The sequence below is a fragment of the Saccopteryx bilineata genome, chromosome 1 (genome assembly GCF_036850765.1).
Source record: "Saccopteryx bilineata isolate mSacBil1 chromosome 1, mSacBil1_pri_phased_curated, whole genome shotgun sequence".
Taxonomy (NCBI): Eukaryota; Metazoa; Chordata; class Mammalia; order Chiroptera; family Emballonuridae; genus Saccopteryx; species Saccopteryx bilineata.
This window is the reverse complement of record NC_089490.1, coordinates 387,199,210-387,775,925: the sequence shown is the minus strand read 5'-3', so window position 1 is coordinate 387,775,925 and position 576,716 is coordinate 387,199,210. Positions and strand designations below refer to the sequence as shown.

At 49.4% G+C, this 576,716-nt stretch overlaps 5 protein-coding genes and 1 non-coding gene across 8 annotated transcripts; 2 read left to right on the top strand and 4 right to left on the bottom strand.

Moving 5' to 3' along the window:
- Positions 1 to 64,190: 64,190 nt before the first annotated feature.
- Positions 64,191 to 116,965, bottom strand: CD82 (CD82 molecule). Of its 2 annotated transcripts, XM_066251328.1 has the most exons (10): positions 116,805 to 116,965; positions 93,938 to 94,007; positions 87,558 to 87,639; positions 83,506 to 83,578; positions 79,520 to 79,644; positions 79,319 to 79,393; positions 69,513 to 69,614; positions 66,489 to 66,692; positions 65,676 to 65,759; positions 64,191 to 65,087 (listed from the first exon to the last, which is right to left on the bottom strand). In XM_066251328.1, exons 3-10 carry the CDS (start codon positions 87,618 to 87,620, stop codon positions 65,010 to 65,012), a joined length of 804 nt encoding a protein of 267 aa, XP_066107425.1. In that variant the 5' UTR covers positions 87,621 to 87,639; positions 93,938 to 94,007; positions 116,805 to 116,965; the 3' UTR covers positions 64,191 to 65,009. The 2 variants fall into 2 exon arrangements, with proteins under 2 accessions (XP_066107425.1, XP_066107426.1); XM_066251329.1 differs by lacking the exon at positions 93,938 to 94,007 and having other exon boundaries at positions 116,805 to 116,951.
- A 210,790-nt stretch (positions 116,966 to 327,755) lies between these two features.
- Positions 327,756 to 372,421, top strand: ALX4 (ALX homeobox 4). Its single transcript, XM_066251327.1, has 4 exons — positions 327,756 to 328,255; positions 359,204 to 359,514; positions 368,207 to 368,335; positions 369,324 to 372,421. The coding sequence occupies exons 1-4, from the start codon at positions 327,811 to 327,813 to the stop codon at positions 369,651 to 369,653; spliced, it is 1,215 nt and encodes a 404-aa protein (XP_066107424.1). The 5' UTR covers positions 327,756 to 327,810; the 3' UTR covers positions 369,654 to 372,421.
- Positions 372,422 to 384,790: 12,369 nt separating this feature from the next.
- Positions 384,791 to 535,384, bottom strand: EXT2 (exostosin glycosyltransferase 2). The gene is made up of 14 exons (XM_066251323.1): positions 535,201 to 535,384; positions 523,702 to 524,267; positions 522,713 to 522,802; positions 515,089 to 515,205; positions 505,233 to 505,428; positions 503,288 to 503,427; positions 500,455 to 500,548; positions 459,042 to 459,173; positions 432,271 to 432,460; positions 421,957 to 422,123; positions 397,545 to 397,688; positions 395,665 to 395,793; positions 392,836 to 392,918; positions 384,791 to 385,566 (listed from the first exon to the last, which is right to left on the bottom strand). The coding sequence occupies exons 2-14, from the start codon at positions 524,235 to 524,237 to the stop codon at positions 385,428 to 385,430; spliced, it is 2,157 nt and encodes a 718-aa protein (XP_066107420.1). The 5' UTR covers positions 524,238 to 524,267; positions 535,201 to 535,384; the 3' UTR covers positions 384,791 to 385,427.
- TRNAA-CGC (transfer RNA alanine (anticodon CGC)) lies at positions 475,731 to 475,806 on the top strand. The gene has a single exon. It is a non-coding gene; the product is annotated as a tRNA-Ala (tRNA).
- A 3,121-nt stretch (positions 535,385 to 538,505) lies between the features above and the next one.
- Positions 538,506 to 554,889, bottom strand: ACCS (1-aminocyclopropane-1-carboxylate synthase homolog (inactive)). 2 transcript variants are annotated; one of them, XM_066251325.1, is made up of 15 exons: positions 554,633 to 554,889; positions 553,059 to 553,349; positions 550,861 to 550,920; positions 548,285 to 548,355; positions 547,072 to 547,141; positions 546,540 to 546,606; positions 544,771 to 544,868; positions 544,228 to 544,305; positions 543,372 to 543,472; positions 542,655 to 542,744; positions 541,341 to 541,386; positions 541,084 to 541,225; positions 539,403 to 539,545; positions 539,158 to 539,311; positions 538,506 to 539,021 (listed from the first exon to the last, which is right to left on the bottom strand). In XM_066251325.1, the coding sequence occupies exons 2-15, from the start codon at positions 553,347 to 553,349 to the stop codon at positions 538,924 to 538,926; spliced, it is 1,509 nt and encodes a 502-aa protein (XP_066107422.1). In that variant the 5' UTR covers positions 554,633 to 554,889; the 3' UTR covers positions 538,506 to 538,923. The 2 variants fall into 2 exon arrangements, with proteins under 2 accessions (XP_066107422.1, XP_066107423.1); XM_066251326.1 differs by lacking the exon at positions 554,633 to 554,889 and adding an exon at positions 554,606 to 554,632.
- Positions 554,651 to 572,030, bottom strand: LOC136319679 (probable inactive 1-aminocyclopropane-1-carboxylate synthase-like protein 2). Its single transcript, XM_066252815.1, has 15 exons — positions 571,515 to 572,030; positions 570,187 to 570,246; positions 569,693 to 569,763; positions 569,269 to 569,338; positions 568,957 to 569,023; positions 567,666 to 567,763; positions 567,341 to 567,418; positions 566,898 to 566,998; positions 565,210 to 565,299; positions 564,443 to 564,488; positions 564,203 to 564,344; positions 562,619 to 562,761; positions 562,380 to 562,533; positions 561,490 to 561,635; positions 554,651 to 554,833 (listed from the first exon to the last, which is right to left on the bottom strand). The coding sequence occupies exons 1-15, from the start codon at positions 572,028 to 572,030 to the stop codon at positions 554,651 to 554,653; spliced, it is 1,965 nt and encodes a 654-aa protein (XP_066108912.1).
- Positions 572,031 to 576,716: the final 4,686 nt, after the last annotated feature.

Here is a 576,716-nt window from a genome sequence, read left to right as displayed (position 1 = left end):
GTGTTAGGCATACTGCGAGGCCCTGGAGATACAGAAGTGACCCAAAGCAGGGAGGATCCTGGCTCTCTTACGGGGACAAGCCGGTCAACAACAACAACAATTGCCAGTCAGGACACGTGTTATAACGGGAGCTAGCAGAGTGCGAGGACAGGAAGTCACCAGGGTTGGCTACTCCACCCAGCCTCTCTCAGGAGTAAACACTTAACAACCCCAGCCATGGTGAAGAGTGGGGGAGACTGTCCCAGGCAGAGGGGGCAGCAGGTGGAGAGACGCTCTGGGGAGAAGACGCAAAATCAAAGTGTCCCAATTCAGACTGCAGTTTGGCTCGGACTTGTCTCTCCTTCCTCCGATACCTGCTTCCCAGGGCACTTGAGGCTCCTCCAAACCAGGCCCCACAGACCGTCTGTCACTAGGCTGAGAATTCTGCCTCTGAAATGGTTGTGTCATCTTGTTCCCACCCCCAGTCCCGGTCTGGATTGTTGAAACACTTTTTTTTTTTTTTTTTTGTATTTTTCTGAAGTTGGAAATGGGGAGGCAGTCAGACAGACTCCCACATGCGCCCGACCAGGATCCACCCGGCATGCCCACCAGGGGGCAATGCTCTGCCCATCTGGGGCGTCACTCTGTTGCATCCAGAGCCATTCTAGCGCCTGAGGCAGAGGCCATGGAGCCATCCTCAGCACCTGGGCAAACTTTGCTCCAATGGAGCCTTGGCTGCAGGAGGGGAAGAGACAGACAGAGAGGAAGGAGAAGGGGAGGGGTGGAGAAGCAGATGGGTGCCTCTTCTGTGTGCCCTGGCCAGGAATTGAACCCAGGACTCCCGCACACTAGGCTGACACTCTACCACTGAGCCAACCGGCTAGGGCGTTGAGACACCTTTTCATTGGTTCCCCCCCCTCCAATTTATCCTCTTCTCTGCTCCCAGAGATTATTCTAAAACCAACTCTCTTGTGTAGCTGCCCTGCTCTAAAACCCTGCTTGGCTCCCCATTGCCTGCTCAACTCAAGCCACACTACTTCTCTGGGCCTTCTGATGCTTTCCGATGACATCACAGCCTGCTTGCCCAAGCCTATGCCCCTGTCACCACTCTTTGCCACTTGCAGGGAGCATAATACTCTCCCTTATCCTCTGTGCCTTTACACATGCTGTTCCCCCTGCCCAGAATGCTGTTCCCCTGGACCCTCCACCTTCATTACCTGTGGAGCTCATTTTCTGGGGTCACTTCTCTGCCGCATGTCCACTGCACTTCACATGTCCCTCCATCCCTTCCTCGCCATGCTCTGTAGGGAAGGGTCTAGGTGTTGCTGCCCCAGGAAGGGTGCCTTTCTCATATCTGGGTTCCCAGGACAGATGGACGAAAGAAAAAGCAGTGTAGCAAACAGGGGTGGACTTAAAAAAAAACACCTCAGCTGAGGGTCCTGGCTCAGCCATTCCTACCTGAGTGTTCTCAGTTTCTTCATCTGTAAAATGAGGTAATATTAGTGCCTATTACATCAGCTTGCTGAGATAATTAAATGATGTGTTTAATTGGGTGGCACTGCCTCCAAGGATGTTTTGGAAATGGATGGGGGCATTTTGGATTGTCCCAAAGTCAGGGGCAGGTGGGGAGCACCACTGTATTTGGGAGGCAGCAGGCTGGGGAAGGCAGGTGATGACAAAGAACAGGACAGTCCTGACCAGTGAGAACTGTTGCACGATCCCCATGACTCTTGTGACCTGCTGGACATCATGTCATCTAGACCTTAACTCTGCTCTATGTCTAAATAGAAAGCATTTTTGCATAGTTCAGATATACACTGAATTTTCCAGGGGTGCAGCTGAAGACAAAAGCAAGAGAAGTCTATATTTAGTTGTATTCAGAAGATGCCAAGAGTTGCTCACGACTTTGAACGGCGACACTGTTAGTCTCCGCTCAGCACCCCACGTCTGTGTACGTCTGCTGCTGTCACCTCCACGGTGCCTCTGCGGGGGCCGCGAGCCCCTGACAACTTCATCGTCTTCGGGAGCAGCTGGGCCTGAACATTTACATGGTCAAACAGATTCTATTTTACACGAGGTCCTTTTTTTTTTTCTTCTTTTTTATATTACCGTTGGGGCATTATATATGGATATTTTAAGAAATTATGTGTGTGGGCAAGTTATAGAAAGAACCATGGGGTTCATTCCAGAGTCTTAAAGAGGGTATTCCATATGTTTACTATAAAGAGAAGGTGTGAGAGGGCTGAGAACCGGGGTTTCAGAGAGCTGATGCAGTTGTAAGAATTCAGCCATTACTGTTAGGGGCTCCGTGCACATCTGAGGGGTGAATGAATGGGTGACCAGAGACGTGTTGTTGAAGGAGGCACTCATATTACCCTCACACTACCACCCCTATGCCCCTCATATTACCACCCACAGGTGACCTCTTGTTTAGGCCAGCCTGGCCCTGTCTGCTTCCAGTTCCAGAACCTTCTGTGGGGCCAGCTAAGCACAAGGCTTCCTTGATCCCCGCAGCCAGCTCCTTGCTGGATCAGGAAATGGCTCGGGACAATGTTAGCCCTGCTGTTGGAGGCCTGGGCAGAGGCCACCTGGATCTGAGGCCCATCCAGAGTTGGACCAGGGCCACTGCCCCACCTTCTGGGGCCTTTGCTACAGTCCCAGGACGTGATTGGGAATGACCACCCAAGCTTGGTTCTGAGTGGCACACTCCTTCCTGCTGGGAATAAAAATAATCCCATTAGCCTCACATTATTTTCTTTCCTTACATCTTTTTTTTTTTCCATTTTTCTGAAGCTGGAAACAGGGAGAGACAGTCAGACAGACTCCCGCATGCGCCCGACCGGGATCCACCCGGCACGCCCACCAGGGGCGACGCTCTGCCCACCAGGGGGCGATGCTCTGCCCATCCTGGGCGTCGCCATATTGCGACCAGAGCCACTCTAGCACCTGAGGCAGAGGCCACAGAGCCATCCCCAGCGCCCGGGCCATCTTTGCTCCAATGGAGCCTTGGCTGCGGGAGGGGAAGAGAGAGACAGAGAGAAAGGAGAGAGGGAGGGGTGGAGAAGCAGATGGGCGCTTCTCCTGTGTGCCCTGGCCGGGAATCGAACCCGGGTCCTCCGCACGCTAGGCCGTCTTTCCTTACATCTTTTCTCTTTACAGGTAACACATTCTGGCTGTCAGAAGAACCCCACCGGGCGCGGCGGCGCGCGCCTGTAGTCCCAGTGACTCCCGCGCGCGGGCCTGTAGTCCCAGTGACTCGGGAGGCTGAGGCGGGAGGATCGCTTGAGCCCAGGGGTTCTGGGCTGTAGTGCGCTACGCCATCAGCTGTCTGCACTATATTCAACATTGATATGGTGGCCTCCCGGGAGCAGGGTGACCACCAGCTTGCCTAAGGAGGGGTGAACTGGCCCAGATCAGAAACAGAGCAGATCAAAAGAACTCCAAATGGTACAGGGATGTGAATTCTCCGTTCCATCGATTCTGTCTACCAACAGAGGCAGACTGGCATGTCAGTAATTAAGCATGTGCCCTTCTCCACCTGTGAATACTCAGTCCACTCACTTTTTCCCTTTACAAACCCAGATCATATCGAATCCTTTCTTCTGCATTATTGTATACCAAATGATGTGTTGAGAACGAGTTTCCCAAAGCAGCACATCTAGAGCAATGCCATTCATCCTGTGGACTTCCCTTTATTCATTTGGCTTCCAATTTTGTTGGTAAACATTTTATTTTTTTTTCTCATGGAAAGAACACATGCATATGGTTAGAAATATTTTTTTTCTTTTTTGAGAGAGAGGATTGGTTAAAAATGATTTTAAAAAATTCTGATTTTCTCAAACAGTCTAAGTTTGCCTTTTGTTTCTCTGAAGTAAACTAAAAAATACAGTCCAGTGTCGTCATGCGTCTGCTTTAGGCAATATCTACAGACGACCGTCCGTGAAAAGTGAGGAACGAGTGGCCACTCCCTAAATGTTTGCTGGCTGTGTGATTTTATTTTTATATTGGCAGGGTTTAACAGTACTTATGTTCTATTTTAGTACTGTGTTTAGACTTGATTATAAAAAGTGAAGGCTAATAACCAGCAGCTTTAGTTACAGCTAACACATATGAAAACCTTAACTGTATCCTGGTATTGTTCAATGCACTGCACAACTTGTTTAATCTTCATAATAACTCCAGGAAATAGCAACTATTGTTACCCTCATTTTCCAGATGAGAAAACTGAGGCAGAGAAAAGACAAGAAATTTGCCAGGGATGGCTCAGCTACTGCGTGGCAGAGTGGGGACTGGAGCCCCAGTGGTGCCGGGGTCTGGGTTCTGTACGAGTCACACACTGATTCGTGTCAGGCTCCTCTCGGTGACTGTTCCAATCGTAAATTTTCCAAAGCACAGATACACCCCTTAGCTTATTTGAGCTTCTTTTCTTCCCTCATTACAAACAGAGAAACACAGGCCTGGGTTATAATCTTCAAAAACCAACCCTCACTTGCTGAGGATTTGCCAAATTGATCATGTGCTAGCCGCTCTCCCAGCACCTTGAAGGTGAGGCCCTGAGTTAATTTTACAATGAGCTCCTAAGTGAGGGCTGTGGCTGTCCCCGCTGGGATGAGGACATGGAGGCACAGAGGTGAAACAATAGGAAGAGGAGGGGCCGGGTCTGCCTGAGAGCGCAGGGCAGGCCATGGCGGCGCTGTGGAGCAAGGCCTGGGCTGTGATCTGGGGCAAGGAATCCAGCCTCTGTGGGCTTTGAGTTCCCCAATGTAAGTCAACATATTGGTCTCGTTGACCCAATAGCCTGGGCTCTGCCACCCTGCGGTTCTGCCTGATCTCCCTTAGCTGTGTGCCTTGGGGCAGGTCCCTTCTCTTCCTTGAGTCTCAGCTGCCTCAGCTACGAGAGAGGGATAGAGACAGCCTGCTCACAGAGAATGCATGGGAAAACCATGTGAAAAGACGTGGGCAATGCCCTGAGCATATAACGGGGAAGGGGGTAGGAGAAGGAGTCAGGAGTAGAACCCAAGGACCCCGTCTACCCAACCTATGGTCTTCCCCTATACAAGTCCCCCCAAGAGAGGACCCTTTTCCCCACTTCATCGGCCACGGTGGGGCAAGAGCTTGGAGACTGTGGGAGAAAACGAGGACTCCTTTCTCACCAACTCTCACCATGTCCAGGAACTCGGATCCTGGCCTTGAGGCAAGTGGGGCAGGTCTGAAACCCGTGGGGCTGCGAAGCACTAGGTTCATGTGAGACAGAGCCTGGGTCTCAGTGAGGTTGACAGTTCTTATTTTTCTCACCTGACACTGGTCTCCTCAGTTCACCTTTGGAAAACCACCTGTAAAGCCAGAAGCCAGGGCCAGAGCCACCATCAGAGCAGCCCAGCCCATGCAAGTTCGCATTGGATTCGGACAGTCGGTAAAGAAACAAAGGAGCCAAAAGCTGTCATCTTTAATTCTAGCTTGCACCCGGCGGGCAAGTAAAAATACACACTGAGCTCCAAAACCCAATCACATTCAGTGCTCACAAAGCCACTGACTTATCCGAGTTTCCTAGAATCAAAGGTTTCTAGCTCACCAGACTTATTCACTTCTGTTCCCCATTTCCTTCCTTATCCCAAATACAAACTCTACACAACCTGGCATCTCACTCAGCACTCCACCATCTTGGCTGCTTCTCCTGGCCTCCTCCACGTGGCCTTTCTCTGCTCTCCTCTGCTCTCTCTTCTAATGATAATCTCAGGAACCAAGAGCCCAAGCTCCCGTTCTACCCCTATTTTATAGTGTAGATTCAAAACCCTTAATCCAATATACAAAATAGGGAAGTCTCTAATACAAAGTCACTTTCTGAGGCATGATTGGATTGTATCACCCCACATCAAAAAGGGTAGGAAAGGCTTAATTCCAAAACCAAGCCCCAGGCTATAATGATCCTGCCTGCCACCAACACACATTAATATCACCTGGGCGAAGGCATCTTTAACAAAGTGAGCATAATACATTTTATCCGCCCAACACCACCCATCGCCCCCCACTCTATCCACGTATTACCTGGGGCTAACTCTACCCTCAGTCCCTAATTCCAGGTGCGGTCACAGAAGCCAGGCCTGGCCTCTCAGCACCTTCTGTCCCCCAGGCCATGGTGATTGGTGGAGGGGTGATCATGTGACCTGAGCTAGAATTCATGACTGTGGCTTCCTCAGATGGGGGGCTGGCAGTGGGAATAGGGGAGAAGGCCTACAGGTAGATGCAACTTTTGGTAAATGTTCTGATTCTTCTGTTGGATGGACAGGTCCCAAGTATTTATTTAAAGAAAACCAATCATGAACAGGAGGGTGTCATGGCAGGAAGGATTATGATTAATCCAATTCTGTGAACCAAGGTCCAACACAGGGAAAAAACAAACAAACCAGGAACTCTGTAGCTTAACTCAGAAAAGGGAAGCTGCAAAGAGTAAAGGGTGTCAGCCTGGAACCACTTAGGGCTCTCTGGCCTTGAGGTAAGAATCCTCAGCTCAGAAGAAAACAGAACTGAGACCTGACCAGAACTGAGTGCAGAGGACGTCATTATGACCCCTGGGCCCTGATGCCCTACGTGCTGACACTTTCTATGTGAGCAAAGATTCTCCTTATCACTTCATCCAGCTTGGTCTGCATTTCTGTTGCTGGCGACCAACAGAATCCTGAGCATATCTCAAGGGTATCTCTTCCCAGTGCTACTGGGGAAAGGTTTGCAGAAGGAGGTGATGCTTGAGCTGAGTGAGTCTGAAGAACGAGTAGGCACTGGTCAAATGCACACAAGTAGAAGGGAGTGTCTAGAATGGGGGAAGGTATGGAGGCATGAAACAGCAAGTGTGGAAGTTTTTCTAGAGAGGACAGTGGAGGAGGGCTGTGATTAGGGGTGAAAGTGAAACCCTTGGGAGTCAGAATTGGGAGCTTTCTGTCTGGATGCTTAGACTGAGCAAGTGGAGAGGAAAAAAGGACTGTTGGGCAGATAAAATGTATTATGCTCACTTTGTTAAAGAGGCCGTTGCCCAGGTGATATTAATGTGTGTTGAGAATTGTTGTAGCCTGAGGCTTGGTTTTGGGATTAAGCCTGTCCCACCCTTTTCGGTGTGAGGTGGTACAATCCTATCATGCCTCATAGAAGTGATTTTGTATTAGAGACTTCCCCATTATGTATATTGGATTAAGGGTTTGGATTTCTACACTATAAAATGGGAACAGAGCGGGAGTTTGCGCTTGGTTCCTGAGGTTAGCATGAGAGAGCAGAGAGAATAGAGCCAGCAGCGGGAGGAGGCCATGTGGAGAAGGCCAGGAAAAGCAGCCAAGATGGCGGAGTACTGAGTGAGATGCCAGTTTGTACAGAGTTTGTATCTGGGATAAGGAAGGAAATGGGGAACTGAGGAGAATAAGGCTGTTGAGCTAGAAACCTTTGATTCTAGGAAACTCGGATAAATCAGTAGCTTTGTGAGCACTGAATGTGACTGGGTTTTGGAGCCCAGTGTGTATTTTTACTTGCCCGCCGGGTGCAAGCTAGATTAAAGACTATGGCCCACCAGTTTTTGGCTCCATGGTTTCTTTACCGACTGTCCGAATCCAATGCGAACCTGCATGGGCTGGGCTGCTCTGATGCTGGCCCTGGCCATGCCTCCTGGCTTTACAAGGACCAACAGGGGTATTGGGAAGTCTGCTCTGAGGCCGCAACTTGAGTCTAAATCAGGTGTCTTTTTACTACTCTACTGGTGATGACAGGGACCAGGAAAAAAGGTCGGAGCCCTGAGGAAGTAAAGTGGGTGGCCCGACTCCATGGGTTTTGGTCAGATGGGTTTTGATGCAGAATCAGAAACGGTGTTGGGTGGTGAGATGTTGTTGAAGCCAGAGCAGCCTCCAGATGGCTTGGGACTTCTGTGAGGCACGTGGACATCCACCAGCTCTCCTCAGCGGGACCTGCAGGGTCTCCGTCTGCAGCAGAGAGAGCTGCCTGGAGGGCTGTTCAGCGTTAGCTGGCTGTGTCTCTGAGCCAGGCCATGAAGCACGGCCACCCTCACAGAGCCACCCTCACAGAGCCCGTACACCTACTGGCACGAACTCAACTGACCCTCACAATAATTTCATGAAAGAAGTCCTACTATTGTCTTTATTTTACAGATGGGGAGAAGTTGGGTAGATAAAATATATTATGCTCACTTTGTTAAAGATGGCGCTGCCCACGTGGAAGCCCGTCACCCAGGTGATTGCTTGGGATGGGCGTGATTGTATTAATGTGTGTTGGGGGTGGGCTGTGGGCAAGCAGGATCCTTGTAGCCTGGGGCTTGGTTTTAGGACTAAGCCTTTCCCACCTTTTTTGATGTGGGGTGGTGCACTCTCATGAGGAATCCCATTATGCCTCAGATAAGTGACTTTGTGTCAGAAACTTCCTTGTTTGTATATTGGATTAAAGGTTTTGGTTTCTACACTATAAAGTGGAGCAGACCGGGACCTTGTTCTCGCTCAGTTCCTGTGATTAGCACTAGAGGAGAGAGCAGAGAGGAGAGCAGAGAGAGGCCATGTTGGAGGCCAGGAGAAGCAGCCAAGATGGTGGAGCGTTGAGTGAGAAGCCAGTTTGTGTAGAGTTTGTGCAGGGAGAAGGAAGGAGATGGGGAACAGAGGTGAATAAATCTGGTGAGCTAGAAATCTTTGATTCTAGGTGTTGGGCAGATAAAATATAATATATTACACTCACTTTGTTAAAGATGGCGCTGCCTACATGGAAGCCTGTCGCCCAGGTGATATTAATGTGTGTTGGGAGCGGGCTGTGGGCAGGCAGGATCCTTGGAGCCTGGGGCTTGGTTTTAGGACTAAGCCTTTCCCACCCTTTTTGATGTGGGGTGGTACAATCCCATCATGCCTCAGATAAGTGACTTTGTATTAGAGACTTCCCTATTTTGTATATTGGATTAAAAGTTTTGATTTCTACACTATAAAATGGGGGCAGAATGGCAGCTTGCTCTCTGGGTTCTTAAGATTAGCATCAGAGGAGGACGTCAGAGTAATGGCGGAGTAGGAAGCGATACCGATAAATCTCCCCCAAAACTCAACAAGATCTTCAACCAGAAACAGAAAAACCTATACTTGGAGCTTCCAGATTCTTCGCAATACACCTAAAGGTATGATTGAGTGAAAAATTGGCTAAATATATAACCAAACCCCGAAGGAAATAGGGAGTAAGAAATGCTCCGCCTTCCTCACTAACCTAAACAGGGCGGCTTTCTCTGGTAACTGTGAATATAGAAACTGAGGCGGGCAAAGGGGGTGAATAGATCCAGGCCCCCGCAGCAAAAACGGCCGAACCAGGCTGTGGCTCAGAGATCCAAGCCGAGGAAAATCTGATCCTGTGGCAACCTGGGCAATACAAGCTAACACTCGCGCCAAACCCAAACAAAGAAAGACAAGCGGAGCGGCCATTTTACCCGGTCTCCTGGTCGGTGCGCAGTTAGTGGAAGAGAGATTTCTTCCTAAGCCGCGGAAGTGGGTGCCCGTGTTGCCCCACGGAGAGGCAGGGTCAGAGGCCTTTCTGTGGGCTGAGGGCAGAGTCTCTGGGCAGCCCCAGCGCCCTGGGAAAGCCACGCACGGGAGGGAGTGAGAACTAATCCCAACGGTGGAGATTTTCCGTGCTGGAGGCTGTTTCACTCAGAGGGAACCACGGCCGGCCTCATATCCTGGTGTGCGCGCGCAGATAAGGAGTGAGCGATTCCTCCGAGTGCCTCGGCAGTGCGCGCCCGTGTTATCGCACAGAGGGGCAGAGTCAGGGGCCTTTGTGTGGGCCAAAGCGGAATCTCGAGCCGCCCCAGCGCCTTGCAAAAGCCGCGCACGGGGACGGAGCGAGACTCAATTCCAACGCTGCAACTTTTCCCTGCGGTTGGGGGTTTCACTCAGAGCGTGAGACTGCTGGCCGGATATCCTGGTCGCAGACAGTGAGTGAGAGTTTCCTCCAAGCGCCCCAGAAGTGGGTGCCTGCTTGTGTTACCGGACAGAGTGGCAGAGCCAGTGGTCTTTGAGTGGGCGGAAAGCCCGCCTGATTATGCTAGCAGCTCTGACTGACTGAGCCTTACCCAGAGCCCTGTGCTGAGTGGAAATAGAGTGGGGAGTTACCAGCAATTTGAGCCTCTTACTATCCAGGCAGAGGCAGCAGCAACCCCATACCTGGACTATCAGGCTACTAATTGAGGAAGGAAAGACTAGGAGAAAGGCTCCAGGAACACGGACTCTCTCACTGTCGGAGCCTATAAATGCTAATGAGCCTCGACTCCCAATGAGAATAAAGCACAATACATGACATTGCCATAGAGACTTATCAACTGCAAACCTCTACCTGAGCGTGCCAAAGGGGCAGAACCCGGGGTACAGAGTCACCGACCAGGAAGAGGGAGAGAAAAGAAAAAGCAAGAAGATAACCTCTCAAAATCAAGAATAATCTGCAGACTTTATAACCTATCCCATTTTATTATATTTGTTCGTTTGTTTCTCTTATCTTCATTCTTGAGACTTTTTTTTCCTCCTCCAATTTGGCCGATTAACTCTCTACCGGTCTTACTCTCTCCTCTCCTTGAACTACACTACCCATAAGTGTTACATCTCCCATTATCATTTCTCTTCTCTTCCTTTCTCTCTATGAGGGTTGCACTCCAAAACCCTTAACTCTCTCTCTCTCTCTCCTTTCTTTTTTCTTCTTTTAGTGGTTCCCTCTTTTTTTCTCTCTCTCTCTTTCTTTTCTCCCTCTATATTAGTTTCTTCCTTTCTCCTTTACATCTCCTCTCATTCAAACCTCAATAACAAACAAATTATCTTATCTGGGACTCAAACCTATGTTTGTGGCATTTTGGGGGGTTTTTACTTCACCTTTTTAACTCACTAGCAGTGCTCCCATCCCTGGCTCTCCATATTATCTAGTTCTTGTTCCACTAAATACAATAGTAAGTTTTTAATTTGTCCCCCCATTTTTCCATTTTCCTCTTATTCCTCTCATCATAACTCTTAGAAAACCAACACCTAAAAGCAAATCATTTTATTCTTGACCCAAATTTTTTCCTTATTTGCTTTTTGTGGGTCCATACGCTCTTTTTTTTTTTTTTCTTTTTTCTTTTATTTTTTTTTCCTTTTTTTTTTTTTTTTTTTTCTTTCTCTCTTTTTTGCCCCTTTATTACTTTTCCCCAATTCAGGCCCTCCATCACAGGCATTGTTTGTTATAACTCACAGTCCACCACAAGATTTTCTTAAGAAAGAGGGGAGAGGAGAGGAGAGGAAAAAAAGAGGGGGGGAATAATTTCCTTTTTTAAAAAAAAAAAAATTTTTTTTATTTTATTTTATTTTTCTTTATTTCATTATTAATTTTTTTTTTAAAAAAAACAACTCTTTTCGATTTGTTATTTTTTTATTTTTTTTAACTTTTTATTCTTTATTAAATCTCATTAATACTATCAACAAAACCACCCTCAGATGCCATTAAGGAAGAGAAAATCGAATATCATGGATACAAAAGAAAGAGAGGTAACACAGCTAGATGAGGAAAAATCTATGGAGAAAAAATTTAATATATTGGAAACCTTGGAGCTAAATGACAGAGAATTCAAGATAGAAATCCTAAAAATCCTCCGAGATATACAAGAAAACACAGAAAGGCAATATAGGGAAATCAGAAAACAACTCCATGAACACAAAGAATATATGTCCAAGGAAATTGAAACTATAAAAACAAATCAAACAGAGATGAAAAACTCAATTCACGAGCTGAAAAACGAAGTAACAAGCTTAGCTAATAGAACAGGTCAGATAGAAGAGAGGATTAGTGAAATAGAAGACAAGCAACTTGAGGCACAACAGAGAGAAGAAGAAAGAGACTCAAAAATTAAAAAAAATGAGATAGCCCTACAAGAATTATCTGACTCCATCAAAAAGAATAACATAAGAATAATAGGTATATCAGAGGGAGAAGAGAGAGAAAATGGAATGGAGAACATACTTAAACAAATAATTGATGAGAACTTCCCAAGCCTGTGGAAAGAACTAAAGCCTCAAGTTCAAGAAGCAAACAGAACTCCAAGTTTTCTTAACCCCAACAAACCTACTCCAAGGCATATCATAATGAAATTGACACAAACCAACAGCAAAGAAAAAATTCTCAAGGCAGCCAGGGAAAAGAAGAATACAACATATAAAGGAAGGCCCATTAGATTATCATCAGATTTCTCAGCAGAAACTCTACAAGCTAGAAGAGAGTGGACCCCAATATTTAAAGTCCTGAAAGAGAGGAACTTTCAGCCACGAATACTATACCCATCAAAGCTATCCTTCAAATACGAAGGAGAAATAAAAACATTCACAGATACAGAAAAGATGAGGGAATTTATCATCAGAAAATCCCCACTCCAGGAATTACTAAAGGGGGTTCTCCAATCAGATACAAAGAACAAAAAAAAACAGAGCCACAAGTAAAAGCTCCAAGAAGAACACAATAAAACCAAATTTGAACTGTGACAACAACAAAAAGAAAGAGGGGGAGAAGACGGAAATTAACAGTAGCAAAGGACGATGGAGTGCAAAAGTACTCACAAAATAGTTCGCTACAATGAACAGGGTAGGGACCCTTTTCATTACTCAAAGGTAACCACCATTGAAAAAACCACCACAGAAGCACATGAGATAAAGAAGATAGCAACAAAGGAAAGATGTATGGAATACAACCAAATAAAAACAAAAGATAGAAAAACGAAAGAGAAGGATCAAACAAGACACAAAACTAACAGAAAGCAAGATATAAAATGGCAATAGGGAACTCACAAGTATTAATAATTACACTAAATGTAAATGGATTAAACTCACCAATAAAAAGGCACAGAGTAGCAGAATGGATTAAAAAAGAAAATCCAACTGTATGCTGCCTACAGGAAACTCATCTAAGTAACAAGGATAAAAACAAATTCAAAGTGAAAGGCTGGAAAACAATACTCCAAGCAAATAACATCCAGAAAAAAGCAGGTGTAGCAATACTCATATCGGATAATGCTGACTACAAGACAGGAAAAGTACTTAGAGACAAAAATGGCCATTTCATAATGGCTAAGGGGACACTGAATCAAGAAGACATAACAATTCTTAATATATATGCACCAAACCAAGGAGCACCAAAATATATAAGACAGCTACTTATTGATCTTAAAACAAAAACTGACAAAAATACAATCATACTTGGAGACCTCAATACACCGCTGACGGCTCTAGATCGGTCATCCAAACAGAGAATCAACAAAGACATAGTGGCCTTAAACAAAACACTAGAGCACCTGGATATGATAGACATCTACAGGACATTTCATCCCAAAGTGACTGAGTATACATTTTTCTCCAGTGTACATGGATCATTCTCAAGAATTGACCATATGTTGGGCCACAAAAACAATATCAGCAAATTCAGAAAAATTGAAGTTGTACCAAGCATATTTTCTGATCATAAAGCCTTGAAACTAGAATTCAACTGCAAAAAAGAGGAAAAAAATCCCACAAAAATGTGGAAACTAAACAACATACTTTTAAAAAATGAATGGGTCAAAGAAGAAATAAGTGCAGAGATCAAAAGATATATACAGACTAATGAAAATGACAATACGACATATCAGAATCTATGGGATGCAGCAAAAGCAGTGATAAGAGGGAAGTTCATATCGCTTCAGGCATATATGAACAAACAAGAGAGAGCCCAAGTGAACCACTTAACTTCCCACCTTAAGGAACTAGAAAAAGAAGAACAAAGACAACCCAAAACCAGCCGAAGAAAGGAGATAATAAAAATCAGAGCAGAAATAAATGAATTAGAGAACAGAAAAACTATAGAAAAAATTAATAGAACAAGGAGCTGGTTCTTTGAAAAGATCAACAAAATTGACAAACCCTTGGCAAGACTTACCAAGGAAAAAAGAGAAAGAACTCATATAAACAAAATACAAAATGAAAGAGGAGAAATCACCATGGACACCGTAGATATACAAAGAATTATTGTAGAATACTATGAAAAACTTTATGCCACTAAATTCAACAACCTAGAAGAAATGGATAAATTCCTAGAACAATACAACCTTCCTAGACTGAGTCAAGAAGAAGCAGAAAGCCTAAACAGACCTATCAGTAGAGAAGAAATAGAAAAAACCATTAAAAACCTCCCCAAAAATAAAAGTCCAGGCCCTGACGGCTATACCAGCGAATTTTATCAAACATTCAAAGAAGACTTGGTTCCTATTCTACTCAAAGTCTTCCAAAAAATTGAAGAAGAAGCAATACTTCCAAACACATTTTATGAGGCCAACATAACCCTCATACTAAAACCAGGCAAGGATGGCACAAAAAAAGAAAACTACAGACCAATATCTCTAATGAATACAGATGCTAAAATACTAAACAAAATACTAGCAAATCGAATACAACAACATATTAAAAAAATAATACATCATGATCAAGTGGGATTCATCCCAGAATCTCAAGGATGGTTCAACATACGTAAAACGGTTAATGTAATACACCATATCAACAAAACAAAGAACAAAAACCACATGATCTTATCAATAGATGCAGAAAAGGCTTTCGATAAAATACAACACAATTTTATGTTTAAGACTCTCAACAAAATGGGTATAGAAGGAAAATATCTCAACATGATAAAGGCCATATATGATAAACCATCAGCTAACATCATATTAAATGGCACTAAACTGAAGGCTTTCCCCCTTAAATCAGGAACAAGACAGGGTTGTCCACTCTCTCCACTCTTATTTAATGTGGTACTAGAGGTTCTAGCCAGAGCAATCAGACAAGACAAAGAAATAAAAAGCATCCATATCGGAAAAGAAGAAGTAAAGGTATCACTTTTTGCAGATGATATGATCCTATACATCGAAAACCCCAAAGAATCCACAAAAAGACTACTAGAAACAATAAGCCAATACAGTAAGGTCACAGGATACAAAATTAACATACAGAAGTCAATAGCCTTTCTATATGCCAACAATGAAACAACTGAGAAGGAACTCAAAAGAATAATCCCCTTCACGATTGCAACAAAAAAAATAAAATACTTAGGAATAAACATAACAAAGAATGTAAAGGACTTATATAATGAAAACTATAAACCATTGTTAAGGGAAATCGAAAAAGATATAATGAGATGGAAGAATATACCTTGTTCTTGGCTAGGAAGAATAAATATAATCAAGATGGCTATATTACCCAAAGCAATATACAAATTTAATGCAATTCCCATCAAAATTCCAATGACATTTTTTAAAGAAATAGAGCAAAAAATCATCAGATTTATATGGAACTATAAAAAACCCCGAATAGCCAAAGCAATCCTAAAGAAAAAGAATGAAGCTGGGGGCATAACAATACCTGACTTCAAACTCTATTATAGAGCCACGACAATCAAAACAGCATGGTATTGGCAGAAAAATAGACACTCAGACCAATGGAACAGAATAGAAAGTCCAGAAATAAAACCACATATATATAGTCAAATAATTTTTGATAAAGGGGCCAACAACACACAATGGAGAAAAGAAAGCCTCTTCAATAAATGGTGCTGGGAAAACTGGAAAGCCACATGCAAAAGAATGAAACTGGACTACAGTCTCTCCCCCTGTACAAAAATTAACTCAAAATGGATCAAAGATCTAAACATAAGACCTGAAACAATTAAGTACATAGAAGAAGACATAGGTACTCAACTCATGGACCTGGGTTTTAAAGAGCATTTTATGAATTTGACTCCAATGGCAAGAGAAGTGAAGGCAAAAATTAATGAATGGGACTACATCAGACTAAGAAGTTTTTGCTCAGCAAGGGAAACTGATAACAAAATAAACAGAAAGCCAACTAAATGGGAAATGATATTTTCAAACAACAGCTCAGATAAGGGCCTAATATCCAAAATATACAAAGAACTCATAAAACTCAACAACAAACAAACAAACAATCCAATAAAAAAATGGGAAGAGGATATGAATAGACACTTCTCCCAGGAAGAAATACAAATGGCCAACAGATATATGAAAAGATGCTCATCTTCTTTAGCTATTAGAGAAATGCAAATCAAAACGGCAATGAGATACCACCTCACACCTGTTCGATTAGCTGTTATTAGCAAGTCAGGTAATAGCAAATGTTGGAGAGGCTGTGGAGAAAAAGGAACCCTCATACACTGTTGGTGGGAATGTAAAGTAGTACAACCATTATGGAAGAAAGTATGGTGGTTCCTCAAAAAACTGAAAATAGAACTACCTTATGACCCAGCAATCCCTCTACTGGGTATATATCCCCAAAACTCAGAAACATTGATACGTAAAGACACATGCAGCCCCATGTTTATTGCAGCATTGTTCACAGTGGCCAGGACATGGAAACAACCAAAAAGCCCATCAATAGATGACTGGATAAAGAAGATGTGGCACATATACACTATGGAATACTACTCAGCCATAAGAAATGATGACATCGGAACATTTACAGCAAAATGGTGGGATCTTGATAACATGATACGAAGCGAAATAAGTAAATCAGAAAAAACCAGGAACTGTATTATTCCATACGTAGGTGGGACATAATAGTGAAACTAAGAGACATTGATAAGAGTGTGGTGGTTACGGGGGGGAGGGGGGAATGGGAGAGGGATAGGGGGTGGGAGGGGCACAAAGAAAACAAGATAGAAGGTGACAGAGGACAATCTGACTTTGGGTGGTGGGTATGCAACATAATTGAACGACAAGATAACCTGGACTTGTTATCTTTGAATATATGTATCCTGATTTATTGATGTCACCCCATTAAAAAAATAAAATTAAAAAATAAAAAAAAATAAAAAAAAAAAAAGATTAGCATCAGAGGAGAAAGCAGAGAAAGGCCACGTGGAGGAGGCCAGGAGAAGCAGCTAAGATGGTAGAGCGTTGAGTGAGAAGCCAGTTTGTGCAGAGTTTGTTCAGGGAGAAGGAAGGAGATGGGGAACAGAGGTGAATAAGTCTGGTGAGCTAGAAACCTTTGATTCTAGGAAACTCGGAAAAGTCAGTAGCTTTGTGAGCACTGAATGTGAGTGGGTTTTGGAGTCCAGGGTGTGTTTTTATTTGCCAGCCAGGTGCAAGCTAGGATTAAAGATGATGGCCCACCAGTTTTTGGCTCCGTTGTTTCTTTACCGACTGTCCGAATCCAATGCGAACCTGCATGGGCCAGGCGGCTGTGATGGTGGCCCTGGCTACTGGCCATACATGAGACTAACACACAGCAAAGGGTAAATGATCTGCCCAAGGTGACACAGCTAGCATATGGCAAAGCTGGGATTTGAACCCAAGCAGTCTGGCTCTGCCCATGTTGTTAGCCCTTGTCCTGAAGGAGGCTGGGACCTGAGGACTCAGAGAGGCAAGCATCCCTACCCTCTGCCTTGTCTTCATTACAACAACATGACAGGAACAGTGGTCTGTGGACTCAGGAGAGCTCTGACTCCACTTTCTTCTGCTGTTTCAGGAGAGGGCTTGGAACTTCTCTGGGATTGGGGCAGGGTGGGAGCGAAGACATCTCACTCTGACCTTTCACCTGCCATGGACACTCTGAACCCAAAAGGCCTATCCCCAACATAGGGAAAAGACCCAGACCATGGTGGCAGTTCAAAATCATTAATTATCATGGTAGCAAAAAGATAAGTCAACCAATCAACTGGCTATGACCCATTGTAGAATCATGGTGAGGTCAAAAGCCTTTCAAAGGCATTGCATGCGGCTTTTAAAAATCCGAGTCTTAGAGCACTTTGAAGCACTGAGAGCTCATGGGATGGGGGAGGGGACCACACCCTCTCTAATGTGGCAGAATGGGGGCTGAGAGCAAGGCTTTGGACTCAGGCAGTTTTGGGTTCTGGGTTTGAGTTCCACGTCCATTGCCCACTATAGGATCCTTGGGCAATCTCATTAATCTCTTTGCTTCCTGGCTTAAAATGGGACTAATGGAGATACTCATCTCCAGAGAAGTTATCAACTTTAACGAGTGAAGTTTCTTGAAGATGGTAACCCCGCATGCCCTGGGGTGTTCAGTTTTTATTGAATTGAATGAAATACATCAACTACTATGATTGCATAGAAAACATTCTATGATTTTCTGAGGTTAAGTAGGGGGGAAAAATCCAGACTGCAACACTGGCTCTAGACCAAATGGCAACTCTGTGAGCATTATAGCCAAATGGGGACAAGGACCAAAGGGTCAGGGAAAGTGAAGACATTAGGAGGGGTCATGAGTCCACGCTGTTTTTGTTTTCTACTGATGTGGCTTGTGCAGTGCAGGTGTGAAGAGGAGGCACCACACGAGTGAAGCGCCTACTGTGTGCATTGTCCAGTGTTGGAATTCATCCTCACAGCAATCTGTCAAGGAGGTGGTGTGCCCCCATTTTATTTTATTTATGTATTTACTCATTGATTTAAACATGCCCATTTCTTTCTTTTTTTATTATTTATAGAGACAGAGAGGGCTAGATAGGGACAGATAGACAGGAATGGAGAGAGATGAGAAGCATCAATCATTAATTTTTCGTTGCGACACCTTAGTTGTTCATTGATTGCTTTCTCATATGTGCCTTGACCGTGGGCCTTCAGCAGACCGAGTAACCTCTTGCTCAAGCCAGCAACCTTGGGTCCAAGCTGGTGAGCTTTGCTCAAACCAGATGAGCCTGAGCTTAAGCTGGCGACCTCGGGGTCTCGAACCTGGGTCCTTTCGCATCCCAGTCCGACGCTCTATCCACTGCGCCACCGCCTGGTCAGGTGTGTGATCCCATTTTACAGGTGAGAAAGCCAAGGTCCAGGGAGGCTGAATAGGCCCCAGAAGCAGAGAGGGCCAGGACTAACCCAATCATCGTTCTCCCCATAGAAATCCTATCAGAGGTGAGAGGACAGCCGGTGACTCCTTCGCAGCCCCCACGTATGCTGTGGAGCCTCAAAGACATCTGGTTTCTAGATTGGGGACCCCACACCCTCAGGCCGAGGGAAGGAGGAAGGAGGCTTATGGGGGACTTGTCATCTCCCCTCAACTTGTTCTGCACTCAGGCAATCTCCTCCTAACCTCCACACAACCCAGGTGAGAGTTTGGGACTCAGCAGCTGGCCCAGCACCAAAAGCAGGAACTCCCACCCACCCAACTATTCCCTGCACACACACCCCCGTCCCTCCCCACCTGGGGTCCCTCCCCAGCCTGCAGCCCGAGGCCTGTGGCAGCTCTCCACTCATCACCTGAAGTGGAACTGACTTCTCCCACCCCAAAGGGGGCAGCACGGGGGGGCAGCGCTGATGGGAGAAGCAGACAGGCTGCCTAATGGGGCTCTGGGGAGGGGAGGTGCTGAGTGTGGCAGGAGGGCTTGTGACCAGAGAGCTAACGACATTAACAGACCCTAAGGGTTGACAGGGCTGAGCTCTTATCTGAGGCCCCGGGAGGGGACAAAATGTGGGACCGGAAGCTGGTACAGGTGCCCTGTGTACCTCTGCCCCCTTCACTTAAGCAACACCATGTCCTAGTGCAAGCAGGGGTTAGCTATGACACTAATAATAACAACAAGAGGAAATAAGTGAATCTGCTAAAGCTCACCAGCTTTCCCTGCTGATCTCGTGTATCACAGTGACCCTCTGAGGTAGACATTATGTCGTCCCCATTGCATCTCAGGTGGAACTAGAGAGGTCAAGTTATTTGCCCCGGGTCACCCAGCATCTAAGCCGGGTCAGAAGGGATCCATAACTCATCCCCTTAATCTCAACGGTTATGTGACTCTCCAACTTCAGTGTACATCAAATTATTTGAGGTGCTGTTAAATGCAGGTGCCTGGGCTCCACCTTGATTCACTACATCAGAATGCAAGGGGAGCTTGACCAGGCAGTGGCACAGTAAATAGAGTGTCGGACTGGGATGCGGAGGACCCAGGTTCGAAACCCCGAGGTCACCGGCTTAAATTCAGGCTTATCTGGCTTGAGCACAGGCTCACCAGCTTGAGCTCAAAGTTCGCTGGCTTAAAGCCCAAGGTTGCTGGCTTGAGCAAGGGGTCACTTGCTCTGCTGTAGCCCCACCCCACCCCCAGTCAAGGCACATATGGGAAAGCAATCATTTAACAACTAAGGTGCCACAACAAAGAATTGATGCTTCTCATCTTTCTCCCTTTCTGTCTGGCTGTCCCTATCTGTCCCTCTCTCAGTCTCTGTCAAAAAAAAAAAAAAAGAATGCAAGGGGAGTCAGACTCTAGAAGCTGTATTTTTGACAAGTGCCCCTGGTGATTTTTGGGATTGAGTATATTTGAAAAATCCTGCCCTGGCCAGTTGGCTCAGTGGTAGAGCATGGGCCTGGCGTGCAGGAGTCCCGGGTTCGATTCCCGGCAAGGGCACACAGGAGAAGCGCCCATCTGCTTCTCCACCCCTCCCCCTCTCCTTTCTCTCTGTCTCTCTCTTCCCCTCCCTCAGCCAAGGCTCCATTGGAGCAAAGTTGGCCCAGGCGCTGAGGATGGCTCCATGGCCTCTGCCTCAGGCACTAGAATGGCCTTGGTTGCAACAGAGCATCGCCCCCCTGGTGGGCATGCCAGGTAGATCCTGGTCAGGCGCATGCGGGAGTCTGTCTAACTGCCTCCCCATTTCCAGCTTCAGAAAAATACACACACACTAAAAAAAGAAAAATCCTTCATGGCTATCAAAGGAGAGAGCTGGAAGATACCCTGATGGCAACATCTAGCTTCCAAAGCTGCAGCATGTGCAGGAGGGAAGAAGGGCTCTCTGACATCTCAGCAGGGCTGGGTGGGGGCTGCCTTGGAGCTGGCAGAGGTGGGGAGCCATTATGTCCCTACTTCCCTTCACCACGCCCCCTTCATCGGGCAGCCTAGACAGAACAAGAGCTCAAAGGCCAAGTCTAAAGGGCTCTGTTGAGTAGAGCTCTGGGGACCCAGTCAGTGGAGGTCTGCCAGCCCTGGGGTGAGGCCTGATGAAGGCTGGCAGATGAACACCCCCCATGCCTCTCTCTCCCTGGGCTTGGGAAGAGGTCCTCCCAGCTGATCTTCCCAGGGCTGCTGCTTGCCCCTCCCAGCCCCTGCTCTCCCATTACCCACGACTCCCAGCTGGTCACCTCACCACAGCCACAATTCTACCTCCTCCTCACAAGGACAGAGCAGGTTCAAACCCTGATATGGTCATTGCTGAATCAACAGTCACAACCACCCTGACAGGTAAGGGGACACTGTGTGACTTCCACCCCACCAAAAAGGAAACGGAGGCCCAGAGAGATGGGCAGGGTATGCACAGCACAAGGGCATCCAACTCAAGGGGCAGGTAGGGACTGGAAACCAGACTAACCAACCACCCAGTCACGTGCCCTGGCATGGGGCTCTGTCCCCAGGGGTGAAGTGAAGGGGCCTACTTTCCAGCCGCGCAAGAGCACAGGTCTTCGGACTCCTTGACTCTCTCTGTTCTAATAGCCCAGTTGTTTCAAATTGCTCTAGCAATAGAACCCTTATTCAAAATGATATCTCATGTAAAATAATAAATAATAACACTAGCCAACAAGGTTTGGGCACTTCCTATGCATTAGGTGTTCTTTAGGTGGGTCTGGCTAAGTGGAGCCAGTTCCTGTTGTTGGCCACAAGAAGAGGAGAAGGAGGGAGGGGAAGGAAACAGAATAGAAGAACAAAGCTGCTCTCCAGGTTTGAGCTGGGTCATTTGATAGACAATTTAAATTGACTACCCAACAGCCATTCTTGCTCTTCCTGACCCCAGCCAGGCTCCCTTGCAGATAGAGGACTGGCCTGGCATAACCGTGGTCAGAGAGATATAAAGGGGTCTGGTGCTAGTAGTCGGTGGTGCCTGGGAAGGTTTTCCTTATTATTCAAAGGGGATTTAGACGGGGTCTGTGAAGAGATATCTCATGGTCCCAGGTAGCTATTTTACCCTTTTTCCATGTCAGGGGAATTTTTAGCTGGGCTCATGGCTTTCCAGCCTAGGTCTGCATTTCCCAGCCTCCCTTGCAGCTAAACACGGCTGAATAGCCAAATTATAACCAATGATATAAATGACATATGCAATTTTACCTTTACCCCTGCAGACAAGGGCAACATAATACAGAAGCTTAGTCTTCAATACCTTGGATTGCCATGTAAACCTGGAACTGGCCTTGGGCTATAAAGGGACAGGAAAATAAACTTTCATCATATTTAATCCATTGCTATTTTGTGTCTTGTTATAGCAGCTGCCCTATGTAATACAGGTTCTCTTGCCTTCCTGCTTTATATCTTAATGTGATGTTGTAAAGCCAGTGGCCAGGGCCACCATCACAGCCGCCTGGCCCATGCAGGTTCGCATTGGATTCGGACAGTCGGTAAAGAAACAACGGAGCCAAAAACTGATGGGCCTTCATCTTTAATCCTAGCTTGCCCCCGGTGGGCAAGTAAAAACACACACTGGGCTCCAAAACCCACTCACATTCAGTGCTCACAAAGCTACTGACTGTTCCGAGTTTCCTAGAATCAAAGGTTTCTAGCTCACCAGACTTATTCACCTCTGTTCCCCATCTCCTTCCTTCTCCCTGCACAAACTCTGCACTAACTGGCCTCTCACTCAACACTCTGCCATCTTGGCTGCTTCTCTTGGCCTCCTCCACGTGGCCTTTCTCTGCTCCACATGGCCTTTCTCTGCTCTCTGCTCTCTAATGCTAATCTCAGGAACCAAGAGAACAAGCTCCTATTCTGCCCCTATTTTATAGTGTAGAAATCCAAACCTTAAATCCAATATACAAAATAGGGAAGTCTCTAATAGAGTCACTTATCTGGGGCATAATGGGATTGCACCACCCCACATCAAAAAGGGTGGGAAAGGCTTAATCCCAAAACCAAGCCCCAGGCTCCAAGGATCCTGCCTGCCCACAGCCCACAGAGACACACATTAATATCACCTGGGCAACGGCCTCCACGTGGGCAGCGTAATCTTTAACAAAGTGAGCATAATACATTTTATCTGCCCAACAGATGTCTAGAGCTGTGGCAGCCATCCTGTGACCATGAGGGGAAAGCCAAGAGGATAGTTGAAAAGCTAACCGAGAGTCCTGCTTCCACTGAACTGTTGAACTTGCCAATCCAGCCATACTCATTCTAGAAGTCTTGTTAGGCAAGACACATCTCTTATTATCCAAGCTGTTTTTATTATACACTTGTAGACCAAGTATGCCAAACGAGGTTCTCCCTGAGGTCTGTGGTGGAGTTGCCTAAGGTCATACCCTGGCCAGGGACAGTGCAAGGTCACAACCCCAATAAGGAGCTCTGTGATACACACCCCATCTCCCATCAGGGACCTCCCCCTTTCTTCCAGGAGGTACAAATCCAGCCTCAGACCCTTCTAGACAAAACAGCTGTCAAAAGAATTTTGATAAAACAGAGGCTCCCTGTTTACCCACCAAACAGAGAGAGAGAGAGAGAGAAAGAGAAAGAGAAAGAGAGAGAGAGAGATGGAAAAGATATTCTGCCTAAGGTGTTTTGTGGAGGGAGCATGACTGTGTCCTCTAATCAGGGATAAATGTGAGTCCCTCCTGGCTTCCCGGCAGCCTTACCCTGAGAGCTCGCGTTTCCGCCTATGATTTGCATTTCAAGGAGCAAGGAGTTCTTGCGGATCACTCAGGGTCTTGGAAGGAAATAGAATCATATCACCTAAGATTTGGGGGATGACTTAAAGAAGGGACTGTATGAAGGTGTGGACAGGGCGAAGGGAACTAACAGTGGAGGCTCAGACACGCGTGGATCAGCAACAGCGGGAAGCTGTTATTCCCCTGGACCTGAAGGCATCAGAGGACACAGCCCGGCAAGAACTGGGTGTGGGCCCGGGCCCACTCACAGGAGCTGCCATGCTGAGGGATGCAGCCAAAACCTCCGTGGAAATCTGGTCTCCCGCCAGGTCTCTCATTACCTACGGCCACCCACAGTCAAGAGAGTGCGGCAGCCTGTGGGATGCGACCCTGAGAGGTCGACCTCCTGGGGCAGGGGTGCGTGAGAGGGAGGGCAGGGGTCACACTCGCATTCAGATCCCCTTGTTCCAGAACTTCCACAGCTCTCACGTTGTGGGAGGTGTGGGGAGGGGGGAGGGGCAGAGGCGCTGCAGCCGGCAGTTCTGGTAACGAAGGATGCAGACTGGGAGGCCACGCAGACTGGGAGGCCACGCAGACTGGGAGGCCACGCAGACTGGGAGGCCATGCAGACTGGGAGGCCACGCAGACTGGGAGGCCACGCAGACTGGGAGGCCACGCAGACTGGGAGGCCATGCAGACTGGGAGGCCGCTGAACCCGGCAGCTGGTGCTGGGCCGCCTTACAGGGAAAGGGGAGAACCCCAGGGGTGAGGGAGGCAAACAGCCAGCTGCCCTGCCAGGCGGACACCAGGGAGGCTCTTAGGAAGGGCCCTTGCAAATCAATGGCAAATGATAAAAAATGCAGGTGGATAAATAACTTGAAAGACCCCGGCTTGCTGGAAAGGGTTTCTGATCTCTGACGGCCTCAGGGCAGCTGGGCAGGCCCGCAGGCTCTATTTTTAATCAAGGGCAGTTGGGCTAGACCACTGGCTCCTTTGGGGTGCTTTGAAAGGAGGCTCTGCTTCTGTCTTCCCCGTGGAGCTGCTCCGCCCCAGCCCCAGGCGCCCCTCCTTGCCAGCCCCAGCAGGAGAAAGGTCACGGGAGCCCCCCCTATGCAGGCAGCAGAGGCGGAGAGCATGGTTTGGACCTCAGAAAGAGGTGCGTGTAAGCTCCAGCTCTGCCACTTCAGTTATGTGCTTCTGGGCAAATCATTTAAATTTGCTGAATCTCATGGGGAGTACCTACTTAGCAGAGACATTTTGAAGATTCAGTGGGACCATGCAATGTGCAGTGCTTAGCACACACAGCACCTTCAGGGGAAGTGCTCAGTGCATGTTAAGAAAAACTGAGCAGAAATTCTAGGGGAAGGCTGCCCGGACTCCCAGCCTAGCTCTGCTCAGCCTCTCCACGCTTGTGTCCTCATCTGTGAGATACGCGCGTCCACTGCGTCCGCCTCCTACACGGTTAAGGTGAGGATTAGGTGAGAGGCTGCGTGTATGGCGTCAGACTCACAGCAAGCACTAGATAGAGGGTAGCTGTTGTCGTTATTGTTGCTGTTGTTATATCATGAGAAGATTGGGATGAATGGGTAAATAACCCAAAGTCACTAGTATGGGGTGGTGTTGCAGGCTGGATCCTTTCCCATCCCAGTCCTTTCTTTCTTATTATCAAAGTAATAAATGCTGTGGGACGATGCCAGTCATGGTGGGAAATGTTTCCTTGGGGTCAGCAGGGGCACTGGTCAGTTCAGCCTGGTGAATAAGAGCTGGAGTCTCAGCATCAGACAACCTCCACCTACGGGCCATGGAACAAGACACTGCACCTCTCTGAGCCTCAGTTTCTCCATCTGTAAGGCTCCTCCTAGCCTAGCTGTTATGGTTACATGTAAAGGACTTAGGGTCTTACATTAGAAAGGGCTCGCAATAAAGGGGGGTTGGTTTGTTTTTCAAATTATTCCTTGGACAAGATCAGGGTCCTCAGGGTTTGCCACCTTGGAGGGAAGGGAAACAAATTCTCTAACTTGAATGTGGGGAGAAGACACGTGATCAACATCCCTAATCATCAGGGAAATGCAAATCCAAACCATAATGAGATATCACCTCACAGCTGTTAGGATGCCCTTTATCAAAAAGACAAGACATAACAAATACAGGCTGGACTGTGAGGAAAAGGGAGCCCTTACATACTGTTGGGACTGCACACTGGTGCAGCCACTATAAAAAACAGAATGGAGGTCTCTCAAAGAAATCAAGACTAGATCTAGCGATTCCCCTTCTAGGTACACAACCCGAGGAAATGAAACCGTTATCTCAAAGAGGTACCTGCACACTCATGTTCATTGCAGCATTATTCACAATAGCCAAGACGCAGAACTAATCCAAGTGTCTGTTGATGGAAGAATGGATCAAGAAAATGTTATATACACAATGGCATATTATTCATCCTAAAAAGAGAAGGAAATCCTGTCATTTGTGATAATATGGATAAACCTGGGGGGGGGGGCATTATGCTAAGTAAAATAAGCCAGACAAAAGATAAACACTGCATTGTATCACTTCCATTTGTAATGGAAAACTCACAGAAACAGAGTGGAAAGGTGGCTGTCAGGGGTTGGGGGGATAGGAGAGATCTTGGTAAAAGGGTATTAACTTTCAGTTATAAGCTGAATAAGGTCAGAGCATCTAATGGAAAGTGCAATGACTCTTGTTGATAACCCTGTATTGTATAATTAAAATTTGCTGGGAGTAGAACTTAAATGCTCACACACACACAAAAGGTAAAATGAAAGGAGAAAGAAAAGGCACACGAGAGGTCATGCTTATGCCCAGTGAACAGATTGCCTCCAAAATGCTGTGGACAGGAGTCGGCTCGCTCTCTCCCCTCCAAGGGGCTGCATTTCCTAGTTGATACCATACACCTGTGGGCAGTCTGAGTTGCTACAATGCATCCCTCAGTCAACTGGGTCCCCTTGGAGAGTGGGAGACCATGATTCCCTCCTCCCGTCTCCCATATATGAGTCCTGGACTGGTATACAATCACTGCCCAATAAGAATTACTCATTTGTGTATGGTAGTACCATTTACAGAACATGACCACATCTGTTATCACCTCTCAACTCTATGGGATTGGCTTGACTACTTCCATTTTACTAGCTCAGATGGACCGGAAGACTTGTCCAAGGTCACACAGCCAGTGGAGATCTAAGTATGCTCCCATCACCCTTGGATATTCTCTAAAGAGTTGTCTTTTGTTTGTTTGTTTTTGTTTTTGTGTGACAGAGACAGAGAGAGTCAAAGAGAGGGACAGATAGGGACAGACAGACAGGAAGAGAGAGAGATGAGAAGCCTCAATTCTTTGTTGCAGCATCTTAGTTGTTCATTGATTGCTTTCTCATATGTGCCTTGACCAGGGGATACAGCAGACCAAGTGACCCCTTGCTCGAGCCAGTGACCTTGGGCTCAAGCTGGTGAGCTTTGCTCAAACCGGATGAGCTCGCACTCAAGCTGGTGACCTCGGGGTCTCAAACCAGGGTCCTCCCTGTCCCAGTCCGATGCCCTATCCACTGTGCCACAGCCTGGTCAGGCTCTCTAAAAAGTTTTTTAACCCTTACTGTGTCTCATACTCTCAACCTGTACTGACCAACATCTTTTCTCCCAACTCCAAAGCCATGTTTGCTGAGTATACAACACCCATTCCTATGAGATGTCAATAGGAATATCTCACCTCACCCCACCCCCCCTACCCAGGACAAGGCAAGGCAGATGGAATAGGCAGAGTTGGATGCAGAGAGGGGAAATTACATGATCAGGGTCAACACAACAGTCAAGCAAAAGATCCAGGATTGGAATGAGTTCTGCCAGATTTCAGAGCCTGCACTCCTGAATAACATAGAATATCACCTCCAATCATACTTAATCTAGTATTTAGTCTCATATACTTATATCTTATAGTAGAATACTTATAGTTTATTAATCTCCCACTTATGGTTCTTACATATTACATTATAATTAAGGATTCATTTGTTGTAGTTAAGGATTCGGTAAACTCACGTATCCACAGTGCAGGGTGCTCACAGTTCCTACAGAGATCAGGAAATGTCCACGTATTTCTTTGCTCCTCTGGAGCGAGGACTGGGTCTCATTCACCTTTTCAGTTGTGGCACCCAGCACAGTGCCTGCCACAGGACTGGTACTCAGAGCAGTGAATGAAACAAATGAATGGAAAAGCTGAATCTCCAACCACATTTTCCGATCCTTTTTTCTCTGATTTTCGGAGCTGTTTTCTTTATATCAGTGAACCCCAACCCCCGGGTCACGGACCGGTACCAGTCCGCAGAGAAAGAATAAATAACTTATATTATTTCCGTATTTATATTTAAGTCTGAATGATGTTTTATTTTTTAAAAAATGATCAGATTCCCTCTGTTACATCCATCTAAGACTCACTCTTGATGCTTGTCTCAGTCACTTGATACATTTATCTGTCCCATCCTAAAGGCTGGTCTGTGAAAATATTTTCTGACATTAAACTGGTCCATGGCCCAAAAAAGGTTGGGGACCACTGCTTTACATCACAGTCTCAAAGACCTGAAGTTTCTGGAACCTTGAGTGGTCAAGGGCACAACCCAGGCGAGGTGGGAAGTGCCAAGGGGTGGACTGTAAGCAACAGCCTGGCTAAACATGTGGGCTCTGGACCCAGCTTGCCCAGGTTAAAATTCTGACTCTACCATGTGTTAGTTATGGGTTCTCCAGCAAATTACGTAACTTCTCCTATCAGTAGGAGGGATTGCCACAGGCAAGATTTTGAGGATAAGGGTCACTTCCAGCTGCGTGAAGGCATCGCAGGCTCCACCAATGGTGGGCAAGGCACACGGGGGTAGGGAGTTTGCAGTTTTGCCATAACGCTTCTCCGGTGTCAGACTCCCCTTGTGGCCAGCTCTGTACTCCTGCTTGGCCAAACGCATAAAGCCTTGTTAATAATGAATAGGCCCCTGTCTGCCTTACTTAACACTGAGCTCCAAGCAGATGTACAGGCCTTTATAAATGATCCAGTCCAGCTGATTAGGCCTCACGGGGAGCGTTCCTGCAGCCAGCCTCTTGTTCCCCGTAATGGAATTATAATGTTAATGTGATTTCAATTAGGGCTACATTACAGAACACAGGTGCTGGAGTGTGCCTTCAGGCCGGAAGGTCTCCCCAGGGACTTGTTTTCCTGGGAAAGGTACGTGTGTTTCCAGGGGGCTCTGCCAACCTTGGGAAAAAGCAAGTCACCCCGGCTGAAGGGAAGCTGTGAACACAGAGACAAGGGGTATCCAGAGCCCACATTCCCTGTTCTTCAGGGCCCCAACCTGTCTTTCTTATTCACAGTTGACTCATATGTAATCCCCCTTTTATAACAGAAAATGAAATGTGTTGTGGGCAACTCAGGGGTCCACAGGCTCTGAATGGAGAAACACTGGCCGAAGAACCAAAGTATTATTCCTGGAAAATGTCTTTTCATTGTAAGTGATCACTGCAAAGGAGAGGCATCGTCTTCAAAAATGGCTACAGCATTTTGTCTTAATAATAATAGCTCACATATAAGGAGGGTTTACTATGCACCAGACAAAATTCTTAGTGTTTTATGTGTATAAGCTCATTTCTTAAAGTTTAGCATCACCATGAAAACATGCAAATATATAATTTTTTTAAATCTCATAAAATACAAGGACCCCCCAAAACACATGTCCAGTCCTCAATCTGAGCACAGCCAGTCCAGATGGGACCTTGAAGTGCCCTGGGCCAATTCTCATTCTATGTATGAGCCAGCAGAGGGCCAGAGGGGGAAGGGACTTGCCCAAGGTCTCCGAGCCAGTCAGGGGCCGAAAGGAGACCAGCCCCCAGCTGTCCTGACTCCCAGCCCAGGTTCCTTCCACCACACTCATTGTAAAGAAAGTACAGAGAGGGGAATAAAAACTATCCCAAATTCTACCACCCAGAAATCTCCACTGCTAAGATTCTCTCCAGTTTTCTCTCTCTCTCTCTATAAACATGTATGCACTTAATAACGTAAAATAGGATAGTAGTGAATAGGCTTTCATAATCTGGTATTTCCCCACCTAAATATCACATGTCAGCAGGACAGCACTGAGCATTTATTTCTGAGAGACCGTGTCATTCTAATGACCCCCACGGGCTTAGCGTGGCCTTTCTTGAAAGCCCCGTGTTGCCCACGATTCCTCAGCTCTCAACACTGCAAACGATTTGCATTTCTCTGATCAGGTCTTTTCAATTCATGTCTCCATGGCTGTACACTTGATGTGCCTTCTAGCTGTAAAGCCATTCTCTGCCTGGCTACATCATACTCAAGTCAAACATTGTCTCTGCAGTGAAGCCTTCCCGGATCTCCCCCTCTCCCACACCCTTCTCCTCTTGCTGTGCTAGTGCAGGACGTTTACTTAAGTCCTGTTGGAGCATCTGTTACTTTGCGTTTCTACTGTACAGATATACATATAATGCTGTCAAAGCCACCTTCAACCTCCAAAATAAAAAAATAAATTAAAATTATCCATGCTTTAGACCTTAAGGATACCATGTATTTTTCAAAGATCAGTCTCCTTCGCCCCACAGTGAGCACTGGAAGTTAGAGGAATAGTATCTTCTTTATATTTGTATCCCCAGGGAAGTACTTAGGTGGTTATTTATCTCAGTTTCCTCAACTATAATTTGAGACCCATTGAATAAGGTAGATTATTATTTTGATTTTATTATGGGGAAAAAAATCCCCCAGGAGAAGTGTCTATGATGGATAGAGGTAGATTAAATGAGATAAAGCAAGTAAAGCAATTTGTACAGCACCTGGGACATAGTCAGCTACAATAGATAGTGGCCATTCTTGTTCACAGTAGTATTACTGTTGGTAGTCTCATTAAGCCTATGGTTTTGTGAAACCATAGGGGATGTACAGAGTAAGAGAGGAATGACTGAATAAATAGGTAAGGGATGGAGGGATAGATGGATGGATGGATGGATGGATGGATGGATGGATAGGTGAATGGGTGGATGCATAATGGGTGGATGCATATAGATGATATATACAGGATAGATGAATTCAATTTACCAATATATTTTTAAGATTTTTATTTTGAAATAATTTTAGTTTTACAAAAATCTTGCAAAATGTTCCTGACATATCTTTTCCCTAATGTCTCCTAAGGTCAACATCTTACACAACCACACCACATTTGTCTAAACCAAAACACTAACTTCAGTACAATACTATTAACTTCTATTAGAATTTCACCAGTTCCCTCACCAATCTCCTTTTCTAGGATAACACATTACATTTAGTTACCATGTCTCCTTAGTCTCCTCTAATCTGTGACAGTTTCTCCTGGTCTTTTCTGGTCTTTCATGACCTTAACACTTCTGAGAGTCCTGGTCAGTTATTTTGTAGAATGGCCTTCAACTTGGGTTCCTCAGATGTTTTCTCACGACTAGACTGAGACTATATATAGATTTGGGAGAAGAATATCAGAAAAGTAAACGGGCCCTTTTTGTACCATCTCAAGATGTATATAGATGATAGCAACATGACTTATTATTATTGGTGATATTGATCTTGATCACTTGGTTAAAGTGGGGTTTTCCAAATTTCTCTGTGGAAACTGTTTCCCCTTCCACCCTCTGTTTGACAAAACTGAGTCCCTAAATCCAGCCCTTACTCAAGGGGAGAGGAATTCATCCCCCTCTCTTAGAGGGAGGGATACGAAATAATTTGTGGGCATATATTATAACTGCCACAATAATTAATTAATTAATTAATATTTTAGGAGAGGTACTCTTGGGACATTCATCAGTGGGTCTTGCTTGTAGTAATTATTACCCTTGTGTTCTCATGGTGATTTGGTATTGGCCTCATTCCTTCTACAATTCTTATTTGCAATTCTCTGTAAGGAAGATTTGTTTCTTGTCCTCCATTTATTTGTTGAATCAATTATTTGTTTATTTCAACATGGACTCATGAATATTTATTTTATTCTTTGGGTTATAACGAACACTATCATTATATATTTTATTGCTCAAATTATTCTAGCTTGGCCATTGGGAGCTTTATGAGGTTGGCTCCAATCTCTCTCTCTTTAACTTAATAAACTTCATATTTTAGAGCAGTTTTAGGTTTACAGAAAAATTGAGCGGAAAGTACAGAGAGTTCCCATATACTCTGCCCCCCACAAACACACACATACACATACACAGAGTTTCTTCTATCCTTTCGTTGTTGTTTATTTTAGAGAGAGGGAGGGAGCAAGATCATAGTTGCTTCACTTTAGTTGTTCATTGATTGCTTCTCGTATGTGCCTTGATGGGGCAATCCCACAGTTTTGACCTGGTGACCCCAGTGTTCTAGGTAGACACTCTATCCACTGCACCTCCACAGGACAGGGCAGTTTCTTCTATTCTTAATCTCTTGCCTTAGTGTGGTACATTTGTCAGAACTAATGAGTCAATATTGACACGTGCGATTAACTAAAGACAATAGTTTACGTTAGGGTCCACTCTTTGTGCTGTATATGCGTTGGGCTTTGACAAATGTCCAATGACCTGTGTTCATCATTACTGTTCCATACAGAATAGTTTCACTGCCCTGAAAGTCCCCTGTGCACCCTTTCTCCCCCTAAGCCCTGGCACCCACTGATATTTTTACTGTCTCTATTGTTTTGCCTTTCCCAGGATGCCATATCATTGGAATCACATAGTATGTAGCACTTTCAGATTGTCCTCTTTGACTAAGCACTACGCATTTAAAGTTTCTGAACATCTCCTCCAGGCTTGATAGCTCATTTCTTTTGATTGCTGAGTAATATTCCATTGCACGGAGGTGTCACTGTTTGTTTATCCATTCACTTATCTAGTCACCTCTTTGGGACATCTTGGTTGGTTCCACGTTTTGGCAATTATGAATAAAGCTGCTATAAACATTTGTGCGAAGGTTTTTCTATGAATGTAGTTTTCAGAGAAATTGGGTAAGTGCCTAAGAGCACAACTGCTGGATCGTATGGTAAGACTATGTTTAGCTTGGTAAGAAACTGCCAAATTGTCTTCCGAAATGGTTTTAATGTTTCGCACTCCCACCAGCAATGAGTGAGAGTTCCTGCTGCTCTACATCCTCTCTGTTTGGTGTTGTAAGTGCTTTAGATTTTAGCCATTCTAATAGGTGTGTAGTGCTATCGCATTATTGTTTTGATTTGCAATTCCCTAATAACGTCTGATGTTGTATATCTATTTCCTTGGACGTTCTTTTTGTCAGCACTTTCTTACTTTCTGATACACAATGCTCCAGACTCATATTTTCTCTGTTTCAGCCCTTGAATCAGACATTTGTCCAGGTTGTACTGGATTTGTTTCACTGTGTTTTTGTTTTCAATTGGAGAGTGATATTTAGAGATCAAAATCCGGGTGCTGGGTGTGCTTGTTATGACTAGGGTGCCTCTGTTTCCAGATCTTCTCAGCAGACAGAACTAGGAAATATATGCATACACACATAACTATATTCATTTCTGCATCTACCTATGTATATATGCTAATGAACACGAGTTCATACTGCAGCTTGACTGTAACCCACCATTACAGCATTCATTCTAGCCTCCCCCTGACTTCTTTGTAACTTCTTTCTCAGACAGTAAAGAACCTGGCACTAATCTAGAATATATATCCTTATTTGTTCCACCCTAGTATACATGTAAAGTACTTTTAGAATGACTAACTGGACCCCCAAGAAACAAATAAATGGGACTATGGTGTTTGCGGGCAGTTCTCCTCTTTAGCTTAAGTATCCAGTCAGACTGTTTATCAAAGTTACTTAGGTCAGCTCCATTTTCCCCACTGGGTTTATTTATTTATTTATTTATTTATTTATTTACTTATGTTTACTGTTAATGTTAGGTAAAATTAAATGCAGTACTTTATTCAAAACCTTGGGCTTGCCTGGTTTAGGGCTCATATGGGAGTTGGTGCTTCCTGCTCCTCCCCTCCTTCTCTCTTTCTCTCCTCTCTCTAAAAACAAATAAACAAAATCTTTTTAAAAAACGGAATATTTGTTATGCCATATTACTCCAGTATCCTCTCTATTTTTTCTGCTGTCTGTGTGCCCATCCCTCTGTCCATATGCATACATAAAGTGACACCTGGAATGATACTAGTCACATGGTAATAAGAGTTGTTTCTGGATAATGAGATTTGAGGTGATTTTATTTTATTTTTTTACATTGTTCGGGTCAATATTCTGTAATTAATTTTTATAATAAGCCTATATGTTGTCTTCACAGCGGTATCTCCTACTGGCTCTATCTCTCTGGAGAACCCTGACTGGTATGTGGGACCCAGGCACTCAGGACCCCAGTGACGCTGGGGGATGGTGGTAATGAGGGCAGCTCATCCGGCAAGGTGAGGACCAGGAAACCGGACCCAGGCACTCAGGACCCCAGTGCAGCTGGGGGATGGTGGTAACGAGGGCAGCTCATCCGGCAAGGTGAGGACCAGGAAACCGGACCCAGGCACTCAGGACCCCAGTGCAGCTGGGGGATGGTTGTAACGAGGGCAGCTCATCTGGCAAGGTGAGGACCAGGAAACCCGGGAGTCCAAGGAAAAGCCACCTGAGCAGCTCTACCCATAGCCTCGGGCAGTCTTAGGTCTAATGCGCACTTTCTCCTCCTGGCTGCTGTGGACTGTCTCAAATTTCAGTCTTCCCCGACCTCCCGGCACCTGGACAGACAGCCCACTCTGTGGCACTTGGACAGACAGCCCGCTCGGTGCCCGCAGCCCTCTGCCTCCCCTGCCAGGCCCCTGATCACACTGAACTCTCTCTGTCTCTTCCCTGTTCCCCCAGTACCTCGTCTGGCACATTCTGAGGCCCAGGAAACATTTGCTAAATGAACCAATGAGAACGCAGGGACTGATGGATGGCCCCCAGAGTCCAAAGGGACTTTGCCAGTGGTGGAAGTCCAACACCTTCTCAGCCTTGTTGCTTCTCACCACTTCCAGAAGGTGAAATGGGAGATCAGAGAGGTTAGAAGTTCTCCCGGGTCACACAGCAGAGCAGCGCTGGCGACGGAAGCAGCAGCAAAAACAAGATCAAGGGCAGGGGTGTGTGTGTGTGGGGGGGGGGGGGCGAGACAGCTGGAAGGAAACCCATTGCTCTGTGATGTGACGGCCCCTCGCTGGACTGGGGCAGACCCCCCTCTTCCTGCATGGTCACCCCTCCACCGGCCGGCCGCAGAGAGCAAGCCGGCTGAGGGATCAGGGGTGACTGCCCGGAACACTTGGCAGCCTGTGAACTTCATCCTCACCCAGCTGAGTGGGCCGGGGGAGCTGGCTGTCACCTCGTTTCCGAAGCAGCTCCAGGCTGCTGGGAAAACAGCTGGACTAGCCCAGCTGTGTCTCCCCCCACTCCCCCTCTGCTCCCCAGTAAGTAAAAGGAAAAGGATGATTAAGAGGAAACCCAGAGGCAGGAAGCCGGGGCAGAGGCTGCCTGGGAGGGGGAGGCACTCTGAGGAAATCCTGGTAAACGAAGGTTTACTGTAATCGGAGGTAATGGGAGAGGGGCTGGGAGCCATCCCGGGGGTGGGGAGGCCGGAGGGAGGGGCGGAGAAGCAGGGTCTGTGTGCGCAGATGGGTCTCTGTGAGCTTCCTGGAGGCGGCCCATCCAGTGAGTGAGTGGCCAAGACGCAGGAGGCAGACAGCACGATGAGCTGGTTGGTGCCCAGGCTGCCGTCTCTGGTGGGGGGCAGGGGTGGGTACTTATTCCTCTTCACTCACATTTCCCACATCCATGGGTCCTTATGACAGGACTCTGTGCTGAGGGCTGGGCAACTGGTGACCCATCAGCCCTGGCTCTTGCCCTCAAAAATGGGTAGACAACAGCTAGGCATTCTGTGGTAATGGGGGTGGGGGTGGGCCAAGCCCAGGCAGCTAGAAGCACAGGGGCTGTGAGACCCCAAGGAGGCCCAGGGACACAGGGCAGATAGTCTTCCCAGGCTGTCCCCCCGTTTGGGACCCACAGTCCTGGGCAAGGGTCCGCTGGGGCCTGTCCTCAGCCCCCCACAATGGTCTGGGGACAGCCATATCCTCAGTGTCTGGAAACCTAGCTAGAGACTGGGAACTTCTGCCCCAGCTTCTCTGCCCAGGTGGGTCCCTGTCACCCTCAGTGAACCTGAAGGCATTCCTGATGACCAGCCAGACCCTAACATTCCTCCGAGCAAGGCTCACTTCTGTCCTTCCCCCTCACTCCCTCATTCAGGCCACAGCTCTGTACAGAGACCCTGTGGGGTATTAAAGTTCAACACTGAAATGCTTCATTTATGCGATCATTCATTCATGAATTCATTCATTCTCTCATTCACTTATCCATTCGTTCAATAAATCTCCATGGGGCATCTCCTTCGTGCCAGGCACCCTCTGGAGTGCCGGGGATTTGTAGTAGACAAAACCAATTAAAAATTCTTGTCCTCGTGGAACATGTAATAGATAGAGACAGTAAAGAAATAAGAAAAATATATAGAATGTCAGATATTGACAAATGCTGTGGAGAAAAACAAGACCAGGGCGGCAACAGCTCAGCCTGGCACCAATAGGAGCTTCTACCGACACCCTCCACACTCGCGCCCGGGCACGTGAATGCACCAAGCGTCGTGCCCACACCTGCCGGAGCCCGGCCCCTTGCTGCACAGAGGCGGCACGTGTCTCATGCCAGAACCCCTTCCCCACCTCCACAGACACACACACTCCCACCCCACCCTCTGGGGTGCTCTACACATCCCTTAGTCAGTGAGTAAGACATCGTTGCTAAATAATAAATGAGCGCAAACTCTCAGATCCAGGAAACCGGAGAGCCCGGCTGGGCCCTGCCTGTCTGCAGCTCCCCGGCTCCCAAGCTGCCTGAAGTCTGCGGGGAGGAAGAGACCTCGCAGACCGGGGAACAGGGCAGGGAGAGACTGCTGAGCTGGCTGGCGGGTCTCGCTGGGGCTGGCCCAGACGTTTCCTTTGCAAGTTTCAAGACTGGGAGAACTGGCACCGGGTGGGATGGCGCTTGCTTTTCTTACTTGGGGATAACCGCTCCTCACTGACCAGCTCCAGTGGGCAGGATGGTGTTTGGAACAAGGTGGAAACTGAGGTTCAGAAAGGAATCCCGTGTGTGAGGCCCCATGGTCCCATGTGAGCCGCGGAGGGATCTCCGAGTGCAGGGCTTTTCCACAATGCTGCTTTCTTGGAGCTAGATGGCTCTGAGGGCCAGGACAGGTGGGCGGGGGGGGGGGGAGAGCACAGAGCCCGCCTAGTCCCAGCTCTCCACAGCCCCTCGGGGCCCACCCCACAGCCAGGCTCCAGGCTGTAGCTTCAGCCGCTTGCCTCCTGCCCAACCGCCAGCAGTCCCTCTGGGAAGGCTCTGTGCCCTGGCTGCCAGCATTCCTGGCAGTATGGCTCCGGTGCCAGGAGGGAGGAGGCCACGTGTTCCCCATATGCCGCCAGGGTGGGGCATTCACACTGAGCAGCTGAACTGGCCTCTCCCCCGCCTCCCACAGCAGATTTCCCTGCTTCTCTTCTCTTTGTCTTTCTCAGAGGACCTCCCACTCCTGACCAAGGAGGAATTAAAATGGGATGTTTCAGCATTCGCAGGGCCCCAAACTTTCCAAAGAATGCCCACATGCACTGGTTTCAGTGAAACAAATGCACATAGCCTGAAATAACACAGAAGTCAGACACACATGCCATGCCAGGACCTGCAGGGACAGCTAAAGGTGAGCTCCTTAGAGGATGAGTAGACATCCATCTTTTCATCCATGTCTTCACCCCATTATCTATCTATCTATCTATCTATCTATCTTTCTATCCATCTGTCCATCCATCTATCTTTCCATTTTTCCCTCTCTGCCCCTTCCTCCCTCTATCTTTCCCTTCACTCATCTCTCTTTCTACCTTTCTATCCCTTCCTCAGTATCTCGATTCCCTCATTCCTCCATTTCCTCCTACCTTTCCATCTCTTTATCCACTATTTCTTTGTTCCTCCATCTTTCCCTTCTTCCCTCCATACAAACTTCCACCCCTTTGTCCCTCCATTCAGCCCGTCATTCACCTTTCTCTCTCCCACGCCATCCCGTCATCCACCCATCTCATCACGCCTGTGTGCACGCTCCTGTCCATTCCGTCTCATCCACTCTCTTCATCCCTTTGTTCCTCCATCCACTTCCGACCCTCCCATCCCTTCATCCTCATTTATTTCTGCATTCCTCTGCCATCTCTCTGTCCTTTCCTCTCTCCTTCCATCCCTCCCTCCTCCCTCCCCCCTTTGTCCCTAGATTAGAAGGGCCCCACAATCATCTCTCTCTTTCTTCCTCCTGGCAGTCCTGAGGAAGGTGTGATTTATCCCCATGATCTGACTGAGAAACTGGTCCTGGACGCCCTGGCACAGGGAGGAGACCTCAATGCATCTAGCTCTACTGTCAGCTCCACTTTTGGGGTCAAATGTCTCGTGTCTTTTCTGGTTTCACTGTCTATCCCTTCTCCAGTAACCCCTGCATGCCACCATCACAGTCCACATTTCAAGGTGCAGTTATTGGTCCCCACTTCTGCCCCCAGCCCAGAATCCCCCAATCTTCTCCACCAGGAGGAATCCTAACCACTCGCCAATACTCATCTCTAAAAATGCCTCCCTCAGGAAGTCTTTCAGGATTGCCCCCTCCTCTACCAACTTCAGCAAGAGTTAATCATTGCACTTGTTCCTATGAAACTTTATTTATACGCCCTTTACACAGTTCACATTTTCTGTCCTGCCTGAAGATATGTTGAGTGAGAGAGTTGTGTATCTGTCTTTTTCTTCTGAGCTCCTTAAGTAGGGTGGGGACCTGCTATCTGAGTCATCTTGCCCCCCCCCCACACAAAACCTAACAAGAGCACATGCACAATGGACAAGCATTAAGTGGAATTGAACCAGCTTTATAACCAGGGGTGATATTAAAAATCTTTGTCAAATAGCAGAGCATGGACATCTCTTGTTGGAAAGTTGAGGACCAATAGGGCATCATCTCTGTAATTTCCAAAGAGCTTCCAACTCTTGCCCAGCCTCTCCTGACCTGCTCACTCCCTCCACATGAGAAAGAGGCTAACAGGTATCTGGCCTCTGGGCAGGTGCGGGGTGGGGTGGGTACTGACTGCACTTGGAGAGCCCACATTTTTTTTTTTAATATTTTATTTATTGATTTTTTTTTTTAGAGAGAGAGGAGTGAGAGAGAGAGACAGAGAGAGAGAGAGAGAAGGGGGAGGAGCAGGAAGCATCAACTCCCATATGTGCCTTGACCAGGCAAGCCCAAGGTTTCGAACCGGCGACCTCAGTGTTCCAGGTCGACGCTTTATCCCACTGCGCCACCACAGGTCAGGCGAGAGCCCACATTTGATCAGCTTGTCCCCCATACCTCCTTCCCTTGCCTTCCCTGACCTAGACCACAAAGGAGTCTGGAAAGAAGAAGGGGAATCTGGGAATCAAATAATAAGAGCGAATGTCTAACAAGTGCTACACCTGCTCTCGGGGCCGAGACTTGACGAGCACCATCTCATCTAATCCGAAGCACCCTCGGGGTGAGCACAGTTGTAATCCTTATTTTGCAGGTCGGAAAATGAGGCTCAGGAAGATGAGATGATTTCCCAAAACTTTCTGGCTAGTAAGCATATGGCCAGGTCCAGAATTCAAGCTGTGGGACCCCCCCTGGACCCAGAGCTGTCAAGACAGCTCACACTCTTGCCTGCCCTGGTTTGGAGGGGCCAAGAGGGAACTGGACATAGGTGGTAGGTGGGGCCCTTCTAGGACCAGGGAAAGGTCGAGGCTGAGGCTCCAGGCCTACGCCACTCATCCCAGCTCGTTCCCACTTGTGGGAGCTGAACCTGCAAGCGCCATCTGGAAAGGAGGCCCCTGTGTGCCTGCAGGGCCTCCTGTGCCGGCTCTGCTGAGAGCCCAGCATTGCCACCAACATGGCAAGGCAGTTTGTGAGACCAAGGAGGCATCACTCAACTCCCTGAGCCTTAGTTTTTATCTGGAAGACAGGTGTGATAATCTCTACATCACAGGCTTAATGGGAGGACATGTGATAAGGCACTTGTCCATAGAAGGACACTCTCCCTTGGCAATGCGGTGTTCCTCAGGCACCCCAGGGACCGGGACACCCAGGGTGAGAGCGGAGGCAGTGACGGTGGGGCCTGCCCCCTTAGTGCTGTCCTGGGCCGGGCTCACGCCACACCTCAGCTCGAGTTCACAGGCCGCTTGTTTTAATGGCTATTTGGCAGGTGAGCCAACTGAGGCTTAGAGAGGCTAACTCACTTGTCTCAAGTTGTATAGCTGGACAGTGGCCAAGCTGAGGCCCAGCTCCAGCGGTGTGGCCCTCGCCATCACCCCTTGACATGAGATGCTGACGTGTGAATGACTGTGCCCAGCAACACACAAACACAAGCTGGCAGTCACCGGGCAAGGTCTGAGCACCAGGGCACTGGCCAGGAGGGGCAGCAAGGAAGGGGGAGAAATGAGAATTTCCAGAGGAAAGAGGACAACCGACTCCCAGCCTCACCAGATTCCTGCCCGGGGAACTGTCACCAGTGCCCAAGCAGGAGGAATTCCAGGCTTTAGGCTCCAACTTCCTTGATGAGAGTGACACACTTCTGTGGCCTCCCACAGGGGGCAACAACGAGTCAGGAACCCCCAGCTTAACCAAACTCACGTGCCCAGGGCCTGCCCAGATTGGGCGCAGGAGAGGTTGCCACCCACGCGTCTGCATGACTGAGGCTGAGGAGGAGGAAGACAATGGAGAGAGCCGTGTTTCAGTCTCTCCTGGGGGACCCAGAAACTTGACCTGAACCGGAAATGCCATCCGCCTCTCCTGTTTCCCAGCCACCAAGCGCCTTTCTACCGCGTGGACCTTGCAGTCCCTGGCAGGTGCAAAGAAAGGGCAAGGCTGGTTGGGAACAGTGGCGGCTTCCTTCCCACGGAGCCCCTCCCACTTCGGTCCAGTGGAGAAGAAGGCAAGGCCCACAGAATCCAACCCCCTCACCCCGCCCTGGAGCTCCCCCTCATCACACACCCCAGGGGCTGCATCCAGCTATGAAGCCGGAAAGCCCTGGAAAATACTGTCAGGGAGGCCACCTGCTGGGAGGCAGGCAACCCCAGCTCTCAGGCCAGGGCTACCCACGGGGATTTCCGAAACTGCCCCTCGCCTGCCCCTGAGCTGGGTGCAGGTTGGGGTGGGGGTGGGGGTGAGGGGGCAGAAGGGAAGCAACAGTCAGCAAACCTCTTCTGTCATAGCCCTTTCTGTCTCACTAATCTTCACAATGGCCCTGTGGGTGGGGGTCACTACCTCCCTTACACAGATGGGAAAACTGAGGCCCCTTGAGATTACGCAGCTGGGGAACGAGTGGTTGAGACTGAGCTTTAACATGCGTTCCTGCAGAGCCTGCCCACCCAGGTGGGGGCGGGTATAAGTTCCTCTCTGTCATGGACTTCTCAAGGGACCCTGATGCTTGTTCTGAGCCCAGGAGGGTCTGAGAGAATCTGCTGAACCATCTCTGAAATTTCCTGGAGGGCCTTACATTACATAGTGTGAGGTCTCTCCCTGAAAAGCCACTTTGGTCACTGCAGGAGGTTCTCCGAGTGAGGGTATTGTGTGAGCAACGTGGATGACCAGAATAAAACTCCCAGTGCTTCCCAGGGCTTGTTACACAGGGGAGAACTCAGGGCCCACGTTCCCTGCCCAGTGGCTGCAGGGTGGCCATCCGTGGGGATGCCTAGTGCTCAGGATACACTCCGTGAAGAACGAGCAAGAGGAAGAAATGTGCCCGGAAGCGAAGGCTAAATTCAGGAGACGTGGCTTGTTAAAGGCCATTTCGCCACACACGGGATCAGGCTGGCGTTTCCGGGAGATACGATTGGAGTTTGGGGCCAGGGTTACCCCGTAAGCTCCAGGCCCGAGCGCCACCCTCCTTGGCTCGTCTCCCTGAGGAAACACAGTATCTCCTGTGTCCTTTGCTCGGAAGCTACTCTTTGTACACATCCAAGTTAGCTGTGACTTCTGACGATTTCCATATCATTGCGTCTGCTTGGGGGGGGGGTCTCCAGGCCTCTGTGGAACCCCATGGCACAATCCCATCTGTGTGCTTGCACATTCTACCCACAAGCCCACTCAGGGAAACTCACAAAACACTTCTCCTGGCCCTGGCTGGGTAGCTCAGTTGGTTATAGCATTGTCCCAATACACCAAGGTTGCGGGTTTGAGCCCCCATCAGGGCACATACGAGAATCAATCAAGAAATGAATGCATAAGTAGAGCCACAAATCAATGTTTCTCTCTCTCTCTCAAATCAATAAACAAATAAAATTTAAAAACAACACAAAACACTTTCCCTCAACAATCCGTTTGAGGGCAGAAGTACTGTCCAGGCACAGAGCTCCAGCAACTAACCATTCCACAGGCAGACCCCCAGGTAGAAAGGGGCATCGGAGCCTGAGCCCCGAGCCCGGAAGCAGGGGAGGGGAGCGCCAACGGGAATGGCAGCCCCTGATCCAGCCCAGCTGTTCAAACATCCAGGCCCCCTTCCCTCTTCCTTCCAAAGTCCCTGGTCAGCACTCAGGCCTGGCTCGCGGCCACCCTGAGTCCCCGCAGTAAACACCTTGCAGAGATTTCCTCCCTCAGACAGGAGACCTCGCTAAACCTCCGAGGCCAGGGGGCCACCGGTCCGGGCGAAGCCGAAGCCACCAGGGCTGGGCGGAGCAGGGAGTTGGATGCAGGACCTGCTGGGCTCAGAGGCAGCCCGGGAAAGAGCACCGGAGGAGGGGACAGACCCCGGGTGCTGGTTATAACCACCACCACCGCCAACGCCTCCCGCTCCCTTCCCCCACATTGCCACCTCTATCCGGCGTCCACAGTGGCCTCTCCTATCTCTTCTCTCTGAGTGCCTAAACTCTGCCCGCTCTCAGGGCCCCCAATACAGTGTTTCCAGGCGGAAAACCTCTCTCCCCATTCTCTGCCCCCTGGCACTTTGTCACCTGTGGCACTGGTCCCTTTCTGCCTTATATGGTAGATATTTGGGTGAGGGTCACAGTTCCCTTCCTGCAGCTCTGAAGGCCACTATGTGAGCTGAGTCCTGCCATGTGGTCCCCAGGGAGTGCCTAGCTCAGTGCCTTGGGAGGGAGCAAGAGGCAGTGACCAGCCCTGAGTTAGTAACTTTGCCCTTGCTAGTGCTTTACTTACCTCGTTAATCCTCACACTAACATGGGGGAGGGGGGGCAGGCACTGCCCTGCACGCTTTATAGATGAGGTGACTATTGTAAACACTATCATTTTTGTTATTTACATTTTCTAATCATTTGTACTGAGATATAGAAACATAATGGAATTTTCTATGTCGCTTTTGTATATAGCAACCTTGCTAAATTCTTTTGTTAATGCTAATATTATATCTGTGAATTCCTTTAGGTTGTTCATCATTATTTGCCAAGTAGTTATTTTTTTTTCTTTCCAATATTTATGTTCTTTAAGCTTTTAAAAATATTTTTATCTTAGGCCCTGGCCAGTTGGCTCAGTGGTAGAGCATCGGCTTGGCGTGTAGGACTCCCGGGTTCGATTCCTGGCCAGGGCACACAGGAGAAGCGCCCATCTGCTTCTCTACCCCTCCCCCTCTCCTTCCTCTCTGTCTCTCTCTTCCCCTCCCGCAGCAGAGGCTCCATTGGAGCAAAGTTGGCCCGGGCGCTGAGGATGGCTCTATGGCCTCTGCCTCAGGCGCTAGAATGGCTCTGGTTGCAACAGAGCAATGCCCCAGATGGGCAGAGCATCGCCGCCAGGTGGGCATGCCGGGTGGATAGCGTTCGGGCGCAAGCGGGAGTCTGTCTGACTGCCTCCCCATTTCCAACAGAAAAATACAAAAAAAATTTTTTTTATCTTATTTTCTGTCTTCCTGTGCTGGCTGGGACCTCCAATACAATACTGACTGGAAGCGACATCTTTGTCCTATGTCTGATTTTAAAGTTTTCAATCATTTCTCAGGCTTTATTATGTGTACTCTAAAAAAGATACTCCTTTTAGGCTTTTTTTTTTTTTTTTTTTAAAGTCTTCTCTCCCTAGGTTTCTAAGACTTTTTTCGTGAATGGATGCTGAAATGCATTGTACTCTTTTTCTGCATCTGCTGAGATTATTACATATCACCCAACCTTTGATTTGTCTGATGTGTTGACTTACACGGATCTGTTTCCAAGGTCAGACTGACTCTGCATTCCTGAGCTACACCGAACACTGACGTCATGATGTCTCGTCATTTTTACTCATTAGAGGATTCTGTTTGCTAACCGTTGTAGGAGTTTTGTCTCCGTGTCCACTAGTAAAATAGTTTCCTCCTCTGTCGTGTTGTGTCTGGCTTGGCTATCCAGGTTTTACTCGTCTCATAAACATGAGCTGGGGATTATCATCTTTGTTCTGATCTCTGGCATATTTTGTGTAAGATTGGAACAATCTGAAACTCGACGGTTTGTTAGAGCTTGTTTATAAAGCTGTCTGAGGCGAAGGTTTCTGACCGTGGCAAGCCTGAGACTTTGGATTCAGTTTCCTTTGTGGGTCTCTTCAAACCAGGGGCCCTGTATGCATGACTGTAGAGGACACCATTTTACATCCTGTGTCTTCTGGTGCCAATTTTTAAGTTCTATTTTTCTAAGAACTTATTTATGTCCCATAATTCTTAATATGTATTTGGAGAAAGCTCATAATATCTTCTGATTATTTTAGCAGTTTACCTGATGTATAATGGACATAAATGAACTTTACATATACGCATGCAACTTGATGACTGTGCATATGTATATGCTTGGGAAACCATGACCGCTTTTATGATAGAACACAGCTATCACCCTTCTAAACTTTCCTGTGCCCCGTGCTTCACCTTCCCTCCAGGTCACTACTGCTCTGCTTTATGTTTCCATACATTGGTTCGTGTTTTCTAGAATCTAATCAAGTGGAACCATACAATGTTGTTGTTTTTTTTCATTCAGTGTCATTATTTTGATGTCCATGTAAGTTGCTGTATCAACAGTTCATTCCTTTTTGTTGTCAAGTAATATTTCATTATATAGATATACTGTCATTTGTTTATCCTTTCACCTTTCTTTTTTTATTTTTTTTATTTTTTCTAATTTTTTATTTTTTTACAGAGACAGAGAATCAGAGTGAGGGATAGACAGGGACAGACAGACAGGAACAGAGAGATGAGAAGCATCAATCATTAGTTTTTTGTTGCTCATTGCGACACCTTAGTTGTTCATTGATTGCTTTCTCATATGCGCCTTGACCGTGGGCCCTCAGCAGACCAAGTAACGCCTTGCTTGAGCCAGCGACCTTGGGTCCCAGCTGGTGAATTTTTGCTTAAACCAGATGAGCCCATGCTCAAGCTGGTGACCTCGGGGTCTCGAACCTGAGTCTTCCGCATCCCAGTTCGACACTCTATCCACTGCGCCACCGCCTGGTCAGGCTATCCTTTCACCTTTCAATGGCCATTTGGGTTGTTTCCAGTTTGGGCTACTATAAAAAAGCTGCCAGGAACATCAGTGTACTATCTCTGAATGAAACATGTGCATTTGTTTCTCCTGAGTAAATAGAGGTGGAATGGTTAGGTTGTGTGATTGGTGTATATTTAACTTTTCAAGAAAACGCCAAACTTTTCCAAAGTGATTGTACCATTTTTACATTCCCACCAACAGTGTCTTAGAGTTCTAACATATCCTCACAACATGTGGTATGATCATATGAGACATTCTAATGGTGTATAATGGTATCACGTTGTAGTTTTAATTAGTATTTCCCTATCTGGCTAATGACACTGAGCTTCTTTTCATGTGGTTTTTGACATCTGTACAGAATCCCTGCCTTGGTGAAGTGCCTGTACAAACTTTTTGCCCTTTTCTAATTTTTACATGTTGAGTTTTAAGTGTTCTTTAGGTATTCTGGATAGAAGTTCCCGATCAGATATGCAATTGGCAAACATTTTCTCTCTGCTTTTGATTTATCTTTTTATTCTCTTTACAATGTCTTTTTAAAAGCAGGAGTTCTTAATTTTGGTGAAGTCCAGTTTTCCAGTTCTTTTCTTTAATGGCCCAAGGTCACACGTATCTTCTGTTATGTTTTCTTCCACAGTTTTATAATTTTATATTTAAGTTTATTATCAATTTTGAGTTAATTTTTGCATATGGTGTGAGGTATGGATCAAAGTTGTTTTTGTTTTTTTAATATGGACATCCAATTGTTTCAGCAGCATGTGTTGAGAAGACAATTGTTATGACTTTGTCAAATTAACATCTGTTAAGTGGAACACAAGGGGAGTCAAGGTTCAACAACAGACCACAAGAGAAATTGAAATGGAGAAGTTTGTTATTCGCAGGTCTTAGAGGAAGCACACTGCATACTGGGGGGAGGGGTGTCACATGTGGAGGTCAAGGCAGAGGGTAGATAGAACAATAAGAACTAGGGCATGTACCTTTATTAGGGTCCATGGGTGGAGTGATTTGGAGTTCCCGGGCTAAGGTCAGATCTCCCGGCAGGATTTTGGTAAACTTTGCAAGGGTCTTATCAAAGGGGCACACAGGAAAGGCTCTTGGAGGCAGGGAAGACTGTTGATCACAAGGGCTGTTGGGGAAGTCACATCAGGAACTTAGATTTGCTTGTGACTCTGCAGGACATTATTAAGGGCATGAACTTGCATAATAGTGTCAGTTTAAGGTCCCTGCAGGCCACTTGGACAAACAAAATGGATGCCAAGGCAGTAACACCATGGGAGAGCTCAGCTAAATTCTCAATAACTATCCTTCCTCCACTGAATTAACTTCGTACCTTTGTTCAAAGTCAATTAACCATATATGTATATGTGGGTCTAGTTACAGACTCTATTTTTTCCATTGATCTATTTGTCTATTTTTTTTTTAATTTTATTTATTCATTTTTAGAGAGGAGAGAGAGAGTTAGATAGATAGGAGGGGGGAGGAGCCAGAAGCATCAACTCCCACATGTGCCTTGACCAGGCAAGCCCAGGGTTTCGAACCAGCGACCTCAGCATTTCCAGGTTGATGCTTTATCCACTGCGCCACCACAGGTCAGGCTATTTGTCTATTTTGATGCTAGTACCACACTGTTTTGATTACTGTGGCTTTATACTGAGTGAGGTAGTATAAGTCCTCCAACTTTGTCCTTCTTTTTCAAGATTGCTTTAGCTATTCTAGGTTCTTTAATAAATTTCAGAATTAGCTTGTCAATTTTTACCAAAAAAAGCTTCCCAGGATTTTAAGTGGGATTGGGTTGAAACTGTAGATTCATCTGGGGACAACTGACACCTTAACAACTTTGAGTCTTCCAATTCATGAACATAGTATATCTCTTTATTTTATTTTATTTATATATCTCTTTATTTTTATAAGTCTTTTTCACTTCTCTCAGTAATGTTTTATAGTTTTCAGCATACAGGTTTTCACATCTTTTCTCAGATTTATTCTTACGTATTTCCTATTTCTTATATGATTATAAATGCTAATTTTTGTTTCAGTTTCCTATTGTGGCTAGTATGTAGTAATACCATTGAGTTTTATATTGATCTTATGTCTTGTCACCTTTCTTAACTCACTTAGTAGTTTAACAGCATTTTTTTAGATTCCAGAATATTCATTTCATAGATCATCATGTTGTCTGCAAAATAAAAACAGTTTTACTTATTCTTTCTTATCAGGATGTTTTCTTTTTCCTGCCTAAACACACAGGCCAGAAACTTCCAGTACAATATTGCATTAAATGGGCAACAGTAGACATCCTTAGACTTGTTCCCAGTTTAAGGGGGGAAACATTCACTCTCATTATTAAGTACAATGTTACTTGTAGGTTTTTTATAGTTACCTTTTATCATATTGAGGAAATTTCCTTCTATTTGATTCTATTGCTGAGAGTGTTTGCTAGGAATGGATGCTGAATTTGACAAATGTTTTTATTGCTTTCATTCAGGTAATCAAACAACTTTTAATTTTTTTAGTCTGTTAAAATGGTGAATTATATTGATAGACTTTTAAATGTTGAGCCAACTCTGTGTTCTGTAATAAAATCCTACTTGGTCATGATTCACTATCAGTTTAATGGCCTTAATAAAAAGTTGGGTAATAATAAGTGTTGGAGAGGATGTGTAGAAATTAGAACCCTCGCATATTGCTAATGGGAATATAAAATGGTACGCCACTTTGGAAAAATATGTTAGTTCTTCAAAAGGTGAAACAGAGTTACCATGTGACTCAGAAATTCCAGTTTTTCATATAAAACATATGAAAAATAAAACATGCCCACACAAAAAGATATACAGTCATGCACTGCATAACGACATTTGAGTCAACCATGGACCACACATATGACAGGGGTCCCATAAGATTATAATGGAGCTGAGAGGTTGTAGCCATCATAACATCATAGTGCAATTCGATCCTCACATGTTTATGGGGATGCTAGTGTAAAAAACCTACTGCGCTGACAGTCGTACAAAAGTAAAGCACGTGGAATTATTTATAGTCCATAATACTTGATAATGATAAATGACTATGTTACTGGTTTGTGTATTTACTATGCTTTTAATCATTATTTTATAGTGTATTTATTCTTTATATACTTATTTTTAAAAGGTTTGCTGTAAGACAGTACCTGCAACCACCTCACGCATCTTGTGTTTACCGTGTCTCTCTATTGCATCATTTTCTCTTGTGCTTGATTCAATCTCGTGTTGTTTTGTACAGTAACATGCAGTATGGCCTTGCAGCCTAGTACCAATAGGCTCCACCATAGAGCCTGGGTGCATAGTAGGCTAGACCATCTAGGTGTGGGTAAGTGACTATGTCATGCTTGCACAATGACAAAATCCCTTAACAACTGTACATAAATATTCATAGCAGCACTATTCATAAAATCTCCAAAATAAAAATAGCCCAAATGCTCTTTGGTTGATGAATGGACAAATAAAACGGATAGGTAATATTCCTTACAGTGGAATATTATTTGGCAATAAAAAAGAACAAAGCATTGAGTTATGCTACAACATGGGTAAACTTTGGAAAGATTTATGCGAAGTGGAAGAAACCAGTCAAAAAGCACCACATATTGTGTGATTCCATTTAAATAAAATGTCCAGAGGAGGAAAAACTAGAGACAAAGTGGAAAGCAGTGGTTGCCTACGGCTCAAGAATTTCGAAGGAAATGGGGAGTGAGAGCTAATGGGTATGGAGTATCTTTCCAGAGTGATGAAACTGTTCTCAGACTGATCAATGGCACAGCTCTGTGAACATACTGAAAACCTGGACTTGTACACTTTAAATGGGTGAAGTATGTGGTACAGGAATTATATCTAAAGCAAGCTGCTATTTCAAAAGAAAAACAAGCAAACAAACCACAAGCAAACGAGGGCTCAAAGATTTAAAAACTGATTAGCTTAGAGCTGGAGTTTAATTTTTAATTTAGTCTGAAAATTTTGTCTTCTGACCAGAACATTTAGTCCATTGATATTGATTGTAGTATTTGAGTTTATTCCCGCCCTCTTGTTTTGTGTTTTCTACAGTGTGTCCGTAAAGTCATGGTGCACCCAGTTTCTGTAGGGTGATGTGGCAGCATGTGCGCATGCGTAGATGATGACGTAACACCGTGTTTACAGCGGAGCAGCCCATGGCCATGCTAGTCGAGATGTGGACGGTACAGAGGAAAGTTCAGTGTGTTCTGTGGCTCGCTAAATTCGAATCTGTGACCAAAGTGCAACGTGAATATTGGTGCGTTTATAACGAAGCACCCCATAGGAATAACATTACTCGGTGGGATAAGCAGTTGAAGGAAACCGGCAGTTTGGTGGAGAAACCCCGTTCTGGTAGGCCATCAGTCAGTGACGAGTCTGTAGAGGCTATACGGGATAGCTACCTAAGGAGCCCTAAAAAATCTGTGCGTGAGCCCACATTGAACTGCACTGAATAGGTATGAAACTGGGAGAGTTTTCCTTTGATTTGGTGCAGATTTCACATTTCTATTGTCTTTTGTTGCTTTCCTGTAACCGGTCAAAAGTGCACCATGATTTTACAGACACTCTATATTTGCACAGCTTTTTCTGTTTGTTTGTTTTTTTCTTCTGTGACTCACAATTAAATTTGGTTTGATCCTCATTGAAAGACCTAATAACAGAAGGAAAACGAACAGTAGGAATCATAAGGAATGTTACCTGGGTGTACCCCCCAGTCTAGCTCTGGAAAGATCTGTCTGTTCTGAGGTGAGCTCTGCCTTCCCTGTCAGACTCGGTGCCGTGACCCATTTATATAAACAGTAACAAGACAAGGGCCAGATTTCTACGTGTATTGAGTTTCATTTCCCCCTTTACTAGTTAAGCAGTTTTATTTTCTTTATTTATTCTTTCAGTTGCTACCCTTAATATTTTCACATTCTTGCTTAGCATGACAAAGCCAAGTAAGTTCTATTTTGTCATCTTAGACTCCTCCCCCCAATATACATTACCACTGTTGTGCTTGAATTGAAACACAGGTGACCCTCATCTTTGTTCTCCATTCTTTCCTGCACCTCCGCCTTCCGTCTCTCAGACATTTTCCCTTCTACCTAGGGTACATTTTTTTTTAAGCAGCTTTATTGAGCTATAATTCTTACACCACGTAATTCATCACTTAAATGGTACGACTCAATGGTTTTAGTATAGTCACAGGATTGTGCAGCCATCACCGCGATCGACTTACCAACAATTTCATCACCCCAGTAAGAAATCCCATAATCACTAGTAGTCACTTCATATTTTCCCTGAAACTCCCCAGCCCCAGGCAACAACTCCTAACTTATTTTCCATCTTAATCGATTGCCCTCTTCTGGACATTTCACATAAGCTGATTCTTGCTTATATGTGTGTGTGTGTGTGGGGGGGGTTTCTTTGTGACTGGTTTCTTTCATTTAGTATCATGCTTTCAAGGCTCCTCACAACTGTACATGCATTAGAACTTCATGCCTTTGTATTGCTAAATAATGTTCCATTGCATGAATATACCACATTTTATTTATCCGTTCCTCAGCCAAAGGACCTCTCGGGTTTTTTCCAGTTTTTAAAAAATCAGTAATGCTGCTATGAACATTTGTATGTAATTTTTATATGGGTGTATGTTTTCATTTCTCTTGGGCATATACCTAAGAGCAGAATTCCTGAGCCATATTGAAACCCCGTGTTTAATATTCTGAGGAACCGCCCAACTGTTTTCTCAAGTGGCTGCCCCATTTCATAGTCCTCACAGCAAAATGTGGGGGCTCTAACTTCCCCATGTCCTCGCCAATGCTTGATATTTTCTTTCCTTATTCTTTCCTTCTCTTAAAAAAGAATTTTATTATAACCACTCTAGTGGGCGTGAAGTGGTACCTTATTGTAGTTTTGATTTTCATTCCCTTGATGGCCAACGTTGTGGAGCATATACTTACATGTTTATGTAATTATTGACCATTTAGACATATTCTTTACATAAATGTCTGTGTAAGTCTTTTTGCCTAATTTTTTACTAGGTTATTTTTTTAAAATATTGAATTATATTAGTTCTTTATATATTCTGGACATTAGTTTTTTCTATCAGATATATGATCTGCAAATATATTCTCCCGTTCTGTATTTGTTTTTGCCCTTTCTTGATGGGTGTCCTTTGGAGCACGCAAGTTTTCAACATTGATAAAGTCTAACATCAGTTTTTCCTTTTGCCACTTCTGCTTTTGGTGTGGTAGCTAAGAAGGTTCTGCCCACCCGGAGATCACTAAGATTTACACCTGTGTTTTCTTCTAAGAGTTCTGTGGTTTTAGCTCTCATGTTTAGGTTGACGATTCGTTTTAAGTTAATTATCATGTGTGGTGTAAGGAAGGGATTCCAGTTTCTTTATTTGGCCTGTGGATATCCAGTTATCCTCGTATCATTTGGTGACGACTATGTTTTCCCCATTGAATTGCCTTGGCACCCTTTTGCATAAATGTACTCGTCTATTTCTGAATTCTCAATTTTGCTCCATTGATCTATATGTCTGTCCTTATGCCAGTGCTATAATGTCTTTTAGTAAGTCTGTGATAAGTTTAAATATCAGGAAATGTGAGTCCTCCAACTTTGTTCGTTTCCAAATTTGTTTTAGTTATTTTTGGTCCCTTAAATTTCCATATGAAATTTAAGATCAATTCAACTTTAGGAGGAGGGTGAATTCTGTAAAGCAGCCAGCTAGAATTTTAATAAAGTTTGCATTGAATGTGTAAATTAATTTGGAATGCATTACCAGCTTAACAATATTACATCTTCAAATTAATGATTAGGAGATAACCTGCCTATTTGGGTCTTCTTTAACCTATTTATTTTGTAATTTTCATAGCACAACTTTTGCCCTTTTTTTTGTGTTAAAGGTATTTCAAAGTATTGTATTCTTTTTGATGATATTACAAATGAAATTATCTTCTTAAATTCATTTTTTGGATTAGTCATTGCTAATATATAGAAATACAATGCATTTTTGTACATTAATCTTGTAGCTCAACCTTTATTTTTTTCTAATAGTTTTTTAGATGATTCCTTAAGAGCTTCTCTATATAAGGACATGTTCACCTGCAATTAAAGCTAGTTTCACTTCTTTCTTTCCAATCTGGATGACTTGTATTTCTTTTTCTTGCCTAATTGCTCTGACTGGAGCCTCCAGCACAATGTTCAATAGAAGCAGTGAGATGAGGCTTCTTGTCTTACACTTGACTTTAGGGGAAATGTCCTTCAGTGAGGTCTGTTGGTGGTATAAACCCTATTAGTTTTATTACATCTTTGGTCTTGAAAAATTCATTAGATAGAGAATTCAAGGTTAACAACTATTTTATTTCAGCAATATAAATTTCACATATACTAAAAATATCATTCTGCTCTCTTCTGGATTGAATCATTGCTGTGGAGAAGTCAGCCATCTGCTTAAATGCTGTTCCATTAGAGGTGACTTTTGTCTCTCGGCTTCCGTGGTCTCTCTCGCTCTCTGTCTCTCTCTTACTTAGCTCTGCTGGTTTACTTAAATGTGTATAGGTGTGGGTTTCTTTTCACTTTTAGTGCTTAAGGATTATTGGGTTTCCTGGCTGTGAGATTTGCCATTCTTCCGGAACTCTCGGAAATAAATATTCAATTATGATCTTTTCAAATATTTCCTCTTCCCTATACTTTCTTTCCTTTCTGTCCAGTATTCTAATTAAACATGATGATCACACATATTTTTTCTTCTTCCTATTCTCCAACTCTTTCTCTTTGAGCTGCATGCAGAATAATTTCTGCAGCTCTATCTTACATTTTACTAATTATGTCTTCAGCTTTTATATAATCTCCTGTTTGGCTTTGAATTCTGCAGTTTCGAGGACTCTCTTTTTCATTTCTAGAAGTTGTATTTGATCAATTTCCAAATCTATCTGCTTTGTCTGGGCTCTTTGACTTACTTGCTCAGATTTTAAGTGAGCTGAGGAACTTCACCTTCCGATTTATATTTGTCTCCATTGTGGCTTTTCACAGTAATCGTGTGTTGTTTTTTTATAATAAAAACACCAATGAAAGCTTGCGGTGTTCACTGTGAAAAGCCGAGGTGGGGTTGGAAAGATGGGGAGTGTATGGGAAAGGTTTTTGCATTGTTACTCGAATTTAGTGGACCACGTGCCCTCTCTCCTCTTCCTTTATTGTGGGTGGTAGTGGTGTGTGTAGATATGTCTCTTAGGGACGAACCCCCCACAGGCCATCAAGATGGACCCACATTTCCTTCCCTGGGGCCAGGGTCCTGATGGACACGGCCTCATTTAAGCCTCACACCAGCCCTCTGAGGTGAGACTGCTTATTATTCTCATTTTAGAGATGAGGCCCGAGGAGATGAAGGCTCTTGCCCAGGTTCACCCTGCTGGTGAGTGGAGGAGTGTATGTGTGCATTTGGGCCTGTCCAGCTTGGTCCCTGGGACCAGGACAGCTTCAGCAAGGCAGAGCAGCCTCGGGCTGGAGGGCCACAGGACAGTCTGAGCTGAGCAAGCTAAGCCTGGGGCTCAGGACCTCTGATGTTAGTCCCAGGGGATGGCCCCCTCCTCCACCCAGGATGCGTCATATTCTCAGGGGCAGCCAAGGGTGAAGGGTAAGCGGGTCCTCAGGAGGGGGTGGGACCAGGGAGGGTGACGTCACCCCCACTCTTAGTAATGCTTTGGCAGAGCCTGAAGCTCCCACCTTGGGAGGGAGCGGAAGGAGGAGGGGCAGGGCTGGGGCCAGCAGCTAGAAGGCTGCCAAGTCGGTGATCAGGCATGGGCACTGGGCCAGAGCAGTGGGACCGGGCTTCTGGGGCAAGGCCCTCGAGGGGAGAAGAGACATTCTCGGAGTTCTGGGAGGGGACTCTAGAGAGCGGTGTCCCTATCCGATTGAGTGCAGAATGACGGTCGGCGGTCTGTCTGTCTGTATAACCAGCAAGGCTAGTGGCCAGCTCTCCCTTGATTGATGCCCGACTGTCTGATGGCCTGATTGTTTATTTCTTCGCTGGTTGATGGACTGTCTGATTTATGGGGCTGACTCTTGGAGATGTCAGCAGGGACAGCCAGAATCTCTGTTCACTGCTATGGGATCTTTTGCTAACCTTTCACAGGTGCCTGATGCTACCTCTTCTGAACAACTAGGTTCCGGTGGAAAGGAGAAAATTAACATCTACAGGTGGCCAGGTGCCGGAGTGATAAAGCTGAAATTGACAAAGGCCTACCTTTAAGGAGCTTGTGTCCTCGGGGGCGAGACAGCCTCATACTCATGGTGACTGACACTGGAGCCTGGGAAGAGTTGGACTTACGGGCTGGAAACGGGCTGGAAGTGGAAGGCACCTTTATTCTTGGCCCTTGAGCAGAGGCAGATTAAGGTCAGTTGAGGCCCCAGATGCAGAAGAAAATATTGGGCCTCTTAAAGAAAGGAGACAGGGGAAATAAAAATACATGTTAACCATATTTTAAAATAAATAAAAAATATAATGTACTATTAATGTTAAAATTGCACCAAACTTGATGTCATTAGAAAAAAGTGTAAAGTTGGGGTTTTGCGAGGACCTTCAGAAGTCGGGGCCCAGGGCACGCGCCTGGTGTACCCGCCGTTAAATCCGCCTCTGCACGCGCCTCCTTCATGTGGCTGCTCCCTAGTCTACATCTGGCGTTCCAGGCCCACGTGGACTATTTCTTGTTCCCCAACTTACCAGACCACGCAACCCTGATGATGATGATGATGATGATGACGATGTTCTGTGTCTTCTGACAAGTTCTGGCAGACCACGCCCAGGTTTGGACCGTGTTGCGTCCTGTACTGTGACCGGCTCTGGGTCCCGGCCTTCATAACTTCGATACATCTTCATCTGCTCATCCCCAAGCAGGTAGCAGCCCTTTCCCGATCGCTTTAGATTTTCCTGATGAAGCCAACTCTGTCCAGACCACTATGTGCTAGAGACACATTGCTGTCCTCTCATGGTCCCCTGGGCAGCCACTGACCAGGCCAGAAGCCCTCACACTCCCCCTTTGTAAGGGCGGAACTCCCAGCACCCCCAGATCTCACTCCAAAAAGATCCTTTTACAAAAATCTCTTTCCATTCCTCAAGCCACCTGCCCTTTAATGCTCTCATTAAATGCGGCATGCTATTAACATGTCCTTGATCATGACCCGTATCTGTCCCTAATCATGTAAACAGGTCCCCAAACCTGTAACCAGGGACTCACTTGCCCACGCTGGAACCTGAGAGCTTTCTCTGACCCCTGCTCTCTAACCCCAACCAGCCCCCTTGCTCTGTGGACTCACCCATCTTGGGGTGACCAACTCATCCCGTTGACTTGGAGAACCCCTCAGTCTCAGGCAGAGCGGCCCGGCCGGTCCCCTCCCTCACTCTGCCCTGCTGCAGCGGGTCCGAGCGGAGGCAAACCTCATTCAGCTCCCTTGTCTCCCAGTCCCAGCTCAGGCCCCGTTTCCCGGACAGCGACCGGCGTGACCTAAGGTTTCCCCGCCCCAGTGCAGCACCCAAGTTGTCCCAGAGGAGGGCAGCCATATGTGGTTGTGCGAATCAAGGTCTCTCCATTTCCTAGGGGACCCCCAGGCCTGCTGGCCTCTTACCTGGGTACCTCTCCTGCGCTCACAGACACCTCTGCTGGAGGTTTGGGCCTCGTAACGTCTCCTTGTAGCTAGATTCTGATTGGTCAGGGCATTTGGACGAGGCCTGCTGCCTGCCTGGAAGAGGCAGCCTGGGCAGGAGCTGGACTCTGGGAATTCTGGGGAGGCCTATGGCTATGCCCTCACCCCGGGAGACATCACTGCCCTGGGAGGAAGACACAGCCCAGACTGCCCTCGAATTCCTCATTTGTGAACAGTTCAGCCGGGAGGGAAAGGGCACCGTGCCCGGTGCCTGATGGGAGAAGATGGCTGTGGTCCAGCAGTTGAGCTGAGGGGCGGGACGGTGGGTGGGGGTGGACGGCTGTGCCTTGTCAGCTGTGGACACTGGGGAGCACCACGGAGCTGTGGTTATCTCTCTGCCCGGCCAGCACACACCACCACCTCCTTGCAGCACTACTCAGAGCTGAGCACCACCGCGACAGGAGTTAACTACCCTTAGAGCCGGGGCACACCCTCCAACACCCCCACTCCACCTTCTGTGTCCTCCTAGCCTCCCAGCCCCTTACCAGTTCCCCACGGAATCCAGGGGGAACTGCAAAATCCCTTTTTAAAAAGCCACAGCTGCGGTGAAAGAGTAAAAAGAAGCCCTCCCTCAACCCAACAGCACCTGGGATAGAATTCTATCCTGGCCACTTGCTAGGCAGGTGGCCTCAGGGTGGTCACTTCGTTCCTCTGGAGCCTCCGTTTCCCCACCTGTAAAGAGGGGCTGGTCCTAACTGCCCCAGCGTTGCTGTAAGAATGACATGCGCCAGGTGAGGGCCTGGCACAAGAGGGACCCAGGACGTGTCACAAAAGGAGGAACACTATGGGAAGGGGCACAGGACTGGCTCCCAGTAACTGTTTGCTGATTAAATAGGAGGTGGAATAAAAGAAGTGATCCCAGCATCTGTGCCTTTGCCTTCCTTGCTAAAAGCACCCGGGAATCAGAGGCACGGGCCAGTGTGAGGGAACAGCAGGGTGAGGGGCGGCATCACTCTCGGGGCACGGAAGGCTGAGAGCATTCTCTATGATGTCAGCTTCTGTGTGCAGAATACGTTACGCTCTCAAGCTTCCTCTGACTTTGAGGCTCGTCTGGGACGGAGATTCAGAGCGGAGTCTGTACAGACAGACCTTGGGTTCCAGTCTTGTGTGCCTCTTACCGCCAGGCAGCCCGGAGATGAGGTCCAGGTCTTCTCCAAGCCTCAGTTTTGTCTCTTTCTATACAGTGAGGGTCAAAATACCAACTTTCGGAGCTGCTGGGACAATTAAATGAGGTCTAACCTATATCGAGAGCTTGGACCTAGGCCTGGTGTCCAGTCGGCCCTCAGCAAATGATAGCTTCCGCCATTACTATCTAAGGTCATCATTGCATCAGTCAGCCATGCCAGGTGATAATGGGCCTGAAGCAACCACCATTTAGCCAGCTCACAATTCTGCATGTGAAAAACACAGGTTGGGCTCAGCTGGTGGTTCTTTGCCCCGCCCCCTTGCATCTGTGGTTGGCTACAGGTGAGCAGGGTGATGAGGTGATAGACCACTTGCCTCTGACCCTCCATCAGGCTAACCTGGGCTTCTTTACATGACAGTGGCTGGGTTTTGAGACAGAATAGAAGGGAACAAAACTTCTTGTGGCTTGGGCTCAGAATTGGCCCACTGTCCCTCCCCCAAGATGCTTTTGGCCACAGCAAGTCACAAGGCTAGCCAAGATTCAGGGAGGAGCTAGCCGCACAGTCGCCTGGCAGACGGCATCGATGCGGGAAGGGGAACAATGTCACCATTTCTGCAAACAGCTGACCACAGTGCAGCTAATCTGGGGACACCTGGGGCAGGAAGCAGGTCTCCACGGTCCTCAGTGCAGTGACCCCGCCTCAACGGTCCCTGGCACCAGCAGCAAACCTGCTGCTCTCCTAGGTGGCTTCCCGGCTCCAATCCCCACTCCCAAGCACAGCCTGCTGCTCTCCTAGGAGGCTTCATGGCTCCAATCCCCACTCCCAAGCACAGCCTGCTGCCCTCCTAGGTGGCTTCCCGGCTCCAATCCTCACTCCCAAGCACAGCCTGCTGCTCTCCTAGGTGGCTTCCCGGCTCCAATCCCCACTCCCAAGCACAGCCTGCTGCTCTCCTAGGTGGCTTCATGGCTCCAATCCCCACTCCCAAGCACAGCCTGCTGCTCTCCTAGGTGGCTTCCCGGCTCCAATCCCCACTCCCAAGCACAGCCTGCTGCTCTCCTAGGAGGCTTCATGGCTCCAATCCCCACTCCCAAACACAGCCTGCTGCCCTCCTAGGTGGCTTCCCGGCTCCAATCCTCACTCCCAAGCACAGCCTGCTGCTCTCCTAGGTGGCTTCATGGCTCCAATCCCCACTCCCAAGCACAGCCTGCTGCTCTCCTAGGTGGCTTCATGGCTCCAATCCCCACTCCCAAGCACAAATCCCTTCCTCCTTAGGGGATGGAGACCATCCTGCTACCCCCGGGACCAGCCACAGGACCCACATGTGGAGTCATGGGGACCTGGTGACCCACATTCCGCCGTGGAAAGCCCATGAGCTCCTGGCCCCACCCGTCCTCCGAGGGCTCCCTCCCCACAAGGCAGCCAGCTGTCCACTCCATAACTCACTGAATTATCCCAACAAGGCACCTTAGACCATCACAAGCCACAGTTTTCTTTGGCCTTCACAAGGTTTTCCTGCCCAGGTTGAGTTGACAAGAAGCCATGTCAGTTCCTTTTGGGGTGGGAGGTGCCTGGTTTTCATTTCGATTCATATTTTGGTTGGTTCCTGGGCATCTTCTCTGGGCCAGCCAGCTTCCTGGGGGAGTGGCAGCCCCCACTGTGTCCCAGGCAATGAGGACATCAGGTGACAAAAGGTAGGCTTCTTCCATACTCTTCTGTGCATGTACTGGTGGGCAGAGACAAGGTCTTGACCATCTTCCTGGACACAGGGTGTGTTCTCTGGTTTACACTGGTGTTGGTTCCCTGTGTCACCTGCTCTAGACTGTAAGCTCCACGACATCAGGGACTTTATTCACCTCAGTGAGCCCCGATTCCTGCACAGACCTGGAATATAGCGGGTGCCCTGTAGTGGCCGCACAGACTGATGGAGGAAATGTCGGAGTTTATCCCTGAGCTGAGCCTCCTCAGAAAAGAGCCACCTCCTCCACTCACTCCGTTTCAGAACCGTGGGCCCTTATTCTCACTGGCCTTGCGGCCTAGTGGAAAGGACACTGGCTACTGAGCCACAGGCCCAGGGGTCAATTCCGGCGTCTACACTTTCTATGTGACCATGGACACAAGGTGGTCACCCTACACTTTCTATGTGACCATGGACATAAGGTGGTCACCCTATACTTTCTATGTGACCATGGACACAAGGTGGTCACCCTACACTTTCTATGTGACCATGGACACAAGGTGGTCACCCTACACTTTCTATGTGACCATGGGCACAAGGTGGTCACCCTACACTTTCTATGTGACCATGGACACCAGGTGGTCGCCTGTAGGACTGATTGTTCACTGCCAGCCTCAGGGAACCACTTGCTTAGACTATAATGTGAATGACTCCTCCAGGCCTGCAGCCAGCAATGTAGCTTCTCAAGGCTTGGTTTCCACAACCAGAGGGGGTGGGAGGAGCCATCATTTCTACTCTGCTGGTGTGTGAGGGTTAAAGGGTGACACTCATAAATGGTAACGGTGATGCTGATGGTGATGGGGACTGTGACTGGGAGGAGGCAAGGTGCCAGGTAGAAGCACCCCCCCATCCCTGCCGGCTCCCCACCCTCTCCCCTTGCTGCCCTGCCTGCTCCTTTGCCCCACCCCGCAGAACTGGCCCGGCTCTTGCTCCCAGCTCCGCCTCTAGCTGGGGTCCTGTTGGCAGCATTTTTCTAGCCCTCTCCCTCTCTCCTCTTTGCGGGCATGCTCGGGGAGGGGCCTTTCTATCTCTCTCCCTCCATCCTACCAGTCCCGGGACAAGCGTACCTCCTGGCCCTGAAAGCCCCGAGTCTTCCCTGAACTAGGACCAAGAGGATCACAGGGTCGCTGTCGCCCTGGAAGTCCCAGGCTGGGCTCAGCCAGGTGTGTGATGCAGGGACAGAAGCTAGACCTCTTCACTACTGTCAGCTGCCACCGGCTCCCCTCCTCACCCCCCAGTGTTCCGGGAGGCTGCTGGGGTCTGTCCAGCTCCCCCCTTCCGTCCTCCCCCACCCCTTCCCTCCTCTGCACTTCCAGCTTTTCCTGCCCCCCCTCCCCATCCTGCAGGGGTGTCCCCAGAGGGTGCTGCCTGGAGCATCTGAGGTAACATCAGGGGGCAGGGTGAGGGGCTTGGCTCTGGGCCTGACATAGCCCCTGCTTGAGAGCAGGTGCTGGGGAAATGACTTCAGAGGGGTCAGCTAGGGCCGGGCTTGGGTTCTCACAGCCTGATGTCCTCTAGCGGCCCCTCCTACCTGGCTGCCAGGAGGCTCTGGACCCGCCAGCAGTTCCTGCCCTGGAGGCTCCGAAGTTCTCACACCTGCCTGTTCCTGTCCAGGGCTGTGCTGAGGGGCGGGGACCCCCTCACCCAAGCAGAGGAGCTGAGGGGCCGGGATCCCCCAAGCAGAGGAGCAGCCCTGGGGAAGCAGCACTGAGGGGCGGGGATCCCCCGAAGCAGAGGAGCAGCCCTCGGGAAGCAGCTTATTAGAGACATTACTGCATGTAATACCCACAGTAACACTGGGAAGTAGGAACTGTAGTCCCCAGTTCACTGATGAGACTAGAAGAGATGAGGCCACTGCCAATCGCTGTTTTGATTTTATTTGGTTTCAGGTGGGAAGGAGGCTGAGTGATGAGCGCTCCCACCTCTATCCTGTTTGTTCCGCTCAGTGTTCATTATTCCACTTCCTTCCGCAGGATGCCAGAGGCCTTGGATGGGCCCCTGGGGTCCCGCAGCAATGCTCACCTCAGCGTGGACTGTGTTGTCAGGAGTTGGCAGCTGTGTGCATGCAAGTGCTGTGGGTGTGCCTGTGCCTGTTGTCTAGGTGTGTGCAGGTGCAGGTGCAAAACTCCCTGCATTCCCCAGAGGACAGCTGCTATCTAGGCTTCCTCACCGCTGTGCTCTCAAGAGCCTAGAACACTGCGTGACACACAGCAGAAGGTGCCATTAAGTATTCAGGGAATGAATGAATGAATGAATGAATGAGTGAATCTTACGCCACTGGTTCCAAAGGCCTCAGGGGGTAGCCAGATATTTGCCCTGGGGCAGCTTGGCAACTTAGGCCTCTGTCCCTCTTCGGGGAAGGAGGTGGTGGTAGTCCTGGCCTGGGAATGACCCGCTGTCTGAGCACTCCAGTGTCATGAGTGACCCGCATCGCCCACTTCACCCTGCTGCTCCTCAGGGTGGGGGGCTTGCTCACCTGGAAGATGCCAGGTCTGCTAGGAAATAGGCAGGATTGAGATTGGTGTCCAGGGTGCTCTGCCAGCAGGTCTGCAGCATTCTAGGCTGGCAGATATTTGGCCTTTCCTACCCCCCACTGACCAGCGCAGCTTAATCTGAGGAGAGGAGCTGGGGTCCCTCACACCTGGAGACAGACTGAGCTCTCAGGGGGGCTCAGGGCGTGTGCGTGTGCATGTGCGTGTGTGTGCTCCCCCATACAGCCATGCCAATCATTAAAGTATTAAAGTATTTCTCCACTGATTGCCTGACTATCCCCCCAGGTCAACCCCCATGCGGCCTTGCACCTCCCGCCAATCCATGCAGAGGGCCCCTATTCTAGCTCAAGTCTGGTTTTCATCCCCATTGGTCGGTGTCTATGCCAGACAGCACCCCTCCCCCACAAATCAGCTTCCTAGACACTTGCTGGGCATTGACATTGGCTCCCTGAAGGAACAGAGAGAAAGCTGGCACCCATCTACGCTTTCTGCTTTGCCCCAGGGAGCTGTGGGTGGGCACTGCCCAGGAGGTGCCCTTGCTTCCTCCTACCTACTGCACCCATCTATGCTTTCTGCTTTGCCCCAGGGAACTGTGGGTGGGCACTGCCCAGGAGGTACCCTTGCTTCCTCCTACCTACCGGTTTGACCACTGGAAATCTCAGAGGCAAAATTATATACGGGGTGGGAAAAAGTAGGTTTACAGCTGTGAGTACGCAAAACACAGAGTTCATTCTTGTATTGTTATTTATAAATTATTGTATTGTTGTACAAACAACTGTAAACCTACTTTTGCTCAATACCGTATAGTTTGACTAAGCAATCGGAGCTTAAGAATGGCAGCTGCTTTCATTTTGCATTCCAACGTGATTGACTGACAGTGCTGGGTTGAGAAGGATTCTGAAGATGCAGTGAGTAGTATCAGCCATAAGAATGGCTGGGGGGCACCTGGGCTAAGAGGATGAGAACAGCGATCGATTAGTGATGTCTGCTGTGAGCACGGCAGTGGCAAACACACTGTGAGAATAGTATGCACTTGCCACCACCAGGTTGGGCAACTCAGCTGTGTTTATTTCATCCATGTCTACACTTTCTCATAAATTTATATTTTCTCTGCTGTTTTGTATTTTACTATATGTTACTTCCTTTATGGAATGAGGCAGGTTATAAATAAAATAAACTCGCAGGCTGCACTTGGAACCCTTGATCCTCTTTGCATGATAAGAGCTCCAGGGAGGGTTCCAAACTGTGGCAGAGAACAGCCACCATGGAGCGCAAGGTTCCCTCAGCCCCCGGGGTTATGCCCGGCGCCTCCCAAAGGCCTGAAGGTGAGTTGGCCCTGGATTTCAGCCACAGAAAGCTTCTTGCAGAAATCTATTAGGCTCAGATCAAGAGTTAGACTGTCACTAAGGTCAGAGGTGGATTTAATGGCGGGCACATCAGGTACATGTCCTGGGCCCCGACTTCTGAAGGGCCCTGCAAAACCCCAACTTTACACCTTTTTTCTAATGATAAAGGGCCCAATGTTTCTTCTGCGCCCGGTGCCTCAATCGACCTTAATCCACCTCTGACTAAGGTATAGCCCCTGTATTCTTGCTGAAGACAATGCTGTTGGCCTGGACCCCCAACTCCATGGGGGTCCCCCCTCTTTGTAGCTACGTACATCTAATTGGGGCCCGAGCATCTAAAGTCATGCGATTTAGCAATCACTTCAGAGGGCTGCTAACTATGCAGATTCCTTGTCCCTGGCTCAGAACTGCTGCATTAGAATTCCTGAGTCCTGGAACCTGCATTTTTCACCAGTGTTCCCCCAGGAACGATTGATCACAGGCGTGGGACTGGAGAGGCGCAGGGAGTAACCAGAACAATTCTGGTCTTCTAGGCTGGGGAAGCAGCGCCACCTGGTGGATTCTTCTGGACACCTCCCATTCATTGCCCTTCCTGAACTACTACTGAGTATGTAGGGAGGCAAGTCTCTGTACGCCACCCCCACCCTCCTCCCCCTCCTCCCCCTCTCCCTCCCCTTCCTCCCCCCTCCTCCTCCTCCTCCTCATCCCCCCCCTCCTCCTCCAGGGCTACAAGAGGTCAGAGAGGAGGTGAAGCGACTGCTCTCAGTCAGACTTTCCCCCCACGTTCCATACCCATCTCACCCTAGAGAGACTCCCCCCTCATAAACCTTAAAGCAGTTGTGAGGGCAGAGTGCCTCCTCTGGGCTCTATGAGGCGGGGCACGGGGTCTGCTGGGGCTCACCCTCTGGTACAAGTAAGAGCTTCCTTTAAAGTCTCCCGTTGCATCTTTAAAGTTCCCGAATCCTGCACATCTTACTCCATCACATTTCTTTAACCCTTTGAGTGAGTTTCTTTCATGGTCGCTGATCCCCGGGAGTGAGTTTTTTTTTCAAAAAATGAGATTAGTTCCAGTTGTATTAACTTAAAATTGTGTTTGTTTGATAAACAATTTATGGAAACAAGAAGAATATACGTTTGCCTTTTTTTTTTAATGTTGCCGTATATATTTTTAAAATAAATCGATTGTACTCTGGATGGTCAGGAGGTACGAGGACATACATGAACGTTTGTACTACTCAAAGGTTAGCACAAAAATGTTTCCTTCTTTTGCTCTAGAAAGAGGCCAGGCTTATTGCTATGGCTTCACAGCCCACTTTCGTGTACCTTCTGGGGGCACCTGTACCCTGGTCTGAGAGGCAGGGACCTAGAGGGACAATCTACACCTGTTTCAATATGCAAATCAAACTCCAGCCATGTCGGGAGCCAGGCAGATGGACCAGAGCCAGGTGCCGCCCTCCACAGGCACCAGGCTGACAGGGGGCCGGAGACGCTGAGCAAGGCTCCCTGCCCTGGGGACAGCAGTGAGGTGCCCCCACTCTTTCGTGCAGACCCAGCCATTCCACTCACGCCCCATCCCCCTCTGGTTCTCCCTCTGGTCCGCCCATGGCCTGGGAAACAGCATCCCCAAGTCAGGCTAGATTGTTACAAATACTCTTTAATGACCAGCCTTCAAATCTCAGTATGCTTTACAGAACTGTGCACGAGCCCTCCCCATTCCTTTACAAAGTACAGCCCACCCATCCACCCCCAGGAGGCAGAGGACAGGGGAAGCACCCTCCCTGCTTCCCTGCATGGCTCAGGGTCCTGGGGCCTGCAGGGCCAGCTGTGCCACCCCCTGAGGATGTGCGCCTCTGACTCCCTAACCAGCCCTGGGCCAGGACACAGCCCCTCCGGCCTAGCTCATCCAGGCCCTGCTCCCCCGAAGTGGCCCAGGCAGATCCGAGCTGCCTGGGTGGGGCTGGATCAGGCCTGGGGCAGGGCTGCTGCCCCTAATGTCAGCTAAAGCCCACCCTCCCCCACAACCTTTAATGAAAACGTGAAAGCCAAAGGTATAAGTATTATAGTGGAAAAAAAAGGTGACCCACGCAGTGGGCAGTCCCCTGACATCCCAGGGTGCGTTATCTACACCACTCCGGACAATATATACAGCCTGAAGGCGGGCAGGAACTCGCCCGCCTGTGCAGAGATGCTGCTGGGAGAGTCTTCTCTGAGCTGCTCAGAGAACCCTGGCGGTCAGTGAGCGGAGGAGCCACGAACAGCCGGGCTCAAAGCCGGAGGCAGAAAGGCAGGGAGAAGGGTCCAGGCCTCAGAAAGCCCCCCTCCTCCAGCCAGCACAGGGCAGACCAGGGGCCTGGGCAGTGAGGCGGGAGGTGGGCCCAGGAGGAGGGAACCAGGGAGAACCCTCGGAGCCCTGAGGTTGGGGGACAGGCGGGGAGGTGGGGACAGCAGCTGCCTCAGTACTTGGGGACCTTGCTGTAGTCTTCAGAATGGATGTGCCGGCACAGGCAGATGGACAGGAGCATCCCCAGGAGCTGTGGAGGAGACGGTGGGAGTCAGAGGGGACCGGGCTGCGCAGACCCCCAGGGGCCCCAGAGCAGCAGTCCGCCGTCCGGGTCAGCACACGGGGATTCACAGGCCCCTCGGCCGCGGCCTCGGGACCAGCCTGGGCTGCAGGCGGCAGTGGGGCCGGGGAGGGACAGCGCTCAGGCCAGGCTTGTCACGGGGCCCCAGCCTCCCCCAGGACATCAGCACAGAGGGACAGCACTCAGGCCAGGCTTGCCACGGGGCCTCAGCCTCCCCCAGGACATCAGCACAGAGGGACAGCGCTCAGGCCAGGCTTGCCATGGGGCCTCAGCCTCCCCCAGGACATCAGCACAGAGGGACAGCGCTCAGGCCAGGCTTGCCATGGGGCCTCAGCCTCCCCCAGGACATCAGCACAGAGGGACAGCGCTCAGGCCAGGCTTGCCACGGGGCCTCAGCCTCCCCCAGGACATCAGCACAGAGGGACAGCGCTCAGGCCAGGCCTGCCACGGGGCCCCAGCCTCCCCCAGGACATCAGCACAGAGGGACAGCTCCGGAGGACAGAGCACAGGGAGGGCGGCAGGGGCGGGGACCCAGACCTCGATGACGGCAACGCCCACACACACGCCCAGGATGATGCCCAGGTTGTCCTGCAGCCACGCCTGCACGGTCTCCATGCAGCCCTGCAAGGGGAGGGCACAGCCGTCTCATCTCATGCCACTTCATTCTGTCCCGCAGAACCACCAGGAGGGGCCACCCCCAGCCCACAGGGGTCTGTGTGTTTCTGGAATAGCTATATTAATAAATACGTAATGGGCCCTGGCCGGTTGGCTCAGCGGTAGAGCGTCGGCCTGGCGTGCCGGGGACCCAGGTTCGATTCCTGGCCAGGGCACATAGGAGAGGCGCCCATTTGCTTCTCCACCCCCCACCCCCCCTCCTTCCTCTCTGTCTCTCTCTTCCCCTCCCGCAGCCAAGGCTCCATTGGAGCAAAGATGGCCCGGGCGCTGGGGATGGCTCCTTGGCCTCTGCCCCAGGTGCGAGAGTGGCTCTGGTTGCGGCAGGGCGACACCCCGGAGGGGCAGAGCATCGCCCCCTGGTGGGCAGAGCATCGCCCCTGGTGGGCGTGCCGGGTGGATCCCGGTCGGGCGCATGCGGGAGTCTGTCTGACTGTCTCTCCCCGTTTCCAGCTTCAGAAAAATACAAAAAAAATAAAAATAAAAATAAATAAATAAATAAATAAATAAATACGTAATGAAGGTACAAATGACAAGGGAACAAACGGACCAAAGGCAGGAATAACCTACTGAAGAAGGAAGGAAGGGTAGAGTGGGAGCCCAGGCAAACCCGGGCCAGAGTCCCCGAACCCACAGGCGCCCCGAGCCCCGCCCCTGGCCCCACAGCCCTCCGCACACCTTCTGATACACCGGCCACTCCTCGGGGCTGTTGCCACTCTGGGTCGCGTTGCCGTTGGGAGGCTCACAGAAGCCCTTCCTCACGAGGGAGCCGGCCTCCTCCGTCTTATTCTCACAGGAACAGGGGTAGGTGACAGCGGTGCGATTCATGAGCTCGGCGTTCTCTGTCCAGTTGTAGAAGCTGACCCAGCCGCAGCACTTGCCCTGGGCAAAGAGGGGACAGGCTGCTCACGCCCACTGCCCTGGTGCAGGTGGGGACACCCGGTCCCAGCCACACTGCCAGGGTTCGAGTGTAAGCCTCACTTTGGCTTCTGTGAGCCCCAAGGATTCAAAGAGGCTTCCAGGATCTCATACCAAGAACTACCAAAGGAAAAAGGAAACATCAGGACCAGCAAAAATATAAAGCTGGACAGGAGGGAAGGTCAAGTCAAAAGACAGGACATAGGTGCAGGGGCCAAGCAGGAGGGTAGAAGGCACTCGGCTAACAGCGTGGGGTCTGGAGTGGGGCTACTGGATTCAAACCCCAGCTCTGCCGTCTACCAGCTGCTCAGCTTCAGTCAAAGTACTGACCTCAGCTTCCTCGTCGGCAAAACGGGGCAACAAGGTTTCTAACGCCCAGGGCTCTCACAAGGACTAAGCGGGCTGAGGCCGGCAGAGCGCCCAGCCCAGGTCTGGGGGCACAGTAACTGCCCAGGAGAGCCCACTCCACTTCTAGGTGCTGAGTGCGGAGGTTGCAATCTGCCTCTGAGCTTCCCGGTTGCCGAAGTGAGAAAGGGAGACACGGTCCATTCTGTGTTTGCAGGAGAGAAAGTGCTCGGGTCCCAGAGGGGAAGACAGCCTTTCTGGGCTCCGTGTGCCAAAGGGGGCCTCCATGGGGCTCATGAGGGGACCCCGAGAGGCTGCGGACCACGTCTGGGTCGGAGTTCCCATGACTGGGGTCTCGGGACGGGCTGTGCTGGAAATGCTCTGAGAAGACAGAGCCACGTGGGGTGGGGCTCCTTCCAGATCCCATCGCTGCCCTTCTCTGAGCTGGTTTCCTCCTAGAGAACAGATGGCAACACCACTGCGCTAGGACCCCTGGGAGGGTTTAATGAGCTGCCCGCCACCCTCCTGCTTCCTGCCCATCTAGTGATGAGACCTGACGAGCAGCCCCGTGGCCAGCAGGGGGCGTGCCGAGCATGCTGGGGGCCTTCTTGGCGTCCAGGTTGTATTTTTTTATGTTGCAATTGCTAGGTTGCCTCCTCACTGGCAGAACGGCTGGAACCTTGGAGGGGCACCCGTGGGTCCTCCCACATCCAAGAAAAACGAGGCAGCTTTCCTTGGCCCTTCTACCGCATCGGGCGAAGCCCTCTCCAGAGCCTCCTGCCCTGACTCGTGCCAGGCCTGTCCCTAGTCGCCGTCCACCCTGTATCTCAGCGGCTGTGCAGGGCGAATAAAACATCACCACATGGTGAGTGCTGCCTAAGTGCCACGGGCTTTCAAAGTTCCTCTCACATGAGTGTGGATCAACAGCCCCACTTTATAGATGAGGAAACTGAGGCTCAGAGACGGGCTGGCTAAGTTAGCATCCCAGCCCTCAGGGGCCTGACTACAGTCTGCTCTCTTAACCACCACCCTAAGCAGCACCTGACAGACATCGGAATCATCTAGAGGCCTTGCCAGCTGCAGGGACCCCCAACCAGCCAACTCTCTCCAACGGGGTGATATTCCTCACCCCTCAAGGGACTCCCTTCTCCCCCAAGGCTCCTTGAAAGGTGCCACTTGTTCACCCCGGGACACTGACTCCCTCTACTCTGAGCAGAGCATCTCGGGAGTTGCGGGTCAAACTCAAGGTGTGATGCAAACATCCTTCTGTGTGCACCGAGCCCTCCAGCTGGGAGAGGCCCTCCGACCTGCCTCATCTGGTGCTCGCCGAAACATCTGTGAGGCACGTGGGCCGGAAAACACCACCCTCCCCTGTCCACAGCTCCGAAAATGGTGTGCCCATGTCTTCAGACCAAGTCTCTCTTCCGTCTCCAAACTCTCCTGCTTTCGGCTGGTGCTGGCAGGTCCTAAGTAGTGTTGCATCCAGGGGGAGGCTGCAGCCCAGAGGAGGCAGGTCCCGGCCAAGGGCACACAGCATGAGGCCGCAGGAGAGGCGGCAGCCGCGTCCTCACTGCTGATGTCGACTTGTGTGTGTGACGGCTGGCTCACCGAAGCTGGCTGGGCACCCGGTCAGACGGTCATTCGTTCAGTATGTTGGTCTGTTTGTCTGTCATGTTGTCATTTATTCTGTCAGTCGGCTGGTCTCTGGCTCCCCCACTTTAATGAGTTGTAATACACACACACTAACGTGCACAGATTTGGCTGGGTAATTTTTATATACACACCGGCATAACCACCATTAAGATTTTTTTTTTTAATTTTTCTTTTTTTTAATTTTTATTTATTCATTTTAGAGAGGAGAGGGAGAGACAGAGAGAGACAGAGAGAGAGAAGGGGGGGAGGAGCTGGAAGCATCAACTCCCATATGTGCCTTGACCAGGCAAGCCCAGGCGACCTCAGCATTTCCAGGTCGACACTTTATCCACTGCGCCACCACAGGTCAGGCACCACCATTAAGATTTAAATAGAACATTGCCTTCACCCCAGAAGGTTCCCACAAGCTCCTCCCGAGAAGCCACCTCCACTCAGACTGGGCACCCAGTTTCCTAACCTCCAGGGCAGAGCTCCCCATGCTCGCCAACCTGGCTCGAGACGAGAGGGTCGAGAGCGGACATCCTGCTCTCTGGCCACAGGTAGGAGCACCGTGAGCCCTGGGACAGCCTCCAAGACCTGGGCCCCCTGAGCAAGGGGCAAGGTGGTGGCTGCAGCGGCAGCTAGGGGGACCGCTCAGGAGCCTCCACTGCCGTCCGGGACACACTCGCGCACCAGCTTGCTAACATACGGTCAGGTGCGCACAGGCGCGCGGACGACCAGACCCAGACACACAGACGCAAACAGGCCAGGCCCCTTGCGCTGCCCTGTCCCCCGGCCCCGCCTCACCTCCGCCTGCACGTAGTCCCAGCCCTGCTGCAGCCTGTCCTCCTGACCGTCCTTGTAGTCCCGAATGAGCTTGGTCACGATGCTGCCCATCTCCTTCTTTACCTGCATGGAGGAGGGCCAGGATCAAGGTCAGAATTCTTGAAACCCGTGCCCCACCTCTGGTCACATGGACAGAAAATGCCTCCCCCACCCTAGCCCCCGAGCCTGGGGACATGCTCGTGGTGCGGAAGCATTTCGTGATTTGTCCCAACCACTGTCCTGGCACTTCCTGGTGGTCAGCACACTGAGCCCAGGGCAGTGAGGGCCATCCACCCTGCCCTACAGCCTAGTAGGAACTTGGCAGTAGCATGACCCTTTCAGTGGGGATCTTTCCACGTCACTGCTGAAAACCTTCCGGAGGCTTCCGGCTGCTCTCAGGAACAATGCCGACACCCTCTCAATGGCCCACAAGGCCCTGCACCACTTGGCCCATGCTCCCAGACCTTGTTTCTTCTGTTCCTGCTTCCTCTGCTTCTATTATGCAGATCCCCTTGCTGTCTTTGTGCTAGACTCACTCCTGCCTCAGGGCCTTTGCACTCACTCTACCCTCTGACTACAATCCTCTTCCCCTAACTATTAACAGGACTCACTTTTTTACTTCCTTGAGGGCTCTGCTCAAATGTCACCCCCTCAGAAAGGCTTTCCTAGACCACCCTACTGAATACTGTCCCTTTCCTACCCCTCCCCACCCGCCCCAGGCTCTCCATATCCTGCAAAGGAAAACCTGCATTTTTTTCATGGGCTTGTCACCGCACTCTCATTAGTTCCCAGGGTTTCCCCCACCAGAGTTCCCATCTCTTCTCCCACCAGAAGGCTAGCTCCGTGGAGTGGGGACGGTGATGTCTGGCCGGAGGGGGAGCGCGTGCCCACACAGGAACGAGCGCATAACCGCGGCTGTGGACCCGCCCCCCGTCCCCGTGCGCTTTCCTGGGGCACCCACCCGCCTGCCCCTGGGCCCCACAGAACCCACGTCCCCACCGTGCCGTCGCACCATAGCCAGCGTGCCCAGGAATCCAGAGGCCCTCACTGAGGAAGAGAGCAATGCCCCGGCTCGTCCCTAACCCCACGGAGAAAGCGCTGATACTCAAACAAGGCAGGCGAGGGCTGCGGGGCTCGGGAATCGGAAGGATTCGGTCCAGGAGGGCTTTTCCCTGCGGCCCTGACAAGCCATCCCACTACAGCAGCTTTTCAGGAGCAAACCGCCCACGCGAGGGGGAGCAACCCCGAAACCAGCCCGGAGCCTAGACCAGCCCCAGGCGGGAAGGGGCCCCGGAGCCAGCCCGGTCTGGCCCCACCCGGCCTCTCCTGTGGACCTTGCCTGAGGCCCTTCTCCGCACCTGGCGTGGACAGGCTGGGATAGTCACCTGCTGCCTGTCGCTGTGGAGCCCCATGGTGAGGGGCCCGAGGGGACAGGGGCACCGCGGGGACAGCTACACACCTGCCTCTCAGTTTCTGAGAAAAGGGGAGGAGGGGGAAGGGACAGATGCTTCCAGGCAAGGGCTTTCAGAGCCTGGCCCAGACCCTGCGTGCGGGACTTCCGCCAGGTCCCCACAGGCAGCCCGCACGCACTTCAGAGAAACCATATCCTCCAGGTGGACGGGGACCCTGGCTCCGGGACCCTCCTGTCACGAACCTGGGGAAACAGCCCCCGGGGCCTGGCTCTGCCCCTTTCCCTCTTGATGAAACTCTAAGCGCACTGTTTTCTGTTTACTTTCCACCACTTGCAAAGCTTTCCTGGAGATACTAACCCACCCCGGCATGTGTGGCTGACATGTACCGAACGCTTGTCTGTGCCTGGGCTGTGCTGGGCCCTTCCAATGCGTCCTCTCACCTCACTCCTCAGAGCGGACCTACGGTCTAGGTATTGACCTAGGCCCTCATTTTAGATATGGAGGAAATGAGGCTCAAGGGGTCCATTACCGCTCAAGGTCACACAGCCAAGACGTAGAAACGCTGAGGTTCGGACTTGGGCCTATCTGATTCTAAACCCCAACTTTTTACCCATTCAGCTCTATCAGCATTTTAACCCCATGGCTGTATCTTGAAGTAAGTTAGAGCACTTCTAAGAAGGGCCCCGAGAAGCCCAGTGTTTTGCCAGTGTCACACGGCTGGGGCTGACCTTGGCCCTTCCTGCCCTGGCATCTCTGCGCCCCAGCGCTACCCCCAGAGAGGAGAGCAGATGGTCTCTGAGGCGTGGAAAAAGGGGCAGTCCCCAGAAGTATTTGCTTGGGAAGCCACCTTTCCCACATCCTCCTCACTGGCCTTCCCCCACTGACCCAGGCGCTATTTACAGCCCAGGGTGGTTGCCACAGCAGCCCAGACTTCCCTGTTTCAGTCCCTCCTGAAATGAGAAGGTGATGGAAACTGCGTGCTTTCCGCTGCCACTGGGTGGTTTCCATGGAAACACCACCTCATCCTGCAGCCCAGAATGTGGCTGAGCCCCACAGCTGAGCCACAGGGACCATGGCTGCAGGGGTTGGTTCAGCTTAGAGCTGATGTCTTGGGATCCCAACGCCTGCCCATGAGGCTGTGCTGGGAACCCAGGGTGGTTACCCTGGCGACCAGGCTGTTCCCGAGACAAGGAGGAAAGCGTAGACAGAGTGAGATGATGCTCACCATCCCACTTCACCCCTGTAGGGGCCGCCTCTGTGGTTGCTGACTGCCCCGCACCCATTCTCTGGTCTTGAAATAACGGTTCCTTTCTTAGGGGCCAGCACCCCTCAATCCACCCATGTGGCCGGAAGCCCCGCTGTCTGGTCCCTTCTCCGATGTCACAGGCAGGCAAAGACCGAGGCTGTTCCTTTAACGCCTTCCACATCCTGGGAAGAGCGAGCGGTTCAGGAACAAGGCTGTGTCCCAGGGTCACACAGGTGGGCCCTCTCTTTCCGCTAATCTGACTGGAGGAGGTCCTGAGCTGCTTGCCGGTGGCCACCTTGGGCTCCGCTGGGGGCAGCCCGCCCGAGAAGACAGCCAGCAGAGGAGAGCGGGCTGAGGGCGGAGAGGGTCAGAGTGCCGGTGGCAGCCGCCGGAGGCCTGGGCAGCGGGGCCTGCAGCCTGCCGGCTACTGTCAGCTGGGTGACTGTTGCCGGCAATCGGGAGTCCCGCCCGGGAAGAACTGTGTAACTCACAGCCCAACGCAAAAGGAAAATGCTGGGCCCTTGTTCAAAAATGATTAAGAATTCAAAACAGCCACAGCAGAGCATCAAACCAAACACAGGATCCTTCTAAGTGTGGGGCCCTGTGTGACTGCTTAGGTCACATGCCTAAGAAACAAGCCCTGGTCCTGCCCAACAACATTCTTCCCATTTCCCAGAAGGACAAATATAGGCCCATGGGGTCAGAACTACTTCCCAAGATCACACAACCAGCCGGTAGCAGAGATATAAGCGTACACCTGACATGTGCGGCTCCATAACCCCGAGATCTTAACCACAACAAGCCACTCACAGGCTCCACCCAACCAGAGATCCCACGGTCCCTCAGGACGAGACCTCCCTGCCTTCCCCGCCAATGCTGCGCCTTATTCCACCTTGTGCTGTGACTTTTCACAGAGGTTAGATAGAAGAGAACAGAGTCCAATGTATCATTTAAATGTAAGAATCCTCATACTTTCCCAGGTCCTGCTTAAATGCTGCCTTGGATAGGACTTTCCTGAAAGTCCACTGCCGTCCAAACAACCAGGTACCTGGAGTTCAGCAAGAGGCCTGCCATGCCCCCCACCCTACCCTGTCACCCCGTGAGCTCCTGAGGGCAGGGCCTGTACCGGGGCCACCATGCCCCCCGCCCTGTCACCCCGTGAGCTCCTGAGGGCAGGGCCTGTACCAGAGCCGCCATGCCCCCCGCCCCATCACCCCGTGAGCTCCTGAGGGCAGAGCCTGTACCAGAGCCACCATGCCCCCCACCCTACCCTGTCACCCCGTGAGCTCCTGAGGGCAGGGCCTGTACCGGAGCCACCATCCATGCAGCCCGGCACGCAGCAGGTGCTTATAAGTCTTGGCTCCATTTCTGCCCATGACCCCTTTTCGGAAGGAGACCGTGGACACTTTCTTCTCCTGTTCCCAGTGGGATGAGAAGGGTCACTCTCCCTGTCCTGGCTTCAGCTGCCTCCAAGCCAGTGGGACAGGAGTTTTTGTCTAAGCGAGCAGACATCTCAGACGCACACTGTCCTCACGGAGCCTGTCCCACTGCACCTCAGGACGTGTGGGCAGTGCCAAGTTTGGGCTTCACAGGTGGGAGAGAGAGTCACAACTCTCCTACCCTTTCTGGGGAACAGCGGTCAGCTCAGACACTGTCACCACCCCACACCCCCAGCTCCCACCTAGACCATGTGAGCCCCTTCCCCTCCAAGCTCTCAGCCCCCAGGCCTCCCGCTGAGCCCGATATCACCCCTCCGAGTGCTGGCAGCCTCGCCTGTGCAGGTCGTAGGGGGCCCGGCTAGCACTGTGGACAGTGAGTGCACAAGCCCCGGGCCCAGCACACTCCAGGAATGCTGCCCTGGGTGAGTATCAGCTCACTTCCCTCCTCCCGACCCCCCCCCCCCCCCCCCACTGCCTGCAGAGGACAAGTCACAATCCCAGACTGTCAGAGCTCGGAACGGCCCAAGAGGTCCCCTGAGACGCAGAGAGGCTGAGTGACTTGTCAGAGGAAACACAGCAATCAGTGGCAGAGCCCACCCGAGATCACAGGGCCCCTGGACCCCTGATCTGCCCTTTGCCCACTCAGCGGAGGCTGGATAAACACGAGGAAGCAGCCAGGGGAGCCTCGACCACACTTCCTGTTCCCACATCCCTTGCTAATACTAATATTGATACTGACAACAACAGGAACAGCTGCCATTTATTGAGCCCTTACTGGGCATCAATGAAGTTAATAATGGTGACAATAACAGTAACACTTGCCATGATGCCAGCAAACGTCTGCTCTAGGCCAGAACGACACTATGCCCTTCCCATATGTCGATGCTTTACATCCTCGCCACAGCGCTATAAGGTGGCCCTTGGGGCCCATGTACTCTGGCACTGAGAAGTTTTCCAGTTTTACCAAGGGATCAGGGTATGTGTCACAGCCCGAATTCTCTCCCATCCACATTTCCCGAGGGACACCTGAATAGCTTACACAAAGGCCACAAAGAGTCTCACTTCCATTCAGGTCCATTTTTTTTTTCTTTTTTTTTTTTCTTTATTCATTTTTAAAGAGGAGAGAGAGAGGGAGAGAGAGAGAGAAGGCAGGAGGAGCTGGAAGCATCAACTCCCATATGTGCCTTGACCAGGCAAGCCCAGGGTTTCGAACCGGCGACCTCAGCATTTCCAGGTCGATGCTTTATCCACTGCGCCACCACAGGTCAGGCCATTCAGGTCCATTTTGCCACTAAATGAATCACAAACTTTTGGGGGAGAGTTTCAAAGTGGTTTTGGCTTTTAGAATTGCAGACAAGCCTGACCAGGTGGTGGTGCAGTGGATAGATTGTCGGACTGGGATGCGGAAGGACCCAGGTTCGAGACCCCCGAGGTCGCCAGCTTGAGTGCAGGCTCATCTGGTTTGAGCAAAGCTCACCAGCTTGGACCCAAGGGCGCTGGCTTGAGCAAGGGGTCACTCAGTCTGTTGTAGCCCCCCGGTCAAGGTACATATGAGAAAGCAATCAATGAACAACTAAGGTGTAGCAATGAAAAACTGATGATTGATGCTTCTCATCTCTCTCTGTTCCTGTCTGTCTGTCCCTATCTATTCCTCTCTCTGACTATCTCTCTGTCTCTGTAAAAAAAAAAAAAAAGAATTGCAGACAGGAGACAAGTGTACCTGTATGATTACTGCTATTCGACAAGTGAGGCAGCCGAGGCCCAGAGAGGCTTAGTCACTTGCTGAGGGTCTCAGTGCAGGGGGTCAATGTGAGCAGCTGGATTCCAGAGTCTAGGCCCTTGACCAACCAATGCTGACTTTATTTCTTGTAAATTTTTTTTTTTTTTTTTACAGATACGGAGAGAGAGTCAGAGAGAGGACAGACAGGGACAGACAGACAGGAATGGAGAGATGAGAAGCATCAATCATTAGTTTTTCGTTGCGACACCTTAGTTGTTCATTGATTGCTTTCTCATATGTGCCTTGACCGCGGGCCTTCAGCAGACCGAGTGACTCCTTGCTCGAGCCAGTGACCTTGGGTCCAAGCTGGTGAGCTTTTGCTCAAACCAGATGAGCCCGCGCTCAAGCTGGCACCTCGGGGTCTTGAACCTGGGTTCTCGGCATCCCAGTCTGACTCTCTATCCAGTGCGCCACCGCCTGGTCAGGCTGTATTTTTTTTTTTTCGTATTTTCCTGAAGTGAGAAGCGGGGAGGCAGAGAGACAGACTCCTGCATGCACCCGACCAGGATCCATCCACCACCAGGGGGCGATACTCTGCCCATCTGGGGTGTTGCTATGTTGCAACCAGAGCCATTCTAGCGCCTGAGGCAGAGGCCACAGAGCCACCCTCAGCGCCCGGGCAAACTCTGCTCCAATGGAGCCTTGGCGGGGGGGGGGGGGGGGGGGGGTGGCGAGAAAGAGAGAGAGATAAAGAGAAAGGAGAGGGGGAAGGATGGAGAAGCAGACAAGCGCTTCTCCTGTGTGCCCAGGCCAGCAATTGAACCTGGGACTTCCACATGCCGGGCTGACGCTCTACCGCTCAGCCAGGGTCCCAACCACTCTGTATTTTATAAATGTGTTGCTGTCGGTGCTCATAGTGGGGTATGGGGGCCAGGCAGGTTTATTCTCCTCGATTTATAGCGGAGGGGCCACATGCCTTGCCCGAGGACCCAGCTACCCCTGGTTGCTGGCCTGGCAACAGTGGCTGCTGAGAGGGTGGGGCAGGAAAGACAGCTGGCCACCTGCAGACCACTCCGTGGAAAGCCCGGGGACTGCGTCCCTCCTACCTGCCCAGGAGGCCTGGGGAGGGGAGAAGAGGGGCCCACTGCCTCTCCACAGGCCATTCCCTTTGGGCTCACACAGACCCCCTCCCCAGCTGGGCCCCATCTGCAGGAATAAACACCATCGAGGGCATGTTTAGTCTTCCACCGGGATTTACAATGTGCTGGGGAAGAAGAAATAAATCATTCGTTCCAACTTGGGCGATAGAGTGGCGCCAGAACTACCCCAGAAAAGCCAGAAAATGACCCCCTGCCTTCTAGAAGAGGAGCAGGGCCAAGGTGAGGGGGCTGGGACCAGGGAGAGTGAGCCTGGGGCCAGGGAGGCAAAGAAGGGACAGTGGGTCCAAGGGACAGAGCCTAGGCTGGAGTCGGGAGAGGGGACCGTCCACGCCAGCCCTGCCTGGAGCTGTGGGACTGCTCTGAGGTGCAGCTCCTGGTCACCAGGCACACAGGGATCTCACCATGCTGTCGGGCGCAGCGTGGGGTAGAGGGAGGCGCGGGCCCTGCGTCAGAGGGAGCAGGGTGGAATCTCCACTCTGACACCTCTGAACTGAGTGTGACTGTGGGGAACATCACTTTGCTTTGCGGGGCCTCAGTTTCTTTAAGTGGAAATGCTTGTAACACTGAAACGTGTGTCAAGTTACTAAGTGAGTTCCTGGTACGTGGTTGGTGTCCACAGATGGGCACCATCTTTATTACCATGAGATGGGGAAACACACAGGGGTGAGAAAGTCAACTTCCCAACACCCCTGCAGTGCTGACCAGCGTCTGAGTCACAGGATCCAGCTCACTGGAGCCCCGTTCCTGACTGCCCTGACTGAATGTACAACTGAGCGGGTTCCAGAGAAGCGCCGGGTGCTGAGCCTATAACCCTTTCTCTGAAAAAGGAGTGTCCCTGCGCTAAGCATTTGCTTCCTGTGTGACAGCCAAGCAAGACTTTCTTTCATCTACGGAAACTGTATTTCCCCTTTTGCCTTGGCTGACAGGAAGCTCCATGTTCAAGTTAGCCCTCAGCTATGTGAGAATCTTGTCCCGTGGCTGCAGGAACAATGGTCTTCCTCTGTGTAGGTGTGCATTCCAATCTCTCTCGTTTTGATTTTAGGCACCCTGTGCCTATGTGAGAAGTCAGGGCCTAGTCTCCTGGAAAAGAGGCTGGGTGTGGACTGCACCTAAGTAAGGCGGACGCAGGTAGAAACCACCACGTGAGAATTTCACGGGCATGAGCCCAGAAGCCAGGCTGCTGGGGCTCGAATCTCAGCCCTGCCATTTACCAGCTATGTGACCTTTGGCCAGGTTGCTTAACCTCTCTGTGCCTCAGCCTTCACATCTGAAGAAGTGGGTGTTCCTATCCATGACCGCACAGAACTTCTGCGAGGGCCAGATATTAAATGCAACATGAGCACAGCAGTTAGTTCCAGGCTTGTTCTAAGTGTTAGTTGTTGACGGTACAATTTTTTCTCAGCTTCCTTCTAAGAAGGATCTGAGGCAACTTGACCTTCAGGTGGTAAAATGCAGGAGCCCACCTGGCTGCCGGCCCCGCCACCTGCTCCGTGGACAAGAACTGTAGCACTGGAGGAGGGCAGTTCCCCCGGCTCAGCCGGCCCACGGCTGTACTACGGGGGTCGGGGGCCTGGGCTCTCACGTGGTCTGGCCAGTGCCCAGCTGGGTGCCCTCGCCCCACCTGCAGGGCTAGGATTCTCACAGCGTCTTGGGAGAGCGCAATGTAGATCAGCGAGAGGATGACTGTAAAGTGGCCACCACTGTACCCAGGATGTGGTGTGCGCTGAACCAACGTAAGCATGGCGGAGGCTCTTGTTACTAATATTGATGGTATTGCTGTTAATCTTTCTGAGCATCTGTTTCCCTGTCTGACAACATAACACTTACCGCACAGAGCTGTTGTGAGGATGAGACAGTGTGTGTAAAGCTTCTAGAAGATACCATGTGCACACAGTAGGTGCTCCATGAATAACTATGACAATCACCATGACTGGCTCACCCAGCAGCCAGCCATTCCCAGCTCCCTGTGCCTCCGTCTTTAGAGTCTGGAAGTGAGATGCTTTCTCAGCCGCACTTAACGCCAGGGGTGCCTTTGTGACCCAATCTGGGGGAGATTTCTGCAGGGCTTGTTCTCTGATAAAAAGGATGCCGTGGCTGGCACGGCCCCATTCCCTCTCTTCCGGCCACAGCAGCACAAGATGGTGCTGTGGCAGCCATCCTGGCACCACGAGGCCAGCGGCATGGTGTCGAAAAGCCTTCGAGATGAGGGCGCCGAAGAGACAGCCAGAACCATGGTCTCTTGAGCTTCCCAACATGACTTCTTGTCATGTTCACAACTGTCCTCAGATTTTAAGCCACAGTCAGCCTAATTTTCTATTCCGCAAAGCTGAGCACCATTCCTCTGCCATAGGACCAATGTTTTTATGCCCTGTGGCATGGATTTAATACTTGCTAAGGTGCCTCAACTATAATAAGAATCATAAACATTTATCGAGGCCTTCCCATGCCAAGCACTGTGCTAAGGGTCCTACTAACATCATCTCACTGAACCCTCGCAGAAGCCCAAAGGGTTCAGTCTCATGACTGTCCCCAGTGTACAGAAGGTGAAACAGGCAGAGAGGCAAGCGGCTTGTGTGCAGTGGCCACACAGCTGGAAGGTGGCAGGGTGGAGTGGATCCAGGCCCAGGAGTGACTCCAGCCACGGACACTGCCTTCCTGTCTAACTGTTCATTTAGTCACAGGCAGGCTGCCCCGCACCTATGGGGTTTCTCTGTGACAACTGAGGCTTCTTGTCTACGCGCCACCCCCCAGGCCAATCCACGTTGTGGCCGGTCCAATGCAGGCTGGGGGCAGGGAGGAGGGCAGGCTTACCTTGTCTATGTTGAAATAGAAGAGGACACCAGCAGCCACCTGGGCGATGAGGATCAGGAGGAGGAAGACAAAGTACTGGGGACACAGAGCAGGCAGAGTCAGCTGGGAGTCCCCACCAGGTCCCACTCCCAGATGCTCCCCACCCAGGCCGGGCCAGTGCCGGGCTCAGGGGCTGGGCAGCAGCGGGGAGGGCCCACTTACCAGCGCCAGCAGGCAGCGGACCTCGTTCACAGCGCCCACACAGCCCAGGAAGCCCATGAGCATGGTGACGGTCCCCACGCCGATGAAGACGTAGGCCCCCACATTGAGCGAGCTGGAGGAGTTCTCTGGGGGGTGGAAGGAAGGGTGTTTGATCAGCCTGGCTGTCTCCCTCTCATGAAGTCGGAATCGGGCACAGGGCTCAACGGTCTGGGACTGCTCCCAAATGCCCTCCTTGGAGTCGGGGTGCTGGGTCAGCCACCCCCCCCCCCGCCCCCCAGCAAGGAACCTGCTTCTCACCCCTTTGGAAGCGGGATGTGCTTCCCTCGGTCTATCCTCCACCTCATCCCTGCTCTACTGTATCTCCTCGGCCCTGGCCAGGATTGAAAAGACTGTATTTTACTGATTTCCCTCGCCGGGGGGCCCTGGACCAGTATTTCCCAAGAAGCCCAACAGATAGATCACACTGGGCAAAGCTCATGCCCACCTCCAGCCTGTTGGCGTGGGTTACCCTCCACCCCGAGGCCGTGACACACCGGGAGGGCCAGGGTGGGGGGCTGCCGGCTCACTCCAGGCCAGCCCCAGCACTCGGGAGGGAGGCGGCCAGGGAGGGACGCTCTCAGAGGCTGGAGAGCAGCCCGGGGCCCAGCGATCCGAGGAGCCTCCCCAGGACACAGAGTCCCGGGCCCATCACAAAGAGACTGTGCTTCCGCCAGGACTCGGGCGCAGCCGGGCTGGCACAGCCGACCCTCAGCAGGGAGAGCACAGGCCTGCCCCCCGCGGGACATGGGAGAGGCCACCACGGCGGTGTTGGCATCCTTGAGGCATGACTACAAAGCTGGGGTGTGGGAGGGAAGAGGGCCTGACCCAGCTCCGCTTCCTGGTGGCAGACGGAATGTTCTGGAACTCAGGAAGAGCCCTGGCCCTCTCACCCACTCTCGGGGTGCCAGGGCAGGACTGCCTCAGCCCAGCTCCTCTCCGGAGCTCCCAGGAATCCGGGCAGAGCCCCGCTGGGGGAGGGCGGGGCTTCCTTTCCAGCCAGCCCATCCCGGCCCTGGCTCTCGGCAACCCACGTGGGCAGCAGAAGCCGGCAGATTTCACTCTTCCTAGACTTCCTGAGTTTGGGTTCCAACAAGTCCTCCCAGCAATGACTCTGAGAACAAAGGAACTGGCACTGCCTGGACACCCACTGGGCGCCAGCCCCTACGAGGAGGCCCTTTAGCCGAATCACTCTGCTTAATTCCCACAGCAGCCCCATGAGGGTGGAGTCACATCCTGATCCCTCCCTAAGGGCCTCAAGACCCAGAGAGGCCGAGAGGCCGCCAACGTAGCTAGCAGGCAAGGCCCAGGTCTAAGACCCCAACTTAGGCCGTTCCACTGGGAGACCAGCCAAGCTTTGGGGTCTCAGTTTCTCAGAACCTTTCTCAGAACCAGTATCTGTCCTCACCCAGGGTCGCAGGCAGGCCTCGACCTGAGCAACTGACTTAGGAAAGGACCAGTGAATATTCCAGGGTGACCCATCACTGTGTGTGGCAGAAACATCTTGCTCTTACTGGGCAGAGCAGGTACTAGTGAGAGGAGGGGCAAGGGGCCCAAACTGAGGGCTATAAGGGAGCACGAGAAGTGAGTGTCGATCCCAGCCCTGCTGCGCACAGCCTCTGAGCCTGCGCAAGCCATTCTCTGGCCTCTGTTTCTTTCTCTGTGAAAAGGAACAAAGTCCTACTTCTGTAAGATGTTATTTATGAGAATTAGATGGTATTATAAATGTTATTTAACAATTATTATAAACATTATTTAACAGTCACTTATATAGGAGTTGTTGTAAACTCTCATTTAATTTCTCACAATAACCTTATGTGGTACATTCTATTATTTCCATTTTATAGAAGAGGTACAGACAAGTGAAGTAACTTGCTCATGATCACACAGCTAACAGGTAGCAGAGCCAGGATTCGAACCATGGCAGTCTGTACTCAGAATCTGTGCTCGTAACCGCTGTGCTTGCTTCTGTTCATTGTGTGAACCCCTGGTGTCCCACAGAACGCGGCAGTACAAGGGGTTCAGGAAATGGGGGCTCAGGAGCCGTGCCCCCTGGTTCTCATCCCAGCTGTCCACCCTCCAGCTGTGTACCCTCAGTACGTGACTTCCCTCCCTGGGCTTCAGTTTCCTCTACTGTAAAACGTGGATAGAAGTGCAGTGAGGATTCAGTTAGGTAAGAAAAGGGCTGTGTCGTGCAGCCTGGCGCATAGTAGGTCGGGAGCCCGGGTTCCAAGTTCAGACCGTTACTGGCTACGTGGCTATTAGCAAGCCTTTCCCCCTTGCCGAGCCCCAGTGTCCCCAGGAGCACAGTGCCTGGGCTAGCAGATCAGGTTGCCGTTTCTGAACCTGGCTACCTGGGAGCCCGCTGGGGAACTCTGTAAAAACCACAGTGCTCCAGAGCCCCACCCACACCAATAGAGTCAGCTCCCTTGGGGTGCGGCCCGGGCCCTGGTATTTGTGAAAACACACAGGGTGCATCCAGGGGGCCTCTGAAGTGTGGCCCAACCGAGGTTCTCAGACCTGAACAGGGAGGAAGCAGAAAGAGGCAGGAGGAGTAGCAGGCCGTCCCTGGAGCCCCGGGGCAGGGCGCAGAGGGCAGAAATGTGGTGGGAGGGCTGGGCCTCAGAGACTTTGCCCTGTGGCGCAGTGCCCGCTGGGTGTGGACCGTGGCCCAGGAAGTGGGGAGCCTGAGCTAGTCAGGGCCAAGGAGGATGGGTCCCATGTTGGGAGGGCCTGGGGCGTGTGGGCACCTGGCTGAGACAGCAAGCTCGAACCCTCGCCCCAGAATGGAGGTGCAGTCTGCTGACCCCCAGTAAGAGGAAAGACTAATAGCCCCAGCCGAATCTCGTGTGGCTCGAGGGCGAATCGTCCTTGCTTCCCTTACCCTCCAAGAGGGAGAAGGCCTAGCCCCCTGGGGCCACAGTGACAGGTGTGGCTCTTCCATCACCCATCCTTGCCTAGTTCTGTTTTATTCAAATCAAGCAGCTGTCATGGGCCTGAATCCAAACCTACTACCTCCGGCAGCTGCTGGGAGGGGAAGTGAGCCAAGGGCGACACACTCACGATGCTACTTGGGGCCATGTGCTGCATTCCCTCCCACCATACAGCATCCATGAGAGGTCAGTGCAGCAAGCCTGGTAGGCTTCCTGGAGGAGACTGTGAGTAAATTTGGAATGACTCTTATCATCTTGGGCTTCTTTCTTCCTGCTTCTAAATAGTGAGAGAAGGGGCTTTCGTGTTGTGACCCTTGCACCGTGTGCAGCACTTAGGACCAGAGCTCTCAGGGTTCAAGTCCCACACCTATCACTCAGAAGCAGTGTGAACTTGAGCGAGGGACCAAAAGTTCTTTGGACCTCATTTCTTCATTTGTGAGGCAGGACCAGAACAGCCCCTACCTCACAGAGCTGTGTGGGGTTAAGACAATGATACATGTAAAATGCTTAGCCCTGCGAGCACGAACAATAGAAGCTGTGTCTGGTGCCTTCCTCCTCAGTACACGTGCCTGACCCACCCAGGCAGTGCCAGGCGCACAGTAGGCACCTCACTGACACCAGACAATCTTATTGCTGGCTCTTTCCTAAATCTCTCTGAACTGGGAAGGGGAGGGACTGTTTCCCACGTTTTGCTGACCAGGCAAACGGAGGGGCTGAGAATGTAAGAGGCTTTCTCAAGGTCAAGGCTGAGGGAAGGGGCCAGGATGGGAGAATAGCCTCCCCATCCCCCAGTGTTGCCCAGACAATGGCCACTTTGTTTGGGGAGGGAGAGAAAATTCCACCCTGAACCCCCTGCAGAGGTCAGCAGCAGGACCTGGGCAGGGCCCTGAGGTCAGCTGAGAAAGTTACCAGCAGCACTGAGGCTGAGTACTTGCAGGGGCAACCCTGCCTGCTGCCTGGTTCCGCACCGCACCTCACCCCGGAGCCACCAGGCAGGGGAAGCGGGGGGCTCCTTACGCAGGACAAAGATGAAACTGCTCCTGTCGACCAGGATCCACACCCCGAAGCCCAGGATCACTCCGCCCAGGATCTGGAAGAGAAGGAGGCAGTCAACTGGGGGGGGGGGGGGTTACTGAGAGCAGGTGGGGGAGAGGACCCTGCCCAGCTGTCTGTATAGTGCAGCCCAGGAGGATACAAGGGAGCTACTTCCATCCTTGCCCAAGCCAGGGATATCAGTAACCTCAGGCTCTGAACCCTAAGTCCAAGTGAACCCCAGCAATCCAGACAGTAGGGCCGTTGTGGGGAGTCCCTTCTGCCTCCAGGCTTCCCACCCATGACCACGTGTGGTCACACTGGGCCCACAGGCTCTGCAGGGCATAGCCTCCTGCCAGGGTTACCCTCACACTCATCTCCTGGCCCACTGCCCCCACTCCAGCCCAGCTCGGGGGCTGGGAGTGTCCCACACAAGCCAGGCTCCCGGGAGAGCCCTCCATGAACTTGAACATCAGAGCTCGGCTTCAAGTCCGCCGCCTGCAGGAGCTTGTTGACTCCCCCAGGAAGAGTAAGGGGCCTCTACTCTGTGGCAGCCACTATGAGACTCCTCTTAATAGGCATTCCGCTGGGCTTCACTACCACGTATGACTCTCAGGTTAGACCGTGAGCTCCCGGAGGGCAGGGCAAGGGTGCACGGGACTTGTGTCCAACACTAGCAGCTAAGGGCTCAGGAAATAAATGAGTTCATGAACCCAACTGTACGTGCAGGAGTAGAGAGGCAAAGGAGTGAGGGGTGGCTGGCGCAAGCCCAGGCCCAGGAATCCCCTGCCTCTCCCCTCCATCAGGGCAGGCCCCCAACCGAACCCACCTTTCCAGGTGGAACCCCGGCCATGATCTGCCAAGCCAGCTAAGGTGCGGGGAGCTTGACAGGGCCTGGCAGCTAGGTCCCCAAAGACTCCTGAACCCGTGCCCGCCCCACTCTGAGCCTCACAACACACAGCACGGCTGGACAGGGGCCGGCAGTCATGCCCACGGTCTGCTCCGTTCCAGTCACCTCGGACCCACGAGGCAGAGGCCCTGCCCCACCCACTGCCTGCTCTCATGGGGCCGGGTTGTAGGGGAGAATCACCCTTCCAAAGACGGAATGGGTAGCAGGGCAGAAAATTCCCTCTGGGCAAATGTGACCCCAAAGAGAGTAAAATTCTGGACCGCTCGGCTAAGCCTCTCGGCTGCCCAGAGAAACCCAGAGGGAAGTCCCTGGCGTGGTCCTTTCGGTTTCTCTGCGGGTCTGAGGACTGCAGCCTGACAGCCGGGCGTGGCTGGGTCAGCCACCAGGTCCTGGAGCAGCCAGAAAGGAGGCCTGGCCCGGTGGCTGACCAGAATGGGGAAGGTATCCCTTTCTCTGGGAATCAAGACTGGGGCCCTGGGACATACCTCATATTAACCACCCTCAGCCCCACCAGAATCTCCCCTGGGGCTCAGCCAGGGGCTGGGGTCCTGACAGCCAGCGTTCTTCCCCAGAACAGCTGCCTCGGGGTTCCTCTGCATGTGAGGAAAGGCAATGGGGCGACTTTCTGCGAAGTCTGGGGTCAGGAGGGTGCATGAGCAAAAATGCTCGCACGCCCACGTGCGCATGTGTGAGCACACACGGCAGCCAGAGGGATCTTTCCAAGCAAGTCTGATCGTGTAACCACTTCCCACCATGTGTAAAACAACAGCCAGAAGGGTTCCGGGCTGCGCGGCCTGTGCCTGGAGAGGCGCCCTCTGTCCCCCTCCCCGCCGGACTCCCGTCCCTGCTGCTGGGACCCCTCTCTTCCCAGCCATGGGAAACTCCAGGGAGTTCTGCTGAGCACCCCGACAAGGGCAAGTGCCTTATCTGCTCTTCTAGGGGCCACGTCCTTCACCCCCAGCACCTACCAGAAGCACAATTTCCCCATCCCTTTGTGTACGTCCTGGACGAGAGCCCACCACCGCCCGGACACAGCCCTAGGAGGGCGGGAGGCACGGCTCTCCGCTGCGCAGGGGGTTCCTGGCGCCCCCCTAGGGTCTGGATACAAGAGGGGTCGAATGCACACCTGGTGACGAGTGAACGGAAGGCACACACCAGGGCTTCCTAAAACAGAAGCCCCCCCATCACACACACACACACACACACCCTGGGGGGCTGCCTGGGCCCCAGCACACAGGGAGTTAACACCCGGCCCCGCCGGCCCTCCGGAGCAGTTGGGAAGAAGACAACCCTCCAGCACCAGCCCCCAAGCGCTGGGTGGAGAGAAGCTTTTCCAGTCTCTGGCTCCACAGGGCAGCCTAGTGGAGCAGGAAAAGACACCTCGGCCAAAAGCATCTGCCCTGCTCCCTCTCCCCAAGGCCTCTCTCCCTCCCTCCCCGGTGCGGGGAGGGGCAGGCGTCCCCAGCCCTGAACCCAAGCCCTGACACCAGCGAGACTCTGGCCCAGACCCGTCTCGCCAGTCCGGAGAGCCCCGGGGCTGGCGCGGCAGCGTCCCCACCCCATGTCCTCACTGGCCCTGGACGCTGGGCCTCCGCCTGGGAGCGGTCTGCCTGCCACCGAAGGCTTGGCTCTGGCTGCAGGGGCAGCTGCTCTCCAGAGACCTGGGCCAGCCCGGAGGGACCTGTCCCTCAAGACCGGGACCCTGGGACCTATCTCCTATTAACCAGCCTCCGCCCCTGGGGAAGCCCAGGTGCCCGGGCCCTGCCCGGGATGGCTTCCAGGCCTGGCTGCCCTCCATGGAGGTCCTCAGCGGCAGCAGGGACTCACCATGGTCCTCAGGGGCTACACCTGGGCTGGAGGCAGGGGCAGAACAGCAGGGCAGGTAGCACCAGGGCTGTCCATGTGCACGTGTACGCACATGTGTGTGCATGTGTGTGTTTGCATGTGCCAGGAAACCACTTGTAAGTATCAGCGTGTTAGGTTACAGTTATGAGGAGGAATTTAGAATAATTCTTTATTTTCTAAACTTTCTATCATCTGATGTAACTTGTAAAACAATTTTTTTTCTCCCACAAGCAATTCATGCCTATTATAGAAAATTTGAAAAATGCAGAGGCATTAAGAATAAACCCTAAATTTCCAGGAATCCCAACATTAACATTTGGAAGTATTTTTTCTCCTTTTAAAAACATTCATGTATGTATACGATTTTTAAAAATAAAATTGGATAATAAACATCCTATTGTAGAACCTGATTTTTTAAGCATCAGGTGAACCAACATGGGGAGACCACACCCTGGTACCACTCGAGGGCCATGAAGGCCCCCCTAGGCCACTCTCATTGCACACACTCTCACATATGCACACACTCATACACACGGTCTCATGCGCGCATTCCCTCTCTCTCTCTCTCTCTCTCTCTCTCTCTCTCTCTCACACACACACACACACACACACACACACAATCATCCTGGCAACTCCAAGCAGGTCAGTCGGTGCCAGGCCGGAGTGGAGAGTCAAGGCCCCAGGAAAACCAGCTCCAGATGTGCACAGAACTTACACCTGGGCGTCCCCTGGCTTGGGGACCTGCTGAGGCCTGCCGGGAGAGGTCTGGGGAAAGGGAACTGTGTCTCCACTCTGGCCCAGGGCCCAGCCTCCTCCGGCCCACCTCTGGGAGCTCGGGGCCTAGCCTCCACGTTGGGGGTGGGAGTGCGGTGGGGCAGGTGAGATCCGGAACTGTAACAGGCAAGTTCTCGGAGGAGTAGGAGAAGGTGGGGGGTCTGGACGGGGCAAGGAAGAGCCCAGAGACTCTCCCCACCAATTCCCCAATAACAAGAATTGAGGAGATGCCCAGAAGCCTTCCCCTTTCCATGCCCAGCTCCAGCCTCAGTGCTCAGGAGAGGGGAAGGCTGGGCAAGGAGTCCCGTGTCCTGCTGTGGAGCCAGCTGGGAAGGCCAGGAGTCTCCCCACCACCTGACTGAACTCCTTTTGGAATGGTCTGCCCCGGCCCTCGCCACCCATGCCACCACCGTCCTCTGGCCTGGCCTCTCTGGAGGGGCTCAGGCCGGGAGGCTCTGGGGATAACAGTCTCTACTGGAGACAGTCAAGCGATACTGGCCATACTCACAAAGAAGAGCAAGTTGAAGAGGAAGAGAAAATATTTGATGACTTTGATGCAGGCTGATCCCATTCTGCTGGCCCTGGAGCTCCTGTGGAGACAGAAGGCAGATAGGTCAGTGTCGGGTGGGGCTGGGTGGGGCAGGGAGGAGAGAGATCCGGTGCTGAGGGCACCATCTGCCGGCCCCAAACCCTCTTAGCTCGCCCTCACAACAACCCCATGAGGTAGGTACTAATATGAGGTACCATTTTACAGCATCTTGAGGCCTAGAGAGGTTAGATGACTGGCCCAAAGCCACACAGCTAGGAAGTGTGGTCCTACGTGTAGCCTCAGCCACTCGGTGCTTGGCAAGGTCTGGGTTGGCCACTCACTGGGGCCGGACCAGGAGGGAGGGCATACAGGAGAAGCTCAGGGTCTGAGATTCGCCGGACGGGTCATGGAAGTCAGGAGAGCAGGGAGTTAGTGTGTGACTGCTGGAGACCCAGGGGTCAGACCAGTGGCTTGTCCCACAGGCTTTCAGATCCCCTCTGGGGCTAGGGGGCTGGGGTGGCGGGGGCCGCTGGGGGAACAGGAGACTTCCGGCTCCTCAGAAAAGGGACCGCAGGCTCCCTCCACCTTCTCATTGCAAAGGGAACAAAAATGCACTGTGAAACAGCCAACAAACATAGAAAAGCACAAATTCAACAGAAATTTTTATCTTGCCCCAGAGATAAAAACTGCCATCATGTTAGTAGCTATACCTCCAGCATGTGAATGTAAAGCAAGTGCTTTTAAACAAAATTGTGCTCACGCTGCACCAAGTGAGTCGTTGACTGCTTTTTTCATGCTACAATATACCATCTCTCTCTCCTAATGTTTATTGTATCGACTTTAGAGAAAAAGGTAGGGAGAGAGAGAGACAGGAATATTGATCTGCTCCTGTGTGTGCCCTGACCGGGGACTGAACCAGCAACCTCTGCACTTTGGGACAATGCTCTAAGCAACTGAGCCATCCAGTTGGGTCATACCATCTCTTTATGTAGATAAAGTGTTCTCCGTCACCTTATATTTGTCCCTCTTTATGTCTCTCCCCCTCCCCCAACCCCCTCCTTCTCTTCCCTTCCCCTCTCCCTGGTAACCACTGCACTCTTTTATTAAAAACTGATTTTAATTTATTGTGTTTACACAGATTCTAGTGCCCCCCGAATGCACCCCCCTGCTCCCCCGTGTTTGCCTCAACATCCCCCTTGCCCTGCACTCTTATCTATGTCCATGACTCTCAATTTTGTGTCCCATCTATGTATGGAATCATACAGTTCTTAGCTTTTTCTGATTTACTTATTTCACTCAGTATAATGTTCTATCCATAATAAAAGGTGACGGAGGATGATTTGACTTTGGGTGATGGGTATACAGCATAATCGTATGTCCAAATGATGTGGAGATGTTTAATCTATGTACTCTAGTTGATCAATGTCACCCCGTTAAACTTAATTGTCTAAATAAAAAATAAAAATAAAAGCGAACAATTCAGTGACGTTTTGCAACCAAAAAGAAAAAGAAAATGTTCTGCTACAACATAATTTTACATGTTGCATAGGATTCCATGTTATTGATCAATACTTATTATAATACATTTGGGAAGGCTGTACACTCTCCCAGAAAACTCATGTATAGACAACATTTTGCAATTAATTTCCAGGGGTTCATAGACCCTATGAAGCCCATTCAGGAACGCCCACCCCTCCAAGAGCTACAGGTTAAAGTTCCAGATGTAGCAATACCGCAAAGCATTTGATCAGCTATCAAGATTGTTTACAATTTTCCAGTCACCCTGGCTAACACACTCATGCTTCTGAAACAACACAAACCACACTGGAGCGTGCAGTGTCCCCCTACACTGAAGGACCCCAGGCTGCGGCAGAACTCAGGGCGGAAGAGGGGAGCTGGAAGCTGGCTGCCCTGTGCCCCCCCCCCCCCGCCCCGAGGCCAGACAGGCCCTGTGGAGTGAAGGGAACCAGCGCCAGGCAGCTCGGGCCAGGACAGCTGGCCAGGGACAGCTGCGAGGGCAGAGCCAGGCGGGGGGGTGGGGAAGCAGGCACCAGACCCAGTCATGTTCCCGCTGATCTACGCAGGCGGAGGGAGGGGGGGGCACAAAGCAGGGAGAATGGAGGCCCGGAGGCTCCAGGTGTGGATTTCACCCCTTCCTCCTCCTTGCGGGGTGAAAGGCAGTGCTGAGTTATGGGACTCCCCCCTGTCTATACGGGAGGGGAGATCTTCTCTGGATCTAATAAGACTCTTCTGTCATCCTTGCCAAGTGGAAGTTCGGCTTCAACTTCACATACCTCCAGTGACAGGGGAAGGTGGGAAAGGGGGGAGGGTTCACAGCCTCCCGAGGGGTCCCGTTCAGTTTTCTAACATCCCTGTTAGAGAAAGGTTTCATTAAGCTGCCTTTCTGTGGGTCAGATTCGGGCATATGGAGCAAAGCCACCCAAAGAAGAAAAGGCTGTTTGGTTGGTAGTGAGCACCCCGTCACAAGTGGCATGGAAGCAAAGTCCTGATAAAGACTTATGTGGAGGGGTATTCAGATGCTACATGGGGAAATTAGAGTAAATGGCTCTTCCAGGCCACCAGGGTCCAAGGTCTGGGTCTCAGAAATACCGAGACGGCGATGACTCAGGAACCGTGAAAGACTAGCTTCAACAACTCTGCCTGGGACATCCCCCGGATCCCGAGGGGACGAAACAAGCACCCCCACCCCAGGTCAGGAGATCCAGAGATGGGAGCATAAGGCTGGTGGGGGAAGGGGCCGTCCCCATACAGGAGAGCTCCCGTCCTCCTCTCGCCCCTCCCAGCTCAGCGCCTGACAGACCACAGGCACCTCATAAACTTGCAGGGAACAAACAGCCGGAGAGGAAAGATCCTCTCATGGAGGGAGGCTTGCTTTTCCTTCCTACCAGGGACCTGCTCTCCCTGGCCAGGTTTCCTCTCCGTAAATGACACGTGATGCCCACCCCGGGGGCTGACACGGGCTCAGCCCCAACAGCCTATGGGGAGGCCGTCACCTTGCCAGGAGAACGTTACAGTAACTGCATCCCAGCGCCGAGGGGCCCAGAGGCACGGGCGCGGGTGCCAGTTGGTTCTTGTGAAACTGGAGAAGTGTGGAAACGGCCCTTTGGCAACGGCAGCAGGCCTAGAGAGTCTGGAAAGCGAGTTTGTACACTTTCCGGCTTCCACATCCTTTTCCTAGGCCAGGTCCCCGGGCGGCCGCACGGGGTTGGGGGTGTTCAGAATGCGGCAGCTTTTAGACAAGCTTGAATACTAGGCCTGCCAACTAAGAAGGACGGGCTGCCTGTGAACAGCCATTGACATCGGCTACCCCCTTTAGTCCTCGCACCCTGCCCGGAAGGTGAGGAGGGTGTTCCTGTCCTGGGGAGGAGGGCGGGGCAGGCTCAGGCAGGTGCAGGGACGTGCCCAAGTCACACGGCTCCCTAAGCAGCCCACGCTCCAAGCCCACGATCTTTTTCTCTGTCGAATGCTGTCTGCCAGGCAGTGGGCATGGCTGTGTCTGGGGATGGCTGGGGTTCCGCTGGCCAAGCAGGTGGTGAGGACCAAGGGGACTGCTCAAAGGAGCCCTGGTTTGGTGGGCAGGAAGAAGGCAGAGGGTGCTGGGCTGGCAGCCCCGAGGCTCCAGACACTGGGCCACTTCGTTTGTCTCTTGGTCGCTCACACAAATTGTACCAGGCATCGGGCAAAGCCTTTCAACATCCTATGAACACACTAAGGCACAAAGGGAGAGAGGAGCACGTCCTGCATGTGGACCAGACAAGGACAGAGCTCAGGCTGTTGATCCCTCGAGGGGCTTCTGAGGGGCAGCTGGGTGGGTTCAGATGCTGGAACAGGAGCCACCAGGCTCCATGACTGGCAGGCAGCTTAGCCAATCGAGACAGGCCCGCAGAGTACCTGGGAAACGCCTGAAGGAGGAAAAGGTGCCAAGAGCCAGAGCCTGGGGTGGGCAGCTCTGGTTTGTGGGCCAAGTTCTAGGACACAAAGTCTTTCCGCCCTGCAAGTGCAAACATTTCCCCGCGCACAGCCACAGAGAGCAGGGGATGAACGGCGTTCTCCAGACCCAGCAGAAGGTGGGTGCTTCCACGAAGGGCAGGGGGGCAGGGCAGGAGGGGAACATGCCCAGGTTGCCCCATGATGGGCTGTGGCATCCGCAGGAGGGAGCCGAACCCCCAAGCTCCAAGGAGACCCCGAGGTTGGACTGAGAGGGCTCGCGGTTCCAGTCTAGCTCCGCCCGCCCGTGCTGAGGCGTCTGGGCCTCAGTCTCCCCACTCACAAGATCAGACTAGGCCTCGGGCAGGGCGAGGGAGGGGAACCAGGCCTGTGGGTCATATCCAACCCACTGCCTATTTCTTGTGTGGCTTATGAGCGAAGAACAGATTTTACATTTTTAAATAGTTGGAAAAATAAAAAGAAGAATATTTCATAATACATGGAATTCAAATTTCAGTGTCCATGAATGAAGTTGTGTTGGCACACAGCCAGGCCCACTGGTTTGTGTCTTGTCTGTGGCCCTTCCAGTACTGCCACGGCAGAGGGGGTGTCAGCAGCAGACCGGCCCCCTAAGCCGGATGCATTTACTGCCTGGCCCCTTAAGGGAAAAAGTTTGCCGCTTCCTGGTATAGGGGATCAAATGGTGGGGACACAGGACCTTCAGACAAGGGTTCAAATCCTGGCTCTGTCGATGCATGGCCACAGCGAAGGGACTCCTGGGGTCTCGTTCCCCTCACCGGTGGAGTGGGGCTCCCAGCTGAAGCCCCTGGTATCGAGTCGAGCGAGGTCAGCACCCAGCACTGGGATGCGGTGACCGGGGCTGGGGTTAGCATCTGTATTAGGAGCCTGCAGGAAGTGAGGGTGAGCGTTTCGTTTGCAGGTGAGATTAAGCGGAGCCCTGCGCTCAGAGCTATGCCTCCTCCTACACACGTCTGTAAACACCGCGGGGGCCGCCCGTGCTTTCCTGCGTGGATGTCTTCACAGCCACGAAACAAGCACTTTGCATTTGGAAAACTCCAGCACAGTCGCTGACAGCTCTGTGAGCAACAGGAAGGAGCTGCCTGCAGCAGGTAAATTGACCATCTTGAAGCATCTATAATTTAAATTGACCAAATATATAATTTTATGCCAAATCAGCTTGTACAGTGAAATTATTATGCTAACATATTATTAACTCCTACTTGTCCGTCAGTCCTCACCTCAGACATCTTCCAGGACACTTCCTACTCTGGCCAGCCTCGTCACCACGCTGCGACCACCCCCGCCCGCCCACCAACACACATGCTGGTCGGGGCCCTCCCTCTCTGCTTCCTCCAACAGCACTGGATGCTGGCGTGGTGCCAGACTGCATGGGTTTGAATGTCATTCTTTCACCTCCTGACTGTGTGATTTTGGACAAAGAAACTAACCTCTCTGAACCTGCCCTTGGTTTGAATGTCATTCTTTCACCTCCTGGCTGTGTGACTTTGGACAAAGAAACTAACCTCTCTGAACCTGCCCTTACTCATCTGTGAAAAGAGAAAAATGAAATCTATCTGGCAGATGTGCCCAGAGGTTAAATCAGACACTGTGGGTGAAGAGCCTGGCACGAGGGGGGCTTGCGGGCCATGGCGGTTACTATTCCAGCCCGAATCCTGTCCAGGAACGTTCTACTCGCTTGCCCATCTCCCCTCTGGGTCACGGTTCCTTGTAGGGAAAGACTATGCATTATTTATGAGAACAAAGTAGGCTCCCAGAAAGCATTGCCCACTGGAGGATGGGTGCATAGAGGGATGGGAGGATGGAGGGATGGGAGGAGGGGTGGAAAGAAGAAGGGGAGGGAGATGAACTTCCACACGGAACTCCAGGACTTTCAAGGACTCAGCCTCCTGAAGGGAATCTGAGATCACCGCCCCTGGTCAGCTGGGACTCTATTTTCAAGCCTCTTTTGTCCTCCCCCCTGGAGGTGGGGTGGGGGTCGTGTAGGGTGAGCCCCCAGAGTCAGCTCTGAGTGTCAGGACCCTCTGCCACGGCTGCCTCGCCTCCCCCAGAGCCCTGGGCGCAGGGAAGGAGTTGGGGTCTCCGAGAGAAGCCCTTCTGCGCTGGCCCCTCCGAGTCTGCACTGTAGGGTGGTGGGAGGTTTGGTTTGTCCCTCCGCGGGGGATTGAAGGGGAGCCTGCCAGCTGGACCCCAGAACCTGACGAACCCACAGTGCCTTGGGGACACTGAGTGGTGCCTGCAGCATCGGACCTCAGGGCCCAGAGTCAGGAGGTGCGGCTGGCTGAGTGCTTGCTCCGAGGGGTCACTCAGCAGGAAAGCAGCACGGGTGCCTGCCCCCCAACTCTCCCACCCCACCCCACCCCCTTCCTCACCTGTCAGATGACAGGACCAGAGCCGCGTTTCCTGGGGAGGTTCCTCAGAATATGAGTCCTAGGAGACGCACTGTTAAGAACAAAACAGTTGGCTGTCACCAAGTTTGTGAAGCAACAATTCTCTGAGAGTGAGAGTCCTACTCTAGGCTATTAAGGACGTCACACTGGCAATAAACACTGCTGACTTAAAACCATTGTTCACTTAATAGCCCTTAACACCTCACAGAACCACGTCTTAGGAAACACTCTGGAGGTCCCTTGGGGGCCCCGGGCTCCAGGATTCTAAGTGCTGCAGGGTTCAGAGGAGGGGCGGAGATGGCCCTCTGACCCACTAGCTGGCTCCCACTGAACACCTAAGAGCCTCCTTCAGGCCTCCCCCCTGCTTCACCCCTGCAGCCCACGGGCCCCACGCCGCACCCCTCCCGGCGCCTCGCCTCACCTCCCACCTGGACCAGTACAGTCCCCAGCTGGGCACAGGCTCCATCCTCTCTTGCCCTTGCCAATCCGTTACCCACACCTCAGGAAGGGCTTTGAAAAATGCCAACCAGATCTTGCCACTTCCCACCCCTGCAACCCTGCAACGGTGAGATAACCAGACAGCCGAGATGTTTGCAATAAAACCCACGCTCCTCTGTGCCCTTCGCAGGCCAGGCAGGCTTCCCCTGCCGCGCCGCCCCTTCCCATACACACACTCGTTCCTCAGGCCACAGAGGCCACTCTTTCCTGTTGTTCCAGCAGAGCAGGCTCTGGTCCCCCGCAGGCCTCTGTTCTGAGCCTCTTCTTCCTAGGTCGCTCCTCCCCCCAAACCCCAGGCTGGCTCCTCCCCTCCCTGCAGGCTGAGCCCCCTCCTCCCAGAGGCCCTCCCTGAACACCTGATCTACTCAGCAGGCCTCACCTCCAGCTGGACATAGAACCACAGTATGTCATTGTCTGTCCCCCCCACCCCCACCACCAAGTCATCAGAATCTGGGAGGGACTCCCCTAATGACTCTAAGGGGCAGCAGCTTTGACACCTGGGCCTGTCGCATACATGTCCTGCCCGCTGCATCTATCCTGTGGGTTCACTATTGCGTCTGGAGCACCCATTCCAGTATGGCTCCATAAGGGGAGGGACGCGTCTGTCTTCTTCTGGAGAGGGAAGGGTTGGACTTGAATCTCCTTTGGGTCAGGAAAGCCAATGGAAGCTGTGAACTGTCTCCCAAGAAAGATGCACAGGGCTGGGCAGGCTCATGCTGTCATCTGGTGGGGGCTCGGCCCAGAAAGCTCGGAGGGCCTTACTTCCCCATCTCCGCTTTGTTTGGAGTAGTTCCCGACACTGGATTACCCTGGGAGCTCTAAAACTTCCTGGTGCCTGGGCTCCCCTCGCAGAAATGCCTGCCTGGGCATCAGGACTTTGCAAAGTTCTCCTGGGGACTCTAATGTGTGAGACCCACTGCCATAGGCCCTTTCCCCGGCATGGCCGGTCCCTCTGCCGAGAGTGAGATGCAGGCAGGTCTGGGGTCCCTGTGCAGCAGGGCCTGGCCAGGGAGAAGTCCCAGGAAGCTCTCGGGACCTCTGCTCCAGCCTGGACTTCTGGAGGCACTTCCCCTCTGAGTTATGAGCCCAGAGCAAAGTCCGCTCAGCTGGGGAAGATCTTTGAGATCAGTGCACTTTTCAGAGGGGCCGGAGAGAGCAAGAGCCTGCAGGTCACACAGTAAAATCAGGGCTGAGCATGTGGGGGAGGACTGAGAGATGCTGGGTCCAGAGCCCTTCTCTCTCCACCTGCTGCCCTGTCCCGGCTCACCGGGCCTTTGGCACAGGGAGGTGTTAGGACTGAACTCAGAGCGACACAGTGGCCCTTGGTTCCCTCCCCCCCCTGGATCTGCCACATATCAGCCACACAACCTTGGGTGACACTGCAGTGCCACCTCCTTAGCGGTGAACGGGGATGCTAAACCCGCCCCCCACACACTGGGGGGCCTGCAGTCAGGCCAGCACAAAGGGGGGCTCGGTCCGTGCTGGTGCCCGAGCCCGCTCCTCCCCTTCTCCGTGCCCGAAATACCAAATCCGCCACATCTCACCGGCTGCAGGGCCTCGGGCACCCACTTCACCACTGCGCCTCAGCTTTCCCACCTGTAGAGTGGGCTTAATAATGGGGTCATGGTGCGGCTTACACGAGTTAGCATCTGTAAAGTGCCTGGCACCCAGTAAATGTCAAATAAATGCTACCGATTACGATGACGACGATTACTATCTGGAAGTTGTTAGTCTCCTGAGCAACCGCCCGAAGCCCTCTGCGGGGTTTGATCCGGCCTCCAGATCCGTGCGCAGCCTGGAGGGCTCTGTGCCAGGGGGTGACCACCCTGCTCTGGGGCCAGGGGTCCCGGGTTAAGTTAAACAGGGCTGGGTGGGCTGGGCTGAGCTGCCCGTCCGCAGCGGCAGGGCCTCTGCCTCCCAGCCTCTGGGCTGTGCCTGGGGCCGGCCTGGTGCCCGGGGCCTGCCCGCCTGAGGCCCGGGGCCCAGCCAGTCTGGTGAGTTGGACAGCCAATCCCGCGGGAGCTCAGTCTGCTTGCTTGGGGAGAAAGTGGAGCGAGCGAGCCTGGCCCGGCGGCTCCGCTCTGGGAGCCCGCCTGTCCTTGGGCACTCCGCCTGCAGGAGTTCTTGGCCACCCAGCTCTCCGGTGCTCTGGACTTTGTCCCGATTGCCCAGGTGAAGAGGCTGGTCACAGGTGGCCGTATTTGTTTTCACGTGTGACAGGTGATGTGTTTCCTGAAAACACGGCTGACTCCAGGGGCTGGCTTTTTGAACTCTTCTTTATCTTATTTTTCAGTCTCTGGTCTTATTTTTTTTTCTTGTTGTTAAAACAAAAACAAAAGTAAAAAGCTGCTGCTCTGGGCAACAGGAAGATCATGAGGCCACAGGCATGATTAGGATCTCAAGGTTCCTTCAAGATCTAGGTGTGAATCCCAGCTCTGCTTCCGACTAGCTGCATCATGACCTTGAGCAAGGGAGTTATTGAACCCCGCTACGCCGACATCTCACCTCTAACACGGGGACACTAGCAGGAGCTCTGTCTCCTAGGATTGTTGGAAGACCCAGCTCAGGTACACAAAGAGCTCTGGGGGCCACTGTCAGGTGCTCAATATAAGTGAGTAAATCCCACCACCACCGCCACCATGGCTTAGAGAAACACATCTAGATCAGACCCTCCCGGGAATCATGGGTTTAGAGCCTCAAGGCTCTACAATCTGTCTTACGGATGCGGAATCTAAGACCCGATGAGGAACAGCTTCTGCTGTGTGATTCCACCAGCCGGAGCAACAGGCTCCCATCCCTTTGTGGGCCTAACACCTGGAGCTGGGACTGACCCCTGGCACATGGGGGAAGAGGGCCGGGGTACCAGAGGAATGCAGGCAGCAGGCAACCCTGGCAGACTGTGACAGGAGGAACAGCACTTGATAGTTTCTGAATCATGCTATTCCCACTGTCCCTCACTTAATATAATACCCCACCCCTGAGATATTGTTACCCCCATTCAACAGAGGAAACAACGGAGACTCAGAGGTCCAGTGGTTTGCCTAAGGCCACCCAAGTACGTGGCCAAGCCTCGATTAAAAGTCGGGTCTGATCTGAAACAGCGCTCCCTCCTCCTCACCTGCTGCCTGAGGGAAAGAGGCAGCCGGAGGAGCCTGCCCGCCCCACCCTTCTGGACCCCTGTTTGCCGTCTGACCTCCCATCCTCCCCCCGCTCTGGGGCCTGACCTTGGCTTCCTGTCAGGAAGGAAAACATCAGCCCCACCAGACCTGGCCAGGGTGTTCCTTCAGTGTGGCTGATGAGACCGACAGATGTGGCCCTCCCAAGCGGGCGTTGCTCTGAAACCCAAGCAATGAGACGGGAGAGCTGGGAGCATCCAGCAGGAGGCCACTCTGAGGGAGGACACAGCGTGGGGAAGAGCAGAGACCTGGAGCTTTGCTCTGAAACCCAAGCAATGAGACGGGAGAGCTGGGAGCATCCGGCAGGGGGCCACTCTGAGGGAGGACGCAGTGTGGGGAAGAGCAGAGACCTGGAGCCTTGCTCTGAAACCCAAGCACTGAGACGGGAGAGCTGGGAGCACCCAGCAGGGGGCCACTCTGAGGGAGGACGCAGTGTGGGGAAGAGCAGAGACCTGGAGCCTTGCTCTGAAACCCAAGCAATGAGACGGGAGAGCTGGGAGCACCCAGCAGGGGACCACTCTGAGGGAGGACGCAGTGTGGGGAAGAGCAGAGACCTGGAGCCTTGCTCTGAAACCCAAGCACTGAGACGGGAGAGCTGGGAGCATCCGGCAGGGGGCCACTCTGAGGGAGGACGCAGTGTGGGGAAGAGCAGAGACCTGGAGCCTTGCTCTGAAACCCAAGCACTGAGACGGGAGAGCTGGAAGCACCCAGCAGGGGACCACTCTGAGGGAGGATGCAGCGTGGGGAAGAGCAGAGACCTGGAGCCTTCCAGCCTCCCCACCTGGCCTCCACGCAGCCAAAGACTAAAGTTGAGGCCGAGCCATAGCCTCTGACCTCTTCTTCTCCCTGGCTCGCTTTCTAGACTGTGCTGGCCCTCTTAGCAGGCTGCGTGGTCCCCAGGCAGACCCTGCTCCCTCCTAACACTAGGTTCCAAGGCTCACACTCAGATTCGCAGGCCAGGAAGGCCTCTGGCATCACCTACTTCAATCCCCACTTCTCAGATGAAGACCAGTAACCCCGAGAGACCATGAACGCCTACCCTTCTGGGAAAAGTGTGTGTTCAGTGGGTATGGTGGGGGCAGGCAGGGGTTTGGTTAGCACATCAGTGCTTCCCAACCTGTCTCACATCATGATACACACAGAGAAGCATACATGTTTGTCCAACACCCTAGGGTGGAAGACAGAACTGGGCCTGGTCTTGAGTGACTGGCCCAGGGCTCTGTCCCCAAGGGCTAAGGAGACATCTTAACACATCTGTGACCCATTTGGGAATATCAGTTGGGAAGCCCTAACTTGGAGGGAAATTTAGAAAGATGAGAGGCTGTCCAGGAGTCCCAGATTCCAGGGGCCCTAGCAAGAGACCCTGAATTCCCAGGTGGGCTCTCAAGAGTCAGCCACCTTCCAAGGACTCCTCCCCCCCCCCCCCCCACAGAGAGAGGCAGAACAAAGAACCAGGTCAGAGCGTGCACCTGGAATTGAGAGACCGAATCCCAATACTGCCTCATAGAGCTGTGTGACCTTCGACAAGCTGCCTACCCACTTTGAGTCTCGTCTCTAAAATAGGGATATCAAGGCTGGTCCAGAAAGATGGCAGAACCAGCTTGTGAACCCCCAGAAGGTGAGCGTGACGGGCACAGAGGACTCGGGGAAGAGGTCATGTTAGAGTCCCTTCCTCACACATCAGGAGGAGAGTATGCGTAAAGGCTGCCCCTTGTGCTGTGGGCCACACTCAGGTTCCTACTGCCCCGAAAGGTTAACATCACCCGAGAACTCGAAACAAAAGTTGAGCAGAGGGAGGACCGGTGAATGAAATGAACATATATGAACGCACCCCACGGGAGCGGCGTGTCCTCACTCATCTATTCTCGTTTAACCCCACACCACTCCGCCAGGTGGAGAGCATGGCTCCATCACTTCATAAGCAGGACCTCTGGGGCTCAGGAAGATGGTGGCACTTGTCCTGGCCCCTCCCAACCTCGGAACCCGTGGAGAACAGTGGCCCAGCTGAGTTTTGTACTCCATACCCTCTGATTTTGGAGCGCAAGGTCCTCCCTACTTTGTAATACTGCTTCCTACCATGGAGGCTGGAGGGGCTGCCCTCCCAGGGGGCTCCCACGTGGCGGTCCCCTGCTCAGAACTTCTGCCCTGAGCCACCGCCACGCAGTTCATTGAATCCCTATTCCCAGCGGGTCCCAAGCTGGACACAGGAAATGGATGAATGAGACCCATCTCCGCCCCCAGGGAGTGCCCAGTCTGGAAGAGCCCAGACGTGAAAATGAGCACGTACGTCAGCTTAATCACAAAGCAGCACGGCGGGTCCGCCCAGCCTCCGGCTCTCCCTTTAAGGGGCGAGATGAGCTCTGAAGAACACAGTCTCCAGTATTCAACAACAAAATTAGTAACATTTTTGCAGTTACTACCTGCCAGAGCTTGTGCCACGTGCTTCATGTGGCTCATGTTATCCTTGTGATGACCCTATGAGGCAAGCAAGGCTTCCGACCCCATTTTACAGTTGAAGACACTGAGACTCAAAGTCCAAGGCCAGAGGCCCAAGGTTACACACAGGCCATGGAGCTGGCGGTTGGACTCAGTCTAACCCAGAGGCCCTGGGCTTTAAGGTCTTGCTCTGCTACCTGCAGTTATAAATGACAGGTCCCTAAAATAACCTAACCGAAGCCCAGGCTAGCCCAGCCTACACTAATTGGGTTTCACAGCCTAGCTCTGAACCCAACCAAGATACCCTGTGGCTGCACTCAGCTCCAGGGGCCAGCTTGCCCACCCATCTGAGAGACTGGCCAGCAGGGGCAGGTGGCTAGCAAGGGGTTAACAACTGGGTCCGAGCTGGGGTTCCTAGGAGACTGAGATGAGGTGCTGGGTGTGGGCCCTCAGCAGGGTGATTAGGAAGAAGGTGGGCTAGTGATGGACCCCACATAGCAGCAGGCAGGCACTTCACTAACAACATACCCTCCCCGGGCACTGGGCTCAGGAAGGAAGAGATCGGACTGCTGAGATGCCACTTCCTTCAGGCAGCCTTCCCAGAATACTCTCCTGCACAGACACTCACAGAGCCCTACATGGCAGTCCTACTCCTCTCGGCATGAGCAGTTAAGGTGGGCGTCAGATGGGTGTGGGTTCCAAGACTGGCTCTGTCCACACCTAATTGGCACAAAACCTTTCTAAGCCTCCGTTCCTTTATCTATAAAACAGGCGAACACTTCCTACCTCCCAAGGTGATAGCTCTCCACACACCCCTGGCCTGAGAGCTGCTTCGGCTTTAGGGGTACTCGATGGAGGGAGAGAAAGAAAGAGGAAGAGTGTGATGTCAAGACAGAGCACTACACACACAGGTCCAGGAACTCTCTCTCACGGGTCCTTGGGGGAAGATATGGGGGCGACTTTAACTCCAAGAGCCTGAGGGTGGGAGGGGGGTCATCTTCCTGGCGGAGCCCCAGGTAAGGAGAGGGCAGGGCAGGGCTCTCTGGGGTCGCCCTCTGCCCTTGAGTTTTTCCCTCTCACCTGTCCCTTCCCTTCTGTATACGTCCCTGTCCCTGTTGGTGGCTTCCTCTGAGATTCCACTCTGCCCTGTCTCTCCGTTTCTGAAACCATGTCTCGAGTCCCTCTCACATCTTGAGAGCTTGCGAACATGCAGAGTGTCCAGGGAAACCTCACCCAGCACACCGGCCCCGGCTGCAGCCTAACTAGCCTTCCCCTCGGTGGCAAACGGCTCCGGGAAGAAGCGGCCCAGAGGAATGCATTGGTGGTCAGCTGCAGAGTCCCAGGCCCTCTGAGGATAGGATGAAGGGCCACGCCATCCCCAAGGCACATAGAGCCCAAACCCCAAGTCCCAGGCAGGGTGAGGCCATTTGACCAGACTCCTGGCAGTTGGGACGGGAAAGGGGCCACAGACTAGCACACCCTGTCGGGGCTCCCTGCCCAGGAGGGGCGAGCTCAGGGCTGCTCAGGGCCTCTCTGGGATCACTGAGGAGTAGGGCCTGGGCAGCTCCGGCCACCGCAGCCTGCACTCAGCCAGGTGGCCTCAGGCCTCGGCACCTGGTAGACCCTCCCAGCTTCCGAGGAAAAATGATGGGGGGCATTGGTGGGGGATACAAAGAGAAGGAGGGAAAGATGGGGAGGAGTGAGCGAGAGGCAGAGACAAAGAGACAAGGAAAGAGAGACCGAGAATGACAGGGAAAGAGGGGCAGAGACACAGGTGCAGAGTCTCTTGTGCATCCAGGTCCCCAACCCACAGGCTGAGGACCCTCTCTGGTCTCCATGGAGGGCCCCCAGGGAGGCCTGAGGCTAAGCCTGCTCGGGAATGCAGCCCTGCTGACCCTGGGAGCCAGCCCAGACCCCCCTCCCAGACCACCCCAAATGCTCACCCTTGCCCTCTTCTGTAGCCCACAGAAGCGGCCTCCTTGAGGGACCAGGGCCCTCTGGTCCTGACCCACACCACCCTCCCCGCACCAGCCATCAGCAATGGCCCAGCCCTCCCCAGCCCATTCTTCTTAGCCGTGGCCTCCCCCAGATTCAAGCAGTGGGCGGTGCCTTGGATGGAGCCCCTCTCCTGCTGAGATTCTGAGGTGGCCGGGTCTTTAGCACCAGCACTGCTGGAGTCACTCACAGGCCCCTAAGGGAGCTGAAGCAGCAGAGAGATCTGACCTCAGCCAGCAGCGGCTATGCCAAAATGAGCACCCAGGTCCCAAGTCACCTCGTGAGATCTCCCCCAACTGGAGCCCTCAGGGCCCTGGGCAGGAAAGAAGAAAGGGACCATGCCCAGCAAGCTCTACCCTGTCATCGCTCCCCTTCCCTAGACCTCAGCTTCCCTGTCTGTGCAATGGGCATGTCCCCTATGCCGGGCCTTGAAGCATGGTGAACATCTTGTGCAATGGGCATGTCCCCTATGCCGGCCCCTGAAGCATGGTGAACATCTTGTGCAATGGGCATGGCCCCTATGCCAGGCCCTGAAGCATGGTGAACATCTGGGAGCCTCCAGCCTGGAGACCTAGGGCCCGGCCACCCACACCTTCGCTCACGCCACTCCCACTCTGGGTCGGGGGCGTGTCCCTGGAAGCCCACACTCAGCCAAGAATGTGAGCACCCAGTGGGAGATGAGGAGGGGGGGGGGAAGATGAGGAGTGGGGGGGAAGGCGGGGGGAGAGGTCACGAGTCCTGGCTGTGAGGCTCGGACACCTCCCCCACAGCCCCGCTCCTTCTGTCCGAGACACTGCCCTCCCCAGCCCCACTCTGGACGGGGGGACTCAGCCTTGGAGTTTGGGACAGAAGCCCAGCTCTGGCCCTTTCTCAGGTGTGACCTTGGCCAAGTAGTTTCAGCTCCAGGACATTCCCTCTCTGGGAAAACGACAGTTCATTCCTACTTTGCAGGGAGGTGTGAGGTTTGGGGGGAAATGGTCCAGCACAATAAAGGGAAGCGAGGTGATTATTATCACCGTGAGAGATTCTGAGCAGAGGGTTGTGGGGGTGGGGGTGGGGTACAGACAGACAGACGGATGGAAAGGAAATGAGCTTGGTGCTATGGAAAACGGTCTGGCATGGGGTTCCAAGAGTTCTCAGCCACGGGGACCTGTGGTGAACATCCTGGTCTGAGAGTCAGGTAGGGGCTCAGGACTGGCTCTCAGGCTGCTCAGTGTAAAGAAGCTCAGAGAGGTCACTTCCCCAGGGGGTGGCCCAGCATGCCAGGTCCAGAGCCAAGAGCACAGTGGCCCGGGAAGCCTCCGGGTATCCAGAGGGAAAGCGGACTGTTTGCTCTGCAGAAAGAGAATGGATATGTAAATGAACCACTACCTACCGACTCCAGGCTCCTGGGAACGGGCACTTGGAGCTTCAGGACACCTGGATTTCCGCCCCTGCTCACCCAGCTCTACCAGGGAGCCCTGTGTGATCCTGACAGCACAGGAGCTACACAATCCCCTTCCACAGACCTAGACAGTGAGGCTCAGGGAGGTACTGTGCCCAGGTCACAGCCAGGCTGGACAGTGAGGCTCAGGGAGGTACTGTGCCCAGGTCACAGCCAGGCTGGAACTGGCAGGGTCCGCTTGGAGCTGGTTCTCCCCTCTGCCCAGTCTTTCCCCATTATCGGCCTAGAACACGCCCAGCTAGCGCAGATAGGGTTCAGGCCTTAGCCCAAGGCCCAGCCAGACACCCCACTCAAGGGGGCTGGGTGGGTTGGAGGTGGAACAGCCTGAGCTAGCTGCCTGGAAGGGGAGGGACTGGCATTTCCTGAGCGCCTGGAATCCACCAGATGTCAGTGGTAGGTGTTTTGCTTTATCTCATGCAAGCCTCCTAAGATGTCAACGAGGAACACAGCTTTCTTATTTTCGAGAGAAGGAAGCCAGGAGTCTGAGAAGATAAGTGACTTGCTCAGGGTCACATTATATGGCAGTCACAGGTCTGAGGCTGGCCATGAAGTGGTCAGCTGCCCCCGGCCCTGCAGACCCAGGGCCCTGAGCTCTGTCAGACTGGGAACCCCCGCAGGGCTCCTGAGCGCACAGCAGCCGCGGCCCCAGTGGGGAGCTAACGAACCGGGTTAGCCAGTTCACCCGCTGGACAGGCCCGGGACAGCTGAGCTGGTTTGGCCAGAGCACCAAGGCTTTCCTGAGGGAAGAAGGTGGCTGGAGCCAGGCCTGGAAGAAAGAGGAAAACTCACTCAGGGCAGGAGATGGGGGGCAGGTGCGGGCACTCAGGTAGAACCACAGGCCTGGGCATCAAGGTCTGAGTGTCGGAAATTCTGTACTGCGCACTCAGAGGGCAGGCACAGCTCCCAGGGGCAGCCAGGGGCTGAGGTGGCGTGGAGCGGAGTGGAGCTGGACCCCTCCTCCCCCACCCTCGGGGGTCTCAAATGCCCAGGGACAGCCTGGACCACCCTATCTTGCCTCCCCAGGCTCCTGGCCCAGAGCAAAGATCTCAGATCTGGAGATCTAGGCCCCTTGTACCCAACCCCCACAGCCCAACTAAGGGCTCTGGGATCCCTAACTGAGGATAGAGAGGAGCCCTTAATTCAGAGGCAGGGTGGGATGGGGACCAAGCTCAGGATGGGGACCAAAGCCAACATGGGCTTACATCCGGCTCCGCTACCGCCTTCACTGTAGGGCCCTGGGCATCTCACTCCCAGCCTCTGTCATCATCTGTAAAATGGGCTTGGTAATAATACCCTCCCTGCCTGTTTTACAAGGTGCTAGGAGGCTTGCAGGACTAAGTATGTGAGAAGACGTCCACTGCTAAAAGCTATAAAGCATAAGGTATCATTATAAGAAATGTGGACTTGGACGCCTCAAGCAGGGGAGTGACCTGACCAAGGTCACACAGCCAGGTGGCAGCAGAGGTTGATTTGAACTGACTCTCCTGATGGCTAGGCCAGGGCCCTCCCTCTGCAGGACCCCAGTCCCAGGGGAGCCCTGCCCGAGGCTGACCCTCTTTACGCGGGGGGTGGATGGAGCGCAGGGGCCTTCCCCACATCCCAGCTCCTTCACGCCTGCTGCCACTCGGGACCAGAGGGCCCAGCCCTGGAGTTTGGGATTGAAAGCCCAACTCTGCCCATTTTAGCTGTGACCTTGGGCAAGTAGTTTCAGCTCCAGGGCCCTCAGTATCCTTGTCAGTAAATGGGGGCTGACAATAACCTCCACGTAGGCGCCTGGCAGGAGGCTGGCTTGACATCGTGGCTGCAAGGGGCCCAGGGCAGGGTATGGCGCACGTTAGACTCCAGGGTTCTCTCCTGTCCTGGGCTGCGCCTGCCAGGCAGCCCCCGGGCCCGGCAGGAGAAAGTTTCCGTCCTCCCGGAAAACCTGCCCAGAACAATAACTGGGAACACACACTGGCTGGAGGACACTGGATCCTGCAGGAAGATCACTTTACTGAATGACTTGTGGGGGCAGGGGAGCCAGAGTCAGACTTTGGCTCAGAGCCGGTGGGGGCACCACCTTCCCTCACCCGGGGTCCCCTGGGGCAGCGCAGTGTTCATGGGACGTACCTCCACTCCTCCACCGGACCTGCCTAGGGGAAGCCCGCAGTGCGTGGGGGGAGGGCAGGGACAGGAGGCAAGCCGGGGCTCCTGCCGGCTTTTAGGGCACACCCTTGGCATGTCAGGCCACCTGCCAGAGCCTCAGTTTTCCTGGCTGTAAAATAGGGACAGTGATAATCACCTTATCCTCCTGCACATAAATATATACATATACGTGCTGGAGGAGGGCAAGGAGCTGAGAGCAGGGGAAGGCGAGTTCAGGCCTCACGTTAGGCGGTACCAAGAAGGCAAGGTTCCTACTGTCAGCAGCATCGGAGCAGAAATTCACCACGCAGCCCCAGCCTGCCCCGTCCCGCTGGGTCTCAAAGTGTGGTCCCTAGACCAGCCGCAGCAGCTTCGCCTGGGGACAAGCTAGCAACGCACACTCTCGGGCGGGCCCCGCTGAACCAACAGAATAAAAAACTGGGGGTACAACCCATGCTCCAGGAGACTGACTTACGTCAAAGTTTGAGAAGCACTGCACCACCCTGTGACCCACCTCCTACTCCGGAGACACTTCCTCCCATGGACTCCTCTCCCCATTCTCTGGCTCCCAGAAGACTGCTGGGGCAGAAGGAGTCACCATGGAGAGAGGTCATTAAACAGTAAAGAGATCCCATCATTAGTTAATGACACCACTGGCTCCTCAAGAGGGGGTCAAAAGTCAGACTACAGTTGAAGAGAAAAAGCTCCCCCATATCCGTCTTCCTCTTTGTCTCTTTCTCACGTGCGTGTGTAAGTACACCCCCAAAGCCTTGCCCCCTTGCTTCTGTGGGTCTGCTAACCAGCACTGAGGGGCGTGGTCTGTCCCTCCCCCCAGGGGGGCTGGAGCTAGATGTGGGGGGGTACGTTCTGGTGGGTGTCAGGGGAAAGGCTTTTCCCCTGAGAATCTGGCCCTCAGACCTTGAGCTTTAAAACCAACTGACAGGAAAGCCACTTTTAGGAACTCAGAGGAGAGTTAAGCGCAAAGTCTATATCTGGACAAGGTGATCACTGTAACAATGTAGACACTAATAAAAAATTCAAACCAGCCTAAGTGTGCAACAGCAGGGGAATGCTTAACTGGGTCACAGCAGATCCGTGTGGCACAATGCGATGGACAGAGAAACACGTGTGGAAGAATACTGACTAACATGAAAAAACACTCCCTTACGATGTTCGCTGAAACGCGGCAGCACAGGAAGTGGCCCATATGGTTCGATCCTAATCGCGCGCGCGCGTGTGTGTGTGTGTGTGTGTGTGTGTGTGTTCACACTACTTATCTCTGAACAGCTATTTCCTCTTTTGCATCTGTTCATCAGGCAATATTTTCCACAAAACCTTATTTCTTCAGTAATTAAAGTTATTTTTTAAGTGCCCATTTGGTTCAGGTAGAGAAAAAGTCTTTTTAAAACTTGACAGAGACAGCTCTTTCTTCCATCAGAGTCACTGACCTGGGGAGGCCCTGACTACAAGGGAGACTTGGATGTCTCAGGGAGTGTCCCCATTCCACATGGTCCCAACAAGCACGATCAGGGCCGTCGAATGGAAGCTGAGGGTTTGCTCAAATTCTGTACCATGTTTTTTAAGAGTTAGATCTGTACAGACAGGAAAGGTAGTGAGCTCTCCAAACCTTGAGGTATGTAAGCAAAAGCTGTTTTCCGAAAAGATGTTTTCCATGGGACCATGCTGGATGGGTAGGTTGACTCAATGGACTCTATAGAGCTGCACACAAAACCACAATCCTGTGAAACTAGTCACAAGCACCCAACTTAGCCAACCTCTAAACCAAGAGCACTCAGGGCAGGGCTGGGCTCACACAGCGTGATCAAGGACTAAGCCCACAGAGGCCCAAGGCCCTCCTACCCCCAGAGTTCCAAATAGCTCTGGAAATTTCCTTCACTCCAGGTCAGAGACCTCCCTCTTCGTCATTTCCCCAAAGAAGTGACAGGAGCAGCCTTTTTTCATCATTATCATTCTTGTCATCCTCCAGCCTGTGTGGAGGGTGCACTCTGAGTCTGCCCCAGCACTAAGCATTTTACCTTCACTAATTATCTCGTGTAATCTTCACGCAAGCCCACAAGGGAAGTACAATTATCATTCTCTATTTCACGGATAAGAAAACCAAGGCTCTGAGAGGCTGCAAAACTTGCCCAAAGGTGAGCAAGAGGAAGACCTGGCCCATACCCAGGTCTAGCCAACCACCAAGCCCTATGAAGCTGGAAGAAGCCCAGGCTATAAGTATAACCCCAGCAGTCCCCTGCATCCAGCTTTCCCTGCAGCCTCTGCAGGGGATTTCTGATATGCACAAAGTTTGAGAAGCGTGACACCATGCTATACAGTCTCCTGGCAAAAGAGAGAGAGAGAGAGAGAGAAAGAGAGAGGGGGGGGAGAAAGAAAGAGAAAGAAAGAAAGAGGGAGGGAGGGAGGGAGGAAAGAAGGAAGGAAGGAAAGAAAGAAAAGAAAGAAAGAGAAAGAAAGAAAGAAAGAAAGAAAGAAAGAAGAAAGAAAGAAAGGAAGGAAGGAAGGAAGGAAGGAAGGAAGGAAGAAAGGAAGGAAAGAAGGAAGGAAGGAAAGAAGGAAAAGAAAGAAAGAGAAAAAAAAAGAAAGAAAGAAGGAAAGAAAGAAAGAAAAAGAAAGAAAGAAAGAAAGAGGGAGGGAGGGAGAGAGGGAGGGAGGGGAAAGGAGGGGAGGGAAGAGGAGGGGAGGGAAGGGGAGGGGAGGGAGGGAAGGAAGGAAAGAAGGAAGGAAGGAAGGAAGGAAGGAAGGAAGGAAGGAAGGAAGGAAGGAGGGAAGGAAGGAAGGAAGGAAGGGGAACCCTCTGCTAGACCCTTGTAGGCCAGGGTGCAGGGCGGAGAGAGGGGGAATCAGAGAGGTGGGGAAAAGCTCTGAATGCTTAGTGCCACAGTAGACAACACATCCTCCCTGCCCTGCTTACAGCTCTGCTGAATATTCAGAGACCAAAGGTCAGGGAGGTCAGTTGCCTACGTGATCAACAGTGACTTAAGGCCTAACCACTCAATCACATGCCACAGAACCTCATACAAATCAAACCTCCCCACTCCCAATGAGTTTCTATTTCCTCTCTACAAGATGATGTTTCATCGGGTTCCACTAGAATGACATTCCAATAATCCATCTCTTAAGACAGTGAGTGGGAGAGTAATTTTTCCAACTGTAGTAGTAGAATTACGCATTGTTGTCATTATCGGCAATGGCAAATTAACACACACTGAGTGCCCACTGCATAGCCGGCGTCATTCCACGTGCTTTATTTTTATGAAGAGGAACACATATTACCCTCTTCACTTGTTTCCTTGACCAGAGACCTCTACTAGGAGAACACCTCTGGTCTCGCTCCGCCTCCTTCATACCCGGACCCACAGTGGCTTCTCCAATTGGTTCATCTGGGAGACACACTGGGCATGCTCAGAAGGGTACTGCCCCTGGTATAGCCAAGTTCTCTGCAGGAGCATTCCATGTGGGCGCCTCTCTGCTGCTACCACCTGCTCCTGCAGCGAGACTGGCACTTGTCCAGCACCACCTGAGACCAGACGGGTAACTCTGCCAGTGCCAGGGAAGATGGTTAACAAGCTCTCTGGGTCCCGGATCTAAAGCTACCTTTTTCCGGCTGGCCTGCTCAGTAATGACGCTAATGTTTGGCACTCCATCTTTGTCAACTGTTTTCTTTTCACTTGCTTCCAAATTCAGGAGGAAGAAGGAGATTCCTTCTGAAACTGCAACATGCTCTAAGGTCCTTTAACCCTCACAGCAACCCCTGAATTAGGTATTACTGTTATTTTCCTTCCTTTTGACTTGAGGAAATGAAGCGCGCTGGTGTCAATGACTATTGAAAGCTTGTTCAAAAGTTTTCTAAACACCATGCTACACTCAGGGTGTGTCACCCACAATGGGAACTGGTGACACGCCCATCCATATCAGACTCTCGTCTCCCAGGATCCCAGGCTGGTGGCCAAAGCCACTCCTTCCACAGACATAACCGCCGTCTTCTGAGGCTTGACAAATTGATATTCGCTTCAAACCAACACTCCACCCCCTTTGGAAAAAATATGCTTTATTAACAACAAAAGCTCAATGTGATCTCAGGTTCATATAATACATTTTTATTTAAAGATATATAGTAAGTTTTTTGACAGCTTTATTGTACGTGTGTTCTTTTTTGAGCATAAAAATAGTATGGGCTCATGCCAGAAGATTCAGAAAATAGGAGAAAGTAAAAAAAAAAGGGGGGGAGTCTGTAATCTGATCTATATAATCGCACTATTATGTGTACCTTTAAATGGATTCATCTACTTTCGGCCCTTGTTGAGTAGTCCTGGGGGGTGGGGCAGCTCTGCCATTCTGTGTACAGCGTCTCCACGGCAGCCCCAGGACCTGCCCACCTACAGTGCAGGAGAATGGGCCAAGCACCCAGAGTCCTTTTGACAATAAAACCCTGCAGCCTGACCTGTGGTGGCACAGTGGATAAAGCATCGACCTGGAACGCTGAGGTCGCCGGTTCAAAACCCTGGGCTTGCCTGGTCAAGGCACATATGGGAGTTGATGCTTCCTGCTCCCCCCTTCTCTCTCTCTCTCTCTCTCCTCTCTAAAATGAATAAATAAATAAAATCTAAAAAAAATAAATAAAAAATAAAAAAAATAAAAATAAAACCCTGCAGATGCCCACTGCGACATCGCGTGCACCTCACTTACAAACACCAAGTGCAGCATTTGGTAAATACTTCACACACAGTAATTCACATCATTCTCAAACAGCTCTACGAGGTAAGTACTATTACCGTCTCCATTTCAGATGCTCAAGCGGATGCACAGAGAGGTTAAAACACTTGCCGAAGGCCACACCCGGCAGGTAATAGCAGAGACTGGGATCACTTACAGGAAGTTTGGTTCCAGAGTCCGTGGCACTGCCTAGGTTCCCTCCACACTCTCCTGGGCCAAGCCCAGCTGGACGCCAGCAGGCTTCTGGAGCACTTGGTGCCCAAAGAGCTAGAAAACCAGTCTAGAGGGTCCCTCTCTGAAAAAGGTCACCGCAGCTTCCCAGCAGAGCCGGGCTCTGACGCCAGGCTTCCTGAGGCCCAGCCTCCAGCACTCTGTCTGCGCCTCTGCATTGGCTCTGTGAGCCTGGGTCTAGAATTCTCCACAGCTGCCATCTCGGATCGCCCTTTGACATACCAGGGAAAGTCAGGGCAGACCGAAGAAGGGGCAGAAGCTCCCCCTTTGGGGAAAGAAGACAGGGGAGAGCGGAGATGCTTCCCAGAGCTTCCCACTTGGTGGTCTGGAAGGCTAATATCAGCGGTGGGCCTCCCATTCCCCCAGCCCTGAGCCCATGCCCTCACAGGGCACTAGCACCTTCCGTAAGAACTGCTGACTTGAAGGCACCTTTTCTGGCTGAGTCAGGGTTCACTAAGGGCCAGAGTGGCCCTTCAACAGGCTAGGGCTGGAGGAAGTCGGGTTGTTCCCCTCTCAGGGTGGGGGAAAGGCCAGGCCTCACAAGGCAAGCTGAAGCCCCAAGCGAAGCCATCCTAGGCCAGCAGACCATTCCCACCCCCTGGACCCAGGTCCCAGGAGCTGAGCAGGCACGCCTGAAGGGCAAGGCAGGGGCATCCAGACCCTGAACCAGGCTTTGCCTTTGCCAAGGAGTCACCAAGGGCCTGGCACCGAGCTGGGTCCTGCTGGGCTGCCCCAAGGAGAATCCCTTATTCATTCAACCATCATTTCCTGAGTCCTCGTTGTGCACCAGGCTTGAGCCAGAAGTCAAGGGTACAGAGACGGACAGAGTAGTCCCAGCCTGGGGGTGAGAGGGGCCTGTTCACGGAGACACTCCGTATGTCATAAAACATCAGCAAAGAGGACAGTACTCAGTGTACGTAAGCACAGAGGAGGGGCTTGGAGAAAGCCCGCCACTGACGTTCAGACCCACTTCCCCTCAGGAAGCTTCGAGTCATGTTGGGGAGACCCAGCCACCCCCACGAATAGCCAGGGAGCGCCACACAGCCGGAAATGACTACTGTCTTGTGGCACGCACACGCTTACGTTGGAGAGGCACACGGGACAGAAGGTGGATGCTCTAGGGGGTGTTTCCAGAGGCCTGAGAAGCAGCCTGGTACCAGCTCTGAAAGATGAGTCAGGGGCAGGGGAGGACAACAGCTCTCATTTAGGGAGCACTCACAGTGTGCTAGGCATAAACTTGCTAAGCTTCACGTACATATATTTGTTTTATCTCACATCCCCCTGTGAGGTGGTCACTATTGTTGTCCCCAATTTTCAGATTCAGAAACTGAGGCTCAGAAAAGGTCACAGAGGTAGGATTGAGCCAGGCCAAGATTCCAAGTCCAACACTACCACCATGCCACCCCTTGTCCCTAATTTGTAGGAAGTCAGAGGGTGCTTCTGGGGGAGGGTGCGCAAGGCTGAGGAGGTGGGACAGACTTTGTACGTTTGAGAGGAGCCATCCACCCCGACTCTGTATGGAGAGCCTGTGTTGTGCATATGTGTGTCTGCACGTACACACACACACGTACATGTGTGTGTGCTCACATGTACCCTACTTTACAAGTGACTGGTCCTGGTTATGGAACCACTGAGAGCCAAGGAGAGAAGAGGCCATTAGCAGAGTAGGGAAGGGAGCCCAGAGAGGAGAACGAACTTAGGGAAGGTCACACAGCCTATAAACAGAGGAGTTGGAACTAACTTCTCAAGAACCAGCAAAAGCCCTGGCCACATAGCTCAGTTGATTAGAGTCATCCTGATATGCCAAGGTTGTGGGTTCGATCCCCGGTCAGGGCACATACAAGAATCAACTAATGAATGCATAAATAAGTAGAAAAACAAATTGATGCTTCTGTCTCCTTTCCTCTCTCTCTCTAAAATTAATTTAAAAACAAACAAACAAACGGAGCCAGAATAAAGTCCTCTCCCCTCCCCTCAGCTGCTTCACAGAGTGCATCAGTTGCTGACAGGAAAACCACGGAGTAGGGGGAACCCAGGGGTGAGTCAGGAACCAGCCAACCCTGGGGCACCCACTGGGTCTGTGGCTGGCCTCCTCCTCAGGGCAGCAGCAGCAAGTGTGAAAGGAAGAGGGAAGCAACAGTACCCACCACTTCTGTTTACCTCTGGACTTCCCTCCTGGCTCCTGGCTCCCGGCTCCTGGCCCCCAGCCCCCGCATCCAGGCTCAGAGGAGGGGAAGCGGTGGGCAGGGCAGTTCCTGCTGAGATGAAAGCAGCCCTTCACCGAAGAGGGGCCAGGCTCTTCCCTCTCTCCTGCCTCTCCCAGAGCCAACTCCTGATGGCTTGATGCTCTTGATTAAATCATAACTGCCCCATCTGAGCTTCCCATGGGGCGGATGAAGTGGGTATAACAGTTTGGAGCAAGGGGTCAAAGCCAAGCCAAAACCAGGGCGTGCCAGCTGGCCACAGAAGCTCCAAATCCAAAGGAATCCTCAGGGGGTGGGTCTGCTCAGCCCTGTGCCAGGGGGGCCTGTCTGGTCCTCAGGGAAAACGGAGGTTGGGTCCCAGGGTCAGGGGGAGAGGGGAAATGGGGAGGAGAAGCTTCCATTCAGCGGCTTACAAGTCTGAGGCCTCAGGAGAGGGGACGGCCCCACAGGGCAGAAATGTCAGGAGCCCGGGGAAACCAAAACCCACCCCCACACGTGGGAAATTTTTGCCCCCACTGGCTAACCTCTGACCCGGGCCCTCCCTGGGATGGAGCTAGGAGGAGGAGAGCCACAGGCGTTTCTTCTCGTCCACCCCGCTCCCAGACCCACCACTGGCTGGCTGAAGCTCTGCCACTCGGCCCAGAGGCTCCCGTCATGGCTCATGGGTCAACACGGAGCCTGCTTGGGTGACTCCCTCGCTATCTCTCTGTAGCACTCACCACCCTCCCCAGCACCCCCGCACCCCCCAACTCCCCCACACCCAGTCCAGCACCTCCCTGAGCCCCTGCTGTGCACCATGATCTAGCCTGGGTGGAGAGCACAAGGAAGACACTGGGACACTCTCTCCTCTCCCCTGTCACCTAGGTCCCCCTCCCACCCCCTGATGGTACCACAAGTGCAGATTTCCCCAAAGCCCCCCCAGGCGCCTCCTTCCCTGCCCCCACTGCCATCAGTTCACTATCCTGTGACCACTGGGTCACCCACTCCAGCACATCTGGCAGACTGGCTTCCCTACAGTGCCACCCTGACTGTCACTCAGAAACCTGTAGTGGCTCTCACTTTCTACAAATCAAACCCCAACATCTGGCCTTGGCATTGAAGGCCCTCCACGAGTTAATCCAACCTGCCACTCTCCCTTCACATCCCTGTACAGTCTCAACTCTTCAGGTGAATGGATCAATAGGGAAGTTTCTTTGTTTAAAAAAATTTTTTTTAATTGATTTTACAGAGAGAGGAAGGGAGAGAGACAGATGGACAGATTTTGACCATGGACCAAACCAACAACCTCTGCATATCAGGATGATGCTCTAATCAACTGAGTATCCGGCCAGGGCAAGATGGAAATTTCTTTAAATCTCCCTGGACAGGCCCTGGCTGGTTGGCTCAGCGGTAGAGCGTCGGCCTGGCATGCGGGGGACCAGGGTTCAATTCCCGGCCAGGGCACATAGGAGAAGCGCCCATTTGCTTCTCCACCCCTCCCCCTCTCCTTCCTCTCTGTCTCTCTTTTCCCCTCCCGCAGCCAAGGCTCCATTGGAGCAAAAATGGCCCAGGCGCTGGGGATGGCTCCTTGGCCTCTGCCCCAGGCGCTAGAGTGGCTCTGGTCGCGGCAGAGCGACGCCCCGGAGGGGCAGAGCGTTGCCCCTGGTGGGCGTGCCGGGTGGATCCCGGTTGGGTGCATGCGAGAGTCTGTCTGACTGTCTCTCCCCGTTTCCAGCTTCAGAAAAATACAAATAAATAAATAAATAAATAAATCTCCCTGGACACTCTGACCACCTTGCCTTTGCCTGGACATTTTCCTCTGTCCCAAACACTGTCTTCCCTGTGGCTGCTGAAACCCGCTCAATCCTTAAAGCCCACCCAAACTCCATCTCTTCCATTAAGCTTTCCTGAAGAACCGCTAATCCTTTCTTCTTCATTTATCTGCTGTCAGAGTCACTAGTATCCTTGTCTTAGTTCCTTCCCAGACAGTAAGCAACTAAGGATGGGATCAATGTGTCATCGTTTGTCATTCATCATGTGGAAAAGAGAGTGGGGGGAGGACTTTCCAGTAGATGCTTACTAAGCACGGTATGAAATAAACATCTCAACCACAGGCACAACCTACTGACCCCTGCCTTCCCCACCATACCGAACTCTAATCTTATGTCACTCAAATGCTTCGAGAGGGGAGTCTGTGGCCCCAAGTTAATCCAAGCCAACCAGGACTTGGGAGCCCAGGCAAAGTCCTGCTCAAGCCATCCCAACTCTAAGAAGCCCGCTCACTCCTTGCCCTGCTTTCTCCAGTGTCTCACTTCTTCTCAGCACCAGCTCCATCCCATACTTTCTCATTCTCTCTCTCTCCTCCACCCCCCTCCCCAGTTAGTGCAGCATTCAATCAGACTCTGTCCCATATTCTTCCCAGCTGGTTCCAAGTGTGGGCTCATTTCCCCAGGAGATAAAGGAAGCCAGCACGCAGCATTCTCAGTGTCCTCCAGGGCCCAGCCCTGATCAAACAGATAACAGGTGCCCACACAGCCCCTCACCTCCACCCCAAGCCAAGTGTGCAACAGAAGAGCTGGCTTCCAGCCACCAGAGCAGAACAGACCCATAAACTCATCTGGCCTGGAGCCCTGGGTCTGAGTTATCCTCTCCAACAGGGTCATGGTAGGGATGGGGAGCCCTCACTGTCGGCAACTCAGAATGAGAGCAGAGACCAGGTCTGGCTACTTCACCTCTGAAACAACACCTAATATATAGTAGGTATTCAGTACATATTTTTGTGTTTATTTAATTGGACATCCACCAACCTCAAGCAATATTACAGAAAACAACCACTCTTTAGTCCAGATGACAGTCTGAAGCTCAGTCCTGAAATGGACAAAGTAAAGCTGGTGGCAGGTGGCAATTTCTGGCTCTCACAGGGTCAGGAGGGGATGCAGCCAGACTCTGACCCTCCAAAAACGGTCTCATTCCCAGGCAGGAAGCCAGCCCACCACCTGCCCATCCACATCAGAGAGCTGGCATGTAGAGTGGTCTCACTGGGTGCCCGGCGCCTTGCTAGGCACTGTATACACATTATTCCATTCAGTCCTCGCTGCTGCCACTGGGTCCTGCCATTATCCTATTTTACAGATGGGGAAACTGAAGCTTAGAGGGAGAGCAGAATCTAGATCAGTTTGGTCCCAAAGCCCAAGCCCTTGACCACTGATCTAGGCTGCCCAATTACTATGGCCCTGGGACAGAGCACGGACCCAACTTCCAGACCCAGGAACTAACCCTGGGCATGCAGCAAGAGCCCCAGACCCTGGGCTTGACTCTAGACCCAAAGTTCGCTTCGGTTTTCCCTTTTCTTCCCCACTCACCAGATGAGAACTTGTCCCCTGCTTTCTGCCCTGGGCCCCCCAGGCCAACTCACCTGGAAATGCCCTTGGAGAGGAACAGAAGGCCCCGTTGAGTTTCCGACCCAAAGTCGTACTAGACTCTCAGAGAAGCGGGGAAAGGGAGACTGAAACCTCCCTGACTTGGGCTGCACTCCCGTGGGCTTGGGGGTTCGAGCCCCATCTGAGTAACTAGTATGACCTTTAAAGCAGTTCGCTTCACGCTCACGGAGACTGCTCTGCTCGCCGCCACTGTGCAGGAAACTGCAGTGTAGGCAGCGCGATCTGAATACCTGTGGCTGAACTGTAGTTGGTTCTCACCTGCCAGACCTCACCTTCCGGGGTTTCAGTGAGAAAGGGCAATGGGACCGTGAAGTTCACTTGGTTCACCCTCCTTTTACTGGAACCGGAGAGGTCCAGAGCCCAGGGGAGGGATGAACCCGGGGTTACACAGCTGGTGCATGGCGGTGCTGGAGAACTGCGGTTCAGGACTCCGGAATTTAAGCTCCTTCTCACCCACCAGCTGTCTTCGTGGCCCGACCTGTCACTTGTTCCGAGAACGTTGCCCAATCGCGCTCTGGAAATGGTGGCGAAAACTAACTTTGCTACTGGTCGTCCCGCCGGCCTCCCCGCACCCTGGCCCCTTCTCACCTGCTGGTTCTGCTTTTAGTTCGGCGCTGCAAGACTGGCGTCGCCCGCTCGCGCCCGTCAGCGTCCGACTGCGCAGCGCTGGGCTCAGCCACTGGACCCCCTCCCGGCGGTCCTCAGAGAAAGCAAAAGCCTCGGCCAAGCCCCGCCTTCTCCTGAAAACACGCCCTAAACACGCCCTCTGGCTTCTGGAAGCGGGTCCTCCAGCCCCGCCCCCGAGCGCTGCAAGAATGTAGCCTGGCTCCAAGCCCAGCCAGGCTCCGCCTACCACGGCCTCCTTACACTAACCCAGCCAACCCCGCCTCTGGCCCTGCTGGGGGTGTGGCTACACCCTTGCCCCGCCCACTGTGGCTTCCCAACCAATCCCGCCAGCCTCGCCCTCCCCCACCAAGGCTCGCAGAGGCTGAGGTCCACCCCTGGGCCCGCCTCCCCAGCCCTGCCTACTGTGCCACTCCAGCTCCCGGCCTTGCCGGGGTAAAACCTGACTCCCGGCCTGGCGAGGCTCGGCGCTCAAGCCCCGCTGACTAGGAAGGACCACGTACACACAGAGAGCTACCTAGCGGCCCCGCCCCTTCACGGCCTTCCTAGTCCTTCCCAGGCCCTCTCACCGCCCCCTCCTCCGTCACATTCTCCTCCCTGCCTACCCTGGCCCCGGCCGCCCCAGGACGAGGCCACGCCCAAGACACGCCCCTCTCCCTCTGTGCCTACCTACCTACTTGATCCTCCTGCCCTACCAACCCAAACCCGGGCGGGCGGGCAGACGTCCGGCCCCTACGCTGGCATTCCAGCGCGGGTGTATCTGGGTGCAACCGCTGAACGGCGTGAGGGCGGTTTGCGTTCCAAGTCCGAACCTCTATCAGGAGGCGGCCTGGGCCCAAGCACTTTTGAAAATACTAACAGCTACCACTGATTGAACTCTCGCCAGAGGCTGGGCTCCACGCCAAGCGCTGTAAAAACAACTGGCCCTTGAATTTACACAACTTTATGCAGATGCTGCGCCCATCTTACCCAAGGGCAACCTGAGGCTGAAAGAAGGGAAGTCGTGGCCTCCAAGTCTCACACTGGAGGTGTGAGGTGGATCTAACCCCAAGCCCTGAATCACAGGCTTGATGCTGCCCCAGCTTGCCTGGACTGGCAGGCCCCAGGAGAAGTGGCGTGGCCAGCTAGCTATTGGGGCAGTGCCCAGCAGGCTGCCTGAGATGAAGGAGGAGGCGTGGGTTGATGAGGGGGGTGGCAGGAGGGGTTGTTGGCTTGAGCCCTCAGAAACTTTCTCCCTAGAGAAGAAATGGCCCAAAATTTGGGCTACAAAAGATCTCCAGATGCCTGTGGTACCCCCACCTGCATTCCAGCCCTCTGCATTCCCAGCCCCCACGGACCAGACTCCCACAGGTTACCGGGCAGGTTACTGACCAGGCCATTTACTTTTGTAGCTGACAAAGCTCCTTCATTCCCATTATCTCATTGGCACCTCCCATAGAAATCATTCCGCATGGGTGGAGTCAGGTGGGAACTGGACCCAGCCCAGCAAGGTCCTTCCCAGAGCGCGGTCCTTGCGGTCCCAGAGCCTGGTCCTTGGGCCCGCAGCAGCCGCAGCACCTGGGAAGTTGTTAGGAATGTGTGTTGGTGCCCCATCCCATACCTACTGAATGAGAAACTCTCAAGGAGGAGCCCCACCAATTTGTTTCTGTTTGTTTGTGTGCTCTCTCGCTATTTGTTTTAACAAGTCCTCCAGGTGATTCTGAATCTCACTCAAGTTTGGGAAGAAGTTAGGGTACTCTGTCACACAGACCAGGTTGCCTCCTGGGAGCCTTGTGGCCGGAGGCAGGATAAGAATCGTCCAAACCTGTAGAGAATTTTTCTGAGTTTATTTGAGCCAAAGCTGACGATAGTTACGGGGAAACAACATCTCAAATGCTTCGGCGAAGGACAGTTTTGCAGTTTCTTTTGTGTACTTGAAATTATGAGGGAAATAAGGAAGATTAAGTGAAGGCGAGCTGAAAGCAAGGTGGGGACTGGAGCAGTGGTCGGCAAACTCAATAGTCAACAGAGCCAAATATCAACAGTACAACGACTGAAATTTCTTTTGAGAGCCAAATTTTTTAAACTTAAACTATATAGGTAGGTACATGGTTATTAACTTAATTAGGGTGGAGTGCCCTTTGTGGAAGAGCCGCACTCAAGGGCCCGAAGAGCCGCATGTGGCTCGCAACCCGCAGTTTGCTGACCAGGGGAGGGGAGGGGATAGTTAACAAGATTATGCGCTCTCCTGAGGGTGAATAGGATTATTTCAGAGACCTGTTAACCTAGATGCACAAGAACAATGGACAGGGCTTGCTTCAAGCAAATGTAAACCTTTTACTAAAAAGGTTATATGCCTCGTGGATGACAACTCACCATGACCTGTCCTGTTAGGAATTTATGATCAGATCACCCTGTGAGGTTACTTTCTGTAGAGTCCCTTTTTTGTCCACAGTACTTCATTTTTCCTGATAAGCCATTAAAAGGATAATAATAATAGCAATTTTTTTGTGTGTATGACAGAGACAGAGAGAGAGAGACAGATAGGGACAGACAGACAGGAAGGGAGAGAGATGAGAAGCATCAATTCTTTGTTGCAGCACATTAATTGTTCACTGATTGCTTTCTCATCTGTGCCTTGACCGAGGGGCTACAGCAGAGTGACCCCTTGCTCAAGCCAGCGACCTTGGGCTCAAGCTGGTGAGTCTTGCTCAAACCAGATGAGCCTGTGCTCAAGCCGGCGACCTCAGGATTTCACACCTGGGTCCTCTGCATCCCAGTACAACGCTCTATCCACTGTGCTACTGCTGGGTCAGGCATAATAACTATTTTGAGAGTGTCTGTTGAGGATTAAATCTGATAGTGTCCATGAGGCATTAGCTTGCTCTTGGACACTGTGCATTCTCAGTTAATGTTCTTTTTCCAGTAAAAAGTCTTCATAGAATCTCCACACCAAATTGTTCTTCCCATGGAGGGACATTATCTATCCTGCAAGAGGCCAAGGGCCTACCAAGCTCCCAGATGATGTCGATGTTGCTGGATCAGGGACCATACGTTGAGAACCACTGTGCTATTCTGTCTGGGGCTGGGTTCCTATCCCACCCATGCAAAGCGGGCATAAAATGCCTTCCTCTTCTACCGTGCTCTATGTCCCTTCGCCTTAGCTGGGGATGTTTGTGATAGTGACTGGCAGCTGACAAAACAGCTGGATCCCATTGGCCCCTCCCTCCTCCAGACAGACATCTATCTGATCACACTCGTCCCATCTGCTACTCTTTTCTGTCTCTGTCATTCCAGATTAGAGATGGGGGCAGCTGTGGCAACATAGAGGGCAGTCTGCAGGCAGCTTCTGGAATTGCTGCCATACTCCTCTGCACCCCTCCTACCCCACTGCCCTCACTGGGACACTGGTCCTATTCCACAGAACTACCCTAACATGTTACTAGTGCAAATTAAGGCACGCATACTTTATATATAAACCTTTAACAGACTGGAAAATAAAATATGTTCATTTGCCCGACTTGAGTAATATTCTTTATAAGAACCAAGAAGGCCTTTCCACATTTAGAATTCTTGGACTCTTTGGAATTCTATGCAGGAACATGACCGTGTGGGATGGGTCAGCGCTAACCCGGGCCAGCAGCCCACCCACCCTGATTCTCTGCCTAGGCCTGTGTCTGTCCTGTGTTACAGGCAGCGTATAAGCACCCCAGCCCATGTGACTAAACTGTTTGCATGTCTTGCCTATGGTTTCCACTTGGTCATCTCTCTAGGGGTGCACACGGAGCTACACTGTACCCTCAGAAGAATGGCCCTGGGGGAAGTGCTTGTGTAAGCCTAAAACTCGTCCTGGGGCCTTTAGGCAGAGATTTCCAGGATTTTAGATGCCTTTCGGCATGATCGAGAAGGTGGGTGGGGTGCAGACTCCGAGCAGACACAGGTGACTTCTCTTGCCCAGGTCTGTGGTGGCACTGCCATTTTCCCTTGTCTCCCCAGCACATGGCACAACGCTCACACACATTGGAAACTTAAGGGACAGTCACTGAATAGATGTGTGTCTGAGTTCTTCACTGACATGTCAAATCGAACTGGTTCTCCCAGCATTTCCTATCTTCCCAACAGGAGTCAGGCTTTGTCGTGACTCACCTGGGCATTTTGCCAGGCAGAGTAGAGCCACCTCTAGTGAGAGACTACTTCCATCTTTGTATATTCTCCAGTCCATTCATGCCTGGAGTTCTGGAGGTGGGAAAAGGATAAAAAGAACCACTCCAGAAAGCCTTGAGAGGAGATATCAAGTGGCCAACGGAGGCAGGGGAGCTGATGGATGGCTAAGCCTCGGAAGGGTATGGCCATGGGGTTCCCAGCTTCTCAGAGGACCCCCTACACCAGGTGTGGCACAGGAGCTGCAGAGCAGGAGACCTGAAGGTTCTTGTGAGCAAGAACATTGGTGTCAGGGTCTTATTGGCACATGGGCCTAGGTAAGGGCCCAAGAATTTTACACAACTCTGCAGGGAGGAAGGGCAAATGGTGCATCTGTTTCCCATTGCTCTGTAACAAACCGCCCAATCATTTAGTCCATAAATCTACAATTCAGGGTGGATTCAGTGGAGAAGGCTTATCTTTTCTGTGCAATGTCAGCTGGTTCAGTTGGAGCTTGAGAATCCATTTTTAAGATGGTGCACTCACATGGCTAACAAGTTGGTGCTCAGCTGGAGCTGTGAACCAAGGCCTTAGTTCCTCTCCTTAGGCCTCTCTGCATGCTGCATGGGCTTCCTCATTGCAAGACAGCTGGGTTTCAAGAGCAAACAGAAAACAAGGTAGTAGCATATTGCATAGACTTTAATCATGTAGCACAGCCTCTTTTGTACTCTGTTAATGGAGGCGAGCACAAAGGCCAACCGGTTCAAGGGGAGGGGCATAGCCTCCCTCTCTTGACGAGGGGTGGCAGAGTTCAAGAAGAGCTTGCAGGATGGAAGATATTCTTGCTGGCCAGGTCCTCGAGCTGAATAATATACCTTACCCCAAGTAGCTCGTCAGAACGACTGGAGTAGAAGTTCCTCTAATGGGAACTGAGACTCTGAATTAAGCTAATTTAGACCCAGTGATTCCACTTCTGGGGAAATCTGCAGAAACCCAAAACACTAATTCAAAAGAATATATTCACCCTTATGTTCATTGCCGCATTATTTACAGTAGCCAACATATAGGAGCAACCCAAGTGACCAGCAACAGATGAGTGGATAAAAGAGCTGTGTTACAGACTCACCAGTGGTGGTACAGTGGATAGAGCACTGACCTGGGATGCTGAGGTCCCAGGTTCGAAACCCCAAGGTCACCAGCTTGAGCATGGACGGGGTCGCTGGCTTGAGCGTGGGTTCATCAACACGATCCCATGGTTGCTGGCTTGAGGCCCAAGGTTGCTGGCTTGAACAAGGAGTCACTGTCTTGACTTAAGCCTCCCACCCCACACCCAGCCAAGGCACGTATGAGAAGCAATCAGTGAACAACTAAAGTGCTGAACTACAAGTTGATGTTTCTCATCTCTCTTCCTTCTTGTCTCTCTCTAAAAAAAAAAAAATTTTAAAAAGTTGTTGTATGCATGAATTAAGCTGACTTAAAGAAAGAAATAGAGGCCCTGGCCAGGTAGCTCAGTTGGTTAGTGTTGCCCTGACATGCCGAAATCGGCAGGTTCAATGGCTCACCCCCAAGGCATAGCATGTAGAGGAGTCAACCAATGAATGCATAAGTGAGTGGAACAACAAATCAGTGTTCTTCTCTCTCTTCCTTCCTACAATCAATAAATTTAAAAAATATTTTAAAAAGAAATAGACAATATTTCTCACATAACCATCTGTGCACGAATAAATAAGCCCCACAGGAGACAATTAGCCTCAGTACTCGGATTCGGAAGATCATTTTCTTCAGTGTCTTCAGAATAGAGTTAGCAGCTCCCTCCCCGTGACCCGCACTGTTCCCTTAAAGTTATACATGTATGTATGTATGTATTTATTTATTTTAAGTTATAAATGAAAGAGCACTCATTTGGTCCTTATAACAATGACCCCATGAGGTGCCTATGATTATGGTGCCTGGTTCCAAGATGTGGAAATGGAGGCACTGAGGAGGAATGTAACTAGTAAGTGATGGAGGAAAGAGAAATGAACCTTGGTAGCCAACCCCGTTTTCTGTTGCAGAAACTGAGCCCAGGGGAAAGGCCCAAGCCAGGCAGGACAGAGGTACCCAGATTCTGAGCACTGGACAGTGAGCCACATCCCCAAAGGCTCATACTGGCCACAGAGCGCCCCCCATCCCAGGCCCTGAAGGGACCCTGCTTCTGCTGGAGAAGCAGAGAGAATGCTGGCCCCTTTGGCAAAAGTCTGCCCCCCACTCTGTCCCCTTGCTGACTCCCTGGCCAGGAAGTGGTTAATAGCAGTTCCTCAAGCTTGGGTCTATTTCTAAGCAGGCTAATTTCTGCATTTGAATGGACTCAGCAGGACCACGACTTTTACTTTCTTTTCCAAAGGACTGAATGAGGGTCTGAACTCTAAGCCTATTATAGGTGTGGTAGCTGGGACAGACCCAAGTTCCCATCAAAGAGACTGAGCCATTGATTCTCTCTGACTCAGTCATTTAACAAGGATCATTTAAACCCCTGCTTTGATCTCCTCTGCCCCTGCTATATCTGGAGGTCCAGGGGTTAATACCACCCACCCTGGCTTCAGAGGGCTTTTGGCACAGTGGGGAAGCTGACCCACAGCCAGTGCAGCGGTGTCCTGCAGTGTTACAATGACATTAGCAATGACCACATGATACAGAAGTTACTATTTTTAAAGTAAGCTGTTTTTATGCACCAGATATTTTAAAAATGTTTTTGAGTATTTTTAATAAATTGGATAACTAGAATTTGTGTAGCACTTGACTTCTTATGAAACTTTTTGAAAAATCCAACTGCGTAGCTCTGGCTGGATAGCTCGACTGGTTAGAGCATCATCCCCATACTCAATGGTTGTTAGTTTGATCCCTGGTCAGAGCACATACAGAAACAGATCAATGTTTCTGTCTGTCTGTCTTTTTTTCCTCTTTCTCTAAAATCAATCAATAAATTTTAAAAAATCCCACAAAAAAACAAAACTGGCACTTGGGTAATTATTTGAAACTGTTACGTAATGACTCCCCCTCGACCAATTTTCAGTTGCACCTGTTGTTTTCCCCTTTTGGGTACCAGCTCAACCCTGGCAGGGGTTGGCCACCCCAGTCATGAGCCCACACCTCAATATCTGCAAGTTTATTTACTTATAAGTAAGATGGATGCACTAATTTTCTAGCCATTTTGCATATTCCAAACCATACACAAAAACAAAAATTTTTAAAAACAAAAATTTTTCAAAACTACTTAAAATATTCAACATACATATCAAACAGTAAAAAGAAAGGAAGTTTAGCAGTTTTCTCTTTGAACCCCAGTAGAACATGTTGCAGACCGTCTGCTGTGGCTTCCATTCCCGCTGGAAAGAACCGTTGGAGCAGGAAACAGAGAAGGCTCCTCGGGACAACCTCTTGTCAGTGTCTCAAGATATCCCTAAGTCCCCGAGGTGGGCGGGGAGATGCTGCAGAGAGGGGGGTCACACCCGGGAGCTCCCACACCTGCCACTGGGGGAGCTGCACCAAAGCAGACTGAAACCCTTCCCTGATTAGGCCGAGGTCAGAAAGAACACTTCTGTGGCCCAACGTGTGGCCCACGGTGTAGACATCGTCCCATTGCACAGGTGAGAACACCAAGACTTAGAGAGTTGAGTCAAAAGGTTTTGACTGTGTCACCAGCATATCGAAATTGGGAAATTTCACATGAACATTTAGATTTAATGTCTTCTGTTGGAAAAAAAAAAAAAAATCCAAACCACCTGATATGTATTCTCATGGGGCAACTGCTGGCTAGACCTCACTCTGGGTGCCCCTTTCAATGGTAATATATACCCTCCGGCTGCCTGGCCACAGTCTCTACCACTCCCTGTTGCCCACCCAAACTGCTTTTCTCATTTTTTTTGAACTGCCTGGTCCCCATTGAAAACAGCTTGCAATCCTGGTGTCAGCAGATACTGTCTGACTTGGCGAGCTTTCTGAGTAGGAGCAGCGCTGCACAGACCTTTGTAGGAAGACGGGGACACAACATTCTTTTGTTTCCTTCTCTCTGCTGTCCTCCTATGGAAGCTGCTGTGGGTACAGCCCTCCTGTGAGATGGTTTAGGCTCAAGTCCCTACTGGGCTAACTTCCTGCTCTTGGGACCTTAGCCACACCTCTTCACTTCTCTGGGTCTGTCTCTTCACCTGTACATTGCAGGCAGTCCACCCACACACTTGCTATTTCAGATCTCTAAGACGGACAGACTAGTTAGTTGTCTCCAAGTCTTTTACTTTCACCAACAGAAATGGAGAGGGAAAAAACCAAACTCTCCACTCTTCCCTCCAAAATGAGCATATATCGCCCTCTGGTGTCCGCAGCACTCAGCGCAGCCAAACAAGAGAAGCCTAGAGAGATGGAAGAGGAAAGGCTGGAGGGAGAGGGATGGTGCCTAAGCCGTCCTGGCCCCGGGAGCTGAGTGGAGCCCTGGCAGGAGGGCCAGGCAAAAGCAGATGTGGAATGAGGTCTGCTGAACAGGTTCCAGCTGCAGATTCCCCACCCAAGGAAACTTGAGTATCTGGAGGGCTAGAGACCCAATGATTCTTATTTAATAACGGTGATGAGACTATAACGACTATAGTAGGCATCGTGAGCATAGGAAGTGTAATCTGCTTGTTAATACAGCAGAGTTTACTAAAAGGCACTTGCAAAACCCCCTGGAATGTTGGGGGGCGGGGGGGTTGGCTGGAGAGTCGGGTTCCAGCTCAGTTTCCAGGAATAAGGCTTCAAATTTTACTGCAGAACCAGAACCAGCCTAATGAGACATCACTATCGTCCATCTGAAACCCATTTGTCCCAGGAAGTCAACTCTGCAACCTTTGGCAGCTCCCCCCCCCCCAGGGGTCACAGCAGCACAGCACAGAGCTCCTGGCAGAGCCTGTGCCCTCCAAATCCAAGCCCTGCGTGGGAGTGTCTGACGGGAGGAGGCTTGGCCACTTGCCTTCACGGCTGGCTGCCAGGAAGGCTGGGGATTAGAGTTCCGATGTCCACTTTGGGAGGTCGAACTTGTAATATGGGCATGTTGTCAAGTCTAGAAAGACTATTTAAAAGATGCGAGGCAGCTATGAATACGGCAGATGTCTAGCACAGCTCCTCCTACTGGAGAGCGTGCTACATGCCAAGCACTGGGCACTCTCTCCTCTAATCTTCCTACCGACCCCCTGCAGTGGGAACAATTACCATCCCCGTTTTATGGAGAAGGAAACTAAGGTTCAGTGAGTTTATAACTAATTTGAATAAGATCTCACAGAAGGGAACAAGTCAGGTGTGCCTGAATTGAAACCTAATAAATACGCCATATTGCCTCACAAGAATGCCTCCTTTTTCAGGACGCATGTCCCAGTTACTGAGAATGAGCTATAGAGTCTAAGATGAGTGCCTAAAAGGATCTTCAGAGGTCACTTATTTTAACTACTTCTCCATTTAGCCTTGTATTAGTTCAGCTTTTGTGAGGTTATATTGCAATAACAAAGAACCCCACCAATCTCACTGACTTATAACAACAAAGGATAATTTTCATTATTTTATCTTATTCTATTTTATTTATTTATTTTTTTTTAGGTGAGAGAGGGGAGATTGTGAGGCAGACTCCTGCATGTACCCAACCAGGATCCACCCGGCAACCCCATCAAGAGCCAATGCTTGAGTACTGAGCTATTTTTAGTTCCTGAGGCTGATACATGCCAAAGGAGCTATCCTCAGCATCTGGGGCCACACTCATGTCAATCAAGCCACTGGCTGTGGGAGGGGAAGAGGAAGAGAAAGGGGACAGGTAGGCAGGGAGAAGCAGATGGCTGTTTCTCCTATGTGCCTTGACAGGGAATCAAACCAGGGACATCCATACACCTGGCTGATGCTCTATCTACTGAGCCACTGGCCAGGGCCAGGATTATTTCTCATTTATGTTAAATGACCACTGAAGATTGCTATGGGTCAGGGGAGGCTCTGCTCCTTCCTTGCGTCATTATCATACCTAGATTCAAGATGGAAAATTGGCCCCTATTTGGAAAATGCTGTTCTTATGGGAGAAAAAAGAATGGCCAAGCCCCACTATGGCTCTCAAAGCTTCTGCTCAGATGTGGCATCTGTCCATTTGTCCTCTTTCTATTGGTGAAAGCGGTCACAGAGTGGACAGAGAAGTAGGTGTCCTCTCTCAGGTTAATCAATCGCATGACAATGGGCAGGACTATCTAATCTTCTTACAGGAGGGGGAGTGACGTACTGACTACCTTCATCCACCAAGAAACCTCTGATCATCCTGTCCACACAGTGTGTGCCCAGCAGCCATACTAATTAGTCCATTAGGCGTTCAGGAATTAGTTGGTGTTGTAGCCACTTTATGTTATGCATAACAATACTCCTTTGAGTACTATTATATGTGTTTATATAATATTTGGGGACGTGTTGGGAATTTTGGATGGGTTCGGAATGCATTATTTTTGCCACTTAGGCAAAGAAGAAAGTAGTTGCTCAGTATGGAAAATTGACTAACACTTCAGGCATGGATTAGGTTTTTAGGCTGAAGCATACCTGTGTATATAAAATTAAAGATTCGATCACAATGATATCTGATATTAATGAGTCTTTCCCATGTCCCAGAACTGTTTAGCCTTTAACGAGTTATAATTTATATGATACTTGAAATAGGCCTATAGATGAAATATATTTGTTATGACTTATGCTAGTTTAAAAATGAGGAAAGAGAAGAAAGAGGTTGAGTAACTATCCCAAGGTCAAATTCCCTGGCTTGGGTAGACAGACATTTTCATATATTTATTTATTTTTACAGAAAGAGAGAAAGAAAGGGAGGGAGAGACATAAGCATCAACTCATAGTTGCATCACCATAGTTGTTCACTGATCGCTTCTCATACACTTCTCACAAAAATTAGGGGATACTTTATCGCTTCATATTCATTTTGAAATATCCTCTAATTTTTGCGAGCAGTATATGTGCCAGCTGAGCAAGTGACCCCTTGCTCAAGCCAGTAAACTTGGGCTCAAGTCAGTGACCTTGGGATCATGTCTATGATCCCACACTCAAGCCGGTGACCTCACACTCAAGTTGGTGAGCTTGTGCTCAAGCCAGGTGAGCCCATGCTCAAGCCAGAGGCCTCGGGGTATTGAACTTGGGATCTCAGCATCCCAGGTCAATGCAACATTTGTTTTTCATATTGTGCTTATAGTGGACACATACATTTTCATATACACTTGTATGTTCTAAATTTCACCATAAATAAAAAGTAAAAGAAGGTGGAAGCAGAGGGACCATTTCTAACTCATCCTATGAGGCCAGCATTACCCTAGTACCAAAACCAAAGACATTATAAAAAAGAAAAAGAAAAGAAAGCTGCAGACCAATATCCCTCATAAACCTATATATAAACATCCTTAATAAAATATTAGCAAATCAAATCCAACAGTGTATAAGAAGAATTATACAACATGACCAAGTGGGATTTACCCCAGGTCTATAAGACTGGTTTAACATTCAAAAGTCAACTAATGTAATTCATCACATTAATAAGCTAAAAAAGAAAAATCCCATGATCATATCAATAGATACAGAAAAAGCAATTGACAGAGAAAGGATTTGCCAGGAAGAAGAACCAACACCCATTAATGATAAAAACTCTCAGTAGACCAGGAATAAAGAACTACCTCAACTTCATAAAGGATATCTACCAAACCAAACCAAACTAAACAAAAAACTACAACTAACATTATATTTAATGGTAAGAAACTTGATACTTTCTTACTAAAGTCAGGTACAAGACAAGGATGTCCCCTCTTACCACTTCTTTTCAACATCATATTAGAAGTCCTAGCTAATGCAATAAGACAAGAAAAGGAAATAAAATGTATACCTATTGAGAAGGAAGAAATAAAACCCTCTTTGCTCATAAATGGCATGATCATTAAGTAATTATAAGTTGCAGGACACAAAGGTAATATACAAAATTTAATTGCTTTTCTATATACCAGCAAAGAACAAGTGGAATTTGAGATTAAAAACACAATACCATTTCCATTTGCATACCCCAAAATGAAATATGTAAGTATAAATCTAAAAATTATATACAAAATTTATATGAGGAAAACTACAAAACCCTGGAGAGTATAATTAAAGAAGAAGTAAATAAGTGGATGTTGTTAATAGTGGCCCTGATAGTGGTGGCAGTGATGATGATGATAAAGGCCATGGGTATAGTAGTGGTCATTTTGAGGGTGGTGATAGCAGATTGTAACATTAGTGCTGAGAATGGTGAGGGTGTTGGTGGTGACACTGTTGATGGTGGGTGGTAATGGTAATTGCAATTATTGTTATATAACGATATTACATACTGAAAGATTTATTATTATTATTTTTACAGAGACAGAGCGAGAGTCAGAGAGAGGGATAGATAGGGACAGACAGACAGGAACACAGAGAGATGAGAAGCATCAATCATCAATTTTTTGTTGCGACACCTTAGTTGTTCATTGATTGCTTTCTCATATGTGCCTTGACCGTGGGGCTACAGCAGACCGAGTAACCCCTTGCTCAAGCCAGCGACCTTGGGTCCAAGCTGGTGAGCTTTGCTCAAACCAGATGAGTCTGCGCTCAAGCTGGCGACCTCGGGTGTCTCGAACCTGGGTCCTTCGCATCCCAGTCCGACACTCTATCCACTGCGCCACCTCCTGGTCAGGCATATGCCGAAAGATTCTTGAGGGAAATGCCTCTTCTATGCTGGAAGTTTCTTTAGGGAAAGGATCACATTTAATTCTGTGTTTCTAACACCTTAGTTTGTATCTGGCACATAGTAGGCCTTCAAGAAATATGCCTTGAGAAAGGAAAGAATAGAGGGAGTGAATATAATGGAACATCTTCCAGGGAAACTCCCCTAACATTTAGCAGGAGGCCATGTTCATAATGTCCACCAGGTGTCGCCCTTGTCCTTAAATTGGGCCCTTCCTGGTCCTGCACACTGCGTCAATATTATGGAGAGACAGGTGGTACTAGGGGATGCTGCTGACCCAGCAGATAGAGGGCAGGGATGGGGTTGGACTGCATCCACGAGGAGGCACTGGGAGAGGTGTGAAAAGCTTCACCATAGCAGACCACGTGAGTGGTGGAGTCTTAAGGCATGGGTTCTAGATCCAGTGAGAAACTCCATTGACTCCTCTGGGCCTCAGTCACCTCACCTGCCAAGTGGAAGCAATGATGCCGTGACAGGACACAGTAAGCTGCTAGCACCTATCTGAGAGTGACAAGGGCTGATCTGCTTTCTTGTTTCTTTGCTTGTTGTTGTTGTTTTAATGGAGTAGAGGGTTCAAGAAGAAGTGGTGGGGGGAGAGAGGGAGGGAGAGAAAGAGAGAGAGACATCGATTTGTTGTCCCACTTATTCATGCATTCATTGGTTGATTTCTGTATGTGCCCTGATCGGGGATCGAACCTGCAACCTTGGCGTTTCGGGACAACACTCTAACCAACTGTGCTACCCAGCCAGGGCTTTCTGCTTGTTTTTAAGTTGACCTTTGCCCTGCCTTTGCTGGGAAGACCAGGGCAGGTGCACACTGCCCCACCTCGCCAATTCTGCCTCTCTGAGAACTGACATGAAAAATCCACCAGCCTGGGATTCTGAAGAAGAGACAAAGAATGAAGAATAAATGAGATTATCTGGGCTCCCCAAAGATGTCAGAAAGTCAGTCGCCCAAGTGGACCACCCCTCTGGGTAACCCTTCTGCGCGTAGATTAGAGATCCGTCATGAGACACAAACATGCTGGAGTTAAGGGGAGGAGGGAGACGGTGTCAGTGCTCCTTACCTCTGTGTCCTCACCCTCTTTGGCTGTGTGACTCAAACGAGTCCCTTCCCCTCTCTGGGCTGTTCTCTCTGTGAACTGCGGGGGGCCCAGGTCAGGAATTTTCAAGCTGCTCCTCAGCAGCGGAAGCCTGCTTCGAGCCATCTCCCGTGGAAGTCCGAGTGGAAGTGGACAAAGCAGACTGTCAGGGTCGCCCCTTTGGGCCACCTGTTCCCTGCGGAGCCTGAGCAGCTCCAACAGCTCAGAGCACGGCCCAGCTCCTCAAGGTCCCCTCCAAGCGCAGTCCGGATGACGGCAGGTTCTCCTCTCTGGGTGTTCCTCTGTCCTCCCATAGCCCAGACCTCCCCCTGCCCCCCGGGGGGCCTCATGCTAAACCTGACCAGCTCAGAGGAGGGCCTCATGGTGGGTCCTACAACTCAGAGACAGAAAGTAACCACCCAGGATGGTCTGAACATACAAACTCCTAACTAAAAGCCAGTCATGGCAGGCGGTGGGCCGGTAGCTTCCACAACAAGGATGATCTTGACCTTAAGTGAGCCTGTCCATTGTCCTTTTGCAGCACAGAGAGCATACCTTAGCAGTCAGTCATCCCTTCCCGATCAGGGGCCCAGCCCCAGCCCCAGAGGATGAGACCTGGGACGCCTCTCTGTCTCCCGTTCCTCAGACACCTCTCGGAGCTGTAAATGTTCATTGTTAGCGACCCGGTACCCACCCACGTAAAAGTATGTGTCTCTCCTTTTTACCTTTTATCCAGTTCCAGGGATTTCTCCTGCTTTGTTTTCTCCCAGCCCCTTAATCCTTCACCAATGGATTTCATGTCTCCTCTTTGATTCTAGTGTCTAAATAAACTGCAGAACCGCTGTTCTCCAGGGCATTTTCTCAATTGGTTGAGATTTTGCTTCCTAGTAATCGTCATTAGTTTGGCTGAAATAAGTCATAAACCTTCTCTCCAGGTTTGGACATTTCTTACATCGACACTGACCTTTCCCCACACCTCCAGGCCTGGGGAACGGGAGGCTTGGAGGGAGCCCAGGGAAGGGGCCACCAGCTTCACCCATCTTCCTTTGTAGATGGGGAAGCTGGCTGAGAAGAGAGCAGGAGCTAATCCAAGTCACCAGAGCCTAGGCAGAGCTGGGGCCAGAAGCCAGGTCCCCTGACTTCCAGGCGGGAGCTGGGTTCTCTCCACCAACCTATGCTCCATCTCCGCTCCCCACTGCATGGCCGCGCTCGCTCGGGGCCAGCCAGAGAGTGTCCGGACGTCCGCGGGTGTCCACCTCCGCTCCCCACTGCACTGCCGCGCTCGGGCCAGCCGGAGGGTGTCCGGACATTCGCGGGTGTCCACCTCCGCTCCCCACTGCATGGCCGTGCTCGGGGCCAGCTGGAGAGTGTCCGGCTGTCCACGGGTGTCTACCTCCGCTCCCCACTGCACGGCCGCGCTCAGGCCAGCCGGAGAGTGTCCAGATGTCCGTGGTGTCCACCTCCGCTCCCCACTGCACGGCCGCGCTCTGGGCCAGCCGGAGAGTGTCCGGATGTCCGCGGGTGTCCACCTCCGCTCCCCACTGCACGGCCGCGCTCGGGGCCAGCCGGAGAGTGTCCCGGACGTCCGCGGGTGTCCACCTCCGCTCCCCACTGCACGGCCGCGCTCTGGGCCAGCCTGAGAGTGTCCCGGACGTCCGCGGGTGTCCACCTCCGCTCCCCACTGCACAACTGCGCTCTGGGCCAGCCGGAGAGTGTCCGGACGTCCGCGGGTGTCCACCTCCGCTCCCCACTGCACAACTGCGCTCGGGGCCAGCCGGAGAGTGTCCCGGACGTCCGCGGGTGTCCACCTCCGCTCCCCACTGCACAACTGCGCTCGGGGCCAGCAGGAGAGTGTCCGGACGTCCGCGGGCGTCCACCTCCGCTCCCCACTGCACAACTGCGCTCGGGGCCAGCCGGAGAGTGTCCGGATGTCCGCGGGTGTCCACCTCTGCTCCCCACTGCACGGCCGCGCTCGGGGCCAGCCGGAGAGTGTCCGGATGTCCGCGGGTGTCCACCTCCGCTCCCCACTGCACGGCCGCGCTCTGGGCCACATGTCGGTGGGTCCTGTGCCCGGTGTTGGGGCCCAGAGGACACGAGCCGGCCTCCACAGGTGACGGTCCTCATGCTCCATTTCCAGTGGCTAATTAACTCTGGGCCAGGCCCACCAGGCCTGCCAGGCCTCCCAGGAAGCTCCCACGCTGGGACCTCGCCCCACCAGCCGCTCACTCCTCAGAGCAGGGGTGAATCGGGCGGTCTCCCTGCGCCTGCCAAGGTCACGACCCAGGCCCACCCCACCTTGCTTCTCCTCCAAGCCCATCTCTCCCACTATTGACCTCTCTCCTGCACCTACCCTTTCACTTCCCAGAGAAGGAGCAGGATGATTCGAGCCAAGGTGAGAGCAAGGCGGAGGCAGAGCCCAGAGCAGGCTGCCCCGATTCTCAGCCCAGCACACCACGCTGCCCCTTCTCTTTGCAGAAGGACCCCGGATGCTCCGCTCCTGCTCCCGCTGCTCCCAGCTGTGTGACCTTGAGAAAATTACTTCCCCTCTCTGAGCTGTGGTCTCTTTATCCCTAACAGAGATAATAATAGTTGTTGATAATAAGAGGGCTGCTTGGAATATTAAATAAGATAATGTGTACAAGCACCTGGCACATTATACGCTATTGTTAAATCATTTTATTCTTTTTTTCCAGAGGCCCCCAGTGGGAGAAATGACAATCTCCTCTCAGCATTCGAGGCCCTGAGGCCCTGTGCCTGCTCCTCCCCTTCCTCCCCACCTCCCCAAGCTTTCCCGGGTTACCCCTCTGCTCCTCCCACAAACACCCACCTTGGCCTCTGCAGCTGTCCCCCTCTGACCCGCCTCCGTGCACATCAAGGGTGCCCCTGTCCCCTCTCCTCTGCTTGCCTGGTTTCTGCTCCGGCCCCCGTCTGCTCCGGCCTCTGGGTCATGGGGACCTTCTCGAGTCCCCACAGCTGCCCCCTCCCCAGCTCACTGCCAAAGAAAGGAGCCATAATGACGGCAGCAGCACTTACTGGGGAAGCTCACAGGCAGTGAGATCCAACAGTGACCCAGGCTCTGTCCCAAGCACTTTCCAGCAACGCTATGAGGTGGGGCTGTTACCTGCCCCGTTTTACAGACGAGGAAACTGAAGCACAGAGAGACGAGCAGCTTGGCTGGGGTTGCGTCGTTGGTATGTAGCAGAGCCAGCCCTCAGCCTAAGCCAGGCCAGCTCGAGTCCGGGAATCTCAGAGGTTCGGGTTGCTGTGGACAGGGGCCACATCAGGTCTGGCTCACCCCCACTTACTGTTCGCACCGCCAGGCAGACCAGAACTCGGGCTCCAGGCCAAACCATGCATTGTGCCACCCATTCACATGGGATACAGCAGGAGGGGTGCCCCCTGGAGTTGTACCACCCACTGGTCCAGCCAGCAGTCTCTCTGTCCTGACCAGGTGTCGGTCCTCCTGTACTCACTGGAATTCTGCCATCTTGTGGACACATTAGGAATTACCTGTGCTCTGCTCTGCAGAGCTTGCGGGCAAACTGGCTATTTACGTAGTTACCTTCTTACCCATCCACCAGGCCTCTCTCAGCCCTGCCCTGAGATGCTCAGACCATTCAGTACATCCATGCACAGGAACACAGGTAGGCCCACTCACGCTTGTATCAACCCTCCCTCCAAGTGAATCCAGATCAGATCCCCCTCCCATCTCTCCCACCTCCAGCCCAGCCAGCAGACCAACTCACCTGGACAACTGGTTGCTTCCCTGCTTCTTCTAGTGTGCCTTCCAGTTTGTTCTCAGCCAGTATCAGAGGCATCTGTCCAAGATCCCATCTTGCTACAGTCTGCTGAACAGCTTGTCTAGGTTCACCCTGCAAGCCCTGCCCCTGCCCTCCTCACCCCTGTCACCTACTTCTCCCCTCCACTCAGCATGTTCCAGCTGCACTGGCCTTCTCCTTGCTGCTCACATGCACCAGACTTGTTTCTGCCCCAGGACCCTTGCACTGGCTGTTCTCACTTCCTGCAGTACTTTTCCTTGAGAATGCTATGCCATCCAGGTGTCACCTCAAACGTCTCTTCTCAAGGGAACGTCTTAAACACCCCTTGGGCAGCCCTGTCCCTCCCCCAGTCTCAAACCACAGTGTCCTTTCCTCATAGCTCTTGCCATCTAAAATCACCCTGCCTTGTTTCTTCTGTCTCACCTCCCCGCCAGTGGGTGGGCTTTGTGAATGACAGGACTTAGCACGAACACTTCCTGGCCCTTGGTAACCACTCAAGAAATATGTGTGGCATAATTGGAAGAACAAAGGAATGACAGAACCCCCAAATGGCATTGAGGGACAGAAACCACAGATGGCCTTTTCCTCCTTTTGGGGTTACACAAACCCGGAGACAGAGCTCTAAGTAGCTGGCAGAGATGGTGCATCAACCTAAAGTGGGTTTCTGGGCCCCTGCACCCTGAGATTCTGATTCGGTAGGTTTGGAGTGGAGACCTGAACTATGGAGGGCCCCCCACCCCACCCCTGCATGTGCCTCAAGTGATCCCGGTGCTGGGGCAGTTTAATCTGGGGAAAGTGAGGCACAGGGGGGGAGGAGCTGGCCTAAGATCAAAGAGAGCAGGAGGCGGCACCCTATTCGTGAGCAGTGTCTGTTCAGTGAGCCGGGGCACTGGGCTGTGGAAAAGGGTGAGGGTGGGTAGGTTCCTTCTGCCCGGGTGAAGCTAGACGGCGGGTCCCCAGACCAGAGCCAGGGCTGGGGCGAGGCCAGCCAGACGCGGGAGGGCAAAATGCAAGAAGGCGTTTCCTTCTGGGTGTGCGAGTGCCCACTCTACTAGGAGTGCCTCCTTCAGTTTTGTACCCTGGATGCCTGGTTTGCCTCACCCTGGTCCCAGCTCTGGACTTCTCCCTCAATCTTTCCCCCAGCCTGGATTCTTCTGGAAAGAGAAGTTAGGGTCCTGCATCCCTACTTATCAAATGATGGCAGCCTCAGGGGGAACTCAGAGCTTTGATTTCTTTGACTTGTCCAGCCTTGGCGACCCTGCTGAGCAAAAATCTCCCAGCTCACTCGGCACTGGGCTCCTCATGATTTCTCAGACACATGAGCACACTCCTGCCTCAGGGCCTTTGCACTTGCTTTAGTCTCTGGCCAAGTGCTCTTTTCTCAGCTACTCACTTGACTCATGCCTTTGCTTCCTTCAGAGTTTTGCTCAAATTCACATCAACACCTTCCCTGGCCATTCTGGGTAAGGTAATCACCCCTTCTCCTTTTCCTTTTTTTTTCTTCCATAGCATGTGACTCTACCATATTGTATTTATTTATTTATTTATTTATTTATTTATTTTAAACAGAGACAGAGAGAGAGAGTCAGAGAGAGAGAGAGACAGGAACAGACAGACAAGAACAAAGAGATAAGAAGCATCAATCATTAGTTTTTCGTTGCACATTGCGAGACCTTAGTTGTTCATTGATTGCTTTCTCATATGTGCCTTGACCGCGGGCCTTCAGCAGACGGAGTAACCCCTTGCTCGAGCCAGCTACCTTGGGTCCAAGTTGGTGAGCTTTTGCTCAAACCAGATGAGCCTGCACTCAAGCTGGCGACCTCGGGGTCTCGAACCTGGGTCCTTCTGCATCCCAGTCCAACGCTCTATCCACTGCGCCACGGCCTGGTCAGGCCATATTGTATTTATTTTATTTATTTTGTTTCCTTCCACCAGGGCATGAGCTCCATCAGGTAAGGACTTTATCTTCCTTTTCTTTCTTTTTCTTTTTTAAATTTCTTTACCTCCAACAGCAGAACAATGCCTGGCATGTGAAAAGCGTCCCGGAAACACCTACTAGATGAGCAAATGAAAGGAGAGCAAGGCATTGGGACCACAGCCTCTGGCGGGGTACCGTTTCCAATGAGGCTAATGACATTATTTTGTCTTCATCGTATTTATTTTTTCTGGTTACCTCTCATTTCTTATGACATATGATACTGAGTTGTTGGGTTTTTTTTTCTTCATTTGTGATTTTAAATTTTCTTTTCAAACAAATACATTTCACTGGGGAAAGTACCTTTATTTAAAGAATAATATTCAGTTAATAGAGCGAAGAGGGTTAGGGAACGAGGGACTGAGGCCGAGTGATGGCTGGAGTTCAGGCCTCTCCTGTGGCAGACGGGGAAGCCCAGCGACTTGTTCCAGGTCGCATGGCGCGTGAGTGACCAGGAGAGCACTTACAGCCTGGTCTTCTGACTCCAGTTGTGGTTTTTCCAATTTCCTTCTAAATTTTCTGTTTCCCCCATCAGCAGACAGACAGGTGAGCAGGAAAGGGGTGGGGCGCCAGGGACCCCTGACCTGGAGAAGAGAGGCCCAAGGACATTCTCCAAGTGCGCGTGTCTCTGTCATCAGAACAGCGCCAGGGTCCCCTGACCTGGAGAAGAGAGGCCCGAGGACATTCTCCAAGTGCGCGCTTCTCCATCATCAGAACAGCGCCAGGACCCCCTGACCTGGAGAGGAGAGGCCCGAGGACATTCTCCCAGTGCGTGCGTCTCCGTCATGAGAACAGCGCCAGGACCCCCTGACCTGGAGAAGAGAGGCCTGAGGACATTCTCCAAGTGCTCGTGTCTCTGTCATCAGAACAGCGCCTGGGACCCCCTGACCTGGAGAAGAGAGGCCCGAGGACATTCTCCAAGTGCTCGTGACTCCATCATCAGAACAGCGCCTGGGACCCCCTGACCAGGAGAAGAGAGGCCCGAGGACATTCTCCAAGTGCTCGTGACTCCATCATCAGAACAGCGCCTGGGACCCCCTGACCAGGAGAAGAGAGGCCCGAGGACATTCTCCAAGTGCGCGTGTCTCCATCATCAGAACAGCGCCAGAACCCCCTGACCTGGAAAAGATGGGCCCGAGGACATTCTCCAAGTGCGCGTGTCTCCGACATCAGAACAGCACCAGGACCCCCTGACCAGGAGAAGAGAGGCCCGAGGACATTCTCCAAGTGCTCGTGACTCCATCATCAGAACAGCGCCTGGGACCCCCTGACCAGGAGAAGAGAGGCCCGAGGACATTCTCCAAGTGCGCGTGTCTCCATCATCAGAACAGCGCCAGGACCCCCTGACCTGGAAAAGATGGGCCCGAGGACATTCTCCAAGTGCGCGCGTCTCCATCATCAGAACAGCGCCTGGGACCCCCTGACCTGGAGAAGAGAGGCCAGAGGACATTCTCCAAGTGCTCGTATCTCTGTCATCAGAACAGCGCCAGGGACCCCCTGACCTGGAAAAGATGGGCCCGAGGACATTCTCCAAGTGCGCACGTCTCCATCATCAGAACAGCGCCTGGGACCCCCTGACCTGGAGAAGAGAGGCCAGAGGACATTCTCCAAGTGCTCGTGACTCCATCATCAGAACAGCGCCTGGGACCCCCGACCTGGAGAAGAGAGACCCGAGGACATTCTCCAAGTGCGCGTGTCTCCATCATCAGAACAGCGCCAGAACCCCCTGACCTGGAAAAGATGGGCCCGAGGACATTCTCCAAGTGCGCGCGTCTCTGTCATCAGAACAGCGCCAGGACCCCCTGACCTGGAGAAGAGAGGCCCGAGGACATTCTCCAAGTGCTCGTGAATCCATCATCAGAACAGCACCTGGGACCCCTGACCTGGAGAAGATGGGCCCGAGGACATTCTCCAAGTGCGCGTGTCTCCATCATCAGAACAGCGCCAGGACCCCCTGACCTGGAGAAGAGAGGCCCGAGGACATTCTCCAAGTGCTCGTGACTCCATCATCAGAACAGCGCCTGGGACCCCTGACCTGGAGAAGATGGGCCCGAGGACATTCTCCAAGTGCGCGTGTCTCCGTCATCAGAACAGCGCCAGGACCCCCTGACCTGGAGAAGAGAGGCCCGAGGACATTCTCCCAGTGCGTGCGTCTCCGTCATCAGAACAGCACCAGGGACTCCCTGACCAGGAGAAGAGAGGCCCGAGGACATTCTCCAAGTGCTCGTGTCTCTGTCATCAGAACAGCGCCTGGGACCCCCTGACCTGGAGAAGAGAGGCCAGAGGACATTCTCCAAGTGCTCGTGTCTCTGTCATCAGAACAGCGCCAGGGACCCCCGACCTGGAGAAGAGAGACCCGAGGACATTCTCCAAGTGCACATGTCTCCATCATCAGAACAGCGCCAGAACCCCCTGACCTGGAAAAGATGGGCCCGAGGACATTCTCCAAGTGCGCGCGTCTCTGTCATCAGAACAGCGCCAGGACCCCCTGACCTGGAGAAGAGAGGCCCGAGGACATTCTCCAAGTGCTCGTGACTCCATCATCAGAACAGCGCCTGGGACCCCTGACCTGGAGAAGATGGGCCCGAGGACATTCTCCAAGTGCGCGTGTCTCCGTCATCAGAACAGCGCCTGGGACCCCCTGACCTGGAGAAGAGAGGCCCGAGGACATTCTCCCAGTGCGCGCGTCTCCGTCATCAGAACAGCACCAGGGACCCCCTGACCAGGAGAAGAGAGGCCCGAGGACATTCTCCAAGTGCGCGCGTCTCCATCCTCAGAACAGCGCCTGGGACCCCCTGACCTGGAGAAGAGAGGCCAGAGGACATTCTCCAAGTGCTCGTGTCTCTGTCATCAGAACAGCGCCAGGGACCCCCGACCTGGAGAAGAGAGACCCGAGGACATTCTCCAAGTGCACGTGTCTCCATCATCAGAACAGCGCCAGAACCCCCTGACCTGGAAAAGATGGGCCCGAGGACATTCTCCAAGTGCGCGCGTCTCTGTCATCAGAACAGCGCCAGGACCCCCTGACCTGGAGAAGAGAGGCCCGAGGACATTCTCCCAGTGCGTGCGTCTCCGTCATCAGAACAGCACCAGGGACCCCCTGACCAGGAGAAGAGAGGCCCGAGGACATTCTCCAAGTGCGCGCGTCTCCATCCTCAGAACAGCGCCTGGGACCCCCTGACCTGGAGAAGAGAGGCCAGAGGACATTCTCCAAGTGCGCGTGTCTCCGTCATCAGAACAGCGCCAGGACCCCCTGACCTGGAGAAGAGAGGCCCGAGGACATTCTCCCAGTGCGTGCGTCTCCGTCATCAGAACAGCACCAGGGACCCCCTGACCAGGAGAAGAGAGGCCCGAGGACATTCTCCAAGTGCGCGCGTCTCCATCATCAGAACAGCGCCTGGGACCCCCTGACCTGGAGAAGAGAGGCCCGAGGACATTCTCCAAGTGCGCGTGTCTCCATCATCAGAACAGCGCCAGAACCCCCTGACCTGGAAAAGATGGGCCCGAGGACATTCTCCAAGTGCGCGCGTCTCTGTCATCAGAACAGCGCCAGGACCCCCTGACCTGGAGAAGAGAGGCCCGAGGACATTCTCCAAGTGCTCGTGACTCCATCATCAGAACAGCGCCTGGGACCCCTGACCTGGAGAAGATGGGCCCGAGGACATTCTCCAAGTGCGCGTGTCTCCGTCATCAGAACAGCGCCTGGGACCCCCTGACCTGGAGAAGAGAGGCCCGAGGACATTCTCCCAGTGCGCGCGTCTCCGTCATCAGAACAGCACCAGGGACCCCCTGACCAGGAGAAGAGAGGCCCGAGGACATTCTCCAAGTGCGCGCGTCTCCATCCTCAGAACAGCGCCTGGGACCCCCTGACCTGGAGAAGAGAGGCCAGAGGACATTCTCCAAGTGCTCGTGTCTCTGTCATCAGAACAGCGCCAGGGACCCCCGACCTGGAGAAGAGAGACCCGAGGACATTCTCCAAGTGCACGTGTCTCCATCATCAGAACAGCGCCAGAACCCCCTGACCTGGAAAAGATGGGCCCGAGGACATTCTCCAAGTGCGCGCGTCTCTGTCATCAGAACAGCGCCAGGACCCCCTGACCTGGAGAAGAGAGGCCCGAGGACATTCTCCCAGTGCGTGCGTCTCCGTCATCAGAACAGCACCAGGGACCCCCTGACCAGGAGAAGAGAGGCCCGAGGACATTCTCCAAGTGCGCGCGTCTCCATCCTCAGAACAGCGCCTGGGACCCCCTGACCTGGAGAAGAGAGGCCAGAGGACATTCTCCAAGTGCGCGTGTCTCCGTCATCAGAACAGCGCCAGGACCCCCTGACCTGGAGAAGAGAGGCCCGAGGACATTCTCCCAGTGCGTGCGTCTCCGTCATCAGAACAGCACCAGGGACCCCCTGACCAGGAGAAGAGAGGCCCGAGGACATTCTCCAAGTGCGCGCGTCTCCATCATCAGAACAGCGCCTGGGACCCCCTGACCTGGAGAAGAGAGGCCAGAGGACATTCTCCAAGTGCGCGTGTCTCCGTCATCAGAACAGCGCCAGGACCCCCTGACCTGGAGAAGAGAGGCCCGAGGACATTCTCCCAGTGCGTGCGTCTCCGTCATCAGAACAGCACCAGGGACCCCCTGACCAGGAGAAGAGAGGCCCGAGGACATTCTCCAAGTGCGCGCGTCTCCATCCTCAGAACAGCGCCTGGGACCCCCCTGACCTGGAGAAGAGAGGCCAGAGGACATTCTCCAAGTGCGCGTGTCTCCGTCATCAGAACAGCGCCAGGACCCCCTGACCTGGAGAAGAGAGGCCCGAGGACATTCTCCCAGTGCGTGCGTCTCCGTCATCAGAACAGCACCAGGGACCCCCTGACCAGGAGAAGAGAGGCCCGAGGACATTCTCCAAGTGCGCGCGTCTCCATCATCAGAACAGCGCCTGGGACCCCCTGACCTGGAGAAGAGAGGCCAGAGGACATTCTCCAAGTGCGCGTGTCTCCGTCATCAGAACAGCGCCAGGACCCCCTGACCTGGAGAAGAGAGGCCCGAGGACATTCTCCCAGTGCGTGCGTCTCCGTCATCAGAACAGCACCAGGGACCCCCTGACCAGGAGAAGAGAGGCCCGAGGACATTCTCCAAGTGCGCGCTCTCCATCATCAGAACAGCGCCTGGGACCCCCTGACCTGGAGAAGAGGCCAGAGGACATTCTCCAAGTGCGCGTGTCTCCATCATCAAACAGTGCCAGAACCCCCTGACCTGGAAAAGATGGGCCCGAGGACATTCTCCAAGTCGCGCGTCTCTGTCATCAGAACAGCGCCAGGACCCCCTGACCTGAGAAGAGAGGCCCGAGGACATTCTCCCAGTGCGTGCGTCTCCGTCATCAGAACAGCACCAGGGACCCCCTGACCAGGAGAAGAGAGGCCCGAGGACATTCTCCAAGTGCGCGCGTCTCCATCCTCAGAACAGCGCCTGGGACCCCCTGACCTGGAGAAGAGAGGCCAGAGGACATTCTCCAAGTGCGCGTGTCTCCGTCATCAGAACAGCGCCAGGACCCCCTGACCTGGAGAAGAGAGGCCCGAGGACATTCTCCCAGTGCGTGCGTCTCCGTCATCAGAACAGCACCAGGGACCCCGGCCTGTCGTCTCCGTCATCAGAACAGCACCAGGGACCCCCTGACCAGGAGAAGAGAGGCCCGAGGACATTCTCCAAGTTGCCGCGTCTCCATCATCAGAACAGCGCCTGGGACCCCCTGACCTGGAGAAGAGAGGCCAGAGGACATTCTCCAAGTGCGCGTGTCTCCATCATCAGAACAGTGCCAGAACCCCCTGACCTGGAAAAGATGGGCCCGAGGACATTCTCCAAGTGCGCGCGTCTCTGTCATCAGAACAGCGCCAGGACCCCCTGACCTGGAGAAGAGAGGCCCGAGGACATTCTCCCAGTGCGTGCGTCTCCGTCATCAGAACAGCACCAGGGACCCCCCTGACCAGGAGAAGAGAGGCCCGAGGACATTCTCCAAGTGCGCGCGTCTCCATCCTCAGAACAGCGCCTGGGACCCCCTGACCTGGAGAAGAGAGGCCAGAGGACATTCTCCAAGTGCGCGTGTCTCCGTCATCAGAACAGCGCCAGGACCCCCTGACCTGGAGAAGAGAGGCCCGAGGACATTCTCCCAGTGCGCGCGTCTCCGTCATCAGAACAGCACCAGGGACCCCCTGACCAGGAGAAGAGAGGCCCGAGGACATTCTCCAAGTGCGCGCGTCTCCATCATCAGAACAGCGCCTGGGACCCCCTGACCTGGAGAAGAGAGGCCAGAGGACATTCTCCAAGTGCGCGTGTCTCCGTCATCAGAACAGCGCCAGGACCCCCTGACCTGGAGAAGAGAGGCCCGAGGACATTCTCCCAGTGCGTGCGTCTCCGTCATCAGAACAGCACCAGGGACCCCCTGACCAGGAGAAGAGAGGCCCGAGGACATTCTCCAAGTGCGCGCGTCTCCGTCATGAGAACAGCGCCAGGGACCCCCTGACCTGGAGAAGAGAGGCCCGAGGACGTTCTCCAAGTGCGCGCGTCTCTGTCATCAGAACAGCGCCAGGGACCCCCTGACCTGGAGAAGATGGGCCCGAGGACATTCTCCAAGTGCGTGCGTCTCTGTCATGAGAACAGCACCAGGGACCCCCTGACCTGGAGAAGAGAGGCCCGAGGACATTCTCCAAGTGCGCGTGTCTCTGTCATCAGAACAGCACCAGGGACCCCCTGACCTGGAGAAGAGAGGCCCGAGGACATTCTCCAAGTGCGCGCGTCTCCATCATCAGAACAGCGCCAGGGACCCCCTGACCTGGAGAAGAGAGGCCAGAGGACATTCTCCAAGTGCGCGTGACTCCATCATCAGAACAGCGCCAGAACCCCCTGACCTGGAAAAGATGGGCCCGAGGACATTCTCCAAGTGCGCGTGTCTCCATCATCAGAACAGCTCCTGGGACCCCCTGACCTGGAGAAGAGAGGCCAGAGGACATTCTCCAAGTGCGCGCGTCTCCATCATCAGAACAGCGCCAGGGACCCCCTGACCTGGAGAAGAGAGGCCAGAGGACATTCTCCAAGTGCTCGTGACTCCGTCATCAGAACAGCGCCCGGTTCCAGGCACTTCGATGTGTGAGTAGAAGAGGGGAGACCTGGGACCCCATATCCAGCCCCGAGGGCACCCAAGGCTGCTGGGGAGAGCCCAGGCCGATGGCGGCAGCGTCAGGCTGTGGAGGGAGGTCACCTACTGTTATGTCTCTGTAGAGAGTAGGACCCCAGGACAGTGGAGGTGGGGGGTGTTGGAAATTGGGAGGTGGGCATGCCCTTTGGGACTGGGGAGAGCTTAGGCCACATGCAGTGAACTGGGTCACAAGGACGCATAGAGCAGAAAGTGGGAGGATCCCTTCTCCTGAGGATGCCCGTGGCTGTGGGTTTTACAGCGTGGGGTGAGGGCTGAGGCCCAGCTCCCCGACAGCTCTGGCTTGGAGTCCAGCCTTCACCCCTCGCCAACATGGTCTTCAGCATCTCCCTCATCTTCCTCCCTCTCCGAAGGGCTCAGTCAGGACACTGTACCATCTGGTCCTCAGACAGAGTTTAGGAAATGCTAATGGCTGGCGTTGGAGGGCAGGGGTCAGGTTCAAGGACGGTTCAAGGGCACAGTGCATCTGCTCTGCATATTTCTTGACAACAGCTTTCTAAGGGTGTCCATTTGCACTTCACTGGAAGAAAATCAGTGATGCTGAAGGCCCTACCTCTTTGGGGCTGGGACAGGGGAGGCGGGAGGTGGAGCGGGGCCGAACCAGGAGGCTGGAGAAGGCCTGGGAGGAAAGGGTTGGAAACTGTGTCATGTGGGGAGAACAAGGCACAGAGAGGGGCAGACATTCATCCATCCAGAGGGGCCAAGCCCGTCGTCATGACTACACAACTGGTTGGAGGCAGATTGGGATTGGAGGCCAAGTGTGTGGGTCCCACACTCTGTGTCCGTCTCATAGATTCCAGCTGTTTCCAGACTCGAGCATTAGAAGGTCACTTGCACTGGCCAGGCCTTTGAGACAGGACAGCCTCTCCTGGCATTGTTGACTGGCCCTGAGCAACTTGGGACGAGCCTCAGGTGGCCCCTCTGCCCGCCGAGGACAAGGCACCGCCCAGTCCATCCCAGGGGCATCGGCAAGCCGCGTGAAGTTGTTCTTATTCCCCTTCAGTCCTTTTCCATTGATATTGATGACTGCGATCTCTTGGCTGCCTGCCTCAGCCTCTGAGGGCGGGGGACACCTGAGGACAGAGGGGACACCTGAGGATGGAGCGGACACCCCGGCCCACCTGGGGGTTTGGGGAGCGGGGTCTCAGAAGCCAGCCCTCGGGGCTCTGAGGAGCGTGGGAGCTCTTTCCCAGGGCCCCGGCTGAGAAGGATTTATGGTTTGGCCTGCAATGTGGTGAACTGCTAAATATGCAGATTATGGGGACAAATCCGGGGGTGGCAGGGAAGGCAGCCAGGGGGTGGGGGCGTGCTGGAGGTCTGGCTGCAGGGCCATGTGTGCGGGTGGGGCCGGCGGCTCCAGATGGGGCCGCACATGTGCCTGAGGGGGGGTGCCCCCACGGCCTGCTCCCCACCTCCTCACCCTCCTGGGGCTCCCAGCGGGGACAGCCCACTGTTCTCCTCCCAGGCAGCGGCCTCCCAGCGCCTGGGGCACTGAGAGAGAGGGGTGCGGTGGGGGCGGTGGGGAGAGGGACGTTTCCATTGCTCTCATGGGCAAATCCAGGCACAAAGATGTCGAGTTCTGTACCCTGGGCCACCAGCAACTTAGCGCCTGGGTCTGATCCCAGAGGCTGGTCTCTTGGCTCTTGGCCAGCACTGGGCATGGTTGGGCATGGGGGGGGAGGACTCGGACCACGGCAGCTCAGGTTCTAACCCCAACAGCCCCCTGGGCCAGGGCGGCCATGGCTGCCACGCCCACGAGGAACAGGAGACGCTCTACCCGTGGCTGCTGGCTTAGATGTGGTAGAGCCAGGTTTGTCCCCAGTGCTGGCCATTGCCATGAGACTCTCAGGTGGCCTCCTCCAGACCTCGGGGAGGAGGGCAGCTTAACACAGGAGCGCAGAGTGGCCTGTCTTCCTTGGCTCGGCTGTAAGTTCCATAGCCAACAAAGCCGTGTTGGCCGAGAGGAGAGGAATCAGGAGGCAGCCCTATTTTAGGGGAAAGAGTAGGATGATGAAACTAGGGAGGGGTGGGGAGGGAAGGGTGTCCTGCAGGGAGAACGAGGCACAGAGAGGGGCAGCCATTCATTCAAGGAGCACAGCAGTTGGTTGGGCTCAGAGCAAACAGACACGGTGTTCTGGGTTCCTGCCAGGCTGCTGGGCCCAGAGAGGGCGCACTGAGTGCTGAGATCTGGCCCCTGGCCCTTGGCTAAGGCGCAGCTTTGGCCGAAGTGTCCTCTCCCTGCTCCCAGACCCCATGACCAGTCCTGAGGATTATGCAGATGGCGGGTGACTGGGGCTTTCCTCTCCATCCAGCTAACCCACCTCCTCTCTCCATCGCCCCATGAGTCCCAATCATGGGAGCCCTACCCAGTGTCCCTGACTGCAGTGCAGAGGACACGGGCCAATGTACTCAGCTGTCCCCAGCTTTCTGTTTTGGGGTCCTAATGGGCACCAGAGTTGTGAACATAGAAGCTCAAAGTGGCAGGGGGTTGGGATGTAAGGACAGATCCATCAATAGGAATAAGAAACAGAGTCAGAAACACTGGGACCCTGGAACGCAGACGCCTCAGGTGTCTGAGTCAACAAGATGTTCTCAGGACGCTTGGGGTTTCCCTCTGGGGAAAGACGGCACTGCCCAGAACAGGATGGTGACGGGGACGGGGACGGGGCAGCAGATTCCCCCACCACACACAGCAGTTGCTGCCAGAGGGAGGCCACTGCCGCGGGAGCCTCTGCCCTGCCCCCGCTCCGCCCTCCTTCACAGCTGCCCACCCTCGCGTGGAGCCCCCACCGGTCAAGACTCCTTCTGCGCATGGCTTTCGGGGAGGCATTTTCAAGAGTGGAGTAAACTACGCATGAACTAGGAAACTGAGGGGCCCAGGTATGAATCGGAGTCTCTTTTGCTAGCTGTGTGATTTGGGGCAAAGGACTTGACCTCCCTGAGCCCGCAGAACAAGGGCAGCTGCAGGCCTGACAGTGAGCAGGTGTCGCTAGCACCTTTGTTTGTTTCCTTTTGACGGGAAACTTCTGCGACCAGCTGTGTGGCTCTCCGTTGCCAATATCTCATAGGCTCCTCTCCCCACAACTTTCTCCTTCTCCTTCTCCTTCTCCTTCTCCTTCTCCTTCTCCTTCTCCTTCTCCTTCTCCTTCTCCTTCTCCTTCTCCTTCTCCTTCTTCTTTTGCAACAGAGATAGAAACGGAGAGAGAGACAGAGAGAGAGAGACAGATAGAGACAGACAGACAAGAAGGGAGAGAGATGAGAAGCATCAATTCTTCGTTGCAGCACCTTAGTTGTTCATTGATTGCTTTCTCATATGTTGCTTAAGCCAGTGACCTTGGGCTCAAGCCAGCAACAAGGGGGTCATGTCTATGATCCCACACTCAAGCCAGTAACCCCGTGCTCAAGCCGGATGAGCCCGCACTCAAGCCAGCAACCTCGGGGTTTCGAACCTGGATCCTCCGCATCCTGGGCCAATGCTCTATCCACTGCACCACTGCCTGGTTAGGCACAACTTGCTTCTTTCCCAGTGATAACAAGACTTTAGCGAAGTGACTAAGGAGCCATGGCAGCTACCAGGCCCTGTGCTGGGTGTTTTCATCACTGCTGAGGAAATTGAAGCACAAAGAGGTAGTCACTTGCTCAAGGTCACACAGCAACTAAGAGACTATGGAGACTCAAGTCCAGATCTGTGCAAGTTCAAGGCCTTGTCTTTCCACTCCACTCTGCCATCTGCCTCTTCTAACAAACCATAGACAGACTTCAGACTCAAAAAGCTCCACAGGATGGGGGTGGGGCGCTCTGGGGCCTGGGGCGCCAAGGCCTGGGTTTGTCTCCTCTGAGTTCACAGAAAGGGGGGGGGGCAGGCAAGGGCAGAGATGGTTCCAATGGCTCCACACCTGAGCCCCTCGTGGGCCCAGAGTTTTGCCCCCAGGAAGGCAGGGAGTTCTCCTTTGCCTGCAGGAAGCTGGGCTCCTGAGCTTTCAGAGGAATCTTCCAGCTCCCAGAAGTTTGGTCCCTCCCCCTCCAAGGGAGCCACCAAAGGAGAGATTTCATCTAGGGAATGGATTGTTCCCTCCCCCTGCCCCCATGTCATTTTATTAGATTCAGCAGAGCCTTTTATTTCTAATTCAGGAAGTGTCCTGACAATAAAGACATCATCGATATATTAACTCACTTCTTCAAAATTTCAAGCACATTCTGGAGAGAGATTTTCCAAATGGAAAACAACACTGCAATAAAGTGAACAGTGTGGTCCTGGCTGTCACCGCTTTTATGGTTGGGCTTCAAGCAAGGAGGGAGCACTAGGGGAGAAAAAAAAAACCCAGTAAAAAGCGAGCAAACCAACCAGGAAGGGCAGACTCCCACCGACAAGGCAGTCCTTCCAGAAGGGCCTCTGTGACTAGGCATTGCCTCATTTCCATCTGCTTTTGTAAAGAAATTACAAAAAGCAACAGCTATTTGTTAGAGCCCTTGGCCATGCTTTTAACTCTATTGACAACCTCACAGGAAGACATTCTGGCTCGTTCTCTAACTTCCCAAGGTCACTAACTGTGAAGCCCTCTACAGCACATGGGAGCGGCCTGAGGAACTGTCTGCAGCCCCCTCCTTGAGTTCAGGCCCCACAGCCGCTGTGGAGAGATTGGTCTGCCGCTGTTATAAGTGGGGAGAGCTGAGGGCTGGCCCAGTGTCACACTGCCAGAAGGTAACCAAGTCCGGATGCGGTCCCAGTGCTCTGACCCAAAGCCCCCTGCAGAGAGAAAGTGGGAAGAAGCTGACAGAGCAAGCGGCACCCACGCTCTGGTTCCTGTTGCCAGGCGGTCAGGGGCCCCTCCAGCCCTCTACCCCCCTTGACCTTCGGTGTCAGAGTTAGGGCAACTTCTCTTTAGTGGGAATTCAGTTTTCACTTATTCAACAGATACTTGGGGTAATCTTCTAGAAGCCGACGCTTGTGTTAGTGAAGGGATAGAGTAACAAACCAGTAAGGCCCCCAGCCCCTGATTTTCAGGGGTCAGGCCCCCCTCCCTTTGTGTCCCCACCCCTCGCCAGGGCCCCTTCGCACCAGAGAAGCGGCAGCTGTGACCCTGATCTGATTCAGATGTCTTCTCCACCCACCGGGAACAGTCCTCAGAGAGGCATGGGACCAGGCCCGCCCGCGAACATTTGCTGGTACCTCTCACTCCCTTCCTACAGCCACCCCCACCCACCCCCTCTACCCTGGCCTCTGCTCCAGAACCTTATGGTTTCAGCTCCGCCTGGGACAGGCCAGGGGCAAGGGAGCCCCCGGGGAGCCTGGAGCAGAGGCCACGAGGGGGCGGGAGGAAAGCTGGCCAAGCAGAGGTGTGTTTTGAAATCTGCTTCCTTTTGGCCACGCTTGAACTTCCAAGCACTGACTTTGACTGACAGGCAGGGAAAGGGAGCACCGGCTCCCTGTGGAGCCTGGGGCTGGGATGGAGGGGCTCCGCGGGGGCTCGGGCTCCAGGGCCAGCATCCTCTGCACTGCCTCCCCGCCCGGGAGAGCCTGGGAGCCTGGGACCTGGGTGGAGGTCGAGGAGTCTTTACAGGAAAGTTTGAGAATCCCAGCAGGTCTGAGCCCTTGAGAGCAAGTCTGATAACAGCAGCACCATCAACAAGATGGACAGCATTTAACGAGTGCCTACTGTTTATTGAAACAAATGCTTATTCAAAAAGTTCATCCTCGTAAAAATCTTAGAGCAGTGCCCAGTGAAGACTAGATGTTCATGCACTTGTGAATAAGTAATAAGTTGAGGCTTGGGTCTGCCATTTGTCTGTTCAACTCAGATCTGTCCCCGGTATCTCAGGGCTGTCTCCTGTCAAACTACATCTCCCAGGCTCCCTTGCCAACCAGCTCCCTCAACCTCGGCCAATGGGAGGAGCCAGCTGAAAATTATTGGGCTCCTAGGAGCCAGGGTACTTTTTTTTTTTTCTTTATTTATTTTTATTTATTTATTCATTTTAGAGAGGAAAGAGAGTTAGAATGAGAGAGAGAGAGAGAGAGAGAGAGAGAGAGAGAGAGAGAGAGAAAGGGGGGAGGAGCAGGAAGCATCAACTCTCATATATGCCTTGACCAGGCAAGCCCAGGGTTTTGAACCGGTGACCTCAGTGTTCCAGGTCAACGCTTTATCCACTGTGCCACCACAGGTCAGGCGGAGCCAGGGTACTTTATCCACTCCCTCTTTCCTTGGCATCTGGAGCAATGACTTGGCCCTCTTCATGGTTCCAGGTCCTGGGGGCAGGTCCTTCTGCCTGACCCCTTCCCCGACTCAGGTTCCTGCGTCCCCACTGATTTTCGCTCCTGGACTCTGGTGTCATCACTTCCTCCCTGGTCCCGAAGTTCCGTCAGTGTTGAAGCTTCCTGCTCCTGCTTGTCCCCGAGTTGCCTCAGCACACCATTCAGGCTGTTTGGCGATTTTCACCTCACCAGAACGAGTGAGGTTAAAACGAGTGAGGCGATTTTAACCTCACCGTCTGCAAGTCTCTCTGTTGAGATACCTGCATGAGTTCTGTTTCCTGATTGGATGTAACAGATGCCTCTATAATGTGCCACGTCCAGGTCCCCTGCCTTCAAGAAGCTTACAATCTAGTGGTGATGAAGGGCGTCCACGTGACCACATAAGTACATGTGTAATTACAGACAGATCTGTGCTGTGACGGACAGAGTTCGTGAGGAGCGGTCCTCCCTGGAGGTGGGGTTGGGGTCTGTCTTACCTGGGCTCAGGTGAGCTCGTGGGGAAGGGAGGACCGCCCTTCCTGTGTTCTCTCAACCCTGAGGCAATTATGTGAGGTAAGGTGACTGTCCCCCCTTGGTGGATGAGGAGATAAAGTCCCAGCCACATGTAGCTTTCTACCACAAGCCACGCTGTCCTGAGGGGCCTGGGCTGTGACCGGAGTGGCTCAGCCCGCTCTGTGCACGGCTCCACGTTGCCTGCTGCCCGGAGCCGCCATTCTGCAGAGGAGAGAATAGGCCTAGAAAAGGACAGTGACTTCCCCAGAGTCCCCAAAGTAGGAGAAGCCAGGTCACTTGTCCTGGTGTACATCCCAGCACCGCCTCTGCCCTGTGAAATGTTCTGGCCCTGCCCGGCTGCAGACTCAGCGCTTCCTCTCGTTTCCCCCTCCCCGCCCCAGCCTCCCTCCCACCCCCCAGCTGAGGCTGCATCTGAAACTGCAGTTCTGGGCCCACTGCCAGAGCCTGCCCCCTCAGCGACCCCCTTCCCACTGTCCTGGGTTTCTGCAACTCACTCTCTGTCTCAGGGGAAAGCTATGCAGCTGTCCTGAGTCTGTGTGTGTGTGTGTGTGTATGTGTGTGTGTGTCTACTTACCTGGGGCATGTCTCCCCTGCAGTAGGAGGTGAAGGGCAAATACAAATACGGTCCTTTCTAGGATTAGAAAAGCCCCCCGGGAGTCAACACCCCTAAACTTAATCACAGAAAGTATGGGTGTGACCTCCTGCTGCACAGGGTGTGGATGGGTGGGAATAGAGAATGTGGGTGCTGGGGGTTCTGGGGTTACTCAGGGCAAAGCAGCCTCTCAACAGGTGCTGGGGACATGGAAAGGGGTCATTGCTTTCTGGCTAGGAGCCAGTGGGGACAGAGAGCAGGCCCAAGGAGAGCAGAAGAGGCAAGACTCCAGGACATCTGGGCTGGGGGAAGGTGCAGAATATTTGTGCAGGAGGTGAAGGCCCGGCTGCGCATGGTCCTGAGATCTCTGATGGGACATTGCGGCCTTGAGAACAGGGAGCTTGGCTAGGAATGGGCTGGGGGAGGGGCCCTCAGCTGCTGAGAGAAGCTGGCCGGTGCCTCCTTGAGCAGATGGGGACACTGAGGCTGAGCGGCAGATGATTCGTTTCAGGCAGAGACCGAGAATGAACGTAACTTCTTCTTGCAACTTTTTACCCCATCGTTCCTAGATCAAAGCTAACCAGGAACCACATCTTTAAAATCCTAAATGCCTTTGCCTAATTTTCCGTGGAGGCTGAGAGGCAGCCCTGGGCAACAATAGGCAGCATTTATTAAACTCTCACCATCTGAAAAAACTCCCGGCTGTTGTTCCGTGTGTCCTCACAGTAACCCCACAAGGTAGATGCTATGCTCGTTTCCATTTTGCAGATGAAGAAATGGGGATAAGCGAGGTTAGGTATTTGCCCAAAGTCACTCAGATAGGAGGGGGCAGATCTGGGATTTAAGTCGGAGATTGAGAGCTTCCCGCCCTGGGTTGCCACCCAAGGCTCCCTGGAAAATGACCCCACTCATGTGACCTTGAGGCAGCCATTGAAGCCTTATCAGTTCTTGTTGGCATCCTGGGCTCTGCACACACTGTTATTCCTCTGCCTTCATTCATTCATTTCTCACTCAACGGGTGTTTATTGAGCATTTACTACGTGCTGGGGATTGAGCACAAAGTAGTCATCATCTCTGCTCTCGTGGTGCTTACATTCTAGTGGGTAAGATAGAAAATAAACCAAGAAATACAAAACACAGTGTGAAATACTCATCCTGCTATAAAATATCAAGAAAGGAGATGAGGTAAAAAGGATGGCATTTTAGACTTGGGGGTCAAGGAAAGTCTCCCTGAGAAGATAACATTTGAGCAGAGCTGTGAAGGAGGTGATTTATCTCAGCGCAAATTAATTATTCTCGCAAGATCTGTTTAATATCTGTTTTTCCCACCGGACTGTTGGTCCCTGAAAACAAAGCATTTGCCTGTCTTGTTCATGATAGTATCTCAATACTTAGAATAGTGCCTCGCGCATAGTATGTACTCAAGAGACAGGGTCTTGCATACAGTAGATGCATAGGCGAATGAATGAATGAATGAATGAGGCAGAAAATCTTTGCAGGCTCAAGTTCTAACCTCACTCCAGGCCCAAAGTAGTTACAGAAATGTTCACTTCCTCCTCAAAGCCTTCTTTCCCTCCCAAATGGTGAGTGAAGGAGGAGCTTGCTTGATCCTTTGGGACAGGTGTTGAGAATCCCAACTCATTAACCGTATGGACCCCAAATAGTGAAGTGAGCCACCAAGCAGCAAGGCTGCGGGGACTGGAGGTCCCAGGGGAACAGCTGGGGACAGGGCCAGCCCGCCTTGCTCCAGCTCCACCCAGGCAGCCTCAGTGGCCGTCATCCACACCCCCGTTTGCAGCACTGGGAGCTCCCGCCAGGGAGGCAGAGGTGGTGGGAGAAGGCTGCTTCCTACCAGCTGTGCTGACTCCGGGGCTGCGGGGCTGCACAGGAAGGGGAACACGGTGGACACGGAGGGATGTAGGTGGGCAGGTCAGGACCGCTTGGGACCATTCTGGTTGATTCTCTGAGCCTCAGTTTCCATGCCTGTAAAATAGATGAGAACAGTCAAAATAGTAACACAGTAAAACGCTCTGCTCAGCCGCTGGCATACAATAAATGGTAGTTTGGTTAACATTGTGGAGTAAATTCTGGGGATGTCAGGAAGGAGGAAAATGGGCTCCCTGACCTCAGGCTCGTGGTTACTTGGGGACAATACCGAGTGATTGTGGAAAGAGGTTGGCAAGGCCTTGAGGAGGCCGCACTGCCCGGATGGCTCAGGGGTGGCGGAGGAAGCCCGTCGCAGCAGGGGGCGCAGCTGCGCGGATGAGCAGAAGCGGTGGTGCACCCAGCACCGCAGGCGGAGGGACCTGCTCGGGTAGAGGCGACGAGGCTGGAGAAGCCGAGCCATGCGATGGCTAGGGGTGGGCAATAGAGGGAATCACTGGGAGCTCTCCACCCAGAAGTCCTCAGGGGCCTGAGAACAGAAAGAAGGAGGCCCGGCCTCACGCCCCTCTGTGCGTGACCCCGAGTCACCGCAGCCCCGTGGGGCCTGGCCCAGCTTCCCCTCTGCTGCGCAGGGCGGAAATCCAGCAGGGGTAGCCGGGCTGACATCAAACCATCCCACTGCAGGCCTGGCCTCAGCCCCTCTCCAGGCCTTAACGAAGCCATAAATCCCCGGCCAGGGTGGTGGGAGGGGCCGGCCCCCGCATGTGTCCTGGCGGCCGGACAGAGGCCGGCATCTCTGGCTGGCGGTGACTGAGAGCCCCGGCACCCCATCACTCATCCCCCACGCCCAGCGGCCCCGCCTCGGCGGCAGCCCATCCATCTCGGCCGGAGGCTTTCAAGTCCGGCCCCAGGCCTCTCTGCTTAGTGTTAAGATGAGCCCCGGCTCACGCGGACTGTTCTTATTTATCTTCGGGCTTGTCCCCCTGTGGCCATCACTCTGCGGGGCGGCCCCAGTTCTCAGGACAGGCCCCCAGAACGCAGTCCTCCCCCGGCTTCCTTTCCCGTCCCCACCTGGCGACGCACAGAGAAGGCCTGCAGCTGAGGGTGATACTCTTAGTCGCAGGCCACACTCGCCCGGCGTTTGGGCCTCTGCTATCTCCTGGCAGCCTTACAAATAGCCCTTTGAAACATTGGTATCTGTGTTCTACACCAGGGGAAACTGAGGCACAGAGAGGGGAGTCCCTCAGCTCAGGGCTCCCCTGGCTGCCTGGCTCTGCTCCAAGTACCAGTGGCTGACTTTTGGCCAATCACAGAAGGCCTTAGGGAGCCTTGGTGTGGTTGCCCTGAGGGTCTGGGCAAGCGGGTTCATGTCCATGGCCTCCGCTGGACTGGGACGTCCTCCCGGCAGCCTCGGGGTCCCCAGCCCAACCTCAGGATCCCAGACTCACGCGTGAGAAGGAGCCTTGGTACTGGGGTCAGAGGGGTCTTGAGCCCCGTGTCTCCACATCCCAGCTCATGACCTTGGGGAACGATTGATGTCTCCAAGTCTCAATTCCTCCCAGGCAAAATGAGGACAAGCCATAGAGCCTGGAACCTGTGGAAATTGCGGGGACCGTGCAGGGCACAGAAGGTCTGTGACTGCACTTATTCTCACAATCATCCTCCCGGGGACTCTCTACCTGGAGACCAGAGGGTTGATAGGGGTGGGCGTCACCACACAGGCCCAGCAATCCTGAGGCCCTTACAGCCCTTCTCAGGGAGCTCTGGCTGGACAGGGAGCATCTTGTCCTGACGGTGATTGGGATTCCCACAGCTCAGCATGGACACAACTGTCATCTCAGAGGGTGGCCACAGGCATCCTTGAGGCATCAGAAGAGGAAAGTAAATTAATTACTACTTTGAAAACAAAGTTTGTTCAAGAGACAAGATCTTCCAAAGCGCAGGATAAGAGAAGCCACCTTCCTTGGGGAGGGGGCTGGGAAGCCCCGATGTGGTACAGCCCCGAGCCCCATGCCCTCGCCCAGCTCTGCAGCTGAGGTCTCTGTCGGCCCTCTGAGCGTCGTCCCATCTACAGATGAGGGAGTTGAGCGTTGTGGAGGGGACATGACTTGCTCATTGTCACACTGGCAGAGGCGAGGCCAGGCCTCCACTGTGCGGAGACAGAGGCCTTACGGAGGAGGACACAAACACTGGCTTTGGGGTCAGGCAGACCTGGGTCTCAGTCTGGATCTCTACCTGCTGCTCTGAGATTCTGAGCAAACCACATCTCCTCATCTGGAAAGAGGGTCTGAAGCCACCTCAGCGAGTTAAAGAGCACGTCTCCAGGTGACCTGGCTCATGGTCACATTTTCAGAGGGGGGCCTGCTGCTTTTTGACACCAGAGGGTCTGCGGTCCCATTCTTCTATTCCCCGTCAGCAGCCATGAGGCCTGCTCCTGGGGCCGAGAGCCACAGCCTGGCTGCCAGGGGGAGGTGGAGCTTCCCGGGTCAGGAGCCCTTGCCTTCTGCGGCCGCCCAGATATGCAGATCTTATCAGTCAGAGAGGATGGGCTAAAGATACCTGTGTTGCCTGACCTGTGGTGGCTCAGTGGATAAAGCGTCGACCTGGAAATGCTGAGGTCGCCGGTTCGAAACCCTGGGCTTGCCTGGTCAAGGCACATATGGGAGTTGATGCTTCCAGCTCCTCCCCCCTTCTCTCTCTCTCTGTCTCTCCTCTCTCTGTCTCTCCCTCTCCTCTGTAAAAAAAAAAAAAAAAAAAGATACCTGTGTCACAGTTCTCTGGTTGTAATCCCCTTTGGCCTTGGGGTGAAGAGGAGGAGGAGGAGGAAGGAAAGGCAGTAAAGGAGAAACGGCAAGTTCATCATTAGGCAGCAACAACACCCAGGCCTCCACTTTCACACCTGTAAAATGGGTGAGAAGGAAGGTGATTAGGTGATCTCTTAGGAGGTGTCCAACAGAGGGCTGGGTGCAGGAGGTAGGTACCTCTGTGCCCCTTACCACCCTGAGACTTCCCACCGCAAGGAATTCAGAGCCAGGAGACACTTGAGTGACCACCTCCTTTTGCAAATGAGACACAGAGAAGCAAAGGGACTTACCAAGGCCACACAAGATACACAAGTTGAAGACCAGGAATCAACCCAGGTGTTCTGGGGCTTACCCTCTACACCACGCTGTGTGCCCGAGAAAGCCCGCTTGTTGAATGAATGAATGAGTGTGCATCAAGAAGCTTCGATCTCCTCCTTCCCTCCCTCACTCCCTTCTCCCTTCCTCCCTTTATTTTTTCTTTTCTTCTTCCTCCTGTCTCCCCTCAGTCCTCCTTCCCTTTACACATCCCCCATCAAATGGGGTCACTGAGCTGAGCTGACCTCATTTCTGTCCTCCGGTGGCTCTCAGACAAGTGGGCAAGATCCTTTTGGGGACACCCAGACCTGGACTGGCACCCAGGAGTCCCTCTCTCCCTGCCTGCCCCACCCAGGATGGGAAGGGGTTAAAAGCAGGGGGCAGCGGAGGCCTGCCCAGCCAGCCAGGCAGCTTCTGGGGGCTTGCTGTGTTTCTTTTTCTCCTCCTCCTCCTCCTCCTCCTCCTCCTCCTCCTCCTCCTCCTCTCTCTCTTTTTTAAAAAACATATGTCACTCGCCATAACTCATGCACTTATTATAATCATGACCATATGCTTAATGGGATGTAATAAAACCACTGCTAACCTGGCCTGCTCACAAATCTCTCCCCCGCGCTCCATCCCACGGCCAGTCCGCCTGCCCCGAGCTGCTCAGTGTTTCTCCGTGGCAACACTGACCTGAGGGGAGGGGAGGAAAGGGGAGTAAACTCAGCCATTCACTTGCTGTTTGTTCATTCACTCGTTCTTCATTCATTCATTCATCATTCACCACTCCTCCATTCACTGTTTCCGGAGTGCTTACTATACACCGAGCGCTGAAGATGCAACAGTGAGTGGGGACAGTCACCGCCTCTGTCCTCACAGCCTTTGTCCTCTGGTAGGAAAGACAGATGTCTTGTAAACAGGTGATTGAGCACTTCGTTAAGTACAGCTACTTCCAGAGGGAAATGCACTCCAGGGAGGCCCGACAAAACGGGATTGTGGCCTTCCAGAGCAGAACCGTGTCTGCTTATCCTCGTCCCCGGTTGGTCCTTTGTGAATATTTTTCAGTGAGTAAACGGACGAGTGAACGAATGAATGAGTTGTAGATCAGAGGAAGCTTTCCTGAAGAACAGAGGGTGAGTTCTGAAACAACATCTCCAAAGCAGAGTGGGCAGAGGGTCCAGTGTGCAACAGAAAACAAAAAACAACCCCAGAACACTAGATCTTCTGTTTATTTTTATTTCTTGATCTTAGGAGAAACAAATATTTGCTCTGATGTTTTATATACAGGTTGATGGTAGATCTGTGGTATAGGTGTGAGATTTATAAACCTCTATGTACACTGCGCAGTGGGACTTGTGTTCAGTGTTTCTACTGCTGGGAGCAGCTATGTGCGATCAAGATGTGGAAGACCCCTTGTCTTAGCTCAGGTCGCCACAACAAATGCCACAGACTGGGTGGCTTAAACAACAGATAGCTATTTCTCCCAGTTCTAGGGGCTCAGAAGTCCACGATCAAGGTGTTGGGCATTCGGTTCCTGGTGAAAGCGCTCTTCCTGGCTTGCAGACAGCCGCCTTCTCCCGGTGTCCTCAGACGGTGTGTGCACGTGGGTGGGGAGAGAGAGTTCTCTCTCTGTTTCTTTTCCTAAAAGCCCAACTATCCTATTAGATGAGGATCCCAACCCTATGACCTCATTTAACCTTAATTACCTCCTAAAAGCCCTATCTTCTGGCCACTTCTTCCAACTTCACTCTTATCCCAGCCTTTGCCTGACACATGGCCTTCTTGCCCTTGTTTGAACACACCTTGCACAGTCCCACCACAGGGCCTTTGCACTTGCTGTTATCTCCCCCTGGTACACTCTCCCTCCTCTTATCCCAGTCACTCACTTTCTAACTTCACTCCTGGTCTCTGCACAAATGACACGGCCTCAAAGAGGTCTCCTTGGGCCATCCCATCTGAAACAGCTCCCTTTCACTCTCTCGTCCTTATTCTGCTTTCTTTTTACTAGCACATATCACAATCTGACATACAATGTATGCGTTCACTTCTAATGGTGCCTCTCTTGCACTAAAAGGTGAACTCTGTAAGGGCAGGTGGTTTGTCTGTTTTCTACTGCACTCCAAGGGCTTATAAAAGGCACCTGGTGCCTAACAGGTGCTCATTAAACATTTGACTAATGAGTGAATTACTAAACGAATGAGTGAAATGCAGTTTTCAATGTAAACAGTAAAGAGAGAGGGTGTATAAAGTAAAACAACAGGAAAGGAAGGGGCCGGACCGTGAACATCTGCGGAATGCTGGTAGGGAGTTTGGGTTTTGTAATAATTGCAGGGGGGAGCTATTGAAGGTATAACTTGATGTTTTTTAAATTAAACTTTAAAGGTAACTCTCCTTAGGTGTACTAGGGCAGAATTAAAGGGGAGAATGTTTGACTATGGGATTGGGGGAGATTAGGGGTGATCTGGTAGGATTGCACGAGAAGCAGTCATTTCAGCCTCAGTTTCCCCAAGCATTCTCTCCCTCTCTCTAACCCCCCACGGGATCTCCCTTTTTGCTTAGAAAACAAAGGAATTAGTAGAGGGGCGGTAACATCCCCATCTGCCATGTATAGGTCTCCGTGCGTTTTCCGCCTGTTCCCTGTGTGTCTTCCCCGTTCCCGAGTGTGCAAGAAGAGGGTCCAGCCCTGATTTATGCTGCTGACAAAGACTCTGATGAATGGAAGACATAAAAGCATAACAGGGTCCCCCTGGGTGAGATCCATTCTGGATCCAGGCCTTTGAGGGGGGTGCGTGGCCGTGCTGACAGCCCAGTGTCCGTGATGAATGTGGTTCAGGACGCCCAGCTCCAGGGCACTGGGGACCTCACTGGGGGTGGTTATAAGAGGAGCCCATGTGGACTTAGGAGGCTCTAAAACATCCCAACCTTGTAGCAAAAGGAGCTTAAGGCAAATCCAAAACGGAGATTCCAAGCACGTGTCGGGTGTGCGCAGGGCTCGTGCCACGTAGGGGGACGGGCGTGTGGAGAACGTGAGGCGGGTGGTGGAGCCAGGTGAGCACCCAGGGACCTCAGTTCCTGCCCCAGCGTTGCCACTAAATGCCGCCTTGCACAAGCCCCTAGCAGGGCATCTAGGTCCACTAGTAAAATAAGGTTTCAAACAGACTAAGGGCTGAAAACATAGGTGCTTATAGGAGCCCAGGGCAGATTTCGCAGAAATAAGAAAAGTGGGCAGGGTGGGACCTGTGAAACAATAGAGGACCGTCACTGTAAGACGTGGGCTCAGCTCCAACCGACAGCATGGTTTTCAGAGCTGGGCCCGGAAAGGGGGGTGGGCTGCTCTTCTGCTGGTTAAAGAGAAGTCACAAAGTGGGATTCATTTCTACGTGGAATCCCCCCTTTTAAAAATGCTGACAGGTAGTTCATATAGAGTTTCTTACAGTGCTGACGGAATCCAGCCTATGGGCCACCTGTTAGAGACCGCTGAGATGAGCGCCCGGAGGCCTATCTAACACTAATTCAGTGAATTCAACAACCATTTATTGGGAGTTCAGTATGTACCAGGCACTGTGCTAGACCCTGTGGATGCTGTCATGAACTGCATAGGGCTCAACACTGAGCAACTATTTACTGGGTAGTACAGTTTGAATAGAGGCTCTGAGGTTGGGGTCAACAGTCCAGTCCAGAGGTGGCCAAGAGAGGCAAGACTGGAGCTGAGGCCATCGGCAAACTGTGCTGAATCTGAGCGGCCTGGAAGGCCGGGTGGGAGAGGGATCCTTTGTCCTATAGGTCACCCCACTTTGAAGGTATGGGTAGGTCAGTTTCTATGTTAGAAAGCACCTTCTGGCGGCTGTGTGCAGGGTGAGAGGCGCAGCCAACGAGACCACCTGGGTGGCCGTCTTAATAATCCCAGGATGATGATGTGGCATTGGACCCAGGCAGGAACAGAAGCAGAGGGGAAGGAAAACGAGGCACCTTTAAAGAATTGAATTCCTCTCCATATTTGCTGGGGCATTTCCCTGCTGGTCAACACCAACTACGCAAAGCTCCTGGTGGTAAGCAACAGAAACCAAGTGCAGCTAATTTAAGCAGACAAAGGCTGGAGCCAGCTCGGAAGCTATGCCAGGAGGAACACTGCCTCGATCATTCAAAAGAACTGGTGCATGGAGACATGACCACTACCCCTGAGCAGATCTCACACAAACTCGGATGCTGTGGCTGGCTTTGGACACCGAGTTGCCAAGGAAGTGGGAATAACAGTTCTTGCTTCACTGGGATTGTTTTGAGGCTCAGAGGCAATCATATCGCTAAAGCACTCAGCACAGTTCCCCAGTGCCTGGCACACAACCACTCAGGAAATGGAAAGCTGTCACCATTGTCTTCACATCCTTGTCATCATCATGGTTACTTTCCTATTATTAATCACAGCAAGCCAGTTAGTCTTGTTCCTGAGGACAAATCCCCTATACTGTGCTTTTGTGTCCTCAACAATACTTGGCATATCTTAGGGGTGCTACACTCCAAAGTGTTATCCAGTGTCTGGTGTGAAATGACTCTTGAATAACTGAATGGTTGGTGGGTGATCTGTGTGGTGGGAGAAAGAATGACAGACATAGCAAGTTAAATATTTCCAATGTTTCTCTCCAGCTGAACAACCACTCTCCTTTTTCATTCATTTTGACCATGTTCCAGACGAAGGGAAAACAGATGCCCCCAAATTGGCGAGACACCATCTGTGGCCAGCTCCAGATCTCCCCCTGGGAAGAAGGGAGTTTCTGAGATGTTTCTGAAGCTCTGGATGCTCATCTGAGGGGTGGGAGATATGGAGGAGAGGTGTGGGTCTCTGAGGGTTAGCTGACCTGTGATTGTGGGCAAAGGGTAGTGTGTGGGACAAAGTGCAGCTTCGGGACACACCCAGAAAGGTGCTCAAAGCTTATGTGTTGCAGCAAAGTCTCATCACCCTAACATCATGTCACAGAATGTGTCAGAGGCAGTTGTACCCACCAAATAGTCCAAATATTCCAAGAGCTCCTGCTGTCTCCCAGACTCCCTTGCAGCTAGGGTGGGGCCACAGGACCCCTTCAGCCAGTGGACTATGAACGGAAACTTTGAGTGTCCTTTCCAGGCAAAGGCAGTTAGAGCCAGCATCCCTTCCTCATCTTTCTCTCCCCTGCTCTGGGACCTTGCTGGCGACACATTACAAGTGACGCAGCTAACACATAGAAGATTTTATGTGAGCAAGAAACACATCATTACTGTGCTAAGCCGCTGAGACATCAGGGTTTATCAGTTATCACAGCACAGCCTGGCCTAGCCTGACTAATCGATTTACACCTAAATACATCTTGAGCATTTTTCAGAGATAATCAAGAGCTCATAGTTTTATCAACATGAGAGCTAATGACATGGATTGCCGTTCAACCACTCCCTTTACACAGATGAAGAAATGGAGGCGGGCCCAGAGGGAGGAAGCTATCTGCCCAGTGTTATAATTCCATCATGCATGGGTGAGTTCACGGCTGGGTCTCCTGATCCAAACCCTGTCTTGACCACTCTGATCAAATATTTGTTTCAATGAAAAATATTCTAAGAGCTCAAGAGACTTGCTCCTTAAAAAGACCTAAAAAGAGCCCTGGCTGGTTGGCTCAGTGGTAGAGCATCTGCCCGGCGTGTGGCAATTCTAGGTTCGATTCCCAGTCAGGGCACACAGGAGAAGCGCCCACCTGCTTCTCCACCCTTCCCCCTCTCCTTCCTCTCTGTCTCTCTCTTCCCCTCCCGCAGCCAAGGCTCCATTGGAGCAAAGTTGGCCTGGGCACTGGGGCTGGCTCCATGGCCTCCACCTCAGGCGCTAGAATGGCTCTGCTCTGGCCGCAGTGGAGCAATGCCCCACATGGGCAGAGCATCACCTCCCTGTGGGCATGCCAGGTGGACCCTGGTCGGGTGCATACAGGTGTCGGTCTGACTGATTCCCCACTTCTAACTTCGGGAAAAAAAAAAAGACCTAAAAAGATGCCTTGTTTGCATGTCAGGCTTCTGGTCTCCCAGATGCTGCCTGCCTAGTTGTTTTAAACACTGGTCCTCAGGCCACTGCCGGCCTGCAGAGATTTCGTGCTGGTGGCTAAAGAGTTACCTGCCCTGATTTTATATGAAGGTTATAGACCCAGTGATTATAGACTCTGTAAGCTTTATATTATACATTAGGGTGTTTAACTGCTTTGTGAACTGGCGGTTGAAATCCACTGCTGTCGACCTCCCTGGCCTCCTGCACCCCCTGCTGAGACCCCTGCCTCCCCTCCCAGGTCCTTGACCACCCCTCCCTCTCTTGTCTTCTGAAATGCTGTCTGTTGGAGGTTTAATGCTGAAGTGAGGTTGAATCCTGTTGCTGATGTTCAAAAATGGGCTCTGCCACGTGTGTGTGGCTGAGAACCTAGCACTTTGTGAAACTATCAAGACCACTTTACGGAAACATAAGGTTTATTACGCAGCGAGTAGCCCATACAAATGGTGCCTTGCCATTAACACGTAGATTTTTCAACTCCCAGATGTTTGCGTGTCTCTTCTCAGGATTGAGCGGCATCTGCCGGCGCAGGGCTGGGCGCAGGGGTTGACAGGGAGGTGTAATGTACTCACTGACCCGGTATTTACTGGACTCCCCCCACACCTCCACTGTAAATGTGCTACATTCCCTGCCCCCAGGAGCTGACGTTCTGGCAGGAGAGCAGATCTGAAACACTTGATTAATGGTGCTAAATATTATGCGTGAGATATACAAGTGCTTGGGAGCAAACAATGTCATCTAGGGTGGGGCGGTGGAAAGGCCTAATTCGTATGAGGGAGTATGACTCCTGACCACTGGACTGTCCTCATCTCCTACCCCCCCACCCTACCCCCACCCCCACCACTCCATGCCAGCAACAGCAGATTTTCCGTTTTCCTAATGTTGCAAGTCTGTTCCCACTGGGAGACTCGGTGCTCACCGTTCTCCTGCCCGGAATGCTCTTCCTCTATGTCTGCCCACCTGGCTCCACTTAAACATCCCTTCTTCAAAGAAGGTGTCTCGACCACCTTTCTAACCAAGATCCTTCCCCAAAGGTCCTGGGTATTTGGCTCCTTTATGTGTTTACCTGGGATTGACTGCTTCTTCCCACTAGAATGGGAGCTTCCCAAGAATAGAGAGCCCTGTCCTCTGTCCACCCTGCCTCTCCCGAGATGAAACTCGGCATGCACTACGGGATTACTACACGGTGACTGCGTAACAAGAGAAGCTAGAGCAAGTTTCATCTGACCAAGACGATTGAGGCCAGAAAAGGAAACTGACTTCCCCAAGGTCACTGTTTAGATCAAGGACAGCCCTGGAGTCCAGGTGTCCCAGCACCCAGTCTGGGTGTGCGCCTTCCCACATCTCAGCAGGGACAGAAGACTGCTGGAGGCACCAGCAGCGAGAATGTCTACCTCCAGGACATTCCATCAGACTGACTGTGCTGGTCTCGCTCCTGTGACCCAGGACACAGTCCCAAAGGCCTTGGTCCCTTTCCTTCATCCGCCCAGCATTGCCCTGAGCAGTCTGCTGGGGGAGAGGGCAAGGGAAAGGGGGCCCTGCTGGGGATGGGCCTTGGGCCACATCTGGAACCAGAGCTGAAAAGCCAGCTCAGCACTGATAACACTTGATTGACAGGAGATGAAAGTGCCGGGGGCAGTCCCTCTCTGCACTTCAGAGCACAGGGTTTTACGAGGTGGGACGCACTCTGCTACCTTCAGTGGGTCCCTTCCCGCCCCTCTCCTGCCATTACAGGCAGGGGCACTCCCGCTCTCGGCCAAGGGTCGGGGGCCACTGGTCCTGCCTCAGAGAAGACTAAGGAAGTCCAGAAAGTGACGTCTGGCTCCTTCCCTGACCCGTGGGGACTGGAAATTGGGAGCTGCCCCTTGCCAGGCAAACCTTAATTCTCCTGTTTCATAGCATATCACAGGTGCTGGAAATTAGGACAGGGACATATCTGGGGAGCCATTTTCTGCCTATCACACAAGGTCAGACTCCTGAGTGTGTGTGTGTGTGTGTGTGTGTGTGTGTGTGTGAGAGAGAGAGAGAGAGAGAGAGAGAGTGCATGTGTGCACGCATGCAGAGAACTGGACATTCTAGCAGGAATCAATTCATAGTGTGAGGGAAACAATAAAGCAGGTGTAAGATTTACAGGCTATAGACTCAGGGATGCAAATAAATGTAATCTCTTTCATTCTCTGTGATGGACCGTCATTTCTCTGTGGAGCCCTCGTTCTGCTGATGCAACAAAACTTTGTCCCGTCCGGGCAGACACTGACCGCAATGAGTTTCTCGGGCTTTTTCTGGGCCAAAGTGGAGGCAGGATGCCTCAGCTTGGGGCCCCTGTCTCATCCTTCCATCCTTTTGATGCGGCTCTCAGACGTCAGCCCCTCAGGCTGGTGCCTGGGGAGGCAGCTTGGCCTCCGAGGGCTTCTCCTTGCCAGCTCTTCATAGTTTGGGGTTCACACCTCCCAACTGGACCCACTTTGGATCACCATCGTTCTGTGTTTTGTCATTTAGACAACTTGAGTGCCACTGAGGCAGTGGGGAGGTGTCTCTAGACACCCACTAGAGGCTCCCCACCATGCTCTGGGGCCACCGGAGACCCCACACAGCAAGCTCAGGCTGACACCTGACCATTTTACAGATATAGACAGTCACAGGCCCAGCTTCCTGGAGAACCACGGCCAAAGAAGTGAATTCTGGAGCCTGGGACACACAAGTTTAAATCCCAGTTCTGCCATTCTTCATGCTGGGCAATCTTGGGCATTGACCTCAGCCTCAGTTTCTACCCGATGAGGATACTAGTGGCACCCATTGTTGAGACAACACCTACCTTACACTGTGGTCAGGAGAACTAAATGAGATCATGCACAGATCCATTTTACAGATGGGTAAACTGAGGCCCACATCACAATACCAGACTCCTTTAAGGCTACACAAGTCCCTGGAGAAGAATTGGGCTGAGAATCTTCACATCACAACTTGAAAATCCCTGGAGGACCGACCTCCGCTCTCGGAGCTGGGCCCGGCCCCTTCCGCTTTCCATCAGTTTCCTTCCCCGCCCCTCCGCCTTCCGCATGGGTGTCCTCCGCCCCACCGCAGTGACATCATTGGTGGCCATGTCTCCCTAGCTCTTTGGACAAGGTTCCCAGGCAGAGACTTGGAACAGAGGTGAAGGGCATAGCATGTGCAAAGGCCCTCCGTTGGAAGGATTGGCACGTGTAAGACTGACGCCGAGGCTGGTGTGAGTGGCACGTAGTGGGCTGGGGGGAGGGAGGAGGAGAGGAAGTCGGAGAACTCAGCAGGGCCAGGTGTTCCAAGGCCTTGCGGGCCACGGCGAGCTATTGCATAATTCAAAGCAGAATTACGTGGTCCAGACTGGACTTCTAAAGTGTCCATTTTCTGTGGCGCGTAATGTGATGTGGGGAGGGGAGAGAGGCAAGAGAGAAAGCAGAGAATCCGGTTCGGAGGTGTATTCGTTTGCTAGGGTTGCCGCAACAAGGAACCACAGGCCGGGCAGCTTAGACAACAGAAACTTAGTAGCTCACTATTCTAGAGGCTGGGAAACTAAGATCAAGGGGGCGGCAAGGCGGGCTCCTTCGGAGGGCTGTGAGGGGACTGCCTCCCCCCCTGGCTGCGGGAGCTTTGCTGGCAGTCGCTGGCGTTCCTTGGCTTATGGAAGCTTCACCCTGACCTTCACACGGCCTTCTCCTCGCGTGCACATCTGTGTCCAAATTTCCCCTTCCTATAAGGACACCAGTGCTGTTGGATCGGAGCCCATCCTACTCCGGTATGATCTTGTCATAACTAATTACGTCTGCAACGACCCTATTTCCAAATAAGGTCCCGTTCTGAACTTCAACATAGGAATTCAAAATTTTTGAAAACTTTAACCCATACCATGAGGCTACCGCAACTGTGCAGGGAGATAGCATGTGGTCCAGTCCGCGGAGACGGAGAGTGCGGTTAGACAGAAGACACATCTTGAAAGCGGAGCTGATGGGTGTGCTGATGGATTGGATGTGTGATGGAAAGTGGTTGTAGCAGGGAGAGGAGACCCATGAAGACTTCAGATTCTGGCTCGAAGCACCAGGGGGAGGTTGGGTGAGGGGCTGGGAAGTAGGTCTGGGGGTGAGAAGTCAAGAGCAAGGTTTTGCAGCCAGCTGTGGCAAACACATCTGGCGTTTGCCCCGGCTTACCTCGCGGGTCCACCTTGTCCTGGGCTGGAGGAAGCAGGCTCTAATGAGAGGCAGCTGTGGCCGGGCGGCCGGCTCACATTTGTTCTGCTTTCGGCATCAAAGGCCTGAGACGAGGTTGTCCAGCCTCGAAGGCCACGGCCATCCATCTTGGAGGCTACGCTGCCAGGAAGCCAGGTCCCTGTGGCCGGCGTCTGTTCGCTCTGTGTGCAGGACCCCGCCCCCCTTTCCCAGCACAGTTTCGGGGCTGCTGCTCTGGAATCTTCCCTTCCACCTGGGCCCTGATTCCTGCCCAGGGAGATCCACCGCCTGAGATCAAGCAAGGAGGGAGAGGCTCATGGGGACAAGGCTGACTGTCCCCAAAGTGGGCCTCAAACATGCTAAATTCTAATTAACAACAAAGGAAGGTAGCCGTTTAGAAAGATGATTAGAATCATAGGCTCTGACGTCACCCACCTGTGTTAGAGCCCAGGTCTGCCTCTCCTAGCCCGTCTGTAAAAGGTAGGGAGAAAGAATACCTGGACGTAAGGTAACGGTGAGGCCTAAACGAGGTGTAATATACGGGAAGTTCTTAGCGCGGCGCTTGTCACATAATAAGTTCTTGCTAGGTTATTTACTATTACCACTACCCTTGGGATTTGAGGGGACTATTAACATTTCATATGTAAAATGTTCACACTCACAAACCAAAAAAGGCTCAAACTTTTACACTGATCTTCTGCTTAAATTAGACATTTAAGCAATGACAGTATGATCCACCTTCAAAATTAGCATTAAACTATCTGTAGCCAGACCATTTCTCAGCGTGGAGAGATCACTTACCACAACAGTCGGCAGGCCTGGAGTTCTAATCTCATCTCTGCCATTTACTAGCTGTGGGACTGTGGGCAAGTTACTGGACCTCTCTGAGGCTCTAAATCAAGGACAGGATGACAGTACTCACGAATACTGAGGATCATACACATAAAAAACCTGGCCCAAGATGCGGTTCATGGTAAATACACAGTAAATGGCAGGCATTTTGTATATTGATGGCATTAATGCTTGCTCTCCCTCCCCCCCCCCGCTGCCAACTCCTTAACCCCTCCCTGTGTGCTCACCTGTGTGCTTCCGCTCTGGCTGTGGCTTGCTTGGACCAATGGCATGTTAGCAGATGTGATGCCAGCACATACTCCCAAAGGCACTGGCGTGTCTCCACTTCCTCTCTCTCGCTCCTCGGCACCTGTCAGGGGACTGTGTCCAGGCTGTCCTGTGGGATGACGCGGTCTGGGCCGCAGAGCCGAGTCAGCCCAGTCAGCTCAGACAAAGCCATCCTGGATCAGCGGAGAGCCAGCCAGCTCCAGACAAGCGTGCAGAGCCAGCCAAGACAGGGCTGCCCAGACACCCCGCGGCTGGCTGTCGATGCGTGAGCACGTCCAGCCCAGCCCAGCCCAGATCAGCAGAACCCTACAGACCCTTGAGCCAAACACACACTTATCGTTCTACGCAGCCAAGCCTTTGTGGCTGTAACTCAGCATTACTGTGGCGATAGATAATGGTTACAGATAGTGATATGCCATGTTACTGATGCTTGCTTATGAAACTCAGACTCTTTTAGATGGATTTTAGGGCCTCTGGGACCCCAAAATACTGACATTTGTAATGAGAGTTCACTCTTGTCCTAATCCCCATAAGATTATTTAACAGTGAACCCATAAATCTCTAAATCTGAAGTATAGTAAATAAGCCTCATTGTTTTGTTTTGTTTGGGGTAGGCAGCCAAGAATAAGAGTGCCAGAAACATTATGATGTTGGCCAGACAGAAGAAGTGAGAGTGGAAAATAGGCCAGGTCACCCTCTCTTTGTCTTCTAACCCAAGTCTTGTAGATTTCTTGGCCCCAGAATAACGAATTAGAGCCCTCTCCTTAGGGCCTTCTTTGCTGAAATACAAAACTGATTATAAGCATCTTAATACGATGGCTTTAGCCATGTCCAGGGCAATTGTTCATTGTTGAAACTAGTGATCTCCTCGTGAGTCTGGCAAGCCGCTGAGCTCCCAGCAGCCTGTTGAGGACGGAGGCTAGCACCGGGGTGAGAGCATGGTTGGCGTCAGGTGCCCTGGACTTGACTCTCAGCCCCTGCTCTCCAGCTGTGCGATCTTAAGCAAATCACAGAATATCTCTGTGAGGTTTTTACAGAGGCTCCTCTGTAAAGAAGGACATACGCTTGGTACCTGTCTCATAGGGATCGCTAACATAAAACAAGGAAAGTGTCAGCACGCAGCAAGTGCTTAATGATTTGGAGCTGTCATGACCAATAGGGCCATTTACCCCAGGGACAACACTTAGCCTATATGCCCCCAAGCCAGGCCAATAGTCAGTCCTGGCAGCTGAACGTTATAATAGATGCACTCGCCCCATCCTTCTATGGTCAGATTTGTTGATTTTCCTCCCTGAACTTCATGACAGTTGTGTTTCTTGGGTTGTATTTTTAGCAGAACCAGGTGGTTAAGTAACCGTTGACAACCGAATCAGTGAAGGTCAAGTTAGTTGATGTTACAGATAGAGTGAATCCCAAGATCTTAGTGATTTAACATAGAGAAACTTATTTCTCATTCACGTAAAGTCTATGTGGCAGCAGGGCACCAGGGAGATGCTCACTGTATGTGCTCAGGGACCCAGGTGGGTGGTTGCCAGCCTCATGCTCTATGCTCGAAGGGCACCCTGGGCATCAACGTTCAGCCAGCGGACAAGGGAGGGGGTGTGGAGCCCCATCAGGAGGGATTGTAGGAGCCCAACCTGGGAGCCCCATCAGGAAGGATTGTAGGAGCCCAACCTGGGAGGAACTCATCACTTCTGCTCGCCTCACTCCCAGCTCAGCAGTGAGGTCCTCAGAGATGACTTCTTGCTGCAGCCCTGGCTCCCGGAAGCAGCAGTCTCTCTTGTGTTCTCCCAGTGCTGGCAAGATGGCTGGGGTCCACCGTGGACTCTGGCTTGAAGGCTGACCATTGGTGCTGTCTTGCCAACACAACAGTGCTATCCTGACAAGTTCTGTATGGCACACTCTCCACCACCCACCTATGCAGTGACCCACAGCCAACCTCCCTGCCCAGCATCACCACCACGGCCCACCCTCAGCTTGCACCAACCTATTAGCCTTTCTACGGCTCTAAATTGACATGGCTCTGCTCTGCTCTCTGTCCTAGCCAAGATCAGGCTTACCAGATTTCAAATCGTGCTGAGTGAAAGAGTGACAGGACCCTACAGTTCATGCTCGGCTGTCCTGATCACTGTGGCTGCCAGGGTTACCACTTGTAGAAGACAGAATGATGCTCTCCCCTCAAACCTGTCCACATCTCAGTCCCCCGGAACCTGTGAGTATGTTTCCTTACTTGGCAAAGGAGAATTTGAAGATGTGGGTAACTGAAGAATTTTAAGATGGGAGATGATTCCGGATTTTTGATGTGGGATCAAGATTATCACAAGGGTCTTTACAAGAGGAAGGCCAGGGGATCACCATTCGAGGGAGATGTGAAGATGGAAGCAGTTTGGAATGACGTGCTTTGAGGATGAAGAAAGAGGGCTGTGCCTCCTCTGCTCTGAAGTGGGGCCCTTGGTCCTGTGCAATGTGATGCAGAGTCCTGTGTGGGTGGACGAATACATGGCTAGAACTTGAATACTAGTAGGCATTGGCTAGCCCTGTGGGCAGAAAAGACAAACCATGAGTATATTTCAATTTCAGTCAAGATAAATCTGCTCCTTCCTCAGCAGAAGAAATCCAAGATAGTCACTGGCCACTGAGTGGCTGTTTGTTCTCCTTGAGGGCAGGGGTTCAGCGTTAGTCCTATTGCTGGCACGTGGGCTATTCTGTAGCGGCAATAGCTCGGTCAGCCTTGAGAAGTAGGGTCCCTCCCATGCATCCCTTCCATTCCTGCCACTGTGGCTACTCCATTCAAGTGTCATTTTTGCAGACACTTGGGTGCTGACATGGCACTGGCTGACATCATCTGTCACTGGCCAAGTCATCCTGTGTGCTTGGCTGTTTAGTGCCTCTTCTGAGGTGGACACTCTGGCAGATCTTGTCATGCAGTGGAGGGATCATCATACTTCATGTCCCTAAATTAATCCACGTATTTCTTCTGGTTCCCAATATTCCAAATTTTATCCTCCCAGTCTCCTGAACAGCCAGTCAAGCCATTCGTCACTGCCTCTAAGTCCATATATATTCCATATTCCATCCTTGGACCACACCTCATCTGACACTGAGTGGATGACCAGGTCACTGCCCAAAACTCCGCCCAGGAAAAGAACCACTGTTTTTCAGGACTAACCTTGAGTGGGGCCATATACAGTGTCAATCTGCAGCTTGCACCCACGCATCAAGCTAATCCATCTGTGGGGTTTTCCCCTCCTCTGTGGGTTGTTTTTCAGGGACCCTCCACATGGACATAGGGTGGAAGCTGGGGTGGGCAGTGGGACAATGGTAGGCGATATGGGGATGTGGGGTATTTACTTGTGCAGCTTATTTGTACCCGCTGATCCCGTTGGGCTTACCCAAGCTTGTGGCTTTGCAATAGTGTCTGAACTCAGCTCACAATCAACAACTCTGGTCACATGGAGATTTGATGTCCCATGGCCAGGGTCTCCATCTCTACCAGGGCACAGTATCATTCCAGGAGCTGCTTTTGAAAGGTGTGATCTTGCTCCACTGCCGATAGCATGACCTTGCTCTAGAGCAGGGGTAGTCAACCTTTTTATACCTACCACCCACTTTCATATCTCTGTTAGTAGTAAAATTTTCTAACCACCCACTGGTTCCACAGTAATAGTGATTTATAAAGTAGGGAAGGAACTTTACTTTATAAAATTTATAAAGCAGAGTTACAGCAAGTTAAAGCATATAATAATAATTACTTACCAAGTACTTTATGTTGGATTTTCGCTAAGTTTGGCAGAATAGATCTTTATAAAACAACTTACTATAGTTAACTCTATCTTTTTATTTATACTTTGGTTGCTCCGCTGCCGCCCATCATGAAAGCAGAAACGCCCGTGAGTGGGCGGTAGGGACCAGGTTGACTACCACTGCTCTAGAACTTCAGAGGTCTAGGCTGAGATAGTCCTGTAGGGGCTTGCCACAAAATCTACACTGCATTTTTTCCACCATGGAGAGCTCCAACACCATCAGATCTATGCAGTTGTATGGCCCGAGCAGCTGGGCTTCGTGGATCATAACTTGGATCTGCAGCAGACAGATTCTGCTCTGGTCTCCACCCAAAGCTAGCAGCTTTCCTTAGTATTTGATATATGGTCTGGAACACACGCCTCTAGAGCTGAAGAGGCAGGCATTGTACTTCTTTGTCTTAGTGGCGAGAAGTGTGAGGTACAATACTTTTCCCTTTAGAGGGAGTTTTTTGGAATGTCCTAGATCCCCTGGACCCCAAAACATCATGAATGTGGCTCCTGAATCTTCTACAACTACCTCCACCCCCTGTGTCACATGTTGCATCAAGACTTCCGATGTATTTGCTACTTGTTGTCCACCTCGTCTGTTTAACATGATGTCATCAACATAGTAGACGAATGCTCTGCAGAATGTCTAGATGGTCTACCATGTTCAGTTTATATTATGACAGGGGGTGGAAGGATTAACATAGCCCAGGGGCAAGATAGTAAATGTATACTGTTGTTCCTTCCAAGCGAGTGCAAGCTGTTTCTGATCCTCCTGCTGATAGAGAGGGGAAACACACTCAGCAGTGTTCAGTTACCCAAGGCAATGGCTGTGGGTCCCTCGGTGAAAGAGCTGGTCATGTGTAATTTCCTGGAGGCCGTGTTAATCTGTTCTAACAAAGAAATCACATCTGGCATAGTAGCTACAGGGAGGCTACTACTTGCTTAAATTTGCAGGAGTCCATTGTCCTCCTCCAGATTCTGTCTGGCTTTTAGAGGGGCCAGGTTAACGAATTAAATGGAAATATGGTAGAGACCACCCTCCATGCATCCCCAAGTTTAAGAGTGGCACTGATTGCCGCCATTCTCCACCCCTCACCCTAAGTCTGGGATACAAAGTTGTTTTTTATTCACTATCTCTGTTGGGGCAAGGGAAGCAGATTCAAAAATTCACACTTGGATCGTCTTCCACATGCTAAGAAATCAATTGTTTTTTTCCCCAATTTTTTAAAAATTTATTTATTAAATTTAATGCAGTGACATTGATAAATCAGGGTACATATGTTGAAAGAAAACATCTCCAGATTATTTTGACATTTGATTGTGCTGAATACCCCTCCCCCAAAGTCAAATTGTCTTCTGTCATCTTCTATCTGGTTTTCTTTGTGCCCCTCCCCTCCCCCAACCCTTCTCTCCTTCCTTGCCCCCTCCCCCCTCCCCCCACCCCCACCCCCATTGCTATCACATTCTTGTTCATGTCTCTGAGTCTCATTTTTATGTCCCACCTATGTATGGAATCATATAGTTCTTAGTTTTTTTCTGATTTACTTATTTCACTCCGTATAATGTTATCAAGGTCCATCCATGTTGTTGTAAAAGATCCTATGTCATCATTTCTTATGGCTGAGTAGTATTCCATAGTATATATGTACCAAAGCTTTTTTATCCACTCGTCCTCTGACGGACACTTGGGCTGTTTCCAGATCTTCGCTATTGTGAACAATGCTGCCATAAACATGGGGGTGCATTTCTTCTTTTCATACAGTGCTATGGTGTTCTTGGGGTATATTCCTAACAGTGGGATTGCTTTTTTCCACAATTTTTAAGTAAATACATTCCAATGATACACCTGGGATTTAGGGCAAATGATGGACCCCCTGGGCTGGCCCGGCTCCCTGTGCGCCTGTTCTAACAGAAGGCCCAGGATAATGCTTTGAGTATCAATGTCAGCTCACGCCCCGTGTCTAATAGTCTTCAAAATGTTTAGGAATATTCCTTCCTTTTCTCCAGTGTCCAGTTCCCCAAGGGAACGGGGCTGGAGAACCCTTGTCAGATGCACCTGCCACAGTGTTGCAGGCTCCACTGTCCTGGAGACCCAACCTTTTCTTCAGCCAGTGAGTTCCAGGCCTGAATACCGACTCAGGATCAGAAAATGGTCAGGGAATGATGGCTTTTTATTAGAGTGGCTATACTCAGACTCCTGATCGTTCATTGCGGAATTTAAGAATACCCCTGTTGGTGGCCCAACCAACCCTAGGGATGCCAGTTTCTCTTCGCCAGCTCTGGCTGGCTCTCCTCCTTCTGAGCAGAGTCCCTCTAATCCCTCACCTATCTTGTTCATCTCTGCCCGCGTTGTGCTGTGAATTGATCCCAGCCATTGGTCTGATGGCCAGGAGAGAAGGTAGAGGCACATCCTACGGGAGGTATGGATTGCCTTGTAAGCCAGAGGCCCCTGCATTGCCTTCAAGCAGGGCCAGAAGATGCAAGATCATCTGGGAACAGAAGACTTTCAAGTGTACCCATCCAAATTGCCCCTTTCCATATCTCAGGGTCCTTCTCTTCTACAAAGCTCTGACCTTCATAGTAACTCTTTTCCTGGAACTCTGTAGAAGTGCCAGAACTGATTTCCGGTTATTCTTGCTTTCTGGCCTCAAGAGATCAGAGTCTATTTCTGAACTGCCCAAGAGAACTTCTGGCTTTCACAATAAGCCTTTAATTGCTGATTGAACACCTTTAGCTTTTCCTTGTCTATCTCCAAAGCATTTATTGGTCCTAGCAGCAGCCATTCGATTCCATTGTCCTTCGAATTACCACTTCCCCCATACTTGTCAAACTCTTGTTACATCAGTCCAAACCATTCTGTTCCCTTCTGCTCAGAGGCCACCTCAGTACACCACTAGTCAGAGGCTGATAACTTCATTGCTACCGTGCTCCACAGACCAGCAGGAACGGGGCCCTCATTGCCAGTCTGGCAGCAGATAACCCAGCTCCAGACCCCAATTTTAAAGTTTTCCCTCTTGGATCACTGAGGCACCATGATCACAGGAATCAGACTCTGAGACAGACATTTGCTTGTGGACGGTTTATTGGAAGATGCTCTCAGTATCAACATTGGCAACCGAGCGAAGAAAGCGTGTTTAGACATAGGAAGAAGTTGGGTTTCACTGCAGACACAACAAGAACCTGAGTGAATCCCAGAGGGAGTTCTAGAACTAGGATGACCCTGCAGTTACCCCAAACTGGGGCAAGAGGGTTGAGTCTGTATAGATGTCCATTAACCATTAACCGCTCACTGGATTCAGGCTGCCCCTTGGGCAAGATATTTCTTTTCAGCCAAGCGCAGTCCCTGGGGCGCCATCTTTGTGATGAGTGTGGTACTCAGCGCTGAGCTCTCAGCTGTCAACCCTCTTAGCAGCAGCAGGAGGGTCTGAGGAGTACACCATGGCATTTACTACGCCACAATTTGGCTCACATAAAAAGAGGTGTAAAAGCCCCCCAAGAAGAATAGAAATGCATTCTGCACAATTTTGCACATTTAAAATGTTAAGTGATATTGCAAAATTTCTCTCCAGAAAGCCTGAACCATTTATGCTTCTATCAGCAACATATGAAAATGCCTATTTCCCAACCTCTTAGCCAACTTTGAGCATCTGATCTTTGAAACCTGTTGGCAGGAAGGGGGAAAAGACATTTTGTTTCAGTTTTCAACACTTTTATTATTAGAGAAACTTATCTTTTTGAATGTTGTTTATGTTTTTTGCTTTTTTTCCTCATTGATGTGTAGAAGCTATTTCTATCTTAAGGATTTTAACATCTCTGTCATATTTTTCCCCAAGTGAAGCTTGTTTTTCAACTTTATCTGCAAAGTATTTTACTATAAAAAATCTGTAAAATCTCAAACTGCCTCTCTTTTCCATTATGGCTTCTGTGTCTCATTTGCCACTTAGAAAGGCCCTTATGAAATATATTCTTCCATAGTTTTTTCTAATATTTTTATGGTTTGGGTTATCACATTTAAATTTTATTCCATTGAAATTTATTCTGGTAAGAGAAATATAAATCCATATTTTTTCTCCCCAAAATGGCCAGCCAGTTGCCCATGCCATCTATGAAATAATATATTCTCCTCTGACTTGTGTCTCTTCTAGTGTCCTAAGTTCCCATATTAAGTTGACCTTTCTACTCTATTAATATCAACCTGCCTATTTTGATCCCATCTTAACGCATCTATATCATTCTATCTTTATGTTTCAATGTCTGCTAGTGTGACTTCTCCTTCTTTTTTTATTTTTATGCCACAGGTTTTACTTTTTTGTACACATTCTTCCAGATAAAATTTAAAACAATGCTGATAAACTCCAAAAATAATCACACTGGAATTTGGGTTGGGGCTGGGTTTAATTTTTCAATACATTTTAGCAGAATTGACAAGTGAATAATTTTGAGTCCTTCTAGACAAGAACGAGATGCATATCTATTTTTTAAGTCCTTTCTATGCTTTCAAGGATTATATATATACTTTTTCATATGAACATGCACATTTTTTATCACATTTGTTCCCAATATTTTATTTGTCATTGTTATTATTGCCTTTTTGAACAGATTCTTTATTTTCATTATACTGGTTATTCCTGCTACATAAAAAAGCTACTGATTTCGTATACTTACTTTGTAACTAGAAACTATACCAAGAAGTTTTATTGTTTATAATAGTTTTTCCATTAATTATCTTGCTCCTTCCAGATAAGTGAAAATAATCGTCTAGCCTCCTAGATCTATGCTTCAGAAAGGTTATTCTTTAGAAAAAAAAAATTGAGGTGGAAGAGTTTGGAGGCTCAGAGTGGGAGTTTTGCCCTGGCTGGCCTATCAGATCAAGTGTGTTTTCCCTCTCACAATCCATATCAGGACAGAAAACCCTCAGGGAGGTTGACAAAAATCCTACAGCACTGACTTTTGAATTAGTGATGAGGTAAAATAAATCTTCAACTCTTTGAGATGTAATTTGATTATGATGTACTCTGAAGTTGTATTATGGGAAATCAATGAATGTGGATAAAGGATAATAATAAAAGCAAACACTGACAGAACACTAGCTGTGTGCTAGACACTTTCCTAAGCATTTTATATACATATTCTCTCCTTTAATTTTCCAGGCAATCCCTTTAAGGTGCGTACCATTATTAGCCCCATTTTACAGATGAAGAAACTGAGGTCCAGAAAGGTTGAGTGACATGCCCATGGCCATACAGCTTCTAGTTGGTAGAATTCAACTTGGAACCCGATGACTACAGAGTCCACTGCCCACAGTGGTTACAGCAATATGGGTTGACTCAGTACAAATCTGCTCTGTACTCAAAGCTCCAGAATAACTTCTGAATCCCGAGTCCAGATTAAACACAGGGTTTGCCTTCTCTTTCTTGCATTTCCCTTGACCTGGCCACCACCTCAGGAGGTCACGGACTCCCAGCTCTCTGGGCAGCCGGGGGAGATCGGACCGCTGAGCAGAGCCATCTGGGCAGGCTCCAAGCGCAGGGCGAGGAGCTGAGTTATACAGCGCAGCAACCACACCGACATGTTTTGATCAGGCCCTGGACGATCTGTGTTTAAAATGCAAATCTGCTCTGGGCGGCTCTCTCATTTCATTACATTGCGGTCGACTGTTGAAGTTTTCTCCCTCTTTTGAAAATTGTTGGTAGTTTTTGATCCTGACCTCTTGCCCTCTGACCCATTGACCACCCTGTTCCTGGGCGGGGTTTCCGGGTCTCTAAGGCAACAACAGGGCTGAGCTATTCTCTCAGAAAAACCCTGGCTCCTGTCAGCAGCTCTGGACCAACTCACCTAAAACCAGTTCAACCACAGGCCAGCTGGCCGGGTCTTCCTGTCTGTAGTCACAGAATGCCCCGGGAAATCAGTGGTGGCTTTAGAGAACAGGTGACATTTGAGACATTTCCAACTTAATTTTATATGAACAGTCGTGATAGTAATTCCTCCTCTGAACAGATATTTACCAGGCCCTTACTATGTGCTGGGGACATAGTCATAAACTGGAGAAAGGGGTCCTTGTCCTCAAAAATCTTACATTATCTAGACACCAACAAGTAAACAAACAAATGAATAAAATAATTTCAAATAGTTAGAAATGCTATAGAAGATAAAGTAATAGAAAGCAAGGGTTGGGCGGTGTGACTTAGGACGGGTAGGTGGAGTCTTTCTTGAGGATGTGAAATTAAATTATACCCGAGTGTTAAGAAAGAACCAGAGCTGTGAGGATCCGAGGGCCACTCGGCCACTGTGGGGGGCAGGGACAAGTGGGAGACCACTTAGGAAAAAGAGCAGTGAGCCAAGGGGTGACGGTGGAGAATTGGAAGGAGAAGAGGTTGAAGGAACTGCAGAGGCATGGCCCTTAGGGGACGAATTTAGGAAGTGGTACTATCTGTGCATAGTTACACCCTTGAAGATGAGGAAAGCCAGGTGTCCATGGCGACTCTTGGACTATTGGCTTGAACAATGCTAGATAAACGGGGACACTATTGTTCAAGATAAGAAGTACAGGGGATGGAAACGGGGCTTTGGGGGAGGGGAAATGTAAAGTTCATGAATAATTATAACCCGATTACTATAGTTAATGGTACACAGGGTGCTCACCATTGGCTTATAGTATTAATCTCATTAATTTATCAGTAATACTGTGACACAGAAACTTTCCCACTCTCCAGCTGAGAAAAGAGTTTTGGAGAGGAGAAGTCACACACTCAGCTCAGAAAAGACAGACCTGGGACTCACACCTGAGTCTGCCTGCTCTTAACAGCTAGACCCAGTAGTAGCTTTATAATTAAACTTCATAAACCTTATGGGAACATTTCACTATTTTTCAGCAACTTTTTGTCATTTGGCAAGTTATTTAACATTTCTTTAAAATACCAAAAGAACGAACAAAAAGAAATAAAAAAAAAACACAATAGAAAGCCTATGTGGACACCAAAATCGTCCAGTGAGGGATGGACATTGGACACTCGGGTCATTAGGCAAGTTGCCCAGTAAGCACACGGACCCAGGTGAAGACCTCGAATGCCCTTCAGTCACAGGGGCCCATATCCTTAACACACCTTTCAGGCTGTGTCTGGTCTGCCTCCCCTACCCCGCCTCCATGGATTTTTAGCCCATTCCCTATGACCTCCCCCTCATCTCTGTCCTCTCACTGACTGGGACTTCCTTCCTTTCCTCCCAAACCCCCTGATCATCCAAACCTGGGATCCTCACTCTTCTGTGCCCTCCCTTGATTAACTCTTACTCATATGACAGAAAACAGTCAAGTATCACCTCCTCCAGGAAGTCTTCCCAGAACTCCCATTTGGTTTTTTGTTTCAGGCCCCACAGACTCACGCTCTTCTTCTCCTCAGCACGTCCCTTAGTTTTTAATTCCTACCCATCAATGTGCTTTTTCTCTACTTCCCCACTAGAAAAGGAGAGGCTGGGAGGGGGGCTCTCAGGTACCCCAGGTCTTAGCTCAGAGCTGGCTCTGAGTAAGAACTCAGTAATTGGCAAGTGAATGAATCATGTCTCTTGGCAACTTCAAGCTACTCTGCCTCTTGCCTGTGGGTCCTCAGAGGAGACTCCTGGCTGAGGCTCCTTGCCCTTACAATCCCTGGCACCTTCCTCTGGAAGAACCATCCTGGTCTCCATACAGCCAGACCCTTGTTCCCAAGTCACTTCTTTCCTGGCCACAGTGCTCCAGAAAGGGCCAAAATGGCTGCCAGCACTAGGAGGGCGGAGGGGAGAACCTGGGAAGGAAAGCGGAGTCGAAGGCTTTTGTTGAGGTGTCATGGGGAAGGGTCCGAGGTCTCGGCGTGCCATGCAGTCCGTGAGCCCCTGCCAGGCTAGCCCTGTTATCTGGAGACTGCCCGCCTCAGGGCTCCTGACCACCGGCAGCCCTGCTCAGTGTGGGGGCTGGGAGTGCAGTTTCCATTAGAGAAAATGACGTAAACAGAGCCCCCCCCAGCCCAGCCTGTAGCCGTGTTTCCAGTCCCTCACAGGAAGGTTTCATTCTGAGCCCCAAAGTGAGGCAGAGTAGGGAGAGAAGCTCCACAGTCCAAATATTTGTCAACGGAGCTGTTTTCCCAAGCAAAGCAGAACCAGATGCCACCACCCTCCAGCGGAGGCCAGGCCTGGCACTGGGCACAGCCTCGAGGCTGGCAGGCCAGCTGTGGAGCCGTCAGGTGAAGACGAGCTGGGGATGGCAACGTGAGGACCCGCAAAGCTGGCTGCCTGTTAGATAAGATATTCCTATGCCGCCTAACCAGACAGTGAGCCAGAGGAGGGCAGGGCCTACGTCTCACTCATCTCTGGGTTCCCAGCACGGGTGGAGGCCAAGTTCACAGTGGGACCGCAGGCAATGTCTCTTAAACCACTGACTGGCTAGTTCCTGGACCAGCTCCAGCGGTCAAGTCTGTCAGACTGGAATTGGGCCACACTTAGTGGATGCACAGTCTTGGTCACATCACCTAATGGCTCTGTGCCTCAGTGGCCTCATCTGTGTAACGGGGATGATAAAGTGCTTGCCTCAGCATGTTGTTGAGGGCTCGAGAAGTCCATGTGCATAAATGTAACCCCACGCTTGGCCCAGCATGTTCTTTCAAAATATGCTTGCTCTCAGCAACCCCTCGTAACCTGGCGGGGTGGGGGCTGGCCACCAGCTGGGGGAAGTCGGCAGAGTGGAAGACACTGTTCCGTGGAGGTGGCGGCTGTAGACTCTGTGGACACGGTAAATCGGCAGGTGGAAATACAAGACAGAGCCCAGAGAGCTGGTGGCCACGGTTACAAAAGAAGCCCAAGTTTCAGAGAATCAGGATCAGAGTTTAGAGAGATGCAAAGGCTGGAGCTTAATAATTTTTAAAATATTCTTCTTTTCTATAAAGTTTCTTTAGAAATAAAAGTCTGTGTGGGATGGAGAGGAGAGAGGGACACTGTGGAGAGGCAGGATAAAGCCCAGGTGAGCTGTGGGCTCTGGGCTCACACTGCCCGGATCAAATCTCCGTTCTGCTGCGGTCCGGTTACTCCCGGGGCTTTATGTTTCTCACTTGTTAAATGGGGGGGGGGGGGGGCGGTCAGAGGCACTGATGTCACAGGGCTATTGGAGGAATTGAAAGAGTTAATTCTTATGGATGCCTAAGCGCAGGGCCATGGCTGGTTGGAAATGTGTTTTGTGTTTGCTTTAAGAGAGACAGGCTGGCATAATGGAAACGCATGGATGTAGGTTCCATATCTGAGTTCAAAGCCAGTTTCCTCTCTCTCCCAGCTACAAAATCCTGGACGAGTCACTAAGCTTCTCTAAACTGTGTGTACCTGCCCAGTAAAGTGGGAATGATGATGATGATAATGATGATGATGATGATGATGATGACAGTGTGAGGAAGACATTTCAGCACTCAGCAGGTGGCTGTCTCATGTGATTCCCATGGCCTGAGAGGGTATGAGGTCTCACCTGTCAAGAAAAACTAACCTAAAGGCTGGGCTTTCAAGGATCCTGTGATAGTTAATTGTATATGTCAGCATGACTGGCCACAGTGCCCAGATATTTGGTCAACTATGATTCCTGATGGTTTTGTAAAGGTGTTTTTGGATGAGATTAACACTTAAGTCAGTGGACTTTGAATAAAGCAGATTGCTCTCTATAATGTGGGTGGGCCTCACCCAATCAGTTGAAGGCCTGAATAGTACAAAAGACTGACCTCCCCTAAACAAGAGGACATTCTGCTAGCAGACAGCCTTCAGACTTGAACTGCAACGACGGCTAGTTCCTTGGTCTCTAGCTTGCTAACTAACCCTGAGATTTTGAATGTGTCGGCCCCATATCTCATGGCTCAATTTCTTAAAATCTCCCTTTCTCTCTCCACACACATGCAAACATACACACATACCTTATTGGTTCTGTTTTTCTGGAGAACCCTATCTAATACAGATCCTATGTTTATTAATAATAAAAAGTATATCCAGGACAAGCCACCTCAGGGATGAAATAGGAGAGGAGGGTCCTTCTCAAGGTGTTTTTAAGAACTGAACTGAAAATGTATTTTCAGGAAATAGACCTTCAGGGCCCTAGACCCTGGGGAAGTCCTGTGTGCTTGTAAGGGTGGAGGAACTGGCCCCAGACCAGGGTCTGGCTACTTTGTGAAACCAAAGAAGATTCAGCAGAAGGCAAGGAAACACGTTCTTCGTGAAAATATCAAGGTTGTGGGGTTGGTGAGAAATCCAGAAAGAGCCCAGGCTGTTCTCTGTACCCAAGGACCCACCTTGGGAGAAACACTACAAAAGGAGAGAAACCTGGGGTCCTAGCCTAAGTCCTTTCTGTCTCCCTGGGCCTCTGTTTATCCATAAATAATGTATAATGAAGGCTAAGGCTGTATCACCTCTAAGGTGCCTGCCAGTGTAGATGCCCAGGCGTGCTGGGCAGGACGGTGACCCAGGCGGAGGAGACGGCGTAGAAGCAGACACAGCTCTAGGGGATACAACCCAAGCAGCAGGCTGGGAATAAGTCCCTTGGGAGAGCGTGACCTTAACCCTGGTGGCGCTCAATGAGAAAAGCTACTTCAAGGCTTGTCGGGAGCGGGGGTCACCGAGAGAGGAGAGGAGCCCCTCAGAGTCCAGCAATCCAGAAGAACAAAGTATTTTCCTGTGCTATCACATGTTTCTATTAAATTTTTCTTCAAAAACATTTTAAAATTATTCAGGCGCCCTTTTCTCTAGCCATCTAATTAAAAAGTTTGTATGCTGCCATTAAAAAAAATAACTTTGATGTTTGCTTTTTCTTCTAACAAAAATAATAAGTATTTATTATAGAATGTTAAAAAAAATTAGCATAAGGGGGAAAAAAGAAAATTGCCAATGCACTCATTAGGACAGACCACCTGCTGTTAAAAAAACAGATTCCAAATTTCAGTGGCTTAACATAATAGATTATTTCTGCTCGTACAAAAGTCCAGTGACATTTGCTAGGTAGGCTTTTTCTTGATGATTCCTGGACTCAGAAGCCTCGTATCTTGTGGCTCCCTTATCCTCAAGCTCTGGGCGTGCTGTCTCTAACCAGTGGATGGGGGTGGCGAGTAGAGATTGGAAAGCAGGTTTTATGGGTTAGGCTTAGAAATGGCAAACATTATTTCTGCTCACATTTCATTGGCCAGAATTCTGTCACATGTCCATATCTGATTTCAAGGGAGTCTGGGAAATACAGTCTAACTGTGTGTCCGGAAAAGAGGGATGGGTTCTGGTGAACCTACCACCCAGCGTCCGCCACAATGCCAGGTTGCGCATCCTGAGAGAACCACTATTCACACTGTGAGGGCTCTCCTTCCATTCCTTTCTTCTGTCATATACATTTTGTGTAATAAAGCATTTGGCTAGCCCGAGTCATCAGTTCCCAGGAGGTAACCTCTAAGCCAGTGGTGGTCAACCTGGTCCCTACTGCCCACTAGTGGGCGTTCCAGCTTTCATGGTGGGCAGTAGCGGAGCAACCAAAGTATAAATAAAAGATAGATTTAACTATAGTAAGTTGTTTTATAAAGATTTATTCTGCCAAACTTAGTGAAAATCCGACATAAAGTACTTGGTAAGTAATTATTATTATATGCTTTAACTTGCTGTAATTCTGCTTTATAAATTTTATAAAATAAAGTTCCTTCCCTACTTTCTAAATCACCATTACTGTGGAACCGGTGGGCGGTTAGAAAATTTTACTACTAACAGAGATACAAAAGTGGGCTGTAGGTATTAAGAGGTTGACTGCCCCTGCTCTAAGCCCTTGGAATTTTCTGAGTAATTAGAGTACCTTTAATATTCCTGGTGTCCCCTGGGGCCACACCTATCAGGTTATGCTAACAGATGGCAGTTGGCCACACCTGAAAGGCCAGCTATGTGATTAGAGGGTTGAGGCTTTGAGCCACATGATATCAACCCAATCTCTGAAAAAAGGAGGCGCTTGGATACTGAGTTCAATCAATCATCTCTATGTAATGAAGCCTCATTAGAAACTTTGGACACTGAAGCTCTGGTGAAGTTCCTGATTGGCAGTACTCTGTCATATGCCCATGCCAGGAGGGTGACGCGGTCCTGTGGACAAAGTCTGTAATGCTCTCAGACTTAGCCCTATGTGCCTCTCCTAATTTGTATCCTTTGTTATAATAAAATAGTAAGTGTTAACTACAGTGCTTTCTTAAGTCTTTCTAATAAATGATTAAACCCAAGGGAACCCTTGGGGACTTCCGAGTTTGTGGGCAGCTGGTCTGGTGTGAAGGGAGCTCTGAAGACCCCTAAATTTATGGCTGGTGTCTGAAGTTAGGGCAGCCTGGTAGAGGACTATGTCCTTAACTGCGAAGTTCGGCCCAACCCTGGGTTCGTATGAATATATAGATTCATACATTTACTATTGATCGAAATGCTCATATTTTAAAATATGGGATTGCTCTATAAATCCTCTTTTATAATTTTTTTTTTTTTTTACTTGACTTGTTGGTGATGTCTTTCCAAGAATTTGACCTAAATTCTGGGTTACTCTAGTACCCCAGCCAAAACTTTAGGATTCCATTTGCTTCCCAAGTTTAGGGCAGATGGGATGGCCCAGCCTCAGCCTCTCACCCCTCTCTGGCTCCCAGTCCCCTACCTGGCCCTTGTCCCCAATATCACTTAGAAGTACCTCTGAAGGAGGACTGGTTGGCTTAGAAGAGCCAAGTGTGGGTAGACTCAGGCCGGTGGGAAGCCTTGGAGAACCAGGGATGGCACGTGACCCTAGTCAGCTGCGGCCCAGGGAAGCATCTGAGCAAACCAGGACAACATGGGCTGAAGCAATGGCTCCACCCAGGCTGCAGCCCATGTGGCCTTGTGGACCTGGAACCAGGCCCAGTCAGCGCAGGAGCACAGATCCAGCCGAGAGGTATCAGCACAGAGCTCCTGTTCCACCCAGGCCCCAGCTCTTCCCCTGCTGCTGTCCTGCTACTTGGCATAGTAAATTGGGGTGGGGTGGGGGGGGCAGACAGAGACTCAGTGCTCACCAACCTTAGGGATCACATGCAAAGCCTGAAGCTGACCTTAGACACCCTCTATGTCGGCAATTGTCAAACTCCACAGGCAGTTAGAATCACTTGAGTAATCTATTCTAAAGGCGGATTCCCGGCTGTCACCTCCAGACCCCTAGAGTCTCATCCATTAGGGCTGGTGGGGTGAAGCGCAAACATCTGTAATTATCACATCACTCACAGATGATTCTGAAACAAGTGAACTCTGGGTAACTTTGTAGTACAGCCTCTCTGGTTTCCTGAGGCTCAGGGTGTTAGGTGACTTTCCAATGTCACGCTGCTAACGGGGGTCAGATCCCAGGTAATTATCCAGGTTTTCTGATCCAGCTCAAGGCAGGTCAGTGGGGACAGGGCTGGATATATGCAGGATAGGGGACAATCTGAAGAGACCCAGGAAAGACCCCACAAAGACCTGCCATCATGTCTGAAATTCCACTATTAGACAGTTATTCCTTTGGGCCTTTAAGATTTGGGATTTCCCAGAATCCACTCTGAAAATGCTAATCTTTCTGGGGTGGAAGCTTCCTAAGTCATTACAATGAGTATACTGATGACTGGCTTCTGGGCACATTCCAACGGGGATGGAGGCCAGGAAGAAGCACAGTCTATACCCCAAGGGTCAGAGGCCCTGGATGGGGCAAGGGTGTCTGGAAGGGGATGTGGGTGCAAACCAGAATGAGACTTCACCGCTCTACCATCTCAGAGAGAACGTCCCAGCAGAGCGAGCATACCATCTGAGAGTCAAGTCAGCCCGGCCTGGGAGTCAGTCCAGGCCCCAGCACTTCCCAGCTCTGTGGCCTTGGGCCCTCCAGCCACTTCACTGCTCCAGTCTTCTTCATTTGTACAACAGGGTGACACACGATCCCACGGGGCTGCTGCAAAACTCTGAGACAGTCTGAACCTTGGACAGGCGCAAAGCAGCCAACAGTCAGCCGAGGTCACCCTGCCCTCCCTCTGGGGGACAGAATGAATGGTGTTCTGGGCAGCCGACTTTGTTTGCCAAGGTCCCTGGCCCTCAGGCGTCCTTGGGGAGTGGGTACCACAAGGCGAAGGCCTTGTCATCCCAGCAGGGGTTTACATTCTTCCCAATTTGGGAGAGTTTTGGTGTCTGGAAACATCTCTGCCTTTTCTTCTCTTTAGGAAACAACAACAAAGCCAGACTCCTGTCCTAGGGCACAGCGCTGTCCCCACCCTGCCAGAATGGTGGGGGGAGAGCTCTGGCCGCCCCTCCCCCACGCTAACCACAACTGGGCCGCCCCTGCCTTTCCTCCCTCCTCCTCAGGCTGGCGGCCAGCAGGGTGGAGGTCCCTGGGAAAACTCCCCGGAGCCGGAGCTGGGGAGCCGGCAGACGATGCCCCGGGCCTTGGCGAGGGCCTGGATTCCGGATGCCTCCTCTGCAGCTCGGCCTCCGTGGGGACGTGCTGGCGCAATGTCTGGGGACTGGCGCTGGTGGGCGGGGCTGCGCTGTGCAGGTGACGCACGCACCTGCTGTTCCGTGTTCCATGGCTTGGACAGGGAGAGGGTGGCCAGAGAGTTCAGTGCTCTGGTAAGGAGGTGGAGTGACTGGGACTGCAGGGATGGGTGCCAGGCATGATGCTCTAGACTCAGAAGACAACCAAAGCCTTCTGCGTCTGCGCGCTCCGCCTGCAGAAAACTGCTGACGCAGCGGGCTGCCATGACTATCTGCTTCCAGCTTCCCGGCCTACGCCAGAACCCTCTGTACAACCTCCTTATGAAATGCTCATCCAGCCCCACCTGGATGGGACACTTGCAGCTCTCTCTTATTAGTCAAGAATGCAGCCATTGTAGCAATGTTGAAATAACAGATAAGAAAGAAAATGAATTATCACCCCTAACTCAGTATTTAGAGAAAAACACTCTTGACCTTATATTGCATTTCTTCCCAGGCTTTTATATAAGATATAAAACAGGGCAATTGAAAGTGCAGTCTGGGAACCCTGTGCTCCTAGGGCCCGCGGAGATGAGGATGGAAATCACGAGGAAGCATTTAGAAACTTCTACAGCAGTCTGACAGGGCACTCTCCTTTTATTTATTGTGTTTTATAAAAGTATCAACTTGTAGCAGATTGGAAGTCACAAGTGGTCCTTCAGCATAGCTGGTTGGAGAAGCACTAATAGAGATACTTTAATAAAAGTGGGTTCATATCCCGCTTTGTGGCCGGCTCCCCACCCCTGTCTTCATATGTGTCCCCCTTACCAGGTCACACGTTTAGTGGCTTTCAGTGGTTGCTTGCTTCCGTGGTGTGGAGGCACTGCGATTTTGTTTTCCAGTCCTAATCCTGGCGACTCAGGTGTCTTTCAGTTTTCAAAATCATAAGCAAGAGCTGGTGAAAGTCTTCGTTCTTTCTCTCTTGGTGCGTGTGCGCCACTATCCCTCCAGAGCAAGTTTCGGAAATGCTATTACTGGGTGCACACCTTTTTAAGATTTTAGGTCCTTCTTGCTAAAATGATGGAAAGGAAAAGTTGACCCAATCCATATTTTCCACCAGTAAGTTAGAAGAGCTCAGTTTTACGGGAGGCATTGTTAGGGATGGTGGGAGGGGGTGTCATATAAAACAGCCGCTCTGCCAACCATCAGCATTTCAGAGATTTGGAAACCGTGACCATGGGTCCCCGTTTGCAGGCTCCAGCTCTATGTCCCCAGGTCCTTCAGCGACTTCTCATATGGATCCAAGAATGACAGGGCCAGAAGCAGCTTTAAAGATCCCAGCTCAGGAGTTCCTAATTTGGGTTCCATGGGACACTGGGTTCTTCAGGGTGTTAACTGGTACTATTAGACAAAAGAATTTTATCTTGAGAATCAGTGAGTTAAACAAATCCAAGATATTCTTTGCTGCAGGACTTCTCAGAGCATTTAACATATTAGTGTACATTATTTTTTTTTAAAGATTTTATTTATTTTAGAGAGAGAGAGAGAGAGAAGAGAGGGAGGAGCAGGAAGTGTCTTGACCAGGCAAGCCAGGGTTTTGAACCAGCGACCTCAGCATTCTAGATCAATGCTTTATGTACTGCGTCACCACAGGTCAGACTATTAGTGTACATTATTTATCTCCAAGAGGGGCTATTGTGAACAAAGTTTCCCAAGTTCATTTGACCATGGAATTCTTCCATGAGGGGCAACTCCAAGAACCATTAGTCTATGAAACTCCCTTCCCCCAGCACAATGGTTTTCACATGTTTATAAAGCCACAGACACTTTCTTCCAATTATTTTCTGTAAGAAATCTCAATTTATGTGAAACAGATCAAAGTAGAGCTGGGACAATACAGAAACCTGATGAGTCATTGTCCTTCCCAGTGGGGCCCCTGGGGAGGTATCTCAGAACCCCTATGGAACCAGGTGGCACCATCTGAGGAACGAAGTCACACTGCTCTGTCTCTCCTCCCCACCAAGGATCACTTGAAAGATCAATGTTGGGGGAAGACGACAACTCTATGTACAGCTAATAGAATTTATTGAGCACTCATACGTCAGACACTAAACCAAGTGTGGGACTATAGAGATAAATAAGTCACATCTTGTCCCCAAGGGATTCAAGTCGGGCATGTGAGATGTATATAGACACGTGCAAAGGGAATTATAAATACAAAAAGTGTAATAGGAACAAATGGTGTAAGGGACACTGATTTTTCCTTTGCTACACACCTCTTTCTTTGGGAACCTGCCTCTCTCCCTGACACCATTTCTGGCAAAGTGCCAATCACAATATTCCATGTTGCCGGCCCACCAGGCTCTTGCCTGGAAATCACATTGCCCTATTCTCCTGGTCTCAGTGACTGATCTGGGATAGCACACGATCCACATCTGGCCAATCAGAATCATTCACTCCCTAGGATTCTAGGCAGATGCTCTCTTTCATGTGAAGCCATTAAATTGGAATGACGGGAGCCTGCAGCTGACTCCAGCCATGTTCTCTTTGTGCCCCCCACTGCGTGGAGGTGCTCCATCTACAGTAGAGAGGAGTGAAGCAGGCCCCTGAGAAATGAAGGGTCAAGTGATGAAAAACAAGAGTCCTGATGTCTTCATTTTTGGGACCTTTTCCAAGCCTGGACTTTCCAGATATACGAGCCAATCGATTCCCTCTGAGGTGATTGTGCTAATATGAGCTGAATTTCTGTCATGTGTTATAAAAGGTGTCATTAACTAATGCAAAACACAAAAATGGTCAAGGAGGGAGAGATCTCTTCCAGCTAAAAGAGTCAGAGAAGGCAGCTCAGAGGCTGTTAAACTTGAACTTGACTTAGGAGACTGCACATCCTCTAGATAGGAGGCGGTGATAGAGCATCGCATGCAGAAAGGATGGCTCGAGCAAAGACAGGGGGATGGAAAAAGTAGTTTAACAGTTGACTAGGGGCCTGACCAGGCGGTGGTGCAGTGGGCAGAGCATCAAACTGGGATGCGAAGGACCCAGGTTCGAAACCCCGAGGTCACTGGCATGTGCACAGGCTCATCCGGCTTGAGTGGAGGCTCACCAGGTTGAGTGCAGGGTCGCTGGCTTGAGTGTGCGATCATAGATATGACCCCATTCAAGGCACATATGAGAAAGCAATCAATGAACAATTAAGGAGACTAAGGAGCTGCAGTGAAGAACTGATGCTTCTCATCTCTCTCCCTTCCTGCCTGTCTGTCCCTATCTGTCCCTCTCTCTCTCTGTCTCTGTCACACACAAAAAACTTGACTAGGGCATGGAACAGTAACATTGACTAGTTTTGGCTATTTTGTGGGTTGGCCTTGAATACCAGGTGAAAGGCTTAAATGTCATTTGGTTGACACTGGGCAGTGACTGAAGGCGTTTGAGCAGGGCTGATGGGGACAGAAAAGGGATGGTAAGGTCTGGAGCTTTAGGAAGGCCTCTCTGACAGCAGGGGACAGGTGGAGGTAGGGGTGGGGAGGGAGGGGTGAGCGCAGGGATGACTGGGAGCGCAGGGCTGCCGGAGGAACAGAGAGGTAAGGGGACCTGATTCAGGATCCGGAGGAGGACACACTGGATCAGGCCATACTGAGGGTGAGGTTTGCTACGGACTGAAGTGCGTCTCTCAGTCCCCAATTTCATATGTTGAAGCCTCAAACGCCACTGTGACTATATTTGGAGTAAGGAAGTAATGAAGGTTAGATAAGGTTGTAAGGGAGGAGCCCTGATTTGATAGGGTTGGTGTCTTTGTAAGAGGAGTTACCAGGGAGTCCACGAGCTCTCTCTCTGCTTTGTGAGGACCCAGTGACCTCGCCAGCCAGGAAGAGAGCTCTCACCAGGAACTGAATTGATCAGCACCTTCATCTTGGACTTCCAGTCTCTAGAACAGTAAGAGAAATAACTATTGTGTAAGTCGCCCAGTCTATGGTATTCTGTTATGGCAACTTGAGCAGACTCAGACGAGACACTTCCAGTGGAAGTAAATTTGGGTGAAACCCTACCTGGGGACACTCTTAGGGATGCAGCTCTATCTGCCTGACATGGCTCCACGTACACAGAGGATCAGGTGTCACCATCACCACTGTCTATAGTCATCCCAAACAAAAACTCTAGGCCCATCAAATAGCTCCCTGTTCTTACTTCCCCCACCCCTCATACCATCCGTTCTCCTTTCTCTCTTTATGAGTTTGCCTATTTTAGGTACCCAGATAAGTGGAATCATATAATATTTCTCCTTCTGGGGACAAATATTTGGTTATTTCATTTAGCATAATGTTTTGACAGTCCATCTATGGCCATAACACATATCAGAATTTCATTCTGCTTTATGAGTGAATAATAGTTTCTTGTAGGCAGATATTACCTTTGTTTATCCACTCATCTGCGGGTGGGATTTGGATTGTTTCCACCTTTGGCTACTATGAATCACGGTATTAAGAACTTGGGTGTCGGCAGCTGCAGTTTTAACCGCTAGGCGAAACTGTTGTTTTGTTTTGTTTTCTGATTCAGTGAAATACATTTTATCTGCAGAATAGGTGAGGGAGGAGTTGCTGCATTTCAATTGAGATTTGCTCCCTCCCGCAATCTCCTCACACCCTGCAGCAGCTCCATAAACCTGAGACCTTCCTGAAGGCTCTGTGAGACCATGCGTCTGGCCCAACCCCCGACCTCCAGCTTCCTGTTGAAGGTGGCACTCTCTGCCTCCCAACCCCACTGCAGCAAATGCTCATTATCATTCATCCAGTCATTCCAGCCTCAAATCTTAATCCTCTGCTGTCCATCACGTCTTATATCTATCTAGTCCACCAGCAGCACCTGGCAGCTCAACCTTCCAGAAATAACCTGACTCCGCCCACGGCCCTCCCTCCCTAGTCCACGCCATCATCTTCACTGCTGGAACTGAGACAGACCCAGTAGGTCTCCCTGCTTCCCCCCACTGCTACAGCGGGCTTTTAAAAACAAAAGCCAGATCAGATCATACCTCTTACGGCTTTCTAGTGCTTCCCAGTCCATTTAGAACCTCATCCAGACTCCCTCCCTGACTTACAACGCTCCGTGTCTACGCAGCCCAGCCACTGCTATCCCGCCCAGCCCATCTGGTGCCTCTCCCCTGCTCACACTCTGTTCCAGCCACTCTGCCCTTCCTTGCTTGCTCAGAGCCTTTTCAGTTTGGTGGGTTTCGTGCTCAAAACACTCTTCATCCAGATATTTGCATGGCTGGCTGCTTCTCACCTCTGAGGCATCCACTCCAATGTCACCTCCTTCGAGAAGCCTCCCAGACCACCAGTCAGAAGCAACTGGCCCATGCCCCCAGGCCCAGACATCTTCATCCCATAACTATGTTTATGGTCCTTGTGCCACTTACCACAATCTATAAGCATTTGCTGTCTTTCTTTATTACCTGGTTCATTGTCTCTTTTCTCCCTCCTAGATGTCAATTCTGTGAGAGCGAGGGCCTGGCCTGTTTGTCATTCCACTCCCTCCTGACACAAAGGCACTTTCTTGTTACTTAACAAGGAACAATTAAATGCGTGGGGATGTGTGACCAGGGGCAGAGCTGAAGTCTCCAGGTTTTCTGTGGTTCACAGTGGGATCCAGGCTCTGCCAACACTTTCTTGTGGCCCAGGGTCTCACATCAACAGTAAAAGTGTGGACTGTCTTCTGACGGGCAGTCACAGGAATGGCACTTTCTTGTCACCTGCCTCAGCTATAGGGGAGGGTGTCTCTAACAGGACATGAGCAAGCACAGACACAGACCCCCTTCACGAAGGCGCCCACCCACGTACAGGGATTTGGGACTCTGTGAGGGAAGTCAGCCTACCTGGGGCACAGCCTCTGCTCCTAGCAGTTCCAAGAAACCTTGGGGCCTCCCAACATGTGGTCTTTTCTGCTCCGAGGAGGAGGGACATGCTTCAGAGACAGCGCCTCCCAGTCTTGTGGTCAGACTATTCTTGTGCTTTGGAATGCTCGCCTCCTCGGCGCTGACAGCCACCACCTCTGCCGGCGGTACCAGGCCTCTGGGGCCTTGCTTGCTGGGTGGCGAGGGCTTCCAAGTCCCCCACGCCCACCTGGGCTCTGGCCTGCGCAGGAGGGGAAACGCACGCAGAGCATGTGGCATTGGGCGGTGGGGGAGGGGGCTCTCCTCTTGCCAAACAAAAGCTTCCTGCTCAGGCAGGGACAAGAACCCACTTCTAATTGTGGAACAAACAACAGACCAAGCCCTTTCAGGCAGGGGGAGAGGCAGAGTTGCCCAGGGCCTTTGCCCAATTTGCTTGTTTTTCCCAGGTGTGGCACAGTGCCACAGGTCATGGCGGAGATGCCAGCTTCTTGAAGAAGCAGAGGAGTCTGCGTCTGGTCTGCATGTGGGGTCACTTTCTCTACCCCTACTATCTGGCTGTGCCCCCTGAGACTGGGCTCCTCCCTCCTTCTTTCCTCTCTGGCCTCTGGACTGGTCCCTTACCTGATGTTGCCATTTACTCTCCCTCCAACACCCATGTTATCATGTCTGAATTCTTCCAGAAACTAGTAATAGCTCCTTTTTCCTCCTGCATTGTTCCCTCAGTCAGCAAATAATCATCATCTTCACCCTCATTGTATCATCACATCCTTCCCATTCAGCACCTTTGTCATTGTCCCTGTGGTTACTGTGAACCCTCGTCACCGTGGTTGCTATTAGAGCACTGTGTTGAGCACTTTACCTGTCTCATTTACTCCTTGTGAAGTAGTCTCCATGCTTCTGCTCATTTTACAGATGAGGGAAGTGAGCTCAGACAGGTTGAATAACCTGCTCGGAGATGCTAACATGATGCCAAAGGTATGCCCTATGCTTTCCCATGGCAGAGGGTGTCAGACGTGAAGTCTGAAGCCCGACTGCCGGAGCTCTTCAAAGCCTGGTCCTAGCTCGCCCCTTTCCGGTTTTGTGACTTTTGACCACTCTAAGCTGTGGTTTGCTCATCTGTGACATGGGGATACAGACAGTACCTACCTCCCAAGGCTGCTGTGTAGATTAAAAGTATTAATATGTAGAAAGTATATAAAGCGTTTAGCATAGTGACTGGTGCATCGTAAACGCTCTGTGACAGGTACAGAAAGGCAGTAGACACGGCCCCTTCCCTCATGAGTGTCTAATCTAATGGGAAAGATCACGGTCTGGTGGGGATGACCCGAGCCACGGCAGGGAACACGGCACACGGGGATTTGTGGCAGGGACGCCTCCTGCCGTGGGGGCTGCCACCCGTGGCAATGCCTCAGCCAGCTTAATCGTTTTTTTTTATTTTTATTTTTTTCTGAAGCTGGAAACGGGGAGAGACAGTCAGACAGACTCCCACATGCGCCCGACCGGGATCCACCCGGCACACCCACCAGGGGCGAAGCTCTGCCCACCAGGGGGCATCGCTCTGCCGCGACCAGAGCCACTCTAGCGCCTGGGGCAGAGGCCAAGGAGCCATCCCCAGCGCCCGGGCCATCTTTGCTCCAATGGAGCCTTGGCTGCGGGAGGGGAAGAGAGAGAGACAGAGAGGAAGGGGGGGGGGTGGAGAAGCAAATGGGCGCTTCTCCTATGTGCCCTGGCCGGGAATTGAACCCGGGTCCCCCACACGCCAGGCCGACGCTCTACCGCTGAGCCAACCGGCCAGGGCCTTAATCGTTTTATTTTAAATAAACTTTATCTGCTTCCCCTGTTAACTTCTTATGTAACCATACTACATTTGTCAAAACCAAGAAGTCAATTAACATTGATACAATCTTATTAACTAAACTACAGTCTTTGTTTAGATTTCACCAGTTTTCTCACCATTTTTTTTTTTTTTTTGCAATTCTGGATATCGTGTTGCCTTTAGCCAGCTTGGTTTTGAAGGATGAATAGGAGTTTGCCGGGCATTAGTGCTTCTGGGCATGCAGATGGAAATGCCACCTGGACTTTTTAACATAGGCCTGGAGGCATTAGTGGTGTTCAGGATGGTAGCAGGATATGCGGAGGGCAGCAGCAAAGCAGGTGCTCCTAGTTGTAGAGAGGCCTGCTGTAAGGAACAAACTCCTGTTCTTCTCTTTGGCCCACTGGTTCTGTCTTGGCTATTCCTCACCATGGGATGGGAAGCCACAGAGGCCATGGGTTTGGGGGCAAAGGGTCATAGAAGCAGATTGATCAGCTTTGGGTTTAGAATTGCCCCAGTCTCCACGTTTGTAAATCATTCAGGCTTCCGGGGGCCTTGCCCTTGGTCTTGGGGCCAAAGCCCCATCTTCCCTGGCTGGCAGACCAGGCAGCAGGGTCAGAGTCTGTGTCCATTTGTCCTTGTATGCCCAGTAACACAGGTGTATTGCACAGCAGCTCTGTGCCCCGGGGGCAGCAGTGGGCTTCTCCTAGACCTCTGTTCTCTCAATAGCCTACCTTCAACGTGAATTACAAGAGATATACAGGGGTCACCCTTTATCCATGGTTTTTCTTTCCATGGTTTCAGTTATCGATAGTCAACTGCAGCCCAAAAATTTTAAATGAAAAATTTCAGAGATGAAAAATTCATAAGTTTTAAATTGCCCATTGTTCTGAGGGGCGTGATGAAATCTCATGCTGTCCCATTCCATCTCCACCTCCGCCCAGGACGTGAATCACCCTTCGTCCAGCATGTGTGCTCTGTAATCGATACCACACATTAGTCACCCAGTAGCTGTCTCAGTTATCAGCTCAACTGTCCCAGTGTCACACTTGTGTTCACAACGTCCTTGTTTTACTTAGTAATGGCTCCAAAGGACAAGAGTAGCGATGCTGGCAATTCAAATATGCCGGAGAGAAGCCGTAAAGTGCTTCCTTTGAGAAAAAAGATGTGTACAATACAAGATATTTTGAGAGAGAGAAACCACGTCCGCATAACTTTTACTACAGTATATTGTTATAGTTGTTTTATTATTACTTATTGTTGTTGATCTCCTCCTGCGTCTCATTTATAAATTAAACATTATCATATGTATAGGAGAGACATGTATGTATGGACATGGATGTATAGGAGAAAAACAGTATATATCGGGGTCAGTATTATTCTCTGTTTCAGGCACTCACTCGAATAACGAGTGGGGGGGCTACTGTAAAACCTTTTATGGCAACACAGTTTCCTACTGCTGCCATAACAAATTATCACAAACTCAGCATCTTAAAACAACAGAAGTCTACTTATTATCGTACAGTTCTGGAGATCAGAAGTGCAAAGTCAGTTTCGCTGGGCTCATCTGAGGGTGTCAGGAGGGCCGCCTCCCTCTGGGGAGAATCTGTCCCCTTGCTTTCGCCAGCTTCCCGAGGCCGCTGCCTGCTGCCTCCTCAAGGCGGTGGCATCTCCTTCCTCTCTGACCTCCGCTTCTGTTCAAACATCCTTCTCCCTTGTAATTACAGTAAGGCCCCCCCAGATAATCCAGAATATCCCCATCTCAAGATCCTTAACTTAATTACACTTGCAAATTCCCCTTTGCCACGGGAGGGAACATATTCACAGGTCCTGGGATTGGGCCGTGGACATCCTGTGGCGGTCATCACTCAGCCTACTACAAGCTCTTTCTTGAAGTGAGCTCAGGCTCTGACGTCCAGACCTGGGTTAGAATCCACACCCTGCAATTTCCTAGTGTGTGACATCGTGTTACTGAGTCACTCTGCCTCGCTTTGCTCATCCACAGTATAGGACTAATGTGGAGCTATCTCAGGGGTTCTTATGAGAATTAAAAAGGTATTCACATGGGTTCTAGCCAGAGAGCCTTAGTTACAAACAATAGAAGTTGCCTGTGTGTGCTGCTTTAAGCAGAAAAGTCAGAGCTGATAAAGTCATCAGGACGGCTGAACATGTTAAGGTCAGAAAATGCCAGAACAAGGGAGAACTGCCAGCCAGAACCACAGCCCAAGACATGCTACAGAACCTGCCCAAGGAGGCTTTTCGTGTACCACCACCAGGCCTGTGCACCCAACGCCTGCTGCTGCCACTTGTGGCCCCACCACCCCAGGACTGGGACAGCAATGGGGCCTGACCCTCTGTTGCTCCTGGGCTGAATCAAACACTGGGTGGGAGCAACGGATTGGCTGGCTCTGGTCACATGACCACTTCCTGGTTGCCAGGGCCCCTGGGAAAGCTGGGATGTGGCTTTCTCAGATTCTTGGTGGAAGGCTGGCCTTCCGTCCCCTCCTGACACATGGGATGAGGAAGTACCCAAATACAGAAAAGGGTTCAACACTCAAAGCAAGCATTCTCTCAAAGCCAGTCATGATTACAATTAGTCTGGGCTTTCCTTCTGATGGATGTGGTAAGATTGTACCCATTCCTCAGAATCGGAGGCAGAGGTAGATAAAACCGCTGGTCCCTATTGAAACTTGCCTGGATGTGGCCCAAACTCACAGGCGCTCCCAGCCAGATGCCAGCCAAACAACAAGAGTGTCAGCCATTCCTGGGTGGCCAACCAGTCAGTGGGACCCTGCTTGGCCTGGAGAGCTCGCATATCTGGCTAACTTCATCAGCTTTTGTTGGATGGAGAAAAAGAGAAGCGGGGAGAGTGAGAATGAGCGTGCAGCCTGGCCAAGGCGTTCAAAAGATGTTTTTAATGTGCATCAGATTATGTAGCCAAGCCAGGGGCCTCTGCCCAGCTTCCCGGCACGTTCCTGCCTGAAGACAGCTTGATGATTTGAAGGGAGCCGCGGTCAGATTGTATACCTGTCAACTGCCTCTCGGCGCTCGCTGGGGCGCGGGCTCTAATGAGGCCTGACACCTCAGGAATCCAGCAGGATGCGAAACAGCCACAGAGGGCAGGAGGGGAGGCAGGAGGGGAGCCAGGCGGGGCCTGCTCCGGCCACTTGAGCCTGCCTGGAATGTGCCAGAGGAGCATGGGAGGGAGCCCAGTGGGCCTGGCTCCGTTCTGCCTTGGCCACTTGCTGGTAGGATAATGAGAAAGTCATGTCACCTCTCTGAACCTCAGTTTCCTCATCTATAAAATGGGCTTTAATATTCCCTCAAAGGTTTATGGAAAGAATTCAAGATAGTATATACAAAGTGCCCAGCACACAACAAGACCCTAATAAATGGTCATGATAAATCTTAACAACATTGTCAACACCCTCATCAACTTGGTTACTCTTATCTGCTTCGATTGGCTGTCGAAGTGCTTAGAATATACCATTCCAGTGTTTCTCCACCATTATTTTTTTCTAGTTATCTTGGCATATAACATTGTATAAGTTTATGATATACAATGTGTTGATACACACACACACAGACACACACACACACACACACACACATATTTTACAGAGACAGAAAGATAGTCAGAGAGAGGGATAGATAGGGACAGACAGGAACGGAGAGATGAGAAGCATCAATCATTAGTTTTTTGTTGTGACACCTCAGTTGTTCATTGATTACTTTCTCATATGTGCCTTCACCGTGGGCCTTCAGCAGACCCGGTAACCCCTTGCTCAAGCCAGTGACCTTGGGCCCAAGCCGGTGAGCCTTGCTCAAACCAGATGAGCCCGTGCTCAAGCTGGTGACCTCTGGGTCTTGAACCTGGGTCCTTTGCATTCCAGTCTGATGCTCTATCCACTGCACCATCACCTGGTCAGGCTGATACACATATATTACAAAAATGATTATCACCACAGGGTTAGCTAATACCATCATGTCATATAATTATCATTTCTTGTAGTGAAAACATTTAAGATCTACTCTTTTAGCAACTTTCAAGCACATAATACAATATTATTAACTACATAGCCACCGTTTTCACTCGTTCACCTCCATGAGAGCCTGCTAGGGGAGTTTTTAGACTGAGGAGATTTTGGCCAATTTCCCCACCTGATTGTTGAGGAAATCAAGGTTCAGAGTGGGGAGGTAACTTACTCTGCTTGGTGGCAGAGCAGTTCTGACAGCAAGGTGGAGAGACAGACAAGAAGGGCCATGGCTGCCTGGTGCAGAGATGGGGACTTGGCCTTATTCTTGTGGCTACTCCCATGACTCTAGCCCCAGGCATGTCAGATAAATGTAGAGAAGAGGAATGGTCAGTGCTCTGGGGCCATCAACTATCATTCTGGAAAACATGGTTGAGCATGTGAGAGCCCCCTATGCACAGAGATAGATAGGTAAGGTCCAGGTGTTCCGGTCCTCGTGCCCTGGTAGAGAAAATGGACACTTAACAACTCCTCTTGGGCACATGCTGAGAACAGCATGTTGCAGGCACAGAGTGGAGGGAGGGGGATAATTCTTCTTGGAGGCTGGATGTTTGTGTAGAAGCTGGAAGTCCCCAAGATGAGATTCAGGGGAAAGAATGACATCTGGTTAAGGAATAGGGTGGGCTTTGTGAAGGAGATGGTGTTCGCCAATGCGGAGAAGGAGGGTTAGGGTTTCCACAGACAGCAGAGGGCAGAAGGGCAAACCTGGCAGTGGCACAGCTTGAGCAAAGTCTTAGAGGTGGGGAAGCACAGGCTGTGCTTGGAAAATAGTTCAGTTTGACGAGAGAATCTGGAGCAAGAAGCAGAGGAGTGAGAGAGAAGGCTAGAAAAGTAGCTGAGATCAGAGGGTGGGTAGCAGAAAATGTCATGTCCAGGAAATTGTCCTTAATTCAAAGTGAAGAGGGAGCCATTGAAGGTTGCCGAGCAGGGTTGTGGCATGCCCAGGGCTGACGTATGTGAGAAGAATTGGAGCAGGAGAAACAGAGCAAGATGGCCCAGGACTGGAAGCTCTTGCAGCCACCAAGATCCACCAGCGCCCAGCCTGCCAATGCTAGAAATTGAGGACATTTAATAGCGCAAACTCAGCGAGCCCATTTTACTTTCTTCACAGAACCAAGGCTTATGCCTCTTCGGCAAGTCTGGCTTTCCCAAGACAAATTCTGCCTGGATGCTGGTGGTGAGGTGTGGGGAGCTGGGGAGCCACTTTCTTGGCCAGCTCCAGGTGAATACTGCGGAGTTGTGGTACCTAGTACAGAGTTCTTATTACTCAAGGGCTTGTCTCAGATCACAGCAAGTGAGGGGAGAGAAGAGTGTTTGGGGAGCGCCCAGAGTGTGCCGAGCAAACTCACATGCCTTTGCTTTATTTAATTCACAATGCATCTGTGGTTGCATTTAACCCCACAGCAACCTCATGGGGGAGATGTTTTTATTTCCATTTCATGGATGAGAAAACTAGGGTCAGAGGGATTGAGTAACTTGCTCAACGTCTCTGAATTAGAAAGTGGCAAATCCAAGACCCAAATTCAAGTCTGTGTGTCTCTACACTCTGGTTCTTTTCCCCATATTATCTTGCGCCCTCAGTTGCCCCGAACCCGCCTTGCTAAGTAACATGAAGGAGACTCCCCAGATGCCTTATAAGGAAGTGCACAGCTGAAGTTAGTCCCAGTCCATCTTCACTAGGGGTTTGGGAACCATTAGCAATGGCAGCCAGAGACCAGTGCTGTCCTGGTCAGATCCTGCTAGCTCACGTCTTCTACCTCACCTTGTCCATCGTGCCTGAGAACTGGAGCCCCACCTGCCAGGAGATCGCTGACAGCAGTTCCTGAGAATTCAGGTCCTCAAGGGTCCTGGCCCAGGACATCCTCCATCAGTGGTGTTCCCACACTCAGTCTGCTTCCGGTTTGCTCGGGCTTGATCCTGGGTTGAGCGGCAATGATGTTGGTGCTGTTCTCTGCTCAGGCTTTCTCTGTAGTGTCCTCAACTTCTCCCTTCCCTGTACAGAAACATCCTCTGCAGCTGCTCCCGGAGCATCCCAGAGGCCACTCCCAGCTGGGCAGTCAAAGCATGTCTTCAAGGCCGAGTATTGCCTGGAAGGCCCCCCATTCAAAAGATGCCCTTTCTTCCTAGGGGCTTCTCTCTTCCCCAGTCAAGCACTCCTTCAGTGGCTGTAACTGGACATTAAAGCTGTCCATTTCCTTCCTATGTTAGGGTTTTACTGTTTAATTCCCTTTTGCCTACTTACTTGTTGGCAAATTCCTCTCATGCCTTACTGCCCCGGCCAAGCCCCTCCCAGCCAGGAGGTGACTGTCCCTCTCTCTGGCACTAGTCCTACTCCAGTCCTGCCAACTTACCCATCAACACCACCTCTCAGGACACCCAAGCTCCAGATCCTGGGCAGCTGCATTTATTTGGTCTCTTTTATTGCAAGGGACAGGAACACAGTTGAATGTACTAAAAGCAAAATGGAATGGAGTGGAATGGAATGGAATGGAGTGGAGTGGAGTGGAATAGAATGGAATGGAGTAGAGTGGAGTGAAGTGGAATGAAGTGGAGTGGAGTGGAGTGGAATGGAATGGAGTGGAGTGGACTGAAATGGAATGGAGTGGAATGGAGTGGAGTGGAGTGGAGTGGACTGAAATGGAATGGAGTGGAATGGAGTGGAGTGGAGTGAAGTGAAATGGAATGGAGTGGAGTAGAGTGGAATGGAATGGAGTGGAGTGGATTGGAGTGGAGTAGAGTGGAGTGGAGTGGAGTGAAGTGAAATGGAATGGAGTGGAGTGGAGTGGAGTGGAATGGAATGGAGTGGAGAGGATTGGAGTGGAGTAGAGTGGAGTGGAGTGGAATGGATTGGAGTGGAGTGAAGTGGAATGGAGTAGAGTGGAGTGGAGTGGAGTAGAGGGGAGTGGAGTGGAGTGGAATGGAGTGGAATGGAGTGGAGTGGACTGAAATGGAATGGAGTGGAATGGAGTGGAGTGGAGTGAAGTGAAATGGAATGGAGTGGAGTGGAGTGGAATGGAATGGAGTGGAGTGGAGTGAAATGGAATGGAGTGGAGTGGAGTGGAATGGAATGGAGTGGAGTGGAGTGGAATGGAATGGAGTGGAGTGGAGTGGAAAGGAATGGAGTGGAGTGGAGTAAAATGGAATGGAGTGGAGTGGAGTGAAATGAAATGGAGTGGAGTGGAGTGGAGTGGAATGGAGTGGAGTGGAGTGGAGTGAAATGGAATGGAGTGTAATGGAGTGGAGTGGAGTGGAGTGGATTGTAGTGGAGTAGAGTGGAGTGGAGTCGAGTGAAGTGAAATGGAATGGAGTGGAGTGGAGTGGAGTGGAATGGAATGGAGTGGAGAGGATTGGAGTGGAGTAGAGTGGAGTGGAGTGGAGTGAAGTGAAATGGAATGGAGTGGAGTGGAGTGAAATGGAATGGAGTGGAGTGGAGTGGAGTGGAATGGAATGGAGGGGAGTGGAGTGGAGTGAAATGGAATGGAGTGTAATGGAGTGGAGTGGAGTGGAGTGGAATGGAATGGAGTGGAATGGAATGGAGTGGAGTGGAATGGAGTGAAGTGAAATGGAATGGAATGGAGTGGAGTGGAGTGAAATGGAATGGAGTGGAGTGGAATGGAGTGGAGTTGAGTGGAATGGAGTGGAATGGATTGGAGTGGAGTGAAGTGGAATGGAGTAGAGTGGAGTGGAGTGGAGTAGAGGGGAGTGGAATGGAGTGGAATGGAGTGGAGAGGAGAGGAGTGGAGTGGAGTGGAATGGAGTGGAGTAGAGTGGAGTGGAGTGGAGTAGAGGGGAGGGAAGTGGAGTGGAGTGGAGTGGAGTGAAGTGGAATGGAGTGAAGTGGAGTGGAATGGAATAGAGTGGAGTGGAGTGGAGCAGAGCAGAGTGGAATTGAATGGAGTGGAGTGGAATGGACTGGAGTAGAGTGGAGTGGAGTAGAGGGGAGGTGAGTGGAGTGGAGTCAAGTGGAGTGGAGTGGAGTGGAATGGAGTGAAATGGAATGGAGTGCAGTGGAGTGGAGTGGAGTGGAGTGGAGTTCAGTGGAGTAGAGTGGAGTGAAGTGAAGTGAAGTGGAGTGGAATGGAATAGAGTGAAGTGAAGTGGAGTGGAATGGAATAGAGTGGAGTGGAGTGGAGTGGAATGGAGTGGAGTGGAATGGAGAGGAGTGGAGTGGAATGGAATGGAGAGGAGTGGAGTGGAGTGGAGAGGAGAGGAGAGGAGTGGAGTGGAGTGGAGTGAAGTGAAGTGGAGTGGAATGGAATAGAGTGGAATGGAGTGGAGTGGAATGGAATAGAGTGGAGTGGAGTGGAGTGGAATGGAGTGGAGTGGAATGGAGAGGAGTGGAGTGGAATAGAATATTGCCTAATTTAATGGGGAGCTGTGGGATGGAGACAGGACTGAAACTAGAGTTCAAAAATGGTGACAATAATGGTGTTTTCCCTGCCTCCATGTGCCTCATTCTCGCCTCTTGTGCATAGGCTCCTCCATAAGATAAAGAAAAGGCCTTCCAGAATGCCCAGGCCTGTAGCTTCCCAGTCTATCAAGTCCAGTGGGAATGAAGCCAGCTTCCTGCCCCCAGTGCCCTTACCAAGGAAGAATGCTGAGCTGCCCTGTTAGGGTCACATGTTCGCCCAATTGCTACAGCCAGGAGAGTGGTGGGATGATCGTCCAGCCCGGGCCAGCCTGTGCTCACCTCTGAGGCTGGGGGCTGGGCTCCTGTTACCAGAATAATGGAGAGGAGGAATAAGGTTTGTGCCCAGCAGAAAGAGGAGTGTCCATACACCAGTTCAGGGAGCAAGGAGTGGGGAGCTGTGGGCATCAGGGTACCCTCAAGTTAGCCCAGGAGGGTTTGAACAAGGAGGCGCTGCCCTGTTCTCTGGGACCACCAGCTCAGGAGCTGAAGAGAGGCATGAGAAGGGGCCCGATGTGGAGTGCAAGGCAGTCATCTCCCTAGAAAAGGAGGGGTCCAGGCCCCCACAGGGAGCTCCCCAGCTTCCCCAGCAGGTTGGTGCCAAGGGCAGAAACCAAAGTGAGATGAGAGAGAGAGGGGCATCTGAGGAAGGCAGAAGATGTTGGATGCTCTGTGCAGAGGCTGGGCAGAGGGCAGGGTGCCCCACCTCCGACAGGAAGAGCCCTTGCTGGTCGGGAGGCGGACAGTGGCTCCTGCCTGAACCATTCACTCGCTGTGTAAGCCGAGTAGAGTCGCCAGCCTCAGTTGCCCTGCCAGTGAGATGAGGAAGTTGGAATGGAAGTGGCCTCAGCCTCCCTTCTCTTCCCCCAGAGCCAGCCCCAGCTCCTCCCCATCACCCCAGGAGTAAGGGCACCCCAGAAGGCCCTCGGAACCCAGGAATGCACCCCCGGCCTCGGCCTGCCCTCGGCTCCTCCCCGAGGAAGCTGGGGGAGCAGTTGGCAGGGTAGCTAAAGGTCCCCTCACCTCCCCCTCAACTCCCTGAACCATTTCTGCTTCCCCCATTCTTTCCTCTCTTGGCTGCAAAGCACATGCAGATGTGGGGCTGTCGGCCACAATCAGGGGGCTCAGGTGAGGAATGGGGCCTGGCAGCCCTTGGCTTGTACTCGTTTGCCGGAGTGCAATTTCCCCGTAATTACACTTCCTAACTTTTCAGCATCTGTGAAAGATCATCCTCTGACACAGCGGAGTCAGGCTCGCGCCGGCCAGGAGGCAGGGCCCTTCGCTCAGAATCATTTTCAACAGGCAGAGAAAACACATTCATTCTTTTCTTTCCGGCATGTACAATGTCCCCAAGAGACGAGCCAGGGGCCCCACTAGTGGCTCCGACCAGCCCGGAGTCTTGGCGCCTGCCACCCTATCCCACTCTCACACTCTCTCAGTCTCTCCCCGCCTGCCCCCAGCCTCAAGTCTCAGTTTCTCCCTGTCACCCATCATGGTGTCATGGACATTATCACCCCTACTCACAAGGTCATCCACTTAAATTCTCACCCGTCAGGCCTGCCAGTCATTCACGGTGACATTTATAGGGTCATCTACACTGTCACCTGTTCTGCCTCACAACCGCTGCAGTTCCATGTCCTCAACCAATCACTCACTCATGGGCTACACTAGTCATTCCGTCACCCACAACCAGTCCCAGCCACCCGCCAACTACAGTGGCATGTCCTCACAGACACCACTTCAACGGCTCTTCCCTATCACCCTGAGCGGTGGTGGGGCCAGTTTGAACCGTCCTATACTCGCCCATGCAACATCCAACCCCATTGCCCCATAGCCCGCACACCCACCTCCGCCTCCACTCCGAGGCCCGGGGGTCAGCAGGGGTTTGGTTCAGGGCAACCAAGCCGGAGATTTCACGCCACCTCTCCCAGGATCTCAGATAAAGGCTTGCTTGGCTCCAGGTGCAGAGGCAGAGAGACCTGAGGGCCTGGGAAACCTGGGGAGGAAGGAACCATAACGGGCCTTGTGAATGCATGAGAAACTGCCTGGACAATGAGTGACAGCTCAAGGCAGTCATGGATGCATGGTGTGCAGAGGACCGAGTGGGGAGGAGGCTCTCATCTCCTCTAATCTCTCCAACCAGGGGTCTGCTGGCCTTAAGGGCCAGAGACCAACCCTGCTACAGGGTAAATAGACTGTGAGCCAGGGAAGGCTCTCCCCCCCATGGACACCAACCCCCCAGGGGCCAGCCATACCTCATCCCCAGAGCCTCTCTGCCCCTGCAGTTCCGTAGAATACATCAGCGCTTCCCAGACCAAGAATCTGGAAGAAGCCTGGGTGTGGGGAGTGGTTTCAGGCAAGCTTCTCCTTTTGTCCAGTGAAGCAGGTAGGAGGCATTTGTACCTTACCCTGAGCCCCTAGCAGGCATCACTAGTCAATCATGGCCAGAGACATGAAGTAATTTGGCAAAGCTCACACAGCTGATAAATAAGAGAAGCCAACTTTTAAACTTGGGCAGTCAGTACTCAGTTCCTTATCTAATGACTATGCTATACTGTCCCATACAAGCTCTGGCCTCGAGCCTCATGGTGGGCACCTGCAGCCTGTAAAGCTCCCCAGCAGAATAAGAGATGACACCAAGTCCCCTTCAGTGAAGGAGGTAACAGAAAGCAGGGTTGGTGCAGATAGGAATGGTAAGTCAGGCTCTGTTGCTCACTGGGTGGGACTTAGGGCAGGTGACATAGCCTTTTGGAGCTCCTATTTCCTCCACTGCAAAATGGAGACAATAATAGTGTTTTAGGAAAGTGTGGAAAGCACCTGATTCTAAATGAATACACAGCACAGTCTGGTTTAACTAAAAAGCGAAGTCCTAGCAGCATTGTTCACAATAGTCAAAAGGCGGAAGTGTCCATCAGTGGATGAATTTATATACACAATTGTGGTATATCCATATAATGAAATATTATTTAGTTCTAAAAAGAAAGGAAATTCTGACACATGCTACAACATGGGTAAACCTTGAAAACGTGCTAAGTGGCTAAAAGCCAATTACAAAAAGACAAATATTGTATGATTCCACTTCTATGAGAGAGCCAGAGTAGTCGAGTTCATAGAATGGTGGTTACCTGGAGCTGAGGGAGGGAAAATGGAGAGTTGCTACAATATTAAATGGTATAGAGTTTCAGATTTTCAGGATGAAAAGGTCTGGAGATCTGTTTCACAACAGTATGAATATACTTAGGCCCATTGAACTAAACACTTAAAAATGGTATAAAATGTCAGTTTTACATTATGCATATTTTAACTCAATTTAGGAAAAAGCCAAGTCCTCAGTGGCCCAATCCAGTGTGTGTCGGATGATGTGGGTGCTGGACAGAGAAAGTGGTGGCCTCTGCTGGGTGCTGGGCTCTCCCACAGGGTGGGAGGATGGGCTCCCTGGTGGCCCTGGGATGCCAGGGAGCCCCTGTGCTGGTCTTCCAGGCACTTCTTGCCCTGGGGACCTGCTCTGAGGGCAGGTACCTATCCCACCATGGGCCAGTGAGTATCCTGTGTGCCAATCTAGGCAGAAGAGTATGGGGATGGGGGACAGAGGCAGAAGGCCGAGCCCAGCCCCCAACACAAGATCCGAGATCCTCAGAAACCCTCATGCACACGGCGCCCAGCACAGAGCAGCTGAGCACGAGGTGTGGGAACCAGCAGCCTGCTCACTCCTGCTCTGTAGTAGTGTTAGTCCTGGGAGATCCTGTCAGTTGGATTGAATCTTCACTTTCCTCAGGGGTCAGGGCAAGGACTGCCCTTTCCCATTCATTTAGCAAAATGCCCCAAGGGCCTCTCTGGGCCCCACTGCAGGGAGAGGTGTCCCTGCCTCACCTCTCCTGCACAGCTACTCCTGCTCACCGGGGCTTGTCCTGGATGCCAGTCTTGGCTCTGCCACCTACTAGTTCTGTGGCTTCTTTGTGCCTCAGCCTCCTCATCTATAAAATGGGTATTTAATAGCACCTGATTCACAGGATTAGAAAGCACTTACATCACACTGGCACATGGTAAGCCTTCCCCAAATCTGAGCTGTCTTTATATTTGCCCTTATTTCAACTTTTTCTGTATTCTTTTTTCTCTTCTTGTGCATACTGCTCATCTGGCTTAGAGTAAAAATGCACTATTTTCTTTTTTATGCATAAATTATGCCATTCGGAGCAGGAAGCTGAGTTAGAGGCTGTTCCTTCCGTGGGGTCACTGCCAAGGTGACACTTGGATAGGCATCACATTTTAGTTCTGTTGGGACCTTGCCTCCAATAAACACATCTGTCTTTCACATCCTCCTCGTGAGTGAAGATGCTGCTACTCCGAAGGTCACAGAAAATTGGGTGACTTGCTTATAGAAAAGCAAGACCAGGACCCCAGGTCTCTGAACCCAGGTCTCCGGAACCCAGGCTGCACACTTTCTCGCCCATGTTCAATGGCAGCTATACAATCTCAGCCAAGGGACAGAGCCCCCGCCCTCCCTGCCCTGCGCTGTGCTCTCAGGGTGAAGGAGCAGCAGCTGGGAGAGAAGGGATCAGAAGGGCGGGGGCTTTACCCAGTGAGGAGTGAGCAGGCGCCATGAGAGGGGCGAGGGGCGGCCACAGCCTCACCATTCCCATCAGCTTCCCTCCTGGGGATGTCAGGCCTGTGCTGACCCAAAGCTTGACCAGAGGCACCTAGCTCGCCTGGGGACTTTGGTGACAGGCACTCTCAGCTAAAGGGTGATGTTCTTCCACAAAAGGCTGAGTGAGGGCAGTGGAGACATCTGGATTGTACTTTGGAAGGAGTTCCTGGAACCAACAGCGGTGGAGCCCAGGGTTGCTATGGCACCCTTCCCCTCCCAACGCTGGGTACCTCCCAGCCTGGCTGTGGGGCTTGCTGGGAGCACAGACGCCTCGGCGCCATGACAGCCATCCTGCATCAGGACGGATGGGGCTGGGCTCCTGTGTTTCGCCTGCTCAGAGGAGTTTCAGTCACTAGCTGGAGCTGGGGCAGAGCTGCTCAGTTTACTTGCCAAAAAATAAACGGTTTTAGGAGTTGGCATCAGAATGTGGGACATGCCCCATCCTGTCACAGTCTACCTGCATCACTTTGGCTAAATCCCTCCTCCTCTCTGGGCCTCAGCGTAGACATCTGTGAAATGGATACGGTCGTTTGAAATGGAAGACTGTAAGGCTCATTCCTCATTCCTGCTGCCCAGCTCCATATGTCTCCCCGTGCCAAGGAGGTGGGGGCATCCCGGTGGAGAAGCAGCCATGCAACCCCAGCCCTGGCTCCTTCTGAATCGGTATTCCATTTGAGGGGTGGGGATGTCAGACAAAGGGTGTGCCCACTTCCAGTTGGTAAAAAGCACTAGGAATACATAAAACAAAGTAATATGATGAAAATCCAGGAACACCCCTGGTATTTGGGAGGCCCAGCACAAGCATAAATGGAGGTCCCAGCCAACACCTCCTTCTCTCTCTCAGCCCCACACCCAGAGGGGCCTCCCAAGCAGTGTATGGACACACAGAAGCTCTGTCCAGCGCCTCCCCCACCCACATCATATGCACCACACAACACCCTGGGGCCACCCATTAGGTTGGAGGTACTCACACTAGCATACAAGCTGGTTCTTGGAGGACAGACCAGGGAAAGAGGTCCCCATGCCTCTGGAAGGGAATTCCAGAATCCTCAGAACCCAGAGTGTGGTCCAGACGGGAGGATGCACCCTCCAAATGGGCACAGCAGCCTTTGGCCTGGGACTCCCCACCTTATGAGTAGGCTGCAGCCAGAGGTGGGCCAGGGTATGGCCTCTGAGTCGGGTGTAAGGCTGGACCTAGAGGAGGCCTAGAGCCAGGGTCGCCGATTCAACTTAGGAGAGGAGGGAAGGCCTCCGAGAGGAGGGGCCTTTGAGCTGGGACCTAAGAAGCGGGCAGCCCCAGCGCCCCGGAGAAGGGCAGGCCTGGCAGCGGGAGACGCTCATTCAGCCCCCCAGCCCCCCTGCCCACGCCCCAGCCCCCCTGCCCTTTGCCCCAGCCAGGCTGGGAGGGGCCCTGGAGAGGCCACCTGGAAGCAATCTTCCCTGGCCTGCTCCCTGAAAGTGAAAGCCATTCGCTTTGATAGACTCCAAATTGCCTTCTTTCCAGGGAGGGAGGCTGTGGGAGCCAGGGAGGGAAACGCCGGAGGGGAATGAGCCGAACGCTGCTGGCCTGGTTCTTGGGCACTGCAGGAGCTGCCCCAGGGGCCTAGCGGCATGGCGCAGCCCCACCACCCAGCTCCGTTACTGAGCACAGAACTTTGAGACCAAGGGAAGGGTCCTGCTCCTCCAGCCAGGTGCCCTGCCTGAACTTTTTAAATTTATTCTTTTTTTTTTTTTTTTTTTTTTTTTAGAGAGGAGAGGGAGAGACAGAGAGAGAGAAGGGGGGGAGGAGCTGGAAGCATCAACTCCCATATGTGCCTTGACCAGGCAAACCCAGGGTTTCGAACCGGTGACTTCAGCATTTCCAGGTCGACACTTTATCCACTGCACCACCACAAGTCAGGCCCTGCCTGAACTTTGACCTGTCACTGTCCCTCTGTGAACCTCCGTCCTGCAGCTCCTGAAGAGGAGGAATTCGAAAGATCCAACTTCCTAACAATGTTGCAAGCTTCCATCCTGCCCTGTCTCCTCCAAGCACCATGTCACAGACTCCTTCGGCCAACACCCAAATAATATTCAGTTATAATCCTACGGTCTCTAGCCTTTTAAAACTTGTCCTCAAATTCTTCAGCACTCCTATCAAGCAGTGGGGACTACAGAACCTCCCTTGGAAGCTGGGCCAAACCGTAGGGGAAGTGACACTAGACGATCTCCTAGTGTGAGTCAGTAAAGGGGTTCGCCAAACACTCGTGCGAAGCCGAAGCCGAGTCCCACGCTAGGTGTTCCACCACAGTGAGGCTGCCATGCTGTAGGAATCCCAGACTGGCTCACGTGGACAGGCTACCTGGGAAGCCAGAGATTTCTATAAGAAATGGAGATACCTAGCCAGCTCCCACCCAACCCCTCCAGCCCCTCACCAGTCAAGCTCCAGCAGCTATCTGTCCAGACCCGTGAGAAGCCTCAAGTCTGAACGACCCTGCAAAGCCCTTCCGGGATTCCTGACCCACAGCAACTGGGAAAAGTATTAAATCAACAGCATTTGTGTCCGACCACAGAGTTCATTAGGCAGCAAGAGTGACAGGAACAGTCCCAGCCTCCTCCTCCTGCGCTGGACACCCCTGTTTGCCCTCCAGATCCCCTCTCCCCCTGCTTCTGTCCGTCTGGGCCCCGCCAGGCCAGCTCCCCTGACCCCATCCCCTGCCTGGTCAGCACCATCGGGCGGCCCTGGCCTCCGGCGTCCGGCTGGGCTGGATCAGTAGGGGGCGCTGCAAGGGATGGGGCATGAGGAAGGAGAGGGAGGTGGGGCATTTATTCCCTGACTCCCTCCCTGCCAGGTCAGCGCTGCCCGGGAAACCCCTCCACCAAAGGCCGCAGCTCCTGTTGGGCTGCCCTGGCTGCGCAGCTTACTTTCTAGGTCCCCAAACTGGTGCAGCCCCTTCCTCCTCCAGGCCTGGAGGTAGCGCCGCCCCACCCCACCGCACCCTACGCCCACCGTGTGTTTCTGTCCTTTCACCTTCCCTTAGCTCTCACCCTGCCTTTATGAACAGCCTTTTGTTAAACTCCCTTCTATTAACTTCCCCGGGTGTGTGTGCCCTGCTTCCCGCTGGCGCCCTGACAGCCGGTGGGGCCACCCTGGTAACAGCGCTGCGTAACCGCGTCCCGCCCCACTGCGCTTCTGTCCCCCCTGGAGGCCGCGCGTCCACGTCCGCACGTTCATGTATTCAACAGACATTTCTTCACCACCAGCCGGGTGTGTGGCCTCGTTCGGGGTCAGGGATACAGCAGTAAACAGGATAGACTGCCTACCAATGTGGGCGGGGCGGGGACCCAGGTGGTAATTCCAGGGAGCGACGGGTCACTGAGGAAGGGAAAGTGGCCCTGGGGTGGGAGGAGACAGACTGCCGCACACCTGGCATTGGAGACGGTCTCCCAGGGTTGCCAGAGCTGCCCTCGCAAACGCCCGGGCACCACTTTGGACACACGGCAGCCTCACACAACCACTTGCAGATTGATCAACTGACAGAAAAAGAGCAAGAAATAAAGCTCACTGTTATTTCGGTGAACTTCCCGGAAGGTTTTCATAGGTTGGGTCCACACTGGTGTAGCAAGACTTATAGCTGGACTAAGCTTGAATGTGGACGGCAGGAAAATGGCGGAAGTCATCGCTATCCCTTCTCTAGAATCCCGGTCTGACCCTCTCTCTCACTTCCCTACACAATGAGCCCTAGCTTGGGGCTCTGCTTGCCTTGGGAAGGGGATTGGGTCAGCCAGAGAGGAGCTCAGGGTATGCGGCCCAAAGTCTGTCTGCAGAGAACAGAGGCGCCAGGCGAGTCCGCCAAGGCCAGATGTCCCTTCCCTCCTCTGAAGTAAGGGGCAGTTCTCATGACACTCGCTCTGGCCTGCACCCCGGCTGGGCACACACAATACAGCCACTTGTTTGAGACCCCAGGGAGGCCATGGGCCTTCCTTGCCCTGAAATGGAGTGGAATGAGCAAAAGATCTGGGTCACTTTCCCGGCTTTGGAAAGCTGGTCCCAGCACCTCTGGCCACGTTCCTCCGCTTACTGCCAGCTTCATCCATCCTAGTGGAAGTGCTCCAATGCCTCTGCCCACCTGGAATTCTTACCTGTTCCTCTCTGGCGCTTCAAATGCCAGAATACTATGCTCCATAAAGATGCCAACCCCGTTGGCACTCTCACCTGACCGATGAGGAAGGCAAGGCCCTGGGGGGAGGTTGATTTGGCCAAGCCCACGGAGTTGGTGTAAGAACCCAGGAGAACGCAGGCCTCCTGGACCACTGTCCTCTTCCCATTGGCCTAGCCCTCATTTCAGGGAGCAGCCCCAACCCCCCTCGGGGATGTCCGCCCTGACACCGAGGCTCTTGCACGCCCCCCCACCCATCCTCATGTCTGAGAGCCCTGGCTGTGCTCTGCTTGCTGCGTGCCCACCTTCTTCTCCAGCTGGGCTTGGACATGAGCTCAGCCTCCCCAGTGAGGGCGCGACCTCCCTCTCTCATCTCACCTCCATCAGAATCCCCAGTTATACACCAGCTCTGAGTAAATGCTTCTGGTTTGGTTAATTCATTGGTCAGCAGCATCTTTAGCTTTCTGTCCCTGAAGGACCTCCCCCCACCCCCAGCACACACCTAGCAGGAATTAGAGAATCAGATACTGAAATGCTGAAGCCAACAGAAAATCTCAGAGGTTCCAGACTCTGTCCGGGTCATCTTCAAATTCCCAGCATTTTGAGCAGGGAAGTGGGTAGGGGGGTATCACAATGGCTTGTGTGGCGAGGGGCACTGTCCCAGGGGTCCTAGCTCTTTCCAGAAGTGTGTTTGTGGGGGGCCCTCCCTAGCAGTTGGCTACAGGAATGGATCTGAGTAAAGCCGAAGGCTTGGAAGAACCCAATCTTCATGGTTACAGCATCCGTGTCAGCCATGTCAGACCCTCCTGTGTTTGTTTAGAACAGTGACTCTAACCTTGGCCTCTCCTAGATGCTGCCATTGGCCAGAGAGAAGGTAAAGGGACAAGAGGCCAGGATGCCAGGCCTCGATGAGCTCTCTGAGCTCTGCTACCCCCACCCTCATTCTCACACGGTCTTATCTGCTTTATTTGGCTTCTTTTTGACTTGTTTGAAAATGATGAATACAGTGATGTCAGACCAGCTTCTCCCAGAAGAGCCCCATCCCTCCTTGCTCTTGGCTCCTCTGCCCACTCCCCTGGTGCCTGGTGCCAGCTGGCCACTGCCCGGGGTGGGGAGACCAAGGCCCCCTATTTGGATTGGGTCATGACCTGTGCTCCCTGGAGTTTTTATGCATCTCTGCTATGCCTACCTTCATCAGATTAGCTTTAATTAGACAACTGAAAATCACACGAGACAGCGGGAGGATGCCCTGTGCTTTCAGGAGTGACTTGTAGCAAAAGGATGGGGCAGAGAGGTCATCAGGAAAGGGAAGGGATAGTTGGTGGAGGTCTCCATACATGTACGTGTGAGTACACAGAAGCCTTCCACAAAGAAAGGTCCAGGCAGCTACCCAGATGTAATGCCGGTGGCCGAGGCCAGGCAGGTCCCATTGGGGAATTGAGGAGATGGGAGAGGAGCTGTGGAGCCAGAAAGCATTGGGCCATTCCTGTTTAATAGATTCTCACAGTGGCGGACAAGTACACAGCCAGGGGAAAACCACTTCTCACGTCAGCAGGCAAATGAACAGCAAAATGACCCCTCACAGCCTGACCAGGCGGTGGCGCAGTGGATAGAGTGTTGGACTGGGATGCAGAGGACCCAGGTTCGAGACCTCAAGGTCGCCAGCTTGAGCACAGGCTCATCTGGTTTGAGCAAAAAGCCCACCAGCTTGAACCCAAGGTCACTGGCTCCAGTAAAGGGTTACTCAGTCTGCTGAAGGCCCGCGGTCAAGGCACATATAAGAAAGCAATCAATGAACAACTAAGGTGTTGCAACGCGCAATGAAAAACTAATGATTGATGCTTCTCATCTCTCTCCATTCCTGTCTGTCTGTCCCTGTCTATCCCTCTCTCTGACTCGCTCTCTGTCTCTGAAATAAATAAATAAATAAATAAAAATTAAAAAAAAAAAAATGACCCCTCACAGTGGCGGGCAAGTGACCCACAATCTGCCCTGAGGACAAGCACCCGCAGCTTAGCGTAGACTATACACACACGGTGCTGCCGCATGTTCACGCACTAATCAGGCAAAGTATCATACAAGCGAGCAAGCCTAACCCAGCTGTTTTCCCAAATACCAGAAAAGCACCAAGCACCATCATAACCTGAAAGGAATCTTGGAATCTTCTATCGGGAAAGGCTGGAACGTTTTGTGAGTCACAGACCAGATCCCTTTGGGAATCCGCTGAAGGTTCTAGAGCATTGCTGCCCAATAGAAATATCACGTGAACCACAGCTGTGAGCCACATATATAATTTTAAAAATTTTAAATTAGCCACATTAAAAAAGTGAAAAGAAACTAATTTTATTTTAAGAATAATTTAAATGTGAATATTTTATGTAACCAAATATATCCAAATATTATCATTTCAACACGCAATTAAAAGAATTATTAATGAGATGTTTTGCATTCTTTTTTCACACTAAGTTTTCAACATCTGCTGTGTATTTTACACTTACAGCCCATCCAATTTGGACTAGCCACATTGCAAGTGCTCAGTAGCTGCGTGTGGCTACTGGCTGCCATATGCAGGGTGACCCGCTGTCCCGGTTTGCTCAGAACTGTGCTGGCTTTAGCACTGACAGTCCTGTGTCCTGGGAAACCCCTCAATCGGGGCAAACCTGGATGGTTGGTTGCCCTAAATTAGAGAGAAGAGTTCTAGATTTTCTCCCCAGAACAATGCACAAAGTTGCCCTAGAATTTCAAGAGGTTTGAGGCCCTCTCACAATTTTTAGTTCAGGAACCTCTGATCCCCAGAAAGGGGAACCCAGAAAGGGGAAGGGGCTTGCCAAAGCCACATGGTAACCTTGTAATTAGAACTGCAACTAGGACCCAGACATCCCAATTTCAGGACGCTCTGTACTACCCATGGGACATGCCCAGCACAAGCACGGCCTGTGTCCCTGGGCTCCTGAGTGTGGACAGCACTGACTGGGGCCACAGCTCTGTGGTGCTCTAGAATAAGCAGGTGCTTCTCGGCCACATAGCAGGTCTACAAGCTGTTTGTCCCACTTAGGACAGCAGAGGCAAAACCAGCATTTCCTCAAGTGGGCACACGCACCACTCTTGGCATGTGAGAGGGTTTAGTGTTTAGTGAGTTTGACTCCCATAATGAGAAAGTTGGGTTCATTCCAGAACTTTCTTTCTAACCTTCTGATTACTCAAGGAGAAAGTCTTGGTATGGGGTTAGGTTGTCTGACACCAACACTTACCTATCTCCCTCTTTAGACAGAGAAAGACCAGCCTCCAGCTAAGAGAAAGCCTCCATCTGTGCTTAAGATTCTTTTTACTTTTTATTTCTAAAGAATTATAGATTCACAGGAAGTTTCAAACCCAGTTGAGAGAGGGCTCGTGCACCCATCACCCTTCCCCCAAAGATTACATCTTAACACGAGCGCTCAAGGACAATATCAGAACCAGGGAATCGATGTCGGTACAGTGTGTGTGTGTAGTTTGCCATCACTTTATCAAGTGGAGATTCTTGTAACTACCACTGCAACTGGGATCTCACAGGTTTTGAGAACATTATTCTGTTTTCCTTTTGTTAATTTTTGCTGCTGTGTTTTTTGGGTTTTTTTCCGTTTTTTTTTTCTTTTTCTGAAGCTGGAAACGGGGAGAGACAGCCAGACAGACTCCCGCATGCGCCCGACCGGGATCCACCCGGCACGCCCACCAGGGGCGAAGCTCTGCCCACCAGGGGGCGATGCTCTGCCCCTCTGGGGCGTCGCTCTGCTGCGACCAGAGCCACTCTAGCGCCTGGGGCAGAGGCCAAGGAGCCATCCCCAGCGCCCGGGACATCTTTGCTCCAATGGAGCCTTGGCTGTGGGAGGGGAAGAGAGAGACAGAGAGGAAGGGGGGGGTGGAGAAGCAAATGGGCGCTTCTCCTATGTGCCCTGGCCGGGAATCGAACCTGGGTCCCCCGCATGCCAGGCCGATGCTCTACCGCTGAGCCAACCGGCCAGGGCAGCTGCTGTGTTTTCTTTATGTAACTGATATATTATTTATCCATTTACAGTATTGATAAAACACTTCTCCTTTAAATAAATTTTTTAAACTAAATTTTCTTAAAGAAAAGAGACAAAAGGATTTGAGGAAATATTTTTAAATTGGTTTTAGAGAGAGGAAGGGAAAGAGAGAACCATCGGCCTGTTGTCCACTTATTTATGCATTCACTGGTTGAGTCTTGTGTGTGCCCCAACCAGGAGTCCAACCGGCAACCTGGGTGTCTCAGGCTGACCCTCTAACCAACAGACCTATCCGGCCAGCAGAAGCAAATGTTTTAAGTAAATAATGATATAAATAGCACACAGGCATGACAAAGCTTGCAAAATGCCATGCAAATATCAGCAATATGAGGTATTACTGTGTCCCAGGCACCATTTTAGATGCTTTACATGTATAATATAATTTAATCCTCCCAACAGACCTTTGAGTTAAGTCCTACTATTATTATTCCACTTTATAGACAAGGAAAGTAAGACATGTTTAAAAAATTTAGAAGCATTGGTTTAGACTTCACACACACACACACACACACACACATCCACAGTTTACAAACATGTGGATATATTACACAGATCATTTAGCAAACTCTTGAAAACCAAAAATGACTAAACAAAACCCATAGTAGAACCCCACAAGCAATATTGCGGTTTAGGGGGCCTCAAGATGACGGTAAAGTCTGGGCATCCAGGCGAGGCCTTGCGGACCCCCTGGCTTGCCCTCCGGAGCTCTCCTCAGACAGAGGGAGGCCCTGCCAGGCTCTGCCCACTCTTAGCAGCTTAGAAGGGCAGGTGAAAGGCCTTTGGCCTTGGCCTGGATGCCTGGCTCTAAGGTGTCCCCAGGACCTTCTCAACTTCTAACAACCCGGAATGCTAACTGATGATACAAGGTCATCCTGGTTAATTATCTGATTGAACCGTGAGGTGTTAGAGTTGGCAGGGACAGCAGACACTTCTCCCAGCCGGCAGAGAGGGGAGGGGAAGGGTCCAGGGTCACTGTGCAAGTGAGGGTGGACAGACCCTACCTACACACATGGAGGGACCTGTCTAAGATCCAGGCCAGATTTTGACAAATGTTTGTTGAGTGAGTAAATGAATAACCTAAGCACATTACCCATCTTCCACTTCCCTGCCATTATTCTCTGCCTCTTCCTAAATCAGTGGATATAAAATGTTAGCTGCATCAAGGGCTCTTAATAAATGCATGTTGCCTGGGCCACCTTCAGAGATTCTGAATCAGAGGGTTAGGAGAGAGACATGGACGATCAAATTTGAGACACACTTCCCATCTTCCCAGCCCAGCGGAGCTCCTGGGGGGATACAAACATGATGTCAATGCTGGTGTTCAAAGAGAGGTTTTGATCCCATTGTCTTACTCTGCAGTTTCCTTTCCTGCCCCGCTTGCACAGCGCCCCCTGGCTGAGAGTCCTGGCATTGTTCAGAAATCTGTGGCTCTGCCCCGTCTTGGGGGTGGGCAGATGGGGCCCTGGTTCCCCTCAGCCCTCACTCCCAGGGCCCACCAGGCTTAGCCTGGGAGAGCTGATGAATGTCCATTACCACAGCAGGCCCCATAAAAAGGATTATGGGGTGTTGCTGAATTTACAAGCCTGTTCTTGTAAAGCTGCCAGACTTGGGGTGGCCACAGCTCCTATGAAAGAAGGAAAAAAATGAATTTTCTTTGTGCCCAGTGCCACACACCCGGTCACTTGCATGGGAACCGTGGTGGCCTGGTTACAAGAACACGAGACCGTGTTTCCTAAGACCCAATCAAGTGGAGAAACTGCAGCTCAGAGCTGAGCCTCTGGACCTTGCCGGGCCTCTACATTCCTATCTGTGAAGTGGGCCTTTCTCTCACCTCTCAAAGGCGGTTGTGAAGATGACTCAAGCTAAGCCCATGACACTGCAAAACTGTCAAAGGGCCCCCATCCAAGAAGATGACTGGGTGACGAGGGTGTCCAGCAGAGTTGGGGAAGAGAGGTGTGCTTATCCCCTGTGTGCCTATTGCTGCTCCGAAGCCTGAGGGTGAAGGGCCGGGTCTCACAGGCAGAGGGCAGGGTGTCAGCAGGACACGGGAGAGATCAGGGGCAGCTGCCAAGGATCCCCAGGCCCCTGTGGCATCTGGCCAGGCTGGCTTCCTGGCCGCCCTCACCCATTTCCAGGCCTGGTTTGTGTCTGGCGAGGAGCCTCGGGCTAGTGTGGGCTGCTCCTCGGCTCCCTGTGCTGAGCCGGGGTCCCAGGAGCACCTCGCCCAGTGCTTGATCTTTAGTGCTCTTTCCGGTCTGCTTCCAAACCTGGATTGTCTGTGTCAGGCCCTTTCCCAGTGATCAAACCCAGAGCCCGGAGCCTGTGGAGAGCGTGGAGAATGTGGCGTGACTAGGTGTTTCATTCACATCAGTAGTTACTCCGTCAGTAACCAGGCAGCCCAGGAGCGGGGGGGGGGGGGGGGGGGGGGGGGGTACTGGCAGCCCGCTGCTCCCTATGGAGTTTCATTAACATTTCCAACAAATGCACCCAGGTAAGTGTTTGAATCTCGTTGGTAAAAGACTAGAGGCCGGTTGCTAGTGGTGCTGGTGAGGGGGTGGCAACAGGGGCCAGATCCTCAGGGCAGGAGTGCAGCCAGGGCCATAGTGACTGGCCCAGGTCATCAGGACCCTAAAACTAATGATAACAGTAAGAGGTGCTGAGCAGGCATCACACCACACGCTGAGCAAGCACTTCGCTCTAATCCTCATCACCACCCTGGATAGCCGGGTATTGTCACTCTCTCATTTCTACTGATGAGGAAACTGAGGCCCAGACCCACGGGCTGACCCAAGGGTGTATAACTGGGCAATGAGGGGGGGGGCTCAAACCCAACTCCAGGGTCTCTTGGGAAAATGCCCCACCTCCCCAGGGGGAAGCATGTCCCAAGTAGGAAACAGGTGGAGAGAGAAAGGCCAAAACGCATTCCTTGCGTTTTGGCCCAGAGGCCAATTTCTGTTCTTCAGGCCATCCTAAACTTTCTCCCTGTCCCCTCATTCAGGACTTCATGGGCACAGCCTCAGCAAGATCAAACGTAGCAAACTTACACAAGAAAAAGGACCATCTTTTTGAAATATAAACTAAAACAACTGCTTTTGATAACAGGCTTTGGCTTGTAACATATGCCCTGTGTGCCTTGGGCAAGGGACTTCACCCTCTAGGTGCTCAGGTAGTCCCATTGCAAAGTGGGGATGACAGTGGCCCCTACGGCATGGGGCCACACCGCGAGAGCCCAGTGTCTGGCTCTGAGTTCCTGCTCAGTAGAAGTGAGATGGTAGTTTTAGCACAGGCAAGGTGCAGGTGGGCAGACTGCGGTACCAGAAGCATCATGGGCACGTGAAGAGGTTTCCCATGGCAATAAAGCCGTGGAATCCTGCTTTTGTGGGAAGTGCCCACAGCTGGGAGGCCGAGTTAGCGGAGAATCTGATCAAATAGCCCGCTGTGGGGGGGGGGGGAGGGGGGCGGGGCACGAGGAGCCAGACCCCACAGAGGAGGCTGGAGTCAGGCAGGGCGCCATCTTAGCAGGAACGGGGAAGGAGCAGGGTACCCAGGGGTTTTAGGGCTGGAGCCCAGACCCTGGCAACACTGGCATCTTCTCTCCTCGCTCACCCCAGTGGTGTCCACACCTCTCTCAAGGGCACTTCAGGGGCAGCCCGGCTTATCTCCGGGTACCACAGGCTGGTAGGGCTGAAGCCCCAGAGGGCGGCCTGCTGCTCAGGGTCCTCCAGGGGCCGGAAAGGAGGCAGTAACAGCTCGGCCCAGGTCTCCGGTACTTGGTGGTGTGCTGGAGTCGCACCAACTCATTCAAGCTTGTTCCATCTCGAGACCTCAACCACTATGTTTTCAGGAATTTTGCCAGCCATTGTAAAAAAAATTAACTGATATAAACATACAGTGAAATAAGTTATACTGAAAACAAAGGTTATAAATAATCGCAACACATGCCCTAAGCATTTTAGTACATTTTTACTCTTGTCAACACCCATGAGGTCGTTAGCATCGAAGGCATGCGCCTGGTGGGGTTACTATCATGACCCCTCTTCCCAGCTCTGCGCTCCGATACCACCTCGGTAGCTTGTGATTGGCCTCAGGAAGGAGTCTGTATACCACAGAAATCAGCAAACTCCACAAATTAGAGCTGTTGCCCTCCAAACACCACCGCCCCGAAGGACTGGGGGGCTTCAGCGGGGTCTTGGGAGCAGAGCCCACGACCAACAGAGGGGTTGAGGCTGCTCTTCCCCGGTGGGATTTACTTCCACCCCAGACCTCCAGGACTCGTTTTATTTTTGTATTTAAAATATGTTGTTGTTGTTGTTTCAATTACAGTTTAGAACAAAGGAATAGTCTCTCGAATTGATTGGGACTCATTGTTCCCCCCCCCCAGGCACTGGTCTCCACCCCCCATTGTCCTCAGCCCCTCCCAACTCCTCAGAGGCTCCTCCAAGATGGGAGCTGGGAGGGACCTCATGGTCAGAGCCTTGGACGCCAGCCCAGTGTGCTGGTGGCTTCTATTGTGAGTGCCCGAGGATCTCGGGGTTTCCTTGTCTCTGGGACTTAGAACCCACTGGGGACCGCCGGCCTGTTTATGGTAAATGAAGCCTTTTTGCTTTGATTCCTAGCTCAGACCCCAGGGCCACTCCCGTGTCCCCAGGAATTAAAGGCTGCTTAAATTGGGGGCAGTGGGGGGGGGGGGGAGATTAAGCAATCCTGTGAAGCTCTGGGAACGTTGGGGGCATTGAGACAGAGCAGCCAACTGAGCCTCCCGGATGCAGCCATAGGGTGTCCATGTCTACACCAAGACCAGACCTTCCGGCTGGTTTCACTGGACTTGGGGACCATGTCCTGCTCTAGACCCATGTACTGTTGGGAAAGGAAAAACGTAACCCTCCACCACCGTGGGTGGGCTTTTCCTGAACCCACTTCTAGTCTTTGCTAAAGCTGTTCCTCCTGCCAGAGAGGTAGCCCCCTCACCCATCATTACACCACAAACTGAGGGAGGGTCCCAGTATTTCTTTCAGGGTCCAACCCAGGAGTAAGAAGAATAATAGCCAAGATATGCCTAGTCACAGAGTTTACCAAGCTCTCTCCCATGCTTGATCCTTTTTTATTGTGTTAAAATGCACATAACATAAAATTGACCATTTAGCCATTTATAAGTGTGTGGTTTTGTGATATTAAATACATTCACGTTGTTATGCAGCCATCACCACCATCCATTCCCATAATCCTTTTCATCCTGTAAACCTGAAAATGTATGCCTAATAAACCAATAACTCCCCATTCTCCCCTCCCCCGCATTCCTGGCAACCACCACTCTGCTCTCTGTCTTTATGATTTTGACTACTCTAAGTACCTCTTGTAAGTGGAATCATACAGTATTTATCATTTTGTGACTGGTCCATTTCACTTAGCGTATTGTCCTCAAGTTTCCACATTTTGGTTATCAATCAAATCATCAGTTGATGGACACTGTTGCTTCCACAGTTCAGCTACTGTAAATAATGCTGCTATAAAAATGGGTACACAGATATCTTTTAGTGACCCTGATTTCAGTTATTTTGGGAATACACCCAGAAGTAGAATTGCCGGCTCATATGCTAATTCCATTTTTAACTATTTAGGGAACCTCCACACTATTTTCCATAGCAGCTGTGCTATTTATTGTACACCCCCCCCCCCCAGCAGTGCACAAGGGTTCTAATGTCTCCACATCCTCACCCACACTTGCATTCTGTTTTTACACAGTAGCCATCCTAATGGCTGTGAAGGGGTCTCTTATTCTGGTTTTGATTTTACATTTTCCTAACCATGAATGATGTTGAACATCTTTTCGTGTGTTTATTGGCCATTGGTATATCGTCTTTTTTTTTTTTTTTTTTGTATTTTTCCAAAGCTGGAAATGGGGAGGCAGTCAGACAGACTCCCGCATGCGCCCGACTGGGATCCACCCGGCACGCCCACCAGGGGGCGATGCTCTGCCCATCCGGGGCGTCGCTCTGTCACGACCAGAGCCACTCTAGCACCTGGGGCAGAGGCCTAGGAGCCATCCCCAGCGCCCGGGCCATCTTTTGCTCCAATGGAGCCACAGCTGTGGGAGGGGAAGAGAGAGTCAGAGAGGAAGGAGAGGGGAAGGGGTGGAGAAGCAGATGGGCGCTTCTACTGTGTGCCTGGCCAGGAATCGAAAACCCGGGACTTCTGCACGCCAGGCCGATGCTCTACCACTGAGCCAACTGGCCAGGGCTGGTATGTCTTCTTTAAAAAAATGTCTGGGCAAGTCCTTTGCCCATGTTTGAATTGGGTTGTTGTTTTACTACTGTTGAGTTTTATGGGCTCTCTATATATCCTGGATATTAACCTCTTATCAGATATATGATTTGGAAATATTTTCTCCCATTTGGTGGGTTGCCTTTTTATTCTGTGAATAGTGTCTTTTGATGAACAAAATTTTTAAATTGTCATGAAGCCCAATTTATGTTTCTCTTTTGTTGCCTATGCCTCTGGTGTCACATCCAAGACATCACTGCCAAATCCAGTGTCATGAAGCTTTTGTCCTATGATTTCGTTCAAGGTTTTTACTGAGTTAGGTCTTACATATAAGTCCTTGTTGAGCTGAATTTTGTATATGGTGTGAGGTAGGGACCAAATTCATTCTTTTGCATGTAGATATACAGTTTTCCCCACACCATTTGTTGAAAAAAACCTGTGCTTTCCCTCATTTAATAGTCTTGGCACTTTTGTCAAAAGTTGTTTGATTGTACATGTGAAGGTTATTTCTGGGTTCTCTAGTGTATTCCATAGTTCCATATGTCTGTATGCATGCCAACACCACTCTATAGCTTCGTAGTAGGTTTTAACATCAGGAAATGTGAGTTCTTCAGTTTTATTCTTCTTTTTTCAAGATTGTTCTGACTATTTGGAGTCCCCTTTCACGCTTGGTTTTACGCACACATTCATTCAACAACTACATATTAAGTCCTCACTCTTTGTTGTGTTCGAGGCCCTGGGGATTGGAGGTAAATAACACTAAGCCCTGGTGTAGTGGAGTTTATACTCTGGCCAATGTTTGAGATAGTCAGGGCCCCAAGCACCACATCTCCATCTTATAGATCAGCAAATAGAGGCTCAGAAAGTAAAGTCACATGCTTCCAAGTCACAAAAGCTGGGGTGAGTGAAGTCTGAAATGACTCCCTTCCTGACTCCCTCCCTCACCCCAACCAGTTTCTTTATCCTGTAACAGCAATGAAACTCTAAAATATTTGTGTAGAAACTCAATGAGCACCTCCCCCTGCAGCCAGAAGTGAGTGGCCTGGGCTACCTCTGCCCCATGGAGGGCACCTCTGCTGCATCTCCATCTCGGCAGGATCTGGAGTCTCCCCTGGGGAAGAGGTGTTACAAGGCCTCAGGGCTGGCTATGAATCTGGAAAGGCTAACAGTGAGTATCCCTTCAGGCTCCAGTTGAAAGGGCACAGAGCTCTACCTTGCAGAAAACCTCCCACTCTTATCCCCAATAGCAGGGAAGTCCCAGGAACTGCAGGTCACAGGGTTTCAGGTGTGGGTGACATCTTGCAGGGGGCACAGCCCATGCAGGGAAGATGACTCCTTCCCCTCCCATCACAAGCATAGGGAAATCAAGGCCCAGGCAAGGGAAACCACATGGCCACGGTTTTAATATCCATTTATTGGCTCTCTCTCTGAGCCAAGCACTTTACATTCTTGATCATGTTTACCTTGTACACATAAAGATATAGATATCTCTTTGAGGCCCTGCCTTCAAGTCTGCTGGATATATACCCGAAGTGGAATTGCTGGGTCATGTGGGAATTCTGGTTTTAATTTCCTGAGTAACCGCCACAGAGTGTGCATAGCAGCTTCACCATTTGACATTCCCACCCACAGTGGCTCACAGTGTCCCTCGAAGGCAGGTTCTGTCAGCACCCTCTGTGTCACAGGTGTGCAGACGGAGGCTGGCTTGCCCAAGGCCCCAAGGTCATAGGTGGCAACCAGGGTGCAAACCTGGGCAACCCGGCACCATGGCTGGCTCTCCCACCCCCATGCCACATCACCGCCCCTGAAATGGTAAAGATGAGCCCTGCTCCCTGTACCGGCCAGGAGGGTTCAAACAAGAGGGTCTGGGACGCTGTCATGCCATGCCAGGCCCCGGGGGACAGCCAGCAAAGAGCCTTCCCTCCAAAGGGACAGAGCATCGCAGAGTGCTCCTGACCTTTTAAATCAATACCCAGATCCTAATGATAACTGAGTCTTTTTGCTTTTCAAAACTTTTAGTGAAGAATTGGACCCTTACCTAATACCATAACATACATGAAGCAAAGTCTACAAACCCTAAATGTACAGCTCGGCAAATGTTTATGTTTGTATTGATTAAAAATTTGCCCCCAGCCAACCAATGCCCTCCCAAAAATAACCATCAAATTAGAAGCTTTAAAATACATATATACATATATAGCCACACACACACACACACACACACACACACACACACATACTTATATATATATATATGTATAATCACTCAATATGTGCTGACTGTTATTGTTGTTGTTATTGTCCTTGGCCCAATTTCCAGACCTTTTTGCCAGCTCAAAGCCAGACCATGAAGGGTGGTGCCCAGGGCTGGTTTGATAAGTCATTGAGGTTTGTAATCACATACGGGAAAGCCCTGAAGGTCTACGTCACCAGCCTCGGTTCTTCTCTGGGGACTTGGAGGATTTTAGGTCTTCTGAGTACCCCTGCGGAGATGCTGGCACCGGGGCAGGTGTGAGCTATTATTCCCTGTGATTCATTCATTGCCATTTGTCAGATTAAGAAACTGAGGCTGTTGGGCCCTGGCTGGTTGGCTTAGTGGTGGAGAGTCGGCCTGGCGTGCAGGAGTCCGGGTTCGATTTCCAGCCAGGGCACACAGGAGAGGTGCCCATCTGCTTCTCCAGCCCTCCCCCTCTCCTCTCTGTCTCTCTCTTCCCCTCCCACAGCCAAGGCTCCATTGGAGCAAAGTTGGCCCGGGCGCTGAGGATGGCTCCATGGCCTCCGCCTCAGGTGCTAGAGTGGCTCTGGTTGTAACAGAGCAACGCCCCAGATGGGCAGAGCATCGCCCCCTGGTGGGCGTGCCGGGTGGATCCCGGTCGGGCGCATGCGGGAGTCTGTCTGACTGCCTCCCTGTTTCCAGTTTCAGGAAAATACAAAAAAAAAAAAAAAAGAAAGAAAAGAAACTGCCGCTGTCTTTGAGGGGAGCCTGGTCTGGAACTGAAGTCCATGAAGGTAGCAGTTGCTGTAGGCCGAGAAGGCCGCTGGGAGCTGCTGCCAGTAGGTGGCACCCAGGCAACCAGCCATTGTTCTGTTCCATTGGGGCCAGAACAGTGATCTATGGGGACAGAGCCCAAGCCCTGTGCCCTAGGGACTGCCATCTGAACTCCCTCCTGAGGCCACAGCCCCAGGGAGGGACAGAGGGGAGGTCACTCTGCCAGGACAACCTCAGCCCCACACGGCTCCCTCTCTCTCCCACTCTGAAGGGCCTCACCTTCCCTGTTTCCCATCAGCGCTTTGGCGTCCATGAAATATTAGGAAAATAGGCTGAGTATTAGGTAATGACTGTCCAATTTATTCTGACAGCAAGAACCAGAAGGAGGAAATTGACATTGGTGATTTTACTTAGGTCCTGACAACTTTAATTAGTCTTCACTCCTTTCCCAGGGAGCGGGGGCCTTCAACTGCTGCACTGAGCTCAGGCGGAGCCTCCCCTGTGCTGACCACCCTCGGCAATGTGGACGAGGCCACTGACTTGGAGCGTCCTGAAGGAACCAGCACGGCTCCAAACAGACCAGGAGTTTGTCCGAGGTCCCTCCAGGCACACTCACCAGACAAGGCCAGCCTCCATGTCCTCCTTAGCTTTTCCAAGGAAGGCAACAGAAGCCAGAGAGCCTCTACCCATTTCTCAGAGGGGAGCACTGAGGCCTAGCGAGGGGCCTCATCTCACCTGAAGCGTGCTATGGACCAGCCCCACGGTCCTCTAGTCTCAGCAGCAACGAGGGCCACGTCCTGTCAGTGGCCCACAGCAGGCCCATCAAGGAGAGGATAACAAAGTTCGGATAATTCAAAACTCAGGCCCCAAAAGGCCATCCCAGGGTTCACTGCCTAGAGGGCACCAGTCCACCCAGAGGCTGCCCGGCTGTTACAAGGACAGGGTTCTGGCCAGAGGAGTCTCACCAGCCAGCATCCCCGCCTGACCGCCTCCCCTGGAAGCCCCCTACCCACCCCTCCGTCACCCAGCAGAAACTGCACTGATGAAAGCCGATAGTTTGCACCTTCCCAGGCTCAGGCATTTCTACAGGGGATTCTCCAAAGACCAGAAATCTTCCAAGTCCCTGAATAAGAACTAAAGCTGGTGACAAGGGACCTTCAGGGCCCCCTAAATGGGGTTGCATGCTTCATTGACTAGTCAAACCAGCCACGGTTACCAATCTTTAGTGTGTGGCTCTGAGCTGGCGGAAGGTTCTAGAAATTGGGCCACAGATCTCAACAACAACAGCCAGCACATTTTGTCTCCATGTGCTGGGCTCTGTACTATCATATGAGCACTGTCACATTGGGGGGCCCTCCGACACCCCTACGAAGAGTGCAGCCTTTTTTACCCCTCTTCTCAGAAGCAGCAGCTGAGATTGAGTGACAGTAAGTCAGTCTGCCAAGACCTCACAGCTGGTTAGCGGTCGGATGGAACACAAGGCCAGTTCTCTGCCTCCCTAGCTGACCAGTTCACCACGGGGCCCCAGGGCCCTGTCCCGGCCTGGGCCTCAGCACGACCGTCCCTGCTCTGGCAGAGAGAACCCTAGGGACTCCAGGCAGGTGGCACAGAGACACCCCCCTTTCTGACCTCATATGAGCCGCTCCAGCCGCTCTGCTTCCCAGCTCCCTGCACTCGGGCCTGGACTCTGTCAAGCCCCCAGACCTGTGGGCAATTAAAGAAGTCCTCCAGAGGTGTGTGACTCATCCCTCAGCTATGTGAGGACCTGGGGGAAGGCCGAGGGGCGAACCCCTCCTGCCTGTCCTCTCTAATTTCAGGTGGTATTGTCCAAAGCCCGCCTGTTTCCCAGGCTTGGCATGGGTCCAGGGGAAGGAGAAGGGATTGGACATTGCACGTCGGTGGGAGGCACGCTGCCCATACCCATTCCTCCTTGGGTCCCTTCACTGGTTTTATGAGACTTAGTGTTGTGTCCCTCATAAAATGGGGGCAATGGCACCTGCTACATGAGGGGTGTCCAGAGGCCCCAATGACAGAACTACGAAGATGCTCTGTGCTGTACGCTCCAGGTGTTTCTGATCAGTTACTGACACAATGTAAAGGATGTTTCCATTAATAACGTTAATGCAAGAGGTTTCTGGATGTAGAGAAAAGAACACAGGTTTCGGAGGCCCATGGCCCTGGTTTGCATCCAGCTATGTGTCTCACTCTCTGGGTGTTCCTTAGGCCCCAGCCTCAGTTTCCCCATCTGCAAAATGTTCTTAATAATGCCTCCCTTGCAGTGTTATTCTGAGTTAATGAAATAATTGTGTAATCTATTTCAGTAAAATAACATACTTGAACGAAAGAGCAACGTCAGTAAGTGAGAAGTCAGCAGCTAGCCTTTTCTACCCGTTGGCTTCATTTCTGACCAGTTCTTCTATTACAGATGAGGACGTGAAAGCTCAGAAGGTTAAAAGGCCAGCCTGGCCTGTGGTGGCGCAGTGGAGAAAGCATCGCCTTGGAATGCTGAGGTCGCCGGTTCAAAACCCTGGGCTTGCCTGGTCAAGGCACATATGACGAGCAGTCAATGAACAACTAAAGTAAAGCAACTATGAGTTGATACTTCTTGCTCCACCCCTGTCTGTGTAAAATCAATAAGTAAAATCTTTAAAATAAACAAATAAGGTTAAAAGGCTTTTCCCAGGTCACACAGCTGAAGCAGTATTTGAACCCAGGGCCCAGGTCACTCCAGCGTTAGGTGAGAAAGATGCCAGGTGGCTAGAGGGAGAAAGAAGTCATAGTTTCAGCCTTTTCCTCATGGCCGGGGCCTGGGCCCTCCTGGTGTACCCCCCCGGGCCTCCTCCCATCCCAGCCTCTGCCACCGCCCCCTTCACCCCAGGGCCCTGACATCCCGTGAAGGGGACCGGCATCAGCCCTGGCGTCACATGGAAGCTGGGAGCCAGCTTCACACTCAGGAATGCCTTCCCACGGGTATGTGTCAATAAGTCAGTCTGTTCCCGTCCGCTCTGTGTGTTCCCACAGCCAGTTCCCGCCTCCCACCCCGTGGGCTGCCGTCGGCTGCTCCCGGCCTGAGGTCTGCGGTGACCCAGCGGCTCCGGAGGCGTAACCTCACTCCAGCATTTTCCATGGATTCATTTCCAGCAAACAGAGGCCTCACCTCCCCTGCTCACATGGCTGTCACCGAGACACCCCAGACAGGGACACCGGGGAGGGGCAGTCACAGAGCCTCCCCTCTCCGCACCTTTCACATAGGCCCCAGGGAGCCAGCTGAGGAAGATTCAAGGTCAGGGACAGTGACAGCACACTGGTCCTCAGTCCCCCTCCGTCATCTCCCCCACCAGCTGCTCCCTGGTGGAATCCCGCCATCGAAACAGGCTCTCGGCGACAGTCACCGCCAGGACCCAACGGAGACTTCTCCCAATTCAGTCAGAAGAATGCAAGGAGAGGAGCTTCCGAGGAAACCTGGAGCCGCACGGTGTATCTTCCCTGGAGTGTTTGTCTACTCGTGAAGTTCTCAAGAACAGTGCTCCGAAGTGGGAAAAACGGTTCTGGGCTGACGCAGTGAGCTCTCGGGACTTTTGCACAAGGTCACTAACTGTCTCAGGGGTACCCAGAGAGGGAAAGAAATCGAAATAATAACAACACTTGCAATTTACTGAGCACTTACTATGCTCAAGTCCTTGCAGGTATTGTCTGGTTTACTCATTCCATACTGATTTTGCAGATGAGGAAACTCAAGTTTGGTTGCACAAATTCAAGGCCATGACTCCCATAGAAGTCTCTGTTTCCCACATTTCAATGACATAGAAGTCAATGTGACTGGAGCCCCCTGGACCTGCACAACTACACAGTGGTGTTGGGATTTGAATCTGATGCTTGGCTCAGACTTAGAGAATTTAACCAGCACCCTCCACTGACATCAGCCGGTTGGCCCACAGTGAAATGTACACCAGTTTTCACTGTGGGCAAGTAGTTACTTACACGTCCTTCTTCCGTGGTTCCCACCCCTCCCAGCTGCTCCCAGGCCGGGAGAGAGAGGGACTGCAGGAAGGAAGCCAGCGCACCCAGAAGCTGGGAGGCCCGGCCGCATTCTGATGGCCGTTGGATGTTAGCAACATGGCCACGGTCATTTTTCCTGAAATGTTCGATTTCTTCAGAGATGGCAAGTTCCTGGCAGCTGAGCACAGAGAGAAGCAGCAGGGCCAAGTTGCCCTGTCATCCCGGGGAGACCAGAACCCTGTCACCGACTTCCTTACTGGCAGGCGCAGAGTTGGACTCTGTGGGGAGGGCACTTTACTGAGGACCTACTGTGTGTCGTTAAGCCTTCCACCAGTGGAGAATTAGTAGTTCTCCTCCTCCTCCTCTTCCTCCTTTTCTCCTCCTCCTCTTCCTCCTTCCCTTTCTCCTCCTCCTCCTCCTCCTCCTCCTCCTCCTCCTTCTTCCTCCTCCTCCTCCTTCTTCCTCCTCCTCCTCCTCCTCTAAGAGACTGGAGCTCACAGAAGTCTGGTTTATTGGTCAAAATTACACAATAATTAAATGGTAGCATTGGGACCTACACTCAACTGCAAATGACTAAAGCTCATGCTCTTTGCAGCTCTCTACAGACCTCCCCAAGGGCAGGGGATGACATGGAGCCTCCACCAGCACAGGGACATCCCTTGCAGAGGAGAACCCCCTGGATGTAATGGGACCTGCAAGACACTAAATCATCAAAGAGAGAGAATTAGGAAGTACATTGGGAGCACTAATCATAATAATATTAAAATAATAATATTGGTAGCGATCACTTACTGAGTGCTCACAATGTGCTGGGCACTGTTCTAAACCCTTTATACTATAAACTAATCCTCAAACAACCTTTATGAGTACAGTAGTATATTATCCCCATGTTATAGTTGAAGTGATTGAAGTTCAGCAACTTGCCCACGGCCACACAGCTGAGATTTGAGGAAGAACTAGGCAATTTGAGTTTTGCTTTCTCAATCAAGTTCAGAGAGGGCTCTCTCTAAACTTCATCCTCTCACTCATTTCCCCAACATTTGTGGGAGGCTATGCTGGGGTCAACCGGGAGAGCAAGGGGTGCCTCAGCCCTAGAGGACAGCTCTGGGTACTAGTGGCAGGATGTGAGTTGCCCCTACCTCCCATCTGTTCTTCCCTTTTTCCGTAGTACTATCATTGTAACTAGACACATGGCTACATTCCCCGGGCTCCTTTGCAACTCATTCTGACCATGTGACTAACCTCTGGCCAATAGGATGTCATCAAAAGTGTAAAGTGAGTTTCTGAATCTTGCCCTGAAAAGGGCTAAGTTTGGATCCCTGCCTTCTGCCCTCCCTCCACCCCTTTAGCTGAGAGGTGGCTGGAATTGGAACAGCCACTTGGGAGTCACGTGATGAGGACGTTAAAGCTGTCCCACCAACTCTGTACTGTTCTGTGAGAGAGGGATGAAATTCTAAGTCATTTAAGCCGCTGTGTTTTGGGGTCTCTTTGTCACAGCTGTTGACCATAGTCTCACTAGTCCATTGCCGAGAAGTTCCCTCTGTCGGCTCCAGCCTCCTCTTTGTTCATTCATTCAAAAAACATTTGTTGAGCAACTACTGTGGGCCAGGCCCCTTTCCAAACACTGGAATACGGGAGTGGACAAGACCAGAAAGTCCTGTACTCATGCACCTATCCTTCCAGTGGAGAAATAAACAAAACAACAGCAGCAACAAAATGGATAGAATCATTTCAGTTGGTGATAACTATGAAAACAGAACAGGCTGGGGTGGGGCATTTCTGTAAACCACTGTGTCAGGAAGGGCCTCTCTGAATATGGGGCATTTGAGCTGACACCTGGGTGATCAGAAAGAACTAGGCAGGTGAAAGGGGAAGAAGGTTCCAGAAGGAGGCAATCATAAGTGGCAAATGAGTCTTGGGGTTTGAGGAATAGAGAAAGAGGAGAGTGGCTGGCTGGAGGGGGGGCATAGGGGCTTCAGGACAGGGAGAGGGGATGAGGTAGAAGGGAAGGCAGGGGCCAGGTTTTATTACCTGTTAGATCATGGGGAGGAGTTTGGGTTGTATCCAAGTGTGACGACAAGCAATGGAAGGTTGAGTAGAGCAGAGATATGATCTGATTTGTGTCTTGAAATGATTATTCTAGTTGCTGCAGGGAGAATTGATTTGAGGGTGGAGAAAGTGGAAGGAGGGAGGCCGGCAGCATCTGCAGCAGGAGAGGAGAGAGGTTATGGTGACTGAGCTGAGAGCAGTGGAGGAGAAAGATGTGCCCATATAGGATGCATTTTGGAAGTGGCTCCTTCTGTCATCCATCCCTCTTCTTACCTCCAAGGCTATTTGGAGAATCATTGCTCTAGAAATGTATTTCTTACAGAGAGGCAGAATTTGAATCCAGGTCGGTCAACCTTGAAGTTCAAGGCTCATGCTTCCCAATCATGGGATGGCCCCATAGTGACTCCTCTCTCTCCTGCCTCACTTGCTCTCTGCAGAGAGGGGCGAAGACCCTCTCCAGTGTGCACCAACATCACCAGACGTGCTCCCTTGCAAAGCCCCTCACTTCCACATCTCACGTGTTGATCCAGGATGACGCTCCCAGTTAACAGTCCCCCACACGAACAGGTGGACAGCAACAGCCATGCAGGTCACAACAGTGGAGTCAACAAGAGCCCCGGCTAATAAAATCTGTAAGAAAGAAGAAAGGAGGAATGTGCGGGCAGACTCAGGACTGCAGCCCTGGCTCCAGATTAATTGACTCCAGAGGAGTAAGTTGGCAGTCAATGCAAAGAAGATTCTGAGAAGAAGAACAGATAGACACACTGAGCACTTGTTATATGCCAGGCACCGAGCAAAAACTCATACATATCATTTCTCGTTTAATCTGCTCCCCAGCCCCGTGATCGGGTGCTATGATCATAACCGTCTAACACACAAGAAGGAGCTGGCCCTCACCTTGGTTTTGCACCAAGTCCTCAGGAGATTTCATTGACCCAGTGGTTGCCCAGCAGTGCCAATAGCTGCCTGCCTTTGGAACACCTGTGTGCTTGGACAGTATACATCTGATCTCTCCTAAAGAATTATGTAGGGTCATTTGCAACCAATGACTTAAACAAGAGGAACTAATGTCTTGTCTGTAACTCATTCATTCATTTATCAGTTATTCTCAAGTGCTGTGTTTCAGCTGCCGCATTAGGCACGCACTGCCTTCTGCATCTCCTTGTCTATTAGAAGAGACAGAGGTCATGAAACCATCACACACACAAATGAAGAATGACTGCTGGGTGGGTAACTGCTTCAAAGGAGAGAAACTTGGTGTCAGGAGAGTGAACAAAGGTAAGATTTGACCTAGCTCAGGAAGTCTCCCTGAGCTGAGACCTGAAGAAAAAGTGGGTGTCCACTAGGTCCCCAAAAGAGGGGGTGAGGAAACACGACTAGGACAAAGAAACAGCTTATGCAATGGAGGTGCTGCTGGAGGGGACACCGCGGGCATGCAGGGACAGAGAGACCTGCAGGACTAGAGGGGAGTGGGTGTGGTTCATGAAGGATGTGGAGAGGTGGGCAGAGGCTGGGCCACATAGGGACTCCCACGCCAGGGTGATGCCAGGGTGATGATTGCAGAGTCTATCCTCAGAGCAACCGGGAGTCACCGAGGCAGTAAAGCACAGTGGAGTAGGGTGGTTCAATGTATGTTTCCAGGTCATTCCAGCAGCCATACGGAGGGTGAATCTGAAGTATAAGACTATAGAGGAGAAGGCCCTTGAAAACAGAGGACGTTCAGTAGCTGCCGCTTTCCCGTGAGTGAAGCATTCGTGGGCCCTTGATATCATGTGGAGCTCAAGGACACCAAAAGGTTAAGGACGGTGAACAGTGAGGAGCAGGATCAGAGCCCAGGTGTCCTGTGCCCAGTCCAGGGCTCTCTCCCTCTCTTGGGTGAATAATGACACCCACAACATGACCCCTACCTCAGGCCAGGGTTTCCCCACCGTTCTCGCTTTACCTGTGGTCGGTCTGGAAGGAGGTACCGAAGTAGGAGATGAAGAAAATGCAAAAGGGTGCCAGGACTTGGTAAATGTCATGTTCAGTTTCACTGGGCTGCAACTAAGTTGTTTTTTTCCCCCTTGTTTTCCAAATTAATTCAACATTCCAAATTAATCCAGAAAGACTTAGTCAGGAGCCCTTTCATGTGGATTGAAACTCATAAAGTGCACTTTGCTGAGTTGCAGGAAAGCAGGGAATTGCGTCCCACCTCCTCCCACTTGGCAGCGCCCCGGAGGGTCTGGAAGAGAGAGAACTCTTGGGGCTGCGCCCAAGTGGATTTGGGGCTTCCTGCGTCAGACTCGGTGAAGGACGATAGGGAGGAACAACAGAACTGAGAAGCAGGAAAAATGGTCAGAGGTAGCTGAAGCTGATGCCGCGGGGAAGAAAGTAAAGCTCTAAAACAGCCGTGTTTGGAGGCTGGGGAGCTCAGGGGTTAGATGCATTGAGCTAAGAACCCTCCTCAACATGCATCACTGATGTGCCCTCTGAGAGTGGAACTTGGAGAAGGGGAGTCTTTCCAAAGTGAAGAAAGACTTTGTGGTTAGACCTGAGCAGTTCTTCTTTATAGATGGACCCATGATTGCCTAAAAGGTATCTACAAAGTGTGCAGAGAACCAAGACCCAGATTTGTCTAAGGGACTGGCTCCTCTAGGTTTAATAATACTATAATTACCAGTAGGCTCTGCTGGTCACACAGGTACATGATGGCTCGAGAGTGCTATGTGGCCCAGACCCCGATGAATGCATCACTTCTTTGGGAGATGCCTCAGAGGGAACCTTGGGGTTCCATTGTTCATGTGTACTCTTCGATCTGGAATGATATGAGAAGAACCTTCAGCCACGCAGCATTGAGAATCAGGAGGAATTTGTGCAATTCTGGGGTTGCTGGTGGGTCGGACACAGCACTGGGAGAAAGGAACATGAAGTTCTGTTCCGTGTGGGCTGCTCATTCGCAATGGTTCTGAACCGGCCCGCTGAGTATAGGAGATGGGGCGGGGGGGGGGGGGCGGTAGAAGGAAACATGTACACGTCAAGTTCATTTTTTAGTCCTCCTGATTTTTTCCCCTATCCCGGTACTATGAACTGAATTGTGTCCCCTCTCACATTCCCCATATATATATGGAAGCTCCAGGTCTTCTTTGACTCTTGGGACAAGCAGAGAACGAATATCAAGAACCCTCAGTCAGTTCAGAGAATTGAGAATGGTCATATCTTAGATGTTCACAGTGGTTCTCTATGAGAAATTGTCTTGGGAAAAAGACTTTTAGCTTTAATAAAACCACCGTTTTTAAAAATGCACTGCAGATCATCAATAAATATTAAAACTGAAATGCAAAAGTTTGAAGAGACATAGAACATGATCAGAGTCTCAAAGTATCTCCCATAATCACTTACTAACTGAAAAGTAGGAACTCTACACCAGAGAAAGCTGGCAGACACCCCGATTCAAAAATATGAAGTCAACATCCACAACAATGGGACACACGGGATTTTGTGTCTCCTGATGTAGAATCTGGATGAGAAGTAATGTCTGCAACTTACTCTCAAATTGTTTGGAAAGTGAATAGTCACAGGTGCATAGAGAGAGACTGTTAAGCAGGGAGGCAGATGGTAACAAGGTGAATCTGAGTAAAGGGGATACAGGGTTCTTTGTTCCATTCTTGCAACTTTTCTATAAATTTAAAATTATTTCAAAATAAAATGTTTTATAGAAGTCAGGCACTCTACGGGAGTGCTTATAAATGATCCAGGGAACTCTGGCTGGATAGCTTGGTTGGTTAGAGCATCGTCTCAAAGCTCAGCAATTGCTGGTTTGATCCCCAGTCAGGGCACATACAGGAATAGATCAATGTTCCTCTCTCTCCCTCTCTCTTTTCCTAAAATCAATAAATTTTAAAATATTATAAATGATTCACGGAAAAGCTTTAATTTTCTTGGGAAGTCAGACTTTTCCCCAGTGCTAAATGCCAACATGCTACCTTTCAAAAGATAATGAAATGTGTGTAATCAATTGCTTTCCATTTTTGCCTTGACTGCTAGGAAGCATTCCTTGATACAAGGATGTATCAACTTGGACAAGTTACTAAACTCCTCTAAATCTGTTTTTTCTTCATTTGTAACGTGGATAAAATAATGGTACCCACAGCTAGGGTGCTTGTAAAAATCTAAAGTGCTCAACACAATAGGTGATGCAAAGTAAGCACTCTTTAGTTGCCTTTTTTATTATTGTTTTGATTTTTTTTTCGTAAGTGAAAAGTGGGGAGGCAGAGAGACAGACTCCCGCATGCGCCTGACCGGATCCACCTGGCAAGCCCACTAGGGGGCGATGCTCTGCCCATCTGGGGCGTTGCTTCATTGCAACCAGAGCCATTCTAGTACCTGAAGCGGAGGCCAACTTTGCTCCAGTGGAGCCTTGGCTGCAAGAGGGGAAGAGAGAGACAGAGAGAAAGGAGAGGGGGATGGGTGGAGAAGCAGATGGGCGCTTCTCCTGTGTGCCCTGACTGGGAATCGAACCCAGGACTTCCACACACTGAACTGATGCTCTACCACTGAGCCAACCGTCCAGGGCCTGTTATTGTGATTTTTATATTACTCATTACTCACTCCACCCTCTTTATGAAAATGAGCTTGTGGAAGACTCACCTGAAATCAAGGGAACTAAGCTTGCAAGGAAGGAGACTTCGTCATGTGTACATCATGAATGCAGCGAAGGTTCTGAGCTCTCAACATAGGATAGTCCACATGCCCTCAAAACATTGTCACAAGGATTGAGAATAGCGGGAACAGAAATAGCTTTAGAGCCAGACACACTGAGGTTCCAGTTCCAGCTCTGCTAACTCACTCACTTTGTATCTATTTGATTCAGCAAGTGGGGCTATGCTGCAGTAACAAGCATCCCCGAGATTCAGAGGCTTACAAGGCCTATTCCCTGTTCATGCACCATGTGCACTGCAAGCTGGTGGGAGGCTCTTCTCCATAATGTCCTCCCTCCACAGCCAAGATTCTAACAGGGGACTCCACTATCTGAAATGCCACCACTTGCCTGGGCCATGGAAGCGGGGGGAGGTACTCATACTTTATCAGCTAAAGCAAGTGCCTGGCCACAGATAATTAAAGGAAGTACAATCCTACCAGGTGTTGTGAAGTTCAACCAAACTACACTCATGATGGCACAATGCCCTTGGACAAGTCTTCATCCTCTCTGAGAGTCCATTTCCTATCTGTAGAAGGAGGAGGGATAATAATACTCATATTTCAGCACAAATGTGATAATTAAATGAGATAAGCTGTAAAAAGCACCAAGTAACCTGGTTCAGAAACATAATAGCTACTCACTATAGTAAATTATACTGTTTGCATTCATCCCCCAGGGGTCCCGGAAGGAGCAGCACTGTCTTCCTTGTCGGTCTAGACAGACAGACAGATGGGTGGATAGCCAATAATTAGTTTTAAGAAAGTAAAAACCAAGAACACAATAAGAGAGAGAATTTGTCTCAGGGTTAGAGAGCAAAGACTTTAAATTCTTCTGCTCTAGGTCATTGGCTTCAGGACCAGGCTGGCACGCAGTGATCTCAGACAGGATTGCCCGAAAGGGATATTTTTTATTCCTTTAGTGCCTACTGCGTGCCAAGCCCTGTGCAATGCCCTGCATGGCTCAGACCCTGTGAGCGTTACAGGGGCTTAGAAGAGGAGGAGAGATGTGTAGATAAACTCACATACAAGAGTTGACAAGAGATGAGGGCAGCAGTACTGAGTAGGAGTGGAAGGAAGAAACCCCTGGAGTCTACACCGGACGCCTGGGGCAGGGGGTTGGGGAAATGAGATTATGATCCATTACCTGTGATACTGGACCTGGCATTCTCTAGCCAATGGGCAGGCTGGTGTCACGAAGCCAAAAGTCTCAGCATCAGCGGAGGCCAGATTCTAACTATGCTTGCAAGATCGCCTAAAAAGTGCCATCTCTGGGCCCAGGTTGGGTTTGAGCCACACAACCCCCATGCCAGGCTAACACCTGTACACAGCACCCCCTTGTGGGGTGGAGGAGGACTGTAACTTTTCTTTCCTGGTTTATCTCAATTGTCCATTTTTTCTCCATTTAATATGTAATTATTATTCCTTGTAATTGTTTGAAGTTTTTAAAAATACCGCTGTAGGCCATGGGTTCACTTATGCCACTGTTTCTCAAACTCCAGTCATCTTAACCCACATTCACAGTTTTAATCATTTAATTAATACTTAATTAAAATTCATCTGCCACTAAGCCTCTGATTTTTTTTTTTAAACTCACCTCCTTTGACCTCATTTTATACAATAATATTTATAAAATAACAGATACACTGTGGTGATTATATATTTTTCTACTATACACTGAAGTGAAGACCTAAGGATTAAAACTTTTAAGAGCATCCCCAGTAGAGTGGGTATCAAGTAGTTAAAAAGAAAAACCGCTGCTTGGGCCACAGGTGAAGAACCGTCTGCTCTGGGGGAAGGAGTGGATGGGCCCCTGCAGCCGAGTTTCTCAACCTTGGGAAAATTCTAGAACACCTCTGGCCTGTGGTGTCCGCGTCTGCAGAGTGATTCAACAAGAGCGCACAGCTTTCCAGGTTGTGTAAGACTGACATGACAGGATGCACACGAAGCACCTAGCGCGGAGGTTGGTCGTTGTTACCTGTCTCTCAAGGATTCGTTCCACAAACGGCGGTGCAGCCCTGTGCTCAATGCTATGGAGAATTTAGAAGTAAAACCGAAACAATACTATCCCAATAGTTTGCAACCCAGTCTTCCTGTACAAACACACCTGGAACACACACACAAAAAAAGGAGTCTTAACTGTCTCTTGAGCAGTCCAGGCAAAGTGCAATGAGAATTTGAAGGAGGAAAAAGTTATCCCTAGCTTGGAGATCTGGGAGGGCTTCATGGAGGAGGTGCCGTTTGAGCCAGGCAGTGACCAATGGGCAAGGTGTGAGTGTGCAGAGAGTGTGGGAGGGCATTCCAGGAGGAAGGGAAGAGCTTAAACATAGCACAGAGGTAGGAAAAGGCAGAGGGGACCCCCACCCACCTAGAAACAGAAGGTTTTCTTCTCTGCCATTTTCCATATTGGCAAAGGGCTTCTCTGAGGTTCTCTGACCAGAGCTGCCAACACTCTCTTGGACCTTTAAACTATCCCATGAATCCATTCTGGCTCACCGGTGTCACTGTTCCCTGCTCTGCCCATCACTTTCCTCTTCTGTTCATTCTTGGCCCACTTGAGGGCCCTGAGTACAGGAGTCAGGACTTAGGACATGATAGACAAGTTCACACTAGAAAAGGAAAGCTCAGGGCCTTACAGAAACATGAGCACCTTCTTCCCGTGTCTGTCCGGGGAGCAGAATTAGGCTCTCTCTGCGAGGCTCTGTGGGGGCGGAAGTGGGATGAGAGAGGGATGCACAAGCTCCCCCACCCTGCTCTGTGCTGCCCCCTAGGGGCAGCTGACTCTCCCAGGTGAGGTGAGAAGAGCATTTGGCATCTATGTTCTTTGTTTGAAGGACTTGCTTAACTGGTGAGGCCAAATAATCAGAGTTCTTTTGCCTCTAAGACTCTGTTTGTTCCAGAGGATCACTAAAAAAGCAACAGAAATCTTTTATCCTTGACACCTGGTTTCCTGTTAGCCCTTGCCGAACCAGCTCATGTGTCTTTTCTGAGCCTGTCTTGGCTGCTTTTAGATGTCAGAGCTAGAAAGGACTCCCGAGACCACCTTCTCTAAATTCCCAGAGGTCCTGGATGTGTTTCTTTTCATTTCTGTCCACAGACTCTGGTGCAGAGGCAGAAGCCTGGTGAACACTAAGCCCTCGTCTGGACTATGGGCCACAGGCACGCAAGACCCAGCAAGGCCAGTGGCCCGCCTCCGTCACGGCACAAAGACCAGAACCAGGATGGGGTCCTGACTCAGCCCTGACCGCCCTGTCCCCCACCACCACCCTGGCCTACTCTTCCAGGCAATGACCCCACCACAGCTTTCACATGTGTGAAGTCTGCAAAGAATAAACGTCGAGCTCAGAATTAGAGCAAGTTCTCATTTGAACAGCCTCTACCCCTGCGTCCTGCGGAAGGTGGCCCAGGGCTAGGCTGGGCGGATGGAGGGGCAGCTACCATGTCTTTGGTAGGGATCTTATATGGGTCCCCAACATCGACTGGGAGGCACAAGAAAGAAGCCCCAAACAAAGAACACACTTGCAATGCCACACACACGTGTTCTGAGGGGAGAAGATTCTTGGTATTTCATTAGTGGGGGCTGGAGCCCAGAAGGGAATTTTTGGTCGCAGCGTTTTCTGAGGGTCACAATGTCTGTCTTTTTGTTTTTGATCTAATAAAAAAAAGAAAAAAGAAAGAAAGAAAGAAAAAGAAGAAGAAGAGGAAGAAAGGCAGGGAGAGGAAGAGGGGAAATAAAAAGGAGAAAGCCTCCTCACGGTAATTGAATTACTGAGCTGGCCTCTGGGGCTGATGCTGGAATCCAAGAGGCCTTTGTGCAACGTCGGGAGGGACCCGGGACAGCGGCAGGGATTTCAAAGGGGCGAGGAAGAGCTGAGGCAGCCAGGAAGCTAATAGGGATGGAATGGGCTCAGGAAGGGGGGTGGGGGCTGCAGAAATTGAAAGCCAAAGGCCCGCCTTGCTCCAGGCCCTGCCCTGACCTAGGGTGGCTGCCCCCACCAGAAGCCCAGGCAGAGGGTGGGACAAGAGGCAGGCTGTACAAACAGAAAGGTCCCGGCAGGGGCCAAGGTGTCCCAGGAGCCATGCCTGACCATGGTTAGGGTGGAAGGAATTAACAACCCCATAGCACTTCCTATGTGCCAGGCTCCTGTCCCCAAAATAAGTCTCCTATTTTCACCAGTCCCCAAATGTAAAAAGGTTGAAAAAACCACCGGTCTGGAGAGTAAAGCCCAAACTTTGGCACTGTTCACACTCCTACCTCCAATCCCATCAACCCACTCAACATACACTAGGCTCCAGTCAAACCAAACAGTCTCTATGCCCAAACCTACTTGCTCTTCAGTGCTTCAGGACCTTTGCACATGCAGGACTCATGCCTGGAATGCCCTTTAAATTCCTATGCATTCTGAAAGGCCCAGCTCCGATTTGCCTGCCCAAGCCCTCTCAGCCTTCACTTTATCTCCACCGAACCCCTCTTGCAAACTATCTTGTCGCTCCTTCCACCCTGGAACCTCCCACAACACCTGGAACCTTCCTCCAGTGTGGAGCTTTTTCAATCGTCTCTCTTCAGGTCAGTCTGTATCACTGGACTCTCAGCCCCCTGAGGGCAGAGAACAAGAATTTCAGATGTCTGATATGTAGTAGGGGTTCAACAAATGTTTATTGCGGGAATATTTACACTGTGTTCTTTTTAGACAGCCTTAACTAGTAACAAAAGCAGATCCAGCAGATAACTTGGGCAGTCCCTGTATTTATTCAGTGAATATTTCTCAGACACCTATTAGGTGAACAAGACAGACCACACCTCTGCTCTTGTGGAGTTCAGAGTCTAGGGCAGGCGGCTATTATATAATTGGACTAACTGATTCATTAACTCACGACTGGTGGAGGCTATTTGTGATAAAGGCTATGACAATGTCGTAGAGGACATGGTAGCCGTGTCTAACAGAGGGAGGTTAAAGTATCTGGGAATGCTCAGGGATGCCCTCCTGGAGGAACTGACATTTAAGATGGGACCTAAATGGTGAATAGACATTGCCCCAATAGACAGAGGAAGGGTGTTCCAGGCAGAGGGAGCTGTATGTGCAAAGGCCATTAAGCAGAAAGAAGTGAGATCCATAGAGGAGCCTGAAAAGCCAGTGGCAGAAGCACGGTGCGTGTGGGGAGTAGGGTGGGGTGGGGTGGGGGGGGTTCTCACTGGTAAAGCAGTTGGACATCTCCTAGAGCAGTGGTCCCTAACCTTTTTTGGGCCACAGACCAGTTTAATGTCAGAAAATATTTTCAAGGACCGGCCTTTAGGGTGGGACGGATAAATGCACAAAATAAAATTATACGACTGGCGTAAAAACTGTGGTATTTTTAAATACCACAAGTCAAGAGTGAGTCTTAGATGGATGTAACAGAGGGAATCTGGTCATTTTTTAAAAATAAAACATTGTTCAGACTGAAATATAAATAAAACGGAAATAATGTAAGTTATTTATTCTTTCTCTGCGGACCGGTACCAAATGGCCCACGGACTGGTACCGGTCCGTGGCCTGGGGGTTGGGGACCACTGTCCTAGAGGACATCTCCAGGGAGGAGACCCAGTAATGGTTTCCGCTCCAGCTTCCGGATGTACTGTTGGTGGGTTCTCCCCGCAGCCTCTTCCTCTATTTTCCCAGGCAGGGACCTCCCTGAATTTCTCCAGCACCCCAATCCCCAACCACAAACGCACACAGAGTCTGATCCACTAACGCCAGCTGGTCTTGGGAGAAAGAGAGTATCTGTTAGGGAATGAGGACACTGGGCGGTGAGGATCAGGAATGGACATCTGGTTGGCCAAAGGGTTCTCCTCAATTACACTTGGTCTGAAGTGACCATGACATGTGGGGGCAGAAAGGCCTGGAAGATGAGCTGGGCCACCTTCTCCATTCAGAGGCAGGGACCTGATTGGCATGGAGGGCAGGGACGGGAGACCAGCTGCTGGCTTCACCCGCATCTTGTCATCAATGACATGGATTTACTCTTCCTGTTGTGAGAACAGGAAAAGAGGGACCGATGAAGGAATGTCTTTGCTCAAAGTCACACAGCCAAAAGTGGCAGGTGTGGGAACTGAACTCAGGCCAGTGACAACCCACAGCCTGTGCTCTTCACCAATGCGGCATGTGCCTCCTGGGCTGATACTGAGGCTCAGAGGGAAAGGAGATGCCCGAGGTCCTGTAGGCAAGAATCACAATGGCTGCCACTTCCTGGGGACCCATTATGTACCATTGCGCCTCATCCTTTGCTCTTCACATGACCTCAGTGAATCCTGCCAACACACCCCCTTTTCAGCTGAGAAAACCGAGGTCAGAAAGGTAGCGAGGAGCAGAGCTAGGACTTGAAACCAGGCAGCCTGACTATAAAACCTGCTCTCTTCATTTTCACATACTAAGCTCCCTCAGGGAAGCCTGGGGCTGGACCCTCCCCCTTTCCGTCTGAAGCCCAGGATGAGTTTACAGAAGCAGCACATCAGTTGCAAGCAGGTGTCAGGACTCTGTGAGGAGCTGGCTGGGCGCTGCCCTGTGGGGTGGCAGCAAACTCATGCTCTCCCGAGACAATGGCATTTCAGAACATGGTTTCCATCTCCAGAACCCTTCCATTCAGCTCCTACCACATACCATGCACTGTTCAAGGCTCTGGGAATACCGCAGTGGACAGAACACTGATATCCTGTGAGAAAACCAGATTTAAAAAAAACAAGCTTGGCCCTGGCTAGTTGGCTCAGTGGTAGAGTGTCAGCAGGCATGTGGGTGTCCCTTGTTCAATTCCCAAGCAGGGCACACAGGAGAAATGACCATCTGCTTCTCCCCCCTTCTCCCTCTCTCTCTCTTCCCCTCCTGCAGCCATGGCTTAATTGGAGTAAGTTGGCCCCGGGTGCTGAAGAATGGCTCCATAGCCTTACCTCAAGTACTAAGAAGAGCTCGGTTGATACAACTGAGGAAGGGCCCCAGATGGTCAGAACATAATCCCCTAGTGGGCTTGCCAGGTGGATCTTGGTCAGGGCAAATGCAAGAGTGTCTCTGCCTCTCCTCCTATCATTGAATTAAAAAACAAACAAACAAACAAAAAGAGGAGCGTTAAGAGAGAGTGATGAACCAGAAATCATAGTCGAGCCAACAGGGCCCCTCAATAGTGTTGGTCAGCAAAAGCTTGTGGAGCCCCTTACGCCCCAGGTTGTGCCAGGCAGGGAGGCATGCCAACTGCAATGCCAGTGGCCGAGGCCAGGCAGGTTCACGTTGAATTTGGGCAGACAGTAGAGGAACTGCGGAGCCGGAAAGCATCGGGCCATACCCGTGTATTGGAGGCTCACAGAGAGAGACGAGCGAGTAAACAAAGGAAAACCGCTTTTCGCAGTGGAGGGCAAGGGATCAGGAACACCGCCCCTCACGGCTGCGGCTGAGGGAATGAGGGAACAGCACCTTGCAGTGACAGGGAGAGCGATCTGGGAGAATTGCCCCCAAGGGAAAACACCCACAGCTTTTCACAGAGACACACACGTGGCTTTCTGCCATGTGCTCACACACTAATCGTGCAAAGTGCCTGCAGCCGGGAAATCAGCGAGCAAGCCTAACACAGCTGTTCTCCCAGCACCAACCCACCAGATTTGTCCCTGTCCTCAATGAGCTCAGGGTCACTTGCGGTCCAGTGAGGAGACAGATGTGTGTCCCTCACAGGCCCAGCTCTGCTCCCTAGAGAAACAAAACGGCCTCAGATGTGTCCCTCCAACTTGCTGCTGGTGGCTATTTTAAGCCCTCATAATCACTTGAAGTGACTAACACTGATTAAGGTTTTACGAGAAATGAGAAAATTCCTCCCCGGCTCTCCACAGTGGCTCCAAACCACCTCAGAGCCAGTTTATTAACTCACCCAGCCTGGAACCAGGCTCGTCTGGTGTGTTGTGGATTTATTTTTCCATTGAGTCGAGGCCTCATGCCCGCCTCTCTCTAATAACCAGCACGCCTGCTTTACCGTCATAGACAAGCCCGTCCCTGGGAGCCAGCTCCTTCCCCTCCGCTGGGAGAGCTGGGGTCTTCTCAGCCACGAGGAACGAGGGCCAGTTGGCTCTCCAGGTGTGCCCACCTGGCCAGATGTCCTCGCTCACCAGGCATACACTAGTCCACCCAACACACGCCACTGCCGCTCGCCCTGCGACCTCCTACCAGTGGCACACACACCCGTCCATGTCTCTGCCTCCCACCCTCTGCTCTCCCCACCACGAACACACCTGTCTCACGCACAAGCTCATCATCTTCCTTAAAGATGCATTTCTGCACCTTTTGGGCGCCTGGCTCTGCCAAACGCCGAGGATACAGCAAGAAATTGGGCACAGGCCACCCAGAGGGTCTTTAGACTCAGTAATAGTGTTGCCAGGCAAAATGACTTCAGTGATAAAGAAAGGCAAGAGCAATATGTTTTGGTGTATAAAATAAACGAGTAATTTTGTTTGGTGAAGAAATCACAGAAGTCTCCAGGGAAGAGGTGGCTTTGAGCTGAAGATGAAAGATGGGGGAGCATTTTATAGATGGATGGTGACGGTCACAGTTTAGTAAGCACTAACCAGGTGTTCAGCATTATGCTAAGTACTTCGTGCACCTCATTCTTATAACGAATGGTTCTATGAAGGAGATTTTGTCTCTGTCCCCATTTTAGAGAAGGGAAAATGGAGGCTTAAAGAGCTTAAGTAGCTTGGCCAAGGTCGCACAGTTCCAAAGGAGAAACTGGCAGTGCAGCACTCTAAACTTGAGCACTGTACTGCTTCCAATGGAGAAAGGGAGAAGGGCGGGCAGGAGCTCATACTTCGCATCTCTTTCCAGCTCCGCTTCCAATAATGTCATCAGTAGCTTGAAATTGGCCAAAGTGGAAGTATTTACAGCACAGAAATGGGCAGATTCTACAAATCAGAACATATTCTTTTTCTTTCTGGAGATTCAGTTGACCAGCACACCGCTGGGGTCGGAAGCAGAGTGAAAGAATGCACAGGGCCCTGGGAGGGGACATGGTAATCAGCTGGAACGAGGGTTCTGGGAAGAAGGCGGCAGCAGAGACCGAAAAGACAGCCTAGGGCAAAGCAAAGAATCCTTTACTTTATCCTAAAGGCACTGGAGAGGCACAGACAGTCATTGAGGAGGCGGAGGGATACGGTCAGGCTGTGCTTCTGAGGAGCCGAGGGACCGCTCTGGATGGGGAGGGGGCTGCTGAGACAGAGGGCTGCGGAGGGGGCACACCCAAAGGCCAGCATCCACCTTCACTAAAGCACTAGGGCATCCCTAAGTCCGACTCCTCTCTCTGAGACGAGGTTGGCAGCTCAGGCGAGAAGCTGTAGTGTCACATCAAATCCAGAAGTTTCTTAGGCATCTCCCCTTGACTATCTAAACAAGTTCCTTCCTTTCCAATTCCAGTGCCTTCTGGGGAGACTGAGCCCAAGGTGGTGTGTCCCAAGTCTCTGCTCACATCATCATCATCATCGTCATCGTCATCGCCGTGTGCCAACCCCTCCCGTAGGCTTTTCCATCTCTTTATACCATCTGATGACTCACACCGACCAGGGCAAGGCCACCCCTGGTCCACCCTTATAACCTCCAAATCACAGCAATGATTCTAAGAATGGATGGGTGGGTGGGTGGAAGGACAAATGGGTAGATGGACAGATGAATGAATGAACAAATGATGGACAGAGAAATGGATGCAAAAAGGAAAAAAGAAATAAGTGAGTAGATGACTTTCCTGGCTCAGTGAAGCCCCTGGGAAGGGCAGGAGGTCAGAGAGGAGCCTGAGAACTTTGGCGAAGCCCGCGGATTAATGACCAGGAGACTCAGAGAAAAAAATGCGAGAGGAGAGACGGACAACGCGGCTTGCCAGGAGACCGAGCGCAGTGGGTTTACGAGCCTGTGTCTCTTGTCGCGTCAGCTCGTAAACCTGCTCGGTTTCCTCTCTGTCTTGAGGCTCGCATAACCCATGCAGAGGAATGTCCTTGTCATCCTGTGGGCTGGGGGTGGCTGCTTTTCTGGTGGGTAAGTGGGTTGGCCCCAGGATGTGCCCGACATGACTCAGGTAACCACAGGGTTGTCTACTCTTTAGAGTAGCGTCTGTCATTCCTGCCCCTCTGCCCAACACGCACAAACGGGTGGAGGGACAAGCCTTTCCTGGGCTCTATCTACGAGGGCAACCCTTCCCGATGTGGGAGCATTGGGCCAACCCTTCACCTTGCCTGCGACTCAGTTTCTCATCTGTGAGATGGAGAGAGCACATTCTTACTGCCCCTCCCTGTTCTGATCAAGTGGGGGAAGAGACGGGAAAGCACTCTACAAACTGTAAAGTGCTGCTCCAGTGTCAGCTGTCAGTATACTGGCTGTTGTTTTATCTGCCCCTGGACTCCAAGGGCTTGGGGGGTGGGTAAAGAAGACTGAGGAAGAAGGAAAGGAGCATAAAGGCAATCAGGGGCCATCCAACCACGGGTGACAAATATCCCTGCCCTTTTCCCTGGAACGCCCAGCTCTCTCCCAACAGCAGCAAGGGTGATGATAATTCAATCATAAAAAAATATCATCACAGGCTTCCCCCGCTCACAGGCTAAAGCTCAGTTTTCTTAAGCCAGCTTGTAAGGTCTGTGGTGATCAGCTGCCATTGACTTAAAGCTGCTTAACTCACCACCTCCCTGACCTTGGATCCAATCAAAACCCCAGCCACCACTGACTTTCTATGCACCAGGCGCGATGCTTCACATGCCTAGCTCATTTACATTCTCCTTTCCTCAGCTCTGAGTCATTGACTTCTTTTCTGTTGAGACTGGGCTTAAATGTCCCCTTCTCAAAGATGCCACCTAACCGCTAGATGTATAGCCGTATGTTACGCAGCAATAGAAAAGCAATACAATACTATAGATATTTCACAAGGTCTTTACAGAAGGCAGCCCCATGCTCTCCCCTTCATATCGCTGTCACTTCACAAAGTTCCACTCTGCACCCGATTCCACGAGTACTCACTTCCACCATGCAGCAAGATACCACTGGATCTTTACCTAGAACTAGCCATATCAAAAATGAAGAAATTAAGGCCCTGGCCATTTGGCCCAGCGGTAAAGTGTCAGCCCAGTGTGTTGAAGTCCGGGGTTCAATTCCAGGCCAGGGCACACAGGAAAAGCATCCATTTGCTTCTCCACCCCTCCCCCTCTCCTTTCTCTCTGTCTCTCTCTTCCCCTCCCACAGCCAAGGCTCCATGGGAGCAAAGTTGAGGATGGCTCCTCGCGCTGAGGATGGCTCCATGGCCTCAGCCTCAGGCACTAGAATGGTTCTAATTTCAGCGGAGCAATGCCTCAGAGGGGCCAAGCATCACCCCCTGCTGGGTATGCCAGAGTGGATCCTGATTGGGCGCATGAGGGAGTCTGTCTGCTGCCCCCCACTTCTCACTTCAGAAAAATACAAAAAAAAAAAGAGAAGAAGAAGAATTCAAGTTTTACATCTGGACAACTTTAATTTAATTCAGATAGCTAGCTAGTGGTCCAGGTAGAATGCTTGAAATATATATATATATATGTACATATATATTATATGTATATAATATATATTATATGTAAATATATATATTTATATGTATATATAAAGGGAAGTCTGTTGGTGTCTTCCTGAAATGTTTTTTCTCCTTTGTAAAAGCCAGGTCAGCAAAAAGAAAGATTCCTGCATCCTTGCTTTCTTGCATTCTTGCTTTTAAAGGCATTTGTGATGATGCAAAAGCTGGTACAGCCATCTTACCACCATAAGGCAACAAGCGTAAGGACAAAAATCTGGCACAACAACTCCAGGAGAACGGTAAAAACCCTGGGTCTTGGATGCACAATAACTCCAGGAGAACGGTCAAAACCCTGGGTCTTGGATGATATGAACTGTTACACCAAACTTAGAAATTTCCGCGTCCAGATTTTTCTTTTTCTTCTGGGAGATAGTTGAATGTCTTTGTTGTTGAAGTTACCGTTAGTTGCACATTCCACTACTTGCCGGTGAAGACATTCGTAACAGAGACATAATGTCATATGTGAGCCACCGTGAAGGGCAGGGGAGAGTCTGGGGGTGGACATTCTCTCCAGAACCATACGGATCAGAGGGAGAGAGGTCCCCTGCAGGGAAAAGGATGTGTGTCGCCCTTGAAAGGGGAAACAGAAAGAGACGCTAAGCCCACAGCAGCAGCCGTTCATCACCTACCCCACCACTGCTCAGCCTCTGGGGCCGCACCTGCCCCCCCACGTCACCTCCCCTAAAGGAGCTTCACTGGGTACAGATTAGTAACAGTGTAAGAGAAGGTCTAGAAAGAAGGGCAAGGCTGAATCCCCAGGCTATCCCCTGGAAAGAAGGCACCAGCTGGTCCCTTTCCCCTGCTCTCCAGCCGATGAGGGCCAGTGCTCTGTGACCACAGCCGGGACCTTCCCGGTTGAAGCACCTGCAGTTTCTCTCCGTGCCGACATGGACAGCAAGGGCTGCGACCGTGGGGACCGGGGAGTCAAGGCTCGGCTCTTCCTCTTCATTAGCCGTCGTCAGCAGGCTCAGTTTTTCTGCCAACAAAATGGAGATACCCCATGAAAGAACAGTTTAAAGCAGGGGTCCCCAAACTTTTTACACAGGGGGCCAGTTCACTGTCCCTCAGACCATTGGAGGGCCAGACTAAAAAAAAAAAACTATGAACAAATCCCTATGCACACTGCACATATCTTATTTTAAAGTAAAAAAAACAAAATGGGAACAAATACAATATTTAAAATAAAGAACAAGTAAATTTAAATCGACAAACTGACCAGTATTTCAATGGGAACTATGCTTCTCTCACTGACCACCAATGACAGAGGTGCCCTTTCCAGAAGTGTGGCGGGGGGGGGGGGCGGATAAATGGCCTCAAGGGGCCGCATGTGGCCCGCGGGCCGTAGTTTGGGGACCCCTGGTTTAAAGAGTAGTAAATAAGTGGGTTAAGTAATAGGATGTAATCGGCGGGTTATTTAAAAAAGGAGAGAGAGGATGTTTGTAGGACACCACCGGATGAGACCGGCCCCGCGACAGTGCTCTGTAAGGCAGCGGCTGTAATTCATTTCCAAGAGCCTGTCTGGTTCTGACTGTCTCTGACCTTGAGATTTCTTTCTTTTTATTTTTTTTATTATTTTTTATGTTTATGGTATTGGTTTGAGAGAGACAGAAAAAGAGAGAGAGGAAGGGAGAGAGGGAGAGAGAGACAGGAACATTGATCTGCTCCTGTATGTGCCCTGACCGGGGATCAAACCAGCAAGCTCTGTGTGTCAGGACGAAGCTTTAACCAACGGAGCCATCTGGCCAGGGTGATCTTGAGATTTCAAGTGAAGACCTGGGCTCCATGACCAGCCCAGGGTTCCCTTTTATAACAGAGCAGAAGGGCTCCCCTGCCATCTTGAATTAGGGACCTGCTCCCGCCGCTGGGCAGTGCCTCCGCCCGTGGATTTATTTTTCCAGCTGCAAGAGCTGCTCTGTGTAATAGCTCCCATCCAGCTTCCTTCCATGATTGAACTTGAGAGGGTGTGTTTGCTTAACACCGCAACGTTCCAGCTCCCATCAAATAGAAAGAGCACGAGGCCCGCTCTGGGCGATCTTGCACGCTCCTGAAATCGAGGCCGGCACTCCTAATTTTGGTTTAACCAGAAGAACCACGGGTTTCTCTCTCCCCATCCAGCACCTTCTGAGGGCCCTCGTCCCCTGCGCCTCTCTGAGGTGTGCTGGGTTTTGCCCCATGGCTACTGTCGAGGGGCCATTGGGACAGCGGTTAACAGGAAGGTGCAGCCTAATCTTACACAGGGTTCCCCGGGCCGCCTCATTTCTGTCCCCTCCAAGTCTTTTTCTTTGCTCTGGCCCTTTCTCTCCTGTCTGCCTTTCTCTCTGTCTCTGATTCTGCCTCTGTCTTTCTTTGACATATCTACCTACCTACCTACCTATCTATCTATCATCTGTTTATTATCTATCTATCTCTCCTTCTCTCTCACTCAATATCTTACCATCTGTCTATATAGCAACCTGTATCGATCTTCCTCTTTACATTTCTGTCTGTTTCTGCCTACCCCGTGTTCTCTTATCTGTCTCTGCCCCCCTCTTTTCTCTCTCCAAGGCTGCGTCCACTGTCTCTGGCTCCGACACATGGCCCCGCCCTCCTCCAGGGGGCTGCAGTCTGCTACCTGTATAGAGGGTCTTCCCCAACAGCGACACTCCACACAGATGACTCGTCAGGACGGGAATGTACCCTCAAGCCGCCACTTTATTGGCAGGTATTCCCACCTGCTATGGAGAATTCCCGTCTATGTATTTCTCTTGGGACTGGGGACTGTGTTGCCAAAGCAATGATGCTGAGTACCTCCGCATGGTCTGCCCAGTGATGACCAGACCAAACTGACCTGGCAGTTCATGTGACTCCTAATGAGAACCACTTCATTCAGCCCTTCCATTTCACATAGGAGGGGGAAAAGTCATAAAGGCGAGCCATCATGACCCAGGTCACAGGGAAGGGTGCTGTTAGCTGTGTGACTGTGGGGAAGTGACAGGCTATTAAAATCTCTCTGTTTCATCATCTGTGAAATGGGGACTGCTATTGCAAAAAAGAACGAAAGCAATGCTCCTGCCCAGCACAGACCTGGTACACAGTGAACACTCAGTTAGTACAAGACATATATATTATTAATTTTTATTTATTGAATTTAGTGAGAGAGGAAGGGAAGGAGAGGGGGAAGAGAGAGAGAGAGAGAGAGAGAGAGAGAGGAACATTGATCTGTTCTTGTATATGCCCTGACCGAGGAATCGAACCAACAACTTTGCACTTCGGGATGATGCTCTAACCAACCGAGCCATCCAGCCAGGGCAGGAAAAGCTCTATTAATCACTGTGGTTATTATTATAACTATTAGAGCAGGTGGAGCAAGAAGGTTCTGGTGCTTTCTCAAACAGGCCAGTGAAAAGCAGAGTCCCCGTCTGCACCTGGCCTGGCAGAGGCCTGTCCCTGGCATCCTCACCACCCCCGCCTTCAATCATACCCCCAGACACCTCGCAGAGCTCCTCTCGAACCCGGCCCTCCATGCCCGCCACTTCTCCTCAACCAGGGGCCAGTTCAAAGGGCTCCCCACCCCTCCCAGCACAGACAATAGCCCGGCCCACCCTCCCGCCCCCCCACCCGAGCCGGCAGAAGAAAGCACAGGCAGGAGATCAAACGTGGGCTGAATGGGAGACAGAGGAGACAGAGAACGAGGGGTGAGATGGGGCAGCAGCAGTAATGACTTCCATCCAAGTCTCTTCCCAAAAACCCACAGGTCTTTGAAGCCCACTTTCCGTTAATAAAATGCACCATTATTAATGACCCAAGTGGAAGCTTTCTGGGCAGGACAATGCCCAGCTCCCTAGGGCCTCTGTGGGGCCTCATGGATGGGAAAATGTTCAGTGGCCCAGCAGTTGCCTCCACACGCCAAACGCCAATGAGCATGTCAAAGGGGTATGGGGGCAGGGCGGTGGCTGCAGGAACATCCGTGGGGGCCACCTATGTCTGGGGCTGCCTCTGTCCTCTCTGCGAGGATCTCAGGTGACACTGGGGCCAGCAGGGTCTATGCTGCTATATACAGCCAGTTGGTTCATTTATTCCAGAGATATTTATTGAGTACCTATTATGTGCCAGACCCTGCACAGGGTCAATTCCTGCTCTCACAAAGCTTGGAGACAGAACAGAAGAGACTATTTCTAAGAAATGGGGGGCCCAGCATGGAGGCTCATGAAGTCCCATGTTCTAGACTTCATCTGACATTTCGTACTCCCTCAGGAAGCTCCACAACTTCCCCTGCCCACCTCATTGTCACACTGATGTTGTCCTTCATGGAACCCCCTTGTGCTCCAACTAAAGAGATGGTCAAAGCACTGTCCCTCTGTTGTCTTAGTGGCCAGCTGATCTGGGGGAAACGACTCCTCGGGTGGTAAAAGAGTATCTTTTTGGAAGGAAATGATTTTATGCGGTGTAAACCTGGAAGGGAAACTTGCCTGTGACGTCCTGAACCAGAAGGTGGGGACTTGTCTGACATCATGGAGGTGCTCAGGCCCAAGGGGACAGACTCCGTGAGGTGCAGGACTCTGCGTGCTCCACCCTCACTCACACTTGCTTAGCACAAACACAGACCTGGGCGTGAGTTCCGCTTCTCCCCATTTACAGATTAAGAAACTGAGGTCCAGAGAGCTCAGGTATCTTTTTTTTTTCATTAAAAAAAATTTTTTTTTAATTCATTTTTAGAGGAGAAAGAGAGAGGGGAGGGGAAGGAGAAGGAAGCATCAACTCCCATATGCGCCTTGACCAGGCAAGCCCAGGGTTTCAAACTGGCGACCTCAGTATTTCCAGGTCGACGCTTTATCCACTGCGCCACCACAGGTCAGGCTGGGTTTTTGTTTTTTGGTTGTTTGGGGTTTTTTTTAATTATCATACAAGAAATACATTTTAAAAACTGGAAAAGTACAAAAAGTATAAAGATAAAAATAAAACAAAACTTACCTATGATTCCACCATGGAGGACCACTGTTACAACTGTATTCCTTGGGGTTTTCCTATGCCTCTGTATATATAACTACCTTTTAGGTTATTGGTATTATACTACTAAATCAACACAGGATCCCACCTTTAAAAACTTATTCATACAGATGTTTCATTTATCTTTAAAATTTTATTTAAAAGCATATGATTCCGTCTCACGGCTGGTAAACGGCAGAGCTAGGCTCAGAGCTGGGCAGGGCTCCCAGCTCTGTGGGGAAGGAGATGGGAAGAACTTGGCTACCACTTCCTGGGGGCTTGGGCAGGATCCTGGACCTCCTGGGCCATCTGTTTTATTATATGTAAAAAAAAAAAAAAAAAAGAGGGTTAGACAGTCAGGCGTTCATGGAAAGACTCTAGTGCTTTGCGATTCCTCCAAATCATATTAAAAACTTTCAGTGTGTGTGGGTAACAAGTAAGTTTCTGGAGATAAGAACCCTGACCTTTATGAGACCCTCCTAGAAGTGACCAGCCCAAGAGAGACTGAGAACAAGGAGCTGGGTGATCACCACGTGCCCTTTGGGCTCTGCGGCTCTGTGATTCTGAGTCCAAGGGTCATTTCATTCTCTCATTCCCACAAACCTTTCTCAAGTCCTTACTCTGTGTCAGACCCGTAGAGGGCCTTCTGGTTCCCTCAGTCCCGTGATGGCCCTAAGAGCAGAAAGAACATAAGTGTGAGCGTTCCACACAGTTCTTCTGGTGAGGGCCCTCCCACTGCACACACCAGGTCCCATGTCAACCCCCCCTCCCCTCATGCCCTCGCCCCTGCTCCCCAGCTTCTGCCCTGCGATGCGCTCTCTGCGCGGTAAGCCGCAGGGCAGTGGGAGAAGAACCAGTGTCTGTCCCCGACTTGCCTCGTTGCAAGTGGCATTTGGAAATAATTAGTACCAGGCCAGAGACCCCCTCCCCAGCTCACCCATCCCATGGGGGCTAGTGTTGGGGGAAGGGGCGGGGGCTGTGGGGACAGAACAAAGGGATGAAATAAGAAGGCAGAATATGGAGCAATGAGGCCCCAGAAGGCCCTGCCTGGGCCCTTGATGTCCCTGTTGGAGCATTTGGGCTCTAAGCTGCGGTCAAGGGGCGGATGCCAGTCTGGTCAGCCAGCTCCGGTGAGAGCCAGCAGCTGCTGGCCAACTTTCCATGACATCAGAGGGCAGCCTGGGCCCAGCTTGCCTGGGTTGGGAGGTAGCTCCACACGCCCCACCCCCTCCCTCTTAACAGAGCCTGTGCCTTGGTGGGATGGCCCCAGGATTTGTTCCAATGGAAATCTGACAGGGGGACGAAGAGCTGCCCCCGGCTGCCCCGGAGGGAGACAGCCCAGGCCTCCAACAATGGAGCGCTGACTTAGTTAAATAAATGATTATACATTCACCCATACGCTGGCGTACTACACGATACTTTAAATGATGTTTACCAGTCCTTCTCAGAGGAGCTAAGTCCAGCTTAGCGAGTGAAGAGCAGGGTGTGCAACTGTAGGAAAATACGACTTCTTTTTAGAGATCTCTGTCTATAATTCACACTCAGTCTGTATGTGAGGTGAATTAAAAGTCTGCACGGACACTGACGAGACCTGCATACACCAGCTGGACTGCCCCCTGGCCCCACCTCGCGCTTCTCACCGTCCCCTCGCTCAGCTTCCCGGGCCACAAGGCTGGCGGTCAGCATCGCGACGTGCCCAGGCCTCACTCAAGCTGTCTTCCCAGCTTCTGCCCAAACCCCTTCCTCCTCGCCGCATCTTTTTTATTTTTTTATTTTAGGGAGGTATAAGTGAATCTTATTAGGAAGGGAAGTTATGAAGAGTGAATGAAAAAGCCCCTATTGTCACTGCATCATACTCATTGTCCTTCCGTCCTGTGCTGAAATGTAACCTTCTCAGAAAGTCCCGTTCTTTACATTTATAAAGCTTGTCACAACACACGACTATTAGCATATTCATTAGTATAAATTCAGTAGCATATTATTGGGACTGCTCCACCCTCCTGGGGCAGGCAACACACTTGATTTGTTCACCTCTGGCTACCTACCTCCCCTAACAATGCTTGGCATGCAGTAAGTGCTCAATAAATGTTTGTTGAATGACTGAATGAGTTTGACACTGCAGTGGTTAACACTGATTCAGTGCTGACCATGAACTGGGAAGCTTTATATGTATTAACTCACAATATCCTCACACTCATTTTAAGACGTGAGCCCTATTAGTGGGCTAATGCTCTATTTTATAGATTGAAAAATACACTTGGAGGAGTTAAGAAATTTGCCTTAAGTCATGCAGCTAGCAAGAGGCCGAGTTGAGATTTGAATTTATGGCTGTCAGTCTGCAAAACACATATTCTTAACCACTCTGCTCTCTGGCCTCTCCTAAATGAGCAAGGGAGGAGAAGGAAGAGCAGAAGGAAATATGGCGGCATGCAACCAGTGAGATCTCTGGGTAATGGGAAGGAATTTAATGATTTTACTATTTTCCTTGGCTTTTTCAAGTTTTCTACAATGCACATGTATTTTATTTACAATCAGAAAAAACAAACAGTATAATAGTAAGGGTTTTTTTTTCCAAAACATCAGCAGACAACCCTGATGGAACCCCACAACTTCTCCCAGAATTCTCAGCAGTCATGAGCAGCTAGTGTCCAAGCCCACCCCATCAATGAGGCTGCCCAAGAGACCACCCACCACCAGAGCGCTTCCCACTGGAAGGGGGGATCCCCAGACCGTCTGCAGGGCCTGCCCTCACTTTCCACCCTCCCTCCATTTCTCAAATGGAGAAAACAGAGGCAAACAAGGAGACAGATGCTCTACTCCCTCACCTCCTCTCTCTCGCCACCCCAGCCCCTCCTCCAACTCTTTCATGCCCCTGTGGCTCCCCAGACTTGGGATGAACAGCACAGCCCACCCCAAAGATCTTGCACATGATTCCATTTTGCTTTATGCATCCCAAATGGTCTGCCCTTCGCTGGCAGGGTTTGCAGCAAATTATTGCTGGTGAAAACAGGAGGCTGGGGTTTGGAAACCAGATGAAGCTTTTACTTTTACTGGCTGTGAGGCCAGGGTGCTTCTCAATAGGAAGCATCCTGTACAGACAAGCTCCATCTACTCATTCATTCACTTAACGGACACGTGTTGAACATCTACTGGGTCCCGGGCACCGTGCCTGGTTCTGGAACGGGGATGGGGGAGAGTGACGTGAGCACGGCCCTCGTGGAGCTGACGCTATGGTCAGAAAGAAAAGACAAGGTGTTAGATGGAATATGGGGGGGGGTGGAGGGGAACCCTGGGAAGGGTGGTGGAGGAAGGCCTCCCCAGCACCCGAAGAGCAGAGGAGGCAGCCAAGTGGAAAAGCTGGAAAAGAGGGGTGTGTCCACTGGGAGACAGCTTTACCCATAGTCTCAGGGGGAGAGGATGGCGTGAGTTCTGAGAGCGACCAAACCCACCTAGACCCAGTCAATGGGCAAACATCGAATGTGATTATACTAAATAGGACAGAAGTCATAGACTACTCACTGATGGGAGACATGTAGGTTGGTGCAATCACTCTGGCATTCTCTTCTAAAGTTGAACATTTAAACCTACAACCCAGAATAGTCAACATTTAAATCTATGATCCAGAATGTTTAACTATTCCTGAGTAGTCATCCAAGAGAAACTCTTGCAACTGCACGACAGGGCACACGTGGGAGGGGTTTCACAGCTGCACTGGTCACAACAGCGAAATCCCACAGACAGCCCACGTGTTCACCGGGGGAGGGATCCATGTGGCGATCCAGAGTAGAATATAATACAGCTGTCAGAATAAGTGAACCGGAGAGTTGCTGTCATAGATTGGAGGAGAGGTGACAACTAAATGCACTGCGGTATCCTACATTTAATTCTGGAACAGAATAAAAAGGACATTAATGGAAAAACTAGTAAAATCTGAATAAAGTCTGTCGTTTAATTACTACTGTGGTACCAATGTTAACTTCCTCATTCGGTTCACTGTTCTATGGTTATGTAGGACATATCAGGGAAAGCCTGGTGAAGGGTATATGGGAATTCTGTACACTTTACAGCTTTTCTGTAAGTATAAAGTTATTTCAAAATACAAAATTTTAAACAAAATAACTTTTTAAAAGGTTAGTGCATCAAAGCACAGATTCTATGCATAGTAGTCAAATCTTCCCATCTATGTCTCTCTCTTTATCTTTATCTGATTTTCTCTCAAGAGAAAGAAGACAAGCACATGGGTTCATGGCTTAAGCTTCAGGAAGGCTCTCCCCAAGTGAAGTCAAACATATCTGTCAGCTCCTTCAAGTTTACATGCTACCAGTTTAGCAATCCCAGAGAAGAGAGGGTGGGTAAATCCTACAGAAGTCTCAGCTAAGACTGTCATTGGCCCCGCTGGAATCACATGACCATCCTGAACCAATCACTTGGCCAGAGAATGTAGTGTTCTGATTGGGCAGACCCGATGGTCACATGCCAGTCTTGGAACCCAAAGTCAGGACTAACTGAACCTCTGGACCAATGGTTGTCCCGAGAAAAATTAGAATCCTATTAACAGAAAGTGCGTGGGGGAGGGTGGGGGGACAGGGCAACCAGGAATAATACAGAGCAGGGAAAATAAGGAATACCTCGAAACTTCTATATTGGTATATTATGAAGCTGGACTGGGTTAAGGTTCTGGGATGGTAGTTAAAGGCTCTGTATCCTATACCACCCCCTCCTCCCCAAAACGACAGTATATATATGGAGAATAATAATGACAGACTAGAAGTGGGCCAAATAAGACAATGAAAATGACGCATCCTTGCTTTTAACCCTCATGACAGTTCTGGGAATCAGGTGCTATTATGATTCACAGTTTACAGATGAGGAAGCTGATATTATGAAGCTAACAAGGGACATAAAGGGGTAGGTGGGGAGGTGTATATGTCGGGGGATGGTGGTCAATCAGCAGAGAGAAACATGTTTGCAGGCTGCTCTTGGGACTGCCGATTTTGATATCTGGAGTCCCTTCTGAACTGTCCCAGCAGCTACTGCAGCGGGCAGAGGAGAGGCATTCCCAGAGAAGCAGGACCCTAGCCAGGGTGCAGCCCCGGGTCTCAGTAGACCTCAGTTAGACTGCGTAACAACACTGCTGCGGTTTGTGACCCAAGTCACCACCACCAGAACTGGCAGAGCAGGGAAGCGGAACCTCTGTCTTTCTCACCAAGGGACCCCTCCTCCGTATCACACAGGGAGTTGGAGTAGAGCGGAGATAAGAAGGATCCCAAAGTCCCGGGACTCCTGTTCTGGCGTCCATAGAGAAGGGAGACAAGCACAGGCCATACAAGCAGACAGCCCCGGGTTCAAATCCCAGCTCTGCACTTACTATATCAGTGCAACCTGAAGAGTCCGTCTTAGCGCCCCTTCCTCAGCATCGTCATGTATAAAATGACTATAATAGTGGTACTTACCTCACAGAGTTCTTAAAGAATTCAATGTGTTATTGAAATAATGTGCTTCATTCATAGTGAACAAATTTTTATTTCCCCCTTGAACTACCCAAGAATATATGGGTCATCTTTCAGAAGATCCAGAACCTTCCATGGTCCTTTGCCAGGAAAACTACTCTGGGACAATGTCCTCAGCTGGCCTTTCTTTTTTTGTAGAGACAGAGAGAGTCAGAGAGAGGGATGGATAGGGACAGACAGACAGGAACGGAGATGAGAAACATCAATCATCAGTTTTTCGTTGCGACACCTTAGTTGTTCATTGATTGCTTTCTCATATGTGCCTTGACCGCGGGCCTTCAGCAGACCGAGTCGCCCCTTGCTCAAGCCAGTGACCTTGGGTCCAAGCTGTTGAGCTTTGCTCAAACCCGATGAGCCCGCGCTCAAGCTGGCGACCTCAAGATCTCGAACCTGGGTCCTCCACATCCCAGTCCGATGCTCTATCCACTGCACCACTGCCTGGTCAGGCTTCAGCTGGCCTCTTGACCAAAAGGTCACTTGCCCTATGCATCAGGTGGACAGAAAGGATGAGCCCCCTTTCTGTGGCATTAAACATGAACTCCCAGAAGGTTTGCAATAAATCCCTCGTCATGGGCCACATCTCAGGGTCTCTCCTACACTCAGTATCTGCTATGAAGTTCATGTGAAGGTGGGTCCCCAGGATCTTCACACACAGCTTGGCTTCTGTCCCTGTCCTGCCCCAGGTCCCCCCGGGGGCTGAGAGGACAGCCGGCCTAGAGTGCAGTCAGGACACATCCTGACTCAGTGACTGGCCCTGCTTAGATTCTCCAACGGAGACCCCCCTCCGTGGTTCCTCCCCAGCTCAGAGGTGGGGTGTTAACTGGGGCCACACTCGCCCGCAGCTCATACCAACGCCCGGCAGCCTGGCAGCTCCGAGGCGAGGCTGGGTGGGCCAGGGGGTGTGGAAAGGGGTCTCTGAAGTGTCACCTTGGCTTCCTGCCAAGCCCAGTAACAACGGAGTGACAGCGGCTCCTCCTCCTATTCCTTCTGAGGAGAAGGAAGCCCAGACCCCCCTGCTGCCCCCCGCCTGCCTGCATGTGGTAAACGCTTGTGTGATTTGGCAAGGTGGCCCCAACCAGTGAGGCTCCCGTGGTGGGATCTGACACTTGGAACAGAGGAACCCTGCCAAAAAAGTGAGTTTCATGGCAGCACAGCCAAGAGCAGGAGGTCAGGGAGGAGCTGGGCCTCATCCAGGGAGCACCCCCACCCTTAGCTGGCCTGCAGCTCTGGCACCGCGGGGAGGGGTTTCCAGACAGTCATTGTCACAGCCCCTCCCCCACCCCTGTTGGATGAGATTTCAAAGCCAAGACCCAGGAGGAAGGAAGGGTCCAGGGAGGGCGACCCACGTCTTCCATCAGGATTGCTTCATTAGTGGTTTTGCATTGTTGGAAGTCTCTTCACTGGAGGCCCAGGATTGCAGCAACATGGGTCTTTAATCTGGGCTGGGCATGGGGACTTGTGGCCAGGAGCCTCGAAAGGAGAACAATTAATATCTCCAAATCTGGCCCTTCTGTCGGGATCCGTCTCCCCTCGAGTTCCCTGCACCCCGAAGGGGATCTCCTATGGCCCTGTCAGAACTGCAGTGGCTCGTGTTCTGGAACGCTCGAAAAGAGATGTCTCTCACTTTTCCTGCCTCATTCTCTCTCTCAATCTCAGTCTCTCTCTTCTTCTCACATGCAGACTTTTGAACTTTCCATCACATGCTGAGGGTGGGCAGACCCCAAATTTGCTCATTTGACAGGACCTGGAAACCGTGGTGCTAAATGTGACCCTTGGCCTGTCGGCACCACACAGCCCTGCTGCCCGCAGGAATCACTGCTCTGGGCCTCCGTGTCCGCAGCTATAAACGAGGGGGTTGGAACCACGCACACTGCTTTCAGGGTTTTTGAGCCAGGGAAGTTGGACCTCTGGTGGATGGCCTAGTGGGCCAGACCTGTACTCTTGCCTCCTCAAAACACTTTCTCTACTTGGCCTCAGGCCAGCACCCTCACCCAGGTGCCCCACCTCACTGGCTGCCCCTTCTCTGTCTCCTTTACCCATTCTCCTCATCCTAACTCCTCCCTGTCCTGCATTCTGGCTCCTCTAAGCCTCTCAGAGCAGTCCGGCTGATCTTCCGAAAACTGTTATCTGATCACGGACCTCACCTGTTACTGTGGACTGAACTGTGGTCTCCCAAATTCATATGCTTCCCAAGGTAACGGTTTCTGGAGATGGGGCCTTTGGGAAGTAATTCAGTTTAGATAAGGCTGTGAGGGTGGGCCCCTCATGATGGGATTAGTGCCCTTATAAGAAGAGGCGCCTGAGCGTGTTCTCTCTCTCTCCCCCCACACATCCCCGGCCATGTGAGGATACACAGGTAAGGGGGCCATTTGCAAACCAGGAAAAGGGCCCTCACCGGGAATAAATCTTCCTGTACCTGCGTAAGTGAAACTCAATGAAAGAGATGCTGTTTTAAGTCAGATGGGGCCTCCTCGGGCCCCCCAGTACCCTCTGAACCCCACACAGCCCCAGACACCTCCCCCCACCTCGGCTTTATGTGCAGGATTTGTCTTGCCCCTTTGGATGGAGTCAAAGCCACAGACAGACTGACAAGTGCCCTGCCACCCTAAAGCCCAGCAGCAGGGAGAGGGCCAAGAGCAGAATGAAGAGAGCATGTGTTTACACACATGTTGATCTCCACTCCTTTCTAAAACGCCACTCAGAAAGAAGGGCAATGAGAAAGGAAGAGGCGAGACCACCAGAGGTCAAAGGTCAACAAAGTTTTAGAAGATGGAAAATGGAAGGATGGTGGGAACTGACTTTGTAGCCTGGAGGAACTGAAACCCAAGAGAACGTGGAAGAAAGAGGCCCGTGCGGGCCACCAAGTCCAGGAAAGGCCAGGAATCAGATGCACCAGATAGGACTGCAGGTGGGAACGATGGTCAGGAAAACCTGAACCGGAAAACCTTGGACTTGCGGAGGCAGGTGGGAGGATGAAACGGAAGTCCACGACCAGAAAGGGATCCTCCAGCGCCCTCCTCCCACTCAACTCTCAGAACCCGGGGCCCCAACTCTTTCCCTCCCTCCTAACCAGGTAGAAGATTTGTGACCCATGTTTGCAGCGACCTCTAGCCAGAGAACAGAGTTAGAGATACCGATTTGGGGAACTCCCAGATAAACATCTGGGTTCCTCTCCAATAATACAACACAAACCCTGCTCATCCACACGGGCTTCCAGTCGGCTTTACGGAGGTTCATTCCTACTCAGACATCCACGGTCACCAGGGACCTGAGAAAGCCTCTAACAAAACATACAGAGAAAGAGGGGGGAGGGGAAGGAGGGGAGAGAGAGTGGGGGGAGGGGGGAGAGGAGGGAGGGGGGAGAGAGTGGGGGGAGGGGGAGAGGAGGGAGGGGGGAGAGAGTGGGGGGGAGGGGGGAGAGGAGGGAGGGGAGAGAGTGGGGGGGGAGGGGGAGAGGAGGGAGGGGAGAGAGTGGGGGGGGAGGGGGAGAGGAGGGAGGGGAGAGAGTGGGGGGAGGGGGAGAGGAGGGAGGGGAGAGAGTGGGGGGGGAAAGAGGAGGGAGGGGGGAGAGAGTGGGGGGGAGGGGGAGAGGAGGAAGGGGGGAGAGAGTGGGGGGGGAGGGGGGAGAGGAGGGAGGGGGGAGAGAGTGGGGGGAGGGGGGAGAGGAGGGAGGGGGAGAGAGTGGGGGGGGAGGGGGAGAGGAGGGAGGGGAGAGAGTGGGGGGGAGGGGGAGAGGGGGAGAAAGGAGATCAGGGGAAACAGGTAATTCACGAAGCAAAAAAAAAATGTCCAAAAAATTATCATTTACATCCTCATAACACCTGGGAAGATAGTTCACCCATGAAACTATAGGCAGCCATAAAAAGGAACACATTTAGAAACAGCTCTTTTAAATTAAAAATGAGAGCAAAAATAAAAAAATAGTTAATAGAAGAAAAACTAAAAAGAATTAGAAATGCTTGCTTCTGAGAAGCAGAGAGGAGTGGGGACAGGAGAGTGCTGGATATATATATATATATATATATGCTTTATTACTTGACTTTTTAAATCATGTACATGTTAATTTAATAAAATAGATCTTACATCTCAAAAAAGTACATAAGAAATCAATAAATAATTTCACATCGGTAAACGCCATAAAGAAAATAAAGCAGGTAATGGAAACATGGTGGTGGGGATGCTTCGTGAGATGGGTGGCCACTTTTTGAGTAGGTGACCTTTGAATTGAGCCTTACCTGAAAAGGTGTTAGCCACGTGAGGGTGTGGAGAAAGCATCCCAGACAGAGGGAACAGCATAGGCAAAGGCTCGGAGGTGAGACCAAGCCTGTTATGTTTGAAGAGCAGAAAGGCCAGGGTGTGTGCTGTGTCAGAGCACTAGGAGAAGGGCTGGATGGAACCTGGAGGGGAGGAGGGGAGACCACGGGGTGCTGTCAAGGGGGGCCTGGACTAAGAGGCAGCTTTGGAGAGGGAACCTGGAGGAGACCCCAGAGCGGAGAGGTCACTTGAGCAAGCATCAGGATAACCCTGTTTTCAAGAGTCCTAGTAGGACCTGACCAGGTGGTGGCACAGTGGATAGAGCGTCGGACTGGGATGCGGAGGACCCAGGTTCAAGACCCCGAGGTTGCCAGCTTGAGCACGGGCTCATCTGGTTTGAGCAGAGCTCACCAGCTTGGACCCAAGGTCGCTGGCTCTAGCAAGGGGTTACTTGGTCTGCTGAAGGCCCGCGGTCAAGTCACATATGAGAAAGCAATCAATGAACAACTAAGGTGTCGCAACGAAAAACTGATGACTGATGCTTCTCATTTCTCTCAGTTCCTGTCTGTCTATCCCTATATATCCCTCTCTCTGTCTCTGTAAAAAAAAAAAAGAAAGAAAGAAAGGAAGGAAGGAAGGAAGGAAGGAAGGAAGGAAGGAAGGAAGGAAGGAAGGAAGGAAGGAAGAAAGAGTCCTAGTAGGAAGCAAAAAGGAAGAAACTCAGATACAAGTGCTCTATTTGCAACCTGCACAGATAAATAGCAGAGATGAGATAACAGCCCCTAATGAGGATTTCATACGTCACCCTCCATGAGAGTCTGTTCTACTTCCCAAAGCAATTTCTCATCCGATTTCATGACTTCATGTCACTCACTGAACGAACAGGTTGCGATCAGAAATGTAATTAGAAACAGAACTCGTTTGCTAGTTGTCCAACCTGACCAAGAAGGAGGCCCAGAAGGAGGGAGGAGTTGGGGAAACCAAGGCCCCCAGAGAGAGCGCTGGCCTTGACCTCTGGGCGGGGCTGGGAGCTCTACCCAGACATCCTGACTCTGCGCAGGCATGGAGCCAGCAGAGAAAGGGCCCCTCTGATGTGGCGTGGGGTATTGTTCAAGCCAAGGTCTTTGTTGTTTGGTGTTCTGTATTTTTGTTGCTGTTGTCTTCTTTCTGATCCCAGTAACGAGGCAAGAGGAAGCCTGGGTAGTGGGAGGTGTTCTTTGGAAACTGGGAACTCTAAAATCCCCACCTCAGAGCTGGCAGTCTCCCTGGTGGAGACAGGGATGGCGCTGGGGACAGATCTTGGCTGGAGGCCTTTCACAGAAGCGCCAATCCTCCTGCCCACCCGGGAGAGGCTGTCCCGGGGGCCAGCTGTCTCAGAGTGTTTAGGGATCATCAATGCCATTGTCAGTCTGGAAGGCACCTTCATCAGCCTCCAGCCCGTCATATCCCAAAATGGGTTCTTCAGGAACCAGTTCTGCTGGGTGTTAACAGGCGTTATCTGGCAGTAACAGACTAAATTCAAATGTATTTGGGAAATGCTCACAGTCTCGTGTTGTCTTTTTAAGTGCAGGACGTCTCAGAACCCTAAACTTGCCCATGTAGTATTGTGACTGTCTGAGACAGAGCAATGAGGTGCTATTGACCAAAAATCTATCTTACTGTGAGTGTGTCAGAATCAGCCAGGAACAAGGTTGCTGAGAACAACATGTAGTCTATTCCTCTAAAAGTAGTCCAAATTCCCTTATGAGCCTGCATCCAGGCAGTAGGAAGACAGAGGGCAGAAAGGACGGAGGCAGTGAGAAAGGGAGAGAAGAGGGGAGGGAGAAATGGAGAGGGGAGTGAGGGAAGCTGCCTTTGATTCAACCAGACTTAAAATGCATTCCAGTCCGATCATTTCAGCACTCTCTTAGTTAGCTAGCATCAACTCATTTTCCATGCTCACTCTTCCCAACTCCTCCCCAGCTCTCTGACTCCTCTGAAGATAGTCACTGTTTGAGGAAGGGGCTCATCACCTCCTGGCATGCAGGGGGTGGGCGGTGGACACAGAACCAGGCCTTTTGAGGTGGGACTGGCTGTTGCCCACCGGGGTCCTACCCTACTCATGGCGGCTGCTGGCTGTTTTGCCATGGACTTCATGGTCAGCATCACTTAACATCATCCTTGAGTCAACTCATATTAACATAAATATCTCTCTGGACCTTGTCCTAAGCAATAATATTCTCAAAACCACAGTTTTGATGCATGAGTTGTTGTCTCCCAAGACTCGTTTCAATTAATACATAAAAATTTCCTTAATTCCCCTCTGGGGACCACCTAGAATCACCTCATGTATCACTAGTGATTCACCCCCCATACTCGGACCATCGCCAGTCGGGACCAGTCTTGGCATTCTAGAAACACCAGGCAATTAGAAGAGGGCTTCTGATTCTGTGTCTGCAGAGGCTCTTGCACCAAAGAACTATTAATCTGACCCCAAAACTTGAAGGTGGTTGGTCAACCTGAACTGAAGCTTTTCTGCAGGGGGCGTGGTGGAGGGGAATTACACCGCACGACATGCAGTGAAACTTACTGAAAATTCTCCTTCCACACCTGTCCCTCTGTTAGCACCGCTTCCTAGCAGCTGTCAAATCCCTTCCCCAATTCCACACAGCACCCTTCGCAAATAAGCCTCATTTTTTAAAAATTAAAGTTTTTAAAAATTCTCTCGGACATGCAGCTGTCCCCAGACAGCTTCCCGCTCTCCCTGGGCAGAGCGTTTTGACTCCGTCTCCTCTCACCCCTCGGTCAGGTTCATGGGAGCCCTCAGAGAGGGACCCCTACTTGGGGAATAAGAAAACAAGGGCAAATGGCAACACTCTTTTTGACTTCCAACTCCTCGTCACTTGAGAGGGGGCAGTGGAGGAGCACCAAGGTCCGCTGTGAACGGATGGCGACGCCCGAGACTGGAACCCTGGTCCAGGGCCCTTTCCCGCCCCTCTGCTTTCCCCGGTGGAGACAGGGAGCCCGGGCCCAGGCACCACAGTGGGCAGAACCTGCACTCTCCTCTCCAGGAAATGAAGTGACCTCCTATCTTTCCACCACCCCAGACCCCGCCTGAGCCCTGCTCTAAGCCCCCCACCGTAAGAAACAGGATTTACAAGCCAGCTGCTATAATCCCTTTAAAATGAGGTTTGGGGACTATAGGGACTCTTCGGGCGTTTCATTTTTTTTCAAAACAATATTCTTGGCTCCAAAGCTAAGATTTCATCATTCTCAGTGGAGTCGACACAAAGGCTGGCCAGGGCAGCCGGGGGTTCCCCTTGGGGGTGGGAGGACACCCCCCCAGATTCTGCTGGGGCTCCTGAGGCAGGCTTTGGAGAAATAGATGTTAGCGCTGTGTCAGTCTGGACATTTCTTTACTGTGCTTGCCACCTAATTGCATAAATATATTCCTCACGAAATACATACATACATACATACATACATACATACATACAAGCTATTCCTTCCAGGCTTCAAACGCAAAGCCCACTGGAAAGGTGGCTCGCTTACTGAGATTATTTCTAAGGTATTAATAACTGATAGCCAGAGGTATATTTAACGGTGGGTGCACCAGATACGCACCCTGGGCCCCAGTTTCTGAAGGGCCCTGCAAAACCCCAACTTTACACTTTTTTCTAATAACACTAATTTGGTTTCAAATGTGCAGTTTTAACATTAATAGTACATAGTATTTTTTATTTATTTAAAAATGTGGTTAACATGTGTTTTTATTTTCCCTCTCTCTCTCTCTCTCTCTTCTTTTTTTAAGGGGCCCAATATTTTCTTCTGTGCCCAGGGCCTCAACCGACCTCAATCCGCCTCTGCTGATAGCTCATCCTTTTCTGACAGTATCAGTTCGGACAAGGAAAGTGTGAGACCTCAACATTATAGGAATATGCATACCAAGGAACTGGAAAGAGGCAGGCAGGGAAGGAGGGTGGGGATGAGACCACCTAAGATGAATCCTGTGAGGTTCTGAAGAGCGCTGCTGTCATGGGTTTGAGACCTGGGCAGGTCGCAGTGACTGAGCCGCACTCCAGGCCCAGGACTGGGCCGCCCAGACCGCCTCTCTGAAGGCTTATGGTAATGAGCCACTTCGAGTGACCAACTCCTCTGGTTTGCCCAGGACTTTTCAGGGTGTAACGCATCCCTGTGAGGCCCATTTGTCCCAAACAAACAGGGATGCAGTGACAGCCCTAAGCCACCCTCAACTCCACTCGGGCCCCACCCTCCTTACCGGATTGGCTCACCAGATCCTCTGCATAGCTGACTGGCACATTCGGCATAGGGCTTGGCTGTGTATTTTTATCAAGCCCCCTACAGGGGACTCCTATCACCAGGCACTCGGAGAAACACTGACAAAGGAGTCTCTAGTAAACCACTGAATAAATACTGCCATTACAGAGCAACATAGAATGCCCTGTGCTGGACTGAGTGATTCTAACCCTCTGCACAACCTTATCAGTAGGCAGGCTTATTCTTATTTTATAGGTGGGCACACTGAGGCTCAGAGAGGTTAAGTGTCCTGCCCAAGGTCACAGAGCTACACCGTGGTATTCAGTCTCAGGTGGTTTTCATTCTGAAGCTGTAATGCTGGTGGCAGAGACCAGGCAGGTCCACATTGGATTCGGGCAGACGGTAGAGAAACTGCAGAACCAGAAAGCGTTGAGCCGTAGCGTTTAATAGAGTCTCACAACAGCCAGTGGGCAGACAGGCAGGGGAAACCGCTTCTCAGACAAACAAACAGCGAAAACGGCCCCTCACAGTGGCAGGCAAGAGATCCACAATCCACCATCGGCACTAAGGACAAGCACCCATAGCCTTACGTAGACTACACACACCTGGCTCTGCCACGTGCTCACCTACTAATCACCCAAAGTGCAAGCGGGCAAGGTTAACACAGCTGTTTTCCCAGCAAGGCCTCTGTCACAACTACTCCTCTCTGTGGGTTATAGCACGAAAGTAGCCATGGGCAATACACACTAGTGGACAATACACCACTGGCAATACACCAGTGGACAGGGCTGTGCTCTAATAAAACTTTATTTACAAAAATAAGCAGCTGAGATTTGGCCCCCTAGGCCACAGTTGACTTATCCCTGCATGTTCACAAGCTCCCATACGCCATCCCCCCATCCACTACCAACAATAACAGGAATAAGAACAGAAGAAGATGACTTCAGGTTGTCTCAGAGACCTCCCCAGGACGGCCACAGCTACAAGCTGCCACCTTCTCCCCATAGTGCTGAAGGTTTTCTCCTCTGAAGTGTTTAGACCCAGCATCTGGGGCCAGACAGGCAAATCTGTGTGTCTTTCTGCTGGGCTGACTTCACCGGAAGGACCAGGCTGTCTTCAGGCCATAGACGGCTCTCAGCCTCCTGGAGTACAGCCCAAACCCAGAGACATTGGATTCTGGGACAGAGTCAACCCAGTGATGCAAAACACCAAGAAACAGTCAACTTCTCAAAAGCTGTGCAGGGGAAGTTTGTGGCTGCCTGCTAATGACCACATAAACTACTTGTATTAGACTCCTTGTCTCTGGATCTGCTTCCAAGAGAGCCTGTGCTAAGAGACCTTCCACCAGCTCTGGAAAAGAGCCCCTTCTCTCCTGACAGGAGGAACTGGTCCACGCCCTGACGTCTGAGCTGACTCAGCAGAATTCCAGGGCCTGGGGTGGGGGTGGGGGGTTGGCAGGGAGACACATCATCTAGAAACTCCAGAGAGATGATTGACTTCTGCCCATCCTCTTGCCCTAGGGCAGAGGCCACCCCCATTCCCCAGGCTGGGACAACCTCATCTCAAATCTGGGTCATTTCTTACATTTGGATGTCCCCCAGTCGTCACGCCGCATGGCTGGGAATAAGCAGGACCCTGCTGATGGAGCCAGAGGCCTCACCTAAGACTTCTCCTGTGTGTGGACTTGCTCATCGACAGGCCCGGGAAGGAGACCACATCCCGGGGAGCGCCTCTCTCGACCCGCCGGGTCCTGCCAGACAACGGGGCCTGGAGTTTGTCTACTTGAGGGAAAAAGTAGGGCTCACTTGCTCTTCTCTCCCCCGGGGTCCTCTAGGGACCTCTCTGTCCATCACTCAGCAAACCTTTCTACCTCAGAAAACCCCTGGAAATCAGCAAAATGCTAAGAATGTGCTTGTCCCCGTGCCAGTCCTGCTGGGCTCAGCCCTGGGTGGGCAGAGTCTGCTCCTGCGAACATCTTCTTTCTGCCCGATTTCCCCAGCCCTGCCCGGGACGCTCAGTAGGTTTCTTGTAACTCAGTTTTTCAGCCCATATCCCTTTTTTTAACATCACAGATTTTTTAATGTTCTTTTATAAAAATAAGAAGTGGGTGTAGAATAAAAGGGGGGGGATAAACAACTATAAACAAAACATAAAAGTTGTTTAATGGACGGCATAGTGAGGTCGCCAAGAGAGAGCCTGGCATCGATTTTCCCTGACATTTCACCTATTAAATTATGAGCTTCTTAAGGAAGAGCTCGGGGGTTTTTTTTTTTCTTCTTCTTCTTCAGTCAATTAAGATTCTTTAATGAAGAACAAAGCTGCTCTTGTCTGAGCTCCACGTGGACCCAAGTTTCTTGATAGGCAAATGGAGGTGCCTGGAATGGGGGTGGGGGTAAGCCCTTCCTCGAGGACCTGATGGGCTGCTTGCTGGGTCTCTGGAGTCAGGGCTGGGGCCAGGAAAGGTGTGGGGGATCCCTGGGGGCAGGGGCGTCTTGTGAGAGCATAGAATGGTCCTTTCGGGAAAGTCCGAGTTGGTAGGCTGATGTGTGGGGTCTTGAAATATAATTTGCAAATCCTGGTGCTAACCCTGTCAGGGAGATAAGATCCCCATTTAACAGATAAGAAAATTCAAGATTTGAAAGATTGAGTCACTTGCCCAAGACCTAACATTGTGTCTACGTGGCAAAGTCAGAACTCTCGCCCTCTTCTTCATGTTCCCAAAGCCCACCTTCTATTCATGGCACTCACTGTCCCCGTGGCAGGTGCCCAGACAGCAGGGCATAGCAGGACAGTGTGAGGAGCCAGCCCTCTAGGGCAGCACTGGACGGAGGGAACAGTCACCGCCTCCCTGTCCTGATCGTTTTCCCCATGGGTAGAGTCTGAATTCACCTCCTTTCCTACCCGATGCTCCCTTCTCTCCCTCTCGCTTTCCTTTATAAATCATAACCCTCATTCACAGAGAGGGGGCAATAGTTATTAACTGCCTGAGGTTGAACGCTCTAGGGAATATTTATATCTTGAAAAGGATGAAAGTCTAAAACTGAACACATGGAACCATGATAGGGCATTTCAAGCATGTGGTAGGCTTGGGAATGGATAACTTCAGGGCTTCTTTGTCTGCTCAAAAAAACACTGTGGATCCCCTGTCTTCATCCGTCTCAGCATGTGAGCCAAGGATGGTTATGGATCCCACGGCTGCCTGAGATGGTGGCTAAGACCGTGACCAGTTTCACCCTATCCCCATATATTCATCATCTACAGACACCTTAACCCCAACAGGGGGCTCCCAGTGTACTCTGCAGGTCAGTGGTGTGATGGGAAGAGCATTGCACCATGGGTAAGGATACTGGGCTGAAGCACACTTCTCTTTTTAGCACGAGAGTGATGCCAGGCCAGCCGCTAGCCCTAGCTCTATCTCTGTCTCTGTCTCTTTCTCTGTCTCCATCTCTACCTCTGTGTCTCTCCACCGTCAAAGTGCAAGCATCCCAGGGCTGATGTGACAATCCCCAGTCCCCCTCTGTCTTATTGCTCTGCCAACCCTAGCGAGCTGCCCTTGTGTTCATGGTCAAGACTGGCTAACTAGCTGCAAAACCACATTCCAGCCAGTGAAGGGAAGGGCATGCCCCTTCTTTTTAATGACATGACCTATAGTTTGTGCACATTACTTCTACTTATATCCCCCTTCCTCCTTCCTGGAAGAGCCCCATTTTATCGGGGGATATCTACACCTCCTTCTCAAACTCAATGAGGCACGGCCCCATCTCCAGAAGGGTATACCCTCACTGGTCTAAGCCAACCACTATCATCCCATTCCCCTGTCGGGACTGATTTACACATAATCTCGTAACTCAATTCTAACCAGCAAGGTTGAAGAGAAACCTGCTGGGGCTCCCAGGAAGGGTTTCTTCACTGATCTACAGAAAAGCAGACAAACAGGTGAGAGATATCCCTCTTATTCACCAAGCCTTTGGTGGTGAGGCCAGGCAGGTCCACATTGGATTCAGGCAGATGGTAGATAAACTGCGGAGCCAGAAAGCGGTGAGTCATTCCCGTTTAATACATTCTCACAACGGCAGAAGAGCAAACGGCCAGGGGGAGACCGCTTCTCACGGCAGCAGGCAAACAAACAGCAAAATGGCCCCTCACAGTGGTGGGCAAGCAATCAGCACTGAAGGAAAGCACTGTAGCCTTACATAGACTGTAGACACCTGGCGCTGCTGTGTGCTCACACACTAGTCAGGCAAAGTACAAGCGAGCAAGCCTAACACAGCTGCTTTCCCTACAGATGCCAACCCTCTGAGAATGCACAAAAAGGTCTCACATGTCACTTCAAGCACTACCCTACCTCTGGGCCTTTGCACGTGCAGTATCCTCTGCCAAGAACACTCCCCCAGATCTCACTGAGCTCATTTCTCTACTTTATCGGGTCACTGTTAAAATGTTGGCACTTCACAAGGACTTCCCTGACTTTGATACTGTGTTATTTATATAGCATATATACAATGTGTCTGTGTAATATAGACACATACACTGAGCTGATGTCTATATACACTCTATATAACGTTATATACAATTATATATAATACATGTGTATATGTTGCATGTATGCCATATATGATATATATTCATAGTATATGTTTATTATCAGTCTTTTACACAAGAATGTAAACTCCAAGAAGGCAAGGACTTGGCTTTTTCACCGCTGTAACCCCAGGGCTTAGGGAAGTACCTGGTGCAGAGAGGGTGCCTGTAATATCTGCTGGATGGAAGGCAGGAAGGGACGAAGAGACCTGTATCTCAATGACACTTGGAGCCTAAATCAACCAGCCCTCGGGGCGCCAGATTGCTAGTAACAATAAATATCCCTTATTCAATAAGTTTAAGCCGGTTGATCTAGGAGGAGTTTCGGTCCCTGGCAGCTGAAAGCGCCCTATTTCATGTGTCCGTAAAGTTCCTTTGTCTCAGCTGCCTTTCCCTGATGAGTCTCTCTTGTGGCCTCCGCCACTCTGGGCCTCAGCTGCCCTGCTGTGCCCGCTGCAGAGCACTGTGGCAGAGGAGTTCGAAGCACAGGGTTGGAAGTAGCAACATCAGGGTCAAAGCCCTGATCTTTGGCAAATCGCTTAGTTCTTCAATCCTCCATCTCCTCGGCTATAAGATGGAAATTTCAGGGATAGCGCCCATGGCATGGGCTTCATAAAACCCTCCAGTGAGGCCACGGGAGGGTTTGAGAGTCAGGTGGACTGGGGTTCAAGGCCCAGCTTGACTACTGGCCATCAGTCTAGCCAGGAGCAGTGGACTTCTTTCTGTGCCTCAAGTCAAATGAGGACAATAGCAGTGGTGACTTCGATAAATCAAATGAGGTGATATATACCAACGGCCTAGCCCAGTGCTTGGCATACAATATCTGCTAAATAAACTATTATTAGGCGGCATACGTAGTATTTCCTTTTGGGAATATAGGGACACAAGACCCAGCCCTTGGTCTCAGGAAGCTACAGGGGTTGGAGCTGAAGAGCTAGACAGGGCCAGCTCTTGTGGGGTGTTCCCAGATGGTCCCCCAGAGACTTGGGGCATGGTTGGGGGGGCAGGAGCCCTGCCTGGCACTGACCTTGAGGAACTTCAGTCCCAGGTCAGTCTCCTCCACCACCCACAGGAAGTAGCAGAAGCCACAGCTCATCCCTTGTAGTGGCCCGTTTTAAACTGAAGGCATTAGGTTTGCTAATCGCCTGTAATCACCTTGTTTGAATTAGCATGGCAAGTGCTTCCGACTAAATGGTCTGTTATTCCAAATAACCCTCGGTGGTTTTAATTACCTCCCCTGGAATGCAGGGCCTCCCTGCCCTCAGCTTTATTAGGGAAAGGTCCTGTAAACCCAGGATGGGGCGTGATTCCTGACCTCCCCTGCACGGACCCCCGTAATAAAGAGAAGCAGAAGATGGCATTTCACCCGTCCAGATGCGGAATTCCTCCTTAGCTCTATTTTTAAACCCAACACAGGATGGAGGAGATGACCCCACCACAGGTCCTGGGTCCCATCTGCTTCCAGCCCCATCAGGGCTGTGGCCCGAGACTGGCAGATGGCCCTCCGGTCATTTCTATTTGGCTTTGGAGTGCACCATTCCGTTCTTTTTACCCAAACGGGATTTCCTCGTTCTGTTTAGCTTATCCCAAAGCTGGACAGCTATTGATTATTAACATCACCCCAAAACTTAATGAGAAAAAAGGCACAGAGAGGCCATGGCTAGTTCAAGGGCACACAGGAGAGCAGCGCTTCTCAAACTTGGGCACACACACGAGCACCTGGGGACCCTGTGAAAATGCAGGTTTTGGTTCAGTTGGTCTGGGTTGCCTCTTACCTGGATTCTGTCTGTTTCCAGCCCACCCCCAGGTCCGAAGACTGCACTTTGAGAAACAAGTTATTAAGGCATGGGCTGGAGAGAAAGAGGCTCCCGTGGCAGATGCCTGTCCTGTCCAGGCACTGGGTTAGGCTCTTCATACTCCTCACCCCCATTTACTCTCCAAACTTCATCCAGTATCAGCGTTAGGGTGAAAGCTCATGGCTCACCCATCAGCCCCTCAGGTTGGGGGCTGGGCATGGATGGAGTAGGGGCAGGGAAGAGAAAAACCAACCCTCGTTTCCTAAGAGAGGTGGGCTGCCAGGACTCGGAGTTCTGGCTCCTTCCTGGCCTCCTGGCCCCAGATCCCCTGATCAGTATTATATGTCCCAGGGCCAGGGCCTGGCACAATAAATACTGATCAAAGAAAGGAAGGAGGAGGTGTCTCCTATGTTCAGGACTTCTGAGGTGCTGGATGTACAATGATGAGAAGAGCAATCACTGGAACTGCTTCCAAGGGGTTTATGGCCTGGGGACCGTTGAGCAGAGCGCGGGGGCTAGAACCTAGGGCTTACTATGTCTAGACCCTACGCTCCTCACCTCACAGGCCCTATCTCACTGAATCCTCACAACCACCACGTGAAGTGTTAGTATCCTTAAAATTGAAGAAACGGGGTCAGAGAGGGCGAGTCCCTTGATCAGAACCACACAGCTACTCATCAGAATCTGCCGCCGGGTCTCTGACCCACAGTGCAGCCTCTCCCCTCAATGCGGCCATCAGAACCGGGCCGGAGAGGGAAGGAGTCCAACGTCTTCAGGGTGGAGACGGCCCCCATGAGATGGTTTAATTTACTGGCATGGGAGTGAGGAGACATTTTCTCTGTCCCCACCCTGACACCACGGTGAACCTTGAACTGCTAAATTGAGCGCGATGGGGCAGGGCAAAAGGTGAAAGGAGCTGGCTCAGAGCCCACAGGGCTGGGGAAATGAGCTAATTAGGATCTTTCGGAGGCGCTGGCCGCAGCTGGACAGCCCCAGCTGGTTCTGGGCGGACTGAGTCCTGCCCGCTCTGGGCTCAGAGGGTCAGCTGTACCTGAGGAGCAGGACGGCCCTGTCCCCGCCTGTCCGCTGCCCTGGGCCCCCGCGGCTGCCGGACCCACGCGGCTCTGCGGGCGGGCAGCTGTCCTTTTCATCCTTTTCCCTGGAGATGTGTGGTCAGCTTGGGTGCGGAGAGGTGGTTCCCAGGCAGTGTCTGCTGGGGAGGTTTGTGCCGTTCAACTCCCCGGTTCTATTTTGGCCTTGAGCCCACGGGTCTGGACAGGGAGCTCCAGGGAACAAGTCTGTCCCACTCACCGCAGCTTCCCCGCACCCAGCGTGGGGCCTGCCACCACCGTGGTGCTCAACAAACATTTTTTGCATGAATTAATAAAGTAGTTACCTGTGTAAATCATAAGGGGACGCACCAGCCTTTTCAGGATGGTGTGGGAGTGGATTGGGTTTGGCTTTGTTTCACCCGGGTCCGTTCCATCAGTACTTACTGGTCACTCTCTCCGAACCGGGCCCTGGGAATGAACTCGAGTGAGCCCTGGGGAGCTGAGTCCAACGGGTAAGATCTTGCCTGTGCTGCTGTCAGCCCTCTAAGTCTGTATAAAGGGTCCAGAAAGTCTTCTCAGAGGAGGTGGCACCAGAGCACATCCCCAAAGGAGGAGTGAGGTTAACCACGTGGAGATAGGAGGTGGCCATCAGATGCCAACCCCTCAGCAGGATCAAGGACACAGGGATCTGGCGGGTTTCAATCAGAAAAAAAAAAAAAAAAAAACATTTCAACGGGGCCCACATATCCATTAAATGGATGGAAAGCCCCCCACCAGTGGCCTCTGTTGCTAGTGTTTGATACAAGGCTCTCAGGGAAATAAGGGGAGCTCTGATTTAATTTAGAAAAGGGACCCACGGGAGACAGGAGCTAATGTTTATTAAGTACCTATTAAGGTAGGCCCTGGGTCAGTAGTGGGAGTGAAAACAGACAAGGCCCTGGCTCTTCGGGAGCTTCTAGTGGTAAGGAGTGATGTCAGCCACTCACACGACACACAGGAAATACCACTGAGTCAGGGGCTGTGAGGGGAAGATACAGAGCGTACCACCGAGGGGGCTGGCCGGGGCGGGGGCAGTTTGGGAAGGGAAGTAAGAAAGACTTCTGAAAGAGCTGACGTTTGAGCTTCTCACATTTAGTTCCAGGTCAAGTACTCAGCACCGTACCTGGTCTAGCAAAGCTCAGTAAACGGTAGTAAGTGCAAGGTCACTGCAGGTTCACTGCTAGACCGTCACCGCGCAAGGAAGGCACCATAATGACCCCCTTTCACAGATGTGGAAACTGAGGCTCAGTGGATCCTATTGCAAGTGTGGGATGGATCTGGGTTTCAACCATGACACATGGCCTCCTGGGTCCCCAAACCTGAAGGGGGAAGTAGGGAGGACATGGTCCCTCAGTCTTCCTCTTGGAAAACTGAATAAATCTTCACATTCTTTAAATAAAGTAATGCATGAGGAAGATTCCAACAAAGACCAAGTACATGGCGGCTGCCCAATCAATCAATTTGACCATCCCAACTCCTAGGACCAGAAGGGAGTCACCATTAAAAAGGGTCAGCCAAGAATGCAGGTTAAAGTAAAACCAGACCAAACCAAAACAAACAAAACGTCTTAGTAGTCATTTTCGTCATCTCTGCTCTTATTTGCAAACCGAGCTAAGTGTGTAATAAAGAGCTAGCGAGGCAGGCAAGGTAAAGACACCGGTCTCAAGAAAGTCACACCTCCTAGCTAAGGAGACAAGACAGAAACGTCCGAATGTCCGGCAAGTTAAATAATACAAGCAAGAAGGGATGGTTTGATTTTTTTAAATGTCACCCCATTAATTGTAGAGGGGGGTGGTTCAGGCTGAACCCCGAAGCGAGAGCGGTCGTCAGGGGGCGGCTGGCGGCGAAGGGTTTCTCACGGAAGGAAGGTCCTGAGGGATGGGGGAAATTTGATTAGGAGGCTGGATGGGGGCGGCCATCCTGTTGGTTTCTGTCATCTTTGAAATAAATCCCTTTGACATGCAGAGCAGGCCACATCAGCCCTCCTAAAACCAAGACCTTTTTATGGAAACAAAATCCAATTTGGGGGTCAGTGAACAGAGGAGAACAAGAAGAGAATGCCCTTGGCCTTCCTCTTCCATCCAGAAAATGACACGTCCGAGGAAAGTGGCCGCACCAGCAGTGGGATGGAGACCCCTTGGCTGACCGTGGAAGGACTTTTCCATTTTCCTAGTGTTCTGCGGGAGGCCTGGTTTCACAGAGAAGAAATGCCGAAACTGGCCCCAAATAGTAAAAAGTGGGAGTTTTCCACTAAAAACAGCTTCAAAAAACTCAGAACTTGGGGGGGAAAGGGGGTTCAGTGTGGCTCCTCTTGGAACTAGTTGACCACGCCCTCTCATGTGAGATGGACTTGGCTGGCTCGGGGCTCTGATCACGGCTGGAGCCCTGGGCCCTCCTCCGCGGGGTCCTGGTCGCTGTGCTGAGAAGTCCTGCCCTCCCTCCTGCCAGGTCTCCAGGCTCAAGTCTGGTCTCAACCTCCTTCATCAGGTAAGAAGCAAGCCAGGCTGAGAGGCCCCCCTCCCACTGGACTCCCCAGCCACACTGACACCCACCGCACCATGGGGACCGTGGGTGGGGAGCTGGCCGCCGGCCCCGCCTGTCCATCCCTGCGGCCATTGGCCCCAACGAGGCAGCGAGCGAGGGGACCCAGCGGCACTGGAGTCGCAGCCTTGCATATCAGTTTTGATTTCCACTGGAATCGCCTCCCTCGGCTGGATTTCAAAAGACAGCGTTACTAATGAGAAACACACAAGTTCTTGAAATGAAGTTAACGTCTTTAAAGAAAAAAAAAAAGCCCTTTTCTTTGGCTCTGTTGATATATATTAGAACCACATTGTCTGGGGGGGGGGACACATTCTGCTTCTGAACAGAAATACGGGAGTCCTGTACTTTGGAAGAGGCAGGAGGCTGACGTCCCGGCCCCTTGTATCTCTCTGGATGTGGAGAGGTTTTTCTGGTTTGGGTTTTGGTATTTTGGGGTGCCAAGGATTTACAACTTCAATTTAAAACAGAAGGAAATAAAAGAAGAAGAATATAGTGTCTAAAGTGGGCAAAAATGGATGCAAACGGACAGTTGGATTATTATTTTTTTTTTTTAATGCTAGTTTGAGAACTGTTTTCAAGAGAAACTGGCGCTGTCCCATCTAGGACAGACTTGGGTCTCCCTTCCTCCCTGTCCCCTTCCCTTTCCCAGTGACTTATCTGTGGACCTGGACAAGTTACCACACCCTATGTTTCCTCTTTCTCTACGGAACTCGAGGGGACCCACGAGGAAGTGTCTGGTATGTGTGACATTTAGTCCACGGCCAGAAAATGGTGCTTGGCTCAGAGGTGTCGTGTCATCTGGGAGCTGTTAGGTCCCAGGAACACTTTGTGGCCTGGTTCTCCTGAGAACACTCCTCTCGGGTTTTCTCTGGAGGCCCCTGGAGACACTAGAAGTCCTGTGTGGAGAATGTTCCCATTTCAGAGCTAACTGGGGGCCTTCAGGGAGGAGGAGGGGTGCAGCCACCTTGAGCACACCCAGAGCCGAACGAGACCTGGGAAGGAGTGGGGAGAGGGACTTCCTGCAGCTTCAGAAGCCTGAAGCTGAGAGGCCTGTTTCTAAACAGTCCACGGGCAGGTTCTTGCCAGAACCTCTGGGCCGGCCCCTGACTACCTCTTCCTGCGCATCCACCCCAGCTCTTCTCCAGAGAGGCAGTGGGACCTATTGGAAGGTTCCTCAGCTTGAGAGTCAGGAGCCCCACTGCAGTTCCCCTGTGGGCAGTGCCTTCTCCTCTCTGGGCCTTAGTTTACCCGTCAGTGCCATAAAGGTTGGATGGGATGACTCCCAGGGTCTCTTCCAGAGCCTGTGAAGGCCTGAGCTGCCATCTGGCCTGAAACAGCTTTTAGAAGCAGCACAGGGCGGTTGGCTCAGCGGTAGAGCGTCGGCCTGGCGTGCGGGGGACCCGGGTTCGATTCCCGGCCAGGGCACACAGGAGAAGCACACATTTGCTTCTCCACCCCTCCCCCTCTCCTTCCTCTCTGTCTCTCTCTTCCCCTCCCGCAGCCAAGGCTCCATTGGAGTAAAGATGGCCCGGGCACTGGGGATGGCTCCTTGGCCTCTGCCCCAGGCGCTGGAGTGGCTCTATTCGCAACAGAGCGATGCCCTGGAGGGGCAGAGTATCGCCCCCTGGTGGGGCAGAGCGGCGCCCCTAGTGGGCGTGCCAGGTGGATCCTGGTCGGGCACATGCGGGAGTCTGTCTGACTGTCTCTCCCCGTTTCCAGCTTCAGAAAAATACAAAAAAAAAAAAGAAGCAGCACAGGGGACTTCCAAAAGTGGCATCATGTCTGAGCCAGCTTATGGCCTACAGCATCTTCAGCAGCTTCCCGATGCCACTGGGCACCTGGAGACACTGATGTGGTCAGGGGAGGGGAGCTTGGTCCCCACCGTGGTGGGTTGACAGAGGATGGAAGATGTGTTTGTCCGCATCGCCGACTGTGGCCTCACTCCCAAGGAAAACCAAGCTTTCCGAAGGCATGAAGCGGGCTCCGTGTGTCCTTGAACACCCTGCCGGAAGGCCAGTTAGGGCGAAATCGAGCTTGGAAGAGGGTAAGAAGGGGTCTCAGCACCATCCGGGTCCACTTTTGGTTCCATGTAGCTTTGATCTATCCCTTTAGCTTCCCAAGGCCTTTGTTCTAAGAAATGGGACCCTTGCCCTTTGTCAGAGGCCTAGAGACAAATCACGGGTGCCCTTTCCCCTCTGCTCCGCCCCTCCATGCTGCACTCCAGGCTGGAAGTCCCTCTCTCAAGGTCTCTGGGGGAAGTGGGGATCAGAAATTTGTCTCAGCCCTGCTCCCTGCTCAACTGGGTGGATTGAACCTCAGTTTCTCCAGCTGCGAAATAAGAATGCCTATCTGACAGGTCTGTGGTGGCTGGATTTCTCTAATTGGGAGGGCCCTCGCTCGGGTGCTTGTCAGATATTGTACACTCTTTCCAAGTCTAGGAATCATCTCCTGGCAAAGTCAGCAGTTGAGTTCGGAAATGTCCTAAGACACCCATCTTCTTCACCTTCCCATTTCTGCGGGTTCCTCTGTTTCTCAGGCTGGGCCTGGCAGGTATCATCTCCGAGTCAGGCTCAAATCCTCCAGCAGGCACCCCCTGTGCTCAGATACAGTCTGAAGTCAGGCAGCAAGGAGAGGGTGGAGTTTGCAAAACAAGAGGAAGGCCGCAGGCCGGACAACTCCAGTCCATCAGAATTTCTCTGGTCCCAGGACCTCACAGGTGTCTCCCCAGAGAGGGGGCGGGGCTTTGGGGATCGGCAGCCCCTGAATGGGTCAGTCAGCTAGGCCTGCACTAGCCTCCCCCTCAGGGCTGTCCCAAGCCTGGCCCCTCCACATCTGGGGGACTTGTTTTCAGCCAAAGCCAGACCCTGACCCACCAGCCCCAAACCCTTTCAGTCACCTTGAACGAGGAATGTTTTTTTCATTAACGTCCTCCTTCTCCGCTCTCCTCCCCAGCCCCCCCCCAAGAGGCCCCCAAGCTTGAGCTTCCTCTCCCTGTCTCTGCAACTTCATAACATCCCCAGGCAGCTGGAAGGGCGAAGCGGTGATCTCAGCTGACAGCCATGCGCTGCGGCTCCCGCCGCCCACCCCGGCCCCCAGCTAACAAGCCGTTTCCCTGCCTTCGCCCACGGTGGAGACAGCGCTGCGCCCAGAAGGGCCTCAGCCCTGCAACAGCTCCCGGAGCTACTACCCCAGGGACTAGCTCTGAGACGGAAAAGACTACCACCCTTTATCTGATAGGCATGTTCTCAGACACTGTCCAGTGTAATCATCTTTGTCCCCATTAGACAGATGAGGAAACTGAGGCGTCTCGTCCTAACTCTTCTCCCAGCATGAGAAGTTTCTTCGTGGAGGTGGGGTTGACCCTGGGTTCCCTGGGTACCACCCTGGTGACCCCTGGAAGCCGGCGAGCCTTCCCTGTGAAGCTTGTCCTCGCCAGCTGTTTGCATCTGCGCTGACCCAGCACATTGCCTACCGCCTCTGCTCGCCACCTCTGTCTTCCTTTCTTCCTTCAAAAATGCTGACCTTAGTCAATAACAGAAACTTGACTTTGGAGGAAACGGACAGGCCTGTGGCCTAAGGCGTCAGAAGAAGAGCACATTTTCATTTCAGACAAACAGACAAACAAAAAACCCAGAGAAGCATAACTGGACATGAGAGCCATTTAGAGTTTGGTTCAGTTTCTGGCTCTTGCCACATACTGGCCGCGTGACTGCCCCTAAGACACTCGTCCTCTTTGAGTGCTGGTTCTCCTCTTAAACAGGTACGTTAGGAAAAGTATCTACATCCTCAGAGTTAAAGGATAATTAAGTACAAATTGTAAGTGCTCAGAAAATGTTAGCTGGGGTGATGAAAGAGAAGGAAAGGGTAGGAAAGAAGGAGGAGGAGGAGGAGGAGGAGGAGGAGGAGGAGGAGGAGGAGGAGGAGGAGGAATTCTTTAAGGCTCAATACTTACTGCAAATCGTAACTGCCCCCACTATGATGCCCAGATTGCCTTCCCACCAACATCAGGAGTGGGAGCAAGGCGACAAGGCATGGCGGTTTAGAGCTGCCCTGTCTGGTACAGGAACCACTAGCCTTCAATGGCTATTCAAGCTGCAATTCAATCCAACTTAAAATTCAGTTCCTCCGTCTCACTAGCCATGTCCTCAGTGCTCAGTAGTCACATGTGACTGGTGGCTGCACTGTGAAGCAGCACAGAGAAGTCCCAAAGCACTGATCTAGAACAGGGGCTCTGGGGCCAGGCTGCCCAGATTCAGATCTTGGCTTTGTCACTTAATAATCATGTGACTCTGCACAGACATGACCCTATGGTCACTGGCTTGAGCTCAAAGGTTGCTGGCTTGAAGCCCAAGGTTGCTGGCTTGAGTTCAAAGTTGCTGGCTTGAAGCCCAAGGTTGCTGGCTTGAGCTCAAGGTTGCTGGCTTGAGCAAGGGGTAACTCACTCTGCTGTAGCCCCCCAGTCAAGGCACATTTGAAAGCAATCAATGAACAATGAAGGGGCCAAAACAAAGAATTGATGCTTCTCATCTCTCCCTTCCTGTTGTCTGTCCTTACCTGTCCCTCTCTCTGTTTCTCCGTCTCTGTCACAAAAAAAAAGTAAAGAAAAAAAAATGTGACTCTGGGCTAGTTACTTTTTTTCTATATGCCTCAGTTTCTTCATCTGCAAAATAGGAATGAGAATATACAACTCCTAGAGTTGTTATGAAAATTAAATAAATTCATATTTGTAAAGAACTTCAACAGCACTTGGCTGTTAAATAAAATCAGGTTACAAATTATCTAAGTTAGCATTCTTTGTCCCTACCTATGTCAGAAGTACCACTTCTCACTCTCCACACACACACACACACACACACACACACACACAGTACCTATCGTATTCCAGATTCTATACCAAGTGAGTCATACAGGGTAATATTTCCTTTTATTTTAATGCTCATACATAATTTGTGACAAATATTAACTAAGGAAAAGGAAGAGGGAATTGTGTCAGAAACCAGAGATCCAAAAAGGTAGAGCAACTGAATTCTAGGTCTTACCCAGAACTTACTGGTGGCCAAGGTAAAAAGGGAAATCTGACAAATAGTTTTGTTCTCACCTAATGATCAGATGAGCTCATGTACTTTCTTTTATATAAGATCAGATCAAAAAGGAAATCTGATCTGTATATATATCGATGTAGATTAAAAGTCTATGAGTAGAGCCCTGGCCGGTTGGCTCAGTGGTAGAGTGTCGGCCTGGTGTGCAGAAGTCCCAGGTTCGATTCTCGGCCAGGGCACACAGGAGAAGCGCCCATCTGCTTCTCAACCCTTCCCCCTCTCCTTCCTCTCTGTCTCTCTCTTCCCCTCCCACAGCCAAGGCTCCAGTGGAGCAAAGATGGCTCGAGCGCTGGGGATGGCTCCTTGGCCTCTGCCCCAGGCGCTAGAGTGGCTCTGGTTGCAACAGAGTGATGCCCCCGGAGGGGCAGAGCATCGCCCCCTGGTGGGCAGAGCATCGCCCCCTGGTGGGCAGAGCGTTGCTCCCTGGTGGGCGTGCCGGGTGGATCCTGGTCGGGCACATGCGGGAGTCTGTCTGACTGTCTCTCCCCGTTTCTAGCTTCAGAAAAAAACAAAACAAAACAAAACAAAAGTCTATGAGTAGACTTCTGGGCAAATTCCTCAGTTTCTCAGCTGTTCCACGTAGCTGAGAGATGCAAACAGGAATCACTGTGGAGGCTGGTAGACCTTCTTTATCATAGGATCCAATTGTATTGCCCATTTTGTAGCCAGAGGAAATGGACTCACAAAGACTCAAGTTTCTTGTCCTCAGCACGAATCAGGTCAGTTGCTGGACCAGTCAGTCATGGTCAGGATGCTCATGTCAGTGTCTGTGAGGTCCAGAGATCTGTGCCAACCCTGAGCCTTGTTCAGGCTTAGTCTGCCTTCTGCCTGGCAGTGAGCATCAGGCTATATAGGTAAGGGGGGCAGGCAGAGAGGAGCCTCCAGAGATGTAGGATATGGCTTCTAACAAGATTCACCTTGGCTCTGGCCAGTTGCCTCAGTGGTAGAGCATCAGCCTGGTATGTGGATGTCCCAGGTTTGATTCCCAGTCAAGGCACACAGGAGTAGTGGCCATCTGCTTCTCCACCCCTCCCTCTTTTCCTTCTCTCTCTCTCTCTCTCTTTCCCTTCTGCAGCCGTGGTGCTTGGGTTGGCTCAGTGGAGCCTCTGCCTCAGGTGCTAAAAATAGTTTGATTGTTAGCATGGCCCCAGATGGGCAGAGCATCAGCCCCAGATGGGGTTTGCTGGGTGGATACCAGTCAGGGAGCATGTGGGAGTCTGTCTCTCTATTTCCCCTCCTCTCACTTGGAAAAAAAGAAGAAGAAAAAAAAAGATTAACCTCAAGTTCATACCATCCCACCCTCCTTCACAGGGATGTCTGCCAGTCAGCCCACCTCACCAAAACAGTCTACCCATCCTCTCCCCAACACCCCACAGCCAGGCCTGACAGCCTAGCAAACAGGAGTGAGACTGGCATCTAAAAACCTGTGACGTGATGGTCGGGTTTGGAGAGAAGCTGCAGGAAGTGGCCGGGCCCAGCCCCAGCCCAGATGCCGTTATAATCCGGGGAACACAGGGAGCACTCTGCCGCGGCCGGATGTCTGCCCAGACAGTGAGCTTCCCCCCGGGTCTCTGTCCTCCTTAGCACCCATTCCAGTGGCTTCGGCTGATCTCTGCTCTTACTTATGAGCTGGCCAACAAGAGGAGGCTCCGTCCTACAGACAGGCTCTCTTTGGAGTGGAAACTGCTGAAGCTCAAGGCTCAAAGCAAGGAAGCTGTAACGATGAATGACAGACTGGCAAATTGCTTTGGGTCGAGGCCCTTGTTATGGACTGAGCTGTATCCTTACAAAATTTATATGTTGAAGTTCTAACCCCTAGGACCTCAGCATGTGATTGTATTTGGAGATAGGGCCTTTAAAGAGGTAGTTTAGGTAAACTGAGGTCATGTGGGTTGGCCCTAATCCAATGATGGGAGTCCTTCTAAAAAGAGGAGGTGAGAACACACACACACAGAGGTTAGACCACATGCAGACACTGGGAAGAGAAGATCACCATGAACAAGCCAAGGAGAGAGGCCTCAGAAGGAACCAACCCTACTGACACCTTGATCTGAAACCTCTAGAACTCCAGAACTGTGAGAAAATAAATTTCTGTTGTTTAGACCACCCAGTCTACGGCAGCCCTGGCAAACTAATACAGCCTTTATTAATTGGAACACACACCCCAAACAAGGCTGCCAAGTAAATCTCGTTGCTCGGGCAGAAGAGAAAGAGAATGAGCACATATTGAAGACCTACTGTGTGCTGGGCGCACATATACGACCTCCTTTCATCCTCCCAACCCTGCCAGGCACAGCACGGGCTGCATCATCCAACGAAGGAAACGGGGGGATCTCAGGAGTGAAGCTTCTCCAAGCTGTGTTTGACCTCAGGTCTGTCTAATTCCAAAACCTGGGCCCTTTTCTCCAATTATGCTAACAAGGAAAGGGGTTCCTGAGCCAGAGGCACACACACAGAGCCTGGGTGGCCATCAGGCCACAGGGTACCCGAGAGGGCTCCAGGGCACCTATCCACAGGCATTCCTGAGCTCAGGGCACCATGAGGGGGCAGCCCCCAGTGAACAGCCTGAAGCTTTTATTCCCTTCCTTGTAAAGACAAGGGGCTCTGGGAAGGAAAATAGAAGGAAAGGACACCAGACAAAGGGGAATAGAGAGGGGGCACTGAAGTGGACCAGAACCAGAGGAAAGAGGAAGGATGTGGATACCACTAGGCATGTTCCCTACCATTTCTCCCATGCTGCTGAAGCCTGTTGTACTCACCAACCCAGATAAAGCTCCTACTGTGTGCCAAGCACTCTAATCCTCTTTTCTGCTATGACTTATGTCATATACAGAGGACAAAACGAGGCACAGAGAGGCAAAGAATTTGCCCAAGGACCCACAGGATGCCATGGTGAGGTGATAGTTGGAACCAAGGCCCCCCTTCCCAACCATTCACCTGCATCTGGGAAGCAACTATTTTATTAAAAGTTCAATGGTTTAGATGCAAAGAGAAAATCCTGTGTCTCCGTGCAGGAGGAGGCACTCTGGAGACATTAACAGTCATTAACAACCTAGTAGAGTGATTCCCAAAGTGTGAGCCAGGGCACACTGGGGCACCCTAGATTTCCAGGTGCGCCCTATGGGATTCCAGAGAAATATGTGCCTGTTGGGGACCAAAAAACCAACAGGGTTTTTGGAGTTTAGATTTTTGGAGGACAGAGTTGTGGGGAATTAGCTGTAAGCTGACAGTCTGCCCAATGCCCCACCTCACTTGTCTGATTAGGTTGCAAAAGGCTGTTAAGCTGTGGTGCTGGATTGTTTACACTACGCCCATGTTCCCCAGAAAGACTGGAGGCAAGTTTCTTCTATCCTTTGTTTGGTGTAAAGTTAAGATGATATGTATGGTGGGGGTTTTCTGCACTTAGTATAATTCTTGAGTTGCCTTGGAAACATGATCAAAGATCTCATTGATTTGCTAATGACCCACTTTGCCCTGTAAATAAAGCAAGATGCGGTTTTGGAGCACACTTTTTCTTGCCAGCAACAATTACAGGGCCCTCCTGACCCTGTATTTTCTTAATTCTGCGTATTTTCTTAATTTCACACCGTTCCCACTCAGGACCTGGAATTACTAGCTGTGCTGGTTTGCAGCATGTGCCCAGATATAAAAATAAATATACTCTATTATACAGTTTTATTATGGAAATACCACTCTTTTTACACATCATTATTATATTTATTATTAACACATCATTACATTATTTTTAGATAAATACACCTAAATAAGATGGATAGATTTCTCAAAAAGAAGCATGATATTGAAGAATCTGATTCTGGAAGTGAGCAAAAGTTAAGTGTAAATAAAATAGGACTTGAAGGCTGATGGGCAGAATTTAATTTATAGCATTTTCCATCACTTAACACTGAACAATATGATTGGATTAGAAACCCATTCATGGAAGCTTCAAGTGATTTTGGTTTAACATTAACAGAAGAAGAACTGGCAGCTATATCCACTGATCGTGGATCGATGATTAAACATAAGGAATTGTCTCTGGAAGCCTTTTGGATTTCTATAAAGAAGAATATGTGGCAATATCTAAAAAAGCTCTAAACATCTTACTACAATTTTCAACATCCTATTTATGTGAATTAGGATTTTCTACCCTCAATACAATTAAGAGTAAAAAGAGAGGAATTCTTCAATGTATTGACGAGGAAATGAGAGTTTGCCTTTCAAATATATGCCCAAACATTGAAGAAATTGCTAGGACACATCAGGCTCATGTTTCTCATAAACACAAGAATGAAAAAACTTAACACATTCGCGTTGGGACCTGCCAAATTTATTAAATCTTATTAAGAATGTATCTATATATATAAAAAGATAACTTTTTGATCATTTTTTTTATTTTTAACCTTTCTTTTTATGAATTCTAAAAAGCATAACTCAAAAAATGTAACATAAAAATGTTTTTTAATGTCAGAATACATTTAATTTTGCCGTATTTATTTCATTTCATTACAATAAAAGCACGCTTGGACTTTTTTTTTCTTTAATATTTGACTTAATTATTATAACATATTTTTCAGAAATTTGTATATAGTGCGCCTACAATTATTTGTAGGATTTTAAATGCGCCCCGACTTCAAAAGGTTTGAGAATCACTGACCTAGTATGAGTGAGAATGTGTTCCCTTTCGCAGGGGGGTTGAGAGGGAACACAAGTCAGAGCAGAAATCCTGGAGGAAGAGACGAGAGAGCCGGAGGAGGGCAAGGGGCCCAGTCTGGAGGCTGAGCCCAGGTGTATAGCAAGGCTCACAGTCCTTGACCAAGCAAGCACCAACCCTCTGTCAGCACTGGGTCCTTCCAGGGAGCCTGGTCCCCAGAACACTTCTGGAGGGTGCCCATTCCTGCCAGGCATGCTGAAGAGACAAGCTCATTTGCCTGATTAAGCGTACTTCTGAAATTAAATCTATGGCGTAATGTGGTGGTCATTCATAGGGAAACACCCAAGATTTATTAGTGCAAAAAAAAAAAAAGATTACACAGAGGTTGCACTCTGATGTCCCCTCATGTTAAAAATCATCTGTGTGTCATATGTGGATACATATGCTTTATTAATATGTTATAATGAACATCATTCACCCTTCTCTTGGTAACAGTATCCAATTTTTCTCTGGAAACATTCTCTGCCCCACTCTCCAGCCAAGTACTTTTAAAATCTCATTATAGCTTACACACAGCAAAGTGTATACATTTTAAGTATCAATTCCATACATTTTTATATACAAATTCACTCCTGTAACTCCCCCAGATCAAGATTTAGGACATGTCCAACCCTCTCAGAAGATGCCCTGTGCTCTCTCTTCGTCAATCCCAATCTCCAGTCCCAGAAGTCCCCACTCCTCTGCCTTTCATTATGTGGATTTGCTGTCTGCCAAGCCATGTGCTCCTGGGCAGAGTAGATTCCACTACCACCTCTGGAGCATGTGATCCGGTCCTGGCCAATCAGAGGATCACACTGCCCACATCACAGTGATTGGTTCAGGGCTTGACACTGGCCAGAGCAGGGCTGAAACCGACATGTTGGCAGCGGTAGGCACTATTTTTCATTGCGGTGCAGGTAGAAAGATGGTGTAAGAGCACCTGGTGCTGCAAGAGGCCCCACGTGGAGCCTGGAAACAGAGTCAACAGAACAGGTGACAAGGCTGAGTGAAAACTGAGGATGTTGTTTGAGCCTCTAGATCAAGCTTCAGTCACATGAGCCAATAAAATACCTCTTTCTGCTTAAGCCATCCTGCTACAGCATTAATTGATGTATAGATACACCAAGAAAAATAAGAAAGAATACATGTCAAGTACGAATTTAAGCAGACCCACACTCATTTAAAACAGGTTACAGATTTTTTTTAACTCTTAAAACAAAGACCCAAAAATCTTACCATGGTCTTCACAGATCCCCCAGATGTGTCTGCTCCCTTACCATGAACCAGTCACTATCATACCTTGATATTTTCCCTCCTGCCACAGGGCCTTTGCATAAATATTTCATCTTCCTTGACAACCCTTTCTTTCCATTTTCACATACTAAACAGGCTTCAACTGCATCTTAGAAAAGCTTTATCAGACCTCCTCATCAAGGTGTGATTTCCCCCCAGTTTTATCCCTTCATATCTCTCCTTTTTAATGCAAAACACAGGTGAATTTTTACAATTGTATGATGATTGCCTATCTCTTCCCCACTCAACGAGAAGTGCTTAAAGGACACAAATGACATGTGTGTTTGTTCACTGCTGTCCTCCCAGGGCCTAGAGCAGACACTGATACTCAGTAGGTTTGAACCCACAAAAAGCAAATAAGGAAAAAATTTGGGTCAAGAATAAAATGATTTGCTTTTAGGTGTTGGTTGACTAAGAGTTATGATGAGAGGAATAAGAGGGAAACAGGAAAATGGGGGGACAAATTAAAAAATTACTATTGTATTTAGTGGTATAAGAACTAGATAAAATGGAGAGCCAGGGATGGAATCACCGCTAGTGAGTTAAAAAGGTGAAGTAAAAACCCCCCAAAATGCCACAAACATAAGTTTGAGTCCCAGATAAGATAATTTGTTCGTTATTGAGGTTTGAATAAGAGGAGACGTAAAGGAGAAAGGAAGAAACTAATATAGAGGGAGAAAAGAAAGCGAGAGAGAGGGAAAAAAAGAAGGAATCACTAAAAGAAGAAAAAAGAAAAAAGAGGAGAGAGAGAAAGAGAGAGTTAAGGGTTTTGGAGTGCAGCCCTCATAGAGAGAAAGGAAGAGGAAAGAAAAGATAATGGGAGATGTAACACTTATGGGTAGTGTAGTTTAAGGAAAGGAGAGAGTAAGACCGGCAGAGAGTTAAACAACCAAATTGGAGGAGGAAAAAAAAAAATCAAGAATGAAGATAAGAGAAACAAACGAACAAATATAATCAAATGGGATAGGTTATAAAGTCTGCGGATTATTCTTGATTTTGAGAGGTTATCTTCTTGCCTTTTCTTTTCTCTCCCTCTTCCTGGTCGGTGACTCTGTACCCCGGGTTCTGCCCCTTTGGCACGCTCAGGTAGAGGTTTGCGGTTGATAAGTCTCTATGGCGATGTCATGTATTGTGCTTCAGTTTCGTTGGCAGTCGAGGCTCATTAGCATTTCTAGGCTCCGACAGTGAGAGAGTCTGTGTTCCTGGAGCCTCTCTCCTAGTCTTTCCTTCCTCAATTAGTAGCCTGATAATCCAGCTATGGGGTTGCTGCTGCCTCTGCCTGGATAGTAAGAGGCTCAAAGAGCTGGCAACTCCCCACTCTATTCCCACTCAGCACAGGGCTCTGGGTAAGGCTCAGTCAGTCAGAGCTGCTAGCATAATCAGGCGGGGCTTCCGCCCACTCAAAGACCTCTGGCTCTGCCACTCTGTCCGGTAACACAGGCGGGCACCCACTTCCGGGGTGCTTGGAGGAAACTCTCGCTCACTATCCGTGCGCAAGATACTCAGTAGGTTTAAAAACAAATTCATATTAACTCTGGTTGAGGAGGAGGCACGGTAGTGAAACACTTTCACTCTCTAAGTCGTGTATGTTTCTGAAAAGTTCTACTTCTTCAGCACACCTATCACTTTTGCAATCAAAGAATAAACTAAAGGTTTATTTTAAAGAATTAAAAACAATGGTTCTTTTTCCCTCATAGAGATCCTATTAGTCACAGGTATTTTGTTTCGGCATCAAAATATCTGAGAAATGTTCTTTTTTTATTTTTATCTTTTTTCATATTCACACATAGACCATGAAACTAACAGACACAATTATTTCCCTCTTAAGTCTTGCCCCCAATGAACTATTCTAAAACCTGCTGTATGTCTGCTAGGAGCGCCTTTAGACAATACACTAAATGAATGTGGCCAATGGGCATGAACTTAAAGCCTTAAGAGAAAGTTAGCTTTCTGTGTGGAGATTTTCCCCTGGGTCTGTGGACTCAACTTGGAGATTTTTACTGCATGCATCTAGGAAGTCATGTCTCTTACAAGTAAAATGATTCCTGATTCACATGATGGGATTAAAGTTTTGCAATCCCTGGGGCTTTTCCATGAGCTTCAAGACATCCAGGTGCTCAGCCACCTGGTCATAGCTGATGATGCTTTGCCAAAACCAGAAAGAGTGGGCTGGGTATCAGAGACCAGGCCCGAGGCTGGGGTTTGGATCTCACTCTGTGACCTCGGGCAAGTCCCTCTATCTCTCTGGGCCTCAGTTCACCCATCCATAAAACAGGGAGAAAGAAGGGTTTTGATCAGACCAACAGTTTTCGAATTTGATTTGGCTGGAAACCTTATTTCTTTTCAACCAAAATGAAAAGAAGCGGAAGTTCAATCTATGAGCAGATAAAAGTGGGATTGCTCTGTTTGCAGTGGAGATGGGGGTCTGAGATCTGTCCATCTGCCACTCTTGTCGCTTCCCTGAGCCCCTCCCCCCACACCCATACACGTGCATTTGCACAGGCTCACACACAGGTGGTGGCAGCCCGCGGGACGCCTCTGGAGAGCGCAGTCTACGAGTCGTGGACTCCATCGTCTCTGGACGCCCTCCCAGCCCTGACATACCATAGATGCTGTGATTGTTCTCATTTCGACATGTGCCTTATTCCTGTCTTTCCCAAACTGTTTTTTATTTCACTCATTTCCGCAGCAGTCATTTACTAAACCGATGAAAAGCACCATGTACCAGGCATTAGGCTGGGGACACAGTCATACCCAAGACAAGAATGGTCCTGCCTTCACTGAGCTTACAGTCCTTAGGAGAAAACAAATACTAAACCAGCAAGGACATGGATAGTGCATAACTGTTGCATCAAGTGGTATTAAGAGAAAGTTCAAGATCCTATGAGGGCCCAAAACCCCAGGGTCAAGCACTCAAGAAGGGATCTGAAGCACAAGGAGACCAGGAGGAAAGAAAGGATATCAGGGAGTGGAAGCGGCATGTACAAAGGCCCTGTGTCTGAATCGTAGCACATATAGGAGCAGACAGAAGGGCAGGGCAGTGAGGTTGTGTTAGGAGGCTGGTCTTTATCCTAAGAGAAATGTGAAGCCCTGAAGGGAGTATGATCCTGGGATTGACCTACCTTCATAGAGATCCTTCTGCATGCAGCCACTGTTCAGGATCCCAGGAATATAGCTTTTGGTTTTTTGAGACAAAATCCTCTGCCCTCATGGAGTTTATGTTTTAATGCTAGAGAGAGACATAATAAACAAACAAACAAACAAACAAAAGACAGGTAAACTTACATAATTTGGGAGAGGGGGAGAGTAGACTCTTTAAGAAAAAAAAAAGAATCAAAAATTATAAATATCAATTTGGGTGCAAGGCCTTGCAACCTGCTGGAGGAGGGAGAGGGAACTGGATCAAAGAGAAGATCTCCCAGAGAAGATGACTTCGGGAAGACACAGAGATGAGGAGAGAGCCATGTGAATATTTGGGGGAAGGGTATTCTAGGCAGAAGGAACAGCACATGCAAAGGCGCTGAGCCAGAAGCCTGCCTGAAGGAGGCCATAGCAAGAAATCGAGAGGCGGGGGGTGCTGGGGCTAATGAGGTCAGACTGGTATTTTTCAAGATCATTCCTGGTCACGATAGGCAGGATTGGAAACCCAGAGACCGGCGCCAGTTTATTTCAGTGAGAGGTGCTGACAGAGACCCCACGAGACCTGGAGACAAGGGCACATTTGAGGGACTATTTGAGGGTCAACTACGTGGGACATCTCAGCGCCGCTCAGGGGGGGCTGGCCCCACAGAGGGGAAGAGGAATGCAGGAGAAGAGTTGTAGGAGAGCAAGGAGGCTGGGACAGAACTCTCCTTTCATCATTCTACTCAGGCCCAATAGGGTGACAGGAAACAGAAATGACTCTGACAAGTAAATTGTGTCCTTCCATACGCAAACGTGACTCCCTCCTCAAAGATTGTTTGTCACCCTCCAAGATGGCAGGGTCTTTTCAGATCAGCCACAAAAGGCCTTCTGTGCTGCCACCCATGGCCCTGAGCCTGTAGAGCCCCATAGGGTGGCAGCAGATCTTTTTTGAAGAGGGCAAAATAGCCCGCAGAACACTGGGGCATTGACCGGAGCCTGGGATCCTCCTCTGCGTGGGAGCGGGCGTGTGGCTGTCGTCCTGAGGCTCCTGGTTTGGGTGGCAGAACAAACCGGGGCATTGAAAGGGGCCCAGAGAAAGCAATCAGGGCACCTCCAACACAGCCCAGGCAGCCCTGCTCACAACAGGTCACCTTTCATGACCAGTGGTGGCTTCAGAACAGGCTGTGAGGGCCCAGCCTGGCAGAGCAGCCGACCATTCTCGTCTTCCAAGGCTGGAGATGGGCTTCTGGCTGTGGGGGTGGCGGGGGGGTGTTCCTCACCATCCCTGTTTTAGACGGAGAAGGCCGCCAAGAGATTTGGGGTCAATGACCAAGTCAGAGGCTGAGGGGGTCCTCTGAGCACCAGCCTCCCTTCATTCCAACCTGTACAGAATAGATTTCACCATGGAGCCAGCGACCGGGCTTTGTGTCCCACTTCTGCCACTACCCGCTGTGTGAGCTTGGACGTTACTTAACTCCTCCGAGCCTCATGCCTTATCTATAAATTGGGGTAGTGCTGGCCCTGGCCGGTTGGCTCAGTGGTAGAGTGTCGGCCTGGCATGCAGAAGTCCTGGGTTCGATTCCCGGCCAGGACACACAGGAGAAGCGCCCATCTGCTTCTCCACCCCTCCCCCTCTCCTTCCTCTCTGTCTCTCTCTTCCCCTCCCGCAGCCAAGGCTCCATTGGAGCAAAGATGGCCCGGGCGCTGGGGATGGCTCCTTGGCCTCTGCCCCAGGCGCTAGAGTGGCTCTGGTCGCAACAGAGCGACTCCCCGGAGGGGCAGAGCATCACCCCCTGGTGGGCAGAGCATCGCCCCTGGTGGGCGTGCCAGGTGGATCCTGGTCGGGCGCATGCGGGAGTCTGTCTCACTGTCTCTCCCTGTTTCCAGCTTCAGAAAAATACAAAAAAAAAAAAAAAAAAATTGGGATAGTGCTATAATGCCCCAGGCCAGCAGTGAGGATTAAGTAAGCACCCAGAACAGAAAGCCAAGTCAGTCAGTAAATCAAGGCCAATATTATTACTTACAGGCCAAAACTCAAGACTACCAGGTGGACACTCACAGGGCCAGTGGCACTGAGGGTTTTAAACTGCATACAGACACCGTAGGGCACTCTACCGAGGGCTTGAGTCTCCAGAACGCTGATCTGAAAGAAACCGGACGTCGGTGGGAACTGCTTGTGACTGGGCAGGGAAGTCAGGCTCCACGGGTCCTGGGAGGATGGAAATGGGTTGAGTCAGTTTCAGAGGCAGGAGATGACAGGCCTTGGCGGGAAAGGGGAACACCCTTGGGAAGTAACCAAGGACTAGCGTCCACTGCAGGAAGACCATTGTGCCCAAAGAGTAGGCTCCTTCCAGAGCAAGTCAGGGCCGTTCAAGACTCCAAGTTGGAGCTCTGATCAGCAAAACAGGTTTGCCGTTAAAACTGACAGTAATAACCGCAAGGCCAGTTCCCATCTGGCTTCGAGAAGGGCCAAGCATTGTGCTAACTTGGGAAGGACATGACTAATGAGGCGTAGCCTCTTTGTAGAGCTCATGAAAACTAATATCTTCTGACCTCCTCTGTGAGTTTCAACAAACATTAATTCTCAGAACCACATTAGGAAGAGGCATGAGGAAACTGAGTTCGGAGATGTTAAGGAGCTTTCCCAAGTCGCCCAGCGAGTGTAGCAGAGGCAGGCTTCCAAGCAGACACCTGGCTGCTTGCTCCCATCACGGCTTCTGGAACCATCAGACTCCAAACTCAGCCCTTTCTCCACGCTTTCCTCCAAACCGCCTCCCAGTGTCCACGGAAATCACATCTAGGCACGCTCTGTGATAAGAAGTTTGAAGGGAGAGCCAATTCTCCATCTCACTTCCCAGAACCATGCCATGCCCCTCCCTCGGTCCCCCCACCCCCCCGCACCGGGCTTGGCCCAAGACCGACCCCACCCAGACCTCAAACTCCGTGGGGACCTTGCTGAGGTTTATCACTGAGCCCCCGGCCACCACTCCCATCAAGCATGCAAATCAAACCCCACCGTGACCCAAACCACCGTGGTTTTCTGAACCTTGAGATGAACACAGACCTTCCTGGTTTCCAGATTCTCAGACGCAGGCGCACAGCTCCTGAAGGACAGCCAGCCCACAGACAACAACAGAAAAACGTCCAGACGGATCTCAGCCCAAATATTTGCTCCCAGATGGTGTCTGGCCAAACCCAATGCCCCCAAACTTCTGGTCGTGGTTTTGAGCCTTTGACTAGAAGAAGTAAGGTGTTGGAGAGTATATGAAATGGGGACAGGGGGCGGGAGCAGAAGAGAACGAAACCCAGAGCGTTATAGCAGGTGCAGATGCAGAGCTAAGGTCTGCTCAGCCTGGGGTGTCGGCGGTAGAGACTCCCCTTATCTGTGGGAAGAGGTGAGGTGGGTCCTTCCCCTAGAAGGCTGCCAGTTACCCCCAGAGCTTAAGGAGGGGAAGGATGGGGCTGAGAAGGCAGCGAGGATAGCTGGCCAGGGGCGGGTCACCCCCCACATTGAAGCCAGGGTGAGGGGCTGAAGCGGGGCTGCCATCTTGCCTGGCCCACTTCCTGTCCTCCGGGCTGCCAAGGAAATGGGGGTACCAGGGCAGGTGCAGGGGCTGGGGGACTGCATCCCGGGCGGCACGGAGGCCCTACCGTGGAGGACTCCTCGTTGGTCTAACCGTACCGGATAGTGGTCTTTGAGACCAAAGCTGAGAGGCTGGAAGATGAGGCTTGGGACACGCAGAAGTTGCCAAATGCAGAAATCACCAAGCCTTTTCCAAAAGTCAGGTGCCTGCCCCTTCTAGCCAGCCAGCGTCCTGGATTCGGGGCCGCATGCTGTGCACACCTCTGTCCTACCCAGGGAGCTTTGCCAGGGCCGGCCCCTCCCACAGGGGACCAGGCTGCTTCCCTGCTGGGGCCTGACTCAGGAGGCTGGAGCTGGAGGAGAATGGCAGGACCTGGGGGCTCAGAGGCCATTGAAGGAAGAACCCCAGTGCGTGGAGTGTAGGTAGGGGGACAAGACCCGCTTCCATGGTGGCAGGAGGGTAAAGGGGTCTTAAATCCACGAGAGTCCCAGAAATGAGATGGAGCTAGCAGTCTTACAACCCAACACGATGCTGACTCAGGGAACCTGAGTTCAGGCTCAGCCCTCTCCCTGGAATCAAGAGCCAGTTTCTTGGTGAAATAACCTTCCAGAAAGCTCCTGGCATAAAGGAGGTGGCAGAGGGCAAGCCATCAGGAGCCGGAAAGGGCTGAGTTCAAGTTCTTACTTTACTTGTGTGTTGTCTGGACATGTCACTGCGCCTTTCAGACTCCCTGCGCCTCAGTCTGTCAAATGGAGACAACCACACATGCTTTGCCTGCTGGGACGAGGGCTCAACGGGGCTGCACTGTAAGGAGTCGGGCACGTAGTAGGTGCTGTAAATGTTCTAGGCACTCCTGGAGTGGCGGGTGGCCCCTGATGCCCGGACAGGCTTGGCATCCTGAAATGCCCACCCCGGAAAGAGCCCGAGCCACCCCCCTGTGCACAGGCTCAGGGCCCCGACGCCCCCAGCCTCCCCCAGTGCCTGCGGCTGGTTTAATGGGGGCCTTCTCCCAGTTTGTGCTTGTTGAGCCCCCTCCACGGGAAAACTTGTATCGGCTGGAAAATCCTAACTACAGTTACATTTTCAAACCTTCTCACAATCCAAATGTCAACACCAATCGAAACAATATGTTTATTTGCAGACCTCCTGCCAAACTGGATTAATTTTTACAGGCTCAAAGCCCATTTTGGAACTGTAATGTCTCAATTTTACAGATGAGGGGGGGTGGGGGGAAAGCACCAAACCCAGCTTGGTCTTTGTGATTTGGGACGTGTTGGGGGGGGGGGGGGGAGGAGAGCACCAGGGCAGGTTTTGAGGTTGGCCCTGTCACCCAGAAGGTCCCATCACCCAGAAACAGGGTCTGAGGGTCCCCATCACTCCTGCCACGCTCACCTGCAAACCCGTCTCTGCTCCTGCCTGGCCTCTACCTCCTGGCGTCCTCCTCCCTCTGCGCGGGTCACCAGTTTCTCTGCCGGATGGGGGTCTGGCGGGGCGTCAGGTGGGTGGGCACACCGAGCAGTCTGGAAGACGAAAGCCAAATAAAAGGATGAAATTTCTCCGGAGCCCCAGGCTTCACGTGCGCCCCAGATGAGCTAGGACCTGGTGTGTGGCTTTTATAATAAGGAGAACAATGTCTTGAGTGCAGACACTGGGCCCCGCTGGCAGAGGACCCAGCCCTGCCTCCGACATCCTGGCATGAGCTGGGCATGAAACGGGTGCTTGGCACCATCCGGAATCCTCACAGCGGGTAGGCAGGGTGGGCAATGTCCTTATACCCATTTTCCTGATGAGGAAACTGAGGCTAGCCCAAGTTCTCCAGTGTGCACAAGGCAGAGTTATGGTTGGAGCCCGGTCTGTGCAAAGATGTTGTCCTTTCCAGCCCTGTGGACAGCAGCATGAAAAAGCGAAGCCAGGTCCCTCAGGGAACGCCGTTTCCGGGTGGTGTCCGAGTTCTCCCTGCCTCGAAGCTGGAGCAGTCAGTTACCGTCTGACGAGAGCAGAGGGGGGAGGATGGAGCGGGCTCTGAGTGTTGTTCCGTACTGTCTGGCACATCCCCTTCTACAATACTTACTCTCCTGCTCAACCTGGGTGGAAAATAAGTCCATCCTCCCCTCCCCTCAGCAGAAGTCCAGTTCTAAGACTACCGTGAAAGATGGGCAAAGTCCTATACTCAGAAGGGCTGTGAAAACGGCCGAGTTCCCTTCCAGCTTCAAGCCCCAGTCAGGCCCCCCGTCCATCCATCAGGAAGCCTCCCTGCTTCCCCAGGCTCCCACCACCGGAAAGCGGTTCTTCTGTTCCATCTACTGTCCTACAGAGAGGTCTGTATGTCTGCAGCACACAGGAGGCCCAGCAAAGCCTGGCACACAGGATGCTCCTGGAAAAATCTGTACTGAACGATGAGTTGAGAATGAAGATATGTTAGCACTGGGAGGAAGGTACCCTATTGCCCCCATTTTAGAGATGAGGAAAGGTCAGGTTGACCTGCTCCAGATCCCACAGCCAATAAGCAATAGCACCTCGTTCAGAGCCCAGGTCTGCTCAATTCCAGACCTGCATACGGAATCAAGAGCCTTTAGCTGTACCCCCTCAGGACCCTCCTGCAGGACCCCTGCTCCACTGGCCACTGCAGGAATCAGACTGCGCTACAAGTGGAGCAGGCTGCAAAGCTGAAGAACCAGCTGGCCTGCCTGCTCACATCTCAAAGACACACCCAGAGGGGGCTGCCTGACAGATCCCAGGGACCCAGCCCATGGGACTCGGAGACTCAAGATAGACACATACTTAGGTTTACTGAAAATGAGTGTCACTTTCATTCCCTGGTAGGGAGTCAGGCCCAACCAGACAGGCCTCCCAGGGCCTGGCCAGCAGAGAGAGGGCGTCTCTTCCCCACGACTGCTAGATGGATACCAAGGCGGCAAAACAAACAGGAGCAAAAGCTGGGAAGCGTGTGTAGGACAGCCCTGGACATTTTATCCTGGTGGGATCATCCATCCAGGCTGCCCGAGGGGAGGCCTGGAGCCACCTGGCAGGGCCAAATGCAGATCAGGGTTCAGGGTCGGCAACAGAGTGGCAGATCTCAGGGAGCAAATGCGATGTGATCTGGGCAAACTCTGTGATGGGGGCCCTGGGCCCCCAGCAGAGACACTGGCCCTCTTACAACACCAGGGTCCACATATGCATCCATTCATTTATTCAGTCATATGCACTCCTCTTTAATCAGTTTTTATAACTATAAAAGCAGTGAGCAAAAGGAGACAAAATGGAAAGGAGAATCCACTCACAATCCCACTTTGTGGAGATAACCCCTGCTCCGCTCAGACACTATCCCACATGCCTTTCTACACGTCTGTTTGTTTGGAAAACGGAATCGTATTGTTCAAAACTGTTTTATAACCTTTTCACTTGACAAGGTAAGATTATTGTGCGTGCCCACCTGTTTATATAAGCACACAAAATATCTGGAAGGATTTGCAAGACATTATTAATCTGGTTATTCCGACAGTACAGAACAACACTCAGAGCCCGCTCCATCCTCCCCCCTCTGCTCTCGTCAGACGGTAACTGACTGCTCCAGCTTCGGAGAGGGACTCAGCAGATCTATAGGGTGAGGAGACGTTGCTCCTACGGTCATCGCGTTTTACTTAATAAGCCCTTCCTAGAGTGCTCCTCATGGGCCAGGCACTGTCCTCCTCAGCAGTGTACAAATGTTAACACACTTCATTTACTTTAAAAGTACTGCTGTGCAGTTCTAGCCTCTGACCAGGAATACGTGTCACTCTGGTCGTTCACGGTGAGTTTGCATTCACACGTGTAGTGAACGTCCTTCCTGTCACTCTGATCGTTCACGGTGAGTTTGCATTCACACGTGTAGTGAAGGTCTCTCCATGTCCCGTACCGTTTACTTACATGACGCCTCGGCAACCGCCGCTGCTGCCCCTCGCACGGTGGCCTGGGCCGGTCCTGTGTAAGTGGCCGGCCCTGGGTAGAGAAGACCAGACTCATCAGCTTCTGTGAAAAGGAGCAGAAGCCGAGAGAGACGGAACGAGCCCACCACCGTCGGGCAGCCACGTCTGCACAGGTTTACAAACGGGCTCTTCTCTGTCCTTGCACCAGACCAAGGGGCAGACAAGCCACGCTGACTTGTTGAACCTTAAACCAAAATGACCCAAATCCTAATTTTTAAAAAAAAAAAAAAAAGTCAAGAAAACAGAGCTATTTTCCTAAAATGAGCCTGCTCAAAGTGGGACCAGACCCCTGCACTTTCCCAAGCAGCTCAACTAGACCATTCCTCAAGTCCTTGTCTGAGACGATTGATTTCAGATCTCAAGGCCCTGCATTTTGATCAGCTCAGTGACATATTAGGGCATCGTGCACAGAGGATGGGCTCAGGTTCCGAAAGACCCCGGCCCTGGGTAGCCTTGGATAGGTTATAAACCGTTCTGAGCCCCCGAGTCCTGCTTCCTAGGGCTGCTGTGGGATTGGAAAGCCCCAGGAAGAGGGTCCCCAGGAACTGTGGACATGGGCTGTGCCCCAGCCCCTCGGTGAAGTTCCAGGTCATGCTGAGACTAAGCCACAGTCTCCGCTAGAATAGCTGAAGGCCTCAGAAGGCAGCTCCCAAAAGCCCTGTTCCACAGGCCGCCTCTAAGCCTGAGCCCGAGGCCTGGACACTCCCGCCTTGTTTCAGGCCCTGAAGGTCAGGGGGACAGGAGGGACAGCATTTCTGCCCCAGCTGTCCTCCCCTCTGAGGTCACACCTGCTGGCTTAAAGCTGCCCGTCCCAGATTCCAGACTCGGGCCTAGTTGACAGCATCAGGGCCACTTCCCCACTGAGAAGGGGACCCGAAAGACAGAAACAGGACCTGGGGCTTAGCCCAGAGGCTAAAGCAGCCCCCCACTCTCCAGAGCGTGCAGAGGGCCACCCCCACCGCTGACCCTGCACTGGCACGGCCTGGCTCAGCTATCTAAAGCAGTTTCTGCAGATCACAGTGTCTGCACCAGCTGTTTGCATCGCACCTGCCCTGTGACCTGGACAGGAGCAGAGAGAGGCTGAACTCGGTGCTGTGGTGCCCCTGCACTGCCCTGCGAGGAAGTGGCCCAGACCTGCCAGAACGGGAACAGAGACTCCCTCCCAAGGGAGGAGAGCTCCCGAAACCAGGAGTGCACGTGATCGAGCCCCACACCCCGGCACCCAGCCCACTGAGCAGCTCCTTCCTCTCGGCCCCTCCTGAGCCTCCCTAACCACAGACTAAGGTGGATCACGGGCAGCATATTCAACAAAATGTTTATTTTTTAACACTTCACTAACATCCTGAGCCTTGGTATGCCCAGGAAGGCCTCACAATAAAGATCTTTGCTAGGGCAAAAAAGAGTGCCCCCCACCTCCCTAAGAGGGGCGGCCATGTCAATATCCAGGACCAGCCGTCTGCTTGAAGGGAAAAATATAACTCCACAAAGTCAGCCGGCACCAGTCCCTGTGTTCCACCTCTCGTCACTGCTCGGGGACAATCTCTCCTCGTGTTCCTGACCTGCGCTGGGCACTTCTGGCAGTCAGACATCAGAGTGGGAGCTGGCCCCAAGTCAGATCTGGCTGGGAGAGGGATCGGAGCCGGGGCCTCCAGTCTCAGGCCCCAGGCCCCATCGCCTAGAACTATATGACAGCTCAGGAAAGGGGTTTACCTAAAAATATGGTCCCATCCTCAGGAAAGACTTTGATGCCTGGAAACCCCCAAGGAAAACCCTCTTTCTGTGCCCAGAGACTGATATCCCATCGACTGGCAGGAGACGGGCCTCCTGAGGAAGGTTCTGGAACTCAGACTGCTCCCACAGAGCCCCCACTGGTGAAGGAGTCCCAGGAATACGCCGCCCTCCGTTCCTGAAGGCGTCCAGCACTAACACTCCCGGCCCACCCCCACCCACCCCCCCAGCACAGCCAGCACATACTTCGCATTCTTCCAAATTAGAATGGCGAGTCCTCATTTTGACTAAAGGCAATTTAAAACTAAAAGCTCCCCAGTGGGAAGGAGGCACCCACCTTCCCACCCCAGGCTGCTCAGAAGCCTGGATGGTACCCTCCCTCCGGCAGCCGTGTCCGCCTACCCCCCCCCTTATCAGTTTGCTGGGGGTGACTGGAGTGGCCCATAAGGAATAATGAGAACTATGCAGAAAAACGAACACGCTACCTGGACGTCGCTTACCAACCTGTAATTTAGGGTTGCAGATTCCTGGGCTAGGCAAACAAAGAATGCCGCTTTGGCCTTGCCGTTAATCTTCACAGCAGATGTGTTTGTTGCTTGCTGACCGGGAATGAAAAACGCACTTCAATATCCAGCCAGGGGCTTGGGTCTGCTCTAAAATGCATACACAATTCATAATGATGCATTTGATTAATGGTAAATGGGCATAGAATTCTGGGGGCCAACCCCATGGGACAGCCACATTAGCACCAGATGAAAACTGTCATGTGGGATGATGTGACAAAAACCAAGAGCAAGCGACTATGATTGTGAGAGGGGGGCCAGGCGATGGATGGACACCAAGTTTCTGTGATGTCCTTTATTCTCTGTAAGGGAAGAAAACAGAAGAAGAACCCACAAAAGGACAGAAAGGGGGGGGAAATGAATTCAATTGCCATTCAGAAGTTGCCATTAAAAACGAAAATGTGAGATTCAAACGTAAACGCTGAATTTCTTTTTCTCCCCTGTCAACAGGGTGAGCTTACAAATTCAAAAGCGGTCAGACTGGGAAACTGGTCTCTGGTGATTCTCTGATAAGCTCAGCCATTATGGACGCTCAGGAAGGTCATTTAAAAGGGACGGAGCTGGATGGTCAGGAAGGTCATTTAGAAGGGACAGAGCTCTTAAAACCAGTCAGGCATGTAGAACGGTGCTGAGAAACAGTCCCAGCAGCCCCCGAGGAACGGGCAGCTGCCCGGCCTGTGGCCGGCAGGCCCAGCGCTGCTCCCGCGGCCGGCTGGCTGGCCGGCGGGTCCGGTGTTTCAAACGCCTGTGCTTTGCTGGGTGTGGAATGTCTCCAACTTCAGCCCCGGCAAGTCTTATTGAAAACATTATCTTTTCCATCAATAATACCTCTGAGTTCTTTATTAGCAAACTCCCCGGCAAAGCTGACATATTTACAGCACGCAGTAAACTTTACGTATCTGCAACAATATTAGAGGAGGAGGGGGAGCCCCGAGTCGGTGACCGTAACAAATCATTCCGTCTTAAAATGATCAAGTGGGAGGCTAATTGTCCTGAAAAGAAGGACTCCTGACAACTCCCATCCCATCCAGAGGCCAGAAGGCGCGTTAACAAAGATGAAAAAAAAAAAAAAAAAAAAAGTACTTTTGAGGATTGGAAACATAAGAATACATATTAAAAAAAAAGAAAAAGAAAAAGAAAAAACCCAACTGATATCACCATCGAGGCTGAAGGAGAAACCTGATCTTGAGACGGAATGGTTAACATTTGGGGTTGTTTGGAGAGAATTGCTCCAAGCTGTTTTTGTTCAAAATGTATAGATTTAAGGTAAGAAGCTCTGTGTAGGTCATAACCACTCTGGAAACAAGTCCCCCCCATTACTTTGCATCTGACAAAGGTAGGGACGCGTTTTGTTTTTATCCTTCCTTGAACGGGGTGGCTTCAGTGGTTTTAACTGGGAAGTGCGCTAGCAAAATGTTTACTTGTCTTGTTCTTTTTATCAGCCTGCCAACGTTTCCACCTTTCGATGGTCTCTTTCTCTCTGTTCTTTGATCCCTTTCCCTCTGGCATTCAGGCCAAGGAAGTGTCCGTCCGACGCTATCCCAGCTTCACTGCCCCCCTAGAGAAAGAGTGTCAACTTTGTGGGACTTCATGGAAAAGAGAATTTTCTATGTATGTTTGATGAAATCTCAAGGTTCCCAATGGAAAACCCTAGAGAAGTGAGGGCCCCCAGCCTCCAGAACGACTAGCCAGCAAAAAGTATTTGTTTTGATAAAGATTAAAAAAAATAGATACATATTTATTTTGGGAGGAATCCCATTGATGGTCTTATGGGAAGTATTTGATTTTTAGTTGTTTTCTGGCAAATTCAAAGAGGAAACTGGGTATCCGTCTGAAGCTCCTATTTTCCGTCGATTTTGTTAAATGAGTCTCTTTCCTCCTTGAACTTTACACTAAATCTTCTTCCTTGAGGAAAAAAAGGAAAAGAAAAAAAAAGAGAGAGAATATTTGCAACTCTAAAAATCATGAATATTTTTTTTAGAAGACCATATTAAAGGTATCTTAGAAAATGAAAATAATTGTGTTATAGCAGGACAATTTTTTCAAAGGTTTCTGGGCTCAGCTTTTGAAAAGAAAGACTTTGGAAACTTGCGTTAATAACGGGCTTCCCTGGGGCTGTTCATTTGCAGGAATCTACTCCTACAGCAGAAATCTTAAACCCCTCTTCAAAACATATGCATTCTTTTCTAACTTCACAAATGGATGATCACAACACACCTTCACCAAAAAAATAAAATAAATAAAAGAGGAGAATGGGGTATATTTAAACTAAAAATTTTATCTTCAGGTGAAAACTTGTGGTGAAGAAATCTATATTAAAAAAAAAAGAAATCTATATTAAGAGTTTTGTTTTTAAAGGCAATGATTGGCGCAGATTAAAAAAAGAAATTGGTGACAATAAAATGTCATCAGATTCTTCTGCTTTTGCTGTACAGAACATCATCAAAGTCACCCCATATGTTAACATGGTTTTTATATCTTCTGAATGCGGCATCAATTTAATTTCTATCAACAATGACAGTCCCAATCTCCAAATATTTGTGTCAGGGGCAGGAAAAGGATATGAACCCCCCAAAATAGCCTCAAAATTATATACTGATGTCAACACCACTCAGCCGAGCTGTTATGTTTTTGTGGTTTTTTTCTTTTGTGAAAACATCTCCTCCACGGGCTTTCTGTCCATCCCATATCTATACAAGATTGTTCTTTTTGTTATGTTTTGTTTTTTTTTTCTTGCAGTAATCGGGACCACAGCTTTTGGCTGCTCCATCAGCAATATCTTTAAATTTGTTCTTTCAACCTTGGGTTAGCTGTACTATTTCTTTTCTCGCTTGGTCTGCACTGGAAATGAATTCCACAGTTTGCAGAGTCCTCGGGATCCCTTATCCTGTAACAACACAAGATGTGGAAAATGTGCTTAAGGTTGAAAATCGCATTTTGAAAACCCAAGCGTTTCTCTCTCTAAACTTTTGCTAAGCAGCTTAATGTACAAATCCAGGGGTACCACTTAAAGATCTCTAGGGGTTAAAAGAGAGATAGAGAGAGAGTACGATGTACTATTTATTATATTTCATTAGATAAACCTCAGAAAAGTAAACATTTTCTCCCCTCAATTCTCCCACTGCCTGTTTCAGATTTTAATGCAAGGTTAGGATTTTTTTTTTTTTTCGGGCTCTTGAATATTTATGTTTTGGAACTTAAAATATCTTTATTTGAACCATACAGTCTCCATCTCCAAAACCCCGGATTTTTTAATATTTTGGCGACTGAAATCTGACATGTTGGAAGGTTTGCCTCTCTGCAGAAATCTCTTGTTATCCAAAGTAGAAAAACAAACCAGTCAGATTATAAAGTGGCCGAGGACGCTGGCTGCTAGCACAGCAAAAACACCCCGGCGACCCCCTGGACGCTCTGCCCGAGGGACAACTACTCTCTTAATAATAAATAGGGGAGAATGTAAAATGTTTTCTTTAAATTAAAAATCGAAACGAATTGTTTTAATGAATATCTCTGGTTGCGCGGGTAAAGCGTGCCTCCGTGTATACACTTTCTGAAGAAAAATTTCCTGTGTGGTTTTCCCTGTGAGATCAAAGGGAACTAATTAACTTTTCTATAAGGTAAACAGAACTTTAACTTGAAATATCCCCATGAAGTATGTGGGAAGTGAGCTTTTGTGTGAAGGAGGGAGGGAGAGAGGGAGAGGGAGGGGAGGGGGGGAAGAGGGAGGGGGTTTTAATTTTATATTTGAAATCGTCTCATGCTCAGGAGGTATTGGAAACGCAGCACTGTCCGAAAATAAGCCTTCTTTTTTTTTTTTTATCCCCCATTACCAAAATGATAGTTAAATCAAAGGCTGAAATGTTGCCAAGTTCAAATCCCTCGTAAGATTAATAGGGCATTGTTCTGTTCATAGGAAATGCGTTCTTCTTAGAGCCCCTTGAAGAAGGACTGGGGGTGTGAAGGAGAATGCAGGAGTGTGGGAAAGGGAGAAAACTGGAAAACCGGCCCGTGGCCTGAGTGGGAGGGTGGGGAAAGGAGAGAATCTTCCAGGACAGACCCCCAACCAGAAGGAACTGGGGTCAAGGGGACCAGGCCCCCAGCTGGAGCCCCATCTCCCCAGGACTTGGCTCATTTTCTCGGGTCTCTGGAGCGAACAAATGGGAGGAGGAGGCAGCTCTAAGGGGCCCCGAGGGCGTCAGGATGGGGCCCCTCTGGGGTGCTGCCCCGGGGCTGAGAGGGCAGAGGGCAGCGGCTCCTCCTGCCCCGCCCGGAGCAGCAGCTGCAACTCAGGGCGGCTTCACTCCCAGGACAGAGAGTCCTTGGCCTGCTCAGGGTGAGCCACCTGGGGCCGGGGCCCCCTGGCTGGGCCTCCTCGCAGCTCTTGCCAGGGCAGGGACAGGCAGCCAGCCCAAATGACAGAGATGGCAGGAGGCAGCCTGTGTGGGAAGAAAAGGCTCCTTGCTGGAGGGCTCAGCAAAACAGGGGACTGGGTCCATGGCTGCAGAGTCTGCCCTAGGCCGCGGGATCCCCAGTGCGGAGGCGGGGCTCACACGCACCCCTTACACACTCACACACTCACACACTCACACACACACTCACATACTCACACACTCATACACACTCACACACGCACCCCTCACACTCACACACTCACACACACTCACACACTCACACACTCACTCACACACTCACACACTCACACACTCACATACACACCCCTCACACACTCACACATTCACACACACACTCACACACGCCTCTGCTCATCAGCACCTCCATCACCCTTTACAGCCGCTCTGCTGCTGATGCTACGTGTCTTCAATGCAAACATCTACTCAGAGTTGACCAGGCGTCAGGCTCTGTATCTGAAACGCCACAGCAAATATAGGAGGTGGGTGCCCCCCATCCCCATTTAACAGGTGAGGTAACTGAGGAAGAGAGAGCTGAAGTAACTAGCCCCAGAGCACCCAGCTACTTGCACAGGAAGTCACTTAGGTGCCAAGCTTAGCGGGTTTGGTTGTGACAAAGGGTCTCCAGTCGAGGACACTTCCTGGAATAAGTAAACTGTGCTGTTTGCCTAGATGCTTGGCCACTAAGCTAGGACTGGGGTGGCGGGGTGGAGAACACCTGTGTGAACTCCAGGAGCCACCCCTTGGGGACAGCCACACCCCACCCCACCGGCGCAGGCTCGGTCCACCTGTGTGGGTCTGCGTGGGTCCATCCACAGGGGTGTGTTATTAGTGATGAGGGATCCACTTTAAGTTCCTGTATTCATTGAGCCAGCACCTAAGTTTGCAAACGTTCTGTTTTTGTGCCAGTGGACAGGGACTAGAGGCGACCCATAGAAACTGTCCCCCTCACTCCCCACGGCATCAGGGAGCTCTCCTGAGAGGACAAGGAAGGGAGCTTGTGGGGGGAGGGTGCGTTGCCAGGAGCCCGTGTCTCTCATGAGGAAGCCAAAACCAACCCCCTTCCTAGATGGTGTACCAGAGGGGGAAAAATATCCCCCAAGTTTGAAAGACCCAACTGTATCCTTTTGGCTGGGGAGAAAAAAAAATCCTCACAGAAAAAGAAAAAAGCGCAAGCGGGGAAAACAGGCAATAACCATTACGCTAGATTCAGTGGCGAGACCTACCGTGGCTTTCCCTAAGGCTCGGGGTGGGAGACGAATCATACCAACATAGCCGCAGCCTGGCTGTGTGACCCTGAGCAAGTTGCTCTACATCTCTGAACCTCCATCTCCTCCTCTGTTAAATAGGGGTGGTTTCAGCTAGCTACCTACAATAAAACAAAGTCCATTCAGTTCCTAGCGGTCTGTCTTCACAGGGCTTAAAGAAAGATTATTCCCTTCTCTCTCCATCCCCAACCTCACCTGGAAATAATCCCCACCCCCGAACTGCCCTCCTGTACATAGACGCAGTTCCTGTGGTTAAGCTTTAGTCCTTTTAGAAGTGTTTAGTGACCCTAGGAAGTGTCTTTGACTGAAGCCCCTTTGTCACAGGCCAGTCCCACTCATTTTCCGTCAACCCTGTCCCTTGGGATTGCCCACCTTCCCTCTCTGCCAAAAAAGCAGCATGGGCTCCAGGGCCTTAGCAGGAGACTTCCCTGTCCACCTGGGCCAAGGCACTGTCCCTCTGTGCCCTGGCAGTCAGTCTCTGAGGCCCAGAGCTCTGGACCCAGGCCCCTGGGCCATCCATTCATTCAACAAACACCTGCTGGGCAGCTATGGTGTGCAGGTTAGTAGATTTGGTGCACTGATTCCTGGGCACTTAGGTGAGAACCAGTCAGACAAGGGCCCGCCCCCCGGAGCTCAGGTGCTGCTGGGCGGGGTCAGATCAGGACTTGTAAGCAGGGCTCAAGGGGGGGAAGAGCGGCCACCGTCGTGGATGTGAGCACAGAAGCTCCACTCCGCTGCCCTGCTGCCCTCGGACAAGCCCCTACACCTCTCTATGCCTCCATGTTCCCAGCATTTTATCAAGGGCCTCCCCGGGGGGGGCAGGCTCTGTGCTGGGCTCTGGGGGCAGGGCAGCCAACAAGACCCAACAGCCACCTTCAGAGTCTAGTAGGGAAGGCAGGGGAAGAATGGATCACGCCAGTTAACAGAGGAAGGATGAAAACACAGGGGGCCCCAGCGAGCTCTGACTCCGCCTCACCTGGCTGGCCCCCTTTATCAAGACAAGAGTCATAATGGAGGAGGTGCAGCCTGCGGCACACGTGGGAGTGGAGGCCATCGCCAGGGAACACCGGTGCGCCTGCATCGTGAGATGCTCGGTGTGGGAGGCAGACACACCTAGTCATGCACTCCAGATGCTACTCTTCTCAGAAGGGTTTGACTCCCTGTCCCCACCAAGATGAGGCAGTGGCAGCCTGGGTGCAATTGACCTGAAGGAGCTGGTAGCCCTGAACCTGATGCTGCTCACATCAGAGGGGACCCCAGGCCTTCCCTCCACACCCAGCGTGGTCCGTGCTGCCTTCTCTCTCATTTGGGCGCTAGTGTTTACCCCCAGGCTTTGGCAACACTTCACAACCAGGAAATCTAGAGAATACTCTGCTTTCCCACAGCAACGCTCCCGCCCCCCACATCTAGTATTTGGTTGGCTTCTGGGATAACCAGCTATGTGTATATATTAGTTATGTACAAACACATATCCCTCTCTAACTAACTGCACACACACATGCACACGCCCTGCAGAGAGTGAACACTAAGTAAATATTTGCTGCATGGAACTGTTGAAGAGATAGATATGTATGCATCTGTTATGAATAGATATGCGTCCAATATGCATAAAGAGATAGACACATATGGTTTTATATACAAGGTTAGAGATCAGTTTATATGAGTGTATATACATACATAACTTTATTTCCCGTTGGCATCGGGCAGTCAGCTGGCATCTGGTATAAACTAACTGTTCGCTTGGTACAAGCATGTAATCTGTGTGTGCACAGAGTGAAAAATATGACCGGTTTTCTTTTTCCTTTTCCTTCAAAATGTTAAATATGCAACTTGTGGACTTTTAATAAAGATTACATAAATATGATCAATTATACCCAATTGTTAACTTGGAATTTCCAAAATTAACCATAAAACGTAACAGGGTGCTGTCAGTCCATCCATAAGCAACTGGGAGCCCAGCTCTGAAGAATTGCTGTGTTTAAACACACTAATGTCAGCCCTGGCCGGTTGGCTCAGTGGTAGAGCATTGGCCCGGCATGTGGATGTCCCACATTCAATTCCTGGCCAGGGCACACAGGAGAAGCACCCATCTGCTTATCCTCCCCTCCCTCTCTCCTTTCTCTCTATCTCTCTCTTCCCCTCCCGCAGCCAAGTTGGCCCCAGGTGCTGAGGATGGCTCCCTGGCCTTCGCCTCAGGTGCTAGAATGGCTCTGGTTGCAACGGAGCAATGCCCCAGATGGGCAGAGCATCGCCCCCTAGTGGGCTTTCCAGTGGATCCCAGTCAGGCATGGATGGAGTCTGTCTCTCTGCCTCCCCACGTCTCACTTCAGAAAGACAAAACAAAACACGCTGATGTCAGATTCCACTTCTGGCTTGTGTACATCATTTCATTCAATCTTCATAACACCCCATGAACTACACATCCTCCTCCTTGCTGTAGGGGTGCTTCCTGGGGCTTGGAGAGGCTAGTGACCCACACAAGGTAATACAGCTCAGAAGTGGTGGACCTCACATACCAGTTTCCTGGAGCTGTCATAATGAAGGACCACCACTGAGCGACTTATAAATACAGGAACCTATTGTCTGGAGGCGAGCAGTCAAAGTCATGGTGTCACAGGGCCATTCTCTCTTCAAAAACGCTAAGGAGGGAATCTTTTTCCACCTCTCCTAGGGTTGGGTTTGACCAGTAATCTCCACTATTCCTTGGCTTGCAGATGCCTCACTCAGTCTCTGGCTCCGTCTGCACAGGGCCTTCTGTCCTGAATGTCTAGGCCCAAATTCTCTCTTCTTCTAAGGACGCCAGTCATGGGGTGAGAGCCCACCCTAATCCCCACCGACCCATTTTATCAAATTACATCTGTAAAGACCATCTTTCCGAATAAGATCACATTCACAAGTTCCAGGTGGATGTGAATGACGGGGCTCTATTCGAGCCAGTGCAGTTGGGATTTGTACTAGGTCTGCATGACTCCAACACTCCTGCCCTCTGCACAGTCTACCTGGGCCCAAGTCCTTCATTTCAAGGTGGCAGGTAGGAGCAGGAGCCTCTGGCTGGCCCCTCCTGATCCCTCTATGCCGGGGTTATACACCACCAAGAGGAACACCCTTTCTTGGAGTTTTAGCCAAGTTGCACAAAGGTATTTGCACATGCCTGAGCTCTGAGGGGGGCAGGGAGGGGCAGGCCATGGCCCCTGGTGGCAGCTGGCCAGAGCCCTCCTCCAGGACTTCTGCTGCCAGGTCCCACCTGTCTGCTGTGCCTGTGGGCGCCAGGAAAACAGCTTCTCTCCACGCGTCCTTCCCTGTCCCCTTCCAGCTGCTCCCTAGCATCTCAGACACTTGCTCCCCTGTCCTGGACCACATTCAGAAAGCTGCGGTAGGGGCCCGCAGGGCTCCAGGAGTCGGCGGCTCAGGGCTGAAGCAGCATCCAGAGTCCGCACCTCCCATGGACCTGGACTCTCCTGATGCCGCCGAGGAAGGGGGGAAGCCTGAAAACCAGGCAGGCCTCATCCTCTGGGGAACTCTCCTGCCCTACCGTCCTAGGAGGTGCCAGCAGACGGACAGCCATTGGCCCCTGGAGGTGCCTCTTCACTTCCTGCTGCTCTAGTTCCCTGTGGCATCGTCACACTTATTATTAGTATCTCAGACAAAGCGATGGAGAGTGAGCTCTGGAGGCTGACTCTGACTGCTGGGGTCTGACTCCCGGGTCCAGCTCTTACTAGCTGGGTGACCTTCCACAAATTAGTTGATCTCTCTTTGCCTCAGTTTCCTCTTTTGTAAAATGGGCACAACAATAGTGTCTGCCTCATATGGTCATGAAAATTCAGCAAGTTTCTGCACGTAAGACACATGGCCCGATAACAGGAGCACGCTAACATCCCGTGCGTGTCAGTCATCACCGTCGTGGCCACCATCTGCGCTCTCATAGACGGGCTGTTACCACTGCGCACTGACCCGCAGCACGACGGCAGAATGAGACGGAGCCTCTGGTCCAGCTCTCCTGATTTCCAGACCTAGAATTGTTTTTGTAGAACTGGATTTACATAAAGTAGATAGGATGTGATCCACTAACTCTCAACACTGGTGGGTCCTGGCCCGGCCCCTTATAAACTAATAAGCTACATCACTTGGGCAAGTCAGCTGACCTGGGGGGGGAGGGATCAGTTTTCTCCTCTGCATAGTGGCCTCCTCCCTTCACAGATTGTGGCCTGGAAGAAGGGCAAGTGTAGCAATTGTTGCCATCTGTCACTGTCAGCCCGGGAGCCTCTTCACATCACCTTTCCTTTCCTGTGACATGGGATAATAAGTCATACCTCTCAGAGCTGTTAAAAGAATTAGACCCTGCCCAGGAAGCTAAATTGGTTAAAGCATCATCCCAATACGCCAAGATTGCAGGTTAAATCTTCAGTCAGGGCACATACTAGAATCAACCAAGGAGCCTGACCAGGCAGTGGCACAGTGGATAGAGCATTGGCCTGGGACAATGAAGACCCAGGTTCAAAACCCTGAGGTCTCTGGCTTGAGCGCGGGCTCACTCGGCCTGAGTGTGGGGTTGCCAGCTTGAGCATAGGATCATAGACATGACACCATGGTCACTGGCTTAAAGCCCAAGATTGCTGGCTTGGAGCCCAGGGTCACTGGCTTCAACAAGGGGTCACTGGACCCCCCAGTCAAGGCATATATGAGAAAGAAATCAATGAAAAATTAAGGTGCTACAATTATGATTTGATACTTCTCATCTCTCTCCCTTCCTGTCTGTCTGTCCCACCCCCTTGCTAAAAAAAAAAGAAGAAGAATCAAGCAATGAATGCATAAATAAATGAAATAATCAATGGATGTTTCTCTCTTTTTCTCTTTCTCTTTCACTCTAAAATAAATAAATGATTTTAAAAAATAATTAGAGTGAGCATATGAGTGTGCAGCACGCGGTGGAAACCCAGCAATGATGGTGGACCGTATTATTATTCAGAACCAGTGCCCCTTCTGAGGTGCATGTGTGGACAAGGCAGGCATGGCCCCTGGGGAGGGAAATTCAGGGTAGTGGAGTTAAGGAGTCACTTCCACACACACCCTACCCCTCCCCTCGGGGAATTGGGGGGAGGGTTGGGGGGGGGGCAGGACCAGGCTCAGCCAGCCTTGATCTGTGCTAGGCCCTGAGGGAAAGCAGAGGAGGATGGGGGAAGTAGGCCTCTAAGGGCTCAGCGCTCATAAATTCATTGGCAAGTAATTTATGGCAGCCAAGTGTAACACCTAATGCCCGCCAGTGTGAGAGGTTAATGGGGAAGGTTAAGGGGCACAGGCCACTGATTTATGGGCCTGGCCAGTGGCTTTCATCCTGGCCAAGACTCCTGCTCCAGAGGATGGCCTGGGGGAGAGGGAGGAAGGGGAGGCCAGGTTGAGAGGCTGGGGTGGAGAGGGAATTTGGGTGGGAGGCAGAGTCCAAGGAGAAGGAGGCTAAGAGATGGGAGGGAACGGCACAGAGAAGAGGCAGGAAGGAGCAAGGGTCGAGGTGCCACTACACATGCCCCGGCAAGGAGTGGCGATGGGGCTGGCTTGCTCCAAGGCCCCGGAGGCTGTCTTGTGTGTGGGTTTTAGAACAGTGAGCATTCATCAGCCAGGAAAACAAAGTTCAGCAAGTGTATTCAGTGATGTAAGCTGCGGAATGATTTATGTTTGCAAAGAGTAAGGCAGTTGACAAATAACTTCATCATCAACATATAGCATTTCAGTCTGAAGCCAAAACAGGACCAGGAGACAGAAGGCACCGAGTCCAGCCTACTGGCTCTGCCACTTACTAGCCGAGTGCTAGGAAGTCTTGGTATCCTCACCTGGAAGTGGCAATTGTGATGTCCACTGGCAAAGGCGCTTCTGCGCATGCAGTGGGATCTCATGGGTAAGAATGCCTGGCCTGGCACCTGACCCAGAGAAGGTGAGACACAAGAGCTGGGTCTGAGGGGACAGCATAGGCAGCCTTGTAAACGCAACACAAAAAAGTGGCATGCAGCGGGCATAGCCCTCGGTCACCCCTGGCCCTGGGAGGCTGGTCACAGGGCTGTTAGGCGGCACCCGATCAGCCTCCTAAAACAGTTAGACTGACTTGGTCAAATTCAGGAAGATTAAATACAGTGAAATTAAGGCTGAGAGGAGTTTTGAGACAATCCTATAAGTGACCCACTTTTCTGAACAGCAGACTCAATTCCCTGGGAGCCCAAACCAGGATCACAATTGGCAGTCACAGTAAGAAACCCAAACCCCTCACATGCCCTGCACTACAAGCTCACAGAGCGCTTTCCCACTCAGCGGCACGCACAGTCCCACCAGCTCCCCACAGGGAGATGTCACTGTGAGGAAGCTGGGCTCAGAGAGGCCAAGTGACCTGCCGAAGGTTGCACAGCCTGTCAGTGTGAGCAGAGCTAGGATGAGAACCCAGCTTCTTGGTTCCAAGTTCAAGACTTTCTCCTTGTGCCCATCACCTTCAATTCAGAGGCCACACTGCTGTCATTTCCATGAAGGGACAGAGGAAAGGTGAGGAAAACCTCCCTGCTGTAACTTGCCACCTCTAGAGTTTTCCCATTCTCACCCTAAGGACACCACCCCTTGCCTGGTCCCTCCTCTCTCTGCTCTCTGTCCCTTTCTCAGCCAAATCCCCCCACAGGCCATTTTGTGTTTTCTGCCCCGTGAGGCTGTCCCCCAGTATCCTACTCTAACCCATGACAATGCCAGTTCCCAAAAGAGAAGACAGGAAGTCATCCCGATTCACACCTTCTGGATCCCCTCACCCATTATCTGACTCAACTACTGAGTGGGGGCTGTGTTCACAATTGGGACTAAACAGTGGGCATGGGCCTGCACATGGGCATGGACATGGGATGGATATGGGATGCACATGGGCATGGACATGGATGGGCACAGGGATGGACATGGGCGTGGACATGGGATGGACACAGAGATGCACATGGGCATGGACATGGGATGAACACAGGGATGGACATGGGATAGACACAGGGATGGACATGGGATGGACACAGGGATGGACATGGGCACGGACATGGGATGAACATGAGGTGGACATGAGATGGACACAGGGATGTACATGGACATGAGATGGACATGGGCATGGACATGGGATGAACATGAGATAGACATGGGATGGACACAGGGATGAACATGAGATGGACATGGGATGGACACAGGGATGCACATGGGCATGGACATGGGATGGACACAGGGATGCACATGGGCATGGACATGGGATGGACACAGGGATGCACATGGGCATGGACATGGGATGGACACAGGGACGCACATGGGCATGGACATGGGATGGACACAGGGATGCACATGGGCATGGACATGGGATGGACACAGGGACGCACATGGGCATGGACATGGGATGGACACAGGGATGCACATGGGCATGGACATGGGATGGACACAGGGATGCACATGGGCATGGACATGGGATGGACACAGGGATGCACATGGGCATGGACATGGGATGGACACAGGGATGCACATGGGCATGGACATGGGATGGACAGGCTATTGGTTGCCCCCACACATACACATACACACACATCTTCAGTTAGAACAGCCCCCTACATGCACGTTAACACACACATGTGCAGGCATGTGCACACATGCATAGACATATTAACCCTTACAGCCAAGCCAGCTCATAGCCCCTCTAGACACAGAGCTTCAATTTAAGAAACGTTGCCAGCATCCAAAAGTCATTTGAAATTCTGTTCAAGTGTTCACTGCAGCCTCACAAGAGGGAGAGTATATTCATGATATATAACACGGAAAACTCTTGAATCTGGTGTGCCTGGCTTCCAGGCTGCCGTTCTGAGTTGGGGAGTGAACTGGGCATGGCACCCCAGGACCTCGTCACCCAGTTTCTGCTTTGCCACTTCCTGGCTGTGAGTCCAGAGGAGTCACCCAGATCCCTGAGAGTCTATGTGCCCAAGAGGCAAGATGTGTACAGCCTTTTCAGCCAGACCCAGATTCAAATGCAAGCTATGCCACTTTCTCGCTGTGTGTCTTTAGGCAAGTGCTCAACCTCTCTGAGCTTTGATTTTTTCATCATAAAATGGCATATAATAATAACAACTTGACTCATTTCTTTGAAAATGAAAGAAAATAAGATATTGTAAGATTGTGAACACAATTGTTTGGAAAATGTTTCTTCAGACATAAGGGCCACAAGTCTTCATTTTTGACAAGATATTCTGTTTCCAACAGAATATTCACCCTAAGGGAAGCCCCGTGGGCAAGTGGAGGTAGTGTGGAATAGGAGAACCACATCGACTTCAGTCCAACATTCTAGTTAGAATCCAGGGCTGCCCTTCCTGACGGTGTGCCCTTCCTTTCGGCTGCTGGCTTCTTTTCTGCCTCAGCGTTCTTATCTGTAAAAGGGGGCTTATCATAGCACCTGCCTATAAGATTGCTCTGAGGATTATCCATTTGCTCAGATGAAAAATGAAATATTGCTGACCGTCTGTTCTGTGCCAAGCACTTCTCCCAGCCCTGGAGACAGTGCATGAAAAAACACACAATGTTCCTGCCATTATAATGGGGAGAAAGACAGTGGATAAGTGAAGAGATAAATAAGCCAGACATTACAGCTAAGGGTGAGTGCTCCAAAGAACTAAAGCAAGGTAAGTGGCATGAGTCCCCAGGCAGGGAGCTAACTTGGAATTGATGGAATTGATGGCCCAGATGAGAGAATCACCGAACAAGCCAGGAACTGGGTCTGGCTCATAATAGGTGCTTAATAAACAGTGCTAATTGTTGGTTATTGTTATTCTAGGTCAGGGTCACAGCTTGGCCAGGAGGGGCTTCTGGGAGCTGACAGCAGGAGCAGGTCTTTGGGAAGGGCCAGGGAGAGCTGTCTGGGGGAGGCCTGGCTGGCTCCAGCTGCCATGCTGTTTCTGGAAGCTCCTGCACCAGCTCCTCCTCCAGCTCCCATCAGGCTTTCATTTCCTCAGGCGGAGGCTGAGTGCCAGCGCCCTGCTGCCGGCCAGGCCGGCACATCAGAGACCGGGACCATTTGCCACGGGTTTCACGGGGTGTAAAGTGCTCAGCACCCATTAAAGCTAGAGAGGTTGCAGGGTGGGGGCTGGGATCCTGCCTAAAAGGCTCAGAAACACTTTAGAAAGAGCCAAGATCAGCCCCGATCCTTGGCTTTGCCCTGGAACTGTTTAATCTCAGCTTTAAAATGCCATGGGCCAGGCTGAGAGTTTGTAAAAGGGAAAAGTACATATGATTCTCGGAGCCAGGAGGACTGAGGTGGTCTCCCTGAGTGCTCGCTCCCCAGTGGAGGCGGGCAGCTTCCCTCCAACCCCTCCATACACAGCAGCTATTAGGCACCATCTGTGTGGGCCTAGAAGAGGCACCTGGAATAGCAGATATAATATCTGCTTGTCGTCTACTTGGGGAAAGAGGAAATAAAGTACTTTTATCAAGTGCCTGCTAGGTACCTGGCCTTCTCATCACTTATTTCAATCCTCACAGCAATGTAGCAAGACCAGCATTATCATCCTCATTTATCAGAGGCTCAGAGAAGTTAAGTAACTCACCTGAGGTTAACCAGCAAATAAGTGGCAGAGGCAGGATTCACACCCTTGATGAAGGAAGTTTCCACCCAGAGAAGGTGAATTAAAGCAACTTGGAAGAAGCTGTTTTTCCCTTCTGGGGAGGCTGTGGGGGAGAGGCCAGGGAGAGGCCGGGAAGGAAGAACCTGCCTGGAGATCAGGGCGTGGCATATGGCAGCCAGGTCCTCTCCCACCATGGACAGTGAGAGTGAAGCTCCCGAATACCAAGCACTTCCCATGAACTATCTCAAGAATCCTCTTCTCCTCCCCAGGACCCAATTACTAAAGTTCTTCCCAACTTACAGATGAGAAGACTGAGGTCTCATGCCAATGTTGGCACAGCCCAAATCATTCTGACTCTACCATGTGATTCACCATCACTGAAACACCCACCGTGTTAAGTGCCAGCCTCCATTTCCGAGACACTCTGCAGTTCATACACATTTTTTTTCCATTCGTTATGTCCACTGAGGATCTGAGCAAGCTTCAGGAATAGGGCAACCCAGCCCCAGGCTCCAATCAGCAGCCCTGTGGGAAGACAGGTAGGTGGGCTGTGAATTCCTAACAAGCAGACGCTGTGGCAGGAGGGCTGGGGGGGGGGAGCCCAGGCATGGGGAGGCCACGCCTTCATCAGCCATCAGCCACCAGGACCCTTAGCCATTACCTCCAGGAAGCAGCCCCACATCTGTGACAGTATGGAGTAGCATCCCACCTCCCGTGCTTACCTGGAGGCAGAGGAATGGACTAGAAGGCCTAACTGACGTCGCTTCTGACCTATGTCCTGGGTGGAAGATGACTGGCATATTGCACCTTCGAATGGAAAGGGGGTCATAAACTGGTTTCCATGGGATTTGGAACTACTCAGTTTCTTTTTTAAAAGGGAAAATGATGAATCAGCCCCAAAGAGCTGCCTTCACAGAGGTAACTATAGTGAAACTGAGTTTTCCAACCAGTTCTACCTAGTACATCCATTCGTTCATTCATTCATTCATTCAAACATTCTTTGCCCAAGCCCATTCTAGCCGAAGATTACATTACAGGTGTGAAGTGGATACAACGAATACTGAAGCTGCTAGGGAGAAGAGAGGAGGGCGTTTCAGGCTGAACGCATGGCATGGGCAGAGGAGACACTCCAGGGACCCTCTGGGGACCCGTACTGGCGGGACCCGGCCAGGGCCTCTCACCCCAGCTACTACCTAGAACGGAGGCCACTGGCACTTCCTGATAAGGTGTCATGATTTCGCTCCTTCCTTTCCAAGTATTGGCTCCCTGATTTGTAGGGACTTTATTAAAAACACACAGTTAATGGCTAGGAAAGAGGAGGCAGTTTTACCTTTTCTCTCCCCACCCTGAGCCCCCATTCCGGCTGGAATGTAGCCATCAAAATAAACATTAAATGCAAAATGCCAGAGCTGAGTTATTACTTGTGAGGGTGCTGGGAGAAAAATTTATAGCAACATTACAGTGTTTTGTTAGAAATCTCTTAATGTACCAAAATGGGAAGGTGTGTGTGTTTTTTATTAAAATGTTGCACTCTATAAATCCAATCTGCAGGAAGGACACAGGTGGCGACTCAGGGACTCAGCTGAGGAAGCTGTCGCTTCTATCTTTGGGGCCTATCCTGTCCCCTGGCTCAGGGAATAGCTTCTCCTCAGCCCCGATTGCTCTCCCCTCCTCCTCCTCCTCCCCCTTCGCTGAGAAAGACCTGGCTCTTCCCTCATTGCCTGGCCAGCAGGAGGAGAAGACATGAAGGGGTGTAAAGATCTTTGTGCGACTTCCCTCAGGGTCTGACTAAAAATTGCAATTTTCTTAAAAGGCTTCTCTGAGCAGTTGAGACCCTACAGGAGCCTTTATGAAGTTTGTCTGACAGGGTAAAATTTCCTGTTGGTCCATTTTCACAAATTCAGATTCTGGCTGATGCTGCACTTTTCAAGGGCTTCTTTGTAGAAAGGCAACCAGTTTCTGTCTCTAGCCTCCTCTTCTGGAATGTCCTTCCTCAAAGGGGTAGACGATATCACGGCAGAATAGGGGGTTCATTTTCTCCTCTTAACCACATGTGGGTGTGCCCTTCCTTAAAGAGGACTTTAAGTGGCAACAGGAATGGTTGCTTTTCTCTCCACTTTCCTAACAGTAGCATCAAAGAATTCCTTTGTGACATTAAATCAGAGATTCCTAGCCTGCACTGGTACTTGGGGGCCTCTGAAGTTATATAGGGAACTGGCTGTATGCACTTGTAACAAGTTAAATGGTAAGCCCCAAAGCGGTACTTCCAGGTCCTCACCTTCCCCCCCCCCATTCCTGTGAATGTGACCTTATTTTGGGGGGGGTATTTATAGTCTAGTTAAGTAAATGATCTCAAGATGAGCTAAATCCTGGATTTCCCAGGTGGGCCCTACATCCAAGAACGTGTCCTTATAAGACACACAAGAGGAAAAGACACAGAGAAGAAGGTCCTGTGAAGACTGAGGCAGAGATGGGGGTAATGGAGCCGCCGGGAAATCTCCAAGCCACCAGGAGCTAGAAAAGGCAAGGAAGAATCCTCCCAGAATATAGCCCTGCCGCCTCCATGACTTCAGACTCATGGCCCCCAGAGCTGTGAGAGAACACGTTTGCTCTGGTAAGCCACTAAGTTTTTGGTCATCTGCTACAACAGCCCTAGGAAACAACTAAAGGACCTCTATCCGGGTCTTTCCAGGAGAGCTCCCATCAGCGTGTTAAGAAGTAGCTCTCCTAAAGAGGTCAGCCGCCACAGAGACCTGTGCAGAGCCCTCACTGCTGCACCGGAAGAACTGTACCTTGAAGGTGGACGGCAGAGCAGTCAAAGACCCTCTGCCCAGGCCTGGTTCTCCAGCTCCCTGCCCTGTGATCCCCTCTCCCTGCTCCACACACACACTGATTCCTGGGTCCTGAGTTGCTCTTCCTTTCACCTCCTTAGTTCCCTAGTCTTAGGAGATCAACTTCGCAAATCATTTAGCAAATTGAACTCTTTAAAAAAAAAAGAAAAAAAAAGCACTGAAGATTTGAAAGGGCATGGAGTCCTAGTGTCTGCCTGCACACCTGGGAAGAGAGCTAAAAAGGGAAATACATCCTTTGGGGGTGAAAATGTTTTTGGAACTAGACAGAGGTGGTGGTTGTACAACATTGAGGTTGTACTAAATGCCACATTCAGACTGGTGAAGTTTTGTTGTTTTTATATATATATATATATATATATATATATATATATATATATATATAGAGAGAGAGAGAGAGAGAGAGAGAGAGAGAGAGAGAGAAGAGGGGAGAGGAGCAGGAAGCATCAACTCCCATAAGTGCCTTGACCAGGCAAGCCAGGGGTTTTGAACCGGCGACCTCACTGTTCCAGGTTAAAGATTTATCCACTGCACCACCACGGGTCAGGCCCTGGTGAAGTATTTTAAAGGAGGCAAATTCTGAAATAACTTAATTGGTCACACTTGGGGGCCAGTCACGTGGCCCCAGGACCCAGCCAGGAAGAGGAACTCCAGCAACGTAGAGACTGGTCATCTGAGCACCACTGGACACAGGTCAGCGGTGGCTGCTGAACTGCGTGCTCCTCCAAACCCCGGGAAACCTGCAGCGTCCCAAACAAGCATCAGGACGGGAGTGACGGGGCACGTACCACGTGATCACTAATCTGACCAACTCTCCTAGGAGATCCAAATAATCACGGCCACTTCACAGATGAGGACCGCGAGGCACAGGAAGGAAACAGACTTGTCCAAGGTCGCACCACTGCTGGTCGCGATTAGCGCCCCGCCCTCCTCCCAGCTGCCCGGTTCTAGAGCCTGCGTTATCAACTACCTCTTGAAAAACTCGACGGGACGTGGAAACGAATTCAATTTAAAGAAAGCAGCTAGGAGTCTCTGCGCTCCTGAGGATGGCAGAGCAGTTGGGACACATAGAATGAGAGAGGAAGCTTCACGGAAGGTCGCACAGCGCGCCGCTGGGCAAAGGCGGCGAGAACGCCAGCGCCCGGCTCCCCAGTCACAGTCGCGTCCACCGCCTTCTCTGCAGGATTTGCATTTTCCTGGGTGTTTCCGGGCGGGCGGCACCCTTCGGCCCGGACCTGCCTCCTTCCGCACCGAGGGAGGAGGGTGCGCTGCGCGGATCTGCAGAGGTGCGCGGCCCCAACTGGCACCCACTAAATGCAGCAAGGGCGCCACCACCCAGGGACAGCCGCAGCGCACGCAGTTCCTGGGCTTCCCCGTTGTCCGCCGATGTCAGTCCAAGCTTTTATCTCAGCAGCTATCGTTTGGTTTTCCAAGTCCGTTCTGGGGGCGCGAGCCATAGGTTCCAGGGATAGAGGTTGGTGAACCCCACTACGGCGCCGCGCTTCCGCCCGCAGTTCAGCAGTCAAGGCCCCTGTTCCCTACCACCACCACCACCCCACACCCCTCGCGGAGGAGTTGTGGTCGGGTGGGTTTGAGATGTGTCCACAGTTTCCCCCACGTTTCTGCGCTCTGGCCCGGGCCCCTGAAGTGCCAGGGTAGTGAGGGGAGGCCAGCTGGGCGCCCATAGGTCAGTCCCAAGGAGGGAAGGACTGCAGGCCGGTGGGAAAGAGAGAGTCACGGTCAGGTCACTGGTGTCCTACCGGCCAAAAGGAGGGAGTTGGGAAGGCTGGGAGTTAAAGCAGGAGGCAATAAAAATATAATAACCACCAACACTTACTAAACACCTACTATGTGCCAGAGCTGTCTGTAGCTGTCTCTCCTTGGGGTCTCCAGTGCCTAGAGTATTTCTCCGGCATTCCCCTCTGCCCTGCCTTCCCCACACCCTCCCTCCTCTCTGCCTTCCTCCCTGCTAATCACAAGCCTTGGGATTATGCGGATCAGAATGTGCGCTAGCTGCCTCCTAGGACAGGTGCTAGGGCCAGGACCCCTCTCTACTAGGTCAGGCGGCTGGCAGAAGAAGGGGTGCAGGCAGGGAGTGCTAATGCAAGACTCCGCCCCCTTCTGTGAGGTCGCAGGGTCCCGTGGCTGAAGGAAGGAGATACCAGGTATGACCTGTGGCTCACAGTGTGACTTTGGGCAGGTGGTGTCATTTCTCTGGGCTTCCATTTTCCAGACTGTACGAGGGGCATGGACCCTACTCCACAGCTGATTGGTGAGCTTACAGAGAGAATCAATGGATACGAGGTGCTGCTGTTTTAAGTGTAAGGTGGGCTGGAGCCAGGATGGACGGCAGCAGGGGCCTCCTTCCCTAAACCCTCCACTCACCCACACACTGCACTCACATACCCCATCTCCTGCCTGCACCAGCTGGTAGGAAGGGCAGACCGACCCTGGGAGCTCGACCCTGGGAGCTCAACCCTGGGAGCTCGGCTGCCTTTGGCCTTTTCCCTGAGGGCTTTTAAAGACCATGACCTGGAGGAGTTGTGGTCAGAAGAATAAATATGACCCATTTTCCAAACGTTGAAGGGCAGGAATCCCAAATGGTCATTTCTAGTTCTTTTTTTAAGTTGCTTTTTTTTTTAATTGATTGATTTTTAGAGAGGAAGAGAGGCAGAGACAGAGAGAAACATCAACCTATTCCTCCACTCATTCATGGGTCACTGGTTGACTCTTATATGTTCCCCTGACTGTGGATCAAACTCACAACCTCCATGTGTCCTGACGACACTCCAACTAACTGAGCTACCTGGCCAGGACCATTTCTGATTCTTTAAGGCTGGGCTGTGATATTTAAATAGCAGCATCTCTGGTATGAAAAGGAAATTATTATTGCTGTTACTGGAAAATACTTTAAGTGAGCATGATCTCATTTAATCCTTGCAGCTATTTTATGGAGTCGATACTATTGTCCCTATTTTACAGATGAAGAAACCGAGGCCCATGAAGCAAGTCACTTTGCCTGTATTACACTGCCAAAAAGTGGCAGAACTTGGATTCAAACTTGAGTCTAAAGCCGGGCTCTTGACCACTAATGGAATTGCTTTCAAGGCATTTTGCTGCCTCCTTCCCTTCCCCCTTTCCAGCCCCATTGGCCTCCCCACTACCACAGACTCCCCAGCCCAGCTCTGATCCTAAGAGAATCCAGAAGACCCCTCCTACCATCCATGAGGACAAGATGGGGGAGTCGGGGTGTTGGAACGGGAGTCAACACAGCTGCCACTGGCTGCCCACAAACTCTTGGGACTGGGGGAAGGGACAAGGGGACAAATGACTCTTTAGAGTAGAAGAGAATTATGGGCCATGCTCTCCAGGAATGGGAGCAGAGGGAGGCCTGGGCTCTGTGGGAGTGTGGATGTGCCAGTGGGCTCTGGGGACTGGAAGGGAAGAGAGGAGTGGGGGAGAAGAAGGGAAGGGGGGGGAGTTGAGCTCAAGGATGCCCAGCTGGAAAGAATCAGACAGCCAGCCCTTTCCTGCCCCCACAGAAGCCTGCCCCTTCGCCTCTCCCTAGCTCCAGCTTGGTTTTCTGGGTGTGGAATGGAAAAACCACCCCTTACTAGGCAGGAGTGTCACAGCCTTCGAAGAGGCCCTCTAGCTGTCAGTCGAATGAACGTAGGCCTCTTTGTTGCCCAGGGAAGGGGTGCCTGGGGAGGAAGTGGGTGAAGCCCAAGTCTCAGGAAACTGAGAGGACTTTGGGGCTAGTCTTCTTTTGTCCCAAGAGGTCAGCTCTGTCCAGACCAGTGGAGCTTAACCTTCCAGAGGTCAAGGATTCCTTTGAGACCCTGTTGAGAATTTTGAACCATCTCCCCAGAGACAAGCACATGCAGACACAGTGTGAGGGGTCCTCTGCCCCCTCTGGCCACCAACACTGCTTTCCCTCCATTACTGAAGCCTTCTTCTCCCCAGTGGAGAAATGGAGAGACAGTTGCTGTATACATCCCTAGAAGTAAGAGTGGGTAAGACCAGCACCTCAAGAAACTGAGACCTTATTTCTCTGCCCAGGAGCTGGGTGCCTCAGGACCCTGGTGTATCTGAAGTCATGTATTTTGGACTCCGTTTTCCAAACGGCCAATCTTTCCCAACCAGTCTGAAATCTTAAAGGACCCGCTTCCAGGAGAGAAGGGACAGAGACTACACGAAGGGAGAGGGGGCTTCCGTCCAAACACCTGGGACTGGAGGTTTGGCTAACGATGTTTGGGAACTATCTTTGGATTTAAATGATCTGTGCTGTAACCGATATTCAAATAATACACTGGCTCAGAACTCGGAGGAGGACTTTTGGTTCTAACAACCTCCTCCTCGTCAAGGATTAAAGCGGTCATTGGGCAGAGCAGAGACCTTGTCTCATGAACTTTTGAGCCGTATTTTTCGCGGGGAGGTCGCCATACCCTGTCCCCGGGAGCTCTCTCCCCGCGTATGCGGAGGGACGAAGAGCTGGCACCAGGCTCTGTTGGGCGGCTGTCCTGCACCTTCAGACTAGAACCCCAGACCCCTGCGCAAAAGCACCGGGTGCCGGGGCCGCGAGAGCCGAGAGACAGATCCCTGACCTTCACGAGGGTAAGTGTGTGTGTTTGGGGTGGGGTGGGGGGCGAGGTGTGCGTTCCCACGGACGCGGGCGACGAGGCTGGTTGTTTTTGAAAGCCTCCCTCCATCTCTCCCGTTTTGTACACCGCTGATGCTCCCGACAGAACAGTGTGTGAGCAACAACTCTAGGACGCTTCGATTCCCTAGCATTCCGGGAGTTGGAGCTATTCCCAGGTGAACGAAGATGCGCCCGTTCACGCAGACTTCCGTTCGAACCCCTCGCTGCCCAGGCCTATTACATACAGAAGGGGAGGCTGGAGGTGGGTACTCTCTAAGGCCTGTCCCAGACCTGAGCCAACAGAGGACTGGGGTACAAATCCGAGAGTGAAGTGCGGGCCGCGGGCAAGGAGGAAGGGCTGGCTACACGGCGCTCCCGGGCCCTGCTAGGCAAGTCCCGACTTGGTCCCAGGGCCCCTCCTGCGAGGTTCTTTCGAGGGGCTCAAAGCACCAAGACGGCCCCCAAAGGGGGGCCTTGCATAGGGACAGCCGGGCGCACTTTGTCCGGGACCTAACGGGGCCTGTGTCGCACTCGCCGCAGCCCCGTAGCCCCTGGAGAACCTCAGTGGGACAGTGTCTCCCGCCCTGCGTTCCATAACGGGCACGGGGCCCGAGAGCGCGCGGGCGCCGGAGCCGAGCGCAGTGAGGTGCGGCGGTGTCCGCATTCCAGGCGGGATTGGAACAATGTCTGGATGGCTGGATGCAGGCGGCGGGCGGCGGGCGGCGGGCGCTGGCGCCGTCCTCCCGGCCTCATGCTCCGATCTCGCCGCCTTGTCCCCTCGCCCGCGGAAGGCAGGATGGCCCCGAGCGTGTGGCCGGGACTGGTGATCGCTCTGAGTGACTGACCGGACTGGCCGCTGTAGCGACCTCACCTAGGGCACTGGAGAGGTAGGCGCTTTCCAGCACGCCCGGCAAGTCCAGAGGTATCTGGAACCTTCTGACACACCGGTCGGTCGGAGATCGCTGATATCTCTGAGTTGCCAGATCCTTGAGAAGGCTCAATGCTTAGGAGCATGGCTTCTGATGTCAGCTCCCTTGTGTCGGAATCCCAAGTCCTCTGCTTTGCTGTGGGATCGTACCAATCGCTTCACTTCTCTGTGGTTTGATTTTTTAAATCATTGTAAAATAAGGGGGATGTAACCACCACAGGCCTTTTGTGAGGACTGTAAAGATCTCAATGTGCCAGAGCTGACTTGTAACCGCTGTCTGACATGTAACTGTTAGTACTATGTTCAGAGTGTGAGGTCTGTGTACAGGGGTCTGCAGGGCAGCAGGGCTCCATGCAAGACTCCTGCCCCTGCTGCAGTTGTCCAGAGTGTCCTTTCAGCGTCCCCAAAGCGTCCTCCTGAGCAGTCCTTGTTGGGTCCTGGCATTTACACAGTGGCAAATTTGAGCCAAATAGTGTACACAATCCCGGAGGTGGGTAAGGTCCCATTTTACCCCACTGGAAGTGAAGGTGAGGTCACAGAGATGTAAACGGAGGTAAGCGGCATCTGCTCGGTGGAGCAGGAGTGCTCCCAACTCAGCTCCACTCTCTGTCCAAGGGGAAGGGAGAGGGCAGTAGGAGGCAGAGGTGGAGGGAGCTCAGACCAAAGAAGGTAGTTCTGAATCCTTCCCTTTGAAAGAAAGGACTATCTGCTGTGCTTCCTCCTCATCAGGGACCTTCTAGCCAACTCAGTCTTACAGCCTGGCCTCAAGAGCGTCAGGCCTGAGCAGACCCGGGGCAATGCTCTCCTGGTACTCATTTGTTCCTTCATTCATTCATTCATTGATTCATTCATTCTATAGCTATTTACTCAACAGATATTTACTTAGCAGTGCTGGGATTCCTACTTGAGAGACAGCAGCCTTGGGCTCACCTTCCAGTTGGAAGACAGACACTAAACCAAATAAATTAACAAATGTGGGAGAGAATGTCAGGTCAGGACAACGCTGTGGAGGAAATACACCGGCAGAGGTGACAGCACAGTATCCCGGGTAGTGAAGGGAGGCCTCCCAGAAGAGGTGACACTGGGCACTTCATCTGGACAAAGAAAGATTCTTCATCACTTCTCTTTCCCAGGGCTGTGTGCAGAACCCACAGGGCCACCCACGGAAGGGGGGAGGCGGCTTCCAGGAGGGCTCAGGTGGAGACTCAAAAGGGAGGGAGAAGGAGGCAGCCAGGGGGTGCCTGCCAGAAGGAGGGGTGCAGAGGGCTCCGCTGAGCCCCACCATTCCTGGTTCTCAGTGCAAGTTCTCAGAGTAATTGGAAGTGCAAGAAAGGGCCAGGAGTGTCAAGGGCAGTGGGAGTAGACTAGACACAATCAGTAAACTGAGGAGAGGGGGTCAGTGGCAAAAGACTTACCCAGAATGCTCTCACACCCACACCGTTGCAGGCAAACCCAAAGGCACTACCTCACTCACAGGCATACGCTCACTCTCTCTTAGAGTCCCACTCTAAGGTACAACGTGGAAAAGCAGAAGGCTCTCATGCAGGTCCCAAGGACACAGGACCTCAGTATACCAGTGGATGGATTCTGGCCGAGGACATCAGATGCTGCGCCCCAGGGCTCTGGGTTTGAAATCCCTGAGGTGGCTGGAGAAGATGTTGAAAAAACGAGGCAGTAATTAAACAGGTAATAAAAGCACCAGGTGGGTAGGTGGTCAGAGGCAGAGCTCAAAGAAAGCTTCCTGGCACGAGGCAATTGTTTGCACTGAGCACACGCAGTGCAGAGCTTACCAGATGTAATGCCTAAGTACAATTATACACCTGTCTCAGATCATTCCTCCCCCAACCTCAGCCCGTGTGTTTCACTTCCCAGTCTTTGCCTGTGTCTAGGCCTGAAATTGGGGGTGGGGCGAGTAGAGAAACCTCTCCCCTATCAGGGTGCACGCAGGCCGCTTCTGGGCACAAGAGACTAGTAGCCTCTGGTTTGCTTGCCTGCTTGACAAAAATGCACCTCTAAGCCCTCGGTCCACACGCCATTTTCATTCATTCATTCAACACACATTTTAGGAGAGCCTAGAATGTGGCAAGCTCTTGGGTGAACAAGATGGGCCTGACCCCTGCTCTGAGAAAACTCACTGTTCTTGTGCAGCCTCTGAGAGGCCAGCGTGCTCTTAATTTTGATGCTTGATTCGTGTGAAGAGCAAGAGAAACTCATTGTCCTTGGCGACAGGAAACTGGTGCCTTGCTGGGTACTAGAAGGGACCCAGGGTCTGAGAGCCCTGGTTTTAATTTTATTCCACAAATATTTGTGAGGCACCAGGCAGAGCAGAGACTGCCCTGGGCGGGGGGCCTCCAATTAGTGAGATTGTGAGATGAACACCCATGCCAGCAACCAGACAACCCAGAAACCCAGGAGGCAGAGGCTGCAAAGGGAAGCACCGAGAAAACGGGGATATATGGGAAGGCTTCCTGGAGGAAGACACTCAAGGCACAGCTCCAAATCATTGGTCACAAGAATCCAGAACTTGGCAGGATCACAGAACTGAAGGAGGCTGGCTGGGCAGGAGCTGGTTGGGATGATGGCAGGCTCAGCTCACCCACTTTTTGCTTGAAAAATTAATTGGTTTCTTTGAGTGTCAGTCTACTCATCTGCAAAATGGGCATGACAAGGCAATCATCTTCAAATTGTTGGGGGTAGCCAGGAGGATGACCTGTGGATGGCTTCCATATAATAGGTGTCCAATAAATACAAGATCCTCACATGGCTTAGGTCTTTGGTCCAGAATGGTATGGGTGCAACTGGGGGCGGGGTTCGGGCCTGCACAACCCTGGCCACGGTTTGTGGAATATCTTTATTAACAAGCACTTCAAGGTAAGCTGGGATGAAAACCAGATGTGGGATCGTGCAGTCAGAGGCAGAGCAAGGAGCAGAGATACCAAGGGAGTCAGGTTGGGGCGAGGATTAGTTGGGATAAGGTTGGAAGTAGAAGCATGACCCCCCCCATTTGTTTTTGGAGAGACTTTAGGTACAGATTGACCTGCATTCCTGGGTTCAGGGTGCTCAGGCCCTCATTTACTTTGCCCTTTCACCTCCCACCCCACGCCTAGCCTCCCTTGAGGTAGGTATGTACTCCATGGATTCTCCCTGCAGTTTGTCAAAGCACTTCTCTAACTGGTCTCCTTCAAATCCAGTCATTCCACCGTCAGAAACCCGTTTCATCTGCTCTTCGCATTTTCCCTGTCTGAAATGTCTCCCCAGGTCCTTGAAGGGACTAGCTTCAGCGTGAATTCTAAGGTGGGCATTGCTACTTCCTTGGAGCTGTGTGACCTGTCCTGGTGACTTCATCTCTGTGAGCCTCTGTTTACTCACGGGAAAACTGAAACCCCCAATCTCCACCACTCACCGTTGTCCTGAGGCACAGTCGATGATTCGCTGTTCAAAAGGAGCTCGATGCCCAGTAAAAGTTTTTCTTTTTTCCTCGCTGTGGCGGGTCTCAGGGTCCTGAAGTGTGTGTCTGTCTGTGAGGGAAACCACAACCCATCAAAGCAGAGATTACTGACTGCCTCCCCACCCCACCCCACCCCCCGCCTGAGCAGTGAGCAGGTGACAGAGCAGCGCTCTCCAGCCGGCCAGCCAGAAACTCCCGTGGGCTGGGCGCAGACCTGCAGTGTGCGGGTGGGTCTCTGTCCCGGAGGAGGCAGCGCTCTGAAGCCTCTGGAGCCTGGTCCTGCCGAGGTTCCTCCTGTGGTTGAGTTAACACAGGCCCCTTCTCACCCCTACCCGGAGCCCTTACAGGGGCGGGAAATGGTTATCCAGACACGAAAGTGGCCATGCACAGGACGGCTGTGGCATATGTGTTAATTTCATGGAAGATCCGAGAATAGGGAAGAGGGGTTGGAAACAGAAGGAAAAGGCACCAGTGGGGAGGCTCGCAGCTGCGCAGCCAAATTCACGTGGAAGTGTGCAAACGACTCCCTGCATCCGGAGGCTAGCGGCCCATCTGACTCCGAGTGTCAGAATCTGTTAAGGATTTTTTTTTTTTTTTTTTTTTTGTAATATGTCACTAAAGTTTTGCATGCCCCCCCCCCAGGCCAAAGCTGGGACCAGATAAATTTCAACCTAGCCTCCGGAGCCCTACGGGTCCTGACACCTCCCCAGCCGCTTAGAATCGGAAGAGCCTTTGGGCGCCTTGGGCTAGAATCCCCAAGATTCTACCCTGGGAGAAGAAAGAAAGGGCAGGGGCAGTCCAGGAGAGTAGGGAGAGAGGAGGAGGGTGAGAAGAAGGGGAGAAGGAAGGAGAGATTCTGGGGTAGGGGGATTTACTCCTTCTCTATTCCCCACTCTCCCACCTCTCTCACCTCTTCAAAACCTTAAGAGAGTTTGAGAGATCTGGTCAACTTTCCGAAACATCTGAATCTTTTTACAGCCCTCAGTTCTTCCTTGGGCCAGCTGTGGGGAGGGAGGAGGGAGAGGAGAGAGAGAGAGAGAGAGAGAGAGAGAGAGGGAGAGAGAGAGAGAGAGAGAGAGAGAGGGAGAGAGAGAGGAGAGGGAGGGAGAGGGAGAGGGAGAGGGAGAGGGAGAGGGAGAGAGAGAGGGAGAGAGAGGGAGGAAGAGGGAGAGGGAAAGGGGAGAGGGAGAGAGAGAGAGAGAGAGAGAGAGCGAGCGCTGCGGAGGGTGGAGGGAGAGGAGCAAGCAGGCCGGCGCGGAGCGCACAGCCACCGCCTCCTCGCTTCTCCAAACTCCCGGCCAAGGCGCGCGGTGGCGTCCTCGCGCTCTCGCTCGCGCCCCCGCCCGTCGCCGGCGCAAGCTAGGCATGAATGCTGAGGCTTGCGTGTCTTACAGCGAGTCGCCGGCTGCTGCCATGGACGCCTACTTCAGCCCGGTGTCGCAGAGTCGGGAGGGCTCGTCACCTTTTAGGGCATACCCGGGCGGCGATAAGTTCGGCACAACTTTCCTGTCCGCCGCCACCAAAGGGCAGGGATTCGGGGACGCCAAGAGCCGGGCTCGCTACAGCGCGGGGCAGCAGGATCTGGCGGCACCCCTGGAGAGTGGCGCCGGGGCGCGAGGCTCCTTTAACAAGTTCCAGCCCCAGCCACCGGCCCCGCAGCCGCCGCCGCCGCCGCCGCAGCCGCAGCCGCCGGCGCAGCAGCCGCACCTCTACATGCAGCGAGGCGCCTGCAAGACACCCCCGGACGGCAGCCTCAAGCTCCCGGAAGGCAGCGGCGGCCACAACTCGGCCTTGCAGGTCCCCTGCTACGGTGAGTGCACATGCGGGTCCCTCGGGGCAGGAGGCCCAGGGCCCGTGGCTTCAACGACGTCGAAACCCGGTAGGCTTGCGGGGGGCAGAGTTGGGTTGAGGAGGTGCGCGGCTGAGCAGTCGGCGACACCCGGCCGGGAATTGGGGATCGACTGCTCCGAAGGGACCCAGGGACCCGTCTGGCCCCTTTGTATCTACCCCGTCACTGCCAAGGAGCACTTGAGCTACTAAACTCGACCTGGAGTTTGTTTCACCGCTTCTTTGCCATTGCCCCAACCACTCGCTTTGCGCTGCCCGAGGGCCGGCTTTGCAGCAGCGGCTGTTTCGCACCGGCTCCCGGCGTGCGCGGCGGAAAACAGTGGCGGCGCAGCGCTCGGGCGCGGGGCTCGGGCGCGGGGCTCTGGGCTGCCGGGACCTCGCTTCCCAGCGGCTATGGGGCTCCACCGGCGACGCCACAGGTGGGAGCGTTACAGGTGCGGAGCCCGGCTGGGAGCGCAGTCGTCGGAGCGCACCCGGGATGCCGTGGAACAGGGGCGACACACGGATGCGGGTCCGGAGACGCCCTAGGGCCACCGAAGAACCGAGTCCTGTGGCCCCCAGCGCGGCTCAATGCTGGGAGGCTGGTCGGCCAGAGTTCCCGAGCGATTCTCTCTTGGCCGGCCCTAGAGGCTCGGTGGCCTCGAAACAATGGTTTAGGGCCCATTCCTCAAGGAGATAGGAAGCCGACGATTTCGAGTGGCCTCAGTGCGGAGGGAAGAGAGACATTTCTTCCTCCTGGTTTGGGCCCACAGGGAACCCGAGGCCTAAATGACCTCCAGGCCCCCTTGAACGCAGACCTGGGCCCCCGGGAGCTCAGTGATCATAGTGGAAGAGAGAGCCTCTCAAGGGCATCCTGAGGCCAGAGCAGCCTGGGAACCTGGCCTTCTCTGCCCCAGAATGGGGACTGGTGAGCCCTAGGCTGGTAGCAGGGACCTGGAGAAGGCAGGGAGAACCTGCCCCGGACTAGGAGCCCTAGGTGCACAGCTTCTCCCTGAGGCCTCCCCGCCTGGCCCTGGAGACGGGCTGGTGCTGAAGGGCAATGGCTGTGGCTGGCCTGATCCAGGCCAGATGGAACGGCACCAGGCCTGGGGACAAAAAATGGGACATGGTGGCTGGAGGCCTTGGCAGCTGGAATAACCTGAGGAGAACAGCCCATGGCAAGCATTTTTGTACACTCAAACTGGGTCTCCCTCGGGCTCAGAATTAGTTCATTAGGTGGTTGTGAACACACACAAACATTCACACAATCATATGCCTGTCTACACTCACAACTACACACACACACACACACACACACACCTCTTCCTCATGAGCCAACGTGGTCACAGATGAAGCACGCTCACTCATGTGGCCTTGCACATAGTCACACACTCCCAAACCCACAGGGCAGGACTGAGAGCAGATTTAGAAAGACCCAGTGGCCTTTCCCCACTCCCTCCACTTTCCTGTTGGAATGAGATCAGGCACTCAGATCACAGACGCTCACAGCTCCTCACAGGTGCTCCTTCCACACTCTGGCGCCCTGAAACCTGTCCAGATGCTCTGGCCTGCCTCCTGGCCTCACCCAGGCCCCCCTTCACCCATGTCAGCTGGGACTGTTAGGTGAGAGCGAGCCACAAACTGGGGGACCCAGGGAGGCACACTGTGCAAAGCCAGGGGACTCATATGTTTCCTCTCCCCCTGTGCTGGATTTTCATGTGTTAACAAAATTCACCAGTGAGGCTTCTGAGGAGGCTGAGACATGTATTAGGCAAGGTGAAGTCCCAAGCTGCTTCCACCCTCTTGTTTGGAAGATGCCTTCAGGTCCAGAGGGAAAGGGGAAAGGGCTGTACCCCTTTGAGCATCCTCTCTGTACTCTACTGGGCCCTCACATGCCAGCTTGGCTCTTCCTCTACTTGCATTTGCCATTGGGACAACCCACAGTGTGACCTGCGAGCAAGGCACAGTAAGAGCTCATTGGGTAGTAAACGTCCCCCCACGGACAGAGCAGGGATCTAGCCTACCCTCTTCAAGGTTTCTATCTCTGTGCTGGTAAGAGTCTCTGAGAACCCAATTCTGAGGACAGGACGGGCGCCTGCCCCCGCTGTGGGAGAGCTGGGACAGAAAGCAGACTGGAATCACTGACAGACCTCCACTCCCTGACTGCCCGAGATGGGAGCACTACTCTGGGCAAAGCCACGAACAACCAACAGCCCTGTTTATTCTTTTCCTCTCAGCAGCAGAATTTCCCTGCCTAGGGGGACATTTCTGGTCCTGTATTAAAGAGAGTAGGCACATTAGGTACAAGACAAGGAACCCAGGCACCAAGAGGTGAGGCTCAGACCTTTACAGAGGCGGCTGGGAGAAGGGCCTCTGGAGTTAGCTCTCCAGACTGCCAGCAAGCAGGGAAATTGAGGCATGTGTTAACAAATTGTTCTATCCCAGACTTGTCAGAGTGTGCATTGCAAAAGGAGAAATGGGGTTCAAGGAAAAAGCCTTGGGATGTTCCCAGGAGCTTGGGGAAAGGGAGGAAGTGGGGGCAGACAGGCCATGGTGCAGGGCTGGGCCAGGCCTTGGCTGACCACGGTTCTGACCTCAGGTAGCTTCGATTTCGAAACCTCCATCGCAGTTCTGTTGGTCTCGGGCAGTAGCCAGTTCTCAAGCTGCGGAACTACGCAGAGCTGGGGGCAAGGCCCCGGAAGTTTCCTTCTCGACCTCAGTCCTGAGAATCACTGCCCTGCGTTCAAGGGGCCCTCTGCCAGTGAGATGCAGGCCTGGGGTGGGGGCGCGCCGGGACCACGCCCGGGGAGCGCGCCGCTATCTCGGTCTCCGCCAGCCAGATTTTCTCCAAGTTGCCAAAAGTGGAGGTGAGAAATACTCCCAGGCTTCAATCGTCTCTACCCTTAACTGGACCTCCGTTCCCGAATCAGTACTAACAGGGAGGCGAGCAAGATCAGTCGGCAGTTCCCTCCGGAGCAGACACCTTCGCGTTTTCAGGAAAGAGCCCCACCCGGGCTGCGATCCAGACCTGGCCAGGCTCCGGATCTGCACTTCGGCCTTCCGAAGTCCCTGCCCATCCTTGGCTCGGTTTTGACCTCGTGGGTCCTACGACACACGCCTGGTTGGAGACCCCAACATTTCTCAGCAGCACGAAGAGTCTCCTTGCCGCGGGGATTGGGGCTCAGGTTCAAGCACCTCGTCTCCAAAACCTAAGTCGACTCCCCCTGTCGCCCCAGGCGCGCCTGGCCTCGGCCGGGGGCCCCGGGACGCTTCTGGGAGCAGCCCTGCTTTCTCTCTTTCGCTTTCGATTCGGTGCACGCAGGTTTTCGTTGCTAGCGGATTGCTACCTTCCCCACCAACCGCCCGAAGGAGCGCTCTCAGCGCAGGGGTCTGGAGAGCAGCGGGCCAGGCAGGAGATCCCTGGGGCGCCACTGAGGGGCTGGTCCTGATTTGTCGAATTAGACGCAATGTTTGAATGCTAGGGATATTTATTTTCTTGCACTGACACAATCACACACCACAAAGTGTGTCAACTCTGCCCTGTTCGGGTCATATTCGAATTTAGTCAGAGAAGCAGCGTGGGTTTTTTGAATGGGAGTCCCAGAAAACATGGAGAAACAGAGATGCGGGCAGAAGTAGTAAGTCTGTGGGTGATTGTGGGGTGACAGAAGGGAAAGTTGAGCCTGGGAGCTGTGACCTCGCCGACACTCCTCCCAGAAAATTTTTGGAGGAGAGAGATCTGAAGGAAGATGCTTTTAATTTTTTACTTTGTTAATTTCTATAGCGGCTAGTGTTCTCCAACAACCAGGCCTAGATCCACATGTTCTTAAATAGAGAAACAAAAGGCCTGGATTACAGGACCAGTTATTATTTTAAATCAATCGATTTAAACAAAGTTTTCTTTCTTAGAAATAATTTGTATCCAGTGAAGTTCACGTAGCTAGGAGGAAAATTTAGTGACGTTATGTATGTGGTAGAACTACCGCCTGGATCAGAAATACCCCCTTTGTGTGTCTTAGATGTACACGAAAACTTTGGGGGGAAATTATTGTTTTTGTATGTTGTTCTACACGAAAACTTTGGGGGTGAAAATGTTTTTGTAAGTTCTAAGAAAATTGCAGAAGAGACCTCAGTGAGCTGGGGACCACGCCTTGTGCCAGACAGTGGTGTTGTCTTGCGCGGTTCCGACTCCAAAAGCGAGGTTACTACCGGCTGAGGCAGAAGCCTTTCCGCGGCCACCCACCACCCCGGAGTCGCTGAAGCCCTGAGCCGAGCTCGCTGCAAAACGGAGCCTTGGTAGGAAAATAAGTTAAAATAACATACAAGAAATTTAGCCAAAGTCCCCCGGGGACTTTCGTTTTTGGAAAGGGGCTGGGCGCACTTTTCCCGGGAGGGACCTTTATCTTGGCCTCAGCCCGTTTTTCTCTACGCACGGCTTTGTTTGGGTGACAAGTTGGAATATGAAATGGAAATACAGCGATATTTGCAGCAACCGGGGTAGAGGGGAGGTTGGAGTCCCGCGTGTCTGTCTGGGGCGGATCCCTGGACCCGAGTGTGGGAAGCAGCAAGCAGGGGCCGAAGGGGAAAACTGCCCGCGCAGCCCCAACCCGCCTCCCGGCACCGCGGGCTTTCAGACGGGGAACCCGAGGCCAAGCTTGAGTGTTCTGCTTATCCCTGCAGGAAAAGAGGAATTGTTGGGAGGGGGGGGGTAAGCTAGGGAGAGAATTCTTCACACTGGGAGCTTCAGTGTCCGCAACTCCGGCCCCCGAGGACTTTGACCCAGGCACTGTTCTGAGACAGTGAGAGAGCCCAGTCATAGTGTGGGCCCACCTGTGGGTCGCCACCTGGCCACGTGTTCCCGAAACTATGGGGTTCCCCAGGAATCCAAGACAGTGAGCCCTCCCCCACTCCAAATGGTGACACCCCCCAGCAAACATATTCAGAGCGATGGCCCCTGTCGTGTCTTGTTCAGGGGCCGTGGGTGCCCGGCTCCATTGCTGGTTTGCTCTGGACCTCCTTCCACACGGGGCCCTCTCTCGGAATGAGGAGGCACCTCCCTCCCGCCGCCTAGTCACAGGCTCGTGCCTCTCAGAGGTCAGTCATCGATGCCCCCCCAGCGCCCGCCTACAGGTAACGCCGGTGCCTTCTCCTCTCACCTACAGGTGTACAAATGAGCGACACCCCCACCTCCGGGCAAGATGCTCCTCCCTCACCCCGTACAGGGCTGGGGGTGCAGGGTGGCCTGGGGGCAGCAAAGACCGGGTCGTCTGGGAGCTGGTATCCCCACTTCTCTACTCCATCCCCCCCCCCCCGACTGGCGCACCGAGGAGGAGAGGGAGTAGTGAGCAGCGCGTTGAAACTCAGCGGCAGCGGGGAGGGCTAAGGAGGCTCAGAGAAGAGAACGGCTGGGAGTGGGTGGCGACGCGGGGCAGCCACGGGTTCCAATTCTGGCCCTAGAAGCAGCTCCGCGGGGTTTGGACTTTTAGGAAAACAACGTTGCTGGGAGATACTGGCCCGGGGTGGAGCGGGGGGTGAAAGAGGCGCCACAACCTTTCCAGTACCTGCCTTTCCCTGAGACCGCGCCGCGTGGCCTGGGGGCCGCGAGGTCGGGGCGCTGGCGCGGGCGCCGCTGCGCGGTGGAGGACGGAAGGAAGCCGGCGCGCGCTCCATCGGGTTCTGAAAGCAGGCTGGCGTTGGAGCGGATTCTCCCCCCAAACTGGAGGCCGTAGATTGTGGGCAATGGCGCCAAGCACCTCGCCTAAGGACTGCCCGAGACCCAGGTCGGGGCAAATCTGCTGGTTCTCCACGCCCTCCGCCGGCCCTGATGGAGAAGACTGAGAGGCTGTGGACGGTTTCGTGCGCCCGCGACGCTCATGTCTAGCTAGGCACACGGGCAGGGAGGACTCACGGTCTTGGTGTAGACGGAAGGCGGATCTCCACCTTCAGTTTCGCGGCCTTGGGAAAGTCCGATCTCCTTCCCCTCCTCTCCTCTCTGGATTGTAGCTCTGTGAAACGTTGACAATCGGACCATTTTCAAAGACCTTCTAGGGGTTTCTGGACCCACGGTTGTGGCGTTTCCCTGCCTTCCTCACCCTTGTATACATTTTTGTCCAGGAGAAATGGAACTCGGCAGACAGGAAAGGCTTCCTTGGAAGCAGAAACGGGTCCTGAGAGTCCCCTAGGATGTACTAAACGGCACAGGGACAAAGTGGGCAGCGGTCCTGTAGGGCTTGGGTTGAATGCAGGTTCTAGGCTCCAGGGCGGGGCTTACGTGTGGAGAGGGGCAAGCTAGCAGGTATCCTTTGGGTATCTTCACTCACAGTGACCGGGCTCAAGTCCAGGCTGTGGAGTTCCTGGCCCCTCCGGCCGCTCCTGTCCTGTTTATACTCACCTTCCCCTGTCTCTGCCTGTGCTGAGCACCTAAGTGCCAGCCCTTGTTCCTGGAGAGCAAATTGAGCGCCTGCCTGCTATTCTATAGCTTGCCTCCTTCCAGGAGTATATGTTTGGGCACAATCAGTGTTTACTGGCTGGAAGGAGGAATGAAGAATTGATGACTCATTCAGAGTGTGGCTTGAACATGGTTAGGGCCACCTGTGAGCATATCCCAGTACCTTTGTCGTGACTGGAGGGCTGGGATTTGTATGAGCATGTCCACGGCATGAACATGGGTGGGTGGGTCTGTGTTCTGCTGTCCTAGTGTGCTTCAGGGTCCGGGTGTACTAATCTGTATGCGCTGCTGTGTGACAGAGGGTGCGACTCCCCAGCACTTGCGTCTGTGTCCCCCGTGTACGTGAGCCACGTGCACCTGTGTACAACGCTAGGGAAACGGTGACTCAGCGCCTGTGCATCACAGCCTGTGGCCTTCCCTGCCACAGCCTCCGGGAGGCTGACTCATCGAGTGGCAGGAAAAGTCTCTCTGTGGCCCATGGGGGTGGCACCCAGCCGCCAGCATCTTCCTGAGGCCTTCACAGGGTCTACCCAGCCCACCCACACTGCAGCGAGACCTCCCCTAAACCCTTAGCTCTTGACTGTACCCTCTGTCTTGTGTGGCTCACTGTGTAGAGAGACCATCCTCTGCTCCATCTTTATGCAGGTTGCAGATCCCATTCAGCAGATGAGCAAACTGAGGCACAAAGACATGGGGCCCCTGTAGACAGGTTTGGGAGAAGGAAGCAGCCACTGGTGGGGGTGGAGGAGGAGGAGGAGCAGGAGGAGGAGGAGGAGGAGCAGGAGGAGGAGCAGGAGGAGGAGGAGGAGGAGGAGGAGGAGGAGTGGACTTGGGAAATATCTGTTCATGCTCACCCACCCTCTCCCTTCATTGTCTCCCCTCCTGTGTGTCACACACTCTCTCTAAGCAGCAAGCAGAGTAGCTGCTTGCAGTCTCCTCCACCTTCAGAAATAAGGCACCCCCATCGTAAGTTTCTGGGCATTGTAGTGGCAGCTGGAGAGATCCGTGGAGCTCCTGTGGGGTTTCAGGGACTCCTCCTGCATGTGACCGGGCAGGGCTGGGACTCCGCCAGGCGCCCGGGCCAGGGTTCTTTCCTAAGTGGTGGAAACCACGGGGGTTCGTGCCTGAGAGGGTTAACTGAAGCTCGGGGCTGACCTCCTCCTCTCTCGGTTGACCAGGTGCCAGGCCCGGAGGCCTCGGTGGCGTCCAGGAGCCCTGGTGCTGCCGCCTACACACAATGGGTCATGGTGTCAGCTTGGGTGTCCCACCCAGTGTTGGAAGAGACACCAGACGTCTGCTGGCCCAGATGTCCTGTTTCACAGAAGAGGGGACTGAAATGCCTGATTCCATGGACTCGTTGCTCACCAAACTGTGCCTGTCACAGTGCCAGGCCTTGTGGGGGATTCTGAGAAGTGCTGGATGCAGCCCCTGCCTTTGGGTCTGGCGGGGCGGGGCGGGGTGGGGTGGGGGGGAGACAGACCAGTAACTTGGTGCATCCAGTGCGTCGTGCATGGGGCGACAGTAGAACGGGGGCAGCCCTGACCCAGGATCCGCTGAGAAGGGCAGCTGGGCGCACCCGGGGGTGTGCACTGGCAGGAAGGGCTGTCCCTGGGCTTGGAGATCCTTAGAAGCCCTGCTCCCAAGTGGGCATAACCTTGCCCAGTAAGGGGAGGTCCCGGAGAAGTTGAGGGAGCTTGGGAGTTGCTACAGAGACACTGGATCTTCTCTGGTAGCTGAACAGCCCCGGCCGCTTCTCTCCTTTCTCCTTTCCCCCTCCACGCCGGAGATCAAGAGATCTGAGTTCAAGTCCAGACTTTTCCATGGAAATAGCTATGTGCCTTTGGAACAACCCCCCTATTTCTCTGGTTCCACTCATTTTTTTTTCATTTGCAAAATGGAGCTGTTTGTCCCTGTCTTCTAAGGGAAGGGAGTGAGGAGGTGTGGCGGCTGATGGCTAGTGTGCCTGCAGGTACAGCCTGCAAGGTCAAGTTCTCTGCAGGAGGACTAGGGGCCTCACCGCCTCTCCTTATCTACCCTTTGCAGGTGATGGGCTATTTCAAATAATGGTGGTGTAGGGGGCCTCTGATCAGGTTTCAGAGTGGGGATGGAGACTGCAGGGCCCTCCCGGCTATGTGAACCTCCCCGCTGTCCAGGGGTCTCTCTGGCCCTGTCTGCGGCCCCACCACTCAGCCACATGCGTTCACATCTGGCTCACACCCCAGCACTGAGCTGGGACAGCTCCACGGCCCCCACCTTCAAGGAGGGCGCTGGCTGTCGGGCGGGGAAAAGAAGCATGTCTCCAGTTCTGCTGCACAGGACCCCTTCTGGGGCCTCGGTCTCTCATCTGTAAAACTCTTGCATGGGACTAGTTGGTTTCTGAGGCCCTGGGGTTCTGTGTGATCCCAGGCCTGGGATCAAGACACCTAGAGAGGCAGATGGGTCCTCCAGGACCCTCAGGAGACCTCTGGGCCCCACCACTCTGCCCCATCCCTTGCACTGAGAGATAGGTCATGTGGGAGGGAAATGGTTGGTCCACCCTCCAGAAGGGAACAGTGCTGTGCCTTGCCTGACTCTGGGCCTCGGTTTTCCCGTGTGCAGGACAGGGACGGCAATGAAGTGAGACCAGTGCGATGAGAGACTAAAGGGGGTTAGAGCTGGCAGGGCACCTTGGTGGTGCAGGTGACACCAGGTGAGAGCCCACGTTTACCGAGCGCTCCTGCCCAGGCAGCCAGCCACATGCCACGTGCTTCCTGTGTGTGATTTCGCTGAACCCCAATCACTGCCCCGTGAGACAGGACCTATTATCATCCCTGTTCCATGGATGAAACTTGACTCGTCGCGAATGAGTAACTTGGCCTAGGTGGGACCACCAGGAAGGGAGAAGGCAAGTTCTGGATGGCCAAGGACTCTGAGAACCTAAAAGGCATCCTTTCAAAGGATGATCCTTATTAGCCTTGAGGTCACCCTGATCCCATCTCAGAGGATAGGGGATTGAGAGACTGGGTTTTATAAACGTGGCCCCCACGGAGTTCTGCCCATCTCCACACCCAGGGACGCAGTGGGCGGGGAGGGGGTCAGGAGGGTAGGCTTGGTGCCCTGTGGGTTAGAGGTCTAGATCTGACTCTCTGACCTGGGCAGCGTCTTCACCCGGAGGGGGGTCCTGCTGAGCTGCGGCGAGAACGGGGCTGCCTGGCATGGCGTAGATGTCTCAGAGCTGTTATGAGCTCTTTTGAGTTTCCTGGGGTCCCAGGAACATGACAGAACCTCTGGTCAGGGCAGGGTGAAGCTGAGGAGCGTGTGAGGGCCAAAGCCGTGGGGAAACACCTTCCTCCTAGGAAGGATGAGTGACCGAAAGAGGCTTTTGTCTGTTTTGTTTCAAACTGTTTTCTCAGAGCCTGGAGCAGGATTTGATGTACATAGTAGGTGCTCAATAAATGTTGACGAACGGCTGAATGAATGACATGGGATGTGAATGTGCTAGGAATTCTAAAAATCCTCCTCTCCTCTCTTCCTTTCTGCTGCCTTTGAATCAAAACCTGGGGTGAGAACCAGACTTCTAGTTCTCCTGTACCCTGGTGGGAAATAATTTCCTGTGGGGTGTGGGGTGTGGGAGCAGGGAGGGCCTCTCAGACTCTGACAGTTGGAGGAGCACCCCTTTTCTTCACTGTCCCCTCTGTGCTGTCACCTCAAAGACCACAGGCCAAGGCCCTAGCCGCTGCACCCCCAGAGCTGGCTGTATTCACATGGGCAGTCTCCTCCCTTCCTGACGCCTCTCCTCAGGTCTCCCCTATTCCCTGCAGTGAGGTCTAGGTCTATCCTGCCTGCAGTGCTACCCCCAGCCCCACCTCGCGTGCCCCACTCTGGGCCCCCTGTTCCTCCCCGCTGCCTGCCCGGCAAGGCCACCTGCGAGCTGCAGATGTCCTTCCCCGGGTGCCCCATCTACTCAGCCCGCCCTTGGGAGTCTGAGATTCCCTCACATGGATGCAGCACTCTGATCTGGCCAAAATGCTGTCCTGAGCTCACAGCCCAGACAAGATGAAGCATGCAGACCTGAGCCTGAGATGTAGCCAGCACTCCAGGGTGGCCATGGTTACCGGGAGCAGGCTGGGGGGGGGACAGAGAGCTTGAGGGCACCATGGTGGAAGGGCTCCCTCCTCCCTCTTTAGAGGGAGAACTGGCAGTAAACAAAGCGTGGTGAGAAGTGCCGTGCCAAAGGCATTTCCTCCCATCCCATCATGTTTATCCTCTTGCGTCTGGTCCGTTTGTATATCTTCCTTGGAGAAAAGTGTATTCAAGTTCTTTGCCCATTTTTGGATTGGGTTGTTTTGTTGTGGTTGTTGTTGTTACTGATGTGTAGTTCTTTATCTAGTCTGGATATTAATTGCTCATCAGACGTATGATTTACAAATATTTTCTCTCATTCTGTTTTTTAACCCCCGAGAGAGTGTCCTTCTGAGGCACAGCAGTTTTTAAGTTTGACGAAATCCAAGGTATTCGTTTTTCTTTTTTCCTGTGCTTTCAGAATTACATCCAAGAAACCGTCGCTAACTCCAGTGTCATGAAGAATTTCCCCGAGGTTTTCTAGGTTTACCTCTAAAGTTCCGGTCTTTGATCCACTTCGAGTCCATTTTTGTCTATGGTGTAAGATAAGGGTCTAACCTCATTCTTTTGCATGTGGATATTTCGTTTTCCCAGAAACGTTTGTTGAAAAGACTGTCCTTTCTTGATCAAACAGTCTTGGCATCTTTGTCCAAAATCAACTGGCCATATAGTTGAGAGTTTATTTCTAGGCTCTATTCTATCTTGTTGGTCTATCTGTCCCCTGCATGCCTTTTCAGGTAAAGTCCAGAGCCCCAAAATATGAGGAAACTTGTAAGTCATCCTATCGCCTCCATGCCAGTGAGTGACAGGTCAGAAAGTGCCAGCTTGGGGACACACATTTGTTTTCAGGAACCAGGGCTGGTAAGAAGGGGTGGAGGACAGAGCCACAGGCCTCTGGCTCGGTCCCCGGCCTTTTAGGAGCCTCTGTGCTCATCTGTTGACCCATCTGCAAGAACATGGCTCTGGAGGAAATTCTCATGTGCTCTTAGGGCTTATATACCTGACAGGCCCACTTGGGACCCATTTGGGACCACTCCCTTAGGTAATATGACCTCAGAGGCCCCTCCCTGTGGAGATGGAGGAGCCTCCAGAGGGAAGGCCACTGTCCACCCTCCACTGGCTCTGTAATGATACCACTGTCCCCCCTCACCTGTGGAGGATACACTCCTGGACCATCAGTGGGTGCCTGAAACTGCCCATATCACCAAACTCTATATAGACTATATTTTGTCCTATACATACCTGCCTCTGATTATAAAGTAGCCACAGTAAGAGATGAACAACAATAATAAAATAGAACAATAATAACAATATACTGTAATAAAAGTTATGTGAATGGCTTTGGAACCGTAATTAAGTAAAATAAGGATTATGGTGCAAATTTCGTCACACTGCCCAGACAGTACACAACTTAAAACTTATGAATTATTTCTGGAATTTTCCATTAACTATTTTTGGACGGCTGTTGAGCACGGGCAACTGAAAGTGTGGAAAGAGGAACCGTGGAGAAAGGGGGTTGGTGATTAAACGAGGGCTGCTTGAGCCTGGTCACCCAGCCGGGCGCCCTAATGCAGCACAGGCACAATTTCTAATATTCTTACAATCTAGTAGAAACTTCATTCTCTCCACAGTCAGGCTCAAGGGCTGCCTAAAACTTCATATGCCGTGGGTTTGGGGAGGCCGGTGTGGCCAGGGCCTGGAAACCTATTTCAGCCTGTATGTTAGGCTGAGTGCACCAGGGAAAACTGGTTGAACTTTTTTTTTCTTAGTTTCCTTCTCTGTAAAGTGGGGATAAGAGTAGTATCTACCTTTTAGAAATATTGTGAGGATTAAATAAGGTCACATGGGCAAGGAGCTTAGATCAGTTCCTGCAACAGAGCAGAAGGGTTCAGGAAATGTTAGCTGCGATCGTTGACGGGACTGTGCCGGACCCCTGACTCTGTCAGGCTGGTCAGAACCTTTGAAGTTATCGTTGACTCCAATCTGTAAATTTGGAAAATTGTTACTGAATCTGCACTTTGTGCTTAACAGAATCTTTTCCAATCTGGATGACTGATGAGAGGCATGAGGCTGGCCCCTTGCCTGGCAGGAGCACAGGAGGGACCCAGGACAGGGGAGGGCACCCCCAGAACCCTCGGATCCTACAGCCCACGTCTCCCCAGGCTGCGGCACCTGGTGCCCAGACCTCGGGAGCGGGGGCGTGGCTTTCTCCCTTCCCCGTCAGAATGTCTATGCCCTCTGACCTCTGGGCCCACACTTTAGACCAGGAGGTCCTCCAGAGCGGGGCTTGTGTAGTGTCCATCTCTGCAAGGCACAGGGCTGGGCACAGAGAATGCCAGGGAGGTTCTGTACCCACTCCGGGCCCCAGCTCGCCCCTCTGTGATTAGGGAGCATCAGTTCAGTGTCGCTGATGGGCCAGGCCTGGGCTGGGATCCTTCACTCTAACCTCTTGGGAGGTTTTCAGCACCCCCGGTTTACAGATGAAGGTGAGGCCCAGCCAGGTCCTCTGTCCCTGCAGTGAAACTGAGCTGAGATCTCCTGAAGCCCAAGGACCTTTTCCACTCCACTCTTCCGCCCTTGGGGCTAACGCCCGCTGCCGGGGTGGCCTCACGCCTGTGTGCCCAACAGACGTGACCAAGCACATGAGACAGCTCTGTGAACTCTGAGTGGAGCGCTCCCGGTAGGGATTTTCCGTGCACTGCACCCTGTCTCCCCGCCCAGCCGCTGACGTGATCACCCCGGATCCTGACAGCCCGGCCCCATTTCCCTCATGCTTCCGGGGCATCCTCAGAACCACAGCCCCCACCACAGCCCGGGGCAGGGCCCGTGGGTGAGAGCAGCCTCGCAGACAGGAAGGAGGAGCCACAACCCTCCCTAAACCCCTGCTCCCTGACAGCACGTGACATGGCCTCCTGGTGAGCTCAGCATCAGTGTCGGGACCTGGGCGGAGGGGCCCACCCTGGAGAAACACTGCGTGAGCGAGGCAGGGGGACAGCCAAGGCCGGCTCCTCCACGGAGCCCCGCGCCGGCCGGCCTTGCGTCCCCGGCGCGCCCCAAGGGACTCAGCTCCACAGAGAAGGCTCCACGGAAGCCGCTTTTGTGCTGCACGCAGTACATCCTCACCCCTCTCTGCAGAGTGAGGTTTTCTCCTTAGCAGGTACACACCGTCAACTTTAAAGCAGAGACTTATTTGGGTATTTTTCAGTCCAGATGACCAGAAGTCAATGAAAGAACCACCAACATGTTCATTAAAAATACTGGAATAGTGAATATTATTTCTACTTATTACTTTATTACACATGATGGGCAAAACACGTGAGTCCTGCCCACTCCAAACCCCGCCCATTTAGATGGAAATTCTCACAGCTTGGATATACCGGTAATAATGTTTTCGAAATGTAAAAGTTTTCAACTCTTTGCTAGTTACCAAGGCGAACGTTTTGTTTGTTTTTTAAAAAAACAGAGGTCCAGTAATCTTATCCATCCTCACCAAACCTCAGAGAACCTGAACTGGCTGCTGTGCAGTTCATTCGGCCATTATTTCCCCTTCTTGTCCAAGGGGAGAAAAATCTTGTATTTTTCAGCTTGTAAGTGATTCTAAAATGAACTCATGGAGAAAGAAAATACTTGATTCTAGGTAAAGAAGCGAATACCTTCTAGGCTGATGGGGGGGGGGGGTCCTTCAGCAGGACTGAGACATAAAGTGACTTAACAAGATTCATTCAATGCAGCAGGTGTCTGTTAGGCGCCAGGCGTGGGTGACAGCGTGGTGAGACATTGGCCCCGTGCGTGGCGAGGCTACAGTCTGATGGCGGAGGCCGCCATAAATCCACTCTTGCAAGGCTTTGTGATAAGAGATTTAATTATGCAGGGCCTTATTCGGGCCTATGCAGCAGTGCTTGGTAGGCAGTCCCCAGGGAGGAGGTGGTGCTAGGTGGGGTCCTGGAAGAGGCCCGGGGCTTCACTAGGCAGAAAGGATCCGACGTGGCCTTGAGATGCTGAGGTCAGTTTCTGGATGACCGTGGCAGCAGTGGTACTTTTCCGGAATGGCCTCTCTGTCGCCCCACCCCCCACCCCCAGGCAAATTGCAGGTGGTGTGATGGGTGGAGGCACCGGATGCTCCACAGAGAAAATCCTTCTTGAGCACTTGCGTGTGCGCGGCATGTGCCCACGTGAGAACGTCATCCAGATGCCGCAAGGGTTTGTGAGTCATTCACAACTGACCGGAACGCTGTCAGCAGGTTGGGGAGCTGCCCTGTGCCCGACGCAGGGATGGAAATGACAACGTTCCTTTCATGGTCATGCCTTCAAGTTGTGACTTCAGTTTGGTTAGAAGGGTATATATGTAAGGGTCTTTCTTTAAAAGAAATTAGAAGTCTTAATTTACAGGTGAAATGAAACGAATGAGACATCTCTGAAGATTCTCATTTACAGGCCTTATCACAGAGATGTGAAAGGGGCCCTGGTTGGAAGAGGACCGGGGGCTACTCTGGACAGAGGTTTGTGACTGTCTCGTGGCCAGCTGGGGAGGATGGAGGAAACCTGAGCTGCAGGGAGGGCACCTGGGGCAGAGGGAAGCGGATGAGGCGTCTACAGGTTGGGTGGTTCTGCTTAGCTCTCACAGCTGCTCCAGCCTGACTTGCCCCCGAAGAAGAACTGGATTAGTACATCCCGGCCAGTTCCCAGGGACAGAGGGCACGCTCTGTGTCAGGTGCAGATGTTCCTTCCTGCGCTCTGCCTCATTCAGACCTCACGGCCACTCTGGGATGTGAATATTATCAGCCTCGCTTTACAGACAAGAACATCGAGGCCCGCAGGGACCGAGTCACTTTGCCAAGGATACCCACAGCAGCAGAGCCACGGGCTGGCGTGGGAGTGGGAGCCTCTTCCATAATCTCCTCTTGTCACCCCCCCCCCACACACACACACACATTGTTTTGATGGAAAAACTGGCATTTCCTCATCCTATTTAAAGTGCGGGCAAAACACAGCTTGAATAGACCCCCCCCCATCAGGTCACTGCCCCAAAGCCTCTCCTCTCTAGAGAGCTAGATCTGCCCCTGAAAACAGCCCTCGGCCAGGCTGGCGCAAGTGCCTCTGTCCGCCACCCTGCACCGCGATCGCCGCCTCCTTCGTGCACACGGGCCTCTGAAGGAGGGGGCCACGTTCTCTTGGGCTTTGTGTTCCCACCACTTGGAACTTTGCTCAGCAAGCACGTAGCGGGTCTTCCGAAGTGTTGCTGGACGAAGGAACGAACGAACGAATAATGAATGCAGCAAGTAAGCGGCAGAATCAGGAGTCAAACCCAAGCCTGACCTACTTCAGAGATGTCTCATTCGTTTCATTTCACCTAGAACAGGACTTAGGCTTCTCCACAGTGCCTGCCGTGGGTCTGAAAGTGCTATTACAGAGTCTCCGGGGGGGGGGGGGTCTGGGGAGCCAGGATTTTCCTCCTGTTACAGAGATACGGGGGCCTAGCGGAATCAGGTGGGAGATGTTTAGAGATGTGCCAGGGGCCACATGGTTTGGTGGAGGCAGACAGGAGCAATGGGCAGACAGACCAGGGCTGATTTTAATTGGGAGACACAATCCTGGCAGGTGTGTAAGCTAGCTCTGGGGCTCCCTGTCTCCTGCCGGTAAGGTGCAGGGTGGCGTGGGGTGGCGCCTGAGCTTGGGGCTCATTGTTGGGGTGAAAGGAGAGTGTGGGAAGCTCCCCAGCCTCTCAGACAGTGGACCCCACCCGGGTCAGCCCCCTTCCCTTGCAGGGTGCCCGGGTCTGCTGCAGCCACACGAGGTAGAGCATGGGGTGAGACCGGGGCTGTCTGCAAGGTGGGGGCTGGGAAACTTCCCGGGTCCCCGAGGAGAGCAGCCAACAGGAGAGTTAGAGTCCCTTCGGCTGAGGTCAAGCAGCCATCGCCCCGGAACCTCTCAGGAAGTGATATTCAAGTGTTGGTCATAAATGGGGCTTGTCATGGTGACCCTAAAGCTCAGTTTAGTCCTCTGAGATGGAAGTGATCACTGCAGCTCAATCGTGTCTCCTGGGGATGAGACGGAGCCTGCCTGTGCCCCCACCGAGGGCCCGTCTGTGTAGGACAGACCACACAGCCCTGGCCTGAGAGGCCACAGGGGCCGCACTGGGCTTGTCGCTGGACCACTGGGGTTCAGTCCCAGCTCTGCCCACTTCTAGCTACGTGATCTCGAGCAAGCTGTTGAGCTTCTCTGGACCTCAGTTTCTGACTCTGTACAATGGGTAACAGCACTGACCTCCTGGGCGTCTGGGGACGCTCAGGTGCAGTAGTGGATGGCTCAGCACCGCGCGCTCAGGCACAAGGGATTGTGCTATTGTCGTTTTTATTGTCACTAGCCCTGGCGGGAGGTCCCTAAGGCTTCTCACATGGCAATCTATGACCAGCTCGACCTGGAGAGTTGGGATTGTCCTGTTTTACCAAATGGAACATGTCCTGCCCAGACCTCTTTGGTTTTCAGTGCTCAGCTCAAGCCCGCGCCCTGGCTGAAGCCTCTCCTGACCTTTCCCCAGCACGGGCTGCTCCTCCTTGTGGCCCTGCTGTGCCCAGATGCCCTTGCCCGTCTGGCCTCGCGACACTTGACTGCACAGTTACTTGTCTGTCCCCTCCATGGGGAGGCTCTGGGGAGGTGCTCAGCCAATGAACAAACAGGTGACCCTAGGAATGGACAGGTGCAAACCAAGACCCAGTCTGTGGGAGAGGAAGGACTCAGGAGCTGGGGGCGGAGGGGGCCTAGACCCGGATGCTGTAGGCCATGAGGACTGAAGCAGGACGAAGGTCCTTAGGGACACTGGCTAGTGGACTTTTCCCTTTTTCTGCCCCAATTTTATTTTATTGTGGCAAAATACACATAACAGATTTTTGCCACCTTAACCATTTTTAAATGTGCAGTTCAGCAGTAGTATACATATAATATTAATTATGGTGTGCAACCATCGCTGCCGTCCATGTCCATAGTGCTTTTTGTGTGAAACTGAAGCTCTGTACTCCTTAAACCACAAAGTCAGCCCCGCCCCCAAGCCCCTGGCAAGCACCACGCTACTTCCTGTCTCTAAGAACTTGACTTATCTAGGTATCTCCTAAGAGCAGAGTCTTCGAGCCTTGCAGTAACTGTCTTTTTGTGACTGGCTTATTTCACTCAGCATGATGTCCTCAAGTTTTTTTTGTTTGGTTGGTTTTTTTTTTACAGAGTCAGAGAGAGGGATAGACAGGGACAGACAGACAGGAATGGAGAGATGAGAAGCATCAATCATTAGTTTCTCGTTGCGCATTGCGACACCTTACTAGTTCATTGATTGCTTTCTCATATGTGCCTTGACAGCGCAGCAGACTGAGTGATCCCTTGCTTAAGCCAGCGACCTTGGGTCTAAGCTGGTGAGCTTTGCTCAAACCAAATGAGCCTGCGCTCAAGCTGGCGACCTTGGGGTCTCGAACCTGGGTCCTCAGCATCCCAGTCCTACGCTCTATACTCTGCGCCACCGCCTGGTCAGGCGATGTCCTCAAGTTTCAACCACATATCAGACTTTCCTTCCTTTTAAGACTAATATACGCCTTTATATTGTGTACACCAGTTTGCTAATCCATTCGCCCGCTGATGGGCACTTGGGTGGCTCCTGTGTTTTAGCAATTGTAGGAGGCCTTTCTTTCTAACCACTTTTTTTCCCCTTTATTTGATAGAAGGAAACCTCACTCATTCACTCTAACTGTAGGAAAACTGACATTATAACAGGCTCAAAAATATACTTTCTTTTCCCACTAGGTTCCAACAGTAGCTTGACCTCAGCTAACAAAATACTGCCTCCTCCAGGCCTTAGAGGAGCTGTTGTAGGAACCAGGTGCTCTAACTGAGCCACCAGACGCTTCTGGGAAACTGAAGGTTTCCAAAGGGGGCGGGGAGGCTGGTCCTAGAGTTGGCATCTACCCTGGGACTTAATTACAGAATCACAAGCGGCCCGGTGGGCGGTTGCTAACTAAACTCCAGTCTGGGCCCTGTTTAAATTATTACAAATGGGGTACAGAACTGGGATTTCTGGATAGAGTGTTTTTCCCTCCAATTATCCACATACTTCTTTAAAAAAATTTTTATATTAATCTAATCTCCGACTTTAAGAAAAGATGCGAGTACAGAGAATTCCCAGATGCCCTTTACTCCAGTTCGCCAAACGTTAACATTTCATGGTATTCGCGGTATCAGTCTTCCTTGCATTTTTTCCTCTATGCATATATTGTATTTATAATTGATAATATGTATAAATATTATCATAACATAAGCTAACATATACATATTATTTCTTTCTGAATTGTTAAGAGAAAGTTGCAGACGTAAGGCCTCTTTACCTCTAAATACTTCAGTATTTCGTGGAAAATGGAAGAAACCCAGGACACAGTGTCAGGGAGAGAACGAGGAAGAACTCGTGGGTGTTAGCTGGGGGCTGTCGGAGAGCCTGCACAGGCCTGAGAAAGGGCGCTGGCCCACAGAGGAGGTCCCAGGTGTTCCGTGAAGTTCTAACAGGGCCGGCATGGATGGCGGGATGCGATGGGGTCCAGGGAGAGGCATCTGGGAGGATCCACTCTCCTGTGACTCCCCATCTTTCCCCTTCCTCCTGGACTCTGTCTCCTGGCTGCCTTGTCCCGGTCCCACACAGGGTGACCACCCCAGGAAGGTCCAGATGAAGGGCCCCAGGCTTGGGGTTCAAACCCTCGCTCTGCCTCTTCCCCATCGTATGCTCTTAGACAAGTCATGTACTCCCCCCGGCCTCTGTTTCCGGGGCCGTAGAATGGGGACACTTTACATGGTTGTTAGGAAGAGCCAGTAGCTGTGACAGGCGGCCTGACAGATGTCCCCGTGCTGCCTAAAGCATGAAGCGCAATGCCTGGTGTTTAAGGAGAGCGCGGGGCTCAGTCCCTTTCCTTCCTGGGCTCTGGGAAGCTTCCTCCCCCCTCCGGACCGGAGAAAGACCCCCAGCCGCTGTGTGGGAAGAACAGAGAGACTCTGTCTGCAGCCCTCCCTGGGCTGACTCTTCCTTGGGAAGAACCACAGAGGAGCTGGCATCAAATCTGCCCGCCACATGGGAAGCTAACCAGCAGAACACGAGGGGCGGGGGGCGGAGGGGCGCAGAACATGAGGGGCGGGGCGCGGGGGGCGGGGGGCGGCGTTTGTTTCGCTCGGCTCATTTGCAAGTAGCTGGAGGGTCAGGACTCCCCGGCGCTCCATGAGGGAGGCAACGCTGAGGAGTCAAGGGAGCTCGGGTCATGGTGCTACTTGCTCAGTGCTGGTGAAATTCGATGCATCCTTTGTCTCGAAGCCTCAGTTTCCCTACCTGTAAAACGAGGATGCTCAGACCACCACGTGGAAATTTTGAGGGGATCACAATGAGTCAAGAACGTGAAAACCCTCAGAACCAGAAGAGGAAAGAACTCCGTGGGGAAGGGCAGTCACCCGTCACCCAACTCTGCGTCCCTTGTAGTGTTAGGACAACAGCAGACACATAGTAGGACTGAATAACTACTTGCCTGGCAAACCCTCCCAGGTAGGGCCTGGGTTTTCAACCAAACTTCTAGAAACTTCATCTGAGACTGGGGCCCTGAGGCACCACCACCTTTGCCCAGAGGAACTTTATTGGGACTGCAGTGCCTCCTGGTGGCCAGCATGAGCAACTGCAGCCTTAATTCTGGCAACTGGGAGTGTGGCCCTACATACAACCTTCCCTCAGGGGCCAGGGAACCCACGCTGGGATAAGCAGAGCATCCTGAGACCCAGTGACTGTTCGCGCAGTCCTGGCTTCCTGCAGAGACCGTGTCCTCTCCATAGCTCTTCCCTCCCCAGCAGGGATTTGGACAATTCTGATTGAACTGAGGAAACAGAAAAGCCAAGAGTTTTGTCCATGATCCCAGAAGCTGCTGGGCCACCTTTAGTCTTCATGCCCTGCCCTGCAGCTGGTTTCCGAGTCCCCTCATTTCTCAAGATCTACCCTCCCGCCCCCTGGCTGCAGCCACCACTCACTAGCAGTGAGTGCCCAGGGACCAAGGCCTGGGTCTCTTTCCTGTGGTGCCCTGTTACCTGCAGCAGGGGGAACAAAGCCGCCCCGGTGCTGCCAGAGGCCGGGGCCCAGGCCCTGGCTCCGGACCCAGCGGTGTGGTGCGGCAGGGAGGCCCTGCCCTGAACCGCTCACGGTCTAGTGGGGAGCAGCCCCATCGCCCAGCACTCGAGAGAGGACATTCAATGTTTCAGACATAAGCCCAGCCGAAGAGTCAGGTATGGAGAAGGGGTCACCTTGGAAGCCCAAGAGAAGTAATTCACAAAAGAAGAAAATCAACAAGTAAAAGCTTTAACTTCACTGATACTTTAAAAAATGTATAAATCCAAACAAAATTTTGCTTTTATCCAGTACACTAGCAAGGATTTAAAACCACTACAACTGGCACTGGCCCAGAAGCAGGTGGGTGTGCTGCCGGCCGCTGAGGAAACTGGAGTCTCTAGAAGACAGTTTGGCCGTGTTTATCAGAGGTCTTAGGTGTGTTTGTGATATACTCAGTATTTCTAGTTCTTGAAGCTTCTTTTAAGATAATCACCATGAACATACTGAGGGATTTAACTATGAGGATGTTCTTCACAGATTTGTTATGATTTCAAAAAATCAGAAGCCCATGTGCCCAACAGCAGAGGATTGATTAGATAAGATCGGATTTGTCTAGGTCAGCGGTTCTCAACCTGTGGATCGCGACCCCGGCGGGGTCGCCTAAAGCCATCGGAAAATACATAATGCATATCAGGTATTTACATTCCGAATCATAACTGTAGCAAAATTACAGTTATGAAGTAGCCACCAAAATTATTTTTTGGTTTGGGGTCACCGCAACATGAGGAACTGTATTGCGGGGTCACGGCATTAGAAAGGTTGAGAACCACTGGTCTGTGTGGTGAAATACCATGCAGCCATAAGAACGACGTGGTGTGAGAATATAGAACAACATGGAAAGACGTACAGTATAGTCCTTGGTTTAAAAAACTGTTTGCTTTGTTTTGTTTTTTTAAAGAAGCAGGGAGAGAAAGACAGGAACACTGATCTGTTCCTGTAGGTGCCCTGACTGGGAATCAAACCGGCAACCTCTGCACTTTGGGACGATGCTCCCTAACCAGCCAGGGCTTAAAAAAAGACTTTCAAAAACTCTGGTCTGCTCCTGGCTCCGCTGGTTGGGCATTGTCCTGATACGCCAGGGTCGCAGGGTTTGATCCCTGGTCGGGCACAGACAAGAATCAACCAGTAAATGCATAAATCAGTGGAACAACAGATCGGTGTTTCTCTCTGTGTGTGTCTCTCTCTTTCTCTCTCTCCCTCTCCTCCCTCTTCTCTCTCTCTCAAGTCAGTTTAAGAAATTAAATACAAAAAATATGATCCGTGTGGGTGTTACATTTGTCTTCGTTTGGCTTGTCTTGATTTAAAAAAAAAAAATTCATGGGCCCTGGCCGGTTGGCTCAGCGGTAGAGCGTCGGCCTGGCGTGCAGGGGACCTGGGTTCAATTCCCGGCCAGGGCACATAGGAGAAGCGCCCATTTGCTTCTCCACCCCCCCTTCCTCTCTGTCTCTCTCTCTTCCCCTCCCGCAGCCAAGGCTCCATTGGAGCAAAGATGGCCCGGGCGCTGGGGATGGCTCCTTGACAGAGCGACGCCCCAGAGGGGCAGAGCATCGCCCCCTGGTGGGCAGAGCGTCGCCCCTGGTGGGCGTGCTGGGTGGATCCCGGTCGGGCGCATGCGGGAGTCTGTCTGACTGCCTCTCCCCGTTTCCAGCTTCAGAAAAATACAAAAAAAAAAAAATAATAATTCATGTAGATCATAGACGAGTGTGTGTAATGAGAAAAGGAAACGACAAAAGTTAGAGAATGACATCCAGGTGATAGTGGTGAGCCGGATGGGGGAGGGGCAGAGGACATGGCAGTTAGAAGGAAGGGTGCGGCAGACGCAGGGAAGCGGAGTCCCTGGCACAGCACGTTCAGCAGGTGGAAGTAGGTCTGTGGCTGGAAGCAGGGTGTGTGTGTGTGGGGGGGGGGGGGCAGGGGGGAATGAAGCCTGTGAGGCAGGCAGGCTCTGTCCCGCTGGGGAATCCTGAATGCCAGGGTAAGCCTGATTTGTAGGGTTGGCAGATTTCACAAAAAATTAACAACAAAACCAGGATGCCCAGTTAAATTTGAATTTCAAATACACAGCAATTTTTAGTCTATTTCCCATGCACACTTTCAGACCTACTAAACATGATTTGTTGTTTCCCTGAAGTTCTAATTTAACTGAGCGCCCTGGGTTGGGTGTGGCAATCCCAGCGAGGGCTCAGGGAGCCAGGAACAGCCTTTCAAGAGGGTCAGGATGTGAACAGATGTGTGTGTTTTAGACCCTCTCTGACAGTTTGAGGGGAAGTGAGCCTGAAGGCATAAAAAGACATTAGAAGGTCTGAACTTGAGCTTGAGTTCTGGGAAACCCCAGTATCCAAGAGGCGTCAGAGTCATGGGGAGCAGTTTGTGAGGACAGTGACCGATGCCCACCACAAAAGGGGACTTGCTCTGAAGCTCCCCTCCCCTTCCTCAACCCCATTCCCAGGGGTGCCCATCTCCTGCCTCCCAAAATCACACAGCGGAGCCCAGCACCTAACCTAAGCAAGCATCCTTCCAGACTCTAATGACTGCTTTCAAATAGCACTTTAAAAAGATAAAAGCAATTCCTGTTCTTGGTAGGACAAATAGAAAATTAATTCAAACCAGAAAAAAAGAGGAACAATATTAACCTATATACCTGTATTCTTACCTCTGGAAACTTCTAATATTTTCTAAGGATAGATACTCCACCCACCCACCGCTTTTTCCCAAAACGAGATTTATTCAACATATTATGAACATTTTTCCAAGTACTAAAAAGCTATTCTTCTATAATGTTAGTTTCATTCATTTGTTCATTAAACGTTTATTGAACACCTACTATGTGCCAGCCAGAATACTAGGTGTTGGAATGAAGGCATAAACCAAACAAACATACTCAGATACGCTCCCAATTTTACAGAAGAGAAAGAGAGGCCACAAACAAAGGGGGGAAACACATAAGTAAATAATAACATGTGCTAAATGCCAAGAAGAAAACGGTCTGCAGAGTAAAGAATATCAGAATGTATTCTCCATTTATGGAACTCTCATCCTTAATTTAACCGCTGTCCTAATACTAGATATTTGGTTATTTTCAGTTTTTCTATAGAATAGTGCCACTGATGAACTTTCTTTCTAGTTAATCCTTTGTGCTCATCTATAATTATTTATTTAGGATAAATTCCTGGAAGTTGGATTACTGGGTGAAGACATACAAACATTTTACTTAATGTTTTTGTCTTTTTCAGTATATTTCAACCCAATTTTTGCATTTTCTCTATACCTTACATCTCTTATTTTTAAAAATTATTTGGGAGAGACAGACAGACAGACAGACAGAAACATCTATCTCACTTTTGTCTGTGCCCTGACTGGGGATCGAACCGGCAATCTTTGAATATTGGGGCTGACGCTCTAACCAACCGAGCTATCTGATCAGGGCCGTCTCTTTTATTTTTATAATAACATGCTATAAAATTCAAGTTTAAACACATTCCTCTCCGGATTGGGATACGGGACGGTTCCACGCACCAGTGTAGCCCTTTGTGGTCCAATCCAGCCCCTCTCTCAGTCCCTGTGAGGCAACCAGCCATCTGTCCCCCGTTCTGATATGGTTGCCTTTTCCAAAACGCCATATGCTAAATAAGTGGGTCTGCACACTATGTACCTTTGGAGAGTGGCTTCTCCTACAGACCATAATGCTGCCTTGGAGAGTCACCCACGCCATCGCTTGTATCAATACTGTTCCCTTTGTCTCTGACCCCACCGCGTGGCTGCGCCACAATTGGCTGTTTAGCCATTCACCTGTTAAAGGATGTTTGGATCGTTTCTAGTTTGGGGCAGTTATGGACAAAGCTGTCGTAAACACTGCATGCAGGTTTGGTGTCTTCCTCCGCGAACGTGTCTGTTTCTTTAGAGTAAATGCCTGGCAGTGAGACGGCTGGGTCGTGCCGTCACTGTACGTCTAACGTTCTGACATCGCCACCCGCTGCGCACCAGCGATGCGTGAGAATTCCAGTTGCTCCACGTCCTCCCCATCACCTGGTATCGTCGGGGTTCTTATCCCCAGTGCAGAAGGTGTGTAGTGACGTGTCACGGGGCTTTTAGTGTGCATTTCTACAGTGGATAGTATGGTGGGTATGTTTCCATGCTTGTTTGCCATGGGTATACTTTTCAGGTGAAATGTCTGTTGACATATTTTTCTCACTGTTTTTTGTACACATTGCTGTTAACTATGTACCATACTTTATTCAGATTTCACTAGTTTTTCCCCAGTGTCCTTAGATTGTCCCGGGACCCCATCGAGGACACCACGTTACGGTTAGTCCTCATGTCTCCTTAACCTCATGGCAGTTTCTCGGACTTTCCTTGTCTTGAGAAGTATTTTTAGGGCTTGGGTTGGTGTGTGTTGGTGAACAGGAGCGCCCGTGTCACCTTGTGGGTGGCTGGACCGAGCACCTGTGCTTCCGCCCCCACTGTCCTCTGCAGATCAGCGCCTGCGTGGAGCGGGGACACCGTCTCCATTGCAGCACACTGAACAGGTTCCGTGCACGTGCGCTGAAATGTCACCCCACTTACTACTGCCCCTTCAGCCTTATTTATCGGGTCTGGAGCTAAGCAGGGGACATCAAGCTGAGCTCTGGACAGAGCCTAGAGGCAGATGAAGTGGGCCGGGGACATGATCAATGGCTAACCTTTAACCTCCACCCCCGCCCCAACACGACTGTTTGGACAGCAGTGCGTTTAGTCAGTGCCCTTTAAATAGCATGAAAGGGCCTCATGCTGGCCTGTTTTGTTTAAGGAGATTACATCGGTGCTGTGCACTCTGCCACAGGGGGTGTGAGGTCCGCTCACCCGAGAACAGAGAGCGGCATGTCCCCCACAAAGCAGATGTTTGGAGGAAAAATACATGTAATCAAAACCATGGAGGATAAAATTACTCAGACCCCTTAGACGTACACTCCATGTACAAGGGCCTGTGCTCAACGACACACACACACACACACACACACACACACACACACACACACACGCACCACCCTTGTCCACACCCACACATGCGTATGCAGGATAATGCTCGCTTACACAGACACCCACACACAACCGCACACCCTTCCCGCAGGCACACGCCTCCCCCTTGACCATGCAAGCACACACGCAACTACACATATGTTCCCACACCCACACACAATTGCCGGCCGTGCCACACGCCCGAGGGCACACTGTGGCTCACAGAAGGAATACCCACATGGAGGCCTCTGGCACCCTCTCCCCAGATGGCTTCAGAAGTTCGTTCTCTTTAAACCACAGTCAATAAAAAAACAATGCTCTTTCTGTCACAGTCATGAAAAATATATTGCAGTCACCTCTGGAAACCTCCCAAGGGCTTTCACGTCAAATAACGGTCAGACCAGATGAGGGTGACGCCAGTGGCTGAGCCAGGACACACGGGTAGAGGTTAGGGGCATGAAGAAAGGTTTTCTGTGTCTGGAAACCCAGCAGCCAGGACCGTCCGGCAGCAGAGCCGAAAGAGGTTCGGGCCTCCTCCCCGAAGGAGTTCAGGTGGAGGCCGAAGGGCCTTCCGTGGCTGCTGACTAATAACACAGCCTTGAGCTGAGTGCTTCCCACTTCCTCAGAAGCAGCGGATGAAGATGACATTTCCCTCGGGTAGTTTGATGGGCGTGCGGGGGCCGCCATGGCTGCCACGGCCTGGTACCCTCCACGGGGGCTGGGCGGGGGGCACTGATCACTCTTGATGTTCTATGCACATTCTTGATTCCTCTGGGTGGTCTGAGTGTATTTCCACATCAAGAGATGCCGTTGGGAAGATGCAGACCAGGATGACATTGTCCTGGGCCCCATAGCCGGGGACAAAGCCCACTATGGGAGGGTGGTCAGCACAGCACCAGCCCAGAGTCCTTAAGGGACCTGCCTCAGGGAGGGCAAGGGAGGAGCCAGACCGGCAGGCAGGTGCCCTGGACCCAGGTAGGGCCTGTGGCTCCTCAGCCGCATGCCAGCTCTGGGTGGTGTCCTAGAGAAGGTGGCCCTGCAGCCCGGCCGGCGGAGGGTCTCCTGGTGGCCTTTTCCCTGTGCCAGCGTAGCAGCACGGTGGGTGCAGAACTGGTTCCTGGCAGATGCTGGGCTGGTTTCCTGAACACCCAATGAAATTCCAAAGCCCCTCCCGGAAGCCCATCACAGCACTTCTCCTGCCTCCTGGGCCCTCACTGCCCCCCCCAACCCCCCCCTCACCCGCCTCCCTGCTGGGGACCCTGCTGTGTCTGTCCTGTCTTCCTCCCTCCCCTGGGTGACCTCACCTCCTCCTCCTGCTTCAGCTGTCGGCCTTTACTGGAGGCATTAATCATCACGTGCCTCTTTTTCACATACCCTATCCACTGTCTCATTGTGTGCCAGGCTGAATTGGTTCATTCATTCATTCATTCATTCAACGTTTCCTGCCTGTCCGCTCTAGGGGGCTAGCACAGTAGGTGCACAGAGGTAGCTGGACAGAGTGAGAGCTCAGTCGTGTCCATTAGAAACCGTCCCTTTCGTCTTCAGCCACTTCTTACTGCGCGTCTGCCACCTGCTCCGTCCTGGGCATAGCCTTGGGCTGAGAAGGAGCAAATGGCCTGTGGTCCCAACCCTTGGGAAACTGACTTTCTACAGAAGGAGCTGGATATTCAGGGCTTGATTATATACCAGTCAGAAACACGGGCAGTAATTGGACAGGTTGAGCAGAGGACAAATGGGAGTATATGGTTGCTGCAGTCTGGGAGGGCTTCCTGGAAGAGTGGTGCTTAACTGGACCTTGGAGGTCAGCTGTAAAGAAGGGACATTGCAGGCAGGTGGCAGAAGGTGGGGGCGAGGGAGACCAAAGAGGTCAGCAGTAATTCATCCTGAGTCACAGGACCTCTGTTTTCAGTGGCCATCTCATTGAGAAGGTGCCACAGAGCAGGCAGACCCTGACAGCACCAGGTCTCGGGACACCATGCTGACTCTCCGCCTAGCCCCTCCGGATTATCTCGTTGGAAAACAATCTGTTGGCTTTGCCTAGACCCGGCACCATCCCTAGCACCCACCTGTCTCAAACAGGCTTGATTATCTCAGGGCCACCTGAGAAACAGCAGTGGGACCTAAAACTGGTCAGAAGATGAAAGACTCAGAGGTGTGACAGCGGGCTCTAAATGCCCACAGGGCTGTCTGGGGGAAGAGCCTGAGGGTTAGAACCAAGACCAATGAGCCAGACCTGCAGGAGACGGACAGAGGCTGGACCTAACAAATGGTCCAGTTATCCAGGGGGCAGTAAGCTCTCTGTCACTGAAGCCAGGGTGACAGCCGTCAGTGGAGATGCTGGGTGGAAGGGGATTGAAATAGTGCCCCTGAGCCTGGGATCATCAGACCAAGGACCTGAGAGGGTCTTGGCTTGTCGTTCTGACCAGCTGGGTGGCCACAGAACCTTGGGGAACTTTCCTTTGTTGTCTAAATTAAGGACCCAGTCTCAGTATTGAAAGCAAGATGGCCAATAATCAAGACTGAGATTAGGAGGCATTTTTCCACTTTGAGGACTGGAAGCATCAGTTTGCCAGGATTCTTCCATCTCTCTGCCTTTCCAGTGAGCTGACAGACACAGACAGGCCCCATCTTCTCCTCTCCTCCCCTCCCCCCCCAGATCCTAAGGGGGAGCCCCCCCCCCCCGTCCTCCACTCGGCTGAGGCCTGACACCACGCCTGCCTGCTCCCTCCACTCCAGAGGGGACATGCTTGCTCCCATTCGCAGATGAGATTCTGATATGACATGAGTCATCTGGTCATGGGCAGACAGTGCTGGAGCTGGGACCACGGGCAGATCTCCCAACTCTCGGTCTGGCAGCCTCTGCGCACATACTGTGCTGTCTGCCCATCTCTCCCCCACTCGCTCTGTCTCAGTGGGTGGCTGGAGGTGGGAAAACCGAGACCTTTATTATTTCTCACTGTGGAAGATTGAACATTCTGCCGCCTCCCCCACAGGCTAAGTCCAGAACCAGCCCAGCGCTGGGGGACTTCTCAGGGGCCACACCCTTGCTCCCTCATCCTCAGGGGCCAGTCGTTCTGCCCCTGGGAAGAGCAGAGCAGGACTCCTTGATTATGTGAGGCCCCTGGGTTCCCTGGCCCCTACGGCGCTCCTTGCAGAAAGGGCCCAAGAATTGAGAAGCCACACTGTCTGGTCAGTTAGCACACACTCCCTGCTCTCTCTCTGGCCTCAGTTTCCCCCCAGTTAAACCCAGGACTTTAGGCTGCCCCTTACTGTCTCTTGGTTTCTGGGACATGGAGCTCCCTCAGCTCAGCCCAGCCCCTGCGGTTGTGTGGGCTGGATGCTGGAGGATGCCCGGAGGGTCCAGGCAGTCATGGGAGGGGCCCAAGGAGCAGGGTTAGGGCAGGAGGGGTAGGGGCTGCCCCCTCCAGTCTGGCCTCCAGGAAGTTGCATAACAGATGTTTATTTTTGGTGAGGCTGAGTGGGATTTCTTCTTTTTAAATAAAAAAGCTCGAAACATAAAACGTATTTGTCTACCAAGAAGATAAATATCTTTGCTGAAAGCTCCTGGCTCTGCGGCCAGTGGCAGTTTGCATAATGCTGTCACAGAGGGCCTGGCAGTGTGTGTGCCTGGCTCACATGGTGTCATGCGTGAGCCCTGCAGGCTGGCCCGCCACCCCGGTGGCATCCACGCTGGCAGTGACCCTCAGAAAGGCCCTCCTGAAGCCCCAGCTTGAAGACAGCTCCTCGTATACGCAGAAAGCCAAGGATGTGGGTGAACCTGAAGCCCCGGCCCCAGAATCTGGACACAGTCAGGAGACCTGGGCTGAAGGCACGGTCCTGACACTTAATGCTCACTGCTTAGACCTCTTCCCAGAAGAGGACACTGAGGGCCAGAGTGACCCTCGTGCTTGTGATGATCAGAGCTTGTGCATGTGAAAGGTCTTGTCCAGTGCTCCTCACGCGTGTCATTAATCTGTTACATTACCTCACTCCGCAAGAGTCACAGACAAGGGGACGTGGCTCAGACGGGGGCTCACACGCCCGTCTCCGGACACCAGTCCCACCGTGGGAAGCCACAGTGCCGCGAGTGCTCCTAAACTCAGGTGCTCCGGGGGGGGTCTGCCCACCTGGAGGACTTCTCTGGGGTCGGTCCTCTCCTGTTCGCAAGTCCAGGCCAGACTGGGAATAACGACCGTGGCAGGAGATTACACAACCGGCACTGTGCCAAGTGCTTCACTCATTGGCCTCTTTCCTCCCGCTCCCTGCGAGGGTTCCCATCTTACAGGCATCTTTATCCCCAGCCGATAGAGGGGGAAACTGAGCGCGAAGGGGTTTAAATGAACTGTCCAAAGAATACAGCTAGCGAGTCGTCCCTGTGGGATTCATATTCCGACCTCTGAGGCCATTGTGTCCGCCCAGGTGCTAAATGGACAGGCGACTCTCGCCCTCCGTCCCACCCTGGCCTCTGCCTCCTCCTCTCTGACCTGCAGGGAGTGACTGGCCCTGTCCAGCGCTGAGCTCCCATGAATTGGCGGGTGGAGGGAGCCCCATTCTGTGGACAGCCGTGGCCGTGGGCCTGGGCCTCCAGCTTCTTGCAAATCTACCAGAGTCCTCAGGGAGGAGGCAAGACACAGCCTGGCAAGTAGGTGAGGCCACTGTGGAGGGCAAGAGGATATGGGTGTTTGGAGAAGAAGCTCCACGGCTCCTGTGTGACCCTCAGAAGGACCAGGCCAGGAAAAGGGGGGCGTCACTGTCTGCTTCGGTGCTGGCCTCTGCTCCTCACCCCCAGCCCAGACGGACCAGAAACGAGCTCTGAAGGAGTGTTCTCTTCCACTCTCGGGGAGTCCACGGCACTGGGTCAGCATCCTCGATGCCCAAGGGAGAAGTTCTTGCAAAGGGGGTCCTTCTAGAGGGAGGAGACTGGGGTCAGTCAGTAGGGTGAGAATTAAAGGTCATTCAGGGGTCATAATGATGACCCAGAGTCACACAACATTGATGCTGAAAGGCACCCATTCTGAGATGATGGTAAAGAGGCTCAGAGAGGGAAAGGGACTTGCCCAAGGTCACACAGCATGGTAATGGCAAGCCGAGATTAGAACTCAAACTTCCTGCCCTCACACTGCACTCCTGAGAGAGACAAGGCAGGGCTGGCAGCCCCACCCCTCCCTCCTCTCCTGCTTGGTTCGGCCATTGCTTTCTGACCTCTTATCCTCTCTCCTCAGCCAAAGAGAGCTCCCTGAGTGAGCCAGAGATACCGCCCGACTCCGACGCCGTGGGGATGGAGAGCAGCTACCTCAGCGTGAAGGAGGCTGGGGTGAAGGGTCCCCAGGACCGGGCCAGCACCGACCTCCCCAGCCCGCTGGAGAAGGCCGACTCAGAGAGCAACAAGGGCAAGAAGCGGCGGAACCGAACCACCTTCACCAGCTACCAGCTGGAGGAGCTGGAGAAGGTCTTCCAGAAGACCCACTACCCCGACGTGTACGCGCGGGAGCAGCTGGCCATGAGGACGGACCTCACCGAGGCCCGCGTGCAGGTCAGTGAGGGCGTCCGGGGCATCCGGGGCGAGCGGGGCGGGAGAGCAGGGTCTTCCCCCGGGCTGGTGGCCGGAGCTGAGACAGCCTGACTGTTCCTCCACCACACCCCACACCTAAGTCCAAGGAGGGCCCCAGAGGCTCCCCGCCTTCTCCTCACGCTCCTGCTCGAGTCTGCTTTCAGCCATTTTAACATTGGGCTCTGGCTCCAGTTGGAGCAGGCGTGAAAGAAGCAGGGCCCTTTAAAGGGGCAGGAAGCCTATAACTGTCTGTCTGGGCTCGGTGGTGTGAGAGTCCAGGCCCTTGCACGCAGAGGGTGTCTGTCTCTGCTCTGGAAGGCCTGTCTCTTAGAAAGGAAACAGGATAAACTCCAAGACATCCACAGCAGCCCAGTGGGCAGACAGAACAGTCCAGCGTTTTCTGCTGCTCGGGGTGGCTGCCTACTCCTCCATCTTTCAGGTTCCAACTCCACACACCTCCTGTGAGAAGTCTTTCTGACCGCCAGGGTGAAAGCAGTAACCACCTACCACCCCCCAATTGCCCAACAAAGCATAACACAACACAACACAATTCAGCACAGCTCAATTCAATACAACCCAATTCAACTCAAACCAATATAATGCAACACAACTCAATACAACACAACATAACCTCATCCAATCCCACCCAACAAAATCCAGCACAGTTCAATCCAGTGCATCCCAACTCAACCCAGACCAACACAATCCAACCCAACACAACTCATCCCAAACCAACACAGTCCAACCCAACACAACTCAACCCAAACCAACACAGTCCAACAACCCAACACAACTCATCCCAAACCAGCTCAACTCAGGACAGCTCCACACAACACAATGCAATACAACACAACCAAGCAGGTTATCTACTACTACATCATCTCATGATATATTTTTTGTAGAATTTTTGACTGGTTTAAATTATTTTATCAGTTTCCTTCCACCAGAATGTGAGTCCTTGAGGGCAGATAGCATCTGATTGTTGGTCACTGTATTCCCTACCAATTAGAGAAAGCCGGAATCAGAGCAACAAGGGAAAAAAATAAATATTTGTGGGCCTATTGATCTCTTTTGTCCAGAGAGGGTATCCCTGTCTCCTTGTATGCAATTACAGCCAGAAAAGAACCAGACAGGAAGCCCAGACTTCTGAGTACCCCAAAACAAGTACTAAAGCTCAGGCTTCGGCTTCACACAAAATAAGTGATTCTGAACAGACGGGTTGGTTAAGCATCAGTTCCTGAGGGCAGGCTGTCTGTTATCCCCCCCACCCCCACCCCCGCACCCACTGAATGTTTGGGGACGGCAGGCAGACCAGCTGAGGCTCTCCTGGGAGGCTGAAAGCCCTCTCCCACTCACTGTCTCATGTGAGTCTAGATAACCAGGCGCACAACCTCACATGCTCAGAGTCTGGACGGGAGCCCCAGAATCCGGCCTCAGCTCCAATGGCTTTACTTGGGAGTAGGCGGAAAAGGGGGCGGCTGGGGGCGGGGCATTCCTGCAGGTGCCGTGCTGGTATAGGATAAACTGGTTCACTTTCTGTGCAGGATGTGTGTACATGTGTGTGTTTCTAACGAGTGGATGGGGGTGCCCAGGAGTAGAATCTACTTAGTATTGAAAGGATGGCCCTTCCAGTACCCAACATGGAAATGACACTGGGCACGTCTAGCATTTTTCAGTCACCACCATCCAGCTAAAATAGAGTGTTCTGCCCTGGCCGGTTGGCTCAGCGGTAGAGCGTCGGCCTAGCGTGCGGAGGACCCGGGTTCGATTCCTGGCCAGGGCACACAGGAGAAGCGCCCATTTGCTTCTCCACCCCTCCGCCACGCTTTCCTCTCTGTCTCTCTCTTCCCCTCCCGCAGCCAAGGCTCCATTGGAGCAAAGATGGCCCGGGCGCTGGGGATGGCTCTGTGGCCTCTGCCCCAGGCGCTAGAGTGGCTCTGGTCGCAACATGGCGACGCCCAGGATGGGCAGAGCATCGCCCCCTGGTGGGCAGAGCGTCACCCCTGGTGGGCGTGCCGGGTGGATCCCGGTCGGGCGCATGCGGGAGTCTGTCTGACTGTCTCTCCCTGTTTCCAGCTTCAGAAAAAATGAAAAAAAAAAAAAAATTAAAATAGAGTGTTCTCCCTGTGTGCATGCACACACACACACGCACACACACACACGCACACACACACACACGCACACACACACGCACGCACACACACACGCACGCACACACACACACACACTTGTGCCTAACTCCAGAGAGGAGTTGAGGTCGATCATAATTAAAGATTTATTATTGTCATCTAAGAACAAGAACAATTTTATAAAATGGGAAGGTTATTGTGTCAAAAATCTAGGTTTAGGATTATAGTTGCCGCCAAACACAGGTTTCACCTCTGAGCTTCCTGGCAGCCAAGGCAGAAAGGGAAACCCCAATGTGTTACATACTTTATCACCCAAGGAGACGACAGAATTATAGGACATAGTGCTGGAAGGCATCGCCTGGTGCTCTCACTTGATAACAAGGAAGACGAGGCCGGGAGGTGGGACGTGATGGCCTGTGGTCAGCAGACTAAGAAACGGGGCTCGGAGGCGGTGCGACCCTGGATCGAGGCTCCCGGGGTCCCGCCCGAGGCTCCTTTTACTTCAGTCTGCAGTACCAGGACACGTGCCAGATTGCTCTGAGACTTTTCTTTGTATTAAGGCAGCAGGGTGGGTGGGATATTCGTGTGCGTCAGACCTCTGGGTTGAGCAGAGCCTGGCAGTGCCCCGGGAGGCGGAGGGAGTGGTGATGGGACCCCCTGCCTGCCTCTGCCGAGTTTGTCTGGAGCCCGTGACCAGCTGGTGGGAAGCCAGGTGCCTGGTGTAGTGTGGCAGTGAGGACAGGAAGGAGGCGGTGGAGGCCCCGAGATGGACCTTTCCTGGGAAGAAGCCCAGGGTCTGGCCCTGCGCCAGGGGGCTGCAGGGGCTGCTCTCTGTTGTCTGGTATTCCAATCTTCGCAGCTGGTGTCTGAGGACAATAAGACAGAGGCCTCCCCGCCCTGGGCCACCCCGCCCTGGCCCCAGATGGGCTGTGGTTAGCAAGGCCTCTGCCAAGACGGTGGGTTCCTTGGGGAGAGGCCTATGCTGAGCGGGCCCATGCTGGGGTGGGCCTGGGAATGGGGTGGTCCCGGGGTGAGACACGCAGAACGGAGGCTGGGACGTTGTGGCCTGCCCTCCTCCCTGGGGGTGCACAGTGGAGAGCGGCTGGGAGCAGGGAGCGTCTAGGCGGGGGGAGCTCTCTGAGTGCCAGGCTGCAGGGGTCAGACACGGAAGGGCACTCAGAGCCCCGGGACCCGTGAAGGTCAGCACAGAAGGGGCCTGTGACGATACCCCTGCCACCACCCAGCTTATGTGCGAGGACACTGAAGAGCAGCGGCGCTGACTCAGCTTAAGCCCCGCTCTGGGCAGAAAGCTCCAGCCTTGTGCAGAGGGGAAGCCGGCAGAGGAAGCGACTGGAGGGGGAGGAGGTGGCAGGTGGCGCCCACCAGCCTGCTCCCCCGCAGCCCGGCCACCTCCCACCATCTCCAGCTTTAGCCCTCAGCCTGACCCCAGTCCACTCCCTTCCCAACCACGGGGGCTCTCTCTGCTGTCTCTCCCTCGCCTGCTCATCTATCTTCCGAGATAACCAGTTCTCCCCTCTCCCCACACTCTGTTCCAGCCCCCCCCACATTCCATCTCCCTTCCCACTCTGCTCCTCCCCTCAATTCCAGGCCTGCTGCCCCCCTGCTCTGTGTCCCTCCCAGCCCATCTAAGCCTGCATGAGCCTTCACCAGCACCTCTCCACTTCTGCGTCCCCACACTGGGACCAGGATCCCACAGAGACTCAGGGAAACTCCCCGCAGTGGTGGCAACTGAACTGCCTCTCTCCTCCCCACCCCCAAAGAAAGAAAGCCGTATATCTTGATGCCTCCAGTGGGCTTCCCCTCCCCCCGGCTCCCCCCACAGCAAACCCTGGGAGGTGGAGGAAGGGGCAGAAAGGCTGAGCTAAGCCTGCAGGAAATTAAACATGAAATGAAAACAAGCCCCTTCGATGTGTTCTCTCATCCTGCCCCCAGCCCTCCATTCCAGGCCGCTGATAAAGGGGGATCCCGTTTCAGCTGCGCAGAGAGGGGACCTGACCCGCCCTCGGCTCCCAGCAGGCTCTGGGGCAGGGCTAAGACCCCGAGCCCAGGAGAGGGCTGGTCTCCAGGGAGGACACAGGAAGAATGCTTGTCCTACAGAATCAAGAAGGGGAAATGGAGTGACTCTGAAAGAAATGTCAGCTGGCATGTGTGTGTGTGCGCGCACTGTGTGTGTATGTACACTTGTGCACACACATACTTGCTACTGGGGGCGGGGGTGAGGTACAGCCCCACACTCGTTCCTCACCCCACCTGCTCCACACTAACAAAAGATACAGACTTTCCATCTCTTTTGACCCTTTCTCTAGCAAAAGACAGTAAGGAAGTTCAGGAGCTATAAATAAGCAAGTACTCTAAAAACTGTGATAAGATTTCCCATCTAGCTCACCTGCTGCTCCATCACCCCTGTGAGGATATCAGTACAGACACTGACCCATTTCCCAGATGCATACACTGAGGCTACTGGCAATGCCAGCGCTTCCAATGGGCACTCCGTTCCCGGCCACGCTTGGGGCCTGTACAGGCGAGCAGCCCAGCCCAGTGCGGACCCAGCTCCGTGCCGTGCTCCGAGGAAGCCTGGCCCTCTCAGTTGAGAGCTGTTTCTGACTCTCTCATGTCCGGTTCTACAGCATCCCTGATGACAGGGACGGGACGTGTTTCCACCGCGCAGCAGGGACACGCCTGAGGACAGCTGGCTTCCTCGGGGCCCAGGCCCAGTGAGCACCGGACGAGGCTCGCAGCTCTGCAGCCAGGGTCCTTGTCACTGCTCTGTGCGCCTCGTCCACCAAGCTGCCGGCAGTTTGCTATTTGGGGTGTGTCCACCGTGTCCACCTGACCCCTAGACAGCTGGCAGGTGACATGGAGATGACAGGAAGCTCCCTCTGGGGAGCTCTAAGGTCTGCCTTTGACTCAGCGCCATGTCATTCCTGGCCTGAAAGCTGACCTCGCCTCACCTCCCTCCCACTTGATGGGCAGGGGTTGCAGGCCCAAGGTGTGCTCTCGCCCTTGAGCCTTGGGAGAGCTCTCAGCCTGCCAGAAATGCTCCAGCAAAGGAAGTGACCCCCTCCCCCCAAGATTCCTGCACCTTCTCCTGACTCAAAGATCACCTTCCCCGTCGGGTCCCCAGGCAGGTCAACGTCCCACCACCATGCTCAGTGACAGATGGCCTCTACTCCTCCTGAACATCAGGCCAACTTCTGAGTGAGTTTGTAGCGTCTACCTGTGTTGACAATACCAAGGGCAAAACCCCTCCACGTGGCCCCCGTGGCTCTCCGCCACCCGACTTCTGCATCCGATTCCTCTCTCCCTCCACGTGGCCCCCGTGGCTCTCCACCTCCTGACTTCTGCATCACGACTCCTCTCTCCCTCCACGTGGCCCCTGTGGCTCTCCGCCTCCTGACTTCTGCCTCCGATTCCTCTCTCCCTCCACGTGGCCCCCGTGGCTCTCCGCCTCCTGACTTCTGCATCCGATTCCTCTCTCCCTCCACATGGCCCCCGTGGCTCTCCGCCTCCTGACTTCTGCATCGGATTCCTCTCTCCCTCCACGTGGCTCCCATGGCTCTCCGCCTCCTGACTTCTGCATCACGACTCCTCTCTCCCTCCACGTGGCCCCCGTGGCTCTCCACCTCCTGACTTCTGCATCTGACTCCTCTCTCCCTTCACGTGGCCCCTGTGGCTCTCCGCCACCTGACTTCTGCATCATGACTCCTCTCTCCCTCCACGTGGCCCCTGTGGCTCTCCGCCACCTGACTTCTGCATCATGACTCCTCTCTCCCTCCACGTGGCCCCTGTGGCTCTCCGCCACCTGACTTCTGCATCATGACTCCTCTCTCCCTCCACATGGCCCCTGTGGCTCTCTGCCTCCTGACTTCTGCATCATGACTCCTCTCTCCCTCCACGTGGCCCCCATGGCTTTCCACCTCCTGACTTCTGCATCTGACTCCTCTTTCCCTCCATGTGGCCCCTGTGGCTATCCGCCTCCTGACTTCTGCATCCGACTCCTCTCTCCCTCCACGTGGCCCCCGTGGCTCTCCGCCTCCTGACTTCTGCATCCGACTCCTCTCTCCCTCCACGTGGCCCCCATGGCTCTCTGCCACCCGACTTCTGCATCCGATTCCTCTCTCCCTCCACGTGGCTCCCGTGGCTCTCCGCCTCCTGACTTCTGCATCCGACTCCTCTCTACCTACACGTAGCCCCTGTGGCTCTCTGCCACCCGACTTCTGCATCAGGATTTCTCTCTCCCTCCACGTGGCCCCCGTGGCTCTCCACCTCCTGACTTCTGCATCACGACTCCTCTCTCCCTCCACGTGGCCCCTCTGGCTCTCCGCCTCCTGACTTCTGCATCGGATTCCTCTCTCCCTCCACGTGGCTCCCGTGGCTCTCCGCCTCCTGACTTCTGCATCACGACTCCTCTCTCCCTCCACGTGGCCCCCGTGGCTCTCCGCCTCCTGACTTCTGCATCTGACTCCTCTCTCCCTTCACGTGGCCCCTGTGGCTCTTCGCCACCTGACTTCTGCATCATGACTCCTCTCTCCCTCCACGTGGCCCCTGTGGCTCTCCGCCTTCTGACTTCTGCATCACGACTCCTCTCTCCCTCCACGTGGCCCCTGTGGCTCTCCGCCACCTGACTTCTGCATCATGACTCCTCTCTCCCTCCACATGGCCCCCGTGGCTCTCCGCCTCCTGACTTCTGTATCATGACTCCTCTCTCCCTCCACGTGGCCCCTGTTGCTCTCCACCTCCTGACTTCTGCATCATGACTCCTCTCTCCCTCCACGTGGCCCCTGTGGCTCTCCGCCTCCTGACTTCTGTATCATGACTCCTCTCTCCCTCCACGTGGCCCCTGTGGCTCTCCGCCTCCTGACTTCTGCATCTGACTCCTCTCTCCCTCCACGTGGCCCCCGTGGCTCTCCGCCTCCTGACTTCTGCATCTGACTCCTCTCTCCCTTCACGTGGCCCCCGTGGCTCTCCGCCTTCTGACTTCTGCATCATGACTCCTCTCTCCCTCCACATGGCCCCCGTGGCTCTCCGCCTCCTGACTTCTGCATCATGACTCCTCTCTCCCTCCACGTGGCCCCCGTGGCTCTCCGCCTCCTGACTTCTGTATCATGACTCCTCTCTCCCTCCACGTGGCCCCTGTGGCTCTCCGCCTCCTGACTTCTGCATCTGACTCCTCTCTCCCTTCACGTGGCCCCCGTGGCTCTCTGCCTCCTGACTTCTGCATCATGACTCCTCTCTCCCTCCACGTGGCCCCTGTGGCTCTCCGCCTCCTGATTTCTGCATCTGACTCCTCTTTCCTTTCACGTGGCCCCTGTGGCTCTCCGCCACCTGACTTCTGCATCAGCGATTCCTCTCTCCCTCCACGTGGCCCCCATGGCTCTCCGCCTCCTGACTTCTGCATCATGACTCCTCTCTCCCTCCACGTGGCCCCCGTGGCTCTCCGCCTCCTGACTTCTGCATCATGACTCCTCTCTCCCTCCACGTGGCCCCCGTGGCTCTCTGTCTCCTGACTTCTGCATCATGACTCCTCTCTCCCTCCACGTGGCCCCCGTGGCTCTCTGCCTCCTGACTTCTGCATCATGACTCCTCTCTCCCTCCACGTGGCCCCTGTGGCTCTCCACCTCCTGACTTCTGCATCTGACTCCTCTCTCCCTCCACGTGGCCCCCGTGGCTCTCCGCCACCTGAGTTCTGCATCCGATTTCTCTCTCCCTCCACGTGGCTCCTGTGGCTCTCTGCCTCCTGACTTCTGCATCACAACTCCTCTCTCCCTCCACGTGGCCTCTGTGGCTCTCCGCCTCCTGACTTCTGCATCACGACTCCTCTCTCCCACCACTCCACCCAACTGGGCAACATGGCCTCCTGAAGCCTCCTGTCCATGCCCTTGGTGGTTCTAAGCTCAGGCCTGGACTTTCCTCCTTCTAGCCAGCACTCAAGGTCCAGCTCCAGTCCTCTCCTCCAAGAAGCCATCCCTGACTGCCTCTGATACCCAGCGGAGCCCCTGTTATCCACAGGACCTTTAACACGGGGGTTTCTGAACTAGGAGACTGTTTCCAACACAAATGCTGTAGAGAGGGTTCAGGAGGGTAGGGCATCTGGGCCGATAGGCCCCAAGGAGCCAGGAACCTTCTGGAAAACCGTGTGGTGGTGGTCTAGTGGACTGATTATCCGGTGGGGCAGTCACAGCCTTTGTCAGACCCTCCTTGGGAGTCTGCGGCCCCCAGCGGGTCCGGCCACACCGTGCTGGGACTGGCTGGATGACTGCTAAGTGACCGCTGACGTGTTTCATGTGTGATTGCTGATGTGTTTCATGTGTGTGCCGTACTTGCTTGCTCTAGAGTCCGAAGCTTGGCAAAAATGAAGTTCCTGGCCAGACACGGCCATGGTGAGGTTGGGGGCCAGCTGCCCTCCTGACCCTCAGCTCAATCATTCCAGATTGTAAGGTCTCAAGGACGAGCACAAAGCAGCTCTTTGCAGCTCTAGGGACTGGCTTGCCTAAGCCCTGTGTGACAACGGCTTTGTCCTGTAGGTCTGGTTCCAGAACCGGAGGGCCAAGTGGAGGAAGAGGGAGCGTTTTGGGCAGATGCAGCAGGTTCGAACTCACTTCTCCACTGCCTACGAGCTGCCCCTCCTCACTCGCGCCGAGAACTACGCCCAGGTAGGCCCCGCCCCCAGCCGCCGGCCCCGCCCCCAGCCCCTGGAACGCGGAGAGCCAGCACCTCAGAGAAGGACGGAGGTCCTCCGAGGTGGTTCTCCTGGCTGCACGTTCCCTTCAGGCCCAGGCCGGCTGTGTGCCTCTTTACATGAGAACGTGGGAGGCCGGAGCCGTTTCTATCCAACATTTAGTGCGGACCCAGGCTTGGCTGCGTCCCCAGCTCAACCGCTTCATAAATGCTTAGAGGGAAATGGGGTCCAGAGGTGGCGGCTGGGAGAGGAGAGGGGTTAGAGCTGCATGGGTGGGAGACGAGACGTCCAGTCCAGCCCGCTGCTGCCTGCGCCTCCTCCACTCCCCCGAGGTGGGTGGGTACCCAGCTGGCCCCCTTTCAGTCACTGCTGCTCATCAGCCCCGGAGACAGCCCCTTCCGTCCTGAGAGACCTCAACCACTGACTTCGGCTTCTGGGAGGTTTAGGTCCCCACTGCCCCGTGCCCCACACACAGCCTACAAGCCCAGAGCCCATGCTCCTAACAACTAAGCTTCCCCCTAACTGGGTACCTGGGAGGCCTCGGGCCTAGGGAGGGGCCACAGTTAAGGAAGAGACAGTCACAGACCTTAAGGAGTCCAGGGACAGAGAGTCTGCAACTGTGTCTAGCATCAGGAAGTCAGCCGGCTCAGGCAGGGACTATCCTCACCTTGTTGGCTGTGTCCCCCACCCTTTCACTGGATCCTTGATGAAGTGTCAATTTCTATCTGCTGCTAGCCTGGCCCTGGGAACACTGTAGCCACAGCATAAAGCCCTGGCTCTCCTGGGGACATCCAGATGGCCTTCAGGTTAGAGAGGTTCCCAAGTAAACACCTGAGAATGGTTTCATCACAGTGATGGGCTCCTGAGCCAGGAGAGGTCGTTCATGGGGTCGGGGAAGCCCCTAGGTACACCTCATCCCCACCCCAGCCAGCCTGTGATGCCTCTCCCTTCCTTCTCCCCAGATTCAGAACCCGTCCTGGATCAGCAACAATGGGGCTGCCTCACCAGTGCCAGCCTGCGTGGTACCCTGCGACCCGGTGCCAGCCTGCATGTCCCCTCACGCCCATCCCCCTGGCTCTGGGGCCAGTGGAGTCACCGACTTCCTGAGCGTCTCCGGGGCCGGCGGCCACGTGGGCCAGACGCACATGGGTGGCCTGTTTGGAGCGACGGGCCTCAGCCCAGGCCTCAATGGCTACGAGCTCAATGGCGAGCCAGACCGCAAGACCTCGAGCATCGCGACCCTCCGCATGAAGGCCAAGGAGCACAGTGCCGCCATCTCCTGGGCCACATGACAGGACCCCTCCTCCCCATTCCCGCTTGCCCCGCCCCCACCTCGGGGCACTGGCCACGCCCATGCTTTCCAGGCCTCCAGCCTCCCACGCCACTTTCCTCCTGGGAACCTGGCCTGGGCTAGGGGCCTGACCCTCAGCACTTTCAGCCACCCCAAGTCTGAGGCCCCGTGGACTGCTGGGAGGGAGGGGACAGCAGGTCCCTGCCCCGCCCTGGCCAGAGGCAGCAGAGGAAGCCACTTCGCATCCATTATAAGCTGAAGACCCTCTCTCCCCACTCTTGCCACTCCATCCTGCCTGGTTTGACCGTTGAGTCAAGTTTAAATTCCCGTGGAGTCACAACCGTCCTCCTCTCTTCTGTGTGGTCCCCGGTCGCCAGGCCCACGGCTGTGTCTGAAGAACAGTCTGCTCTGCAGGGTCAGCCTCCTGCCCTCCCGTCTCCTCTTCTCTTCCCAAGAGCCGTGGAATCCCGACCTCCTGGACCCAAGGCACCTGCCCCGCCTTCACCCAGAATGCAGGAGTCCCCATCCTGGCTGTCCTGATGCTGGAAACATTTGGAGGCAGTGGACAGAGGAGGGGAGGAGCTGGGGCCAAAGAGCCCAGCTGTCACCTGCAATGTGGACATCCGGGAGGATGGGGGACATGGCCCCGTGCCCTTGTACCGAGAAACTCCGGAACTGGGTGAACACTGCAGGGGCAGGATGCAGACCACCCACGGTGCCCCTGCTGCTGGGGAAGAAAGACTTCTAGAGCAGGGGCTACAGGAAGGTGCCAGGTGGGGGCCGGGGGTCGTGCACACGCTTCTGCTCTCCGGCCACCTGACATCCCATTGTACACAGATGACAGCTGCCGTGGGCAGGCCGGGGCACCTCTGTCCTCCGTCCAGGACCTTCCTCTCTCCCCCTTCCTTATCCTGGTCACTCACTGGGGCTGCTGAGCAGTGTCCTGGTGTGAAAGGACTCACACCTGGCACACTCAAGCTAGGGCCTGGGGTCACAGCGGAAGAGGGTCACAAACAGGGGGCAGGATGTGCTGGAGGACGTGTGCCCACAGCTGGCCTCCAGACAGGCAGGGCAGCCCTCATGCTGCCCAGACTTCCCTTCTTGCATCAGCCATCTCGGGCACACTGCCATACCTTCCAGAGCCTTCCACGGGCGGGGCTCCATGGCCTTCCAGGGGCAGGGCAGACAGAGTCCACCTGGGACTTCTTCTTCAGGGGTCGGGAGTGTCAGCCCCCTCTGGGACAGTCATGTGCTCTCTTCCAGATATGGGGCGCAGGATGCCCTCTGGAAGCGGGTTTCCCTGCCTGTAGGAAGGGGCCTTCTTCTGGGGGGATGGGCGCTCCACGTCTGCCTGACCTCAGACCTGCAGCTTGGTACCAGCTGTCACCAAAGCTTGTGGCACACAGGACTGGTCCTCCGAGGCAGGCCTTTCAGGGCCCTGGGAGGTCCACGTCCCACAGCCCTGGGGAGAAGCCCTTGACTTTTTTACCCTTTCCCTGATTCTGTCAGTAGGGAGGGCCAGGCCTGTTAGGCGGGGGTCTGGGAAGGAGGGCGGCCTCCTGGGTGGGCAGCAGGCATGAGAGCCTCGGCCCTGAGCCTGCTCGGGGTGCAGAGGAAACCACAGGGTCTCGCGTTCTCATCCGCTCCGGACACGCCGGGAAGGGTCTGGCTTTGGCCTCCCTAATGAGTCTGGCCTCTGTGAGTCATAGCTCTGAAACTGGTCTTCTAGCAGGGACAGGGGTCTCGGGCGTGTTCTTGAAGGCTCGGCTTCCAGGGTTTCATTTGTTTGAGGATGTTGGGATGACTCTGGGAAAGCCTTTTTCAGTTCTGAGGGTCACTGAAATAACGTGGGACCTCCCAAATCCAGCGAGGGAAAGGGGGAGATTGCTCGTGGCGGGGAGCAGCCCCCCGCCCCGTTTTCTCCTTGAATTCCCTAGTGGCCAGAGAGACACGGGACTTTCACCAAGGGTAGGTGTGCACCTAGGAGAGAATCAGTATAGAGAGAAAGCCCTGGTGGGAGGGGGAGCGAGAGGGGGCTCAAAGTGGATTCTTCTGGAAGGAACTCCTGGCACTCAAGTCTTTTGTCTGTTTTCTGGCTGGACTAGACTTAAGTCAGGCAGATGTCAACCACAACGCCTGGGAAGAAAAGCCCCCGATAGAAGGCAGTGCTCTGTGCTCTGGCTGCCTGTCCCACCAACAGAGCCCAGGCGAGTGACTCAGCCGTCCCTGCTCACCACCCCACAGTGGCTGCCTACCCCAGGACCCCCTCCAGGGCCTGCCTAACAAAATCACAGTTACCGAGCTGGGGGAGTAGAAGGCTTACTCTAGTCAGTTCAAGCTCTTCACAGCGCTGAGGAGCACCCAGTCCCCAATGCATGTTTGACGAGAGCCCTGACGTGCTGCCCAGGCTGAGACGGGGGCCCTGCGGGCAGCTGGGGCATGAAGCACCCCAGGGCCTCACAGCTCGGCCCTCTGCTTGAGCGCCTTCCTCCCCTCAGCCTTCTGTCTGGTCTTTCCCAGCCTGGCGGCTGGGCCCAGGTCTTCTGCGTCCTGGGGCGGGAGGCCTCCCCAGAGCGGGGCCTGACAGGTGAGCACGCAAGCCTGGGGACTCTCCTGGGTCGGTCGGGGCTTCCTCAGGAAGGCAGGCAGAGAGCAGAACCCATGTGCTCTGTGGGTCACTGCTAAGCGAATGAGCTAGTAGAGGTGAAGATTTCCTGTAGCCATTTGCTTAAGATCTCAGCAAGAGGTGCTGATGAAACCTGCAGTATGGAGCGGTGGGCGGCGAGCAGAGCAGTGAGCGGCGGGCAGAGCAGCGGGCAGCAGGCAGAGCAGCAGGCAGCAGGCAGAGCGGCGGGCGGCGGGCAGAGCGGCGGGCAGAGCGGCGGGCGGCGGGCAGAGCGGCGGGAGGCGGGCAGAGCAGCGGGCAGCAGGCAGAGCGGTGGGCAGCCTGCCCAGTGCCGGGAGCCTCTCTGTCCTGCTGGGCGTGTGTCCATGGCCAAGGCTTGACACCAAGGTGCTGCTACCACCCTCAGAGGCTGTCACTGCTCCCGGCATGGGAGGAGAGGGCCCTGGGGGCAGGCACAGGGAGAGGCTCGTCCCCAAGTCTTCAGAGGTACTGGGAGGACACGGGCTTTGTAACTTTCCTCGAGTTCCTTCAATTATACTTGATTCTCAGCTCTCACTGCCGTGCCTCCAGCTTGGGGAAGCATGGCGGCAGGTTAGTTCAAAGACACTGCAAAGGGGGGTGGGGGCAGCGACTGGGAGGGGGTGCCCAGCACACGTGGCGGTGGCCACGCGGGACCCAGCGCCAGTGCCCTGTCTGCCCTGGTTTCTGCCGGGTGGACCAGAGGAACTTTCCCACGACAAGTACCAGGCGTCCTGCTCACACAGCCCTCCTCTCTCGGGCTGGGTCGTGGGGAGACCATCCTGAGACAGACTGCGTGGCTTGTGCTCGGCTGGACGGCCCCGACTGTCCGATGCAGAGGCTCACGGGCCTTGCTGGGGGAGGGGGGGGACGGCTGGCAGGTGGCCCCGGAATAGCACTCCCTGACCTTACGAGAGCAAAGTGAGCGGACCACACCAGCCGCCCTTCTCCACGCCACACCGACCCACGACCCACTTCACTTCACGAAGGGTGCTGCAGGGAGGAGAGGTGCCCCACTGAACACACCACCCGGTCCCTGCCCACCCCGCCTCCCCCCTTCTCTTACGTCCATAGAGCTAGGCCTTTATACTACTGATTTTGAAGGACAGTTTTCAGTGTCTAACGATCTGGGTGTGCAGTGGTTGGAAAGACTGAATGCGAGAAGGAACAAGAACCTCAACCAATACTGACTGTTCTCATTGTAAGATATTTTAACCCTGTATAAACGCAACTTTTCCTTTAGCTTAACGGCCTGGGGTGGATGTTAAAAATATATATTAAAAATACATTAAAAATTCAGAAAAAAAATGTTTAAAAAAAAAAATGAGGTCGGTTCCATAAAGTTTTACTGCCTATACCAACATGTAACTACATTACAGCAAAATATTAATAGAAACGTCCTTGCCTTTAAAGTAAGTTATTGCACTTACGTCTTTTTGGGGAGGGGGGCACTGTTGATGAGAAGGAGGCCTAGGGCCCGGGCGTGGGGCCAGGTGGGGAGCGGAAGCAGCTGGATGCTCCCGAGCACCCTTGGCCCAGCACGGCCCAAACGGTCTGTTTGGTTGTTGTTTGCAATAAACTCCTTCTCCTTCCTCCTCTCAACTGGAACCTGTCTGTTTTGTTCCTGACTTGTGACAGATGAAATGTGATCAGAGGGGCCTCTGAAATCTCACGTTAATTGAAGTCGGCAAAAAATACTAACAGTGCCCTTTTGAACTGCTGACACAGTACAGGGTGGGTTACCGGGGCTAGATTAACAACAGGTGGCCAGCCAGGGTTCCCGCACAAAGAGGGGTGCGTGCGTGGCCTGTGAGGGTCTGGAACGGTCCCCCGTTATCCCAGAGGACCTGCCTGCACATTTGGGGGCCGGGGCAAAGCAGGGCTGCCAGAGTCCACTTCCCAGGCAGCAAACACGGGTCCCAGCAGCAGCCCCGTGACACCCCTGCATCGCGAGTGTGCTCAGCACAGCCCACGCCTCCGGGTCTTCGCAGGCGGCGTGGCTGTCCCTTCGAGTCCCTGTCTGTGTCTCCCGGGGCTGTTCTGGAAGAGGGCAGAGAGCCAGGACACGCAGGCCCGGGGCCCGGGGGCATGGGCGGGCTGCTGGGCACCGAGCGCAGGACGGGCCTCCAGCGAGGCAGGCCCCAGACCGGCTCTCCTACTCAGCGGTGAGGGACTAGCAGGAGGTACAGCCAGACGGTGTTTACAGCGAAGCTCCAGAAACTAATGATCAAGTGGGAGGGGTGGGCTCTGCTGCTGAAGGGTGCGCTCCTGCTATCCGGCCGGCCGGAAGGGGACTCGAGGAAGAGGCAGCTAACCTCCGGGGACTCCTGTCCAGGGAGGGGAGTCATCTTCGTTCACAAAACCACCCGAGGCTCAGCCCTCACACCTGAAGGCAGGGAATAAGCCCCGTCCCTGCCTAGGTCACGGCAAGGGGGAGGATTAGATGAGAGAACGCACAGGAGCTCACTGGTCCACGCACGGCAGTGCTCCACGTGGCGATGAGGGGTGGGGGTGTAGTGGTGAGGGTCTTCCTCCTTGCCCAGGCCCCGACTCACACACGCAGCCGCTAGGGACCCAGAGGCCCTCCACAAACAGCCTGTTCCCAAAATAGGGCTCCCTGCAAACTGTCCGCATGCGCAGCAGTGTGTACATCGCCAGCTCCAAGGACAGTGGGTGTGAGAGTTGACATTTTCCCAGGAATTTTGATTCAAAATGGATTTTTTTTTTTTAGCTCATCACAGTCCAACAGGCTTGAAGCAGGGTAAGCTTCCAAACAGAGCTTCAGTTTATGACCACGTGCATACCACGTGTGAAGGTGTTGCGTTAGCTGGGAGCCAACCTGCTGTGGGGCCTGCGTGAGGTCTCCCAGGGCCCCTGGCCAGAGCGCAGCCTAGAGGCCTCAACGCTCTTGCCACACCTCCTGGGACTCCTCTTTCGGTTGCCACACAAACCCCTTCCCCAGCCCGTCTCTGTCCTCTGCCCACACTGTCCCTCTGCAATCTCCAAGCTCTGTGGGAGGAGGAGCTCGCTGTTGTTATGACATTAAGGCCAAGCTATAGTATGGTGAGAGAAGTGTGTGTGTGTGTGTGTGTGCGCGCGCGCGCGCACGCACGAGCATGTGCTGGGGGGACAGGGAAGGAAGGGGACAGAGCCTGAGGAAGCATGAAGCACAAAGGCAGCCCTCGCTCCTCTCCACGCCAGGCCTGGACAGAAAGCTCTGTCCGAAGGCAGTGTGGAAAAGGACTGGCCAGGAAGCCATGTGTTGAAGTGCGAGATGAATGACCCGGGTTTAAGAACTGACTTTGCAACTTATTAGCTCAGTTATTTTAGGCAAGCCACTAAAATTCTCTGATATTCAATTTCTTCATCTGTAAAATGGGAATACCAACTCTTCCCTGTTTTTTGAAGTCCAAAAGAGTTTAAAATATTTGGAAACAGCAAAGAGCTGTAGAGACAGGAGGAACTACGCACTCCGGTGGTTTGGAAGGGCCGTGGGGGTTGAATTCCATCCAAGTGGCCGAGGGCAGAGTGCCAAAGCTGGGGAACTGCTTTACAAAGTGTGTCACCGTACTCTGAAGCAGCGGGAACCGCCGATATTATAGTCATGGGATTGGCAAGGGATCTGGTGGTGAGCAGTATCTTAGTCTGCGCTAGCAAACTGCCACACACTGGGTGGCTTAAATAATAGATATTTATTTTCTCACAGTCCTGGAGAAGGGAAGTCCCTGATCAGCACCCTCAGGTGCTGGCAGACTGGGCCGCCAGTGAGGCCTCCCTCGCCGGCCTGCAGACGGCGGCCTCCTCCCTGCATCCCCCCTGGCCTATCCTCTGTGCTCGTACAAAGAGCACTACTGTCTCCTTTTCTTACAAGGACATGAGTCCTAGCAAATTAAGACTCTACTCTCGTGACCTCACTTAACCGCCATCGCCTCCTATTGGCCCCGCCAGGGGTCAGGGCTTCCACATATGAATTTTGTGAGTTCACGCCTCAGTCTGCTGTGTGGCTGGGATGTGTTATTAGAGTGAGGGAAGACACGGAAATGGACAGTGGCTGCTCTTCCCATCCCCTCATCCCAAAGGGTCTCAGTGGGCCCAGCAAGTTCCCGAATGGGCCCAGCAAGCACTCAGTGCAGTGCCGTGTCACTTTCTACCTCAGCTACTGCCAGGGGGTCACACCCTGCTCCATTCCGTCAATACCAATACCAACGTGACAGTGCCAAAGACCAGCCTCGATCGCATCCCTAACTGAACCACCACCTGGAAAGCCTTCCCGGATGACATTCCCGCTCTTCCCTTCAGTCCTGAACTCCTATCCAGCCTCACCTTGTCTAATCCCCCCACCTGCTCCCAGGGCTCCAGCAGGCCCAGGCCGCCCGCCCACTATACTCTCCCATCCCGTTTCCTTCGCTCCTCTGGTCAGAGCGCCTGCCCAGCCTCCCCACACCTCTGTCCACCTATGCTCACCTCCACCTGTTCTCTTCTCCTGCGCTCTAGATGTGTTAAAATTACTCTACCCCTTAGATGTCCAAAGGACACCTCAAACCTAGCGTGTCAGAGGAGAGCTCTCGGTATTCCCCGCCCCCTCCTGCCGGGCTGCTATCTTTCAGTCAATGGCGTCACTCAGCGGGGACTCCTCTATTGTTTTCAATGATGTTCATCAGTGAACCCAACAGATTGCATTCCCAGGCTAACTTCTCACCGCCTCTGCCACCGCCATCCTCAGCTGTCCCAACCTGGACTCCCCACCACAGTCCCCCAAATTCTCCTCTCATTCTTACTGCCAAGAGCCTATTCTTCACACAGTAGCTGAAATGACCTTCAAACAAACAAACAAACAACAATCAGACATCATTCCTTTGCTTAAAACCTTTCAGTGTCGCCCTGGCCAGTTGGCGCAGCAGTAGAGCATCGGCCCGGCGTGTGGAAGTCCTGGGTTCGATTCCCGGCCAGGACACACAGGAGAAGCACCCATCTGCTTCTCTACCCTTCCCCCTCTCCTTCCTCTCTGTCTCTCTCTTCCCCTCCCGCAGCCAAGGCTCCATGGTAGCCAGGTTGGCCCAGGCACTGAGGATGGCTCTGTGGCCTCCACTTTAGGTGCTAGAATGGCTCTGGGTGCAGCAGAGCAACGCCTCAGATGGGCTGAACATCGCCCCCTGATGGGCATGCCGGGTGGATTCCGGTCGGGCACATGCGGGAGTCAGTCTGTCTGCCGCCCCCCCACTTCTCACTTTGGAAAAATACAAGAAAACCCCCAAACAAAAAAACTTTCAGTGTCTTCCCATCACGCTCACAATAAAAAGTCTAGATTCCCTTTGGCTACCCAGTCCTCACACAGTTCAGCCCTGGCCTACTCTCCCGCACTCAATCCCCAGCGGCCACACAGGGGTTCCTGCTGTCCTTAAAACAGGCTGAGCTCGTGCCTGCCTGAAGGCCTGTATGCTAGCTCTTCCCTCCGCCTGGCATCCCCATGGTCCACCCCTTCCTACACTGAGATCTGTGCTAAAATGTCACTTCTGACCAACCCATCCAAAACATCTCTTCAGGCCCACGTCACTACCTGCCCCCTTACTCTGCTTTATTTTCTCCGTGGCGTTTATTTCTATTTGAAGTCACATTCACTTACTTGTTTTGGTTGTCTTCCTTCTTAGAATGTAAGTTTGATGAGAGCAAGTACTTCATTTTGTTCAATGCAGCATCTTCACACTGAGAACAGGATCTGGCATGTAGTAAATGCTCAGTAAATGTATTTATTATTATATATTTTTTTTTATTTTTCTTAAGTGAGAAGTGGGGAGGCAGAGAGACAGACTCCCGCATGTGCCCCAACTGGGATCCACCCAGCAAGCCCCCTACTGGGCGATGTTTTGCCAACGAGCTATTCTAGCACCTAAGGAAAGGCTATGGAGCCATCCTCAGCGCCTGAGGCCATCTTGCTCTAATCCAGCCATTGCTGCAGGAGGTGAAGAGAGAAAGAGAGAGAGAGAGAGAAAAGGGAGAGGAGGAGGGGTGGAGAAGCAGATGGGCACTTCTCCTGTGTGCCCTGACCAGGAACCGAACCAGGACATCCACACACCAGGCCGATGCTCTACCACTGAGCCAACTGGCCAGGGCCAGTCATATTTATTAAGTGAATGCATCTCATTGGTTTTTTTGAGGCAATAGATTAAAATTTTCACACACTAGTAAGAATGAACTTTCTCCTGGTCCTTGCTCTGCAAGTGAACTCAATCTTGTGATTAGATGCAATCCTCCTTATTAATAGACTTCAAGGTTCAGGTTGTGCCCACAAAAGGGTTTCTCCAGACCAGGGGTCTCAAACTCAACTCAGCATGTGGGCCGCAGAGCAAGATCACAGCCGTTAGGCGGGCCACACTAGGTCTACAAAAGGCAACTGTTACGCAACACTTTTCTCACTGCAGTTGAAAACAAAAAAAAATCAGTACAACAAGCACAATCGTACATGCAGTTTACTCAGTGTCACAAAACGACCAGAAACTGTAGTTCGCATCACAACTCTGTTAACTAAGCTAATATCTAGCTAGGATGCTAGAGAAATGAAAAATACAAGTAGGCCCCTAGGCTTACTTAATTTTATCCAAAATATTTTGAACTTCGTGGATTAGTCTGCTGGCCGCACAAAATTGTTCGGCGGGCCGCGAGTTTGAGACCCCTGCTCCAGATGAATCCATCCTGAGAAGGCAATGACCTTTAGCCCAAGTTCTACCAGACAAGGCTGTGTCTAGCTCACTGGAGACTTTCGATGTGTTCTCAAAGCCTGAAGAAGCCAGAAATCGCTCCTTACGAAACCCGACTTGGAGCATTCCCAAATTCCAAGACTTCCACACAGCACCTAATCCATTGCACGGGGCTGTCAGGTGTCTCCTTTTTATCCCAACGTTATCTTAGGTCACCCTCCCCATTGACATGGTGTAGGCACGGGACCAAAGGAGCATCAATCTGTTATTAATAGATATTCCTCCTTATAACGTCTAAAAAAGGGCCAAGGTGCAACCAGTGACTGGAAGAGAGAGGAAAATCCTTGCATCTTCTGTGTCCTCGTTTGGCTAAGCTGTCACTACATCAAACCAAACTGGTAACAAGAACAGAGACTGGGCACAGGGTAGGCAGAAGGGAGGAGAGAAAGGTAAGCCCTCAGGATCGACTAGAGAAAGACTATGGGAAATCCTATAGGAGCTGCTGCCACCAATGCCCAATTTTTGTTAATTACCTCAATTGTGGCTGTTATCCCCTTAATGAGAAACACAACTTCACTTCTAAGCAGGCCGTGAGGCTGGAAGAAAGCTGAAACCTGAAAATCAGCAGATACGGGGCTGCGTACAGCCCTTACTATTGAAATTAAGCCATATCCAAAACAGAGGGGGAGGACTGCAAACAGCTTCAGACAGCAGCCAGCCAGGCAGGGCCCTCACCAGGCACCGGATGGACGCTCTCCCGACTCGTCAGGAGGCCCAAATCCCAAGTTCTCATTTCAATAACATAAGAAAATAAACACGGGGCTTATTTATAGCACAGGAAAGGGACTGGGGCAAAAGAACTGCTCATTCAGTAATCCGCCCTGACGGGGCTAGATAGGATCCAGACCCCCGAGCTCTCTGGTAACAGAAATAGGGGCCAGAGGAGGGCTGGCCGCCAGCATCAGGTACAATCTGGTCGAGGCCCTGGGCGAGAGACGGGGAGGCGATCTGATACATCATTCCATCTCATCAGCCCGAATCAAAGCGCCTTGGCTGTGTCCGATCTGGTTGAGGGAACTGAGGAACGGGAGCGGACGCCCTCAAGGCCAAGGAAGGGCAAGCACGCAGCTCCAGGGCAGGCGCTGGAGAAGAGGAAGTGAAAAACCCTTGCTTCCCCCAGGCACCAAAGAAGATGGTGTTATGGAGACTGTTTACAGCTGGGACTGACGTAGGCCTGTAGAGTCCCAGGCCACCAGTGGGCTCACGCCATCTTAGAGAGCTCAAGGACTCTCCCTAGACCTGGGTCTACTTGAGGTCAGGACAGTCTTGTTCAATTCTGTCTCCTCGATCTAGTATGTATTTTGATGAATGAATGAACAATTAGAAACACTGAATGACTGAATAAATGCTCTTACCTCACCTGGATCTAGTAACTAGTTGGCTGTTCTTCAGCTGTGATGACCAAAAAACCAGCTGTTCGTTGAGTTTATCCTTGGGTTTAGTATAGATAATGATATATGTTGGAAACTATACATAAAAGCCCGCATAGATATGCGGATGATCCTCGACTGACGATGGGGTTACATCCTGATAAACCCATGGGATAAACTCGTTAAGTCGAAAACACATTTAATACACCTAACCTACTGAATGTCATGACTTTGCGCATCCTAGCACGCTTATAATCGCCTACAGTAGGTGAAATCATACTGCAGCGGCCCAGCCTCACCAGAATTATCATAGCGCATGTCGCTAGCTCAGAAGAGCAACATTCAAAATGGGAAGTGTAGTTTCTACTGGATGCACATAAATTTCACACCATGGCAACGTGAAAAATCATCGGCCGAGGGCCGTGTTCGGAAGGCAAGGCTGCACGGCGGCGTGAACTGGGGGCTGGGTCTGACGGGTGCCAGTCCTGCCCTGTCAGCACCCGCGCCCCACACGCAGCTCCCGAGAGGGTGCACAGACCGGGGCTTTGCTGAGGGGCATCTGGGAGACACAGCTGCCCGGGATCTCCAGAAAACCACCCAGGCCTCTTCCCCTGTGCCTTCCCCGGACAGCCTGTGCCCGTCAGGGGGTGAGAGCGAGTGCGCTCAGGGGCCCAGCTAGCTGGGAGAAGAGAAAAAACCACTATCCCAAAAGGGTTGTAAACTTGAGGGAACAAAACTGCCAGACACAGATGATGGCCACACAGCCTTTTCTTGAAAGGGAAAATGGGAAAGAGGCTGGAAATCTGGGTGAGGGGGTCCAATCCTCCCAGCATCCTCTCTGTGCTGCCAGCAATGGTGAGCCTGACATTAAAAATCCAAGGTCCAAAGTTGCCTGTAAAGCCCCTCCCGGGGGGAAACTGGAGGTCGCAGAGCCCGAAGCTGGGAGCTGGGGGTCCTGGAGGATCTGGTTAATGGAGGTGGCAGAGAGGCTGGGGGTTGAGCTTAGAAGGCGCCGTCCTAGAGGGAGGGGAAAAGGCTTAGATGGAGAGTAGAGTCCCGCCCGCCCACTCACTCTCCGCCGCTGGGAGCTCACTGAGGCCTCTTCAGATGCCCAGGCTCTGCATGGTGGGCAACACAGGGCCAGAAGCTGTCCTGGATTTTACTCAGAAGCAGAAAATGGTGAGGATCAAACACTGGCCTCGGACGGGAGCCTGGGCTTGGAACAGAGCTCGGGGGCGAGGTGAGCAGACAGTCCCCACAGGATTCGTGCGCCTCCAGGCCTGGCAGTGGAAAAGCTTCACGTTGCTTCCAAGCCTTCCTGGATGGCCGCTGCCTGCCAATCTGGCCAGCGCCCCTGCCAGCGCTGCTCCTCAGGAAGCGGCTGGAAGGGGCTCGGGGCCAGCCAAGCACTCTGTCTGCCTCCCTGCGCCAGCGCAGCTTGGCGGGCAGCCCCGTGCGGCTTCTTCGGCTGCAACAGATTACCTGGGCCGAGAGAGATGGAAAAAGCAGCCTACCCAAGAAGAGGCTGCTGTCCCCAAAGAGAAGCAGCCCACCCGGCTCGGAATGGGGGGAGTTGATGGGTCACTTCCAACTCCCCAAACCTCTCCTCTCTCGGCTGGGTCCCACGGATCTTCCCGCTGCTGAGCCACCATGAGTTTCACCAGAACGGAACCACTGCCCAAGCCCGGTCTCCACTTTATCTACTTCTTAATCCTGCTTTGGCTGACAACCATCAAAGGGCCTGGCGTGTTCACCCAGCAGTCACATCTTTAGAACCTGCGGCTGATAACACACTATCTTTCAGCGGTGAGAACGCTCCGCCCTCCAGTCAGACGACCACCCCCGGACGCAGCTGAAAGCATGGTGTTACTAACAACTCCTTCACTGGACAGGGGCAACGAGGCTGCTCGCCTCTGCCAGCTCCGTCCTGGTCAACACAGGCCAGTATGACAGTCACTTCTCCCCAACATAGCAGAGAAACCAGCCCCTGATGACCGCGTGCTCGAAGTCCCGCTGGAAGCACACAGGGCTTTGGCCGAGATGCCCGAGTTGTCAGTTCTGAACGTCCCCACACCGAGTGAGAGGAGACAGCCTAGCACAGTGTCATTTGCAGGAAAGAACCAGAGATCCTCAATATAGAAATTGATATTTTCCTCTTTAATTTTCCCAGAAAGGGGGGTTCCTGCCTAAATGCATGTGAGGCTTGGTCAAATACGTGAGATAAGATCAGTCCCGGCTATGTAACGTTAGCCGGCAAGGAAGTGTTTCCGCCCTGCGCTCCAAGCGGCTGGTCCGAGGGGCAAAGGCAGGCCGCTGAGTGCGCACGTGTGGGCCAGGGCCGGCGCAGGCTCATCTGTACAGGCCAGTAGGATGCAATTTCTTCAGAAAGATTTTTTAATCTAAAGCCAGCTGTTGTCTGCTGTAGGCCAGGACCTGACATTTTAATTAGCATGATCATTCCGCTTTGGAAACCAGGCGCAATGGCATCCCCAGATGCCATAGATGATCCCAAGGACAGACGATCCGACTCAGGCTCATGGGGGAAGCTTGGGGTGCGCAGCTCAGAAACGCACTAATAATGGGGGTGGAGTCGCCAGTCCCCTCCGAACCCCTGAATCACAGACACTGTCTGTGTCCATGTCCTGAATTTACCCGTCACCTGTACAATCTGTCTGTTCACCGGAAAGAACCTTTGAAGATAGTTTCCAGTGCCTAGGATATAATACTCATTCTATCACATAACTCTTTCATGCTATATGCTATGTTGTAAGATCTAACCCCCAATATTTCTGGGGGCAGCGAGATGCTTTAAATGGAGTTCTCATACCCTTAGAAGGCCAATGAGTCCTAAGAAGGTGATGCAATCACATTTACACAGCTCCCCAGGGCTCCCAGTGATCTCGGGTTAAAGAATTCCTTTTCCAGAATCAAAGGGCTAGCAAGCTTTGAAAAAATGAAGAAAAAGAAAAAGAAAAGGCACCCTTTGGGAGGGGGAAGCAGGTGGGAACCAGTGGCTAAGGCCCTGCATTCAGTGATGGGAAAAGGGCAGGTGTGTCTGAAAAGCCAGGACCGAGGGTGACGTAAGACACATGTCAGGCTAGCACAGCTCTTGGCTTTTAGCAGGGACTGAAATGTGAGGCTCTCCGCTCTTTGCCCCAAATTTGAAAACCGAGCTAGAGATCCCCCAAAAAGGTCAGAGGTATTGTTTGTGTCAGCTACTGGTACATGGGTGACAAAACAAATCACTTTCTCTTGGACTCTAGCATACCACCTCCCATATTAAAAATATGAGACTGAAATACCTTCCCATCCTCCCTACTGACGGTACATCAGCTCCCAAATCGGCGGTTCTTGAAGCACCGGCACCTGCAGCTGCACACGCTGAACCAGTCCCGGCGTCCACGCCTGCTGACGTGCACCCACTGAATGAGATCTCCGTCCCTCCCCTGGAACAGCCACACTGCCCTCCCTCCCTCCCTCCCTCCCTCCCTCCCTCCCTCCCTCCCTCCCTCCCTCCCTCCCTCCCTCACGGTTTCCACTTCCAATTTTACTACTTCTGAACATTTTCTTTGACTCCCTCAAAGTCTGTTGGAACACATGTGAAGTGACTTTTGTGAAAATGACAAGTTTAAAAACTACAGCAAACTAACTGCTCACCTTTGTGTCACTCAACTGAATGACGGCTGGTGGATCAGTAACTTCGACTGGCACATAGCTAGGTTTCAGTAATTATATCCATATTCCAAGCAAATCGTTATGTATTTTGTGTTCTGGGGACATATGTTATGGCTAAAGCCCAAACTGTGGCTAATCTTAATATTAGAGCCAGATCAATCTGTTTCGAATCCATAACATCTAACATTCGCCAGAGTAGATTTGCTCATCAGCTGGGCTTACAGAGGTATAATTCACACATGTGCAGTGTTGCTAAATGCTGAATTTAACGATTTAAATATACCAGCAACTATTGCAGAGCAGTTGTTAGAGCAGCATTTAACATTAGCCAGAACCTCCCTGGCTAACGTTACGTTTATATAAAAAGAATGAGGGAGATTTTGTAATCCCCTGGGGTAGGGTCACAACTTCAACTTTTATAACATGTAGACTCAGAGTATGGCTATTAGAGGCCCTCTGTTTTCCCTGAGGATCCCTTCAAAAGATTGACTGGATCTAATACGGGAATGAAAACCTTTGGAGTTTGGGAGACGTCTTCTCTGAGAATGTTCTGTTTGGGGATCTCATCTGACTTACACACGTGGCCCAAGACATTCCTCCTGGCGTGTCTTCCCAGACCTGGTAGCAGACTGGAGTTAAATACAGAGAGGTGATGTTCCTCAGACCAGCAACAATCAATATTTTAGACATAATAGAAAAAGGAATAAAAAATAATTTTAATCATATCAAAAAGCCAAATCAAACAGAAATAGTCCATGGAGCTTACAGGGTCCTAACTCAGCACCGCTGACTTCTGCACCCGAGTCCGGCGCCCCGGGCCCCAAGCTTAGTATATCAAATCCCACCAGGAAATTTGGATTTTGCACCAAATTGTGGGCTTGGCTTTTCCTTCAACAAAGTCACTGATTTGAAATAACTACAAGTGAGATGTGGATGCTTTCTTCATAACTCCCCAGTCTACAACGGGCTGGCGGGTCTCCCCTCAGTGGTCTCCCAGTCAGTGAGGTTTCCTCCCAGACTGCCTGTCGGAGCCGGAGACCAGGCGGCCCGAGCTGGACGGATGCCCAGAGCTCGCCACCACGGCTTCCACTGCACTTTCAAAAAGAAGCCTTCGGACAACATCAGAAACAGCAGAACAGAGGACGCGCAGCCCAAAGTGCTTACGTTCTCTCGAGGCTCCTGTTCTTGAGGAAGCAGGTCAGGGTAGTATGCCAAGACCCAGAGTGGCAGACTTCCACTCTGAAGGCCCCACCTTACATCAAAAGTGCTGGGGAGGCCATGTGCTCCTCCTTCGTCCACGCTTAACATTCTGACCCCCGCACATGGCAGGTTCATAAGCTGCCGATGTTGGGGAAGCTCTTCAGTTTCTCAGGAAAGTCGTCCTTGTACAGGACAGGGTCAGCTCGGTGCTCCACCACCTTCAGAGGCATTGTCCCAAAGACTGAAGCAAACTTGTTGATGCACTCAGACCTGTGGGGTTTGGGGAGAGGAAGGCAGTTGAGCAGAGGAGAGGGATAGGGGTGGGCGACAAAAGAGAGAATGTTCAAGAAGCTGAGACACATCATATTCAACACCAACAGAAGAAATCCAAGTAGCCCGGCCTGCTCCCAGGTTCTGAAAGAGGTTGGCAGGGGGTGGATAAAAGAATGACCTGGCGGGTGCTCTATTGGTTCAGCGGGAGAAAGTGAACAGGGAACACTGCTTGGAGGGCCTGCGGAGGTCAGAGGATCTCCTCCCTTCCCCCTTAAATTCCAGTCATTCTTCCAGATCAGCACAAGCTGGCCTCAAAACAAGGTGGATTAGCTGCCAACAGTTCTTAACCCCATCTCTGCCAGCTAACAACGGGGAAAGGAAAAAGCCCCTGGACCAGAGCTCTAGCTTACTGAAGTTTAACAGGCAGAGGGGAAGCTCTTACACATGGAGCAGTGCAAGGCCATCGACGGTAATGAGGGCAGCGAACCTCGTTTTCAAAGAATAGACACTTCACCTGTTCAACCAACATCGCTGAAGGCCTGTAAGTGGCAGTCTCTGGGAATTATTGGTCAACTCCTACAAGCTCTTCCATGAAAGCTGAAGTTCATCTAGAACAGCTTCCATAATCTGAGCCACTTCCTTGTTAGAACCAGCAGCCAACAACCAACTTGACAGAACAGCCCAGCACGGGAGGAGGGAGAGTCGGTTTCCTTACCCCCGGGCTCACCCCCCAGCCTGGTGAGCAGCCTCCTAGGAGGTGAGGTCAGGCACGTTGGCGGTAAGTGGTGCTGGTCAATCAGGCCAACTGTGTGACAGCTGGGTGGGGACACTTTGGCATCAGAGCAGAGGGGAATACCAAGCCTGTAAAAACTGCTTTTGAAGTTAAGGGAAGCTCAAGGATGGATTACAGAAAGGTCAGTACACTCTCTCCTCAGTCAGGCCCATGGCACCCGAGCTACAACGAGAACAAACAAATCAGAGGCAGAACCATTTACCAGGAAGAGGCTCAATTTCAAGACGCAGACCAGGAGTCTCCTCTGTCCTCAGAGGTACTATATGTAAGCTTGGTTTCAAATTATTTTGATCAACAAGTATTTATTTGCATACTTTGAGCTTTAGGAAGAAACCAAGTAATAAAGAAGCCAGTCAGTATCAATTTTTTCTCTTGGTCATTATGTTTCTAGAAAAATGTGTTACTATTCCATTTTGAAGTCTTCTAGCTACCATCTTCGTGTCCACCAACCTCACAAATCCACAACAATTACTGTGTTGAGTGCTTTACCTGTATTAACTCATTTCATCCTCACAACCACCCTGTAGGGCAAGTCCTACAGTTATTCCCATTTTTCCATTGGGAAGACTAAGACACAGAAGTCCAGTAACTAGTAAGAGGCAGGGCCAAACCCAGCCAGAGCTCCTGAGGCTAAAGTCTTAATTATTAGATGATATAAATTTATTTATTAACACAATTCTAGGGTCCAAGGGGAAGGGCTGAAAATGAACAACTGTTGAGCACCTATTACATGCCAAATCATGTACCGTATTTTTCACTCCATAAGACACACTTATTTTCCCAAAAAGTAGAGGGGAAAATGCCCGTGTGTCTTATGGAGCGAATGTTCGTTCTTGGACAACTAGAAGAGTATTTAAACATTAAAGACTCTTCTCATTTGTTAATAACAGTGCTAATGGTTGTTAATACTGCTGTTGAGTTTACACTGTTGAAATATTATTGTGGTATGTTTTATTAAATATTTTAACACACCATTTCATTCAGAATGTTTTTTACTTTCCTCCTTAAAACCCTAGGTGCGTCTTATGGTCAGGTGCATCTTACGGAGCAAAAAAATACAGTATATACTCAGTGGTAGTCAATCTGGTTCCTACCGCCCACTAGTGAGCGTTCCAGCTTTCATGGTAGGCGGTAACAGAGCAACCAAAGTATAAATAAAAGGATAGATTTAACTATAGTAAGTTGTTTTAGGAAGATTTATTCTGCCAAACTAAGCAAAAATCCAATATAAAATGCTTGGTAAGTAATTATTATTATATGCTTTAACTTGCTGTAACTCTGCTTTATAAATTTTATAAAGTAAAGTTACTTCCCTACTTTATAAATCACCATTACTATGGAACCGGTGGGGGGTTAGAAAATTTTACTACTAACAGAGATACAAAAGTGGGCAGTAGGTATAAAAAGGTTGACTACCCCTGGTATATATACATGATCTTATTGGTTCCTTAAAGTATCCCCCTCTATACGCCAAGGGTGGGGTTTAGAGTAGAGCCCTGGTGCGGGCTGAGAAATCAGGACAGAGAGGCTGTGGGCCAGCAGCGGCAGGATGGGCTGGTTTCAAATGACGCTTGCCCTGCCCATGGAGTTTTGCACTTTCCATCACACTCGACCACCAATCGCAGGCGCAGAGTTTCCCTTCTGCTGGCAGTCTTTTGAGACTCAGAAGGAAGTAGTCATAGGTTCCAAAGTAAGGAGAGACTGGGAGAAACGACAGAGGTTCAACAAAATGGTATGAGGCAAGCACTGGACGACAGCTTCCCTCTCAAGTAACAGGCTCACGGCGGTGGCAGAGTCAACTCTCGCCAAGGTCTTACTCTTGACAGTTGCTCTGCCTGTAATCACGGACCAATTCTTCCAGTTTCCAGTTATTATGCCCGTAGATTCTGGCCAGCGAAGCCCAGCTACGCCCAGCATAGGTACCGGCGAGTGTATTAAAGAAGAACCAGGGTTCCTGGCAGAGCAAGGAGGCTCCATGTCCCCTGGAGGGTACTGAGGACAATGTCTCCTCTGTAACTAGATCTGCCAACAGGGCTGGGCCACAGGCAAGAGGCCACCGGGGCTCGGGCCAGCCTGACTTGTTGACAGCTGCTCCTGGCTAACACAGGGTCAGTGAGTGCTTCTTTCTCTCCACACGGCCCGCACTGGAGGAGTGGCTGGCCCATGCTCAGCGGTAAAGGTCCCGAACTCTCCTGCCAGGTACTGACAAGGTTTTCTACTTTCTTTCACACAGGCGATCTTGGCTGAGGAACAGGTTAGGGTGGACGAGGAGTTGGCTGGCTGCTGGTGGCCCACCTGAGTCGTTCTGTCCGGAGTCCAGCTACCCTGTCAGAAACTGCTGCCCTGGGTTGGTTTTCTAATTGAGTACAAACAGGCTAAGGACTGCCAATGTCTATCTCTAAAGTCTGGAAGTATCTTGGGGCGAGAAAGGACTAATGGTTTTCTGTTTTCCTTTCAAACACAAACAATTACCTAAAGTAACCAGGAGCCTTTAGGACTAATGCTGGGAAAACTGGGAAGGAAATAAATCCTGCCAGACACTGTGCTGCGAGCTTTCATGTATTATTACTCTACTCACCAGCATATAATACAGTGTTTGGAACAAAATGCTCAGTAAATATTTGTTGAACCAATGAATGGGCACTGTAATTTGATCGATATTAGTATCCCCATTTTAGGAGATGAAAAGATAGAAGTTCAAATAAGGTAAGTCCATTTCTTTAATTCAGACAGTTAACAAGTGGCAAACTCATAATTTGAACAAAGATCGACCTGACACAAAATACTATGTTCTTTTTCTTAAATCAGCACCATCTCTCACCATATTGTCTTGATCATATTGAAGCTATTGGTCAAAATGAGCAGTAACAAATTCTTCTGGTTCTTTTTTTTTTACAGAGAGAGTCAGAGAGAGGGATAGATAGGGACAGACAGACAGGAATGGAAAGAGATGAGAAGCATCAATCATCAATTTTTCATTGCAACACCTTAGTTGTTCACTGATTGCTTTCTCATATGTGCCTTGACCGTGGGCCTTCAGCAGACTGAGTAGCCCCTTGCTTGAGCCAGCGACCTTGGGTCCAAGCTGGTGAGCTTTTTTATCTTTGCTCAAACCAGATGAGCCCGCACTCAAGCTGGCAACCTCAAGGTCTCGAACCTGGGTCCTCCGCATCCCAGTCTGATGCTCTATCCACTGCGCCACCGCCTGGTCAGGCCTTCTGGTTCTTAAATAATAGCAGACCCTGGAAATGAATGCTGGGTAGTAAAGACTACTATTTCACACTGAGACTTCTGATTCTGGAACCCAAAGATAGAATAAAGAAGCATACTGAACTACAAAATCCAGCACAAAGTCAGAACTTGCAAAACACGGTTAACTCCTTTCAGTGTCGTGTGCAAACTGTGTATGCTGCAAAGGGAACCATTACAAAAATAAAACAAAAGAACAATTCTACAGCCCAAACTCCAGCTCTCGGTCTACACGAGATGCTTAAATCATGCCTTCTTCCTAAGGCACTTCCTAAGTGCCTTACTTAATAATTCAGTGACCCAGCCTTTAATCCAAAAAGCGTTTCTCCCAGTTTCTAAGTGCTTCCAAGACTGTTTCCCTATTCAGTTTCTCAGAAGGGTTGTGACTCACGAACTACCTCCCCACCACAGACTCACACTCTGTCCCCCGAGCCCCGTCCTCTATGATATTATTGTCTGCAAAGTCACCAATGACCGTCACTTCACAGGCCTTTGCCAGTTCACATGTTCCCTGCTCCTTCCTGCTCTGACCCTGGAGGTCCTCGTTCTCTCCTGGCTTCCCCAGCGGTCACTTTTCTCTTTTTTCTTTTGTGGTTACTCTGTCTTCTAAATGTCAGAATTTCTCAAGATTCTTCCCTGGGCCTTTCTTCAGTCAACTGACATCTCTGGGCAGATGTTTGACAAATACGTTTGTTTTAATCCTCTTTCTAGAGTTCTTGTTCCATATTCCCAACTGCCTGCCCTGTATCTTACCTGCATTTACAGAGGGCAAAACCCCCAAATCACCTACCTGACTACTTTCCAACTGGTCTGTCATGAAAATCTCTTCCTGTCCTCATTGATTCTACTATCAAAGGTACAACTGTCACTCTCCTCCACTCCTTAATTAGTGTCTCTTCCTAACTGTATTATTTATACCACTAAAGGTACTACCATTCTTCTTGACTGGAAATCTAGTGGTTCTCTCTCTCAACTCCTTCTCCACAACCTTCCCATAACTATCCAGTTGGAAATAAGTTCTACCACATCTTCCTTTTGGGGGGGGGGGTCTCTTATAATTTAATCCATTTCTTCCTCTCCACACTCAATTTAGTTCAAGCCTTTTAACTGTTCTTCCTTCAATCTCTTTGCCTTCATTCTATCCTATGCACAACTTCCAATTTAATCTCAAAACAATGCTTAGATCAAGCTACTCCCCTGTTGTATGTAAAGTACAGATTGGGAAAGGGAAAGAAAGCTACTCTCGGTTCAAAAACCTTCTATGGCTTACCAGAGCCTAAAGAGAAACATCTAGACTCCATAATTGGGCAGTCAAGGCAGTTTGGCACTAATGGGCCAAAACTCGATGCTCTAGCCAAACTGAATTTCTTAATCGCTTACCAAATACACCTTGAATGTGCTGGCACCTTTGATTATGCAGTTCCCCCTGCCTAGTATCTCCTCTTCTTGCCCAGAGAGCATAGCGTTGGTTGGGATCCTAGTGATCTTTGAAGGTTTACTTCAAATGCCATCTCTTTTACAAAGTTATTCCTACTAATCAACCTAACAAGAAATCACTTCTCTTTCCTCTGATCAAGTATAACATTTAAGCCTCCCTTATGGTACTTATCACATATAGCTTTGGATTAACTTTGATGTGTGTGTGGGTATTTGTTGTTAATTATAAACTCTGATATAATTTGATTCAGGCCTAACAACATCTGGAAAGTTGCCTATTCCATTTTCAATAGCCTCTTTCCAATAGGAGGCCTCCATACCACCCCCAGTCACTGTCTTCAGTGTTTAGTAATAACTACGGCTAACCTAAGCCTCTCTCACTGTGTTTGTCTCTTTACATTGGGAATGAGCTCAGTGGTCTAGAGAAGAGCTGTTTCGCCTTAGCACGAGCTTCCAGGCCATTATCAGGTTCACCTTTTCCCCCTGCAATTCCTTCCTTGGACCATATGACCCCACCATTTTAACTTAGCCCAACCAATGACCAATTGTTTAATGCCACAGTCTCCCTAAATGGAGTACAGTAGCAGGCTTAAATAACAACTTCATGTATTCCAACAGAACTACAGTTGGGGTCTCTCTTCCAAATAAGCTATGGCAGTTAATGTCACTGCCCTCGACAGTGTAATATTTATGATACCAGTGACAGATTATTTCTCAAATCACAATAAATTATTTCACATCGAAAATTGGTAAAAATTGTGTTTCTTGAATAAGACATATATATGTATATATAAAAGAGATAAAGAGATTCAGAGAGTAAGAGTTAGAAGGAGTAAAACACTATAGAAGAATCCTCCAGGCCAATTGAAAAGAAACTACTTTCTATACAAACCCCCGGCTGAAGGGTTTAATACAGCTGGTAGACTTCAGGAGCCAACGCTGCAAACAGAAGCACATGAGACCTGTGGAAACTTGGACTAGAGATCCTATTCTACCAAGCCACTGTCACATTCTGAGTGAATTCTGGTCCCTTGACAACAGTGCCACTGGCTGTCAGAGCTTGCTGTCTTGCAGAAGGAGCTGCCTTTTGGAAGAATTTGGTTTGATTCAGGAGATTTGAAGCTCGGGGACCTGTCGGTTATAAGTGAGGACTACTGGGTCCACTGTAAGACTAGAAAGGCCTACGGGGAGACACGGTCCCCACTCCTTTTACACTCGCCCCGAGGCCTGGTTACCTTCCACACAAAGGCGGCTTGTTGGACGGACTGGACGGAAACAAAGGGAACAGTTCAGAGCAGCCCTGCTCCCCTCTCTCCATAATGTAAAGAACTGTGCTCTCAATCCTGCTCTTGGTAGCTGTTTTAGTAGAGTCTGAAAAGGTAATTTGTCTCCAGTGGGTTTGGTTTAATTCTTTGTGATCAAACTTTTACTGCAACATGGAGATATTATCCTGAAAAACAGTCCAGTGTTTCCTTGGAATTAACTAGCTTCCACTCAAATGACTGTGGATGGTTAACTGCTTCATCTAAGTGGAGAATCTGGCTTCTGGAGCTTAAGACCAGTCATATTTTTAAGACCCTTCCAGCCATTACAAATTGAGTGAGTAGCATTCCAAATTAATTCTTGGGTGACCTGGGCTTGAACTAACCCAATTCCCACAGCACAAAAGGAGGTGACTATGGCTACCAGCTGCTGTCCTCTTATTTCCAAAGAAGTCCCATAAACAGGCCCAAGGCAGGAAACAGGGATCAGGAGCTAGGGCAGACTTTGGTCAGAGGCTCACTCACCTCTCCACCATATGGGTCTGGTCTAGGGAAAGCCCGTCAATGGCTGTGCACTCAGGACACTTGAATTTCTTCCGCGGTGTTACCTGCCAGAGGAACACAAAAATATACCTGGCTGTCAGTGCCAAGGATAATAAAACCACACTCGTGACACCATTCTGCATGCTTCTGTTCTGTACGTGGAGGCGACTGTTCCCTCCATACGCACGCGCACGCGCACGCGCACGCACACACCTCACCATTCCTCATTCGACTCTGTCTGGCTCGGCCAACAGCAGAACTCACAAGGGCCCAATAAAAAAGGCTTGGAGGGCTTTCGCCTTCTGTAACTGGAAAGAAGTGGTGATGACAAGCTCCTTAATTCCTGTTTAATGACTGTTTTCTCACTGCCAAGGTCCTTGTATAAACACCATTTGTTCTTGCAGCCATAAGGGCGATGAAATACAGCTTCCCATAACTTTCACCGTAACCTTAGTTCCAACAGGCGCTCTCTCCTTCTTCCAGCCCGTGGCAAATGCTATGAGCAGCACCAGGCTCTTGAAGATGCCAGGTTATTTTGCAATTCCCTTAAAAAAAAACCCAGTGGTCCCTTATCCTCTGAATCCTTTTACCTGATTCTTCCCCTGACCCCCAAACCTCAAACTTCCAATGCTTTTTCTAGTAAACTCAGGGGAAGCAGCTCTCCTAACCTAGTGAAGATAAGTATACAGCAGAGGCATGGGAGGGGGAGAAAGCTAGATAATTAAACTAAGGCATGGTTGAAAAGCACAGGACACCAGGCACTAGTCTCCAGAGTGGGCAAGCACAGCTAAAAGCATCTTGAAGCTTGTCAAAAAGCAGATCTGGAGATACACTTTCCCTAACACAGTTTCACAGTTTATACCAGGGGTCTCAAACTCGCGGCCCGCCGAACAATTTTGTGCGGCCCGCAGACTAATCCACGAAGTTCAAAATATTTTGGATAAAATTAAGTAAGCCTAGGGGCCTACTTGTATTTTTCATTTCTCTAGCATCCTAGCTAGATATTAGCTTAGTTAACAGAGTTGTGATGCGAACTACAGTTTCTGGTCGTTTTGTGACACTGAGTAAACTGCATGTACGATTGTGCTTGTTGTACTGATTTTTTTTTGTTTTCAACTGCAGTGAGAAAAGTGTTGTGTAACAGTTGCCTTTTGTAGACCTAGTGCGGCCCGCCTAACGGCTGTGATCTTGCTCTGCGGCCCACATGCTGAGTTGAGTTTGAGACCCCTGGTTTACACCATTTAATTTTCCTTGCAGTGAGTTGTCTATGGAGCTACTTAGGGAGGACAGAATGAGGATAGGGTCAGGTGTGGCGAGCACAGAGAGTGACTCTTCCTCTTTACTTAGTCAGTTGGCTTAATCTGGCTTATCAATTAATAGTATGAGGAATTAGTTGGGAATGTCACTCTATGATTCTAACATAAGCTTCCAGTAAAGAAAGATTTCAGAGTTAGGAATCTGGCCTAGAAGTGGTGCCTGTTGTCATACATGGAACTCTAACTGAGAATGAAAAAAGGTCAAGAGGATCCCATTCATATAAAAGAATGTATTCTCTCTACATATCAAGGGACCTCATTCAAGCCAAATCTACATTTCAAGAATAGATATTTGTCCCCATGGGATCTTTATTATAGGAAACGTAAATTTTAACAACTTTAAAACAGTAATCAATATTTAAAAACAACATTTAGGATAGTTTTAATTGTACAAAGTATTATCTTCTCAATATCTATCTATCTATCTATATATCTATATCTATATATATATAAAAAGATCAGCTACCTTAAGAAAGATGTAAACTGTATCCTCGAGCTAATAGAAACAAATTCTAAATCAATTTTGAGAATAAAATTATTTTTTAAAAAAACACACTTTATAGATTGACCGTCATATCCTTTATCTCTGATACTTAAGTTTAAAAACAGTAACTAAAGTAACGGCATAAAAAATGTTTAAATTATCAAAACCTACCTTCAATTTTCTTTTTTTTCTTTTTTTTTTCTTTGAGAGAGACAGGAAAGGAGAGGACAGGAGGAGAGAGTTGAGAAGCTTCATTTCAGTGTCTGGACGGGGACCTCAAGCTGAGCCAGTGACCCCATGCTCAAGCTAGCGACCTTGGGAGCATGTTGATATTCCTGCACTCAAGCTGGCAAGCCAGTACTCTAGCCAGAGACCTCAGCATTTCAAATTGGGGCCCTCAGCGTCCCAGGCCGGTGCTCAATCCACTGTGCCACCACTGTGAGGAGCCTACCCTTCGGTTTTACAATGAGACAGTGTTAATCCTAAAATCTTTTTTTTTTTTTTTTTTGTATTTTTCCAAAGTGAGAAGTGGGGAGGCAGAGACAGACTCCAGGATGCACCCAACAGGGATCTACCCGGCAAGCCCACCAGGGGGTGATGCTCTGCCCATCTGGGCCATTGCTCTGTTCTGGCTGGAGCCATTCTAGCACCTGAGGCGGAGGCCATGGAGCCATCCTCAGCACTCAGGCCAACTTTGCTCCAATGGAGCTTTGGCTGTGGGAGGGGAAAAGAGAGAGAAGGAGAGGGGGGAGGGGGGAGAAGCAGATGGGCACATCTCCTGTGTGCCCTGGCTGGGAACTGAACCCGGGACTTCCACATGCCGGGCTGATGCTCTACCATTGAGCCAACCAACCAGGGCCCTAAAATCTTAAAAAGTGAAAAGGGAGCTTAAAGTTCATCTCGTCCAATACTTCATTTATAGTTACGAGAACTTCTCAGACTCAGAGAAAAGAAACTTGCCCAAGATCACAAAGCAAGTTAGTGGCAGAGCTGGACAAGGACGCCTCCTACCTTGATGACAGCTTTCCCGGTCACATTAGCCACAAGGAAATTCATGGCAATGTCTTCACAGTTCATATGAGCATCCACCCAGTTCTTGATATCCCCAGGCATTTTGTAGGTATACAGGTAATTAAAATACTATGAGGTGAGACAAAGAGAAGAAACATTCAAATAGCAGTTCCCTCTGGCTGATATATAAAGTACAACTCAGTCACTGCATGGGAACAACTTTTTCTCATAAGATTAACCACAAGGTCGTATCAACAGAAAGGGCAATAGAAAGATCAGGTGACCAAGATCTTTTTTCCCCAAGATCTTTAATATTGTCATTCTTTTCAAAATCACCTATTGTAAGCTGAGAAGAGGAGCAATGTGAAGCCCTCATAGGAAGCAGGCCCTGCGGACTGATTAAGTGTTTCACAAACACTGTTCAGAGACACACTACATAGTCATCTTGACTAAACCTTTCCCCTGAAGGCACAATGCTCAGTTCTGTTTGCTCTATTCTTACTATAGATTGCAAAAAGAAACAAAGATAAATTAACAGTGGTTTGACATTGCAAAGGTATATGCTTTTTACAGTAAAACAAATATGACACAACTCTGAAACTACCATAACCGGCATGCATGACACAGTATAGAAATTCATGGACAAAAACAGTGCATGCACTCTATTACCACACCCCCCCCCACATTATAAACCTTATTTATTTATTTATTGCTAAGAACAAAAAACCATTTCTGGAGCTAGAGCCCTAAATAATATGAGCACAGCAGTGCTGAGATAATGATAAGCCATTATCAATATAGATATAGCTAAATTAAATTAACTGTGTTGGGTTGAACTGCTCTTTCTGCTGACATCAGTTCCTTATGCCACTGCTGACAATGGACAAATTATTACTATTTAATTAAACCATGCCAGGGAACAAGCATTCTGTTATCAAACCGAGTATTTTAGAGTCTAATGCATACCCTTCAATCACTCCCTAATTAAAAGAGTCAAAAACAGGAAGTGATAATTCTTAGATGAGAAGAAATACAAAAGGCTAATAAATACACAAAAGGAATTTCAATCTCACTAGTAATCAAATCAGCTAAAACATTAAAGTCCAGTTTCACGTGCATTTCATGCAAGGGAGGATCTGGTAAGACTGTTCTGTGTCTTGCTGATGGAAGTGTATATTGGTACAAATATACTGAAAACAATAGACAAAACCTATATATCAAAACCTCCCCAAGACGTTCATTCCCTTTGATAGAATTCTACTTCTAAGAATCTATCATAATGGTCAAAAGTATAAACAGTTATGAAAATGGATATTAATCATTAAAAATTAGATATTAAGCATTATTTAAAATCGCAAAAAAGTTAGAAACAACCTAAATCTGCAATGACAGAATAATAGTTATACATAATTTATGAAATACTAATATAACAGTATATTAACAATTATATTAATGAAAAAATTGTGAAGAAATGCTAATGACGTGAGAAAAGGCTCGCAATAAAAGACAAGAAAATAGCAAGCTAATGCGAATATTTGTAACGGTATGTGTGTATATGTGCATAAAGGAGTAAAAGGCAAAGTGGAAAAACCATCTCAACAACAATGATGGTTCTAAGTGATATACAAATGTCTTTTCTTATATAATAAGACTTGTTCTGAATTTTCTGTATTTTCTAATATGAGCATGTATTATTTTATAACTAGAGAAATAACTTTATTCTTTAAATAATTTCATACAACATGCCTTTCTAAGCCCTCTGAACAGACAGACCATTTTCCCCTAAACTCAGCAAAAATGATACTGGGCCAAATAGAATGAGCATCATCCTCTCGGCTTCCTCGCTCAGACCCACCAGCCCCGAGCGGCCCCACACCTACCTTGTGATAAAAAGCTGCTCCCGTGAGCACCATGGACACCTCATTGGTCCACTCAGACTCATACTTCCACTTATTCATCTCGTGGTCCCAGAGATGCAGACGACCTGGGTAACCCACCAACCTGTCAGGAAATTCCCGCCAGACCTAAGGACAGGAACACGTCAACAATCAATCATACCCAGTTCAGATACAACCAAGCACAGTGACTGTGAAGTTAACTCAACAGGTTCAAATCACAAACTAAAGTCAGAATATGCTTCTGAAGATGTTCATCTGAACAGGTGCTAGTTGTGTCAACATTCAAAGACAGAGGTCGATTCTGATTTCTTCCAAAACTTCCTGTGCATGCTTGGAAATGTCAAATGATGTGCAGTAATAGTGTACCGAATGGGGCCAACGTAGGCACTCTCTGAACGTCTGATTAATGAAATAGGTTCCATTCTAAAAGAATGCACAAATAAAGAATAAATGGAACCCTGCAACTAATTCAATGGCCCTGATTTATATTAAATTTTGATGACTGTGAAAACTTTCAAAATCTGTTTCTAAAATAAACTTTCTCCAGAGCACACAGCCAGCCATTCTATGACCTTCTCTATATAGAGAGAATCTGTCTGTAGCATACTGAAAAAAAACTTGGGATTTCCATATTTAAAAATGTCCTTTTGTTTGTTTTGTTTTTGTTTTTTACAGAGACAGAGAAAGAGAGTCAGAGAGAGGGATAGATAGGGACAGACAGGAAAGGAGAGAGATGAGAAGCATCAATCTTCAGTTTTTCCTTGTGGCACTTTAGTTGTTCATTGATTGCTTTCTCATACGTGCCTTGATCATGGGGCTACAGCAGGCGGAGTAACCCCTTGCTCAAGCCAACTACCTTGTGTCCAAGCTGGTGAGCTTTGCTCAAACCAGATGAGCCTGCGCTCAAACTGGCGACCTCAGGGTCTCGAATCTGGGTCCTCCGCATCCCAGTCTCACTCTCTATCCACTGCGCCACCGCCTGGTCAGGCTGAAAATGTTCTTAAGGTGCAGTTTTATTAAACAGAATTTGGTCAGCAGTAGAGCATCGGCCTGGTGTGTGGAAGTCCTGGTTTGATTCCCGGCCAGGGCACACAGGAGAAGCGCTCATCTGCTTCTCCACCCTTCCCCCTCTCCTTTCTCTCTGTCTCTCTCTTCCCCTCCCGCAGCCGAGGCTTCATTGGAGCAAAGTTGGCCTGGGCCCTGAGGATGGCTTCATGGCCTCTGACTCAGGCACTAGAATGGCTCCGATTGCGACAGAGCAACATCCCAGATGGGCAGAGCATCACCCCTAGTGGGCATGCCGGGTAGATCCCAGTTGGGCGTATGCGGGAGTCTATTTGTCTGCTCCCTGCTTCTCACTTCAGAAAAATACAACAACAACAAAAAAATGAACAAAAAAAAATCCACAGAATTTGGTAATTTGGGGATGGGCTACTTCCAGTACCTTCCCCCATGTATATCTGTGTAATTTAGTTTAACCTTTCAAAGAGAAGTTCACACCACTAATAGGTATTGACAATCTGCCAGCTGTTCCTGGGGCAGCTTTTGCACGATTCCTTACCCTCTTCCAGATCTCTACATAGAGGTCCTGAGGACCCAGCCCTGGGCCCTTTTCTCCCTTAAACTCTAAGTAATTTCATCTAGCTTCAATCCCTTGAAATACCACCTATAATCTGATGACCTCTAAATTTATGTTTGGCCCTGAACATTCCTGAGATAACCAATTACTCACTTACTACCTCCAACTGAATAAACAATGGGCATCTAGAACTTAACATGTCCAAAGCATAACTCTTGATTCCATATTCCCAAAGAAGCCATCCTGTCAGCTTCTCCACGCCCCAAGGCTAGGAGTCAGCCTTTATTTCTTCCGTTCCTTTTCCCTCTCTCCCCACATCCAATCCAAGCAAACCCATTGCTCTACTTCTGACTACCCGTTCCCATTTCTAATACCTCTCTGCCTAGCTCACACCTCCTCATTGCTCACCTAGACTGTTGCAGGCTTCTAACCCAGCTCCTTGCTTCCAATCTTCTCTCCAAAACCATTATTTGACAGCGTCCCTAAAAGGGCCATTCCTAAAACAATATTAGGGTGTGCTGTATAGGATATTTCAACCAGTGGGCTCTACACAATTTTATGCATATATATATTTAAAATTTATATTATTTTCATTATATATTTACCCACATACTAGGTGGGGCAAATACAGGTGTAGGTTTACAGCTGTTCATATGGAAAATAATACAATAATGAATAAATATTAATACAAGAATGAAGTCTGTGTTTCTGTACTCAACACTGCAAACCTACTCTTGCCCCAGCCTGTATTTTTGTCTGATAGTCACATGCACAGCACCCAGAGGTTTCCCCAACACCCAAGCGCCCCTGAGGCCAGGAAGGACACTTCATTGTTTTCCCAGGGGCAGCAGCAGTTGCTTGTATGTCCCTTCCTAGTTGCTTGGGCTCCTGTGACACAGTCACACAGATCAGGGGCTTAAAACAACAGCAACCTAAAGTCCCAAATCCCTGTGCTGGCAGAGCCCTGTTCCCTCTGAAACCGTGGGGGAGGGTCCTTCCTCGCCTCTTCTGAGGTCTGGCGTGGCAGTCAGTTCTTGGCTGGCACACACATCTCTCCAAACCTGTCTTCACATGGCCTCTTCCTCTGTGTGTGTCCGTGTCCAGCTCTCCTTTTGATAAGGACGCCAGTCCAATTGGATTGGGTTCCTCTCAATGACCTCATTTTAACTTGATTACCTCTGAAAGTACCCTATTTCTAAATAAGGTTACTAAGAGAATGTCAACATCTTTTTTAGAAGTATGTACTTTAACCTGTAACCCCTCCCCCAATCTTTAAATGTTTCACCTCCAAAACAAAACCAAAAATGCCGCTCCACTGACTAAGAATAACATCCAAGTGCCTTGGCGTGTTCTAAAGGGTCTGCCCACTCTTGATCTTCTTCTCTCACTCTGAGCTCAGCGGCTCTCTGCTCTTCAACCATGACTGGACCTCAAGACCTCGAGCCCTTTGCGCTTGCTCATTCTTCTGACCGCAGTGTTTCCCCAGCTCCTCAAAAGGCTGGTTCCTGCTAATCAGTCAGGCGTCTGCTCTCGGGTCCTTACCTGGGAGCCCGTTTCAGACCTTCCCCTCTAAGCTAAACCCCACCCCCACCAGCCATTCTTCACCACATCCCCGGCCCATGCTTTTCTTTACCACACTTTCATTTCTGGAAGTCGTTCTGGTTCTTTATTGTTACTCAGTTACTGCCTATTTTCCTCATGGAGAATTTAAACTCCATGCAGACAGACTTCGTCTTGCATGCCGTGGTGTCCGAAGAACAGAGAACAGCGCCGGCACGCGCCAGCATTCCACACAAACGTGCTGACTGCTGCACAGCAGGCTCAGCAGGCAGATGCTGACAGTGAAAGAACGGAACCAAAGAGCCTGCCTCTGGTCCTCACAGCCAGAGCCAGTACCCTCCTTAATTCAGAAAGGATGTCTGCAACAGTATTGATCAACCGGTACCATTAATAATAATGTGATAGCCTTTGTGTGCGAAGATCAGAGCAATAATTCACCATCGCTAACGCACATGTTTTAAATTGCTTTTCCTGCAGTGGGTAGAGGGATATTTGCTGAGTCATTATACTGTCTTGCCCAGTCCTCCTTGTGATCATCTACTACACGCTTTTTATGTGATGTCTGACCTGGGTCTTGAACGTGGCCTGGAGTTGTGAAAAGAGCTTTCCTTTGTGTGAAACCAGCTCACCTAACAGGCACTCAAATCCACAACCTTGGCCTCATTAACACCATGTTGTAACCAACAGAGTTAACTGGCCACAGGCATCATCCTAATAGCTGCAGACAAATGAATCCATGTCAAACATTTCCTCAGATGTGTAATGCTGCCGCTGTGCTCTCTACTCTGGAGTTTGTATTTCAGCAGATTAAAATAATATGATACTATTACAGTTTTATAGAGACCAGAGCAACAACATAGCATGTGAGCCATAACTTCTGTTTGCGGGCCTGGGAAAAAACTCCATTAAAATGCACAACTAGTTTCCTTTCTCAGCATCAAGCACCTGCCTGTCCAAGTCACACCAGTACAACACTTCACCAACTCACCTCTGTAATTCAATGGAATTACAGAGATTCCTGAAAGGCTCCAAGTGACTAAACACCAAGGATGGGCAAGGTGGAGGAAAAGGGGCGAGGTGGGGGAGCAGTGGGGACCCCTGCTAAATGGAAGCCGCACCCCCCTCCCATTGACTCTGAGTCAACACAGCTCCGTAATCCACTCAAAGGAAGTCCAAATCACTTTCCCAAGAGCTTCTTCTTCTTGTCAAGCCCTCGTTTCCAGGAATAATGGTAATATTGGCTCAGTTTTAGGGTTGAATGCTGTTGAGATTTCAGTGTTCTTCCTGTTAGCTGAAGCCATTTATCAACATTCTCTCCAGAGGGACTTAATTTGGTGACAACGAGTCACAGGATGCTAAACTAGGGTGCTCTAAAAGCACCAAAGGTGTCCTGAATTTCAGATTCCTTTGGAGCCTTTAGTGAGTGCTGCTCCTCATGCGAGGCCCCTCTGCCCTCGACTCTCTCCAGGCAGCTGGATACAATCAAGATACCATCCTTGTCACTTCATCTATAACTCTGCAGCTGACTGCAGGATCAAAACAGAGTGGAAGAGAGGGGCTGGGCCCTCTCGAATCGAGCCCCAGTGTAGCACGAAGCTGATTATGTACACAGTAAAGCATTTTCCCAGCCTGGAGAGTGAGAACTCAAATTCTACCCCTCTCCTCTGGCTACCCACCTCCTACTCTAATTCAACTTTTTTCTTTTTACTTCAGGAAAAGGCTCTGGGGTCAGACTTTTGACATTACTAACAAATGCCTTTATATATTATAGTGCAGGCAGTTCAAACTTCACATTATATCCTCGTGGTTCTAGTAACAGTGCTTCCATAGCTCTTCAACTGTTTGCCTAGACTCCTGACGTCCTCCATACATAGTATCCTCCTCTATTTTTTAATCACACACGTCTCTGAGGACAAAAACCTATGTCTGTTATGATAAACTCTATGCCTTGGTTAGAGGCTCAGCAATAATTTGAATGATCCCTACATTTGGGGTCAGAGATTGTAATAACACAATACCATTCTCCAACTGTTTCCTTCCTATTTTATTTTTATAATTTTGGTTCTATCCACCTCTTACCAGGATTATGAAAACGTCCTCCTCTGGGCTCCCAGCTGTAATCACTTGGCTATTTTTGGAGTTAACTATTTTGTTATTTAATTTTTAAGCTTCTGGAGGTCTTTGTGGCTTCCCATTACTACAGAATCAAACTAGATCTACCTTTGTTTACAAGGCACAAGAGGCAAGCTAGATGACCTCCTATGGAAAGTACTGTGGGGGCCCTGGTTATGTTAGATATAGAACTAGCTCCGCTACTAACAAGTTGTGCAAATGACCTGTCCAAGTTGTCCTGCTTTCATTCTGCCATCTGAAAATGAGGGGTTGGGTTAAGTGACTTCTATTATCTTTTAAGGGTTAAAATCTTCTATCTTCTTCCTTACGAAGCTATTCCCAAGGAAACTAACTCATGAATTGCAATCAGTTGCAAGTTATAGATTTCTAAATAGCATGGCCTACATTATTCAACTTTGTTTAAAATGCCACACCAATATGGGTACCTAATAAATGCTCCTGAAAAGAGGATAATGCACTATATTCTAAGCCAGCTTAGAGAGTGCATTTTAAACTCAGGGTGTGTGCTAACCACAGTCACATTCAGGAAACTGACTGGGGGGAGAAGGGGGAAGGTGTAACCACAGGTGGTGCCCATCTGGGATATACAATTAGGAAATCATGGGTCAGCTCCAGGAGAAAAGTAACTCTCTGAAGTGGCTGCTACAGTTTTCACACTTTCAAAGGCACAGCTCCACAGGGATATTGCTACTGGGTGAGAAGGAGGCCACATGTATTAGGATGTGTAAGCCAAGAGAGGGACTAAGAAGTGGTGAGATAAGCATGGATCCAAAGTGCCCCAAACTGGGCCAGGGGTTCATTTCCCTCTGTGCACAGGCCCCTGAGTTTTGTCAATAACCATCAAAGTGGAAGAGAACTCCATGAACCAGCCCAGACCCTATGGTCACATGCCTGGGTCAGTCCAGGCAGAGTTGCAAGGAACCCAACTTGCAAGTCTTTGAGTTACTGGCCCTTCAGGCTGTGTTGCATGCTGCCCAGATGGGAAAGGGTAGCTGGCTGAATTCCAACTCCAAGCTGGTTTCACCGAGGAGCCAGTGATCAGATTCACACTCAGTCCTCTGGGAACAAAGCTCACCTTTCATATTTGGAATTTCCTTAAATGAGAATGGAGGGACTGATGGGCTTCATTTTCAGCTCATGCTTTTCATTATACTGGTGGCTGGCAGTTTTGGGCAAAAAAAGCCAAACAGCCTTTGTCCATGCCTAAGACACAATTAAATGCTAATGTTAGACATCTAGAGCAAGGAAGTCCCGAAGGTATCACCTGGAGTTCTCTAATGCTCATGGGTTTTGAAAAATACATGTGTATGCTGTGCTATGTATTAAGATTTACCTGTTAGATCCTAGCAGTCTACCTGAGAGACCTTTCCAACCCAAGGCAGGATCCTGCTTAGAACAAGCCAAGCAGGAAAAACAGTATCATGGGAGGCTCTCAGGGCTTTGGCAGCCATCCTCTTTGCTCCAGTCTGGCTGGAGCTTAGTGCCACGGTGCTGGGACATGATCTCTAATCCCTTCAAGTTTCTGCTCCAGGCCCGGGGCAGCGATGGAGGCAAGAGACAGTCTGGAGTTGGCCACAGTTGACAGAGGAAATTGTGCTAGTACACCTTTCACTAGGTACCACCATCAGGAAGACACAACTGAAGAAGGGAAGGTGGCGTCAGAACACGCGCCTCCTCCCGTGTCCGTACCAGCGCGGGAGATGTCCCGGCCCTGTGCCTTCTGTGGGTGGGCAGGAGAAGAGGCCCCCTTTGCTGGTCTAAGTGGCTGACCCTACCCACACTACCTCAATTAGCAGTCATTAGCAGTCAGAGGTCATTTGACTCAGTTCCCTCACTGTGCAGATGAGCAAACGAAGAGCTGGAAAGAAAGTGGCTGTCCCAAGGTGACACTGCCAGGTCAAGCGGGGTTCTACCTGCCAGTCCCGCCATTTCTACATGAAGCCATGATTTCCCAATCTTCTAATTCTAGAAAGCACCTCATCTCCCCAAGCTCCTTCCTCACTTGTAAACAAAACAGTCAGATGTTGTCTTGAATCCCACACAGTGTCATATTCAGCTCTGTGGTGCTTGTGGCAGAGATGAAGTGTCGCATGCGTAAGTTGAATGACCAAGTTGAAAATAGAACGGGGAAGGGGGAGGTGGGGAAAATGACAAACTCTTTGCTCTCAGCAGCACTCATCTTCTAAAAGCTGAGGGCTCTCCTTGAATGTGGTTTCCATTTAGCAGAGAGCCGCATGCGCACACCACTAAAAGAAGGAACTCCTGTCAGCTGTGTGGCCAACTAGCGAGATTCCACACAGGACATCCCCGGCCTACTGGAACCTTGTAATCTGTGAGGCTCTGGGCAGAGAAGGAAATACAAGCAAAAAGCAGCTCAACAAAAGATTAAACTCAACTACTATTTTTCATGAGGCAATGAATCCCTTGAGAGATAGTAAAGATGGAAGGAGGAGCCATGAGACTGAGGAGGCAGGAGAAGGGAGAGGTGGGTCAGGACGGGGCCACAGGCTTTCTGATTTTGTGCTCCTTGAGACCCACTAAACATGAAATCATTTTTATTTCCAGAAACTCCACTCCAGTGGGGGGCATACTGTGGCTAAGTCTGGTCCCAGAGGATTGCTAAATGAAGTTAAAAGGACAGTGATCGTAAGCCAAATGGCTATTCTCTTCAAATCCTGCACGAGTAGAAACAGAGACTTTAGTTTTAATAAGTAACCACTATTGAGCCTTTAAAATTTCAAGTTGATTTTGTTTTCTTCTCACTGTAGAAAGGAAGTGGCATTGACCACAAACCCTGTAATCCTGGCTGACTTCAAAGCATAAATGTGGTTCAAAATTATTTCTCAATGAGTTAATTTATCACAGTGCCCTATATGTGGGCTTAGGCCCCAGAAGCCCTTGGTGGAGGATCAAGCAGCAGAGAGACGGACTCTTTCGAATTACTAATTTATATCCTGTCTATTCCAGCCACCCAAAATGAGTTTGGGTAGCTCAAAATAAGAGGCAAAAACTATAATAAAGTCTAAAGTATCAAAAGAGATGTCCTCAACAGCATTAAAAGAAAAAGTCCAGAGATTTCCATCTATCTTAAAAATATTAATCCTGATATCAAGTTTAGAAAGGCAGTCCGTAGTCCAACAGCAAGCTCAAGTCAGAGATGGAGAGATTTAAGCATCCATCCCTATTTATTTATGCATTCAACTCAGATACTTATTGAACTACCACTATTTTTTTTAAACCATGTACTTTTTTTTTTAATTTTTATTTATTTATTCATTTTAGAGAAGAGAGACAGAGAGAGAGAGAGAGAGAGAGAGAAAGGGGAAGAGCAGGAAGCATCAACTCCCATATGTGCCTTGACCGGGGAAGCCCAGGGTTTTGAACCGGCGACCTCAGTATTCCAGGTCGATGCTTTATCCACTGCGCCACCACAGGTCAGGCTGAACTACCACTATTTTTTAAAGTAAACATTTTGAAACAACTGCAAAATAATAAAAAAAATGTTGTAAGAAAAAGTGTAGAGATCCTGTGTACTCTTAATCAGTTTTCTCCAAGGGCAACATCTTGCAAAACTAGAGTGTGATGCCACATGATATTGGCGCTGATACAGTCAAGAGAGCACTTCCATCACAGGGTGCCTCCTGCCGATCTTGCCCAGACACTCTCCCTGATCCAGGTTCCCTCCCCACCCCCCCCCCACTAATCTGTTCTCCATCTCTATAATTTTGTAATTTCAAAAAGGCTACTTCTTCCAGGATTGGCTTTCTTCAGTCAGTCCAATTCCCTGAAGATTCATCTTAGTTTGTTCCTTTTCATTGCTGAGGGACAGTCTACGGCTTGATGTACTAGCTTAGCCATTTACCCACGAAGGACACCTGGGCTGATTCGTTTGGCCATTGCAAATAAAGCTGCTATGCATTTGTGTGGGCACAAATTTTCATTCCTTTGGGATAAACACCCACGATTGCAACTGCTGGGAAAGATGGTAGTCGCATGTTTAGTTTTATAAGGAACTGCCAAAACTGCTTCTCTGGAGCGCTGCAACGTTTTACATTCCCACCAGCAATGAATGAGTCGTCCAGTTTCTCAGCATCTTTACCAGCATTTTAGCCATTCTGATGGGTGTGTATTGTGATATATAAATTATGGAATTAATTTGTACTTAATGGCAACAATGTTGAACATCTTTCCATGTGCTATTTGCCATCTGTATATCCTCTTCTGTGAAATGTCTGCCCTTGTCCTTTGCCCATGTTCTAATTGAATTGCTTGCTTTTTACTGCTTTTTTGAGAGTTCATTATATACTCTAAATCAGTGGTCCCCAACCTTTTTTGGGCCACAGACCGGTTTAATGTCAGAAAATATTTTCATGGACCGGCCTTTAGGGTGGGACGGATAAATGTATCACGTGACCGAGACAAGCCTCAAGAGTGAGTCTTAGATGGATGTAACAGAAGGAATCTGGTCATTTTTAAAAATAAAACATTGTTCAGACTTAAATATAAATAAAACAGAAATAATGTAAGTTATTTACTCTTTCTCTGCGGACCAGTACCAAATGGCCCACAAACCGGTAGTGGTCCACAGCCCAGGGGTTGGGGACCACTGCCCTAGCTGCTTAGTTCTCTGTTGGAAATGTAGTTTGTAAATATTTTCTTTCTCTTCAAAAGATTTTTCACAGAGAAGTTTTTAATTTTGATGAAGTCTAATTTATCCATTTTTTTCTTTTGTGGATTATGCTTTTGGTCTTAAGTCTCAGGGCTCTGTTTAACCTGAGATCCTGCCTGACCAGGCGGTGGCGCAGTGAATAGAGCTTCGGACTGGGATGCTGAGAACCCAGGTTCGAGACCCTGAGGTCACCAGCTTGAGTGCAGGCTCATCTGGTTTGAGCAAAAAGCTCACCAGCTTGGACCCAAGGTCGCTGGCTCGAGCAAGGGGTTACTCAGTCTGCTGAAGGCCCGCGGTCAAGGCACATATGAGAAAGCAATCAATGAACAACTAAGGTGTTGCAATGCGCAACGAAAAACTAATGATTGAGGCTTCTCATCTCTCTGTTCCTGTCTGTCTGTCCCTGTCTATCCCTCTCTGACTCTTGTCTCTGAAAAAAAAAAAAAATTAACCTGAGATCCTGAAGATTTTCTCAAGTTTTTCTTAAAAGCTTTATGCTTACATTTAAGTCCATACTTCATTTCCAGTTAATTTTTCTATAAGATATGAGGTTTAGATCAAGGTTAAATTTTTGCCCTTGAATATCTGATTTGTCCATCACCATCTGTTGAAAAGACTATCTTCCCTACATTGAACTGCATTTGCACCTTTTGTCAAAAATCAGCTGTCCCGGCCCTGGCCGGTTTGCTCAGTGGTAGAGCGTCGGCCTGGCGTGCGGGGGACCCGGGTTCGATTCCCGGCCAGGGCACATAGGAGGAGCGCCCATTTGCTTCTCCACCCTCCCCCCTCCTTCCTCTCTGTCTCTCTCTTCCCCTCCTGCAGCCAAGGCTCCATTGGAGCAAGGATGGCCTGGGTGCTGGGGATGGCTCTTTGGCCTCTGCCCCAGGCGCTAGAGTGGCTCTGGTTGTGGCAGAGCGACGCCCCTGAGCATTGCCCCCTGGTGGGCAGAGCGTCGCTCCTGGTGGGCGTGCCGGGTGGATCCCGGTCGGGCGCATGCGGGAGTCTGTCTGACTGTCTCTCCCCGTTTCCAGCTTCAGAAAGAAAAAAAAAAAAAATCAGCTGTCCCAACTATTTTTAGGGACTGTCTTACACATCAAAAAGTGAATACAAAAATAAAGCATCTACCTTGATACTAAGCTTATCATTTAGAAAAGTTAATGACACATGCTTAAACAGCCGAGGATGGAGCCAAGCGGGGGCACAGGAGAAAGGGCCAAACAGAGGTAAGAGGTAAGCTCGCCTCTAGGTTAGGGGTGGGAGAGCAGGGAAAAAGGAAAAAGGAAAAAGCTTCATGGATTTCAAGGGAAGAAAAAGAAAGTGCTATTACAAAGCTAGGACTGAGATTCCAGTCACCCCAACCAGAGAAGTAAAGCAGCACAAGATCACTCTGCTGTCTGTTCAGCAGGCCAAGTGGAAGGCCAGGATTAACCTAACAGAGAATAGGAACTATTTAACGTTGAGCAAATCCTTCAATTTTACTCATACAAATTAAACAGGAGACAATATTCAACATCCAAACACATTAAGTTCACTCTAGTCAATAAATATTTGCTGTATCTACTATGTGTCAAGCACCAGGCCTGGAGCAGCACACACGGCAGACACAGACCTACCTGAATGGACAGCTCTAAAGGGGACTTTCTCAGTCTAGCCCCAGGTCTACCCGGGTTTGTAAGAAGTTAGCCCTCCCTTCCTACTCTGAGAGGAGAGTGTCAACAATTAATCAAGACTTCTACCCACCTCTCAAATCTTCAGCACAACACAAAGGCTGGCCAGGAACTTAGAAATACCATTTTTAAAGGTTGCTAACTCTCCATTGAAAAGAACCAACAGATAATGGCAAAGTATTGCAAATGCGCTAAAAACAATTAATGGGAACCCCAGGCACGGATTTGTGAGCAGTAAGCAATCAACGTGATCTAAGAGGTGAGCTGTAAATATCCTATTGCCTAGCTCACCTTGCTTTCTACAGACTTGTTTTCCCAGTCGTGACACTTCTAAGGTCAGGGGCCTATTCTGATCTTTCAAGTTTTCTTTCTTTTTATTCTTCCAAAATGTGGAACCCCTATGTCTAATGCAGTAACAGTCACCAACTGTGGCCTCAAACCCAGGATTTTGCAAGCAGTTTTACAACTGGCAACGCGGAGTGCAGCTTCACGTTTGGAACACAGTTTGCCTGGGAAAGCTACAAGCGTGGCCGCCTGAGAGCGCCTCTGGGAGAGTTCCGGGCCTGGGGCTTCCGTGGCTTTCATTTCTCTGGGCCCTGTGCCAAGCTCCGCCCACACACCTCCTTTAAGCATCTCTATCAAAATCAAGGCAGATAAGCAGTCCATGCAAGACAAATTCCCCATATCCCCAAATCAGAAGCCAAATCCTGCTGAAGCTCTGAATTCCTGGAGCAGACAAAGACTGTAATCAATCCCGATGAGACAACAGGCAGCTTTCAGAACAATAACCCTCAAACATATGGATCCTTTCAGGGCTGCAATATCATTGCAGTTATCTCCCTCTGAATGGGGGCAGAGGGAAAGCAGACATTCTTCAAACCATCTGGTGTCCCAACACCTCTTTAAAGTAACAATCCGCAGTATAAGCACTAGCTCCTGAGGTAGGAAGCTACAAAGCCCGGTGGCCCTGATGGCACCGAGGTAGGAGGGCTGAGCCAGGAGGCAGGCACACGAGGCCAGGAGCGGGAAGGTCAAGAGAGCCCCTTCCTCACCAGCACTGCCTGGCACAAAGTGAGCACTTGCGCAAAACACGCTGACACCACCTCTCCTGACTTGGTTTGCCTTTCATGGAAAGCTGTGCCGGCAGGAACAACTCCCTTCTCCTTGGGCGCGGACGCCCCTCACCCTACATCTGATGTTTCATCCCTGGCTATGTAAACAAATTCTGAGCTTGTTATTTCTAATGTGCTCAGTGGGGAAGAAAAAAGTGTCACTCTATTATAATTCCCAACCGGGTGCTTTTAAAACGCTCCGATGTTATTTCGCGGTTCAGCATACATATTCGATTTCCTTCCCTTAATATTTGTTTGACTTATTCTCCAGTGGGGACTGGTGCTTTAGAAGAGCTCCGCGGGTCAGCCTGCCCGCAGCCTCTCTCAGCACCTCCGTGGGCTCCGCTGCTGCCGGGCTCTTCTTTCAGCAGCTCTTGCTGAGGCCGCAGCATACACCAACTATTTTCCCTCCAGGTCCCCTGGGTCTGCCGGGTGTAAATCAATGCAAGCTGGCCACAGGGCAGAGCGAACAGATTCTTCAGCTGCCCGCAGGCTGTGAACAGGGAGCCTGAAGCAGTGTGGAGAACACCCCAGGGAGAGAAGTCTCTAGGGAAGAACAGCCACCTCTGACCAGAGCTCCCCCGTGTCTCCCTGGAGGGAAGCTCTGGCTGCAGAGCCGCGGGGCTGGGGGAGCCGCAGGCACAGAAATGAGCCATTAGCCCATTCCCTCTTCCCACAACGACAGTCTCTACAATGGCAATGCTTCAGGTACTTAAAAAAGTGAAAAACGGAAGTAAAGACAAACAGATGTCCTTTTTTATATTCAATATTGTACTGATATCACGTCCCAGGCCCAGGAAAGGTACTTGGCGGGGGACTGTCACTCATTCTGATACAACAACAGGCTCCAAGAGAGTTTATCAGCGCTGCAGATACTTAATGAGGACGGTAAACCACGAGTCCCAAGAAGGGCAGTTTGCAAAAAGCGCAACTTTAGCAAAATGGTTCTCATGACATGACATCGTAGAGCTTTAGTGGCAGACCCGGCAAGCGGATCCAGAACAGCCTCGCGAGGTTTGCCACCACGTATGCCAGAAAGGGCCGGGCTCACGGTGACTTCCAGTGCCGCCAGCTCCCGGCGGACGTGTGGACTCACTCCCGGACTGGCTCCACGGGCACTCCTGCTACAGTCCACCACCCAGGCTAAAGAAGGAAATACTTGAATCCCCAATCTTTCCAGTCACCTACTGGGTCACACCCTGTGAAGGCTTAAGGACCGGGTATCAGCCAAGAGGTCCAGTAACAGGAATCTAAGGAGCTGGTTCCGCTGAAGGCTGAGACACTCCAGTCACTGGATTATCCATGCACTCCAGGCATGTCCCTTGTATTTGGGCCGTCCTTCAAGAATGCTCCCTTCTCGCTAGTCTTGGCTGTGCAAGAATTGAGTTTCTTAGCGCCCTACATGAACTCCAAGGGTGAGTCTGCTCCAGAGTCCATGGCAGGATGGGACAGGTGGCTCCATGAATCATAAAGAAAAACCTTTCAGATGAGGCTCTCCTTAGATTCCCCCCCAAAACTGAGCACATTTTCACATTTAGGACTCTGAGGCTTAAAATCTAGGGAGGAAAGCAGCTAATTTTCTATCAGAAAGACCATGACCATGAGTCTGTGAGGAACAATCTTTAAACCGAGTCCAAGACTTGCTTTACTCTATTTGTTCCCTGGACCTGGCATCTGTGGCACTTTCTTGGCAGAAAGCTCAGAGAGGGACCAACAGGACAGAGATAGATTTTCCCGTTTTTTTCACATTCTCTGCCTGCTGGCTGGAAAAAGCTTATTATAGTCTAATTCTATGACAGGTTGTTTCTATCTTTATGTCTTCTAGAGAGAAGGTAAAACGTGGGATGGTGTATTTAGACTCACAGATTTTATCATCTCTTCCACTCTTCCAGGATGAATACACAGATCACGATACATTTTACTAATTACATTTAAGATGTAACTGTTATATAGAGCCCAGCTCTGGAATTCTCCGATTAACTGAGCTGCCTCATCACAAATTAATCTAAGCGCTGTGTAAGCCTGACTTTTCCTTTTCCTTCTTCTTCAATCCATTTGAGCCTTAAGTTTCTAGATCGTCCACTGCCACTACCTGACTGGCTTTCCCTGTCTGCACTGTCGTCTCTACTTCATCCTGCGACCTGGCTGCTTTCCGCACACACCCCTCTACAAACCTACCATACCTCTTTATCACCTTCCATTTTCAGCTCAGCTGGCCTCTCAGCCTGGCTCTCAGCTCCCCTCTACTGCCTAACCAAGGCAGCTTCCCTTGTTAACCAAAACACAGGTTCCACCCGCGCTGGTCTGCTTATGACTTCCCGTGACCACACATACCGAGTTCCTTCTCACTCACTGCTGCCTCTCCTCTTGCTGCTTCTTGCACCAGGAACACTCAAGGATGATTTTATGTTCTCATGGGAAAAAAGGGGGCGTTCCAAGCTATTTTGCTGTCTTCCCATGATTCTTTGAGAGTATATACTTGCCATTACCTCGGGGAGGTGTGAATAAAATAATACAAATAAATTCTCAAAATTCATTAGTACCCGAGAGATTTGACCAGTCTCTACCTCCCATGGGAGACCCAGCAGTAAAAAGAAGTAAAATTTAGGCGTTTTGTGCACCTAACAACATGCAGTTGGCTCTTTGTGCAGTCCATTCCCCACATGAAGTACTGACTTTATAACCAGTGTTACTAGCCAAGAGTGTTTCACATCTCTCAGGTGAAAAATGTTCAACACTTACGTGCTACTAATAATTTTTATGGTTGGAAATGAGGATCAAAGTATGAAAGGAAAAATAAATTCACGGGTTCATACATTCAGCCAAGTCTGCATGGCTCATTTTCTGCCACATGTTTTAAATGGTTTCTCTGAGAGGTGGAGGGAGGGAGGAGGAAAGTTGCATTTTATTTCCCAGCTCTTTAGGTCTGAAATAAAAGCAGACAGACTTAGAGGGAAAAATCAAACATTCAAGTAACACTATACACTGCTACTGTTCCCTCAGGAGTTCCTTGCAAATGAGTATCAAGAACTCAATAGATACTTTCCTGGTAAAATACATAAACAGATAAATAAATTATTCCAGGCTGAAAAGAATTTCAACATCTGGCTGCTCACTAGAGCTTGTCAAACAAGTCAGAAACACGCAGGGCCAGAAAAGATCATTCTGTAGCTCCTGGTTTTGGGGCTGGAGAGGGTATGTAACATTTCCCAAAGCTCTTTGTCTTCCAACAGGGAATATGACCCATTTAAACAGGCAAATGACCCTTGTGTTTTCTTCCAATAAAATAAATAATGATACCCAGTATTAGGTCTCTAATTCTAACGTCTGTGTGCTCAAGTCACAGACACTGGGAGAAAAAGGCCTTTCCTACATGAACTGGCCTTTCAGTCCCAAGAACTTATTGTGGGTGTACCTTTAAGAATTATATTCAATGACCATTTAATACTTTAAAGAAGGAACTTAACCTCTTTGCCCCTCAATTTCCTCAGCAATGAAGTGGCAGGAGGATCTCTAGGTCCCTTCATGTTCTGAACTTCTGGACGGGGCTGCGGTGAACACTTTGCACACATGCTGAGATCCTGACCCTTCCAGCCAGGTCAGCAGAGAGGCTCTGGGTGGGTCCCATTTAGCCCAGCAGCCTTGTCTATGTACCACCATGTATAGCATTAACATCGCCTGTTTGCGTTAGGGTTTGACAGAGGCTGTGGAAACTCTGTTGTGGTTCAAATAACTTCCTCCTGGGAAGGGATTCTTGGTTCAGTATCATTTACAGGCTCCCAGTCCAGGTAGATCTTTCCCATCATTCCTCTCACATCAGGCCTACACTCCCTTCTCTTCGCTTTGGGGAGTGTGCCATCTGAGCTGTCCTTCTGTCTCGGCTCTGTGCCCCCAAGCAAGCCAGTTACTTTAAAATGGCTGATCTCTAAATCAATGCTTCTAAGCTTCTACTAAAAGCACTGCCTTAAAATGTCCTCACATTTGTATAAAACACGCTGGAACTCTAGTACTTGAATCTACATGTTAGGCCTCAGAAGAAGCATCAGCAGAACAATGATCAAAACAGGCCGCACTCTGGTTGTCTCTTGTTAAAGTAAGGGCTGGAGTCTCCCTTTGGCTCCAACTAACTCAAAACACCCCTGATCCTCTCACACGCAGCCTTTCCAGGTTTCAAAGGAAAGGGAAGGCCTTCCACACGTATATAGGGGAGTCTGGTTCTTTTTCACATGGAACCACACCCTAGGTTTGTCTGCACATCTCATTCCTTAGCTTAGTTATCCCTGAAGAGACTTTAGGAAGTCAGCTGGTCTAGTCCTCTGTCTCCAGGCAGGACTAGCAAAGCACCCTCGCTACTGGAAGACTGCTGGTTTCCCCTTCCGGAAAAGTTCCCAGATGGGAGACACCTCTGTCTCTCCCAATTTCTCAAAAAATTCTTTGGAGCCACAGTAAAAAGTTTTGATGAATGGTTTTTCCTTGGTTCGCACATATTAAATACTGTGTTTAAACTGTTTTGGTATTTTTCTTAATTTAAACTAGGTGATGACCTACAGAAATAATAACTCTAGAAAAAAATTAACAGAAGAAATGGAGATGCCTATTTTAGAGAACAAGTGATACTCCAATGACACTGAAATGAAAAGTGCCAAGGCAACTAACCTTACCTAACTGCCCGAGTAGGGTCATTAAATTGACAACTACAGAATGTCTACTCTTTCAGGTACACATAAAACATTCAACAAAACAGACATTTTATTGGGTCTTATTATAGTCTCAGTAAGTTTCAAAATATTGAAATAAAGCATATGGAGTATATTTTTTTACCACAGTAGAATCAAATCAGAAATCAATAAGAAAAAGGTAACTTTAAAAACTGGCAAAAGTAGCAATGTAGTTTTTATATAGCTACAGGTCAAAGAAGACATTACAGTGGAGCCTGACCTGTGGTGGTGCAGTGGGTAAAGCATCCACCTGGAATGCCAACGTTGCCTGTTTGAAACCCAAGGCTTGCCCATTCGAGGCACATATGACAAGCTATCAATGAACAACTAAAGTTGAAGCAACTATGAGTCCATAGTTCTCACTCCCTCCACCTCTCTCTCTTCTCTCTCTGTAAAATCAATAAATAAAATCTTTAAAAAATATATTACAGTGGCAATTAGAAAATACAAACCTAAAAATAAAAATACGACATATCCAAAGCTGGGAATGCACCCAAAGCGGCAATTAAAAAGAAATTTACAGCTTTCAGTGCATATTAAAAAAATAAATATTGAGATCAATGATCTCAGCTATCAAATCAAAAGGCTAGAAAAATAACAGCAACTTAAACTCATAAAAATAGAAAATAAGAGTGGTCAATGAGACAAAACAAATATACAATAAAGTAAAATCAACAAAATCAAAAGTTGATTCTTTGCAAAGATTATGACATTGATATCCTCAAATAAAACTGATGAAGAAAAAGAGAGTGGCCCTGGATGGTGGCTCAGTGGATAGAGCACTGGCCCAGTGAACAGACGTCCCAGGTTCAATTCCTGGTCAGGGCACTCAGAAGAAGCAACCATCTGCTTCTCTTCACCTCCTTCTCCCTCTTCTCTCCCTCTTCCTCTTCCACAACCAGTGGCTTGCTTGGTTCAAGTGGGGCCCTGAGTGCTGAGGATGGCTCTGTTGGTGCAAGCGCATAAGCCTCAGGTGCTAAAAATAGCTCTATACCAGCGGTTCTCAACCTGTGGGTTGCAACCCCAGCGGGGGTCGAACGACCAAAACACAGGGGTTGCCTAAAGCCATCGGAAATACATATTTTATTTAAAAATGTATTGTATAATAAATGTATTTTCCGATGGCTTTAGGCGACCCCTGTGTTTTGGTCGTTCGACCCCCGCCGGGGTCACGACCCACAGGTTGAGAACCGCTGCTCTATACTCAAGCATCAGCCCCAGAAGGGGTTGCCAGGTGGATCCCAGTTGGGGTACATGTGGGAGTCTGCCTCACTATCTCCCCTCCTCTCACTTAAAAAAAAGAGAGAACAGAAAAATTACCAGTATCTTGAATGAAAAAAAGCATATCATTCCAAATTCTATAGACTTTAAACAATTCAATAATATAAATGACTTTATAGCAATAGTTAATAATTTAGAGAAAAACACAACTTATCAAATGAACACAAGAAGAAATAGAAAGTCTAAACAGAACTGAAGTCAATAAAGATACTGGCTCTGTGATAAACATGCCAGAGAACAAAGGGAACATGGAACTGGTAGCCTAAGAAGAGAGGACAAACACCAACTACGGTCCAGTGACCAAGCTACGAAAGCGAAGAATGCAGCAGCGATGTGTTGTTCTCCTTTCCTTATACACAGATACACCGATTTATGTCTCTTCTTCTTTTCCAATTACTATTTGATATAAGAATTAATACTACACTCTACTCAGTTTATACAATGCACATAAATTTACACAACTTATTTTTTGGATGTATTGGTTTCCTTATAAGATTAATGTCCTTTGCCAAATTTTAGTTTTCAGCCATTCTTTCTACAAATATTTTTCCTGCCCCCACCCCCATTCTTTCTCTTATCCATCTGGAACTCTGATGACATGGGTGTTACTGTGTCTCTTGTGGGTGTCCTACGGGTCTCTGAGGTTCTGTTCGCTTTTTAAAAATCTATATTTTCATATTTTCTCTGTTGTTCAGACCAAATAGTTCCCACCGACTTACCCTCAAGTTCACCAAATCTTCCCAGTTGTCTCCATTCACCTACTGAACCCATCCAGTAACTTTTAAATTCAGGTTATTATAATTTTCAGTTCTGAAATTTCCATCTCATTCTTCCTTATATCTTCCGTTTCTTTGCCAAGATGGTCTATTTTTCCAATTGTTCCAACAGGCTCATAATTGCTTAGTAGGCCTGACCTGTGGTGGTGCAGTGGATAAAGCATTGACCTGGAACGCTGAGGTCAGTGGTTCAAAACCCCACGCTGCCTGGTCAAGGCACATGTGGGAATTGATGCTTCCTGTTCCTCCCCCCCACCTCTCTCTCCCCACTCTCTAAAATGAATAAATAAAATCTTTAAAAAAAAAATAGTCGCTTAGTAGAGGATATTTTTAGGAGAGCAGTTTTTAAATCCATGTCAAATAATTCCAACGCTGGTGTCATCTTGGTGTTAGCATCTGTCAATTAGATATTTTCTTTCATTAAAGTTGCAATTTCCCTAGTTCTTAGTTAAATGAGTAATTTTGGATTATATACTAAACATTTTGAATATTACCGAGATGTCACTTTCTTTTAAAGTTTCTATTTTAGCAGGAAGTTTCGGTTCAGAATGCATGTGCTGGCCCACTTGTGTCAGCTGTGGACTAAGTAACCATTTAGTTTTATGTTGCTATTCTGGTCCACCCGGCTACCCCAGAGGCTCCTACGAAACCTGGATAGTACTCTACACCACAGTTTATTTCTCAAAGCTTCTGCTGTGTTGATGTAGCCAGTAATACGCAGGGGCTGCCTTGAAGGGAGAGGGGAGAGAGCGTGCCCAGGACTCCCTATGCAGATTCAGAGAATCCCCTCTGCGGCTCCCTCCTTCCCATAACTCTCCTTCCGCTCTCCAGCTGGGGAGAAACAAGGTGCTGCTTCTCTGCTGTCTGCTGCCTGGTGCAAGCTGGGGACGGTGGACAGGACTCCTCCCCAGCAAGTTCTGCATCTGCCTCTTTGCTGGCCTTCCCTTTGTGTAGGGCCTGGATGGTCACCTGGGTTCTAGTCCACAGGCTCCACACTGGAGAGGAGTCAGGGAAAGCGTGTCACCTCTGCTCCTGTCTGCTGCTAGTGCAGGGCAGGGATGCCCAACGAGACTCTGCGTGACAAGCCCCTGCAGTCACAGCAGCTAGCTGGCAGGGGTATGTATGGCTTCTTCCACGGTGTTTGCCTGGTGTAGAGTGGGCCTAGTCAAACAGGGTCACATCTGCAGGGCTGCCCTCTTCTCACTGGCAAAAGAAAGTGGATTTTACTTGTTTTCTTCTTTTAATTGTGCTTACAAATGTTATGGTGTTCTCTAGCACTGAGGCAAGGCTGGCGGGGCAGGGCGGGGCGGGGCAGGGCAAAGAAGGGGGATTAAAACCCAAGGGAACTCGCTGCTGGAGCATCCCTCGAGTCCTGGGGCTCCTAGCCAGGCTGCCTTCTTTTTTCAGGAACAGATTGAAATATGCTTACTTGATCTTGTCCAGAACTGAAATTTATTCATTATGTGACAGAATAATCAAGTAGAATTGTGACTAAATTAAAGAAGGAATTAATAATTACCCAGAGATGGATAGAATGACTATAGGGATTTGTTGTTTCCCGTTTGGGGGCTGTTGGGCAGATAAAATGTATTATGCTCACTTTGTTAAAGAGGCCGTTGCCCAGGTGATATTAATGTGTGTTGGGGTGGGCTAAAGGCAGGCAGAATCCTTGTAGCCTGGGGCTTGGTTTTGGGATTAAGCCTTTCCTACCCTTTTTGGTGTAAGGTGGTATAATCCTATCATGCCTCAGAGAAGTGACTTTGTATTAGAGACTTCCCTATTATGTATATTGGATTAAGGGTTTGGATTTCTACACTATAAAATGGGAACGGAGCGGGAGTTTGCCTCTTGGTTCCTGGGATGATTAGAGGAGAGAGCAGAGGAGAGCAGAGAAAGGCCACGTGGAGGAGGCCAGGAGAAGCAGCCAAGATGGTGGAGTGCTGAGTGAGATGCCAGTTTGTGTAGAGTTTGTATCTGGGATAAGGAAGGAGATGGGGAACTGAGGAGAATAAGTCTGGTGAGCTAGAAACCTTTGATTCTAGGAAACTCAGATAAGTCAGTAGCTTTGTGAGCACTGAATGTGATTGGGTTTTGGAGCCCAGTGTGTATTTTTACTTGCCCGCCGGGTGCAAGCTAGAATTAAAGACTATGGCCCACCAGTTTTTGGCTCCGTTGTTTCTTTACCGACTGTCCGAATCCAATGCGAACCTGCATGGGCCAGGAGGCTGCTGTGATGGTGGCCCTGGCCCTGAATACTGGCTTTACAGGGGCACACAACGAGAGGTCTTTACATACATTAAAGATAGCTGCATCTTCTTCGTGAAAGGGTAAGTTGTCACCATTGCTTAGGGAAGCTCAGCTCCGTGTGAAGGGTGTGGTGTGTGGGGACAGGAGCAGCCAAAGGGGCGGGCTGTGAGGTCACTAAGCTGTGGTCCCGCGGCCCCCTGCGGCTCTGGGATGCCGGGGCTGAGACTCAGCAAGCAAAGACAGCACTCTGTCCCTCGTGGCTAGATCATTCTGAATGTTCCCTTTCTCCACAAAAACAGATACACAGGTACAGCTTGAAGCCATTGCAGGCAACGTAGAGAGAAGACCAGGCAGAAAAAATTGGTCTCTTTGCCATGAGTTGGCTAGAGAAACAAGTAGGTAATTTGCTTTTTAAAAAATAGGAAGGAGAGTTGTAAAGCCAGGAGCCACGGCCAGGGTCACTATCACAGCAGCCTTCTGGCCCATGCAGGTTCGCATTGGATTCGGACAGTTGGTAAAGAAACAACGGAGCCACAAACTGGTGGGCCATAGTCTTTAATCCTAGCTTGCACCCGGCGGGCAAGTAAAAATACACACTGGGCTCCAAAACCCAGTCACATTCAGTGCTCACAAAGCCACTGACTTATCCGAGTTTCCTAGAATCAAAGGTTTCTAGCTCACCAGACTTATTCACCTCAGTTCCCCATCTCCTTCCTTATCCCAGATACAAACTCTACACAAACTGGCATCTCACTCAGCACTCCACCATCTTGGCTGCTTTTCCTGGCCACATGGCCTCTTTCTGCTCTCCTCTCTGCTCTCTCCTCTAATGATAATCTCAGGAACCAAGAGCCTAAGCTCCCGTTCTGCCCCCATTTTATAGTGTAGAAATCCAAACCTTTAATCTAATATACAAAATAGGGAAGTCTCTAATACAAAGTCACTTATCTGGGGCTTGATGGGATTGTACCGCCCTACATCAAAAAGGGTAGGAAAGGCTTAATCCCAAAACCAAGCCCCAAGCTACAAGGATTCTGCCTGCCTTTAGCCCACCCCCAACACACATTAATATCACCTGGGCAACGGCCTCCTTGTGGGCAGCGCCATCTTTAACAAAGTGAGCATAATACATTTTATCTGCCCAACAATTAGCTACTCTCATGCCTTTCACTGGCCAGTAGCTATAGTGACCAGGGGATCACACACCAGCCGATCTCACGACAATTTCTTTTGGAACTAGATATATATACTGATATTTTTTAAAATCCGGCCCTGGCCCGTTGGCTCAGCGATAGAGCGTCGGCCTGGCGTGCGGGGCACCCGGGTTCGATTCCCGGCCAGGGCACATAGGAGAAGCGCCCATTTGCTTCTCCACCCCCCTCCCCCCTCCTTCCTCTCTGTCTCTCTCTTCCCCTCCCGCAGCCAAGTCTCCATTGGAGCAAGGATGGCCCGGGCGCTGGGGATGGCTCCTTGGCCTCTGCCCCAGGCGCTAGAGTGGCTCTGGTCGCGGCAAAGCGACGCCCCGGAGGGGCAGAGCATCGCCCCCTGGTGGGCAGAGCGTCGCCCCTGGTGGGCGTGCTGGGTGGATCCTGGTCGGGCGCATGCGGAAGTCTGTCTGACTGTCTCTCCCCGTTTCCAGCTTCAGAAAAATACAAAAAAGAAAAAAAAGAAAAAGAAAAATCCGGGAAAACTTGAGCTTTTAATTTTTGGTGGTGATGGTAATAGGGGGATTCTGATTTCTTCCCCTTAAAATCTGCTTTAATTTAAGGATTAGAAAATAAATTTCTATAATAAATATATATACCAAATATGTCTTCATTTAATAAAATTTCATGATTGCTTAGGACCTTAAATTCAACAGATCCCAAGTTAACTACAGAAGATGGCTACCTCTCCCTCAAAGGCAGGAGGACTGTCAGGGATAAATGTCACCACTTTTCCCCGAGCCAGCTGCAGCTAACTGATTTATACATGCTGTTCTGCTCAGGGCTGATCCCACCATTACACCCGGCCGCCATCATGCATCTCACGGACATCCTCCCTGACAGAGCTCATCAATTCCTATTGCCTTTCACCAGGCCTCCGCTCTGGCACTTTCCCCTGGGGAGACCTTTACTGGTCTCCATACTTAACCCTTGAACCCTGCCTAATCCATCAGCCTCATCGAATGAACGGTGAGAGAGAATGTTTCTCCCCGCAGACAGCCAGCCAGCCTCCCCACTTACAACTCAGAAAGAAAGCCATCAACCGAGTCTGCTTTCTCTTTGTCAGTGTCGCCAGCTTCTTCACTAACTGATGTTTTTATTGTTGCAGGGCCCAGCTGCTTGAGTCAGGGGAAGCACCATTCAAAAGGAGACATCAATTAAGTGCTTGTTAAATGCTGAGATACTCTTTTGAAAATGTCCCCAGGGACTCTCCTTGGGGGTTCCTAAAACTGGTAGAGGGCACGTTTTCACTTCAGAACTCTGGAACGGGGTCTCCCCAAAGTTTTAAAGAACAGCTTCATAACCCACAGTCCCAGGCACAGCTTTTGGGCTCTACCAGAACTTCAAATTATGACTTTAGAGAATGAAATACTCTTTAATAGGAAAAACAAGCAAAAATAGGCAATCAATATTAAATATGTAAATATGCTGTTTAAGACCTCCTTACCTCATAACCAAATTGCAGCTCATCAGAGGTCAGCATGATGATATCATCATCAATAGCCAGGACAGCCTCCGTCTCAATTTCATCATAAGGGAAGAAACGGTTACTCAACTTGTTTTCAGCTGTCCTCACGACTTTTAACGGAACCCGGATTTTGGGCCAGAGTGACTCTGGAAAAAGAAAAAGCAAGGTATTTATCCCCAATAAAATGGGGAAAGCATCATGTCACTAATGAGTTGGAAAAATCAATTAATTCCACAGATACAAGCGTGAAGGCAATTCTCAAAAATCCAGTTTTATATATTATAAATCTGTCTATCCTAATTCTCATTACTGTCTTAAGTGGAATGCGTAATTGGCTTCCACTCACAACTGAGACAGGAAAGCAAAATGACTTGACCAAGATCACAATGGTAAGAAGAAAAATCAAGTATGGACTGCCTCTTTCTCAGGCTCACAGTCTTATATCAGAACTAGAAAGCCCGGCGGGCATATGAAATGACTGCTGTTCTAGATATTATAAATTGTAATTAAAATGATTTGTGCAAAGGTGTCTGCTAATTCAAACTGAATTACCCAGGGCAGGTGGCGAGGACGCCCCTTTGCTTAGTGCCCCACGGGGTTTCCCCCTTCTACTTGCTTAATTGCTTAAAGTAGAGTGCAATGAAGGAAACCACTGGCGGTACATTTCTTAAGAGCCACCGCTAGCTCAATAAATAAAGGTGATTTAAATAATAAAATGTTAATTCACATGTCAAAGATCTCTTTGTACACAACATTTCTTGTGTAGATCTTTCCATCATTTTTAAGCTCGCCTTGCAGAGGACCATCAATTATTTTTAATTTTACATCTGTTCTTTCACGAACACTTGAACAGGCAACATAAAGTTGACCATGTCCAAATGCAGGCTCAGGTAAAAAAATGCCAACACGCTTAAGCGTTTGGCCCTGAGACTTATTGATGGTCATGGCAAAGGCAAGTTTTACAGGAAATTGTCTAGTCTCAATTGAAATGGCAACCCTGTTTGAGATGGAGCCAAATCAATTCTTGGAATGACATGTATTTCACCTTTAGAGGAGCCAGTCAAAGACTTAGCTATTCTGACATTATTTTTCAATGGGAGAACCTCTAGTCTTGTACCATTGCAAAGACCCCTTCTGTTTGTTTGTTTGTTTGTTTTTACAGAGACAGAGAGTGAGTCAGAGAGAGGGATAGACAGGGACAGACAGACAGGAACGGAGAGAGATGAGAAGCATCAATCATTAGTTTTTCATTGTGCGTTGCAACACCTTAGTTGTTCATTGATTGCTTTCTCATATGTGCCTTGACTGCAGGCCTTCAGCAGACCGCGTAGCCCCTTGTTGGAGCCAGTGACCTTAGGTCCAAGCTGGTGGGCTTTTGCTCAAACCAGATGAGCCCGTGCTCAAGCTGGCGACCTCAGGGTCTCGAACCTGGGTCTTCTGCATCCCAGTCCGATGCTCTTTCCACTGCGCCACCGCCTGGTCAGGCGAAAGACCCCTTCTGGTGTTAAGATTTCTTAACAGCATAATAATTGCTCCAATCTTTAACCTCAATTTGTGAGGTGGCATGCCAGAAGGCAGGACTATTTGAATGCCGTGGCAACTTCACCCCATTGGCTAGTACAGTTACACAAGCAACCAATAAGCTATCGGCGACAAACAGACACTTAAGCCGCATATAATAAAGATGCTACCACCTCTGCAAAATACTTTTAGGTAGGCACACCTCAAAACTTGCCTGTAGCTCTGCTAGGAAATCCAATGCAAGTGCTAAAGATGTCTGCCCCAAAGTGCCCACCTCCAAAACGCAACCACAAACAGCTATCAAGGCTGTGAAAACGCGCCCCTCGCCAAGCTGTTTCACTGAATGAGTACAGTTTCCGTAACTTAGCACTTTATCCCTTCAACAGCCCCTCCCCCATGGTTTACTGGCTTTAGTTTCTCATCATGTCCAATTTACAGAGTAAATATCAAATTTCTAGGTCCAATTATGTGGGATTTTCAAGTATAGTAGTGAAACACCAACCCATGACTTGCATTACATTTTCCCCATTCTACTTCAAAATGATTGAAGCAATCCAACCGCAGGTTCCTTATTTTAATACGCTGCATTTAGCATAGCATGAAATTAATACTTCTTGGTATAGTACCCATGACTACACACCCCAGGGACCTTTACAGAGGGCAGTTTGTTCTTCACACATCTGTCAAGTGAGAATAGGAAAGCTAGGTATCATACTACTTTCAAAAAGTCTATCACATAATTGTGGATGATCCAGTTTTTGTGGATCCTGGAGCCCCAAAATGCCCATGGCCACTCCAAAGTCACTACACTGAAGAGAAGTATGACAGAGGGAAAGTCAGAAAGGGAAAAGGCTGTCTGAACTGACTAAAGATAAAGTAACGTACTTCTGTGTATATTAACAGTAAATCCACGTACCACACTGTTGAGGCATTGCCAGGGTCCTGGAAGGAGCCTGTGCAAGTGAGAGGCCCTGTAATTAAGGACGACATTCAGTCTTAAATAAGCACAGAGCCTAAAAAAGTGGTCAACTCCAAAAGAAGCATGCTTGGAGAAGAACTGGACACCAAAAATGATCCTATGGACCACTGTCTTTTAATCAACAACAGTGGTTACTTATAGTTTCATTCTTGGCACAGAATTACACAATCAATAACTAACTTTGGAATAAATGGATTGGCATAGGACCAAGAGACTGGAGATCTGAGCTCTGTATTACCTATGGGCTCTAAAGCAAGTCTCTTCTTTTGAGGGTAAGAATAAGCAGAGACAGAGAAGGGGACCTTTATTAGGCAACTGGCATGTGCCAGACTCTTTAGAGATGTAATGTCATTCGAGCTGACAACCCTATGTGGCAGAAACAAGGCTCATAGAGGCTAAGAGCTAACCTCTTGGCTGGGGTTACAGAGCTAACAAATGATAAAGCTAGTATTTGCATATAAGTCTGTTTAGCATCAAAGATCAAATGGAACCTGTACCGTCTATCGCAGCTTGAAAAATCTCATGTTTCTCTAGATCTGGAACAAAACAATAAAGTTTAATAATTTTCTCCAGCAATCATACTTATTCTTATTTGCCTCCCACTTCCTCTTCTGGATAAATAAAACTGCTGTGAAAAATCTACTGTCCAAATCCTTATAACACATGAATTAGCTGTAATGTCTAAAATGAAGATTATAGCCCTATCTACTAGACCAGTGGTTCTCAAACTTTTTAGTGTCAGGATTTCTTTGTGCTCTTAAAAACTGTTGAGAACCCCAAAGAGGTTTGTTTATGTGGGACACACACATGATTTATTGGATTAGAAATTAAAACTGAAGTAATTTTAAAACACAAGAACACACAAGCACACATTCCATTAGCCATGCGAGTAACGATGTCACCCTATGTTATGCAGCCTCTGGAAGACGCTACTGCCTACTTGTGAAAGAATAAGAGTAGGAAGGGAGGTGACTTAGTACTATTATGAAAATAATTTCAATCTCACAGGCCCCCTGAAAGAACATCAAGGATGTCTAGGGGTCCCTGGACCACACTTTGAGAACCTCTGTGCTTGACTGTGGTCTGATTTGGGCATCACAATATAGGGAAGGAAAAGCGTTTGGGAGGAGTTATGAGGAGAGTGCAGGCACCTGAAGCCAGGATTCCACAGAATGCCTAAAGAAACCAGTGTGCCCGCTGTCAATGCACTGCCCCTCAGCTCAGTCTCACCCTCCACCGCTCTGTCAGAGATGCTGGAACTCAGGCCTGTAGACATTTCCCTTGCCAGCCAGCACCGTGCTAAGCTCGGTCAGCAGAGGCTGATGGAGGGACACTGCAGGAGAAACGGGGCTTTCTTCCGGGCTCTGGGGTGCTTTCGTGCCTTCTTGCCTCTTCAGTACTAGGCCAGCAGATAGGCAGGCAGCGGCACTATCTCTAGCAAGCCTAAGGGGCACCCCCAGGGGCAGCTGCCAGCAGGCCCTACAGACACACCAAGAGCAACTCAGCTGAGGCTCTGGCCACAGGTGGTTCCGAGCGAGCCCCACGGAAGCCTTCCCCAGTTCCCAGCCAGCTCACCCCCCCCCCCCCCCCGGGCAGCTTCCTGTTGAATCCCATGGGTATCCAAGGAGACAGCTGGTTCCTCGTTGGCCAGACCCGGCCTATGGCACCTCAGCCAACTTCACCTTGCAGGGGGCTAGTCTGTATCTTAGACCTAGTTAGAGAAGGGGAACTCTCAAATTTATTTCCTGTAATCACTGGAGTTGTTTTTATCCAGTAGTCACCCATCTCCTGTTACTAGTTAATAATTCTTTACATTCAATTTTTCCTGTTCAAGTTACTATGTGGTTTCTGTTTCCGCCCCAGACCCTGACTAATACACTAGCGATATCAGAAAGGTTACCAGATGAAAATTACATTGTTCTCTATGGCCTCTAAAGTTAGAACCATGACCACCCTAGCTGAATGGCTCAGTTGGTTAGAGCATTGTCCCAAAGCGCTGAGGTTGCTGGTTTGATACTAGGTGAGGGCATATACAGAAACAGATTGATGTTCTTGTCTCTCTCTTTCTCTCTCTTTCCCTTCCTCTCTCACTAAAATCAATGAATTAAAAAAAAAAGTCATAATCAACAGCTGGGTGAAAGTTACAGGACAACTGATTTAGACTCAAAATAGGTAAGAATTTTCTGATGGTTTGTCAAGATGGAATGAAATGCCTTCAGCAACATGATGTGCCCTTTTACTTGAAATGTACTAACTTAGGTCAGATTTCTACTAGGCATCAGATGAGAAATCAAACAAGATGCCTCTGAGGTCCAAGGATCACGTGAGGCAGTTATAGACCACACAGATCACAGAAGAACAGTCTTTGGAACCAGCTTAAACCCATTACTAGCCATGTGATCTTGAACAACTCAGTCACTTTGAACCTGTTTCCTCAACTGTGAAGATAGAATAGTAACATCATCTTTCCATGAATGACTGTGAGAATCAACATGAATGCATTTAGCAGCACAGTGTCCTTGAGAATTTGTGTCTATTCACAGAATCAAAGGAATTTTTTGAACTTTAGGCAGTGGTGGCAAGGTGATACATGTTAGATCTGGCATATTATTCTGACAATCCAGTGGCATGCCTCCAGCTTGTACCTTCCATGTCTACTGTACGATGAACAGAATCCCTGCCATTTCTAGAACTGAGAAAATCTAACATCCTAATAAAGCAAAAAAACATGGAACTTTGCCATGGCAGTTTCACGGGGTGACAAACAGCTCCTCTTTCTGCAGTACATACAGGACACAGGCTGGCTGCTCTGGCTCAGTACAAACATCCCTCCACCCTAGACGGGCTCTGAACCTTCACGTGGTGGTGCGTATAGCTTGTTCAACCCACAGTTTTGCCCACACATAACTGAAGAATTAGTTATCCAAGACAATGTCCATAAAGAACAACTGGCCCCATAGAGTCTTTGAAGGGGAAGTGTTAGAGAGCAATGAAGGTCACAGAGGATGATGTGGGACGCAGATGGAAACGCAGAAGGAACCATGGCATTTCTGGAAATGTGGTGACATCTCCCTCTACCAACCTAGGCCTGTTAGCCAAAAACTTTGACAAAAGGAGTCTCCATCTTTGTGAACCATTGCTGCCATAAGACAGGACTCTAAACAGAATCCCCGGTTTCTTAGTTTCACATTTTTAAATAAAACAAGTCTCCAAGAAAGGGAATCACCATTATCTCAGGCGTTAGCATCCTTTCTGTGGAGGAAGGGCAGGGGTAAGGGGGCAGCAATCAAATAATAAGCATTATAATTACTCTCTGCCCTAAGCAGGTAATTCTGATATGAGATTTCTATTCTGTTTGTATAACCAGGACAAGCACATGAGGTAGGAAAGAAAAACAAGGGAGAAGAAGTTTTGTCCCCTTCCATTAGTATTTTCAAAAAAACAGATTTACTTTTGTGCCTGTCTTTGAGTCCCTGACAAGGATCTAGTTCTTCTAGATCCTCCCAAGTCAGAGGACTGACACGGCATGAGGAGTTTCCGGCTGCCAACTGGTCACCTAAACAGACAGAGGCCCTAGTGCAGAGGGTATGTGCTTTTGGTCCAGAGTGACCTGTGTTACTTCTGACTGTTATTTGCAGTGTTGTGATTCAGGCAAATTGTCAACTATACGAATTTTATTTTTATAAAATGGGGATAGTAGTAGTTTTCTTGCAGCTTTTCCATAGGACTAGAGATAATATATGTAAGCACTTGGCACAGTTCCGATTCCCAGGATATAAAGGATTATACAATACATGGTTATAGTAATATCATATCCTTATCTGCCCAAATGGATTCCTGTAAAGTCTTATAAACTTCTCTTCTCTACTGACAACTTGAAGAGGTGTAGACAGAAGAATATGGGTGACCCCTTAGGATACAGATGGAAACAGTGTCATAGCCAGAGTATTGAGGCTAATTCCACTGCTTAGCCCAGGCAGGGTCTCTTTTTTTTTCATCTTTTTAAATTTTTTAAATTCATTTTAGAGAGGCGAAGGGGGAAGGAGCAGGAAGCATCAACTCCCACATGTGCCTTGACCAGGCAAGCCCAGGGTTTCAAACCAGCGACCTCAGCATTCCAGGTCGACGCTTTATCCACTGCGCCACCACAGGTCAGGCCCAGGGTCTCTTTTCCCTTACTCCTTTAGATTCTAAATGGAACGGCAGGCCCTGAATCCTGTGCCTCATCCTGTGACTGTAGCTGGCAAAATAGAAATGTCATCTTCCACTCACACTAGAAAGAAGTCTGAAAAATAGAATTTTCAAACACACTAAATTTATGAAAAACAAACAGCTGAGCCATAACTTCACAGTTACGAGCTTTAGTTCATCCAGCTCAAAGGAGAAAAAGAACGCCTTGTGTTAAGGATTTTTTTTAAAACATGTATTGATTAACGGTTTTCTCCACGTTAGATGCCAAGAGAGATGTCATCAAAGATTTTTCTCCAATTGGCAAAGAAACCACAAAATACTCAGGCTGACTGACAATGACCCCAATCCCATCCTGGCAATCACTGTCACAAACACAACCTGATCCACACAGTAAATGAGATTATCTCCATACAAACCTTGAGCTCACTTTAGAATGCTTGGGCTGCTTGGTGTCTATCTGTCCCCAGGACCATAACTCCCACAGGTACAGAATTTAGCTCAAAAGGAAAGTAGCCGCTGCTTCTGCTTCCTTGTTGCCTCTTCTGAGTTGACCATCCTGACAGGTTCAGCCAATGCCACCCTGCCTACTAAGAACTATGAAACTTGCAAGGGTAAAGCTCGGAGCTTCTGAAATCAATTTAAATTTAAAACTGAAATCAGGGCCCTGGCTAGTTGGCTCAGTGGTTGAGTGTCAGCCCAGCATGTGGTTTAATTCCTGGTCAGGGCACGTAGGAGAAGTGACCATCTGCTTTTCCACCTCTTCCCCTCCCTCTTCTCTCCCTCTCCCTCTCTCTCTCTCTCTCTCTCTCTCTCCCCCTCTCCCTCACCCTCCCCCCCTTCCTCCCTCCTCTTCCCATAGCCATGGCTTGATTGGTTTAAGTGTATTGGCCCCAGGTGCTGAGGATGGCTCAGCCTCCAACCCTGATGCTAAAAATAGCTCGGTTGTGAACATGGCCCCAGATGGGTAGAGCACCAGCCCCAGATGGGAGTTGCCAGGTGGATCCCGGTTGGGGTACATGCGGGAGTCTGTCTATCTCCCTTCTCACCTGGAAAAGAATAAGAAAAAAACCCTGAAATCACTTAAAAAAGAAGGCTGAGGTCACCCTATCTGAAATGGACAATATAAGAGCATACTTCACAGACTGAGGCCAGGGGCCAACCCAAATAACTCGAGCATCCATCAAGTATGGAAACTGAGGAGCTGGCGAGGAGATGGGCAGTGGCTGGCCTCTTCTCTCTGACAGGGCTCAAAACCAACGTGACGAAAGCTCACTGGAAATTTCTATTGCCTAGTCTAAGTATTTACTTAAACTTCAAACCAAGTAATTTAGACTCAAATATAACCAAAAAGAAAAAATATTTGGTTGGATTAGAAACTAAAAAAAAAGAGGGGGGGAGGATTTCTGCCTACACTAATTCTCTCAGCAGCAGACATGTTAACCACAATATTTATTTTAGTAAATGTAGAGAAAGTGAAAAACATCACTTTTGCCTCTAATATTTCAAAGCCTTGGACTTGCTTTTTTAAAAACATATATGTTACTAATGCCGTACATGAAAAATCAGATGCCTCTGCTGGCATCAGAGCCAGAGCTGACAGCCCCGCTTACCAACTGAACAAACACCCCACAGAAGATTACACAGGGTTCACGTTCTCCCCAAACAAGCACATTCCGGGGCCAGCGCCCGCACCTAAAACCACTGTTAGAAACAGGCTGGTCTGCTCTCTAAATGTGTCAAAATTAGGGCCTCAGCAGTTGAGGGCTTTCTTTCCTCCCTGGAGCCAAAATATCTCAAAAAAATAAACCAGACTCTAGGTCATAAAATTAACCACTACATTTTGGTAGGGTCTACCAGAAATTACAACTGAAAACCCTGCTCCAAAACCTGGGTTTACATTTAGTTATGTTAATGTGGGGCTTGGACCAAGAAAGAAGAGAAAGGTTTCTCCTTTTGCGCACTTTACAATGATACATGCCCCAAAGAAGGGACTCAAATTCACCACAAATCATTCACCAAAGTGGCTAGCCAAGCTTTCTGAGGAGGAGAAGCTTCCTCTGCACTGAGCACCAGACTCCGCCGCTCTGTCCCCCGCCCCAGGGTGGGGGTGGAGGGCTGGGAGCTGAGATGCTCTCTGAAAGCTGCTGGTCTCTGAGCAGGAGCAAATGCATGACTGTGGATGCAACAGGATAACGTGCTTTCTGCAGCAGCTGCGGGTCCTACAACAGGACCCCCCTTGATAAGTGAGGACTGCTTCGCAATGCAGCGCCAGCCCATCCCCCCACCTGGGGGAGAGGGGACCGGGAGGACGGACCCAAGCGCACTGTTAGAGGTCCCCCTTCTGTCTCCTCCACCTTGTCCTGCCTGTCAGTCTCTTCCTCCCTCCTTAGAGGACGCCAGCACCTTCCCTTTCTCTCTCCACCGAGCACTGAACACAATGAAATTAGATGTGAAGAAGAAAACTTGACATAAAAAGATAATTTTTTAAAAAGCAGCGTGATTCAGACCTAATACCAGACAGACCTTTATTTAAAATGCTATTCTGTTTACTCACACCCCATGGCTCTCTAAACCTACAAAGGAAGTACATGATTCTCTCAGAGAACACAGATTCTTCCACTGAGTGACAAGTTATAAATGTCTCAGGAGGAACTGAAGAATTTTCTTGAAGCAATTTCTGATTTGCCTGACAGACAGAAATATGGTCTTCTTCCAGCCTAGACGGCAGATCTATTACTGAAGTTTCCAGGGCTGCCTATGCCGACTTCAGTATAACCAATTAAAAGGGAATAGCCATAAAAAGTGCAGATACTACTATCAGGCAATAAACTAGACCTTATCGGTGATAGTGGTGCACATTACAAACTTCAAACTCATTCCTTGCTCTAATCCATCAGAAACTTCCTGGCTTTAATAGGCTATAAAGGGCAGAAGCTTTGAAGTCCCCGGGATTAGGATAGACGGACTGAATGAGAAACTAAATGCAGGTGGAACATACTCTGTGCATTCTGAATTAAAAACAAATCCAGTTAATCAAACAGTCTCCAACCCTCGCTGCCAGCCAGGAGGTTGCAAGGGTGGCCAAGGAGAGGTACAAGGTGGTTAAGGATGAACCAATGGGAGCCTCTGGCAAGCGCTCACTGAAGGAGCTGATCCCACGTCTGGGAGAGCGCTTTGCTGACTTTCCCAATCAGAGGTGAGGCCATCCTTTTTTGTGAAGAGCACAGTATCAGAGAGCGGAGATAAGGAAGGAGAAAACTAATGCCTTTTAAACTCAGTTTCCATGTAAACAAATCAGCTGGGAGGCTGGGGGAAGCCGGAGTCTGTTTTCCCAAGGCTGATGGCCTTTGATCCTGCTGATTCCTAAGCCCTCAAACACTTGTGGCTACAGAACAAGCCATAGGTTTGAAGTTAAAGGGGCCACCCCAGAACAAGAATGAAATGACTGATAAAAGTAGGCTCAGGCTGCCTCCGAAATGGCATTATTGCTGACAAAGCAAAGGATGCAGCTGGCTTGGCTGGCCATAACGGACCTGGCTGAGAGCAGCACTGACACCCACACCAGCCCTCTCCCAAGCACACCGTCTCCCCACACCTCTCACCTTCTGGAGGGCTTTTATTCTGGTTATTCCAGACGACCAGCAGTTTGGACAGACTGGGCACCTTGGACACTTCAGTGATGACCCGGAAGAGACTCTCCACTCGGTCGTAGGTGAGGACGATGGCAGTAAAACCTTGAGACTGTGGTGGTATCAGAGGGAGGAAGAGTGGGTTGCTCACACTACCCCACTTCTGCAAGAGAACAGACAAACGTGGGTCAGAGAAGGCTCTAGCAGCGACGGGGCTGATCTCTTTCCCAACACCGATAAGAGCAAACATGGGAAGTTTGATGGCTGTTACCATGACCAATTCAAGAGCTAAGCAACTGCTCAAAGTCTTCCCTTCCTCAAAATTCATATTAGCTCCTATAATTCGGTTTGGCTCTGACATCATTAAAAACAGAGCAGAGAATCTGTGCAGCCGAGGAGAGATTTCTAGTTAAACATGGCAGATTAAACCCATGCATTTATCCCTATTCCCTCCCCAGACCCACTAAAACGACAGTTAATAAATATGACAGACAAATTTGCAGTGACAACAGAACGAGAGAAGGGAGAGCAGCTGATGAGCAGTATTAACACACTTCTGGAAGAGGCCAGGGAAGCGGCCACAGAGCAGGGAGTGAGCGCTGAAACTGAGTTCCTACAAAGGGGGAGCCAATAGGATTCCAGGTTGAACTGTTGGACCCCACAAAGGCTCAGCAATTAGACTCAGTGGGCACCTGTGAGGGTCAGAGGACAGGTAGGGCTGAAAGCGGAGGACTAGTTAAAAGCACATGTAAGGAGCAACGAGAGACCCAGACTCACAAACCCTCCCTTCTCCGAACCCCAACCCCTAGCCAGAACTCTACTCTTCTCCCCACCCTTGCTGGACAGGGGCAGTTTATTCTCTGAGGAAAATGAAGCTCCAGACACAGAAACACAGGCCCAGCTGAAAGGAAAATGCAGGTTAAAATAGCTCAATTGGTTAGAGCATCATCTGATACACCAAGGTTGTGGGTTCAATCCCCAGTCAGGGCACATAAAAGAACAGATCGATGTTTCCGTCTCTCTAGCTCTCTCCCTTATTCTCTCTCTAAAATCAATCAATCAATATTTTAAAAAATCTATATCCTGAATGACAAGCCCTACAGCCTTCTTGCCGTGCGGTTCCCAGAACGCCAGCAGTGTGTGGCGAGCTCGCTGCTCTGCCATCTTCCAGCCCAGCCTTCGGCAGCAAGCTTGCTCTCACACAGAGAACGTTCGACCAAGTGTTCGGTGCTTCCCTCTTAACCATGAACAGATCCTAGATCACACACATTTCAAGAGCATCTTCAGCACGAATGACAGAAACCAAACAAACTCACAGAAAAGCAGTAACTCAGAAGAAACAGACAACGGAAGCAGAAGGAAATGAAAACACCAACAATGATATCCTCGGAGAGAGAAGATTTTCATCCATAAAGTAAGAATAAACTGCTATTTGTATTTAAAAAGATCTACAGAGAACAGGAGAGAACTCTCAGATGTTAAAATTTGATAGCTTAAAATTATGTAAAAGGAAGAATTGAAAGATAAAGATGATAACATAGCCCCGCCTAGTGAACAAAGACAAGAGAAACAGGATAGAAAAGATGAGAAAGTCTGGGAGGTCCAACATCCACCTAATAGGAGGTTCCTAAAAGAAAGAAAAGCTACCACAGAATATGGAAGAAACAAAACTATCAAAGAAGTTAAATAAGTTCTTGGAACAAAAGATATGAGAGACATAAGCTTTCAACTTGAAAGGGGAGGGCCCAGTAAGTAATGAGCACATCAAATTAAAAAAAAGACAAACATTGAAACAAAACAATGAAACAAAACCCACAGGCGTACCAAAGCACAACACTTCCGATTACTGGAGATGAAGAATGTGAACAGACAAAATGTGGAGGCTAGGTGAGCAGCAAGTGAGTTCACTGTACAATTCTTACAACGGACAGCTCCACAGTTTGAAATTCTTTCAAAGAATGTTTAAAAAGTAATGAAAGCAATTCAATTTCTTTGCTATTATTACAATGTTAACCAATTTTTAATGCAGCAGCAATGTAAGCAAAAGTATTTTTATACTGAGAAGAGAATAAGATTTTAAAACATTCTTACATTTTAAAATAGCTTCATTAAAATAAATCTACTCATTTAAAGAATATAATGAGTTTTGGTATGTTATACAGTATATAAATTTTAAAAACTAGTAAAATATAACATGAACTTCTATTGTAACCATTTTTTAAGCACAATTCAGTGGCATTATTACATTCACATTCTATGTTGTCATGTGAAAAGCCCAGGACCAAACTTCATCTCTGCCAGAAGGTGGCTGGATATGAAATGCTTTCACTCCCTGAGCATCTTTCATAAGCTGGGATTCCCAAGGTTCCTTGTCAGCCTCATCCATATCACTGATGGACGCCCATCACCACGTATATGACAACAGCTGTTTGCCAGATGTAACAGTGTGGGGCAGGAAATGTACACAAACACATGGAATACACATGGGATGGGAACTCAGGAGGCTGAATGGTTTTCCTGGAGTCCTAATGTAATCAGGATATTAAAGCCAAAATGTCCACAACAGGCCATAATTAGAGTTCATAACAAAGAGACACACCAGGAAAGGCTATCTTCTTAATGCTGACTTTCTATTTCCATGACATCAAACTTTGACATTAAGCTGTATTCTTAGGAAGGTGTCTGAATATTAGTATTTGTGTCTTAGCATCTGATTACATTTATAGGAACCCCTCTTAAGTTTTCTTCCTCAAATCTTATTCTTCAAATCTTCCTGACTTTTATGGAAACCGAAGCCAGTAAGTAGCCCTGTGCTTAAGTCACAATTAATCTCCAAGGTTCCCCCTCTGCCATAACCATCCCAACCCACTCATCTATACTTATGTTCAAAAACATCATCTAAGTGGAAAAGAAACAAAAAAATATTTTTTAAAGTGTGTAAAATAATTTAATTTGTGATGTTCAAACTGTCAAGATTTAGTGAGCACATACTTGCTGAGTATCAGGTACTATGCTTTACATGGAGTATCTCTTAGAGCCTTACAATATCCCCCAAGACAAATACAGTCGTTATTCTCATTTTACAGATGATGAAACTATAGAATTAGAAATAGTGAATGATTGCCTAATCATTTGTTTTACCAATTAGAAGGGAGGGAGGGAGGGGGGAGAGGGAGGGAGGGAGGGAAAGAAGGAAGGAAGGAAGGAAGGAAGGAAGGAAGGAAGGAAGGAAGGAAGGAAGGAAGGAAGGAGAAGAAGAAGAAGAAGAAGAAGAAGAAGAAGAAGAAGAAAAGGAAGGAAGGAAGGAGAAGAAGAAGAAGAAGAAAAGGAAGGAAGGAAGGAAGGAAGGAAGGAAGGAAGGAAGGAAGGAAGGAAGGAAGGAAGGAAGGAGAGAGAGTAAATAATGTTCAAGGTTACATAACCTGTGAGTGACAGATGAGGAAACAGCCACGCCGACTCCAGAACACAGATGGTGGTGGTCCATGGCCCAGCCCCATGCCCTCCTACCATAACCATCCCAACCCACCCTCTCCATAACCATCCCACTTTATCGACTTTGGAAACTGGAATTGTGGGTAACTCCAGAGTTCATTATTTCTAGCTCTTCCCTGAAACAGAAATGCTGCAAGTCTTTATCCTTGATAAACAAATCTGCACCAGTCCACAAGAGGCTACCACAACCATGGTTTTGGAGAGACATGGAATACAAACACACCAACTATGTATCAGTGACACAAGGAAGTACATAAATTGAAAAAGGTAAACACACCTCTGACACAGAGGAAAAACTATTAAAACACCAACAAAATAAGTTCTGTTTTTTGAGAGAAGCAGGGAATGCCAGTACACTCAAATGCCTTTGTGACGTTAAAAAAAGAGAATTCCCTGAGAGAGGAAAAGCTTGGCTTCAGAAATATGGAGGCGCCCCTTGAAAGGCAGCCCAGCCCAGACTGCAGGGCCCTGGCAGGCCGAGGCACCAGTCTCTGGCACGACAGCTGAGCCTGTCTCCTTCTGCCCGCCAGCTCCCTTCAGGAAGTGGCGGGGTATGGGGGGAGGAGAGGAAGAAGGGGCGTGTGGGAAGCAGACAGTAACTCGTCCTGGTGCTCAATTTTTCCACGCTGCTCACTGCATACCAAATAGGGCTTGAAAACAGGAGCAGCCGCAGAAGGCCACATACTGAGGAGACAGTGTGTCAAGGATTGAAATCTTGGCAACACACCTCCACCAGTACAAGCACTGAGATGGACGTGGGGGCAGCACACAAGCTACTGAGAGTCTATTTGCTATGATACACCTGTTGCTTTACTGCAGGAGAAACGCCGCGTTGACACAAAGGGCTTCAAAGAGTCGCATGCTCAGAGTGTTTTGGAATCACGAGTCCTTAACCTGCAGCCAGGTGCTTTCCCTTAAGCCAGCAGTGTGACCTGGGCCATGTACTTCGCCTCTCCTGCAACTCAGCTTCCGTATCTAGAAAATCATACTACTACCAGTTTTCTAGATAGCACCACTTGGCATAATGATAATTCCTTAATTATTATCACTTCTTAATGATTATTTGACAACCCAGAGGTTGTTAATAAAAGTAAACAGGCACATGACCAGTGGTGGCGCAGAGGATAAAGCATCGACCTGCAATGCTGAGGTCGCAGGTTCAAAACCCCAGGCTTGCCTGGTCAAGGCGCATATGGAAGTTGATGATGCTTCCTGCTCCTCCCCCCTTCTCTCTCTCTCTCTCTCTCTCTCTCTCTCTCTCTCTTCTCTTTAAAATGAATAAATTTTAAAAATCTTAAAGGAACAAATAAAATTGTTAAAAAAAAGTAAACAGGCATAGCTGTAAAGTAGCTGACCATGGACACGCACGTGATAAACAACAGCCAGTGGCTGATCTTGGGCGAGTGAGTTTCTCTGGGCTTTCTTTCTGCAAGTCTCAGAGCGGGCTGGGCAGCAGCCTCAGCAACCGTGCGGTCTCTTCCAGCTCCGGGAATCTGAAGTGAAGTCCTTCACGGCCTTTCGTTACAGTGCTTTAGGGTCCCAGTGTTCCTGGCTCTCCACCTCTGCTTCTTCTCCTCCAAATGCACTGTTTATTTACAATTTTCCTTCCTACTCTTGATATTTTAACTATCTTGAAAGCTCCATGAAAGCAGGAGCCATAAGCACTGCAACAGCCAGCACCCGACACAGTGCCCAGCGCTGCTCTGTAAAAACATGTTTAAAGTTACTAAGCTAAACCCAAACGACCCAGGTCATTCATTCTGTCCTCTTCTGCGTGGATGTGAGCAGCTGATGTACACTTAAATGAGCGACATCATGAATTCGGAAATGATTTCCAACCCAGTTCATTCATTTGAAAGCACTTACCAAGAATCTTACTGTGCTAAGTATTCTAAAGAAGTGTAGGACTGGGATATTTACCAGAGTGTGCATCTGGACCCCTGCAGTCACTAGTGCTGTAACGTGTAAAAGCTACTTCGTGTCAGTTTCCTCATCTATAACACGGGAAGCCGACAGTACCTACCTCCCAGGGTGAGGATGACTAAATGTGATTATGAACCAATGCACTTAGCAGAGGATTCAACACAGAATTCTGTGAATGGCAGTGTAAAACAATCACAAAAAATCTCCCAGCACGCTCCAATTTGTTCTCTTCTTGGCTGTTACAACAGGGGATTAGCCAGCCAGCCATCATTCCTCCCGATACTATTTCTGGTACTCATGCATTCAGGCAACATCTCAACATCTTCTGAGCACATACTATAAGCCTAGAATAGTTCTTTTTTAATTTTTTTTTAATTATTCATTTTTAGAGAGGAGAGAGAGACAGAGAGAGAGAGAGAGAGAGAGAGAGGGAGGAGAGAGAGACAGAGAGAGGAGCTGGAAGCATCAACTCCCATATGTGCCTTGACCAGGCAAGCCCAGGGTTTTGAACCGGCGACCTCAGCATTTCCAGGTTGACGCTTTATCCACTGAGCCACCACAGGTCAGGCTACCTAGAATAGTTCAAATGCAAAGATAAACAAACTACTTCCCTTCAGTTGTTCATAACCCAGTGGGGAAGACAGCCTGGTAGAAAGATAAATTACAAAGAACAAGTACTAAAAGCGAGGTATTAAAGTCCCATGGGGACATAAAGGTCTCCACCGGGGGAACCCTTGAGTCTAAGGATAAGCAGGAGAGTGCTGGCCAAGGAAGCTGGAAGGCAAACAGGGCAGCAGTGCTAAGATCTGCTTGCAGGACAGGGAAGAGTCCACCAGGTTACAGCGGCCAGCCGGGAGTGGGCAGGGGGAGGGGGAAGAGGGAAAGGAAAGGGAGGGGGAGGGGGGAGGGGGGAGGGGGGAGGGGGAGGGGGAGGGGGGAAGAGGGAGGGGGGAGGGGGGAAGGGGAAGAGTAGACGTGACAGCAACTGAGTCAGGCAGGCTAAAGCCACATCATGAAAGGCCTTGTATGACAAAAGTTTGTAAGTAACATGATCAGCTTTGGAAACTTTCTTTTCCCGAGTACTGTTTTACTGATAAATTAACACTGCTACCTTTACGTTCCATTTCAAAAGGTCAGAAATAAGAAATGCTGATCTGTAACTAAGCTTCTGTGCAATTGCTTTTTCCCTCCTCAAACAATCCCATCTGCCTTAGGAGCCCAGAGATGGCGTGGAGAAAGGCAGCTTTAATTGGGGGGTACGCCTTCACACAGACTCTCCGCTCGCTGGGGTAAGGTCAACAAACTAAGCCCCAGAGAAAAAAAGCCTCCTAGAGAAGGTATTTTAAAACGGTGTTTAGTCACCTCTGAAATACCTCTAAGACCTGACTCCCTGCTGGCTGACCAAAGAGAGTGTCTACAGTCTGGGACCTCTTGACCCCACTTTCTGCAGGAAATCAAGCAAATTTAAACCTCCGTAATTTACTCAAGACTCTGACTTCTGCCAGGGAAAAGGAAACAATACTGGCAATTAACTCTGTTCTGATTAAACTTCCATCATGGCAAGATGGGGCACAGACCCAGGTTCCCAGCAAGAGACCTGAAACAAGGGCGAAGCCCATATAGTGCAGCGGCACCTTCGGAATGTGGGTTATCAATACACCTTTCAAACATACCCAATCAACTGTTCACCAAAGATGGAAGGGGATACCAAGAGAAGCGTGTCTCACCCTGACAGTGCCAGCATTTAGCCAGAACACCTTGTGCATCTCTTGTCCACCCTTCGCTTCTCACTCCTACAACACATATTCATGGTAGAAGCTTCTATGAGAAATCCAGGTTGGGAAACCGCAATCACATAGAAGTAATCCACAGTAGCCACGATAACTGTCAGGCCACAGTGCTAGCTTTAGGAAAGTTCTCCACACACAGGTGGGGTAGAAAACTGAGACTCACAGGTATAGATAAAAGTGAAGTGTTAGCCCTGGCCGGTTGGCTCAGTGGTAGAGCGTCGGCCTGGCCTGCAGGGGACCCGGGTTCGATTCCCGGCCAATGCACATAGGAGAAGCGCCCATTTGCTTCTCCACACCCCCCGCTCCTTCCTCTCTGTCTCTCTTCCCCTCCCGCAGCCGAGGCTCCATTGGAGCAAAGATGGTCCGGGCGCTGGGGATGGCTCCTTGGCCTTGGCCTCTGCCCCAGGCGCTAGAGTGGCTCTGGTCGCGGCAGAGCGACGCCCCGGAGGGGCAGAGCATTGCCCTCTGGTGGGCAGAACGTCGCCCCTGGTGGGCGTGCCGGGTGGATCCCAGTCGGGCGCATGCGGGAGTCTGTCTGACTGTCTCTCCCCGTTTCCAGCTTCAGAAAAATAAAAAAATAAAAAAAAGTGAAGTGTTACCAGGGAAAGGGGATGTGGGGGAGGGGGCGAAGGGGAAGGGTATAAAGAGGGACATATAGAAAGTGATCAAAAATTATATGACTTTGGGTGATGGGTATACAACATAATCAACAGTTCAAAAGCTATAGAAATGCTTACCTGAAACCTATGTACTTGTTGATCAATGTCACCCTGTTAAATTTAATTTTCTAAATAAAATTTTAAAAAAAGAAAAGTTCTTTCATATCGCTTACTAAGCCCTGCTGAACAAGGTAGTCATGAACAGACAAACTAGCAAGAGTGAGCTGAGGGTCAGGTTTTCAGGAGGCCCTGAAGGGAAGGCCCTAGGAGCCAGGCAAGGGGCTCTTCTCCTTTGAGAGACAGTCAAGCTCACACAACTAGGCGTGTCTTTTGGCAATCTCACACAAAGCAAGCTGTCCAGGCCCTTCCTGCCATCCCCTTCTGCTTGCTTTTAGCGGAAAGGTCATGGTAGCCCTGTATGAGTCTAACCTAAGCCATCCTAGCCAAGGTTAGCTACCACACAAAAAGGTGGGGAGCAAAGGGCCTTTGCTAACTATTCTGAAAGCATTCTTGCTGAAATTGCTGGAGGATTATAAAATCAAGAGTGAGGAAAACCACATTCCATTACCGACTGAAAGACTCTTTGAGTCTATTCCAGACAGGAGAAATCAAGCTCAAAGCAAGATGATACAAACTTTCATTTCTATTACTTACCGTATCAGAGATTTTTTTTAAATGTCACTATGTATAACTTCATGTGACAAAAAGAGAATTAAACAGATGTTTGAGTCAACCCATATTAGATTTAAATAAAGGTATTTTGCCTGAGCAGAAAAGTGAGAAGGAAGAGAAGACAGGCCTGGTACACAGAAGCTTTTGAGACCCAGTAATGAGTAGCCTTACCTATCCCTACCTTGATGGAAAGGGCAGTTTCCTTGGTTGTTTTGAAGTTATCAACCCTTACCTCAATGTGGTTTCAATTATGAATTACCAGACTAAAAGGGGGGGAAAAGCTTTGATTTATTCTTTTTTGCTCCAATTATGCATGATGTGTTTCCACTGAAGACTTTGAAAAGTATTTCATCATGCCTCTCATCCTGAAGTGGTCAAAGGGCAAAAGCAAAAGGAGTTAACCCTCTCATTCTTCCTCTGGGTTCAAACAGACTCCCTATCAGTGGCGGTAAGGCAAGGCTTCTGAAGCACACAAAGCAATGAAAGGGTTAAGCATTAGCATCATATTACTAACGTGTATAAGGGTGGTGTCCCGTCCAAAACGGTGAGATGATATTTATGATAATGGTCACTGGGAGATCTGAAAGGGCGATCAGTAATGCGGCCCACGTTCCTTAACCATTAAGGCAACCTCAGTGCAGCCTCAGTGACTCGCACACAACACTCGAGCGCGCACTGACTTGGGAAACCAGAGAACTGCAGAGACTGAACGATGTCTTTAGCAGGCTCGAGAGAGAAAAGATTCCGGACAAGTCTGAAGCCTACTTGTTGCATGATGTCTTTAATGCACTCCACCAACAAAAAATAACTGACTGGTCTGAAAAACAACGCTGATGGCCGAATCTCACTGACTTTACATTCAACAGGAATGATGACAAAATCAAAGGCTAGAAATACCTTTAGTGCTGCAGAGTCAACTAAGGGACAGAATAAATGATCAATTTAGAATTCCTACAATTCACTTACAGTAATCTGCTCATAAATGAGTTTTCTATATGGTGGAGTTGGAATGTGTCTAACTACATCTGGGGGTACTGGAGTAGCAGGTTCTGTGACTGTCTGACATCCAAAGAAACCGAGCCGCAGGGACTAATTCAGGTTCCTCTGGGTGCATTTAAGGTTTTTCTTTTTCTTTTTCTCCCTCTCTTCTGGAACCCTGAGGAGACACTGCTGAACTCTGTTCTCTGGTTCTCCCCGTCACTCCGTCACTCCAGGATGCCTTCACATCTCTTGTTTCATTGGGCTGCACTGAATAATTCTTTGGAATCGAATAATCTAATCTAACAATCTGCAGTCCTTGCAGGTGTGCTTCTGCTGGTTCTCATTCATGCTACCACCTTGCTGATGGTTTTGTGGTTTGTAACAGTGAGCCACTCATTTTCCCTAGACACCTTGTAAGAATTATTTGTGACCCAGACTGAAGCAGAGATTCTCAAGACAGACAGGGTTTGTGTCTACTTCTGCTGGTCCCTGTCAACTCAGGGCTACTTTCAATGAAACTCTCCTCTTAAGGTTTATTTGGACCACCCTGAAGTATGAATTTGGACCACAAACTATGTGAAGGGGGCCTATGCCTACAGTTCCCAACGCCTTGGTCAATACACATTTCCTTTTCTGTACTCTACAGTCTTTCAGTTCTCTGGCTTCATCCAGGAAGCTCTTGTTAGATCCTCCAATGCATGGGCTTGCAATCTTGCCCCGTCCCCTACTTCATACAGTTTTCAGGTAGACACTCCAGCTCATCAAACTTGCAAATATGTCCACAGCAAAAACAGTTTTGGCTCTCACTCACCTACCAGGATACCTAGTTTCACTTTGTTTAGGGAATCAACAAATAAACCTCCATGCAAGCTTAGCAATAGGCTAAAACTGCTTCATTAATACTTCATTCAGCATTTTAATTGTTCAGTTGGGAAGGTCACTTAGCACATGTAATCTATCATAATGCCAGTGACAGAAGTCTTTCTATATTTACCCTGTCAATCTAATTATACACTATTGTGTTCCTTCTTTAATTCTGGGATCAAGGGTATATAAGATAAAAACAATTAGAAAAAAAAACATGGCAGTAGATCATAATGGACGGAACGATGAACTGAGACATCTCTGCATTAAACAAATCACCATACTTCTCCAGACCTCCATTTTCTCATTTATAAAATAGGATATGGAGAGGTATATCTTAAAAATAAGTCAGTCTCATTTTCTTCCTCTGTAAGAATGGAGCTAACAGAATACTATTCTTGGGGTTGTGAAGATTAAACAAAGAAAATATACAATAGAGCCTATCTGGGTATAAAAATGCCCTCCGGTAAATTCTAATTTCTGCCTCCAGAGTCCCATCCAAATCTGAAATCTATGTCTCCATGGGATAAAGCACCAAACTAGCAGCTTTACACAACCACACTTCATAGCACTATACCACTTACAAAATAGTTCCGCAAGTATTATTTCGTTAATATTTCATAATAACCCAGTGAAATAATACTCCCATTTTACAGATAAGGACACTGAACTTCAAAGAGATAAGAAAGCACATGGTCAAGCAAATAGATAGCTTAAACTCAGCATTGAGTCCAAAATGTCCTTTTTTTTCAGTGACCTTGACTGGTAATTGGAAATCAGTCACTCTGTTCTTCCCTAAACCCAGACCTACAGATGAGCAAACTGCTACAAAGAGAGGGTTAGTCAGTAACCTCAGGTGCCTCGGATCATCACCAGAAAGAAGGGCTTAAAACTCGCAGTTCAGGAATTTCTGAGCTATAGTTAGCTTACTGAAGACTCACAGGTTAAACCCATCTGAATGCCTCTCTGAAATTTCCAGTTATTATCTGAGGTTCAGCTACTTAACTTTTCTTCTTTATATAGCACTGAAATTCACATTTGGCTCAATGCCCACCCTTCTTCTGTAAAGCCAAACTACTGTCAAGAAGAGCAGGAAAGGTTGCCACTGATTGCTTTTCAGGTAGTAAAGGAAAAAGTTGACATTTCATCTTCCTCTTGCTTAGAAGAGAAGCCAATCATTTATAAGAACCCTGGTCTGGCTGCGGCTTCCTTCAGTGGGATGGACAGAAGCCAGTCGAATGGCTCAACATAAGCCATATTAAAAGAATTTGGAATGAGAAAAGAGCAGGTTCCATATGCTGATGCTTTTAATAATTCATGAGTTATATCAGTCTGCAAGTAATAAATTTCACTAAATATATCTATGGTAAGATGGTTTAAGATACTGCCTAATCAATTAAATGGTTGAATACAATAAAGTAGGAGCCCAAAAAACACAAAACACATCATTGATTTATACTGGTTCGTACTTTGATACGTTAAGAAAAACAGTTCTTTGATAATATAAAAGATTTGCATTATTCTTAGAGCATGGCCTTCAAATATGCAGTCATCATCCCTGAATCTGTTACCTAATATGTAAGACTGAAAACACTCTGACTTGGGCATAAAAATGTTTGCTGGCCGCCCCCGGCTGTATTACAGAGGTCAGCTACGGTACAGAGGACGATTTCACTGCTGTGATAAATAAAAACTCTACCTGGGGATTAAATGAACTCGATCTGTGTATTATGGAAGACTCCTGCTGAAAAATTAATGTTTTTAAAAAGGTGATTTATCTCTTCAATAGGTCTGGAACACCTGGCAGAAACAGGGAAAATACAAAAAACAAGAACTACCAAACTCACTGGAAAAATGTCTTCTTATCCCCGGTGGCAAAGAATTTCACAGAAAGCCTTATGGAAGATGAATTCACATTCCAAAATTATAAAACAAATAAGGAAACAATGCAACAAAAGCAACAAGCAGAGGGCAAATGACAGGATTAGAGACCTTATAAGAAAGTTAAAAACTGGAGAATATAAAGATATAAAATAATAAATTAAAAACATATAAAAGACACTGAAAAAAATTGCGGCAGGCATATTTAAAAAATAATAGAGCTTCTAGAAAGAACCACTGAAAATTAAATCTCCAAAAATGGATAAAAACACACTGGTCATAGCTGAAGAAAACAGCACATTAGTTGTGAAAAATTAGGCAGCATGCAAAGAGATGAAAAATGTGAGAGAAAAAACCTGAGAAATATAAAAACAGAATGAAAAAGGTCTACACACATTTAATGGGATTCCAAAAGGAAAGATTGGTGAGCATGACGCCTATGTAATAGTCAAAAAGAAAAAAACTAAGAATTTTCCAAAACTGATTAAAGATATGAATACTAAACTTAAGGAAAAAACACTCTCAAAAGCAGAGAAAATAGAAATTAGAAAATCATTATTTGGCCCAAGCCAAGTTCAGTTGGTTAGACTAGAGCGTCGACCTGACATCAAGGTTGTGGGTTCGATCCCCAGTCAGGGCACAAACAAAGAGAAACCAATGAATGCATAAATAAGTGGAACAAAAAAATCGATGATTCTCTCTCAAACCAATATATTTTTTAAAAGTTTTTAATCACCATATGGCAACCATTATAACAATTGATTCAGGCAAGAAATCATCAGAGGATACTAAATCTAGTGAGTAAAAGTTGGAGAAGCAATGGGATATTTATAGTCTCAAAGTATTTCCTCACTAATTAAAAACAATTAGTAACTTTACATTAGAGAAATCCAGCCAAAACCTGTGACTGAAGTTATCACCACCAGTAATGGGCCAGATTGACATGTGTCCTCCAATATGATACACTGAGAACATATTATCACTTTTGTGATATTACTGTCAAAACTGCATAATGTGAATTTCAATAATTTGAAAATTGAATGCATTATTTATATACAAAAACATCAAACAAACCCAAATCTTATGAAATAACTGACATGTTCTCTTCAAAAATGTCAATGTCATGCAAGACAAAGACAGAAATTGTCAAAGGAGCTAAAGGTTGGCTCAGCGGTAGAGCATTGGCCGGGTATGTAGAAGTCCCGGGTTTGATTCCCAGACATGGTATACAGTATACAGGAGATGTGACCATCTGCTCCTCTACCCCTTCCCCTCTCACTTCTCTCTTCCTCTCTCTCTCTCTCTCTCTCTCTCTCTCCCCCCTCTCCCTCCTGCAGCCACAGCTTGAATGAGCAAGGTGGCCCTAGGCACTGAGGATGGCTCCATGGCCTTGCCTCAGGCACTAGAATAGCTCACCTGCCGAGCAACAGAGCAGCAGCCCCACATGGGCAGAGCGTGGGCCCCAGATGGGAGTTGCCATGTGGATCCCAGTCAGGGTGCATGCAGGAGTCTGTCTCTCCACCTCTCTGCCTCTCGATAAAAAAAAGAAAAGAAACATGACAACTAAATGCAATGCATGGGTCTGGAGCAATAATGGACATTATTAGAATAAAAGGTAAAATCTAAATAAGGTCTGCAAATTAAATAATATTGTAACAATGTTTATTTCTGGATGATTTTGATAACTGTACTGTGATCCCACACAAGAAGTGTTTAGGAGTGAAGGTGCATCATATCTGCAACTTCCAAACGGCTCAGAAAAATGTGTGTACATATACAGGAGTCGGCAAAAATAGGTTTAGTTTTTTGTATGAAAAATAAAATAATTAATAAAAAATAACAAGAATAAATAAACTGTTTCGTTCACCCACAATAGTAAACCTACTTTTGCCCTCCCATGTATATACATACATACACACAACATACACACATATAGAGAGAAAAGAATAAAGGAAATATGACAAAATTTGAACCATGAGGAATATGGATAAAGCATGTACAGAAACTCTCTGTACTATCTCTGGAATTTTAAGTCTGGAATTATGTCCAAATAAAAAGTTAAAGTAAAAAGATAGAGAATTTAAGACTGATTAATCAAATGACAAAATGCAGACAATGAAACATAAACTTCCTAGCAAAGCAAAAATAGCTAAACCTTCCAAGGATAATAACAAGAAGACTCAGATACTGGAGGTACTAATCGTCCAGGAAAGAGGAACTCTGAAAACAGAAATAAGTAACAGTTGATCCCAAGATCCCTTACACAGGAAGGCCAACACTCCCGCTGTCCGCCTAAGTAGGTGAAGGTGGTTTATTCTCTGGAGAAAACGAACGAGAGAGACTCAATGCTCAGAGACACGAGGCATGGAAGGCAGGGTGAGGCACCATCTGAAGAGAGCAGATTAAGTGATCATCTGTGAAACAAAGGAGAACCTTCTCTGTCCTCCATTCAGCTCCCAAAGCGCTCGTAGTCCACACTTACCATTCTCTCCCGTGCTTCCGTGGCAGAGATTATGCTCTGGATCAATGAGCCAATCCAACAGAAATAGCCCAGGAATACTGACATTGGGCCAAACAACCAGGTTCCCATCCTCTTAACCTAAGGAAAGCCTATCAGTTCACAGGCCTGATCCATGTACAAAGACCTTCTAATCAGCTTTGAGTGTCTCATTCTTAAATAAGAACAAACTGCTGAGAAACGGGTTATTAAAGAAAGTTTCCAATACGAAGACAGATTTAACAAGAGGAAAAAGGAATTCAAAGTAAGTAAACAATATAAGAAGCTAAAGAAAAATTAAAGTAAAACCATAAATATCTTCAGGGAAAGTACTGTATCCTTAAGGAAAAAAAAAAACAAGAATAGGAAGCTATATAAAAAGATTAACTAGAAGACAAGAAAAAATTAGAAATTAAAAGTGAACAACTAAAAAATATCAAAAGAGGTTATTAGATAAATTGAGAAAATATCTAAGAAATAAAAACAAAAAGACCGTTAAAACAAAAAGATAATAGGACAGAAAAGATGAGAAAATTAAGGAAGGAGAAAACGGGAAAAATAGTTAAAAATATAAAACACATCAATTTCTCAGAACTGGAGGTGAATTTTCAGCTTACCAGGCCCCAGATCGGTATCTAGTGAACAAAAAAGCACTCAAACCAAGGCATAGCATCATAAAACTTCAGAGCATAAAATTTCCCAGGAAGATTACAATGTCACATAATAGGATCAGGAATTAGAATGACAACTTACTTTGTGATATTAAAAGAGGAAGCTTTAGAAGATAATGGAGCTGTCAAAATTCTGAGGAAAACCCCCCTCAACCAGAAATCAACACTTGCCCAACTATTAATCAAATATGAAACAGAATACATTTTCAGACATGCGAGGTGACAATTTATTTCCCAATAGTCTCTTTCTTGAGATGCTATTGGAAAAAATAAATCAAAAATGAAAAACATGTTAGAACCTGGTAACAGAATATAACAAAAAAGAGAGGGGGAAGGGGATTAATTCCCAGAGCCATGTGACCTGAGACTCAGGAGGACCACAGTGGAGGAGACCGAGGGGGCAGTCATCCCAGAAAGAGAAGTCCTACTGTTCACCTGTGCTTGGTCATTTTATTCTTTTGTTGGAGAATTCAGTAAAAATTAATTAGTGATAGGAATGTAGAAAAGAGTAAAAATAAGAGGCAGTTATTAACTCCCTGGAAAATGAAAAATTATATAGGAGAGGAAACATAATCATTGTTTATTACTTGGTTCAGTTGAAGACAATATTTGAATAGTCCTAATAATGTATACAATAAATACCACTTTAATAAAAAATGATGAAACTCCTACTGGTAATATGGGAGAAAGAGAAATGCGTAGAGGAAGAAGGAAGAACAAGAGAAAAAGCACTCACTCAAAGTAAAGAAATAATATCGATGATTGAGAAATAAAAAAATAGCACGATGAGCATTTTCTGGGAAGATAAAAAGGTAAGTACCAGAGGAAAGTGAAAAGAACTGTAAGCAGCTGCCTCTTGGGAAAAATCCTTAATTTTAGTTATATGTTTTATTTATTACTTGAATTCTAAAACCATACATGTGTCAAGCTGCACTATATTTTAAAAATATAAAATTAAGAAATATAGCTGAGATAAAAAATACAGAGAACCAAAAATGAAGAATCCACTTCTAGTTGGAATAAATGGAAATTTTTCTCCTCTGCAGCTATAATGACTGTTTATTATTAAAAAAATTACACTCAAATATTAATTATTTGGGAGACATATAACTAGGATAGGATATCAGAAAAAGAAACAAAATCTATTAGTTGAAATACCCAACAGCTACATTTTCCTGGTAACTTCTGCTACTGAATCATTTAAGCAGACCTCAAGGGAGAATTAAAATGGCCCCCGAACCCAGGGGAAAGGGAATTCGATGTGCTAATAAGTGATAGCTGGGGCATGAAGGACGACTTTGCCAAACATACAATCTGTTCTTAATTAATCTGCTGCCAGATCGAGCTCCCCCAGACTGAAAAACTCCTCTCCCTCACCGCCCTCCTACAAGCTGCGTGATGTAAGGCCGCAGTCAGGTTTTGATTCATGAACGCTGGAGCCGTACAAGTGGACTCCAGGAAGCAGTAGGAAGGGTGTGCCCGGGGAAACAGTGTGCAGATTCACTGCCTCCGGAGAGGACGCACAGGCATACTCGCCCCTCTGTACGAGGAAGGGTCCTGGAGGCTCACGCCAAAGACCTGACTGACACGATCACCCAGCAACATGCCTTGCTTTGGCTTTTCACAGTCCTTACATACCCTCCCCATCTGATCTGGCTCGTGAGCCAGTCTTTTCCTTTTTCAATCTGACCACCAGAATCGGCCAAGCTCTGCAGACCTTCCGGCACCTCTCCGCCAGCAGACCCAACTCAGCTTTCGTTATTTCCTGGGGCTCATGACCTGGGACTTCCAACTTGTTTCCACAGAAGTAACCACCCATAGAAGACAATTCACAGGCAAAGGCTATTCCAAGAAAGGTTTGGGGTTTAGGGCAGTATAATGGATTGCTAGTGCAACTGTGATCCTATCAATGTGATATCTCTAAAAACAAAGACTTCAAAAAGCTTAAACTTACTTAAAATTTGAGCTGAAATTTCTAAATTCCATACATACTTTAGACACACTAGGCAGTGGGAGGAAGCAGGGGAGAAGAAGCCAGAGGCCTCCTGGGGGGCAGGGTAGGCTTTCAAATTCCAGAGACACATTCCACAACCTGGAAGTTAAAGGGCACTGAGTTGAGTTCAACAGAGGCTAACCTGGTATCTTTTCAACCTACAGCTCAGCTTCTTCATGTATCTCAGCTGGCGCTTCTTTAGCCTGCAGAGTGATTTATCGCTTGTTAGTGTTTACAGTTGAGTGATATTGTCAGCTGCTTGTACAACTCTAACCTTTGTGAATGAGGGCTACCATCTGGACATCTACTAAGTACAAGCAGCCCTGAGTTTTTTGTGTAGCTGAGACAGACACAGTCTGAACCCAGTGTCTAGATGCTTATAATGCAAGCCCTAGGGGTCCAGAAGAGGACCTGAATGGGGAGAGGGAGAGCCTTCTCTGGCCACTGAGTTATGACGCACACAGTGAATCAACCCCGCATCAAAGCACGGCCCCTGGGCCGGCAGCTTCAACACCACTTGGGAATTTGCTAGAAATCCAAATTCTAGGGCCACATCCAGACCTACTCAATCTAAAACTTGGGACAGAGTGGCAGCAATCTGTGTTTAACAAGCCTTTCAGGAGATTTTGGTGCACACTAAAGTGGGAGAACCACTTCCCTAAGAACTTACAGGGTTTACGGCAAACTGTAACATTTTATCCCCAACTCGGATTCCTGCCTCTGATGGAGAGTTAACCACCAATCAACTGCTTTTATGAGGTACTCCCACCTACTGACCCCTCCCCTTTCTGTCTTCAGAAACTGGACTTGGGCTGAGGCTAATAGGAAGTGCATGGAAGTATGCAATCCTCAACTGAGGTCTTTGTTGCAGTTGCCACTGGCTAGATTGTACAGGAACAAGCTCTTGTTTGTCAATCTCATTCTTCTGCTGGGTACAATGATACATTTTAAACCACTTCCCCATTTTCCTCATCAATTTTTGTCATGGCCATGTGCCCCTGGCCCTCTCCCCTATTGGTTCTAGGTCTAGTATGCTCAATGAAGAACAGAAACAAATCTGGAATATTTTCACTAGTGTTATCTAGAATAGCAAATTTGGAAAAAAATATCTGTCTAAAGGACTGGGTAAACAGAATTATGACATTGAAAGGTGGGGAATAACCTTTTAAATCACATAGAAAAAGAACATGGGAAAATATTCCACTCTACATGATCGTAGGGCTAGATTACATTTAGTTTTTTAAAAGTCATGGCTGAGAAAATATGGTTTTGGTGACATATGCCAGGAATCAAAATTGCATAGCTCTTGGCCTACTGCATCCCCGTATCACATTCAATGCTCACTCGCCGCAGTCTCTGTCCTCCAGACAGGCTCACATCTGGCAGAGAAGCAGAGGCCAGGCAGGGGAGGGTGTCCAAGGAGACTCCCAGAGACACAGGCTAGGCCCAGATGGAGGGACGAGGCCTGCCGAGGGGCAAGACCAGAAATGACACTAACGTTACAAGTGATACAGGTGTGGAGTATTTGGAGAGATGAAAAAGTTTTCTGATATTTGCAAAAAAAAGAGAAAAATGAGAGCATGCAGAAACTGAAAAGGTAGTAAAATACAGGCAGCCTTGACATGAGGAACTAAGAAATTAATGATAAAAACAAACTCATAAAGAACCTTAACTTGTGAGAAATTCCTTCCAAAGAAAAGATTCAAAACAATGGGCCAATGTCTCCAAACTAGAAAGACTGTTACTTTCAAGTTATGCTCAAGAATTATTTTGTCAAAATATCATACTTGATGAAAAATAGAAAGCTTTTCCTCTAAAATTCAGAAAGGAACAAGGATACCTACCCTCACCACTCTTATTCAACATAGTGCTAGAAGTCCTAGCCAGAGCAATCAGGCAAGAGAAAGAAATAAAAGGCATCTATATTGGGAAACAATAAGTAAAGGTATCATTTTTGCAGGTGACATGATCCTGTATATAGAAAACCCCAAAAGCTCCACCAAAAAAAACTATTAGAAACAATAAATATAGTAAAGTCACAGGATACAAAATCAATATATAAAAGTCTACTGCTTTCTTATATACCAACAATGAAACTTCAGAAAGTGAATTGAAAACAATTCCTTTTACAATTGCTACAACAAAAAAGTTCCTAAGATCAATTTAACAAAGGATGTGAAAGACCTATATACTGAACTCTGCAAAGCATTATCAAAAGACATTGAAAAAGACACAGTAAAATGGAAAGAGAGCACTGGGGAACAAAACTTTTGTTGCACCCACAAAAACACTTGTTCTTACCTAATTCGAGTGTGCTGATCTCAAATCTGATACTAGTTTTTCTCTGTAAGCTACAGTTTTTTGGCAATTCAAAATTTTAGGTTTTTATCTTATTGTAAAATTTTCAACATTTAGTTTAACATAATGAAGTAGAATGTCTTCTTGGGCATCATCTTTGTGAAAATATAATAATTTATATAATGCAGTATATACACTAATACACTAAAAGATGTGATTGCATCAGAATTTGTCTACAATTTCAAAATAGAACATATTAAAACACTTATTTTAATCATAAAATTTGCACAAAACTTACTTAAATTCTATTCAGGCAAAAATTTGCATTTGTAGCTCTTGCGTTTGTGTACTTGTTGAGGACACTCTCGTTTGATGCTCCAGCAATAGTGTGCTCATAACTAACAGCTCCAAGACTTTTGGGAAACTTATCAAGGTGACTGTTCAGGAAGTGAATCTTAACGCTCATGTTACATCCAATGTCGCGGAAAGCCAACAGCATCCTTTGAACCAGAAGTTCATAGTTTTCAGCTTTTTTGTTGCCAAGGGAGTTCTTTGTAACTGCCACAAAAGACTGCCATGCTGCTTTCTCTTCCTTATTCATCTTCCTGGCAAATTCTTCGCACGTATGAGGGTTTGAATTTGAGGTCCATCAAATACACCTGCTTTTATCTTCTCAAAAGACGAGGCAGAAAAGCAGAAATAATATGTTGAAAGCATTCACTTTCTCTATTCAAAGCCTGAACAAACTGCTTCATTAAGCCAAGTTTGATGTGAAGTGGGGGAAAATGATCCTGTCCCTATTAACTACAGGTTCATTCACAATATTTTGCATCCCTACTTCCAGAGCCTCACGTTTTGGCCACTCCTTCTGTGTCCAGTGTTTCTCCCGAGCTCGGCTATCCCACAAACACAGAAAGCAAGGATACTTCGTGAAACCTCTCTGTTGTCCTAGCAGGAAATTTAACATTTTAAGATCCACACAAATGATCCAGTTATGCTCCTCATATTTCAGAAAGTCGAGGGAAATTTTTATGTCATTCTTACTAAGTCATTCAATTTGGGTTGGCTAAACTGCTGAGGGGTTAATGACTGCTTGGCATTAGAAGAAGACCCTTCAGATTCTACAACCATTTCCTCATGCATCTTATCAAAATACACTTGATCACCATGTTCACTTTCTTCTTCCTTAGAAGAAATAAAACCACTGAAAACAGGAACCGGGACTGTCTCAGAGTGTGGGATAGGTCGTATTGCTGAAGGAATATTAGGATATGTGATCATTTGCCATTTTTTCTTGCTGATGCCCTTTGTATGGATCAGACAGAAATAACAGTCACTGCTGTGGTCCTTAGGTTCATGCCAAATCATGGGAATACCAAAAGGCATTCCTTTGCGTTTTCCTTTTGTCCAGTCACGAAGCATTTCCTCACAATTATGATACACAATATGAGGAGTCCAATTCTTGTCTTGATCGCCAAGGGGAACTTGAAAACAGGCAATATATGCACGTGTCACACATGATGAAACATTGCACCTTTGACATTGAAGTGTGTAACAGTCACATATATAACAGAAGGTATCAGGACTATTCTTACATTTACGTCTACTCAAAGAAGCCATGATTCAATCTTAAAACAAAATAAGAGGGTGTTTTTATCAGATAATAATTTTTTACATTTAAAAACAACTACAATTATGTAAAAGTGATGTTTGTAAAACATTAATTGCCTTGTGGTTATGTTCAATCCAAGAGTCCTTGCCCTTTAATTCCAATTTAAAAACCAATGCATACCATTAACTGTAACACAAAGAAATTAGAATTGCAAAAAAACTAGAGCATGCACCAAAAAACAGATTTCAGATTTGGAATCAGCGATGCAGAAATATATAGAAACAGTTCTAAAACCTCATGCAACAGAAAATGAAAAAAAAATTGTTCCCCAGTGTAGTCTATGTTCATGGATTGGAAGAATCAACATAGTTAAAATGGCCATATTACCCAAAGCAATATACAAATTTAATGCAATCCCTATTAAAAGTCCAATATCATTTTTTAAGAAATAGAACAAAGTATTACCAGATTTGTATGAAACCACAAAAGACTCCAAATAGCTAAAGCAATCGTGAGGAAAAAAACAAAACAAAACCAGAGGTATCACACTACCTGATTTCAAATTATACTACAGAGCCGTGATAATCAAAACAGCATCGTATTGGCAGAAAAACAGACACACAGACCAATGGAACAGAGTTGAGAGCCCAGTAATAAAACCACATATATATGACAAATAATCTTTGACAAAGGAACCAAAAACACATATGGAGAAAAAAAGGCTTTTCAATAAAATGGTGCTGGGAAAACAGGAAAGCTACATGCAAAAGAATGAAACTTGACTATAGTTTATCTCCATGCATGAAAATAAACTCAAAATGGATCATGGGCCTGACCAGGCACTGGTGCAGGGGATAGAGCATTAAATTGGGATGCAGAGAACCCAGGTTCGAAAGCCCAGGTCACCAGCTTGAGCACGAACTCATCTGGCTTGAGCATGGGCTCAGCAGCTTGAGAGTGGGGCTGCTGCCTTGAGCATGGGATCATAGACATGACCCCATGGTCACTGGCTTGAGCCCAAAGGTAGCTAGCTTGAAGCCCAAGGTCACTGACTTGAGCCCAAGGTCGCTGGCTTGAGCAAGGGATCATTCGGTCTGCTGTAGCCCCTCCCTTGCCCCCATCAAAGCACATATGAAAAAGCAATCAATGAACAACTAAGGTGCCGCAATGAAGAATTGATGCTTCTCATCTCTCTCCCTTCCTGTCTGTCCTTATCTGTCCCTCTCTCTGACTTTCTGTCAAAAAAAAAAAAAGAATCATGGACCTAAATATAAGTTCTGAAACAATAAATCAAGTAGATGAAAACATAAACTTATGGACCTTGTCCACAGAGAACATTTTATGAATTTGACTCCAAAGGAAAGGGAAGTAAAGGCAACAATAAATGAATGGGACTATATCAAACTAAAAAGCTTCTGCAGAGCAAAAGAAATCAACAAAACAAAACACAGCCAACCAAATGGGAGATGATATTCACTAACAATAGCTTCAACAAGAAATTTCAAAAAAAATATAAAGAACTCACAAAACTCAACAACAAACAAATGATCCAATTAAAGAAATAGGAAGAGGACCTCAACAGACACTTCTCTCATGAAGACATAAAAACAACAAACAGATATATGAAAAGATGCTCATCTTCCTTCACTAGCTATTAGAGAAATGTAAACAAATCCACAATGAGATACCACCTCACACTTACTAGACTGGCTGTTATCAACAAGACAGGCAACAAGATAGGTAATAAGTGTTGGAGAGATTGTGGAGAAAAAGAAACCCTCATTCACTGCTGGTGGGAATGTAAGCTACTATAGAAGACAGATGGCAGTTCCTCAAAAAATTAAGAATAGAGTTACCATATGACCCAGCAATCCCTCTACAGGGTATCTACCCCAAACACTTGAAAACATTTATAAGCCAAGACATGCACACCCATGTTCATCGCACCATATACCTCAATCCTGAACTCCCTCATTTGCCAGTTCAAAAGGCAATTCTCTTATATAGGGAACAAAGGCATTATGGCTTCTGTCTTTAATAACCTTTACACTTGTGTTGATTATTGATGCAAAAATTCCAAATAAGAAGCTGATTTCTATGATGTAGTATAAAATTTGTATAATAAATTTCATCAAAGGACTTGTAAGAAAAACTTTAAGAAACCCAGTGACAAAATGTAACCTGTAAACAAATTAAGGGAGAATAAAGAAATACATATATTAAAAAAAATGCAATTCTCCCAGTACTGCTCAAATTTATCCTCTATTAAGACTCACCTGGATTCCCGAAATAGTCTCTTACCCCAGTCTTGTCCCACTACAACCGATCCATTCTCCACACTGATCCAGAACGCAATCTTACCACATTACTCGCCTGCTTAAATGTGTCAGTGATTTCCTGTCACCCGCAGGTAACACCCCAACACCTTTGTAAGATACACGGTATTTGGTGATCGGGCCCAGGCAGGCTTCACCCTCCGCCTCTCCCTTCCAAACCTTGTCTCTGCCACACTGACCTGTCTGAGGTTCCTTAAACCACCATGCTCTCTTGTACCCTCTGAATTTGTTGTTCCTGTGGATAAAACCTAACTTTCCCTCTTCCCCTGACTGAATAATATCTACCCTTCTCTCTTTTTTTTTTTTATTATTGTTCCTTTTTTTTTTCTTTTTTTTTTAATTTTTATTTTATTTATTCATTTTAGAGAGGAGAGAGAGAGAGAGAGAGGAGAGAGAGGAGAGAGAGACAGGGGGGAGAAGCTGGAAGCATCAACTCCCATATGTGCCTTGACTAGGCAAACCCAGGGTTTCAAACCGGCAACCTCAGCATTTCCAGGTCGACGCTTTATCCACTGTGCCACCACAGGTCAGGCCAACCCTTCTCTTTTAACACTCAGATCATCATTTAACATTGTTCTAGAAGTACTGGTCAATGCAATTAGATTTTTTTTTTAAAAAAAGTAAAAGATCCAAATACTAAAAAATGGAAGCAAAATTAGCATTTGTAGATATGATTATAATATCTAAAAACATAAAAGAAACAAAACAATTGTAGAATTCAGTAAAAGAATACACAGTTAATATACAAAAGACAATAAAGTATCGTCATACAAATGGTAGCCAGTAAGAAACTATAATGTCAGAAAATATTCCTCTATAAGAGTATAAGAAAGATATAATACCTAAGAAAAATTTTCAGGATTCATAAAGGGTCTACAGAAGGAAAAGTTCACAATTCTACAAGAAAGACAAATCTTGCTTCCGGATAGCAAGATCCACCACAAGGTACACGCCCCCGAGGGATGGCCCTTCTGCTGCTCTGTTCACCAGCACGTTTCCTACCAGGAACTCTGTCTGGAACAGAGCCGCACTCAGTAAGTGGCTACGGAATTAATAAACGTCTAAACAATCTAAAAATGCAATGTGACAAATCAAAATACAAACTGGATTTATAGTTGTATTCTGGGGAAAACCTACAGAAATATCAAACTTCTACCTGAAGAATACATGTAAGATCATTTTCTTTACCTAGCACATGAGCAAAAATTCAAGTATTCATGGTTACTGAAGGTATGGAGAACCAAAATAACCAAAATGTTACTAGTGAAACTATCGATATAAGTTGGTATTGTCATTTGAAAGGGCAATTTCTTAATACCTATCAGCATGAAACTGTGTATATTCTTTAAGCAATTTCTTAGCTGAAATTAATTCCATAAATACATTCACACATTTATGTGCAAACATATATGAAAGTATGTCCCTTGACTGACATACAGTCATCACCAGGTATAGTGGGGACTGGTCCAAAATCTGCAGATGCTCAAGTCCCTTACATAAAATGGCTTCTTGTTGCATATAATCTATATTTACATATAGGCCAGGCCAGGGTATGCCTGCCCATCCCTTCATTCCATGGGTTCAGTATAGTGCCCAATATGTGGCAAATTCAAGTTTTCCTTTTTGAAACTTCCTAGGATTTAAAAAAATATTTTCAATCTGCAGTTGGTTGAATCCACAAATGCCAAACTCACAGAACTGATACCAATACCAGCAGATATAAACAGCCAACTGTATACTATATAGAATGAAATGGAAATAAGTCAATGATATATTATTAAAGTAAAAAAGGCAAGGTACAGAACAATGTGTGTCATATGACCCCATTTGTGTTCTAAAATTATATAATTATGCTTATATGTAAATAAAAACATTCTGGTAATGGATTCAAGGGAGGAGATAAACAGAAGTAAACTTGACTTCAAGCACAGTAGAAAGGTGTTGTTCTGTTCTATTCTACTCTGAGCATATATTTACTTCCTCTCAGGCAGGAAGTACCCTGGCCCCTTCTGGAGAGGAGAAGCGCGGCCTCCCATGGGCTCCTGCGGGTTCTGCACACCTGTTACAGTGCATCTCATACAACTGCAGCCTTCCGCACTGGCTTCCCCAGTTAGTAGAGAGTTCCTCTGAGGGCAGGGAATGGCTTTTCTTTCTACATTTTCGCACCTGGTGAAGTGCCTGACACATACTGACTGCTTAATAAAGATGGGAGGAAAGAAGAAGGAAGGGGAGAGAGGGAGGAAGGGAGGAAGGAAGAATAGGAGAGTCCTATATGAAGATTAACCAGGTAACAGTACACAGCTCTACTGAGAAGGTAGACAAGGAGGGCTGGCCAGAGAGGCAGCGATTAGAATGAAGAATGGAGTCTAGTTATTTCACAGGAAAGCCCTGGGCTCTGTGAGCCAGACAGCCAGGTGTGCTCCCAAGGAGCTAGGGAGCAACAACTGCCAGCCCAGAGCTTCAGGCATTTTCAGTGAGAAAGGAGGTGTGGCTACTCCACAATGCTGACAGTGCTACAAGGTCCTGTGACTCCTTCAAGCAAGGAAGCAGTCCTGAGGACAGCTTCTGATCACCCCCCCTCTCTGCTGGAAACACCCAGGGTCTCTATAACTCCTCTAGATCACTTTTGCTGACTATCTTCCTCACAGGGTGTTAGAAATGTTCACTAAAATAATCCAGAACAGTCCCTGGCAGAGAGTAAGCACTTAAAATATAAACTATTATTATTAAGTAGATTACAGAATCCTGTCAAGAGTTCTAAGCACAACAGCTGTGAAAGTCATTAGAAAGTCTTTGATTTCCAACAAAGACTCAAGGCTCTCCATTTTATGTCTGCAATAAATAAATACATTGTCTTTCTAAGCACATTCAAAACTAGATGCTGCTGCTTTTGTATTTCTTACTTTTGTCATCATTTCAAAATTAAACTGGCCTTATCAGATCTCAAATATATAAGCATGCTTTCATCTTAGAAAGCTAGAATTTAAATAACCTTTACAAATTCAGTACATTCTCCTTTGCCCCATCCCAACAGCTGGACCATGCCTAATGAGGCGAGCACTGGAATTCACTTACCACAGCGGGAGGGTCATTCCATTCTTCATAGGAGATGGCAGCATACGGATAGATCCGGTCATTGATAATCTGCAGGGTGGCCATGGCAATGGCTTTGATTGACTGGAAGTATGCTTCCCAGAACCACCGTGCCTGTAAAGAAAACAACACTGTATTAAGTGAGCGAACAAGTGAGAAGAGTGGAAGGATAAGATGCTCCATCATACCCAACGCTGGGTCTGGGTAATTCTTTTATTCTAAAGGGGGAGGGGCGCCTACAGCAAATGCTCCCTGCTGTTCACACCAGCTCCATCAGAAGTGAGACTTTTATCAAACGCAGTCAAAATAGAATGCAAGCAAGGGAAGCACACACTGGATTCAATTATGATATAAGAGAAATCATGTGATGATAAAAACATCATGGTTATACCAGAACAAGTTTATAGTGTTTTCTTAAGACATAATGTATACACCGTCAAGTGCATGAATCTTAAGTGTACAGCTCACTGAATTTTTACGTATCTATGTGCTTATAACTATTACCCAGATAGAGAATAATCCAGCACCCCAGAGATTCCCCTACACTCTGTCCCAGTCAGTATCTCACCCCTCTCTCTGTAAGAGTAAGTCATTATTTTGATTTCTGTTGTGCCCACTGCTGGATTTCATATAAATGGAATCAAGCAGTATTTACTCTTTTCTGTCTAACTGCTTTGTACTCAACACTTACATATTTAAGACAAGTTTTGGTATTAAGGTTATGCTGGTCTCATGAAATGAGCTGAAAAGTATTCCTTCTTTTTCTATTCTTTGGGAAATTTTATGCAAGATTGGCATTATTTCCTCCTTAAAAGATTTAGAATTCATCAAAAAAGCCACCTGGGCTAGGTATTGCTTGGTATGTGAAGGTTTTAAATCATGGATTAGTTCTCTTTCATAGACATAAGATTATGTACATCTTCACATCAATTTTGTAAAAATTATTTTTTGAAGACTGTATTCAATTAAATTGTAAAATTTATTAGACTAAAATGTATGTTAACTTCTTTTTAATACCTGTAAAATCTGTAGTAATACACTTTTTATTCCTGATATTGATAGTGTTTTCTCTTTGCATGTGATTAGACTTACTAAAAGTTTATTAATTTAATAATCTTTCAAAAGACCAATTTCTTGGTTTTGTTAATTTTTATCATACATTTTTTTTCCTCTATTTTGTTTCTTTCTGGTATTTTATTACTTCTTTTCTTCTATTTTGAAGGACTTTTTTAAAAAAGATTTTATTTATTCATTTTAGAGAAGGGGGGAGGAGCAGGAAGCATCAACTCCCATATGTGCCTTGACCAGGCAAGCCCAGGGTTTCAAATCTGTGACCTCAGTGTTCCAGGTCAAGGCTTAATCTACTGCGCCACCACAGGTCAGGCTATTTTGGAGGACTTGAGTTCATCTTGTGTTTAGTGTCTTGAGATTGAAGTTTATATAACTTATTTCAATCTTTGTTTCTCATATGTGCACTGAAAGTTATAAATTTACCTCTCTATACATATTTATGCACTATTTAAAAATATATATACCATGCATTTATGTCATTTTCATAATAATTCAGGTGAAAAGCTGTCTAATTTCCATTGTGATATCTTATTTAACCATGAGTCATTTTAGAAGTATACTGTTTAATTTCCAATATTTTGGGATTTTCTATTTACCTGTTACTGATTTCTACTTTGACTGCATTGTCTTCAGAGAATACAAGTGTTATTTCAATACATGGTAATTTCTCTAAACTTGACTTATGACCAAAAGACTTTACTTCTGTAAATAATCTATAAAAAGTATATTCTTCAGTTGGTGAGTATAACATTCTATAATTGTCAAGTAGAGTAAGGTGATCATTAGTGCTATTTAAATATTCTATACCCTTACTGTTTTTTTCTGTTTGTTGTGCACACATGTATATGTGTGTATGTGCATATTTCCACACTCTTACTTTCAAATTTGTGTTCTCATGGCTTATTTAAGATTGTCTCTTATAAAAAGAATATAAATAGATTTTAGTATTTTATTCCATTCAAAAACCTCTGGCTTCCAATTGTACATATAGTCCCACTTACACTTGATGTGACTACTGATATAGCTGAGTTTAAGTGTATTTGTTTCATCTGTTCTGTTCTTTACTTCTCTTTTCTTGCCTTTAGAATTGATCAAACATTATTATTCCATCTTTTTCTTCATTAGATTGCTGTTTTTTAGTCTTCTGTTATTCTTTAGTAGCTGGCCTTTACTGCAGGTCAGCTGACAGCAAATTCTCTCAGGTTTTATTTGTTTGAAAGTTTCTTTTTTCCCACATTCATTTTGGAAGGAGATATATGCTTCATAGAGAATTTGAGGTTAGCAATCTTATTTTACCCAGTACATTCTAAGTACAATTTCATTGTCTCCTGGCTTCATCCAATTTTTACTAAGAAATCAAAGCTGTCAGACTTCCTGATGCTCCACTAAAGATAACATGCCTTTTAATTCTCATCGCATTTACGCTCCCTCTGTCTTGGCTCACAGCAGTTCTAAATGACATGCCTCGGTATGGCTCTTTGCACATCCCACTGAGGAGTGCAGAACTTCTGCAAACTGTGGTCTGATGTCCCTTGCTGTTTTCAGAAAATTGCAGCCAATCTTTCTTTGAATACCGGTTCTGCCACACTCTACTTTTCTTCTAGGACACCAAACAGATAAATGAAATTCTTTCACTGAGTCCTTTATGTCTCTGGTTCTCTTTTCTGTATTTTTCTCTCTGTGCTCCAACCTGACTATTTTCTACCAATTTTCTCATGGTCCTATAATCCTCTCTTCTTTTAGTGTGTGTCTAAATTGCTATTAAACTCATGTATTAAATTCTTAATGTCAGTTCTTAAATTTTTCAGTTCCAGCATTTCCATTTGACTTTTGTAAAAGTAGATTTCATATCCTCGTTGAGATTATCTTTCTTTTCTTCTACTTTATTGAACACAGTTTCAGACAAATAACTCCAATAGCTGAATCACCTATAGGTCTCCTTCTACTACCTGTTTTTTCTCTTCATTTTGGTTATTTGGTCTCAAATTCTAGCCTGCCTCTTAATTTTACACTTGCCAGACATTCTGTATTAAAAATTGTAGTGGTTCTGGATGACCCAGATTATCTTCCTCCTAAGGCACAGTAAAATGCAGGCAGACCACAGTAATCCTGTTAGTGGTCGGTTTTAAGTTTTGTTAGGGCCAACTTTTTTCAGCTTTCCCTTTCTCTCAAGGTATGGCCTTTGGAGCTTTCAGTTAAAGCCCAGGTGAGCTACCAGGACCTCTCATTTTGGCAGGCCTGAACACCACCTATAAAGCCAGAAGCCAGGACCAGGGCCACCATCACAGCAGCCTGGCCCATGCAGGTTCGCATTGGATTAGGACAGTCGGTAAAGAAACAACGGAGCCAAAAACTGGTGGGCTGTCATCTTTAATTCTAGCTTGCACCCGGCGGGCAAGTAAAAACACACACTGGGCTTCAAAACCCAGTCACATTCAGTGCTCACAAAGCTACTGACTTATCCGAGTTTCCTAGAATCAAAGGTTTCTAGCTCACCAGGCTTATTCACCTCTGTTCCCCATCTCCTTCCTTCTCCCTACACAAACTCTGCTCTAACTGGCCTCTCACTCAACACTCTGCCATGTTGGCTGCTTCTCCTGGCCTCCTCCACGTGGCCTTTCTCTGCTCTCTGCTGTGCTCTCTCTGCTCTCTCATGCTAATCTCAGGAACCAAGAGTGCAAGATCCTGTTCTGCACCCATTTTATAGTGTAGATTCAAAACCTTTAATACAATATACAAAATAGGGAAGTCTCTAATACAAAGTCACTTCTCTGAGGCATGATTGGATTGTACCACCCCACATCAAAAAGGGTAGGAAAGGCTTAATCCCAAAACCAAACCCCAGGCTACAACGATCCTGCCTGCCCACAGCCCGCCCCCAACACACATTAATATCACCTGGGCGACGGCCTCCACGTGGGCAGCGCCATCTTTAACAACGTGAGCATAATACATTTTATCTGCCCAACACCACCTTATCTTGTAAGCACTATATAAGACTGCTGGGATGTCTACAGCTTGTTAGGCTCCCAGCAGCTTCTTTCTGCAGAGATATTTTTATTTAGTTAGAAATCACATCTAATGGGGTAACATTGATCATTAAGAGTACACAGGTTTCAGGTAAACATCTCTATAGCATTTGAACTGTTAATTGTGTTGTGTGTCCATTACCCAAAGTCAAATCATTTTTGTCACCATACATCTGTCCCTCTTTACTCTGTTCCCCTTCCCTCAACCCCCCTTGCCCTAGTAACCACTTCACTTTTATCTATGTCTATGAGTCTCAGTTTTATAGCCCACCTATGTGTGAAATCATATAGTTCTTAGATTTTTCTGACTCATTTTTTTAAATTTTTATTAATTTTATTTTGTTAACATGGATTCAAGCGTCCCACTGAAAAAAACACCCTTACCCCCCACCCTTCTGTCCCTATTTACACACTTTTTGTGCCCTTCCCCCAATTCCCTCTCCCCTCCCCTCTGGGATTTTCTGTCATGTTATCTGTATCTCTGTATTATGTGTATATAATTTCACCAATCCCTTCACCTTCTCTGATCCCATCCCCTCATCCCCCTGCCCTCTGACATCTGTCCCTCTGGTCCCTGTGACCCTGCCTCTGCCTCTTTTCCATTCCTCAGTTCACTTTGTTCCTTAGATTCCACATATTAGTGAGATCATATGATATTTGTCTTTCTCTGCCTGGCTTATTTCACTCTGACTCACTTATTTCACTTAGTATAATGTTCTCAAGGTCCATCCATGTTGTTGTAAATGGCAGTATGTCATTGTTTCTTATGGCTGAGTAGTATTTCACTGTATATATGTATCACATCTTCTTTATCCAATCCTCTATCGAGGGACACTTTGGTTGTTTCCATGTCTTGGCCATGATGAAGAATGCTGCGATGAACATGGGGGTGCATGTGTCTTTGCATACCAATGTTTTTGAGTTTTTCGGGTAAATACTCAGTAAAGGGACTGCTGGTTCATATGGTATCTCTATTCTTAATTTTTTGAGGTACCACCATACTGTCTTCCATAGTGGTTGTACAAGTTTACATTCCCACCAACAGTGAATAAAGGTTCCTTTTCCTCCACAACCTCTTTAATACTTGTTATTATCTATCTTGTTGACAACAACCAATCTAATAGGTGTGAGGTGGTATCTCATTGTAGTTTTTATTTGCATTTCTCTAATAGCTAATGAAGATGAGCATCTTTGCATATAGCTGTTGGCCATGTATGTGTCTTCTGGGAGAAGTGTCTATTCAGGTCCTCTCTCTAGTTTTTAATTGGATTGTTTGCTTGATTGTTGCTGAGCTTTTTAAGTTCTTTATCTACAGTATTTTGGATATTAACCCCTTATCGAAGGTGTACTTTGTGAAAATTATCTCCCATTTGGTTGGCTGTCTTTTTGTTTTGTTGATTTCTTTTGCTGTGCAGAGCTTTTTAATTTGATATAGTCTCATTCATATATTGTTGCCTTTATTCCCCTTGCCTTGGGGCCAAAATCATAAAATGTTCTCTACGGACAAAGTCCATAAATTACATATGTTTCTTTCCTATGGTATTGATTGTTTCAGATTTTATATTTAGCTCTGATCCATTTTGAATAATTTTTGTGCATGGAGACAAACTGTAGTCAAGTTTTATTCTTTTGCATGTGGCTTTCCAGTTTTCCCAGCACCATTTATTGAAGAGGCTTTCTTTTTTCCATTGTGTGTTTTTGGCTCCTTGTCAAAGATTATTTGTTATATATATGTAGTTTTATTTCTGGGCTCTCGATTCTATTCCAGTGGTCTGTGTCTGTTTCTGTGCTGATACCTTGCTGTTTCAATGATTATGCCTCTCCAATCTAATCTGAAGTCAGGTAGTACGGTACCTCTGGCTTTATTCATTTTTTCTCAGGATTGCTTGGCTATTAAGGATCTTTCATGGTTCCATGCAAATCTGATGATTTTTTAATTCTATTCCTTTAAAAATTGACATTGGATTTTAATAGGGAGTACATTAAATTTGTCTATTGCTTTGAGTACATGGCCATTTTAACTATGTTGAGTTTTCCAACCCATGAACATAGAATATTTTTTCCATTTCATTGTGTCTTATTCAATGTCTTTTAATAATGCTTTGTAGTTTTCAGTATATAGGTCCTTCACATCCTTTGTTAAGTTTCTTCCTAGGTATTTGTTGTTGTTGTTGCAATTGTAAAAGGAATTGTTTTTTTCAGTTCATTTTCTGAGGTTTCATTGTTGGCATATAGGAAAGCAATAGACTTTTGTATATTGACTTTGTATCCTCTGCAGAAATTCTTGGAGTCTTGCTCTGATCATGTGCATCTTGGACATTGGCAAACACCTCCAGGAAAGATTGCATGCCTATTTTTTGCTTACTTTCTTATGGTCCCCTTTTCCCTGGGATTCTGTCCTTTAAATCCTAGATACTTTCATGACCTAACTCCGCCTCTCAGCGCTAAGGGACTACTGCCCTCTGCTCTGACTCTCTACCCCTGTGTGGTGAATCAGGGTGTTCCTTGGGGGGAACTAGAGTGCACTCGCTGCTGCCCCTGCGGTGCGCTTCCTTCCCTCCTTCCTTCAGGAATTGCACCCATCTGGTACCGGCTGCATTAGCTGCATCGATGCCTCTACGCTATGGTTTTATCTGTTTTAATAAGTTTTATACTTCTTTTTCTTTTTTTGGCAAGATTACTTCAAAAGCAGCCACTCTGTCATAGTCCAATGCAGAAACTGAAAGAAGACAGTTTCTTATCCAAGCAGAGTTTAAACTCAGTTATGAACAAAGCAAAATGCTGGTCTAGATGATCTTCCCAGCTGCATTCAGACCTACGGTTCCACTCAAAATCAGGGGCCATTAGGGTTTCTACCGCAAGTGTGAAAATTTCACATGAGAAAGCTGGAAGCACCACCAAAGAGAAGGAGGGAAGAGATGCTTTCTAGTCTAGACTTGCCAGCTCTGGCTGTTTGCTGAGCTGGTTCTCTGTTCTTAGTTAAAGCTCAGGATGACTTAAGTTACGCTACTATCCTCTCCACCACTTACATAATGAGGTAAAAGCATCAAAATGAGAATTTCTCCTACTCAATGAAAAGCTGAAACTGATTTCACTTCCAAAGGCATCTGACTTAGGCTGCCTTGCAGTCTCCGATCTGCTGCTTCTTAGATATACCCGACTCATGTCAATCTCATTCCTGCTTAAATTCATGTTGCTGCTCCCTCCCCCATCACCCAGCCAAAATATTTACAATTTATGAGACCTGAAAGAATCTGTTTTCTCTCTGAAACCTTAACTGATTACCCCAAATACCAACAATGTCCCGTCACTAGGAAATCCTATAGAACTTACAGCCTTTACCTTATGGGTTAGTTCCAATGTATACTGTACTACAATTGTTATACTGTTATTTCAGATGATCACTTTTCTATCTCCAGCTAGATTATGAGTTCCTTAGGTGTAGAAACTAGCATTTTCTAAATTAGCATCTTTGCAAATGCTAGAATGTTTCATCTGCTGCAAAGCACTTTTGTATCCACAATCTCACTTGTTTATTATAATCAGCTTGTCCCTATTTGGGGCAAATACAAGTTTCACTTCACATGTAAGATACAAAGATGTTAAGTGGCAAAGTCACAACTCAGACCCAAGCATCTTAAGTCTAACTCTAAATTGAGACCTTCTTCCTCTCCATTCCAGAGAAGAACACCAGCACATGCTAAGTTTTAGGAAATAGTCCTTTTTCAAGAAACTGAGAGGTTTAAAAATTCACTAAGAAGCATGCCCACACATAGACACACATCCTAAAATTGACCTCCCTTTTACCCAAATGGGTCCATCATCACATGTTCTTTTATTTTAAATCATATTCAAATTAAACTATTCTCAAACTTAAATATTTCAAAGCTTTATGTTCTCATTAATCACAGCGGAGACAGCAGCCTTTGGGATTTATAGGAAACAATGACTGGTAACAAATCTACCTAGAATACCAGCCAAAGGCCCAATTGTAGGACAGAGCTTCTAATTTAAGATGTCTCACATCACCTCACTCTGTCCACCAAACTGCAAGTCGCTCTAAAGGAAGCAAGTTTTGCCAGTAATCACTCAAGTGTTTGAGCCCGAGGATAAGTGAACTCCTCCAGCTGAGCTGTTTCTGCAGGACCTCCGTAACCCCTTGACATGTTCAGGAGCCATTATAACTTACAGCTCCTCCAGGATCAGTGGCAGCCACTTGTCCACACAGAGGAAGGAGTTTGCAGCTGTACTGGCAATACCCAAAAGCACCATGTTCTCATCCAGTAAGCAAATGCAAAAGCTTGTTTTCGGTTTCCCCGCCCCCTAAAACATGGGCCACATCTCTCTCTATCTGAAAAGCTTAAATGAGGGACTCTTCAGAAGCTATGCAAATTCCCCAGTCACCCTACATGGTGGAAGCTACATAGTTGAAGAGTTAAGTCGCACATGAACTGGTTATATATAACTGTGAACTGAGTGTTTAAGCTTTCTTCATTAAACAAATGTCAATGTAATTTTATAAAACAGGCAGATTTCAAAGCATGAAACCCATAATGTTCCTATGATGCTTTCAAACGTGAGAATAATAAGGTGCCTAAAGGGCAAGGACTGGGCCAACTTAAAACTATCATAAGCAAATAGGTACTTCAAATTGAAACTGCTACTTCAGTTAAATGTACTTAACTTCATGGATTTTCAGTATCAGAAAGCCAACAACAATCACACGTGTTTACAGGAAGCCAGTGCAGTACAGTAGAAAGAGCCACGGCTGTGAGCATCCTGCACAATTTCAAGTGCAAAATCTATAAGCTGAAGATCATAACGCCTACCTCGTGAAGCTGTGATGCCTAACGAGAGGAGGTTTATAAAGCTTCTTACTTATAAAGTGCTAGTGCAGAACAGACCATCAGAAAATGGTAGCTCTCCTCAAAACTAACATCTGTCCTGTCCCCTTAGGGTCTTTGTCACTTATGTCAGAATACCTCCAACACTTTTGGGGACGGGAATGGGGGAAGGGGAAAAGGAGAGACAGAATGGGATCTCAATGTTACACTCTATCCATCTCAATTTTTAAAGACTGGAAAGAAATCCAACCGGTCAGATAATAGAGACAGAAATAATAATACATCAAATGAGAGTGTGACAGAACTTCATAATGACAAGTACAGCAACCAATGCCATGTGCCTTGTAGCTTAACCTCTAAGCTTTCAGGGAAGAGGACAGCATTTCTCCAGAAACCACAGCGTGGGAACACGTCTGGCTTTGCTCACCCTGAGCTCCCGGCCTCTCCCAGTGCCTGTCAAAGGGGAGTTGGTCCAACTTTGTTGACAGCAAATTCACCCAACAACAGCACCTCCCGGTGAGGCACCAAGAGACACGGGCACCACTGGCGGTTCACAGAGCTCCCCAAACCGTCTAAGTTCCAACCCATGAGGTTAAAGGGCTGAACCATCATTTAATAATAATGATTGCATCTTGAATACAGGATTTTCAAAGCTGAAAGATGGAGGAAGTGGATTTAAGGAAGAATAAGCAAATTTCAAAGGGTGACAAGCTCCTGCAGGAGCGACGGGACATGAACAGCCTCAGCTTTGGAAGAGCACAGAAGGGAGAGGAGGTTACCTTAAAGCAGCCAAAGAAAACAGCTGTAAGTTCAACGAATCCTTAAAATGGAGTGTGGGCTAGCAAAACCATTTGGAAGCTCCAGACACAAGCGGCGTCTGCATTTATTTGCAAGCTCTATTCTGCTGGATGTTCTTGAGAAAGACTGGGGAAGGGAAGGAAACCACAGAGAGTCCCCCTCAACAGTACAGAGGTAAAAATCCTGCCCGCTTCACACTTTAAATCCAAAGCTAAAGCCTTACACTGCTGGAGCTAAAGCCTTAGACTGCTAGGGGTGCAGAGAAGCGCACATCGCTGAGGCTCTGGGAGGAGTGGAAGGCAGCCTGCCCTGGGGGGGTGAGGGGTTGGGGCACCAGCCTCGGCCCCTAAGGGGGGGACAGGAAACTGGGAGCCACCACAGTCTGTCTACTGTGCTGGGAGGGGCAGGACGCCTTGCCACCAGCAATCCTGGACAAAGCCACTGCCCCGTGGGAGAAGCAAAAGCCATCTGTTCCCAGAGGACAAGCAAGAAAACGTAGGTAGGTCAGGACCCTGTGACACAAAGCAGAGGTCAGCTACCACTAAGGGAGGGGCAGGAAGCTCTCCAACCGGAGACTCCCCACAGACAGAGCTGAACACAGCTGCCACAGGGGGAAGGAGCAGGCGATCTGAGAAAGTTCCTCCAACATCCTGGCCAATGGGCCTGCCTGCGGCTAAGGCTGGACCAGGGGCAGGGAGAATCAAGGCCCCAGCACCACACACAAGCAGCGGAAGTCCACCCCAAGGGCAAAGGCCTCCTCTGAGGCTCGGCCAGCAGAGGGTGTGGTGGGAACTCAGAACCACCTCAGTGCCCTGGGCCCCACGCTGATGACACAGTGGCAGCAGCTGAATGCCGCAGCATCTGAAGTCGGTGGTATGCTGAAGGTAAGTCTACCAACAGCAAAACCCAACCCCAGCCCAATGGCTGACAAGACTGGGTCAACCTTCCACTTTCATGGCCTGACAGAGTTTGCCCATTTCTGGACATGACACTTATCTTAGTCTACTCAGTTCTCTACACAGAAGGTCCATCATTCAATCAAAATTTACCAAGAGAAAAAAAGTGAAAACAACCCACTGACTGTCCTAATATAAAGCTGTCAAAAGAGCCAGACTCAGAGATGACCGAGATGTTAGAACTATCAGAAAGAGGCTTTAACATAATCTGTACCATGTTAAACAGTCTAGTGAAAAAGGTAAACAACTTGCAGGAACAGGTGGGAATTTTCAGTACTGAGATGGAAACTATAAAAAATAGTCAAATGAAAATTCTGGAAATAAAGCATAATACCACAGATAAAGAATTCCTTTGAGCCTGACCAGACGGTGGCACAGTGGATAGAGCATCAGACTGGGATGCAGAGGACCCAGGTTCAAAACCCCGAGGTCACCAGCTTAAGTGAGGGCTCATTTGGTTTGAGCAAAAAGCTCACCAGCTTGAGCCCAAGCTCTCTGGCTCGAGCAAGGGGTTCATTGGTCTGCTGAAGGCCTGCGGTCAAGGCATGTATGAGAAAGCAATCAATGAACAATTAAGGTGTTGCAAAGCGCAATGAAAAACTAATGATTGATGCTTCTCATCTCTCCGTTCCTGTCTGTCTGTCCCTGTCTATCCCTCTCTCTGACTCTCTCTCTGTAAAAAAAAAAAAAAGAATTTCTTTGACAAGCTTATACTGCATACAGCAGAGGGAAAAAAGAGTAAACTTGGAATAGAAAAAGAAATGAGTCAAACCAAAATGCAAAGAGAAAAAAAGAGTAAAAGAAAACAGAAGAGGGCCTGGTAGCTCAGTTAGTTAGAGCACTGTCCTGATACATCAAGGTTGCAGGTTTGATCCCTGCTCAGGGCACATACAAGAATCAACCAAGGAATGCATAAATAAGTGGAACAACAAACTGATTTTTGTCTGTCTCTCTCCCCTTTCCTTTTCTCTAAAATCAGTAAAGTAAATTAAAAGAAAGAAAGGAGAGCAGGGTGTCCAAGAACTATAGGGTGACACCAAATGTCCTAATAAACTTATAAGAGGAGGTGACAGACAAGGCAACATATATATTTAAAGAAGTAATGGCTAAAAATTTCCAAAATGAATGAAAAACAAAACACAGACCCAAGAAACTCAGAGAACCAAGCAAGACATATTAAATAAAACAGTAACCTTCTCCCTCAAAAAATTAAAAAAAAAAAAACAGCTGCACCATTAAAGATGCAAAAGTCCTCTGCCTCTGAGCAACCTAGGACAGTCAGGAGATGTGAGCTAGAGGAAATTCTCTTAACGCACCAACATTGACAGAACCATTTATTTCAGGCACAGGGCTGGAAAATATTTCCACACCTCATGGATTAATTTTTCAAAGCTGTGTCTGAAGATGAATCTGAAACTTCCAAAGGGATTCCAAGTCTTTCCAAACACATGCACGAAAGGTGCACGGCGCCCTTTCCTTTGTTTGCTGTGACAAATGGAGCCAGCGAGCATCCCGCCTTCCAGTTTCCTTGGCAGCAGGCTTCTCAGGGGCCGCTGGGTCGTGTCTCACTGCCCTGCTGCAGCGGCGAGCGTGCCAGGGCAGGGAGCCCACTGCCCCTCACGAACAACCTCCCCGCAGCCTGGAGCAGCGGAGACAGGCTCTCATAACCTCTACCTGACAGCTGAAGAAACCAGGGGTGAGGTCAAAGTATAACCCAAGCACCCAGATTTCTAGGTGAGAAGTAGTACAAGCAAGACTGCTTTGTTTATTCTTTTGCTTACTCCATTTTTATAAACATAAGAGTTACACAACAACTTAAAATTAGGGAAAACAGTATCAACAAAACCCCTCAGAGGCACTTCTCATGTGCTGAATGTTTATAAAACTTGCAATGCCCACATTACCAGTTTTTCTGGAGGATAGAGGAAGTTCGCCAGCATCTGACAAACCTTTATTCAAGGATTCACTCAACAACAATAAACAGAATTTACCTTCTTTAAAATAAAAAGGAATTTCTGAAACAAACAAACAAACAAACAAAAGGCTAATACACCTGGGATTTATCAGCACAACATTTTTTCCCCTTATTTTGTTAATTTACATTTAAAATACCAAGAGGGGGGATAGATGGTGATGGAGAGACTTGACTTGGGGTGATGAACACACAGAGCAGCGTACAGATGGTGTGTTATAGAACTGTACACCTGAAACCAGTAGAATTTTATTAACCATCACCCCAATAAACTCAGTAAAAAATAAAATACCTAACTACAGAAAATGCGAGCGTGCTTGTTTTCGCTCCCTCATTGGTGAAGCGGCTTCACACGCACTCCCCACGTGCACCCCCACCTGGCCGCCCGAGGCCTCGAGGCTCCTCCACCTAGCAGTCTTCCAGCCTGTCACCGCCACAGTCTGAACGCAGCACTGGCGGAACTCACAGACCACACTCACTGGGACTTCACACAAGCCACAGACATTGTTCACATCAGTAGCAAGGCTCATATCACAACTTTTTGCTATGTGTAAATATTTCTTTTTATTTCTTTACCATGCAAAGTTGTAATTGCTTTCTTTTTTAACTCTTTATTTTGAAATGATTTTCGACTTAGAGAACAGTGTAAAAGCAGTGCAGAGAGCTCCCAAACCTCCCCCCCCCCCAGTCCCCCTATGGTAACATCTTGGATCAGCAGGGTATAATGATCAAGCTAAAACTCAGAAGTTGAACTGTTGGCTTTTTTTTCTTTTCAGATTTTCTCAGGTTTTTTTTTTGTTTTCTGTTCCAGAAACTAATCCGGGACACTGCACTGCCTTTAGTTGTCACGTCTCCTTAGTCCCCTGGTCGGCAGACTGCAGCTCGAGAGCCACATGCAGCTCTTTGGCCCCTTGAGTGTGGCTCTTCCACAAAATACCACGTGTGGGCACTACCTCAATAAGGCATGTACCTATCTATATAGTTTAAGTTTAAAAAATTTGGCTCTCAAAAGAAATTTCAATCGTTGTACTGTTGATATCTGGCTCTGTTGACTAATGAGTTTGCCGACCACTGCCTTAGTCCAATCTGTGACAGTTTCTTTCATCACCATTACACTTTTGAATAGTACTACTGGTTAGAAATTTTGTAGAATGTCCCCCAGTTTGGGTTGATCTGATGTTGTCTAACTATTAGAAGGTATGGATTTTAGAAACTACTACAGAGGTGATATGCCCTTCTCTTCATATTGTATCGGGGATAGGTGACATCCACGTGACTCATTACAGGTAAAGTTAACCCTGGTTCAGGTAGAGTCTTTCAGGTTTCTCCATTATAAAGCTACTACTGTTCCCATTCCATATCCTACTTGTGAGGAGCAAGTCAATATGTTCAGTCCATATTCAAGGAGAACATAATTAAGCTCGACCTCCTGAAGGAAGGAGTACCTCCCCCCCAAAAAATAGCACATTATTTTTAATGTGTTTTGAAAGAAAAACCATAAAATTGAATTCATTGAGTACTATAAACTTTTTAACCTAGTTTATGTACATATAGTATGACATTCTATTAAAATCCTTAAATCTATGGGGACTTGTGGCTGACAGAAAATATTAAAACATTTTCTTTCCTCATCAACTATTTCACTAAAATAAAAAATCAGGTATTTGCCTTAAATGTTAAGGTGAAGACTGATAACCTGTCTCATCTACTTAAAAGAAAAAAGCATATAGCCACTTTTTGTTAAAAATCTTAGAGGTGAGGCCAAGCATACGGTGACAGAAGATGATGTGACTCTGGGTGGTGGGCACACAATGCAGCAGGTCACATATCAGAATTATACACCTGAAACCTGTATGACCCTATTAACCAACATCACCCCAATAAATTATTTAAAATCCTAGAGATAAAATCTACTAAGCCCTCAATATTTGTGAAATTTCGATTGTTTCTAGTCTCAGATTTTAACTTTACTCTGATGTACACAGAATTACTATACAAAACTCTAGTGTCCAATTGGATAAGTTGGAAAAGAAGGAAATAAACTTAAGAAATTTAGTCAAAGTGATTAATAAGAAAACAGAAAGGACAGAAATTTGAAAATAAATCCAAGAGCTTTCCATAGATTGGCTGGTAAGAAAACCCTTGAGGATTGGCTAAAAACTTATCAGAGTTAAAATGAAAAATCTATCAAGTAGCCAGCTACAAAACAAATTTTGTTTGTTTGTTTTTGTTTTTTACAGAGACAGAGAGAGAGTCAGAGAGAGGGATAGACAGGGACAGACAGACAGGAAGGGAGAGAGATGAGAAGCATCAATCATTAGTTTTTCATTGCGCGTTGCAACACCTTAATTGTTCATTGATTGCTTTCTCATACGTGCCTTGACTATGGGCCTTCAGCAGACCGAGTAACCCCTTGCTGGAGCCAGCGACCTTGGGCTCAAGCTGGTGAGCTTTTGCTCAAACCAGATGAGCCCGTGCTCAAGATGGCGACCTCGGGGTCTCGAACCTGGGTCTTCGGCATCCCAGTCCGACGTTCTATCCACTGCGCCACCGCCCGGTCAGGCCAAAACAAATTTTAAAATAAATAAAACAAAAATCCGCACTCTCACATCTGAGTAATACTCACTAGGAATTCATACACACACACAACACACACGCGCACACGCACTCACACAAGAGTTAGTGGTAGAGCTCTTCCCTTCACCCCAACTCCTCACGGCCCGGACTATTCTTAGTCCTCGTCATGAACGTCAGCGCCTCCGCAACCTCCATCGCCTTCTTTTCTAATTCACCTGACAACCCGAACACAAACGTCAGGATCTAGTCTCTGCCCCCCTGATATTTAATGGGGGGGGGGCCTTATCTTCCCAGCTAAACTAAAAATTTACTAGCCTCCATTTAAGGACAAGGTTTCAAAATATCAGCCCATAAACGCTACAGATTTAGGGTAGTGGTTTTCTACGGGTCCTCACAGCTCCTTTACGTAGTACCCTGCCGCCCCTCTAGAGTCAGGCTCACGTGGCTTGGAAAACTGCAATGAATTAAGGTAGAATACCATTCTCAATGTCACCACTTATTTTTCCCAACAGCAGCAATGAAGCAGGACTAGACTTGGCTTAAGCAGAGGGGTCTCTATTTTAAGCCGTGCTGCTCCGAGGGAACAGCTGAGAACGGTTTTAGATGACGCCACTGCCAGGGCGAGATCTGATGTATCATACCTAGTGAACACATTTCCGTCTTCTCCTAGGATCTCATACAGAGCCCAGTGATTCTCACTAGGAATTAATATATCCTAAGACCTAATCTCAATTTTATTTTTACCTCATCTCACATTCCCAGCCTTCTAAAAATATACTAGAATTTAGAATCCACAGTAGATTTGTTGTTTTGTCTTGTTTAAAATAGTCTCTACCCAGTTGGCACATAGAAAACTTAAAAAAAACTCACCTTAATATTAACAAATGCAGCTATGAAACTCTGTACCACATTAAATGGACTTTTTCTCTCTTCAGAACTTTGAGAACTTGCTTAAAACCTTGCCCCGTTTTCCTGGCCCTAAGTTGAAGATGTTTTTACACAGTCTTCCAGGCCGTGTCTCCCTACCGTGCTCCTAAGAATTTCTGAAGAACTCTCAACAGCAGCAGCAGCCCAAATGAATAGTTGGATACACAACTTGCCCTTGGTATAGCTTAATTTCTAAGAGTTCTAGATTTCATTCTTTACATTTAAAACTATGAGCCACTCAGAGGTTAGAAAAACAGCCAGGGCATGGACCAATACTCAAGTCCTATTCTAAAAGGTGCTGGTTGGGAAATTCCCCGAGACCCATACATAAGCACTTTTCATCCATTTAGAAGCAAAGATTTCCTTCTGTTCATCTCATCTTAGCATTTATATTTATAAGAAGTGATTAAAAAATTAACATGTAGTTAGTTACACTTACAGTTACTAGAGAAAATGGCTACAGCATATGTTCCTTAGCACAAAAATGTGAGGAAGAAGCCCTGGCCGGTTGGCTCAGTGGTAGAGCATCGGCCTCGCATGCAGAAGTCCCAGGTTCGATTCCCGGCCAGGGCACACAGGAGAAGCACCCATCTGCTTCTCTACCCCCCCCCCCTTCCTCTCTGTCTCTCTCTTCCCCTCCCGCAGCTGAGGCTCCATTGGAGCAAAAAGATGGCTCCTTGGCCTCTGCCCCAGGCGCTAGAGTGGCTCTGGTCGCAACAGAGCGATGCCCCGGAAGGGCTCTGCCCTGGTGGGCAGAGCGTCGCCCCCTGGTGGGCGTGCCGGGTGGATCCCGGTCGGGCGCATGCGGGAGTCTGTCTGACTGTCTCTCCCCGTTTCCGGCTTCAGAAAAATACAAAAAAAAAAAAAAAAAAATGTGAGGAAGAGGTCTAAATGATGAAGTTCATGGTGATACTTTCTGTTGGTCAAATAAGTTTGTAAATATGATATATAGGTTTGCTCGCGTATAGTTTGCACTGGGAGTGGGGGACAGGCTATAAGCAGGCAGGTTCGTTATACCCTAAGGCTTAGTTTTAAGACTAAGCCTTTCACACCCTAAGTGACTTTGTATCAGAGACTTCCTTGTTTGTATATTGGATTAAAGGTTTTGATTTCTACATTATAAAATGGGCAGACCGGGAGCTTACTCTCTCTCGGTTCCTGAGATTAGCATTAGAGAGGAGAGCAGAGAAAGGCCACGTGGAGGATAGGAGAAGCAGCCAAGATGGCTGAAGGAGAAGCCAGTTTGTGCAGTTTGTGCAGAGAGAGAAGGAGATGGGGAACAGAGGTGAATAAGGCTGGTGAGCTAGAAACCTTTGATTCTAGGAAATTCGGATAAGTCAGTAGCTTTGGGAGTCCTGAATGGAAAGGGAAGTGTTTTCCCACTATGTGTATTTCTTGCCTGCCAGGTGCAAGCTAGGATTAAAGCTAATGGCCAACTAGTTCTTGGCTCCATTGTTTCATTACTATCTGTCCAAATCAAATGTGAACCTGCAAGGGCCAGGCAGCTGTGATGGTGGCCGTGGCTACTAGCTTTACACTTTCTAATGGCAAAATAGTGTGCTCACTTAAGCTCACAAGTTTTTAATTAGACTGGCTGTTTTTTTTCCCAAGGGACAGTATGTGTTTACAAGCTATTTACAAGCTCACATGGCAACAGATTACATGGTTGATTCCTATAAAGAGTTTAAAACCTGAGTTATCATCAGTGAGAGGGTACAGAGAAAGAATGGGGCAAGGTGAGGCAGGTAAAGAATGGGGATTTTGGCCTTGGCCGGTTGGCTCAGTGGTAGAGCATCGGCCTGGCATGCGGGAGTCCCAGATTCGATTCCCGACCAGGGCACACAGGAGAAGCGCCCATCTGCTTCTCCACCCCTCCCCCTCTCCTTCCTCTCTCTCTCTCTCTCTCTTCCCCTCCCGCAGCCAAGGCTCCATTGGAGCAAAAGATGGCCTGGGCACTGAGGATGGCTCCATGGCCTCTGCCTCAGGCACTAGAATGGCTCTGATCGCAGCAGAGCGATGCCCCAGATGGGCAGATCATTGCCCATCTGGTGGGCATGCCGGGTGGATCCCCGTCGGGCGCATGCGGGAGTCTGTCTAACTGCCTCCCCATTTCCAACTTCAGAAAAATACAAAAAAAAAAAAAAAAAAAAAAAAAAGGAATGGGGATTTCAAACTCCTTTCTTTCTCGAAGTTATACAATAGGCTCCAGAATGGGAGAAGTTTGCAATGTAGTGGAAGATAGAAAGCGAAGGCAAGAAGCAACCTACAAACCATCAATACAGAAATTTCCCAAAAGACTTATTTCAGTGTAAAAGGCAAATGCCACTATAGAAAAGGTGAAAACAACACCTTAATGTTCCCAGTTGATTTCACTTCTATCATCATCATCACCATCTAATACTCATTCCCTTCAGAACAAGTAAGCTCCATACAGGCAGGGATTTCCATCTTTTTTTATAATTAGTGCATTCCCAGCACTCAAAACTGTATCTAGGACAAAATACGACCTCTATAAGTATTTGTTGCTTAAACCAGACACTTACCAGGCACTATTTTAAGTGCTTCACCTGTATGAACTTATTTACTCTTCACAACCCAAGTACATTAACCCAATGTCACAGATGAGAAAATGAAGCCCTGACAGGTGCACAGGGTTTACTGGTCCTGCTTTTCTCCAGACTTCCTGACTGACCTCGGGTGAAACTGGAGCACATGCTGAACTGTCTCTGCACAGCTCACAGAAGCAATCAACCAATGACTTCAAGGTTCCTAACCCTCTATGGGGCTCAGCTTCTCCAGAAGCCTTCCTGTCCCAGCCACAGTCCTATTAGATGCTGTTAACCAACTTAAGAGAGGCATTAAACCTGACCCAGCACAGTTGCAAGAACTATTAAAAGTTTATCTTGGCCCTGGCCGGTTGGCTCAGCGGTAGAGCGTCGGCCTGGCGTGCGGGGAACCCAGGTTCGATTCCCGGCCAGGGCACATAGGAGAAGCGCCCATTTGCTTCTCCACCCCCACCCCCTCCTTCCTCTCTGTCTCTCTCTTCCCCTCCCACAGCCAAGGCTCCATTGGAGCAAGGATGGCCCGGGCACTGGGGATGGCTCCTTGGCCTCTGCCTCAGGCGCTAGAGTGGCTCTGGTCGCGGCAGAGCGACGCCACGGAGGGGCAGAGCATCGCCCCCTGGTGGGCAGAGCGTCGCCCCTGGTGGGTGTGCCGGGTGGATCCTGGTTGGGCGCATGCGGGAGTCTGTCTGACTGTCTCTCCCCGTTTCCAGCTTCAGAAAAGTACAAAAAAGAAAAAAGAAAAAAAGTTTATCTTGAGTGAGGCTGGAAGATCTTTCTAAGAAAAACTGTATAACCAAGAAGTTTCCTCAACAACATTTAGGGAGTAGCTGTCTAGACAATAAAATACTCCCAGTCACCCTTGATCTCTTTCTTTGGTTATTACAACACAATTAAGAGTTAGCCTTTACTGGGAATTATAAAAACAAACATGATAAAATGGAGACAGTTCAAGGCAAGTGATTTGTTGAAAGTCACAAACTAAGAATCAGTGGAAAGCACAGGATGAAAACAGATGCACAGTTACCAAACCACCATCACTCATGCCCGTCATGGGTACTGAGCTGTGCCTTTCTCCAAGCTGGTTCAGCTCCCAACTCCCTTAAGAGTTACTTCCTCTGCAGAGGAGGCAGTCTGGTATCATCTGAAAGTACCTGAGCTGCTCAGATGATAGAAACTACTTCATTAAGATAAACTTTATCTCTCAGATCCAGAAATATAAAATACAAAATGCCCCAATAATGGCAACAAATTTGCTACAGAAAAACAATGCACAGTGCAAGAATAAAAATATGTCAGTAGCCCTGGCTGGTTGGCTCAGCGGTAGAGCATCAGCCCGGCGTATGGAAGTCCCGGGTTCAATTCCCAACCAAGGCACACAGGAGAAGTGCCCATCTGCTTCTCCACCCCTCCCCCTCTCCTTCCTCTCTCTCTCTCTCTTCCCCTCCCACAGCCAAGGCTCCCTGGAGCAAAGTTGGCCCGGGTGCTGGGGATGGCTCCGTGGCCTCCGCCTCAGGCACTAAAATGGCTCCGGCCGCAACAGAGCAACACCCCAGATGGGCAGAGCATCACTCCCTGGTGGGCATGCTGGTAGATCCCGGTCAGGTGCATGCGGGAGTCTGTCTGACTGCCTCCTCGCTTCTAACTTCGGAAAAATACAAAAAAAAAAGGAAAAAAAGTCAGTAAAATACAGATATCTTACCCCAACCCAGGCTTAGCCATTAGTACTTAATGCACACAGACTTGTTATTAAAGGAGTGAGGTAGAAGTAGCCTCAGGTTTACGAATAAACTAATACGCAAAACTTATAAAAAGATTATTTACATGTTTTACAAAAGAGAGAAATCTGTATGTCTCAATAGTCAAAAGAACTTGTGCTCTGGTGATTGGCCAAGGAGAAGCCAATGCTCTAAAAACACACAGATGAAGTAGTGAAGGTCATGAACTATCTTGACCGAGGAGTCAAGGTTTCTGTCATTAAAAACAAATAAAAAGTATGAGAAAAAAGTGTTCAGTGGATTTCTTATTACAATCCACTACTAAATTCCCAATCAGTCTGACTGATCTTGGGGCCTGGTGCGCATGTATGAGTTGGGTGTGGGGGGTGAGGTTGCTCCAAGTGATGTATTTATGTGAGTCAGCAAAGAGTAGGCACGGATAGTCACAGGATAAGTCAATATCTTTCTTCAGAAATAGAAATGCATTATTTTCATATATCTATCTCCTTTACTGCCCTCCATTCCTCCACCCTCCAAATCAACCATGTTGAGCAACACAGCTTAAGAAAGAAGAATCACCTTTATCAGAAGCATTTTCTGCATTGTTAATTTTTTTCTGAATTCTTAAGTGTTTTTTAAAGTTCTAAAGCTCTCAATCTAGCACATAATCTTATACTTTTAATCTTCCCTTTCTTTAATTAAAACATAAATTGTAATATTCCAAATTTCAATTAAAAAAAAACAACCACAATCTCACTAAGATTCTTTCTATTGATAGAGCAAAACATAACAATACAAAAACTGAGCATTTATAGGGTACTAATTAATAAACTTTTAATAATGTATGTGTCATCCTCTTGTGATTAGGAACCACGACACAAAGCTTACCTCACTGAATGCTTTCCTGGGCAAAGTTATCCTGCAAATTCTGGGTTTGACCTAATAGGCCAATTCTCAGTGGTATGATGTGCATGCAGTTGGGGTGGGGTTGTACTAAAAGCACCACCCCCACCCCCTTTGGACTTACATTATTACTGTTGCTCATAACTGGTAAGGAACTGAGAAAGGGCTTAGGGGAAAACACCTGAGAAGCCAATTCCACACTAACAAGCTAAATCCCTTATATCTCAGTTGAGCCACTAAATGACACCTATTAACTTTGGTTCTTGAATCTTGTACGAACACTGGAATGGGCTGAATTGTGCCCCCTCAAAATGTTGCAGCCCTAACCCCCAGTACTCTAGAATATGACTGTATTGAAGCCATGGTCATTAAAGAGGTGATGAAGTTAAAATGATGTCATTAGTAGGGGCGCTAATCCAATCTGACTGGTGTCCTTATAAGAGGAGGACACTTGGACTCACAGACAGGCACAGAGGGATGACATATAAAGAGGCAGCAAAGGGCGGCCACCTGCAAGCCAAGGACAGAAGGCTCAGGAGCAGCCCAATGCTGCTGACATCTTCACCTAAGCCGTCCAGCCTCTAGAATGGTGAGAAAATAAATTTCTGCTGTTTCAGTCATCCAGTCTATGGTGTTTTATGATGGCAGCCTTAGCAAACACAGTAGACATTACATACCTCCCCCATAAGACTGCTGGCTGCTTGAGAATAAGGACCATAGTTTATATAGTTCTGAATAGTCAGTATTATGAAATGTGGCGTTTAATAAGTATTTTAGATGATTATAATACTTCAAAAGGTGCTCTAAACAAATAAAAATAGAGTACTAAAAATAAACTTCATACTTTTTAATCACATGCCACAAAATCTTCCCAATCCCAAGTCAGCCACTTAAACCAGTGGCAGTCAACCTGGTCCCTACCATCCACTAGTGGGCGTTCCAGCTTTCATGGTGGGCGGTAGCGGAGCAACCAAAGTATAAAAAAAAGGATAGATTTAACTATAGTAAGTTGTTTTATAAAGATTTATTCTGCCAAACTTAGCAAAAATCCAACATAAAGTACTTAGTAAGTAATTATTATTATATGCTTTAACTTGCTATAACTCTGCTTTATAAATTTTATAAAGTAAAGTTACTTCCCTACTTTATAAATCACCATTACTGTGGAACCAGTGGGCAGTTAGAAAATTTTACTACTAACAGAGATACAAAAGTGGGCGGTAGGTATAAAAAGGTTGACTACTCCTGACTTAAACGATGTAACCTCAGGCCATCTACTAACCTCTAACCTTTTGCTTTCCTCTTTTAGAAAAATGAGAATAACAACTACCTCTTCACATTTTCAGGAGAAAACTCTCAATACAGTACCAGGCACAGGAGAAATGTGCACGCTCTCCTTCCCTTTGCCAACGGGAAAATGTAAAACTCATGACCACAGAACAAGACGGTGGTCAAGTTAGGCCTGCTCTTCTCATGCCTGGATTCCTGGATACATGCTAAGAACTCAACCTTTGCTGTAAGGCAGAAAAACACCTTGCCAGAGGGTCCTTTCTGCGAAAGAATTTCAGTAATAGCCTATTTGAATTCTAGAAAAGCAGAGGACATCCCCGGAGATCCTCTGTTTCTTCTCTAAGCTAAAGGCATCACAGGTAGTAGAGGCATTAGCTATCAATATACTTAGAATAAGAAGTCTGACTTCTTGCCAAAGAAGCTGTATTGAAGTCATCTAGGATCACGGGTTCCCAGTCTGCCTCTCAGTGCTGAAGCTGTCACTGCCGTTCCATCAGCAGGAGGCAGAGCAGATGTGGGAGGGCAATCATGATACTTCTGTGTCTTCTTGCAAGACGTACTTTTTCCAGAAGGTAGAATGGAACCGAGAAGGTAGGGAAAGGATGGCTGGGCTCTCTTAGAAGCAGGGCTCGCCTGCTCTGGAGGCACGGGACTCAAAAACATCAGCCCCACTTTATTTTCACCGTGTCATCTTTATAGTCACACTCCCAGACGCCAAAGATACTGCGCTTTTCATGTTTCAGTCCTACATAAGGTAAAGCTTCTTTCAAAACAGATGCTACTCAGGGCAAGTCAGAAGCAAAACGGGTAAAGGAGCTTGAAGGCAGGGGAGAAGACTGTGAATGCTTGCAAGGAATGCTCCGACGTTCCGACCTCCTGTCCTATGGGAGACAAGGAGGAATCGAGAGGAAAAAGGGGCAGCCTGAATCGTGTTTCCTGACATGTGACAGACAGCTCCTGAAATAGAAAGCCATACGTTTCAAGTCTCAGGGGTATCACCTTCAAATATGTCAATGTTCTAAGGATGGATCAGTTTTCCCAACTGCTGACATCCTGCTGTGTGGAGAGATCCCAAGCAAAACAGGAGCCTCTGACCGGGAGCCTTTGAGGCGGCAGGAACCATGAGGAGTTCAAAGGCAAGGCCGGCCAGTGGTTTGCACCTCCAAGAACCAGAGGGGTGAAAGGTTACTAAAGCAGGAGCCACTGACCAATAAAACTGTGTTTGGTCAAACCTTCTCAGCCAAGAGACTAGAGACTTATGTCTGCTGTGTCCAGCTTTCTGAGTTAGCCATGCCTCTGGGTCCCACTGTTCCCAGGTCAGATCAGGGAGCTTCTTTAGAGGTTAGCAGCTGACCAGTGCTTTCTCCCCTGGCTGGTTCCCTGAAAGAGCGGAAAGGTGGATTGGAAACCTTTAATCAAGACCTGTCATCAAAAAATAAATAAGAGTACAACTTGGGTCCACTGTCACGAAGGAATCTGCCCGGGTGAGGTTTCCCATGTTCACCAGGTTGAAACCGGGCGAGGGCAAGCATCAGTTTGTTTGACTAGAGAAGGCAAATAGAAAACAAACCTCCCTCCAACCAGGCGCACTTGAAAGGCCTGCCCCTTTTCATTAAGATACACATACAAACACAATATGTGAAGAGACTAAGAAGACAGAACTTGAAGGCTTACTTCATCCCAAAAGCTGTCATCCTGTCATGCCACCTAAGGGCGACGTTCTCTCCTCTCCTGTTTGCCGTGTCGTAATGACACCAGGAGGCTAAGGAGACATTCTTTGGCAGGTTCTTTGTTTTGGGCTGTGGATACTAACTCAGCAGTCAGGTCATGAGAGCCCTTTCCACTGTCCCCAGACATTCCCAGGAAAAGAGACACTGAGACCAGTGTGGGTACCAGGCCATTCCTCACTGCTCCGCCTGACCAGACGCCTAGGAGGCCTCCGTAAACTGCTCGCTGTTGCAAAGCTCCATCTTCTGATTAAGCATCATTAAGATGAGCTCTCTCATTAATTCTGAGCAGAAACCCCATGGTATGTTCCCCAAACTGGGACTCTGAACAGACAGAGAAGCCTGAGCTAGCTCCACATGCTATGGCAGTGGTTCTCAATTTCCCCCGCCCTTTTCTTCACCTGAAGGATGACATATACCTACGAGTAAGAGTAACTAAGGGTCACCAGGGCAGGGACTCCCAAGGGAAATCCATGTCCCTATCCCCCAGCCCAGAAAGTATCATATTTAAGAGTCTGAGTGGTAGCGAGAGAGATGCAGGAAGTCTGAAAATCCCCACAGGGAATTCTGACCCTCCCTCATCTCTGCCATGGTAGCTGATTATACAGTTGACATATTCTTCTTCTATAGTTTGCAATCTGCAAGTTATACCAAAAAGATTTCCAAAGATTATGGTTGCTGATATGCCATATATAAAGTTACCTACAACTTGCTGGGCTAAGGGATTAGGAGGAACACCGATCTGTGGTCATTCTAAGCCAGGGGTTGGGAACCTTTTTGGCTGAGACAGCTGTGAACGCCACATATTTTAAAAATGGAATTCTGTGAGAGCCATACAACAACCCGTGTACGTTAAGCATTATCCAATAAAAATCTGGTGTTGTCCTGGAGGAAAGCTGTGATTGGCTCCAGCCACCCACAACCATGAACAAGAGTGGTAGGAAATGAATGGATTATAACAGTGGTCCCCAACCATTTTTGGGCCACGGACCAGTTTAATGTCAGAAAATATTTTCATGGACCGACCTTTAGGGTGGGACGGATAAATGCACAAAATAAAATTGTGCAACCAGCATAATAACTGTGGTATTTTTAAATATAATTTTCGAACTTATGATATTTATTGGGCTAAGTTAAAGGAGGAACGAGCACATCCTCATCATTCAGGCTGTATTTAAATTTGTTATTCTGACAACGTTTCATGTCTGACATCAATATGTAATATGATAGGTTCAGGCTTGCTACCAATCATGATCCTACGACAATAAAAATAAACATGAATCCACTGTATACTCGTATGCAACTTAATTAGAAGCGTCCTCTTAACATCGCACCAACAACATAACAAGTAACAACTTCTCTGCCTCCAAACACTTTTCAGTCACTATGGTAACGTTTAAACATGCCTTAAAAATAAGATACAACACACCTGACCTGTGGTGGCGCAGTGGGATAAAGCGTCGACCTGGAACACTGAGGTTGCCGGTTCGAAACCCTGGGCTTGCCTGGTCAAGGCACATATGGGAGTTGATGCTTCCTGCTCCTCCCCCTTCTCTCTCTCTCCCCTCTCTCTAAAAATCAATAAAAAAAAAAAAAATAGCTCTCTAAAAAAAAATAAGATACAACACAAAAACAAATATAAAGTGCATGAAAAATACAACTCACCATTGTTATGAATATTGTAAGTTAAGGGTAATTTATTATAATGTTTATATAGTAGAATGAGAGATAGTAGCCTATCTCTCAACAACCATAACACTAAATCAGTGGGAGCCCTGAGCTTGTTTCTCTGCAATGAGATGGTCCCATCTAGGGGTAATGGGAGACAATGACAACTGAAGTGTGTTGCTTATGTCCTGTCTATTCCGTAATTTTGTTTTGGTTGCTGTCACTGCAGAAAATCCCGCTTCACACAAATAGGATGTCGGAAATGGCAACAGTTTAGTGCTTTTGTGGTGATCTCAGGGTAGGTATTCTGCCATGACTTTAATCCAGAACACCAGCAGAGTTGTAGTCTCGAACATATATTTTTTTTTAATTTATTTTTTTTTTTAGAGAGGAGAGAGAGAAACAGAGAAAGAGAAGGGGGGAGGAGCTGGAAGCATCAACTCCCATATGTGCCTTGACCAGGCAAGCCCAGGGTTTCGAACCGGTGACCTCAGCATTTCCAGGTCGATGCTTTATCCACTGCGCCACCACAGGTCAGGCTCGAACATATTTTTAAGGCTGCATCATTTGTGATCTCCAGTAGTTGATCTTCTTCTTGCATAGACACGCTGGATTCACCTGGTTTGTTGACAAATGGATCGCGGATCCATTCCTTGGCAATTCGTGGGTCTTTTGTGGTTGGGAAGTAGCATTCAAACTCTTTTAAAAGCAAATACAGGTGATTGTCCACTAGCTGGGACAATGAAGGCTTGGGCTCAGTCTCTTCCAAAATTCGTGTGAATGTTTGAAACATGTCAAATATACCCCTGTTCACACGTCATCCCCACAAATCCAGTTTGGCTTTAAATGCAGCTACTTTGTCTGCCAACTTGAAGTCAGTTGTCATTGTCCTCTGAAGTGACCAATTGAGTTCATTGAGGAGGTTTAATATGTTGCACAAGTAAATGAGTTTTGCAACCCATTCCTCATCACTGAAATGTGCTGCTGCGATGACTTTTTTCTGAGAGAAATCTCTGCAGCGGCTCTTATAATTCAAACACTCTGGCCAGGGACCTCCCTCGGGATAACCATCTTATTTCTGTGTATAAGAGAAGGTGTTCGTGCTCCGTGTTCATTTCCTCACAAAGCTGCTCGAACAGGCACGAGTGAAAGGCGTGTGCTTTGATGTGGTTAATAACTTTAACAACATCATTCAATACGCTGTTAAGTTCCAGTGGTATATTTCAGCTAGCCAGCATTTCCCTGTGAATGACACAATGCGTAGACTCGCATTCAGGTGCAACCTCCTTAATCCGAGTAGTTAAACCAGACATCCTTCCAGTCATGGCAGCAGCTCCATCTGTACATAGGCCGACACAAAAAGACCATTTCAGTTTTCCTGATATATAGTCATCCAGTGATTTAAATAGTTCTGCGGCTGTGGTTCTGGTTGGCAATGATAGTGCACATAACATATCCTCATGCACATCCTCTTGATAAAGATAATGCACGTAAACAAGTAGCATTGCCTTGTTGTCAATATCTGTAGATTCGTCAACCTGGAGAGCATACCATGGTGTTTTATTAATCCTTTCCAACAATTATGATTCAATGTCCTCTGCTATTTCCTCAATGCGCTGTGTGACGGTGGTAGCCGAAAGAGGCATCTGTGCTATCTTTTTAACCGCAGCCTCTCCTAGAAGTTCACGACAAATGTCTTTAGTGACTGGAAGGATCAATTCTTCACCAATGGTGAATGGCTTCTTAGCCTTACCAGTACAGTTAGCCACCAAGTATGATGCTCTCAGTGCACTCGCATTTATTGATGTAGTGGCCACCAGTAATTATTTCTGTCCTTCTTGTTCATGCTTTTTTCTTTCGAAATACTCAGAAGGCTTGTCTTTTAAAGTGGGGTGCTTGGTCTCCAAGTGGCGAAGCAGTTTTGAAGGCTTCATTGCCTCATTACTTAGCTGGTCACCACATATTATGCAGAGCGGCCTTGGTGCGCGAGAATCACCAGTTGCGATAAATCCATACTTCAAGTAGGACTCCTGATATTGTCTGTTAAATGAAGCCTTCTTTTTCTTTGAGGTTGTAGGTTCTTCTTCTGTCTCCTCACTGGCCCTTTTCCACTTCGCAAAAAAACTTTCGATAGAATTTGGTTTTTCACTCATCCCGCTAGTTTATGGGTTTAATTTTAGCGGCAACGTATCACGTGACTGAGATAAGCCTCAGGAGTGAGTCTTAGATGGATGTAACAGAGGGAATCTGGTCATTTTTAAAAAATAAAACATCATTCAGACTTAAATATAAATAAAACGGAAATAATGTAAGTTATTTACTCTTTCTCTACGGTCCGGAAGCAAATGGCCCACGGACTAGTACCAGTCCATGGCCCTGGGCTTGGGGACCACTGGATTGTAATACATGAGAATGTTTTATATTTTTAACGTTATTATTTTTTTTATTAAAGATTTGTCTGTGAGCCAGATGCAGCCATCAAAAGAGCCGCATCTGGCTCGCGAGCCATGGGTTCCCGACCCCTGTTCTAAGTTAAAGAGACTCCAGCCAGGTCCACTGTTGCCCCCGCACAGCATTGCAATCCTGAGTGTGTCAGTCTGACCCTTCGGTCTGTCACCAGCTCTGGAGTCGTCTCATTCGCATAAAATGCCAAAATGTCTCACTGCAGAACTCAACGCTCAGTCTGCAGATTAAATCCAACACTGCAAAATTTTCTAAAATACAAATGACACATATAGATCATCAAGACCTGCTCATATTAACCTGAAAGTTAAAAATACTTCAATGCATACATGGACTTCAAGTACCTGGCAAGAAAACACTTGCTCCTTTCAATAAAAAGCATTGGAATCTGAAAGATAACAAATGAACTACTCCCCTATTATTAAATTCCTTAACAAAATGGGAAGTACACATTTAAATATAACAAATTAGCCAGTAAGGTACAAGGAGAGAGGTGACTGCCCAGTCAGAAATGGTGCCCATGAAGCCACTTCTATACCGATCCTGGTCTGATTCAGTATTAAAATCTTGGAGGGAAGATAAATGAATACGTGGTTGTTGTCTTACAGTCTCAAGAACATCAGCTCAGAATTACAAGATTATGTTATTATAAAATTAAAAATTATGCCATGACAAAAATAATTATGCAACTCCAAATTTTCTCGACCTCTTCAGAGCTAAGGGAGACAATATATAAATATATAATAACCTACGTTAATATTTTAAATATAGGCAGAAATCCTATGGATTAGTTTAACTCTTACTAAAGACTCAAAAATAATGAATTCTTTTCTTGGTTTTTTTTTTTTTTTTTTTAAGTGAGAGGGGGGAGATAGACTCCCGTATGCACCCTGATCGGGATCCAGCCAGCAACCCCCGACTGGGGCCAATGATCAAATCAACTGAGCTATACTCAGCATCCGGGCCAAGGCTCAAACCAATTGAGCCACTGGCTGTGGGAGAGGAAGAGAGAGAGAGAAAGAGGAGAGGTAGGGGAAGAGAAGCAGATAGACACTTCGTATGTGTGCCCTGACTGGGGCTTGAACCCGGGATGTCCACACACCCGGCCGACACTTTAATCTATTAAACCAATTGGCCAGGGCCAAAAACAATGAATTCTTTACCAAACATAACAACACTTGATAATTTACAAGTTACTGTTTGTAAACAAACCTAGATATTTTCCTGAGTAGGTAATAATGAATTCAAAATGCCTGTACCACATTTCTTATAATGGGTAATTATTTCTCAAAAATGCTTCACAAATAGTCCTACCACGTGGGAAATCAGCCCCAAAGAGTCAGACAATTCTTATACAGGCTGCAAACTAATATCTAACACTTTATTACAGAGGACACTTTCTGAAGCAACGCCCCTCATTGGGGACTCACTGTGATATGAGGGAGTGATCCATGATTACCGTTAGAGGCAGCTAATGGATACCCAGAGGGAAGCGGACCACTCCATCCGCCCGGCCCTCTCCAAAGCAGTGCAACAAAGATTAGTCATCATCATCATATGTTTATTGAGAACTTCCAGAATATTTACTTGTTAAGTATTTTAATAAGTTTGTTAAAATTATACCATAAGCAATAGCACCCAGTTCACTAAACTTAACTAATGGCAAGATATCTATCTATTTAGTCCCAAGAAATGTATAAAAAAAAGCAGTTGGGCCGGTTCGAAACCCTGGGCTTGCCTGGTCAAGGCACATATGGGAGTTGATGCTTCCAGCTCCTCACCCCCTTCTCTCTTTCTGTCTCTCCTCTCTCTCTCTCCCTCTCCTCTCTAAAAAAAATGAATAAATAAAAAAAATTAAAAAAAAAAAAGTAGTTGTATCACTTTGGAGTCTGGGGCATTTTATTTTGTTTTATTGTTCATTTGGTTTTTATATCTAATTACCCTCCCCACAGGAGCTACACAAGTAATAAAACAAACCAGTATTTTTTATTGTTTGCTCAATGAAAATCGTCAGTCCTAGACCAACAGCTCTAAATTTCACTAACTTACAACAAAAATGCCTTGCTTTTTGCCTCAAGTTAAATGACTCTTAAATTGAACACACTTGCAAAACTGCTCGTGTCCAAAACTATTTGAAAAAGGAAAAGCAGTGAGTTCGTGCCAACAGGGCACAGAGGAGTTAAAATATGTATCCATCGGATTTTCCTTATCTCTAGCAACCTCCTCCTAAAAGCTCCAGTTAGGAGAAAAGAGCAGGCAGATAGAAAGGCTGTCGCCAGGGCCTCGCCCTCCCCCCACCCCTCTGGAAACCAAGGCCAGAGCTGAGACGGAGGGTAAGGATGCACTCTCTGAAATGCCTGGAAAAACATTCTGGTCGGGAGATGCCAGAGAGTTTGAAGCTCCCATCAAGCTGCTGGCCTGGGTCCAGGTAATGGCTTTTCCTTCCCCTCAGCTGTCTGCTGCAAGGGTTTTCCAGCAAAGAAAGGAACGAAGAGGTAGCGGAGAGGGAGGAACAGCTTCCAGTCCATTCTCACCGAGAGGGTGAAAAGGGCCAAGCGTTGCAGGCTGACATTTATAGAGGGCAGGAGTTTCCACTGAGCACTCCGGAGGATTACTGGGGGTTAGCAATCTGCTCGAAAAGGGGCAGCAAAGCAGACTGATGAAAGTCCCTTTAAATTTGATAACAGTAATGCTGTGGACACAGAGACAGCAAGCTGGAGCTGGCAAAGACATGTGAACAGAGGTCTAGCCAGTCAGACAGCCTTTAGGAAAAAAACTGCATTATAAACCTGGCTCTTCAGGGCTGCCCAACTCACTTGGTGAAGCTTGAAAGGACCAACTGTCAACAGAGCGGTGTTTCTAATCAGGGGATGAAAACAAAAGCCCTTGCTTAACCCTCACTGCCCTGCCCCTACCAACCAAGGGAAATTGATCCCGCCAATGGTGACATTCCGGACCTGCAGAGGTTAAGTATCTTGCTAGTCTTTTACCTCCAAATCACAGCCGCACCACCCAATCCCTTCTGCCTGGCATTTTTCTTCAATTTTAATATCAGAAGTTTCACACGCCTGCCTGAGCTCCTGGACTCGGCAGAATGGCCCATATAGCTGTCAGCAAACTGATAAGAACTTTAAAATTACTCCACAGGGCCTCTTTAAAAAGAAGAGCCAAAGAAGCCCATAAAGCAAGAGGGCAGGGGCCACGGAAACCAGCCGCTCACACTGTTTTAACGTGGCATTAAAATGAGCTGCAGATTTATGGCAGTGTGTTAGCCCCTGGCCCAAATCATCTGGGATGAGGCTCTCATCTCTGCTCTCCAGCGGGATTTCAGATCTGGGCTGGAGCCGGCTGGACAGGAGAGGGGGCAGAGAGGCAGGGGTCGCCGGAGGAAGAGAGGAAGAAAGGGAAGAGGAGCACCAGGAAAATCCCAGACGGGAACGCCTTCTCCTTTCAGCAGGATGCGACCACCAGCTAGCTCTAAAAATATCTGACTGGTCCTCTTAACTTCACATAAAAATTTCCTTTATTTTTGGTTCATACCCAGTAGATTCTGATTCTTCAGCGGTTCACCACCTAAATGTCATTCTGGTTTTAACTTTTCTCTGCAAGTTTACTTTTAAAAAATTCTTTAATTCAAAAGATGAATAAAATCATGATTTGGCAGAGAACACATTAGAAGAAGGGAAAAAAGACTTAGTATAAGTTTTTTCTTATTGGAAAGAAGAAAAAGTAACAGTTCTTTATCCAAGTGTACCAATGAATTTTTTTTAAAGGCCAGCTAGAAAAAACCACTGATTTTAATAAGCCATTCTGATCCGAAGAGAAAAACAGAGAGGTGAACCTCATTCCATGTCAAGATGTAGAAAGTATCCCAGAACCCACAGGAATAAATTCTGTTTCCAGTTTCCAAGCCCAGAAGCAGAGGCACCATCCAGTCATGTTGGTAATTCGCTGTGGTTCCTCAAGACCAAGCTCCATACCAGGAGGCTCCTTCCCTCCCAGAGTGCAACCTCAGAGCCAGGCGGGGCTCTCCCGGTCCCCACAGCGTGAAGGACAGACCAGGAGCTCGTGCTTTAAGTAACTGACTTCACTGAACTCTACAACCGCTCGGTGGTATTATTAGTCCCAGGGCTGAGTTAAGAAAAAAACTGAAGCTTGGAAAAGTCATATAACTTGCCCAAAGTCACAAAGCTGGTACACAAACAGCACAGCTGACGCTATGAACTCATCTTTCTCCGACTCAGAAGCCCGTCATGTGCTTTGCACTCCCACTGTTTTTCAGAATGTTGGACTAGGACCCACACTAAGAAACACATAAGCACATTTTATACTGCAACTTACTACACACACATATATGTAACTGAAACGAAGTTTTCAGGAAATATTTACCCTTACTATGTAATAGGATGGTATTTTCCTTTCTATTATATTTCATTTTTAAAAAATAAGATGCCAGTCATGAACCACTGATTTAAATTCATGGGTAACTAATGAATCACGGCCCTCAGTCTGGAAAATATTGCTGTGACAATGAAAAAGAAATCATCAGGCTGGGAGTCAGGACCTGGGTTCCAGCTGGGCTCGGTCCGGCCCTAACAACATCACTTAAACTCTGGGGCTCACTTGTGATTTGTAAAATATGAGGAAAGGGTTGAATATTTTCTAAGGTCCCTTCTTCCAGCTCTTTGATTTTTTTTTTCTAAATCTCCTTAATTGATCCTGCTTTCCCTTTCATCACTCATCTTTTCATTACTCTTTACTTGTCATTTACTATCCTTTCCTTCTAATTCTCTACAGAGTTCTCTGCTGGTATTCAAAGTCTCCCCGCCCCCAGCGCCTCCATCTTACCTACTGAGACTTCCTCACAGAAGCTCCCCCCCAAGGTCAGGGTGCTAATAACAGAGCGAGCACCATCCTCTCTTCTGATCTGAGACTACCCAGTGTTGAATAAGCCTTTCACCTCCTGATCCATTCCTGACCCCCTCCCCCACCAGGAACAACACAGCACTTCAGGCATTTCATCTGTATATAACTGTACTGTCCCCATCAGCCTTGAGGGCTTTCTTAAAGACAGGATCCCCCCCCCACTTTTAAATCTCCCTCAACATGCCCGTACAACCAGCAATAAAGCTGGCGCTTAAGACATATTTGGTTTGCATTAGAAATTAATGCCTAGCCTGACCTGTGGTGGTGCAGTGGATAAAGCATCAACCTGGAAATACTGAGGTTGCCGGTTTGAAACCTCAGGCTTACCCAACCAGGATACATATGAGAAGTAACTACTACAAGTTGAAGTTTCCTGCTCCTCCCCCTTCTCTCTTTCCTCTCTAAAATGGATAAATAAAATCTTTAATAAAAAAAAAAATTATAAAGAAATTAAGGCCTCGCCTGACCTGTGGTGGCACAGTGGATAAAGCATCAACCTAGAACACTGAGGTCACCGGTTCAAAACCCTGGGCACATACAGGAAGCAACCATTCTGAGTTGATGCTTCCTGCTTCTAACCCCTTTCTCTCTCTCTCTCCCCCCACTCTCTAAAAATAAATAAATAAAATCTAAAAAAAAAAAGAAATTAAGGCCTATAATTCTCTTAAATTTAGAGAAGAGTTAGGCAAGCTGCTCCAGGAAAAGTCATAAGAACAATTAACACTGGCGTCCCAGTGAGATAAGGGAGCACTCACAGACTTGCCCCGGACAGGGGTGCCATGGCTGCCAAGGAAAGCAGCTTATGGTTCCTCCATCTGGGCTGCGAGGACTTAAATCTCAGAAGCCATTCAAAATAACTGCAAATCAGCCCAAACCTTAAAGACAAAAAAATTTATTTACAGGCCCTAGTGCACTATAAATTTAAGACAGTTCTATTAAAGAGCTTTTCTTGGCTTCTCATCAGATACTTGGCAAAAGCCTTTTTCCAATAGGTTCTTAATACTAAAGTTGGGGGAAAATGTTAAAACACATAGAATACCCTTCCTTAAGAGTTCCAATTAAAGGAGTCCTTATTTTATCCGCTTTAAACAACACGCAGCGGCCAGTCTCCTTCACAATATGGATTTATGCATTCAGGGAAACCCAAACACAGAGTATACAGTGTTTTTGAAAAATATGAAATTCAAATATCCCATAAATTGATTACACTCATCCCCAAGGCTCTCCCACTGGCCAAGAAGCAGGGCTTTGTATCAGAACCATGGCTGTCTGTTCCACAGGAAGAACTCCAGGGATCGGGTCAGTGTGTTCGTTTAAGGGTAAGCAATCCAATACCTTTTTCTCAGGCAAGTACAAAAGCAGAAGCGCAGCTTGGCGTGGCAGGTTGGGAGTGGAGTGTGGGGGAAGAAAGGGAGGCAGCAGTATCAGGCATTTTATAAAGCCTTGAGAGCTCAGTTCACATATATAAAAAATTCTCAATTTCATAGTGGGGGGGGGATGAGAGTGACAGGCATTACAATATCAATCCTGGAAATTAGAAGTGAAATCTCTTCCACAGTCTTTGTAATATATTTCCAGGGAGGTGTCCAATCTAAATGTCTCAAGTAATCACTGCTTAAAGACTAATAAGCAGTTAGCTTGAATTATTGGGAAGTGCATCCTGAATTTTCGCCTCAATCCAGGCCACACAGTAATTTAAATAATGTGTGTGCAGCAGAAGTGGTTGCGCTTCCCTGTCTGTCCCTCACATATTGTGCGGTCTTGGGAGGATTACTTTACGTCTCTTTATCTTCAGTTTCTTCACGTTAAAAAAGTTCACCTGACTCTTCCAACTGTCTATCTCACTATCCCAGTTCAAGAATTCGCTTAGTAAACTGCTGTGTATTGGGGATGGGGCGGTGAGGGAGAAGTGGACACAGATTGCTATCTAACTGTCCATGGACATAACAGTCAGGCTGCCAGCAGAAGGAACTTCTCAGAGAATACATCTTTCTGGACTGCTGACGTTCCTAGACATCTGAGGGTTTACACCTTTAAGTGAATCACAAAAACACTTCTTAAAAGTAAAAACTTAAACATTTTAGGTAGAAAACTTTATAAAATGTATGAGCCAATATTTTCATATATTTACTAAACCATTTAGGCCCTGGCTGGTTAGCTCAGTTAGAGCAGTGGTTTTCAATGGCTGGCCTGTGGACAGGTCCACCAGAAATTTCGCAATGGCCCACGAAAGAGTTAACCTCTCTGCTATTGTATGAAGATTACAGACCCAATGCTCTTAATCAAACTTGCTTATACTCAGGGTAATTTCTGCCTTAGCAATCCCTGAAATAATTCTCTTATTTTCACCAGATCCCAAGTGTAAAAAGGTTGAAAGTTAATGGGCTAGACTAGAGCATCGCCTGAAACTCCAAGCTTGTGGATATGATCTCCAGTCAGGGCACATATGGGAAGTGATAAAAAAACACACAACTAAGTGGAACAATAAATGAAAAAATGAATGCCTCTCTCTGTCTCTCTCCCTTCCTCTTGCTGTCTCTCTAAAATCAATCAAAAAGAAAATTTAAACCAGTGGTTTTCAACCTCTGGTGCCATGGTGCCGGTCCACCAGAAATTTTGAAATGCAAGCTAACCACCCTGGTGTTGTGGACCAGCACAAGGTTTCTGGCAGACTGAAGGTCAAAAATCACTGATTTAAACCTTTGTTTAAAGATACAAGGGCATCACAAGAAATAGCAATTTCCATATTTCCTCGACTTGAAGGATCAATAACAGCTTTAGGAGGAAGAAAAAAAAACTATATTCAATGTTCAAACTGATGTAAGAGTCAACTGGATGTCAGAAAACCAAAATATGAAAAACAAACAAACATCACTTCTTTGAATTAAAAGGTTGTGCCATCTTACAATGATACACCTGAATACAGTGACACAGAGAAGCCAGCAAAGCTGTCCACTGTACATCCAGTGTGTGGAGAGACGAGTTTTTCCGCCTTCTCAATTCATGCCAGACTGGCAGGGGAACCATCTCAGACTCTCTCTTGCAGTCTCTCATCCCTTCAAATGTGAGACTTCCACACTACGATGGCTATGGAAACCGGGCAATCCCCTGTGCTGAAATCATGTAGTATAAGCAAGAGAAAGCGAGAGCCTAGTTTCAGGGCTCTCCTGGGGATGAGGTGCACGGGCTGTGTGCACACACACCTGCTCTTCTGCGTCTGGTCTCTGCGGCCGCTCTGCTCGCTCCTTAACCACAGCAAGGCCTAACTACAGGCCTGGCAGGTGATGGCACCGCATGCCTGGCTTTATTTTCTCAAGTAGAAGCGTCTTGTCTTTTACCTAATGGGCCCATTTCTTCAAGTACACCCCTGTAGCCCAACTATTTGGTACACGAGGCAGGGAACTACAAAGGCAAACTGAGCTGAGTCAGTGCAACAGGCTGAAGAGAAACTGGCATTTTAACTCACCCAAGCGTTAAAGGTGAGAGAAAGATGCTGAATGTTTCTGCCACCTCAAAGGCTCCCAGTCAATTGAGTACAAAGAAGAGTTCAAAGGCAAGGCAGGCTCCTGACCACCTCCCAATGTGGCTGAGGTTAGAGGTCACTGCTGGTGGAGCCACTGACCAATAAAACAACCTTTGGAAACTCCACTCAACAGATAAACTGGGGATCCACTTACACCTTCTCCCCTATCCACACAAACACTTCTAACTACAGTCTAGTGTCGTTCCAGCCTCCCAAGGTCCTAGATTGCTTTCTTTCTCACTGTGATTCAAGGGAGAGTGGGATATGAATGTTCCATTTGACTATAGAAAATATTCAGTTGCATACTTCTTCCTGCCTTCCGTTGTGAGAAAGATGACTGACGGGACTCCATCTTTAAGGCCTTCCACAAATGCTGCCTCTCCAATAAATCGATCCTTGTCTCACACTTCTTCCTTCCATTTCAGACCCCTCGTGTACTTCAGGAAATCTGCACCATCTTTCTCAACTTTCTTTGTGCTTCTGCCCATATGTCCACAAGATGACTGTTAGACCTTTGCAAGTGAGGATCACAGATTTCTTATTACCTCCCTTCAGCTCCCCTGGGGAAAAAACAATTAACACTGGGCTTCACTAAATTTAGCTCAGAGGACAATAAAAAGCCAACTGATACTGTTATAACTATCATCCTCTGTTAACTGGAGGAACTAGCTTTTAACCTACCCACAAACAAACAACGATAAGCCGCTCCGAGCCTTTCCAATGCCACACACACCACACGCTCGTTGTTGCCCTTCAGGAACAAGTAACAGAGCCAGAGGTTGTACTTTTCTTCAAAATCTTAGCTTAACCTCAGCTCTTACTTACCTTAGGTTCTAGCCTCATGTTTAACATTGTGGCTGCTTCACTACCACACCTAAGGGGAAGAGGAAAATGTAACTCCCTCTTGTCGGGCACAACGTGTTGCAGCCTTGCGTGGCGCGTGGTCACCCCCAAGTCACGGTCAGACTCTGACCATGGTGTGCACGGGTCAGATCGTAGCCTTCCTGCTTCTGAACTCTAAGCTGCAAAATGGTGCCATGATACTTCATCCCCACGATTCCACTCGATATTCTTGCGGTCGGTTCAGAAGCTTTAGCTCTATCCGTTCTAGGAGGGAAAAAATCCTGTGCTAAGCACTCCTTCTTCCTCGTCTGAAAGAACTTGTCCCTAAAGTGGCTATGAGAACAATGTCAGTGAACCAGCAGAGCAGCTCATGCCATTTAGGATTAAGGATTTCTTGGAAACACGGAAAAGGTCAGAAGGAAAATGAGTTACTTAAAAGTGGATGGAGACCTCTGCTGGCCACAGCTGTCCATGCAGCTCCTTAAGCTTGTTCTGCGGGGCTCAGAACTGAGGAAAGAGCTCACCACTCTGTTCCTCAGTCTCAGGTCACTCTGGCACCAATCAGCAGCTCAATGGCGTCACCTACCAAGGCAACGAGTTTTTACCTAAAAGTTTATGCCTGTCTTACAAAAAGATCCAAATTTGACCTCCACAAAGAGAATTCACTAAAGTGAATGCTGTTTGTTGTTATTCCTGCCAAGGCCAGGTTTAACTGATGGATGGTAAACAGAGGGCAAAATGTCTGGCGTCATCTGGAGAGGGTCCTACAGAACAGAAGAACTCTCCCTACCAAAAGAACAATTTCGTCCCACAGGGGACATCTGGCAATGTCTAGAGACATCTTTAGTTGTCACAAGTTGGGATAAGGGTATGCTACTGGCTTCTAGTGGCTAAACCTAGTCATCCTGTCTACCTATCTGGGAATTACTTCAACTAGATAATCTCACCTCTAGTAGAGATCAGTCCAGTCTAGAAATGTGGGGCTGGGAGAAGAAAAGAGGTCATTTCTGGAACACAGAATGCTCAGAGAAAGGGAAGCCAGACTAAACGGGGCACTGCAGTAGACAGGGTGCTTCAGGTCTGAAAGTAGCACAGAGAAAATGAGCATCAGAAAGCAGAAGAAAGATTTAGAAAGGGAGGCAGGAAGGTGCCACAACTGACCTTTTGCAAGTTGACATCAAGTAGGGTATCAGCGCCAGAGGAGGTAAAGCGCCCTCATGACTAGAGGTGTTCAGGAGAAGAGATGACCTTCATTATTAGTGTTGTCAAAGAGAGTAACAGTCCTGCTAAGGACAAGAGTTTTATAGAATTTTCAAACAGCTGAACGGAAAATGAGAAATGACCTGGCCAACCCCTTCATTTCACAAATGAGGAAATGAAAGCCCAGGCGCTTTGGTGACTTGTCATAGCCACACAATTAATCGGGACAGAGCCAGGGCTCAAACCCAAGTCTTCTGACTCCAAGTGTGCCTCTTTGAACCCAAATAACCTGAAAGTATGCTGTTTGAAATGACGTTTATTCACTCCTTCTCAAAGGCTCTATGATTCTGCATCTGCCACTGAAAATGACCAGCAGGCGTGTCTCAGACCTGGGGTTCCCACCACGCGCCTGTGTGACTGCGGCATCTGTGAGCTAGCCCGAACCAGACCCTGCTCCAGAAACCAAAGGCTTCTCTCTCCGGACCCGAAGGGGGTGGGTTCTCCCCGGTCTTTCTTCTTAGACTAAAGTCTGGTAAAAAAGGTGGCATCTCATTGAGCAGGTGATTCCCTAGTTATGTTAACAGACTAAAGAGAAACACAAAGAGCACAAACACCAGGACTCTTGAAACAGCACTTCCTTCCACACAAGTTGAAAGAACCACAGGTTTAGATCAAGATTCTAGAGAGTTCTAGACTTATTTTCTCACTTGCTAAAATTCAAATGATGTCAGCAGTAAAGTAATAACTAGGAAGCCTGACACTTCAAAAGAACACGAGTATGCTGTGAGAAATCGACGGGGAGGCGGAAACCAACCTGTGATTTGTTTTCAAATCAGAATGCCAAACCGTGTGCCAGATGAGGCTGCCGAGGCCCGGAGAAGGCAAGCCCTCGGCCTTCAGAACTAGTCACCAGCCACCTGGCACTCAACACAGGCAGCCTGAAGTAAGGACCGACAGACTTCCTTACTGTGTGACATGATCCTCTTTGGTTGGGTTTAAGAAGCTCAGTACCATAATAAAGAGGGTGGCCTGAACACATCCACTAACTTCCAATCTTTCCTAAAACCCTAAAACGACATTCAAGAGGAATTTCTTTAAATTAAGGCATAATAGGCCCTGGCTGGTTTGCTCAGTTGACAGAGCGTCAGGCTGGCATATGAACGTCCCAGGCTCAATTCCTGGTGAGGGCACACAAGAGAAGTGACCGTCTGCTTCTCTTCCCTCCCTCTCCCCATGCCCTCCCTCCTCCCCTCCTGCAGGCGATGGCTCAATTGGTTTGAGCACAGGCCACGGGCGCTGGGATAGCTCAGTAGATTCAAGCATCAGCACCAACAGGGGTTGCCGGGTGGGTCCCAACTAAGGCTCATGCAGGAATCTATCTCCCTAAAAAAAAAAAAAATTAAGGCACAATCGCTCTAAGATAAAGAGGATGGCAGACGAGGCTAATAGCAAGACCATGTGGAAGCTGAAAAGCAGGAAGAACGGTAGCTGACCCTACAGGCCCATGAGAGCTGCACCCTAGATCAGCGGAGAGAGACCCAAGTTCCGCTGCAGAACCCCAAGGGGGGGGAGGGCAGGGCTAAAGACAGGACAGGACTGAATGTATTTACGAAGCGGTTAGAAGCCCAGACCCCCCCCCCATTCCACTCATCCAGATGACCGCCCTGCCCCGCCCTGCCCTCACCCAGACACGCCCGAGACCCATTCTCCCGAGACCCAATCTCTGGACAAGGGCAAATACAGGCACTCTGCCTGAGGGGAGTGGAAACGGAATCTGTGGGACAGTCACGTACCTAATGCTGAGAACCCACCAAACATTTAAGCCCAACTTAATTTCTTTTCAGGAGAAAGGGAAGCAGGACTAAATGGAACACCCCGTAGAGTGCCCTGGTCAGTAGAGAGCAGCCCAGGGAAGGGGCGGCGGAGGTGGACGAGGACTTGGAAAGGGAAGCAGGAGCGTGGGGATGTCCGAGGGGAAAGGAACGGAGAGCCTAGGCCAGCGTATACGACAACGTCCTCAAGGTGAACGGCCACTCAGAAGAACCGCCCCGTGATGCCCAGGGGTCCGTGGTTGTCTTAACCACCAAAACTATCATGTACTGTGAAAACAACCTTCCAAAAAGGCTCAGCTTTGCGCCCTGAACACACCGCCAGGGTCTGCCCTAAAATCGCAGTAGGCTTACCTCAGAAGCATTTTTACTTCGGAGAGTTTCTATAGCAAACCTTACCTGACCACTTACTCGGCACTGTTTCCCTCCCGTCTGGTCCGGTGACGGAGGGGGGAAGGGAAGCCGCTCCCGCCCCCCGCCCCCCCCGCTGCCGTCGCTCTGTGCCCACGCGGTCCAGGCCACCCTTGACACCCCAGGTCACCTCCCCGACAGGGCTGCGTGGCCTCTTACCTGCCTCTGCATCTCTTCAATCTGTCTTTGGGGAATGCTCTGCAAAATACTGTACACATCTGCCATCTTCTCTTCTGGCACAACCACGGACGCTCTGGAGACAGTAGGAGAACAATGTACAGACATTACACCCCCCACAGAGCACTGCTCCACGCATGGTCTGGTTTATACTCACAAGCAGAAACAACACACCTCCCTCAGCCCCCTTCCTGCCGGTGAGCAGCCCTGCTCCTCCCTTCCTCGTGGCCGCCCTTCTCAAAGGGGCTCTCGCACTGCCCCCAGCTCACCCCCCACACACTCCACACCCGTCTTCTGTCCGCTCCAGCGAGCTCCAGCCACACGGGCGCCCTTCAGGCACCCGAACACACCCGGCTCTGCCCACCACAGGACCTCTGCGTGTGACGTTCCACCCACCCAGCACCCTATTCCTTACTCCCCACGCCCACTCTGAATTAGCCATGACTTCTCCTTTAGCTAGGCTGCCTACCAGACCCATTCATGCACTCCGCATGGATTTACAGAGAACTTCTCAGGAGCTAGGTGCCGGCACATGACAGTGGACAAAGCAGGCAGGGTGGCCGGGGGTGAGAGAGCTGTGACAGGACCTGAGGGAAGAGCGTCAGAGCAGAAGGACCAACAAGTGGAAGGCGGAGACGGCAGTGTGACAGGAATGTTCCAGCAACAGCAAAGAGGCCAGCGCAGCTGGCGAGCAGGAGAGAAGACGGAGGGGCCCAGGAGGTGAAGAGAAGCGGGGTAGGGAGCGTCACAGCAAAGCAGACAGGGCCCGTAGGCCACAGTGGGCTTTCACCAAGACAGAAGGGCCGTAGGCGGTTTTAGGTAAAGCATGCCACAATCCGATTATGTTCTAACAGGATCACTGCTGAGTGTTAGAACACACTGCCACCTGCGAGAGCGGGAGCAGGGGGACAGCTAGAGGCCACCACCAGGTCTGGGCAGGAGCTGCAACGAGGGAGGAAGTGATGAGAGTGATGGGGGGAGCCACAGGGCCTGCTGACAGACTAGACACAGTGGGTAAGGGAAAAGGGGCTCAGCCCTGCTTACCCTTCATGGCATTCAGCAGAGTTTGTAATTTACTTTGTACAAATTAATTTATTAACGTCTGAAGCTCCCTCCTCACAACAGACTAGTCCATCGGGATGGAAACCATGCCTAGTTCCACTCACCATCATATCCTGAGCATCTGGTACACTGCTTAGCACACACAGTTAGCACTTAATAAATATTTGTTAAATAAATACATGATTTCAACTACACAGATGCAAAAACTGAAGCTCAAAGAGGATTAAACGATTTGCCAAGATCACAAAGCTAGCCAGTAACAGAACTGGTTCTCTGAAGCCAGGCCTTCTGACTCCAAATCCAGAGCCCTTCCACCACTTACCCATAATTCAACTGCCCAAGCAGACCTAGCTTCTCATAAAAGTATCTTTTCGGACTCAGCTCAGGGTCCCTGCCTTTGTAAAGCCCTCAACATCTCCACGCCAGCAATCGTGCGCCTCTCACTCTTCTCTGAGCACCCCCCAGCCAGGGCTGTGGCTCATCGCAGTATCTGGTAATAACTGGTTTACTTGTCTGTCTGCCCCCAACAGACCGAGAGCTTCGCGGAGGTAAGGCCTGACCTTGATGTCTTTGTATCCCCATACCTGACACAGACCTGGCCAATGAAGGCACACATGTTTTCGTGGAGATATAAATGACTGGAAGTGACTTGTCACTGCTCTAAGACACAAAGAATCGCATACCCTCCTCTTCCAGGCTGATTAAAGCTCCCTCTTCTGTTCTGGGCTTCCATCGCCCCATGCTTGCATCTGTTAGAGCACTTAACACATAATGTTACAACTGGTTTGTCTTCCTCACTAACTTCTAACTTCCTTAATAGCACAGACTGTATTATTCACAGCAGGCTTTCCAATAAATGTGAAATGAATAAATGAATACACATATATATAGATGAATGCTACTTAAATTATCCAAATATCTGTAGTGATCAGACTTGGATAGAAATATCAAAAGAGTTGGGAATGGAGAAAGCAATTAAGCATCTAAGACCAAGTCAAGCCTGAGAAGTATATACAAAAAAAACAACAACAACTAATTTTCAATACTCTTTAACCTCCAAAGTCCTAGGGAAATAAAATAACGCAGGACTGTGGCTATTCTGTCCACTGGAGCACTGACAGCCAGAACCAAGCAGAACCCCATCTGCCCGTCTCTGTGACTGGGACTGTTTCTGAGCTTTCACTCACGTGGAGGACTCCACCTCCAGCTAGTCACATTATGCAAATTCAGTAAAGACTAGAGCAGTGGGTCTCAACTAGGGCTACAAACCATACCTGGCAGCTTTAAAATTCAGCATTCCTGAGGACAAAGCCCAGGCATTTAAAAAGTTCTCCAGTACGTATACTCTGCAGGCTCTACAAACCACTCACTGTGTTTGGCCAAGGGTTGGAAAATGCTTTCTGTAAAGGGCCAAGGAGGAAATAGTCAGGCTCTCTGTGCCAGATAATCTGTTGCAACTATTCAACTCTGACACTGTAACACCATAACAGCCATAGATAATATGTAAAAATTAAAGGGTGTGGCTGGGTTTTGATAAAACTTTATTTATATTGTAAAAACTGGCAATCTGCCATACTTGGTTCACAAGCCTCAGTTAGCCAACCTCTGCTCTAGGCCAATGGACTGACTCTCCCAAAGAAAAACATAGCAAAACAGTTCTCACACCTAGGAATGCATTACAATTACTTGGGGGCTTCGAAAATCTAATACACATAGACTACTCCTGTAAAGTTAGTTAGAAAATAACACCCACCTCTTCCAGTCAAGAACTTCGGAGAAAGGCAAAATATAGGAGTCTGCAATAACAACTGGGACACAGCCAGCCCGTAACACGTCACTCAGTACCGCCTGGCCCAGCCGAGCCCCACGGAGGACCACACAGAAAGTAGCCTCCTGCAAAAACAGAAGCCACAGAAGGGATTACACACCAGTTTTGCTGACCCACTCACTCTGATCCCTGCAGACCACGAAGATCTCCCAAAGGCTGACGCCCAGCAATACTGCAGCATCTTGACACACAGATGCTAAAAGATAACAGCTCCCACCAGTAACACTTGAAAAGGTAACTGGTTGCAACATTTCGCATTCCTGCCCTTCAGTGTTACTTCAATGCTCCCACCCTTGGCATCCTGAAAATGTTTAAACACGTCTAAGTCTCCCTCTGGACACTCAACAATCTGACTCCCCACAGCCAGTCTGTTCCGGCCCTAGCGTCCTATGTCAACACACCGGGGCACAGGAGCTGGACGCCACACTCACTGCAGCCTACATGTGACAGGATTGTCTTGTCTGGGCATATCGGGCTCCCTAGACTAGAGGTCTCCCTAAAGGGAAGGTGTCAAATCTTGTTTCATCTTCCTACTCTCCACAGCATCGAGCAGTGTGCTTTGCATCAATGGGATGCCTTTGAAAACACATTAAGACAGACCTGGGATGTTTTGAGAAAATATATCAAAAAATGCAAAATCTCAAAAGATATCTTCCCCATTCAATCCCTCAACACAGGGACCATTTGGAAAAATAAGAAAATCACAGGAGATAAAAACAGTTGCAATAGGTAAACCAAAATAAGACAAGACCCTATCTCTAACACAGTTCCTCCCAGCTTCTGCCTTTTCAGGAGGTGGGGGGAGTTAAAAAAAAAAAAAAAAAGACAGACTATTTCATATTTAAAGCTAGAGAGAAATAACGTTTAGAAAAAAATGTGAAGAAACTCAATATGCCAAACTCCTCCGGGGATAAATGAGAAAGGCAGCGAGTCAGAGGAGAGAATCAGTCATGGGCCAGAGGGGCAGGTGGACAGCTCTGCCGGCCCGAAGAGTCGGCGTCCAGATGCGGACATGCGTGCTGATAACCATTTTTCCTGTCTAGACAAAGGTTACTATAAATACTCCTGTTCACATCACTGCTGTTATCAGTCAGACATTCCAGAGGAGATGCAGCACTTTCTAAGAGAAAGTTAAGAGAAAGTATTTTAACAATCTCAGCATGGGCCAGTTCTCTTTGGAGATTAAAAAAAATATATCGCACCAGCTCCTCACTATTTCTCCTTGAACTAACCTGTCTGCATTTTAAATACTGAAGTGAACAAAACCCAATGTCTCCTTTCCTAGCCCCCATGTCCTTGGAGTGTCAAATATCCTGCTTATAAAACATCTCCAAAGGGACTGCTCTGCTGGCAGTTACGGAAGTACTGCCATCCTGTGATTTTAGTGTAGGACATGCCACCAGCAGGATGTGCCAAGGGTGACAAAACACCAAAGACAAAACGGTGACTAAAAATAACCCCTTCCACCCCCAGGAAGAGCTGGCTGCAGCCCACAGGGTAAACTAAAATAAGACACAAGCTGCTGCTTACAGAAGAGGCTTTCTCTGACTGGCTTTGGACTCAGGGGTAAAGCAAAATACATCTTCCTGCTTCGTCTATGGGCTTCTCCGTAAATCAGACCTGCAGTTTTGAAGTATAATGAGTATCTGAAAGGCGTGTGAACACTCACAGGCCGAGCGGCTTTGCACAAACAATACGCCAGACCTCAAAGCACCTGCAGATCTCCGTCCCCAGAGAAGAGCAGCACTACGGCTCATCTCGCCTCGGGGAATTCCAGTTGCAAGTGGAGAACATTCCTGTTTGTCGGGGTCAGTTTTCCTCCGTGGAAGTGACGTGGCGGAGCCCTGAGAGAGGGAGGCCCGGCGCTCACCTGCAGCACGCGGGGGTAGTCGAAGACCTGCTGCTTGTGGCAGCGCTTCCACGCGGGACGGACGTCCTCGGAGAGGCCGGGGCACTCATCCAGCACCAGCACCGACTCCCCGTGTTTGTCCTGAAGGGCTGCCAGTTCCTCTCGGTACTCGGGATGCAGGGACATCTGGGATGACAGGAGGAAGTATCGCCGGGGGCTGTCAAGGAGGAAAAGGCGACTGGAGAGCTGCAGCTGGTGTGTGAGCCAAGTTAAGACAAACTCTGACTGTAAACATGCAGCAGTAAGTGTTTTCTCAGTAGTCTTCACGTCTCTTGATTGGGGCGGGGGGGAGAGTATCTGTAGCATGGCTGAATGCTTAAAAGATTATACACTGCAAGAGAGTAAGCTATTATTCACTCAGGTTCTGAAATATTATGACAGTTAAAATTTTTATCTGGAAAAAGTTCTTAATGTTTTGAGAAATGCTTACAATATGCCAAGCTTAGAGAGTATGCTATAAATAGACTGAGTGACTGGGTAACTGATGGGAAGAGACATCAACATGTTATCACTAGTTACATTGGATTCTCTGATCTGCAAAGAGGCTGAGGGCTGGCTGCGTCCTCCAAGCAGGAAAAGCAGGAAACCTAAGGGGCAGTGCTGGCTGTCACACCAGAAGAGACGAAGGCCAGCTCTGGCTGGGAGTGGCAGCCTTCAGCTATGAAGGAGCCCCAGGGAAAGAAAGCGCCCGTGCTGAGGGCCACCCAGACAGGAGGAAGACCGAGCTGGGAAGGGAGATCAAGTGGACAAAAACACCTCTACCAGGATGGAATCAGCCTTAACATCTGGGTAGCAAGGAGGCTAAAAAGAAAAGATTCCCAAGAATCTAGTGGCATTAGAGCTCCATAAGAGATAAAAATGAGAACACAGAGTTAGTAAGCTAGAAGTCAAGAGGAAAGTCTTTTTTTTTGACAGAGACAGAGAGAGGGACAGATAGAGACAGACAGACAGGAAGGGAGAGAGATGAGAAACATCAATTCTTCATTGCAGCTCCTTAGTTTCATTGATTGCTTTCTGGTATGTGCCTTGACAAGGGGGCTGCAGCAGAGCGAATGATCCCTTGCTCAAGCCAGCAACCTTGGGCTCAAGCCAGTGACCATGGGGTCACGTATATGATCCCACACTCAAGCTGGGAGCCTCCACTCAAGCCGGATGAGCCTGTGCTCATGCCAGAGACCTTGGGGTTTCGAACCTGGGTCTTTTGCATCCCAGTCTGATGCTCTATCCATGGCGCCACCGCCTGGTCAGGCAAGGGGAAAGTCTTGGGGAGAGTAAGATAATAAGTAAATCCCTCCTAGAAGGCAAGACTCCCAGAAAACAGAGGTTACAGAGCATAAACACTACACAGATTGAGAGACCACTAGAGAAGAAAAATATAGAGCAGGTTCCAAGCAGAAATGAAATACTCATCACACCTAGAAGCAGTACTCACTAAAATTGACCTCTAACTGCTACAGTCCAGGGAAAACACAAGGGCTACAAGTCTATTCATAAGAAAGGACCGAAAACCTATACTCTGAACCATCTCTCTTTTCTTTCCTTGCTTTAGGGAGAAAGGAAGGGTAATTGTTTTATTTTTCTTTAGTTTCTTAGACTTATTTAGAGGTTCATATAATCATTACCAAATAATAATCAATCATTCCCTAACTGAGGCTGTCATCTTTTACTGAGCATGAAGCTTCCATCCAAAACGCACAGAGCAATGGGCAGAGAAGGTGGACACTGGCCCAGCCAGGCTGGCTACCTGAACTCCAGAACAGAGTAACACATCACAGCCAGACTGCGTACAAATCCCCAAACCATTTCTTTTGGTAATTTCTTTGTACAGCTGAACTAAAAGCAAAGGGCATTTCCCACACCACAGTGAGGAAAGAAGGAATAAGCAGATTCCCCAGAACCTCACCATCCAAAAGCAATTAGCCACATCAGGCCATTTACATTAAAATTAATTAAAATTTAAAACTCAGTTTCTCAGTCATATTACCCACATTCCCAGTGCTCAGGGGCCATTTGTGGCTAGTGAGTGCCTGAAGCACAAATACAGACCACCACCTCAAAGCAGGACGTTCTATTTGCTAGAATTGCCCAGGTCGGTAGCTCAGACCCAGGGCCCAGGGTAAGGCTGGTGGCGGCAAGAAGGACATGGAACAGAATCCGTCAGGGACAACTTGGATTAGCTACACAGATGGTTCCTCTCAGCTGGGCAATTTCCCCCCTAAGGTATAATTTATTGAACAATATGCTGAATATTTACACCTACAAGTGTGCCTTCTAGACAATGAAACAGACTCTTGGTTTCTACTCCCACCTCTGAACCCCAACAAGTTTTCTTCTGTGAAAGCATGCATTACCAGAGGGACGCCTTAGTGACGGGAAGACCAGACACAGGGAGCACTCGCAGGGCACCTCACAGAGCTTCTGTACTCAATCTCGTCTGCTTAAAAAGCAGAAAAAGCAATCGAGTCAAACTCACAGGATAAGCAGGAAAATTACGTTAACAGTTAAAACTAACTGAAAATAAAATGCAAGAGTTATTTTTATTACAAATCAGAAAACTTCTCATTTAGAAATTACAGTGAAAAGTCATGCATCAAGTTGGGCTAAATGGCCTCGAAAGGTCTTTCCAGTTCCTAAAACACTGGTCCATGGAAGCTGCTGGTGCTTCTGGAGACCATCTATTTAAGGAGAGCTGCTCGCCTAAAGCTGGTGCTCTCCGCTGTGTAAGTAGGAACAGACACGGTGGCATCTGAGAGGGTGTCCATGCAGGGCGATGCAGTGTTGGAATCCCAGCAGGAAGAGGGCGTTTCCCCATGACAAGGTGGCCCACAAGGAGATCTACTGCTTGGGGAAGAGCAGGGAAGTGGCCCGGCACAGGGATGAGAGCCCTAAAAGGGAGGCTGAGGTCTCTGCACAGTGGGAAGGGGCAGAGGTAGCTACAGCCACCCAGCATGGGATGTTGGAGATCAAGTGAGGTCAGCAGGACATCTGGAACCCCAGAGCAGCGTCTGAGCCTGGGCAGGCAGAAAACGGGGCCCCGTTGTGGGGAGGGTGATGCACTGGTCGTATCACCCCAGTGTGGGCCGTTAGAACCCAAACAGGGTGAGCAGAATATCTACGCTTGGGAGTGGCGAGGCGGGGGACAGCACGAGGAGCACAATGGGGGGCTGTGGAGTCTGAGTGAGGGAAGAGGCATCTGTGCAGTGGGTGGGGGTCAGTGGCAGCAACAGAATTTTGGTTACATGCAAGAGGGTTGATCAGATCAGATTTTGAGGATAATGGGAGCCAGATTCCTCACTGTCAGAGAGGGAGTTGCAAATATGAACTGGAGATAGCAATAGGAACGCATGGCTTTCAATGTACATACATTTAAACAGAGGTTCACTTACACAGGTGCAGAAATGAGTACAGATGTTAATGTGTGGTGTCCGAAAACCTCCCAAGTACCAAGACTCTGGGTTAGATGTCACTGTTAGGAAACAAAGTTGCCTAGCAGGGCAGTCACCAGGACCAGTGGTCCCCACTGATCCCACTACTCTGTTTTCAACAAAAATGTACATATTTTTGTTGAAAATGCGGACAAGAGTCTGAAAACATTCCCCCTGTTCATGCTGGTTCTCCCTGAACTGACAGATGGAAGATGGAGTATGCCCGTTTCAGTTTTTAGCAAACGAAATGTTCAGGTAGACTTGTTTTTCTTTTAAGGGCTAAAAATACTAGCCAAGATTTTCATGCTGCCTCCCAGCAGTGTGATATCTGAGTTTAAATAAAATCATGTTGAGAATTTCAAGTCTCCCTCAATAGTAACAGTTGTAAGCTCCCAATTTAGTTCCTCTTACAGAGAACATGGCAAGAATTCCAGCTGAGGCCAGCACAGCTGTGAGAAGAAGCTATCAATAGCAACAGCCCTCAGCTTCCCATTGAAAAAAATCGAGAGAGCTTTAAAATAAAAATAAAAGCAAAGCTCTTGCTACTCTAGATAGCCCTCAAGAGATGTGGGAATTCCCTTAAAAAGTAACTCTCACAAAGAGCAACAAATCCAAAATGCTGCCATGAGGTCCCCCACCCCTCCTCCCAGTCCCTGGAAAGGATGATGAGAATGGAGCCTGTCTTTGCCTTAGCTTTTCTTCCTTTACTTTGCGGGGGGGGGGGGGGGGGGGGGGGGGGGGCAGGGTGTTGTTTATAAAAGAAATGCCACAGCTGCAGGGCCACACTGCGGACTACAGGGGAAATGCGGGTTCGAGTTCAGTTGTAGAAATCCGCCATCTGGCCAGCAGAGGGAGGGTCATGCCCAGTGCAGCCGTGAGCTTTCCTCTGCTGCCCTCCAACGTATGTGTCTGCATCATGTACTCTGTCCACATCTAGTTACTGAACCAGGGACTTCAGAAACTCCCTGAGACCTCAAGTGATCTAAAGATCTTAATTTCAGTCTAATGACATATTGTATAACACTTAGATTCACAAAGAAAATTCCGCCAATACAGCAGTTTAAGTCTTTGAAACAAATTACTTAAAAATAATCTTTACTGTTCGGAGTGACTTGTTCTTTGTTTTTACTATGTCTTTTCTTTTTGGTATGTTCTCTGCCCTGGATTAAATCTGAAGAAAACTAAGAGTGAGTCCTAAACCAATGTAAGAGCTAGATTACACTAGAGAGAGAAGATAATAAAGAGAAGTTGGTTCAAGCAGTTTCAAGTCAGGGGCCCGGGACAGACCCGTCTCCACTGCTCTCTCCCCGCCCCGCCCAGGCCTCTCAACCGCTATGCTGCTGACATTTGGATCCAATCATTCTCTGTTGTGGGGAGTTGCTGAGCACTGGAAAGGTTTAGTAGCATCCCTGGCCTCCACCCAGAAGATGCCAGGAGCACCCAGTGCAGAGCTGACTTGACACAGCAGGCCTGACTGTTCTCCTTTGCAAGATGGCCCTTGGGCAGCGTGTGGGAACTTTGACTTGGGCGATTTCCCACCATCCTTTGAACTGATAAGGACTCTGCCCAAACTGTTTGTACAAACAATATGGCTTATGCTGAACACCTGCTTTCCTTCAGGAGTGTAGAATTTGGCACATGCCACACAGACTGCCCATGTGATTAGCTCGCACTAAGCCTCTGAGGGCTCACGGCACACATGCTGTCACAGCCTGTTGCGGGGGAATAACGCCACCCTGTGCAGTGCCACTGGGAGGGGCCCTTGCATGCCTGCACTGCACTGGGCTTCCCTGGACTTCACCCCACGCGCTTTTCCCTCTGCTCACTGTGCTCTGTATCCGTCTGCTGTAACACATCACACAGTGGGTACAACTGTATGCTGACTCCCGTGAGTGCTTCTGGCAAATCACTGAAACTGAAGGCCTTCGGGGCCCAACACACATACCCCCTCAGTCATAACAGTAAAACACAGCTCCAACTATTACTTAATGTTCCCAGGGGGACAAAATCAATCCTCCTCCCCCGCTGAGAACCACCAGCCTAGCTATAGTCGGTCCACACTGGCCTTCAATCCAGGTCTGAATTGAACCGAACTGAACTAAACAACTTCCAGAAGAACCTCAGGAAAAATAAAAAGGAAACATGAAGCAAAGGGTTAAAAAAAAAAAACTCAAAAATCACACAACTGATTTAAATTTAAGTAAATGCTCACAGAAGCAGCAGGGGTGGAGTAAACTTGCTTCAAGTTCAATCGACTTATCTCTACTCATAATAGTTAATCACATCTAGTGCTACATCATGCCAAATTAAGGTATCAGGTACACGACAGAAACTTGTACCAGCCCAAAGGTACAGCTGTATTAACAAAGAATACCCTTTCTCAATTTATAGAAATCCAGCCTCGAAACACGCCACTGAACTCGATCATTTTCTCCAGTCTATAAATTCTCCATAAGATTTTTTTTTTATTTTCACCTTATGATGATCTAAAAAAGTATGATAGACATGTTTTCCTCATATTTAATGATGAATACTGCTAAGTATTTTTCAGTGTTCAAGTCTGTATTTACTGGGCTGCAATTTTTTTTAACTTTGCTATCTGCTTGAGTATTTTCATGATGAAATATTGGGGAAAAATATGAATCACGCATCTCTACAAGATAAAGATAATAATGTTGTAATATGCTATATAAAGGGAAGCTTCCTATTATTCAAATAGAAAAAGTAATATGGAGAAGTATATCACCATGCAGCATGCCACAGTAAAGGCATGTCAAGCACGAAAAAAATTAACTCCATATTCACCTTGAAAGATGCAATTCAGTTTCAAAGAAAAAGCCCCAGCTATCACGTTATGTTAATCTGAATTGATTTTGTAAATTTGTTTGTATTTAATTTGCAAATTTGTTGGTTTTGTAGTTGTACACACACAGAGATTAGATCTTTGTTTTTATTTGTACTTATTCAAGTTGCATGATTTAAAAAAAGTAATTAAAATTCAAAGGACCTTAAATAGCTTTAAAAAAACCTTGAAAAATAAGAACAAAAATTGGAGGAATCAATTTAATAATTTCAGAACTCGCTACAAAACTATAGTAATCAAGACCATGGGGTGATGGCATAAGGAAAGACACATACCAGAGGAGCAGAATTGAGAGTCCAGAAATACACCCACATTGATTTTCAACAATGGTGCCAAGATCACTCAATGGAAAAAGAACAGTCTTTTCAACAAGTGTTGCTAAGACAACTGGATATCCATAAGTAAAACGATGAAGTTGGACCCCTATCTCACACTCTGTAAAAAATTAACGCAAAATGGATCAAAAACCAAACTGTAGAAGATAAAACTTTTAAATTCTTAGAAGAAAACATAGGTATAAATCTTTATGACCTTGAATTAGGCAATGGTTTTTTAAGTATGACACTAAAATCACAAGGAACCAAAGGAAAAATAAATTGGAGATCATTAAAATTAGAAACATTTGGGTGTGTCAAAGGACACTATCAAGAAAGTGAAAAGACAACCTACAGAATAAGATAAAATATTTGCAAATCATATCTAAACTACACAAAAAATTCTCACAACTCAACAATAAAAACAAAATCCAACTTGGAAATGGCAAATGATTTGAATAGATTTTTTTCAAAGAGGTCATATCAATAACCAATAAGCACATGAAAAGATACTCAACACTATTAGTCATTAGACATATTCAAATCAAAACCACAATAAGATATCACCTCATAACCACTATGATGGCTAGAATAAAAAAGAGAGACAAAGCCCTGGCCGGTTGGCTCAGTGGTAGAATGTCAGCCTGGCGTGCAGGAGTCCTGGGTTCGATTCCCAGCCAGGGCACACAGGAGAAGTGCCCATCTGCTTCCCCACCCCTCCCCCTCTCCTTCCTCTCTGTCTCTCTCTTCCCCTCCCGCAGCTGAGGCTCCATTGGAGCAAAGTTGGCCCGGGCGCTGGGGATGGCTTTGTGGCCTCTGCCTCAGGCGCTAGAATGGCTCTGGTTGCAACAGAGCAACGCCCCAGATGGGCAGAGCATCGCCCCTGGTGGACATGCCGGGTGGATCCCGGTCGGGCGCATGCGGGAGTCTGTCTGACTGCCTCCCCGTTTCCAACTTCAGAAAAATACAAAAAAAAAAAAAAAGAGCGAGAGAGAGACAATAACAAGTGTTGTCAAGGTTATGGAGAAACTGGAACCCTCATACATTGCTGGTGCAATTAAAATGGTGCAGCCATTCTGGAAAGCAACCGGCAGTTTCTCAAAAAGTTAAACACAGAGTGATCACATGACTCAGTAATTCTACTCCTAGGTATACAGCCAAGAGAATTAAGAACATATGTTTACACAAAAACTTACACAAATGTTGATAGCAGCATTATTCATAACTGCTATAAAGTAGCAACAACCCAAATCTCTGTCAACTGATGAATGGATAAATAAAAAGTGGTATAGTGGTATATCCATCCATATGATGAAATACTATTCAGCCAAGAAAGGAATGAAGTATTGAGTCTATGCTACAAAATGGCTAAACCTTGAGCCATTATGCTAAGTGAAAAAAGACACAGAAGGTCACATATTGCATGACCACACTTATATGAAATGTCCAGAATGAGCAAATCCAGGGAGACAGGAAGTACATTAGTGGTATTGCTCGAGGCAGTAGGTACAAAGTTTAGGGGCAGGATAGAGTGACAGCTAATAGGTACTTGGATTTATTCTGGGGGTGATGAAAATGTTCCAGAATTAGTAGTGATGATGATAGTTGTACAATTTTGTGAATATACTAAAAAAGCATAGAATTGTATCAAATCAACATACCATATACCTAAAGCTCACACAGTGTTATGTGTCAATTATATCTCAACTTTCAGAAACTCACTGAATGGTAAATTTTAAAATTGTTCATTTTATGATATATTAACTATATCTCAATTAAAAAAATAAATTAAGTTAACTCTGGGAGTCCACTAACAGAAAAATCTTCAGAAAGTTGCTCTGAGCAACAGGTTCATGAAAGATCCAATCTCTTTGAACTACTCTGCATTTGCTAAGGGCAGAGGCAAAGAAGTTTCCATCTCACCTGAGCTATTTTACATGTTATCTAAATAACAAAATTTGCTATGGGTAAAGTAAGTCCCACAATCTGGTCCCAGACTACCTGGCAGGACACACATACACAGGAGAGAAAGGTGTTCCCTTTGGAAAAGTTCTCTTCACAAAGAATCCATAAAGGCTTCTCGGGAAGTTTGGGATGCTCTGAGAATGATTCCAGTTGTTCTCAAATTATTGCTTTGAGACTCATTTCTAAGCCTAAATATACACGTGGGCTTTTCAATCTCACCCAGCATAATACTTCGAGGGGCAATATACAAAGCAGGCATCTTCATACGGGAACTCTTGGCACACAAGTGAAGAATTCTTCACGTCTGTTTCAAGCTCCCTGAGAGTCTCACCGTGAATGAGCACAACTTAGACCACAGCGAAAAACAGGAGACAAAATGCCCCACACGGCATGCTGTCCGCCCTTTCCATTTACTCACTCACACATCAAAAGCATGAGCCAACCGCGTGCCAGGCACAGAGAACATGGCAGTTACAGCCCAGACCTGGCACCAGCTTCACTGCACTTACAGAATCCAAAGGAGAGGCTCTGAGCAAGTCATTGCAACAGGGCTCCCTGCGTGGTCCACTAGCGAAGGGCAGGCTTGTGATGGGAACAGAGAGCAGAAAGATCATTCCAGGGGCGAAGAAAGTGCCCCTCGAATAGGAGGTATTCAAGCTGAAATCTAAGATATGAGCAGGTCATTAGTCTGATGACAATGGGAAAATATATATTTCTGGACAATGAAGAGTTGTAACCCAGAAAAAGCAGAGAGAACAAAGCTTGTTCTAAGAACTAAAAGAAAAAACAAAATCTAGAGATAGAGACAGTGGTCTAGTGACAGAGGGACTTGAAAACATTTAAAGGAGTCTGGGCTTTATCCTAAGGGCCATGTCAGACTGGAGCAGGGAAACCAAACAGGAGGCCATTTCAGCAATCTAAGGGGACAGTGACCATAACCTGGCACAGGGAGGGGGCCGAGGACATGCAGACGGAGACAGAGCTAAGAAATATGTAGGTTGTAGAATCAATAAGACTCATTCTTTTGCTGTAGAAGTAAGAGAGAGGAAGGAGGTGAGGACAGCACGTGGACCGATTTGGAACGCGTGGCAGACAGCACTGCCCATTTGCTGAGAGGACACTGAGGAAGGCCAGGACGGGGGCGCCCCAAGGACCCGGCCTCTAACTGACACTCTGATTGCTGAGACACCCTCCGTGCTGAGTCCTGCAGGCATCGCACAGCACACCTGGCAGAGCCGCATGCGCCTTACCCTGGCCCCTTCTCTGGCAGGTCCGCCTCCGCTGACAGCGGACTGTAAACAGGAATGCTGACATCGTAGCCTTGTCGGTAAGTCCACGTAGAAAAGCCACCGCCAGCCAACAGAGCCCTGAAAGCAAAAAACTTTGTTAAATAATAAGAAGGTATTCATTCTGATAAGCTCTGTAGAAAGGGACAGGACTACACTAAGTCCTCACTTAACATCATAGACAGGTTCTATAACTTTAAGCAAAACGACATATAACAAAATCAATTTTACCACAGGTTAATCAACATAAACAAGAATTAAATTCTTACTGCATCTCATCAATGTTATAAGGAAACGAAGTTAAACGAAATTACATTACTTAAGGACCTACTAGAATTGACTTTTTTTTTTTGTGACAGAGACAGACAGAGAGACAGACAGGGATAGACAGACAGGAAGGGAGAGAGATGAGAAGCATCGATTCTTCATTGCGACACCTTAGTTGTTCATTGATTGCTTTCTCATATGTGCTTTGACCGGGGGGCTACAGCAGACCAAGTGACCCCTTGCTCAAGCCAGTGACCTTGGGTCCAAGTTGGTGAGCTTTGCTCAAACCAGATGAGCCTGCGCTCAAGCCTCAACCTCAGGGTTTTGACCTGGGTCCTCTGCATCCCAGGCTGACACTCTATCCACTGAGCCACTGCCCGATCAGGCTAGACTTGGTTCTTAATATCAACAACAGCTAATGTTTACTTAGTCATTTTCCCATAAAGACACTGTGCTAAATGTTTTACATCACATCTCCTGGACATCAGCTGAATTCCATCTCTGAGTTACCAGCCTTCCTCTGGGGTCCTCATAGTCTTTCCTTACTTTCCATTTAGAAAGAATATATATCACAGCCCAGAGGACACCCTCTGAACAGCCCCTCTGCTACCTTATTCAGATCCCATTCCCATCTCCCAAAAGTCATTCCCTAGTCTTGAACACATTTACAATAATGGGAATAACAACAAGTCTGCATAGGAAGACTGGCTGGGGCAGTCACCTACTCACTGACTAGACTCTAGTCAAGGGTCCCCAAACTACGGCCCGCGGGCCACATGCAGCCCCCTGAGGCCATTTATCCGGCCCCCACCGCACTTCTGGAAGGGGCACCTCTTTCATTGGTGGTCAGTGAGAGGAGCATAGTTCCCATTGAAATACTGGTCAGTTTGTTGATTTATATTTACTTGTTCTTTATTTTAAATATTGTATTTGTTCCCGTTTTGTTTTTTTACTTAAAAATAAGATATGTGCAGTGTGCATAGGGATTTGTTCATAGTTTTTTTTTTATACTCCGGCCCTCCAACAGTCTGAGGGACAGAGAACTGGCCCCCTGTGTAAAAAGTTTGGGGACCCCTGGACTAGAGTCTCGGGCGACAATGGGCACAGGAATTGGAGACAGCAAAGTAGCACATCTCACACTGCACACGTCCCAGCTTCTCTCCAGTTCCCACCCCAAGCCCTTCTTTCCACTGTCATCCCAGAGCGATGTGTGAATCGTGTGGCTCTCCCAGCCATCCCCATCCCCTCGGTTACTCAAACCCTTTAACCCAATTCCCTGCACAGGAAGCAGAATCCAGAATTGGACCTTCAGTGCTTCTCTTGCAGTTTGCATGCACTAGCTTTTCCCTCAATTAGAAAGCTGTGAACACACTGTTTTAATTGGATCCAGCAAGTAGTGTAATGACACTTCATCAGAGAAAGGAAGCAGGTGTATATCACACCAACTTTTATTGTTATTCTGTCTTTAGGATTCCAAAGCCATCAAAATCACTTACTGGGCAAAGTTTTGCCAGTTTCAAGCACTGCACAGTGTAAGCCTAAACGTCTGAACTAAGAAACCACACTCTGCAATATTGATTGCTACCAATCCTCTCCTTGCCCTGATGACAGAATACATTCCCTTCTAACATGACCAGTTAAAGTTCAAAGATTTTCAAACCACCCCTGGAAATCCCAATCTGTTTGTTTAAGCTTTCTGAAACCAAGAATTGGTTAGTGAGGTAATGTGCAGGCTAAAAATCTCTGCAGCTGCCAGTGGACTCTGTAAAACTTAATGACTATCCTTAGTACCAACATACGGTCCTATTTTTCCTGATTAGCATTCAGCAGTGAATGCATCCAACATGAGTCTGGGCAGGTTCCACGGCCATGACGGCAAGCAGACTGTACGGGCGCCAGGACCTCTGTGCGGAGAAGCAAACACGGATCCAGTACACAGGCAGTGGGCAGTCTAAGTAAGCCCAGGTAGCGGGTGATTAGATATTACACCCACAGCCCCAGAGGACAGGAGTGTGCGTATGTGGTGAGAAAGGAAGCAGGTGTGTATCACACCAATGTTTACTGTTACTGTGTCCCTAGAACCCCAAACTTTAGTCTGTTCCCTGGGGGAGTGGGGGGAGCTAAGCACTAGTAGTTGAAAAGCATGCAATCCAAAGCATGTCTTATGTCACAGATCACACACGTGCAATCTCTATTTGTGATCTCAGGAAGAGCCACAACAGCCATTAATCACACAGACCCCACACCAGCCCTGTTATTGACAAGACGTCAACTTTAAGTCACTGTATCATCTTCTGCCAAGGTTTCCATAACAGTATAATGGAGAAAATATTGCAAGCATCCCTTGCTTGAAAGAACACGTGTTTTACATTGACTGAAAAGTGAATTTCTGAGACGCACATTCTGTTTTCCCATTATGTCTCCCCAAATCAGAGATCAGTTCCAAAGCTGCAAGACACTGGGAAGTAACCTCGCAGCTAAAAGAGTATTAATGATGATCAGATTCATGCCAGACTCAGTGTTAGATCCCTCAAAGTGTCCTCTGGCATTTCTAGCACTTTCCAGGACTTCCTGGCTCTAGGTCATGTTCTCTGTCACTGAACCCTCCCAATGGCCTCGTGTCCCTCCGGTCCCTAGTCCAGGTCTTTCCTCAGATGTTCTCACAGTTCTCCTCCTCCTCCTGAGTACGCGTCGTGCTTAAACACAGTTTGGCTATAAGTTTAGCCTTTGCTTTGTTTTCAACCATGCATGCAATCTGGTCTGTAAATCCCTCAAATATAAAGCTTAAGGTTTTGCAAAAAGAAAAAAAAAGCTGACCAATTCCACTGATCACACAGGGTGAGGCAAAAGGAGATTTACAGTTGTCTATATGGAAAACAATACAATAAGTAATAATACAAGAATAAATAAATTCTGTCTTTCACATACTCACAACTGTAAACCTACTTTTGCCCCATCCTGTACTAATTTATTGAATCAAGCAAATCTATAAGACAGGTAAATTTGAACAATGGTTAGATATTTGGTGAATATTTGGTAACATCAGAGAATTACTATTAATTTTTAGGTATAATAGTACTATAGTTGGTTTTTCAGAAAACTCTTACTGTGCAGATTCAAACGGGAACATTTACAGATGCAACGCTGTAACATCTAGGGCTGTGCTTCTAGGTAACCTGGGCAGGAGTGCCGATAAATGGAGACGGACTGAGTTGATGATTACTGAAGCTGGACAGGTAGTCACACTTTTTATACTGGTTTGAAGTTTTCCATAACAAGTGTAAATTAATAAATATACACCCACACAAAGTAGAAATTTGTGAGAGCTATGTGCAAAGAAAGAATAAAAGTCCAAGGTAGTAATATTACAGGACATAGCTGAGAAAACAAAGATCAGTAAAGTAAAGCACTGAAGAAGTATAATATGCTTCCAATTAAGTTAAATACGCACATGTGTGTGTGTGTAGTTTGTGTGTGTGTAGTTTGTGTGTAAACCCATAGATACACATAGTTATTTGCAAACAGCGATTCCCTTCCAGTAGGGGTGAACAGAGAGGGAAGTTTGGAAGCACAAGTTTACATTTTATTCTTTATATACTTGCATACGTTTCCAACCCTGTACAAAAAAAGTGTGTATCATAGCTATGATTTTTGAAAACTGAAAGAAATAAAAACAGGCTTAAGCAGCATAAGAGATGGTCTCTGAGCAGACATTTCCTTCAGTCCTGTTTCCTGCATTTCCCCCAGTAAAATAATTCTTAGATAATGACACCTACGGCTTTAGGCTGAAGGAGATCTTAGAAGCAATCTAACTAGTCCATCTATTATCTAATTTCTGAATAGCCTGATATGCAGCTCCTGCTGAAACCATCCTGTATCTGGTTCTTGCCTCCTCGGAATCCAGGAATAAGAACAAAGGGTGAGAAAAATTAACAAACAAATCTTGGATTCGTTACCCCAACCATAGGACCACCTAGGTTTCAAAATGAACTTCCCACAAGCAAAGCTACGGAAAGACTATGTGGTGATTCATCACTTGCCGCGGGATTGCTTCTAATCACTTACAAAAATACACACGCAGGAAAAACAATTCACCCTTCCTGATCTGTAACACCTAAGGACTAGCAAGAACTTAAACTCTCTCCTCACTACTTGACACTTTCCTGCAGAGAAATGAAACCCCACTTAACATGTGTAGTTGATAAAAATAAAATCCTTCTCCCATGCAGAAACATATACCAAAATGTCAGCGGAAAGCGAAATGTCTCAAACAGAAATAAGCCCTTCTCAAAATAAACCCAGAACAGCAGGTGAAGACATCACGTTCCTAACAGCTCTTTTTCTTCCCTTCTCTATTCTCTAAAGTGTTTCCCTCTCCCAGAACAACCAAATCCATAAAACAGTAGCCCACTCAGGAACACTGGGGCTGAGAGCCAAATCCGGATCGCTAGGGTTTGGCTGGTTTCTATAGAACGTGTGGAGCCTGACTGCCCTCTATCGTCCAAAACAGTTTCTACGTCAACGTTGAGGAGTGGTCCCCGTGGCCCTATCGTAGTGATAACTGTATTTCCGGTTAGAAACACAACTCTGACTCTAGATAATACTTAAAGCAAAGAGGGCTTAGATTTAATCATCTGGGGAAAAGTTGTACTATGTAGATTTTCATAAAGGACAACGTTAACCTCTAACAAATTAAGAACACAGCTAGCCCTGGGCTGTTCACTCACCTTTTCCAGAGATTTTTAAGAGTTAAACATCAACTGAAATAAAATTGATTATAAATGAGTTTATGCATAAACTTATAACAATCCTACACCTTGAGTATTTCCCAGGACTCTGATCTCGGGCCCAAGCTCTCTGCTCTCCTGGAAGCCCTGCACCCAGCACTAGAAGAGAAACCTTAGTCAGCACCTCAGTAAGCTATGCCTCTACTTCTGGCAAGTGCTCACAAATTCAGAGAGCTGACAAAAACCAGGCAGGAACCAGGCCTTAGGGGGTGGGGGTGCTGCTCTCAGAGGGCATTAACACAGGCTCTGGCCGGTGGCCCAGTGGATAAAGCACTGACCTGGCATGAAAGAGGTCAGGGCATGAACGAGAAGCAATCAGTGATTACACAACTAACTGGAACTAAGTGAACAACAAGTTGATGCCTCTCTCTCTGTTTCTCTCCCTCCCCACCCAGATTAAAATATATATACAGAAAAATAGTTTTTTAAGATGCTATTCTAGAACAGTGTTTTTCAACTAGTGTGCCGTGAGACATGGACAGGTGTGCCGTGGGGAAATTAAACATGGGTCCCCAAACTATGACCCACGTGCCGGATAACGGCCCGCAGAGGCTATTTATCTGGCCCACCACCAGCCGCCTCCGTCCGAACATAAACATTCCCCTCACAATCCCTCCAGCTATCAGCGACAGGAAGAGTGGAGGCACAGGGAATGCTCACTGACCAATCACTTTCTAGGATTCATCCTGACCACTAGCGATGAACCAATAGTAGGCCGCCTCTCATCCACACCCAGGAAGGTCCCCGCTCGGGCTGCAGTGCACTTGTCATTGTGTGGCCGCAGCAAGTAGTTAAAGCTGCTACTCCTCCCCATGGTCCCGATTTCTAATCCTAGTCAGGACTGGAAGTAAATGTTGCCACCACTAGATGAAGCCTCAGCCTCAGCTGGTTATGTCTATCCTGATGGTGTATACAGATATTTGACCTTTTTCTTTTTAAAAGAGGCCCCCACAGAGGGTGATATACAATGCATCACAATGTTATCTATATTGTATATGGCCTCCTGAAGGGTCATCTTCTTAAAGAGCTCAAATCTCTATATACACCATCAAAACAGACAGAGGCCCTGGCCGGTTGGCTCAGTGGTGGAGTGTCGGCCTGGCGTGCAGAAGTCCTGGGTTCGATTCCCGGCCAGGGCACACAGGAGAAGCGCCCATCTGCTTCCCCACCCCTCCCCCTCTCCTTCCTCTCTGTCTCTCTCTTCCCCTCCCGCAGCCGAGACTCCACTGGAGCAAAGATGGCCCGGGCGCTGGGGATGGCTCCTCGGCCTCTGCCCCAGGCGCTGGAGTGGCTCTGGTCGCAGCAGAGCGACGCCCCGGAGGGGCAGAGCATCGCCCCCTGGTGGGCGTGCCGGGTGGATCCCGGTCGGGTGCACGCGGGAGTCTGTCTGACTGTCTCTCCCCGTTTCCGGCTTCAGAAGAAAAAAAAAACGAAAAAAAAAAAACCAGACAGAACCAAGGCCCCTGCACCCAGCTGACCATGGGATTTGAACCCACAACCTCAGGGAGAACTCTAGTATTTATCAGAATCCTTACCTAGAAAGCAAACTTCTCAATCTGACAGTAGAGATGCTCTGAGGACTTATGATGTTACACAAGTACCCAACATTTTCTAAAATTGATTTTGTCCAGTCTGTATATAGAGAGAGTATTTGCCAAATTGATTTGAACCCACAACCTTGATGAAAGCGCCAGTATCTATTAGCGGGGCTGTATATATGAGGGGATACATGGGACTGTACATATGAGGGGTTACATGGGACTGTATATATGAGGGGATGCTACGTGGGACTGTATTTATAAGGGGATGTTACGTGTGACTGTATATATGAGGGATGTTACGTGGGACTGTATATATGAGGGATGTTACGTGCGACTGTATATATGAGGGATGTTACATGGGACTGTATATATGAGGGGGTTATCCTTTTTTATTTAACTTTTTTTTAATAAATGTAATTTATTTAAACTTTAAATAAATTCTAGCAGTTAGAGTGTCATTTTGTGTCATTTTGGTAGGTGGTGTGCCCCAGGATTTTGTAAATGTAAAAAATGTGCCACAGCTCAAAAAAGGTTGAAAATCACTGTTCTAGAACATAAGCTGTAATTGGTTCCCCACAACAGATCTAAGCAGCTCTCAGTTCTATCTCTTAAAGAGGAAAGTGCCGCCTGACCTGTGGTGGCGCAGTGGATAAAGCGGTGACCTGGAAATGCTGAGGTTGCCGGTTCGAAACCCTGGGCCTGCCTGGTCAAGGCACATATGGGAGTTGATGCTTTCAGCTCCTCCCCACCTTCTCTCTCTCCCTCTCTGTCTCTCTCTCCCCCTTTCTCTCTCTTCTCTAAAAAAATGAATAAATAAAATTTTTTTTTAAAAAAAGAGGAAAGTGCCTAGGGCAATTTTTTATTTTAACAAGCAATTCTGATTACAAAGTAGGTCCTAGTAGGCTTAGAAATATGATTACACATGAATAAAAGGGTCTTATATTTACTTAAGCCTCAGAAACCCATCACAGTGACAACCCCAAACACACCCACCTGTCTCTGGGGACATCCAGAGCCGTGTTGTAATCTGGGGGACCTCCAGGCAGCATGTTAAACAGCAGGTGGTTTGTACCTCGATCCCACCTAATAAGAAATCAAACAGGAGAATTTACACGTCAATGGTGAAGAAACAAAAACAAGAACCAGTTACTGGATGATAAGTAGCAAGTATCCCCAACCTAAAATAGGGCCACCTCTCAGGCATGCAAAGGGGGCTTCCGGTAACCCGGGCAGCGCGTCAGGTGTTAATCAGCCTGGAGCCACAGAAGGGAAATACGGGTGGATGTGTACTCCGAGCCTGTCCACGATAGAACTGCTTATGATCATGGAAGCCTGAAACTCTCTCTGAATGTGTGCCATTAAAGAAAACAAAAAATAAATCAAATATAGAAGGTTTGTTAAATACATCATGGAACACGTGCAACATGGAATACTATACAGCCCTTAAAATTATATAGTAAAAAAGTATAAAATTATTTGAAAATATATTTTCAATATATTTAAGGGAAAAAGGCAGTAAGACAGTATGTACTGTGTTCCTATTCTTGACTAAAATGTATATTTATATTTTTTATATAGAAATATATAATTATGCATATGCATATATTTTTACAAAGATGACTATATATTAATAATGATTATGTCTTAGAAACAGGATAAGTCTTATACTCTTTTGTTTACCTGTATTTTCAGAACTTTTACAGTGAACATGTATTTGTGGATAATAAAGATGTGGGGAAAAGTATTTAAATTTAAAAGAAAATATATGGAGAGATGACCCACCCATAGTTTTTACACTCTAAGAAGTGTGAGCCCATCACAGAAGCACCGAAGGCGGACTGCTCACAGCACTGCCCTCGTGCTAAAGCACTGCCCACCCACGTCCCCTCCAGGAGAGAAGAGCCAGCCCCAGGGAGGGAACATTCTTCTCGCTCCCCTTCCCTTCAGTTCCCTGAAGGACGTGGCTCCAGTCTGTAAAATACCTAGAGAGTTGGGCCAGCGCTTGCGCAGTCTCCTTAATGCGGAGCGAGTTCTGGTTCAGCACGTCGATGGACGGGACAAACAGGCAGGCCCGGGTGATGTCGTCCGTGTAGTAGTCGCTGTCTGAGATAGCCGTGAGCAGCTCATTATACTCCCGGGAGATGGTGTTGCTGACTGGGACGCCAGAGTCATCCACGTACTTCTTCAGAGAGTAGATATACACCTTGATTTTGTTCTTTGGGTTGAAGCCACAGCGGTAGACATCAAAACACGTGTGCATTCTGCAACTGAGGTCGCCCCGCTCGGGGATGGGACTGTCGGCCGGCAGCCGGACCACGGGCACGTCTCGGACACTGCGCTTCTCCACGTTCCAGTCACTTGAGGACTCGATGGAATGAGGCCAGAACTGAAACATGCCCGTGGCAATGAGGCCCAGGAGGACAACAGAGAACAGGGTGATGTAGTAGATTCGGTGCTTGGTCTTCATTCTTGGGATGAGGGCAGGACCCCGGATATTGTACTTGACCGACGCACACATAATGACACAGACAGCCTCTTCCTCACGCTCCTGGTCAACAGGTGAAGAAAGGAGAAAAATGAAGTATTTGGGGTAAATGACAGTTGAAAGGACTGTTTAACTTTTAATATACCTGTGTCTTTCCCTTAAGAGGTTTGATGAAATAATGAAAAGGAATTTTGACCTTTCTTTATAGATACGAATATATGCTATATAATATCTTTAACATTTAATACTACATATACTACGTAATATAAATATCTATAATATGATACAAAAATACAATTATATCCTAAATATATTCACCAAAAGCATAAGTTCGTAAACGTGTGGGGCCAGGGAAGAAAAACAAAAGTGCAACAGCTAAAGACTGCTGTTTTGTTTTGTCTTCAAACACTGCATAACAACTGACGCTTCATCTGGACAAACTGAGGCGTAGTTCCCTAAAATCTGTTTCCATTCATTTATTCATTCAACCCTCTAGGGAGCAACTACCATGCATTGTAAAAGAAACAGAACCAAGCAGAGACCCCGTCTTAAAGGAATTTACCTTCTAGTGAGAAACAAAACTGTACCAAAACGTAAGATATAGAAATACCACTAGGGCCTGACCAGGCAGTGGCGCAGTGGGTAAAGCGTCGGACTGGGATGCGGATCCAGGTTCCAGACCCCGAGGTCACTAGCTTGAGCGCGGGTTCATCTGGTTTGAGCAAAAAAAAAGCTCACCAGCTTGAGCCCAAGGTCGCTGGCTCAAGCAAGGGGTTACTCGGTCTGCTGAAGGCCCATGGTCAAGGCACATATGAAAAAGCAATCAATGAACAACTAAGGTGTTGCAATGCGCAACGAAAAACTAATGATTGATGCTTCTCATCTCTCCGTTCCTGTCTGTCCCTGTCTATCCCTCTCTCTGACTCTCTCTCTGTGTCTCTGTAAAAGGAAAAATAAAAATAAAAATAAATTATTAGAAATACCACTAGGAAAGTATCAAGTGGCAAGGGTATTTAGAGAAGAAAAGATTAATCTTTAATCTCCAAATAAAATATACAGCAATGTTTTATAAGGAAGGCAGTAGTTGACACATTTAGATAGAAGGAATAAAAGAATGGAGAGAGAGAGGAAAGGAGGGAAGGAAGGAAAGAGGGAGGAAGGGAGGGAGGGAGGGAGAGAGAGAGAAAGAGGGAGGGGGAGGGAAGGATGGAGGGAGGGAGGGAGAGAAAGAGAGAAAGAGGGAGAGGAAGGAGGGGAGGGGGGAGGGAGAGATGGAGGGAGGAAAGAAGAAAGGAGGGAGGGAAGGAAGGAGGGAAAATAGGGCCAGTGTGGTGGATCAGTTTCCAAAGATTGATGCCAACAGCTACTCTCACCACTGAATATGCAATCCAATCCAAAGGTGGAATCTATTTCCCTTCCCATTGAATCTGGGTTAGCTTTGTTTGTGATCTGCTTTGACTAAGAGAATGTGTCAGAAGTGACATACTAGGGCTTTTGAGTCCTGGCCTTAAGAAATCCTATAGTCACTGGTTTTGTCCTCTTGGAACCCAGCTGCCACACTGTAAGGAAGGGGAGCTTCCAGTTGAAGGCAACCTCAGAAAGACCCCAATGGAACTATGTGAAGTGGACATATCCACCCCACTGACCTCTACACAGATTGCAGAATCTTTAGTAAATATGTGATTGTTGTTTTAAAGCCACTAAGAATTGGGTTAGTTTGTGACTCAATCAATTCATAACTAAATGAAACAGCCAATAACCATCACTGACTGATAAAAAGAAAACTCTTAGTCCTCAACTAAAAACACAGATTTCCCCTGTAGATCCTTACCAAACAAACCTCCCCTAACTGTTGTCCAGATATTACGTGGGGACAGTAGAGCCTGCAGTGTGACTGTAACATGTCACAGATTTACCAAGTTATTGCAACAAACTATATACTTTGGCATGCCACAAATCCAAGTCTCAGTCTACAAAATGGTCTCATTCTATTCACTCATCTTTCAGAAAAGCTATTACTATAAAGGGAAATAACTGAAAAGCTCATCGACCACCTCAGGGTTTATCAACCATTTTCACTTCAGCTAAACAGAGCTCTCCCCGGTCACTGCCCACGCTGTAAAACTGCTTCCTGCCTAGCCAGCAAGGCACTGCCAAGCCTTGGCTGTTGTGATCATTATCAGCTTTTTGGGTAAAGTGTGCTGAACAGTCATGAATGATTTCTACTTGTTCCTCTCTGAGACCATGAGCTGGAACATAACAAGTTTGCTAGTCACAGACTAATGTATGAAAGCTCATACACTGTAAGCCTCAAGATTATCATTTGGGGTATTGGATATGATATATTCTATTTGACCCATGCTAATACAACCAACAGGATGTTCCCAGCTGCCTGCCCACACTACCTCCAGCCCCGCCCCCGCCAACAGCTCTCTTGTCACTTCAGTATTCCCTCCTAGAGCTTTGGGACAAATATTATACATGCAAGGACCTGCACTGAACACTGCGTACTGCTCCCCGTTAGAACTTGCCGACAGGCTCTCAAGGTCTACTTAGATCTCGAATTAATGGTTCTCAAATACCCAAAGGCTGAGAATCACACAGGAAGCTTGGTAAGAGTCTCTGGCCCCAGCACTGAAGGTTGTATTAGTAGATAGATCTAAAATAAGGTCACAAAATCTGTCATTTTAGCAAGCTGCTCAGATGTTTATTTTGTGCAACCAGGTTTAAAATCTTCATTGAAACAAACTACCTTTGAGAGCCACTACTACACAGTGTCTTTCAAAATTTTCTTTTCAACTAAAACCTACAAATATAGGCACAAATGTGTATATGTATATGTGTGTGTGTGTGTGTGTGTGTGTGGCATATATTTATTCAAAATAGAAGTTTCACAAAACAATGGGTTTTTTTTGTTTTTTTTTTAATTTTTATTTTATTTATTCATTTTTAGAGAGGAGAGAGACAGAGGAGAGAGAGACAGAGAGAGAGAAGGGGGGAGGAGCTGGAAGCATCAACTCCCATATGTGCCTTGACCAGGCAAGCCCAGGGTTTCGAACCAGCGACCTCAGCATTTCCAGGTCAATGCTTTATCCACTGCGCCACCACAGGTCAGGCCTACAAAACAATGTTTAACCTTAGTACACAGTACTAGTCATAGGACATTTGGTGAACATTGTATTTTTCTATTCTGTTATCTTACTGCGTTTTTAAAAATTCTAGCCAAAACCTACTATCTCAATTATACATCCAATAACAGGTTACCCAGTTTGAAAAATACTGTTTCACACTCTAACAAAACTGGGGTTAAGGGAATAAAAGCTTTACAAATTCTCATGATTTGCAGATTAACTACAAAAAAGACATTATAAGGACAAAATAAATCCAAAAATAATCGGAGGAAATAGGTAATAAACAAAACACAAAATAATTAATTAAAGAGAGAACAAAAGGGGTTGACATAGCTAAAAGTTTTCTTTAAAGATGAATAAAATTGACATTTGAAATAATTCTGATAAGATTAATCAAGAGAAAGGACAAAAGCACAAATAAATATCCAAATGAAAATGGAAACAATTCTAAATGCTACATATATTTAAAAGATAAGATGATTAATACCAATGCACTTATGCCAATATATCTGAAAACTAGGATGAAATGGAAACATTATTTTAAAATGTAACATCAAAATGGTCTCAAGGAAAAACAGTAAACCTGAATATAACTATTCATTAAAGAAACTGAATCAGAAGTTTTAAAATCTTCCTATAAAGAAAATCCCAGACCCAGAAGATTTTCCAAGTTCTACTAAACACTAAAAAACAATAGTTCTAATTTTGCACAAATTGTTATAGAGTTCAGAAAAAAGAGGGTACACTCCACAGCTTATTTAAGAGGTTAGCGTATAACCTTAACACCAAAATCTTAAAGACTACTGGTCAGAGTATGGTTCGCTACTCCAGGGGTTCCCCACAACCCTTTCAAAGGGCCTGAACTGTTTTCATAATAATACTGACATTATTTTTTTCCTTTTCCTTTTCCAGAGACTACATGATGTGTGATACTGCAAAAATTCGATGCAGAAGTAGATAAGAGAATCCAGGTGTCTTTTATTAAGCTTTTCTGAAAATAATAAAAAATATCAACTCACAGATTCAAGATACTAAGTTCCAAGCAGAATATATACATACAAAGAAACCACACCTGGATAGGTCAAAGTAAAACCACTAAAAAAAAAGCCAGAGAAAAATATTAAAAGCAACCAGAGGGAGGGAAAAATCTATACAAAGTAAATTAAAAAGTTATATGTATATGTATCAGGCAAACCTATAAAATATTTAGAACACAAGAAAGAATATTTACTTCTGGGAAGAGAATGATTTCTGAAACAATACAAAAAAAGACAAAATAGGAACAAAGTAGGAAAAGATACAATAATAAACTCAAGGTTACAATTAAGAACTTTGGTTCATGGAATGACACCATAAGGAAGTAAAAAAATCTACAAACTAGAAGATACTTGCAATATATACACTAATAACCAGAATAAAGAACACATACAAAGCAATAAAAACAAAAAAAACCAAAACAAAACGGATAAAAAATAGAAAACTGGATAAGACTCGCACAAATTTCACAGAAGAAGAAACATGTGAAAAGATGTTTGGCCTCATCTGTGGCCAGGGAAAGTAGAACCGCAGTGAGACATCTACCTACCAGCACAGGAAAACAGTCCAACACCACCAAGTGTTGACTGTGACCCGGGGCCACGGGAACTCCCGGGAGGAACGTAATCTGGCTCCAGAGTCCCAACTGGTCAGCAGAAGGGCTAGAACAAAAGCTGACACCCACTATGTTACATTCCTAAGCAATTCATTTTGCTTTCTACCTGTCATAGTTTGGGTCCCCAATTGTGTCCCTCTCTGCAAAAAAAATAGACAAAAAACAAAACCAAAGCAAGGATGGGGATATAAGTATGTAGTTTACTTACTTGGAAGGTGACCTCAGAAAACTAGAGTGAAGCAGCAAGGACAGAGAGGGAACTGGAGAAAGCCAGGAAGGACTGTATTACTAAGCAGGTTGCTGCTGAGGTGAGGGCAACAGGGGCCTCAGGGCTGCTAGGACCACTCTGAAGAACCATGTAGGCTACACCTTGTCCCACCGAAGGATGAGAGTCGAGCAGGGTAGTCAACCTTTTTATACCTTCCGCCCACTCTTGTATCTCTGTTTGTAGTAAAATTTTCTAACTGCCCACCAATTCCACAGTAATGGTGATTTATAAAGTAGGGAAGTAACTTTACTTTATAAAATTTATAAAGCAGAGTTACAGCAAGTTAAAGCATATAATAATTACTTACCAAGTACTTTATGTCGGATTTTCGCTGTTTGGCAGAATAAATCTTTATAAAACAACTTACTATAGTTAAATCTATCTTTTTTTTTTTTTTTTTTTTTTTTTTTTTTTCATTTTTCTGAAGCTGGAAACAGGGAGAGACAGCCAGACAGACTCCCGCATGCGCCGGACCGGGATCCACCCGGCACGCCCACCAGGGGCGAAGCTCTGCCCACCAGGGGGCGATGCTCTGCCCATCCTGGGCGTCGCCATGTTGCAACCAGAGCCACTCTAGCGCCTGAGGCAGAGGCCACAGAGCCATCCCCAGCGCCCGGGCCATCTTTGCTCCAATGGAGCCTTGGCTGCGGGAGGGGAAGAGAGAGACAGAGAGGAAAGCGCGGCGGAGGGGTGGAGAAGCAAATGGGCGCTTCTCCTATGTGCCCTGGCCGGGAATCGAATCCGGGTCCTCCGCACGCTAGGCCGACGCTCTACCGCTGAGCCAACCGGCCAGGGCTTTTTTTTCATTTTTTTTCTGAAGCTGGAAACAGGGAGAGACAGTCAGACAGACTCCCACATGGGCCCGACCGGGATCCACCCGGCACGCCCACCATGGGGCGACGCTCTGCCCCTCCGGGGCGTCGCCATGTTGCGACCAAAGCCACTCTAGCGCCTGAGGCAGAGGCCACAGAGCCATCCCCAGCGCCCGAGCCATCTTTGCTCCAATGGAGCCTTGGCTGCGGGAGGGGAAGAGAGAGACAGAGAGGAAGGGGGGGTGGAGAAGCAAATGGGCGCTTCTCCTATGTGCCCTGGCCGGGAATCGAACCCGGGTCCTCCACACGCTAGGCCGACGCTCTACCACTGAGCCAACCGGCCAGGGCCTATCTTTTTATTTATACTTTGGTTGCTCTGCTACCGCCCACCAAGAAAGCTGGAATGCCCACTAGTGGGCGGTAGGGACCAGGTTGACTACCACTGGTCTAGAGCATTTATCTGCCAACTCCTACCCACTAATACTTGAGGGTTTCCTGGTACTACTGTCAGCTCAGAATATATAGCAACAGTCCTCAAAAGGTGTGGATAGAACCCTTTCCTTGATGTACAGCTAATCTGACAAAGAGCTGTGCTTCCCTTCAGGAAGAACTGGGGGAACATTTGTTTATACTTGCAAGGATGTTGCAAAGTATTTCTTCAAAGAGATCCAGCCTTCCTCTCAATCCATGGGATAAGGGTCTGAAAGCTCACATCTGAAAACCAGGTGATGAACAGTGATTTTTCCATTACAGCAGCTGACATCAGCCTACTTGCCAGTGCTTGATTTTTATCTGGTTATACAAGTCAAGCAGCATCCTGGTTGGCTGCCCGTCTACACTGCCCTCAGGAACACCATGCTCTATTAGCATGACAGTGGGTCAAGGCACACTGGCTGTGAGGCAGGTCTTGATGCCCATATGGGCATTTATTGTGTCTACCTGCCTTCTGATGCTTAGTGCCACCACCCTGAAACATGCCTCTGCTACTTCAGAATCCTATCGTCTTCATAAAGAGTTGGGAACTAAAGTCAATTGTGACCTACAGAGGACAGTCAACACTGAGCTTCTCCAAGATGCTGGTCCCCTTCCTGGGCATTCCATATTTCTAGAGTGAAGGGAGCTCACCCGCCCAGGAATATGGGCAAGCAGTGTGTCTCTAGCCTTGAAAAATGAATCTACTTCAAACCTCCACCTCCAATCTCCTCCTGACCCTTTCCTCAATTCTTTGCCGAGATAACTGTGGGGAGCTGATCTGTAAAATGTAGACAGTTTAGTAGCATCCCTGATTTCTGCTCAGTAGAAGCCAGAAGCCATCCTTACTTCTGACAACTAAAATTATATCTGGACACTGTCAAAATATCCCCTGGGGAGGCCAAACCACCCGCTGTTGAGATCCAGCGGTGTTGGCCATTGCCATACCCAAGCTTCAAGGAGTCTGCCTAGCAGCATATTAGGCCTTGCTAGGCCATTAAATCCTGAATCAAACCCTGGCTGGTTGGCTCAGCGGTAGAGCGTCGGCCTAGCGTGCGGAGGACCCGGGTTCGATTCCCGGCCAGGGCACACAGGAGAAGCGTCCATTTGCTTCTCCACCCCTCCGCCGCGCTTTCCTCTCTGTCTCTCTCTTCCCCTCCCGCAGCCAAGGCTCCATTATTGGAGCAAAGATGGCCCGGGCGCTGGGGATGGCTCTGTGGCCTCTGCCTCAGGCGGTAGAGTGGCTCTGGTCGCAACATGGCGATGCCCAGGATGGGCAAAGCATTGCCCCCTGGTGGGCAGAGTGTCGCCCCATGGTGGGCGTGCCGGGTGGATCCCGGTCGGGCGCATGCGGGAGTCTGTCTGACTGTCTCTCCCCGTTTCCAGCTTCAGAAAAAATACAAAAAAATAAATAAATAAATAAATAAAAATTAAATAAATAAATCCTGAATCCTGAGAATGCCCCCAAGGCAACAGTCTCTCCCGTACCGCTTGATAATCAACCAGTACACCCACTCTTCGTCTAACACCCTCAAAATTCACTCTGACACCCTCCAGCTGGTTCATATGAATCAGGTCCTACAGTATTTTCAGTACAAAAGCTATTCCCCCTGTAGCAGGGACTGTACTTGCCTGCTTAGGCAATGCTGAGAGCTGAAGGGAAGAAGAGGCAGATCTTAAGGAGCATAAACAATATCTAGCAAGGCATCTGCCTCAAGTGAGGTCTCTGCCTACTGCCTAGGCAAGAAGTCATTCTCCTCTACAATAGAGAGGTGGACACTTCCGCTGGCCCAGAGGAGCTAAGGAAACCTGGGCGTTCCAAGTGCCCAATGCCTCCACCCAAATTATCTCCATCCCAGGTCTCGCTCCCGACTTTAGCAGACGTAGTCTGGGTAAGCTGTGCATTCAGCTTCCTTTGCAGTTCTGCCACAATTACGATTAAATCTGGGGACTGGCTGTCAACACAGTCTGCGCTCCTGCTGAAGAGGCTGTCACAGAGCAATCTGTCTTTCACAGGGCGTCCTGATCCAAGCCATATCTTTTCTTTCTTTTTTTTTAAATTTACTGATTTTAGTGAGAGAGGAAGGGAGTGAGAGAAACAGTAACATCAATCTGTTCCTGTGTGTGCCCTAACTGGGGATTGAACCAGCAACCTCTGCGCTTTGGGATGATACTAACCAACTGAGCTATCCAGCCATGGCTATCTGAACCTTGTATTATCTCAAGGCCCCTAAGGGAGATTCAAAAAACAAGGCAACCAATTCCACTATTCTCGTCATTACCATTTTCCACATATCGGTCAAGTGCTAGAGCTACTGTACTAGCCAGTGCCTTCCCTTTCACCCCAGTCCCCTCTGGGAGTCTGACAGTGGTGACGCTAGAGACACCAGGGGCTATCCGCTCCTCACTCACCACCAGCAAAGGGGTCCGTGTTGCCATCTGAGGGTGAGTGATTCCAGTTTCACAGTACTATTCTGTCTGCTTTCTAGAGCGATTTCTAGTACCAACTGTCTCAGTTTATGTATTATCAGCATCCAATCCCATGCCTAGAACACATTTTATATAACCATAAATGTCTCTTGAATAAATGAGTGTCTCTGTTCTTCCCAGTTCCATCAGTGCACACACCTTTCAGGCTCAATAACCTTTGAGTTATTGTAAGGTGAGGAACTGATCATCAGCTTTCTTGAACTAGAGTTTGCAAAGGGGGGGGGAAATCGTTAAGTATAGACTGAATTTTCTGTGTCCACCACTAAACACCCTCCTCTCCTCTAACACTAAGCTTCCCTGAAGAAGACAGACCAAAAGGAATCTCCTACTAATGACTGTTTGTTCCACATAATACCATAACCTAGATTAAAACAAGAATTTCACACCAAAGCCCTACAAACTTTACCCTCCTTGAAACACATCAAACCTGTCCCTGCAAAACATTGGAATCATCTGGCTGGCTGTCAAGCACTAAGTCAGTGGAAAATCTTTTAACCCTACTCTACTGTCCGGATGAGATGCATTTTCTGTTCCTGGAATTATTTATTCCTAAAATTTGCCTGAATAACCTTTCCTGGGTGTTTTGGGCTGATTCCAATCCACTCAGTCCAATGTTTTGAGTCACAATCTGTTATCTTAACTTTTTAATTCATTTTTATTTTTAATTACAGTTGACACACATTATTATATTAGTTTCAGGTGTATAACCCAGTGATTAAACACTATGTAACTTACTAAGTGACCATTAGAATAAATCTCACATCCCTCTGAGAGCATACATAGTTATTAGAATATTACTGACTATATTCCAAATGCTGTACTTTACATCCCTTAACCATTTTTTGGAAAAGCACTCACAGCTGAATTCCCAGGGTTCAGTGACACTAGAACTTAACCCAGACGTACCTGAAAACAAACGAACCAAATATCAGCCAACTCAGGCAAATCTGCAATTCACTGCCATACCTGGTAGACTTCTTTACAATTAAAGTTATACTGTGACTAACCAGCCCTAAAACTGGTTTCCATTTAAAAAAAAAAAAAAAAAAAACCTGTACCCCTTTGTTAGTGAATTATATAATAATCAATTCAATTATATTTAGTTATTATAATTAAACATGACTGAGGATTTACTACATGTCAAGATCTGTTTTAAGCACTTTGGGTTAATTTATTTAATCTACCTTAGAGTGCCACGTGACAAGCTATTATCCTCACTTTACAGACAGGGAAAGTGCAACAGCAAGGTTGAGTAACGTGCCCAATGACACACAGCTAGAAAATGCCAACGCTGAGACGTGGAGGACGGCAGTCTGGCTCCAGAGCCTTGGGTTCTTCTCACGGGAAGCGGCCTCCCCTGCTCACCTTCAAAAAGCCTAGACTGGATAAACCTTTTTCGTTCTTCAATTAGCTGAAACAACATAACCTGGCAGAAGAAAATCTATCCATTCCCACCAGCACACCCAACCAGAAGGCTTAAAGCAGCGGAAGTGAGGAATGACTGCAAGTGAGTCATAAATCTCATTACCGTGAAGAGCCTCTGAGCTCTGAAATTTACAAACCAAGTCTTAAGTCCTTAGAGCACCCGACTGACTTAGAATTAAAACGGACTCAAGCAATCGTTGGAGTCTCAAAAGGTAGACCTAGATCTAGTTCCCACCACCAGCAGGAAACCTCCAGATGCCCCTCAGCTTCCAGTCGATGTCCAGAGCCCAGACCCCTGGGCCACCCTCCCCAGCTAGTCCTCTTTCCGAGGTGGGTGGGGCACAGGCACCAAGCCCCGCCCTGGGTGCCACAGGCCCCCGCAGCGCCCAGGAGTCGCCGCAGAGGAGACAGGTCCCCGCGGCTCGCGGGAAGGAGGTGGGAGAGCTCAGAGCGGAGGGCGGCCCCGGCAAAAATGGAAGGAGCGGACGCGGGACAGCGTGGACAGGGGAGACAGGTGGGAACCCAGTGCGGGCCGGGCAAGGAGAAGGAAGTGCGGGAATCAAAGCGCCCCCAAAGCGGCACGTCGTCGCGGCCAGCGGCGCCGCGGGGCGGGGTGGGGCGCCTCCCGCAGCCCTCAGGCCTCCGCACGGCCCGCGCTCTCCCGGCGGCCGGGGCCAGACTGCGCCGCGGCCCGGGGAGGCCCGAGCCCGCACCTCCGCACCCGCCGGCCCTTCGGCGCTGCGCTTACCTCGGCCACGGGTGCCTCCCGCTCGGCCCCGCGCTCGGTCACCGGCTCATGCCGCGTGGCGCGGGCCACGGCAGCCCAGGTGGGATCGCTGCGAATCGGCGGCCGCCACCCCGGGCGCCAGGGCTGCGCGAGCGAGCGAGGAGTGCGGCGCCGGGGACCCGGCTCGGCCTCTGACACCTAGCGCACTGCGCATGCGGGAGCGTCCTGGCCCGCGCCCCCTACTGGACAGGAGGAGTCAGGGCACCGCTTACGGTTTCTCCCAGGCAGGCGCGTCAAGCTCAGGCTCCAACAGGGAAACTCAAAGCCAGGCAGACTTGTTCATAATTAAAGAAACTGCAAACTGACAAGAGGCACCATGCTTCACTGATAAAAACTTCTAAAACGGACAAAAAATGTAATATTGTATTATACCGTAATCAGTATCAGTGAGGCGTGAAACATCCCTGGAAAGCAATTGGCAGTATCCATCAAATGGAAAACGCGGTAAACTTCCCCCAATAACCCCCCTGTATGAAATTTACCCTGTGTATAGTCTCAACAATGTTTATTAAAAATACTCATTACAGTACTATTTCTAATAGAAAAAAAAAAAACAAAAACCTGACAACCAAAATAAATTATGGAACATGGTTAAAATGGAATAATATAAGAATGCACATATGTGTTGATGCAGAATTATCTTCAATATATGTTCATATGACAGCAGGGCCCCAGATCAAAAACAGTGGGCAAGTATGATCCCTTTTATGTTAAGAAACAAATGAAATACATATGCACATGTATATAAATATATATACATACAAAGAACAGGAGAGATTAACATATATGTAGATGATTATATTAAGGCATATGTACAGTTTTTTTTTCAGGAACGAATCCAAGAAGCAATTAACAATTTTGGGGAGAGCAATTGTGGAGGAAGAAATGGGGAAGAGAGACTTTATTTTCATTTTGTTTTTATATTATTTATGTGATCTAGCCTTCTACATGCACAGTAAAATTCCTATCATAAGGTAGTAAGTGGAATCTAAAAAATTCAATCAAAATTCAAAGTGTTACTGAGAAGCTAATGAAATGACCCCCCCTCCCCCCCTCACTGAGTCTATGCAGTTTACTTGATAGGGGCTGCAGAATGCAAATCTGTTTCTGGTCCCAGCTGTACCTTAGCGCCATCTGGTGGAAGTTGTCACTTCCACTGGAGACTTCCTGGGGCTTCCAGCAGCAGCAGTCATTTCAGAAATACTCCTGAGCTAATAATGCCTGCTTGTCACAGATCCAGGGAAATTGGAACGACAGTACTCTGGAGGCGAGAAACCCACCTTCTGCGTCTCCACACCCAAGAAAGCAAATATCTGCATTCCAAATCCACAGCACCCCTAAAATAATAGGAAATTTAGCACACACACACACACTCCATTTGACAAGTGGAGAGCATTTTTTGTCCTTCTCTATATTAAATACTGTATATACATGTTTTTAATTAATCATTTTCTCACTGAATGAGGACTTTCTGTGTTGAAGAACTGTGTTGGGCACAGCCTTTGAGGACCCTGCCAATCTTATTTACTTTATAACCCTAGGCATGCATAGTGCTTGGCCCATAAGTGTTCACTGAATAGGGTTTTTTTTTTACTTTAGTTATTGATTTTTAGAAAGAGGGGAGAGAAGGAGAGAGAGAGAGAGAGAAAGAGGAGAAGAAGCGGGAAGCATCAACTCGTAGTAGTTGCTTCCCATATGCACCTTGACCAGGCAAGCCCAGGGTTTTGAACCAGCGGCCAGCATTCCAGGTTGAAGCTTTACCCACTGCGCCACCGCAGATCAGGCCCAATGAGTACTTTTTGAGGGAATAAAGGGGGCCCAGATGCTGGAGGAGCTCAACGTAAAGAAAACAAATGCTCAGGTAAGAATGGCCAAAGCAGAGGGTGAAAAGTGGCGCAGGAGAATAAGGCTAGAGGGTTCAAAAGAGAAAGCAATGACACCCAGCTGGAAAGATGTAGGAAGCTTCATGCAAGAGCTGGTATCTTCGCTGGTCCTAGAGGATATTTAAGACTTTGACAACTAGAGAGGTCAATAGGGTATTCCAGGTGGAGGAAGAAGTCATGAGCAAAGGTACAGATGTTATCAAGAAGGAGAAGCAATCAGAAAGGACGAGAGTTTTATAACCCAGTGTGGTTAAAATAGGGTGGCTACATTTCTAGGGGTAGAAACCATGCACGCAGTTGGAGGTGAGAAAGTACAGAAGCTGTGATGTTAGCAGCTACACGATGCTAAAGAAGTGGAGGGTGACTATAGAGAAGGAAAGAAAACATGAGCCAGGCCCTGAAGTCTGTGAGATGGTAGCAAGCATCCTAGCAGTTGGCATTTAAAAGAGGAGAGGCTATTGCATTACTCACTTAGAAAGAACAGGAGAAAGCAAAGATCACACTGAGCACTGCTTACCCAGTGAGCCAGGAAATGTGGAAGCGGGAGTTAGAAAGGGTCTGGCTTTCAAAAAAGGGGGTATTATCATACTGCAAAGAGCACAAGATTTTGAAGCAAACCTAACTGATTTTTGAATCCTGGCTCTGATCCTTTTTAGCTACATGACATTGGGAACATCGTTCCATCTCTTCGAGACTCAGTTTTCTCATCTCTACAATGGGGGATATTAATGTCAGCCTCCTAAGGATTTACTATATTAGAGTTAGAAATAATACATGTAATTAACCCAACATAGTGTCTGGCACATTGAAGGTACTCAAGAAAAGACAGGGAGGAGAAATAAATGAATGAAAGGCAGAAAGAAAGAGGAAAACAAATCCTAAACCAAACAGCATGATTTACAGAAAGGAAATGCTGATTCCACCATCTCTTAAAAGAGGAACAAAGAAAGAGACAGCCCTTCTGAACAGGCGTGTCGGCACCCAGAAGGGTTCTCAGCACATGGCTTTAAGGTCAGATCGTAAAGCTCATTTGGGCTCTGAAGTCATGCACCCTGGGGATGGGGTTGGCAGCCCTCTGCATTCTTAGGGTAGAAAGCCCAGCCTTGGTCAGCCTGTCTCAACAGCAGCGTTGATCCAGGGTCCAGCCCCATTCCTCCGCCACCCCTGTCATGGCAAGGTCACTCTGGTTAGGGTTCATCCATGAAGGTGACCTTTTCCCAGGAAGGATGAAGAGGAAGAGCATCCCAGAGCCAGAGAGACCCCTCCTGACCAACCCCACCAACGCGGTCCTGTTTATCTGGCCCCTACCAGAGGCTGTCCCAGGTCCCGGGTCTACACATCCTAAGTGTGTGGAAAGCAATTTGAACATGTAGGATTCAGTCCTTTTAGTAGTCCTTGTAGTTTGGAAATTATCAACCTTTTTTATTTGGGGGACATACTCTCTTTTATGTGTTGTTCTTTTGACTTGTTTCCCTGGCAACAAAGGAGAAAGAATGAAAGCGCTACTAAAAGGAAGGTACACAGGTGGTTTGTTTTCACATCCACAGGCGGCAGAGGGCAGCCATGACTCCTCCAGTCTATAAATTACAACAGATGCTTCTAGTTCCTCCCAGTTTTGTTTAATAGAATGGGAAGGGGATGGACCAGGTCGAACAGAAGGAGTCTCCTGCTGCCACAGAGAGGAACGGTCTTCTTCAGGTGCAAAGATACCTTCCTGGCAAATGGCTCAGCCACGATCACCAGTCTCTGCATCCCTGAACAGCCCCTGGTTGGCAGTGGTGGCCACAAGGCCATGACCAGCTCATCTGTGCTGGCCCCTCAGGTCCTGGGTCTGACAGGAAGGGGGGTTTTCTGCCACCTGGGATGTGCCCTGGAGCACCTGCCGGATCCTCTGCATCCCTGGGAGGAGGAAGTGAGGGCCCGTCAGCACGGAGGGCTGGGTGGGTGGGGAGGAACACGCTGAGGTTGTGGGGCCGCAGGGGAAAGAAGGCAGAGGAAGGACGCAGTCAGGAGGGCTGGGAGGCAGACTGCTCACCCAGGCGGAGCCGGTGGGCCTGGTCCGAGAAGACCAGGCGGAACCAACCGGGCTCTTTACACGCGAAGGCCTTGCCGAAGGACAGCAGCACCTTGTTGTCCAAAAAGCGACGCCAGAGCAGCATTTCCCCCTCGAAGGTGGCCTCGGGCAGGTACTGGGAGGGTGGAAGGGCTCAGGGTGAGGAGGAGGCACCCCTGCACCTCAGTCCTGGGGGGAGGCTTCCATCCCCTCCCCACCTGCACTACCTTCCTCAAGTCGACCCAGATGAAGAAGCCTGCCCCCTGGTGCAGGAAGGGGATCCCCAGGGCCCCGAGCTCCCCGGAGACATAGGTGTGAGCAGCCCTGAGCCGGGCATGGTTCTCTGGCAGGTACACCTGGTCGATCCAGTCTGTTTAGGTGAAAGAGAAGCCAAAAGATAAATCCCCATCAACCCTCCACTCTGTCCCATGAGTGTGATTCACTGAGAAGAAAAAGGCCACCAGATGCCAAGACTGGATGAGCCCCTGCTGACTAGGGAAGCTGAGACTATTCAGTAATATTGGGGGTAAAGTACCTTAAATCTAGATGCTTGGCCCTGACAGAGCCAGGTCCTGCAGACAGAGTCCCCCAGATGTAGGTCCGAATCAAAGGCCGACCTACTCACAGGCTGAGGTTCAGAGCCAGCATGGCCCCTGGCAAGGTGTGGGCCTTGGGCAAGGTTACCCCCCCCATTCTCATTTTTTAACTTTTTTTTTTTGGGGGGGGTCCCATTCCATGAATTTTAACACATGTATAGATTTGAGTGAACACCACCACAGGCAGGATACTGAACAGTTCCCCAACCGTAAAGAACACCCTCCGGCTATCTGTTTATAGTCCCATCATCCCCTTCCCCACACCCACTGGTCTGTTCTCTGTCACTTTTTCCAGGATGTCATAGAAATGGAACCACAGTAATGTCATCTTCTGAGACTGGCTTCTTCCACTCAGCCTACTCCTGCCTCTAAGATGAATCCATGCTGTCATGGTGTTTTTTGCCAGGTAGCACCCGCCGTGTGGACGGACCACCGTCTGTCTCTCTCTGCATCCATGGAAGGCACCCAGTTTGGGTGCCGAGGAAGAGAGCAGCTATGAACATTCACGTCGAGCTTTGTGTGACCGTACTGGTAAATATCTAGGCATGGGGTTGTGGGGCCATTTGGTATTTGACTTTATAAGCAACTGCCACTTGCTCTCCAAAGTGGCTATACCACCTCACGTCCCCAGCAGCGCCACTCCAGACAGCCCCAGCTGTCTGCATCCTCGCCAACATTTGACGCTGTCGCTATTTTTCACATTTTAGCGGCTATAGCAAGTATGCGGTGTCTGGTCCTCTGTTACCTTGTTTATAAAATAATGGGGGAAATACAGGAATGCATGCTGCCTAGGATTCTGGGGAAAGACAAAGGAGATGACGCGTGGAGCACACCTGACAGAGCTCAATAAATGGGGGCAGGGCAGGTCCCTTTGCTACCTAAACGCACTCTCCGAACCCGGGAACGGAACTGATCCGTGCAGAGAGAAAGTCTCCCACTACAATGTTTTTCCATTCGTAGCTTCTTCTCTTCTTGAAGTGCTCACAGCTAATAAGCGTGAGTTCACTTTGACCAAGTGCCTATTGTATGCCAGCTACTATTGTAATAAATTCACATTACTAATTCTACAAGACAGGTACCATTTAGACCCCTGTTTTACAGACGAGGAAACCGGGGCTCCCGGAGGGGAAAGAATGTGCCATGCAGCCGGGAAGCGACTGAGTAGGGTATGAACCCAGCGTGGGCCCAGAGCCGGTACTCTCCAACACTCTCCTCAATTCTTCTCCTGCACAAAGCACCCATGATCCCTGGCCAGTCCCAGGCTGACTACAACCCTCCCCCAATTCTCAGGGGGCCAGGCCCAGGCAGTCACCGCGGTCCTGGAGCAGCTGTGCCATCTGGTACTGGACCAAACCACTGAGGCCATGGTAGCGGCAAAGGGAAGCCACCGCAGTGGCCACATCCCGGTTTTCTGTGTACAGAGTGCCAAAGCGGAGCCCGGACATCCCAAAGTCCTGCAGAAGAAGAGGCTCCGTAGGGGATGGCCAGCCCTCCACGGAGAAAGCTGGTTCTACCCACCTCCCTGCCTCCCCACCTCCCTGCCACCCCCAGGGCCAGCCAGGAACCCACCTTGCTGGCCGCCCACATCACATGGGTCCTCAGGGGGTCAGGCAGCCTGCAGAGAGCACAGTGTGGGGATGGAGGCAGCGCAGACCCGCGGGAGCTCACACATTGCGCTGACCACAGAAGGAGATGGATGGGGGACTCTGGGTCTGGGTCAAGCCCTGGCTTCATCTCTTGAATCACCAGCTCCCATGCACCCTTTAAAGCAGGGGTCAGCGAACAGCCTGCTGCCTGCTCTCACCGGCAGTCTTAACGGGACTCAGCCACACTCTCGTGCATGTGCTGTCTGTGCTGCTCTGGTGCCAAGATGGCAGAGCTGAGTGAGAGACCAGATGGCCTGTAAAGCCTAAGATATGTGCCAGCCCCTGATCTAGAGCACAGCTCAAGTGTCACTTTCTCTAACAGCCCTTCTCTGGCCACCTCCCAGTCGACCAGGCCAAGTGGGCACCCCAGGCCGCTCCTCTTTAGCACTTGATCAGATGACTAGCTGTGTATTCAGCTGTTAAAAAACAAGCTATTATTCTCTGGTTAGAAACAGAGAAGTTCTACACAGAGAGGGCCCGGGTCTGTCTTGTGCACCATTGTGGCCCCAGCACCACACAGGAACGGAACTGATACAGGGTACAGGGTCTGGTACAGAGCAGTCATTATTTCTCTGCGTCTCGCTTTTCCGATCCATAAGTGAAGGGGCGTAACAGGCCACACTCCACGTGCTTGGCAGAGCTTTGGGGGAACGAGCGAAGAGAAAGGCTTCGTGGGGCAGAAAGGTCTGGACAGACAGCAGGAACTGTTAGGTTCTCTGACTGTCGTATTTACAGGCTTTACAGGTGATCTGGTCCAGGTGATTCCAAAGGTATTTTGTCCACAAATTATTGGCTCAAATTGAATCTTAAGAAAAAGCCCAAATAGCCAAAGTGTATGTATAGCACACGCAAGGGGCTCCCACATATCTGCTGAATGAACGGATGCATGAATGAATGAATGAATGAATGAATGAATGAATGAATGAATGAAACTGAAGTTACCTGAGGGATGAAGGAAACAGCAAAGGACAGTTTCCCACCCACTCCACCCTCCCTCAAGGAATCCTAAGGCCCCTCCTTGGAGCTCTCAGAAAACCCACAGAACGGTTTGAAAACCACTGATCTGGCCCAGTTCTCCCATGTTCTCATTAGGGGCTCTGAGGACAGTGGGGTCAGCTGGATGGAAGGAGAATCACCCTGGGACCCTGGGGCAGGCCATGTCCTGTAGCCAAGCCACAGAGGGGCCAGGACAGGGGGCCGGGAAGGTGAAGAACCAGCTCTGATGCGGCAACCTCACCTTTCCAGGCTTAGAACACTGCGGTAACCAACCGAATCCTCAAACACGGACAGCATGTAGACCTCATCCATCACGACATGCAGCTCGTGCCTGCAGGACGTGGGGGCAGGCAGCAGCAAGGAAGAAAGAGTTTGGTGAATGGGTCAAATGCATCTCTCAGGGTGGAGTGACAGTGAATCTGAAATCCCAGAGACCAGGTCTAGCCCAGGGTTACCAAATTTGTTTTATCCAGGAATAACCTGCTTTGACTCTGTTTTTCAAACACACTGGAAGCCACACACACAAAGCAGATGACAGTGGGGCTTTTGATGCCCTGCAGGAAAGAGGCAGAGCCCTCAGGCACACACACACACACCCCCCACGGAGAAAGGGCCACAGTTAAATTAAATATAAGCCGACCCAGATTCAGTCTGGCTCCACCCCTCCCTCTCAGGCTCAGTAAACAGTATCTGTACCTAATAGGGTTGCTGGGAGGATTATGTAAACTGCTGAACAGGGTGCCTGGCCACTATAGTGTGCAGTAAGTGACAGCTGCTATTAGAAACAGGGAGAGACAGACCTAGCATCCCACAAACCATTACCTCCTCACCCCACTGCTACAACCGATGTGGGTGGAAGCCATGATGGAGAGAAGAGGGTAGAAGCGCCGGCCCCAAAGACTCTGCCAGAACCTTCATCTGACAGACACTATTTTAGGATTAGTGCGGGGTGCCTTACCTCTTGGCAAATTCCAAGTACTCTCGCAGCTCTTCTGGGGAGTAGACGTCACCCAGAGGGTTCTGGGGGTTGATGAGGATGAGACCTTTGACCTTCACACCCTGAAACCACCAGTGGGGTGGGAGACCCTCAGCTCCTCCCGAAGGCCAGAGCCACAGGGTCCCACAGGGCGGCGCTAGTTGCCGGGCAAGCTCCCTGGGAAATGTGACGGCACCGTGGTCACCACCCAGTACGAAGGGAGCAGGGGCAGAGAATGACACCTGCAGCATCGTGTCAGCCCTGAAAGAAGACAGTGCAGAGATCAAAGCCTAAAGGGAAATATACCCAAATGCCAGCAGGAGCTGCCTCTGTCGGCAGAACTATGGGGGAATTTTAAAATTCCCACAGTGGACATGTGCAGCTTTAATTACCATGGTAAAAAAAAAAAAAAAAATTAAGTTGACAAGAGCTTTGAAAAGTAGATAGAGAGGAACCACTGAGGGTTTCTGTTCTCCGCCTTTTTTCGGGGAGGCCCCAGATCCCCTCAAAGTGAGCGGGTAGCACCTCCATCGACTGCTGAACTATAGTCCGCTACGTCGCACACCTGACCTGTTGAATTAGAATCAGGTGAAGTGGGGGTACTATTGTTAATTAAGTTCCCTGGTTGTTTGTTTGTACACCTAAGTCTCAGAGTCTCTCTCTAGCGGGAAGACCTTCCCTGGGCAGGCTCCTGCTTGAGCCGCAGAATGGTTCTGTGTCTACCCCTCGTCCTCATCACAGAGTGCCAATCCTAACAGGGAGTGGACCGGCCACAGGATTGGTCTGTGCCCCCTCAGGCCCACCCCTCCCAGCCCGGGCTTTGACCTGATCCCCAGACCTCAGATTTAGCTCCTTGCAGGGCCGCCTCCAGCTTCTCCACTGTGAGCTGGAAGGGGCGTGTGTCCAGCCCAGTGACCTGGAAAAGATCCAAAGCCACATTCAGTGACCCCCCCGCCCAACTCTTGAACTCTGAGGCCTCTCCAGCCTATTACCTCCAGCCTCCTTAGAACAGTCTCCGGAAAAATACAGGTTGGTCACCTCCCTCTCACTGCCATTGTCCCACCCCACTACATGGGGGGGGGGCATCACTATAACGTTTCAGGAAGAAGCCCCATAGGTCCTTTGATCGGGGTCCAAGGACTACCACGCTGACGTCTGCTCTGCCTCACCCCACTTCAGTATGGTGCCTGGGGCTGCCCTTGGCTTCTACATCAACCCCAGGGATCTCGGAGCTGGGAGAATGGGAGGCCCTGGCGAACCCAGGCACTGGCCACAACCCCTGAGCCCTCAGCATGGACTGCTTCCCATGTCCACCCTCAGATTCAGATGCAGGAAAGCCTTGGCCCACAGGCACCCTTACCTCGATTCCAGGAACTCTTACCTCACTGTCCAGATAGACATAGACCAGTCGGACGTTGCCATAGAGATAGACGTGCTGCGTGATGGCTCCATAGTAAGGGGCAGGGATGAGGAAAGCCTCTGGGGGAAGGAGTGGGCCGGAGAGTCTGTCACCCTCTGGCTGGGCTCATGGACTCCCTGTCCACTGGCCCCATGCCTCTTCAAGCTTTCAATGATCTTAGGGAACATTTGGGGCATGCTCCCTCTCTCAACTCCCAACACTCTTTCTAGAGCGTGGATCCACTGAGATCAATCCCTTTTCTACTAATCAATAGCTAATTATTTATTGAGCACTTACTAGGTACTCAACTGTACCAAATATTCCTTTGCATGTTATCTCATTAGATCCCCATAATCACTCAATGAAGTAAGTAAGGAAGTACTACTGTCATCCTAACTTTGCCAATAAGGAACTAAGGCTTTGAGGATTCCAGAGAGGCACTCAACATTTGGGGTCACTGGAGGGAGACTTGGACCCATGAGTGGAAGCTTCAGGGTGACGATCTGGGCTCAACAAGTAGAAAAACTTGACACCATGTAGAATTGCCCAGAGATACGATGTGCTCCAGCTTCTCCACTGTTGGAGGCAGTCAGACAACAGGTTGAGACCACGGGGTGGGGAGGGGACGTCATGCAGAGGGGCTAGCTGTGGGTGGGGGATTGGTGAGATGACCATAAGCTCTACTGTAACTCAGAGCTAAAGGCATCCCTCCCCCCTGAAGAAGACACATAGGTCAAGCTGCTGTCCCTTCCCAGCCTTCCATTAGCACAGCCCACTCCACTCAGAGCTCTAAAAAGGGCAGCCTTTGTCCTACACATTCCCATCCCTGGCCACAGGGATCAGACCAGAGGTAGACAAATGGCCTAAGGGAGCCAGTCAACTGTCTGGCCAGAAACCCATCATGTTCTCTCTCCAGACTTTGCTCGAAGAAGCACTGACACTTGTGAGTGAGAACGTGCACTTTATGGAAGGTCACGTGGAGCGGGAGCTGGGCTAGCCCCACCGGCCACACAAGACGGAGGAAGATCCTGGGACAGGCCTGCATTAAAAGGGTGGGGGGGAGGGGGGAGGGAAGACTGCACATCCCTGTGAGAGACCTCACTCTTAATTGTTCTTGGGCAGGAAATTGCCTATTATATCCTGGTAATGAATCCTCCTTTTACAATTCAAATCCTGGTTATTACCTCTCTGTGTGTGATTATAACAAGTTACTTAACACCCTGGGCCTTACTCTCCTCATCTGTTAAATGGGCATAACCACAGAACCTACCTCATGGGGGCTGTTGTGTGGATTATATGACAGCCTATGTGTAAAGCCTTAAGCCAGTGCCTGGAATGTAGTATGTGGTCAATAAATATTACTAATATTATCATTATTAATTATACTAGCATGATGGGGCCTCGGTTCCTGGCAACCAATAACCCCTGACCATGCCTATGGCCAGTGTGCTCTCAGTAGGACTGTGGCTCTTGTAGCAGGCAGTCTGCCATGTGAGGATATGACATCCACCTCCAATCATGAGGAAAAGCCAAGGTCGTCAGAGAGAGACAGCCCAGAACCCTGGCAGCACACTGAGTCCTCCTAGAACTACCAACCCCTGGGTGTCTCGTCACGCCACTCACTTAAGTCCCATGCAGTCTAATAGTCTATTATGGCCAAAATCATTCTGATGCAGCCCTCGAGGACAGGCAGCTGGGGACATGGCAGGCAAAGGCAGCTCCCGGTACTAAGCAGGCCATTGTCCACTTACCCCCGACCTCACACAGCACCGTGGCCAGAGCAGAGAAGAGAGAGGCACAGCCATTCAGGACAACCACCTGAGAGTGACACAGTCATGGGACAAAGATGAAACTGTTTAAATTAGGACCAAGAATTGCAGCCTCTGTCCTGGGCTGGCACAGAGGGAGAGCCAGGTGGCAACTCGGGTACCCTTTGGGGCTCTGTCACCACAAAGCCACAGGAGATACCTAAAGGCCCCTCCTGACTAACAGCCAAGTTCATTCGTGCAGCTTATTGGTGGGGACCCTGCTCTGAGTCAACTAAGCAAAGAAGAGGACGCCGCTCACTCAGAGTCTGGCCCAAAGGTGTGGTGGCAAAGAGGGACCACAGGACAAGAGGGACAGAAGTCATACCCACACTCTAAGGAGAGGGTGTGCCCAGTTCCACTTGGAACCAAATCGAAACCGAGTGAAAGGCAGATCCCAACCCACCTTACCCCTGGCCAGCCCAGAGTCGGGGGAGGGGCAGAAGACCAAGACAGATCAGAAGAGGGGGCTACTCACATTGTCCGGTTTAAGGGGTGCGGGGCTCTTGCAGTGGAGAGACAGGAACCTGGCCACTTCTTCCCGGAGGCTGCAGATGGGCAGTGCTTGTCAGCGGGTCTCCAACCCACAGTCCATCCCAGAGCTCTTCTAGTGACTCTTCAGGCAGCTGTCATTACCCCCCCCCCCCCCGCCATGTTTCCCACAAGGGAAGTGTGATCAGCATCCGTCTCCACTCCCTGGTCCCACCCCCAGCACTCCTGCAGGCACAGAACTTTCATTCCCAGCAGTTCTAGGACAGCCAACCCCCCTGAGTCAGCAGATGTCAGGGAGACCATAAGCAACACTCTATATGCAGAGCTAGCTAATAATAATAAAAAACTTTGTTATCAGAACAATGACTATCATCATAACTATTACTGCTAGTATTTATTGAGCATTTACCTTATGCAGGTGTTAGTTGGAGAATTTTACCCATTTAATCTTCAAAACAACCCTAATGGGCAACTATTATTATTCCCATTTTACAGACAAAGAAACTGAGACTTGAAGGCATTAAGTCACTTGTGGGTAAGTGGCAGAGTCCACATTCAAGCCCCGTTGTCTGACTTGAGGGCCCATCATCTTAATTACTATCAGAACATGTCCTTTGGAATCAAGTCCTGCTCAGCCACTAGGCGCTAAACAGCGTCTGGCCCCTAGTAAGTGCTCAATACCAACTCTTACAAGTATCATTTACCACCTCCCATCTGACCAGTAGGAGAAGGCCCCGGCCAGCGCCCCTTAAACTGATTCTGGCCCCTCTAAAGCTACTGAGAAAGTGGGGTCCAGGACTCCTTGTATGAAGCTCCTCCCCATGCCTCAGAGCCACAGAGACCATGCCAGGGAGCTCCCAGGCTGGGGTGCGGTGGCAGGAGGCACCAGTGCCCTGGGGTGATCCAGAAGACCCCATGATCGCCTGCCAGGTCTCGGACCACATAGGCCCTCAGCCTAAGGCAGGCTTTCTCCACCTACCAATACTGACACTTGGGGCCAGATCATTCTTTGCTGTGGGGGCTATCCTGCATGTTGTAGGAGAGTTAGCAACATCCCTGGCCTCTACCCAACAATGACAGTAGCACCCGCTTCCCAGTTATGACAACCAAAAATGCCTGCACACATTACGTACGGTATGTCCCCTGGGGCGCAAAACCACCCTGCAGTTGGGAACCACTGGCCTATGGCCACTACTTACAACAAGTGTCCCCTCCAGTCAGGGTACTGCAACAGAGACGGCTCCACCCGCAGCATGTCGCTCTGACTTAGCTGGGGACCGAGAGGAAAGAGCTGCGTTAGGGTCACACATCCTCCCAGTGAGGCCTGTCGGCATTACCACCTGCATCCACACAGCACCTGGGCCACCAAAGCCAAGGCCTTGGTCTCCTCATCAAAGAAAATGTGGAGGGGTCGCACAGGGACAGCATTCTCACACCCACTGTGCTGATGAGGAAACCGAGTCACAGCCACAGAGCTAGCAAGTGGCAGAGCAGAGAAAAACCTAGAATTTTTTTCCTTCTGACTGAGTGCTCTTTATTCAACACTGTCACCCAAACACCCAGAGATTGGATGTGCAGAGGCAGAGATGGGAGACCATGCCACCTAGCTCCTCCCTGGGTGACAGAAGAGGTTCTGGCACTGGGTGCCATCACCCAGTCCTGGCTTCAACCTCTGGAGAGACTCAGACCACTGCCCTCCTGCATGCTCAATCCAACCTCACACTCTGGAAAATGTGCCCATTTTTAGGCCATCCCCACCCTGACCACGTGTTGGTTTGGTGACTCTTAGGGTGTCACACACACAATGTCAAAGAAAGGCAGGGTCCCTGGGCAGTGGGACCACAAGAAGAAAGGTAACCAGCCACCTGTATCTGACCCTCGTCTTTCCCCTGCTCCTTCATCCCTTAGAGCTGCACTGCCCAGTACAGGAGTCTCTAGCCACGTGTGTCCGGTCTGAACTCAGAAATACTGGATAGTGAAAACTTGATCTTAAAAATGTTTGCAAACTCTCTCACTGATACTTTTTTATGTCAATTACATATTTAAATGGTCATATTTTCAATATATTAGAATAGGTTTTTTTTATTTTTTAAATTTTTATTAATTTGAGAGAGGGAAAGAGAGACAGGAACATCAATCTCTTCCTGTATGTGCCCTGACCAGGGATCGAACCAGTAACTTCTGTGCTTTGGGTCAAAGCTCTAACCAGCTGAGCCATCTGGCCAGGGCAATAATATATATTATTAAAATGAATCTTACCAGTTTCTTTTTACTACATAATAAAAAATTTTAAATTTTATATGTGGCTCGTATTTTCTTTTGGATGGTGCTCAGCTACCTTGATGGGGGGAGCAAGCGGGCTTTAGGTAGAACACGCCTTTCAAGCCCACTCCCTACACTACATCCCTCTCCCCTTGGGGCTTGATGTTGTCACCTCTGGACACATGTCCCTCTGAGTTAAGCATCACTCTCTCTACACTCCAAAACTCTGACTCCTCGGCCTTGAGAGACACCTCTACTGGGCATTACCAGTGGTTGGTGAGAGATGGCTGTCACGAGCTCAAGAAATCTGATTGTTAAATGTGCAGGAATTTTGCAAGCTGTGTAGAAAAATAGCCATTTCAAAAATTAAACCATACAGATTACATATAAATTATGTAAGTGAATTATGTTAAAAACAAAGGTAGTAAATACCCAAACAAGATTGTTCCTGATTACATTACGATGTACTATCATCTTTGCTCGTGAAGTTATTTCTATCAATGTGTCTAGAAGGGAAAACACCCTACAGGGAGGGTGGGGCAAAAATAAGTTTACAGTTGTTCGTATGGAAAATAATACAAGAGTAAATTTGTTTCATGCACTCACAACTATAAGCCCACTTTTGCTCCACCCTGTACGTGTGTGCCACTGCACTTCTTTTCCCAATTCTGTCACGTGTGCAATAACGTCACGTCGGCTGACCAGGCAGTGGCGCAGTAGAGTATCGGCCTGAGATGCAGAGGACCCAGTTTTGAAATCTCTCGAGCTTGCCGGCTTGAGCATGGTTTCATCTGGCTTGAGTGTGGGCTCACCAGCTTGAGCATAGGGCCGCTGGCCTGAGTGTGGGATCATGGACATGACCCCATGGTTGCTGGCTTGAGTCCAAAGGTTGCTGGCTTGAACCTAAGGTCACTGGTTTGCGCAAGGGGTCACTGTCTCGGCTGCAGCCCCCCAGTCAAGGCACATATGAAAAAGCAATCAGTGAACAACTAAGATGCTACAGCGAAGAATTATCTCTCTTCCTTCCTGTATGTCTGTCCCTATCTGTCCCTCTCTCTGTCTCTCTCTCTCTTGCTTAAAATAATAATAATAATACTAATAATAATAATAATAATAATGTCACAGCAGTAGCTTGAAACTGGCCATGGTGGTATTATTTACACTATGGTAATTAGCAAGAGCTACAATCAGCAGCAGCACCACCCTCTTAGAGCCAGTTGTTCATTACTGACCACATGCAGCCACTGAGTATTTCCCTAGAGAGGAGGGACCCACCTGACAGGAAGGTCTGAGGGAAGGGAAGAGCCTGAAGAGATAAAGAGTAGGGGAAGCGACTGCCCAAGGCCACACAGGAAGCTGACCCTGAGGCAGAGTTAGAACCCGGACTCCTGACTGCCAGGCCAAGGCCGCTGAGACAGGCAGTGGGCTCCCGTGGGAGAAGCATTCTGAGGAGTCCAGGAGAAAGGGGGCCCTCAGAGCTGGTGATGCCACCCAGAGGTGCACCGGGACTTACCCGCTGGGCCAGAAGGTCAAAGCAGAGCTTGTTCTCACTGGTGCCCAGGTTAATGATGCCCTGGAGAGGAGAGGCACAGAGGCGGGGTGAGCCCGGCGGAGGGGCCAAGGAAGGCCAAGGGAGCACCAAAGCAGGACCGCTGCAACCCTGCCCTTCCAAGCACCCCTCCAGGACTTGGCTCAGGGCGGGCCCTGCACTCCGGCCCAGGGCCCATTTTCCTGTTTCTAAAGCTCTGTTCAAATGCCGTTTCCTTCCGAAAGCCTGTCCCAAACCCCACCTGGATGGGACCTTTTCTCCTTCTGAACCCCAGAGCTCTGTATCTGTCCCCCTTTAGAGCACTGGTCAGTTTCTGCCCCAGGTCACAGGGACTGCTGAGCATGTTTTATCTCCCCCACTAGACGGTACGGCCCCTGCAGGCCAGCTGCACGCTCAACACCACTGTATCTCCCAAGGGGCTCAGCAGGACTAAATACATGTTTATGAGACAAAAGAATGTACCAAGTAAATTGGTGCTCTGGCAGGAACAGAAACAAGGGTGAACATAGGTCAAGGGGAGCCCAGGGCTGGTGACAGCCTCCCCCAGGAGACCCAGGAAACTCCACACAACACCTTGATCTTCACCGCATCGGGCACTATTCTCATAGGAGAGGAAGGGGGGAAGTCACAGCCCAAGCTGTCCTTTCTAGAGTCCCCAGAGAGGCTCATGCACTGTAACTGCTGACTTCTGAGTTATCAGGGAAGCGGGGGAAGGGGGCAGAGGAAGGGAGAGTGAAAAAGTAGAGCTTGAATGAGCTACGATGATGACAAATGGAAGGCAATGCTCCTCTAACGCTCTGGGGGACACACTGGCAGGCTCCTCCAGCCACCGCTGACCCACCTGCAACCCTGTCACTGCTCCCTTCAGAATGCACGCACAGTCCGACCACTTCTCCCCTCCGCTGCCAAGGCCCTGGTCAAGCCGCCGGGATTTCTTGTGTGCGTCACCACACTAGCTCTCCTACTTCTTTTCTTGCCTACTCTGTCTCCTCATGTCATGAGGCAGTTCTGTGGAGACACTCTCTGGTGAGGGACTGAGTCCTGCCAGCAGCCTCGGAAGTCAGCTTGACAGCGGATCTTCCCCCACGCCAGATGAGCCTGAAGCCCCAGCTCCACCTCGACCTCACAGCAGCCCGGCAGCCTGAGGCACCTGCCCAGATTCCTGAACCTCGGAAACCACAAAATGGTTGCTTTAAACTGCTGAGATTTGAAGTAATGTGTTAGACAGCCGTAGATTACTAACACAAACCCTTACTTTTTTCAGGTCTCTGCTCAAATGTCACCTTATTGAATTGGCCTTCTGGGACCATCTCACCTAAAATAGCAACATCCCCAGCCCACCCACCGCATCATTCTTTCCTCTCTTTAGCCTGCGTTGTTTTTCTCTGCAGCACTTATCACTCTAACTACATCTATACCTATATCTAAATGTTTCCCGTCTGTCTCCTCCACTGCACTATAGACTCCACAAGGGCAGAAACTTAATTTTTGGTCACTGCTATAATCCCAGCATCTAGAACAGTGCCCAGCACCTGGTAGATGCTCAACAATTAGATTGTTTAAGGTTATTTGCAACAGCTCTATGCCCTCTGAAGGGATTACTGGTAATAACTTGTAATAACCAGGACGGATACCATTACCAACAATAGCAGCTATCACTTCCTGAGCGCTCCGTGTGGAAGCACCGTGCCAACAACTTCACATAATCGCTTCACATAATCGCTCTCATTCCACTGGGACCGTCCTACAGAACACGCACCATTGGCTCATTTAGGAGATGAGGAGATGAACTGAAGTTCAAAGAGGTGAAATAATTAGCTCAGGAATACACAACCCATAAGGAAAATAGCTGTGACCCAAACCCTAGTTCTGTCCCAGCTCTAAAGTTGCATAGTTGATGGGTCAGAGTTCACATTAGAGCATTCTGTGGTTCTTAGATCCCTCCCTCACACATCGAAGTCCCCAAAGTGATAACTGGGCCATTTTCTGATCCAGGGAATAAACTAGGGACTCCCTAGGCTACATCAGAACCCTTTTGGAAGTCTGAGAACCATAAGTCCAACCTTACAAAAGCAAGCTACATGCTGTCCTGTTGGTCAAGGTAGGGTATCCCACCCAGCAGTCCTTTATTGGGCCCCAGTGGGAGGGAGGGCTTCGCTTACATTGGGGTTCTTATCCTCATCATACTCATCCATGTGGTAGGTCCGGTAACCCTCCTCCGCTGAGTCCCAGAACCATTTAATGATTCTCCCTCTGGAGGACAGGTGGGCGCTATTTGAGGAGAACGTGGGGGCGGGATCACCCACTCCATAGAGCTCCAACAGCTTCTGGTCTGTTTTTCGGGCGCATTCTCTTTCCAGACTATCCCCGTAGTTACTGTCCAGGCCCTGTGTGGAGGCTGAGCCCAGACAGGTGGCAGGGGCTCTGGATTCCTTCTTAGTAAAGGTGAACATCTGCAAAGAAACAAAGCACTCAATGTCTGATCAAGCACTTCCCACAGGACCAGGTACCAAAAATGAACTGGGAGTCATGCCCCCCTCACCTGCCTGTTCTTTAATTTTATATACTAATTGTTTCCTGGGTCCCTGACTAGTTGTAATCATGTGTGCAACCACTTCACAGAAATTCTGTTAAGAATATATTGTGCCAGGGTCTGCACTTGCTTTTTTTTTTTTTTTTGCACTTGCTACTTTTATAGACTTTACTTACTATATAGCAGGTTTAGTTTGTTTTGTTTTTGTGGGTTTTTCATTCTGTAGGCTAAGGGGTCACCACTGGTCTTTTTCCATTTTTGCTGACCTCAATTTCAAAAAGCCAGGTTAAAATATTCTGACTTCAAGCAGAAAGAGCGTGCAATCCCGGGGAAGGGGGTGGGTGGGGATGGGGTGAAGTGGTGACTGATGTTAAGTATGGGTAAATGGTGGGGTGGGCGTGTTGGTGGTCTGAAGCAGAACTTGGGGAGGGACTGATGGGTGGCCAGTGGGGATCTCTGCAAGTGCAGGCACCTGGCAGAGCTCCAGGCTACCCTCTTCCCTCTCAATGGTGGGCGCTGTGGGCCTGGACTGGGGGGGGTCTCATCCTTGGAGCAGATGGGAGCTCTTCTGCTTCCTGTCTTTCCAAGGCAGTTTTCTAATCCGCACCGTGGACTTAACCGTAACTGCTTCACAGGGTAGCAGTGAGGATATATTAATGTAGATAAAGCGCTAAATCCTGGCTCATGGCCGAAGTGCAGTAAAATATATTATAAAATCCTCCCTGATTTTCCCAATCAAAATGGACAAGCCTCACACAACAAATAACAGGGGAAACACCCAATGACGAGGGGCCAGCCGCCAGCACAGGGACCCCAGGGCTCCCGCTAATTTGTGCTCTGCTCAGTCTTCTCTGGGGTCCTCCCCCATTGCCTGGGCTCCCCAGTGCGCTCCCCGCCCCTTCCGAGCCCAGGCCTGCCGACGGGCCCCGCGGGCGAGGCCGGGACTGAGGCCGGACACCCACTCTGTGCCGCGCAGGAGCGAGGGCCGCGGCGAATCCACAGCTCGGACGGACCCCGCTAAGGAGCGGACAGAAAGGCGCCTGGGCCTCTGCCGGGGGGGGGGGGGGGGGGGGGGGGGGTCCCCCGAGCAGGAAGTGTGATGCGCACACAGGGCTCCGAGACGGAAGGACAGACTTTCTCAGAGTCCTGGAGCCCCCCACAAGGGGAGGGGGCTACCTGTGTGCACCGCGGGGTCACACCGACCTGGCCAAGCTGGAGGAGCTACGCGGGACTCGGCAGACGCGCAATCAGTGTCGTTTCCTCGGCCCAGACACGCCCTCGGCGCCGTTTGCGCAGGGGACCCGCCCAGGGAATGTCCGTGTCCGTGCCGGGCCGGGGCTTACACAGCTGGTAAGGGCGCAGGTCGCCCCCTCGCGACCGAAGCCGCAGGACACCTCCATGGGCCTGCGCGATAGGGGGCGCACATACGGTCGCAGGGAGGAGAGGGCAGAGAAGGGGAAGGGGTCCAGGAAGGGGCAGGCCACCTGCCGCCACCTCCGCGCTCTGACGCCTGAGCGCGGGGCCGCCTCCTGGCTCTGGTCAACCCCGCTGGCTCTTTGGGACGCCTCCCTCTGCTTCCTGGTTTAGTGCCCCAATGTTGAGGCACCTCGAGCCACGGAAGTTTCTTGGCTACTGTATGCCTGGCTGTGGCCCACATAGAAGCCTTTCCAGATTAAAGCGAGGGCATCCTTCCCCATGAGAGTTTTCCACCAGAGTTTGTCATTTTCCCCCCTTTCGTTCTATGGTACATTATAAAGTCTACGATGGACCCATCATATTCCGGGGCTTTACTACCCAGGGCCGGGCATGCTCAGAACCGTGGGTAGAAGAGTCTCCTTTCCCCATAAAAGGACAGCAGCAGGTTCCCTCAGGTCAAGTATGATTGGAAGACTTGACTGTCTGTGACCTCTCCATTCCTCTTCACGTTGGCCTTGCCAGTAATTAACACTGTGACCTCAAGCAGTTCTCATGACTTTTTCTCTGTGTTTTGTCCTGTAAAATAAGATATGTAGTTCTCTCTGTTCAAGTACAACATTCTATATATTTAATTTAGATAACCAATCTTACTGAATGCCTGTTTTGTGCCAGATCTCTGCAAAATGCTGGGATGCAGTTATGAGCAAATCCAACAGTGGACCTGTATGGCTGATTGGCCAGGCAGACACACACATGTGATAGCCGTTAAGAAAGGGGTTGCTGAGAGCTATGGGAGCATACAGCAGGGAGATTTTAACTACCCCCACAAGCACATGCACTGGCCCCACCCAGGAAGCCCTACGTACACCTACATTCACTTAAGACAGTGATGGTTGAGTTCTGAAGGATAAGTCCGAGTTAGCCAGCTGGACAGTGGGGTGTTAGAGCAGAAGGGGCATTTCTGATAGGGCCTTGAAGGTTAGGGTCAATGTTGAACATGAATGAACAGTACAAATGCAATTCCTCTGAAATTACCAGGTTTGGAAGAAAGGCTGGACACAGAAGCAGGAGTCAGTCAGGTCATGAATCTTTGTAAATAAACCATGATAAGGACTGTGGACTTCTCACCAGGGCACTTGAAATACACACACATACACACAGCAAACATTTTTTTAAAAATCAAAGGGTATAACTAAGAAGCCGAAAAGGCAATAGAATAGGTACTAAATAATGCTTGATTAATCTGAAAGAAGGCGAGCAGGAAGGAAAAATGTGTGAAGAGCATATGACAAATAGAAAAGATAGTTAACTAACTCCAACCACATTAATAATTATGCTAACTAGAATGACTAAGGACCAATTAAAAGATCAGACTGAAAAAAAAAAGATCAGACTGGATACAACACCAAAAATGCAAGTTTATGGTGTTTGCAAGACATACATTAAAAGATAAATGGTTAAAAGTAAAATTGGAAAAATTCCACACAGATAACAATCATCAGAAGATGGCTACTGTCCAAAAAACAGAAAACAGGTGTTGGCAAGAATGCAGCAAAATTGGAATCCTTATGAGCTGCATGCAGGCAGAAATGTAAACTGGTACAGCTGCTGTGGGAAACAGCATGGAGTTTCCTCCAAAAATTAAAAATAGATTTATGATCTGACCCAGCTATTTCACTTCTGAGTATTATAGGCCCAAAATAACTGAAAGCAGGGTCTCAAAGACATTTGTGCACCGTGTTCGTAGCACCATTATTCACAATAGGAAAAACAAGGAAGCAACTAAGGTGTCCATCATCAGATGAAAGGATAAGCAAAATGTCCATACAATGAAATATTATTCAGCCTCAAAAAGGAAGGAAATCTCTGACATGCTACAATGTAGATGAACTTTGAGGACATTATACTGAGTGAAATAAACCAGTCACAAAAGGACAAATAGTATATGATTCCACGTGAGGTGCGTGAGTAGTCAAAATCATAGGGGCAGAAAGGAACCTGAGAGTTGCCAATGGCTGAGGGAAGGGGATGATGGGTAATTATTAGGTATAGATTTTCAGGTTTACAGAATAGAAAGAGTTATGGGAATGGATGGTTCTGAGGGCTGCACATCAGCGTGAATGTATTGTAAACCACTCAACTGTGCACTTAAAAATGGTTAATATGGTTAACATTTTACATTAGGTTTACTTTAGCACACACAAAAATGAAAGAAAAAAAAACATAAGAAATCTGAAGTATTTGTAATAACATCTGACATGGTAGACTTCAAAAAGAAATTACCAGAAATTAAAATGACATTTAATATTAAAATGATTAAGAAATTAGGATAACAAACAATTTAAGATGTTTACACCCCTAATAACAAATATTCAAAATCTGTAAAACAGAAAGTGACAGAACAAAAGGTAGAAATAGACAAATCAATAATGATAGTTGGAAAATTTAGCACCCTTCTCTTAGTAACATATAGAATAAATTAATAAAATGACAGTAAGAATCAGAAGATTTAAACACTACAAAGCAAATTTGACCTAATTGATATTTGTAGAGCACCACACCCAGTAACTGCAGAATTCACTTCAAGTGCCTAAGAGACACTGACCAAGATAGACCTACACTTAGTCATAAACAAATCTCAATATATTGAAAGGATTGAAATCATAGTTTATGTTCTCTAATCACAGTGAAACTAAAATATAGATTATTAACAAAGCTAACTGTACAATCTCCAAATATTTGGAAACTAAGGGACATACATACACTAGATAAATCATAGGTAACAAAGAAATATCACAAGGGAAATTAGAAAGTTGAATGATCATAAGAACCCAACATATCAAAATTATAAAGCAATGCTTGGAGAGATAAATAGATTTTAAAATTTTTTTAAGATTTATTGATTTTACAGAGAGAGGAGAGGGGTGCGAGAAGTATCAACTCATAGTTGCATCATTTTAGTTATTCAACGATTGCTTGTCATATGTGCCTTGACCAGGCAAGCCCAGGGTTTCAAACCGGTGACCTCAGCATTCCAGGTCGATGCTTTAGCCACTGTACCTCCACAGACTGGGCTGATTTAAATTCTTTTATTAGAAAAAAAAAAAAAGCTTAAAACCAATAACCTAAGTTTCTACATTAAGAAGCTAGAAAAAGATCAACTTAAACCCAAAGGAAATAAAGATTAGAGTAAAAAGTAAACAGAAACAGTAAAGAAAAATCAATGAAACCAAGTTGGTTCTTCGAAAAGATCATTTATAAACATTTAGATCAGTGGTAGTCAACCTGGTTCCTACTGCCCACTAGTGGGCATTCCAGCTTTCATGGTGGGCAGTAGCAGAGCAACCAAAGTATAAATAAAAGATAGATTTAACTATAGTAAATTGTTTTAGAAAGATTTATTCTGCCAAACTTAGCAAAAATCTGACATAAAGTACTTGGTAATTATTATTATATGCTTTAACTTGCTATAACTCTGCTTTATAAATTTTATAAAGTAAAATTACTTCCCTACTTTATAAATCACCATTACTGTGGAACCAGTGGGGGGTTAGAAAATTTTACTACTAACAGAGATACAAAAGTGGGTGGTAGGTATAAAAAGGTTGACTACCCCTGATTTAGATTAACTGATTAAAAAAAACATTTCAGCCCTGGCCAGTTGGCTCAGTGGTAGAGCATCGGCCTGGCGTGTGGAAGTCCCCAGCCAGGAATCAAATCTCCTTTCTCTCTATCTCTCTCTTCCCCTCCTGCAGCCAGGGCTCCATTGTAGCAAAGTTGGCCCTGGCGCTAAGGATGGTTCCATGGCCTCCGCCTCAGGCACTAGAATGGCTCTGGTTGTAACAGAGCAATGCCCCAGATGAGCAGAGCATTACCCCCTGGTGGGCATGTGGGTGGATTCCTGTTAGGCGCATGTAGGAATCTGTCTCTCTGCCACCCTGCTTCTCACTTCAGAAAAACACAAAAAAATAGAAAAATAATAATAAAAAAAGAAAAAAAAAACATTTCAATATCAGAAAAGTAGAAAGAGATTAATACTCTAGATTCTGCAGATATTAAAGGCATAAAATTGTTTATAATATTCCCTCATCATGTCAATTATTAAAATTAGATGGAGTGGACACATTTTCTTGAAAGACACAAATTGCCAAAACTGACACAAGAAATGGAAAATAAGAGGTCCTGGCCAGGTGGCTCATTGGATCAAGTGTTGACCTGGTGCACCAGAGATTGCTGCTTCGATCCCTCGTCAGGGCACGTAGGAGAAGTGACCAGTGAGTACACAACTGAATGGAACAACTAAGGGAAACAACAAGTTGATGCCTCTCTCTCTCTCTCTTTCTCTCTCTCCCTCTCTTTCCCTCTTCCTCTCTTTCTCTCTCTCAAATAATGGGAAATTTTTTAAAAAGAAAGACAATTTGAATGTCCCTATATCTGTTACAGAAGTTTAAGTCATGAGTGAAAACCTTGCCACAAAACACTACAGATACAACTGGCTTTACAGGTGACTTTCCAGATACTTGAATATTTTAAAAGTCAAATTTGACACAAACTTTCAGAAAATTAAGGAAAGAAACTTCTCAAAACATTTGAGGTTAGTTTTATCCTGAAACCAAAACCAACAATGCATTACCACAAAAAATAAAATAAAATAATAAAATAAAAATAAATATATATATTTATATATGGCACAATGTCCTTCATGAAAAGAGATGTAAAATTCTTAATATCAAATCCAACAATATATAAAGAATGATGCATCACAACTCTATGGGGTTTGTTGCAGGAGCATGACATTGGCTTAACATTTTAAAAAAATTAATATATTTTACCACATTAATAATTTTAAAAGAATTATATCATCTCTAGAGGCACAGATAAAAACATCTGACAAAATTAAAGTCCCTTAATGATAAAACTCTCAACAAACTAGTACTACAGGAAACTTTTCTATATGGGAAAAGGCAATAGGAAAAACACAGCAACATCATACATTTTCCAGCTAAGACTGAAGACGAAACAAGGATGTCCTCTCTCACCACTTTTCAACACTGTACTGGGTGTTCTCGGCAACGTGATTAGAACAGAAAAATAAGAAATAAATACTGAAAAAGACAAAGGAAAATTATCTTTATCAGCAACGATTGCGACCACTGAAAATTCAAATAACCCCCTCCCCAAACAATGAGGGTTAATAAGTGAATTTAGCAAGGTCACAACTATTGCTGGATGTGGTCTCTCACCTTACGGCCCATCTTGCACGCAAGCGTACTAACTGCCTTTGTTCTAGGCCATGTTTTCCGAAGGTATCAATACAGATGATGTGTAGAGAACTGTGAATGTGTGTATAGCAAACTGCCTTCAAGGGCAGTATATTAGCTCCCATTTCACACATCCCAAGAGCCTCTCTGGTTTCCGTCTGTACCTTCTTTTCTGACCCAGTGAGATCCCTCATTCATCCAGTGAATTCCTTTCTGTTTCTAGTAGCTATAGTCAGTTTCTAAAGAACCTTTGTCTAGAATTAAACCTTGAAGAATCAGGATTTGTTGGTATGCTTTTTTATTATAAAAGAAAACAGAAGACTGTCACTGAGGAACAATAAACCACCAAACCTGGACCCAAAAGAGAGAGGAGGGTCACAAATCCCAACAACTGACCGAAGTCATCAGCCGGTGCTAAAAGCTGTCTCATCATCTATAAAATGATGGTAGCCCATTCCACAGCATCAGTGCTCGGACTCAAGCCCAGATGTGCCAGGGCTCTGCAGAGATGCCCAAGGGCGGTGTACGGAGAGCTTGAAAACTATCTAGAGATAAAAATGGAGGACCCAGACTTGGCACCAGAGAGTCATTTTAAAAGCTCTTTGAAAAGGCAAGAAGGGAAAGAGCTTGTATTTGGAAGCAGGAACATCCGGAATGATACCAAACTGTACCACCACCCTACCATCTGGCCACTCTTGTGGAAGGTGGGTGTGATCTGGTTAGGATCGTATAAGACACTGCATCCAACCCTAGAAAATGTGCCATCAGTCAGGGTCATTTCATCCTGTCCTTTCTTGTCTGCCCCAGACAGTATTCTTCATATATAACCTGCCTTAGGCCTGACCTGTGGTGGCGCAGCAGGTAGAGCATGACCTGGAATGCTAATGTTGCCGGTTCAAAACCCAGGGCTTGCCCGGCGGAGGCACACACGGGAGCCAACTACTACGAGTGGATGCTTCCCACTCCTCCCTTGCCTTTCTCTCTCTATTCTTTCTCAATGAATAAAATCTTTAAAAAATCATAATAACCTGCCTTAGAATTTAAAAATAAAAAGGACAAAAAAATTAATAGTTCCCAAAAGTGATTATGAAGAGTTAGAAAGAAATAAAACAGGCCCGGAGTTTAAGAGAATATAGACTTTTATTAGGAATCAAATATAAAAACAAACCCATCTAAAAAGGGATGCAGAGAGCTCCCTTTGTTTCCCTAGGTTTTCCCACCCCAACCCCCATAAAAACATTCTGCCCACACACCATGGCTAGCAGAGAGTAAAAGAGGCAAGTCCTCAAAGTGTCAGATGCTCAGCTTAGGGAGGGTGCTGACTGGGTCGGATGGACCCATTTCCGGAGGAGCCCACTGCCGGCTCTGTCAGCAGGTCCGTACCTCAGTCTTCTCTGGACCAGAGGCCGATGACTGGCGGGAGCTGCCCAGCGGGAGGCAGACCGCGTCCTCCCGCATCGCGTCCGCCAGCTGCTTCTCTATCCACTCCTGCTTCTGGTCGGCCAGTGCCTGACTGAACCGGTGCATGGCTGGAGGGGCCAAAGGAAGACCGAATGAGCGGGTCTGCAGGTGGGTCCCGGATCCCCAGGGAGCGCGGACCACCACTGAGCCTCTCGTTCAGGACGTCCAGCCCACCGTTCTTTGGGATGAATTTCCCAGTGTGCCCACTGCACCCCCAGTGGCTCCTTTCCAGCTTCATTGTCACAGTGTGTGCCTGCAAGACCCCGCCATGTCTCATAGCAAGTCCTCTAACCTGGCTATGTCCTGGACTCGTCAAGTTTTCTACTGCCTCCAGTGTCCCCTCACTCAGGCTGTTCTCCACCTTAACTCAAAAGCATGTTCTGTAACAAATGTTCTGTCCTCACTGCTCTGTTCCCAGAAGGTAGAACAGTGTCCAGCATGTGGTGAGATGCAACAGATCATTGTAAAGTGAATGTCATGCTTTCATAACCTTTAGAGGAGAATCTGAACTCTGAACTCCAGAGAATAACACCCAGGGACGTCCATGATCACCTACCCGACTATCTCACCTACGGACTCAAGCCCCACAGGGCAGAGAACCACTTCTCATCAGTCCCAATGTCCTGCTCAATGGCAGGTGCATATACTCCCTGTTTTCAAAGGAGCTCAGTCAAAATATGAAAGTGCAAACCTTCTGCACTAGGCCATAGGCCACTAAAGCTATAGGCTACTAAAGGCCAATACGGTGAGACTTGGTTATTGGATTATGCAGGAGTAGGAGATGCCAAGAGAGGGAACTTAGCGCCACTCACCGACTTTTAGGTGGAAAGGTTTATTCGCAAAGGTGAGGCGGAACCAGCCAGGCTCCTTACACATGTAGGACTTGCCAGGGGACAATATCAGCTTGTTTCGCAGGAAGCGACGATAAAGGAGCTGCTCTTCCTCAAATGTGCACGGGTCCAGGTACTAGGGAAGGCAGAGGGACAGAGCTGAGCCCAAGACCCATCAGCAGGTCTGCCCACGCACACCTGTCCTCACTCCCAGAGCTCACCTTTTTCAAGCTGATCCAGACACAGAGGCCAGAGCCACAACTGAGAAAGGGGACCTTCAGTGCCTTCAGCTTGTTAGTGACGTACCTGTGAGCTGCCTGCAGCCGGGAGCGATTAGCGGGCAGGTACACCTTGTCGATCCATTCTGCACAGGTCGGGGAAGAACACTGTCACGGGTCTTATGGCATAGAGCTGCCCAGGGTTCTTTACCACATGCTCCCTACATAGGCTTCCTGGCAGCTAGTTCTATCCAAGACTGATGGTATTATGTTTGAGCTGACGGCATCCAACCCAACCCTCAGCTCCTACCTATGGCTCTGGAGGAGACAGTGGGCTTCTCGGTCAACCAGCAGGAGTGCTCCGTTTCAGTTTGCATCCCTGCGGCCAGCAGCCAGGCACCCCTCTCTATCGGGCCGATGCTGCTGACGAGGGAGCAGGCAGCAGGTACTCAAACCCCCCTTGCCTCTTGCGCAGATCAGATCATCTAGAATCTATTTAAGATCCCCACATAATCCCCATATGCAGCCCATGTTGAATACCAGTGTTCAAGGCGCATCTGGAAACTGGTTTCTGCTGATAATCAAAGGGCCTGGCCCCATATATGGAAACATCTAGTTGGATTTCTCCTACCTACCCTTTTACTCACCGCAAGATGAAAGTAAATTATTTTCTAAACCGAATTAGCTGGTTACTTTAGCTTATTTTTATTGTATCCCAGCTTTTAATTTGAATCAGCTAGATTGCCATATGTTCTAATGAACACAGGGAATTAAAGAAAGGGGCCCTTCTCTATGACGGGGCCGTGGCACTGAAGGGGGACGTTCTCCCTGAAGCCAGCATGTACGCGGGACCCAAGGGGCAGAAGAATGCAGGGGCCCCAGATGGAGCCACAGCAGCGTGCCCGGATGGCAGCTCGCATTTGGGCACCCTGGAAGACGGAGTCGTGTTTTTCAGTTCCCAGCCCGCAGACCACTGCTAGTCCACCAGAAATTCCGTGCCAGTCTGAAAGAGTTAACCACCCCGAGGGTGTATGAAGATTATAGAGTCTGGTCTTCATCCAACCCCAGGGTGGTTAACTCTTTCCCGAACTGGCATGAAATTTCTGGTGGACCAGGGATTGAAAAAACAATGGTTGAGTCATACTTGAGGAGTCCGGGTGTTTATTTCTTTATCATCTTTGCCTGAGCAAGCAGAATATTGGAAAAGGAAAAGAGACCTTGACATAACAACCGAGTTCTGAAGGTCCCACCTTACGTCTCAGAGTCCGATTGACTATCCCCTTTCCAGGCAGAGCACGAGCTACCAGCCAGCCGGATCTTAGAGCCCACCCTGGTTTTAGGCCAGCACCTCTGTCTCCCATCTACATCCGACACCATCTGAGCTGCATCCTGTCCTTCAAACTTTTCGTCCTTCACCGTTAAACTCCAGAGAGTCCTATTACCAATGTCACCCCATAATTTAAATTAAAAAATAACCCGAGACAGTGAATAGGTTGTTAGTGTACCGCAGGCATGTCAGAGGCCCAGGCAGACCCAGGAATCCCCCACGGCCATGAGCCACCAAGACGCCTGGATGGAGCTCAGTACCTCTGTCCCGGAGCAGCCGACACAGCTTGTGCTGGGTGGTGCCGGAGATGCTGTGGAGGACGCCGAAAGCGTGCACGGCAGAGACCACCTCCTTGTTGTGGCTGTACAGAGCACCAAAACAGATGCCAGAGAGTCCAAAGCCCTAGAGAAAGAGAGCACAGGAGGGAATTCCTGGTTGGTCTGCCTGCTGGTCCTGGCTCTTCTTCCTTTCCTACCCAAGGACAGGCAGCTGGGACTCACCTTGCTGGTGCCCCAGATCACATGGGTTCTGCTGGGGTCAGGCAAACTGGAGAAAAGACAATACAATCAAGATTACAGAGAAATGGCCCTGGCCAGTTGCTCAGTGGAGATAGAGCATTAGCCTGGCACATGGATGTCCCAGGTTTGATTCTCAGTCAGGGCACACAGGAGAAGCGACCATCTGTTTTTCCTCCTCTCCCTCTCCCCCTTCTCTTCCTCTTTTCCTCCCACAGCCAGTGGTTTAATTGGTTTGAGCATGGCCCTGGGTGCTGAGGATAGCTCCACTGGTACACATCAGCCTCAGGTGCTAAAAATAGCTCAGTACTCGAGCATTGGTCCCTAATGGGTTTGTCAGATGGGTCCCGGTCAGGGTGCATGTGGTAGTCTGCCTCACTATCTACCCTCCTCTCACCTACAAAATAAAATAAAATAAAAGATTATAGAGAAATATTTAAAAGATGAAGAATTGGGGTCTATGTAGGGGAAAGAAGAAAAAGTTGACTTGGGGTCTTTTACCCTGACCTTTGTAGGGGTAGGGGGTTGACCTTAACTTTTGACAGTGCACTTTCTGCCTTGCCCTCAAGTTATCTCATGTATGAAAAGGTATTTAGACCAAAAGGTACTTGGGAAGAAAAGTCTTACTCTGCTCATTTTTGTATTGAACTCAGTTCCTAAAGCTTATGCAATTAAATTTATGGCACATGAGCTTACTGTGCAAAAGCAGGAAGCTAATGTTCTCATTACAACTCCAGCTGAGACCAACTCACCTTTCTATGCTCAGAACACTGTGAAATGTGACAGATTCATCAAACACAGTCAGCATGTAAATCTCATCAATAATCACATGTAGGTTGTATCTGCAAGATATGAAAAAGGGGGGGGGGAAACAATATCAAAGTTTTCTCTCTAATCTTCACTCACTTTCTTTTATAGTTAACTCTGAATACAGATCAGGTTCTCCTACTGCCCCAGCACCCAGCCACCCCTTCTACGGGACATGGTAGGATGGAAGGGGTTGGTATACCAGAAGGAACCTTTAGACCTTGCTTAGGAATACTGAGAAGGAACAGAACTGAAAAGACGTGCATGACCTTCCAGTCACGAAGCAGAGACCACCGAGTGGCATGAGGTGGGCTCAGAGCTTGTGCACAGCGTGCTTATTCTCCCGACAGCCCTTCGAAGCAGTACTATTATCTCCCTTTCACAGATGAAGAGTAGGCTTCTGAGATGTACAGTAATTCCCTCCATGAGCTGGTTTTGGAGCTGGGATCTGAAACCAGTGCTATCAAATGCCAGCTTGTGACTTCCAGCACTCTTCCTCCTGTCCGCCTACTCTGCCATTAAATAGTCTGTTAGTGATGAGGCTTGGATTAGTGCATCTCTTCTAGGAAATAGAAGATCATCTAGGCCCTGGCCAGTTGGCTCAGTGGTAGAGCGTCGGCCTGGCGTGCAGGAGTCCCGGGTTCGATTCCCGACCAGGGCACACAGGAGAAACGCCCATCTGCTTCTCCACCCCCCCCCCTCCTTCCTCTCTGTCTCTCTCCTCCCCTCCCGCAGCCGAGGCTCCATTGGAGCAAAGATGGCCCGGGTGCTGGGGATGGCTCTGTGGCCTCTGCCTCAGGCGCTAGAGTGGCTCTGGATGCAACAGAGCAACGCCCCAGATGGGCAGAGCATCGCCCCCTGGTGGGCGTGCGGGTGGATCCCAGTCGGGTGCACGTGGGAGTCTGTCTGACTGCCTCCCCATTTCCAGCTTTGGAAAAATGCAAAAAGAAAAAAAAAAGAAGATCATCTACCATAACTAATGAAGCTTGTTCATGACCCCAGACATATCTGATGTGAACTTGTTCTTAGGAATGGAACATCAAAATCTACGGGGACTATCTTCAGCTTTACCCCGTAAGGTCTGAGAGTCTCTTCCTTGACACCTCAGGCTAAGAAGTTGGGGAGATGGATGCTGGGATAGTGCTTATGCTACAGGAAGTCAACAAGCACAAAACTGTATGATGATGTTATGTAGGTGTCTGCACCTGGACAAGACTAGAAAGGAAATGGCAAAAGAAAAAGAAAAGATTGGTCAAAGTGGTAAGTGCGTGAGTGCATTTTTCTTCATTCCCATGTCACTTAGCTGTACACCCCTGTACAGAGTATAGTAAAAATATCTAGGGTGAATTATTTCTGGAATTATTATTTTTATTTATTAATTTTAGAGAGGAGACAGAAAGGAAGAGAGAGAGAGAGCGAGAGAGAGAAAGAGAGAGAGGAGGAGCAGGAAGCATCAACTCCCATATGTGCCTTGACCAGGCAAGTTCAGGGTTTTGAACCAGCGACCTCAGCGTTTCCAGGTCGACGCTTTATCCACTGCGCCACCACAGGTCAGGCAGTGAATTATTTCTGGTTCCGACTTTCTGTCCATGAGCAATGGGAATTTGTCTAGTCTCCAGGGGTGAATGCCTACCTCTTGGCAAATTCCAGGTATTCCTTCAGTGAGTCCCGGGAGTAAATGTCTCCCAGAGGATTATGGGGATTGATGAGCACAAGGCCTTTGATCTTTTTCCCCTTAAAAAAAAAAAAATCATAACCCAGTGGACACAAACCCCATACATCTACTTCAAGTTCAGCCAAAGGTCATTTAGGAAACCTAATACACATCACCCAACCAAGGCCTAGGCAGGACCTCGAAGCCCCCACCATACTGCCCATAGGCCGGGGCAGGAAGGAGCTCAGGGGACTGCCCCTGAGAGGGCTCAGGGGGCCCACAGGGACATGCCCCGGGGCACTGCCTCTCCTGGGAAAGGGGGTGCACGGTCTTGGGGAGAAAGTTGTAGCCCAGTCTCAGCACTGAACTCCTTTCCGGGGCAGCAGTGCCCCTCCCACCCCCGACACCCAGGCCCTCCTTACCTTAAGCCTCGCCTCGTGCAGGGCCTCCTCCAGCTTGTCCACCGTCAGCTGGAACGGCTGGGCGTTCACCTCGGTGATCTGGAACACAAACGCTGCCTAAGTGACAGCTCCTCAGCTTCGCTCCCTCTTTCCTGTCAACCTCGAACAAGCCTTCGCCTGCGTGCCCAGGCACCAGTCCCACACGCCCTCTCTGCCCTCGTGTCTCCATGCTCCCCCCACCATTGCTTATAAGGGAGGAAGCAAGCCCCACCCCTAAACCTTCGGGTCCCCCCAGGGCATTCCACGGCCCAGGTGGGCTGAGCAGGAGAAGGGGCCCCATTCTGACCTCCCTGTCCAGGTGGACATGAATCAGCTCCACTTTCGCATACAGGTGGGAAGTAAAGGAGAAGCCAGCATGGAAGGGGGTGGGGGTCAGAAGGGCCTCTGGAAGCACAGGGGGACAAAGCAGTCAGTCCAGGGTCCCTCAGTCACAGCCTGCCAGACACCACCGGACCCCAGACTCGCGGCAACTCCACCGACCGAGACGGTCACTCTGGCGATCCCTCCTGCCTGGGGATTAGTGCTTCTGGGCTCGGGCTCCGCACAAGTTAGCTATTCTGGTAACAACATTTGGGGAACAAAACTCAAGTGTGCTTTTGGGGGTACAGAAGAGAAGAAGACAAGGGAAAGATAGAGCTGTGAATGGCTCAGAAGCCAGGGCACACACCACGCCAGCCTCACAAGCAGGATGAGCACTGGTCATTCACAAGTTCTGGTCAGCTCCAGGGCAAATGCCAGAGGCTCGGGTCCCTGCACAGGGAGGGCTCCCCTTCTCCACATGACTGGGGTTGTCCGTAACTGGTGACCTCATGTGTTCTTTCCTTCCCATCCATTTGGCCTCGTTGATGAGCTAACCAAGGACCTACTTGCTTGAATGAAACTGGGCATCTCGGTAACTTCCTTCCATGAGGTCGAAGCCCATTAAGGTTTGAGACTCTTGTTTGGGCATTGTTAGGAGGGACATTGAGAACAGATCTCTCAGCCTTATTTGAACTAGAACTCATTAGACTTTTTTTTTTTTTTTGAGCAGGAGAATACAGAATATAAATTCTATATAGTTTAAGCCAGTTTACCAGGGCTCTCTGTAGTGGAGTTGAGCTCCAAAATCCATCTAATAATATAATGAGTTGGCTTCCATTATCACCCTCCCTAGGGCATACCTCCTTGAGGACTGTCACATGATTTTCTTATTAAGTAGGGGTCTGAATCCCTCCCTCCTACAGAAATATACTGCTCACAAAAATTAGGGGATATTTCAAAATGCAATAAAAGAAGCATTTGATTTTTATTAAACAAGAACATCAGACAAGTCAAAAAGGATGTTTGATTATGCAAATGAGATGCAAAACCAACTTTTATTTCATTGGTGAGAATGCACTGTACAAAAGGCTGAAAGTACTGGAGTATCTGCACGGTCCCTGACCCCCTCATTTTTGTGAGCAGTGTTGTAGGAAGATGATGTAACCAGTGTAGGAGAGTTCCAGCACTTTAGGGAAAGGGCCTTGAATCAAGATGTTCTTCCCTTAGGCCCGGAGCCCACGTGCTGCTATTTCCACGTGCAGAGCCCGCTGACTTACCACCTGGGTCACACAGAACCATGGACAGCGCCAGGAAGACAGAGAGGCAGCTGTTTAGAACCATCACCTGAAGATGCACAGAAGTCAAGAATCAAAAGCCAACCCCATGTATGAAGTGCCTGTCCCCTGTATCCTCCCCCCTGGATAGGGACAGGTACAGGCCCCTCCTAAGCTGGGGCCCACTAGCATTCACTCTGACTTGGCCCTAAGGGTGGGTCTCTGCTGGTTCTCCCTGTACCCTCTAGAAAATTCAGGGTGCCTCAAAAATACAGCCTTCCACTAGGATGGCACTGGGCTGGGAAACTGACTCACATTTTCCGGATCAAGCTGGGTAGGTGCCTTGCAGTAGTAGGTCAGGAACCGGGCCACTTCTTCCCTCAGGCTGTGGACAGACCCAGAGAGACCTTGGTTCCCGGGCCCCGGGCCTTCCTCATTCAGTGTCTTCCAAAGAGCAACGCATCCAACCTCATGCTACAGGGCTCCTGACTAAGGCTATCAATTCCCCGGGCGACTGGCAGTTTGTGTGAGAGTCTGGACAAGAACGTGGGCCTTTGAGTTATATGGCAGCGCTCTTTTCCTACACCAGACTGCCTCCTAAAGTGTGCTCTCTGCATTTTCTAGAGTTATTACTCTGAGAAGTGGAGTTAACCAACCAAGCATCTGGCACTGCGAGTGCTTCCCTGCATGAGGACTGGTGCCTGTGGACCAGGAGACCACAGACCTGGAGGTGACTTACAATGCTTGTCCCCTCCAGTCAGAATACTGCAGAAGGGCCTCATCGATGTAGTTCATATCTCTCCGACTCAACTGTTGACAAATAAAACATAAGGGCAGCCAGACCAGGGAAGCCCTACAGCCTTATCATACACCAAGGTGCAGGTGGGTATTTGCCCTACAACACAGGGCCTCCCAGAGGGCATTGGGGGCACGTGCTGCATGTTCCTGAATGAATGGAGGCCCAACCTTCTTGCTATATACATCACACAACTAGATAACTTACTGGAAGTGTTTAATAACCTACCCAACCATACACCTGGGCCAGAGCCTCCCTTGTCAGCCTACCCAAATTATACCCATCCAGAGAACACCTCCAAACAGTCAGGAAATCCAGGAGGCCACATATGCTGTTCTAGAAGCTGTTTCCCCACCTTCTTCCCCAATTGCATCCACCACGTGGTGGGGGAACTGGGCCTGAATATGGGCCCCAGCACAGCCCGGACCTTGGCTTACCCTTTCAGTCATCAGATCAGTGCAGAGCTGGTTCTCACTGATACCGAGGTTAATGAAGCCCTGGAGGTAGGAGGAACGTGCGATCAGTCCTCTTGGCCAGCCCAGAAGGACCCCTTTAAACACGTCAATAAGCACTCATCCCCGATGATTTCAGGTGGCGAGTTCACTGCCTGCCCCACGAAGCAACTTGACCCATGTTTAAGTGTTTGAAAATTTTCCACAGATCCAAAATCATATAGCTTGCAAATTCCCCCCTTTAGAGCCATAGAGAGAATAATTATGTACCAACTACCAGTCATTGAGTTCTTATTGACGAGAGTCACTAGGCTAAGTGCTCAGTGTGAATTGCCTTTATTCTCACAACTCCTAAGAAAAAATGTTCTATGATGATTCCTGCTTTAAAGGGAGTGAAATTCAGAAAGGTTGGTTAACCTGCTATCCACATGACCTTTGTGACGGTCAGAACTCTATTTGCATGCCCCAGAGCCTGGATCCTTAAGCTCCACAGGCCCTGCCTCGTACCCATCCCTCTTATTTCCACTTCCATGTAAGCACCCTTTAAGTCAGTGCAAGAGGTCCATCCCTTCAGAGTCCAAGAAGGTACCTCACTCACCTGGCCCCAGAAAAGCACATGGTCATAGAGCACACGCCACTTAGCTAGAAACACAAGGAGGGTATGACTTGGGCTGTCCTCCACACTCTGGCTGGAGTGCTGTTGTGAACCTCCCTTGCTGAGGGACTTTCATTGGCTCCCTGTCACCCTTAGGTTAACACCCCTACCCCTGTCTACACTTCCTGTCATAGCTCTCACTGCCCTTTCTCCAGCCACATGGAACTCCCTCTCCATTCACGGCCAGCCCCTCCCACATAAAGCTCTCACACGTGCAGTTCTTCCCTCCTGGGGGACCCACCTTCCCACCATCACCAGCCTTTAGGACACCTTCCCAGACCACCCAAAGCTGGCCTCCCCCCCAGTGCTCCTAGAAACATTATTCATGTTCATGTCCCAATGGCTGACAACAATCACACTAGACTGAGCTCCATGAGGGCAGGCTCCTGACACCTGTGACCACAGTGACTCCTAGTGGGTAAGAACAGAGGTTTAGGGAAAGCAAGCAGAGGAGAAGAGGGGGAACCCAGTTCCAGCTCTTCCCCTTTTGGGGCATGTCACTCCCTTTTGTGCCATTTCTTTATCTGTAAGGAGACCATGCCATCTACTTCATAGGCCTGGGAAGAGTAAGCGAGAGAGCATAGTACTTAGCACAGGACTCAGTAAAATCCTAGTGACTGGGGCTCTAGTATGTCCCCCCACCCCCTTACATCCTTACCAAGATGTTCTTGTCCTCATGGTACTGGTCGCCTTGATAGGTCACGTAGTCCTGGAAGCTGGAGCGGTATAAGGCAGAGATGTCAATCCCACGGTTGGACAGGTCATAGCTGACGAATGCAGCTTCCAAATCACTCCGCTGGTAACTTGGTTGGTTAGGCTGCCTGGAGGGTGGGCCCTGCCGCTCACCTTCTATATCATGCCTAGAATCCAGGCAAAGGCAAGGCAGTTGGAGCTCCAGGCTACTTGTGGCCTTAGACTGTAAGACATTGACCAGTTGGCTCATCAAGTAGACGAGGAGGACTTCCTGCTCCCTGGTGTCCTGACTGTGCCTCTGCTTCTCCAGCCCTGGGCCCTGCTGCAGGTGCCCCGTCTCCAGCTGTGTGATGTAGACCTCTATGGTCTGCTGCAAGTGCAGGACCAGCTCCATCAGCTGGGGCTGGGGGCTCTGGCTTCTGAGGCCCTGGCCGCTCCTCTGGACACAGGACTTGTGGAGGGTGTCTGATTGGTGACTCATAGTTTGGGTCTTCATTTTGGTCTCACCATGCTGGCCTGAACCTGCAGAGAAAGGACAGACCATGTACTGCAGCAAAGAGGACTCCACTTGGCCCTGAGGTCAGGCCTGCCGTGTGTTTAATGGAATACAGGGTGAGGCAAAAGTAGGTTTACAGTTGTTTGTATGGAAAACAGTACAACAATTAATAGATAATAACATAAGAATAACTGTTTTGTGTACTCACAACTGTAAACTTACACTTGCCACACCCTGTGTAGTGTTTCAATACTACTTACACAGTGCAGAGAAAAGGGAAAGCATACACACTTTATAATCAAATAAATAGTGACATCAAATTTGATGAAGTTTTTATGAAGAACTATGCATGAACCTCACATATGATTAGATCATCAGCGAGGCCTGTGGTGGCGCAGTGAGTGGATCAAGTGTCGACCTGGAATGCTGAGGTCACCGGCTCAGAACCCTAACTTGCCCGGTCAAGGCACATATGAGAAGCAACTATGAGTTGATACTTCCCGCTCACTCCCCACTCCTCTCTCTCTCTCCTATCTCTAAAGTCAACAAATAAAATCTTTAAAAAATATTATTAGATCATCAGTCCTTAAAAGCTGAAAAGCACTTAGCAAACAAATCCAAGAGAATCATAAAATAAGCTTATGACCAAGTGGGGTTACACTGAGAATGGAAGGACAGCTCTATCCTACAGTTTATTTTAACTTCATTAATAGATTCTGAGGGATAAAAATTAGACACCCATTCTTGATTTAGATAGCTTATAACAGGGGTCCCCAAACTTTTTACACAGGGGGCCAGTTCACTGTCCCTCAGACCGTTAGAGGGCCGGACTATAAAAAAAAAAACAACTATAAACAAATCCCTATGCACACTGCACATATCTTATTTTAAAGTAAAAAACAAAACGGGAACAAATACAATATTTACAATAAAGAACAAGTAAATTTAAATCAACTGACCAATATTTCAATGGGAACTATGGGCCTGCTTTTGGCTAATGAGATGGTCAGTGTCCGGTTCCATATTTCTCACTGCTAGCCGTAACAAGTGATATGACGCGCTTCCGGAGCCGTGGCGCGTGCATCCCACATCACCGGAAGTAGTACTGTATGTGAGCAATGCCGCCACATACAGTGCTCCAGGAGCATCCTGTGCTCCTCTCACTGACCACCAATGAAAGAGGTGCCCCTTCCAGAAGTGCGGTGGGGCCGGATAAATGGCCTCAGGGGGCCGCATGCGGCCTGCAGGCTGTAGTTTGGTGACCCCTGGCTTAGAAGGTAGAATAGATACCTTTCTAAGTCAAAACATTTCTCAGCTGAAAACCAATCTCCTACTCAATTGGGAAAAGTCTGAAGGGTTTGAGCTCCTAAATGAAAAACAAGACCATTATTTTTTACACAATCTATAGTTCAAATGCTATAGAAATAGTTGCCTAAAACCTATGTACTCTTATTGATCAATGTCATCCCCTTAAATCTAATTTTCTAAATAAAATTGAAAAAAACAAAGATAAGACCATTCATTCATTGTCATTGTTGAATATCTAACATTGTACCAGAGGTCTCAGCCAAGAATATTAGGCAAGGAAATAAATTAAGAGTTAGAAATAGGGAATTGGATAGGGTTAGGATTAGGGTTAGGTTAGGGTTAGAAAAAAAAAAGAAATAGGGAATTTGATTATTGCTATCTGCAGATTATTACTGTCTACTTGGAAGGCACATGAGAATTAACAGAGGATTTATAAAAGAATTTCGTGTAATTATGGAACAGGGGCCCACCTCGTGTTTCTGTAAATATGGTTATATTGGAATACAGCTATACTCCTGTTGCACATAAATGCCAGTCAGAGTTCGGTACTAAGGGCTAGACCAGCATTTTCAACCAGAGTCGTTTACCTGATGAGCAAGCCTAGCAACTGCCTAGCAGCCCCCATCTGCGTGCAGGTTCATTTTCACTTAATCCTAATTGCTAGGAGGAAAGAATTCCTATCAACTGTCAGAGCAATTAAGGACATCATTTATCACAGTGCACTGAGTTTAACAAGGTCCCCCAATATATCCAGGACGATGATAAATGGTGTAGGTTACTACAGGGGACACAGACCCCCTGAAACCACAATATTATCAATGGTGGTTAAGGAATTGAGCACTGCCATGAGCCAGGCTCTGGTCTAAGGTCTTTGTACACACACATGATTTAATCCTCAAAACGACTCTTCGGACAGCACCTCCATGAGCCTCACTTTACAGATGAGAAAACAGAGGCTCCAAAAAAGGTGTGTTACTCAAGTTATATGGGAGAGGGGAGCTTTAACTATGTTCACTACGCTCGGACCCCACCACCCTCTTAAAAATCCCTCCTCAAGGCTTCCTTCTGGAAGGAGGCACAGACATTCAAGGCTTGGCATTCACTTTTTGGGGTCCATAAGCCCAATAAGTCCACTGTCGGCCCAACCCCATCGAGGAGGCCGGGAACTCAGCTAAAGCCCCAGACAGTGTCTGGTCCGAAGCCCCTTTCACTCCACGACCCATGGCTCTCCCAGCCCTGCCACCAGCACTTACCCGTGTCTCTGTTCCCACTCATCTCTTCTTTGCTCTAAAATTTTATGCCCGATGGACTCGTCCTTGACCTTCAGGTTCACCTGCCCACTGCCCACTGCCCACTGCCCTCCTCCTCACACTAAGCTTGCTCCCTGCATTGGGCCCAACGCTCTGCTTTTAAGAACAAAGTGCTATAAGGCAACAATGAGATCCACATGTTTTCTTCCACAGGGACGTCTCAGGAGATCCCGGTGGCCTAAAATGGCCTTTCTTGGCACTATTAGGAAGGTCAGCAGTGCTCACACCTGAGAGCACCCCACACTGGAGCCACGATTCTCAAACTTTGGTGGCATTGGCATCACCTGGATGTGAAGAAAGACCAAGAGGCTCCCGGAAGGAGGCTAGGGCCTGAACCAAGGAGCTAGCTAAAGGACGCCAGGTGATTCGAATACTTACCATCCTGTGGAGAGCCCTGGAGAAATCATCTCCGTTTCTGCGGAGGCCCCGTGATTGAGAGCAGGCTGAAATGGGTTAGCCGAGGACAGAGCCACATCTTGACAAGGAAGCACTGGAGTGACCGCCACTAGGGTTGGTCTCAGTCTCCCAGCCCTACCTGTGTGTCCTTGGCAAACCTACCCAGCATTTCTGGTCCTCAGTTCTTCCTTGTTAAAGGGGGGAGGTCATGACACCTACCTCCCAGAGAGTGGTATGAGGCTACACTAGAGGACATGCCAAAATGATAGGGCAGGTAGAACTGCCCCACACTGTGTGTTCTGCCCTGGTCAGCTCTTGCCCTGCCTTCCTAGCGTTGACAAACAGAAGCAAGGCCCAAAGTAACCTCTGGCCTGTCAATATCCTGACTTGTGGCTCTTCTGCAACTTTAGTCAATGCTTATTTAGAATGCAGAGGCCTGGGCTTACAAAAGGGTTCTGGTTCAGGAGGTCTATGATTTGACCCAGGAGTCTGCAAAGTAAAACAAGCCTACAGTATGAAGCGCACTAGGCGGGCAGAGCCCTGGGCCTTTGCTCCAGCGGGGCTCCATCACCGCACGGCTCTGCTCCAGATTACTGCTTGGCTCTCCTCCTGCAAGTCTTCGCTCAAATCACCTTCTCCTGGAGACCCGCTATGACCACCCGCGTAATTCCACATGCTGCTCCGCTTCCCACGCTGTGGTTCCCCTCCGTCCAGCCTGCCTTTCCATTGTTATAGCACTTTCCCCCCTTCAAACCTACTGTAACCTTACTTATTTATTATATACAGTTTCTTTTCAGTTCCCCCTTCAAACTCCATGAGAGCAAGGATCTTAGATTGTTTTGTTTGCTGCCTCAAACGCAGTTCACTGTTCTCAAATGCAGAAAATTACATTGGCTATCTGGGAGCTCAGTGACACTGATGAATGAACGAAACGAGTGCGTGAGTGTAAAAACGAATGAATGACTCCGTAGTGCAATTATGTGAGGTCTGGGTCCCCTCAGGGCCAGAGGCTTCTCGGGTTCTGCCCTGGTCCCAAGGCACACAGGGGTTCTTGGTTAGAGCTTGTTGATTGTTCTTGGTAACTAACCGGTGAGCGACTGAAGAGGGAATGAAGGTATCAATCAGCTATAGGACCCAGGTGAACGCTGGTGGTGGGACGGAGATGTGCCTGGGAGGAAAACCCTCCTTATCCTCAACCCCAGTCCCCACGACTTCCCTCCTCAGCCCAGGGCTCTCTCCTAACAGTGGGCCCTCTCAGCACAGCGCTGTCACATGGACTTGCCAAAAGGGGTCGCTAAATCCTAATTTTCCCTCCTGGCTCATAAGACTCGGGGCGGCTACTGCACTCGGAGAAGCCAGGAGAAGAGTAGAAAGAGAAAGAAAGCCTGGGAATCTAATTCACCTCAACCCCTGTGCCCTGAGGGCCTCCTAGGGCCTTGGTCTGACCCAAAGGACCCCCGAGCTCAGAGGTCGGCCACGTTGGGCATGGCACACAACTAGAAAGCGTCCGTGGAAGTGAACCCAGAGGATTAGAATGGAAGGGTTGGGTTCCTCAGCACACGCCGCTGTTCCTGCCTCGACTTCCCTGCCAGCCCAGCTCCTTCTGCTTCCTCCATTCCAAGAGTGAAGCGCGAGTCCAAGTCCCGGGGCTGTGTCG

Bases quoted from the DNA above. Each gene is read 5' to 3' on its own strand.
- CD82 (XM_066251328.1), bottom strand. From the start codon at position 87,620: ATGGGATCAGCCTGCATCAAAGTCATCAAATATTTTCTCTTCCTCTTC. The intron at 79,394-79,519 runs GTAAGTGGGCCC...CTGTGTCCCCAG, and splicing joins TCCGCTGCCTGCTGGCGCTG to TACTTTGTCTTCCTCCTCCT. The intron at 65,760-66,488 runs GTGTGCGGAGGG...CTCCCCTTGCAG, and splicing joins AGTGGCCGGTGTATCAGAAG to GGCTGCATGGAGACCGTGCA.
- ALX4 (XM_066251327.1), top strand. From the start codon at position 327,811: ATGAATGCTGAGGCTTGCGTGTCTTACAGCGAGTCGCCGGCTGCTGCC. The intron at 328,256-359,203 runs GTGAGTGCACAT...CTCTCTCCTCAG, and splicing joins CTTGCAGGTCCCCTGCTACG to CCAAAGAGAGCTCCCTGAGT. The intron at 359,515-368,206 runs GTCAGTGAGGGC...TTTGTCCTGTAG, and splicing joins TCACCGAGGCCCGCGTGCAG to GTCTGGTTCCAGAACCGGAG.
- ACCS (XM_066251325.1), bottom strand. From the start codon at position 553,349: ATGTTCACCTTTACTAAGAAGGAATCCAGAGCCCCTGCCACCTGTCTG. The intron at 544,306-544,770 runs GTAAGAGTTCCT...GATCTTTTCCAG, and splicing joins ATGTCTATCTGGACAGTGAG to GTCACTGGGCTGGACACACG. The intron at 539,546-541,083 runs GTGACTGCCTGG...TCACCTAAACAG, and splicing joins ACAGCTGCTCCAGGACCGCG to ACTGGATCGACCAGGTGTAC.
- LOC136319679 (XM_066252815.1), bottom strand. From the start codon at position 572,030: ATGAGTCACCAATCAGACACCCTCCACAAGTCCTGTGTCCAGAGGAGC. The intron at 567,764-568,956 runs GTAAGTCAGCGG...CTGTGCTTCCAG, and splicing joins GGTTCTGTGTGACCCAGGTG to AGGCCCTTCTGACCCCCACC. The intron at 564,345-564,442 runs GTGAGTCCCAGC...CTCTTTCTCTAG, and splicing joins TGATCTGGGGCACCAGCAAG to GGCTTTGGACTCTCTGGCAT.
- EXT2 (XM_066251323.1), bottom strand. From the start codon at position 524,237: ATGTGTGCGTCGGTCAAGTACAATATCCGGGGTCCTGCCCTCATCCCA. The intron at 432,461-459,041 runs GTAAGTGAATTC...GTTCTCTTGCAG, and splicing joins GGAATGACCCTCCCGCTGTG to AAGTGGGGTAGTGTGAGCAA. The intron at 385,567-392,835 runs GTGAGTGAGCCT...CAAACCCCACAG, and splicing joins CAGACCCATATGGTGGAGAG to GTCTGAGTGCATCAACAAGT.